The 487,587-nt window shown below is 50.9% G+C and overlaps 168 protein-coding genes, 1 non-coding gene and 1 pseudogene across 169 annotated transcripts, besides 140 other annotated features; 85 read left to right on the top strand and 85 right to left on the bottom strand.

Moving 5' to 3' along the window:
* Nucleotides 1-310: 310 nt before the first annotated feature.
* Nucleotides 311-2,863, top strand: ACLA_074700 (putative gamma-tubulin complex component GCP4; the record flags this gene model as incomplete). Its single annotated transcript, XM_001275858.1, has 2 exons — nt 311-393; nt 466-2,863. The coding sequence occupies 2 exons, from the start codon at nt 311-313 to the stop codon at nt 2,861-2,863; spliced, it is 2,481 nt and encodes an 826-aa protein (XP_001275859.1).
* A 1,788-nt stretch (nt 2,864-4,651) lies between these two features.
* Nucleotides 4,652-4,686: a microsatellite.
* Nucleotides 4,687-4,915: 229 nt separating this feature from the next.
* ACLA_074690 (putative short chain dehydrogenase/oxidoreductase) lies at nt 4,916-5,922 on the top strand (the record flags this gene model as incomplete). The annotated part of the gene is made up of 2 exons (XM_001275857.1): nt 4,916-5,168; nt 5,243-5,922. The coding sequence occupies 2 exons, from the start codon at nt 4,916-4,918 to the stop codon at nt 5,920-5,922; spliced, it is 933 nt and encodes a 310-aa protein (XP_001275858.1).
* A 275-nt stretch (nt 5,923-6,197) lies between these two features.
* ACLA_074680 (putative MFS transporter) lies at nt 6,198-8,084 on the bottom strand (the record flags this gene model as incomplete). Its single annotated transcript, XM_001275856.1, has 4 exons — nt 6,198-6,816; nt 6,880-6,947; nt 7,003-7,658; nt 7,712-8,084. 4 exons carry the CDS (start codon nt 8,082-8,084, stop codon nt 6,198-6,200), a joined length of 1,716 nt encoding a protein of 571 aa, XP_001275857.1.
* A 506-nt stretch (nt 8,085-8,590) lies between these two features.
* Nucleotides 8,591-9,743, bottom strand: ACLA_074670 (uncharacterized protein; the record flags this gene model as incomplete). The annotated part of the gene is made up of 2 exons (XM_001275855.1): nt 8,591-9,261; nt 9,332-9,743. 2 exons carry the CDS (start codon nt 9,741-9,743, stop codon nt 8,591-8,593), a joined length of 1,083 nt encoding a protein of 360 aa, XP_001275856.1.
* A 669-nt stretch (nt 9,744-10,412) lies between these two features.
* ACLA_074660 (GILT family protein) lies at nt 10,413-11,454 on the bottom strand (the record flags this gene model as incomplete). Its single annotated transcript, XM_001275854.1, has 2 exons — nt 10,413-10,917; nt 10,997-11,454. The coding sequence occupies 2 exons, from the start codon at nt 11,452-11,454 to the stop codon at nt 10,413-10,415; spliced, it is 963 nt and encodes a 320-aa protein (XP_001275855.1).
* Nucleotides 11,455-15,770: 4,316 nt separating this feature from the next.
* Nucleotides 15,771-15,818: a microsatellite.
* Nucleotides 15,772-15,818: a microsatellite.
* Nucleotides 15,819-16,312: 494 nt separating this feature from the next.
* Nucleotides 16,313-16,347: a microsatellite.
* Nucleotides 16,348-17,074: 727 nt separating this feature from the next.
* On the top strand, nt 17,075-19,046 carry ACLA_074650 (hexokinase family protein; the record flags this gene model as incomplete). The annotated part of the gene is made up of 2 exons (XM_001275853.1): nt 17,075-17,712; nt 17,804-19,046. 2 exons carry the CDS (start codon nt 17,075-17,077, stop codon nt 19,044-19,046), a joined length of 1,881 nt encoding a protein of 626 aa, XP_001275854.1.
* Nucleotides 19,047-19,823: 777 nt separating this feature from the next.
* Nucleotides 19,824-20,193, bottom strand: ACLA_074640 (uncharacterized protein; the record flags this gene model as incomplete). The annotated part of the gene is made up of 2 exons (XM_001275852.1): nt 19,824-20,047; nt 20,094-20,193. 2 exons carry the CDS (start codon nt 20,191-20,193, stop codon nt 19,824-19,826), a joined length of 324 nt encoding a protein of 107 aa, XP_001275853.1.
* A 283-nt stretch (nt 20,194-20,476) lies between these two features.
* On the top strand, nt 20,477-20,983 carry ACLA_074630 (transcription initiation factor IIA subunit gamma; the record flags this gene model as incomplete). Its single annotated transcript, XM_001275851.1, has 3 exons — nt 20,477-20,517; nt 20,577-20,724; nt 20,837-20,983. 3 exons carry the CDS (start codon nt 20,477-20,479, stop codon nt 20,981-20,983), a joined length of 336 nt encoding a protein of 111 aa, XP_001275852.1.
* Nucleotides 20,984-21,463: 480 nt separating this feature from the next.
* Nucleotides 21,464-22,706, top strand: ACLA_074620 (uncharacterized protein; the record flags this gene model as incomplete). Its single annotated transcript, XM_001275850.1, has 2 exons — nt 21,464-21,626; nt 21,787-22,706. 2 exons carry the CDS (start codon nt 21,464-21,466, stop codon nt 22,704-22,706), a joined length of 1,083 nt encoding a protein of 360 aa, XP_001275851.1.
* Nucleotides 22,707-22,840: 134 nt separating this feature from the next.
* ACLA_074610 (uncharacterized protein) lies at nt 22,841-23,230 on the bottom strand (the record flags this gene model as incomplete). Its single annotated transcript, XM_001275849.1, has 3 exons — nt 22,841-22,973; nt 23,049-23,101; nt 23,156-23,230. 3 exons carry the CDS (start codon nt 23,228-23,230, stop codon nt 22,841-22,843), a joined length of 261 nt encoding a protein of 86 aa, XP_001275850.1.
* A 2,122-nt stretch (nt 23,231-25,352) lies between these two features.
* Nucleotides 25,353-26,919, bottom strand: ACLA_074600 (aldehyde dehydrogenase family protein; the record flags this gene model as incomplete). The annotated part of the gene is made up of 3 exons (XM_001275848.1): nt 25,353-25,466; nt 25,531-26,415; nt 26,503-26,919. The coding sequence occupies 3 exons, from the start codon at nt 26,917-26,919 to the stop codon at nt 25,353-25,355; spliced, it is 1,416 nt and encodes a 471-aa protein (XP_001275849.1).
* A 350-nt stretch (nt 26,920-27,269) lies between these two features.
* ACLA_074590 (DUF92 domain-containing protein) lies at nt 27,270-28,664 on the bottom strand (the record flags this gene model as incomplete). The annotated part of the gene is made up of 4 exons (XM_001275847.1): nt 27,270-27,614; nt 27,670-28,048; nt 28,135-28,364; nt 28,479-28,664. The coding sequence occupies 4 exons, from the start codon at nt 28,662-28,664 to the stop codon at nt 27,270-27,272; spliced, it is 1,140 nt and encodes a 379-aa protein (XP_001275848.1).
* A 699-nt stretch (nt 28,665-29,363) lies between these two features.
* On the bottom strand, nt 29,364-30,547 carry ACLA_074580 (putative pyruvate formate lyase activating enzyme; the record flags this gene model as incomplete). Its single annotated transcript, XM_001275846.1, has 2 exons — nt 29,364-30,083; nt 30,152-30,547. The coding sequence occupies 2 exons, from the start codon at nt 30,545-30,547 to the stop codon at nt 29,364-29,366; spliced, it is 1,116 nt and encodes a 371-aa protein (XP_001275847.1).
* Nucleotides 30,548-31,418: 871 nt separating this feature from the next.
* On the bottom strand, nt 31,419-34,399 carry xlnR (putative C6 transcription factor; the record flags this gene model as incomplete). Its single annotated transcript, XM_001275845.1, has 3 exons — nt 31,419-31,562; nt 31,628-33,939; nt 33,991-34,399. 3 exons carry the CDS (start codon nt 34,397-34,399, stop codon nt 31,419-31,421), a joined length of 2,865 nt encoding a protein of 954 aa, XP_001275846.1.
* Nucleotides 34,186-34,233: a microsatellite.
* Nucleotides 34,200-34,224: a microsatellite.
* Nucleotides 34,400-34,534: 135 nt separating the features above from the next.
* Nucleotides 34,535-34,573: a microsatellite.
* A 416-nt stretch (nt 34,574-34,989) lies between these two features.
* Nucleotides 34,990-35,039: a microsatellite.
* Nucleotides 34,993-35,039: a microsatellite.
* Nucleotides 34,994-35,039: a microsatellite.
* A 373-nt stretch (nt 35,040-35,412) lies between these two features.
* Nucleotides 35,413-35,434: a microsatellite.
* An 880-nt stretch (nt 35,435-36,314) lies between these two features.
* Nucleotides 36,315-36,341: a microsatellite.
* Nucleotides 36,342-36,579: 238 nt separating this feature from the next.
* Nucleotides 36,580-36,603: a microsatellite.
* A 1,337-nt stretch (nt 36,604-37,940) lies between these two features.
* Nucleotides 37,941-37,973: a microsatellite.
* Nucleotides 37,942-37,973: a microsatellite.
* A 163-nt stretch (nt 37,974-38,136) lies between these two features.
* ACLA_074560 (DNA-directed RNA polymerase) lies at nt 38,137-42,331 on the bottom strand (the record flags this gene model as incomplete). The annotated part of the gene is made up of 2 exons (XM_001275844.1): nt 38,137-41,436; nt 41,504-42,331. 2 exons carry the CDS (start codon nt 42,329-42,331, stop codon nt 38,137-38,139), a joined length of 4,128 nt encoding a protein of 1,375 aa, XP_001275845.1.
* A 789-nt stretch (nt 42,332-43,120) lies between these two features.
* ACLA_074550 (uncharacterized protein) lies at nt 43,121-44,231 on the bottom strand (the record flags this gene model as incomplete). Its single annotated transcript, XM_001275843.1, has 3 exons — nt 43,121-43,342; nt 43,410-43,675; nt 43,763-44,231. The coding sequence occupies 3 exons, from the start codon at nt 44,229-44,231 to the stop codon at nt 43,121-43,123; spliced, it is 957 nt and encodes a 318-aa protein (XP_001275844.1).
* Nucleotides 44,232-45,325: 1,094 nt separating this feature from the next.
* Nucleotides 45,326-45,363: a microsatellite.
* Nucleotides 45,364-45,378: 15 nt separating this feature from the next.
* Nucleotides 45,379-45,402: a microsatellite.
* Nucleotides 45,403-45,600: 198 nt separating this feature from the next.
* Nucleotides 45,601-45,666: a microsatellite.
* Nucleotides 45,607-45,666: a microsatellite.
* A 515-nt stretch (nt 45,667-46,181) lies between these two features.
* Nucleotides 46,182-46,207: a microsatellite.
* A 224-nt stretch (nt 46,208-46,431) lies between these two features.
* Nucleotides 46,432-46,480: a repeat region.
* Nucleotides 46,481-46,720: 240 nt separating this feature from the next.
* Nucleotides 46,721-49,650, top strand: ACLA_074540 (DUF323 domain protein; the record flags this gene model as incomplete). Its single annotated transcript, XM_001275842.1, has 7 exons — nt 46,721-47,016; nt 47,094-47,773; nt 47,851-48,066; nt 48,131-49,019; nt 49,075-49,376; nt 49,438-49,519; nt 49,575-49,650. 7 exons carry the CDS (start codon nt 46,721-46,723, stop codon nt 49,648-49,650), a joined length of 2,541 nt encoding a protein of 846 aa, XP_001275843.1.
* Nucleotides 49,651-50,449: 799 nt separating this feature from the next.
* Nucleotides 50,450-50,473: a microsatellite.
* Nucleotides 50,474-50,589: 116 nt separating this feature from the next.
* ACLA_074530 (sulfite reductase (NADPH) subunit beta) lies at nt 50,590-55,316 on the bottom strand (the record flags this gene model as incomplete). The annotated part of the gene is made up of 3 exons (XM_001275841.1): nt 50,590-54,987; nt 55,058-55,197; nt 55,286-55,316. The coding sequence occupies 3 exons, from the start codon at nt 55,314-55,316 to the stop codon at nt 50,590-50,592; spliced, it is 4,569 nt and encodes a 1,522-aa protein (XP_001275842.1).
* Nucleotides 55,317-56,666: 1,350 nt separating this feature from the next.
* Nucleotides 56,667-57,764, bottom strand: ACLA_074520 (inositol phosphorylceramide synthase regulatory subunit KEI1; the record flags this gene model as incomplete). Its single annotated transcript, XM_001275840.1, has 2 exons — nt 56,667-57,620; nt 57,723-57,764. 2 exons carry the CDS (start codon nt 57,762-57,764, stop codon nt 56,667-56,669), a joined length of 996 nt encoding a protein of 331 aa, XP_001275841.1.
* A 1,150-nt stretch (nt 57,765-58,914) lies between these two features.
* On the bottom strand, nt 58,915-59,670 carry ACLA_074510 (Rab family GTPase YPT6; the record flags this gene model as incomplete). Its single annotated transcript, XM_001275839.1, has 2 exons — nt 58,915-58,973; nt 59,040-59,670. 2 exons carry the CDS (start codon nt 59,668-59,670, stop codon nt 58,915-58,917), a joined length of 690 nt encoding a protein of 229 aa, XP_001275840.1.
* Nucleotides 59,671-60,388: 718 nt separating this feature from the next.
* Nucleotides 60,389-61,246, top strand: ACLA_074500 (H(+)-transporting V0 sector ATPase subunit c''; the record flags this gene model as incomplete). Its single annotated transcript, XM_001275838.1, has 5 exons — nt 60,389-60,446; nt 60,510-60,544; nt 60,607-60,698; nt 60,769-61,077; nt 61,141-61,246. The coding sequence occupies 5 exons, from the start codon at nt 60,389-60,391 to the stop codon at nt 61,244-61,246; spliced, it is 600 nt and encodes a 199-aa protein (XP_001275839.1).
* A 515-nt stretch (nt 61,247-61,761) lies between these two features.
* On the top strand, nt 61,762-64,062 carry ACLA_074490 (bifunctional molybdopterin adenylyltransferase MobB/molybdopterin molybdotransferase MoeA family protein; the record flags this gene model as incomplete). Its single annotated transcript, XM_001275837.1, has 4 exons — nt 61,762-62,031; nt 62,084-62,124; nt 62,182-62,219; nt 62,273-64,062. 4 exons carry the CDS (start codon nt 61,762-61,764, stop codon nt 64,060-64,062), a joined length of 2,139 nt encoding a protein of 712 aa, XP_001275838.1.
* Nucleotides 62,516-62,540: a microsatellite.
* Nucleotides 64,063-64,273: 211 nt separating the features above from the next.
* ACLA_074480 (DDHD family phospholipase) lies at nt 64,274-67,287 on the bottom strand (the record flags this gene model as incomplete). Its single annotated transcript, XM_001275836.1, has 4 exons — nt 64,274-64,731; nt 64,788-64,925; nt 64,985-66,284; nt 66,337-67,287. The coding sequence occupies 4 exons, from the start codon at nt 67,285-67,287 to the stop codon at nt 64,274-64,276; spliced, it is 2,847 nt and encodes a 948-aa protein (XP_001275837.1).
* A 770-nt stretch (nt 67,288-68,057) lies between these two features.
* Nucleotides 68,058-69,424, bottom strand: ACLA_074470 (uncharacterized protein; the record flags this gene model as incomplete). Its single annotated transcript, XM_001275835.1, has 3 exons — nt 68,058-68,693; nt 68,746-69,328; nt 69,381-69,424. 3 exons carry the CDS (start codon nt 69,422-69,424, stop codon nt 68,058-68,060), a joined length of 1,263 nt encoding a protein of 420 aa, XP_001275836.1.
* A 2,409-nt stretch (nt 69,425-71,833) lies between these two features.
* ACLA_074460 (putative FAD monooxygenase) lies at nt 71,834-73,801 on the top strand (the record flags this gene model as incomplete). The annotated part of the gene is made up of 2 exons (XM_001275834.1): nt 71,834-72,484; nt 72,554-73,801. The coding sequence occupies 2 exons, from the start codon at nt 71,834-71,836 to the stop codon at nt 73,799-73,801; spliced, it is 1,899 nt and encodes a 632-aa protein (XP_001275835.1).
* A 411-nt stretch (nt 73,802-74,212) lies between these two features.
* ACLA_074450 (CXXC motif containing zinc binding protein) lies at nt 74,213-75,169 on the top strand (the record flags this gene model as incomplete). Its single annotated transcript, XM_001275833.1, has 5 exons — nt 74,213-74,247; nt 74,399-74,513; nt 74,622-74,687; nt 74,841-74,963; nt 75,026-75,169. The coding sequence occupies 5 exons, from the start codon at nt 74,213-74,215 to the stop codon at nt 75,167-75,169; spliced, it is 483 nt and encodes a 160-aa protein (XP_001275834.1).
* A 574-nt stretch (nt 75,170-75,743) lies between these two features.
* Nucleotides 75,744-76,296, top strand: ACLA_074440 (small nuclear ribonucleoprotein F; the record flags this gene model as incomplete). The annotated part of the gene is made up of 4 exons (XM_001275832.1): nt 75,744-75,749; nt 75,851-75,888; nt 75,972-76,127; nt 76,230-76,296. The coding sequence occupies 4 exons, from the start codon at nt 75,744-75,746 to the stop codon at nt 76,294-76,296; spliced, it is 267 nt and encodes an 88-aa protein (XP_001275833.1).
* Nucleotides 76,297-77,480: 1,184 nt separating this feature from the next.
* On the top strand, nt 77,481-79,127 carry ACLA_074430 (TPR domain protein; the record flags this gene model as incomplete). The annotated part of the gene is made up of 1 exon (XM_001275831.1): nt 77,481-79,127. The coding sequence occupies one exon, from the start codon at nt 77,481-77,483 to the stop codon at nt 79,125-79,127; it is 1,647 nt and encodes a 548-aa protein (XP_001275832.1).
* Nucleotides 79,128-79,956: 829 nt separating this feature from the next.
* Nucleotides 79,957-79,976: a microsatellite.
* A 94-nt stretch (nt 79,977-80,070) lies between these two features.
* On the top strand, nt 80,071-81,498 carry ACLA_074420 (uncharacterized protein; the record flags this gene model as incomplete). Its single annotated transcript, XM_001275830.1, has 1 exon — nt 80,071-81,498. The coding sequence occupies one exon, from the start codon at nt 80,071-80,073 to the stop codon at nt 81,496-81,498; it is 1,428 nt and encodes a 475-aa protein (XP_001275831.1).
* A 45-nt stretch (nt 81,499-81,543) lies between these two features.
* Nucleotides 81,544-81,571: a microsatellite.
* Nucleotides 81,545-81,571: a microsatellite.
* Nucleotides 81,572-82,008: 437 nt separating this feature from the next.
* Nucleotides 82,009-82,033: a microsatellite.
* Nucleotides 82,010-82,033: a microsatellite.
* Nucleotides 82,034-82,572: 539 nt separating this feature from the next.
* Nucleotides 82,573-82,595: a microsatellite.
* A 1,202-nt stretch (nt 82,596-83,797) lies between these two features.
* Nucleotides 83,798-83,824: a microsatellite.
* A 130-nt stretch (nt 83,825-83,954) lies between these two features.
* On the top strand, nt 83,955-84,780 carry ACLA_074410 (uncharacterized protein; the record flags this gene model as incomplete). Its single annotated transcript, XM_001275829.1, has 3 exons — nt 83,955-84,101; nt 84,209-84,319; nt 84,379-84,780. The coding sequence occupies 3 exons, from the start codon at nt 83,955-83,957 to the stop codon at nt 84,778-84,780; spliced, it is 660 nt and encodes a 219-aa protein (XP_001275830.1).
* Nucleotides 84,122-84,153: a microsatellite.
* Nucleotides 84,123-84,153: a microsatellite.
* A 36-nt stretch (nt 84,781-84,816) lies between the features above and the next one.
* On the top strand, nt 84,817-85,327 carry ACLA_074400 (uncharacterized protein; the record flags this gene model as incomplete). Its single annotated transcript, XM_001275828.1, has 2 exons — nt 84,817-84,828; nt 85,010-85,327. The coding sequence occupies 2 exons, from the start codon at nt 84,817-84,819 to the stop codon at nt 85,325-85,327; spliced, it is 330 nt and encodes a 109-aa protein (XP_001275829.1).
* Nucleotides 84,912-84,959: a microsatellite.
* Nucleotides 84,913-84,959: a microsatellite.
* Nucleotides 85,328-85,415: 88 nt separating the features above from the next.
* Nucleotides 85,416-85,445: a microsatellite.
* A 621-nt stretch (nt 85,446-86,066) lies between these two features.
* ACLA_074390 (SDR family oxidoreductase) lies at nt 86,067-86,867 on the top strand (the record flags this gene model as incomplete). Its single annotated transcript, XM_001275827.1, has 1 exon — nt 86,067-86,867. One exon carries the CDS (start codon nt 86,067-86,069, stop codon nt 86,865-86,867), a length of 801 nt encoding a protein of 266 aa, XP_001275828.1.
* A 91-nt stretch (nt 86,868-86,958) lies between these two features.
* Nucleotides 86,959-86,994: a microsatellite.
* Nucleotides 86,960-86,994: a microsatellite.
* Nucleotides 86,964-86,994: a microsatellite.
* Nucleotides 86,995-87,009: 15 nt separating this feature from the next.
* ACLA_074380 (glycoside hydrolase family 131 protein) lies at nt 87,010-88,150 on the bottom strand (the record flags this gene model as incomplete). Its single annotated transcript, XM_001275826.1, has 4 exons — nt 87,010-87,378; nt 87,527-87,691; nt 87,850-87,986; nt 88,045-88,150. 4 exons carry the CDS (start codon nt 88,148-88,150, stop codon nt 87,010-87,012), a joined length of 777 nt encoding a protein of 258 aa, XP_001275827.1.
* Nucleotides 87,426-87,452: a microsatellite.
* Nucleotides 87,427-87,452: a microsatellite.
* Nucleotides 87,782-87,836: a microsatellite.
* A 457-nt stretch (nt 88,151-88,607) lies between the features above and the next one.
* ACLA_074370 (putative MFS sugar transporter) lies at nt 88,608-90,232 on the bottom strand (the record flags this gene model as incomplete). Its single annotated transcript, XM_001275825.1, has 2 exons — nt 88,608-89,941; nt 90,028-90,232. 2 exons carry the CDS (start codon nt 90,230-90,232, stop codon nt 88,608-88,610), a joined length of 1,539 nt encoding a protein of 512 aa, XP_001275826.1.
* Nucleotides 90,233-91,417: 1,185 nt separating this feature from the next.
* Nucleotides 91,418-91,453: a microsatellite.
* Nucleotides 91,427-91,453: a microsatellite.
* Nucleotides 91,454-92,461: 1,008 nt separating this feature from the next.
* Nucleotides 92,462-94,555, bottom strand: ACLA_074360 (uncharacterized protein; the record flags this gene model as incomplete). The annotated part of the gene is made up of 5 exons (XM_001275824.1): nt 92,462-92,791; nt 92,869-93,328; nt 93,387-93,537; nt 93,595-94,334; nt 94,392-94,555. The coding sequence occupies 5 exons, from the start codon at nt 94,553-94,555 to the stop codon at nt 92,462-92,464; spliced, it is 1,845 nt and encodes a 614-aa protein (XP_001275825.1).
* Nucleotides 94,556-95,113: 558 nt separating this feature from the next.
* On the bottom strand, nt 95,114-96,460 carry ACLA_074350 (FluG family protein; the record flags this gene model as incomplete). Its single annotated transcript, XM_001275823.1, has 1 exon — nt 95,114-96,460. The coding sequence occupies one exon, from the start codon at nt 96,458-96,460 to the stop codon at nt 95,114-95,116; it is 1,347 nt and encodes a 448-aa protein (XP_001275824.1).
* Nucleotides 96,461-97,670: 1,210 nt separating this feature from the next.
* ACLA_074340 (flavin-containing monooxygenase) lies at nt 97,671-99,785 on the bottom strand (the record flags this gene model as incomplete). The annotated part of the gene is made up of 9 exons (XM_001275822.1): nt 97,671-97,826; nt 97,882-98,029; nt 98,087-98,289; nt 98,343-98,480; nt 98,543-98,589; nt 98,647-98,863; nt 98,916-98,980; nt 99,030-99,437; nt 99,491-99,785. 9 exons carry the CDS (start codon nt 99,783-99,785, stop codon nt 97,671-97,673), a joined length of 1,677 nt encoding a protein of 558 aa, XP_001275823.1.
* Nucleotides 99,786-103,596: 3,811 nt separating this feature from the next.
* Nucleotides 103,597-103,623: a microsatellite.
* Nucleotides 103,624-104,154: 531 nt separating this feature from the next.
* On the top strand, nt 104,155-105,581 carry ACLA_074330 (uncharacterized protein; the record flags this gene model as incomplete). Its single annotated transcript, XM_001275821.1, has 5 exons — nt 104,155-104,328; nt 104,389-104,517; nt 104,586-104,977; nt 105,059-105,123; nt 105,178-105,581. The coding sequence occupies 5 exons, from the start codon at nt 104,155-104,157 to the stop codon at nt 105,579-105,581; spliced, it is 1,164 nt and encodes a 387-aa protein (XP_001275822.1).
* Nucleotides 105,582-105,739: 158 nt separating this feature from the next.
* Nucleotides 105,740-106,485, bottom strand: ACLA_074320 (uncharacterized protein; the record flags this gene model as incomplete). The annotated part of the gene is made up of 2 exons (XM_001275820.1): nt 105,740-106,150; nt 106,207-106,485. The coding sequence occupies 2 exons, from the start codon at nt 106,483-106,485 to the stop codon at nt 105,740-105,742; spliced, it is 690 nt and encodes a 229-aa protein (XP_001275821.1).
* Nucleotides 106,486-107,100: 615 nt separating this feature from the next.
* On the bottom strand, nt 107,101-109,075 carry ACLA_074310 (MFS transporter; the record flags this gene model as incomplete). The annotated part of the gene is made up of 3 exons (XM_001275819.1): nt 107,101-108,494; nt 108,569-108,847; nt 108,916-109,075. 3 exons carry the CDS (start codon nt 109,073-109,075, stop codon nt 107,101-107,103), a joined length of 1,833 nt encoding a protein of 610 aa, XP_001275820.1.
* A 707-nt stretch (nt 109,076-109,782) lies between these two features.
* Nucleotides 109,783-109,816: a microsatellite.
* Nucleotides 109,787-109,816: a microsatellite.
* A 170-nt stretch (nt 109,817-109,986) lies between these two features.
* Nucleotides 109,987-110,619, top strand: ACLA_074300 (YbhB/YbcL family Raf kinase inhibitor-like protein; the record flags this gene model as incomplete). The annotated part of the gene is made up of 1 exon (XM_001275818.1): nt 109,987-110,619. The coding sequence occupies one exon, from the start codon at nt 109,987-109,989 to the stop codon at nt 110,617-110,619; it is 633 nt and encodes a 210-aa protein (XP_001275819.1).
* Nucleotides 110,620-112,303: 1,684 nt separating this feature from the next.
* On the bottom strand, nt 112,304-113,971 carry ACLA_074290 (Zn(II)2Cys6 transcription factor domain-containing protein; the record flags this gene model as incomplete). The annotated part of the gene is made up of 2 exons (XM_001275817.1): nt 112,304-113,439; nt 113,497-113,971. 2 exons carry the CDS (start codon nt 113,969-113,971, stop codon nt 112,304-112,306), a joined length of 1,611 nt encoding a protein of 536 aa, XP_001275818.1.
* A 535-nt stretch (nt 113,972-114,506) lies between these two features.
* Nucleotides 114,507-115,305, bottom strand: ACLA_074280 (YbhB/YbcL family Raf kinase inhibitor-like protein; the record flags this gene model as incomplete). Its single annotated transcript, XM_001275816.1, has 2 exons — nt 114,507-115,087; nt 115,161-115,305. 2 exons carry the CDS (start codon nt 115,303-115,305, stop codon nt 114,507-114,509), a joined length of 726 nt encoding a protein of 241 aa, XP_001275817.1.
* Nucleotides 115,306-115,351: 46 nt separating this feature from the next.
* Nucleotides 115,352-115,377: a microsatellite.
* Nucleotides 115,353-115,377: a microsatellite.
* A 121-nt stretch (nt 115,378-115,498) lies between these two features.
* Nucleotides 115,499-117,185, bottom strand: ACLA_074270 (putative MFS efflux transporter; the record flags this gene model as incomplete). Its single annotated transcript, XM_001275815.1, has 3 exons — nt 115,499-115,870; nt 115,963-116,877; nt 116,946-117,185. The coding sequence occupies 3 exons, from the start codon at nt 117,183-117,185 to the stop codon at nt 115,499-115,501; spliced, it is 1,527 nt and encodes a 508-aa protein (XP_001275816.1).
* Nucleotides 117,186-117,614: 429 nt separating this feature from the next.
* Nucleotides 117,615-119,166, bottom strand: ACLA_074260 (putative citrate synthase; the record flags this gene model as incomplete). The annotated part of the gene is made up of 4 exons (XM_001275814.1): nt 117,615-117,687; nt 117,761-118,510; nt 118,572-118,769; nt 118,823-119,166. 4 exons carry the CDS (start codon nt 119,164-119,166, stop codon nt 117,615-117,617), a joined length of 1,365 nt encoding a protein of 454 aa, XP_001275815.1.
* A 152-nt stretch (nt 119,167-119,318) lies between these two features.
* Nucleotides 119,319-119,351: a microsatellite.
* Nucleotides 119,352-119,532: 181 nt separating this feature from the next.
* ACLA_074250 (GFA family protein) lies at nt 119,533-120,127 on the bottom strand (the record flags this gene model as incomplete). The annotated part of the gene is made up of 3 exons (XM_001275813.1): nt 119,533-119,613; nt 119,673-119,881; nt 120,007-120,127. The coding sequence occupies 3 exons, from the start codon at nt 120,125-120,127 to the stop codon at nt 119,533-119,535; spliced, it is 411 nt and encodes a 136-aa protein (XP_001275814.1).
* A 613-nt stretch (nt 120,128-120,740) lies between these two features.
* Nucleotides 120,741-120,773: a microsatellite.
* Nucleotides 120,742-120,773: a microsatellite.
* A 1,886-nt stretch (nt 120,774-122,659) lies between these two features.
* Nucleotides 122,660-123,343, bottom strand: ACLA_074240 (uncharacterized protein; the record flags this gene model as incomplete). The annotated part of the gene is given in 3 exon segments (XM_001275812.1): nt 122,660-122,944; nt 123,030-123,187; nt 123,202-123,343. 3 exon segments carry the CDS (start codon nt 123,341-123,343, stop codon nt 122,660-122,662), a joined length of 585 nt encoding a protein of 194 aa, XP_001275813.1.
* Nucleotides 123,344-125,417: 2,074 nt separating this feature from the next.
* Nucleotides 125,418-128,068, top strand: ACLA_074230 (Zn(II)2Cys6 transcription factor; the record flags this gene model as incomplete). The annotated part of the gene is made up of 7 exons (XM_001275811.1): nt 125,418-125,597; nt 125,692-125,721; nt 125,817-125,923; nt 126,016-126,354; nt 126,434-126,871; nt 126,923-127,182; nt 127,239-128,068. 7 exons carry the CDS (start codon nt 125,418-125,420, stop codon nt 128,066-128,068), a joined length of 2,184 nt encoding a protein of 727 aa, XP_001275812.1.
* Nucleotides 128,069-128,545: 477 nt separating this feature from the next.
* Nucleotides 128,546-128,574: a microsatellite.
* A 2,617-nt stretch (nt 128,575-131,191) lies between these two features.
* optB (small oligopeptide transporter, OPT family) lies at nt 131,192-133,641 on the top strand (the record flags this gene model as incomplete). The annotated part of the gene is made up of 2 exons (XM_001275810.1): nt 131,192-132,905; nt 132,974-133,641. The coding sequence occupies 2 exons, from the start codon at nt 131,192-131,194 to the stop codon at nt 133,639-133,641; spliced, it is 2,382 nt and encodes a 793-aa protein (XP_001275811.1).
* Nucleotides 133,642-134,253: 612 nt separating this feature from the next.
* Nucleotides 134,254-135,933, bottom strand: ACLA_074210 (cytochrome P450; the record flags this gene model as incomplete). Its single annotated transcript, XM_001275809.1, has 3 exons — nt 134,254-134,704; nt 134,765-135,571; nt 135,632-135,933. 3 exons carry the CDS (start codon nt 135,931-135,933, stop codon nt 134,254-134,256), a joined length of 1,560 nt encoding a protein of 519 aa, XP_001275810.1.
* A 1,015-nt stretch (nt 135,934-136,948) lies between these two features.
* Nucleotides 136,949-139,553, bottom strand: ACLA_074200 (DNA cross-link repair protein PSO2; the record flags this gene model as incomplete). Its single annotated transcript, XM_001275808.1, has 2 exons — nt 136,949-138,535; nt 138,597-139,553. 2 exons carry the CDS (start codon nt 139,551-139,553, stop codon nt 136,949-136,951), a joined length of 2,544 nt encoding a protein of 847 aa, XP_001275809.1.
* A 737-nt stretch (nt 139,554-140,290) lies between these two features.
* On the bottom strand, nt 140,291-140,792 carry ACLA_074190 (Sm-like protein LSM2; the record flags this gene model as incomplete). The annotated part of the gene is made up of 3 exons (XM_001275807.1): nt 140,291-140,322; nt 140,456-140,706; nt 140,779-140,792. 3 exons carry the CDS (start codon nt 140,790-140,792, stop codon nt 140,291-140,293), a joined length of 297 nt encoding a protein of 98 aa, XP_001275808.1.
* A 790-nt stretch (nt 140,793-141,582) lies between these two features.
* On the bottom strand, nt 141,583-144,513 carry ACLA_074180 (uncharacterized protein; the record flags this gene model as incomplete). Its single annotated transcript, XM_001275806.1, has 1 exon — nt 141,583-144,513. One exon carries the CDS (start codon nt 144,511-144,513, stop codon nt 141,583-141,585), a length of 2,931 nt encoding a protein of 976 aa, XP_001275807.1.
* A 1,430-nt stretch (nt 144,514-145,943) lies between these two features.
* On the top strand, nt 145,944-146,860 carry ACLA_074170 (ribulose-phosphate 3-epimerase RPE1; the record flags this gene model as incomplete). Its single annotated transcript, XM_001275805.1, has 3 exons — nt 145,944-146,186; nt 146,282-146,533; nt 146,603-146,860. The coding sequence occupies 3 exons, from the start codon at nt 145,944-145,946 to the stop codon at nt 146,858-146,860; spliced, it is 753 nt and encodes a 250-aa protein (XP_001275806.1).
* Nucleotides 146,861-147,193: 333 nt separating this feature from the next.
* Nucleotides 147,194-148,247, bottom strand: ACLA_074160 (uncharacterized protein; the record flags this gene model as incomplete). The annotated part of the gene is made up of 2 exons (XM_001275804.1): nt 147,194-147,958; nt 148,032-148,247. The coding sequence occupies 2 exons, from the start codon at nt 148,245-148,247 to the stop codon at nt 147,194-147,196; spliced, it is 981 nt and encodes a 326-aa protein (XP_001275805.1).
* Nucleotides 148,248-149,496: 1,249 nt separating this feature from the next.
* Nucleotides 149,497-149,524: a microsatellite.
* A 701-nt stretch (nt 149,525-150,225) lies between these two features.
* Nucleotides 150,226-150,258: a microsatellite.
* Nucleotides 150,259-154,395: 4,137 nt separating this feature from the next.
* Nucleotides 154,396-154,429: a microsatellite.
* Nucleotides 154,397-154,429: a microsatellite.
* Nucleotides 154,430-154,544: 115 nt separating this feature from the next.
* Nucleotides 154,545-156,675, top strand: ACLA_074150 (uncharacterized protein; the record flags this gene model as incomplete). The annotated part of the gene is made up of 3 exons (XM_001275803.1): nt 154,545-154,880; nt 155,023-155,548; nt 155,810-156,675. The coding sequence occupies 3 exons, from the start codon at nt 154,545-154,547 to the stop codon at nt 156,673-156,675; spliced, it is 1,728 nt and encodes a 575-aa protein (XP_001275804.1).
* Nucleotides 156,676-157,561: 886 nt separating this feature from the next.
* ACLA_074140 (uncharacterized protein) lies at nt 157,562-158,099 on the bottom strand (the record flags this gene model as incomplete). Its single annotated transcript, XM_001275802.1, has 2 exons — nt 157,562-157,850; nt 158,038-158,099. The coding sequence occupies 2 exons, from the start codon at nt 158,097-158,099 to the stop codon at nt 157,562-157,564; spliced, it is 351 nt and encodes a 116-aa protein (XP_001275803.1).
* A 392-nt stretch (nt 158,100-158,491) lies between these two features.
* ACLA_074130 (uncharacterized protein) lies at nt 158,492-161,105 on the top strand (the record flags this gene model as incomplete). Its single annotated transcript, XM_001275801.1, has 5 exons — nt 158,492-158,609; nt 158,668-158,818; nt 158,879-160,191; nt 160,259-160,477; nt 160,516-161,105. 5 exons carry the CDS (start codon nt 158,492-158,494, stop codon nt 161,103-161,105), a joined length of 2,391 nt encoding a protein of 796 aa, XP_001275802.1.
* A 3,839-nt stretch (nt 161,106-164,944) lies between these two features.
* Nucleotides 164,945-167,218, top strand: ACLA_074120 (alpha-L-arabinofuranosidase A; the record flags this gene model as incomplete). Its single annotated transcript, XM_001275800.1, has 8 exons — nt 164,945-165,067; nt 165,125-165,198; nt 165,265-165,580; nt 165,633-165,990; nt 166,036-166,455; nt 166,502-166,656; nt 166,711-166,818; nt 166,871-167,218. 8 exons carry the CDS (start codon nt 164,945-164,947, stop codon nt 167,216-167,218), a joined length of 1,902 nt encoding a protein of 633 aa, XP_001275801.1.
* Nucleotides 167,219-167,310: 92 nt separating this feature from the next.
* Nucleotides 167,311-169,097, bottom strand: ACLA_074110 (putative choline transport protein; the record flags this gene model as incomplete). The annotated part of the gene is made up of 5 exons (XM_001275799.1): nt 167,311-167,411; nt 167,478-167,711; nt 167,776-168,050; nt 168,112-168,451; nt 168,509-169,097. 5 exons carry the CDS (start codon nt 169,095-169,097, stop codon nt 167,311-167,313), a joined length of 1,539 nt encoding a protein of 512 aa, XP_001275800.1.
* A 939-nt stretch (nt 169,098-170,036) lies between these two features.
* Nucleotides 170,037-170,062: a microsatellite.
* A 69-nt stretch (nt 170,063-170,131) lies between these two features.
* On the bottom strand, nt 170,132-171,129 carry ACLA_074100 (urea carboxylase-associated family protein; the record flags this gene model as incomplete). The annotated part of the gene is made up of 2 exons (XM_001275798.1): nt 170,132-170,331; nt 170,391-171,129. 2 exons carry the CDS (start codon nt 171,127-171,129, stop codon nt 170,132-170,134), a joined length of 939 nt encoding a protein of 312 aa, XP_001275799.1.
* A 597-nt stretch (nt 171,130-171,726) lies between these two features.
* ACLA_074090 (GTPase BMS1) lies at nt 171,727-175,511 on the top strand (the record flags this gene model as incomplete). The annotated part of the gene is made up of 4 exons (XM_001275797.1): nt 171,727-171,784; nt 171,888-171,958; nt 172,019-172,108; nt 172,185-175,511. The coding sequence occupies 4 exons, from the start codon at nt 171,727-171,729 to the stop codon at nt 175,509-175,511; spliced, it is 3,546 nt and encodes a 1,181-aa protein (XP_001275798.1).
* Nucleotides 173,891-173,992: a microsatellite.
* A 1,048-nt stretch (nt 175,512-176,559) lies between the features above and the next one.
* ACLA_074080 (uncharacterized protein) lies at nt 176,560-177,153 on the top strand (the record flags this gene model as incomplete). The annotated part of the gene is made up of 1 exon (XM_001275796.1): nt 176,560-177,153. One exon carries the CDS (start codon nt 176,560-176,562, stop codon nt 177,151-177,153), a length of 594 nt encoding a protein of 197 aa, XP_001275797.1.
* Nucleotides 177,154-177,839: 686 nt separating this feature from the next.
* Nucleotides 177,840-178,160, top strand: ACLA_074070 (uncharacterized protein; the record flags this gene model as incomplete). The annotated part of the gene is made up of 1 exon (XM_001275795.1): nt 177,840-178,160. One exon carries the CDS (start codon nt 177,840-177,842, stop codon nt 178,158-178,160), a length of 321 nt encoding a protein of 106 aa, XP_001275796.1.
* Nucleotides 178,161-178,976: 816 nt separating this feature from the next.
* Nucleotides 178,977-179,787, top strand: ACLA_074060 (putative lactoylglutathione lyase (Glo1); the record flags this gene model as incomplete). Its single annotated transcript, XM_001275794.1, has 2 exons — nt 178,977-179,612; nt 179,746-179,787. The coding sequence occupies 2 exons, from the start codon at nt 178,977-178,979 to the stop codon at nt 179,785-179,787; spliced, it is 678 nt and encodes a 225-aa protein (XP_001275795.1).
* Nucleotides 179,788-180,069: 282 nt separating this feature from the next.
* Nucleotides 180,070-182,594, bottom strand: ACLA_074050 (CCCH zinc finger and RRM domain protein; the record flags this gene model as incomplete). The annotated part of the gene is made up of 5 exons (XM_001275793.1): nt 180,070-180,396; nt 180,481-181,484; nt 181,552-182,232; nt 182,301-182,419; nt 182,530-182,594. The coding sequence occupies 5 exons, from the start codon at nt 182,592-182,594 to the stop codon at nt 180,070-180,072; spliced, it is 2,196 nt and encodes a 731-aa protein (XP_001275794.1).
* Nucleotides 182,595-183,398: 804 nt separating this feature from the next.
* ACLA_074040 (elongation factor 2) lies at nt 183,399-186,134 on the bottom strand (the record flags this gene model as incomplete). Its single annotated transcript, XM_001275792.1, has 4 exons — nt 183,399-183,416; nt 183,484-185,247; nt 185,319-185,974; nt 186,089-186,134. 4 exons carry the CDS (start codon nt 186,132-186,134, stop codon nt 183,399-183,401), a joined length of 2,484 nt encoding a protein of 827 aa, XP_001275793.1.
* Nucleotides 186,135-187,919: 1,785 nt separating this feature from the next.
* On the bottom strand, nt 187,920-197,653 carry ACLA_074030 (putative fermentation associated protein (Csf1); the record flags this gene model as incomplete). Its single annotated transcript, XM_001275791.1, has 3 exons — nt 187,920-197,451; nt 197,506-197,541; nt 197,592-197,653. 3 exons carry the CDS (start codon nt 197,651-197,653, stop codon nt 187,920-187,922), a joined length of 9,630 nt encoding a protein of 3,209 aa, XP_001275792.1.
* Nucleotides 197,654-198,358: 705 nt separating this feature from the next.
* ACLA_074020 (OSTA/TMEM184 family protein) lies at nt 198,359-200,342 on the top strand (the record flags this gene model as incomplete). The annotated part of the gene is made up of 5 exons (XM_001275790.1): nt 198,359-198,370; nt 198,522-198,614; nt 198,670-199,683; nt 199,737-200,092; nt 200,159-200,342. The coding sequence occupies 5 exons, from the start codon at nt 198,359-198,361 to the stop codon at nt 200,340-200,342; spliced, it is 1,659 nt and encodes a 552-aa protein (XP_001275791.1).
* A 1,068-nt stretch (nt 200,343-201,410) lies between these two features.
* ACLA_074010 (uncharacterized protein) lies at nt 201,411-202,811 on the top strand (the record flags this gene model as incomplete). The annotated part of the gene is made up of 2 exons (XM_001275789.1): nt 201,411-201,534; nt 201,592-202,811. 2 exons carry the CDS (start codon nt 201,411-201,413, stop codon nt 202,809-202,811), a joined length of 1,344 nt encoding a protein of 447 aa, XP_001275790.1.
* Nucleotides 202,812-202,879: 68 nt separating this feature from the next.
* Nucleotides 202,880-202,914: a microsatellite.
* A 606-nt stretch (nt 202,915-203,520) lies between these two features.
* Nucleotides 203,521-203,555: a microsatellite.
* Nucleotides 203,525-203,555: a microsatellite.
* Nucleotides 203,556-204,028: 473 nt separating this feature from the next.
* On the bottom strand, nt 204,029-207,434 carry ACLA_074000 (KH domain protein; the record flags this gene model as incomplete). Its single annotated transcript, XM_001275788.1, has 7 exons — nt 204,029-204,892; nt 204,960-205,157; nt 205,223-205,587; nt 205,645-205,969; nt 206,027-206,488; nt 206,544-206,825; nt 206,907-207,434. The coding sequence occupies 7 exons, from the start codon at nt 207,432-207,434 to the stop codon at nt 204,029-204,031; spliced, it is 3,024 nt and encodes a 1,007-aa protein (XP_001275789.1).
* A 579-nt stretch (nt 207,435-208,013) lies between these two features.
* Nucleotides 208,014-208,035: a microsatellite.
* Nucleotides 208,036-210,894: 2,859 nt separating this feature from the next.
* Nucleotides 210,895-213,021, top strand: ACLA_073990 (annotated as a pseudogene).
* Nucleotides 213,022-213,882: 861 nt separating this feature from the next.
* ACLA_073980 (aminotransferase-like domain-containing protein) lies at nt 213,883-215,892 on the top strand (the record flags this gene model as incomplete). The annotated part of the gene is made up of 8 exons (XM_001275787.1): nt 213,883-214,020; nt 214,101-214,137; nt 214,197-214,228; nt 214,292-214,334; nt 214,406-214,573; nt 214,637-214,713; nt 214,761-215,585; nt 215,638-215,892. 8 exons carry the CDS (start codon nt 213,883-213,885, stop codon nt 215,890-215,892), a joined length of 1,575 nt encoding a protein of 524 aa, XP_001275788.1.
* Nucleotides 215,893-216,675: 783 nt separating this feature from the next.
* ACLA_073970 (putative serine/threonine protein kinase) lies at nt 216,676-219,520 on the top strand (the record flags this gene model as incomplete). Its single annotated transcript, XM_001275786.1, has 4 exons — nt 216,676-217,125; nt 217,199-217,313; nt 217,375-217,544; nt 217,592-219,520. 4 exons carry the CDS (start codon nt 216,676-216,678, stop codon nt 219,518-219,520), a joined length of 2,664 nt encoding a protein of 887 aa, XP_001275787.1.
* Nucleotides 219,010-219,031: a microsatellite.
* Nucleotides 219,521-220,109: 589 nt separating the features above from the next.
* ACLA_073960 (uncharacterized protein) lies at nt 220,110-221,378 on the top strand (the record flags this gene model as incomplete). Its single annotated transcript, XM_001275785.1, has 1 exon — nt 220,110-221,378. The coding sequence occupies one exon, from the start codon at nt 220,110-220,112 to the stop codon at nt 221,376-221,378; it is 1,269 nt and encodes a 422-aa protein (XP_001275786.1).
* Nucleotides 220,912-220,943: a microsatellite.
* Nucleotides 221,379-222,162: 784 nt separating the features above from the next.
* Nucleotides 222,163-222,207: a microsatellite.
* A 537-nt stretch (nt 222,208-222,744) lies between these two features.
* Nucleotides 222,745-222,775: a microsatellite.
* Nucleotides 222,746-222,775: a microsatellite.
* A 326-nt stretch (nt 222,776-223,101) lies between these two features.
* Nucleotides 223,102-224,616, top strand: ACLA_073950 (serine/threonine-protein kinase; the record flags this gene model as incomplete). The annotated part of the gene is made up of 4 exons (XM_001275784.1): nt 223,102-223,211; nt 223,280-223,487; nt 223,554-223,710; nt 223,778-224,616. The coding sequence occupies 4 exons, from the start codon at nt 223,102-223,104 to the stop codon at nt 224,614-224,616; spliced, it is 1,314 nt and encodes a 437-aa protein (XP_001275785.1).
* An 837-nt stretch (nt 224,617-225,453) lies between these two features.
* ACLA_073940 (ubiquitin-conjugating enzyme E2) lies at nt 225,454-226,172 on the top strand (the record flags this gene model as incomplete). Its single annotated transcript, XM_001275783.1, has 3 exons — nt 225,454-225,480; nt 225,673-225,823; nt 225,889-226,172. 3 exons carry the CDS (start codon nt 225,454-225,456, stop codon nt 226,170-226,172), a joined length of 462 nt encoding a protein of 153 aa, XP_001275784.1.
* Nucleotides 226,173-226,933: 761 nt separating this feature from the next.
* Nucleotides 226,934-228,496, bottom strand: ACLA_073930 (NADH-quinone oxidoreductase subunit D; the record flags this gene model as incomplete). Its single annotated transcript, XM_001275782.1, has 3 exons — nt 226,934-226,971; nt 227,029-227,749; nt 227,831-228,496. 3 exons carry the CDS (start codon nt 228,494-228,496, stop codon nt 226,934-226,936), a joined length of 1,425 nt encoding a protein of 474 aa, XP_001275783.1.
* Nucleotides 228,497-228,906: 410 nt separating this feature from the next.
* Nucleotides 228,907-230,164, top strand: ACLA_073920 (DNA-directed RNA polymerase core subunit RPC40; the record flags this gene model as incomplete). Its single annotated transcript, XM_001275781.1, has 3 exons — nt 228,907-228,951; nt 229,012-229,116; nt 229,190-230,164. 3 exons carry the CDS (start codon nt 228,907-228,909, stop codon nt 230,162-230,164), a joined length of 1,125 nt encoding a protein of 374 aa, XP_001275782.1.
* Nucleotides 230,165-230,468: 304 nt separating this feature from the next.
* On the bottom strand, nt 230,469-232,007 carry ACLA_073910 (NEDD8-activating protein UBA3; the record flags this gene model as incomplete). Its single annotated transcript, XM_001275780.1, has 5 exons — nt 230,469-231,220; nt 231,279-231,575; nt 231,631-231,710; nt 231,825-231,926; nt 231,979-232,007. 5 exons carry the CDS (start codon nt 232,005-232,007, stop codon nt 230,469-230,471), a joined length of 1,260 nt encoding a protein of 419 aa, XP_001275781.1.
* Nucleotides 232,008-232,391: 384 nt separating this feature from the next.
* Nucleotides 232,392-235,669, top strand: ACLA_073900 (telomere length regulation TEL2 family protein; the record flags this gene model as incomplete). Its single annotated transcript, XM_001275779.1, has 6 exons — nt 232,392-233,226; nt 233,283-233,630; nt 233,678-233,764; nt 233,826-234,366; nt 234,424-235,140; nt 235,207-235,669. The coding sequence occupies 6 exons, from the start codon at nt 232,392-232,394 to the stop codon at nt 235,667-235,669; spliced, it is 2,991 nt and encodes a 996-aa protein (XP_001275780.1).
* A 420-nt stretch (nt 235,670-236,089) lies between these two features.
* On the bottom strand, nt 236,090-238,462 carry ACLA_073890 (Sec1 family protein; the record flags this gene model as incomplete). Its single annotated transcript, XM_001275778.1, has 4 exons — nt 236,090-237,583; nt 237,639-237,850; nt 238,127-238,322; nt 238,385-238,462. 4 exons carry the CDS (start codon nt 238,460-238,462, stop codon nt 236,090-236,092), a joined length of 1,980 nt encoding a protein of 659 aa, XP_001275779.1.
* Nucleotides 238,463-238,930: 468 nt separating this feature from the next.
* On the top strand, nt 238,931-240,260 carry ACLA_073880 (putative plasma membrane SNARE protein (Sec9); the record flags this gene model as incomplete). The annotated part of the gene is made up of 2 exons (XM_001275777.1): nt 238,931-240,145; nt 240,201-240,260. The coding sequence occupies 2 exons, from the start codon at nt 238,931-238,933 to the stop codon at nt 240,258-240,260; spliced, it is 1,275 nt and encodes a 424-aa protein (XP_001275778.1).
* Nucleotides 240,261-241,448: 1,188 nt separating this feature from the next.
* Nucleotides 241,449-241,475: a microsatellite.
* Nucleotides 241,450-241,475: a microsatellite.
* Nucleotides 241,476-242,643: 1,168 nt separating this feature from the next.
* Nucleotides 242,644-242,680: a microsatellite.
* Nucleotides 242,645-242,672: a microsatellite.
* Nucleotides 242,681-249,216: 6,536 nt separating the features above from the next.
* Nucleotides 249,217-249,236: a microsatellite.
* A 3,014-nt stretch (nt 249,237-252,250) lies between these two features.
* Nucleotides 252,251-252,276: a microsatellite.
* Nucleotides 252,252-252,276: a microsatellite.
* Nucleotides 252,277-252,484: 208 nt separating this feature from the next.
* Nucleotides 252,485-252,524: a microsatellite.
* Nucleotides 252,493-252,521: a microsatellite.
* Nucleotides 252,525-253,277: 753 nt separating the features above from the next.
* ACLA_073870 (C2H2-type zinc finger protein) lies at nt 253,278-254,487 on the top strand (the record flags this gene model as incomplete). Its single annotated transcript, XM_001275776.1, has 3 exons — nt 253,278-253,741; nt 253,822-254,309; nt 254,369-254,487. 3 exons carry the CDS (start codon nt 253,278-253,280, stop codon nt 254,485-254,487), a joined length of 1,071 nt encoding a protein of 356 aa, XP_001275777.1.
* A 579-nt stretch (nt 254,488-255,066) lies between these two features.
* Nucleotides 255,067-255,106: a microsatellite.
* Nucleotides 255,107-255,697: 591 nt separating this feature from the next.
* Nucleotides 255,698-255,730: a microsatellite.
* Nucleotides 255,731-255,927: 197 nt separating this feature from the next.
* Nucleotides 255,928-255,970: a microsatellite.
* A 979-nt stretch (nt 255,971-256,949) lies between these two features.
* On the bottom strand, nt 256,950-260,690 carry ACLA_073860 (U2 snRNP complex subunit HSH155; the record flags this gene model as incomplete). The annotated part of the gene is made up of 1 exon (XM_001275775.1): nt 256,950-260,690. The coding sequence occupies one exon, from the start codon at nt 260,688-260,690 to the stop codon at nt 256,950-256,952; it is 3,741 nt and encodes a 1,246-aa protein (XP_001275776.1).
* A 1,383-nt stretch (nt 260,691-262,073) lies between these two features.
* ACLA_073850 (uncharacterized protein) lies at nt 262,074-262,826 on the top strand (the record flags this gene model as incomplete). Its single annotated transcript, XM_001275774.1, is given in 3 exon segments — nt 262,074-262,485; nt 262,494-262,623; nt 262,751-262,826. Coding segments are annotated over 3 exon segments (618 nt in total).
* Nucleotides 262,827-263,088: 262 nt separating this feature from the next.
* ACLA_073840 (gamma-glutamylcyclotransferase family protein) lies at nt 263,089-263,666 on the top strand (the record flags this gene model as incomplete). Its single annotated transcript, XM_001275773.1, has 2 exons — nt 263,089-263,209; nt 263,266-263,666. 2 exons carry the CDS (start codon nt 263,089-263,091, stop codon nt 263,664-263,666), a joined length of 522 nt encoding a protein of 173 aa, XP_001275774.1.
* Nucleotides 263,117-263,141: a microsatellite.
* Nucleotides 263,119-263,144: a microsatellite.
* A 1,085-nt stretch (nt 263,667-264,751) lies between the features above and the next one.
* ACLA_073830 (Ldh family oxidoreductase) lies at nt 264,752-265,816 on the top strand (the record flags this gene model as incomplete). The annotated part of the gene is made up of 1 exon (XM_001275772.1): nt 264,752-265,816. The coding sequence occupies one exon, from the start codon at nt 264,752-264,754 to the stop codon at nt 265,814-265,816; it is 1,065 nt and encodes a 354-aa protein (XP_001275773.1).
* A 911-nt stretch (nt 265,817-266,727) lies between these two features.
* Nucleotides 266,728-267,630, top strand: ACLA_073820 (SAP domain-containing protein; the record flags this gene model as incomplete). Its single annotated transcript, XM_001275771.1, has 1 exon — nt 266,728-267,630. The coding sequence occupies one exon, from the start codon at nt 266,728-266,730 to the stop codon at nt 267,628-267,630; it is 903 nt and encodes a 300-aa protein (XP_001275772.1).
* Nucleotides 267,631-270,921: 3,291 nt separating this feature from the next.
* ACLA_073810 (uncharacterized protein) lies at nt 270,922-275,577 on the top strand (the record flags this gene model as incomplete). The annotated part of the gene is made up of 1 exon (XM_001275770.1): nt 270,922-275,577. One exon carries the CDS (start codon nt 270,922-270,924, stop codon nt 275,575-275,577), a length of 4,656 nt encoding a protein of 1,551 aa, XP_001275771.1.
* Nucleotides 271,554-271,591: a microsatellite.
* An 851-nt stretch (nt 275,578-276,428) lies between the features above and the next one.
* Nucleotides 276,429-276,457: a microsatellite.
* Nucleotides 276,458-276,617: 160 nt separating this feature from the next.
* Nucleotides 276,618-276,644: a microsatellite.
* A 376-nt stretch (nt 276,645-277,020) lies between these two features.
* Nucleotides 277,021-277,056: a microsatellite.
* A 270-nt stretch (nt 277,057-277,326) lies between these two features.
* Nucleotides 277,327-277,352: a microsatellite.
* Nucleotides 277,353-277,426: 74 nt separating this feature from the next.
* Nucleotides 277,427-277,449: a microsatellite.
* Nucleotides 277,450-277,792: 343 nt separating this feature from the next.
* Nucleotides 277,793-277,817: a microsatellite.
* Nucleotides 277,818-278,586: 769 nt separating this feature from the next.
* Nucleotides 278,587-278,617: a microsatellite.
* Nucleotides 278,591-278,617: a microsatellite.
* Nucleotides 278,618-283,983: 5,366 nt separating this feature from the next.
* Nucleotides 283,984-284,011: a microsatellite.
* A 1,680-nt stretch (nt 284,012-285,691) lies between these two features.
* Nucleotides 285,692-285,734: a microsatellite.
* Nucleotides 285,735-286,971: 1,237 nt separating this feature from the next.
* ACLA_073800 (protein phosphatase regulator GAC1) lies at nt 286,972-288,813 on the top strand (the record flags this gene model as incomplete). The annotated part of the gene is made up of 1 exon (XM_001275769.1): nt 286,972-288,813. One exon carries the CDS (start codon nt 286,972-286,974, stop codon nt 288,811-288,813), a length of 1,842 nt encoding a protein of 613 aa, XP_001275770.1.
* A 1,428-nt stretch (nt 288,814-290,241) lies between these two features.
* Nucleotides 290,242-290,805, top strand: ACLA_073790 (histone H4; the record flags this gene model as incomplete). The annotated part of the gene is made up of 2 exons (XM_001275768.1): nt 290,242-290,251; nt 290,504-290,805. The coding sequence occupies 2 exons, from the start codon at nt 290,242-290,244 to the stop codon at nt 290,803-290,805; spliced, it is 312 nt and encodes a 103-aa protein (XP_001275769.1).
* Nucleotides 290,806-291,697: 892 nt separating this feature from the next.
* ACLA_073780 (putative mitochondrial carrier protein) lies at nt 291,698-293,253 on the top strand (the record flags this gene model as incomplete). The annotated part of the gene is made up of 2 exons (XM_001275767.1): nt 291,698-291,733; nt 291,826-293,253. 2 exons carry the CDS (start codon nt 291,698-291,700, stop codon nt 293,251-293,253), a joined length of 1,464 nt encoding a protein of 487 aa, XP_001275768.1.
* Nucleotides 293,254-293,320: 67 nt separating this feature from the next.
* Nucleotides 293,321-293,364: a microsatellite.
* A 374-nt stretch (nt 293,365-293,738) lies between these two features.
* Nucleotides 293,739-296,846, top strand: ACLA_073770 (SH3 domain protein; the record flags this gene model as incomplete). The annotated part of the gene is made up of 2 exons (XM_001275766.1): nt 293,739-293,801; nt 294,036-296,846. 2 exons carry the CDS (start codon nt 293,739-293,741, stop codon nt 296,844-296,846), a joined length of 2,874 nt encoding a protein of 957 aa, XP_001275767.1.
* Nucleotides 296,566-296,589: a microsatellite.
* Nucleotides 296,847-297,224: 378 nt separating the features above from the next.
* ACLA_073760 (annexin) lies at nt 297,225-298,624 on the bottom strand (the record flags this gene model as incomplete). The annotated part of the gene is made up of 2 exons (XM_001275765.1): nt 297,225-298,525; nt 298,594-298,624. 2 exons carry the CDS (start codon nt 298,622-298,624, stop codon nt 297,225-297,227), a joined length of 1,332 nt encoding a protein of 443 aa, XP_001275766.1.
* Nucleotides 298,444-298,467: a microsatellite.
* A 655-nt stretch (nt 298,625-299,279) lies between the features above and the next one.
* ACLA_073750 (EXPERA domain-containing protein) lies at nt 299,280-300,017 on the bottom strand (the record flags this gene model as incomplete). The annotated part of the gene is made up of 1 exon (XM_001275764.1): nt 299,280-300,017. The coding sequence occupies one exon, from the start codon at nt 300,015-300,017 to the stop codon at nt 299,280-299,282; it is 738 nt and encodes a 245-aa protein (XP_001275765.1).
* Nucleotides 300,018-302,201: 2,184 nt separating this feature from the next.
* ACLA_073740 (uncharacterized protein) lies at nt 302,202-304,472 on the top strand (the record flags this gene model as incomplete). Its single annotated transcript, XM_001275763.1, has 5 exons — nt 302,202-302,240; nt 302,306-302,521; nt 302,578-302,938; nt 302,996-304,360; nt 304,420-304,472. The coding sequence occupies 5 exons, from the start codon at nt 302,202-302,204 to the stop codon at nt 304,470-304,472; spliced, it is 2,034 nt and encodes a 677-aa protein (XP_001275764.1).
* A 264-nt stretch (nt 304,473-304,736) lies between these two features.
* On the bottom strand, nt 304,737-304,824 carry ACLA_073730. The gene has a single exon. It is a non-coding gene; the product is annotated as a tRNA-Val (tRNA).
* A 704-nt stretch (nt 304,825-305,528) lies between these two features.
* On the top strand, nt 305,529-306,363 carry ACLA_073720 (uncharacterized protein; the record flags this gene model as incomplete). Its single annotated transcript, XM_001275762.1, has 2 exons — nt 305,529-305,546; nt 305,713-306,363. The coding sequence occupies 2 exons, from the start codon at nt 305,529-305,531 to the stop codon at nt 306,361-306,363; spliced, it is 669 nt and encodes a 222-aa protein (XP_001275763.1).
* Nucleotides 305,681-305,700: a microsatellite.
* Nucleotides 306,053-306,088: a microsatellite.
* Nucleotides 306,364-306,517: 154 nt separating the features above from the next.
* Nucleotides 306,518-306,541: a microsatellite.
* Nucleotides 306,542-307,492: 951 nt separating this feature from the next.
* Nucleotides 307,493-307,517: a microsatellite.
* A 760-nt stretch (nt 307,518-308,277) lies between these two features.
* On the top strand, nt 308,278-308,832 carry ACLA_073710 (uncharacterized protein; the record flags this gene model as incomplete). Its single annotated transcript, XM_001275761.1, has 1 exon — nt 308,278-308,832. One exon carries the CDS (start codon nt 308,278-308,280, stop codon nt 308,830-308,832), a length of 555 nt encoding a protein of 184 aa, XP_001275762.1.
* Nucleotides 308,833-310,795: 1,963 nt separating this feature from the next.
* ACLA_073700 (uncharacterized protein) lies at nt 310,796-311,285 on the bottom strand (the record flags this gene model as incomplete). Its single annotated transcript, XM_001275760.1, is given in 2 exon segments — nt 310,796-310,833; nt 310,850-311,285. 2 exon segments carry the CDS (start codon nt 311,283-311,285, stop codon nt 310,796-310,798), a joined length of 474 nt encoding a protein of 157 aa, XP_001275761.1.
* Nucleotides 311,286-314,398: 3,113 nt separating this feature from the next.
* On the bottom strand, nt 314,399-314,740 carry ACLA_073690 (uncharacterized protein; the record flags this gene model as incomplete). Its single annotated transcript, XM_001275759.1, has 3 exons — nt 314,399-314,425; nt 314,495-314,545; nt 314,648-314,740. The coding sequence occupies 3 exons, from the start codon at nt 314,738-314,740 to the stop codon at nt 314,399-314,401; spliced, it is 171 nt and encodes a 56-aa protein (XP_001275760.1).
* Nucleotides 314,741-315,258: 518 nt separating this feature from the next.
* Nucleotides 315,259-316,945, bottom strand: ACLA_073680 (cytochrome P450; the record flags this gene model as incomplete). Its single annotated transcript, XM_001275758.1, has 4 exons — nt 315,259-315,415; nt 315,485-315,657; nt 315,713-316,826; nt 316,857-316,945. 4 exons carry the CDS (start codon nt 316,943-316,945, stop codon nt 315,259-315,261), a joined length of 1,533 nt encoding a protein of 510 aa, XP_001275759.1.
* A 1,436-nt stretch (nt 316,946-318,381) lies between these two features.
* ACLA_073670 (uncharacterized protein) lies at nt 318,382-320,562 on the top strand (the record flags this gene model as incomplete). The annotated part of the gene is made up of 1 exon (XM_001275757.1): nt 318,382-320,562. The coding sequence occupies one exon, from the start codon at nt 318,382-318,384 to the stop codon at nt 320,560-320,562; it is 2,181 nt and encodes a 726-aa protein (XP_001275758.1).
* Nucleotides 320,563-321,102: 540 nt separating this feature from the next.
* ACLA_073660 (mitochondrial 54S ribosomal protein mL60) lies at nt 321,103-321,685 on the bottom strand (the record flags this gene model as incomplete). Its single annotated transcript, XM_001275756.1, has 3 exons — nt 321,103-321,155; nt 321,294-321,523; nt 321,642-321,685. The coding sequence occupies 3 exons, from the start codon at nt 321,683-321,685 to the stop codon at nt 321,103-321,105; spliced, it is 327 nt and encodes a 108-aa protein (XP_001275757.1).
* A 342-nt stretch (nt 321,686-322,027) lies between these two features.
* Nucleotides 322,028-323,439, top strand: ACLA_073650 (tafazzin; the record flags this gene model as incomplete). The annotated part of the gene is made up of 3 exons (XM_001275755.1): nt 322,028-322,238; nt 322,453-322,563; nt 322,658-323,439. The coding sequence occupies 3 exons, from the start codon at nt 322,028-322,030 to the stop codon at nt 323,437-323,439; spliced, it is 1,104 nt and encodes a 367-aa protein (XP_001275756.1).
* A 292-nt stretch (nt 323,440-323,731) lies between these two features.
* On the top strand, nt 323,732-325,474 carry ACLA_073640 (uncharacterized protein; the record flags this gene model as incomplete). Its single annotated transcript, XM_001275754.1, has 1 exon — nt 323,732-325,474. One exon carries the CDS (start codon nt 323,732-323,734, stop codon nt 325,472-325,474), a length of 1,743 nt encoding a protein of 580 aa, XP_001275755.1.
* Nucleotides 325,475-325,718: 244 nt separating this feature from the next.
* Nucleotides 325,719-327,768, bottom strand: dbp9 (ATP-dependent DNA/RNA helicase; the record flags this gene model as incomplete). The annotated part of the gene is made up of 4 exons (XM_001275753.1): nt 325,719-326,823; nt 326,882-327,360; nt 327,432-327,508; nt 327,564-327,768. 4 exons carry the CDS (start codon nt 327,766-327,768, stop codon nt 325,719-325,721), a joined length of 1,866 nt encoding a protein of 621 aa, XP_001275754.1.
* Nucleotides 327,769-328,519: 751 nt separating this feature from the next.
* On the bottom strand, nt 328,520-329,585 carry ACLA_073620 (uncharacterized protein; the record flags this gene model as incomplete). The annotated part of the gene is made up of 5 exons (XM_001275752.1): nt 328,520-328,823; nt 328,883-329,043; nt 329,125-329,165; nt 329,223-329,283; nt 329,334-329,585. 5 exons carry the CDS (start codon nt 329,583-329,585, stop codon nt 328,520-328,522), a joined length of 819 nt encoding a protein of 272 aa, XP_001275753.1.
* A 1,700-nt stretch (nt 329,586-331,285) lies between these two features.
* On the top strand, nt 331,286-333,034 carry ACLA_073610 (uncharacterized protein; the record flags this gene model as incomplete). The annotated part of the gene is made up of 2 exons (XM_001275751.1): nt 331,286-331,336; nt 331,433-333,034. The coding sequence occupies 2 exons, from the start codon at nt 331,286-331,288 to the stop codon at nt 333,032-333,034; spliced, it is 1,653 nt and encodes a 550-aa protein (XP_001275752.1).
* Nucleotides 333,035-334,263: 1,229 nt separating this feature from the next.
* On the bottom strand, nt 334,264-335,388 carry ACLA_073600 (uncharacterized protein; the record flags this gene model as incomplete). Its single annotated transcript, XM_001275750.1, has 1 exon — nt 334,264-335,388. The coding sequence occupies one exon, from the start codon at nt 335,386-335,388 to the stop codon at nt 334,264-334,266; it is 1,125 nt and encodes a 374-aa protein (XP_001275751.1).
* Nucleotides 335,389-337,404: 2,016 nt separating this feature from the next.
* Nucleotides 337,405-337,426: a microsatellite.
* Nucleotides 337,427-338,259: 833 nt separating this feature from the next.
* Nucleotides 338,260-338,288: a microsatellite.
* Nucleotides 338,261-338,288: a microsatellite.
* A 1,195-nt stretch (nt 338,289-339,483) lies between these two features.
* Nucleotides 339,484-339,507: a microsatellite.
* A 304-nt stretch (nt 339,508-339,811) lies between these two features.
* Nucleotides 339,812-339,839: a microsatellite.
* Nucleotides 339,813-339,839: a microsatellite.
* Nucleotides 339,840-340,067: 228 nt separating this feature from the next.
* Nucleotides 340,068-342,098, top strand: ACLA_073590 (uncharacterized protein; the record flags this gene model as incomplete). The annotated part of the gene is made up of 1 exon (XM_001275749.1): nt 340,068-342,098. The coding sequence occupies one exon, from the start codon at nt 340,068-340,070 to the stop codon at nt 342,096-342,098; it is 2,031 nt and encodes a 676-aa protein (XP_001275750.1).
* Nucleotides 340,613-340,678: a microsatellite.
* Nucleotides 341,096-341,183: a microsatellite.
* Nucleotides 342,099-342,760: 662 nt separating the features above from the next.
* Nucleotides 342,761-342,790: a microsatellite.
* A 543-nt stretch (nt 342,791-343,333) lies between these two features.
* Nucleotides 343,334-343,357: a microsatellite.
* A 220-nt stretch (nt 343,358-343,577) lies between these two features.
* ACLA_073580 (putative ABC transporter) lies at nt 343,578-345,786 on the bottom strand (the record flags this gene model as incomplete). The annotated part of the gene is made up of 7 exons (XM_001275748.1): nt 343,578-344,098; nt 344,157-344,310; nt 344,361-344,440; nt 344,493-344,940; nt 344,992-345,250; nt 345,316-345,556; nt 345,618-345,786. 7 exons carry the CDS (start codon nt 345,784-345,786, stop codon nt 343,578-343,580), a joined length of 1,872 nt encoding a protein of 623 aa, XP_001275749.1.
* A 3,406-nt stretch (nt 345,787-349,192) lies between these two features.
* On the bottom strand, nt 349,193-351,853 carry ACLA_073570 (arginine--tRNA ligase; the record flags this gene model as incomplete). The annotated part of the gene is made up of 4 exons (XM_001275747.1): nt 349,193-349,460; nt 349,753-350,166; nt 350,254-351,548; nt 351,629-351,853. 4 exons carry the CDS (start codon nt 351,851-351,853, stop codon nt 349,193-349,195), a joined length of 2,202 nt encoding a protein of 733 aa, XP_001275748.1.
* A 551-nt stretch (nt 351,854-352,404) lies between these two features.
* Nucleotides 352,405-353,521, top strand: ACLA_073560 (phosphatidylinositol phosphate kinase family protein; the record flags this gene model as incomplete). Its single annotated transcript, XM_001275746.1, has 2 exons — nt 352,405-352,681; nt 352,746-353,521. The coding sequence occupies 2 exons, from the start codon at nt 352,405-352,407 to the stop codon at nt 353,519-353,521; spliced, it is 1,053 nt and encodes a 350-aa protein (XP_001275747.1).
* Nucleotides 353,522-353,891: 370 nt separating this feature from the next.
* ACLA_073550 (cytochrome b5 reductase family protein) lies at nt 353,892-355,068 on the bottom strand (the record flags this gene model as incomplete). The annotated part of the gene is made up of 4 exons (XM_001275745.1): nt 353,892-354,041; nt 354,107-354,732; nt 354,818-354,966; nt 355,064-355,068. 4 exons carry the CDS (start codon nt 355,066-355,068, stop codon nt 353,892-353,894), a joined length of 930 nt encoding a protein of 309 aa, XP_001275746.1.
* A 585-nt stretch (nt 355,069-355,653) lies between these two features.
* Nucleotides 355,654-356,484, top strand: ACLA_073540 (GIG1 family protein; the record flags this gene model as incomplete). Its single annotated transcript, XM_001275744.1, has 2 exons — nt 355,654-355,803; nt 355,870-356,484. 2 exons carry the CDS (start codon nt 355,654-355,656, stop codon nt 356,482-356,484), a joined length of 765 nt encoding a protein of 254 aa, XP_001275745.1.
* A 383-nt stretch (nt 356,485-356,867) lies between these two features.
* ACLA_073530 (chromosome segregation protein SMC) lies at nt 356,868-360,705 on the bottom strand (the record flags this gene model as incomplete). Its single annotated transcript, XM_001275743.1, has 5 exons — nt 356,868-357,160; nt 357,221-359,118; nt 359,175-360,385; nt 360,438-360,597; nt 360,668-360,705. 5 exons carry the CDS (start codon nt 360,703-360,705, stop codon nt 356,868-356,870), a joined length of 3,600 nt encoding a protein of 1,199 aa, XP_001275744.1.
* Nucleotides 360,706-361,073: 368 nt separating this feature from the next.
* Nucleotides 361,074-362,774, top strand: ACLA_073520 (serine/threonine-protein kinase RIO1; the record flags this gene model as incomplete). Its single annotated transcript, XM_001275742.1, has 1 exon — nt 361,074-362,774. One exon carries the CDS (start codon nt 361,074-361,076, stop codon nt 362,772-362,774), a length of 1,701 nt encoding a protein of 566 aa, XP_001275743.1.
* Nucleotides 362,775-363,390: 616 nt separating this feature from the next.
* On the bottom strand, nt 363,391-365,064 carry ACLA_073510 (autophagy-related protein 17; the record flags this gene model as incomplete). The annotated part of the gene is made up of 1 exon (XM_001275741.1): nt 363,391-365,064. The coding sequence occupies one exon, from the start codon at nt 365,062-365,064 to the stop codon at nt 363,391-363,393; it is 1,674 nt and encodes a 557-aa protein (XP_001275742.1).
* A 2,469-nt stretch (nt 365,065-367,533) lies between these two features.
* On the top strand, nt 367,534-369,698 carry ACLA_073500 (F-box/WD repeat-containing protein; the record flags this gene model as incomplete). Its single annotated transcript, XM_001275740.1, has 2 exons — nt 367,534-367,938; nt 368,001-369,698. 2 exons carry the CDS (start codon nt 367,534-367,536, stop codon nt 369,696-369,698), a joined length of 2,103 nt encoding a protein of 700 aa, XP_001275741.1.
* Nucleotides 369,699-371,112: 1,414 nt separating this feature from the next.
* Nucleotides 371,113-371,143: a microsatellite.
* A 1,221-nt stretch (nt 371,144-372,364) lies between these two features.
* Nucleotides 372,365-373,690, top strand: ACLA_073490 (putative C6 finger domain protein; the record flags this gene model as incomplete). The annotated part of the gene is made up of 1 exon (XM_001275739.1): nt 372,365-373,690. The coding sequence occupies one exon, from the start codon at nt 372,365-372,367 to the stop codon at nt 373,688-373,690; it is 1,326 nt and encodes a 441-aa protein (XP_001275740.1).
* Nucleotides 373,691-374,977: 1,287 nt separating this feature from the next.
* On the top strand, nt 374,978-379,554 carry ACLA_073480 (putative ubiquitin-specific protease UBP12; the record flags this gene model as incomplete). The annotated part of the gene is made up of 3 exons (XM_001275738.1): nt 374,978-376,463; nt 376,537-378,696; nt 378,758-379,554. The coding sequence occupies 3 exons, from the start codon at nt 374,978-374,980 to the stop codon at nt 379,552-379,554; spliced, it is 4,443 nt and encodes a 1,480-aa protein (XP_001275739.1).
* Nucleotides 379,555-380,494: 940 nt separating this feature from the next.
* Nucleotides 380,495-380,527: a microsatellite.
* Nucleotides 380,496-380,527: a microsatellite.
* Nucleotides 380,528-380,606: 79 nt separating this feature from the next.
* ACLA_073470 (uncharacterized protein) lies at nt 380,607-380,879 on the top strand (the record flags this gene model as incomplete). The annotated part of the gene is made up of 1 exon (XM_001275737.1): nt 380,607-380,879. The coding sequence occupies one exon, from the start codon at nt 380,607-380,609 to the stop codon at nt 380,877-380,879; it is 273 nt and encodes a 90-aa protein (XP_001275738.1).
* Nucleotides 380,838-380,864: a microsatellite.
* Nucleotides 380,880-381,247: 368 nt separating the features above from the next.
* On the bottom strand, nt 381,248-382,719 carry ACLA_073460 (arabinan endo-1,5-alpha-L-arabinosidase; the record flags this gene model as incomplete). The annotated part of the gene is made up of 4 exons (XM_001275736.1): nt 381,248-381,307; nt 381,363-381,391; nt 381,439-381,617; nt 381,680-382,719. 4 exons carry the CDS (start codon nt 382,717-382,719, stop codon nt 381,248-381,250), a joined length of 1,308 nt encoding a protein of 435 aa, XP_001275737.1.
* A 930-nt stretch (nt 382,720-383,649) lies between these two features.
* On the bottom strand, nt 383,650-385,862 carry ACLA_073450 (PX and BAR domain-containing protein; the record flags this gene model as incomplete). Its single annotated transcript, XM_001275735.1, has 6 exons — nt 383,650-383,745; nt 383,812-383,925; nt 383,990-385,048; nt 385,110-385,376; nt 385,430-385,710; nt 385,772-385,862. 6 exons carry the CDS (start codon nt 385,860-385,862, stop codon nt 383,650-383,652), a joined length of 1,908 nt encoding a protein of 635 aa, XP_001275736.1.
* Nucleotides 385,863-386,712: 850 nt separating this feature from the next.
* Nucleotides 386,713-386,925, bottom strand: ACLA_073440 (uncharacterized protein; the record flags this gene model as incomplete). Its single annotated transcript, XM_001275734.1, has 1 exon — nt 386,713-386,925. One exon carries the CDS (start codon nt 386,923-386,925, stop codon nt 386,713-386,715), a length of 213 nt encoding a protein of 70 aa, XP_001275735.1.
* Nucleotides 386,926-387,444: 519 nt separating this feature from the next.
* On the bottom strand, nt 387,445-392,827 carry ACLA_073430 (THADA/TRM732 family protein; the record flags this gene model as incomplete). The annotated part of the gene is made up of 10 exons (XM_001275733.1): nt 387,445-388,269; nt 388,323-388,939; nt 388,990-389,130; nt 389,182-389,708; nt 389,760-390,070; nt 390,123-390,357; nt 390,397-390,636; nt 390,686-391,664; nt 391,725-392,650; nt 392,700-392,827. The coding sequence occupies 10 exons, from the start codon at nt 392,825-392,827 to the stop codon at nt 387,445-387,447; spliced, it is 4,929 nt and encodes a 1,642-aa protein (XP_001275734.1).
* Nucleotides 392,828-393,235: 408 nt separating this feature from the next.
* Nucleotides 393,236-393,919, top strand: ACLA_073420 (protein transporter TIM23; the record flags this gene model as incomplete). The annotated part of the gene is made up of 2 exons (XM_001275732.1): nt 393,236-393,829; nt 393,896-393,919. 2 exons carry the CDS (start codon nt 393,236-393,238, stop codon nt 393,917-393,919), a joined length of 618 nt encoding a protein of 205 aa, XP_001275733.1.
* A 1,528-nt stretch (nt 393,920-395,447) lies between these two features.
* ACLA_073410 (uncharacterized protein) lies at nt 395,448-395,809 on the bottom strand (the record flags this gene model as incomplete). Its single annotated transcript, XM_001275731.1, has 3 exons — nt 395,448-395,488; nt 395,542-395,624; nt 395,781-395,809. The coding sequence occupies 3 exons, from the start codon at nt 395,807-395,809 to the stop codon at nt 395,448-395,450; spliced, it is 153 nt and encodes a 50-aa protein (XP_001275732.1).
* Nucleotides 395,792-395,821: a microsatellite.
* A 497-nt stretch (nt 395,822-396,318) lies between these two features.
* Nucleotides 396,319-398,322, top strand: ACLA_073400 (putative protein kinase; the record flags this gene model as incomplete). The annotated part of the gene is made up of 2 exons (XM_001275730.1): nt 396,319-397,699; nt 397,775-398,322. The coding sequence occupies 2 exons, from the start codon at nt 396,319-396,321 to the stop codon at nt 398,320-398,322; spliced, it is 1,929 nt and encodes a 642-aa protein (XP_001275731.1).
* Nucleotides 398,323-399,044: 722 nt separating this feature from the next.
* Nucleotides 399,045-399,068: a microsatellite.
* Nucleotides 399,069-399,108: 40 nt separating this feature from the next.
* Nucleotides 399,109-401,188, top strand: ilv3 (dihydroxy-acid dehydratase ILV3; the record flags this gene model as incomplete). The annotated part of the gene is made up of 4 exons (XM_001275729.1): nt 399,109-399,164; nt 399,233-400,632; nt 400,718-401,036; nt 401,140-401,188. 4 exons carry the CDS (start codon nt 399,109-399,111, stop codon nt 401,186-401,188), a joined length of 1,824 nt encoding a protein of 607 aa, XP_001275730.1.
* A 348-nt stretch (nt 401,189-401,536) lies between these two features.
* On the bottom strand, nt 401,537-402,675 carry ACLA_073380 (lysophosphatidic acid acyltransferase LOA1; the record flags this gene model as incomplete). The annotated part of the gene is made up of 3 exons (XM_001275728.1): nt 401,537-402,281; nt 402,345-402,582; nt 402,645-402,675. 3 exons carry the CDS (start codon nt 402,673-402,675, stop codon nt 401,537-401,539), a joined length of 1,014 nt encoding a protein of 337 aa, XP_001275729.1.
* Nucleotides 402,676-403,792: 1,117 nt separating this feature from the next.
* Nucleotides 403,793-405,665, bottom strand: ACLA_073370 (putative MFS transporter; the record flags this gene model as incomplete). Its single annotated transcript, XM_001275727.1, has 3 exons — nt 403,793-404,834; nt 404,908-405,154; nt 405,227-405,665. 3 exons carry the CDS (start codon nt 405,663-405,665, stop codon nt 403,793-403,795), a joined length of 1,728 nt encoding a protein of 575 aa, XP_001275728.1.
* Nucleotides 405,563-405,596: a microsatellite.
* Nucleotides 405,564-405,596: a microsatellite.
* A 433-nt stretch (nt 405,666-406,098) lies between the features above and the next one.
* Nucleotides 406,099-406,130: a microsatellite.
* Nucleotides 406,131-406,445: 315 nt separating this feature from the next.
* Nucleotides 406,446-406,476: a microsatellite.
* A 410-nt stretch (nt 406,477-406,886) lies between these two features.
* ACLA_073360 (uncharacterized protein) lies at nt 406,887-409,378 on the bottom strand (the record flags this gene model as incomplete). Its single annotated transcript, XM_001275726.1, has 3 exons — nt 406,887-408,402; nt 408,455-408,676; nt 408,735-409,378. The coding sequence occupies 3 exons, from the start codon at nt 409,376-409,378 to the stop codon at nt 406,887-406,889; spliced, it is 2,382 nt and encodes a 793-aa protein (XP_001275727.1).
* A 953-nt stretch (nt 409,379-410,331) lies between these two features.
* Nucleotides 410,332-410,359: a microsatellite.
* Nucleotides 410,360-410,397: 38 nt separating this feature from the next.
* Nucleotides 410,398-411,238, bottom strand: nctA (negative cofactor 2 transcription regulator complex subunit BUR6; the record flags this gene model as incomplete). Its single annotated transcript, XM_001275725.1, has 2 exons — nt 410,398-410,660; nt 410,761-411,238. 2 exons carry the CDS (start codon nt 411,236-411,238, stop codon nt 410,398-410,400), a joined length of 741 nt encoding a protein of 246 aa, XP_001275726.1.
* A 338-nt stretch (nt 411,239-411,576) lies between these two features.
* Nucleotides 411,577-411,602: a microsatellite.
* Nucleotides 411,603-411,610: 8 nt separating this feature from the next.
* Nucleotides 411,611-411,647: a microsatellite.
* A 1,052-nt stretch (nt 411,648-412,699) lies between these two features.
* On the top strand, nt 412,700-416,050 carry ACLA_073340 (uncharacterized protein; the record flags this gene model as incomplete). Its single annotated transcript, XM_001275724.1, has 6 exons — nt 412,700-412,743; nt 412,816-412,925; nt 412,991-413,382; nt 413,441-413,729; nt 413,796-414,861; nt 414,925-416,050. The coding sequence occupies 6 exons, from the start codon at nt 412,700-412,702 to the stop codon at nt 416,048-416,050; spliced, it is 3,027 nt and encodes a 1,008-aa protein (XP_001275725.1).
* Nucleotides 415,298-415,354: a microsatellite.
* Nucleotides 415,529-415,579: a microsatellite.
* Nucleotides 415,530-415,579: a microsatellite.
* Nucleotides 415,536-415,581: a microsatellite.
* Nucleotides 416,051-417,131: 1,081 nt separating the features above from the next.
* ACLA_073330 (uncharacterized protein) lies at nt 417,132-417,607 on the bottom strand (the record flags this gene model as incomplete). The annotated part of the gene is made up of 2 exons (XM_001275723.1): nt 417,132-417,177; nt 417,288-417,607. 2 exons carry the CDS (start codon nt 417,605-417,607, stop codon nt 417,132-417,134), a joined length of 366 nt encoding a protein of 121 aa, XP_001275724.1.
* Nucleotides 417,442-417,465: a microsatellite.
* Nucleotides 417,595-417,646: a microsatellite.
* A 1,746-nt stretch (nt 417,647-419,392) lies between these two features.
* On the bottom strand, nt 419,393-421,718 carry ACLA_073320 (coronin; the record flags this gene model as incomplete). Its single annotated transcript, XM_001275722.1, has 9 exons — nt 419,393-419,641; nt 419,698-420,394; nt 420,454-420,915; nt 420,986-421,089; nt 421,159-421,207; nt 421,264-421,406; nt 421,478-421,537; nt 421,595-421,623; nt 421,685-421,718. The coding sequence occupies 9 exons, from the start codon at nt 421,716-421,718 to the stop codon at nt 419,393-419,395; spliced, it is 1,827 nt and encodes a 608-aa protein (XP_001275723.1).
* Nucleotides 421,719-422,973: 1,255 nt separating this feature from the next.
* ACLA_073310 (putative kinesin family protein (KlpA)) lies at nt 422,974-425,480 on the top strand (the record flags this gene model as incomplete). Its single annotated transcript, XM_001275721.1, has 3 exons — nt 422,974-423,628; nt 423,683-425,244; nt 425,304-425,480. 3 exons carry the CDS (start codon nt 422,974-422,976, stop codon nt 425,478-425,480), a joined length of 2,394 nt encoding a protein of 797 aa, XP_001275722.1.
* Nucleotides 425,481-425,821: 341 nt separating this feature from the next.
* Nucleotides 425,822-427,627, bottom strand: ACLA_073300 (translation initiation factor eIF-2B subunit family protein; the record flags this gene model as incomplete). Its single annotated transcript, XM_001275720.1, has 2 exons — nt 425,822-427,355; nt 427,437-427,627. The coding sequence occupies 2 exons, from the start codon at nt 427,625-427,627 to the stop codon at nt 425,822-425,824; spliced, it is 1,725 nt and encodes a 574-aa protein (XP_001275721.1).
* Nucleotides 426,556-426,582: a microsatellite.
* Nucleotides 426,557-426,582: a microsatellite.
* A 721-nt stretch (nt 427,628-428,348) lies between the features above and the next one.
* Nucleotides 428,349-428,966, top strand: ACLA_073290 (GFA family protein; the record flags this gene model as incomplete). Its single annotated transcript, XM_001275719.1, has 4 exons — nt 428,349-428,456; nt 428,533-428,694; nt 428,748-428,868; nt 428,935-428,966. 4 exons carry the CDS (start codon nt 428,349-428,351, stop codon nt 428,964-428,966), a joined length of 423 nt encoding a protein of 140 aa, XP_001275720.1.
* A 611-nt stretch (nt 428,967-429,577) lies between these two features.
* Nucleotides 429,578-430,175, bottom strand: ACLA_073280 (C6 zinc finger domain protein; the record flags this gene model as incomplete). The annotated part of the gene is made up of 2 exons (XM_001275718.1): nt 429,578-430,085; nt 430,156-430,175. The coding sequence occupies 2 exons, from the start codon at nt 430,173-430,175 to the stop codon at nt 429,578-429,580; spliced, it is 528 nt and encodes a 175-aa protein (XP_001275719.1).
* Nucleotides 430,176-431,524: 1,349 nt separating this feature from the next.
* ACLA_073270 (HHE domain protein) lies at nt 431,525-432,163 on the top strand (the record flags this gene model as incomplete). Its single annotated transcript, XM_001275717.1, has 2 exons — nt 431,525-431,758; nt 431,822-432,163. 2 exons carry the CDS (start codon nt 431,525-431,527, stop codon nt 432,161-432,163), a joined length of 576 nt encoding a protein of 191 aa, XP_001275718.1.
* A 127-nt stretch (nt 432,164-432,290) lies between these two features.
* ACLA_073260 (Con-6 family protein) lies at nt 432,291-432,755 on the bottom strand (the record flags this gene model as incomplete). Its single annotated transcript, XM_001275716.1, has 3 exons — nt 432,291-432,390; nt 432,463-432,615; nt 432,679-432,755. 3 exons carry the CDS (start codon nt 432,753-432,755, stop codon nt 432,291-432,293), a joined length of 330 nt encoding a protein of 109 aa, XP_001275717.1.
* An 842-nt stretch (nt 432,756-433,597) lies between these two features.
* On the top strand, nt 433,598-434,047 carry ACLA_073250 (uncharacterized protein; the record flags this gene model as incomplete). Its single annotated transcript, XM_001275715.1, has 2 exons — nt 433,598-433,799; nt 433,875-434,047. 2 exons carry the CDS (start codon nt 433,598-433,600, stop codon nt 434,045-434,047), a joined length of 375 nt encoding a protein of 124 aa, XP_001275716.1.
* Nucleotides 434,048-434,180: 133 nt separating this feature from the next.
* Nucleotides 434,181-435,350, bottom strand: ACLA_073240 (uncharacterized protein; the record flags this gene model as incomplete). The annotated part of the gene is made up of 4 exons (XM_001275714.1): nt 434,181-434,428; nt 434,498-434,844; nt 434,966-435,198; nt 435,246-435,350. 4 exons carry the CDS (start codon nt 435,348-435,350, stop codon nt 434,181-434,183), a joined length of 933 nt encoding a protein of 310 aa, XP_001275715.1.
* Nucleotides 434,894-434,921: a microsatellite.
* An 841-nt stretch (nt 435,351-436,191) lies between the features above and the next one.
* Nucleotides 436,192-437,609, top strand: ACLA_073230 (bZIP transcription factor; the record flags this gene model as incomplete). The annotated part of the gene is made up of 2 exons (XM_001275713.1): nt 436,192-436,596; nt 436,659-437,609. 2 exons carry the CDS (start codon nt 436,192-436,194, stop codon nt 437,607-437,609), a joined length of 1,356 nt encoding a protein of 451 aa, XP_001275714.1.
* A 391-nt stretch (nt 437,610-438,000) lies between these two features.
* On the bottom strand, nt 438,001-438,162 carry ACLA_073220 (uncharacterized protein; the record flags this gene model as incomplete). Its single annotated transcript, XM_001275712.1, has 1 exon — nt 438,001-438,162. One exon carries the CDS (start codon nt 438,160-438,162, stop codon nt 438,001-438,003), a length of 162 nt encoding a protein of 53 aa, XP_001275713.1.
* Nucleotides 438,163-440,924: 2,762 nt separating this feature from the next.
* On the top strand, nt 440,925-442,844 carry eng2 (putative GPI anchored endo-1,3(4)-beta-glucanase; the record flags this gene model as incomplete). The annotated part of the gene is made up of 1 exon (XM_001275711.1): nt 440,925-442,844. The coding sequence occupies one exon, from the start codon at nt 440,925-440,927 to the stop codon at nt 442,842-442,844; it is 1,920 nt and encodes a 639-aa protein (XP_001275712.1).
* Nucleotides 442,845-443,836: 992 nt separating this feature from the next.
* Nucleotides 443,837-445,612, bottom strand: ACLA_073200 (putative MFS peptide transporter; the record flags this gene model as incomplete). The annotated part of the gene is made up of 6 exons (XM_001275710.1): nt 443,837-444,494; nt 444,547-444,733; nt 444,788-444,927; nt 444,980-445,088; nt 445,142-445,290; nt 445,350-445,612. 6 exons carry the CDS (start codon nt 445,610-445,612, stop codon nt 443,837-443,839), a joined length of 1,506 nt encoding a protein of 501 aa, XP_001275711.1.
* A 489-nt stretch (nt 445,613-446,101) lies between these two features.
* Nucleotides 446,102-447,999, top strand: ACLA_073190 (uncharacterized protein; the record flags this gene model as incomplete). Its single annotated transcript, XM_001275709.1, has 2 exons — nt 446,102-446,141; nt 446,198-447,999. The coding sequence occupies 2 exons, from the start codon at nt 446,102-446,104 to the stop codon at nt 447,997-447,999; spliced, it is 1,842 nt and encodes a 613-aa protein (XP_001275710.1).
* Nucleotides 447,447-447,470: a microsatellite.
* A 764-nt stretch (nt 448,000-448,763) lies between the features above and the next one.
* ACLA_073180 (phosphatidylserine decarboxylase family protein) lies at nt 448,764-450,083 on the bottom strand (the record flags this gene model as incomplete). Its single annotated transcript, XM_001275708.1, has 1 exon — nt 448,764-450,083. One exon carries the CDS (start codon nt 450,081-450,083, stop codon nt 448,764-448,766), a length of 1,320 nt encoding a protein of 439 aa, XP_001275709.1.
* A 390-nt stretch (nt 450,084-450,473) lies between these two features.
* ACLA_073170 (tyrosyl-tRNA synthetase) lies at nt 450,474-451,864 on the top strand (the record flags this gene model as incomplete). Its single annotated transcript, XM_001275707.1, has 5 exons — nt 450,474-450,597; nt 450,656-450,676; nt 450,731-450,796; nt 450,936-451,267; nt 451,346-451,864. The coding sequence occupies 5 exons, from the start codon at nt 450,474-450,476 to the stop codon at nt 451,862-451,864; spliced, it is 1,062 nt and encodes a 353-aa protein (XP_001275708.1).
* Nucleotides 451,865-452,182: 318 nt separating this feature from the next.
* On the bottom strand, nt 452,183-453,060 carry ACLA_073160 (putative oxidoreductase, 2OG-Fe(II) oxygenase family; the record flags this gene model as incomplete). The annotated part of the gene is made up of 2 exons (XM_001275706.1): nt 452,183-452,726; nt 452,780-453,060. 2 exons carry the CDS (start codon nt 453,058-453,060, stop codon nt 452,183-452,185), a joined length of 825 nt encoding a protein of 274 aa, XP_001275707.1.
* A 528-nt stretch (nt 453,061-453,588) lies between these two features.
* ACLA_073150 (iron-containing redox enzyme family protein) lies at nt 453,589-455,736 on the top strand (the record flags this gene model as incomplete). The annotated part of the gene is made up of 1 exon (XM_001275705.1): nt 453,589-455,736. One exon carries the CDS (start codon nt 453,589-453,591, stop codon nt 455,734-455,736), a length of 2,148 nt encoding a protein of 715 aa, XP_001275706.1.
* A 353-nt stretch (nt 455,737-456,089) lies between these two features.
* ACLA_073140 (uncharacterized protein) lies at nt 456,090-456,927 on the top strand (the record flags this gene model as incomplete). Its single annotated transcript, XM_001275704.1, has 2 exons — nt 456,090-456,323; nt 456,391-456,927. 2 exons carry the CDS (start codon nt 456,090-456,092, stop codon nt 456,925-456,927), a joined length of 771 nt encoding a protein of 256 aa, XP_001275705.1.
* A 2,260-nt stretch (nt 456,928-459,187) lies between these two features.
* ACLA_073130 (putative O-methyltransferase) lies at nt 459,188-460,643 on the top strand (the record flags this gene model as incomplete). Its single annotated transcript, XM_001275703.1, has 5 exons — nt 459,188-459,391; nt 459,449-459,578; nt 459,640-459,763; nt 459,826-460,259; nt 460,309-460,643. 5 exons carry the CDS (start codon nt 459,188-459,190, stop codon nt 460,641-460,643), a joined length of 1,227 nt encoding a protein of 408 aa, XP_001275704.1.
* Nucleotides 460,644-460,806: 163 nt separating this feature from the next.
* ACLA_073120 (uncharacterized protein) lies at nt 460,807-461,545 on the bottom strand (the record flags this gene model as incomplete). Its single annotated transcript, XM_001275702.1, has 2 exons — nt 460,807-461,201; nt 461,266-461,545. 2 exons carry the CDS (start codon nt 461,543-461,545, stop codon nt 460,807-460,809), a joined length of 675 nt encoding a protein of 224 aa, XP_001275703.1.
* Nucleotides 461,546-461,911: 366 nt separating this feature from the next.
* On the bottom strand, nt 461,912-462,622 carry ACLA_073110 (methyltransferase family protein; the record flags this gene model as incomplete). Its single annotated transcript, XM_001275701.1, has 1 exon — nt 461,912-462,622. The coding sequence occupies one exon, from the start codon at nt 462,620-462,622 to the stop codon at nt 461,912-461,914; it is 711 nt and encodes a 236-aa protein (XP_001275702.1).
* Nucleotides 462,623-463,181: 559 nt separating this feature from the next.
* ACLA_073100 (class I SAM-dependent methyltransferase) lies at nt 463,182-463,913 on the top strand (the record flags this gene model as incomplete). Its single annotated transcript, XM_001275700.1, has 1 exon — nt 463,182-463,913. The coding sequence occupies one exon, from the start codon at nt 463,182-463,184 to the stop codon at nt 463,911-463,913; it is 732 nt and encodes a 243-aa protein (XP_001275701.1).
* Nucleotides 463,914-463,915: 2 nt separating this feature from the next.
* Nucleotides 463,916-463,951: a microsatellite.
* Nucleotides 463,952-463,963: 12 nt separating this feature from the next.
* Nucleotides 463,964-463,993: a microsatellite.
* Nucleotides 463,965-463,993: a microsatellite.
* A 792-nt stretch (nt 463,994-464,785) lies between these two features.
* On the top strand, nt 464,786-466,263 carry ACLA_073090 (T6SS phospholipase effector Tle1-like catalytic domain-containing protein; the record flags this gene model as incomplete). Its single annotated transcript, XM_001275699.1, has 2 exons — nt 464,786-464,933; nt 465,050-466,263. 2 exons carry the CDS (start codon nt 464,786-464,788, stop codon nt 466,261-466,263), a joined length of 1,362 nt encoding a protein of 453 aa, XP_001275700.1.
* Nucleotides 466,264-466,367: 104 nt separating this feature from the next.
* On the bottom strand, nt 466,368-467,035 carry ACLA_073080 (C2H2 type zinc finger domain protein; the record flags this gene model as incomplete). Its single annotated transcript, XM_001275698.1, has 3 exons — nt 466,368-466,731; nt 466,793-466,847; nt 466,897-467,035. 3 exons carry the CDS (start codon nt 467,033-467,035, stop codon nt 466,368-466,370), a joined length of 558 nt encoding a protein of 185 aa, XP_001275699.1.
* A 219-nt stretch (nt 467,036-467,254) lies between these two features.
* Nucleotides 467,255-467,277: a microsatellite.
* A 582-nt stretch (nt 467,278-467,859) lies between these two features.
* Nucleotides 467,860-469,552, top strand: ACLA_073070 (carotenoid oxygenase family protein; the record flags this gene model as incomplete). Its single annotated transcript, XM_001275697.1, has 2 exons — nt 467,860-467,907; nt 467,960-469,552. 2 exons carry the CDS (start codon nt 467,860-467,862, stop codon nt 469,550-469,552), a joined length of 1,641 nt encoding a protein of 546 aa, XP_001275698.1.
* A 584-nt stretch (nt 469,553-470,136) lies between these two features.
* Nucleotides 470,137-471,073, top strand: ACLA_073060 (SDR family oxidoreductase; the record flags this gene model as incomplete). Its single annotated transcript, XM_001275696.1, has 2 exons — nt 470,137-470,617; nt 470,688-471,073. 2 exons carry the CDS (start codon nt 470,137-470,139, stop codon nt 471,071-471,073), a joined length of 867 nt encoding a protein of 288 aa, XP_001275697.1.
* Nucleotides 471,074-471,463: 390 nt separating this feature from the next.
* On the top strand, nt 471,464-473,177 carry ACLA_073050 (FAD-binding oxidoreductase; the record flags this gene model as incomplete). The annotated part of the gene is made up of 5 exons (XM_001275695.1): nt 471,464-471,757; nt 471,821-471,924; nt 471,973-472,318; nt 472,369-472,604; nt 472,676-473,177. 5 exons carry the CDS (start codon nt 471,464-471,466, stop codon nt 473,175-473,177), a joined length of 1,482 nt encoding a protein of 493 aa, XP_001275696.1.
* A 1,539-nt stretch (nt 473,178-474,716) lies between these two features.
* Nucleotides 474,717-476,292, bottom strand: ACLA_073040 (FAD-binding oxidoreductase; the record flags this gene model as incomplete). Its single annotated transcript, XM_001275694.1, has 3 exons — nt 474,717-475,194; nt 475,242-476,185; nt 476,242-476,292. 3 exons carry the CDS (start codon nt 476,290-476,292, stop codon nt 474,717-474,719), a joined length of 1,473 nt encoding a protein of 490 aa, XP_001275695.1.
* A 1,507-nt stretch (nt 476,293-477,799) lies between these two features.
* On the top strand, nt 477,800-479,166 carry ACLA_073030 (putative endoglucanase; the record flags this gene model as incomplete). The annotated part of the gene is made up of 3 exons (XM_001275693.1): nt 477,800-477,989; nt 478,042-478,868; nt 478,918-479,166. The coding sequence occupies 3 exons, from the start codon at nt 477,800-477,802 to the stop codon at nt 479,164-479,166; spliced, it is 1,266 nt and encodes a 421-aa protein (XP_001275694.1).
* Nucleotides 478,618-478,714: a microsatellite.
* Nucleotides 478,618-478,717: a microsatellite.
* A 1,290-nt stretch (nt 479,167-480,456) lies between the features above and the next one.
* Nucleotides 480,457-480,827, bottom strand: ACLA_073020 (uncharacterized protein; the record flags this gene model as incomplete). The annotated part of the gene is made up of 2 exons (XM_001275692.1): nt 480,457-480,635; nt 480,713-480,827. The coding sequence occupies 2 exons, from the start codon at nt 480,825-480,827 to the stop codon at nt 480,457-480,459; spliced, it is 294 nt and encodes a 97-aa protein (XP_001275693.1).
* Nucleotides 480,664-480,686: a microsatellite.
* A 1,656-nt stretch (nt 480,828-482,483) lies between the features above and the next one.
* On the bottom strand, nt 482,484-486,287 carry ACLA_073010 (DUF3433 domain-containing protein; the record flags this gene model as incomplete). The annotated part of the gene is made up of 2 exons (XM_001275691.1): nt 482,484-486,145; nt 486,236-486,287. 2 exons carry the CDS (start codon nt 486,285-486,287, stop codon nt 482,484-482,486), a joined length of 3,714 nt encoding a protein of 1,237 aa, XP_001275692.1.
* A 685-nt stretch (nt 486,288-486,972) lies between these two features.
* Nucleotides 486,973-487,014: a microsatellite.
* Between the last annotated feature and the right edge of the window lie 573 nt (nt 487,015-487,587).

Raw genomic sequence — 487,587 nt, 5'->3', positions numbered from 1 at the left:
ATATGGTTGGCTGCTGCCCCGCGAGGAGGTGGATGGGATGAAGCATTGCCAATGGAACCTCCGGCGGAACGAGGACGATGAAGGCGTGATGGTGATGACAGCCAGGTGGGTGGGATAAGGTGTCTGCGAGCTCGTCATACCAGGAGGCCAGCAGAAGCGTAATTGAGTGAAGCTGATGATTTTCGGACTGACTAGCTAGCCTTCTTCTGCGTGGAAATCCACTGTCGCAGCTATCTCCGACGCGTCGTCAAGACCCGCGCGATATTGAGGCAGCTTTCGTGACAGACAACCGCACTGTGTCCCCTCTTACATGTGTCGCTACGAGCTCCTTGGACGAGGACTACTGTATTGGCAGCGTCAAAAGTCCAAAGCAAACAGGGATTCACTGTCCAGGTTGGTATCTTGCGGATACAATGCTTCTAGTGATCTTCTTTCTAATTCCCTTGAATAGTGAGTTTCAGACAGAATGCTTCACGAGATCCTACTCTCACTCTCAGGTCAACCGTCCCCGCTCTTCAATGTTCATTCAGAGGAAGATATCATCTCTGAAAATGCTTTTCCTCTGGCCCCTCCGGAAAAAGCCCTCCTCGCATCACTCTCCCGCTTGAGCAAACTCCATGCTGGGTTACGAAAGCACACAGCGTTGATATCGTCGTCACATCCATCCGTCATCTGCCGTGCTGTCGCTACGAATATAAGCGCACAACACCTCGGCAATTTTCAGAAGAAGATACTAGACGTCGAGAAAGCGGTGTTGGCAGAGGATAGTGCGTACGTTGGTGGCTATGGCATTGTCCCATTATCGACAATTGTTGGAGAGTTTTCGCCCTGGACACGACGACTCGAGTGGTTGTGGGAAGTTGTTCACTTCATCATTCCAGAACAAGGAACCGGGAGCGCACAAGGCTGTACAGGCGCCGCCTTGATCAACTACCTACGGACAGAATCCCAGACAGGCTATGTTGATCTTGAAGAAATGGCGCTGCACATGATTGCAACAGCCGAGACTGCTTGGATGAGGCAGTTATCAACATGGCTCTTGTACGGGACTCTCCCGGTCTTTGGGAAGGAAGACTTCTTCATCCAGGAAGATAAGTCGAGCGATCCTGATAGCTCCTCGGCAGTTACACAGTTTGTAATGCAGACGAATTTGCTTCCTCAGTTTGTCTCATTACAAACAGCGTCTTCAATCTTGTTCATCGGGAAGACTTTAAATCACATCAAAGCTAAACGCACAAGCTCCATAGCCGAATTGTCTAATGGTTTTTCGACATCGCCAGTCACTCTCCAGGGAGAGCATATCAAGCATCTTGCTTCTTTGGAATCGCCAATATCCGCTTCTAGGTTGTCAAATGCTATAGACTCCATTCGTTTGTCCTTATCACAGAGCACATTATCGAAATTATTACCTCTGCCTAAGATTCTTGAGATCCTTGCCGTTCTACATGATTTCCTGCTATTGAGACGTGGAGAATTTGCTACTGCTCTTGTCAAGAACGCTGATTCCCGACTACTCGAAAGACACCGGAGGCCAGAATTATTCTCTGCAAGGGCAAATACACACACCGGGCTAGAAGGGCTTGTCGTGAAAGAGGGGGATGTACTGAGTACTTTGACACAATCCTGGACCGAGCTTTACTCTTTACAGAACGAAGAGGATCCCGCGGATGAAGCCCTCGATCTTGCTAAGGACCTTATTCGCCTTTCAATCTCTGGCAAAGACAATGGTCAAGTAGCTTCATCGTTCTCAGAACTAAGCGGGGCTGACTTGACAGCGGAACTCTCGGACGTTTTGTTTGATGACCTTCTTTTTCCGACGCCCACATCCCTCTCAGTGGAAGTCCGCGCGCCGCTTGATTTATTCCTCTCTACCTCCGACATCTCCGTATATTCAAAAATCCATTCTTATCTCTTGGGCATCCGGCGTGCGCAGATACGGATTGGCGATCTCTGGAAGCATTCGTTCCTCCGAAAAAGCCATCCATCTCCTTGGGGCCCACCAAGGAGCAACTCTGCCTTTGGTCAGAGTAAGCTTGCATTGGGAAGACAAAGGGACAATATCCGAATCCGACAAATGAGGCCTATCTGGGCTACGGGCAGTGCCTCCCTATTTGTCCTATCAGAAATAGGCAGTTTCTTTCAGGGTGAGATCGTCAATGGCTGCTGGCAACACTTTCGTGAGTGGATCGATGGTGGTATATCCATCGCATCTGCGACGAACTCGCGACCTGGAACATCGTCATCGTTCAAAAACAAGCACAACGAGGACTTCTTAGATGAAGCCTCGGCTGTTGATCACCCTAGCTATCCCACTCAACGACACGATCCTGAAACTCTTACCGTTGCGCATCGTCGCTATCTCTCCTCACTCGTTCAGTCATTGTTCCTCACCGATGAATCCTTCCCGTCGGCCCTTCGGTCGCTGCTTGCTGTTATTGACCGTTTCATCGCACTGATCATTCGTCTAGAGAATGTCCAGCGCAACATGGACTTGGAAACGGATGAAGGTGTAGTGGACGCCTTGGCAGATTATCCAAGAGAGGAGCGTGAGTTATGGGAAGCTTTGAACGACACGAGAAATGAAGTTGAGGAAGGCATTCAAAATGTTGTTGCACGATTACGAGATATCGACGATAGTCGCTCTGGTGAGGGACGAAAGATGTTTGGCCTGGCAAAGTATCCTGGTGGTAATTCAGCCATCGATCGGCTGAACGATGCCTCTGCCGGGCCTCACTTTTGCCAATATATACCGCGAAAGGCCGCTGGAGTGGATTGGCTCCTGATGAAGCTGGACTTTGGACATGCCAACGGAAGCATGGGGCCTATAGCTCCTGCGGTAAGCGAATTTGTTGTGATGGACTAGCAAGCTTTCGCAGTAATTTCGCATTTGTGCTATGAAATGTTCAAAGAGCAGCTTGGGATGATTCATGAACAATTGTCGTATTCTTATGCGGTGGTGCTCTTTGCCCTTGAGCCAACAGCCAGCCAATGGGTCGAATGTACGATGGAGACGATGAATTGTGTACTACGTTTTATCTTGCTAAAAGAAGCTGCATGACCATATATACCTTTTAAAAATCCAGAATAATTGCTTGATAACTGGACCCCTGCCTGTTTCCGGGGTTGACTGTCAAGTACCCTTGAACAAGGGCAACTTGCCTGTCCTCTACCTGTAGGACTTTCGAATAGTCAGGGAATAGCACTTTCTGCTTCGACCGAAATAGAAGTCGAAGGCGGACTTATGACAGACGACATGGAGGACTACTTCCATAGAACTTGAATATCGAAACCATAGTAGTATTGCAGCAGCCCATTCGAAGCGTCAATGCTGGGAAATCCTCATCTCTTATCGAATCTATTAACGCCTTTTCTATTCTTCGCTTTCGCTGGGTTTTATTTCTTCAGACAACACGAATTATAGACAATACGCATTGAAGGCAGTCAACACATCATTGAGAGCGTCCCAAGGTATCATCCCTGAGTGGTCCTGAGTCAGAGGGAGCTCATCTTTACCATAGTACCAAGGGTCTCCAATGCACAAGGTCTTTCCTTGATGTTATCTGGAATGCTCGGGTTTCCGGGAGGCCCGCGCGGCATGACATCTCGCACAGTATGGATTGGAATACCAACATGCTCTCCAAAGACTAGACACCAATATCCATCGTGGAAGTGGAAAAGAAGAAATATCAACTTCGACGAATGGGGCCAGGGCACAGGTCGATCTGTTGATCTTGAGTTGAAGCTTCCAGAAAGCTATGTTATTTGCTTCCTACGTTCTATTTACAACATCTCACGAAGCTGAGAATGACATTGGAGGAACCGCGTTCCGCTAAATGCTGGGAGACATCGTGAAAGAGACTCCATCTACATTGCCCCAGTAGAACTGGGATTCTGGGAGTAAGGCTTTATGCTACTAGTTCTCCTCCCTGTATCTGGGTACGACCCCGGAGAAACTCCGCTATCATGAATTCTGGGGCAAAAAAAAGTCTGGAGACTTCCATTCGCAGTGTTATACGTCACCAACAAACGCTCGAATGACTCGCTATCACTGATGAACGGGCATTAACACAGATTGAGAAAAAAGGGGAGAAAAAAAAAAGGAAAAAAAGAAAAACAAGGTGTATGCTCTTGTGCCATTGGAATACCATCGATGAGTTCAGATCCTACTACTTGATCAAGCCAATTTTTCGCAGCTGTCATGCTACCGATGTCGTCGGGACAGATCCTGGGGTGGGATACCAGATGAGAGTCCATGGATACTCCTGATAGTGAGTTTCCACTGCATGGTATGGAACAAAGCAGATATGATAATGGGCCGTCAACTCGGTCTCTCCATACTCGGATATCCCGTCGCGAGAAGTGAGCCAATCCAGGAAATGTATGATCGCCATTCCTTGATCAAAGAATCACATCTCACACCGTCTCCGGCAAGAAATCAACTCCAAGGACAAAAGTCACGATGCTTGGCAGAGTCTTCATTACCTTGTATGCTTCCATTCTCCCTGTGGCAAGCATTATCTCTTGGCGTCTCTTGTTCATTGACTGGTCATTGTACCGTGGATGTTCGCAGGCGATGGTGTGTCTGGGTCATATTGGATCATCGTGAAAGCAACTCAAGGATTTCACGACTCCATCAGGGCAGTCACACGGCCTTTTCATTTTTTTTTTCTTTCTTTTCTTTTCATTCTTCCGTCCTTGATTTACCAATCTCACGATGTTTTGCTCTTAGTCTGCTGAGCCGTGATATCATTGCTTATGTCCTAGAGTATAAACCTCGAAATCCTCCCAGCGTAGACCTAGAGAGCAATGTAGAACACAGTCCGTATTTTCCATAGGGCATTTGGGTTGCTTCGATCCAGTGGCCCTTTGCCGTGCTTTCGATCCTCCTAAGCTCTACCGATAGCTCCTAGAAATCATGTCTCTCGCACTGCCTCGTTCGCTGACTGTAGCGCGCTCATGGCGCCCATGCGCCTCGCTTTATCCGTTCCAACGGCAGTCAAAGTTCTCAACCGAAACCAATCCCCAACATATCCAGAGAAAACTCCCATCAATCCGACCGCATCGGTTCAAGGAGTTTGATATTGCGGACCGCGTGTATGCCATTACCGGAGGCGGGAGAGGACTGGGACTGGCCATGGCTGAAGCCCTCATGGAAGCCGGCGCCAAAGGTATCCTCACTCTCCAGTCAGTCAGATCACATAGCACCTTGTGCTGACACTTTTTCTCTTCGGACCACCGGTAGTATACTGCCTGGATCGCCTAGAGAGCCCGCATCCCGAATTCGAAATAGCCCGCAGCAAAGCCGAAAAGGATTACGGCGGAAGCCTGGATTACCGACGCATCGATGTACGCGACGAGCCGCAGGTTGAGGACGTCTTTGCGCAGATCGCCTCGCAAAACCAGCGGCTGGACGGCCTCATCGCCGCCGCGGGGATCAACCACCTGCAAAGCGCGCTCGAGCACTCCCAGTCCGCGCTGAATGAGGTCATGCAGATCAACTACAACGGGGTGTTCAACTCGGCGACCGCCGCGGCGCGCCAGATGTTCAATTACCAGCAAAAGGGGTCGATTCTGCTTGTCGCGAGCATGAGCGGGCTCATCGCCAACAAGGGCATGACCTCCCCCGTGTACAACTCGTCCAAGGCCGCTGTGATCCAGCTCGCGCGGTCGCTGGCGATGGAGTGGGGCCGTCGTGGGATTCGTGTCAATAGCCTGTGCCCTGGGCATATCGTCACGCCGATGGTTGAGCAGGTCTTCCAGCAGAATCCGTCGGCGAAGGCTATCTGGGAAGCGGAGAATATGCTCGGTCGGCTCGCTACCCCGGAGGAGTTTCGGGGTGCTGCGCTGTTTGCGCTTAGCGATGCGAGCAGCTTCATGACTGGGAGCACGATGCTCATTGATGGTGGCCATACTGCATGGTGAGGCGTGATGGCAGAAATGACTGGTAGGTAGCTGCCTATGACCTTTTGAGGTTGCGGGTGCAGCAAGGATGGAGATGGGTATACATGGCTCAAAGCGCAGCGTGTTTATGTCTTGTCTGACAGCGCTGGTTATATTGCATTGGCGAGGAACTGGTTGCTTTGGGGGCAAAAGTACACGACAGCTTGTCCTTTCCTGTACAATAAGCGTTTAGAAAGGAAGTTCTAATCACGACACTTACTCATATCAAATCATAGCCTTACATTCAAGCTTCCAACTCAGATAATATATACAAATTTCTCTTCAACGTGATGACCTCCACCTCCACCCATAAGCACCTCCCTTTCCCCTCTCTCAAGCTGCATCTCCATCTCAATATCTGCACCCGACCCCGGCGCGGCCCGATTCGCTCTCTGCAGGATAACCCTCAACACAACCGCCAGAGCAGCCACTACGACCATGAAGAATGCACACGTCGCCATCCCACGCACATACCACGGCCCATCCGCGCGCGGGTATAGCCTCGTTCCCAGCAACGGCCCACACTGCCCGATGAGATTCAGAATCGCTATGCTGGCGCCCTTGCCCTCCTTCGCGGCGCGGTTGTCCATCGTCCAGGTGATTATCAGAGTGATGGCGGAGAAGAAGCCGGAGGTGGCGGGGTAGACGCACGCGTACCGGATGAAGGTGTTGAGGCCGGGGGCCATGTGGGTGTGGTAGTAGCCTGTGAGTGCGATAGCGAGGTAAGCGGCTGAGGAGAGGAGCGCGTGGGCGATGAGGTAGGGGCTTCGGGAGCGGCTGCGGTCTGATGCGTATGCGGTGGCCAGCACCACGATGAAGGCGACGAGGTAAGGGGGTGCAGAGAGGGCTTGGGCGGAGAGTGCGGAGTAACCCATGCTGTGTGGTTGTGAGTATGAAATGAACTTTTTTCCCCCCGTTTTTGGGGGACTGGCAACTTACTCTTCTATGATCGTGGGTAGAAAAACGGGCATCGAGCTAAATGCGACGTTGCAGCTGAAGAACATAACCTGAGAAATACGTATCAGTATATGGTCTGAAGCAAAAGGATGAGATATTGCTAACAGCTGTGACATAGGACTTGGGATCCGCCAACGCCTGCCAAACTTCGCTCCAATTGAATTTCCCGGGCGTCGACTCCTGATAACTGGCTTTGTTCTCTCCCAGCCGTAGCTGAGCTACCATCCTCTCCCTGGGCTTTAGAAAACGGGCAGTCCCTGGCGAATCGGGGATCAGAATCCACGCAAAGACAGCGACAAGTACGCTGGGGAACCCCTCGACCAGGAACAGGGTGCGCCAGGGCGCAATTGGCCCGTTGCTGCTGAGCTTAACAATCAGCCAAGCCAGACTACTCGCGAACGAAGTCGCCAGCGGCGCCGCAGAGATGAACAACCCGTTTCGAAAAGCGAGTTCTTCCCGCTTATAGAAGAGCGACAGGTAGAAGGGCACTCCGGGGCCGAAGGCCGCCTCCGTGATGCCGAGCAGCGCTCGCAGGACCACGAGGGCGCCAAATGAAGTCGCTAGTGCCTGAAGCGATGCGACGAGACCCCAGCCGCAGACGCAGAGGGAGATGTAGATATGCGGTGGAACGACACGGTACATCAGCGTCATCCACTCGAAGAGAATGTACGTGATGTAGAAGGATGTCAAGACCCATTCATACTGTGGGGATGAAAGACGCAGGTCGTCCATGAGCCCGGCGATCTTTGCATTTCCAATATCTGCTTGGGAGTCAGCCGTCAATGCAAGGTTTCTGGGCTGTTGACGGACTCACTGGATCGATCTAGAAACGAGAGCAGGTAAAGGAGAGCCAAGAAGGGCACCAGCTTGCGGTCGAATTTCTTCACGACTTCTTGCTCCTCCGCAGACGTGTACTTTGGAGATGCATTTGCCCGCTTGGGTTTTGCTCCTTGTTCGTCATAAGAGTCGTAACCTTCATCTTGGCCCTCATCGCCGGAGACATTGTCGCTGTCGGCTCGAAAATCGGTTTGCAATCTTAAAGCCCCAGCTGGTGACCGGTTTGAGCTGGACGAGCCATGCTCGTCGTCGGCTTCTTCAGAAACCGGCGTATATTGAGAGCTGGAAGGCGTCCCTGTGCTGGAGCTATAGGATGCAGCCTCATTCGGCCGCAGCAGAAAGGAGACCATCTACGTAGTAGATCACGTTAGGAATTTGAGTATTTTTGATGAGAGAGCATCTCTTCCAAGATATTCTCAGAACCGAAGCAGAGACGCCCAAGTTGATTACAGTCTTTGCAATGTTTCTCGGTTCATTTTAATCAATTCATTTTGAAGACCTGAGGACATTAAGTACAACCTCCACTTAGACTCTGACAGCTTGCTTGGACAGTGCACGTGGCACACAATAAGGAAGATGATTTGCGCCAAGGTGAGACACTCAGACAAGGCAAGACTCCCCGCGTGGAGATCCACCAGTATCTCCTGTGAGTGGAGCTTCAATGCTACCGAAACATCACCTCATAGATTTGAAGGTGAATTGGTCAAGTGTTGATTAAAATCATGTGCCTGTCCGATTTTTGACAATACGGATAGTGAACTATGGCTGTCAGCTTCCAAACGCAATCAAAGGACCATGGAATTGACAAACCCAATTCTACCTGCAAACAACGCCCACAGGCCTTATACCTCCATTGCTAAGGTCGATAAGAATCGACAGTCCGTCGCATACGCTTCTTCGCGTGCGGGCGTTTGCGAGGCAAAGGGGTTTTCTTATCGAAATGGCGCTCTCGACCACCGAACAGAGCAGTGGCCTTGTTCCTCGTGAGCGTGAACCATTCTTCAAGGATTGGGATAAACTTATGACTACCCATATTGTTCGCCTGGAGGTATGTGAGAGCATTCTCTGCAGAGTCTCGTAGAAATCGGACCATGTTGTGATTGTGTACCCCTTCCTTGTGCGTTTGATTGATGTACTCCTCCTTGGCTTGGAAGAATACTTCGAGGAGCCGTTCAGCTCGATTTTCGACGGCTTCATCATCCCTCTTCCTCTTCAAGTTAGAGGTAGAATCGGCTTTGGGGGAATGATGCGTCTTTCTCTGGGTTCGCTCTCTCTGGCAGCGATTCTCAGATACAGATCTGGTGTCAATCTTGAGTGTGCCAGATTCGCTTCCATGATACTCAGCGAGGGCTGGATTCCGTTCCACCGTCTTCCTGAAAGCGTGTGGTTCTGAATAAGACTTCATACCGATGTCTTTCATGGAGGGATCGTGATGCGTTGTAGGTGCCATCGAGGTCTGTTTGTCCGGCTTCTGGTGATGCTTCTCAGAAGCACTGAGGTTTCGAGACACGTTCTGAGATGCACCAGCTAAGACAAAGGAACAACAAATCAGCACAAATTAGCGATCAAGCGAGGACAAACAAAAGTGTGTACAAACCTCCCAGCAAAACGGAATGCAACACCAGGTGTTTGGCCGCAATATCCTTACTGTGGACAGCACTAACAATTGGGACAATCCCAAGAAATTCCGTCAGGTACAATTCCAGAGCGCACAGCTCAGCCGGGTCTTCTCCACTCCTTGAAAGGGTTAACAAAGCTTTATCGTAAATGGTGACTTGGTTGTCTTCGAGATCCTGGGAGCGGCATCTGACGAGGGAGCACTGGCGTCGGACGGCGCTTACGAGCAGATCAGACTTATGGGGGGATTTGAGAATATCTCTAAGGGTGGGACTGGGGAATCTAATTCTGTGGTATTTGTGTACGAGCTCGTCGACCTTCTTTTGCTGGTTGGCCGTTTTGGAGTGGGTGCCGCTCGGAAAGGACTCTTCTGAGACCCAGGAGGAGGCCATTTCGTCCGATGTTAGGTATTTGTCCGAGGGAAAGTGACAATGTAGATAGAAAGCAGAGGGCAAAGGGATGATGGGGAAATCAAGAGAGTGAGGATGGGGATGGAGCAAAGATCGACCTCATGAAGAGAGAGTGTATGGACAGATGTTGTGTGGAATTGAAGTCAATAGAAGAAGATTAGATGGACCTGAAGATTCAAATAAAACACAGATGTACTGTTTACCGATGAATAAGTGAGTAAACAAGAAAGATCGGATCCGCTGCGTAGAGAAGAACAGCCCGATACAATCAAATCAGTTTGGGTCGAACAATCAATCAGAGAGCTGGCACATCGGTACATATGCATTAAAATAGCAAAGAATCCTCTCTGAATGATAGTAACACCACTGAGAAGAGCACATCACTCTTCCGTATTGTCCACTGATATATCAACTGCGCTGACTGGGGCTAAGTAGTATCAGATAACCGAAAGCCATAGATTATTATTCTCGAGGGGAGATCCAATATACTTGCACTGCAAACATGGTAACCAAGTGAAAACCTCAAAAGAAATGTCATACAATCTTGATATGCAAAAATTATAGCCCAAAACCAACAAGAAAGCTGCCTGTTTCAGAACCGCGGGAAATTAGCCCATTAACCAAGCTCATCAGCCCAGATGCCTGATTACATCAGTTCTGCTGCTTCCAAAGCTTCTTGATCTCCTCCACGAAGACAGAGACCTGGCTGCCTTCTCCTCCCTTCGCACAGTCTTTCCATACCCCGTCATCACGAACACACCACACCTGCTCATCCAGTCGAACAGTGCAGCTTGTCTTGATACCGAGAGATTCGCTGTAAAGTGCACTCTTGCGCAGCAGCGCAATGCCACTCAGAGGGTCTTTATCAAACCCATCATGACCAGGATCATCATCCTGTTGGCTGGCGCACTCGTTCAAAGCATCAAAGTCGATGCCATGCTCCAAAGCGCACTGCTCAACAAAGGAACGCTCAGGGATTCGTTCGTAGGAGCTGACCAGGCAGTTGGCAAATCCCAGGGAGCGGATAGTAGGGGTCCGGCTCATGCTATGTCCCCTAGATGGGAAGGGGAGGTTCGCGGCACAGAGGACGAGCATGTTACCGATGCATTCGGTGGGGCCATGCTTGCAAATCACCTCTGTAGACTTGTTGGACACACTATATCCTCTTTAGCCCAGGCCCTGGCTCTGTCTCTATGAGATAGAGGCATAGACGACGAAGTAGTCCTTGGGCTTACCTTGCAATGAATGACAGTTCGAAATCCACTTTATCACTGATTTGTTCCATGGCGGGCACTACCAGTTGCCGGAGGCAGTCTCGCGCATCTGGACACCTGCTCATGATATGAGCTTCCAGAGGAATTCTTTTGCTGCCTGCTGGTGCCTTGAACGTGCGTAGGGGCACCGCATCATCCCCCATGAACGATGGGAACCTAAGACCATCATCTACGCTCTCCTTTGAGATTCGATGACATGGCAGACGAAAATTCGGTATAGAGAGAGGTAACCAGCTTAAAGCGGTAAAACAGATGAAGCCGACGGTGATGGCGATGATGAAACGATGTAAGACCCTTACTGCAAGTCGGTCGCGGCGGAAAGGGCTGGGGTTCAGCTCAGCTGATTCCAAGGCATCAACATCATGGCGATGCTCATCATCGTAGAACTCATTCTGATGATAAAAGGCTTTCTTCTCCATAGTTGTCACTGATCTACCAGCTAGGTAGCCTATACACTACTGAAAGGTGCTGGGGAGGTGTTACAACGATACCTTTTACTTTTGTATAGTGACACCACCCTCTTCCTGCCAGCAACACCCGCTAAACCTATTCAGGTAGAATATTTTCACATGACCATCATAGAACATAACCCTGGAGGTGTGCGATCTATGCTTATGATTTAGTATTTCAGCATAAACCATGTGAGGAGAGGATTGTGAAGATGAAAAATGGTGCTTGTGATGCCTATCTGGATTGGGGAAACCATAAAAGGGACCCAAAGAAATATAAAGGAAAGACCCTTTGCCCACATGAGCTTTATCTGTTTATGTTGCTACATTATGGTAGAGTTGAGCAGAAGGAAGAGCATGGCGAAACAAAACAAAAATCATGAGTTAATCATGAGCTAAGTACTATAGTCGCATAGCACAATTAAATCAAGCCACTTTTACCATTGATATCACCTTCATCACCTCCATCACTCCATCGCCAGCAGCTGTCTGATCACCAAGCCATATGTCCCATTGACGTCCGAAATCCCCGAAGATGAGTAGTGACCCATCCTGCCCTCTTCCTTTCCATCTCTTCATTGCCCATACAGCTCAGGCTCGCAAAGCCATCTAATTCCAACGCATTCACCGTCTCCGGCGCCTACGGCCACACTGGGAGTTCCATGGGCGTATCCCTTTTGTGTCGAGGAAGCGCAAATCATCATACCAATCAACCACCCGACACTTGAGCCCCTCTCCCCGACACAGAGCACAGTAGTTACCGCGAGGACCGCGTAGAATACTCATGCTAAACCCGAGATTGCTGAAAGAAAGGGGAGGGAGGCTGATGCGGAGTATCGATAAGAGACACTTGCAGATGAGACTCTGCGGTTGAGGGAGACAAATATGTATGTCTCCAGCACAGCCTACCCTGCCCACCGTGTTACCCCTCCATGCATGGCGAAAGGCAATGCCATGAAAGACACTTATACTTGTCGACGCAATTGCAGGTCAGTAGGTCTGAGCTGGTTGGTGACCGCGAAGTGAGAATCGATGCGCGACGTGACTACGCGTCTTCTGCCTTCTACCACGAATCGCGTTGTCACGGGACAGGTTAGCCTCAAAGGTAGTAATACCAAGCCTGCCGGACACCTCTCCATGACAACGGCTAGAAACCGGAATATTGGCTGTGATTACCAAGCCGTTGACATAATTTCTGGTCTTTTGTTGTCAACTTGTCACTTCTTCGGACTTCGACTTCTATATGCCTGACGTGATGTGGGGAGAGTTGAGATCCAAAGGCTGTGGCCTGTGGGGTTGTACAAGATTGATGGACGGAGTACTCCGTACTCCGTAAGCAATCGATCCACCGCCCCGAAAGAAGACCAGCACATTAGCAACGTTACACAGTCAGCCGTCCATCCTTCTTTCTTGATTCTTCAGATGTCGCAATAGTTACTTATCTCCAATCTCTTCATCCTAGGTCAATATTGTCTTCATCTGATGGATATATCCGACCTCTAATGTACAAGGATGGACAGCCTCAAGTTGGAATGAAGGACCGCGATGGCCTGGGTGCCGCTGAGGCTCATACTAGCTCAAAATAAACATTGGATAGGGCCAGCCCGTGGATGGTTTTTCTGCATACCCCTGTTCCCGTGCTCATTTCTCGAGGTTGCATCGTCGTATCTGGCCTGATAGGAGCAATGGCGGACTTTGATTGCCAGATCCAGGCCAAGTGTTACATTTGCCCACTTTTGCACATACAGAAGCTCACAAGTTCACAATAGCCATCATTATTTACGGTATGTTTGTGCACAACTCGGCTGAATTAGTTCCAGGAATGGGAACCATGATGGATTGGCTCACCGAGCAGTCGCTTTGCTTGGATCGTCAGAGGAGGGATACTCTCATCGCCGGGTTAACAACAGAGACTTGAACACCTTCGCATCGTATTTCTGGCATACTGGTTCTATACTGATAGAACCACTGCCGTCAAGTGCTGTATGCATGGCATTCCGTGAGCTTTCAAGTACTCACTACTAATAGTAGCCAACTAAACCAGGCACAGTAGTTACAATCTATGCTGTGAGGTGCGCTGCAACAGACAGCGCTCGGGCCATATATGCAACATGAAAATCGGGGTGCCTTAGTCTACTCCGTATAAGGACAGGAAGTTATCCCGGGGATGAAAGCTTTGACGCCTTCCAAATTCCAGCGCTCAAAGACAAAATGGCTCTTGGCTTGGAGCCTCGTAGGAAACCTGAGAGTGCTCGGGGCAGTTGGATGAATAATAGGTAGTGCCTGACAGTCTGACTGCCTGGAAGGCATTTATCCCTTTTCCCTAGTCCCTTCCTGGGCCAATCATTCGAGTACCAAGCCTCTTAGCCGTAGATACCGGTAGTAGTTTGCATTCTTACCCCAGTCATGAATCAACGACCTGGGGTTAACAACCAAAGGAAGATAAATGTCCTCTCAGCCCAACCGCATCAATTACAGGAAAATGTCGGAAGGCGTCAAGCTAATGAGCGTTCCGTTAGGCTAGATACCCACCTTAGGACATACCAGGATGACCGAAAATCAAATTCCCATCCTTGCACTAGTTAGCAGTCGCGGTGTACGATCCCTATTAGACTGCATCCGTAGTTCAATACATGCATGGGAAACGCATGCTAGCTAGTCAGATGGGGAGACCATGAAAGAATCGGAAGCCTGCGATAGATTACCATCTCGCCAACATCCGAAGCAATGCCGACTGGTTCTTTGCTTTCCAGGGCTCCATGAGCCTGTGCGCTCTGGGCTTTAGTGTTGTGTGGTCCATCAGATACTGTTGGCTAGCCCAGAGTAGTTGTTACTCCGGAGTACCATATCCGAAAAGATACTTCGTAAGTAGAAATTGCTCAAGGGGAAGGTATTAGCGATCAATATCATTGAAGGTGATGCCTGTGAGAAGCTCGGCATGGGAAACAAGTCCTGAATTGAATAGCCCTGACTGCAAATATATTGAATAATGGCTATCCCGAATGACTCATTGTTCGATATCAGACCTTAGTGAGCAGGCTGGGGTTGACAGATTTAAGAATGCAAGGAAACGATAGACGTATGTACTGCATTTGCTGATCTCACCGGACCATTGACCCAACTCCGCAAGCTTGGTTGACTCTTATGTCACTCCGATCTCGGAGTCTGAACTAGGGTCTAGCCATCACAGGGCATGATACGTAGCCCAAGCCAGTGTGATAAATTTGGTACTGTACGGAGTACTGGTACCTGAATACCCATTCGATCATTATGACAGTGCTAGTTACCGTGAACAGCATGGAGTGAGTGAACCCTCCTTCGACGCCATGCCTGGTGGCATAGATGGTAGGGAAGGTGTTTGACAAGTTCCAGGCTGTCAGATATGGATAGTCGACAATCCAGGTACCTGCTTCAGCCCCTACTCATAGTAGGACAAAAAAGCCGGTCGGAGGTTGTCATCATAAAAATAGCATCTTAACGGGGGCGTAGGTGAATGATAGGTGCCGAATTGGATCCATGCGTGGGTAGGTCTCGGGCGTACCAGCAATTCGAATTGTTGGCCGATGATTCATGCACCCCCCAGCGTCGGTCTATTAGACGAAGCTGCACCACCTACCACAGTAAGCCTCTAGTCTTCTGGTGGATCGAACAAGGCTTAGAAAATGGAGACTGGATTGACCATCAACAACACGACGGTTTCTAACCACACCTAGGCAAGCCCGGCTTGAAGCGATGGGGATGGGATCATGGCCCATGAAGCTTCTGGCTTCTGAGGGATGAAGTCGGCCCCACCATCTAGATAGATAGACTACCACATGGTTTTTTGGTTTTGACACTTCCTGAAAGGTGCAAGACTGAAGAACAGTCACTCCGAGTCTGGCTCGAGTCGCGCAGTGATAGTCTTTCCGCCATCCTTTTTAGCTTTGATAGTTGCTTTTTCTCGCTTTCTTTGCTTTCTCATTTCCAATCTCCTTATGAACGGTTGAGAATCCGAGTGGGAAAACAGGATATTTGTGTTGTTGAGTTGATCAAAGTTGTCACTGCTCCGATCCCACCAGGAAGACCACAAGGGGGTTTATTTGACGGTATTTAAGTTTTCTGTGAAAGTCTGGATAATCATCACCGTCATAGTGAAGAGTAACCCAACCTGTAGAGAATGTACTGTAGTATGTTATTTTGCAATATCATGGGTAGAGAGGCGCAATAAGATCACAAGTGCACAAGAGGAAGAAGCCCGGAGGGATTTCGGAGAAAAGAATAAAAAAAAAAAATTCCAAGCATCAACAAATAATAATAATAATAATAATAATAATAATAATAATAATAATAATAATGAACATCAACAAACAAATCGAGAAGAGCTATGAGCGGAAGATGGATATATCTAGCCCACTTGGTGGTATCGCTGGTGAAATCCTGTCAAGACTCTACTAGAAGGATCACCGAGTCATCATCCATGGTTGTGTCTAATGCATACAACGTCTCGTAGTGTTTTGCGCCGATGGATACAGACAAGGTCACATCGTCTGGTGCCGATGGTCGCATCCTGCTGCTGCCCCCCCCAGCAGTTCTGAAGCAATTCATATTAAATGAAGCTACTCTATCTACAAGATATACAAGATACTGCTAGCTACCGCTACAACTATGTACTTAACATTAATTAATTTAAGTATTATTATTGACTGACTACCTAACTAATCAACTACTACTCCGTCGTCAATACTACTATCTAGTATCTACTACAAGTAGATCTTCCTGCTTTCCCTCTCTAAATACTCGCTCTTGTCCCCCCCATCTTTGTTCAACAGCTCCGAGATATTCGTTAATATTTTCTTTTGCTTTTCTTTTTCTTTTCTTTTCCTTCTCTCGTACTGTGGAGAATGACTTCGTGTTCGCTGGCTGGTCCTATTTAACCCTTTTCCCTGTACGATCGTCATTCTGCCCTGCTTTCCTCTTATACAGATACTCTTCCACCACCCACCTGTCAGTGTCACCAGCTGCTTTCTACCTACCCACTATATACACTTCTTCAATTTAAGTCTTATGGCAGGTAAACTATCTCCACATTGATTTTCGCTTCTACTTTATTCGATGCTATGAGTCATGACTATATGATTGTCAATGTTTGCACTCTTGTTCTTGTTGTCCCCACCAAACATCCCGTTGTTGACACTCTTTGCTTGTCTTCACACCCTGATAATTACTGCGGGAACTCATGGGCTAACAGTCGCCTTGCCTGTTAGGAAATTCTGCGAGCTAGATTACGTTCTTGATTCTTCATTCCTGGACGAAACGCGTTTAGACTGTTGTTCCCCCTTCCCCACCACATCACCAGATACCAAGGATCCGCTCAGACTCATGCGCCTCGACGATCAAACGTCCACCCGTTGTTACATCCCAAATATTCCAAGCAATCGATCTGTGGGAGCTCGAAATCGTTGTTTTCAGCCGGAAATCCCCTAGCCATCCGTCCTTTAACCCAGTACATCGTCCACAGTACGAGGTCGAACAGCGTGGTGTTTTCTCGCTGAGTGCTTTCCGCGTCGTTTCAGTGGATCATTTGCTATTTTACACGTCTACAAGATCCAAGATGGCCCCGATGGACGCGGTGAAAGCGGAAAACAGCAAGGATGAAGAGCACGATATACATGAAGACCCAATTGATGTTGAGGAGGACGAGGAGGAGAATGACCCAGAAGTCGATCCAGCCAGAAAGGAATACTTGGAACGGCAACACAGACTGAATGGGTTTCTGGCGCCATTGGTGCTCGACGAAGCGGTTCTCTACAGACTTGCCCGTCGGTTTTCCAGCACCTACCGCCATCTGGCTTTGAATTCGGACCAGCAGTTTTTGCCCACTCCAGTCACCAAACTGCCCACAGGTCTTGAGACAGGCCGCTATTTGGCTATTGATGTTGGAGGGAGTAATCTACGAGTCGCATTCATCGAATTGCTGGGAGAGGCGGCCGACTCTGATATCCGTTCCACAGACGCCTCAGCAAGAACACGGGATACCCTTCGAAAGGCCCAAAGACAGCGCGTGCAACGAACACTAGAGAGAGCATGGCCCATCCAGGAGCATTTGAAAATGGATAATGCGGAGGATCTCTTCGCGTGGATCGGCGACTGTATAGCGGAGGTGGTTGCGGAGAGTCTAACATGCGACGCCACAAAAGGTAAAGTCCCGGAGGAGTTGGACATGGGCATCACGTTCAGTTTTCCTATCATGTGAGCCTCTCCATCGGATCTATTTGGGATATTCTGGCATCACTGTCCGATTGTTCTCGCATGCGTAATGTTCTCCGGCTGACCAAATCAGGCAAGAGTCACTCGCGGAAGCCACACTGATGCCCATGGGCAAAGGCTTTGCAATCACTTCGGATCTCAACCTCCGAAAGATCCTGCTTCATGGCTATGAAAAACATACAAGACGTCCCGATGACGAGGATGAGCCTTCCAGCAAGCGCCGGAAATTATTCGCATTGCCTAAACTTAAGATCGCAGCCATTACCAACGACGCCGTTGCCACACTCGCGTCCCTTGCTTACTCCGTGAAGTCCTTGCCTAACAGTCGTGTTGCGATGGGTATCATTGTGGGCACGGGCTGCAATGCTACCATCCCGATGAAATTGAGCTCACTCCACGAATCCAAGGCGAAACATGTGAAGTCGAAGAACCCCGACGCCGAAGAAACTATTGTGAACACAGAGTGGACCATCTCGGGCGCTGCTCCCCCTTTGAAAGAGCTCAACATTATCACAAAATGGGACGAAGAACTGGATAGAGACTGCGCACGCCCTGGGTTTCAACCTTTTGAATATATGACTGGTGGTCGTTATATTGGTGAATTGATTCGGCTCATACTCCTCGACTACCTTGTGAATGTGGTCGGGTTGAATAAAAAACAATTACCCACGACACTATTGCAGCAATATGCCCTGACCACATCATACGTTTCAGATAAAGTGGCTCGTCCTCGATCAGATGAGAGACTCGCTGCCGAATTGAACCAATCGTTACCTCCTCCTGATGATGGCGAGTGGCGCTGGGATTCGCTCACTGCATGCGCTTTCTGGAAGATTGCTCGTGTCGTACAGAGCCGATCTGCTGGGCTAATTGCTGCAGCGGTTGTTGGATTGCTCGCCAGCGCTCAAGAAATCGAACTGAAGGTGGATAGCAACGAAAACTCGCCTCAAAACTCAGCTGCCGCATCGCCTGAGCGGAATGGTAGCGCAAAGCTACAAAACATCCTGAACGAACCAGAGCTGTCAGTTTCGGAGACTAGCACTTCCAGAAACGGACACAGACCGATCGTCCCCGTTCTCCTGCCCACGACAACACCTGCAGACTGGCAATCTGGTCCTGAAGAGCTCGTCGTAGCTTACACGGGCGGTATCATCCAGCATTACCCCAATTTCAAGGAGATGTGCCAGCAATATATTGATCGGCTTATTATGAGGACAGGCCCCCAAAAGAGCGGGAAATCGGTGTTTCTTCGAGAAGCTTCAGATGGTGGAGTTATCGGTGCGGGCGTGCTAGCGGGCATGGTGGTGAACACCTAAAAAGGGGAGGAAAAAAAACACCCCAAAATGCTCTAGCCAATCTCATATGAACGAGACATTTACGATTACCATGTTGTCTGGTTATCTTCGAATTAGCGCTATGTTTTCAAGAACTTTCAAGATGTATTGTCCTTTTTCATATGGATAGAGATGGGTCCTAGGTTGTTCGATGCGCTCATCTTTTTGGTCTGGAATGAGCTATGTGCTTCGTTCCTATTTTCTATATGTGCTTGTTGGTCGTCATTTCTCATATTTGATCGAAGATGTGGACATCGAGCATGCTATTCCGTACATCATCCGCCGACTGTCACTATATTATGGCCAAGGTGGAATTGGTAGTCGGTATCTAGCGCTATTTCACCTTGATGGCCTTACCATCCCACTGAGATGCCCTAAATTCGATGGAACCTTCTTGTCGTTCCCAAATTCACCCTCTAGACACAATTCCGTATGATAGGATATGATGGCTCTTGATAAAAGGACCTCAGTGCTGATCTCAATAATTAGATTTCATGGTCAATTGGGCGTCATCGGATGTGGCTGATATACTCCCACAGCAGACAAACTGATCCAGACGGGTCCCATCCGCAAGATCTATGCTGGTCCATGGTGTACTTTCATCTGAATCCGAGACAGCTATTAAGCTGGCTGAGCAGCCCGAATGAATGATGTTCACAGGTTAAAGACCATGCTGCCCTTCTTTCTTTGATCTCGCCGTCTCAGCGTGTATCGTGGAGTTAGGCCGTTTAAATCGTATAAACGTGAATGGGCCACTCCTCAGATATATCGGAACATGTTGTTTCGCACACTGCGCTTCATGGCACTTGGCTTGCCATCTTCGTATTCGATCCCAGCAGCTCCACCTTCACCAGACATTTGCTCAAGGCGCTCACGAAGCTCTGCATCAGCCTGGGCGACGCTCTGGGTCATTTTCGACTTTGATTGTTGTTTGTTATTTTCGGCTTTTGAGGAATTGGACGACGGATGTTCACCTTCCTGATCTATTAGTCACGCGCAGTTCTACAAGCCCTTATGGGCTTGACCAACCTCTCTTGGTGTCTGATGCTGAAAGCTTTTGCGCAGTATAGGTATAGAGCCGGTTGCCGTTGCCGGTGCCGATGCGAAGGTATGATGTGCGCACATGCATGATGCTTTTTGTGGCCTGTAAACTTCGTGGTAAAACCTTCATCCTTGGTGCTTGAAGTAGGATTGAATTAATATTCAGCTTCATCTTTATAGCAGATATCCAAGTTTGTAGAGCTTGTCGACAACTGATGTAATTAACACTGACTGTCACGTGATTACGATGATATAAGAGCACGTGACGCGGTCCCCGCGATCGGCATCAACCAGCCGACCTGACTCTAACAGCCTCATCCATCTGGACAACATCCCGGTTTGGCTTTGATCGCTCACCTCTCACCGTCAACATGAGCGCTCAGGCATACTACGAGTTGTATCGCGGGAGCAGGTACTACGACCTCAGAAAAACATATGTAAGATCTGTTACTAAAAATGTCCTGTTTCTAGTCTCGGTCTCTCCCTTACCGATACCCTCGATGACCTGATCAATGAGGGCCGAATCGAGCCCCAGCTCGCTATGAAAATACTCTCCACATTCGACCGTATCATCACGGAAGTTCTCGCGGACAAAGTGCGCGCAAGGCTCACTTTCAAGGTAGCTTCTTCCTCATATATCTCTGGTTTGATGGAACGGATGCTGTTGCGGACAGTATCCGATGGTTTTGGATAGGGATCGTACCAGAGCTGACATCTTTCGCTCGCATCAGGGTCACTTGGATACTTACAGATTCTGCGACGACGTATGGACCTTCCTCATCAAAGACGTCACCTTCAAGTTGGACAATCAGACCACCATTACGGCCGACAAGGTGAAGATTGTCAGCTGCAACAGCAAGCGGCCCGGAGAGGCGTGATCGGTGATCGGCGATCGGCGATTCCACGCTGCTTATCTGCGTTTAGGGAGTTTTGACTGGCCGTTTTGGCTCGCGGGCGTTTTCTGTACACGAGATCGTTTGGTCTGGCTGGAGATGCATGGTTCATTTTGTAATCAGGGGGGATTCCATCGGCGTTTGGGAGATATCCAAGTTTCCATGTTCTACAAATACCTGAAATTGTCAGATTGAAATAAGATACCCAAGATTGTCTGTGGTGACTCAAGTCCTTGGTGAAGAAAGGGATAGGCACTAGGCAGTGTCATGCTGAATATTGCCTACTGCGGAGAGCGGGGCGGAAACGACCCGCGTCCCGCCATGTCGCATCATCCATCAATTGCGGAGTCCAGATCGTAGTCCATTTACTAGACTCAAACCTTCATACAGTTCTAGCCTGCACGACTTCAGCATAGTGATGTCCGGCATCACTGCTCCTGAAGTCTCAGAAATCCCATCATCATCATGCCTCGAACATTACCATGGCTTACAGGCGGCGCTAGCAAAGCCCAAGACGCGAAAGATTCGCCGCGTCGACGTGAAGTGAAGCAGAATGCGGCTTCAGACGAAACCCCAAAGGCAACCAAGGCGCCATCGCGCTCTGAAAAGCGCGATTTTTTTCGGTCGTGTAAGTTAACGGCAAATGTGCTCAGGCTCCAAAGTCCTCTGCTAATGGTTTTGCTTTTGCACACACAGCCCCGAGCCCCCCAACTTCTCCGATTCAACGTTGTCCGTCCGAAGAGTGCGTAGCATTTATCACAGCGAACATAAATGCCTAGAAGGCGCAGCTAACGTTCAGACTACTGTTAGATACCTGGTTGAAGGATTCAACAACGATGATATCTACATGATGGTCGAAGACGAATTCTACGCGATGGCGCAAACCTTCACGCAGCATCTCCACTACGCCGAATACGTGAAACGGAAAAAGGAGGCTAAGCTGCAGAACGCAGCCGCGATCAAGGACCTCGCTCGACCCACCGATGGAGTCACCCCCATAAGCGAAGAGACTAAACGGAGGGAAGCGGCTGCGGCGCTCTCTGCGCGACAAAAGGCGGGCTTGGAGAAAGCCGAGGCAGATCGTCCTCTCAACGGTTCTGAGGAGGGAGAGGAGGATACAGAGGATGATGACGGGCTTGCTGGGACGTCGCTGGGATACCTTATGACGAGCCCGAGGAAGATTCGATCGCTGGTTGGGATGCAGGGGATCCAGTCGTCGACTAGAGCGGCTGCTGGGTATGGTCGCGCATCTGGCGAACAGAAGCAGAGTGCAGCTGGTGGCAACAATGTGCGCACTTCGCCGTCAAAAGCCGCCGAAAAAGACGAACATGCAGCAGACGAGACCGCTACGGAGGATGACGACTTGGATGGACAGACTAACGGAACTCCTACGCGGCCGAGGATGCCTTCTACTGCATCAAGTTCGAAACAATCAGTCTCACGGACTCCGACGCCACAGTCTACCTACGTTGATGTCAAAGAAGAACGACAGCCCGTGGACGTCAGCTACAGAACCCAACCAATACCGAGAACCAAAAAAAGAGTGTTTTTCGACGACTTTGACGAGCTGCCGGAGCTGTCAGAAATTACTCCGACGGGTGGTCGGTTCTCATCGCCTAGCAGTAATAATACACCGAAGAATCAGAAGGAGAAAGTTTCGAACTTGAAAAAATCGCGCCTCAATGAAGTCCCAACATTCCTGCTTTGAGTATGCCATGATGGTCTATTGAGTTTTCATTCTATCGATCAACCGGTCAAGTATCGGCGTCCGAGAAAAATGGAGAACCTTTGAATGGCGGTGCTTCAGCGTCAGACAACGGTTGGGCGTTCAACGAAGTGATCCTAGTCGTGAATGGGAAGCGGCCCCCCGACCTTGGTGCTCAATCTCCGAACATGCTGCTTGATCTTATCACGTGCGGATGGCTGGCGCTCAACTGCGTCAACCTTGCTATCCTTCTCTGGCGTCGAGCCATAGCTATGCAATGTCAGCGCGCTGCGAGAGTCGTTGTTAGAACCAGTCCCAATGATACGTTGCGGGGGCTGTACTCACTCGTCATCGGAGAAGAATGGCTGCTTCTCCTTGCGGAAGTTTGTTGGAGGGCCCTATGAAGCAGGTTAGACCTCTTCTTGAGGAATCCTGAGCCATGCTCAACTTACAATTTCCAACGCTTGGTGTTTTTTGCTTCTGAAGGGTGTTTTGACCAGTAGGACGATCTGTCGGAAACACTCCATATTGGAAAAAAGAATGGTGATGCTGTTGATTAGGTGATTATTGGATATATCGTTTGGACAGTTAGTCGGGAACACAAGAGATGACGCAAAGAGATTATGCTTTGAGAATCACCACTTGATGATGAAAGAAAAAAAAATGAGTGACAAAGATCGCTTCTGGAAAATGCTCTGAATGAGTGACGGTATACCAAACGAGGGACTTGACGCTGAAACAAAGACGAAAACTCAAGATAAACGAATGACTGGCCGATGCTCTATGACATCAAGGCGTTTTTGTTTGACAGACGGGAGACTTTCCTCGGATTTGGGAACGATACAATCCTATATATGGGGGCGTCTGTCAAGGAGCTGCAGCCTACAGTGCCTGATAGAACGGATTCCGCCCGCTGCAATGTTGGCCAAGCTGATCGGTTATCTCTGTGGCACGCAGAAACAATTCAATAGCCTCGAGTCCAAGACTCCAGCATACGTGTTGTGACACATTCCGTTCACAGCTGTCCCTCGCAGCAATTGCTGTGTTTTTTTCCTGGGTGACTTGTCCCAATAGGATGGCCCGAAGAATCCTGTGGGATTTTCCTCGGCGCGTTCTGAACCTCTCCTTTCCACAAGCAGTTCCACTCTCGGGTCTCGTCAATTTGTGATGGGCATGCAGGGCACAGGAGCTGCCTAGCCTTACATACTACCGCCGTGATAATTGGCTCCTTGAAACTGGAGCGATAATGCAGTGACAGCCACGGTGTGCCGCGTTTGGTCAACGGGCTCGACACCTGCAGCAAGCCTCGTGCCTAGATTCTTGGGCAGACCGCGCTGTTGGGAATTTTTATTGATTTGCTGGGGCCATTGGGTTCCTGGTAAGCTTCAAATCGACTCGTTCCAAACCAGGGCCCTGCATGTCTCGGAAAGCGACAGAGGCAGATGTGTCCCTTGATGGGGGCATAACCCGTCCAGTATTCCAGAATTACCCAACCGCTTGAGATCAGTTGTTCTATGCTTCGCTCGTTAAGCTCTAGGACAGCAAACTCCCAATTATCCAGCAGTCATTCAGTCTTGTCTTGCAGATACTCCATGAATGCATCTCCATGCCAGGATGTCTGTCTGTCAATCAGCTATCTGGCTTGCTGATGCCGCCATCACGACCAACATTCCTTTGTCAATTTCTCCTCCGCCTCCACATGCACCACGCTTAAGGATTGGCCGAGTTTAAAATCTAGCCAACGACTGGAGCAACCTCACTAATTCTCCTTTCCCCTACTGAACGTGCTGAAAATGGCGTATGCGCGATACGATTAAAAAAAGGGAGAACGAGGAACGAGTCGCGCCCACGAATGTACCTATCTCCCCTTGCGTCGAAATCCACCACATCGCGCCCCCCATCAGCATTCCTGCCCCCATCTAATCGACCAATTCTGATGTTCGATTAGCTATGAGTCGGATTATCTGCCCTTCGATGGGATGAAGTCTGAAGAAGGCAAGTGTCGGCATTCAGCAATCGATCCAGAACGGCGGGCTGGGATAACTCTTGCTTGAAAGAGACTATCGAGCCTAGTTGGGACCCCCCTTCCCTTTGGGTGCCATTCTTGGAAGATTCGGGAGATTGCACCAGGCGTTTATGGTGGAGATGATCCGGGTCTAGAATGGCTACTACGATGACACTATCCATACAGATACTACTCCATACAGCTGCCCTGAATGCCGTGGCTGCCTGGTAGCTGTTGCACCTGTCCAGACTCCTTTGCTCCCATTCTGCCAGAACTCTGAAGTTATATTTGTCAGTGGCCTCTAAACTGAAATGACTGGCATGCTATGAGCAGAAATTGCGGAAGGTGTTTAGGCTCGTGTGACGTTTCTCGTCCGGCATGCTCCCTCTCTCCCTCCCCTTGGGCGCTGATAGACCGGTGTCCTTGCTTGCCTCTGGAAAGGAGATAAAGAGGCGGACATGCCTTGCGAAATTTGGATTTGCACCGATCAGGAATTCTTCATCCCTCATGGATTGGAAGGACGTCCACCGATGTCATTATTACCTGCCTCTATCTCGATACTTTCGCCAATAGGCTACACAGAATCAATCAATCAAGGATGAAACGGTTGAGAATCAAGGTATCTATGAAGTCATCTAAGTCATCTATTTGGGGTAATCCTTGACGTGGTAGCTCTTGAGCTTCACAAACTGCTCGAATCCGAACTTGCTCAGGGTGACGCCGCGTCCTGAATTCTTCCAACCAGTCCAGGCGAGATCCTACCAAGCTGTTAGCCTTATCTTGAAGAATAGATCGACTCGCGCAAACCAGGGGAGTACTTACCGGGCTCGGGAAATCGGATCTGTTAATGAAGACGGTGCCAGCCTCTACTTGTTCGATGAGATCCTCCGCCTTGGCAACGTCTTTGGTCCAGATACTTGCGGTGAGGCCGAACTCGCTGTCGTTCATGAGCTTGATAGCTTCCTCGTCACTCTCCACCTTCATCACGGGAATCACGGGGCCAAAGGTTTCTTCTGTCATCACACGCATGTTGTGGTTGGCGCCTATCAACAGGGTGGGCTTGACGTAATTGCCATTCTCGGGGAGATTGTCGAACGTCTCATTGGCGGGGTTTTCATCCTTCGCGCCCTTCTCGACCGCATCCGCGATGTGTGCCAGGATCATCTCTTTCGCGCGCGTCGAAATGACCGGCCCGATCTGCGTGTTCTTATCGGTCGGGTTGCCGACGCGGTACTTGCTCAAGACCTTCTTGACCTCGTCCACGAAGCTGTCGTAGATGTTTTTGTGCACGTAGACCCGCTCGATCGCGCAGCAGCTCTGGCCGCTGTTGAAGATAGCGCCGTCGACGATCTCCTCTGCCGCCCATGCGACATCGACATCGTCCCGAACATAGGCCGGGTCCTTGCCACCAAGCTCCAGCCCGACGTTGACGATCCGATCCGAAGCGGCTTTCTGGACCGCCAATCCTCCGGCCACCGAGCCCGTGAAACAGATATGATTGACATCAGGTGAGCGGATGATGGTCTCGAGGATCTCGGGTGATCCGCAGTGGACATACTGGAGCACGTTCTCGGGAAGCCCCGCCTCCGCGAACGCACCGGCGACCTGCTCCGCGACCGTGGGGGTCTGAGGCGAGGGTTTCAAAATCACGGCGTTGCCGGCCAGAATGGCTGGGATCAGGCTGTTGACGAGAACGAGGTAGGGATACTAAAGTTTTCCCAGATAATCAGTCCATCCAGCCCTCTCAAATCTTCACCTGGACAGGGGGGTATATTCAAAAGAAGAGCAACATACATTCCACGCAAAGATTATCAACACCACACCCACAGGCTTCCGCTTGATAAACCGCTTGAACCCCTTCTCCTCCTCTCCAGGGACAACGCCCTCATCGCCCAGGATCCCCGAACTAATCTTGGTCAAGTAATGGCTGCGCTTCACGGCCGTCGCGATCTCCACCCCGGTGTAGGCGATGGGCCGGCCCATCTGCTCCGTCAGCTCGCGCGCGAGCGCATCCTTCTTCTTCTCGAGGATGTCGAGCGCGCGGGCCACGATCTCCTGGCGCTGCTTGAGGGTCGTGGACTGCGAGAAGGACCGGTACGCGTCCTGGGCGAGAGCGGGGATGTGCTTGATTTCGTCGGTGGAGACGCCGGTCCGGGTGATGATCGGGCGGTTGGTGGAGGGGGAGATGGTGGTGATCGTTTCGGCGGACATTTTGAGTAGTTTTTTCAGCGATAGCGAGAGAGATGGAAGGAGTGTGGAGGAGGGAAGAAGGGAAGAGGAACTGGCTTTGTGAGATGAGTGTTTCTTTTCTCGTAGATGAGGCGAGATATCTATGGAGGGGGGAGTGCTGTCAGTGTCACGTTATCGCCATCGGATGGAGCTTCCCCGCCGAGGTTGGTGGTGGCGGGATCCACTTTGCTTATCAAGAGGGAGACTATGTAGATTGTAGATATCCGCGCTGTGAATGCTGCTTGTTGTGCCCAGAGCCCAAGACTGTCTGGCGCTTGATCACTGTATATATCATGGCAAACAACTTGATAATAAATGTACTGGCGAACCGTCTAGAACGGCCACAACAAACGCCCAACCTCACAGGCCGAAACCTCCCAAGCCCAGCACGCAACACCCATCCCGCCCACGCTCATTAGCGCTGCCATCAGCAGATTCACAGCATTGTTATCCAGTATATCCCACCCGCTCTCAACACGGCGGCTCTCATGATGACCCTCGGTCGTGCGGCCCGGCGACGCTCCCCCCGAAGTCCCCGTAGCCCGGGTGCCCTTCAGCGCCGCCGCGTTCGCTGCCTCCTCGGTATTCCGAAGATGCACACTCCCAGCGTCCCGATGGGCGAAGCCCGAGACGTCCGCGGTGCCGCCAGGCGCAGTGGCCGAGGGATGAACGAGAACCTACAATGGACTCCATCAGCATCCTCCAAACCTCAAATAGGGAAAAGATACATACCTTCTTCCCGCCCGTCCCTTCCACAATCTTCCCCGTACGCTTGTCAACCACACTCGCCTGCAGCAACCCGCCGAGGATACTATCCAGCACACTCCCCAGGGACCCCCAGACGGTCACAAGCAGGACCCAGCCCGCCCGCACCGACAGCGCATACGCATTGCCCCCCGCGGCGGAGAAGCAGAACGGCAGCGCCAGCGCAGACGCCACGGCGACGGTGAACGCGCCCAGCACGCCGGCGGCGAGCCCCGCGGCGGTGACGCCGCCGTTCGTGCCGGGCGGGACGACGCGTAGTGTCGGCGAGGTGATGAGGCGGGGTTTCGAGCGTGAGAGGATGCCCAGTTCCGAGGAGAAGGTGTCGGCGGCGACGGCGGCGTAGTTGCTAACCCCCCCATCGCATGCGCTTGTCAGTTACTGTCGGGAGTCAAGAAATGTTAGGGAACCCGGGGGGCAGGGTGGGACACATACGCTACGATCCCCACGACCAAGACGTCGGCCGCACGGCCCGGGATCGAAAAACAGGGTTCGCTGGTGGTGGTGGAGGCCGGGTCCGAGACGACGAGGGCGCGTGCGTGTGCGAGGATCAGCACGGTCGCGACGAGCGAGTTCGCCAGGACCTGGATGTGGGTTCGTTGGCCCTCGCCGCCTTCGGCGCCGGTGGCGGAGAGGGTGAGGTGGGCTTTGATGTTGTGTTTAACCTGTTTTTTTTTTGTGGAGAGAAGTATTAGCAAGGGGAAAGATAGCAAGCAGTACGAGGCTCGTGGAAAGTAGAAAAAAGCGGTAGATTCTGGCTCTGGGGAAGGACGACCGACCTTGGTAACCTTTGTCCCGCCCAGGTAGAAGACGACGAGCAAGAGAAACGGCGCAGACCAGGGGTGGACTGCGTGTGCAATGGCCGTCAAGGCTGCGACGATGATGCCGAGGGGGGTGAGGGACTTGCGGGACCAGGCGCGGTGGACGAGCGCCAGGATGGCGGGGACGGCGATGATGGGTTTCATGGTTGAGATGAAGAAGACGGAGGAGGAGGAGGAGGTAATGCTAGATTCTGGTCATGGGTGGTAGGGTCATAAGCATCTTTGTGGAGTGTGAGAAGGGAGAAAGACCAAAAAAATAAGGTCTTGATTGAGCTGTCAGATTATATACAGTCAGCTGGCGTCGTCATGCAAACAACTACTGCCAGTCGCCAGTTGGCGGTGACTTCGTATTCACCACTACATGATTAGTGAACCAAGTCATGCAATTCTGTACGGACTACGGACGACGGAGTATATAAGCTAATTTGAATTATATTTATGTATGGACACAATAAGTAATCCCAGCGTTGACTTCATACTAGATGAACCCCAGATAATGTCGGAGTCGAAGCACCATCTCCAAGTGTCCCACGGATAAACAGTAAACACCTGGCGATCGCAAGGCTAATAACCATCCACTAGATATGTACCTTCCAAAATGCCTCGCATGAAATAGTCAGTCTACTCCTGAAACTAGTCCATTTCATCCATGATCTGTTCGCGGGATCTCCATCCAAGCCTTAGGATGGCGCAACTGATTAGCCGGAATGACTGACTCGGGCAGTCTCGCTGTCCCAGCCTGGTTAAACCCGGCTAAATAGTGCCTAACGACCACAATGGAGCCAGACGGTTGACATCTTGACGTCCACTGTGGAAGCACACTGACAAAAAGGCCAAGTTGCCTCAAAGATGGAAGCCCCCCTGTTCATTGACCTCACAGAACCGCCAGAGACCAGCCGCGACTGCGGCATCCTTGACCGAGCTCAGCTCCTCATCTCGCACCGCCCGGTTGATCTCCGCATAGCGGACCTCTGGCTCTCCGCCCTCCTCTCCCTCTGCATGCCGCGTAGCGCGCTTCCTCTTCGTCTTCCCGACATGCGCATCGGGATGATACTGCTCCATGATGTGCACGTAGAGGTCCTGCGAGACATTCTCCGCAAGCCAGCGCATGATCTCACGGCCCTCGTCCTCCTTTCCCGGCATGACCAGATGCCGCAGGAGGACTCCCTTCTTCGCAATCCCATCAGACGTAAAAGACAAGTCTCCGACCTGCCGGTGCATCTCCTTGATGCTCTCCCTGGCGGTTTCCGCGTAGTCGTCCGCCTTGAGCAGCCGTCGCGACGTGCTGCTCTTCCACACCTTGAAGTCGGGTAGGTAGATATCCACCAAACCATCCATGAGCGCCAGCGACTCGAGCGAGTCAAATGACGAGGTATTGTAGATGATCGGGATCTTCAACCCCATGTCCCTAGCCGTTAAGATCGAAAGAGCCACCTGGGGCACCACATGTTCCGGCGTGACGAGGTTGATGTTATGCACGTTCCCCACCTGCTGGAGCTTGATATACCATTCTGCCAGCTCCTCGGGTGTCAAGTCGAAGCCATTCCTCTGATGAGCGATATCCTAGACAGGAAAATGAGGTCAGCGACGCTTAAAACGCACGCACACACTATCAAGATAGTACAACATACATGGTTCTGACAAAACACACACCGCAGATTACACCCGGAGAAAAACACCGAGCCGCTCCCGTGGTATCCCTGTATACACGGCTCCTCCCCGCGGTGCGGCGCAATCACATTGACTTTGACGGTTTCGGCGCCAATCAGGCATACCCCCGTCTCTCTGTACCGGTCGACACCACACCGGCGCGGGCAGAGATTGCAATTCCGGAGATGGTAGTAGGCGAGGGAGCGTTTCTTCGCTGCGTCGACAGACGAAAGAAGTTGGCATCGCGGGATGTAGTCGTCTAGAAGGAACTGCGGGGGGATGCCCAGAAACCGCTTCAGGATGACAGGGGACAGGGGTCGGTGGTGGCGGCAGTGATGGGTGATCAAGGGTCGAATTGATCTGCTGAAGCTACTCATCGTGTAAGCCACTCTTATATTGGATCGTCCATTTCGTCGGGGAGCGTAAGCCTGAAAGACTCAGGATCAAGAAAGAGCCTTTTGGATCTATCTAGTCCGAGAGATAGATGAAGGGAAGATGGAGATTACGATCGTACCTCGGCGGAAGGATAGAAGGCTTATCGATAAGCCGCTTATCTCATCACAGAAGACTGGTTTGTGGGAGGCTTCAGGAGTTTGTTAACATCCTGGAATAGAGCGATCTATCATGGTTCTTATAACCAGATATCTGAGTGTAATGATTCATGAATATGTACTATGGCCGACTGCAGATGATCAATAACCTGGCAATGGCTGCAGGCATTCGTATGTTCAGGGTATGGGGGTCTGCAACAACTCAACTGAGCATGGTAGTGTACAGGAAGATATGAACAACCATCGACAGAAAGCAAAATGAAAGAGAATATACTCATCAGAGCAAAGCCCTCTGATTTCATCAACAGCCCCTTTGAAGCCAGCCGCTTCTTCCACCGGGAGCCGGGAGAGAAAAAAAAAAAAGCCAACAGCTCAACGCTGATCATGACGGATCAAATCCAAACTAACGAGAAAAGAAAAAGCGAAGAAAAAGGGCAAATAAAAGAACTAAGAGAGTCAAAAGCATATAGAAAACGAGGTATAAAATGATATGAAGAAACCCTTAATCCGGTTCTTGTCGCTTCCCTTGAACTCCCAAATCTTCTGGCCACTTGGGCCATGTCCCAATGATAAATAATTTCATGGTATCGCATCACTTCGTCACTGTTGACTACTGTACGCATGGATATCAAAACAAATTTCGAAACAAAAAAAATAGAGCCGAAGCACCGGAACCATATGTACGAATGGTTCATGGTCAAAGCGCGAGACCACTGCCGTCCCCGGTCCAGCGGTAGAGAGCGAGTACTTCCCGTCTGCGTTGCTGCTGTTCGCCAAAGTCCTCGGGAAGGCGCCCACGAACCTGCGCGAGAGCCGAACGCATGACTTTGCGGAACGTTCTCTGTGGGGAGCATTAGCAATGGGTGAGATTCAGCAAAGGTCCGAGACGAAGGAAAGATAACCTACCTGATATTCCGTGTTGAGTGTTACGACGCAAGCTTCATGGGCGCGGACAATGGTCTCGCATGCCCGCACCACACTGGGACTGGCGTCGCCCTGCAGCTTGTCGGCCGTCAAGAGAAGCAGGAAACTACCCTGCAGGAGGTAGATCCCAAAGAAGAATGGCATAAAGCTGAGATCTGGATCGTATTCCAGAATATCCGCAGCGGCCTCGGCAGCGCCAACCGCGTGTCCCATGGCCGCGATGAAGGATTCGGAAGAGATCCAAAGGTCATTGTCGTCTAGTAGGTTGATGGGATCCCATTTACCCGCTAGGAGAATGTGGAGCACGTGCATGATATGGGTTCCGTAGGCCACCACCATCTTGGTGTGCACAATCGACTCGTTCACGCGCGAATCAACAGTGCTGCTGGATCGACCAGAGGGGCTGACGTGGTTGAGATGGGATCCTTCCATGGCGGTATCATTGTCGGCTGCACCGAGCGCCAGACCGCTCGTATACCGCGTCTCAAATTCCTTTAACGTCTGTGCGTAGAGATCAAGCTGGCGCGCAATCTCTAGGACCTGAGCATCGCATTCGGGACTACCCCTGAAGGCAAGGCCGAAGCGAGGATGATTCCGCGCCTGCTGCAGGTCGATAATCTCGCCGAGAATTGTCATCAATGGCAGGAAGTATCCGAACATGCTGTGGCCCGAACACTCCAACGGAGGGCCCGCCTGGCGGTAGCTAGCGCTCGCAAAATCACTGGCCTGCCACAGATCGTCATTCATCGGTTGCAGAAGCCCGTTGCATTCCTTATCCAGCAGTGTTAGGGGCCGATTATAGCAGAGCGCCAAATGGCGGTCCGTCGCATAAAGTAACCACCAGAGGCGTCGACGCTCCTCCCGCTCATCTTCGGTAACGTTGATCACAGTGTTGCCAGGCCCGTGCCCCATCGCCGTGATAAGCGATGGGGAATGGCGGTTGGATGGATCAGCATCCGGATCGTTCTCTCGCTCCCCATCCTGCCGGGTCTGAGAAGTATTCGGCGGCAGTTCGCGGCCGAGTTTTAATTCTCGTGCTAGCGACCATGCCGCAGTCCACCAGCGCATGCTGGCTGCTTTGTATTCGCTGGCCGAGATCACCGTTGCCAGGTGAACATATGTGGCGACATCGTCGACGGCTCCCGTTGCGCTGCTCTGTGCTCCCAATTGGTCCATTGAGACACCAAAGCCACCGAGCGCGATACCGTTAATGACCATATTTGCGGCATAGTTGGGGGAGGTTTCCCCGGGCGCTGGGCCGTGGATGAGCGGCCGCAGCAAACCTACGGTCAGCTCCAGCAGCTTCTGGCAGACCCGGCCGCGTGCCGAGGGGGGAGATGTGAGGAAGGGCGCGTCGCTGGTCTGCGCGGCGACCCAGAGCATACTGGCCAGCAAGCCGGGGCTACACGCTCTGGGTTTCGTCGGATGAAGGAAGGACTGTTTGCGGAAGATGTAGCCGACCACATACGGCGATTGTGGGGAGAGGTGAGACGATGAGGAGCTGGTGAAGTAGACGTCCAGAAGATCGCAGGCGAGAGACTGGGGAATGATGGACGCGATGTGAGGCAAAACGGGATGCAGGACGGGGTATCTCAACGTTGTCGAAAACGAAGCCATGCTGAAAGAAGGAAAGTTTGCAGGAGATGGAGAAGGGAGGGGCAACCAGCCAGGTGACTGTGCTGGCGGGGAAAGCCCGAGGAACGTATTCGGCGGATTCTCTGTCGAGTTGCCGAGTCGAAATTGATTCATTGGGGTGGGGTTGTGCTCCTGTGGGTTCATCAGAGAGTACGCATTTTCATTGTAGCCACCGTTGTATCGCTGGGAAGGGAGAATCGATGGTGGAGATCGAGGATGCGGGTTCGAGGAATGCAGCATGTGCAGGGACTGGAGCTCCGAGACAGGTATTGGGGGCCGATTCGAATCATTCAGACCATTATAGCCGTTCATCGGCAACCCCTCAAGACCACCGCCCATGGGCGGTTGAGAAGGAGATGGCAGATGTTGAGTGTTCGGCATCCCGACCATGCCTGGGCCCTCCGCGTGGGGAAGCTGGGGTTGCGCCGACCCCGACAAATTGCGAGCAGCGTCGAAAGCCGGGTCGTATCGCCCGTTGAGCTCCTGTCGCCGATCCGGAGGCGAGTGTCCTCCGACCATTGTACCGCTGTCCTTGCCCGGGTTCTCGTTCGGCTGGCCTGGGGTCGCGGTGGCGGCAGCAGCAGCAGCAGCGAGGTCCTTCTTGGAAGCCTTTCCCCGCTTTTTACGTTCTCGAGCGTATTCGCACGTCAATCCGAATTCTGTGTTCAAGGTCAGTACGACTGAGGAGGAAAAGTGTGTTTGGGAAATACCGATGCAATGAGCGCACGGGTTCTGGCCGTCGCATCGAGTGCGCAGCTGATTGCACTGATCGCAGGCGCGACTGATCCTTCGTCGGACGGGAGCCGAGGAGGAGTTTTTACGGATGGCGGAACGAGCCTCGGCGAGAGGATCGCGTTGCGCTGGATTCTTGAAGCCGGGGAGGGAGTTGTTGCTATTGCTGTTGGGGTGGTGGTTATTATTATGATGATTATGATGATTATGATTATGATGATCGAAATCATATGGATCCTTGGATTTGCTCATGGGGTCGCTTGGGCCACTCGCTGCAGTAGCTGTTGTATCACCGGCTGCAGCTTCTCGCGACAGCTGCAGCTGCTCAAGCGCATACTGTGAGCCCTCGGCCAGGGTATCAAGCCCGGGGGTCTGAGACTGTGCCATTCGATTCGAAGATAATCCGGAAGAGAAAGGAGGATAGGAAGGGGCGAAATGTTGGACTGAGGTAGTTGACATCCTCACGAGAAGGGGAGGGGAGAAGCGAGAAAGCGACAAACCTACCCAGACATGAAGCAAGCCGAGACCGAGACCGAGACTGAGACTGAGATAGAGACAGAGGGAGGGAGAAAGTGAGAGAGTGGAAGTGAGAGGGCGCAGCCAACCGGGGGAGATGTGGAGAAATTTAAGGGCCCCAAAGGCCCCAAACGTCGTGGACGGGGAACGGAAAATAGCGTGATGGCTGTTAAAGAACTGGGGAGATCTTTTTTTTTTTTGAAAGGTCGATCGGCAAGATCACCTCTATATTTGATAACTTGAACTAGAGCAGGCAGACTGGCCTCGAATAAGCCGACAGGATAGATGATGTGTCGGGTAGTTAGTTGGTGAAGATGAAGAAAGTCGCGCGGGGAAAGGAAGGAGGTAGATGGAGAAAATGGAGTAAGAGTAGTAGTCGAGATAATCAAGGGCTCAGGATGATTACTGTGTATGATCCAATCAATGCCGAAAGACCAGCGAGCAAAAGAGGTTGGCCTAGGAGTAGAGAGAGAGAAGAGAGAGAGTAGAGAGAAAGAAAGAGAGAGAGAGAAGTCTGGGATGGAAAACTGGGGATAGCGACGAATCGAGTATGGACTATGAGTAACCAAGTTTGGTGGTCTCTGTTTTCCTGTTTCTCTGTCTCTCTCTCTCTTCTTTCGGACTGTCTATCTACTACAGTACTAACTTCTAGTTACTCAATCAAAAGAATTGAAAGAAAAAGAAAAAAGAAAAAAAGAAAAAAAGAGGACTTGGAGTGTTCGGCAGTGGGGGAAAAGGAACGTGGAGTTCGGGCCTATCACTATGATTCCGTATCCATATGAGGCGTTAGTAGTGCTAGGATGATAGTCATGAAACGAGAATTAGAGAGTACAGAGAGACACTTGAAAGAGGAGGGAAAGCTGAAGATCCGGAGACAGCTAGTCTAGTAGTAGTAGTAGTAGTAGTCTCTTATAGTAAGTAGTAAAGTACCTAGAGAATCTCAAGGCTTCACTACTCGTTATACTGATACTAGTGAACTAACCACACCGGCCAGAAGGAAAAACTTTCCAACTAAACTAAAAGGCGGGGAAGCCAGAGACAGTAGTGACTAGTGAGTAGTCAGTAGATACAAAAAAAAAAAAAAATTTCATCTAGTCTACCAGAGATAGTATTTTATGGTCCTGTGGTCAATGGGACCGGACGGTCATCCGGATCGTCACATTGAGATTCTAATTTTCCTCTCAGATCATCACAGAGGAAATATTGATTTACTTCGTATATTATTCCACGCAAACTCGGAGGAGATGATTACACTACTTCAACAGCCAAAAGCTCAAAAGCCTAAAGGTCCAAGACCTAGCCCCTCTGAGCCCAGGACTCCGTAACCCGGATTCTTCCCCAAGCGTTCCCGGTCAACGAACTTTTGTATCGGGCGATCAGAGCGCAGAAAGAGAGAGATGGGGGCTGGCCCGAAGGATGAGGAGGAAATGAGCCAGGACTCCCGATTCCAAGTCTATCAACTCGGTAGGAATCAGTCAGCATTTTGAGTCCTTCAGGTTCCCCCGGGTCAGTCCAAACGTCCCAAGCACCACAGTCCCCTTCCGTAGAGCTAACCCCAATCCAGCAGCTGAGTGTTCAAAAGGGCGTCCATCCAGACCGCCTGTGTATTCTCCAGACTTTCGCTTACGAGGCCGAGGCACCTACTCTGTAATTGGAATGTCCCCTGTCAATCGCTCGAGCAGATCAGAACAGAAGACCCTGCTGTCCGGAGAACCCTGCCAGAAACTTACTACGGTAGGGCCCTGGGGTCTTAATCAATAATCGTCGAGACAGTCGGCCTCGACAGAAAAGAAAAAAAAAAAAAAAAGAAAAAGTCCCCTGCAAGCCCGTTTCACCATTCTGGCCAGTGGCCACCAAGTACCACTACCAACCCCCAAGAAATCTTGCCCTTTACCAACTACGTACAACCGATAGGGCACTAGTCAGTTAAGCGAACGGGGTCTTCCGTGCATAACAAGACCGCGGGTAACTCATTATCCAGACGGAGGAGAACATCCATCATCCATCAGTCCATCATTACGCCATAGCTTTAGTATACGCCATCAAACAGATTTTTTTTTTTTTTTTTTTTTTTTCCCCTCGAAAGCCAACTTGCCAACTAGGCTTGTCTTTTCATCGCCGAGGCAGAGTGAAGTCAGTGAACCATGAAGTACCATGGATTTGGTGGTGACTGGGCTACTTACTATGTACTCAATCTATACAGAGCATCGAGGTCTGCGCAGTTCCTTTACCCTTCCTGGGTCCTAAATACCAGGGATGGAGTAGGTAGATACTTCGTCGTCTCCTCGAGAAGCCACGACCAGCGCCTCCTCCAAGTCAAAGAATTCTAATAATTAATCTCTTCGCGACTCGCTCGAGCCATAGGCTTGCCCCTCCATTTTGTCATTCATCTTACTTTCCCCCCCCAAAATCGAATTATGCTTTCCACATTCCAATCCTCAACAGCTAACCCATCAGGCACATGCATGATGCAAAAAGTGCCGTACCGCCAGGAAACCCACAGGTGAGGTGGCGGTTGTATTTTGCCTAAATAACCCCAGTTCTGCCAAGACGAAGGAGTCAAGGAGTCAAGGACACGACAGTCGACACCCTCGACCTACATAAATCAAACCACCGTCCTCACCATCCCCAGATCAGACGCCCTTGGTCTACGTCTACAGAGTAGAAGAAGACAGACTATATTGCCTGATGCGATTTCCGATCTGGCGCATGGTTTCCCCCCTTGTCCCGTAAACTCAATCGGGGAGCGAGCGAGCGCCCCTCCACTATACCCCGTACAGATCGACGTTGGACGCGGGTCAACGGCTTCTTTCGACTCATTCTGTGTGTGCAACGGGGTTCTCTGTCGATAGTGTGTGTTTGTGTATGTAGACCCGCTTGGTCGGCTTGAGGAGAGTATCCGGATCATACTATCGAAAGGACTGCCTCTACACAGCCTCGCGAATAAGGCTCATGATCCCACCAGATGATCTGGACGCTCTCGTTTGTTCCGGATCCCAGTCCACGGAGATGAGCTCGGACTAGCCAACATATAAAGGAGACATCACCACTCCAATCAAACCCAGGCCGGACTCAGAGAGATGGTGGCGGTTGCATTCTGCCTAAATAGCCCCGGCCCTGCCAAGGCTGGACGCACAGCAGCATCCCCAGAGTATGACCTCGATGGCAAGTCATTGAATGGATAAGAGGCAAAAAAAAGGAGGGGAAAAAAAATATTTATATGTATATACATGGCTTTTTATATCATACTGTACATGATGCCGTCATAATGCCGCCTCGTAGAGAAAGAAGTGCAAAACATCCCAAAAAGAAAAATGATACACGAAGAGGAGAACTGGAAGCCAACACATTAATATACATCGGGATATCACAACCGAACAAGGCCAAATTTCAAGATATGCAGGGGCAAATCAGAAACAGAAAAAAAAGAAAAGAAAAGAAAAGAGCACCGCCAAAGAAGCGATGGAGAGATTAACCTTCTCGAATCCCGCGCTGGGGCGATTGTTGTGCCACCCATCCCAAAAGAATACAGTAAATAAACACCGCGACCGAGTTACTCCGTAATGCGGGAATCAATCCTGGCAGCCCTTCGAGCTCAATCCGATGGCTTACGAGAAGAAGTACTTGCTGTCCCGAATGCGAGTCAGATCCCAGGCGCCCTTGGTAGGAACCTCACGGAACCGCAGGGGAAGCCAGAGCCACACGTAGTTTCGCGCCGGCTTCTTCTTCGCAGCGCCATCCTGGGCATCCATGGCCTCGTCGTCGAGCTCGGCGGCAGGGGCCTTGTCCGTCTCGCCGGTCTTCGGCTCCAGGTCCTGGAAATCCGAAAACAGTGACTCGATCGCTGGGTCCGATGTGTCGATGCCCAGACCCGGCATCTTCCGCTCCGCCGCAGCCAGATCCTCCGGGATATGTCCGACGGCGGCCTCACCGAGGGTGCTCGCAATTGCCAGATCTTCGTCGGTACCACCAAGCTTCTCGAATACACTGCACGCAGTGACCATGGCGCGTCCTTGCGCTTGCAGCTCTGGATCATCCGATCTCAAAAGCTGTTGCCGTTTGTACTCCTCCAGGAGCTCCTGCAGCTTGCCGGCTCTCTTCTTCTCGGTTCTCCGCAGGGACCGGATTGCTCGCCCGATCTTCGTGCCGACATCGACCTTCGCAAGGAACAGGTTCTGGCCGTAACGGACTTGGAATTCGGAGGCAAGTCGCTTGATAATGTCGTCCGAGTGCATCCGAACGAATGCCTCCCGGAGAATGTCATTCATCAAATCGACATCACAAGCATGCGTCCAGAACGAATCGTGAACCGCCGAGAAAGTCAAACCAGCCCGGCTGCAAGCATTGGCAGACAGAATCATGTGCGTTGCGTCGAGGGAATGGATGAAATTGGGTGGGAAAGCCTGCAGCTGCTTGCGCTTGGAGACGACGTCCTCGGAGTTGGTGTCGACGATACTGAGATCTTGGAGGGTGGTCTGAATGCGCCGAGCCTTCCGGACACGATAAGGCTGCACGACAGGCAACCCAAGAGGGGTGGTCCAGATAACGGTGGATCTGAACTTCTCGGAAGGATCCTTGACCTTGGTAGTTGTGGTTTCCTTGGAAGGTGTAAGGGCATCCTTCGCGATTTGTTCAATCTGCTCCGGCGCCAGGGATGTGGTAATACGACTTGCGCAGTCTCCGAGCCAATGCTGGATCTCGTGTGCACCATTAAACATCGAGCCCAGCGCCTCGAAAATCTTGCGAGCAATGTACAGAGCACCTTGCTTCTTATCTTCGTAAGACAGCTCCGGATAGTGGTCGATCAGCTGCTTACGAACTTGTCTCATAGCGCCCATAAAGGTGACACCGTAGACGTTAGTCATGACCGTCTGCTTGACGATCTTTCTCGTGATTTTTCCCTCAAGGATCTTGGCGGTGGAATTGCCTTGAGCAGCATCGCGTGCAACCGCCTTCTTGACGAATTCGGCAACACCAGTGTAGACATCGGATGGGCGGTCAGAGGGTTCGAGGTTGACCTGCTGAGCACCAATGCTATCTCCTCCAAGCGCTGCATAATGCTGCAATCCGTTACAAGAACCGTCCTGATGAATGGGAAGGCGGGAAGGATACTGAGTGGGGTCGGGGTGACGAAGAGCGTTTCTCAGTTCACAGCAAGCAGCCAGACACTGCCAGGGATCTTCTGCCTTGAGCCACCAGCGTTTTCCATGAAGACCCTTGTCGGCCGAGTCGAGCACATCGTCCAGATGATCCATAGCGAACTGCTCGCGCTCAGAAAGGCTGGCCTTGTCAAAACCAGACAGGTTGGCAATCTGGATCTTCAGCCATTTGAGACCGCTGGCACCCAGCGGCTTGGCCTCACTGAAGAGGAGAAGGCCTCTAGAGTTGTCCGCACCCATCTGGTTGAGGTACGGTGGAAGGGGATAAGCACGGCCACGGAAGTCCATGTTGTGAGGGAGGTAGAAGGTTGAATTCCTGTAAGCACGAGCGAGTTCCATTTGGAAGTTTTGGAAACAACGCATCGAGTGCAACCCGGATCTCCTGTTTTCAATATCACGAACCAGCACATCCCACTCCTTCTCCGCCTCATATCCCGCTTCCGGAGCCGGCTTGGGCGGAAGGGGCAGATCGGGTTCCAAAGGCGCAATATTCGCAGTTGCCTCTCCAGAATTCCAGGCCTCAAGCATGACATTCAGGACGTCGCGATTGACAACCCACCCAGTGCTACCAAGGTTGTCCAGACCACGACGGATCTCCTCGAGACCGTTGTTTTCCAAAGCGGTCTTGATATATGTAGGCTGGAGACTCTCACCAGGTGTCGTACGCACAAGATCGGATTGGTACAGCAGAAAGCCTCCGTCCTTTGAGCCCTTCCATGGCCGGGGCTTGCAGACCATGGGGAGATGCCGACCCAATAGATCAGCAGTGGGCTCCTTGGCGATAATCTTGACAATGGCTGGGTGCAGGTGAAGGTAGCCTGTGCGTCTTCCCCATGTGATCTGGTACGCATGCTGGAATGCAGGCTGCATTGTAACCATCTTCTTCTTGTTTTCGGGATCCTCCATGGTGACCGGTGCCTTGCCAACTTCGAACAACAAGCTCATCAGCACAGCTCCAACCTTTGCAATCACTCGCGGTGGCCACACAATGGTGGAATCCTCTTGCTGCATCTTGTAGACCATGGCTTGCCACCGTGTCCGGCCATCCTTTTGCCTGCGCTGAGCAAGCATTTCTTTCAGTGCTTTGGCTCGTCGAGCATCGGCACCAGCCTGTTTCTTCAAGGCAGCCTCGGCGATCAACTCATCCTGAAGATCTTTCCCAATTGTTGAAACAACCGCGGACACCTTCAGTCCCTTCTCCATACCACCCCTGCTGAAAGTAGACATGACAGCGAGAATGGTGAGTGCAGCCAAGGTGTCCGTATCAAGGCTTCGTAGATATACACCATATTCGCAGCGCCCTTTCTGGTCACGGGTTCGAATAGGGTTGGCCTCGGCTTCAGCCACGAGATCAAGCTCCTCCTTAATCCTAGCAACGAGGCTAGAGTGCCACTGATTCATGACTGAGCCCAGTTTCTTCCCACCAGCCGTAACATCAAGTCCCATTTTCTGTCTATCATCGAATTCTTGCCTCCATCGGTCCATCGCCGAGCGAATCGAGTCGGATTCCAGTTGTCGCTGTCTGAGCTCATCGTATACCGCTTTCTGCTCCGGATCTGTCGGTATTGCAGAACTGGATTCGTTCAGAAACAGAGAAAGGGACTGCTTCAACGATGAAAGTCCGAGACCCTTCTGCTCAACAGGTCTAACATCAGCCATGACATCAGCTTGCGGGCTCACAGTGGAATCGAGTGCGGTTTCAGATCCCATGCTGCCAATGGCAACGCGCTGGAGATCCGACGAGCAAATCTAGTAAAACGACAACTTTAGCAACGGACACTTTGAAAAGCAAGGGTAAGAAGAGCAAAAGACAAACCTCTGAGAGCTCTCCAAGTTCTAACTCTGAGAGAACAGGAACTGCCAGAACCTCCTCTTCGACATTATCCTTCTTGGCAAACTGCCAGTAGCGCCGTACTGCTCTGTCCCGCTTTGAGCCATGAAGCATACGCAGCGCCATACGGATCATAATTGCGTATGTCGTCGCGTCAGGTTTTACACCTCCATTCGGCATGTCGAGCTCAAACCACCTTTGCATGGGCAGCACCATACTTTGCTGCCTTGTCACAATCATATGCGATACCATTTTCTCAAGGTAGCGATTGTGAAGTGCCAGATATTCAGGCGAACCGATGGGGTAATGTTGTCCCAGCCGGTTAACGAGCGTCGCTGCTCGATCGAACCTCCCGACCTTCAACGAGATGTCCAGGTTGGCCAGCATCTCATCCTCATCACCGCCGATTCCTCTAACTTTGCGAAGTACTTTAGGCTTTGTTTGGAGGGAGTCGCCCATGATGATCAGCGACGACGGGTCGAGCTCTTGCGAAGGAAGCGTGGGGAATAAATGAGACCATTGCTGTGACGGGTCGTAGTAATGTTCGGGTGCGTAGGAGGTGTCGTCGAAGGATACATATGACCCTTGCTCGATTGCGGATTGATCAGCGGCAGTGGCGAGAGTTCGGTTGGCTTGAAAAGAGGGTCGACGGAATCTTTCCTGTGAAGAATTGGCGGACGAGTTTGCTAGTGATACCGATCTGCTGGAATGAGCATGGAATCTCAACGCTGTCAAAGAGGGCAAGACGCGATGCCCATGCGACTGCCGCAGCAGGAGAATGGCATTCTTCTGACGAGCGACTCGAGACAACATGATGCACAACACCGCTAACAAACAGACAATGCAACGGAATTAAAATGAGATAGGATGAAATGAAGAAAAGATTAGTGGCAAGTTTATCGCTTCGAAATCATTAGATGCGGAAAAAGGATCGAAACGAAAAACGAGGGATATCAGTAGAAGGCGAGTCTATCAGACGGAAGGAGCAATCCAGACTGATAAGCCGTCCTGCAGCCCTCCACAAATTATTAGGAAGAATGACAGAAAGGAGGATCTAAGAGAGAGAGAGAGAAAACAGGAGGATGGAAAAATTGCAATGCAGCAGAATTGAACTGATCTCGGCGTCCAGGAACGCGGATCCCGGAGAAAAGAAAATACTACTATTCCCTCTTTGGTTGGTCAACGGTCTGATAAGGCACGTGAGATCACGCGACTCCATCTTCTAGCGGTTTTCTACGGTTATCGGATTGGTCAGATCACCCTTCTGGTGGCAAATACTAGTTGGATGAATGCTCAATTCGATGTATTTCTTTGAAGACACTATGGATAGGTAGGCAAGTTACTACTAGGCACCCTGTATAGAGAGAACTTACGTCGAACTCAGAGAAGAGAGTGGTGGACACTGTTCAGTTACTGAAGGCATGGTTCCTAAGGTTTCGATAATACTCAACGGATTGCATGATATATACACTGGTCCTCCACGGTTCAGAAGAACATGGTCAAAGTACAATTGGCATGTCTATGTTCTACAAAGTGATATTGACATCATGACAATTCGTCGTTGATTCAGGGATCTCTGTCTAAAAAGGGAAAGAAAAAAAATTACCCTTGTGTGTCATTCTCGACGGCACCAGACTGCTCCTTCTGCCTCTTCCGATTCTGCTTCATCGCCCAACCAGTCATCTCGGGTCGAGCTGGATCAATACGTGGTGCGCTCATTTTGTCAAGATAATCTTCGCTGTCGATGGCAGCCTCGAGCTGCGGGACATTCTCCATATCCTGCTGAATCATATAGCCCTCGTATGTTTCCCAAGCTTCTTCGGTCTGGTGTAAAAGAGGACATGTCAGTAAGGCAACCCTGAATAACAGACAGAGCAAAGAGAGAACCGACCTCTGCATCCACCCATTCATATGAAGTCCACTTCTCATCTTGCATTTTCTTGAGAAGTTCCAGGTTGCCCGCAACCATGGCAGCCTCTGCATCTTCGGCGGCCTTGACCTTCACATCGATCGCACGAGCTTCGGTCTGCTGCTCTTCCTCACCTTCCTTCCGGGCCTTCCCCCTCCCCTTGGTAGGTATCTCATCCAACGCGTCAACATGGTGGAGCTGCGGATGCATCTGAACAACTGCAGAAACCGGCGAAAGATGTAAATTTTCTGTAAACCACAACCCCAGGTCAGCAAACCTTCCCAATTGTCATTGCATATCACCTCCGGAAAGGAGAAAAGCGGGAGACCACTCACGTCCACGGAAGGCAGCAAGCATGTATACCGGATCCCCATCCTCAGGACCCTTAATCCGACCTCCCAGCGTCTGCACCCGCAAGATATCCGACCCGTCCTTACCCTCCATCCCGCCCATTTCGACATCCCCAGCGCCCTCCATCTTCACCTTGCCACCGCTCGAGGTGCCCGAGCTGAACCCCCCAGCCAGCCCATATGCGCCCCCTTCCCGCGCGCTGCGGCTTCTCTTGACGGCATCCCCATACCGCAAGCCTTTACTGACATCGTAGTTCACGCGCGTTTGGATGGGCACGTCGACCTCGACGAGCCCGGTCTTCGGTTTTAAGCGGAACGATGTGGGTTTTTGGTCGTGGCCCTCGTCGTAGGGGAGTTCAGCTGATCGGTCGAGATATTGAAGAACGAACCGAGAGATTTCGGAATCGGTGAGGTATACATCGTAGGATGCGATGACGGGATCCGAATCGTCCATGAGGGGTGGAACTTGCAGTGATCTGCAATTTAAGGGTGTGTCTGAGGGTGCGGATGGCCGAAAACCCGACAATTGCGGACAGAAGGGCTAGGAGCAAAAGATACGAGGAAACCCAACTCCTCAGAGTCCTTTACTTTTTCGTAGCCTGAGGCTTTCTCGCCTGCTCAACAAGCTGGCAGAGTAATTACGGCGATATGCGGCAGAAATTAATTTTTGATGGCCCACCGCCTACTATCCCAGTCTACTCCGTACAGAAGAAGATCGGCCGGATTGATAAGGGCGGGCGGGAAAGATATGGGACTGGTCACTGGACTAATGTACTCTTTTTGAGCTGAGATCCTGAAGACGCTTCCAGATCGAACATCAGCATAACAGCTTGACAGATTCCTGAAGGGGTGAAAGGACCATCAAGCATAGACGAGGGCTCGAGATACGGGTCCTTGCAAATTGCAATTCAGGTGGAGAGCCCAACACAAGAATCATACCACTAGACCATATTATTCGGCGCTGACTCGGTGTGGGTGGCACATTCCTTAGAGACAAGAACTTATATAAGCTTTGCAGAGCTCAACACTTTATAGAAGGAAGGCTATGGCAAGGATGAACAGCCAGTCATCCATGAAGTTCTACACATCGGATGCAATTGACATTGACCACATTGATTGAGCAACAAGCATAGACAAATTCTGTAATAGTGGGATGAAACCTATCTAACCTACAAACCTGAGAGTTGAGATCATATCATCCCATAGATAGAGCACAACAGGATGAGGCTGATTGCAGCCACTGTAGTCTTCAATCCTGCATGTTATTATCTGGCCAGATGGAAATGGCTGTTTGAGTAAGAACTTTCTCGAATGCTGACATCGCGATTGTTTCTATATGTGGACTCGAACATGAATACGACGACTAGAAGCATTATTAGTGCGGTAACGACTACATAGTGCTCCGTGCAGGGTAGCTGATAGGTACTACTACTAGTGCACTAAGTAAGGAGATAACACGCTGATATCTGAGAATTGGGAAATTAGTACTCTGTACTCCGTAATCATTTCGAGAGAATCGAACCACATCTTGACTTCTTTCCAAACAGTTAGTAGTAGTACCTATTAGTAGTTAGTACCTTTAGTAGATCTTAGGTAGATTGTGACTCGTGACTCGTGACTCGTGAGGGATATACACAGTACAGATATGCAAAGTACGCAAACCAGACAAACCAGCAAAACAAGAAAGTCAGACCGACAAACACCACAAACAGATGCAAACTCGGACGTTCAGACATGCATTATTAATAGTATTGTTATTATCATTATTACCATTTTTGTCCGCCAAATCCCGGTCCGAGGAGCTTCCAGTCCGTGCTCGGATCATAGCAATAATAATAATAATAATAATAATAATAATAATAATAATAATAATAATAATAGTAATAATACGGAGTATGGTTCCGTAGCAGCATGATACTACTAGGTAATCAATCACTAATCACTTTCTCAAGAACCAATCCTGACCATATGCACATGCGGTGTTGTAACTTGTGTGAGACTTGAGGAAGTAGGATTCCACTTACGGATCGGACAGAACTCAGCTATGGAGTATGGAGCATCCGATCCGTGCTCCATATACATAGCAAGAAACAACCTAACACACTCTAACTTCTGACTTGCATCAAATCCAGTCTGTAGTAATCCTGCAGAGTGGGATATCATACAGTAAGGGTAGCAAATTAGCAATATTGGCGTCGACGTCACACCCAGTCATCGTGTACGGCTTCATTGATCCACATCCCACATCCAATCTGATATTATCATATTCCACCTCACAATCTTCGCCTCTGGCGGCTGTCTTGGTATTATCCATGTTCTTACTGCTTAGTCGTCCGCTCCGTACTAGGGACACTATGCCAGGGATAGTGTGGGGTGTTTGCATTCATCCAGCTCTTCTCCTCGTCTCTCTGGCTTCTCTCTGGCTTCTCTTCTCTCATGCTTCCTCTGGACTAGCCTGAAGTGTATTAAACCAGGAACAGCCTATCGTATTCTCAATTACCAGCATGATCAGGATATGATGATGGATCTCCGAGATGCTTACACTCCTCTCAAAGCAACTCGAAGGACGGAAATGGAGCTTGACAGCCTGGCCCAGGAAGCTGCTCTCTTTCCCTCACAGATCACCGTATTTTAGGGATCAGGAGATTCCACATTCCTCTTTTCTCTTCTTTTCTCCCCCCCCCCCTTCTGCTCTTCTCCCCTGTTCCAGTGACTCTCGATTTCAGGTTTTGTTCGAGTTGTGTATTGAGTCTATTCATGCATTCCCCTCCATTACCCCTCACTGCAATTGTCCCTTGAACCCATACCGTGGCCTGTCTATATCATATAGGCACTATTCTACACCTGATATATCCCGAATAGACCATTTCTTCCTGACTTCTTTCTCTTTCTTCTTGTTGTCCTCCTATCGAGCCCCCGATTTAGCCCATCTACACCAAGACCATGTCTCCCTTGGCATTCCCTACGAAAGAGGTCGACATTGTCGATATACATGAGAATGACGTGGAATACTCCCTCGTAAACGAAATCCGCAAGGGTCTGAACCCCGCGGAGGGGCAGAGGCGATCCCTGCCAACCATGTTGCTCTATGATGCACAGGGACTCAAGCTCTTCGAGGAGATCACCTACGTGGATGAGTACTACCTGACAAATGCCGAGATCGAGGTTTTGAAGGATAACTCGAAGAGAATCGTGGAGCAGATTCCAGATAATGCACAATTGCTGGAATTGGGCAGTGGGTATGTCTGACTCGAAGGAGTCCCCAGAAGCATCCCTCACCCGTGATTGCCGCGGATTACCAACTAAACTCATATAGAAATCTCCGGAAGATTGAGATTCTTCTCAAAGAGTTCGAACGCACAGGAAAGCATGTCGATTATTACGCGCTAGATCTGTCCCTATCTGAATTGCAGCGAACCTTCGCGGAAGTATCGCTTGACGATTACACCCATGTCGATTTCCACGGTCTCCACGGAACCTATGATGATGCTCTTGGTTGGCTGAGCAACCCAGACAACCGACAGCGCCCAACAGTGGTCATGTCCATGGGGTCATCCATTGGAAACTTTAGCCGTCCAGGTGCGGCAGAGTTCCTCTCTGGCTTTGCTAAGCTGCTCGGACCATCCGATCTGATGATCATCGGGCTGGATGCATGCACGGACCCGGACAAAGTGTACAGAGCGTATAATGATTCGAAAGGCATCACCCAGAGGTTCTATGAGAATGGACTCGTCCATGCAAATGCTGTCTTAGGGTATGAAGCCTTCAAGGCTTCTGAATGGGAAGTGGTGACTGATTACGATGTTATCGGAGGGCAACATCGGGCCTTCTACTCACCCAAGCAGGATGTGACGATAGAGGGGGTATCTCTTCGGAAAGGTGAACAGCTCGTGTTTGAAGAGGCAACTAAGTATGGCCCCGAAGAGCGAGAGCAATTGTGGCGGGATGCAAACTTGTTCCACTGCGCGGAGCTTGGCAACGCTTCGGGAGACTATCGTAAGTCGATCACCTCGCTTGTCATTCATCATCATTACCCGGAATTGTAAGCTGACCGAAGTCTTATCTGTGACCAGACATCCATCTTTTATCATCGACTTACCTCAACCTTCCCACTCGACCGTCCGAATATGCTGCCAGCCCAGTTCCGAGTCTGAAAGAGTTCCGCTCATTATGGACTGCGTGGGATGCTGTCACAAAGGCCATGGTGCCGCGGGAAGAACTTCTTGCCAAGCCTATCAAGCTTCGGAACGCTTTGGTCTTCTACCTTGGACATATCCCCAATTTCATGGGTCAGTAGTACCTTCTAATACCGGCGTGCCGTGGGGTGTGGTTCGATACTAATACCGTGGACAGATATTCATCTCACCCGAGCATTTGGTGGTTGTCCGACTGAGCCAAAGGAGTATCGCTTAATCTTCGAACGTGGAATTGATCCAGACGTAGACAACCCCGAACAGTGCCACTCTCACAGTGAAATTCCTGACGAGTGGCCTCGGCTGAGTGAGATTCTGGAATATCAGGATAAGGTCAGAATTAGAGTCGAATCCGTCTTGCAGAGAGACGATATCGCACACAACCGATGCCTGGGTGAGGCACTTTGGATTGCTTTCGAGCACGAAGCAATGCATCTTGAGACCTTCCTCTACATGCTTCTTCAAAGCGAGAAGACTCTTCCTCCACCGACTGTTCCCAGACCGGACTTTGAGGAGTTATCACAAAAGGCTAAAGCGAACGCGAAGCCGAACGAATGGTTCACCATCCCTGCACAGACAGTGACCCTTGGACTCGATGATGCAGACGAAAATTCCCTCCCTACTGCGTCCTTTGGATGGGACAATGAGAAACCTCAGCGTAGTGTCAGTGTCCCGGCCTTTGAAGCGCAAGCTCGTCCGATAACAAATGGCGAGTATGCCAAGTACTTGCAAGCGACTCGTCAGCGACTCAGACCTGCGTCCTGGGCCCTGGCCCATTCCGACGAGGATTATCCGATTAGCAAGGGGGTAACTCAAGAAAGCGCTAACGCCACGGCAGACTTCCTGGCAAACTTTGCTGTCCGAACAGTCTTTGGTTCGATACCACTTCAATTTGCGGAGGATTGGCCAGTCATGGCTTCCTACGACGAACTATCTCAATATGCCGAGTGGATGGGTTGCAGGATACCCACATATGAGGAAGTGAAGAGTATCTATAGCTACTCTGCACGGTTGAGAAAGTTGAGCCAAGATGAGGCACATCGTACTGGGTGGGTATTTCCCAGTTTACTCAATTGCTGGGCATTTAATCTAATTCTGATGCAGAAATGGAGTCAATGGTACCACCAACGGTTCGTCAAGCAATGGACACTCAAAATCCATTTCCAGCAAGCCTCGTACACCGGGCCATCAGCCAGTGCAGCCGCCTTCCCGGGACAGCATGCCGGTCTTTGTTGACCTCGACGGTTGCAACGTCGGCTTCAAGTCCTGGCACCCTACCCCAGTTACGCCAAACGGTGATCGACTCGCTGGTCAAGGCGAAATGGGAGGCGTTTGGGAATGGACTAGCACCCCATTAGCCCCGCATGAGGGTTTCCAAGCCATGGACATCTATCCAGGCTATACTGGTACGTCACTGATACTTTCAAAGCCAACCTATGCCCCTGCTGATTGGCAAAAAAAAAACAGCGGATTTCTTTGACGGAAAACACAACATCGTCCTCGGCGGCTCCTGGGCAACGCATCCTAGAATCGCCGGCCGTACGACACTGTAAGTGGCCCATATCGATGTGTTGATTAATTGATTATGGAGTATGTGCTGATAGTCTTGGAAGTGTCAACTGGTACCAGCACAACTACCTTTACACCTGGGCAGGCGCACGCCTAGCTCGCAATCTTTAAACGGGGGCCTCCCACCGACGTGAGATAATAGATGATTGAACCTTGGGGACGCCACGAAACAGGGTGAACAGGTCATGGCCTGAGCCAACTGTACTAGCACAGCATTGTGATAACGAAAATCCAAATCATTTGCTGGAGGACGCTCGCGCAGCGCGAACCTGGCCACTCCTACGCTGGACAAATCTATTCATACGTTCCTGTACTCGTAGACTCATCCTTCCTCATCTGGCTTCTCGAAAAAAGGGTGTACTACACCTGTCCATATCATGGGGATATCCGGGTATCCATATCTATATCGACGAATCAAAGTTGCAACCTGCATCGCCCTCGTTGTATTGCTAGAACAAGCCATGAAAGCCATAAGTCTTTCGCTTTGAGCTCCCAGCCTAAATCGTCCGAGGCCCTGTGTTCCCCTATTTTTTCTGTTGTATTGTTCTTGCACGAGTACGCGCCAGCCATAGTACTTATGTATACCTAGAGGGTGAAACTGAGCTATGAATGTTGAAATTCTTTGTTATTTTTCTCTGGAAAAGGATGGCAAGTACTCCCGTAGGAACTATGCAATTGGTTCATTCGCTCATATACAATAACCCTGCAATCTTGTGGCTATCAAGTAGGTAAGTGGCCACTGTATCATCATCTAGTACTAAATAATGCAAATGACAGGGAAGACGTGTGACTGTGATCGTATCTCGGAATAGGGCATTTATTCGTCATCAGAAAAAGGGGGGGGGAAAAAAAGAAAAAGGCGACAAAAAGCTTGGTATCCAAGTCGTTCTAAGCAAGAAGGAAAGAAAGAAAAAATAAAAATAAAAATAAAAATTACTGGCTTTTTATTCTGCAGGAGCGTCGTTTACTCTTCTTCCTCGTCTTCCTCGGCGACCTGTGAAGTAGCGGGTTAGTTTTCATGGTTCAGGAAGCGACGCTATGGTAGGCAAACTATGGGGAGGAACTTACACCCTCGTGGAAGTTGGTGCCGTCGGTGGTCTTGTTGATGACACCGGCGCGGATACACCAGTCGCCGAAGCGCTCCGGGGTCTCGCCGTCGGTGTTGCGCTCGAGGGCGTACCGCTTCAGCAGACCCTTCATGATGTCGAGGATCTCGTCCTCCATGATGGACTGGCGGTACAGCTTGTTCAGCCGCTGGCCATGGTAGCCGCCGCCGAGGTACATGTTGTACGCGCCGTAGGCCTTGCCGACGAAGGCGACTTCGGCGAGCCAGGGTCTGGCGCAGCCGTTCGGGCAACCGGTCATACGCATGACGATGCTGTCGCGGGCCAGGCCTACCTCTTCGAGGGTGGACTCGAGCTTGGAGATCAGGACGGGGAGGTAGCGCTCGGACTCGGCCATGGCGAGACCGCAGGTGGGGAAGGCCACGCAAGCGGATGAGGAGAGGCGCAGGCCGCTGAAGGCGGTGTTGTCCAGCTTGTGCTTGGCCATCACTTCCTTCACGACCGGCAGGTCCTCATCTTTGATGTTGGAGAGGATCAGGTGCTGGTTACCCGTGAGGCGGAACTCACCCTTGTCTAGCGCGGCCAGCTCGCGCAAGCCCGAGCGCATGGTGAACTCGGCGGTGTTCTCAATACGTCCGTTCTCGATGAAGAAGGTGAAGTGGTTCAGGCCGGTCTCGTCCTTCTGCCAGCCAAAGGTGTCGACGTTCGACGTGAATTCGAACGGGCGAGGCTCGGCGAAGCGCAGTCCCTCAGGCAGCAGAGCTTCCACCTTGCCCTTGTAGACCTCAACACCCATGTCGTCAATGGTGTACTTGAGACGAGCGTGCTTGCGGTTCTTGCGGTCACCGAAGTCGCGCTGGACCAACATGATCTTCTCACAGACAATGTGAGCCTGGTCAGCAGGCACGTATCCGAACATGCGACCGGTCTGAGGGTAGGTCTTCTTGTTGTTGTGTGTCGCACCCATACCACCACCGGCAAGGACATTGAAGCCTTCCAGATGTCCATCGGCACCCTTGATAGCGATCAAGCCAATATCGTGGGCGTACACATCGGTATCGTTGTGGGGAGGGATGGCGATGGTGATCTTGAACTTGCGGGGAAGATAGGTGGGACCGTACAGGGGTTCGTGGTCCTGCACAGCGTCTCCTGCAACCTGGACCTTCTTGTCGTCGTCGTCCTTCAGCCAGATCTCATGATAGGCAGTGGTAGACGGCAGTAGGTGGTCGCTGACCTTTTGGGCAACGGCATGGGTTTCGCGATGGAAGTACGAAAGTTCAGGAAGGGAGCTGCACATGACATTACGGTTGACATCACCGCACGCTGCGATGGTGGTCATGAGGGACTTGTTGATGGCGCGCATGGCGGAGCGGAGGTTGCGCTTGATCACACCGTGGAACTGGAAGGTTTGTCTGGTCGTGAGCTTCATGGTCTCATTGCCGTATGCGCTGCTGATGTCGTCCATTTGGATCCACTGCGAGGGAGTGGCAACACCACCAGGAAGACGGCAACGGATCATGAAACTGTAGGCTGGCTCCAGACCCTGGGCCTTGCGCTCATCACGAATGTCACGGTCGTCTTGCATGTATGTTCCGTGGAACTTGGTCAATTGCCCGTCGCTGGCAGAAAGAGCACCAGTGCTCTCATCCAGCAGACCCTCGGCAATGGTACCGCGAAGGTAGTTGGACTGGATCTTGATATCCTCATTGGTCAAGGGAGCAGGCTCCTCAGGCAGACCTTCGACCTTGTCCACACCAAGTGCTTGCCAGAGACGAGGCTCCCACTCAGAGTAGCCAGTCTGATAGGCATCGGGATCCTGATCATTACCAAGGCCGATATCTGTGAGCTTGCGACCACCGAGGAAGGTAATGCGAGCATCGAGGTCCTTGGCTGGCTTGTTGTAGTAGATCTTATCCTCCTTGCGGGGCCAGTAGTGGCTATCACCAAGACCGAAGATGGAGTAGTTGATGGTAGAAAGGTCCAAGTCACCCGAGTTCTTGATGACCTCCCAGAGGTTGCGACCGTTCATGGGGAACTCACCCTGACCAGCAGTACTGGTGATGAAAACCACATTCTCCTCGGATGCGAGATCCTCGGCCGGGTAATCGTCCATCGCCATAACCATGGTCTTCAAGCCTCTGGCGCGGCCGCGGTTGCCGAGACGTTTGGCAATGTTCTCAGCGTTGCCGCCGTCGGAGGCGAAGAGAACGGTCAAAGGCGCACCGAAAAGACCGTCGAGAAGCTTCTCGTAGGAATCCTTGGCCTTGCGCTTCTGCAAGGCGCGGACTTCAGTGCCATAGGACTCAGAGAGGACAGGAGCATACTGAGGCTTGCGGTTCATGAGCTGCGTCAGTTGGTTGTCACGACGGAGGAACTCCTCGAGCTCGCGCTTGATACGATCCGAGTCAAGAGAGAACCTGGGCTCGCCATTCTCCTCGTTGTCGGGGTTCCAGCGGTACAGAGGCCAGTAGCCGAGGTCAACGGCCTTCTTGGTCTCCTGCAGCACGGTGAGAGCAGAGTCATTCTCCTGGTTGTAAGGCAGATAAGCAACGACGACGGAAGGACCCTTGAACTGTTCGGCCTCGGCCATTGCTTGCAGCACCTGGGTGTAAGAGCCATAGACCGCAACCGAGGCGACGTAGGCATTGCCGAAGTTCATGGCATAAAGGCCAATGTCCTTCTTTCTGCGAGTGGGATCGGCAGCAGTGCGCTCGGAATAAGGCTGAGAGTCAATGATGAGCATGTTGACATTTTCGCCCGAAGCGAGGACGTGATGAACACCAGAGTTGCCGAGATCGTAAGCCCAGGCGTCGGAACCAATGAGCCACTGAGACTCCTCGAAGAAGAGCTTTCTCGACTCGAGGAGCTTCTTGGCGACCTCGGAGCCATCAGTGGAAAGATTGTCAATGACATCAGATGCCAGCTTGTTCGCCTTGGAGGCATCCTTGACATTCAGGGCCCAGTTCGACAAAGAAGACTTAGGCGCATCGGTCGAGAAGCCGGTAGACTTGGAAGCCTCCTCGACTTCACGAATGAAGCGCTGGCGGTGCTCCTTTCTGGCAATCAGCGAGCCGAATCCGTATTCAGGGCTGGCAGCAATGGTGGTGGAGACGCCAGCGTCCTTTGAATCCAGTTGGTTGGCGATGTACAAACGCTCGCCGAAGAGCTGGTTCAGAATCTTCAGGTAGGCATTCTCAAGGTTGGGCTGTTCCAGGGTAGGCTGGGTGGCAGGCACCTTGGAGCTTCCAATCTCGAGGTTCTGAATCGGGGAAGCAGAGTTCAAGTTCTGAACTATGCCCCGAAGTGCCTGAACGGCGGTGGAAGGCTCAACATAACCCAGTCTGTAACCGACAATCTGAGGAGTGGGTCTGCCAGCAGACGGGGTCAAGCTGGACAACAGGTCCATTAATGAAGGACCCCACTTGGTGGTCTTGCGGACCTGCTCGAGAACGGCAATCTTCTCGACAGAGCTGGGGAGCGTGTTCACAATCTGGCCCCCGATCCAGGGACGGTACAGGCGAGCTGTGACGAGGCCGATGTTCTCGAGCTCGCTGTTGGCGTCGGCCTTGGCCAGGACATCCACGAAAACTCCGGTTGAGCCGAACACGAAGATGGCAGACTTGGCATCTGCGGGGCCAGTGTATTCAATCGCCCGGTAAGTGCGTCCAACAGTCTGCGACAGTACGCTCCAGATCTGAGCAGTCCACTCGAAGATGTCGGCAGCGGTGACTGGGCGCACAGAAGCGGCCGCATCGACGGTTGTGGCGGCGGAGCTGGGAGCATGGCTGTCTGTGCTACTGTCTCTCCGCGATGAGCCAACGGAGGAGTTATCGACACTGATGTTGGAAGGAGTTGGAGCAGGTTGGGCCAGGGTAGATGCAAGGTCGCCCTGAGCTCTGCTAGATCCCTCCGTAGCCTCTTCTGAGACTGTAGCCACACGGCCGGAGTCCGCATATAGAGTCTGTGCAGTGTCTGGGCTAGTGTTTCCGCCTAGGTTGAGGAGGGATCTGACCACGTCCACATCTTCCGCCGCAATGGTCTCATCGTTGGCGGAATTGGCAGGATCGAAGAAGTGAATGACACCCTTCCCGGACCGGTGCGCCAGGGCGTGGGCGGTGATAGCGATATCCTGAGCCTCCTGGATGGTCTCGGAGTGCAAGAAGGTGAAACCGCATTGGCGTATCGAGCTGATAACGGAGTAATCTGGGAATGGGAGGGGCTCCAAGGCGACGTGAATGACGATGGGGGAGTTCGCTAAGCGGTAGAGATGAGGAACGGAGGAGAGGAGGATGGAGGAGCTGGTGACAACCGAGACCAAGTTGCCGGACTGTAGGGGATGGAAGGCGGAGAGCAGGGGATCCTCATTGTATCGTACAGGGACGACCTGTCGATAGTGTCAGTTTTGGTCCCGCAATATGCCTCGAAATGGAGGGCATATTGGATGCATGACCCACCTCGGGGACTGCTCTAGGGAGAACGCTAGGAGCGTTGCTCGCCTTCAAAGCCTTGAGAGACTTCGAGAAGAGAGAATCTGTCTGCAGCGATGGCTGGACGGAGAGAACGACATCGCTGACGAGGTAGGCAACGCGAGCGGCTGATCAATATAGTTAGCATGCGATGTCGCAGATAGAGCATTTTAGATCTCTTTAAACAAACAAGAACAGAAAAAGGGGGGGACTAACCTGCTTCCGCAGCAGTCGAAACGGACGCCATATCTGACAATTATGAGGTGCGCTCTTGACGGCGCAGAGGGTGGGATGAACTATAAAGTGTTTTTACAACGATATCACCGCATACGGCGACTCCCACTTGTTAGTAACACTGCAACCTTGACACGGGGGAATAATAATGAAACAACAGAGAGAGGGAAGAAGAGAAACGACCACACTGAGGATTTAAAGAGAAAAAGTCTCCCCGACTTTCTTTTCAACAGCTGTCTAGTACTCTACCAAAAATGAGTCCCTCCATACTCTCCGCCATCGGGGGGGTTTGGATCACCAAAGCTCTGATTGGACTTCGATCACGACATCGATGCAAACACACCTGACCGCCGAGAGCAAACCTGCCCAATCAGGGCAAGTGCGGGGGTCCCGTGACTGGCTTCTCGAGCACGTCAGTTTTCCCACGTCACGTGCCGGTGCCTGGGCACGGGCTTGGCGTCGGTGTTTGCCTCAGGACTCCAGTCTCTTCACCGAGGCTAATAATATTTGAAGATACCCCATCAGTAATCAAGATCTGCTCATGGGCCAAGTTGCACTACACAGTAGGTTACTAATTATTCACTGACAATGGGCTGTTCCCCTCGATCACTCAACTTGTCTGACGATTATTCACTTGTCTCGGCACTTTCCGCAGCCCATCGTCCCATAACTACAAACTGCAGAACTCAGGTGTCCGCAGCCTAAGGCAGCTAGCACTCTCGGGCGAGAAATTAGTACTCCTATGCTGGATTGCGTGCGTGAGAATAGGCCGAAGCCATGGAATAGATGGATATTGATGATATCTCAGAACGCCATATTAAATGCCAACCCATATTGGTAACAAAAAATAAATAAATGTACAGGGTCTGAACGCCCCAAGCCATATCTGATGAATACAAATGTGTCTCCCCCCCAATACCAGATTGATCTCCAGTAACTTGTCTTCCTCCAAGTGATCCCCCTTCAATCTCAATCACACCCACAAATCCCTAAATTCCCGAGCGAGTTTGAACCGAACGCCTCTCCCTTGGAAGTAAGACACCCAATAAAAGCAAATGGGATAAGACATGAGTCGTTACCTTGTCACCCAGAAGCCCAAGTCCCATCCCAACCATATTATGTAATCATTTCGGCATGTAGAATAAATGACAAGGAACAAAAAAAAAAAGAAAAAAGACATATGACTATGGACAATAGAGCGTCTTGCTGGCCTAGATTCTGTACAGCAAACAGGTGATGTGAGCATGTCGGCCTTTTCAACGGGGCCCAGTAGGGGTGGATATCTGCCGTAGGACCACGGTCACTTCAATTCAAGAGTCACACCATAGTCTCAGATGAAAGAGATGCTCGCGCAAATCGCAGATCAACGAGGCTCATTCCAGTCGTGCATCTTCAGATTCATGCCTTCGGGAAGCGGCTGTTGCAGTGCAGCGGCCTGGACTGCGGCCTGAGAAGGCTGCGGAGGCCCAGTGCCGGAACGGCGCCTTCTTTCACGCTCCAAGGGACCAGGAAGCTCCATGTTATCGCCGCGTGACCGGAACTTGCGGCCCATGGTGTCAACCCAATTGCCGTCCTCGTCGTCGCCCAGCCAGTAACCGCGACCGACGCTGATCATGGCGCGGCCAAGCTTTCCTTGCCAGCCCTGACCATCAGGGCTATATGACGAAAATGGCTCCCGATCGATGTCGGCGATGCTGGCGACGCTGGCGATAGAGGTATTGCGGCTATGAGTGGGAAGTTGAGTGTGACGGGGGATGGCGACGTAGAGACGGAGAGCCTGGCGGGCAAAGGCGAACATGATGAAGATGAAGTAGAAGCGTACAATCCAAAGCGAGCACACCAAGACAATGCTCTGGAAACTCTCCGGTTGCGTGACAGCGTTACTGAGGCCATCCGATCGTCGAGTAGGTCTTTCTTGGGTTGAGGAGCCATACTGGGGGCTAGTGAAGCCCGCAGTCTGAGCGATAGTCTCGCTGCCCGGACCCTTCACTTTTCCGCCCTCATAGTTCTGTGAGATGACGAGAAACCACGTCACACCGAAAGCCGCAGTGTACGCAGCGTTGATAATCGTGTCGAAGAGGTAGAGCCATGCAAGGCCAAGGCATTGTAGAGGAGATTGTTTCCGGATGTGTGGGAAGAGATAGGCTGTGAGTCCGAGGGCGACAAGCGAGTACAGGTACATCGATAGTTGAACTGGCGACAGGTCGTAGCCGGTCAATAAAGCGAGCAGGCCATAGAGACCACTGATTTTGTTAAGTAGCAGGGACAGTGTGATCAACGAAGCGCCCGTCTCCAGGCTCATCACGTAGAGGAAGGTCTGCAGGAAACCATCATTAGCTATCAGAGATAAGCGACAGACGAAAACAGGCCAGAACCAATCCCTCTTCATTTTTAAATAATACCATCCAAGTTGACGTACCTCTGGCCGCGGGACGCGGAGAAAACGGGCTGAGAAACCCATCTTGAATGCCGCCGATGGGATCGGGGGGGGAGGGGGGGGGGGTGAGACCGTTTGTGGCTCAAAGACGGCAAAAGAGGCAAAAGAATGGAATGATGATGAAAGTGAGGGTGAGAGTCAGCTGGAAAGATGGGGAAAAAAAAAGAGGCTGGTGGACAGCAGCAGTCAAATGTCAATATTATTAGTTAGTCTAGATAGTTGTTGTTAAGGTCGTAGTGCAAAATGCCTTACATAGGGGCGCTTGATTTTCCGAACGATCCGCCTGCCGATCGCTGCCTTTTCATTTGTGCTGAGGCTGAGAAAGTCTAAAGGCAGAGGAAATCGGAATGCCAAGACCAGCGGGCGAGGCGGATGACGCTGTTGGTCTTTGTGTAGTGTGCACAACATAACAGCATAATGGGGCCATGCATTATCGCCCCTTGTTCATGACGTTCTCCTGGAATGTATAATACAGTCTCTCTCCATTATTGATTTTTAGAATGATGTACAGCGGAATGAGCACAGGCGGTCTTTGATTACTTGCTGTTAGAGACCTTGACTGATAGAATGCGGAGTGATTAGTCTGGTCAGGCAACCGCCTTGGTTGATCTTTGAGCTTCAGATATTTACCGGATTACTATTGAGGAGCCTATTGATCGGTATAGGGGCTGAGTATCCACCAGATGTCATTATTACCATGTCTGCCTGCTCTTCTTCTACCGAATTCTTTTGGATAGCAATATGAAGCCTTCATTTCGACCACCGTAGGCTAGATTCCATTGTACGCCAGAGCATCCAAGCTATGCTGTAACAGAATAGATCGATACCTCGCGCAATTCGAAATCTATCATTTCTGTTGAAACAAGGAAAGATGGACTCAAGGATGGGGGAATAAACCAGAAGAATAGACGCTGGCAGAATGCGAGAAGCAGAACGCCAGATTCTGTTCCATGCCACACTGTAACACATATACATGAAAAAGGACAAGTTCGAGAGGATTGGAATCTAGAGACGCTATTTACCTTGAGAAAACAAAGGACAGGAGAAAGACAATATACATGTCAAGAATGGGGGGGAAAACATTATAGACAATCTCAATGCTCGTTATTGAGATTACAATCATCAGAAGCTTGAGTGGCAATTATAAACGGGTAGTAGAATGTTGATATAGCTATCAGCAAGCGCATCCATCGTTGCTTGTCGTTTCTTTGGGGCTGATGTTGACATCGATCACTGGAAAAAAAGTAAGAAGTCAGTATTCAGCAACGCAAAGCCACCGGTTCTCCAGGATTGACCAACTTTGAGACTCTCTGTTTGCTTCACCTTCCATTCCAGGAAGGGCCTGCGCTATCCTCCTGAACAGCTGCTTCACGTTATGGCCGACCTTGGCACTGGTCTCGATGAACATCAATCCGTTCTTCTTCGCTTCCTCCTCGCCTTGCGCCGTGGTAACTTCCCGCTTATCGTTCAAATCCGTCTTGTTGCCTACTAGGACAATGATCACGTCATTACCGCGCTCTCCTCGAACATCGTCGATCCATTTCCGAGTATTCTGGAATGATTTGGCATTTGAGATGTCGTATACAACCACCGCCACGCTAGAGTCTCGAATGTATGAAGGAATCAGAGATCGGAATCGCTCCTGGCCGGCTGTGTCCCAAAGCTGAAGTCGGACAGTTCGATCCTCCAAGTACATGGTCTGATGCGCAAAACCGAATATTAGCTCAATATGAACAGGTTGCAAATGGAGGGCGACACAAAAGCAAGCGGGGGTGCTGCCAGATAGCGTCATGGGTATCGGTGCGAGTATAGAGTATACCTTGGACAAAAAGTCGATTCCGATAGTTGCTTGGTAAGTATTATCGAACGAGTCGTACATGAATCGCGTGATCAAAGATGTTTTGCCGACTATAGTATCAAGGTCAGACATCATGTCTCTGAAAGGGGATCATGGCGACCTCTCGACGCGAAGGCATGCGTACCACTCTGTTCTCCCAAAAACACCAGTCTAGAATTTTTCATTAACAATGCCCAGCCATACATACGACGTGCGCCCCGAAGTCACGTACTTGAATTTCTTCAAAGGGTTCGAATACGACCCAGCCCCGGAAGAAGCCATAGCGAAGGTGTTCTGGATAGCGGTGACAAGAGAATAAGGGGCAGTAGAGATAGCCGCGGTTGCAGTCTCTATACTTCGGCGGAGGGAGAAAAAGTGGAAAAGAGAAGTTGATAAGAGGAGGAGTCTAGAGAACAAACAAATCGTTTGATGACTCCGATGAGATAGCAATCAGTGCCCGCGGTGAGGTGTTCAGATGGTCGAATGGACAAGAGCTCGATCCATGGGCCCGTCTGGGGTACTTTGAAAAGCATCTAGTGTCTAGCCTCGTGTATGCCTTAACGATCTGGCGGCATTATTCATTATCTAATAACCATTGGAACTCCGCCGCGGCGCCGACGGATTAATCCGGGCCGAACTAGCATCACCGCCGACCGAGTTGGAGTTGTCTCAGTGCACGTTGAGAGGCTCCAACCAGAGCTTCAAAGTCCATTGTTTACCCGGGCGTTTAACACCCACTCAATCTACTGAAAAGCATCCTGTATCTTTCCTTTATTCTTCTTGCAAGCGCACGAAAGGGTTGGAAGTCACCATGGTTCTCTACTATGGAGGTGGTGCTACTACCGTGGCCCTCCTGGTGATAGGAGGATGTGAGTGGGCATCATCGGAGCTTCCATATGGACCGTAACGAGAACTGACATGCTTTCTCTTAGATATGCTTTTCCATGGCGACGGTGAACAATTCAATGTATGAACGGATATCTCGGGGATACCGAATTGTATGGGGTGCATCGTGTTGACATCTCCCAGGTTGGCCATTTCCTCGAGGCTGTTTCGCCATATGCTTGGGCGAACCTTGGTATCGCAATGTGCATTGGTCTATCTGTTGTCGGAGCAGGCTGGTATGTATTTCGATACCCTTGGTGTACCCATGACCTTTCGACCCCTCAGCCACTGATATACAACCACTAGGGGTATCTTCCTCACAGGCTCGTCGATCGTTGGTGGAGGTGTTAGGGCACCACGGATTCGGACAAAGAACCTGATCTCTATCATCTTCTGTGAAGTCGTAGCTATCTACGGAGTCATCATGGCCATCGTCTTCTCGTCCAAACTCAACCTGGTCGAAGGCGACGAGCTCTTTTCCGGCAGCAATTACTACACCGGATATGCGCTTTTCTGGGGAGGTATCACAGTGGGAGCATGCAACTTGATTTGCGGTATCTCTGTTGGTATCAACGGTAGTGGTGCGGCTCTGGCTGATGCAGCTGACCCCAGCTTGTTCGTCTCCTGTACCCCGTGCTATCCTTAACTGGGATCCTCGCCGCTAACATTCAGGTATAGGTTCGTCAAGATCCTCGTCATTGAGATTTTCAGCTCTGTTCTCGGTCTTTTCGGCCTCATCATTGGACTCCTGGTTGGACAAAAAGCGACCGACTTTGGAGCATGATGTTGCAATTTCCCTTCCCCAATAGTCTTCTTCGATAGAAGATGCCGTGAGCCGGACCGGGCTTTTAAACCCCTTCGACCTTTTCTTCTTGTTCGAAGTTTTTTTCTCTTTCATTTTTCTTTATCTGTTCCTATATAAAGCATTGAGGCGTCTGGAATTTGGTTTAAACTGTAGAGCTTCTCTGGTCCGTTGAGCACTGCATTGATGATTTCGCTGGTTCGCTATGGTGATGATGATGTCGGCTATGTTGTACAGTAGCAGTTGTCGGGGGCTCAATCCAGCTAATCCAGGACAGCCTTGTACTTCTACTCCTCGCTATGTAAATAAGGCTATTTGGATCATGAATAGCTACTTTTTCTGCCTTGAAGCTTTGGAGCTCCAATGACGATCCGCCAGTTGTCTTGGCATCCCCGATTCCCGCTTATCTCCAACTAAATACAACCAACCTCGAATACACTCTCCCCCACATCCAACCAGCAACCCGTTCACTGTCTCCCACAACGTTGACGGACAAGATGGCTGACGGCAAACTGAGAGCTGCGATCCTGGTTGTATCGGATACTGCTTCCAAGGACCCATCATCTGACAGAGTGGCTGATACTCTGACGGCGACTTTTGCAGCTGAGGGGTCAAGCAGCTGGGAGGCTCCCACTATCAAGATTGTCCCTGATAATGTGCTGGACATTCAACGAACAATCTGCAGCTGGACAGATGGCCCGGAATGGGCCAATCTAGTCCTGATTAGCGGTGGCACAGGTTTTGCCGTCAAAGATAATACCCCCGAGGTATGTTCCGCTCTAGCTTGCTGATGGACAGATACGCTGATAGCCTGACCAGGCAGTATCCCCTCTCATCCATCGCCATGCACCTGGTTTAGTGTGAGTTGTGCTCATTGCTTATATGTTATAGAGCTGTATACTGATCCACTAACCAAGACACGGCATGCTTGCCGCTTCTCTCAAAGTGACACCATGTATGACTCAAAATTGCCCTTGAATCCAGAGCCATGACTGACATCTACTGTAGTTGCAATGATGTCTCGCCCCGTGGCGGGTGTCAGAGATAAGTCACTCCTGATTACACTACCAGGCTCGCCAAAGGGAGCCAAGGAAAATCTTGAGGCAATCATCAAGCTTCTACCGCACGCTTGTACTCAGGCGGCTGGAGCAGACTCGCGAGCTCTTCATGCTGGCGGTGTCAAGAAGCTGGAAGCCGAAGCTGGTGTAGCCCCCAATGATCCGCGCTCGGAAAGTCAAGGACAGCAGCATGATCACCATCATCACCACCATCACCACGGGCATTCCCATGCTCACGGTCATGTCGTTCCAAGAGCGCACACATCGCCTTCTGAACGACCGCAGTCCAATGATCCCAATGCCGGTCCGAATCGCCGGTATCGCTCATCGCCTTATCCCATGTTATCGGTTGACGAAGCCCTCAAGCTGGTCAGCCAGCACACTCCAGACCCAGTAGTCGTTGAGGTCCCTGTGACCACCGCTCTGGTCGGCTCCGTCATTGCGGAAGATGTCTACGCCGGAGAGGCTGTACCAGCTTACCGCGCAAGCATCGTCGACGGATACGCTGTCATTGCACCGGATTCCGCCCCAGCCGGACCGAGCACAAAGGGCATTTTTCCGGTGGCTTCAATCACCCATGCGAACCCGGGGGGAGCGCTATCACCTCTCGAGCCAGGTACTGTTGCCCGGATCACGACCGGAGCGCCACTCCCTCCGAATTCAAATGCGGTTGTGATGGTCGAGGACACCGTTTTGGTCTCCTCGACCCCCGACGGCCAGGAGGAAGCAACAATCGAGATCCTCACCGGTGACATCAAGCCCTTGGAGAACGTCCGCGAGCCAGGCAGCGACATCCCACTCGGATCCAAAATCCTCCGCAAAGGCGACCTCATTACCTCCGTCGGTGGCGAAATCGGCCTCCTAGCCGCAACAGGAACCAGGACTGTGAAGGTCTACAAGAAACCCTGCGTGGGTGTCCTTAGCACCGGCGATGAGCTAGTCGAGCACAACGACCCAAGCAAGCTCTACGGAGGTCAGATCCGAGACTCCAACCGCCCATCGCTCCTCTCCTGCCTGGCCTCCTGGGGCTTTCCCACAGTTGATCTCGGCATCGCGCGCGACACCCCACCAGGCGAACTCGAGAACGCCCTCCGCGACGCCCTCCGCGGCGTCGGCCGGGCACACAACCCTGTCGATGTGATCGTGACCACAGGTGGCGTCTCCATGGGCGAACTGGACCTGCTCAAGCCGACGATCGAGCGCTCGCTCGGCGGGACAATCCACTTCGGCCGCGTGGCGATGAAACCAGGCAAACCGACCACCTTCGCGACCGTGCCGTTCAAGCCATCCGCATCCGCATCCGCGGCGACAGCCACGCAGCAGGAGCGCGAGGCAAAACTCATTTTCTCTCTCCCCGGGAACCCCGCCTCGGCGCTCGTCACGCTCAACCTCTTCGTGCTTCCCTCCCTGCACAAGCTGATGGGCCTGGGCCAAAGACAGACCGCGCCGGGCGTCGCACCCGCCCTGGGTCTGCCGCTGGTATCCGTGGTGCTGGCGCATGCCTTCCCGCTTGACCCGAAGCGCACGGAGTACCACCGTGGCATTGTCAGTGCGTCGCAGTCGGATGGGCGGCTGTATGCGACGAGTACCGGGCTGGAGGGGGTTGGCCAGCGGAGCTCGCGAGTGGGAAGCTTGGCGAGTGCGAATGCGCTCTTAGTGCTACAGCCGGGCAGCGGGACAGTTGAAAAGGGTACTCTTGTCGAGGCTTTGTTGTTGGGAAACATTGTGTCTGAGGTGTAGTGCGGCAGCACAGGTCTACCATCGATGGAATCCTGAATTTGTTATCTCAGAAGAAGATATAACTCTCAATCGTGAAGATGCCATTATCATCGGCCTTAGGGGAACAGTAGCCCGTAAGCCGTTATCTTGGAGGTATATTTCCTAAAAACAAAAACTCGAAATAATAAAGAAGAAAAAACGCCCAGTCCAGAATAAGGATATCTAATCTATCTCAGCCCTTGTGTATCTTCCAGCCCTTCTTCTTCTCGGCCCGGAGAGCAGGCAAGGTCGCCTCCCGGCCTTGCTCACGGGCGACCTCTATAACGATGAAGCGCACAAAGTCTGTCAGGATCCAGTAGCTGCTGTGCGCACTCAGCATATTGAGGTACTGGATATTCAGGGGGCCCCCTCCACCGGAAATGAAGTAGTCTATTTGGCCGTTGTCATTGAGCAGTAGCATTCGTTTTTCTGCTATCTCCTCGCGTGTGAAGTCATGCGTCTCCATTTCTACATTAGATGGGAGCTTGGCAATCGCGGCAGGGCGAGTTGGTGTAGAATGAGATGGCGAGCTCCAGCGAAAGACGCTGCCGAACGATGACCAGAAGGATGCGTTGGAGCCTGGGATTGATGCGATCTTGAGCGAGTTGGCCAAGTCAGCATCGACTGCGGCATTGACACGATATGCGATTGCTGGAAGATAAGGGTCAGTAAGTTGATTCGAATAAGGTCCATGTAGAAGTTCTTACGGTCCGTGGTATGCATTATATTATAGAGGTTGTCAACGGCTAGGCATCCATATGTGTCTGCTTCACCAGCGACACCACGCAGCCGGTCTTCCCCTTCGTATCCGGGTTTGTCTCTGCCCCGGCGCGGCAAGAGGTTCGCTGTGAAGCTGGTTAGCACGAACATCTCAAGAAGACTAAATCCCACTGTATTGCTATACCTTTGTTCAGGAGTAAGAAAAACCCAACAGGGCTTCCACAAAGAAACAGATTCTTTGTGTCAAACTCAAAGATATCGCTATGGATCCCCGTAGTCGAGAAGTCAAAATCCGAGACCTTCGTTGGCTGATGACTGAGAATATCTATAGCCATTGCACTTCCTAGAGAATGTGCGAGTAGGTGGACACGACCGTCCTGCTGGAACCCAGGGTTGTTCTGGCACCAGAGTCGATAGATTCGATTCGCTTCTTTGACCACCGCTTGTATCATCTTAGGTTTATGATGAGACAAGTAGTAAGGAATGTCAAGCATAACATCGCTGATCAACGACCTGACGGCTGGTATAGTCTCCGGCGTAATGTCCTTTAGAGAGTAGTGATTGGAAGCTGGATCATTGGAAGTCTGAGATTCAAGAGCTGCATCGTCAAGAGACAGTGTCGATCGCCAATTCACGGGAAGAACCATGATTCCACCATGACCCTCTCGGACATGGGGCCACACTGGCTCGCTATTCAGCTCCATGTTGACGCTTCTGCGAAAAGCATTGATTGCATGTGTAAAATGAAAGCTTTCCATACGCTCGGACAGCTTTTGACCTATGCCATGAATGACCAGTACGAGATCAGTAGGGGTAGGGCGTGATTCCTCCATGACACAAGCATAACAGACTTGTCTACCATCGGTCCTGGACATCGCCCGTGTCTGAGTACGGAGATAGTTCCTTACATCTACGGAGCTGGGCTTAGACGGATATAGCCGCTCCCACAAGCGACGGCTGAAGCCACGGACGACGGGTATTCCAATCTGTCGACCCTTGCGGATTGCACTGAGGGGTCTCCTTCCTCTTGAGACAGATGGAAGCAGGCTAGGCCTGAGGATTTGAGCATTCCTACCATCGACATAAATGACACTGGAGTTCAAGAATGGCTTGACGGCTTCGACGTGTGCAGTGACCCCGCCAGCAGCGCGATTCTCGTCAAAAGTTAAGGGATCGGATTCTCGCCCTTCAATGCCCTCGACAAGACTAGAGGCAGGCCGAGAGGTAGTAGGTGTAGCGGAGGATTTCGGTTCGTCCTTAGGCCACAGTCTATGTACGATTTTCATTTCTGCATCGGCTCCATTATCGACGCAACTGTTGAGTTCGTCCTGCCAGGTATCCGTCCAGGGTTTGAGATAAAGGTATCCATCCTCGAGCCTGTTAGCAAGTTCTGTTTCTACCGGTAGCATTGTATTTTTGTAGAACCACGTAGCGCGCAGAACATTTGATGCGTCATGAAGAGGACTCCAATATAGCGGTTTCATCTATTTACAGTCAGCGCGCTAATTCTCTAGTGAGTGCGAGGGAAACACAGACCTTGAGGTTTGGTAGTTCCACCAGATGAAGTCGGGAAACACCGACCGGAATCCTCGTTTGAGAAGGATCATCCTCGATGACTGCACCAGCTTCGCTCATAGGTTCATTAGACGGACTCTCTTCCTGAACACTGCTTCGGAGACCTGATGATTTCAAGGCTGTATGGTGTGGTGCAGTATGGGAAGATTCACCCTGCACCTCTGGACTTCCAGCCTTCGAAGATATAGACTCGATTGAGCGACCCAGCGGGGTCTGTGATTGAGCCGGAGGAGCTCTGGCAAACGGAGATCCACTGATACTTGCATCGCGCGATGACCTCGCACGTAGACTTTCGGCTTCGAGCCCCCCAATAGCTGTGTCCTCGCTCACTGATGACTTCCCAGCGACACGTTTGACAGCTGTGAATTGGTCGCTCAGAGACAACTCCCTTTTGCGACGAATCGGAAGACTAGACTCGCTGTGATCTCCAGACCCACCGCCAAGTGACGATCGAAGCTGTGTTCCACCCCAAGAAGCAATATTACTTGATGAGCTCTCATCCTTTCCTATCAGGTTCATGCCTTCACGGCTGCCAGCTTGCCTACCCTGTTCCTTTTCTTCAACTGATTCTCTCCCAGGTACAGATATCGAGGTGACCCGTGCAATGCCCGAATCCTTCTTTGACTCGGCATCTTTGCGCTCCTTCGCGAGTCGTAAATCTTTCCAAGCTTCCTCGAGGTTTATGTTGTCCTTGATCGAGAATGGCTGGGGCGGGGTGCGTTCATTCCCAGCAGTTTGCCCGCCGGACGGAGGAGGCAGCGCACTTAGAGGATCATCGATCGGAAGAGACGAGGTATAGAAGAACTGTATACGAACTTTCGGTGGCTCGGATTGGGAATGCCACGAGGAGAGATCAGGGTCATCGTCGGTCAATAGACAACTCGGCCCGTAGGTATGAAGCGGACCAGCCATCGTGTATGCTATAATAGTTCACCGCAAGTTGCAGAAGGAATATTGCTGTGTACGGTCCAGCGCTGAGGGAAGACCTAGACTTAATCACTGACAACGGAGCTTGTCATTATTGTCAGTTGGAAATAGCTACTTGTGTCATTGCCATAGCAAATTATTGTGTCGCTTTCACATGGGCTGAGCGTTGTGCCAACAAACAAGGGGAATCAGCATCGAGAAAGGCTTCGACAGTGCTTATCATAGATTGACAGTCGATATATCGTCATCATCGAGGTCAAGTCAAGTCAAAGAACATATTCCACGAGTTTAAAAGCATTGAATCAGACTATTGCGAGAGATGACAAGCTGTCTTCGTTTCTGTGAGACGGTCATTTTCTTTAATGTGACGCGTGAGCCTATGACGTCGGCCCACGTGCTTTTGGCAGGTGGTTGCTGGGCATCGAACAAGTGACAACACAAAAGAAGAAAACTGCATCCTCTGTCTACGCCAATGTCACAATAATAACTGGCAAGGGGAAAAGTCTCATACTGAAGACATATGGATGGAGAATGTTAGTGAGTCTGTAAGTTTGAAGAAAGCTCGATTGCTAAACTGCTATAGGAGGGGTATCATAGAAGACAAAGACCATGCTACAGAACAAAAGGACAGGAGAACGTGAAGCTGAAGCTAAAGAAAGATAAGAAGAAGGAGAGAGAGATATTGCAAAGGATGACCAAATCAGACATAATGATGATCAAAACCAACCCACCAGCTCCACTTCATCGGTGTCATTTTAGTGCACTATCCAGCTGTTTTCTGTGGGTCTGCCGCTCGACCTTGAAAAGGTGCTGTTGCTTCGCTCGAGCTGGTAGCTAGTCTGCCTACGCTCGCTCATTAGAGCCAATACCTGCATCTGAAGCCTTTCGAAAGATATGAATGTGGAGTCTTGAGCATTCAGCATATCAAGGAGCTTATGAATATCGTGCATATGCTTGCGAATGGCACTATCAGGGGCACAGAAGGTGCGAATACTCATTTCCTTGACCACTGCTTTCCAGTTGTGAAGATTGGAATGTAGAAGGATAGGGTTAGTCGAGCATTCTCCATTGAATTGCAGGGCTCGAACGTTTGACAAAATCAGACGACGCTGAGTTGCCTGATCGAATTGAAACTCGACGACTTGGGGTCTGTTCTTGGAGCCCCAGAAGCTGGTGACTTTCCTAATGGATTCCCCCGAGACACGTCCCTCGGCATACTGTTGGATGAGGAATCTGTTGGCGGTCTGGCAGATCATAACTTCCATCTCGGAATACAATCTGGCTTGGGCTGGAGGATCCAAGGAGATGGGGATTGTGGGCTCAGGCACGATTCTTGACCGGCGTGATCCGACAGCGAATGGCTTCGGATATGCCTTTGCCATATCTTCAGCCTAATGACGGTTAGCTAAGACCAGTGGCACTGGACAACAGGCAAGCACTTACAATCTCTCCCACATGGTGCTTGATTTTCTTCCCCAGATCTCTGAAAATGCCAGATTTCTGTCTTCTAAGAGGGACATCTCGCAATTCGGAAGTATTCCCCAGCCAGCCATTCGTCCCAAAAAGTTTCTTGTGCGAAGACCTCACACGCTGGAGGGGTGCACCGATCCGATGGACATCCATGGAGTCATAGTCACTCATTTCCGTTGCTTCATTGATAGATTGCAAGGTGTGAACAAGACCGTCAGGTACAAAACTGGCGTGCTGGCTCGCAGCGAGATCCTCGTCATAGATCCGGACAGATGGTCGATGCTGCTTTCCTTCATACAGAGGGACATCGAGCTTCCTGGGGAAGTTGAGTCCGGTGTAAGGTTCGGGATAGTGCAGCGAAGGAGACGACGATACATCAACCGGAGACGAAAGTGTGTCAATTTCGGCACGCACTGAGTGCTGAGAAGAGGATCTCGACGAAGCATCCATGGAGGAGAGGGTGGTTGCTGTCGTGTCCGAAGAGGCATTCCAGAAAGCTCTGTATTCCTCGTAAAAGGGATTGAGCTTGGCGATATCCTCGTATGTGAGATGGATGCTCCAAACAGTCAGTATATCTGGCAACTTCAAGCAGATCGGAAAGGGCATACTCCGGGCTCAACATGATAGGGACCTCGTAGGTTTCGTCATTCATCTTTCCTGTAGTGGAATGGATGGTGAGATCAAAACTACGATGGAGTAGACCTTGGTAGCTTGAGAAGCAAGATACTGTTGTAGAAGATGTGACGACAATAGCAGGTAGTCGGAAAGACCGAATATGACTGACTTCAAGGATGATGCTCCGAGGACGAAGAAGATGTTGAGAACTGGTATATCCCCATGTGTAGGTGATAACTACATTGTTTAGTGACAGAGCTATTGATCTATTGAGTTTAATACAGTGCTATTATCTCTGCATTGACAATTATTCAAATGACTTTACTCAAGCTATACTGTTGCCTTCAGCAGGTGGATTATGTCCCTTCCTCAGCAAACCCAGAGGTGAATTAGGGACAATAGCATTCTTCCCATTGCCTCAATAGCCCCATTGAGTGTCAAGTAGTCATCAATTGACAATGTATGAGAATTTGTATTATTATTACTTTGATCATTCTGCAATAGAATATGGTAATCTATTGTTCTAATTCAATATTGACCTACAGCAACCCTGGCAATGTGCTGGGGAAATAGTCCTACAAGACAATGGGGGAGTCCTCTTCTCTTGTAGTTGACATGAGACTCTATACTACTTAGTGTTTGATTGAGCAGGTCTCCTGTAGTAAGAAGGTAACAGGTGGTTTGTTTGTTCATCTCCTAGTCAGGAAATCTATGATTAACTTCTCTTAGGGGATAAAGAGAAGGGATAAGATAACCTGGTAATGATCATCTCAGTATATATATACAAGAATGAATGTCACACCATACTGTGTATCTTCCTGTAGTTATAGCAGTAACATCATACAGAGTCTGAGATGATAAAGCTAGCTGTTTTACTGCCTAGCATTAATGCTTATGACCCTGAAAGAGGAATGAAGATAGTATTGAATACGTTTATACTGAGCTCAATTCACTTTCACAATGCTTAGTCCAGTAAGAGATCCAGCGCGGCAAATTCAATGATGTAATTCACTAGCTTGAGATAGAGTGTAGGTAGCAATCCCTGACTAGCCAGATCTACCATTGCCATGCCCATAGAGCTATGATGTGAATAAGTAAACTCCGTAAGCTGAGAAGTATCCGTCTCGTAGGGACGAGAGACACAGGGCAGGAGGACGCAAGGTAGATCCAGGCAACTGCCATTGGGACTAGCCGCATCCTATGAGCAAACTGCACTGGATCAGGGAGAGAATCCAGAGAAATGAACCAGATACTCCGGGAAGCCGAGTCTCAATGCCTGGCTGGGGAAGTGACATTATCAGAAACGACCGGGGATCGCCAATGGGCCATCCCTCGTCTTCTTCCCCACACATGAGGGAACCAATGGGGTTATGAGGATCGATTGCAGTGGGCATTCTGCGCTTGGGTGATAAGAATCATGGTAAAGAAGACGGTAGATGGTCATTGATGAAAAATTAAGTCAAGATGGTTGAAGCCTTGAGAGAATGCAGGGGAAGATCTGGGGATGCCTCGTGGCCTCAGGCATATACGGATAAATACTACGGCTCTACTATGATCCCAAGCCAGAAACACCCTACCTTAGTATCTAGCATTTCTGTTACCAAATTGAAGACGACAGAAGCGTTGAAATTCTCCGCAGATTATTATTAGGAATGATATAATCCTTCTGCTAAAACACGGGAACCAGCAAGGCAACTGGTACTGAGGGGGCCTGAATCTGTCTCCGTTTGCCGAGAATACTCCAGACCCGAGCACTAGACTCAATAATCGAGATTCAACATGAAAGAAAACAAGGTGAAGGTATTCCCAGGAATCGGGATTGCTGCCGAGCGACAATGGTCACGTGGCTCTCTCCACTTGCCGAGTCATTAGCCGCCCTGGGCTGCTTACTCCGCTGCCTGTAGTTGTAGTGCTCCAGCGTTTAGTGACTCTAGTCAGTTGAGGCACTCGGAATGCGCGACGGCAACTCTGCTTGTTCTTCCCCCGCAAGACCCTCTCATAGACAGTCCTTCCAATGACAAAGCAGTCAGCGATGCTGATGAACCAAACCTATCTACCAGTGCGTTCGCCCTTTAGGGTTGCTTACAAGCCAGTTCGTAGCCACACCGTCTGGCTTCTCTCCACCATCCAGCCGAATCTGAATGCCGTTGTGGTCCTCCGTTACACACCCGGAGTGACTACTGCTGACCAAATTGAAACCCCCCCCCCCCCAACAATCATCCAGTATATATGAGCGCATACAGCCTCCTGTTCGACATGGATGATTTCTCATTGTTGTCTATTTTCTCTCTCATCCCCATAGATCCTGGTTGATTTTTATACGGGTGATGCGGTGATATTGTTCATCTTTCTTCCTATACTCCATTGCTTGATTCCGGCTTCCGCGGTCTCTGCCTATCTGTTATCCCCCGCAAATCAACAGTCAGTTCTTGTTACCTTTCACACAATGGCACACAACCAAGAGAAGTATGACATTGTCATCGTGGGCGCCGGCCCTGTCGGTATCCTGCTGTCTCTGTGCATGTCCCGGTGGGGCTACAAGGTCAAGCACATTGACAACCGCCCGGTGCCTACCGCAACCGGTCGCGCCGATGGTATCCAGCCCCGTTCGACGGAGATTCTCTGCAATCTGGGCCTGAAGCGCCAGATCATGGCCTACAAGCCCGCCAAGGTGTACGATGTTGCTTTCTGGGATCCCCTCCCCGAGGGTCAGGGTATCCACCGCACCGGCAGCTGGCCCAGCTGCCCTCGCTTCATTGATACCAGATATCCCTTCACCACCCTGGTCCACCAGGGTAAGATTGAGAGAGTCTTCATCGAGGAGATCGAGAAGGCGGGCACCAGAATTGAGAGACCTTGGACCATCGTCGGGTTCAAGAACGATGGCCTGGACAAGACCTACCCTGTTGAAGTGTCGCTGAAGAGCATTGACACCAATGTCATCGAGACTGTCCGCACCAAGTACCTCTTCAGTGGTGAGGGTGCTCGCAGTTTCGTCAGAGAGCAGCTTGGTATTCAGATCCGCCACAAGGATCCCATCTCCTACGTGTGGGGTGTCATGGACGGTGTCGTGAGAACCAACTTCCCTGATATCGAGGTAAGAACTGAGCCATTTATTCAGAGCCTTAAAAAAATGGAAGAATCGTTAATTTGAGCGCCCTTATAGACCAAGTGCACTATCCACTCTGATGCTGGTTCTATCATGGTGATTCCCCGCGAGGACAACATGGTCCGTCTCTACGTCCAGATCGCCTCCTCCACCGATCCCGATTTCAATCCCAGAAAGACTGCCACCGCCGAGCAGGTCCAGGAGACTGCCAAGAAGATCCTCAAGCCCTACACCTTGGAGTGGGATCGCGTCGAATGGTACTCGGTGTACCCGATCGGCCAGGGTATCTCGGAGAAATATACTCTGGATGAGCGTGTCTTCATGGGTGGTGACGCCTGCCACACCCACAGCCCTAAAGCCGGTCAGGGCATGAATACTGCTTTCCACGACGCCCTCAACATGGCTTGGAAGCTGCACGCCGTCGAGTCCGGGTTGGCTGATCGGTCCATCCTGAGCACCTACGAGAGCGAGCGCAAGGATATTGCCGAGACCCTGCTTGACTTCGACAACAGATATGCTGCTCTGTTCTCCAAGCGCCGCCCCACCGCCGGTGAGGTCGGAACTGCCAGCCACACCCAGGTTGTCGCCGGTCGCGAGGAGGATGAGTTCGTCAAGACCTTCAAGTCGTCTTGCGAATTCACCTCGGGATACGGCGTTGCTTACAAGCCCAACATCTTCAACTGGGATCCCAGCCACGCTGCCCAGTCGTCTCTGTTCAACATCCCCGGCGTGAAGCTGACTCCCGGCCGTGCTTTCACTCCTACCACCGTCACTCGTCTTGTGGATGCCAACATCGTTCACCTTGAGCAGGAGATCCCTGCCAACGGAGCCTTCCGTATCTTCATCTTCGCCGGCAAGCAGGCCAACACCAAGAAGGCCATCACCGACTTTGGTGCCAACCTGGAGAAGGAGCGCTCCTTCCTGTCCGCCTACCGCCGCATCGATGAGGTCTCCTTCTTCGAGCGCCACCTTCCCCACTCCAAGCTGTTCTCCATCTGCCTGATCTATGCTGCGCAGAAGAACGAGGTTGACGTCGAGGCCATTCCTCAGATCCTTCGCGACTACCACCACCACATCTACTCCGATGATTATCCCGACGTCCGGGTGCCTCTGGCCAAGTTCGCTGCTCATGAGAAGCTCGGCTTCAACCCCGAGCAGGGTGGTGTCGTTGTCACCCGCCCTGACAGCCACGTTGCTTGTACTGTTCAGCTTGTGGAGGGCAGCGGCACTATTGATGCTCTCAACGCATACTTCAATGCTTTCACCACGAAGCCTCTGGGCCAGGACCAGCAGAGCCGTCTGTAAAAGATGGAAATCATCATCGAGAATGATTCTGTATCTTAGAATTTTGTGATGTGTCGATTCCTTTGTTTTTCCCTTTTCTTGGTCTTCGGATTCATTCTGGACGAGCGATTATGACCTAGCATTACTGGCGTTGATACCATGCAATATATTTTCTTCCCCTTTTTTTTTTCATCGAGAATCCGTACCGAGTAACTTATTGTTGGAAGTAGACGAGCGCAAAAATTGTAATACACAAATAAAAAGCACGTCCACGCGATGAGGGGCTGGTGATCATATCCGTGCAGTGGCCGAAGAAGATGGAATGAATTCCAAAAGAAAAAAAAAAACACCCCGCACAACTCCGCCAGTAACTTCCTCAACCCGTCTGTTCATCTTGATCCCAGACGAATCTCACAAAATACCATCACGAAAATGCTCTCTCTTCTCGTTTCCGCTGAGCTCACAGGGTAAGACCGTACAAGATATTCACTGTCTCTCCCTCCGTTGCCTTGGATTTCCTTCCATCTCTGTCCGCACCGGCTTCCCCGCACCTCCCTTCACATATTCATTACATCTGTAACAACAAGTAGGCTAATGACCTCCTTTGTTCTCTGACAGCGTCACCGACCTCCGTCCCCAAGATACCGAGGAGGAACCGTACTTCTATACCTTCAAGGTACAATGCACATCGTGCCGCGAGGTGCACCCAAACTGGGTCAGCTTCAATCGCTTTGTGAGTCTGAACTTCCCCTGACATCTGCTTTACGCCTTTTTTTTTTTTTTTACTTTTGACAAACGAAAAAAGACGACCATGTGAATCCATGCTGACATGATGATCCAGGAACAACACGAGATCCCCGGAAGCCGGGGCGAGGCCAACTTTGTGTGGAAGTGCAAGCTGTGCCAGGTTAGTTGTGGACGTGCGCGAGGCCTGCGTCTTTTGCTCTGAGTGCGGCTCGCTATTGTAGAAGTAGAGAGGATGGCTGTGATAGCGACGGCACTCTGGCGTTGAGTTCGTAGCAGAGAAACCGCATAGCTAACCCTACCATCGACAAAACAGAAGACACACTCCGCCTCGATCGTGAGCGGACCCAATACGTACGAGGCCGACGAGAAACGCAAGAAGCAAAAGGTGATCGAGCTTGACTGCCGGGGCCTCGAGTTCACGGAGTTCAAGCCTGATGTATGTTCCCTTCATCCGCCTAACCAAGGCTGAGGCGTATAGATTTAACCCCGAGTCTACAGGGAGAATGGGAGGCAAAGGGAGCTGAATCCTCGACGGCCTTCAAGGGCATTGATCTGTCCGAGGACGAATGGTATGACTACGACGAGAAGGCGGGGGATGAGGTCTCCATCAAGGAGATCAGCTGGGAGGTCGGACGGTCCTGAGGGAATCGGTATTGGCCCTGTGTGGATCAGGGATCCTTCTCTTGTAGTATTTGTGTTTGTCAAATCGTATGGAATTACTATGTAACCGTTGCTGTTATACGCAGAAACCTCGTAGTGACGTGTGAGGAAGCATAAGCGATACAGTAGTAGATGACTATCAGGCTTACATGCTCATATAGCTGAATTGAAACCCCATCAATTTCTCGTCCTTTGTAGTAAAACCATCTTTCTTCTATTTTCCCATCCTCATTTTCTTCCTTTTCACTGCTCCTTCTGAAGCTGCACTCAAGGCGGTGATGCATACATCTCCCTGATTGGCTGAAACCCGCGTCCAGCAGCATCACATTTTCGCGGTCTGCGAACCTGCAGCCCAGCTGGGAATTGCGATAATTAGCTCCGACGCTGCAATCCTCCAACGCGACCAGTCCAGCACCTCAAGCCAAACAATCTCTGAAAAGCTGGCAGGTCTTCTTTCGTCCTGTGTCTAGTCATCTCAAATCCTCAACGCCCCTTCCCTTACACTCTCGGATTCCTGGTGAATCGACCGGAAATCCACCTCACATAACAAAAAACGATGAGTGTCCGTCTTCCTCGTCCTTTGCGACGGGCTTGTCGCCATGACTGCCCTTGCCAATTAAACACTCTTCAAAGTTCAAACTGACAATTCTTCTACTCCTACAGTTCCAACCAGTCAACCCCCGGCCGTTCCTGCAAGCTCGGTAACGCTCTCCCACCCGAACCTCCTGACTGCTCTCCCCCTCCCCAGATTGACGAACTGGGCTAACAAAAAAAAACTCTCTAGTGTCGGCACCGAGCTCGTCATCCGCCTCAAATGGGGCCAGACAGAGTACAAGGGCAAGCTGGAGAGCATTGATTCGTACATGAACGTGCTCCTGCGGGATACGGAGGAGTTCATCGACGGGAAGAACACGGGGACACTTGGTCTGGTGCTGATTCGGTGCGTCCTTTTTTATTCCCCCCCCTCTCTTTCTTTCCTCGTTTAACGTCTAATCGCCGGTATGTCTGGGCGTTACATGCTAATATGCCACGCGTGTTCCAGGTGTAACAACATCCTCTGGATGGGTTCTGCGGACAGCGTCGAGATGACGGATCTGGGATTGCGATAGAGACGGGGTTGTTGATTCACGTACGCTAAGCATCCGGGTCGATTTTGCTCAATACCGAGATTCGGGCTCCGAAACCCAACCCGCCCCAAGACAAGACATCCTTTTTTTTTTGTGGGGAGGTGGGAAAATGGAGAGAGAGGGTGGGAATGGGTCGTTGGGACCTGGACGCCCTGACTTTTGATGTGATGGGGCCTGTGAGAAGCCTCGGCCCCCTTGTTTGTTCTCTTATATCTATGGTACAAGGCGTTTTTTTTTTCTTCTCTTCAATGACGGCTATTGAATATAATCTGCGGTTTTTGAACTGTCCGGGTTGAAAAGTATGGATTGAGGATAGAAAGCTGGTGGGGGAATTGTATGAAATGAGTCTGAATGAAAGGTCTAATGGACTTTCATTGACGCTTTTCTCTTGTCTGTTTATGGGCATAAGGGCAAAGATCATAGACTCTCTCTACAATGGGTTCTTCATGGCCACAGATCGAGTTTGTCTGTTCTCCAGGAGTAAACCAAAAGGCTTGACAGGATAGATTACCAGAAGGATACGCTCTGTGCTTCTTGCTCCAGCATTCTCCCCATCTTCTAGTATCGATATCTTTTATGTCCTCATACTGAAAGCCTTCTGACCATGCATAAACGACGGGTTCCTGTCAGACTGGTGAGTCTTACTGTTGCTCGCACCTGGATCGCGAGGGCAGTCTTGGGAGGCCAGGTTGAGTACAGCCATAATCTGGGTATCGTACTAATTTTGTTTCGCCAAGAATATAAGCAGGAAGCAGTTTGAGCAGGCAAACGATTAGTATGCCATTGGGATCTCGATGTTGCGAATGGCCTCATTCATCCTGGTATCTTTCTCAACACACCACTTATCAGAGACGGACGCACACCATTCTCGCACAGATCCGATATTAGCGGACTTCTCTATCGTCTGCCAAGATCTTGCGATAATTGCGCGATAACCTCACTGGAAAAAAAAGGTTATTCTTGTCTCGACCAACTTCTCGGGTCATGCAATGACATATCCGCAACTACCCCACCTCCGCCGACATTGACCAGGTCCCTTTATCTTGGGTTCATCAACCCGACAGCACAGGGCTGAGTGTAGATACAGCTGACCTGACATCCAATCGAGTCCATGAAGATAGGAAAAGACATCACGCATCACGTCAACTAAGACCGGCGACTCAGCCATGGAAACCTACTACGACCTCGGCTCTTATCATCGGCCTGTGAGCACCGCAGACCCCCAGGCTCAGCTCTGGTTCAACCGCGGCCTGGTCTGGACCTATGCCTTCAACCATGAAGAGGCAGCCAAGTGCTTCGAGAAGGCCATCGCGCTAGACTCCAAGTGTGCCATGGCCTACTGGGGCCTCGCCTACACCTCGGGTCCCAACTACAACAAGCCGTGGGAGTTCTTCGACCAGCACGAGCTCGAAGCGACGGTGCAGCGCACCCACGAAGCCGTAGAGAGCGCCCAGGCAAACACAGCCGCGGCCACGCCCGTTGAGGCCGCACTCGTCGACGCGCTGCTGTACCGGTACCCGCAGGACCGGCCGGCGGGGGACTGTTCGTCTTGGAACCAGGGCTACGCAGATGCCATGGAGAGGGTCTACGAGCGGTTTCCGGATGACCTGGATGTCGCGACGCTGTATGCGGATGCACTGATGAATCTGACGCCGTGGGCGCTGTGGGATCTCAAGACCGGGCAGCCGGCGCCTGGTGCGCGCACTTGGGATGTCAAAACTGTGCTGGATCGTGCGTTGGCGCAGCCGGGTGGACTGGCTCACCCGGGGCTGCTGCATCTGTATATACACCTAATGGAGATGTCTGGGTCTCCCGAGAGCGCGCTGAGAGCGGCGGACCATCTGCGTGGGCTCGTGCCGGATGCTGGACACTTGAACCACATGCCTACGCACCTGGACATTCTATGCGGCGACTATCGCCGTGCAATCGCGTCTAACTCGGAAGCCATCCGGGCAGACGAAAAGTTTCTTGCGCGGGCGGGCCCGGTCAACTTCTACACGCTGTATCGATCGCATGACTATCACTTCCGCATCTACGCTGCCATGTTCGCTGGACAATCTCGAGTAGCGCTGGAGACCGCGGCGGAGCTCGAGGCCTCGATACCCGATGAGCTGTTGCGGGTTGAGTCACCACCGATGGCGGACTGGCTGGAGGGATTTCTCGCCATGAAGGTACATGTGCTGATCAGGTTCGGGCGCTGGGAGGATATCCTTGCGCTGGAACTGCCCGAAGATCAGACCCTATATTGCGTGACAACAGCGATGGTACACTACGCCAAGGGGGTAGCGTCCGCTGCTCTCGGAAAACTGGAAGAAGCGGACAAAGCGCGGGCGCTGTTCCACGACGCTCTGAGTCGAGTCGCGCCGACTCGGATGCTCTTCAACAATAAATGTGTCGATATTCTGGCGATTGCGAACGCCATGCTGGATGGAGAAATTGAATACCGGCGTGGAAACTATGATGCGGCGTTTGACCACCTTCAACGATCGATCGCGTTAGATGACGGATTGCCCTATGACGAGCCCTGGGGCTGGATGCAGCCGACTCGTCATGCATATGGTGCTCTCTTACTGGAGCAGGGCCATGTCGAGCAAGCCGCGGCGGTGTACAGTGCAGACCTTGGGATGGACGATACACTACCGCGCGCACTGCAGCATCCAAATAATGTGTGGTCGCTACATGGGTACCACGAGTGTTTGATGAAGCTTGGACGGACGGCCGAAGCAAGGATCATTCAGCAGCAACTAAAGCTCGTTGTCGCAACAGCCGATGTGCCGATCCGATCATCCTGCTATTGTCGTCGAGGGAGATAGACTAGATGACGAGGTTGGGGACTTGGGGGTGCCTGACGGATACATAGTTCGTCATTAGATCTGCCCCGTCATAATCATCACGGATATCGATTTCCAGAAAACACTTTTGCCAGTCATGATTGGCTACATTGGGCTCTTAGTTGCTTCTTCCCAGGACAATGATCATCAGGTTAGCGCAGCAGTAGGCTGGTAGGACAATGCGTTGTACAATCCACATCCCAAAGCAGCAGGCCTGCCGATATGCATATACTCCATAGACCACGGAGTGCCTCCATTGATGTCTCTTTCAGGGAAATTCCGATTAGCATATGACGAGCAAAGATCGAATGAGGACCGACTCTTCGTAGTAGAGTGTGAATGAAGTTGCTTCTGGGATCTGGGATCTCGCAGCAGAGAGTTGATGAGGTGGCAATTGACAGGAGACAACTGATCCACTTCAATCCACTCTTACACTGTGGTCTGTGGAGATGCGTATAGGGCTATGATGGCATTGACAGTTGTGTTTATGACTCCATACAGAGGTGCTGCTGCGATATCGCTGTCCCCCCAGGATGAGGTAAGCCAAGGCATCTGCATAAGTGTGTCAGCAATGCTTGTGCATTAAGCATATGACTAATGAGTGCTGACTGCTGCCAACTGGTGAAGTTTTTTTCGGAGTGGAGAAAGAATCCGCCGAAGGGTGCGCCACATACGCAGTGCTCAGCCCCTATTGGCTGGACAGATGCAAGGGATCTCCTCGCTCCCGTGGTTACTGCAGAACATTATTTCCTGATCGGGACATTCGGTCGGCTAACTAAATTTTTCCTGTATGGGATGGAATCATGGAATTCTGCTGCTGCTGCTGCTGCTCCAGCCCCGGCTCCAGCTCATATATCAGGAGTCTATACTCCATACTCCATACTCCATAGACTCCACGCTCCTGGAGAAGGGTCAAGCAGGCAGCATGTCTTGTTCTCTCCCTAACGATATCCTGCTGCTGGTCGGCGAGTTCCTGGAGGACCATCAAGACCGCTACAACCTTCTTTTCGTTTGCAACCGGTTCTGTGGTTTATTTCGCAGGCTGGTATACCGGCACGCGGCCTTGAAGAACTGTGATCAGATCCGCGCTTTTTTGACGGCAATCCTGCCACACCCCGAGCTGGCTCGGGCGGTCCGCTCTCTGGACTTTGATCAATGGCAGTTGAAACCTGCTACGAGCGTGCCCCAGGCGGGTGGTAGCAGGTGCAAAGACGACATGGTTCTATTCCGTGACTGGGCGCGCGAAATCAGCCAGTCGGAAGAGGAATATGTTCGGTGGGAGCAGGATCTCCTGCACGATGTAGAAGAGGCCTGGATCGCCCTTCTCCTGCCGCTGGTGCGCAATGTGAAGCGGTTGCGTCTCGTCTACCCGAAGCAGAATGTATACTTGGACCGCACGATGCAGCGAGCTGTGCGCGGCGAAAAGCCCTTCCATTTGCAACCTGCCTTGCGGTCTCTCCAGGAAGTATCCCTGGGCCACCTCGAGCGCGAGGACGACGATGCCCAGGGGACCTTCGTCCCGTCCCAGATAGCTCCGTTCTTCCAATTTCCATCCCTGCGCGTTATCACTGCCGAATCGGTCATCGAATCGGCCTCCACGCAAGAGGACGAGGATCAGTCCCCGATGGACGCTGGCCCGCTCTCGGGGATCTCGGAAATCGTGCTCAACTCCAGCAGCGGTGCCAACGGCATGAACGGCTTGCTTGCTGCCTGCGCCTCCCTCACAACCTTCAAGTACCAGCACTCAGACGCTCAGCTTCTCTCCGAGGGCTACCGGCCCTCTGCGTTTTGCCGCTCTCTGGCCCGCAGCAGACACAGACACACCCTGCGCACCCTCTGGCTCGACACCTGCGGCCACCATCTCCCATTCACCATCGCCGGCGCCAACATGACCCATGACGAGTGGTTCGGCTCGCTGGCCGATTTCCCCGCGCTGCAGAATCTTCGCATCCGCCTGCCCAACCTCGTCGATATCCGCTACCAGGCCGAGCCGTCCGTTCCGCTGACGGAGATCCTGCCTGCGGGGTTGGAGTCGCTGTATGTTGAGGGCTGCAAGGAGACTGCGCTGGGGATGCTGGTCGCGCAGCTGAAACTGGTGCTGGGAAAACGCGGCTCGCGGTTCCGCGGTCTGAAGCGGCTCGAGATCGAAGGGCTGTTCCATGACGAGGAGGACTCTGAGGATTCTTCCGGGTCGGGGGGGTCGGCGCCGGCGGGGAACGAGACACTGACACTGACAGACTCGGTCATCCGGCCGCGGGTCTATGGGATGGTGGAACCGTTGCGCACGGCCTGTGCAGAGGCCGGGGTGGAGCTGTTTGTACGGGACCGTGCTTGCTTGCAGACCATGACGTGAATGATATTTTTGCGGAAATACCCAGATGATACGATTCGAGTAGAGGATAGATAGATAGATAGATAGATAGATATGGGATAGGGGTTCGAGGGGGATTCGCGATTACCACTCGGGAGGCATCGATATAGATATAGATGATAGCTGAATGGTTGAAGATGTATCTGCTCTGCTCAGCTCAGGTATCGCACATACATGCGCATGCAATGTGGGCAGTGGGACGTTCCTCCTGAGCTGCTGGGATGTATCAAAGATGAGTGTTTATGCAGCGTCGTCGCGTCATCCAGGAGCGCGGCCCGTTTCTCCATCCTCCTCCATGGTTTGATCACAATTGAGCATGTCCGTCCGGACTACGTCGACCTGCCTGTCCAGCTGACAAAAGACACGAGGTGCTCCTTATCACAAGAGGTCCATACTGGTGAAGCGTGAGGAACAAGTGTTCCTACCCAACTGCCTTTACTTCAGCCCTGTCCCACGGAGCAGAGCTGGAGAGATTGGGGTTTCAGGCTGGTGGATAGATAGATAGATAGATAGATAGTTAACTAGGCTAGAACTTTAGAAGAAGACGATAGATTAAGATAGCGAGCTGAATGAATATTAATTAGCATCTATCTTATCTATCATTTGCTGGAATTGTCTCCACGCCAACGGGGAAAAAAAAGGCTTCCTTTCGAACTCGTCTGCCAAGTTAGTTAGTTTACAATCAGCTTCTATAGATGGCTTCTGGGCGATTCTATTCGAAAATCCGGGCTCACAGGGACCCAAAGAGAGATTGAAATCGTTCAACTTCCGGAGGGAGATCAAATCATGCCCAACGAGGCGTCTGGGGGGACGTAGTAAGAAACAAAGCCCTAAAGCCTAAAAGAGAGCCACCCCCGAGACACTAGTCATTAGAGTGACCAGACATTAAATTATTATGAATTTATGATTATGAAAAAGAGATTAAATAGACTTGGACCAAGATAACAAAGTCCGAATCTTATCGAACAGACCATTGGGAGTGGTTCTGTCGTCTTTCATCTGGGAATCATCATCATACATGCAATACTGAATACACACTCATGCTTTGGAACACAGTCTCTCTCTCTCTCTCTCTCTCTTGATTGCAGTCAACTCCGGTAGTACGGAGTAGTTTCAGAGGTGCCCAAGTAGTATCAAAGTCGAAGTAGGAGTACTCCGTATGGTTACCTACTCCATAGGAACTACCGTGGTTGGTGGTAGCCAAGTACAAAAGGTCTCAGTGTCCTCCTCCACGGCTCCAACTGGTGATGATGATGATTATTATTATTAGCCAATAATCAACACTGATGGATAATGGATGAAGATCCAATAATACTCTGAGTAGTTAATCAATACCACCAGACGGAATTAACTTTGTTAGACTCGGCCCTTTTGCTCCTTGAAGAAATCATCTCCTGCGGCTCTCATCCGCACTGTCTTCAACTATCATCATTCACCACCACCAAAATCACCCACGGTCAGACTAATTGAGATCCTCGACCTGAACTTGGAGTCATCGAGTCTCGGAAGGTCATAGTTGATGGTCCAGTTCCAGTAGTAGCCCACTACTACTACCAACTACCAAGTACCAAGTCCTCCAGTTCCTAAGACTGTCTACTGTCTAGTCACTGACCAACAGTGGATCTTCGAGTCAAACAGCTTGCTCGCCTACACCGTCGTCAAATCCACCCGATGCACGATGCTTTGCAGAGCATGCGATCCACATGGTATGTACTATCTACTTACAGAGGAGGCAATGAAATGAACAACCTAACGCCTAAACCCAACACCCTGAATCCTGATCCATACGAGCTGAGAATCCCACATGGCTTATGGACCACTGGGATCACACTGAGACAGAAGACAATCAACCACTTAGGAGCCCTCATTCGGATCTAGTTTCTTTAAGGTAACTCACATCGCATCAATGGCTGCATAGTCCATGACTCCATAGTCCATCAGACTATCGTGAATGCGTGATCGAAGCCCCCGCCCTCAATTTCCCATGGAAATCCAACGACCAGACCCGGAAGTCAAGACCGGTCCATAGCAGGATATCTAGACTACTACCTTAGTTCGCTCCAGATGGGAAAACTGTGGACAGACTCAAATTGACTCTCCCTAATCAAGAAGGAGAGGGTTTTTACCACCGTGATACCGAAGCTATTCATCTCCACCCATCGGACAGTCGTCGGTCATGATCATCGTCATTGTGTCCAACGATTTCCATCACTGAAGAATAACAACAGTAATAATAATAAAAGAATAATTAGTATTATTCTAATAAATGGATTGATCGCCCTTTTTTTTTTTTTTTTTTTTTTCTCTTCCCCGTTGCGCCTGGGGTTTGCTTTCTCTTTCGCTTTTTTTCGCTTCCCCCCCCCCGTCGTGCATTTTGTATGGTCTCGATATCGGAATACCTCTCACCACGGGTCGACGCTCATGCCTCGGCGGGCATCATGCTGAACGGTCGCAGTGAGGCGATTGTCATCGTCACCGCGATCTTTCTGGCGCTGTCACTAGTCACCGTCGGACTGCGATGTTTTGTGCGAGCGCGTGTCGTGCGCGCCTTTGGGCTGGATGACTGGACCATGGTGGCGGCGATGGTATGTACTATGCGCGCGCGCTCTCTCTCTCTCTCTCTCTCTCTCTCTCTCTTCCCTGCGGTCAATATTGCTTGGTGGTTGTGCACGCTGGCTGACCGGGTCCCCAGATTCTCAACATATTCTTCGCCAGCTTTGGGATTGCCGGTGCATGCTACGGCATGGGCCAGAAGACGGAGTATTTTAGGGCTCGGCCAGATCACTTTCGCCTTGCCGCACTGGTAATTCATCCAACTCTCTTGAAATGGGCCAATGGGACACGGATGGCTAACCAGAGCAGTACTGGTGGCTCGGTCAAATCTTCTACGTGATCACTTGCGTCGTCGCCAAAGTATCCATCATCATCTCGCTGCTGCGCATCACCATCAACCGGATCCATATCGCCATCCTCTACACCGTCATGGCGCTCACCATCGCGATCGGACTTCTCTTCTTCTTCTTCGCCATCTTCGAGTGCAACCCCACGGACTATTTCTGGAACCGTCTGACCAAGACGGGAAAATGCCTGGACACCGATATTCTGATCACCATCGCGTACGTCTATAGTGCGGTTGCGGCCGTGACCGATTTTACCATTGGCTTCTTGCCCGTGTTTATCATCTGGTCGCTGCGCATGAATGCCCAGACCAAGATCGCCATCGCGGGATTCTGGGCCTGGGATGTATTGCAAGCGCCGCGGTGATTGTTCGCATGCCGTTTGTTCACCTGTACAAGCATCATGATTTTTTCTGTAAGTGACCCTTCGGTCCGGCATGCATCAATCCCTCACTAACATGCGCTGTCAGATGCCACATATCAAGTGAGATCGCTCAATTTCTTTTCTTTTCTTTTCTTTTCTTTTCTTTTCTTTTCTTTTTTTTTTGGTTTTCCGCGTGTGTAGGGACGAACAATTGACTGAACTGACCTGCTAGATCTCCATCTGGAGCAATGTCGAAGCTGGACTCGGCATCACGGCCGGCTCGCTCACCACGCTGCGACCACTGGTCCGGTTCCTGCGAGATGCTTCATCCGGCTCGCGGGGCCACCACCGAACGCCGGGTTCGTATCCACTGTCCTCCAACATTCCCAAGGGGATGATTTCGCGACGGTCCAAACCCGACGGGGAGCGGGAAGATGCACGACGGTTATGGACTGGGCTGGCGGACGAGGAGTATCGAGGCATCACGACCACCATCATCACCGGGAGCCATCCGACCAAACGGGCGAGCGACGGGAGTCTGATCAGTTGATTTTGCATATATACCCTGTTCACGAGGATGATAGAATCAAATTCCATCAATTGCACACGAGTTATGATGCTTCCATTCGACCCGGGGTTATGTATGTATGCATGTACGTATGCATGTAGGCAGGTCCCCGCTGAGTTGGCCTACCCGAGTGGGCTGACTGGGGGTGCGTGAGGGGAAAGTGGGATCACCATTCAGCAATAAATCATCTCGACGCTAACCAACTAAGCATCAGAACGAGCCTATTGAGCCTTTGGAGCCTTTGGAGCTGCCGTTGGCCGGGGAAAAGAGGGGGAAACTGTGATGAGTGATGACTGATGGCTTATGGACAGACAAGATAATCGCTTAGCCTGGCGTGACTAAGGACTAAGGCCTCAGCGTCCTGCAACCGACCACATCGGTCTCAGAACGATTCAGCAACTCTCTTTCTCTTCATTCATCCATGGTCTGATGGGCAAATAATAATAGAATGATAATAATGATCAGGATCATGATAATGCTTAGGCGTGATCCCCAAGGTCCTTAGTCATCATCATGCTTTGGCCCATGACATCACCAACACCATATTCCCCCTCACTTTCTCAACGTCACTGAATGGACAATGGCTCCGCTCATGCCGTCTATATAAAGCCCTGCTTGCTTCAGTCTCGGATCGAAAACACTTCCTCATCCTCCATTCCATCCATTATCCTTTCTCCATTATCCATTACCCTTTATTATCCACATACCCCATCTTGCAAAAATGCCTATCCCCATCCCCGCCGCCAACTCCCTCCATGACCTCTTCAGCCTGAAGGGCCGCACCGTTGTGGTGACCGGCGCCTCCGGTCCCCGCGGCATGGGCATCGAGGCCGCCCGCGGCTGTGCTGAGATGGGCGCCAACATCGCGCTGACCTACGCGTCGCGCCCAGAAGGCGGCGAGAAGAACGCGGCGGAGCTGGCCAAGACCTACGGCATCAAGGCCAAGGCATACAAGTGCGACGTTGGCAACTGGGACAGCGTGCAGAAGCTGGTGCAGGACGTGCTGGCCGAGTTCGGGCAGATCGACGCGTTCATCGCCAACGCCGGCCGTACCGCCTCCAGCGGCATCCTCGACGGCTCCGTCCAGGACTGGACGGAGGTCATCCAGACCGATCTGACGGGGACCTTCCACTGCGCCAAGGCCGTCGGCCCGCACTTCAAGGAGCGCGGCAAGGGCAGCTTCGTCATCACCTCGAGTATGTCCGGCCACATTGCGAACTTCCCCCAGGAGCAGACCAGCTACAACGTCGCCAAGGCCGGGTGCATTCACTTCGCCAAGTCGTTGGCCAACGAGTGGCGCGACTTTGCCCGCGTCAACAGCATCTCGCCCGGTTACATCGACACCGGCTTGTCGGATTTCGTGGACAGAAAGGTCCAGGATCTCTGGCTGTCCATGATCCCCATGGGCCGCAATGGCGACGCCAAGGAGCTCAAGGGCGCCTATGTCTATCTGTGCAGCGACGCCAGCTCCTACATGACCGGCAACGATCTCCTGATCGACGGTGGTTACTGCGTCCGGTGATCGTCTCGTCTCGGTCTCATCTTCTTCCATCCATTTCCTCATGACCACGACTATGACATTGATGTTACCTAGACCCAATTCAAGAAAAAAAAATCAATCAATCAATCAATCAATCAATTAATCAATCCACACCACCCACCCCCTAAACAGGCCCAGCCACACCCGTAGTCACCTCCCCACTTTCCACATACACCCCGGACCAGAACCAGTCCTCAGCCGGCCCGCTCGCACCCCCATTATCCAACCTCAGCTCACCCACATGCCAGTCCTGCGAGTTCGTCGACGTCGCCGCCGGCACGTTCTCCACGGCGCGCGCCAGCGGCGCCGCCCCCTCCGACACCCACAGGCCCACCGTCCCCGCGTCAAAGTCGATGTCGTACGCGAAGTTGTACCACGTGCCCGCCGCCAGCGGCGTAGACCAGTGCGTCTGCCCGCCCACCATCCAGCGCAGCGTGTTGTCGTCCTCCGTGGCGCCGCTGAGACGCCCGTATTTGAGTTCGGTGAAGTGGCTCTGCAAATCCTCACGGTATAAACCCGTTGATTAACCATCATGCCGGTAAAAAAAAAAAAAAAAAAAAAAAAAAACATCCATATCCATGTCTCCTAGGAAGTAAAGGTTGGGGAATGGAGTTGGGGTTAGCCGCAGAGAATCGACGAACCTCAAAAAACGCAATCTGGTGCTCGAAACCGGGGCTCGGCGCGTTCGTCTCCCGCGTCGACAGCGAGAAGTGGTAGAAGAGATGGCCCTTGCCGAGGTTTGCGGTCGTCTGTGGGATGATCTCGCTGCGCATCATGGTCTGGCCGTTCCAAGAGGAGGTGTCGTCCTGGGTTGTAGGTTAGCCACGGTGGTCATTATCTAGGGGCCTTAACCTTTCGAGTCTTTGCTCTTCAGGCAAGTGTGGTGTTTGGGGAAAGAGAAGAGGAGAGAGAGAGAGAGAGAGAAAGAAAGAGAGAGAAAGAAAGAGAGAGGAGGGAGTGGTACAATGGTGATGCGGATGCCCTGGGCGTCACTTGTGGCAGCCGGGTTCTTGAAGTCCGCGGACAGGCCCAGGTAGTGCGAGGTGGGCTGCGAGCCGTGGATGTACCATTGGTACGGGGGGATTTGGTTGGACCAGGACCCTATGCAGGGGCGTTAGCATGATGCTCTTGCTTCAAGGCTGGGGGGAGAGAAGGGTACATTTGTCAAAGTGGGCGACGGTAAAGTTCTCATCGAAGAAGCCGTTCCAGAGCACCTCGCAGCGGACGAGGGGGAGGAAGAACAGAAGGGATTTCATCTTGTCCATGGTGAACTTGACTTGACTTTTGTGGAAGTTGGAAGTTGATCTTGGAGGAAGGATTGTCATAGACGCTTATATACCCAAGAGTGTTTCATATTGAAACGGCTAAAATGGGGCGCGCGGATGTGCAATTGACGGCCGGTGCTTGTTTCATCCATAGCAACCTCAAACCTCCCCATAAAACGTGAATAAGATCATTGCAAAAGTAGAACAAATAGACGATCAGCGTCTCAAATACCGCATCAGATACGGGGGGGCTAAAATATCCGATGATCCAGCTCATCTCAGCTCGTGAATTTTATCCAGCGGGCCGCTGGCCCGATCCTTCAGTAGAAAGAAACAAGCACATTCATCACAAGGTGCGAATAAATTCGTTAATCAATTCGAGGCTATCTAGTAGCCTGAAGGCCCCACAAGAGGGGGCTAAAATAATAGGACAGGAAATAAAAAAGAACAACAAAAATCACGCTTTGGTCATCTTCTCCTCTCCAGAATCAGTCGGCACATCAACCGCCTCTGCAAAGTGCATCCGGGGAAGAGAGCGTGCCACCTTGGGTGGGTCCCAGATGCTCTTGGAGCGCATGAAGATCTCGTCAATCTCCTCCAGCGTGCGGCCGTTGGTCTCTGGGAAGAAGAAGAAGACTATCGGCACGATGGCCGCGTTCAGCACCGCGAAGATGATGTAGTAGCGGTACCCGATCGTGTTGAAGCCCACGGGCGTCACCTCGGCCAGGAGGAAGTTGAACGTCCACACCGCGGCGGTGGAAACGGCGCTGATGGCGGCGCGCAGCTGCAGCGGCGCCACCTCGGTCGCGTACAGGAAGGTCAGGCCTGAGTAGCCGAACGTGAAGATGAACTGGAAGACGAACAGGAAGACGACGGCGACGACCAGCGCGCCCGTGTTGTCCGTCACCGACGTCGTGCCCGCCAGGATCGCCATGGCCATGGACATGCCCGCCGCGCTCCACAGCATCAGCACGCGCCGGCCCAGCCGGTCGATGGTGTAGAAGGCCAGGAACCCGCCCAGCGGCTGCGTCATGCACATGGCGGCGGCCAGGATGCGCGACTTGATCGGTGACATCCCCAGGTACTGCTCGAAGATGGTCGTCGCGTACATGCTGATGAGGTTGATTCCGCACATCTGCTGGAACATCTGGCCCGTGGCCGCCAGAACCGTGCGGTGGAAGAGCCGCTGCTCGCCCATCTTCAGCATGTCACTCCACGAGCCGCTGCCGGACAGCGACAGCGACAGCTCGATGTCCCGGATGTCCGAGCTGACCGACTCCGACTCCGGCTCCAAGTCCGCCAGCGCGGCCAGGATCTCCCGCGCCTCGGCCTGCCGGCCCTTCTTCACCAGCCACCGAGGGGACTCGGGAAGTGCGGTGATGAACCCCATGACACACAGCAGCAGCACGATCTGGAAGGCCAGCGGGAACCGCCACGACACCGAGTTGCCGGTGATAAAGTAGAAGCCAAAGTCAATCCAAAGCGAAATGGCCACACCGGCTCCGATGAAGATGCCGTCCGTCACCACATGCGCGCCACGCTTGCTGGCCTTGGAGATCTCTGCTTGCCACACGGGGACCGTGGCCAGATACCCGCCCGTTCCCAATCCCAGCACCACTCGGGCCACGACCAACTGAGCGAAATCAAAGGCGGTCGCCATGAGGATGGCACCGACAATCGTGATGCCGGACGCAAGGAAGATGACGCGTCGGCGTCCCAACTTGTCACCGAAATAGACGCATGATAGAGAGCCAAAGATACCTCCGACGGTGAATAGAGCGACGACAGTACCTTTTTTTTTTTTTGCAACAATGGTCAGTATGACTCCTGGCCAAACGGTCCCATCACGGGCGAGGGACAGAAGAACAAAAACATACCCTGAATGGTCGAATTGGTATGCTGCTGGGCCCCCGTGGTATTGATGGTGTCTAACTGGGGGAACGTTCTGACAAACGACTCGAGCGTCAACAGGCCACCGGCCACACTGAGGTTGTAACCATATGTGACGAAAGCCGGACAGACGACCAGCCAGATGATGGCGTTGCTCAGGGCAGAGCCGCGCAGGCCGAAATATGGTGCCATCTCAACGGTTCACAGACTGAACTAAACAACAGGGGGGGGGGGGTGCGAGGGATTCGGGCGAGATCATGCAACTATCGCGCGATATGTCCCCAGGGCTGGTTCTGTCGATATTTCTGAAACGCCGACAGCGATGATGACGGCAATAAGGAAACCACGGTGAGTCAGAAGATGTATAAAGGCCCTTCGATGCCCCCGCTTGCAATGGATCTCCATATTTTCCAGAAATGACAATTGCATATATATAGCAGATAACGATTTTATACGGTCATCGGCGGGCGCCGGTTGTGCTCACCAGCTTGTTCACAACATCACGCCTGCACCAAGTGGACCAAGATTCCCCAGAATAAACAGCAGCAGGGAGTTGGAAGGGCTACTGTGAGTGTGTGGCTGGCCGATCATCGGGGAGAAGGGGGGGGTCCTGGTCTCGTAAGCAGGCGACTGACGACTCACTCACTCCACCGTCTCCAGAGAGGCGAATAGGCCCTTGGTTGTTCAGCGCGCCCCAGAAACGATCGTAGTTTCGTCGAGATGCGCCCTCCGACCCCAGATTCGAGCGGCGGGATGGATTCGCGCTGCAGCATCATTGAGGCATTGAGCAAGCGGCGCAACTACCATTCTGACTTCACGAATCAACAGCACCCATAGAGTAAGAGAAACTGCGTCCTGATGATGCCCAGGAACGGAAAGCTTCCAGCAAAACCATTCTTGGGATTCGTGATCCAATAGGGAGGAGTGTCCCCGCTTGCTAGTTCATGGTAGACGGTAGTTGATGCTCCACCGTGCTGGGGTTGGTCTGGCTCTGGCTCTTCCATCATCCATGATTCCATCGGACCCGGCCGATGTGGGAGTCTGACCTCGGTCATTATTGACTGGGGGTGGATGAGATTTTCTCGAGTCAGGAAGCTCAACGATCACACAAGGGAAAGTGTGGTTGATGGATGATTGCTAAATTGCGATGCGATGGCAGAAACAGGGATGACGGACGAGTAGAGATGGAGTTCTGCGATCAGTCTGTCTCTGTCTCTCCCCAAACTGCTGGACTGGAATGCCACAGAGGAACCCCTTCTTCTTGGAGAGAGAGAGGGAGAGAAGCGTCAGATAATGAATACGGGCAAGTCCGCGCCAGGATCGTCGCAGTCCATGATGAGTAGATAGAAGTATATAGATAACTAAATAGCTATATGCTATGCTATGCTATCTATCTATCTATCTATCTATCTACAGGTGCATCAGCGGAAGAAACGGAAAGACTTGAGCTAAAAATATGCAAAAAGTCGGAAAAGGGGTGTGGATCAGAGAAGAGTTTTATCAAATTCTATCACATTATAAGAAGATCTAATCGATATTACCTCTAGTACTCCGTAGTACCTATCGGAATGATAAGCGAACACCAGCAAACTAAGCGATTTTATATCTGTATTAGGCCATCTTATTACCATCAATATTGTCTGGTAGAATACCATCGATATATATCCTCAAGATCCTCAATATCCTCAGTATCTGAATATATTGCTCATATAAGGTCAATCAACAGTAAACTCCAAGAGTAGTCAATACCATTTCAAGGAGAAAAAGAGAAAAAGTACTGCCGGTCATTCATTCCCTTGGTACAAAGCTATACAATCCAACAGGAATCTCTCTCTACAAACCACCCATCTCCCATCCTCCCAACTCCCTCGTGCACAGTCACCACACCTCCATCCACACCAGCCAAGAACATATCATTTCAGTTATGCTGTAGGCCACATCCAATCCCTGATCATGATCGAATCGCGAAAGACAAAAGGCCTCAAGCTATAGGCTTCGCCCGAGGTTACATCGGCGAAGACCGTATTGATAATAGATCCTTCGACCGCCGGATCAAAGGATTGTCCTTGTGCACAGAGGATCAAATCGCTGTCCCAAGCCTAGAAACTCATATGGACGGTCGATAACGATTCAACTGCGAAGTCACGCGAAGAGAGGAAATCGCCTCCGCAAGGACCTTGGAGAGGCCTCCAAGCCAAGTGAGATAGACCAGTGTGAGTGATATGGCGAGGAGGTGAGCGATAGCATTGGCGAGAAAGGTTGGTGTACTGAAGGTGGATTGCATCTGTCGGGCAGGACTCTCCTGGTTCACCGAAACTTCACTCGTGCACCAGAGTATTCACTTCTCTGGCAACAGAGGGCCGCTGGAATTGATACAGCTGAAACAAAATATCATGAGGGGTATTATTGATCCTGTGAACGCTATCCTGTTGTTGGCCAGTTCCCCATCCATTTCACCTCGTCCTCGTCATCGTCCACCACAATCACCATCCAGACGCCGACCTCCCCATTGCTGGCCAGTAAGGGCGTGCAATGGACCCATCGATGCCGACCTTCCGTGTTGTACCGCGTCACCCACTTGATCCGCGCTGTCACGCTGCGGCCAGCCTTCATCGCCTCCAGCAGCTGGTCTTTGATAACCGAGGAGCTGCCGATACGCGAGAAGAACGAAGTCTGCAGGATCCCCGGGATCTGAAGCGAAGGCGATGTGAACAGGATAGCGAGGGATGGATATGGGCGGACGAGCAGATACTGGATTAGTTCCGATGTCAGTGTGCGTGAAAACATGATATCCATCAGGGACAAGAGGACAGGACGACCACACATACGTTTCCATACGCCCCTATCAACGACCCTCTCAGTAAGGACGATTTCGCTGCCGACTCCCGAATCACTGCTTCAATATCGCTCTCCGATGAAGAATCTGGGACCGGCCAAGGTCGGGAGCTGCGAGTACTGTATCGTGCGTTGGCAGTGGGGTTGAACAGGTTACCCCCGTTTTCTTGCACGTTAATCAGTTCTCGCGGGCTGAACAGCTCGCACATCTCTTGGAATTCACTTTTAGGCAGCATCGAGTATTCGGACGCAGAGGATATCGTTCGCTGGCCATCGTCGCCTTCGACTTTCCGCTGTTGTTCCTGCAGCTTCTGGAGGGACTCCATCTGGGCACCATCCATCGCCAGTCCGGACACATCGATCTGGGCCCCAATGAAGTACCGGATCTTGCCGCTGCTGTCACAAAGCGGAGCGCATTGCAGGAGATTCATGAAAGGGGATCCGTCGCGTCGACTATATATCTCCCGCGTCAGCTGTCGATCTATCTGCACGCCTCGGCATCACAACTCACTAGTTCAGAAACAACTCGGAATGATGCCGTCCGGCTTCGATGGCTTCCCGTATCCGACGAACACTGTTGGGGTTTGTTTTGGGCCCTTGCAAGAAGCGACAGTTCCTTCCGAGAACATAGTCCATACCATACTGTGTGGTACGGTGGAACTCTATGAGCCATATCCATTAGCACAACCCTCGTCTTGACCCCGACAGCGGTAACTTACCCTCTGACGCAAAGATAATCGGATTGTCCGGACGCGATGGATCCGTCAAACAGAAAACCTCTGCCAGAGCATCCGACGTTCCTCGAAACCGTTTTGGCAGCGTCCCACGCACCCGCTCCTCGACCACTTTACTGGTGATCCGGATGCAATTAGATGTGATGAACGCGGGGAGCTCCTCGGCGGTCAGCGCCAGAAGCGCTTCCTCAACGCGCCGTTCCAGCGCAGCGTTTGTGGTGGGCCCAATGGGCGAGTCAGTTGTGTTGATCTTGGCCGTGGGGACGTCAATCGATAAGCGGACAAGGGAGTTGGCATATTTGATTGCCTGGAGGGCTTTGCGCGCGTTCAGGTAGTATGTCAAGGAGGGAAGCGACTGCGGACGTTCATCGAGCAGGAAGTCACGGAACTGCGATAGATAGCGTGGACTGTTCAGAATCGCAAGCATATGCTCGGAAGAGAACATGAGGTCACCAAGCTTCTCCAGGCTATGCAGCGGTGCTTCCTCTCCGTCATACGGGGCGATCAGGTCGTAGGAGACGCCGTCGGCATTGACTGGGTTGAACTGGTTGGACCCGTCGTACGGGTTCAGTTCCTGTAACAGCGGCAGCTCGTGGACTATGTAGTTCCGTCGCAGGGTCTTGATGGAGGGCTTGGAGGTGAGTTGGTTGCCGTCCTTTACGGTGGTGTCGACGGCGTGCGAACTCTTTGGTGGATGGGGAAAGTCGGAGAGGAGGTCGTCGGCTCTGCTATGATTAGGACCTTTGCCAGAAGTTCATGCGCTCAAAAAAAATTGATCTCACCGTGAATGACCGTCAGACCATTGATCGGGGCGATTCGACAGTCGCGACTCATTTCGAAGCGGGCCGCCGTCATCCAGCGCCACGGTTGACGCGAACGAGCGCAAGGACTCTGCTACGGGGAAGCTCGTATATCCTCCGGAAGGGAATTGATCAAGGATATCCATCTTGCTCTTCACAATCACAGATTCTCAGAGGTACAAACTCCTGACAAGGGAGAAAAGAGAAAGGAAAAACAGCTCGCGACGAGGGGAAAGGCCATGGGAGGCCCGGAACTCCTGGTCTTTTAAGGCCATGGCAGGAATGATGCATCGAACGATCGCCTGTCAGGCACAAAAGCAATGCATCACCAAGATACCAGACACAATCTATCTATCGAGGAGGCTACTTTGTTGGGGATGGTGGGCGAACAAGAAGGAGAAGATTGGGAGCCATCCAAGCCAGCCGCTGCGCTCGATGAAGTTCGATCTGCAGCATCAAAGTCGCGAAAACCCCGATCGATCGATGACGGCAACCTATACCCCACGAGATCGAGATCCGTGAGAATTGATGATGCAATTGGCGCCGAGGAGGCGGACGCTTGCTGGGCTCATCGATGTGACATGTCTTACGGGCAGGGGCATCAATTTCTGGAGCGGTCTATATTTGGGTGGCTGACTGGCTCATCTGGCATGCCATGAGCTGACATTTGTTCTAGAATGCATGATCGGGGCCCATGTGATATGTCAGTATCTTGCGATCAGCCAATTCTTTCGATCCTCCTCGTTCATTTGTCGCAACAGTCCTGTCTCCGTCCGCTTGACGGAGAGATATGCATCGATGAGCTCTGCACCGCACAGCTTACGCAGATCTAGATCCTGTGTGAGTGCTGAGAGGCTCTCGTCCAAGGACTTTGGTAGCACAGTGTCTATTCCCAGAGTCCGGCGTTCATTTGCGGACAGTTTCGATGCACTCTTGGTACAGTCCCCCCCTCGCAGAGGCGCACGATTGCGCATCCCTTCGATGCCAGCCGCAAACATGGCTGATAGAACCAGATAGGGGTTCGCAAACCCATCACTGAGCTTGAATTCGAAACGGTTGCCCTCAATGCGACGAAGCGGCACCTCTTTGTTTTCCCATCCCCAGCACGCGTACTCGCCGCCGCTCCAGAGGCCTGCGGCGACACGACTGTAGCTGATGTCCATGGGGAGAGAAAAAGCCAGAACGGCGGGCATGTGGGTCATGATACCTGCGAAAAAGGATTCGGCTCTCTTCAGCCCCTCCCGCGCTTCCTGTTGTATCGGGTTTATTGACACATGGACATGAGCCCCGCTACCCGCATGCGCGGGAGACGGACGCGAATAGAGCGTGGCATGGTACCCAAATGATCCTGCAACTCGTTTGATGACATCGCGCGCCTTGATCAGCGTGTCCACGGCCCGTGCCGGCCGCGCAGGAGGCAGGACAAACTCCCACTGGCCCGGTGCTGCTTCGGCATGGAACTGCTCCAGGGGCACATCTACCGTTGCTAGCGTACGTGAGATGGCCTCTAACATTCCCACCAATGATTCGTCTTCGGTCGTCATGCTGGACCAGGAGTGCTCGTAGTTGGTCATTGCGTACTGCGTTCCTCCATTCTCCTTCTTGGCTCGCATAAACACCACCTCAACCTCGAACCCGACCAATGCTGAGAAGCCCAACTCCGCCATCAAGATCTTCTCCAGCTCCTGCAACCGCGACCGCGCACAATCGCCGATTGGGACGCCTTCGTCATTTACGCAGTCGCACATGATGACCGCCCGGGACCCCTTGGAACCAGGCTGACAATAGACCGTCTCGAAATCTGGCTGCAGCCAGAATTTCCCCGATGGCGGAACCCCTTCCGCAATCACATCGCCTGGTCCCACGTGGAACGCAACTTTAGGGATGGCAATGAATCGCCCATTCCCGACCATGGACTTGAATTTGGCTATAGGGAAAATCCGAGTATAGACTAGGCTTCTGTAGGACATGAATTGCAGCCAAACGAACTCCAAATCCCCGTTTTTGGCCGCGAAATCGTTCCAGAGAGAGATGGACTGTGCGACGGTCATCGTGTTAAATCGATGTTTGCAATTTGCAAGTAGAGTATGCGATGGGAGATAAAAAGGATCGGATCGCATTGGTGTCTGCAATCTATTTATTAAAGTAAGTGAAATAGCGGTGTTCTCCTAAACCGACAATCTCGTCAGCGCCAGCCAATCTGTGTTTCACACGCTGCGGCTGGGATGCGCAGTTGCATACAGAGTACTATGTACGCCAATCAGGCGGGATGAGCGGCTGTGATCGGAGGATCATGATGATCACCCATTCCCTTCGGGTAGATTTGAGATGAAGATGGGACTGGAGAACGAAGGAGTCTCAGACTCAGAGTGTTTGGCAGGGAGGGTCTCTCCTACTACCGATCTTCGCGTGGTAGTTGTTGTGATCGATCTTTCTGCTTCCTATACTCCTCTGGATTCTCATACTGTGTAGATTCAGTTGCCTCCTCCCCCTTAAGTGGGACTCGATCGGGCTCATATGAGTTGGGCTGGTAAAATATCCCCCGTAAGCGACTTTCACGTCGACAGGTTGACTCTATTGGGAGAGGAAGTCTGAGGGGAGGTAGTAGCTATCTAGCTAGCGAGTTACTCCGGACTTCGTAGAGAAATTGAGACTCGGACAATAGTTTTGTGTTAATGAAAATGTTGAGGTGGCTTTGTTCAGTGTATGTAGAGACAAAAGTACTACTCTGTATGTACATCTCATTCATCTTTTGACCATCTTCCATCCTACCTCTAATCTCTCTCTCTCTCTATATATATATATCCTAAACTTTCTCTTCTCTGAATTTTAATCAAATAACTAGGCATGATTACCTAATCATAGTTATATTACTAGACCCCTTCTAGCGGACTAGACCTTATTTTAAATATAGAATATAATAATTCCATGAGTTAGATTCATAAATCAGTTTCAACCATTTAATGATTCTGGGGGGGATGGGCTGGACTAATGTTAGGTTCTGCTGTGGTCCCAATCCCATGATTCCCCCCTATAGAGGGCACACTCTATCATATTCAGCTCATTTGCATTATGGCCGCTAGAGACACCTATATGCAACTCTAGGTTTGTCTAAAAAGACTAAAATCCTTGGGTATGTGTGGGAGCAAATTCTAGAAGAATATAGCCACACCCCATGTGCAGGAGATTAGAAAAATAGAGACCATTAAAAGGGTGATCCAGAGTTTACTTGGCGCATAATAACAGTTGTCGTTCCACTGATCAGTTAGCGGAGATGCATCTGGATAATTCAGATACAGCCAAACTCACCTTGTATATCCAATCATTCATCCCTTCTATGTGGGTAGAGAACCACATTTCAAATGAGCTCCAAGGATAACTGAACCAATTTAACCCACTTTTCTGATCAATAAACCACTAGAATATGTCATGAGCTATCTCAATGCATGGTAATGGTCATATTTCAGCTTACACTCCCACAATTATTCTGAAAGACTGTTTGATCAAGTGCCGTCATTGTGCGTTCATAAAACACCCTTTCACTGTGGGAGTTAATTTCAACTAACTGTGCATGGCCATTGATCACTGGCTTCATGGCGCGTATGATGAGTCCAACAAAGCTGGTCCGATGAATGAGTAAGCGTCAAAGTCTTGAGCTGGAACTAATTTCTCCATACCTCTCAACGGCAAAAAGGGTAGATGTATGTCCTCTGCCAGAATGGGGCCCAAGTACATAGAAGAAATTGGGGAACCCAGCCATCGCAACTGTTTTAAACGCTGACTTACTTCCCAATTGTTTCCAATGGTCCTCTCTGCTCAGGCCATCGCGGCCGTAGAGCTGGATATCGAATTGCCGCAATGCAAATCCAGTGGCTAGGATCTAATACGAGATTAGAAGAACTTTCCCCAGTGCTGTTGAATCAGATCACCTACAATAATCTGAGCAGGATAGACTGCTCCAGACTTGGTCAGGACTGAATCAGGTTGAAGAGCCGCAATTTTCTCGTCCGTTAAATAGATATTCTGTTTGCGGAGGCATGCAATGTACTCATCGTTATCAAAGACCCTTCGCTGGATGGAGGCTTGAATTAGTACATATATCTTCATTTGCTATACAATGCCACGTGATCTACCTTGCAACCCAACTCAAATTTAGGAAGCAGAAGAGACCAATAACTCTCTGGAATGCATGTTAGGCCGAGGTTCAATTGTCAGAAAGAGTATGACTTAAGCTGACCTGGAGAGTTTGCCTGGATATACCGCTGACTTTTTTCCACTGCCACTTTTCGCAGAGCAGAGCCAGCCTCTGTGAGGCCAAAGTATGGACCAGTGGTCTCTAGATAGAGAAAGACTGCCGTACGTATAAGCCAGAGCAAAATTGGAATAAATCTAAACGCGGTACGGAGTAGGGGATGAATCGTATTATTTTGACTCGGCATATAATGTTGAGGTGTCTTGCCTGGTTAGTATACTGCGCTTGTAGGCTGCGTATTAAGTTTAACCTACTCGTATAAATTGAGTGACCGATTTGCATTGCTTCAAAATGGCTGGAATCAGTTGAGCTGCTGAGGCTATCTTGTATGTTAGCTAAATGTTTTCACCATGGACTAGGCATAATACCTCCGTTCCCAATGACCACAACATCCTTTCCATCAAGGACCACGTCATGTTTCCATTCAGCCGTGTGCATTATTTCCCCTTTGAAGGTTTCCATACCCCTCATGCTAAAGGGCTTGGGCACAGATAGCCCTCCCACTGCTGAAATAAGGACTTTACATTCCTGCTCAAAGCACTGATTTGTGGCGAGATTGCGGAGTTGAACTCGCCAACTGCTCGTATCCTCCTTCCACTCAGCTCCTTCCCACTGTGTGTGGAAGACCATATGGGGAGGTATACCGTGGTCAGTAGCCACTTTATTGAAATACTGCAGAATTTCAGACTGTTTGGGGAAGACCTTTGAAAATCCAGGGTTTGGGGCGAATGACAGACTGTAGAAAACGGCCGGAATGTCAACACCGCATCCAGGATCTGTAGATCTATGTAAGTAGGAATTCATGCAGTAAAGGCGATAGGAACAATACACTGATTAGCCCACCACGTCCCTCCTGATGCGCTTGCGCGGTCATATATCACAAAGTCCTTGCACTTGAGCTTGAGCTTCATTTGACAAGCCATGGCCAAGCCAGAAAAGCCAGCCCCGATTATCATGACCTGAACAAATGGGGATGGGGTACTCGCAGAAGCCGACATACTGGCTGAAGGCGTCTTTTTCTTTGGCAATATCTGTTGACTGGTGGATGAGATGCAAAGAAAACCCCATCCTCCCCTCCCCATACCCTGACTTCTTATACCCATCTGACCAGACTCCTCGCACATGAATAATAAAGGTTCTGAAAATCATTACAACTTAATGCTGACACCATGCTGAAGTGTGTGTAATGATCATTTCCCTCTTATCACACAATCCTTGCTGCTTTTGTGTTCTGTGCAAATAGAAGCTGATCCATGAGATGGAGGCTTATCAACAGAAGTTCTTATTTTCTTACGCTAATTGGAGAGAGATAGACAATGTATACGTTTGAGAGCTATAGGAATTCCATGCAGGTTTCCAAAACAGGAACCCATGTCGTGAATTATGAGCTGTACCATATCATGTTATTCATCATACAGCACTGAGGGTGCTCCTGATTAATAGTTATTAGACTCATGATGATGTGAATAAAATTCTAATGTAAGTCTTTAACTAATCTCCAGCTTTGCTGTAGATATAAAGGCAATGAGAATTTACAGACTCATCTTGCATAGAAGCCTTTCACAAAAACAAATAGACCATTATTTTATTACTCATCATGATCACTAGCATCTCTTTACTACCAAACACCGCTGGAATTACCAGTCTTTGTGGATTATGGGCCTGTCTCTTTCTGCCCAGTGCAGAGAAGACTTCCTTCATACAATTTAATACTCAACTCCTGGCAGCAACTTTGCTTTATCAGTCCCCTCAAATCCATTGGAATATAGTTTTGATTACAACCATTATTATCAACCTCATTGCTACTAGTTTTACCATTCTCTTGTGGCTTCTCATGACGGCATATTTCCGAAGGCAGTTAATCCTGACCAGCACTCAACCGGGACTGCAAGGTGAAGACTTACTGGGTCAGCCGTTACTGTTCGGCACTAAGTTGTCTCATACACGCATGATACCAGAGAGATACAACTACACATACAGCTACTTTGTTGTGGGAGTACCAGTTGGTCTACGTGGCCGGGTTGGATCACTCCTCTCCATTGACACTGCCCGCGCGGGTTCAGCCCAACGGTCTGTCAAATGCTGGTTTGAGATCAATCAGCGGTATTATCTGGAGCCTGGTGATCATCCACTAGGATTAAAAGGCAAGTTACAGAGTTATCTTGAATCAAAGGTAGGTGTTATTCAATAACCCATATTTTCATCCCATCACTATCAAAGGGAGGCTAATAGAGGCCAGGGTGAGGATCCAGCTGAATGGCCATATGCATACATGATCAGCATCCCCAGATTCCTTTGGTTTACACGCAATGCTGTGTCCTGGTGGTTACTATACTCAGCCGACAAAGAAGTAACAGCCATGGTGATGGAGGTCAACAATTCATTTGGTGAACGCAAAGTAGCCTTCTTTTTGCCTAGGCCATCTCAATGCTGAGAGTAGCCAACATGAGCATATTGAAAGAATGGCCACTGTCCTTGCCAAGAACACAGAGGGTGCTCAACAAATTATCCATTTTGGATCATCACATTCTCGACATAAGATGTACAAAGGAACGTGGGATAAAGATTTTTTTCTATCCCCATTTGAGAAGGTTGAGGGTTCCATTAGCACAACGTGCAGTGACCCTTGCAATCCAAACTCAGGGAATAAGGGCCCATTGCATACCATCACCACTTTGTACGCACCTGATGGAAGGCCAAAGATAATAAGCCGTCTCTATTCATGCGGCAGTGCCTTGGACCCACTGTCAGCATCACCGATGCAGTTGATCCGCTTCATAAGTACATGGGGCCATATAGGAGCGCTATCTAAACCGCGAATTATCTACGAAGCGCTGCGTGTTCGCTTTCGAGGAAACCTTACATACCTACGCAAGCCAGAGGTTCGTCCAGGAAACATCCCTCGGGAAGAGACAGACATTGAACGGTAAGAGGTTTGATTTGACCTATCTATTGGTGCTCTTGATACTGATCAAAATTAGAAAGTTAGAACCGATCTTTCGACAATACTTGGCGTGGTTGGTCGCCGAATACCCTCACCCTCTAACATTGCACTACATACCATCCAAGTCACATTATTATCAACCACAGACATGGAGTTCACCTGCAGCCAAGGTGGGAACAAAATCAGTGACTGTAGAGTTAACTCTACAAGTGCTCAGCCCAGAGTTCTACACCAGTATCCAGAGATATACCGAAGCTCAAACCGGTATTGAAACTGAATTAGCCATAACTCCTCTCCCTGCTGATGGCATATCGCAGCGTCTTTGGGCCTCTGATAAGCAATCCTTACTCGATATTTTACAATCAGTAGGATCAACTGCTGGGGTTTCTTCTACGCCTGCAAGTTATACTCAGCAGATCAGGAGGGTATTGATTATTTGGCTCCGTCAATCTGCTGCGCTATCATTTATAGACAGATTTGTTTACTCATGTCTGTCATCTACACAGCAGACAGAGTATCACGATACGCTCACAAAATATCTACTAGCTGAGAGATTTGCGTTTGGCTTGCACACGCTGGTCCCCTACTACCTTGATTCGGCCAAAACTGTCACTGCATATTTGGCTCTCATGATGGCTGGATGTCTCTGGAATCTACCAATCGAAATGTGGCAAATTACAGCAGGCTCTCTGATGATCTTTTATACTGCATGGGTCAAGGTACAGAATTTTCGGTAAAGGTGGATTTGGGACTGTACTTTGGCAGCAACTGTGCTAAAAACCTGGAGACACTAGATATGACTATTATACCACCAAACTGATGGATCTGCCTTTTTGAAGATATCATGTGGCAAAGGGCGTGGTGTATAAACAAAGATTCAATAACTTATAGAGGAGGGGCATATCAGTAAACATTACTATTACCTTTTTAAGAAGTATGTATCCCTTTTGGGTTCGTAGCAGCCACCTTGCCAGAGTGGTGATGATGTATGTCAAATTCCATCTCTCGACATCTACCTAGCTACCAATTTACCAACGATCTTTCACTTGTTCATCTAATATCAAATCACATTTTCACACATGACTCTGATCAGATCGGCTGGGTGAATTAAGCTTTTCGTATCAAAGGATGAGTACTCTATCCTTCATCGTGCAGCGTTCTCATCCTCCAGGCTCCCAGGGGTAATCATCTACGGAGGAAGACCCGGGTCCTGCAAACAGCTAGATGCGTCCAGGCAGTTTCAAGTGAGAACGGCTGCTTTCTTTTTTTTTTTACCACCCGAACGTCATGCTTTTCTTTCATGTGCCGCTAACATAACACTCGCGACGCAGATGGCTTGTATCAGACGCCCAGTATTATTCCCGAACTCCATACATCCATGATTCTGCACCTCGCTTCGCTTTTGATCTGCTTACCCCCATCATTGAGTCTCGCTCGGTCAATTTAAAGGGGCCCAATTTTCAGGGATTAAGGTACTCATTTCCGACAGTTCAGGACCGCAGTGGGGCTGCCTTGGTCAAAAGAGGCCAGTCAAGCCATCGTCTATTTTCGAATCCTCCATCGAACTCTCTTCATGGTGATGTGGTAAGATTGTCGGAGCTGTCAGGAGTCAGGACTCAGGAGAAGAACAGTGAACTACGGACTCCGTAGTTGACACTGATTCAAAAGTCAATCACTCTTCAATCTCCGATGAACGAACCATTGACACTACTCCGTAGGCGTTGGCTACCAGGACAAGCCTATACCCAGGCTCCTACGGAGTAGTCTATTTATCGGCCTTTCCTCTTTCAACAAACAGGATTCCATCAGGATTCACACTTTTCAGATTATGCTTTCCGCCAACTTCGAGCCACAACGACCAGGTTGGTTATTTATGGAGTGCGTGCCTGACAAATCCCCCATATTCCGGCACTTTTGTCCTCCACCCAAGGATGCAAATGGGAACCCGGGGTGGTCCGGCTGTTTTCTAGGCCGTCTTGATCCCCCGGTTGTTTTTTTTTTTTTTTTTTTTTTTGTTTCGAATCTCCAAGTATTCTTCAGCCTACATGCCACACAATGGGTAAGTGGATAACTTGGCAGACGGATTTTATGCCTTGGACAGTTGGTTTTGAAGCCCTTTGATCGGAAGGTTAAGATCGGGTAAGTTGAGCACGGCCTACGACTTGTATGGGGACATCACCTGTGCTCTCCGAGGACTAGAGCAGAATGGGTCTCGGCTGATGAAGATCATATCCATCTTCTGTCATTTCTTGTCCTAGTGGCTACGTTCTCGTATTCCTCCAATCGAACAGCTGGGTTGACAGTTAGCGGCTTCGCTGTCTAGCTGCCAATCATACATCAAGTAGTTCTTCTCCCCTTCACAGTTTCCGCAGACTTTCTCCATGTGCTATCACCGCGACTCGCGGCGGCCCGACTCCTGATCCTAGTACTATGGCCGTGTCTGAATCCTTGGGTAGCTCTGGTCTGGATTGAATGCAAATTTCCCTTGATCGAGGTCACTGCAGCATCAAGGCACAAAGACACACGAAATTGCTGTGCATTTCTGGGCCATGGCAACGGTCGCAAAGGATTCGCTCCCCCTCGAGGGGCAAAGTCTCGGCCAGTTTGTCGTGTGTGCTGTGATGATGAGTATCTCGGTTCTCGCAGTTCTCCTACGAAGTTTCGTTCGTCTATTCCTGGTGCGAGCTTTTGGATGGGATGACGCGCTTATGGTCATCGCCTTGGTATTACTAACATCCCCTACCGTTGGCATTGGATAAGGGCATCCTCTGACTTGCAACCAGTTAATATTTATAGCCTTGAACATCTCATGTATGATTGGGGCACAGACCGGAATTGGCCATAGGATGATCGACTTCGCGAGCAAAGTAGACCCGATGACGGGGTTGGATTTGCTGGAAAGATCCCTGCTGGTACGCAAAAAAAAAAAAAAAAACCCCCGCCCCTGCGAGCAGAAGAGCTGCGCTGATCATCTTAACAGCTGTGGTGGCTGAATCAAATGCTTTATATCTGGTCGTCGGCGGTTGCTAAAGTCTCCATCGCTGTGGCACTCCTTCGTTTGGCCGTGCGCAGATTCCATCGCGTCACTCTGTGGACCGTCCTCGGTCTCTCTATCGGCATTGCAATCATGTTCTGGCTCGTCCTTCTTTTCGCCTGCAAACCGATCTCGTATTTCTGGCAGCGCGTACGACCAGGTCATGCAGGAACATGCCTGTCCACCGACACGCTTGTCGATATTTCCTATCTTTACAGCTCGCTTACTATCTTCTGTGACTTGACGCTGGGCATTATGCCAGCGCTTCTCGTATGGAACCTGCAGATGAATCGTAAGACGAAGATCGCGCTCGGTGCGATTCTCAGCCTCGGAGCCGTGTATGTACCACCTAGAGCTCAAGGAGGGCGATGGAAGATCCTGAGATAAAAGAAACTGACTGACCACCCGTGTGATTCCAGTGCGAGTGTTGCAGTGATTATCCGAATTCCATTCCTCCAAACCTACAAAGACGCCGACTTTCTCTGTGAGTGCCGTTAGTGACTGTCCTGACCACCCCCCCGTCCTAACAATACCCCAGACTCTACCTTCCAAATCGCCATCTGGTCCGTGATCGAGACTGGTCTCGGCATCACGGCAGGAAGCCTCGTCACCCTCCGTCCCTTGTTCCGCTGGTTTCTGGACGGCAGCACTACTTACGGTCGCGCCGGACGCAGCGGCAAACGCAGCGACCGGCAGTATCCTCTATCCAACATGAGCGGAGACGTGTCGAAGAAGGGCCCTCGCGATCCAGGATACTGGCGGCCGGACATCACGAGCGAGGTCTCCAATGTCGTGGTGACGGCCGTCTCCTCCCCGCAGGGGAGAAGCTACCTAGATGACGCGCATAGCAGCCAGGAGGATCTGAATCCGAGGCCGGAGGCATGGCATCCACGATATGAGGTCAATATCGAAAAGACATTCAAAGTCTCGGAGGAACTGTAGTGTTTCATATGTTGACTGATAGAATATACTCAAATCAAGACTCCCAACTTCATCAAAGTAATCAAAAGCCAACGAACATTTAACAAACAACATACCCCCTTCAATTCACTCAAACATCATTCTCCAAATCCCTCTCCCCCCACCCCCCGAAGACCTCCTCAACTCCCATAAATCCGAATAAACGTCGTCGACTCCCCCTGCTTCAACGCCTCCCCAGTCGCCCGATCCTCACTCCCAGGCCCCAACAACCTCAGCATCCAATACGGCCACCCCCAACTCCCCGCCGACGTCTCATAATACTTCACCCCCCACCGGGTGACATTGCCCGCACCCAGGAAAACCCCGTCCTGGCGCACGCCGTTGACGTAGTGGTGGTACGGCTCCACCGCGCGGCTAAACGCCGCGTCCAGCCCCCACATCAGGGGCGCAGACCACGCCATGTCGCTGACATTAACGGTCTTCCAAGCCACGCCGCTGACGCCCCAGGGCACGCGGCCTTCGATGGAGGAGGTGGCGTCGTTGCAGCGGAGGGGGGTCTTGGCGAGGTCGTTGCGGGGGACGATTGTGACCTTGGGAAGGGGGTTAGTTTTGGCTTGTGGTTTTGGGAAGAGGGAGGGGAATATACATAGCCCTGGTAGATGCCGGACACGCCGGACTGATAGCGCATGACGACGCTGTCGCCGTAGCCTTCGATCGTGCAGGGTTGCCCCGGCGCGGTGGTGTTGGTGCATTGGTTTGTTTGGATTACCCATGGGCCGGCGATGCCGGTCGAGGCGTCGTAGAGGGGCAGGCCCGAGCAGCCGCCTGGGACAGGGACTGCGATGGGCTCTGGGGTTGCTTGGCCCTCTGCCAGGGCCCTCGGGGCTAGCAGCGAGAGGGCAGCGAGGAGGGTAGAGCGAGGCATGATGCGGTCGAGGGTGGTGAGGAGGTGGTTTGGTGGATGGGATGGGTGTTGCTTCTGGAGGGCTTCTTGTCTGGTCGCTTAGAGGTATTTATATCGTTGTGTTCGCTGTGCGTGCTGCTCGTCTTGGAGAGCTGAGGTTGCATTGAGTGTTGATGCTGGCTAGGCAGGTGTCTCGCGGAGTCGTTGGTGGTTAGGCTGCACCGCGGCAGGAATGGTTGATTGCTTGGGTTTATTCATCTTGGAGGAAGCGAAAATAGATTGAACTTGCATGTAAGGAAGTTGTCCTCGTTGATTCTTTTGGATAAAATGGAGGGTGAGGCCTCACTAACCCAGGCAGCACCGAGTTAGCGCGGGCTGCAGCCTGTCTTTGGTGAGACACTCGCAGGCTGCCTTCACGACTTCATATAAATCGCCATGGGATTCCGTTCGACGTTAATTGCTGACAGGTTTCAGGGTTGTTGACCCTACGCTAACGGTCTCGGCGAATGCATTCAGGATCCTACAAGCCATCATCTGTTGATATCATTATCGTTAATGGTCTTCTATTGAGGGAATCGTAAGACATTATCTATTGATGTGCTGCCTCATCATCGTCATATCAGCATCCATGGTCCTCTACGGATTTCGAGCTAACAAGCCTTCAGCCTCTTCTGAGGGATGGCCAAACTCAGACGAGTTTTCACCATGGGACTTCTCGAGCATTTCTGCCATCGCTAGTCCCTCCTGCCGTCCCTTCTCGGCATTGACCATCCAAATCAGCGGAATAGGAAGCACGATCAGGACCGCAATGAAGAAAAAGCCGGACCGCACTTGGCCAGTAGCGTCGATAAGCACGCCCACCACCGCAGGGCCAATGAATGAGCTTCCCTTGTCTGTAGCCGCATACAGTGCGTAGAATGCGGCCTCGCTACCAGGGGGTATCAACACGCCGAAGAAAGAGCGGCAGTAGGAAGATAATCCGCCGGACACGAGACCGTGGACGATACCCAGGGGAAAAATTTCCCAGGGCTGCTGGAGCCCAATCACGCCCCACTTCTTGACCAAGGGAATATAGGCGAGCATTCCATACAGGGGAATGATCTCGAACAACGCGATGCAGAGCATGATAGTGTGGTTGGACTTGAGTTTCAAGCGCCGAGATACTACTGGCCACAGAAAGGCCCCAGTCATACCAGACAGGGTCGCAGTGATGGACAAGAGTCCAACAGCGGTTGTGCTCATCTTCAGTTCCGTGCGAGCAAATAGGATAGCCGTTCCAGACACTGTAGCCATTGCATCCGAGAGAAGAAACCACGCGATGAGGAAAATAACGACCTCCCGCAGCTTGGCAGCCACTTTGACCGTCTTCCACAAGGACTTCCATGCAAAACCGACCAGCCGTAACCAGATGCGCCATCGCGCACCACCCTTGGAAGTGTCCAAAGGGGGACCGGGGCGGTTCCGCAGCCAGCGTCGAGTAACCACAGTGAAAGAGAACCACCAGATGCCCACCAGGAGCAGCACAAATCGAAGGGGCAGAGTGCCGGAAATCTTCGGTAGGGATGTCTTTGACAGTGTAAAGAGCAATAAGATGCTCAGTACCTGTACCAGCACGGCCGCGCAGTAACCAAGGCCCACACCTTTCGAGGAAATTTTGGTGGACAGCTGCATTTCAGGTGAAGTGGAATCGGTAGTTTTAGGCTTTAACCCATGCTCAGGCGCCACATAATCGTCGAATCCCCTGTTATCGCCTCTGTTGAAGCTTCCCGACCGTGTATATTCTCCGCTAGAGTCTAGGTGTGGCAATTCCTCGCCTTCCGTTTTGCGCGCGGTCTGAATAGATGGATCATTGGCAACGAGAACGGGAAGAAACGAGTTGAGGACGACAAATGATGACCCGAGGCAGGTGACACCGATGACAACCAGAATCGCGCCCAAAATGTATAGTCGCGGAGAGATGAAAACGAACAGCATGCTCGATACGGAACCAATGAGTCCGAAGGTGAGGAGGAGGGTCTTGCGGTTCTTCTCTGTATCGAAGAGTTATAATCAGCAGTGCGTTCTTCATGGCGTAATTAACCTGATCCGCCAAAATACAACATACCATAGTCCGCGAGTGCACTGAACGAGATGAGGGTCAAAGCTTGAACAAGCACCGCAAGAGAGAATGTATACATGGCGAAACTAGCGGTGTTGATCTGTAACCCGAACAAACCCACGACACACTGATCACTCCCTAACCCATCCCGTCTGAGCATCGCCGGCGTCGTTCCATTTCCAGGAGCGGCCGAAGGTGAGCCAGGTCCTACGCATGGTAGATGGCTTGACAGCAAGGTCCCGCGCTCGCGAGCCAACTGCTCGAGTGTGAGCGGTAGGAATGAACCTATTGTTTTGGGAAATTTATTAGCGATCGGGATACATCTTCGATAGGAGCTCAGTGAGTGAACATACCCACGCCACAAACAGCAAAGACCTCTGCTGCGATGCCGTACGTATACCAGCCCCAGATTTCCCTCCGGCTGGTTGGGGTAGTGTCTTCGCCTGGATACCGAGGCTGGCGTTGCTGGGCGTCCGCGGGAGGAGGCGCGGGTGGGGTGGAGGTGAAGATCATGAAGATAGTTGGTATTTAGCGAGACTATCAATTGAGAGATCGAGATATCTTCACCACGGCCACCATGACACCAAGCAGACGGGAAAGAAATAATAATGAAAGGAACATTGATTCCTGCTTTGAATGGTGACGAAAGCTGTACTTTGGGTCCATTGCTGATTCATCGCGGATGTCAGCGGAAAGCAGAGACCACGGTGATTGGCCCGCCCGATCTATACAGATGGGACTTTTGTTTATGCCTGAACAACCTGGTACCTAGAGAGTAGACTATATAATAGACGATATAATAGTAGATAGAGAGATATCTACCTAGATCCCTAGTCGAGTACTAGATACTATTCCTGTCAATCTCAATCCTCGACCTCAACAGAGATATACGCCTCATTTTTCCAGCAGTGGAAACCCTTTCGGGATCTCAGATCAGCCTGTCACTAGGCATACAAAACTCGACCTCACACTAATTCACAGTCAAGTCATCTTATGGCAGAAGACCCTCCCAACGGGATTACCCTCGTCCGTCAAGCCTCTCAACTATGGCATCTTAGAAGTTACCCGAGCAGTAGACAGACAGAGGACATGACGCCGCCCCAATCGAGCGGCTGGTGAAGCAATCCAAGTGAAGAAGCAGCACCCGGTACCGGACCGGTTCAGGCTCACCTTCCTCCGTTGGCACAGTATGCAGCACGGCACCCATGACCTCGCTCAGCTTCCCTTCTTCTTCTTCTTCCTCTTCTTCCTCTTTTCTCCCCCATTCCCTTTCTATACTCTCTCCCTCTTCTTCTCCCTCCTTCAGCTGCTCCCAATTATCTCAAATCAAATAGTTCATCGCGGCGTCCCTTATCCACTGTGACCACTGAAGTTTGTTTTCTGTCAGTGCTCCCTTTCTAGGGTAGCGCAATCTACCCAGCAAAATGGCTGGAATTCTAGACTATCTTCAGTATGCTCTGGGAAAGCTCTTCTACCGCGTCCGTGGCCACGATGCAAAGCAATTCATCAAGAGCGCTGCGTTCAAAGACCTGCCCGATCCCAACATGACTCTCGAAGCTCCCGAATGCGGTCCGACTGGTTCAACCATGCTCGATTTCCATACCTGTTTGGCTGAGGACAGCAAGGGAAGATTCCCCGAGCTCCACTGGAATGCTCCTCCTCACGGTGATGTGAGGGAGTACGTCCTCGTCTGCGAAGATATTGACCCGCCGATTCCCTTCCTGGTGATCAATCATGGCTTGTTTTACGGCATACCCCCTACAACCACAGCCGCAACACATGCCGATATCAAACAAAACAGAGATCTGAAAGATCAATCCACTCATGCCGGTTGGAAATACGTTCCTAATCTGACTGGAAACGCCTACATCGGTCCTGCTCCACCACTGGGCCACGGCGCTCACCGGTACATCTTCACCATCATCGCCCTCAATGAGCCGCTCCCCTTTGGCCAAGAGGACCAGGTCACCAAGCAGAAGATTAAAGAGGCTATGACTGATAAAGTCATTGGCTGGGGCCAGTGGGTTGGGCTCTGGGAGCGGCCGTGGCCTAAATGATCCTCGACCACTACTTGCTGCAACAGACTGGTGCTGGTATAATACGGAATGGGGCAAAGAATAGTACAGTGGCAAAGAGGAGCTTGAATGAATTAATGGGGAAGAAGCACTGAAGCACTGAAGCATCATAATCAATTCGAAATCCAATGGTTGTCCTTTTTCCTAGTTCCCTCTATCCCTATCTCCTCCCATTGTTGAAACGAGTGCATTAGGGAGCAGAAACAGGCCAAAAAAAAAAAAAGAAAGAAAAAATTATATCCAGAAAAAGCCACCCATTCCCCTCTAATCTCAAATATAGGATGCAATTGCCTTTTTATTCGTCGTCGATGGTTGCCATTTGTTCATTTCACTACTATCGTTAGGCTCCGCTGCCCGGCATTGCACAAGATCAACAACTCACTTGGCTCAATTTGAAACTGTTCCGTAAATACCACCAGACGATGGATTGTGCTTTCAAGTGAGGCTTCATACGAACGAATGGCAAGAGTACCCAGACGATGCAAGTGCATGTTATCATTCGATCGAGAACGTGCGATATCCCGGAAAGCTTCCAAGAGCCCGAGAAGTGTGACGAGGTAGCGACTCAAGAGCATCCTTACAAGAAAAATTGACTCCTCTTCGTCTAGCTCCATTTGTCCAAGCTGCATCGCACTTCGGATGCAGATAAAGGAAGGTAGAGGTTGATCGAAGCTGAGAGCGGCCGAGTCGAACAAGGTTTCAGGCCGATTGATGCTGTATGTCGAACAAACGGCTTCAAATAGTGAAAGGCATTGCTCTGCCAGTGCAGGAAATGTGACAATGGATGACGGAAAGTTCTTCTTACAATCCTTGCATCTGACCACAGTTTGACCTTGACTGCAGACGCGGTGAACCAATTCGAAGACCTTCCCAAGCTCCACAACAGCATGAACGTCACGGATCTCGGTCATCAGATGCAGAATCGCCGTAGAGCACTGGCAACTATTTTCTAACTCCATCGTCGGAATGATAACGCGGTGAATATCACAATGGTAAAACGCTTGACCTGGAGATGAAGGACGAGGCCTGTTTCGAGATCTTATCTGTGTCCATGCTGATCATGATTACTTCAGTGATATTAAGCTCCAGCCCTCACATCAGAGGGACCATCTGCTCTATCGTCCCATAGCAATCCTGAGCCTAAGGAGAGGTTGCAATAAGACGCGGAGCTTCACATGCTTGTTATCATTTGGGGATGCAAGCCAATGGGAGTGGATATTTGAATCCCGTCTACCATGAAACATACTTCATGGCAGCCTCGTGTCCATCTTCGAGCATTCAAGGCACATATCCCATTGGCTTGCCCCTTAATGGGGCCCAGATTACTGTGGGACACGCACGTTTCTCAAGTCAACTGCAAGGTCACACCAAGTTTGATAGCGAGATTGCTTGTATACAATTATGGGAAATCTAGGGAACGGCCTCCTGCGGGCTTCGACTGCCATCAGGCGGCTCGACGTGCCACCATCTGAAAGAGGTTTGGGCTGTTGTCTATAAGGGATGTCACTGGGTCGAGGAAATCAAGTGAGAGAATCCGAAGATGAGCATGAGTTCGGCTAATATAACCTTCAGCACAGACTGTCCTTATTGGAACAGGAGGTGGTCTCCAGTTTAAGAGAAATATCAATTGGATGCTGATTGAAAGATTCTACGTGATCATGAACTGCTATGAACTGGCGAACATTCTCATCCTCATAATGAAGATCTGCAGGCGCCGATCAGTTTCCATCATCATGCTCAGTCTTCCGCGCGATGCAGATACTGTCAGAATTTGCTGCGTACAGTGTCTTATTCGGCGGATGACAGCGAGTAACCCGGTGAGTCTTGCGTACAGAACCTGGTGTACGAACAAGAATTTCTCCTCCACCGGAACAGAGAAACCGCCCACCATCAACGGACGACCTTCCACCTCGGCCCTGAACTGGAAGACACCACTTTTGTACCTTCGATGGCTACCGTCTATTGAAAAGTCCTGACCATAGTCCCGACGCAGAAATCGGTGGTTCTGAAACTCCGGCAAGACGCGTTGGATCATCCCTCCGTCACCAGAGGTGATGACTTCGAGTGTTGTGATCAAGCTGTCAATCCCAACAACGACGACCATAAGAAGGTTAACCCGAGTTTTGGAACAGACAGCGCATTGCAGAATAGTCTCCGCTAATTGTTGCAAGATGCGCTGGCAGTTCAAGATAGAATCAATGGTAGCTGAAGGTCCTGTTCGAGAAGCACAAATATTCACACGAATGAGCTCTCTGATAATCTGCTCATGGCACTGACATTGACACTGACGTGTCATCGCCGCGTCCAGCGCTCCGAGGTTCGAGGAAGTATTGTCAGATGAAAATTCATAGTCGTTCACCCGCTTTGAGACCTTCTGGTGGGAGAGCAGAACCAATGGCTCCGTTGCAGTCATCAGCCTGTCCGCGAATGACTCGGTGGCTGAGATATGCTGAGCGAAGGCTGGAATGCTTTTCTTCAGGCACTCTGGATAGAAGGACTGACCAGCCGGAAGGCTTTGACTACTGGCCGTCAGTGTCTCTGCGGTGACAGAAAAGTCGTCTGTAGAGTAAACGGCCACCGAAGACTGTTGATTGTGTGCCTTCGGCGAGGGTATCGGTAAATGGTTCGGCGAAGCAGCCAGTTCTTGCAGTCCTGTTGCCACACTAGAGAATTCCTCGTCGGCCTTGGAGGTCTCGAATGCTAGCGTATCCAGAAGACCCCTTTCTTGTGCAAGATCAGGCGCCTGTTGGGAGAGGAATTCTTGCAGCCAACTGTCAGAGGCGAAATCGATGGAATCGGGAACTACATATTCTCATCAACTATGCGGTCTGCACTCTGTGGAAGGCGAGCATGGAATACCTGCAAATGATGGCAGTTGATCACTATCGCCAAAGGTGGGTGTGCGTAGACTGCTGCCTTCGAGGGAGATATCATCAGGTGCAGTTTCATTGACGGTGATACTGTCAAAAACAACTGTTTCTTCTAATGATTGCAGAAAGTCGTCCTCATTTGCTCGATTCTGTGTCTGACCCTGCTTCAACTTCGCAGCCTTGGGAACCGAAGCTTTCTTGTCCCGCTGCTGACGGGGATGGTCACTCTGGCGCGGGTCTACAGGAAGAGCGGCGTATTGAGATTCCCTCCTTTTCGCCGGTCGCCCCAGTCGTCGAGACATGCTATAGATGCATTCGATATTATGTTTCTGACATCGTCGGCATGATGGCTTCTCGTGGCTACAGCGAATCTTGGCCTGCTGGCAGGCATTGCATGTCGAACGCACCTTGACGCTCTTGGGCAGTCGATCCGCCGATGCTTTGGAAACTTTGTCTCTATTCATGGCGAGCGGAAAGGGTGAGGAAGAAATGGCTGGCTATGCTCCTGAGGCTGTTTCTGAATGGGAGTCTCTATCGCGATTGACATACGCACATGGTTTGTATATACTTGAGGGCAGGTTGGCGCCGATACTATCCCGTGTATCTCATCTGTCACAGTTCTCAAATCATGCTTCTGGCCTTGGATACCAATATGCGAACGGGCCATGAGGTAGCATTGGCACTGCAGGCATCTACTGGGTCTTTCACGTTGCACACAATATGTTTCACACATGGAAAGAGATGACGCCGGACCACAAAGGTGAGTTACTCAGCACTGCAGTCCTTGCTCAAACTTAATGTGTGCTCTGCAATAGCGATTCTGAAATAAGTGCTATTGCCAGCGTGTCCATGTTGGTTACGCGAAGCAACGTCTTTACAGGTTAATCAGCATCAAGAAGTGATATGACTTGGTTTTCAAATGACTGTTTTCCTGCTCCTATAGGCCAGAATAGCGTTCCAACCACATTGCTTGTACACCACATCTGTCCTACATGAATGTTATATCACAATCTGCTGGTTCTCGACCCCGTCATACTGTTCGGTGTAGGCTGACGGAGTGGGTTCCACATCGTCCGTCCTGCACGGGGCAGACGTGAGCCATGTTGTCGTGGACATCTCACGCCCTGGCGGAGTAGTTGTCATCGTCCTCGTCGTCGACTCATCGTTATCAACAAAGAAGAAGTTGCCAGCGACTGGTGGCCTTAATCCCGCGGCGTGAACAAACTGCCGGATATCAAACCCGGCCCTCGCCTCCATCGTCTGAGGGAATATATGTCCGAAGCACTCGGGGAATACATATTCCGGGTCTTGCTCGTAGAGCAGGTAGACGTAGCGGTGACGGGTCAACGGCGGCGGCTGGGGAGCGATATACTCTGCCCCGGGGGACGTCGCGTTGACCAACCAGTCGATACCATCGTCTGTGCACGCACAGACCCGGGACACTGTCATGTCCGGCTGGTACCAGTGCAAGACGGTGGTTGAGCGCGTGCCCCAGATCACATCGAGGTCGATGAAGAGGAGGAGGTGGGTACGGGTGATGTCGAGGTTTTCTGTGCCGATGCATGGAAGCTGGAGGGTTTCTGGTTCATTCTTTGCGTTAGTCTTAGAGACTCCCTACTGCCCCGTAATGGGGGCTGGAACGGATTCTCTCACTTGGTCTCTTGAGCGTATCGCCAGGTGAGATCCACGGGGTGGAAGGATATCGCAGTTCGAGCGTTGGAAGGGCAGGAGGTAGCGGCCAACGAGTCGCCGCGACGATGGTCGTTACGAGGAGAAATAGAAACAGAGACATGGACATGTTTGATACGGAATACTTAGTTGGCGCTGTCGTTCATAGCGAGAGTAAAAAAAAAAAAAAAAAAAAAAAAAACTATCACTTGTATAAGGGAGATGTATAACCGAATGAATCGCCCGAAACAACCATGTGTGTGACGCACATCCATCTCGGGGACTTTTTTTTTTAAAAAAAAAAAAGAAGAAGAGTTTGTCCTCTATGAATCCGCTACCTCCGGGCCACGACGATTCCTCCACTCCAGCCCCTTCCAGTATACCACCACCAGCAACGGAGTAACACCCAGCATCGCCCCCGCGACGACCCAGTACGTGGCCTGGTTCCCGCAACGCACGATCATCGGATGGATGGCAGCCGTGGCGGCCGCGCCCAGGAAGCATCGCACGAGATTGTTGGCCGCCATGGCCGTGGCCGGGGTGGTGTAGTACAAGTCGACGACGAGGACGTTCATGACGTTGTAAGCGGCGGTGATGCAGAAAGCAATCACGAACACGAGCGCCAGGGCGACGGCCAGGGCGGGCTCGCGGGCGATGACTGTGCCGTAGGCGGCGACTGCGAGTGCTGCTGCGACCTGCGGGATTTTAATTGCCATAGCCTGATCAGCTCGTGTCTTTTTTGCAATAGAAGGGGGGGGGGGAAGAGGAGGATGATGAAAAGACCGACCGTCATGGGGATTCCGATCTGCAACCGGGCCCGCTCGATGGGAAACTCGCCGTGATCCTGCTTCTGGGTCTTGGAGATGGGATGGCCGGCTTTTGTGCGCAGCCGGATGTAGTTCCAGTCGACGAGGAGGCCGTTGAAGGTTGCGCTGACGAGCGAGCCGAGGCCGGCGGGGATGAAGCTCAGGCCGATGCCTAGGTCGGTTAGTCCGTAGATCTTCTTGAATTGGGAGGGGATCCCCGCGATGACGGAGTAGTAGCTCGCGAAGACGATGCCGTTGGCGAGGATGAGGAGGCCCGTGGGGAGCTGGAAGAGGAGTCGGAGGGTGGACACGGGGTTCGGACAGGCGATCGTCCGCTTCTGCGCGTGGTTGTGGTCGAGGTCGTGGCGGCAGGGGGTGGCCGGGTTCGAAGGACGCTCGCAATCCCTCTGCTGCTTGTGTTGGCTGCTCCACCGGTTCAGGAGGGATTGATTCCACCCGTGGGCGGGGATGGAGCCGTTGCCGACGATTGCACGGCACGTCTCAGGGAAGAACGCCACCAACGGCACGAAGAAGGTGATTGCGGCCAGCGCCAGGAACCAGAACACGGCCTGCCAGCCGAGATACTGGCTCAGAAAGCCCCCCAGAATCGGCCCCAGGGACGGAGCGAGGATGTTGCCCAGCGATGTGATGCCCATATACATGCCTCGCTCGGCGGACGTGATGACGTCCGCGGCAACTGCGGAAGCGAGCGCCACGGTACCGCTGCTTCCGCAGCTTTGCACGGCGCGAAGGATGAGGAGGGCTGGATAGCTGTGTCGCAGCGCGAGGGCGATGTTGCCGATGATATAGATGAGGAAGCAGAGGATGTAGGCTGGGCGGCGGCCGGCTTGGTCTGCGAAGGAGCCCATGAATGAGGGGGCGAGACCTTGACAGATCTGAAGAGGTGGGATCTTGGTAAGTGTCTGCTTGTGCAGTGGAAGTGCGGATTTGAATGGTACTGTACCATATATGTAGTGATCGTCAGGTTGATCTGAGAGCTGCTGACATGGAGATCAGCTGCGATGGAGTTCAGCGAGGGATAGTAGATGTTCGCTGAAAACGGCGAGAAGCTTGATGCCAGTGCTGCTGTAAGGATGATCAGTCGCTTTTGTCCATTGGTAAAGACAGAATATTGCTGGTGGGAAGAGAGCAGCGGCGTGGCCTCGGTGGCTGGGGGATGAGGTGGAAAAGAACTGTCTGCCATGTTGTAGGATAAGACGATTTCGGTTTGAAAAGATATGTCCTTCTTTAGATCTGAAGAATCATCCTACAGATGGCCTTTTTACTTGCGACGATGAAGCGACCCTCCGGTATATTTCCCATATACATGAATATACATGATACCCTATGCCTGCATGGAGGGAATCGATATCTCGCGATTCTTAACCCTTCAGGTATTTCATAACGACTCCAATCTTCTTCCGAATAACCCAGCATTGACCCATCACTACGCCCCGATCATCATTCAGCAACCTGATCACTTGTGACTCTCCATACCAGTCATATCTTTGGCAAAGGTTTATTCTCCCTGACATCCCCAGTGTAGATATGAGATGGTCGAAACAGCTTGCCGCGTTTCACTAAACACCCTAAGTTAGAAAATCGCCGGTATGTTGCCGTCCGTTGCAATGACTTACACATATACTCCCTCCAATGTGCCATGACCCCGATAATCCGCTGCGCCATCATCGCGGCGGGAATCATCTCTGGCTCGAAACCCCTGCAGGTTGCCTTGGTTAATGCATGATCGGGTGGAACGGTGACGGTGGGAGCCCTTACATCGCCGTGAAGACAAAGTTCCCGTAAAAGTCAGCATTGGGGTGTAGACCCCTCTTTGAGAAGAAATCATCGGCCGAGGCCACTCGCTCAATCTGCTCGGCGATTTTTAGGAAAGGATTGTCAGACGTGTCCAAGTCCTTGAGAATGGATTTGATAGGCGCAACCCGGGGATCAGTCCCCTTGTACGAGCGATGACCGTAGCCGAAGAGTCTTCGTTGCCCCCTCTTCACTTCTTCGATGAATTCGGGAACCTTGTCTGGGGTTCCAATCTCCCGTAGCGCAAGCTGTGCTGACTCGGTAGCAGCGAAATGAAGGGGCCCAAAAGCTGCCCCTATTGAGGTGATCAAGCATGATATCGGGTCTGGAAGGGAGGACGCGGTGACCAGTGCCGAGAACACAGATAGCGCCATGCCATGGTCTGCGTTGAGCATGGCAAACCGCCTGAAGCACGAGAGTTTCGTGGCATCTGCGCTGTTGGTCGCCGGATCCACCAGACCTGCCATACTGAACAGGTTTTCAAAATATAATTGCTCGTGAGACGGTGGCGTGAATGGGATCCCCTTGCGGTGACAGTTCACCAAGCCGAATACAACGGCATAGGCTGCAACAGTTCGGACTATTGCACGATCGACCTCCTCCATATTGCCTTGATATAGGTCTGGATTAGTCGATGCAGGAATGGTTCCTGGGATGCAGGCAAGATATGCAGAGAGTCCGGCCATAATGAGTGGTAGTGGTGAGGTAGTGCTCCTGCATGTTGCGTTGCGGCCATCAGTCCCAAATCCCAAGTATTGCAGAGATTGAAACTTACGGCAGTGTACGAATAACCTCGTGCACCGTCTTAGGGACGGCAAGCATGCAATCGACTAGCTTTCGGCTCAGCTCTTTCCTTTGCCGTAACGTCGGATATGTTCCCCAAACCAGAAGATGTAGCATATCCTCAAACTCGCTGTCCCAGAGCTGCTGCAAGGTATATCCACGAAAGAGAAGCAGTCCCCTTTCATGGTCACTGTAGGATGTCAATTCGATTCGTCAAGGTATAGAAGTGCTCGGCGTCTATACGAGAAACTTATCTCTGTTTCCACCACCGTAGTGTTGAGCAAACCGGGATCATGCACGCGCAGCCCACTGGCAACTTGGTCGGCCCTGTCTGTACCAGCAGATGGAGCTTTGATTCTTTTGAAGTCGACCGCCGCGATTGCATTTCGTCGGATGGGAATCTCGTACTGGATATTGGTACGCGAATCTTTGATGAACAGCACTCCCGAAGACATAGTGCATGATTTGACTGCAAAGCCGGGACAAATTTGATACAGGAGATTGCAGAGCCATTCTGCTCGGTTTATATCCATCGGTAACTGAGGTACTCCGAAGATAGCATAACACAAGAGGATCATAGCATACATCGATCAGAGTGAGAATGATCCGCAACTGAACTCAACGGCAATTTCAATGCATTAACCTGTTTCACGGAGCAAACTGTCAGCGAATCTTTGCATCTGTCATTCCTCATGTTCCTGTCAGTCAATGGCAACATATGGTCTGTAGATACCTCCCCTTTCTTTCTTTCTTTTTTTTTTTTTTCTTTTTTCCCCCAAGTCTACGCGTATTCTTTCGGGTATGTTTAAGGCTCGATCATAATCATCAAGGACTATAAGGAAGTGAATCCAAATTCAAGTCATTTGCGTATTATTGATCATTAGATACGTAAGATAATCATTCCACACGCTACGCGAACTATCCCATACAGATTATCGGAGAAGTTGTTGCAATTATTGGGGCATGTGCTCAAAAGGCTTGGCCAGGTGCTCCTGGCAGAAAGGAAGCTTGCCGACAGTCCAGATTTCCGTATCCTATAGAACCTCAGGATTAGTATCTGAGAAGACGGAGCACTCAATCCGTGGTATCATACCGGCTTCAGGTTCTTCTTGATCTCGGTATCCAATGTCCCAGCCTTGATGGCGATGATCTCGGGAGCAGCATCTGGGTCGTGTGCGATGGGGGAACCGCATTCCGAGCAGAAAATGCGGTGGACAGCCTTGCCAGAAGAGCCATTCTTGGCGAAGCTCTTGACAGGACCGTTGATCTTCAGCTTATCTTTGGGAACGACGGCAACAAGGGCTATATAAAGAGAGAGAGAGAGAGAGGATAGGCATTAGCAACGATCTAATGTACCTAGCGCGAGATTCGCCTGACGTATAGTAGACGACTCGAATTGTAGGGGATTTATTCCATAGAAGACGTACAGTAAGTGGAACCACTCTGGCGCTGGCAGTCATCGCAATGGTCATATCCCGTCAGAAGAGGCTCGTCCACATCAATGGTGTAGGTAACCGCGTTGCAGAGACAGTGACCGGAGAGAGGCATTGTGGATAGAAGCCGATTGGATAGGAAAAGAAGGTATTGAAGACGACAACAACAACAAGGTGCTCACAGTTGAGTACCTTTGAAGAAAGATGGCGATGGAGGGGCCATATTTATAGGTACCCAGTTCCTCGCCCCTCCTTCAGGCTTTTCCAGCTTCAACATGACATTACTCCTCTATTTTGAGTTCGAACCACTGGTGGGATCCTCCATGGAACACATAATCAGAAACACTGAAGCTTGTACCGCTATCCAGTTAGACGATCGACCGTTCTGGCTCTGGATAATTGGGGAGGGAGAGAGAGATGAATGAAGGGAGGCATTGGAGGGGCAAAAATCACAACAGTTGCGTCACTCTTTACCGGTAGTTGAACAGCATCATGGATAGAGATCGAGAACACTGGATTTCAGCTCTGGTCGCGCTTCCGATTCGACGAGACTTGGCTTGAAATCAGTATTTGTCATTGAGCTGCTCACTAGTCTCTAGGACCAAGTTACCAACGTACCCGTTGAGTTGAATGAACTCAGTTATCTACGGAGTACGAAGTAGATCTCAACTACAGCAACAACAAACAACCAGATCTCCTGGGGCTGAATGAGGGGCAGAGAGGGGCTCATTATTATTATTGTTATTATTATTATTATTATTGCTTGTCAACCAGGAAAGCATGTCCTTACTCATTAATATTCCACTGGGATAACAAAGACAACAAAGACTCCCGGGCAGCTTGCTTCACTCTAACTGGAAGAGTGATGAAGAGACGACGGTCGGGGATCTTAGCCTGCGCCAAAAAGATTTGTCACGTCCGCATAACTAGTCCATCCCATTAACGAGACCACGTCGATGGATTTGAACTTTGAAGGCTGACCGAAGAGTCACTAATACCTTATTCAGTCGGAGACCTCTCTGACTAACTGGATACGTCGCCGAACCAGCTTCATTTTCCTAACTAGGCCATTCGCATCCCATCCGCATTGCACATTGGTCGGCGGGCTAAATAATGGGGAAGATTCCAAAGAGCTACTACTCCGGAATACTACCACTAAACTATGATTTACACTTCGCATCTGTGAATCAAGAGTTCTTTGATGGCTCGAGTTGGTCTTCCAAAAAGTTCCCAACTTCCAAGGCCCAAGTTCTCAGCGGCAACCACACGAACTATATCCCTGATATGTGGGTTTTGGGGGTCAGTCAAACCATGGACGCCGATCACTAATCATCACAAGCTGCTTCGATCGGGCCATCAGCACTCAACAGCTTCGGGAAACTACTGTGAAAGTGTGCTCTCAAGATTGAGATATGTTCATCTGCGATACCATGCCTTGGAACCGGATACATGGTGGTTTTATGCCCGGTGGTTGCACCAGGTCGGGGCTCGGTCTGTTGATTCGGCGGCCGCTCAGACCGTCACGGTTCAGGGACTTGTTTGGCTGACGAGGTAGAGCGTGTTGGCTAAATGCTCCCACGATTCAGTTTCTCGTCTTGTCTTATGTGGTGAGTATCTCTGGCCGCGTCCGATCTCGGCAGATATCAAGTGTCGAAGTTATGGAGCAAGTATTGTGATGGACGATGCGTACGAAGTTTTGAGTGTCTCTGCACGTTGCTTGAAGATCTTCGCTTGCCTAACAATGCAGTCCACGGACGATGCCTCTTCTCTGAAGTGCGTTCTCCCAAACCTAGTGGCTCGTAGAAGACAACACTCACTCTGGTCCTCGCGCAGATCAGATCTCTCCCACAGCACCTGGTAACTCTAACTCGACAGTGTTGTTCTTCGTTCGGTATATTGCCGCAGAAAAGCCATCTGTCTCGAAGAGCTCTGCACCCAACAGTGGCCATGAATGGACTTCATTATCTTTTGATGATCTGAAAGAGCGTCGACAAATAGATCACCTTCAGTCTGGTAGTGCAGATGGCCATTCGAGTAAGCAAGGCTTGTCTGCACATCATCCTGGGATCTCTACCTAGTTTCATCGGAATTCAGTCAGTCGTGTCAAGTTCGTGTAGTCATGGAGTCTGGATCATAGTTCCAATACTTCAATAAAATGACAATTTAACAGCTGTTGCACCTTATCATGCACTATGGGTTATTGTTCAGCCTGAGCGTGTGGTGATGTCGAGGAAGTTTTCTAGGAGAGACAGGTTAGGGTTCCATGTTCCCCTCTAGCCCCTGCTTTATAAGTCAACCACTGATATAAGATCAAAATTCTGCGTAAGACGTGAGTTTTATCAATCAAAAACAATGTTTAAAGGTCCAGCCAGAGGAAGTGGCTGAACTGTATGGAGTAGATGAGGCATACTATCGCCCGAGATGTTTTACGTTCTCTTCTTCCCAACAGTCTCGGCTCCGGCTCAATAATAATAGTTATAATGGAAATTGAAGCAGCTCTCTAGGTTGTTGATGCCTTGTAGTCTAAATGCAGCATGATCGAGTGGAAGCCCAAGGCAGCGAGGTGACTGCCACGCCCTGTATGGACACAATCGAGCTCTAATCCCCTCCACCTCATCATTGACTGGCCCGTCTAACATGTTCTATCTTATCGGCTGCACTCTGGGACCAGGGTTATTTCTGAGGCCAGATGCGTTGCTAACGCCTCATCGTAGTTACATACCTGCATCTGGGCCGCCATTCCGCCCGCCGGGTTCTGTCCTCCATACACAGACGCCTCGGCGCTCTGAGCCTCCCGTGCATCGTCCTTGGTCACATAGACAGAAACATCCACATTGACCGGCGGTAGCCCCAGGGCCTCATTCCGATTCGCTATGGAGCGGACCTGAGCAGCGACGGAGCCTGCACCGGGCGGTTTATTGAATGCGCGGCCCTGAACGACCAAATACATCAGATGGAATCCAAAACCCATCCCAATCTACTCGTCCATGGGGAGGGAAAGTATGAAAAATCCTTACCTCCGTCGCCTGAATCTCTCGCGCATCTTCCTGGGTAATGTGACTCTGCGGCTTCCTTGAGATTTCATCTAGTTTCGTGTCGAAGTTCATCTGCCTCATCGCCAGACTTTGTGCAGTTGCTGGCTTCGTTAGAACCGCAGAGTCTGGATTCTTCATGGCTATTGGAACTCACCGGCAGGACCGCCCCGTATTGGCCCTTTCCCGGTCAACTCGCTCTCCGCTTGTGCTATCACTGAGACATCTTCGGGGGTGATGCGCTGACCGACCTCGGCGGAGCGTTTGATCTCGTCAACGGAGGGTAGATCAAAACTCATCTTCGGGGTCGTTTTTTGATTCGGAATGTCTGTAGAACTGTGTTCGCGATATGGAGAGTAGGAATCATAGCCTAGTGGTTTGAACCTATCTCTTGCCTCGGGTCGAGTTGAAGTGATAGTGATGTCACTGTGAGTGCGTGCCGCCTCCTTTATCATATCAGAAACCGTGAGGCAAGTCACCATTGATTTGGCTACTTCTTGCCACTATGCGAGTCACATCTTCCTCTCCTGTTGAGGGATGTATCGTTGAGGGATTGTCTTCCCTTCCCTCGCGTCTCTCCGGAAGTTCCATATACACAGACAGCTCCGATTTTAATATACATATCTACACATATCTTTGGTATTGGTAAGAGATTGCTTTGTGAACGACATGAATCAATGATTTACTGCTGATGAAAGGCCAGGTGTGGCCGAAGAAGCAAGCGCATGTCAGAGAGGCCCAGGACACACCTCCTCATACATCCCGATATAGTTGTATGTCACTCTGGGGGAAGACACAGCATCTTAGGGTCATCAACCAAGCTCTATAATTGAGTATTACAATTTATCAATCAATCACATCTGTACGACGAATTTTCCACTGCACGAGAGTCGTATATTCGACTCAATCGTTTTCTTTCTATACTCGCAATGGAGGAAGGCTTTTTGCAACCGTCTCGTTTCCAACCATACATTTCTTGATTCAACCATACTTTGCTGTCAAATCTCGGCCCCGAGAAAGGGTGCTATCGTAGTCAATTGATGACAGCATCCAAGGTGAGGTGTCAGCTGCTACACAGCATGGTTGTGTCCAAAGTCGACGCGGAAGTGAGACAAGAAAATCCTCTCTGACGTTGTGGATGGCTCCCTAACTCCATGAGCCCCGAGTTCCACCGTCACACTGCAAAATTGACTATCAGGAAGGCCACTTCAAGCTCCTGCAACTGTGATACCAGGCGTTTATTTCCGAGACATCTTCGACGGAGACATGCAGTGAGAATCACACGGTCGCATTGGAGCATCATATTGGCGTTGCAAAGTGAGGCAGCGACGCGCTGAATGTGTGTCAATCAGGGCATCCACACTGAGCAACCCGAACCTAGCTGCGTTGAGTCAAATACACCCCCAATGCTCCTTCTGTCAGACCTTTGGACAATCATCAAGGTAGGGTTCGTGTCACTGTAGACGTTTTGTAGTGATGCATGTGATTTGTCCCCAGCAAAGCAAAGACTTGGAAGACAGTCTCGACTCATTCTCTCAGTGTTTCTGCCCTTTTCCAAGGTTCTCAAGGCTCAAGGTGAGAGGCAGATTGCTCGAGGGTCTTTACATCCCTAGTGCTGGCATTAGTATGACAATGTGCAAAGATAACGACTGGGCTTTGCTCAATTCTGCTCTGTAGACTCCTTCGTCATAGAAAGTCGATGCCGTCTCTTACGTCTTGATGTGTTTGAAGCTTTGCGCATGAAATTTTGCGTATGGGCGCGAAGTATCAAGGCTGAAAGGTGCATGGGATGGCAGCTAAGAGGAGGACTAATCGTTCTAGTATCCATTTTGTATTCAATAACTCTACACTCGCGTCAACACCTGATGCAGGGCAAATCCAGTATCTCAACTTTAGAGACTGATCAATCTTCCGGTTTATATTCCGATCTGTTTGAGTATGTAGCCGGGACCGGGGACGTTCAGGCCAATCAGGCAGAACTCTTAGGGAAAGTGCCCATTCTTGAGCCGGTTCCGGGTTATCATGAGAAGCTCTGTTTTGTTTATGTCCCGGCATAGGAACTGGACAGGACTGAGAGAGTGAGAGATGCATAAGTTTATGAGTAAACTATAAGACTTGTAGGTCTCAGTTCTAGCTCGTATATACCAGAAGGTCATCAAATTTAAATACTGTGTCCACGTCTCGCGATCAGACTTCAAATATATCATTGCCATCGCCATCCGTCAGTCGTCGAGAAAACAGTGACCGCTCCCTTTGTACCTAACTTGTAGCGCGAAACTCCCCTCATCGCGTAACTCGCCGAAGGAAATATACCTCGAATGAATGGCAACCTCCTCGGTTTTTATCAGGGCCTCATATACAGCTACGGAGATTATGACGCTATCTCCGAGCTTAGAAAGACCACCAGACTCTCCCTCTGCTCGTCAACTTCATCATCGCTGTCTGAGCTCGAGGCTGACAAGGTTCTCAGCGCATCGGCAGAATGCAGCATCTCTGTATCCTTGCCAGCAGAATCTGAGGCTGAAGATCGCAAAAATGACACAACAAACTGAAGTGTAAGCTCTGTCAGCTCTACTGCAACTCCTGTATCATCCTTGAGCTATGCTGATGCGGAGCTACTCGTAGTTCTGTCTTGAAACGGGGCAAGAAAGCATGCACGGAGTGTAGACAGCAGAAGGTCAGCTCAAAGCATATCATTCTCAGTTGATTCTAAAGACCGGATCGTATAGACATATCTCGCGATCATCTGTGTTGCTAACTATGAACAACCAGGCCAGATGCGATGCCCATTTGAATCCGAATCAACCATGTTCCAGATGTGTGAAAGTAAAGGCAGAATGTATCATTTCTGAGCCTTTTAGGAGAGAGCACAAGCGCCAGTACGTCACGTGGCATAACATCAATGACCCCATTCACACTTGCAATTCACGTCCTTCAGATAACCCACTAACAGGTGGCAAAATTGATTTAGACGTCGAACTGAACTAGAACGCGAGGCAGAGGAGCTGCGACGCAAGCTGACATCCCATGCACTTGACCCTCAGCCTTCCCCCATAGACATGTTGACCGCTGCAGCAGAGATGGGAGGCCTCTCGACAAGCAATGAGAGCGACTTGCGTCTACCTCCGCCAGTCACACTCCATCCTCCTGTGTCTTCATACCCCCAGCAGCTGTTGACCCCGGCATTTCTCGAGCCGTCCTTACCCAGGATGGAGATGAGGCGCGAAGATCGTCTTCCTGATCCGACTGTCCCTCGCAGCATGGATAATATCGCACTGACTGCAGATGAGATTGATGATCTGTTTTCGATGTATGTGAGATGGAATCCAAAGGCCCCCCTTCCTTTTTCATGAAAGTTACATCGGCATTCTCTGACAGTAACGGCATAGCTTCTTCCACCACTATGCACGATTCCTTCCTATCCTTGATACCAGCACATCTCCTAACGCGTACTGCATGCAATCCCCTTTTCTCTTTTGGGCCGTCATAGGGGTCGCATGCAGGGCATATCCGAGAAACCCCACCTTGCTCTCTGCTCTCTCGCGAAGCATCCTAGAGATGGCATTGCTTTCTGCTACCTCCACATCCCCGTGGCACACAATTCAGGGATTGCTGTTGCTTTTGACATGGCCTTTTGCGAAGGACAGAAACCGACCCGACGTGACTTTCTCGTTGTGTGGTATGATGGTACACATTGCCATGCAGAACGGACTGCATATCCCAATGTCGAGCCACGAATTCTCGAAGGTGAAGATTCCTGCTCCCTCTGAGGCTGACATGATTCGGCGATCTGAGTTATGGGCACATTGCGTGATTGTCTATCAGAAGTAAGTTCGTTCTCTAGACTCGTGTTTATACCGTTTCTGAAAGAGGGACAGCTCCTGCATTATCAAAGGACAGCTAGCTCGGACACTCGTGGACATGCAGCAAGAGTTTGGACAGAGCCAAGTCCTGTTTCAGCGAATCGCGCCGGCAATCGTGTTGAAGGTAAAATGCCTAGATCTAATAACACGATGCAGCGCGGCAGTAGTCGAAAACGGGGTACGCGCCATGACCCTGGATCAGGAGCGGTCTTTGGATATTATTATTCGTACATACGAGAGTCAGATTGCAGACTTGGAATCGCAATTCACTTCCGGTAAGACCAGGCTTACGCTGACCGGCAGATCCGTCTCAGCACTGACAGATCCGTAGCGGATGACAAGCTTTCCACAGCTCTCGGTCGCTTAAGCATTCAAGTCTTCCATTTCTTCAAAACACAGACCATCTCGTCCACAGGCTGTCTCGCACGCGTCCTGACCACAGCATGCCGCGTAATCGACTGCATTGAGGCGCTAGGCCAGAAGATGAACTGCCTCACCGCCACGCCGATCCAGATCAACTTCGGCCTGCTGCTAGCCTCGGTCTCGCTGCTGCGCATCCTCAAAGGGCCGGCATCGTACAACCTGGATCTCGACCGCGCCCGGCTGTCGTTCTTCGCGGGAATCGGTCTCGCCAAGGAGATGTCCGTCGAGCCGAATGACACCGCAGCGAAGACGGTGCTCATCCTCAACCAGCTCTGGAACAGCACCAAGGCGTTCCGCAAGTCCGATGGCAGCGAGTACACAGCTCTGCGAATTCGCAGCCGTCTCGTCTTGAGCCCCGTCCTCGATGCGGTCTGGTGGTGGCGCGATGAGTTCGACAATCAGTACCGCGCCCTCTTTCTATCGCCCGGAGAGACCACAGAAGGTACGGAGTTGATTGATAATCTTTTCTTTGCTCCCCCCCACTCCCACCCACCCACGTTCCCCACCCATCCATTAGTCTTGAGCTTACCATTTCAACTCTCGCTAGGAGTCGAAATCCATCGGGACAACCCCGGCGCCATCATCAACACCGTGGCTGGTGCCCTTGAGCGCCAGGAACCCGTTTGCTTCGATGACCAGTTTCTCGCAGATTTCGAATGGGCTTTGGGTGAAGATGCTCTCTTCCCCCCTACCGAATCCTACAACTCCACTTGGCCATCGAGCGGGGCTATAGTGTGATCATCCAGGGCGCTATCTAAGGGGGGGGAGAACAAGTGAATGAAAAATATTGGGGTAGCCTCTCGGAGGAAAAGCATTTTTCGCCGAATTATCTGGGCTAGAGCATGTACGACTAACTAACGCTAGATATTGGAGTTTGTTGCTTCTTTCATATTTGGTTGTTGTCTCAGGTAGACGGGTTGGGATCTTGATATTATTGGATCCAACCAAGAATTGATGTCCACCGAAGATGGTTGCCAACCTGTGTGAGTTCCGGTAGAGAGACCGAGACATTCCGCTGAGATGCATGAACAAAGATAACAGAGATACTTTCCCCCGCAAAGCGATGAGATAATCTAGCAGACCGCATAGCAATGACCAACTCCTTCGTTCTTGCCCAGCGTGTCTCCCCCCCGGAGTGCTAAAAGAAGAATGCGTGATCCCACATTCGACACCGTTTCTTTTTCACGAGTCAGAAATCAGAAATGCCCTGAGACTCTGTACTCTGTAGTCTGTAGTCTGTAGTCCAGTCCGTACAGTCAGAAACGTCCACTTCCGCCGTTGGACCACGCTGTTCCCGAGTCCGAGCGAAGCTTTGTGAATTGTGATACTGCTGGCTGATCAATTCCAACCCCGCTTCGGTCAAGATTCCGGATAGGCCCCGGGGGCTAGTATCGAAGAAGCAGGAGATTAACTGTTAGGCTCTGGCTAATAATGTGCAGGATAAACAACAATACTGAGGTGGTCACCTGTCCTATCACCGTAGCGTTGAGTGATGCGCGCGTGCACTGATTCAGCGGCCCTAGCGCGCTGCTCAACAGGTCGTTTGGCCTTTTTCGAAGACGAGATCCAGGGTATAACCGTCGAGCATCAAGCCTGGGCGCCCTTATGAGAAGCAGCGCCAATGATAGACCCCGATGTCAAGTCGTAAGCGAGGTAGTCCGGTAATATTGCTGTTATCTCAGCGTCGCGGCCCTCATTGCTGGTTGGTCATTGTGGTCTGGGATTATGATACTAACAGTATCACTGCGATATTACTACCTTGCCAGTGGAAAGACAAATCCACCCAAGCATTGCCCTTTGATTGTGTCTGCCCGAGTGGCAAGGAGGGATACGATATCCTCCTCAAACCAGATCTGTTACCATGACTTTGGTAGTTGGTAGGGGCTTAAAAGCTCACTAAGACACCAACTGGCATTAGATTGCCCATATATGGTCTGCTAATGGCTATAATCTAGGCCGATAAGGCGTGTTCCAGTGGTGAAATGATATCAGTATCACGTAGTTATCTAGCTGTTACTCATAAACTCACAAATCCAAATCTAAAGATATAGAGAATGCCCAACCCCAAACAGAAGTTGTTGTAACTTGTAACCCAGTAGGTTTTACCCACTGTGGGTTTGATTCTAGCCCTTCCGAAGCCAAGTTCCTCGGCTCTTTCCACTCCCCCAACACTATTGGCAGTGAGTGGTTGTTACTGTTACTGGCTTATCATCGACAAGCCTTATGGATGCTTTCTGGGCAGTCTTCGCAGCACGCTTATCCTTCGTATTCTTCTTCAATCTGCTTTCCCAGTCACTTTTGACTTTCAGGAACAAAATCTTCGCCCCAATCCTCTTTCACCGTTGCTGTTGACATACAGTATACTCCGTATGGGGCTTTCAGCCAGAAACTTTTGCCACCCGTGGTCGGAGATTCTGCCCCCTTGCTTATCTTCTAGTTCTCTGTGCAAAAGCACCTCAAGTGGGTACAGATATGTTCGGGGCAAGCCACTGTCTGAGAGTCTCAGGCTACCCCGGATATGGCAGAGAATGCCGATTTCAATCCCCTAGCGTCAGACGACCCAGACAATTTGGTTGCCCACATACTCCGGAGTAGTCTAATTCTCCGTCGCATGAGCTTTGAAGTCTTGCTTCATCTGGAGTCTGATCAATGGCAGATGAGTCGGGAATACCTCAGCCTTATCTCCTCCCACCTGTGTAGATCGAGGCATGAGCGGGATGTTTTGTGCAAGATAAGCCTAGTGAACGGACGCTCCGACTCCCGTTTCTCTCTTTGGTTCTTTCCAAGGTCGACTATACAGCCAGTCGTAGGAACAGTCGAATCAGCTGCAGGATGGGGTAGATTAGGAACAGATGAACGGTTCGGGTTGGCTGATCAGTGATGGCGTTTTTGGCACTCTTCGAGAAGCTGTGCGACTTGGTACAGGGATTCGGACGTCCGGCGGAGCAATCCTGGGTCTTTCAACCTACCGGAGTAGATGCTTGCTGATGGGAGGTCCGCCATCCACTCAGTGTCTAGTACCCGACATTAGACCGTTTCTAAATTGCGTTCAGCTCTCGCTAGGACACTTAACCGTTCTGACCCAAAATTTGGTGAGACAAGGTTTACCGGAGAAGCAGACAAGAAATAATCCAAGCTCTGATTGCAGCGATTGCGGACCATGCCAGCTAGGTCATTCCTTTGTGATTGTCTGGCTGATAGTAGTCCGACTCCAGTCCTTCCTCGATGAAACCTAAGGATCACAAAGGATTAATTCCTTCCAATGGGATAATGTCGTTCGTCAAGCCCTCTATTCAAACCCGTGTTGAATTGCTGGAATCAAGGATAACTAATGGGACCATGTGGTGCTTGACTATCTTCGACCTGAGTCGGTATCAGGGTTACATTTGACAGGCGCAAATGACTTTCTCTTAGGAGCTCAGTGAGGATAGTGGCGGGAAACAACAAGTGACCGTCCATAATAGAGACCTATGACTGGCTCACAGATTAGTTGAATCGAGTATCTCGAGATAAAGTGGCGGGTTACCGTCGGCCGTGTAGGGGTTCGATAGAGAGATAGAGAGGGTGTGGAGGGAAGTGAGGGTCAATTGCTCTCGGCCTTCCTTATATAACACGAATCACCTGCAGCTGCCTCAACCTCCCGTCTGATCTTCTTCCCTTCTCCCTCTTTCATCCATCCTTTTCATCCTTTCACTTTCACCCTTCCAATCCCCCTCCCCCACTGTCGATCGTGGAGGTAAGCTTGCTCAGGTGGGGATTACCACGGCACGTACACTTTTGTTGTTTCATTCCTTCAACACCTTCAATCATCCTGCATTGAAGAAACATTCACACCGTGTTAAACCCCCCCCGTCTGCCAGGATGAAGGAGGACAAGAGCCTCGAGCCGACGGTTGCCGTCAGCGATAATTCGCTGGTGGACGAGACGGCACCAGATGAGGCAGCAAAACATCTCAAGAACCTCAAAGCACAGCATCAGTGGGATCCCAACCTCGACGATGATGTGGCTGAGGAGATCGATGAAGCCTTGCACACCGCTGACAAGGGTGCTCGTGTGGAAATCACACAGGAACTTCTGGATAATTCTCCATATCCCGAGGTTCGCGCAGCTGTCGCAAACTACGACGAGGGTGGACACACCAACACGATTCGCGCGTGGACTATTGGACTTATTTTCGCGACAATCGGATCAGCTCTCAACATGCTTTTCTCCATGCGTCAACCATACATTGTTATTCCCTCATATGTGGTGCAAGTCGTCGCCTATCCGGTTGGTATTGCATGGTATAAGGTTATGCCCGACAAGCAATTCAAATTCTTTGGGATTGATTGCAACCTCAACCCTGGACCCTTCAGCAAGAAGGAGCATACGCTAATCGTCATCATGGCCAATGCCACCTTTGCTGGTGGCGCGGCCTATGCAACGGATGTGCTGCTCGCTCAGCGGGCCTTCTATAAGCAGCATTTCGGTTGGGCTTTCGAGATCCTGATGTGCATTTCGACCCAGACATTAGGGTTTGGCTTAGCCGGTTTCTTCCATAAGTTCTTGGTAACACCTGCTGCCATGATCTGGCCTTCCACCCTTATCAATTCTGCCCTCTTCACAGCCCTGCACGATCGCTCCGCGCCCGATCCTCGAAGGGTCTCAGGCTGGACCATCGGGAAGTACCGCTTCTTCCTGTACTGCATGATTGGTTCCTTCGTGTGGTACTGGTTCCCAGGATACATTGCTCCTTTCCTGAGTACCTTTGCTTTTGTCACCTGGATAAAGCCCCAAAATGCAGTCATCAATCAGCTTTTTGGTGGCCTCACGGGTCTGTCACTCATTCCCATCACATTCGACTGGACTCAAGTCTCCGGCTTCAACTTCAGTCCTTTAATCTCGCCGTGGCATGCCCATGTCAACACCCTAATCGGTATGGTGATATTCTTCTGGATCACTACAATGGGTCTGCACTACAGTGGCGTGTGGTTCGCCGAATATCTCCCCATTAGCGACTCGAGCAGCTACGACAATACCGCAAATGTGTACAACGTATCCAAGATCCTGACTCCGAACATGGAGTTTGATCCGGTCAAATACAAGGAGTATTCGCCTCTTTTCCTATCCACAACTTTTGCGCTGAACTACGGTCTGAGTTTCGCGACCATCATTGCTGTCTTGCTTCACACTGGACTTTTCCACGGCAAGGAAATCTGGGCCCGTTTCCGCAGCTTCGGGCGTGAGGAAGAGGACGTCCATGCACGTCTCATGTCTCGCTTCCAGACCGTACCACTGTGGTGGTATGCTGTGCTTACCCTGATCATGATCGGTATCGGTCTGGGTGTTACCCTGGGATATCCCACCCATCTCAGCTGGTGGGCTTTTTTTATATCTCTCATAATCGCCGCTGTGTGGTTTGTGCCAGTTGGTTTGGTTCAGGCGACAACCAACGTCCAGATCGGCCTCAATGTCATAACGGAATTCATCGTCGGTTATATGCAGCCCGGACGTCCCATGGCCATGATGCTGTTCAAGACCTATGGCTACATTACCATGTCCCAGGGGTTGTACTTCTGTCAGGATATGAAATTAGGTACGTATATAACGAGCCAGCCCATTTTCTGACCATGCAGACCATGCGGCTAACTGGCGAGTCATTAGGCCACTATATGAAGCTTCCGCCTCGTGTCACCTTTTCCGCCCAAATGGTTGCCTGTCTGTGGTCTTCCGTGGTTCAAATTGGTGTCATGAATTGGGCGCTTGGAGCCATCAAACAGGTCTGCGAAAAGGACCAACCAAGCCACTACAGCTGCCCCAACGGCCGTGTGTTCTTCAATGCATCCGTCATCTGGGGTGTCATTGGTCCCTCCCGCATGTTTTCCGCCGGACAGATCTACTCTTCTCTGATGTGGTTCTGGCTCGCCGGAGCCATTTTGCCCGTCATGATCTACGTCGGTGCCCGGGTCTGGCCTAAGAGTCGTATCCGCTACCTTAGTGCCCCCCTGATCTTCGGCGGTGCTGGGTTGATTCCCCCCGCGACCCCATTGAACTATCTGAGCTGGGGCATTGTGGGTCTCTTGTTCAACAGATATATTCGCAACCGTTGGCGTGGGTGGTGGATGCATTACAACTATGTTCTCTCGGCGGGTCTCGATGTCGGCCTAGCGCTTTCTACTATATTGATCTTCCTCGCTCTTCAGTTGACGAACACAAGCTTCCCTTCGTGGTGGGGCACTAAGATTGCCGGCAATACCATGGATGCCGCCGGAACAGCTATTCAGGTAGCTGTGCCCGACGGCAGCATATTCGGACCCGCGACGTGGTCCTAAATATGGGTTGGAGTGACGATGCTACTGTCCTGTTTGATACAGGATGGGTTTGACTGAAGTGGAAGGAAATCTATCTTCATTTTCTTGTGCTATCGTTCCGACCTTCATTGTCTATATGTCCTGCCTGGCTGGCTGTATGACCCAGGCATTTGATAATAATTTGACAACTTATGATAATGCTTAGAAGAGCCTACTCAAGGTCCTAATAATATCCATCCATTTTCAAACGGAAATACTTGTGAGTTGTAAGCTAGTTAGTTCTCGAGTAACACCAAGGGCTTCCTGAGAAGCAAAATTTATGAATCTGCGCAGCAGTAATTCAAGAGTCAACCCTGAAACAGACAAGATGAAAGCAAGACTGAAACGGATAGCTTCGTAACCCGCCGAATTGTGTCGGGGATACAGCGTAGATGCATGATCATACCGAACTTGAGATGCGAAATAGGGAGATACAAAAAGAGAAAGGAAACAGCTTTTCTATAGAATTAGTTCATTGCGTCATAAACCGTTCCCTCCCAAAGGGCTCAGCTCAGCTTCCTTTTCCAAGAAATTTGCTTGATTGATGAAAAAAATGAGAGAGCATGCTGTACCAGCGCCGCTGCCGAGAGTCGCTTATACAGACGCATGGGCGGCACGTCTCTTCATACCGACGATCAAGCCAAGAGGTTTGCGCAGGAAACCTTCGCGGGTCTCCATGGGGCCGTCCTGCTGCATCTCGAACTCGAAGAGGCGGAAGACGGTAGCTGTCATGACGAGGAGTTCCATCTCGGCGACGTTGCGGCCGACGCAGGCGCGGGGACCGGTGCTGAAGGGGATGAAGGCGGCCTTCTGGCGGGGGGTAAGGCGGGCTGGATCCCAGCGCTCGGGGACAAATTGCTCGGCGTCGGGGCCCCAGATCTCACGGGAGCGGTGGATGGTGTAGCTAGGGACAGAGACGACGTCGCCGGGGTAGAAGACGTGGCCGGAGATGGTGACGGGGGGGTTACCGGGGGGGATTTCGCGGGGAAGACCCATGGAGGAGGTGCTATGGATACGCATGGTTTCCCAGATGACCCATTGAAGACTAAAAAAGTATTTGTTAGTTTGATGGTGTGGAAAGAAGAGATGGGTAAAAGGCACATACTAAGGAATCTCCTTGACCATGGAATGAGTGGGGACATCGACGTCGGCGGGGATAGCCTCATCCAGGACCTTCTGCAACTTGGTGATGACACCGGGGGTTTGCATGCACCAGTACAGGATCGCGCAGGCAGTGTTGGAGGTGGTGTCAGAGCCGGCGATGAGCTGAGTGAGAGCCTCGGCGGTGAGCTCCTCGCGACCGAGCTTGTTGCCGTTGCTGTCCTTGCCTTCCATCAGACGGGACAGGAGATCGACACGGGTGTTGTTGGCCATGACTTCGGGCTTGAGGCGCTCATTGACACGGGCGACAGCAATACCAGCCAGGTTCTCGACGGCTTGGAGACCATCCTTGAAGAAGCGATCGGGGATCCACTTGGCATAGGGAATGAGACGGGGGAAGCAGCCGAGAGCAGCGGAAACCTCCCCACGGCGGTTGAGAACCTCGATAGCCTCAACATAGGTGGGAGGGGAGTCAGGAGTCTTGCGCATCTCAGCGAAATCCTTGCCCTTCTCAAGCATGCCGAAGGGAGCACCGAAGGCGAGATCGCCAATGATGTCGAAAGCCAGAAAGTTGAACCAGTTGAGCGCGTCGATGGTGGCATAGCCGCTCCGGGGGTTGCCGTTGAGCTTGGAGAGCTTGGTCCATTGCTTAACGAATAGTTCGATGTTGTGGTGGATGTACTGCTCGAACTGGCCGATCGACTTCGTGCTAAAAGTGTGGGAGACGGTCTTACGCTTGCGGGTGTGTTCAGCACGATCGCGAGTGTTGAAGAGACCGCGGCGGATAGAGACAAAAGCATCGTAGAAATCGCTGGCGGAAGGATGATTAGTGCTAGAACACATTGGCTATCTCTCGCAAGTGAGGACCTACGCCTTGAGGAAACCGTTTCCGTGCCCATAGACGGCCTGGATGGCACCATCGTCGGCAATAGAGATGTGTCCGGGAGCAATGCGAACTAGCTTGCCATGCTTCTTGTGGGCCTCGTCGACCTTGAGGAAGCGATGACCCTGACGGGCCTGCAGAAGAAGCCACAGGTTGCTGAAGGCCGCGAAGCCGGGAGATGGGATATCATGCAGATGCCATGTTTGCAGATAGGGGATGATATAGTAGGCGGTAAGCAGACCCAGCAGGACATAGCCTGTGTTTTGTGGGGTGAGGATCTCGGTGATCATAATGCCAGTGGGTCGATCTTATGCCAGATCTATAGTCAAATCCTCTACTATCTTAGCAAACGGTCAAACTAGAAAACTCAATAAGGTGGCACAGGTCACAGCAGTACAACCCTATCACAGCCCGTTAAGGCTGGCAGGGCCACACAAACACCGTTGTGGTCTGGGGTAGATGTAGGCTAAGACGAACCTTGTTGGTTACTGGTAACTGATTAGGTGGTCGGCGGATAAAGACTTTGGCGCACGAAAAAGAATCGTAAGATTCCCAAGTCGAGATGGGAGAATATGGGTAATAGAAAGGGTCCAGCAGTGGAAAGAAAACCAACCCCCTCGATAGATAATACTCAGAAAGACGTCGAAGTGATCGAACGATGACAATGTTCCAACTATTTAGTCCATAGTCTTGTCTATGGGAGCTCACACAAACAAAGCGTGCTTATAGGCCTGCAGCCATCCGGTCTCTTTATGAACTGGAGCACCAGCTGCGGTCCCCGAGGCTATCGCGCTGACGGAACTGGGGATCGGGAGTCTGGGGTTGGAAATTAGCCAGCTGCCAGCCGATTTGCGAGCCCGACATTCCTTATTACCCTCGCTCTCCACGGCTCGGTTATCGCGGAGTATTGTGCGCCACCATCTCGTACCAGGGTTGGCTTTTTGAGAAGTCAATCATCAGCAAATCATTAATCAGTCAATCATGACTCAAGGTTCCCAAATCCATACCTGGAGATTGTATTATTGTGCCCTATTTCTTGTAGTTAAATTGTAATGCCGGCTGTGCGATAGAGTTGTTGTGGGGAGTGCAAGAAGTTCCAGAGGCGATGTCTCGTGATGGATGCCTGAGTGCCTGAGTTGATGCCTGGATGCCTCACACACCGGAAGGGAGACTTACGATGGTTGGGGATAAATATATAGGCTTCACTTATAATCCAAGGCCATAATAACGTGTATCTACATCTTTCTATATCTAGGTTCAAAGAATAGTATGTGCAATCCTCTGGCATCTCGACAATGTACACTGTTACCATCGGTCGCCTTCGACACGATACAAACCACTCTTCCTCTTTTCTGCGTCCCACCGGTCGATCCATGCCTTCATACGCTCCCGACTCTTCCGGCTACCCACGTTCACGGTCGGGATTACCCGTCCTATCCGTAGAGCACAGCAAAACATCGTCAGCTCTCGAAATGAGCTGTGTTCGCTGTACGGCACCCCATAACACGCGCTTTCCCGGGTACTGCCTCGTTGAGGGACCAAGTCGCGTGACGAAAATGGCGTCTTCCAATGCGGCGAGTGTAACACTGTAGAGACAGGCGGATTGTCCAGCATTCGACCTGCCGGCGGGCGATAAGTCCACCCAGTCGGGCGGAACCCCACGACGCGTGAGAAATGTGGTTTCATCGAATCCAAGTAGTCGGCCAGCGTTTCGGCTCGGATTTCAAACAGCGTCTGCATATGCACCTGCGCCTCAGTTGGGTCGTCGGTGAGCAGCGCTGACAAGTCCGCATCCTCCAGGCAAGCACACACCCGTTTCTTTGCCGGCGTAGCGTAAATTTTGCTTTTCAGAGCACGCGCAATCCCCAAGCAGATCCGCTCTTTGCCGATGCTATAGGTGCCGATAACTACAAGCAAACGCCCCTGTGGCCGGGAAGACGGATTTTGGGCGGGGCGGGATCCGCTCACTGCCGAGAAGAACTTGTTCATCACATTTCCTGCACCGGTGCTCCCTTTTTGCCAGAGACTTTGGCCTACGCCTTCCTCAGGATTCTGATCAAGACTGACACAGAGACTTGCGCATGCCTCGATCACGTCCTCTTGGCTAGGAAAGGCATACTTGGGGCTCATGTATGTTGTGTCGAGGTAACAGACATCGATCTTCTGTTGACGACGCTCGCCCGTAATAGGATCATCTATATCAGGTCGCAGCAGGGAATGTTGCACGTGAGTGGGCGACGCTCGAAAGTCACCACAATGCAATATTCGTTGCACTCTGGCGGAAGATCCGGATCCAATTGACTTTTCAAAGAGGAAGATAGCGCTTCCAGGGCAGTGATTGGCCTCAATCATGGTTACCTGAACATCATTGGTTCCGGGAACCTCTGTCTTCTTCTCGAATTCCAGATCCACAAGCCATCTTCCGTTTACCTTAAGTTGCTGACGCACTAGATTGGCCGTCGCTCGGCTGCAGTAGATAGGACCATGGCGCCAAGATGCTGTTAGACCAATATAATGGTCACTGTGATAGTGGCTGAGGAAGTAGGCATTGCAGCCTTCGACTGCACCGTAACGGAAGGCATCCACACAAATAGAAAATCCAGGGATAATTTTATAAAAAGGGCAGGTCCGCTGGTAAGCTTGTTTCCCCCGAGATGCGACCTCGCCTGCTGCAGCTGTCGCCCATGCAGCATCCTCAGCATTACCGGCCATTATTTTTGAAAAGGCCGATTTGGATTTGGAGGGACCGGATGAATATGGATCACGTTGTGCAGGTCGTGGTATGGCAGCACGATCGATCCGCGTCAGGGGTGGTGTCGTGGCGTCCAACTGATTCTCTGGCACGGTAGTAGGCTTCCCATCTAGACAGTCGTTGACATGGACCATGATATCCTGTGGCTATTGTTGGTCTATGATCTCCTCTCGAAAGCATGGTCAGATTAGGATGGCTTACGGCTTCATTCAAGCCCAAGAGACTCTTTTCGCAAATCGGACATGTCGGACCTTCGCCGTTGGGAGGTTCCTCACATGCATCAAGGGCAGGATAGTCGCTTATCAGACCTGGGCCCAAGCCCGGCTCCTCGTAGTTATCTTCGCCTCCGCCAAACGGATCCAGGGTATCTGCTTCGTCTAGAAAGTTGTCGTTTTCTATATCGTCAAAATCCGGAAACTCATCGACTTCTGCGTGGCTCGTGGCTTCTCTTACCAATGAGGGTGCGGTGATAGCGGTGGGTGGCTCTCTGAAGGCCGGCGCAGCGTCAACACTGGTCGGACTATCTCCTTTGCTTGTTTCGAACGCCTTGCGCTCGAGACCCGAAATTTCTTCATCCACCTCCTTAAAGGCACTCAGGTCATCTTCAGTATCCGACTCGTCGATAAAAGGACCGCTGATTTGTCGAGTCTTGGTAGATTTGGGCGAACGGGAACCGCTGGAAGCATTCAATTCTGTGTAACCCGTGTCGGCCGCTGGGGGCGAGTCTCTTCTCCGTCGTTTGACCGAATCTCCATTCTCATTATATCTTTCGACATCCGTTGGCAAGGATGCTCCCTCACCGTCGTCTTCCCAAATATCATCGGGTGTCCGGGATCTTGTCTCACGAGCTTCGGAAGTAAATGTATGATCTTTCGAAAGCTTGGAGCCATTTTTGTCTTCTAGAAATAGACTGCCAGCACCATTGCTCGCTTGGGAGCTATTTTGCCTGCTTAGGGAAAGAGGGCTATTACCGCTCCCGTTCGTTCGCTCAATTTTGGTGACAAACTGTGTGATTCGAGGTTGCCGAGAGGTGGCTTGCGGGGGACCGTCGGCCTTCTGAAAGAAGCTCAATAGGCTAGCATTGCGTTTGACCGGTGGCTTCTGTTTAGGCACTGGCGTCTTCGACGGTGTTCCCTTCCTCGTCTGGAAGCCTGCCATGGCTGAGGGGAGGGTATATTAAAAAAGAATCCGCGGAGACGGAGGGCTTGTAGGCCGCGGTCGTAGGATCTAGGAGTCGTGATTTGCTCGCACCCAATGCAAAGGCATGCCTTTGTGTTCACATGAGTTTCTAAAGAAGAAGCTGCATCGTTATCGTCGAAAGACAACGCAAAATTGCTTCGTCATGGGCAATTGGAATTGAGCTGGTGGTTGAAGCAACCGAAGTGAACGGCACACGCGGCGAATCCTGATTTTTGTGACGCGCGGTCACGTGCAGATACTACGTTTAATGACAGTTTGGAGACAATCCACGAAGAGCAAAAAGGGTCCAAGGACCACTCGCGAAATTGAAGTACGATGTGCGGTCATATTTGTCCTTCCATGTCCAGACAAGAATTTTGAAACATCAGACATGATATTCTCGACGCCCATAATGCCTAGGAACAAAAGGAGATCCGACTGTCGAATCGTGGATGAGGATACAAATCAGATGTATCCTTGCTAACGCTCGATAGGTAAGAATTTCCTAGGTGTTCTCGATGGATCTCTGAAAGATCCCCCCAAGGCGCCAAACTATTCGCTCCTAGGCGGCTCCATACCAACTTCATCATGGCTGGTATTGTACAATTCGTTTATGATACGCACATCGGCATCGCATCGTAAGGATCCTCATGCAAGAGCAATCGAGTATTATGTATCGTCATAGATGAGAAATGAAAATGAAGACAGTAAGGGTATCACCGGGCTTTTCCAGCTTGGTTCGCAGCCTCTGTTGAACAAGCACTTGTTAGCAATTGTAGGGTCAATCGCAGGTACAAGATGACAAGAGCGCCGAGAGAAATGTATGCCCGTTTCAAGCAGTCGATGAGCCCGTGCGACTGATGCATAGCCCAAAAACGTACCTCTCCTTGTAGCATCCTCCAAAAGACCAACATCAACCTCTGATCGGGGAAGCATGACATATCGCACAACGCTACCACGGATGAACATGTTCTTCACAGACGACAGATGGGGGTATTTATCCAGATCAAGGACATCGACATCATCGAGTTTGATGTTGAGATATTGATCGACGGATTTCAACGTTCCGCGAATGCGAATGTCATTCTTGAGCTCGATCGTCACAGTTTGGTTCGTAAGGGTCTTAAAGAAGCTAGAACAGAGACAGGTCAATCATCGTTGCCGCAGGTATGGTATCTAGTAGCACCGGTTTCAAGTGACGCACCTGAAGAAAAGCATCGTTGCGAAGAAGTTATGTCGGAGGGGTTGTTAAGAAATGGTGTCGAGGCGCCCTCGCGTGGTCGTTCGATTTTTTTCTCAATAATTGACAAATCGCCTGCCTTCCTTGTTTATCACAACGGATATTCCTTCAATTAAGAGACAGGTTGGAGACGAAGTTTGGTCGCCGAAGTTAATACAAAGCGATCTTCGAGTCGCATATTGCGTTGGAGACTTGGAGCAAACAGCACAAAGTCACGTGCTTGCACATCGAGTGGTCTCTCGTCCTTCATTTGAGGAACTTCTCCCAGTCATTTCATAATATGGTATTGTATGTTAGTAGATTGACGGTTTCACATTTACGAATTTTGATAGCTCAGTTTAATCAAGGTATAAGCCTTGTACAGCGTCGAAGTTGACGTTCAGTTCTATCTCGGAGCTATCTATCTACGTAAGTACAACTACCGCATCAGATATCGATCCTCAAGTCCCACTTTCTGGCAGACATCAATTCGAAATTGAAGTTTATATATGAAGGATAGAGACTTCCAGACCCTTTGTATCTCATAATGTAAATATAACTACTACTACTACTAGAATCAATGGGCAGGATTTTTATGTGTATATCGAGGACAAGTCCGCTCCAGTAATTATTATTTCTCCCCAACGGGATATGCTCATCGATCATTAGTACATTAAGGGTCGCCACCAGGGCGATACAGGGTATCAACGAGAACCAAAAGGTTCCAACAGCAGTGAAACAATATTAAAATGAGTGTATGCCCGAGAAACCAGCTCCCGAAGCCAAAGATCAAGCGAAAGTATTGTTGCGTTCCACAGCCTTGGGCAATCTTTTGCCTCTCGGCTTCATTGCCCACCCAGACAAGCAGGTCCAGCCTGCGCCATTTTTGCGTCCTTCATCGAAAACACTGCCGATGCCCTCAAGCAAGCGGTATTGTTCCCGTCCCATTTCAACCTGCAACTTAAGAAGCCATTGTTCCCACATCCAGCCTCCCAGAAGCCCAGTCACACTGGCGATATCAGCTGTGCTACCCACGGGACCATGGACTGCCTCGCAGTCTTCGATCAGGCTCTTAACCCGAGGATCCGGGGTTTCCCTGAGCATCTCGGCCTTCACAGGCTCCACGCCCATCGGGAGAAACATCCATGCTCTTTTAACGCCCACGAAGCCTCCTTTGAGCAAGCGCGGCATGAAGCTCTTCGTTGGCAGCGGATCGTATCCTCTTGTCTTGAGATTGAAGGCGAATTCGATGGAGGCAGCAGAGGCGTAGGGTCCTGCGCGCGAGATCTCGGCATCCATCACGAAGAATTCAAGATAGCCTCCGGGCTTAAGACAACGGCGGCACTCTTGCAAGCATAGATCGTACTCATCCTGATTTTCACCAACAGGCCGCTCGTTTTTCAACAGGGCAGGAAGGGAGCGGGCTGAGATCAAGTCGAACTTGTTGTCAGCGAATGGCAATTTCCATAGCTGTGAGACAGGAACCTGTCGATGATTCGAAGGACCCTTGATGCCTTGATTCACTGCTTGATGTTCAGTGAAGACTGTGTAGACTGTGGCATTTGGGTAGTCATGTGCCAGCTGCCATGCCCACTCGCATGAAGCATGTCCTCCCAAGTCCAAGATCCTCACGCGGCGTCCTTTCGCTTTTGGCGAGTTAGTTGGCGCAGCTGCCATGGAAAGACGCTTTCTCGCGGGGCTAGTAACCAGACAGCCGCCATTAAGGTATCGAAGAGCGTCCATGGCCCACATAGGTGCCCGGATCTGAGAGAGAACCAATTGCTCCTTCTCAAGAATAGAGAACTGAGCCTTCTCTGCCAAGACCGAAGTGAGCACAGAGTTGCGCGGAGCTTGTGAGAATGGACCTTTGTAAGGTGGCCGCTCTGGGCGAACAAGCTCGTAATTGCCCGACAGACAATTAGCGTGCATGCCGGCCAAGCCCAGCCGGATTGACTGCACAGCGTCAAAGCGCGTGTTGCGATGAATGAAACTGTCTCGACTATCGGAACGTCCGCGCACTGATTGGAAGCCTCGCCAGTAGATTGAATCCCGACTCGCCAGTGCAGAGGGTGGTCTGGGGGCACCGGGAACTGTTTCAGCAAAACGGACGTTTTTCCTAGGACCCATTTCTGGTGAACCCTGCTCAGTGTCATCAAGCACAGCTTCGACGTCACTGTCTGCTTCATCCTCCATGTTCACAGGATTGGTCTCACGGAGAGCGGCAAGATATGATTCTTGCGCTGCTAACCAGACACTTGTCCGGTCCAGGCTCGCCACTGCCTTCTTCTTCAGCTCTTCTTCGTAATTTTCGTCGTGATCCTGATTCTCACACCAAGTCGCAGGCCTCGAGATCTCGTACACTCCTTCAGGGCCAGGACTCACGGGGCTGCCCCGGTACTCAAAAGGTACAGATGACTCCTCGGGCGGAATTTTGATGGCAGTGAGTGGCCCTTCAGGGGCATAGACTGCCGTCAGCTGCTCCTCTGTAAGCGGCTCAGGGCATTCAATTATTTGCTCGACGATTTCTCTATTATCTCGACTGAACGGTAGGTTATAAAACCCCTCAGCAATGGCAGACGAAGGTGGCTTAGCTGTGCGGGGGAAAGACCAGGTATGGCGAGCCCGAGGACCAAGCGAAGCGAAGAATCCGCCAGGGGATGGTATGCTGAGGCCACTGAAACTGTACCCAGAGAGGGCCGATGCTGGAGTCGCGTCATCAGCACTGCGAGGACGCTGAACCGGCACCTCAAGCTGCCACATCTCGTCATTCTGGTCGGTTGTTTCCGACCATGGCTCGGGCGTCGAATTCAAGGGGATATGCCTCAAGATTGCAAGAGCATCTTCAGGCAGGAAAACCCCGTCATCCGACGGCAATGAAGGTTGACCCGGAATAGAGGGGAAGTTGCCAAGGACGTGTCGCCAATCCTCGTCCGTTGTTTCAAAGGCAATCTCAATGCTTTGCATGTCGGTTTCGCCAATCTCCACAGCTGGAAGATCCGCAGGTTGACTGCCCACCTCATCTGGCCGCACATGGAAGTCTTGCGCGTCCCAATCAATGTCGGGAAGGGACTGCATATCAGGAGTTGCTGGTTCACTACTCGAGGAAATTTGATCCGATGAGACGCTTCCATCTAGAGAGGGAGGAGCGTTGAGGGCTGGCACGCAGCGTGCAAGTTTTGACAAAGCAGCTGGGGAGACAGGTATCTTCGGTGGCGGAGTGGGAGGGATGGGAGAGCTCTTAGGGGCATTGTGGAGAGATGGCCATGTGTTTGAAGAGGGTATCGTCAGGCTGGGGTAGCGATTGCGACTGGCAGGCGACATCAGCGAGTTCCTCGTCATAGGAGTCGTCAGGCTCGTTGGTCGAGAACTGGAGAATGACGTGCACTCGTCACTGAAGTCAGAGTCGTCGTCCGTGACATCATACAGATCATCCAAGTTTTGCATCTGTCGCTGCCATTCTGTATCCGAGCAAGACGAGACTGTCCCTGCAGATATGGGCGATCGAAGACGATTTAACCTTGAGGCAAACGACTCAGAAAGGCCGCTGGTCTGGAGCTTAAGCCGCGGAGTTGGAGTAGTTGGCTCAACCCTCCCGGTATGATGGTCGAGCTTTTCCGAATATTGGCCCTCGCGTACGTCTTCGACTATAGTGTCAAGTGGTGTTCCTCTGCCTTGCCGTGGGGGTGGACATCTTGTCGAAGCTCGAATGGAATCGGCCATGTCGTACAGTTTGATGTTCCAACAATCTTTCCGGTGATCCGTCTATTAATTCGTTCTTTCAAAGATCCTGGTTCAAAAATTCACGGGGCCCTGTAAGAATAGACAAAATAAACAATTTCTCAAGAGTATCTCAATGTGACCGACACCGATCAACGGGTCAGCCAGTATCAGCAACTCAGAGGAGGATAATAACGAATGAAAGGCTAGCTTCCAGAGCTTAGAAATGAAATGACTAAACAAAAAAGCAGATGAAGATTAGGTGTAGAACATCTCTCGGTGCGTAGCGAGCGATCCTGATAAATAGGAACCGTGAACCGACAAGTAGGTGGGGAGATCGGAGGGAGGATCTCATCGTCACCCGCACCAGCAGTCATCCGTGCAGAAACTAATGCAGCATTGCGCACGATGCGTCAGGGGACCCCTGAAAATGGCTTGTTGAATGTGTGCCCATTGGAGATGAGGTGTCAGGCGCGTCGCCGACGATGACTGCCTCGAACTGGTCTAGCGAACCACAAACGACCTCAGACTGAGTCGACATAGAAGAAACCAATCAGAAGATGTGTGACAGCCTAAACCTGCAATCAAGCGCCCACAATGAACATGTAGCTTGTTCAATGTGATAAAGACCCCTGATTGGAAGGCTGCAAGCGCTCAGTGGCTATGTTTAGAAAGCTTCGGATAGACAACGGGCCTGGAGATGGCAGGTCTCAGTGACTGATAAAAATCTCTGATCACTTGTCCATCTCTGGTTTCCCTCAGCAGAAGTATTTCATCCATATTAATTCCGTACCCTCAGCCATAATTAGCCACTGAACGGCGCCAAAGTATGCAATCTCTTCAGTGGACGGAAAGGGAGAAGATCCGCGACACCTGGCATTCGGCCATGGCACCAAAGAAAAGTCGACCACGGATGTTATCAAGCGGATGAACTAAGCATCGATGTTGCAACACTGCATTTGAGATGTACCAAACACAGATGAGAGCGTGGCATGGTGGATCGATGGCGGGGAGGTTGGTGTTCTGCGACTCCCTTTTGCAAGCATATGGAGTTGCCATGATTCAGGCTCCCAGGCTCTAAGGCATCAAAGTATCAAGGCATTAAGGCTCAAGAGTCAAGAGTCAAGACCCCCACGCTCTACCCCACCATTTCACGTGGAAGCTCCGACCCTAGCCCTTATCACCTGTAATCATCGGACTGACGTCGACCGGCGGTGATATCAAAGGCTTGCTGGCCCAAGTTATTTTTATCCTTGTTTATGAACTGCATCTAGCAGGAAGCTTCTTGATCGTGTATTCGGAAGAGCCTGTCATTTTTACGATTAAAGTCTTACTGCCTTCCTTTTAATTGGATCCTGACCATTCTTGCTCTCAATTCTCCTCCTGTATAGATCCCTCCATCCCCTTCACTTACTCTGAATCAATCATCCAACATGGCCCCTCCCGCTATCATAGCCCCCTCAATCTTGAGCGCAGACTTCGCTGTGCTAGGCAATGAATGCTCGACGAAGATCGCCCAGGGCGCCGACTGGCTGCACGTCGATATCATGGATGGCCATTTCGTCCCCAACATCACCTTCGGAGCTCCCGTCGTCACCAAAATCCGCTCCCACGTGGAACGGCCGACCCAACCACACGGAAAGGGCACCTTTGACTGCCACATGATGATCATGGAGGTAAGCTCCCCCTCTCCTACATCCCTGTCTCCTTGCACGAGCCGGACTTTCCGGCCTTGAAAGAGCCATTCAATGCTAACTCAGCTCAATGACAGCCTCATAAATGGGTCAAGGAGTTCAAATCCGCCGGTTGCGATCTGTACTGTTTCCACTACGAGGCCGCCGTGTCGTCGGTCGCTGCCACGACGCCCGAAGACAAGGAGACGACCCGCCGTACGAGCCCCAAGGAGCTCATCCGCTATATCCACGAGGAGGGAATGCAGGCGGGTATCGCCATCAAGCCGGATACCCCCGTCGATGTGCTCTGGGACATTTTGGAGAACAAGGATGAGAAGGAGCGGCCTGATGTGGGGATTACCCATTCTCTGAACTCATTAGAAATCAAGGGTTTCTTGTAAGCTGACATTTGGTTGCAGATGGTGCTCGTCATGACGGTACACCCTGGCTTCGGCGGCCAGAAGTTCATGGCCTCCGAGCTTCCCAAAGTGAAGGCTCTGCGGGAACGATACCCAGATCTGAACATCGAGGTGGATGGCGGTTTGGGATTGGGAACTATTGACCAGGCTGCTGATGCAGGTGCCAATGTCATCGTCGCTGGTTCGGCGGTGTTTGGCGCGCAAGACCCTGCTGATGTTATCGCGAAGCTCCGGGAGGCTGTAGAGAAACGCCGCTAAATATAGATAGACGTATGAGAGTTAATATATACCACCCGTAGCCTACGCTCTTCGTTCAATGGCTTCCGTGTTCTTTGCCGTTGAATATTCGCCTCATATATTGGAAGAATTTACATTAGTAGACAAGCACGATAGATTGGTTAATGACAATGACAGCCCACTAAATTAATGCTACGATAACAGCATAGAACGACTGAGAGTAAAGCATGGGGAATGCGAGGCATAGACAGCGAAAAAGAAATGCAACTTGGTATCATACACGAAGGAAATCCGTCACAGGAGAGAATCCCGAGTAACGCTGAGTCCTGCTCTTCATCGATGGCAACGAGCCGCTCAATGCTCTGTTCCTTTTGCAGCATCTTCGGCATCCCGTTTCTGCGTGCTCTGTGGTTGAGTATTCTGGCCTGGCTGGTCCTCATCCGAGCTGTCAGACTCCTCCACAATCGTCTCTTCTTGTCCTGGATCCTTCGCCTGTTCGCTCTTCAAGGATGCTAAGATATCTTCGTGGCCACCGGAGATGGATTTGCGCAAATCCTGGGCCACTTTCTCCATTTCCTCCGGCGACGTGGCGGAAATGATAGAGCCGCGGTGGTGTTCAACCAATCCTAGAGCTGCGACATTATCAGCACGAAAATTGGCAGACGATTCTGCAGCCCACTCGGGCACCACCAAAGGGGGACGCCCTCCAGCACCCCGCACAAATTCCGGAACCACCGATCGCCGACGTACAGGTTCTTCCTCTTGCTTCTCCTCGCTGCTCGAAGGTTGCTGTTTCTGCTGCTCAGCAGCAACGGAAGTAGTGTTCTTCGTAGCTTCTGCGCCTGTATTCTCCTTCGCCTTCGCGGCAGCCTCTTCACCCGCCTGCCGAAGCGCGAGTGTTATCGAACCATCCTTTTTGGCTTCCTTCGCCGGAGGACTCTGAATCTTAATAGTGCTCGGTTTGGGGGTGGCAGTTCCCGACGCCGGCTGTGGGATGGTATTTGTTTGAGGAATTGGAATTGGGTTGCTGGTGGCAGGGATGCTGTCGAAATCTTCCACACTGTCAATCTGCATCCGTAGCTCACCATATTCATTCCATTCTTCGATCTCCTCTAGATCCTATACAACATCAACTGTTTAGCAACGAAACTCTGCCGCAATCAAACGATATTACTGAAGGGAAGTAACCTACACCCACGACCGTCCCATATTTCACCAATCCTGGCAGCTTTTTGCCCTTAGAACGACGGCCCCAGAGCTTGCGAGCAACTTCATCGGTGGCTACGTCGATTGCGCGAAATGGGATCTTGTTGGCCTTAAGAATCGTCTCCAGACGTGCAGTAGCGGTGACGATGTGGGATGACCCCGCAGTGAGAGAAGTGTAGAGATAGAGCGTGTTATCGGACATTGCTGATGATTTTCGCGGGGTTATGTGAGACAGCTGTGGAATGCTGGATGATAAGATGGAAAATGTACCACCGAAATAATGAGGGTATAATTGGTGGTTAATGCAAGTCTCCCCTTTTCCGTTTCTCCAAGAATCTGATATCCCCTTTTTTGGGCGGATGGCCTATGACGTGGCTGCTGTCTGGTGAAAGGTAATGTCACGTGTTGCTGGCGTTGATGGTTTACACAAATTCTGCGATCAATTTTGTAGTAGTAGTGAGTGTGTGTTTACCATGATAGATGAAAAGAGTTAAAGAGGCAGAAACAGGAAGATGAGAGTTTTATACTACTATCCCTCTAATGCTGCTTGTGTTTCCAGAACATCATCTTCAATGGAAGCTGCGACTGCGGACAAGACCCATATACATACCCAAAGCGTGGCAACCTGACGTCAGGCGGACATTTCCACTCTTTTCGAGCATGATGGACATCGCATCGATCCCTGGATTGATCTTTGTGGTACTTCTGATAGGTGTTTCTTGAAAGGAGACTGGGGACGGTATTCTCTCCATTCTCATAGGGCTGAGATGAGGTCTCAATACTCAACACAATTGCTATGTATTCACGGCTTTCATCTCCATATTCATCTAGACGCTGATTCAATGTCAATTCTCCCGTGGTCTCTCTGGTAAGACGAAACTGATTCAGTTTTCGACGACTTGATGGACTGAGCTGGCCCACTGGAGACTGGTCCAGCACTCGGGGGTGTACAATATGATGCAATTTGGTGGGCTTTGCTTAGGAACCTTTCTTTCACGAAGATGAATCGACAACAAGGGCGATGAAACCAGCCATACAACCCATTGAAAGTTATCAGGCACTGAGTTGTTATTGACTAATACCCATGTCTTTCAAATCCAATGTGTAGAATAGATATCCACGCTTCGACTGGGCCTTCTGTTCTCTATCGCCGCATCTGCTTGATATATCTCAGCAAACTGCAGAAGGACCATAGACCTCGGCAACTTCGCACTCCAGGCAAGCTTTTTAACAGCGATCAAACAAGTAGACACTACCAGTCGTTCAGGGTTCAAGCCTTTGAAGCTAGAAGGATATCGGGTGGGAGTGCGACAGTAAATGTCATTCTGTAGAACTCCGTCACAACAAGAATTTACACGTCTGGCTGATGGATGATGGAGAATGTACATCTGCAGGTGCCGATAGAGCCATAGTCTCCTCTCTTTGAAAAATTCCATGATCCCTATCTAATGAGTCAGCGCAGTCCGAGTCAGCGCAGTCAAGGCCAGAAGGGCAAACTGTGGCAGAGCAAACTTGTCTTAGATCATTTTGCCCATATCAAACAATCATAGCAAATCTGAGCCTCACAGTCATGGTCCATCTGATAGCACATTCTTTAAACACAGGGTTGGGAAGTCAGCGAGACAGCCTTGTCACCAGGCCCGAGCGCAAGAAACCCCAGGATTCCGTCACCAGCCGCCACAGGATGCCAGTCGAGCATCCTCAAAAGGCATTTGCTCCTCCAGCAACCTGCAAGGGTTCTGGGAGTCTCAACTCCCAACGCTCGGATCTTCGCCAGGTCTTGTTCAGCAGCTAGCTAAACGCGTCATCAGAGAGCAGGAATCTCCAGAACCAGGCTGGAGCCGGTGTCGTTTGACCCTGTCGATACCAATCGGGCAAGCATCGCTCTGCCGTCCCTTGCTATAGAGAACTTGAACTTTGGGGAGAAAGACTTAGAGATGAGCCATAGTCCAGCCCGACCAGGTTTCCAAATCCGTCGGTCGACATGGATGCCTGAGTGAGGGTAAAAGCAAACGTAGTCATCTAGCTGTCTAGCCTCGGACACAAATTTGGATAAGCCAGGCTGGCTATCGTAGGATCCTCGTACTTTATGTACTTGACCACGGGGCGATTGATGGTGGTCAGACTGGGGTATGGGCGCGGCCCATCTTAGCGAGGCGAGATCTTTACCCAGAAAACTTCCTCCCCCTTCCTCCTCCCCCTTCCTCCTCCCCTACGCGGTTGATACCAGGCCAACGCTATCTGAGGCAAGCCGATGACTCTCTCGTACTTTGGCATAGGGAAGATGAATTTCAGGCATAAATGGTTGTCGTTGGGCATTTGACTGAGGCTCAGGCCTCAAGGGATTTACGTCCAAACTCAACTGGTGATGTGGAAGAATTCAAGTGCCAAGATCATCCTGATACTGGTTTCCATGCTTTTGCGATGATGCTAGGCTCATGCTATTCATAGCCATGGGTAGGTAAGTTCAATGACGCCATGTCTTGAATCATGAGGAGGGTGGCTCGTGATGATGAATCACCCAGTTGAGCACGATATTCGGGTTCCAGCACAGTAGACTATACTATTTTATCGCAAGGTACCTTCGCGTGTTGAACATTTGATGATGATAGTGTCAATAGAATAATGAATGCCCCTCGTCTTCTGTCGGTGACCTCAATTCTTGGCGCCGGGGAAATCCGCCGAAGGTTCTCCCTACGGACCACAATGGCGCTTGCAGCAGATATGAAACGACGGCCTTCAGAGAGGGGAGATCGATAGCCTATCATCTCAAGGATTTCGACAAACTGGTGATACACATCAGTCAGCTCGAGTGGTCCCACTTAGTGACTCAGGAATCAGATCACAATATTCATTCGGCCCAATGGAAGCAGTATTTGTGAAGCCACTTTCACAAGTGCGGAATAGTGTGATTACTTGGTGGGTCTATCTTTGGCATTGGGAATTGGGATGAGGAGATCAGGCATCTGGAGTTTTCGGTTTGATAGTTGCTCTTTTGACTACTCGACCAGCATGTTCAGGCACTCAGCCGAGGAGTATTATTCATTGTTAATTTGTGATGACTATCTAGCTCACTGCCCGGCTCTAGCGATCTAGTGGCATATGCCTCCAACATGTCATTCAAAAAGTTGAGGATGGTGAAACTATGTAGGCGAGATTTCGGAGACCGTACTGGAGAGACTATTCTCTGTATTCTCTGTCAACAAAGGCAGAGGGTGGTTTCATGTAGCACAGCTGACACATAGCCATTTTGCGTCTATGATTCTGGATACTGAGCATGGCAACCAAGCTTTGAAAGGTGACCTCCAGTCCGTGATCTGGTCCAATGGCCTTGAATTTGGGACGGTGGAATGACCTGATGGAATCCAAACAGTACCTTCATGGTAGGAAAAGATCCTGTTTGGAGCGAAGGTCAAATCTGTCTATCTAGACAGCGGTGAGCGAATTGGAAAAGAACTGCATATGAGAACCCTCTTTTTTCCATCAGAGCAATGTAGCAGACAGTTGGTGATGCTCAATGGAGCAACTTCGTAGGTTGGCACTATCCGTCTGATCCACCCCTGGAATGATACCGTCACGTGATACAGCCCCACCAACTCGGGAAGTCGGTCTATTGATAGTGTCAAGATCGTCCTTGTGGAAGGGGGTCAAAGGAGATCATGAAGTCCCCTCACCTCAGAAGACGCTCATCAATCGGGCGAGAGATTTGTCGCAAGGCCGTGGGTATTCCTACCAGGCTACTGCTTACTACGAGTCTACGACAGATGCCTACGCACTATTGCATTTATGGATTGACAATAGCCACGCGCGGCCAGAATGCCGGGCACCTGATTGATCCCTGGGTCTCTTCCGCGTGGTGCCACGGAAACTTTCCGTGGTTTGAATAGGTTTACTTTCACGTCATGGCTCCTCCTGAAGTTGCGTAGATGTCAATTCGATACTGGAAACAACACGGCAGATTGACTGCTTAGGGGCCGAGGAGTATGGAGGGGATAGGAGTCAGCAAATTGAGCACATGGACAATCTTGGGCAGCCAAATGATTGATGCCTCAGGAATCGAATTTCGGTGGAGCACTCAGGTGCCATCTTCCGTCCGTCAATCACAACGAATTGCTGTACAGCACCCAGTTTGGAAGCAAGCGCTAGAAAATATGGAAATCTGCTGCTTTCTTGAAGCGAAGAGCGGCTGGCTACTGGCTATCGTCAGTTTGAAGTGTCATCTGAGCTTCAGAGTGGGAGAACCCAGCGGCTGGCGATGCAGCAGCCCGGATACGGTGTAGTCCCAAGCAACGTGGCCGACCTCGAGTCGAAGGGGACATTTTTGGTCAGTTCCGCTTGGCTTGTTGGATGTGGCAGTATCCAAGGTGGCCCGGTGTGATGTTGCCCATTAGATACTGAGCCACCCAATCTTCCCATGTCGTTGATTAGAAGTTACGGACGAGAGCGACTAAGCGGACTCATCACTACTCTGCCAGCCCATCCTCGTCCCGCTGTAGGCGCCCACGGAGAGAGTCAAAGAAACCCAGCTCATCGACGAGCCCAACCAAAACAACCAAATCAATTGGATATCAGGCACCTTACTAATTATTACTATGAAATAGGTATTGATCTTACTCCGTACAGCAAACGTGTCGAGACAAGAAAGATCTCTCATAATTCAGAATGAAGTATCGTAAATAACACTTACTACTAGACGTAATTATGAATACCAGCACCATCAGCAATTCACTTGTGGATGATTGATAGGATCTGATATTAAAGTCAAGTGTTGGAAATCATACAGATACGGACTGGATACTGCAGGTAGACCTACCTAGGTAATTGTTGGACGTAGGTTTCCTGACTGGTCCTCGACCAACAACACAACACATGCTATTATTCCATTGGACTTGTTTGTTCTCCAGATGGTCCGGGTGTAGGTTTGCCTCTTCCGTTTCGCTGCCTCACTTTAGAACCATCCCGTGTTCCTCCTGTAAGGTTGGACTTACAATGACCAACCTTTCGAGGATAGCAGCAGGTAATATTATTAACGATAGTACGGAGTACTGTAAATGATACGGAGTAATCAAGTCATTACCTATTACTCCATAATGATTCCCAGTCCTTCGTCACCGCCGACGTTAGGATCAGTCAGGACTTTGGTGTCCTGACTTCTAGTACTACAATACTTGACTACTCTAGTAGGAGTAGGAGTAGGGAGTAGGCCCTAAGCCTAAAAGAGGGCTGAGTTGGCCAGTTGAGACCTTCTGCATGTCACCCTCCATTCTCTCCCCCTTTTCTAGGTAGCTGGGAGACTTAAGAAACTCAGAGTAGGCACCGTAACAGCCTAGTGCTCAGTAGCTTAGGAGTCGTCCAAGTGCCTAGCAGTCCCCCCCCCCCTTTAGCAAGGCCACTACTTGGTCTGCATCCCAAACTTACTACCTTTCTGGAGATGGTGTTGTGATCATCCAAGGGCAACAGGACAACAAGACAAATAATCATACCTAATAATAATGCTCCAACAGAAAAATTAGAATCGAATTTCTCTGTTGTCCTTCTAACCCCAATTGTCCAGTTTTGTCCTGGCCAGAAGTGTTCCAGACCTTCGATTTCTTCCAAGAGTTCGTTCATCATTAACGATGGCTGATGATCCGATCCACCCACAGCCATCGATCCCCATATCTCTCAGACTCTCACTAGACTACAATCTAGTGATTCTAGTCAGTAGTTGGCTATCCAAGTATGTACTACGTAGTGAATCTATTCATTATTAAATGGATTTTATTTTATTGCATTGTTCAAGCACTACTGTAGGTACTTCGTCCTCCTCCTATCAGTCTATCTGAATCTTCCCCATCCAAAGATTCATCTCACAAGTCACAATTCACAAACCCCCAGTTCACCTTCAGAGATGATCCAGTATCACTCTGACTGGCATTTTCCCCCATCATTATTGTTCTCCACCCCTGGTCGCTGCTCAGGTTTCAACTTCCGGATTTAGTCCTGCTTCTTGACAGATCTCTCCGATCCTCTTGTTCCTTTCTGACTTTATCCTCTGTCTATCTATCTACCCCGTACACTTCGCTGAAATCGTTCGCTATTATTATTAAACTGATCTTCTTCACCCACCTCTCTCTCTCTGATTTAATCCTTCTCAATCCTCTTCCACTCTCTCTCTTCATCAAACATCATCCTCATCGTTCTTCTTCCACTTATTATCTTCTTTGCTACTGTCCCTGAATATACAACAACGGACTTCTTCTCACCACCTATTCTCTCAGGTCATTCTCTCAGCTTATACAGTCAGTTTCCCTTCTGACCCCCATCTCTTCCTTGTCTACATCTATATTTATTTATATGTACATCTATCATCTCTCTCTCTCTCTCTCTCTCCCTCTCTCTCTCATCAGCGATCTCTGTTGTTCTCACGCTTTTTCTTCATACTAATCTGTTGGCGTTCTATGTAGAACCTCCCCACACTCCTAAGAACCGTTTGATACTGATAGCAGCTGTCTCCCCCATGAATACTATTGGAGAGGCGCTTGGAAAGGATCACCCCCTCGCGATGGCTACCACCATGGCCGACGACGAACTCTTCACAAGGGCTATTTCTGGTTATCGGGATGCTTTTTTGGTCCGACTTTCTCATCTTCCGGAATCAGAGCGCAATCGACTTTGGTCTCAGCAATTAAGTCGATTCTTGCCCACCACAACCTCCCCCAGCTACCGTCCAGTTCCCGGCTCTGGAATTTCGGAAACTGGCTCATCTCTCGAGAAATCTGGGAAAAGGACTCGACAGGATACTCCTCGGACACTCCCTGGTTCTGGTCTTCCTCCTTCGAAACGACGAGTCACCGTATGTGATCTATCTTGGTCTCCTGCTCCCGCCTCTTCACCACCTTTCCGTCCTTTACCCACCCTGCATGTCTGATGCTCTTGCAACCCTCTCTATCACTTTTGACTCTCCCGGCAATAATCCCTGGATTGACAATTGACAGACTCCGGAGCCCCCGGTGATCGTTGACTTGACTCGGGAACTCTCTCACTCGCGCTCCTCGCCAGCACCCACCACCACTGTGAGAGCTACGGGAACGACTTCTCGGACGGACAACATCCCTCTTCCGGGCCCTCGTGGAGTTGCTCGACACACGGCTATGGCTCGATCGCAGAGCCAGCAGACTCCAGTCGCCCATCGAAAGCCCCTGGCTTCTGGAGTGCCGAGAAATCGACAATCTGGACTACACTGCTCAGAACTCCGACTTGATCACGTTAACGACTACTCTCCGTCTGAGTACGCCCGTCAGCACTTGGAGGACTTCCAGGACCGAGCAAACGTGTCTGCGCTTTCTCTGGCTCTTGCTGCGGACCCTGCCCCGAGTGGATTCCAACATAACCTGCCGGTCTCGAAACCGGGGATATCGACAGACTCTGCTGGCTTGTCGGATTCTACTTTGGTTGGTCAGCCGGTTCCATCAACTGCCGTCGAGATGAGCAGGAGTACAACCACTGACTCCATATGTGGTGGTATGGATATGATCAGATTTAACTCTTCGGGACCAAGTCTGGATCCTAGTTACCCCTTTTCCATGCCTTCCAATGAGTTCTTGTCATCTGTATCGCCTGTTAATGTTCCCTTCCAAAGCATTTCTCACCACCAAGCCCTAAGTCATGTTCACCAATTTTCCTTTCCCGACCCTACTTCTTTTCCCTTCTCCTGTTCTGCTCCCTCCACAACTTCTTTCTATCACCCCCTATCCAATATTGTACCTGAATCCCCTGCCACAGAGATGAAGCCTACATTGTCTGCTGAGAGCAACAGTTCGGCTGCCTCCCAGCAGTCAAGAGCGGCGCGGCGGACCCAAGAACAGATTGTGCAAGGCACGCGACCAATTGCGCCCAAGCTCGAGTCGCGCCATAGCTCCCCACCCAAGCTGGTGGAGCAGCATAAGATGATTCGCATCTCATCCTCCGATGGGACTTCGAAAGAGGTCGCAGCCATTCCCAAGGCTTCGATTCAGCGGCCTCCGCGCCCAAAAACGTATTGCACCATGTGCAACGATCAACCTGAGGGGTTCCACGGAGAGCATGAGCTGCGGCGACACATCGAACGAGTACATGCTGTGGTCCGTAAGGTTTGGGTCTGTGTGGACATCTCACCAGGCAAAACCTTCTTGGCCAACTGCAAGGCGTGCCGCAATGGCAAGCGGTATGGTGCTAACTACAATGCTGCTGCCCATCTCCGCCGAACCCATTTCAACCCGTGCCAGCGCGGCCGGGGAGGACGTGGCAAGGACAGCGAGAAGCGTGGCGGCAAAGGCGGCGGCAACCACCCGCCAATGGAAGTGCTCAAGCATTGGATGGTGCAGAAGGAGGAGGTTGTTCTTGAGAATGCTCAGAGTTTTATTGACCAGGACATGCTAGGGGATGATTTGACCACTGTACCGTCATCGGTACCTATGGAAGAGCCGGTCTTTAACGGGCTGCCATCGGCACCTGCTCCAAATTTCTCTTCCCTAGGTCTTGAGACAACGCTGGCACATAGCTATGACGGGTTTTCGAACCTTCAGGCAATGTCCATTGGTCCAGCCCTTGACACAGCAAGCTACCTCGATGCTCAGACTTTACCCCTCGAGATCGATTCGTATGTGTGACGCATTGTAATGACTGCTCCGCTTATTTACTTTCTTCTTCATTCATCCTTTTTTCCACCCCTTCTTATTGGTTATGACCCCTTTCTTCTTCGTCATCTTTTCTTCATCTTATTCCATGTGGATACAACTTCTCTTCACGACTATCGTACAATATCTCCTCTTTCATCTTGATTTTGATCATTTCTGGGTCTACTTGCATTGGTCTTAACCATGTTTGCTTCACGAAAAGGACTAATCCTCTTCAGTGCTCCAGCTTCCTGGGCAGGCAGCTTTGGGAAAGCTTATCAGCTGGCGCAAGAGCTATATTAATAAAGTAAACCTCACAGCTCAAGCTGGAGCGTGGCAAGCAGCTCTCTATCTAATATCATGCTGATAATCTTCAATCAGTTGGGAAGTTCGTCTGCGCGCACAATCAGACTTCACTAATGAGAATCAAAGACTACACTTCCTACCATGAGCAAATAAAGATGTTTTGCTCTTTGCTTCAGTTTCTTACATTAGCACTTGGCTTACTCTTCATGGATGGAGCGTGGCTTGGAGTTGACTGTTATTTGTACTATATTTCCTAGAATATAACATGATTATTGGAAAGAGCATTTCTCCAAATATAAGATAAATCTAAAGAAGAAGTATATGCGGCTATGGATTAAATTAAAATCTTATAGAATAGTAGATGAACTCACCTAGAAGGTGCAAGCACAGGCACTACTTGTGATTTAGAGTCTACGAGCCTGCCATCTACAAATTTCCTAGCTGCCAGATCCCTCAGGCACGAACACGAACAAACTTGTATTTGCTTCCAACTCTTCACGGGGTGGGGATAGTAACACCAACCTCAGTATCAAAACCTCAACACCACTCTATCGTCTATATCCTCCTATGCATCTTATCGGCTCGCCCCAAAGGTGATCCCACTGATCGCACCATTGCTAACCGCAATCTGCAAGCCAGAGTTGTTCGTTCCAAACGTTACGTGCACGAATTCGTTCTTGTCCTTCGCTGCTACATTCACCACAGCATCCTCCTGCGCCTTGAGCAACAATGCACCGAGAATCTCCCGGGACGTGTGCAGTGCTTTGTTCTCCTCCTCAATTTGCCCTCGCGTGACTGCCGTGCTCTCGACCATCCAGGGACCTTCCTGAATCCTGTCGACAGCATCGAGCTCTTGAAGTCGCCTTCTTACATCAGCTATTTGCAGATCTGTTGTTTGGAGTGCATTTTGGATGTCTTTTTCTTTTTGGGATATCGTCTTCTTCGTTTCCTCGGTGATGTGTGTGTGTGACGAATGGAGCTATATCTATGAGGGAAGGTTAGCTATCAGCGTGTCCTTTTGGCCTCTAATGTGTGGCAGTTCGAACATACAGCGTTGCGATAGTGACCACCGCGGTGATAGTGGTCTTGCAACTCTGAACCTGCTCTGACATGGACTTGACCTGGCCTTGCTTGAAAAAGCTTACTTTGGCCTAATCGAGTCGAGATAGCTTCCCCTCGGAGGAATAGCGAGTCCAGCGTTGCAGGTTGGTTCTGAACAGGTTGCATGCTCTGTTACAGGTCGAAATAGCGGCCTTTGCCTGCTCCGTCACCGGGTTGCCCAATGCTTCCCAGTCTTTGTCGGAGATATTCCGCAGGCAAGTTAGGGCTAATTCAACCGATTGTATGCTGTCTCTCAGGTCCTCTATAGTCCTTGGTGCTTCTCTAATCTTGCCTAAATCATCTAGCAGAAGCCGAAGACCTTGTAAGGCAGGCACCACGATACCAACGATACCTGATGCGATGCTCTATTTACAAAATATTTAGGTAGGGTACTTTCCCAAACATGGGTGGTCTAGCGATCACTGTCATGGCATCAGAAATATCTTTCGGCAATTGCAATTCTGGGTTGCAGGTAGGATCAAGCAATGCTCTTATAACTGCACACTTCCATGTTCAGAATGGTAAGTTGCCTGGAGTAGGGTTTAGCTTCACTGATAATGACGCCTCATCACGACTAAGAACAGCCCGAAACTCCACCAAGCCCCTTGTCAACTGTTCCCTTTCGCCGGGACAAGGAATTTGTTGAATGCGGAACAATATTCGATGAAATAAACGAGAAGAATCCCGCGCCGTCTCCACGAATTGCACTGGTTGGCCTCGGCGGCGTTGGGTAATTAGAGAAACGTCTCCATCCTCTCTTACATAATTCTGGCCTGCTGACATGTTTAAGAAAATCAAAGCTGGCCATCGAATACTCCTACCGCATCCGTGAGCGGTCACCAGAGACATGGGTCTTCTGGGTTCATGCTAGCAACGCCGCTCGTTTTGAGCAAAGTTTCCGGGAGATTGCAGACCGAGTGAAAATCTCTGGTCGAGAGAATCCCACCTCTAATATATTCCAGCTTGTCCATGACTGGCTTCAGGATGAAAGAAAAGGGAAATGGGCCCTGATCCTTGATAATGTTGATGATGACCGGTTCCTTCAGCAGGCACCATTGATCAAGAAAGATGATGTCGGCCAGGATAGCGATCAGAAGCTATGGCGGCCGTTGCAGGCATATCTTCCACAGAGCCCGCATGGTCTCATCCTCATGACAACCCGAAACAAAGGCGTTGCCCTGAGAATGGTTGAGGAAAGAGAGATTATCATTGTACAACCCATGGATCAAGCCCATGCGAAAAGGCTTTTTGAGGCGAAGCTTGGAATACAGGAGAACCCCGAGGAATTTTGCAGCTCGCAGCAGCCTTGGATCATATGCCGCTTGCAATCAGCAGCCTATATCAAACAACGGGCTCCCCGGTCATCGGTGAAGCAGTACTTGCAACAGTTCCAAAGTAGCGACAATAGCAAGTTGACCCTTCTTGAGTATGAAAAGGGTCAGCTTCGTCGCGATCGAGAAGCAAGAAATTCTGTTATTCGCACATGGCAGATCTCTTTCGACTATCTACGGCAAGAGCGACCTTCCGCTGCAAATCTTCTTTCCTTAATGAGCTTCTTCAACAGACAAGCGATTCATGAGTCTCTACTCCCAATACACAACCAGGGAGCAAACGATGGCACAATACAGAAAGTGAACGTCAAGGACGAGGACAGTTGTTTGGCTGACGTGGAAGATCCACGTGAAGAAGACTTCTGTACTTTGAGAGACTATTCTTTTATCACCGTCAACACGGACGCTGTAAGCTTTGCGATGCACAGATTAGTTCAGCTCGCTACGCAAAAATGGCTTGAGGAACATGGCGAGCTCGAAAAGTGGAGGGGACAATGTATTGCCAATCTCCTCCAGGAGTTTCCCTTCACAGCGTATCAGGACTGGAGAAAGCGGGATATGATACTACAACATTTTGTAACAGCAACAGCGCACCAGAGAGATCCGGAGGCCTCGTCGACTATGGAGGTTGTGTTGCTCTGTAAGGCGGCAATGTATACCTGGCAAAAGGGGAATTTCGTGGAGGCGGAGGAAATGCATGAGAAGGCCAAGAAGGTGATAGAGGCCCGAAGGTTGCTATCTGAAGACCCCCGCGGAGAGATTTATGAGCTTAGTATGTTGGGTCCGATGCTCATGGCACAGGGAAAGTATAAGGAAGGTGAAAAAACTATATCGAGAAGTCAAAGCTGGCTACGAGGAGCTACTAGGTGACGATCATCCCGATACTCTGGCAGCTTTAGGCAATGTTGCTACCGCATTGGGAGGCCAACGGAAATATGCAGAGGCCGAGCCATTGCTTCGGAAGGCAGTAGCAGGGCACGAGAAAAAGCTTGGGGTTGAAGATCCTACCACACTGGGGATGTACCTTCATTTAGGCATAATTCTGGAAATCGACGAAAGTATGCGGAAGCTCAAGGCATCCATGAAAGATCTCTAGCTATCTGCGAAAGGATCTTTGAACCTGAGCATCCATTGGTGTTGAGGACTATGGAGGCCTTGGGCATGGCACTCTCTGGTCAGGGAAGGTACCAAGAGGTAGTGGAAATGCATCGTTGGATACTTGCGGTACAAATGGAGGAAGCAGGACCCCACAGTCCAAGCACACTGCTAGGTCTTGAAATGCTAGGCAAACTGCTCACGTGGCAAAAAGAATTCACAAAAGCAGAGGCAATCCTCAGAGAAACACTGGAATCACGTCGAAAGGTGCTGGGACCAGACCATCTCGACACGCTCACAACCACTCACAGTCTCGTGATAGCGCTTAATAACCAGGGGAAGCACGAAGAGGCCGAGCTGGTAGAGCGAGAAGTACTCGCAAAGATAATCAAGATATTTGGATCGAACCATGTCGAAACGGCAACTGCTATGTCGATACTCTCGGCTGTTGTTAGGATGCAAGGCCAGCATTCGGAAGCAGTGGGGCTCTTGAAGACTTCTGTTCGGATCCTATGCGAGCAAATCGGGCCCGATGAACCATGGACAGTCGATGTCATGTCCCAGCTAATGGATACTTTGGTATGCTGCTAAATCCCCAAGATCTCACAGGCAACTTGCTCAAGTGTTATGTTGGTGGAACGACCGCTATCAGTACAAGAAGAGGCCAAGGTCGAAGTTTGCGTGTAATGTGATGTGAAGAGGCTGGTTGGAAGATTGTTGTGAAATGTCTTTGGGCCCAGTGTGCTTTATTCGCATACGTCCATGTCGTGGTCTGGTATATAGGCAGATAATGGGGGGCTTTGTACTTCATTATTATGTTATTTTACTTTCCTCAAGGAAGCATGTAGCCTTTGAATATGAGATTGAATGAAAAGGGAAGCTGGAAGGATGACTAGAAGCGTACGAATGAAGCTTTTCAGCTCTTTACACGGTTGATGGTTCGGACAGCATCGGGAAGCAATATATATTAGGTGCTTAATTGATAGGTGGCTGATGAGTTTACATATATCGTCTGCCAATCGTCCAGATACACAAAGGATTAGGATGCTGAGGATAGAGACGTAGAAGCCCATCTCCTTGAAATTTGGAATCTATCCAAGACCACACCTATCTTTCGCAGCTTCGATAGCCACTGATGTTAAGCATTGTTGGTGCATAGGAGTACAAAGGTGAGGCGGTGCCAGACGGAGTGCATAGTAGATAAAGATGACGATAAATTAGTCATTGGGTATTTGAAACACTCAATGACCATTAGCCTTGGTTGACTGGTCTGCTATCTTCTCCGGGTCTCACCCAGTATCTCATTCAGCCACTGATTCAATGAGATGTTATTTGCCTATCATAACATCTAAATCATAATATCAGCGACTGGGTGGTCAGGGAGTACCGTACAAAGTGAGTGAGACTATGAGTAAGTAGCTAAGCATTGTGGCTTAGGTAAGGCTATGTTGTCACCGTATTATTCAATGTGGCTGTGCACTTGTATCTACACAGTACACCCTTTTTGATGTAATCATGAGTCTACTCCGTACGGTAGTTCTCCTCTCTGTAAACAGTACTCTGTAGCTTGGGAGTTTCAAGATGAATCTCTAATCTCTAACTTTCTAATTTCACTGCCGCAAGGATGACCACGTTTCAGGTTTCTGGCTGATAAAAATCATGCAGTGGATGAAGTGGGAGGCAACTGTCCCTCTTGCCCATGCAAACAGTAACAGTAGTATCTAGTGGCTTGTGGGAGCCATGCAATCTCGCAGTTTGGGATGGGAATCGGCTGAGCCTTGGATGAACAACCCATTAGTTTGAAATTTGATCGAATTATGGATTACTGGAGCCTTTCACTAACTAAGAATAGATAACAAAGACTCAGCTGTTCTGGTTCTGGATCCTCTCATAAGGCTTAAGGAGCCATTTTTCTGCTAGTCGGAATCTTACCTCCTTTAGCCTCCTTGTGATCGTCTCACTTCCATTCTTCGCTTTCTTCTTCATTTCTTTTCACTTTTCTCTTCCTCATCCTCCATCCACTTGGTCGTATCATTTCCCTCCTTCTTCGACCCCCTTTTCATCTCCTTATTGCTTCCCAGTGAGCCGTTGTAACTTGGCATTTTTGCTTAGGTATTGTCCGCTCCCTTTTATTGGCCCCTTCCCCAAGCACTTTCCTTTGCTCGAACACTCGCCGCTCTCGACGCTTTGAAGTCCATCCAACCAAACCATTTCGTGTTTTCTCCGTCTCTGCAAACCTTTCTGACTCGAAATACTAACTAGCCTTTCACTCTCAGTCTTGCGACAGATCCTTCATCATCATGAGCAACCAACAGTACTACGCCCAGGGTCCCCCCCAACCTCCGTAAGTTCCTTTGAGCCTTCGCATCTGTCATCGGCATTACTCCCTCCTCTTCCTGAGCGATTCTGCCAGACCTGGTGGCTTAGCATTCCTTGCGCCATATCGACAATCAATGATTTGATTGGATGTTATCGAAGCAGCGAATGCGACAGCTACACTTGTCTTCATGGCTATCTTTACATTGAGAATTTACGTCAAGGGGGAAGTCTCAAGAGCCAGGCGCCAGAACGAATCGCAGAGAGTGGCCCGCGCCATGCTTTGGCCCTATCGCTCTCCTTAAACTCACACTTGACGGGTGATTCTGATGTGTTCTGGATACAGATATCCTCCTCAACCTCAACCGGGTTATCCGCCGCCGCAGCAATATGGCGCCCCCCCTGGTCAATATCAGCAGCCGCAGCAATATCCTCCTGTACGTTAAAATTTCTAGTGCATGGGTTTTTACACCGAGAACTGATGTCGCTCGCAGCAACCGATGCAATACCAGCAACAGCCTCCTCCTCAGAAGAAGGATCGTGGATGTCTAGGTGCTTGGTAAGTTCCCTCCACGCGGCCATCTACTTGATCGCAAAGAGCGGATAGCTGATACTCTTCTTGTCTCGCCAGTCTCGCCACCCTTTGCTGTTGTTTCCTGTGCGAAGAGACCTGCGAGTGCTGTTTCGATTGCATCGAATGCTGCGAAATGTGCTAAGTCCCACGATCCACGACGTCGACGATACTCCAATACTATTGCGTGCCGCAGGTTTCTGGGGAAACGAGGAAGCACTAGGTTCTCCATCTGATCTTCTGCTTTTCATATGGAACCATCTGCGTAAAATGTCTTCCTGCCGGTTTTATGCCCTTATATTTGTTGTCTTGCATATTGCCTTTTTTTTTTCTCTTGATGGAAAACGACTCTGGGGATAGGTGGTAGGAGACCACGGAGTGGTAGCTTTCATTTCGAGCCGCTTATAATTACGATTTATTTTCCTTTTCAATTAACATACGCAGGTGAACTCGAGATTGAGATTGAATCGCTGTCATTCACGCTCATGCCGGCATTTGAGATGCCTTTCGGCTGTATCGATTGACTGTATGCTCATCTTTAGACTCCCTCGCTTGATTGTAACAATATGGACACTGTCTTCAAAACCAGACAACACCAGTAGCTTTTCTCGACTCGATCTCTGGGAGAATGCAACGATGACTGTATATGCCGGCCAGAGATTATATCCCCAAGCAGGAAGGATGAATTATAATCGACTGGAGATGTGGAGAGAAAGGGAGAGATTAATGACGAACGCTCAGACGGAGAAATGGAGCCCGTCTGCTCCACATAGAGAAACGCCATCGTTCTCTTCTCCATCCCATCACCTCGAAGCATCAATAGTCCGACCTTCAACAATGACAAGTGGACACAGATACTCCGATGATTTTCCATTACCCGGTCTTCTTTAATTTGGCAAAGCAAGACCGATAACATGGAGCTGGAAGAGGATACGTCGGGGTGTCCCGTTCTCACCCGTCCTAGACTCTCCCTGATCAGTCACTTCGAAATAGACTACTGGGGGAGAATGTGTCTATTTTGATGCCAATATCAGCCACAGACGATGGCTTCAGCACCCTCAATCATGAGTTCTAGGACATTATAGCTGTCCAGTCGAAATAAACTGGATCTCTCTCCTTCATCACCGCCCTTCATACGGACTCTGGGTGTATCGTCGTTGTTCAACTCTCCAGCTATCCTGCTCCCCATGCATTGGCATCATGCAACCCGGCTAAATACCGGTTTCTGTTAGGAAAGGCCCCGAAGATCACCCCGGTCCACCCCTCATAGAGTTTTTCCAGAACCGGAAGCTTAAAGGCATTCGCTTGCAAAGCACTCTTATTTTCCCTCGGATTCAAGGCTTCATGCTTCTCTCAGTTGACCCACAACCGTACGCTCTGATGAGGGGTACAGCGACAATACTCATGCACAATGAGGAGGTATCCTCGCAGATGCTCGGATGGGAACTGTATATAATGCCCTTGAGATATGCTGCATATTGCACAATACGCTGCCAATCGACCAGATCTGCAGACTGTGATCGGCTCTCGTGCAGACATAACCATGGTGCTGCCTAAGCTCCTGCTTCTCCCGCTTCTCGCGGCGTGCTCCGCTGCCGTGAAGATCTCTGTCGCGTCGTTTGGAGGCAATGTGACGACTGGCCTGCAGTATGGTATCATGGAGGAGGTAAGCTCACCTATCCATTGTTAGTGGGAACGGCGGAAGTACTAAAAACGTATATAGGATATCAATCATTGCGGCGAAGGAGGTCTCTATGCAGAGTTGATCCGCAATCGCGCGTTCCAGGGAGGATCTAAGTAGCCTTCCAACTTGGACGCATGGACCACCGTCAACGGAGCAACGCTTTCTCTCAAGAATCTTAGCGATCCTCTGTCCTCTACGCTACCTACTTCGGTGAACGTCAAAGGCAGCAAGGGTGAAGTTGGTCTCGCTAATTCGGGCTGGTGGGGCATCGATGTCAGACCGCAGAAGTATACCGGGCCTTTCTACGTGAAGGGTGCCTACATGGGAAGCTTCACGGCGTCCCTTCAGTCATCGACGAATGGAAAGGTCTTTGCCCGTACGAAGGTGACCTCGCACAGTGTTGGAGATGAATGGACGCAGCACAGCTTTACCCTTGTCCCGCATTCACCTCCTCCGAATACAAACAATACTTTCTCCATCACTTTTGATGCTTCGGTAAGTTCCTCAAGAGTGTGTCAAGAGCCATGCTAATCTTGTCTGTTTGTAGAAAGCTGAGGGTGGCGCTCTGGATTTCAATCTCATCAGTTTGTTCCCGCCTACCTGGAACGACCGCCCGAATGGTCTTCGCAAAGATCTGATGCAAGCCATGAAAGACTTTGCACCCGTGAGTATACTGGCCGCGGGCTTACGTCTCAGCATTTTTAACGACAAGTCTAGAAATTCCTCCGTTTCCCTGGTGGAAATAACCTCGAGGGCGAGACTATCGAAACCCGGTGGAAGTGGAACGAAACGATTGGTCCCCTCAAGGACCGACCTGGTCGTCCCACGACCTGGGGATACCAAGAGACCCGGCTTGGGTCTGATCGAGTACATGGAATGGTGTGATAATCTGGAAATCGAACCTAGTAAGTTACTCATGTTGCCAAGCGGCTATCACTGACCATGAGCAGTCCTCGCGGTCTGGGCTGGTCTTGCTCTGAACGGCGACGTAATCCCCGAGTCAGAGCTCGGTATGTTCATAAAAGATGCTCTGGACGAGATTGAGTTCCTCACTGGCTCCGTCGACACCAAGTACGGTGCACTTCGCGCGTCCCTCGGCTATCCGAAACCATGGAACATCAGGTACGTTGAGGTCGGCAACGAGGACAACCTGAGCAACGGATTGGCCACGTACAAGTCCTACCGCTTCCAGGCCTTCTATGATGGAATCAAAGCCAAATACCCCGATATCACTGTCATTGCCTCGACTATCGATATGACTTTGCCTGATGAGGCTGGTGGCGACTACCATTTGTATGATGTCCCGGACAACTTTGTCTCTCGCTTCAACTTTTTCGATAACTTCTCCGAGGATCATCCGATTCTGCTTGGTGAGTAACGTCGATGTCTATGTTAGTGATGTCTAATGTTGTCAAGGTGAAGTTGCCGCCACGGTGCAGAATAACGGCCACGGAATCGACTGGGGCATCACGAAGTTCTCACTGTATCCTTGGTGGATTGGAACTGTTGCCGAGGCCGTGCTCCTTATTGGTACGGAGAGAAACGCCAACAAGATCATCGGCACAACATACGTAAGTTGTTCTCTACAGGCGTGAATTTGATCAAGGCCTGATGAACACGAAAAGGCACCCTTGCTCATGAACCTAGACAACTACCATTGGTCACCAACACTCATTGCCTTCAATTCAAACCCGGACCAGACAGCCAGGTCCACCAGCTGGCATCTCTACGATGTACGCCTACGCCTACTTTTCACCCAACTCGTCCCCATGCTAACTCCTACAGGTCTTCTCCCACAACCACATAACCAACACCCTCCCCACCAAGGCCTCCGACGACTTCGGACCCCTGTACTACGTCGCCGGCCTGGACAACAGCACCAACACGCACATCTTCAAGGCGGCCGTGTACAACAGCACCGCCGACGTGCCTATCTCGCTCACCTTCGACGGCGTCCGCCCCGGTACCACGGCGCAGCTGACCGTGCTCACGGCCCCGGACGCCGTCTCGATGAACGAGGTTGGCGGCGCCGATCTAGTCCACCGCAAGGTATCGACCCTGCGGGCCGGCAAACGCGGCGTCTTCGACTTCAAGCTGCCGAATCTGAGCGTGGCTGTTCTGAAGACTCTGTAGATGTTTACATATATGTATGTGTATATATTTGCGACAACGCCGCTACAAGTATATACATAATCAACAATTCCTTCCTTGAACCAAACAAGAGTTTACAAATCCAACCGTGGCCCATGATAATGCTTCCGCGCATAAACGAACCAATTCGCCACCCCCAGAACCAGCATCGCGACGAGCACCACAGCCGCATAATCTGTCACTCATTAGCACCCGCAGCCCACCCATCCAAAACCACACAAGAGATAAGGATGTAACTTACTCATATTGCCCCCGGTCACGGGAAACTTCGTCGGAAACGTAAAAAACACCGTTATCACGACCGCCCACAGCACACAGACGACGTTGCACACGTAGCCCACAAACGTCGGAACACGGAACGCGCGGGTGGCGGGCAGATATGCCGCACTGCGGCGGCGGCAGAGGAGCAAGGCCGCGGGGACGGCGAAGGAGATCTGGGCGACGATGACGGTTGTGCTGATGAAGGCGTTGAAGGCTGCGTATTACTGGGGTGTCAGCTTGCTGGATGCCCGCGGTGGGAGCTTGGGGGAAGGGAGTACCTGTTGTAGAGCAGACGTATACGATGCCGACGAGGAGGACGAGGGATCCGTTAAGGAGGAGGGCGGCGACGGGGATGCCGAGGGTGGGATGGACGGCGGCGAGGCGGTGGGAGAGGAAGAGGGCGTCGTCGCGGGCGAAGGACCAGGTGAGGCGGGAGGCGGTTTGGTGGACTGCCGTGAGGGCGACGCAGGAGATGAGGACGAGGGCAGCCATGAAGGCGGATGCGGCGGTGGGGGAGCGGGTGGCTTTTTCCCAGATGAAGTAGATGGGGAAGCTGCTGATGTTTAGTTGCTTCTGCTTTCTTACTGGATGCGGGAGAGGGAGGGGAGAGGTACCCCGTGGGAGTAGTCAGGGATAACCCGACGTCTCGGTAGCTGTAGATCACAGCGATGGAGAAGGGGAATGCGGTAAGAAAGCCCACGACGACGGTCGTGAGGACGGCCTTTGGGACGATGCGTTCGGGCTCGAGACACTCCTCGGCGAGGTGGAGGGTTGCGTCGAGGCCGGAGAGCATGAATTGGGGTGTGGAGAGGCCTGTGAGGAAGGAGATGCCGTCGGGCCAGCCGCCAGAGCCATTGACGAACTTTGTCCAGATATGCCAGGAGTCGACGGGGGTGGAGGAGCGAGCGGGACAGGTGATCGTGATGGCGAGAAAGGTGCTGAGTGATAGGAGGACTGTAGAGAGTCAATGTGAGGACGAGAAGAGCACAGATACGATAAGGGAGGACGTACAGCCAACGTTGTATATCCAGAGCGTCTTGTTGGTCAGGAAAATATTGTAGACAACCATGGCGATGTTGAACAGTTGATAGACCAGGAAGAAATGCCATGCCTGGGGCTGGTATGTTGGCTGCCATCGAATGACAACCGCCATAAGAGCCTGGGTCGCCGCCAGCGCAATCGACGCCCCCAGTGTGATCCATGAGAAGACAGCTGCAAGCCCACTGAAGTACGAGAGACTCCGACTCCAGCGCTCTGGAGCCAGGATGGAGGTGAAGTGGTACTGTCCGCCGGCCGTGGGATACACACTGGCCAGCTCGGCGAGCGTGATTCCCGTGCACAACATGGCAACGGTGACGGCCACGATCCCATAGAGCAGCGATACGGCACCACCAGACTGGATAGCAATGGCGAAGCTCGCGGCAATAGCAACCCAACTGTTAGAGATGTTGTAGCCTACGGCGATGATGCTGAGGATACTGAACTTGCGCTTCATGGGCATGTCGGGGAGGCCCACGATGAGCTGGCCATTGGCCAGCTCAATCTCGGGAGACGCATCTGCGGCTGCCTTGGAGTAGGAGTCTTTGGTGTCTGTTGCCATTGTCATAGAAGATGGTCGAATACTAGTCGAGGATATGAGATGGGTAGGATGTGCTCTGTCGAGATATGCATTTTTCTACCAGCGTCCTTCTCCCCCCATAACCCAACCCCCTCATTCTGTGGCAACCAGATCCTGATACGCATCGCCTAAACAGGGACGATTCGACTCAACGGCTTGAGTTAGATTGATGGCCATGACCTACAACGTACGGAGACTAACACCTTCGCGCAACGAGATAGGCAGCACGACGGGCTCGGAATCGCCTTATCATTCCGAGCCTGCTATCAACATCCCAGCGATCTCTCCCAATCCATATCATTCGGCACTATCAATTCAAACGGAATCACGGAACCAGCCGTATCAACCCTGAAAGGATCATCGACAGGACTGCGGGGAAGACGGAGTCAAGACTTTGGCGTGAAGGCTTCACGACTCGTTAGACCCAGGAAGCCAGTTTCCCCGCAAAATTGGACAGAGCCGACGGGACTGGTGGCGAATGAAAGCTTGATGAGGCCTTCGTCTTCAGATTAGCTCCATGACTACAGTTTGGTCTAGTTCCGAGGTTGCAGCGATGGTTGGTAGTGGAGGAGGTCATCAGAGCGGCCTTCATTACAGCGCAATCTTCATTATCAAGCTATTCAAGACCACTAATGAATGATATTTGTGCGGTTGGTTCTACCACGGGGTTGATCCGCAGGGCGGAAAGTTGCGTGTCGTGTGCAAGACACCGGTACTGGCGATAAACACCAACAGGCAGCTGCCAAGTTGTTTGAGGTTTTATATCAAGTCGAGAAACCAGGTGCGATAGAATAGTAGAGATGAAGCAGCTTCAGTCGCGGTTGGACTTTAGATAGCGCGGTTCTTGCGTTTGGACGTCAAACGTTATACTAATAACTATGCAGAAACGCCCGTTTCGCACTACATCCGATCCGAGATAGAAGAGAGAGAGAGGGAGAGAGAGAGAGCATGGAGTATGGCGTCAGATATGTTGATATGGTCAACTCAGATCCAGCAAGTGGCCTGCAACATCACAACTACAAACCAACAAAGCCGGATCCATCATTCTCCCGGGGAGGCATCTGTAGGCCATGCATTCCGGCATACTTGGGACTCTCAGGCTGTTTCCAGCCCTCGAGCTTCTTTGAATCGGTCAGCTTATACACCTCTACACCCAGAGGACGGGTTGTAGACCCCATTTCGCCCTTCTCTTCCCAGCCCCATTGAGACAAGTCACCTACATCATCCATTAGCAGTTGCACTTTTGACGCGAGAGTGATTGGTGAGAGATGATACCTCCAGGACAAGCCGAAAGTGCGCAGAGAACATCCACTTCGGCAAAGAACTCGAAATATTCCCCAGGCTTGGCCGGCGAGGTTTCCATGAAGTACTTCCCCTCCTCATCTAGACCTGTCACCTGGAAGACATTGAGCACATCATGCACGTCCAGCTCCGTCAATCCATAAGGCAACACTGCGCGCGTCAAGTTCGAATGGCAGTGGAAGTCAAAAGGCTCCCCACCCATTAGCAGGTTGACGTAAGGATCACACCTGGTTCCCAGCAGGTCGTGAACCCGTCCACCCCATCGTGACGTCCCGAAGCCGACACCCTCCTTCCTCCGGCCATTAACATCCAACACTTCGTGTAGCTGTCCGCCGTTGAGCGAATCTCCCGTGATGGTGACTAGCGGCCGTAGATATGGGAGGTTGGACCAGAGGCGGTCGCCTACAGAGACATGGGAAGCGTGAATCTGACGCGTGCGCGCGGCCCAGAGTCGTTCCCGGGGGTTGTTCGCATTCCAGATGTTGAGGTCGCCCACTTGAGGCCCGTTGGGTGTAATTAAACGACAGATGTGGCCCGCGGGCACCACCCACGCTTGTCCGGAGCAGGGGCGAATGGTAAATGATGACTCGAGAATCCGCTCAGTTTCTCCAGAGGCAGTCTCCGACACGGTCCGGTAGAACTGGGACGTGCCATAGACTGCCGAATCCTTGGCGGCAGTGTATGCGGGGGGAGGCCGACGTGGAGTAGACATCTTGATTTCGAAACACAGAGAGCTGTCCTAGGTTGACTGTTGATCTCAAACAGGTCTGCTTGAAATGCCCGTTCACCTGGCTAACCTCAGGCTTTAATAGAAAGCCGGCGCGGCCATGGTCCGACAACGGCCGCATATCGTAACATCGTATCATTCGTATGCTATCTCGAGCCCCGCTCGGCGCTTCTACCCCAAGTTTAATCTGCCTCTCGATTTATGGTTAGTAACTTAGTTGGTTTACGAGATGGATACTGGGGACTCCATCCACCTCCAGTCTCCAGACATGGCCGGCCCGGTGTCTTAGGGCACGGCCCTTATCAATTGATGGCCGGCCCGAAGCGGGTCCGATACAGCGATAAGGATTCCAGATGAGTAATCATGTTCTTTCCGCCTCAGGCATCCAGCAGAAACTTTTTTTTAATGGATATCGGCGGGGAGAAATTCCGCCCCGGCGAAAAAGGAAATAATAATTTTGGCCGAAAGCTTGATAGCAAATCGTTCAAGAACAGCTCGTTGGTTTCGCTTTGTTTTGTGGTGAAATTTTCTCTGTGCACAGGAAACTCTTTCCTGAGAGGTCATAGACCTCAAATATCCAGCATGGACGACCAATCGAACAGGGCGCATCGGCCCGCGAAGGAGAAGAAGAAATATGAGGGTATGCTCAAGCTCCGTTTTCTTGATTTACAAACTTCGAGAGCCTCAACATGACATCTACTCTCTTAGGAGCGGCATGCTAACATGATATGGGGTGTATTTAGGTAAAAACCCCAAGGCATTCGCTTTTTCGAATCCCGGAAAAGGTGGCAGACAAGCCGCGCGCTCGCATGATGTATGCTTCCTGCCATTCACCTACGCAGAATCTAGTCGCTGACCATCATGACCTATCCAGATAAACGAGAAAAGGCTTCATGTGCCTTTGGTGGATCGGTTGCCTGAGGAGGCGCCGCCGCTTGTGGTTGCAGTGGTTGGACCTCCAGGTGTAAGTTCTTTCAACTGCTGTTTATCAATAATGCTTAAAACACAAGAAAGTCGTCTGACAGATTACTATCGTACAGGTTGGAAAAACCACTCTCGTGAAGTCTTTGATTCGCCGGTATACGAAACAGACCCTCAGCACACCCAAGGGACCCTTAACTGTGGTGACGGCGAAACGGCGACGTCTTACTATCTTCGAATGCCCCTCCGACTCTCTAGCCAGCATGATCGATGTTTCCAAGATCGCAGACATTGTACTCTTGATGATTGACGGCAATTATGGTTTTGAGATGGAGACTATGGAGTTCCTCAACGTCTTGGCCTCCAGTGGTATGCCAGGAAACGTGTTCGGCATTCTGACACATCTAGATTTGTTCAAGAAACCGAGCACTCTTCGCGCGGCGAAAAAGCGATTGAAGCAGCGCTTCTGGAGCGAGCTCTACAATGGTGCCAAGCTGTTCTATTTGTCCGGCGTGGTGAACGGCCGCTATCCTGACCGCGAAATCCACAATCTCTCCCGCTTCCTTTCCGTCATGAAGAATCCTCGTCCTTTGATCTGGCGTAACTCTCACCCGTACGCTCTTGCGGATCGTTTCCTGGATATTACACCGCCTACGCAAATCGAAGAAAATCCCAAATGTGACCGTACCATCGCTCTCTACGGATATCTGAGAGGAACAAACTTCCCCGCTCAAGGTGCCCGAGTCCACGTTCCTGGTGTGGGTGACTTAACGGTTGCTGGCATTGAGTCTCTTCCCGACCCGTGCCCCACTCCCTACATGGACCAGCAAATTGCCAAATCATCTGGCAAAGGCAGCAAGCGCAGGCTAGGCGAGAAGCAAAAGCTCTTGTTTGCTCCCATGTCAGACGTTGGTGGTGTTTTGGTCGATAAGGATGCCGTCTATATCGATGTGAAAACCTCAAATTTCGAAAGAGGTGACAGCGACGATGACGAAGACCGCGGTCTGGGAGAACAACTTGTGGTCGGCTTACAGGGTGAGCGCAAACTGCTGGGTGAGGCCGATGGCGGTGTCCGCCTCTTCAGCGGTGGTGAGGCCATCGCCAAGGCAGAGGACGAAGATGAGAACGTTGGCAGAAAGGAGAGGAGAAGAGTGAGAATCATGGAAGGGGAGCGTGATCAGCAGGATTTGGCTGAGGATGATGATGATGAAGGGTTCGAGAGTGGAGAAGATGAAGAACTTGATGAGGACGAAGAGGGAGACCTCAGCGATGACGAGGAAGGCGATCTGGATGTATCTGCTCCAGCAGACTTTGCAGCGAACTTCAGGGAGAGACAGAACGGCAGCGCAAAGCGTGATGAGAATGATCTTGAGTTTGCCGATAGCGATTCTGATCTTGGCTCAATTTCGTCTGTGGAGGACCAAGAGTTGGAAAGCGATGTCGATGAGGATGATGTGGACGAGGATGAGGATGGTGCTTTTCGCTGGAAGGAGAACATGATCGCCAATGCAAAGGCTCTTCATGGCAAGCGACCAAAGTTCCGTACTGCTGACCTCTCACGGATGATGTACGACGAATCCATTGCCCCAGCAGATGTGGTGAAGAGATGGCGTGGTGACTACGACGACGACGCGGAAGAAGATATCGAAGATGAGGAACCGGAAGAAGAGGACGATTTCTTCAAGAAGACCAACACTGAGAAGGAGGAGCGATCGGATTATCGCGCCGTTCCGGAATTCGATTACGAGAAGCTAGAACAGAAATGGCAAGACAGTGAGATGATCGAGGCTCTGCGGAGCCGGTTCGCCACAGCCAAGTTATCCCGCGGCGACGATGAAGATGAGGACGACGATGAGGACCTTGATGATGCTTTCGACGAAGACGACGAGGGAGACGGCGAGTTCGAAGATCTCGAGGCCGATGATGAGTTCAACGGACTCTCAGACAACGAAAACGACGAAGGTGCTGAGAACAAGGAGGAGCCCGCTGATCTTGAAGCCGAGCGTGAGCGTAACGCGAAGAGGAAAGAAGAGTTGAGGTTGCGATTCGAAGAGGAAGATCGCGAAGGCTTTGCCAACTCGAAAGATAATGCGCGACAGGGAGGAGCGGCCGAAGAAGAGTTCGGTGAGGATCAATGGTACGAGCTGCAGAAGGCGAAGATGCAAAAGCAGCAAGATATCAACCGTGCGGAGTTCGATACTCTTGATCCGGCTTCAAGAGCTAGAGCTGAGGGATTCAAGGCTGGAACATATGCACGCGTTGTGCTTGAGAATGTGCCTTGCGAATTCGCGACCAAGTTCAACCCTCGATTCCCCGTGATTGTCGGTGGCCTGGCCCCGACAGAGGATCGGTTTGGCTACGTGCAGGTCCGGATCAAGAGACACCGCTGGCACAAGAAGATCCTGAAGAGCAACGATCCTCTGATCTTCTCGCTTGGCTGGCGTCGCTTCCAAGCCCTCCCCATCTACAGCACATCCGACAGTCGAACACGAAACCGCATGCTCAAATACACTCCCGAGCATATGCATTGTTTCGGCACTTTTTACGGACCCCTTGTGGCGCCAAACACAGGTTTCAGCTGTGTCCAGTCACTCTCGAACAAGACCCCCGGTTTCCGGATTGCGGCTACCGGTGTGGTGTTGAATGTGGACGAACACACGGAGATCGTCAAGAAGTTGAAGCTTACCGGTGTGCCTTACAAGATCTTCAAGAACACCGCCTTCATTCGGGACATGTTCAACACGTCGCTTGAAATTGCCAAATTCGAGGGTGCTTCGATCCGAACCGTCTCCGGTATCCGCGGTCAGATCAAGCGCGCTTTGAGCAAGCCCGAGGGGTGCTTCCGTGCCACGTTCGAAGATAAGATCCTGATGAGCGATATCATCTTCCTGCGCGCATGGTATCCGATCAAACCCCATCGCTTCTACAATCCTGTGACCAATCTACTTGATCTGGAGGAAGACGGGACTGGCGATAACGGATGGCAGGGAATGCGTCTGACCGGTGAGGTGCGCCGTGAGAAGGGAATCCCCACTCCTCAGAACAAGGACTCCGCCTACCACGCGATTGAGCGACCTACCCGTAACTTCAACCCGCTCCGAGTGCCTCGACAGCTGGCTGCGGATCTTCCCTTTAAGTCCCAGATCACCAAGATGAAGGGACACAAGGACAAGACCTACATGCAGAAGCGTGCCGTGGTGCTTGGCGGCGAAGAGAAGAAGGCGCGGGATCTCATGCAGAAGCTCACGACCATGCGGAACGAGAAGCAGGCCAAACGTGCCGCGAAGCAAGAGGAGAGACGCAAGGTGTACCGTGCCAAGGTTGCGGAAAGCCTGGAGAAGAAGGCGGAACGAGAGAAGAGGGAGCGTGATGAGTACTGGCGGCGCGAGGGTAGGAAGCGGAAGGCTCAAGACTCAGAAGGCGGAGGTGGGAAGAAGCGCAGGTGATGATCAGCGCTTCTTTGGGTTTTCTGTTGCCTCTTTGTCTTGTTCAATATCCCATGGGTTTGTCTGGTTGTCAAAAAGTTCTCCTGCAATGGGTATGATTCAAGTACCTACGTACATATATCATGTATCGCATGGTGGGTGGCGTTTGTTTGACTCTATCTGCTGGTAAATACTATTTTCTACTGCTCAAAGACTCCTGTTATATAGCAGCATATCTCCCCATCGATCCGTTTATACCAGTGGTCCACCATCTGATGATAGACTCTGAATCTCATCTTTGGGAACATCATAATCACGTGATCCTTCCAGCTTCGGCCTCAGGTATCAGGATTAGCTAATCAAGCACCAACGCATCGACGGACACGTGACCGTGGCGCGCACGCGTCTCCGGCCATCCAGCAGTGATTCCTGGCTGTACAGACTACTCCGTACAGAGGACTGGAAAGCCTGGCCGGTGAGCTCTGGATCGTGGTATCTTGGAGAATGATATCTATATAATCCTCGAAGCGAGGTGTCTCCTAACTCCGCCTTTCCATAGTCCATACCCATGGCAACCGACTGCTGTTGACAGGCTCCGATCTAACGGGACGTGACGCTGTGTGGAGATCAGAGTTGTTGACAGTTGAATGGTCAATTCAGTTGCCGCTCGAACTGTCGCAAATCGCAATTACACGCCTTGCGCGTGCAAGTCGGAGCTACAAGTTACAACACTAAGACAGAACCCCTCCTTGCAGCAACCTGAAGAATCTTTCGGGCCAAATGCGCCTCTTGGAGCCAATCGCGACTTGTTCTGTCTGCTTCTCGCTGCGTCTTCTGAGTGCGGGCCGGAATACGCTCACTCGTGCCACTTGAGATCGGTGGCCCCCTCCCCCTCCCTGGCTGGTTCAGGGAAGTAAACGCTACCTGGAGGGAGCATTACCATCGAAGCCGTTGAAGCTATTCTCTTTCGACTGCTGTTGAGGACGGAAAGTAGTTGTTTCTGTCTTCGGAACCAGTGGAAGGTTGCCAGCCTGGATAGGCGTTTGGGTGCGCGAGCGGCTCGATCGCAATGGGCGGATCGTCGCGGCTTGATATGCATCTCTCAGAGCCAGGTTCGCTGCTTGTGGCTCGTCCGATTGACGGCACAGTTGCTGGTCTAAACACTCAGAAGGCCCCGGCGACAGGCACGGAATCCGATCGTCCAAAGCACACTATGAACTATCCACCGCCTCCAGTGTCGCAACCCGCGATGTCTTCCACAGAGTACGTGTCATCAAAGAATGGTTCCAGAAGTGATCTGCCGGATATTGCGATACATCCTGGAAGCTTTGCTTCACGCCCGCAACCGATATGTACCTCGCCAAAGCATGATTCCGCTCATGATCGTTCGTCGCAAGCTCCGTCTGAATACTCTATACCCGACGGACAATCGCGAACACCCAGTCTGTCTCTCCACGCAGGGCAAGAGAGGGGTGGTTCCTCTTCAGGGTTTGACAATTTACCTCGATTTGTTGCCGGTCGCAAAAGGACTGCAACAGGCGACATTAAGCTGTCAAAAACTTCAATAGCACCTGCTCGCGCAGGTGTCGATGGCTCGGAAACCTACCATGCTGGAAATGCTCAGTCTTCCTCCCATGGAAGTAGGATTGCCGCGGTAAATTGACTTTGTAATGATATGTTTGTTGTAATCTGATATCGCTGATCTCAATTCTATAGTTGTCTGTTCATCTTCGTACGCGACTATCCTATGCCGCTGCCCAGATAGAAAAAAACCGGCAGTCGCTCGATGCCCAAACCAGACTGCCGCTGGATTTACTGCAGGATATTTCAGATACCTCCTCAAACATTCTGAATCCACCCACCCATGCCGACAGGATACAGAGTCCGCGCCTTTTGAAAGAAGATTCCCCCGATGGTTCTACGGTTTCCGCGCCAGATCTGCTAACCAAGTCCCATTTGCACCCTTTAGATAGCACTGCTCGACTTTCCCCTGCTGCCCGTTCTGAAGATCTCTCATCCACTTCGCATCCAATACAAGCGCCGATATCTCAAATATCGCCCAAGAAGCCATCGGCGACCCCGAAATTGGCGCCTCCGGCAGATATCATTCCAAGTAGCAGCAGTCGCCGGCGACGATCAAACCCAAATCAAATGCTTGCCCCTTCGCCACATCATTCTTCTTTCGGTCAGAGGCGATACTCTCAACATCGAACAGAGACCTTCGATCCGAGTGACAGCTCACAGAAAGTGCTCATTCCTGGAACCCCTCCCCTCCAGCCATTATCGCAGGTCACTTCTACCCCATACTACGGTCTTTCCAGGCAGTCTACTCATTCTCGGAATGCGTCAATGGAGCAGGACGCAATTGAGACGTTACTTTTCATGTCCAGTCCCGGTAATTCAGCGTATCATCCCCATTCGCAGCGGCAACAAAGTGCCTCTCACCTCAGCAATACTTCAATAACCGCTGGATCAAGCACTACCCATAGTCGGTCTCAGGATTCTCAGGCGGAGGGAGAAGTTAGTCGACTTGCAACGGGGCCTTTGGAACGAGCTCGGTGCCTAGAGGCGCAAGCTGGTGACGAGATCGATCGTATGCTGGACCAGATGGAAGATACCGACAGCGAAGAGGACAACAAGCCTGCACGTCGTCGCTTTCAAGCGACATGAGCCTCCCAAATTGTCCACCAGCAGCCTTCATTGAACAAACTCGCTAGATCATTATATAGACCTTGCCTTGGTTTTTGGTCTTCTTGGCGATGGCTCTCCCCATATTCTTCTCACCGGCCTTCTTTTCGACCATATAATGGCATCTTTGGAGCATTTTCCTTGCGAAAGTGATGATATATCTTCCACCTACCGCATCTCGCAAGTCTCATCTTCTATAAGCCTCCCTCATTATCATGGCGCTGTGACGGGCATCTTTACTACAAAATTCGCATATAGCTCAAGTTTGTCTCTTTAAGTTAGAGAAATACCTATTGGGACTTCCAGCTTCCAATCACGGACGGTGAAGCGAATTCGCTGTTGGCCAGCGCCGTACGATATCTTCACCCTTCGTTGGTGTTTTGGAGAATACCTGGTTCATTAAGGTCGTCTCACAGTGGCATGGGATATCATTGATCGTTCTCTCTAGCATTGATCGCCATCATGGCGGGGTTATGGGTCAAATTGGCGTCTTGTATGGGGCATTACCGGCAGTGATGCATCTCCCCGAGGGGGACAGTTACAAGGGACTCAACTGCTTCTATACACCTGCAACTACCTGGGGTATCTTGCTATTTATATTGTGACAGTTTCAAACCCCTGCAAGAATTGATCTTTCGTTTGATGCACAACCCCCCCCCGGACCCCCTTGACACTTTATCCATCACCAAAACCATTGGGATTTTTTATTGCCCCGCATTGTGAGATAGTCGAGTTCATCAAACAGATCTCTCCTCAAGGGCCAAACATCGCAAGGCCCCATACCAAACAGTCACCACAATGAGCGCACAGCACACTCCCACCTCACCTTCCTCATCTCCCTTCGAACCAGGCGTCTTCCTGCCCGGCGGGCACAACAATGACCCCGCGCTCCCCGAACACAGCCCCACGGCCGGCTTCAAACTGAACCACTTCATGCTCCGCATCCGCGACCCGCAGCGCTCGCTCCACTTCTACATTGACCTCATGGGCATGCGCACCGTCTTCACCATGAACGCCGGGCCCTTCACCCTCTACTATCTCGGCTACCCGTCCACCGCGGAAGACCGCGCCAACCTGCCCGCCTGGGCCGCCCGAGTCGCCAACCCGCACGTCCTGGCGCAGACGCCCGGCCTGCTGGAGATGTACCACGTGCACGGGACGGAGAAGGCGGCCGCGGACGGCGGCCTCGAGATGTCCACGGGCAACACGCCGCCGCACCTCGGCTTCGGACACCTGGGCTTCACGGTCCCGGATGTCCCCGCCGCCGTGGAGCGCTTGCGGCGTGAGGGTGTGCCTATCGTGAAGGAGCTCGGGGACAGCTCGCGGGAGAGCGTCCCGCTAAGCGACTGGGAGGCGGAGAGGGGAGTGGGGGTCGGCGACATCCATCCGGAATATAAACGGCTTTTTGACCAGATTGCTTATGTGGCTGATCCGGTACGTTCTTTTTTTCCCCCTCTTTTTTTGCTTTCTTTCTTCCTCTTTTGGCGCCCTTTCCTCCCCTTGCGTTGTAGTGGTTGGGTTTCTTTGCTGCAGGTACCCGCTGGATCGTGCTGATGTCTGATTACAGGATGGATATCTTGTTGAGTTGATCCCGCAGAACATGCAGTGAATTTTAGTTTCGCCTGCGGCCGCACTTACATGACTTGGTATTTTGTTGAAGCTGTATATGGACCTGATATTACCAGGTCTTGACTGCACTGTATTGAAACCGTCCTAGTTCCACAGGACAGCACAAAGTGTAGAACCAATGCGCACAAGAAATCTAGCATCCGCATTTTTTTTGAGGTGGAAAAAAGAGGAATTCAAACATAGAACGCCCAACCATGATATCGCATTCATACATGACAACCTCATCCTTTTTGCATCCCCCTCTGCGCATCGAGAATAATATCTACTCGCCCCAGTTGTCGTCCATTTCCGCAACGTCGTAGTCAACATCATGATTTCCATCCTTGCGCTGCTCCACGGCCAGTCCCGAGCCAGCTGCAGACTCCATGACCGTATCTTCGTCCGATGCCGTCTTGGCGTCGGATGCCGCAGTGGGCATGCTGACGCTGATCGGTGGGTTAGGGACCCAGGTGAGCTGGACCTCGCCGACGGAGGGGATGTTCCATGGCCCGAACATGAACTTCTCCGCCTGGTAGCGTTCCTTGAAGGCCACAACGACCGAGTTGGGCTGGTCCGGGTGGGGTTCGATGGATTCGTATTCGCCGGCGCCCTGTAGGTTTCGTTAGTTTGATCTGCTCTGCTACAGGGGAAAGGATATTATGGTGGAGGAAAGGGAAGGGATGTTGTTGCTTACGATGAGGAACTGTCTTAGCGCTTCGTCCTTCTCGGAGTTCAGTTCTACGCCAGCGACGGCGACTCTCTTGGGCCGGTTGTCGAGACGCAGGACACCGCCTCGCCCGCGCGCAGCACCCCGACCACGATAGCCTCCGCGGAATGGCGGCGCTTGCCCGCGACCGCGCGGTACGTAGCCTCCTCGGTAGCCCGCATATCCCCGTCCGCGACCGCGGTAGCCGCCTGCTTCCTGACTAGGGTCAATCCCCAGAGTTTTGGCTTCCGCCTCGAGAGCGGCCAGCTGCGCGCGGAGCTGCTTCGTCTGCTCGCTTGCGTTCTCGTCGACGGGGGATGGGGCGGTTTCATCAGCGGAGTCGGCACCATTGCTGCCGGCGCTTGCGCCAAGCCGTTCCAGGAGTCGTTGCTTCTCCTCGTGCTGCTTCTTCAGTAGCTCTTCGCGCTGTTTCTCCAATTTCTGCTTGGCCTCTTCGGTCTCCTTGCGCTTTTTCATCTTTTCCTCGTAGGCCTTTTGCGCCTCCTCCTGCTGCCTCTGGAATCCCTCCGGATCGAAGGCTGGACTCTCGTCCATTGCATCACCAGAAGGACGCTGGTCGCCGTTTCTCTCCGCTCTGGGCTTATGCCAGTAGACCTTGACGAACCGGTTATCAAAAATGACCTTGGGACTGGACCAGGCACGCTTGGCTTCCGCGTGGTTATCAAACGTGATCAGGGCCAGTTTGCGCTGTGGTTGTAATGAGATATCGGCAATCTCGCCGTATTGGGAGAAGAATTCCCGCACACTCGCCTCATCGAGCTTGTCGTCGGGGATCTGCTCCACAACAATGGTCTTGATGGATGGATCATCACTGGGACCAGCTGCAGAGAACTCAGATCGACGGCCACGACCTCCAAACCCGCCCCGGTCCCCGCCGCGACCACGACCGCGACCCCGGTCACTGCCACGCATCGGACCTGGTTCTCGTCTCTGGAAGTCCATCATGATATTGGCTGATTTGGGATCATATTCTGTAGAGGTTCGTTATCAGTAAGAGGTCCTATAGCGTGTTCATTGAATTCTCTTGAAGGAACCCACCATCTGCATTTGAAGCGCCAGGACCGGCATCATGCTGGTACGGACAGGCCGCACCCAGATAGCAGATGCCTTGCGTCTCATAGAACGGACACCGTTCCGAGCTCTTGGGCCCCATCTGCTCCTGGGGCTGACCGGGCCCGCCCGGCGCCATGGGCATGGGAGGCATCCCTGGCATTTGCGGAAAACCCATGCTTTGTAAAGCCATCATCGCCGCCATTGGATCGTTCTGATCGAACCCTGGGAAAGAGGGAGGCATCACCGGGAAGCCAGCACCAGGAGGGGGGAATTGACCTGGCGCACCATGAGCGGCACGGCTATCCCGTCCCATCCAGTCGCCTCGACCACCCCCACGCCCGCGACGGGGGGTCTTGAAGTTCCGGTTCTGAGGCACATCTTCGCGGTCCTGATCCATCTGGAAGCCTTCTTGGAATGTGCGTTTCCGGTTGAAATTCGAGCTGTCGGGCCCCGGATGTGATTGGGGCACGCCCCCCATTTGCGCACCATAACCATCTGCAGCAGGGCCGGAGGTTGCAGGGTAGGAGAATGCTTGTTGGGGACCCGATACGGATTGCGGAAGGTCGTTAGGGTGCTGAGGTTGGGGTTGGGGTTGCGACACGGGCGGAGGAGCCTTTGGCTGCGTCGCAAATGTAGCGAAGAGCTCCTCGACAAACTGCGTAGTATCTGTATGCGGGGCCAATTTGGTTAGAGAAGATGATTCAATAAAATGCGCCGAAAGAGCCAACACTCACGCTCTCTCAAAAAATCCTCCAGGTTCTCCACTGATGCCTTCCGGATCTCATCATCCGGAGCGTCGGAGCGGATCAAAGCAAGGACATAATCGGCAAGGACATCGGAGTCGGCATCGGAGCTGTATTTCCAAGAAAAGGGGTGTCAGCTTCTCCCAACACCAGGAAAAAGATACCGCATGCTATATAGGTGTGCAACTGGATGGGCGCAAGGATAGAGAAATCCACCTACATGTCTTCCAGCTTCTTCACAACCCACGTCTTCACCTCGGTCGCCTCGTCCTCCGTGAGCTGCATGTTCGCGGGCGGAGGCTGAATCAAGCTTCAGAGGCAGGATGCGAGCAGTTGTTGAACGAGCACGTCGGCAATTTTCGAGCACCAATGGAAGCGGAGCTTGCAGCTGTTTCCAGTTTTCGCCACGTCGGTCTTCTAGACGTGGTAAGAATCGAATCGGAAGATAAAGAGGGAATGTTATCTATACAAATAGTCGAAAGATCGAATGAAGCCACCGTGGAGGCTCAGGGACGAGGGGGGAGTGAACAGAGCTTTGCGCATTGGAAGCTGGGGAAACGCGAGCAACGCGGATGACGGCAAAGTCACATGACCCCGTCGGTCTCACAGACAGCGCAACAACAAAAACTACACAGAAATAGTCTTGTCAACCAGGCTATCTAGTTTTTTCAATTTTTTCATCTTGGGTTTTGCAGCAGCAGTTCCTGGCAATGCTTACAGGTGGAAAAGTCTACATGGGAAGGGCAAAGTTTTTGAACTACCAAATGAACTTTTTTTCATGTCCAACCAAAAAAAGAACAGCAAGTAAACTATGTAAAGAGCCCTCGCAGTCGTTAAAACGTAACAAATAAGATTAGAAAAAGCCAATAGCAATCGAATGCTGTGGCACACCTGGATTCTACTTCTCTCTAGGTAATCGAAAATCCACATACGACATGAACCAAGCCCGGGTTGTGTCTTGTCTTGAAATTTTTCTCATTCGTGTTGCCTTTGCCTTAACATAGACAGTGCGGTGTATTCGTCAATCTCATAAACATAGATTTCCAACCATGACTGGTTGAAGACCTATCAGGCGGGTATGGAACATTTTTACAGCTTGTCGTAGTACTGTGAAGGGTGAGGAGTTAGTACCAATTGCCTTGGCAGAGATGTAGGGGGAGACAAAAAAACTTACGTTTTCATAGCCAGGGACCTGCTCCTTGAGACCCTTGCGCTTACGCATCTCCATAACGACCTGACCAGGCTTGGTGGTGGGGTCAAGAGGAGAGCCGCCGGGAAGGACAGCCCAGTGGTCGAAGACGGACTGGGGGAAGGCCTGACCACCGGTGGCCTGGCGGAGCTCACTGGGGAAGCCGAAGGACTCGTTGACGGGCAGATAGGCCTTGACGGTGAAGAGAGGAGTACCGGGGCGCTGCTCCTCGGTGTAGACGTGACCACGACGGCGGGTGAGGACACCGTAGATACCACCCATAGCCTGCTCGGGAACCTGGATCTCGACGTTGAAGATGGGCTCGAGGAGACCGGGGTCGGCCAGCATGGTAGCGGCGTACAGGACACGACGAGCAGTGGGGATGATCTGACCACCACCACGATGGATGGCATCAGCGTGCAGGGTGACATCAAGGATGTTGAAGCGGATAGCACGCAGGGGCTCCTCAGCAATGGGACCCTCACGGGTGGCCCACTGGAAACCAGAGACGAAGGAATCCTTGATTTCGTTGAGGTACTGGACGGCCTTGGTCTGGTCAACCAGCAAGTTGGCACCGGTGGTGTCGGGGCCGAAACACCAAATCTTACGGGCATCGGTGACATCCCATCCGAAGTCGTCAGCAAGGACACGGGCACGGGCCTTGAAATCGTCACGGGGGGTGATCTTGCCAGCCTCGATGGCCAGGGAGACGTCCTCACCCAGGGGCTGAGCAGTGACGTAGAGACGGTTGTGCTTGTTGGGGGACTTGGACAGAGCAGTCATGCTGGACTCGCCGCTGACGGTCTCACGGTAGGAGACGACAGGGTCGGAGATACGGAGAGGAACACCGGCGTGGTCCTCCTCGAGATCCTTCAAGCAAATCTCGAGATGCAGCTCACCGGCACCGGCAACGACGTGCTCACCGGACTCGGAGATGAAGGTCAGGACGCAAGGATCGGACTTGGACAGACGCTTGAGACCTTCGACCAGCTTGGGCAGATCCTGGGCGTTCTTGACCTCGACGGAACGCTGGACGACGGGGGAGACGGAGAACTTCATGACCTTGAGGTTGTGGGCAGTCTCGGAGGTGGTGAGGGTACCGGACTTGAGCAGGAACTGATCGACACCGACGAGACCGACGATGTTACCAGCGGGAACATCATCGATGGGCTCGACGAAACGGCCCATCATGAGAATGGTACGCTGAATGTTCTTGACGAACAGATCCTCCTTCTTGCCAGGGGTGTAGTTGGGACCCTGGATACGGACCTTCAGGCCGGACTTGACAATACCGGAGTAGACACGACCGAAAGCGTAGAAACGACCCTTATCGGAGGTGGGAACCATCTTGGAGACGTACAGCATGAGAGGAGCCTTGGGGTCACAGTCACGGATACCGATGGCACACTCGTCATCGAGAGGACCCTCGTACAGAGTCTCGGCACGGTACTTCTGGGCAGTGACGGGAGAGGGCAGGTGGATACAGATCATCTCCAACATGGCATCAGCGGCAGGCAGGAACTTGCGCATGACAACCTTGAGCATAGCCTTGCCAGTGAGGTCCTTCTCGTCGCTGGCGAGCTTGATGTCGAGCTTCTCAACAAGGCTCATGATCTCGTCACGCTTGTCGTTGTTGACAGCAGCGAAGATCTTGAAGATGGGGTCCAGGATGAACATGTTGAAAGCACGGTTCTCGGGCTCACCGGTCTTGGTCCACTTCTTGGTCTTGGGGTTGAAGTAGTTGTCACCCTGTGGAGAGTGGTTAGTCGACTATGCTCAAAAACTATCCAGTCCAGTGGCTTTTTTGCTTTGGAACTCACCCAGAGACGCTCAAGCATCTTCTTGCGGTCAACGCCGAACTTCTTGGCGTACTTGACGGCGAACTGGCGGACAGTGAAGGCCCAGCCGTGGAGACCGGAACCGAAAGCAACGGTACCGCGGTCGGGGTAGATCTGAACATCACCGAGAGCCTTGTCGAAGTAGGTGGCGATGATGACGTTGACGGACTCAACGGTACGGGCGAAGGACTGGTACAGATCCTCCTTGGAGACCTGAAGCTCGAGCAGAGCACGATCGACCTTGTTGATGATCAGGACGGGCTTGATACGCTCGGTCAGGGCCTGACGCAGGACGGTCTCGGTCTGGACACAGACACCGGAGACACAGTCGACGACGACCAGGGCACCGTCAGTGACACGGAGAGCAGCAGTGACTTCGGACGAGAAATCAACGTGACCGGGGGAATCGATCAAGTTGATCAGGAACTCGGCACCATCGACCTTCTGAGGGATCTCCTTGAGATCCTCTTCATCGGGGAACTTGGCATACAGGGAGATGGCAGTGGACTTGATGGTGATACCACGGTCCTGCTCATCAGGACGGGTGTCCATGTAACGTCCCTCACCGGCCTTAGCGGCGGAAATGATACCGGCACGCTGGACCAGAGAGTCGGAGAGAGTGGACTTTCCGTGATCGACTACAACCCGCAGTCCGTTAGTATTTGTAATCAAGATTTTACCAGTTCATCGCCGAAAAACCGGCCATCGAGGGGAAAAAAAAAATTCCCCTATCTGGTGTTGATTGTACATACCGTGAGCAATGACGGACATGTTCCGGATGTTGGCCGGACGGTCCATGAGGGACCGGATCTATTCTCATTGTCAGTTAAAAATCGTCCTTTCATCCTTTGTTCTTCTTCTCGTGATGGCTTCGCTCGACGGTCGGCTCAAGACGACGGAGACGGTGGGGGACGCAACGAACCTCGTCGATAGTGAAGCTATAGCACTCATGTTAGCAACTTTTCATGAATTACTATCCTCAAGGACATGTACAACATTCCAATGGAACATTCTTGCAACACAGGGTTATACATACTTAACCATCTTGACGGTTTTTTTTTTCTTTTCAAAGCCTTAGAGGCGGGGTTGTGTGATAAGGTAGAAAGGTAAAGAGGGAGAAAAGAAAATCAAAAGCAAGAACAGAAACGACACACAGATGATCAGGACCGAGGACTAGCTCGACCTGAATAACTTGAATAGGACAAAGGACCTATGTGCGCTGCTCTAGGGAAGAGGGCTGAGGTGGAAGGGAGAGAAAAGAGAGAAGAGAGAGGGAGAGAGGAAGAGGAAAGGTTGGTGGTGGTGGGAAGAGGGGGAAAAAAAAGAGGGAGGGAAAGCGAGGTGGGGACGCTTCAATATTATTTGTGCAGCCAAAAAAAATTCATTCAGAGTACTCCGTACAGTCGTCGGGAATTTTGCAAGGTGGGATGTGCGTTTTACCGTTTTGGTTGTCCGCTTGCCCTGCTGTCTGGTACTGGCCGTCGAACCGGCTTACGGTACACCAACGGATGCCTAAGGTACCTACCTCATTAACTATCTATCTATTTGCCCCCCCCATCACGACTCTAGACTCTGGAGGTCATGATAGCTATCTACGGAATAGTAGCTTAGATACCACGGGGGCAAATGATTCCTTGCTGTATGACAGAGCTACCTAGCTACCTAGGGAGTCCGACTCGGATACGTTTGCCAGTTGACTCAACTGATACTAGAAGGTACCCTATGAGAGAACCAAGCTGCCTGAGCTCCGACCTCTCTGTCCGTGGTTCTTCTTACCTGTTGACTCAACCTGTGACTCGTTGTTCAAGCAATCTACCAGAGCTGTAGAACCAGAAGCTACCAGTCACAGCTACATGTTTTTTCGCAAAAACTCTCTCTTTTGGTTCTGTGCTGCTGCTGCCGCTGCTCATCAAGCAGGGTGGCGTTGTTTGCGGCACTGATATCATGATGTGCTGCACGTTGTAACCCATCTGTATCAGTAGTACCCAGATTACCCCCACCTGTCCTGCCGACGACACACTTATTCGTTACAAGAAGTGTACTAGACGTCCCCGCGCTAGACCGGGAACCGTTAGCCTCTGCACGAGAAACGGACAACGAGGAAATTTTTGAGAGTCGAGTGGTCAGCCAGCCAATGGCAGTGCTGATGTCGACTTTTGTTCCACCTCACCGCCCAAGAGCGGAGTTAGAAATCAACGAGATGAAGCTTAATAATAGGTATTGTTCGGGTGGCATGTTACGATACCAGTACAGATCTCCCCTCCAAGCTCCAAGCATAGAAAGTCTATCTACAGTACAGTACACAGCAGCATTTATGTAAAGATGTATGTAGGTAGGTAGATAGGTTGATGCATGCATGCAGGTCTATGTATGTCGGTTGGGATGATTAAAGTATGTACATCAATGGATATATGTTCTATGCAGGTTATCAGAGATAACCGTAGAAGAAGAAGAAAAAAAAAAAAAAAGAGTCTCTGACTCTCTACAGTCCGTACCCCACCATGAAACGCCGGCTCCATGCCCAGATAACAGTGGTCGGTAGAGTGTATATTAGAACAACAGCCCAATACGACAACCGAAAGATCATGATGATCCCAAGATCTTGCCATATGCATCCTCGACCTCCTTGGCAATCTCCAGCAATGTCACAATAATGATCTGGTGTGTGATGTTGGGCAGCTTATCCCGCTGAAGTCCGATCCATTCTAGTGGTGGAGTGGCCTCACCCATGTCCCGTAGCTGCGGCGTTTCGATCACCGGTGGTTCCAGTGCCGTATAGGTGTACTTGGATTGGGGCACATTGACCACTGCCGTGATCTTCTCGTCGTGTTTGTCACCATCCCCTTCTGTGCCCGGCGCTCGAGTAATACGAACCGCCGAGGGCTGCAGTGGTTTGCCGAGTCGAGACGTCAATGCATTGGAATGCCGCTCCCACATGTCCCGGATGAAACTAATGCGCGAGTAGTTCCAGCCTACATCCACTTTCCCCTCGAACGTGCTGCGGAAGACGTACTCGATCCGTGGGATACCCGGGGTCTGCCAGGTTTCCATACTGGCCACTAACCGGGGCACCTTGAGGATCGTGCCCCCGCGCGACCCAATGGCACGATTGGCGATCTCGCTGACCAGGAGTTCCTCAATGTCCGCAGACGAGGGTCGGCTGATTCCCGACAACGCGACACGTAACTGTCCCAGAGTGAGGCCCAGCGCACTGTGTATTTTGCCGTCCTCGGGGGATACGTTGAACCGTGCCTGCGCATCATGCGCTTCCAGTTTGAAGATCTGGTTATCAAAGAAGGAACTGGGGAAGACCCCAAGATTGACCATGTTGATGCTGACAACGACCCCGGTGTGCAAGGATATTGGCGCCTTCTCGGATTTAATGTCCTCCGCCTTCTTGGCCAGCTCTTTGGCTTGAAGCTCCATTTTCTCAGTGAACACCGATGTCCTCCTGCGCAAATACCGCTCAACTTCTCGCAAAGACGCCTCGTACGCTGTCTGTTTGTCTTGGGCCAGTCGCTGCCAGGCTTGAATCAAAGCCAAACATTGCGATGCAGTCAAACTGGTACAGAAGACCTGAACTTTATCCCCTTCCAGGATGCTGAAGAGCCGTTCTTTGGGAACGCCATTGGTACCTCGAACGTTATACATCAAGAAGTCGAATTTGGAAATGTTGGCAACCAGGAAAGGCTGCCATTCGAAAGAGACCTTGGCCTGTAGCTCCTGAAACGCGATAGAGGCTTGGATAAGCGGCACGGAATGGACATCAGGCGTGTTGTCTGGCCACTGGATCGAGGTACTGATCTTCAATGCCTCGAGTTCGACCAAGCCACTCATTCTGCCTTTACTTTCGATCACCGTAGATTTGAAGCCAATGGAAAGCGTTTGTTCCCGATCGGAGTTCTTCTTCGAAGATACCCACAGATCGTTGACAGCCAGCTGTGCCTTCCCCAGCGAGGAGCCCAGATCAAGCTGAATCTCCAACTTTTCGATTGCCACCGCGCTGTTCCAAGGAAATGCTGGCGCCGCGGCTACTTGTTGGTACCGCTGGACAATGTAAGCTTGAGGCTCTGTCGATTGCGGTTGGAAGGCCGGGCCAGCATCGCTGTCCTCGGTTGAAGGGACCCAGATTTCCTGGAAAAGCAAAAGGTCTTGCACCTGCTTTGCATTAAGCATCATCTGCATCGGGCTAATTCGTAGCACAGCAGAAATGCCATTCGAGCTGCTCAGGTGCTTGCTGTTCATCAGAGACACGACGATAGACTTCACATCGAAGCTTGCAGTAGACTCATTTGAATATACGTGCTTCACTGATGCCTGCAGAGAGTTGAAAGCAATCAAAACTGCCAGAAACCTGCCTTGTTCATGGGACTGGACTGTGTTGATCGTTATGTAGACATTATCAAACCCCGCTGTAGCCGCCACCCTCGCGATAGGCTGGCAGCTCAAGCTGAACTCTTGTTTCCGAATTAAAACACCGACGTTGACCTTGCACCGCCCGAAGATTGAGGCCGGATCTTTGGTGTCAAACGACGTGTCCGGCATCAACTTTTGTGGTTGCAACATGGCAGCAGTTGATGGCTTTCTCAGCTTGTCCTTGCCTTCCATAACCTCTTTGATAGTGGACGTCATCTGTTTGATCAATGGGACAAGGGTCGGGTACAAGACGTTGGACGATGCGTCGATCTTCAACTCCGCATTCAACGCCGACGCATCTACGCCATTGTCCTCAAACTGGACTTTCAACGCCACCCCGGGAGCTCTAAGGGTAGCAGTGGTCGCCGCATCACCGTGAACGTATTGACCGTATTTCGCTTCGGATAAACGACTCCCAGTCAGCGATGCGGTCAACAGGGTCTGTTGGTCATTTGTATGTCTGCTTTGAAGAGAGAGAATAGCACCTGCAAAGTCAACATCAACTAGTACAGAGCGGATGCGCTTATTCCCAAACAAGGAGCGCTGTTTGTCACTTTCAACAGATGGCCTTGCTACCAGCACAGAATCCGCTTCACGTATGGTTTGGCTAGCTGAAGCAATAGAGTCCCGTATCATACTGGCGGGGAGAATGAAATCGGATGTTGCTCGTATGTCTAGCGACTTTCCCGCTGCCTGGAAGGCAAGTAGAACATCGTTTCCTGTCGACGAATATGCCACGTTGAAGACCAGCTCTGGCATGAGGGCTGAATTGAGGGAGCGCTTCCGCCGATTCTCGGAAGATGGGACCATTTGAAGCTGCATGTCTTCGATTCGCAATTTAGCAGCGGTGCTTCTACTATTTGACAGGTCCACGCGTTTGATGGAAAACACAAGATCATCCGGCTCCCGCCCCGATCTATGTACAGGTGCTGTGGACATATTCCAGCCAACCTGTATGTTGTGTAGATCCAACGAATATCTGTCTTTCAAGAAGTCCTGGGGACTTGATTCGCCGGGCACTTCAATCTTTGGAACCTCTGGAGCATGAGCGGTTGCATCTGCGTGCCCACGATGGCGCAATCGCCTGAGACGCTTGACCTCCTGGCTCAGATCAAGAGTCTTGATGCGGTCCTGAAGATGCGCGGCAATATCAACAACAAGGGCAGCCGTTTCCGAAAAGAGCTCAAGCTCGAACTTCTTGCTGCTGAGATGATATGCTCGCCTTGACTCTCCATTTTCACTGGTCTCCGACAACCCCTGGAAATTTGCCTCCATGGCAATGCTGCAATACGAGTGTGTTCCAGATGAGTCATTTTTTCTTAAATCGAAGCTGATATTTGAGGCATCGAAATCGATTTCTGGAAATTCCATCGGTCGACCGTTATCCAATCCATTGTCAAGTCGTATGCGCATCATTCCAAGGTTAAAGTCCATATCGGCAGAGTACCCTTTACTGTTGAGCGCCGGCGCAGTTGCGTGAATTTTGGTGCCTGCCATGTTAAGACGAGCCTTGTAGAGGAGGCCATGACCGCTTTGGGTCGCTTCTTGTTCCCGGGGATTTTTGTTGAGAGCGAGGGTTTCACCAAGATGCAGTTGCAAGACTTTGCCGTTCTGTTTAAGGTCTGACACTAAATGAGAGACCTCGGGCTTCGTTAAGGCACCCAGAAGACTTCTTACAGCATTGGCCTCTAACCGAATGAGCTCAATAGTTGCATCAACCTCCACCTGTGTACCGCTGGATGGCCTGCTAACCAGAACGCGCCCATTGATGGGCGGTATCTCTAATTGTGACAAATAATGGCGTCTATCCCCTTCGATGGAGAAAAATGTATGTGAGTTGCTCTTGAGGTCGAAATCAACCTCGATCTTCGATCCCATCCGTGGCATGACTGACATCCGGGCAACCTCACCAGATATGACATATGTGAGGGACGGTAGAACGGAGAAACTCAACCGGTAATCATCTAAGAACATCGCGATGTGGAAATTGTTGAGAGCTGGCTTCGTCGCTATCGGGGTTTCTTGCGGCTGGGGTTCCGGTAGCTTGATGTTCTTGATGAGCTGGTGGAGGTAGCGAATCTCATCTGCTATCACTCGATCTGCTGTATGAGCCAGACTGGCCGGATCTTCTTCCATGTCATATCGAAGCTTCCTGCATGATCCAGCTACTTTCCATTCATGTATCAAGGTCGACTGTCGCTCCTCGGAGACACGTGAGCAGTAGGCATACGGGTCACTGATTCTCCAGGTCATGAGAAGCTCAGAGAGGCTAGAGAGTTCCGAGGAACAGGTCTGAGCACTGAGTAGCACACTGAGATTCTTGGTCTTCCCTGTTTCGCTCGATTGGTGAACCAGCGAGCTCCTGAATCCCCTGCTGGCCAAAGCCAATTTGACATTGATGCCGTCCAATGTGATAAAACCCGTGTCAACTCCGAAAATGAATTGAAGCTCATTGTCTTCCAGAATCTTGTCTTTGGTTACTTGAGTAGAAGCTGCAGATTCCAATTTGATCGGAGATATTGCCTTCAACACACCTTCAACAAGATCGAGAATCTCCCATCTCAGACGGAGCCCGGCAGATGAACAATAAGACTGCGAAATAGTCACGTTCTTCTCGCTTTCACCGACCTCCGGCTGAGTGCCCTTTCGTGTGCTGACTGTCAATCTAGATGACAGGTTCTCAACGACGAAATCACTCTCCTTTGGTCCCGGATCGATGGAGAAGCGAAACCCTTTAACTGTGAGCGACAACGCTATCGCTGTAATATCGTCTGAACGTTTTTGCTCGAAATCGTTCCAGATCCTCCGCATCACATAACTCTTCTGGACATGCGCCAGATCCCAAGCGCGCCACTGATCGAAAGCTGACAGCACAGTATCTTTTGCATTCTCCGGCACTGAGAGACGGGTGTCTAGACAATCATAGGCCAAGTCGAGCTGTTGCTCAGGTTTCAGGTGATTGTAGACATTCCGGACACGAGAGATGATCTTCCATGAATCATGCTGCCGTAGATGAGTAGGAGCGACTCTGAGGACAGGAGAAATGCGCGTAAGAAAAGCAGGGTCAGGAACCTTTCCTGCACGCTGTGCAAGGGAATGTATAATGAATTGGAGTCTTCTGCTGCTTATTGAAGAGCTATTTTGGAACGATGAGGCAACAGAGTCAAATATGGTCGTTGCTCGACGGACGAGGAAAGCAAGGTGCTCCACTGACTTCGTGGAGGTGACGGTGTCGAAGGCTCGGATCTGAAGGCTCGACCGAATGGTAGGTGCTGTCACCAGCCAGAAGTTTGAGTCTCCAAGCAGACATCTGAATTCAGCTTTTTCTTGGAATACATCTGCTCGACCACCAGTGACGAGAACTGCAAGATTCTGAGCTGCTGCATGAATGGTAGAGTTCTTGCTGACTCCAGTCAGTAGATCGCCCTTCTGTCGTGCAACCCTTGTTCGCAACTCGGTTTTCAAGTCAGAAACTTCGATGCGATACTCGTCTCGATACCCAACCTCGTATGTCGCGGAAGATGCGGACGAATTGGTCATCTTCACGACAATGGAAGGGGTCCGGATTGCGAAGCTCGTCGACTTCTTTGGGTGCTTCATTGACTTTTCATACCCAATAATGTCGGAAGCAACGTCCTTCTGCAGAGAATCGATTATTTCGATTGGATGACTCGGCTGCAGTTGCTCTATCAATGTAGATAGCATGAACAGAAATTCAGGAGAGCAGAGACCTCTTACTCCCGAAGGTAGCTCGCAGAAGAAGTTTGTGTATGTCTCCCCATCTTCCTCGAAAGGCGAAACGAGCGGATCAAACCTCGTTACCGGCATACTTTCTCGGGTAGCATATTCATTAAAGATTTGGGGCAAAGGGAGCTGAGAGGTATCCAATAAGATCTTGCAAAGAGAAAAATTGGGCATCATCCAAGCATTGGGAATTGCCGGTCCAGTTGTTGAGCGTAATTCTTTCCGGTATTGTCTGTGCTTCTTGGAGATGAAAGTCTGACCACCACTTTTCCAATTTGCCTGACTATATTCTTGGTCATCCTCAGCCCCTAACTCAGAATTTGGTGCAGGATTAAGATTGTCGTTTGTCCTATGCCGGTGAGCCATGATGCTCGAAACATTCGAAGAAAGGATGAAGCTTCTTGAGCTTCGTTGGCTCGTGTTATCCAAAAGACTTCTCGCAGATAGAGAGAAAGAATTAAAGCGCCTCATTAGAGGGTCCGGCATCAGCGGCATTGGGATTGTTGGTGGAGCAAGATGATCACTGAATACGTGGGAAGACTCGGGGTCAACGTCCTCCCAATCAAAGATAAGCCATGGTGTTCTCTGCGTCCTCTGATCGTGCACCCTGATGTGTTCTTGCTGCAATTTTCTGCCTTCAATGATATCACATCTCCGCTGTGCCATTCGCAAGTTCACTGTGGTCTGAAACAACGCGAGAGGAGGCACATCTAGTGGGGGCTCTCTGCCTTTCGGTTCGGCAGCACCGTTGTCAATGGCGGCGATAGAAAGATCTGGTATGAGAAGACTCATCCGTTTCGAGAACGAAGCATTGGCCCAGTCATTGAATTTTGTAGTAATGGGGCCTGAACTGAACATTATCGCACCCTGGTCCAAAAGCACTGATATATGAATCAAGTGTATCTTGGCGCGGAGAAAGGTGACATCGTGAAGAGCGATGGGTACTAATGGTTGAAGTGCATTCTCTTCATTGTCAAAGGACATATCAAAACTTTGGAGAGCTGCAGTTAAACAGCCCAGAAACTCCGGGTGGCATTCGCCGAGGATGCGTCCTACTTCGAAATCCCAATTGCAGACATAGGTTGGCTCCGCTGGAGGCAAGCCAAACAACCTGTGACCATGAACAGTGGCCCCATCAATGAACAACTGGGTGTCAGATATGACTGGTGGCCCATGGTTTTGATTCCATTCTAGGGCTACCTTCAGAGGTGAGAGTGAGAATTGCATATCCATGTAGTAGTTAGTAAAGCGTAGATCAACCTCCAAGGAAGGTGCCGTGAGCCTGAGACACTTCAGCTGATCGTATAGATTCTCTGGAAGTAGGGCGCAAGGATTATCAACAGCAACGTGGACTACCACATCGAGGTCGTTCGACTTCCGATTCGGATTGATCTCTGCGTGGGAATCCACTCGTTCCTCGGAATGTGCTAATTCCTGGAACTCTTCAAGCGTTCTGAAATGCATCTCTTCTCCGAAATAATTGTCCTTGATCGTCATGAAACTCCTGATAAGAAAGCCAAAAAGATAGAGTCTTGGTGATGATCCGCCAATGTCAAGCAACAATGTGTCTGTGAGATCCGATGAAGTTGAGAGATAATAATCATATGTCCCTTCAATAGACAGATTCTCAAGGGTAGCAGTGGATCGGCTCTTTAGAAATGTGTGTAAGGTATCCCACAGTGGCGATAGGAAGTCAATACCACCATCGTTGAGAATAATATTGAACTTCACGGCATTCTGCTCAGGTTTATAGGTGGTCAAAGGGATCAAGACGTCAGAAGTCAGGGTTTTACCGTTGATCACCAACATTCGATTGTCATCAAGGTCAGACGGATTGCTTATAATGTTAAGATCATTGACGTTTATGTAAAGCTTGATATTGTCAAAGGACAGGCTGAGGGTATAGGTGAAAGGAACGAATGTAAAGTAGTCCTGAGGAGGGCCAGAGGCCCAGTCACTCACGAGGTCAGTCAGGAGAAATATGTGATCACGTAAAAGAAATAACTTCATATCGTGACTCTTGACATCGAACTTCCAGGCCCGAAGACTGTTCCAGCAAAGAGGATTCGAAAGATCGCAGGTGAGGAACTGCCTGGAGCATTCCCACAGTAATGCATGGTTGACACTCGATGACAACTTCGATTCCCGAAGGTCGAGATCAAGTGAATTGCTGAATCCACTAGGACTCGAGGCTACCATGTCCATGGTATAGCTAACAGTAGAATCGGCCGCTACACGAAGCGATAGCCAACCAAACGGGCGAATGTCAGGGCCCAGGTTACTTTTGTCACCTTCGGCAGCACGCGATTGTCCCCTCTTCTGCTGCTTCTTCAGCTTAGATGCACCCCTGATTGCATCAGCTCGGCCTTTCCATTGCCAGTCTTTCGACGGTTCTTTGGTTGGAATACGCAAGGTTGTCTCCTCGCTAATTTCAACGCGTATCTTGAATAGTGTGTTTATTCTCAGATCACCAGGTGCTAGTGGTTTGGAATATTGAGAGCTCCTATATGCGTTTGGGAAAAACACATTCTGCAAGCCAACACGCTCCCTGTCAGCCCAGGGCCCATAGTTTATGGACCCCCCCTCAAGCTTGATGTCAATTCCCCATTCTGGGGGTGGAGCTCCATTGATGGCAGTGGAAGCTGTAGAAGTAGATTCTTCCCGGGGAAGCTGCTGAGAAACGACACAGCCAGGAATATCCCAGTAATAGGTGATATCCATGCTGGGACTGTCAAGAATTGTGGAGAACCTTGCATACTCGACAGAATGCCACTCTTCGTGGTCATCCTGGCTACTTTCATCCAGGTACCGAGACAAACCGGCCCAGCGAATATCGTTTCGACCATCTGCCGGGTTCCTTGCTGTGTCTGTATGCTTGTCGTGGATATGGAAAGACTCCACTGAGGTTTGAAAATAAGGAATTAGATCCCGGATAGTGTGCCAGACTCTTCGTTTCTGAAACTGATAACTGAATATCGTGTCCCTCCTGCGCTTCGGCTCGGACTGATCCTCCCGTTTTGAGCTCAATCCGTTGGCGGCGCCAAGCTGATTTTGTTTGTAGTCGGGGTTCGGCCGCATCTGTATAACAGGATGTTGGATTTGAAAGGAAAATATTTGCCTGTAGAGGTCGAAAGGGCCAGCGTTGCACGCTTCTATAAGGCCAGTTCCACTATCAAATGTGGTCGTCAAAACAGACCTTGTATTCTCATTTCCAACAACAATGGCACCCTTGTCGCATGAAACTCTCAGTGGCAGGAGTCGAAGCAGTCTCGATAGGCTCTCTCCGATTTCTTGCGCGCGGTCTGCCGCATTTTCGGACATCGCGCAATCCCCTTCTGTCTCATTTCGGTCAGGAATCCGGCCTGGGCCCGTCGTAACGTCAGGCTTGTGACTTGCCTGACCGGTTTCCTTTGGACCATGATGCAATGAGTCTTTTTCTTGACCTTCGGATCTGCCAGGAACAGATTGGTCAAACGAGTCACCCCCCTCTGCTGCGTGTCCGAAACCAGCAAGAATACTGTCGTACGCTGGGGTTCGATTGTATATGAACCATTCGAGACCGTATAACTGAATCGCAATGCGACATGGAAGGTCATCCGTCCGCTTCAGTCCTCCATTTTCCCCTCCCGAGTCGCTGTTCTTGCTGCTTCGGTCTGCCCCGTCGGCTTGATCGCCAGTCCGCGTAGCTCCATTACTTGAGTTGAGCGCCGATATATCGGTCTGCCTGACGGTGCGCTTCCAATAATGCCATGTTATAAACCCTCCATGTACGAAGATCGTTTCGTTCACTCCGTGGTATCGGATGCCCTTGAAGAATATCCTTCCCCCTATTAGCGATATTTGGAGCGCATGGATGTCGACATATGCGCGATAGTAGTGCCAGGTATACGCGCGGATTCCGTATGACAGGAGGGTTGCGAAAAGACGGTTGAAGTAGAGCAGGAAGAACAGTACGCTAGTTTCTCATTAGTTGGTCATTCGTTATTGCGCGGAGATCCCTTGGACGTACAGAATACAGGACACGATCAGTTCGAGGAGAAAGAACCTGGACCCTTTTTAGCAATGTCAATGCTCACCGTCAATCGCGCTACTCACCAGTTGAAGCTGGGATCGGGGGTCAAAGATAAGGTTGTCAAGCTCGTGCTTGCGCTCGCCATCTCTTCAATAGTCTACGACCGCTAATGGCCGTCAACATGGCGACTCAGCAAGACGAGGGATGTCCCCTAGAATGAATAAATTGTGCTAATATACACAGACTCGAACGAGTCTTCATCTTATCGGAATGAAATTCAAGTAGAACGTATTTGGAGGAGAGATCAAAACATATGTTGTTGGAAAGATCCCCCCCCTCGGTCTTGCGATAAATGAGGCTAGGCGGTGTCGTGCCTACGCAATGCCGATTGCTGGGCACGGGACACCCATCTCCATCTCCTTGGTTTATCTCTCCAGGCAGAGAGCTTCGTCTGTATTGTCTTTCGATTTTCGCAGGAAGATTTTCCGAGGGTGGATAACTGAAGGTTCTTTGCCCACTGATTCGACAGTTATCTACGTCCGATCGCGTATGATCATGCTCTGAGCTTCTTTGTTATCGCACGTCAGATCGCAGCATGCTTTGCGGGTCGACCAAGGAATAAACGCACGCGGTCAGGAACCGTGAGACCTCCTTGACAATGACTTCAGGTTCTTCGTCGGGTGGTACAGGCTCTAGCCTGGCACGAGCAGTGGTGATAGTTGCTGGTGTTTCGTCATTAGTGGCTTCAATGCTGTCGATTCTGTGAGTGTCGCATTCCAATCTCCGTACTACATGACCACTTTCTGAGAAATCTATGCTAACGTGTACCTGTTCGCCCGTCTAGTTCTATATGGCTTCAAACGTACGATGGATCTTGATACTGACACCTCCGACAATACGCTAACTTGATTGCAGCAAAAATTACCGGAAACCGTTGCTCCAACGATATGTCGTTCGGATATTGCTGATGTTGGTATTCGGTTCTGGAAAACATGAGCTCATAAGCTGATTAGGCCAGGGTCCCAATCTATGCAGTTTCCTCTTGGGTGAGCATAGTTTCGCTCCGAGCATCCATGTTCCTAAGCCCGATTCGTGATATCTATGAGGTATGTCCATCCAGTTCTTCCAGTTTGTGCGTCGATGCTGACATCTGCTTCTCAGGCGTTTACGATCTATACATTCTTCCAGTTACTGATCAACTTCCTCGGTGGTGAAAGAGCTCTGATCATCATGACGCATGGACGTCCTCCAGTTTCGCATGCGTGGCCCCTGAACCATTTCCTTCCGAAAGTTGATATCTCCGATCCGCACACATTCTTGGCAGTCAAGCGTGGGATTCTCCAGTATACATGGCTGAAACCTATTCTTGCACTTGTCTCTATCATTATGAAGGCGACTGATACCTATCAAGAGGGCTATCTCGGGTTGACCTCCGGGTATCTCTGGACTGGCATCGTTTACAACGTCAGCGTCACGATGAGTCTTTATTCGCTTGCGATGTTCTGGGTCTGCCTGCATGATGACTTGCAACCATTTCGACCAGTTCCTAAGTTCCTGTGTGTTAAGTTGATCATTTTCGCCTCTTATTGGCAAGGCTTTTTTCTGTCAATCCTGCAGTGGCTGGGAGCTCTCTCAAATGGTGTGGCAGGATACACGCCGGACAACCTCGCCGCAGCAATCCAGGATAGCTTAATATGCTTTGAGATGCCATTCTTTGCCTTGACTCACTGGTATGCCTTCTCCTGGCATGACTATGCCGATCCTACCATTTCCGCCGCTCGGTTACCTGTTGCGTACGCGCTCCGAGATGCCTTCGGAATCAAAGATCTGATAGAAGACACGAAGATGACTCTTCGGGGGGAGAATTACCAGTACAGATTGTTTGACTCTGGAGACCACATCATCCCACATGCCGAGTCCAATTCTCGCGTGAAGCGTGTGATGGACGGCATGCGGTACGAGCGGGGTGGGAAAGCAAAGTATTGGATCCCCAAGCCGGGTGATATCAACAGTCGAACTCCGTTGCTGGCCGAGGCGGAGTCGAGCAACCAGAGCAGAAGGGGTAGCACGCTGGAACGCTTCCGCTCAAATAGTAATCTCGAGGAGACCACTCTGGACGCGGGTGACGAAGCGTTATTCACTCAGGCTCGCGCACTAGAATTTGGAGACTGGAATGTGAGTTTCTTCGCAGCGGATGGTGAATGTTTTCGTGGGTTAACTGCTTTTAGTATCCTGTGATCACTGCCAATGTAGTCCCAGGAGACCAACGGCTAGGGTCTACCGCAGCGTATCAGCAAGTTGAGCACCGAACCGAGCCAGTTAAGAGAGCTCGGAAGCACCGAAAATCTCGTCCGTCAAGCGATAAGAACCAGCGACAAGAGACCCCAAGCCAATCTCGAAGTAACAGCTCCAGAGGAGCGCCTTCTCTTCGCCGTGGCCCAAGCTCCTCTGCATCCCATCATTCCCATCGTAGTCAATTGGTCGATCTTGTGGTCGAGAATCAAGAGGCTGAGGAGGAGGAACGAGCTCAGGTCCAAAGAGCCTTTGGTTCCACGTGGGTCGAACCAGAACATAAGCATTTCCAGTGAGTTCTCCGCTCGCGACGCACCTCACATCATATAATCGACAGCACTGACTACTGGGCCTGCAGAAGACCTTCTGGTCAACCAGTCGGCGAGGAAACCGATGCAGAACAGCCCGCACAGGGCGACAGCACCTTTGTTGAGAACACAGAAATCGCCCATCAGAAGAAAGAGGATGACGATGATGAAGATCCAAAAACCCGCATCTGGACTTATGGAGGGATGGAAGAAGAAAATGTCTGGGGTCGGTAGATAGATGAGGCTGGCTGCATCTATCACAATAAGACAAAACAGCTGCTCATGACGAAACGGCCCATGATTGTGTTGATTTCATAGCAAAGTTTGAGATGACTCTTCAAAGAGACTCTAGTATATTATTGATATTGTTATGATTTGAATAGTAGGCGAATGAATATACAAAACATGAACTGGACGATAATCAAAGCCAACAAGATCATCCAGAACGGAGCATCCGCCATTGGATAACGAATGACGATCAGGAAGATGGTGTTCATCAACAAAGAAAGACCCTCCAATCTATTCGTGTCACTTATCAATTTATGCAGTTGTACTGCTTGCTCCTCAGTCCTTCTAGTTAGCTGCTACTATCCACATTCGACTGCACTTGCATTCGCCATGGCTACGTGGTGCTAGTGATGGGAAGTCTTTAGCTCGTGTTGCTGAGCAATGACGGCGCCTTTTTACGCGCCCTCCACCTCCCATCTTCCAGTCAGGCACCATTTCTCCCAGACAGTCGCGGGATGCGTTGTCGAGCATCCCTGTTGGTCAATGTGATTGCTCGAGCACTGCCAGCAAATTAGATGCAGATCATACTCCAGGGATGTCCGAGATGGAGGCCTGCGAACCGGTGTGACTGGCCTCTTTGCAGCCTCGTGGGAAATTATTAGTAGATAACAGTTTCCCTGGCTCATCAGACGATACTGGAATGGGGATCGGTGGTGCACCGTTATGCAGGAGAGCCATCTGTTTCCTCCTGAGCTGCCTGCATGCGGCCCTGCAGGTCGTGCACTTTGCGTGTGTACTCCGTATATGACCTGGTGGGATTTCCCCTCAAGCAAGAAAGAGGTTGGCTTTGTTTTTTGTTGGTTGAAAGGACTTGGGAGCATCCAGCCTCTCGCGGGTTTGGAGTTGGTGAAGGATATCAAATCAGCTGGTCTGTCTATTGGGCATCTCGTTGGATTCATTCACTCTTTCACTATTGCTTTGCTTTCTTCTGCTCCATTCCTCTTATTCCTTCTCTAGTATTCTCGCGCTCTTTTCCAGAGGTGATGGAGAAACAGCTTTGAAGCTCTGGCAGTAATGAAGCTGGTTATTGAACAGGCAGGATCCTTATTCACCGGTTGGATTGCCTCCTGCCTGTCCTGCTTGCGCTCTGAAGACAATGAGCAGAGCTTGTCTCGTCGACAGGCGATGAAGTCGCAGGGTATGTAAGCATTTCTGCAAGGTGCTTTCTACTGGCGCTGACATTCCTCTGCCTCAGGTGTCGAACGGGAGATGAGGGTTTCTCATACCCAACCTCATCTCATAACCCCAATGAAGCTGGTGGTTTACGATGACCTTCCAAGTCCAGGTCCGCCACCGCGGACATCATCCCTGCCATCCTGGATCGCGGAAGGACGAGACATCGCATCGCGGGCCTCGAACCGGGCCAGCATGTCGCTGAAGCGGCAGTCAACCACCCCGTTGAGAATCAGTGCGCCAACAGACTTCCGACGGGTCGATACCTCCCAGTCCTTCGCTTCCAGTCCAACGGAGTTCCAGCCGCTGGTGCTGAAGATCCATACTCCCGGTCATCGTCTATCGACTCTACCTACCTTTGACGATTTCTCTCCTGTTGGCCAGCAACCTCTGGCACGACCCAGCAGAGCTCTGTTCTCTCCCACGGACAACCCCCGTCTCTCTCGCACTCGCTCGCACCACCCTACCTCATCCGTCCAGTTGACACGAAAACCCGTAGGCTCTGGATCGCGTCGATCCTCGCTAGCCACCCTGGAGCAGCTACTGGACAAGCAATCTCCATCAGTGGCAAGCCCCCTGCTCCCCCATTTCTCAACTCGCTCCTCAACCGGCACCGGCATCAACATCAGCGTCAGCGTCAGCGACACTTTCACTCCCCCTCAACACAAAAGGCACGCCTCAATTCCGAGCTACAGCAGACCCCCGCCGCCACCACCAGTCGCAGAAGACGAAAGGCAACAAAGCGTCCCCAAAACCCCACCCAAGACTCCCCTGCAGGACAGGCCTCTCCCCTCCCTCCCAATCCCCAGCAGCCCATCCACAGACTCATCCTCTTCCTCCTCCCACCAACACTCTCATTCCTCCCCCGCAACAACCCCAGAAACGACCCCCTCCCGCACCGGCCGCGTTACCCAATGGCTCTTCCAAATAACCCCCTCCTCCCCTCCTCCCAAACACCCCAAAAGAAGCGACAAGACCACCTTTCGCACACGCACCCGCGCCCGCGAAAGCTCAAACACAACCAGAACCAGCCTCAGCGGCTCCACCGCCGTCTCCTCACCACCCACCCCTTTCTCCTTCGAGAAACACCCCGAGCACCTCCCCCCAAGCACAGCCCGCGACGCACCGTCCCACCCAACCATCCACGAGAACGCGCCGCAGTTCCGCTTCGACGAGCTGTCCTACCAACACCAGCACCAGCATCAGCATCACCGCCGGTCAGCCATCGGCGTTGCATTCTGATGCCAGGAGCTGCAGGCCATCTCGTGATTCAGTCTATCCAACCCTAATCATCCATGTTTCTCACCATATTCTGTTTTTATTTTTTATTTTTATTTTTTTTTTTGCCCCCGCCCTTGGCTGTGCGTCGGAGAAGCGGACGCGTTTAGGCTTACATGGGTATGTGTGCTTTGTGGTTTTGTGCTGTTCATGCATTGCGACGGGGTCACCCACCCAACGACCCCCGTGATGCAGCCTGTCTGCATGTTGATGGATTATGATATACCGGATACCCCCTCCCCCAGTTCTGACCCGCTTCTCCACTTGCGACGTGCATAATGCGTTTGTCAGATGAAATTTAGGTTGCAGGATTAGAAAGAAGATGCATTGACATGGCATGACATGACATAAGTACGAGGTCGAGAGTAGGGAAAAGACTATGTAAACTTGGACCGGAAGCGTAGGAAGGACTTAGTGCTGATCTATCAATATAACTCTGCTAAGCTCGACCAATGTCAGTTACGAGGAAGAACTTCATGCCAAAGAAACCAGTCACTCTTATTCTCTCTACACTTCAAGGTCTTGGGATATCCGTGTGCGTCAAGTCAAGGTATATAGAACGATCCAAAAAGGGAAGGGGAAAAAAAAAATCAAAGCAAGCAGTCAAAAAGGGAATGAAAAACCGATCTCAAAACTCCGCAGTGGAGAGAAAGAAGCCAGATAGAAACCAGGGAAGAAAAAAAAAAAAAAAAAAAAAAAAAAAAAAAAGGACATGCAAACACCACCATACACCATCATTCCACTTGGTATCATATATTGAATGTTTGAACGAAGATTCGACCCTCCAATGTTGTTTCCCATGTAAAAAGATTTCGACATTCCCACATCTCTCCCCGTACACTCCCCTGGAACGGTATGAAGACAAAAAGAAAAAGAAAAACATCGAGAAACAGTGGCGTGGAGACAATTCACTAGAAACAAGAAAACTGATCTTTGGAAATGAATACATCCAGAGTGAGATGCGTCTCATTTATTCTCCTGGGTTTCCCCTTTTCATATACTCCTGATATCCCTCTTGCATGCAGTCTGTGGTATCAAAGGACAAAATGGAATCAAACCGAAAAGAAAAACAGAAAAACCGCTGGAAGCAAAAAAAAAAAAACAAAAAACAAACAAACAAACTTTCTTGAAACAGCTGATCAAGTGCCTTGGGGTATAGTGCTGCAAACTGGTATCTCGATTTAACGCGGTGGCCCAATAGGAGCCGGGTATCCAGAAGTAGAATTGGAAGTGCTAGGACGACCACTGTCAAAAGATGCGCGGACGTCATGCTTGGGCGTCATGTCGCCCGGCGCGGTACCGAATGGAAATTTCGTATCAAAACGGGCTGGCCACCCATTGCTACCACTGTGGCTGTGGCTGTGGGAGCCTCCCAGAACGGGTAAATCGTCCTCGGGAAGATTCACGCCCGAATCATTCCAGGGATTGCGATAACCACTATCCCGAGACTCCATGGAGACAAGAGACGCCTTCGAGGCGTTGCTGGACGCATGTTTGAAAAATGAGGCCGGTGAGGCAGAATGATTCTTGCGGCCGATGAATGAGGAGAAAGATGAAATGCTGCCGGGCTTCCGGAGCCTCTCGAAGATCGATCCACGCTCGCTCGTTTCATCGGAAAAGTTGGGCCGTGTCGGAGAGTCGGTGACAATTGGAGCCGGAGCATGCTGCAGAAGCTTCGAATCGAAGAAGGGAAGAGACTCTTCAAATGAGTCGGACTTTGGGCGTGGAATGGCGCCCTTGACCGTGGTCGCGTCGAGACCATGCGCAACAAGTCGAGAGATCAAGAAGTCAATCGCATCCTTGAGCCCTCCGGCATTGTTCCGCGTGTATCCGAGCACAACCCGGTCCTCGGGAGCAAATGTCGGCGATGCAGACCCACCCTCCGAGGAGACTGGGGTTTCGGGATTGCTATCTACCGAAGTATCGACTTCATATTGCTCTTTGAGTTTACAGCAAACATCGTCGCGGAACTCGACGGACTTGAAGAAGTCGCGCAGCTCGTGAGAGCTGTGGAAAAGAAGTTCGTGACTCTCAGGAACCATTCCCTAGGGAGATCAGTCAGTTTCATGGTAAAAAAACAATCAAAGATCGGTGGGAATTTGGAGCACTCACCAGCAAGGCATCGACAGCCTGAGGAACCTGGTACTCCGGCCCAGAGATAGTCACAACATCGCTCGCGAGCTCGGTGCTTGGGAACTCAATCTTGCAATTCCACTTCTTCTCCAGCTCGTCAATCTCCGTAATGCGAGCGAGCAGCTCACGGTGATACAAGCGATTGATAACGACACGCTCGGAAACATACTCGGCATCCTGTGAAGTGCAAATGAGGATTGGTCCCGTAAAGTGTGATCTGATAGTGAACCTGTGAAACTTACAACTTTCTCAACCATGTCCATGATCTCCTGCTTCACTAGGTCGAGGCTCTGAGCATTGCGAGCTGGAGTCCGACAGATGACATTGTCGACCTTGATGTCATCATCTTCCTTGCCCATGCCGCCGCGATCCATCGCATTGGAGAACTTGACGAAGACGGAATATTTCTTCATGATGCGCTGGATGTGCTGACCCCCAATTCCAATGATCCGTTTGTGGTATTGATCGGGAACATGGAAGGAGATAGAGGCGGGCATCTCCTGCTCCACAAGATCAAGGCCGTTCTTCGTAGACTCGTACTGATTGCCGCAGACATCAATGTAGAAGTTGTATTCGTTGAAGCCGTCGAAGATGATTTGGACGTTGCCTGACGAGAAGTCAATGAAAACAGTTCCCCCAAGAGAAGAGTGGAGATAGAACTAACTTTGTCCCATGATCTTGTTGATCTTGCCATTCTTTTTGCCACTAACAAACTCCTTGTGCTCATTTGCAAGCTCAATCTTTACACGCATCTGATATTGGCTTCGTTTCACGAATGGAATTTGGTTGACGACCATCATAGCGGATTTCACGGCGTCATCCGACCCGTTGATGGTGAACGTGAGATTGTCGAAGCTCACCTCGGCACCCGAGTTGGTACAAATGTCGGACAGCATGGTGCGGATGTCGGCGGCAGAAGGGGCGCGGAAGCCGCCTTGAGAGGGATCGGGCATGATGATCCACCAGGATGCACTGTAAAACTGGCCAGCCTAAAGAAAGTAGTCAGTACATAGCGACCGGGTACTGGATTTCCGTCTCAAACACACCAAAGCCATGATTTCCCGCACGGTGCGCTCGACGTGAAGAACCTCCGTGCCTTGAATCCGAACAAGACCCCGTTGGCTGCCGAGTTGCGGGAACAGAACGTAGGAACCGTTCATTTCCATCACCTTGCGGACCTTGTCCAGTCGATCGAGCAGGATATTGTCAATCTTGTTCGAATTGACAACGACATCCTTGACGTAGATCTTAACGCCCATCACCAACTCCCGCAGCTTCTGCTTGGCTCTGGCTATTTGTTCCTGGGTATCACCTGTGATATACACCTCATCCTCGCTACGGCGGCGGGCACCTGGAGGGGTGTAGCCGAAGATCCGGGGGAAGGGCGGAGGGAAATAGATCGCAGTGCCAGTGGCCGCTTCGATGAGCTTGATATTTTTCCGCGTCCGACCACAGACCAAGGTGTGCATGGTCAACTCCAGTCTCATGGCATCCACATGACGTTTAAGCTAGCATTGTTTAGTAAAGAATTGTGTAGCGGGACCGGAAGAAAAGGAAACATACGATCTGGTCAATCATGATCAAGACTCTAGTCTTAGCATGTTCCGCACTCTCCATGTCGCCGTAGATGGACACCCGGAAACGATGATCCAACCCATTGTCCGAAGCGTAACCATAGGACGACGCGACAGTACTATCCGTGTCGCGGAATTTCGGGCTCAACAAGAAGATATCGGTACCCGTGTAGGCGGCCAGGGTATCAAGGTGCTCCAGTACACTCGCTCGGATGCCTTTGGTCGATCCATCCATCATCAGATGCATATCCACGTCAACGGTCGCACATCGCTAAAAAAGACAGAACCGCAAAGATTTAGCCAGAGAACTATATGAGTCAAGAATAACGTCTGCCATGAGTGTCCTACTGACCAGTAAAATGGGTGTCTCATTAAGGACCCGTGCGCGCATCTTGCGCACCGTTTCTCCGTCACCCGTGATGCAGACATTGGTCACCAAACCTTGGGGCCGTCGCTGTAACGACGGCACCGCCTTGGGCTCTGAAGACGTGACGGCCGCCTCAACCCTACCGTTACTGGACTCTGTAATCTGACGACATAGTCGGCGCAGGGATTCGACGTTGCTGGCGTGAACAGGCAGGTTGTGGACCGGAGTACCTTCGGGGGTTCCTTCGGGAAAGAACCAGCGCTGCAGAGCGCCTGGACTCGCATGAAGCACGTCGTCAATGTCGGGACCGGCGAGGGTGGAGGAGAAAGGAACATTGAAAGACAGGTTCACGGTAGGATCGATTCCAGTCGGGGGAGTCATAGGAGGAGCGCCGTGGGGTCGCCGAAGAGAGTGGGAAGCCATGTCGGTGTGAGGTCTGGACATGCCAAAGGTCGGGGTCATTCGCTCCCAACCATGACGGGCCTGGCCCGTAAAGTTGGAGATCTTGTGCATGACCAGGGAGGATCGAATCTCTGACCCCTTGAACAAGTCGAGGGGAAAGAGAGAGGAAAGATCAGAAGGGAGGAAATGGCGGAAGTTCCTTTTTTTTCCCTCTATTTTCCCTTTTTTTTAGATTTTTTGTGTCGGGAATGAGAAAAGGGACAGGGAGGAAGAAGACGGAAGAAGATGAGAATCACAAGAGGACTGAAGTCGCCGTTCCCGACAGGGATGATGACTACTCTTTTTGGGGGGTGGGAGGAAGAGAAGAAGTGGAATGGGATGTGTGGGCAGACAGGGTGTGATGGAACCGGAATGGTGGGAAAAGAACAGAGCCAAGTAATCCAAGTGGGGAGAAGGAGAGGAAAAGACGAAAAAGAAGAAGAAAAGAAAAGGAAGGGAAGAGAAAGGAAGGGAAACTGGATTGAAGATGAAAATGGAGGATGAAGATGAAGAAGAAGTAGAAGAAGAAGTGGTCAATGGGGGGATGATGAGAAAGAAGGAAGAAGAATAAGAATAAGAAGAAGAAGAAAAGAGGAATAGTGTTGTTGAGGACTGAGAAGAGCTGTCTTGACTTTCTCTCTGTCTTGGTGAAGTCCAGTCCAGTCCAGTCCAGGTATTTCCTCGAACGGGGTTTTGGCTGAATTCAGGTGTGCTGAACTCTTGGTTCCCTTTCGCGAGTTCTAACTTCTGTGTCTACTTCTTTTTGCTCAGAATACAACTGCGAAGTGTGAACAGTAGACAGTCTACGGCTCAACCATGAATTGCTCTTATTCATCCATCGAGCTGTATCTAATGATCATTCAGCCCGAAGGTCCAGTTCTCTCGTCCAGGCGGGCAATGCGGGTCAGAGTTCTGCGAAAGTGTCTAGACTATTTTATGAGTGGCTCAGGACAAAGTACGATGGTTGTGTATACAGAAGAGACAAAGCAATTATGACTATCTTTATTATTATCACTATCATTGATTTGTGGGAGATGTTCAAAACTCCTTTCGTTTGAAGTTCAGTTCCTGTTACCTCGATATCTGATGGATATATATAAGTAGAGTGCCTGCCTCGAGGGAGCTACCTACGTAGGATAGAATACCTACTGTACCTGTCTAGGTTGCAGTCTATGGTGTACCTACCTACAGAGGTACAGCCCAGGTTCTGGAGGATCTCACGGGCTTTGCTAGTCTGACCGTTTGATAGTATTTTCGTGTTGCCTGTTCCCACACTGCGCAATGGCTCATTCCCTCGGGATTCTCTTCCAGCTTTCCCAGCTCCAGCAGGAATCGACCACGAATGAATAAATGATCTTCCAACCTCCACCAGCATCTATTCATTATCTCAGTACCAAATGCCTGTATGGCTGTATGTAATCTATTACCGCAGTTGCGTTCGTCCGGGTCTGCACGGTCCATGCGCTATACCCTTTCCAGAGCACCAAGCGAGGATTCCTGTCACGTGCATTCATCGATATTGGGTGAATTCCGCCTTCAGCTTGCCTGGACTGTGGATGGCTCTTCCAGCTCATGTACTAATATAATCGGTATTCTAATCCGCACACTGCTCCGTATCTATCTATCCAACTGAACGGATAGGATATCCAGCTGCCGAGGATAGCGAGAATTCCTGCCTTGCCCGGTTGTTCCGGCACGCAGGGCTGATCCAGATTGACCACTCCGTACAATATACAACAATTCGGGAGTGGGAGTGGGAAGGGCGAAGGAATGGGAGCCCCCATTTCGGTCATCATGATCTGTTTACTTGCGTACTTTGGACGTGGCTTTAATCTGGCCGGGAGGAAACGCTCCCCGGCTGACTCTGGGGATTCTGTATCTACTCTGTAGGGAAAACCGTGTCCTCTAAGCGATAGATAGATGGTGCTGCATGATTTGCCACTCAAACATGCCACAACGGAGCCTGATCATCCCAGGGACGTCCGACCTTCTTATTCCCTTCCCTCATAGGTAGACTCAAAAGGATTTTGAAGGTATTTTCCATACTGGTTTACAGGAAATGCCGTTTATAATTGTTTGTTGAAAAAGAGCTAGATACATCTCCATCTACTGGGGACATTTTCAAAGCCCGCATGCCCACAGTCTTGCGTCACGAGAGGGGTTGCTATCTCATCATGATTAACCCCCCATACAAGTAATACACAATATCTTGACTCCGCTCGGAAAGTCAAGGAAAAGAGGCCCAAACCAGGACGTTGCTGCATCAGATACCTCATGTTCTGGGAGTTGGAACTTGTAACCGGAAATACAGTAGGTATCTCATCTTGCGGAGGCATCTAATACAGTACCTAGTACCTAAAATACTGAGACTTATGGTTGTTTTCAATGTTATTCATTCCTGTCAGCAATATGCCATAACCATGGTGTCCTCCTCAAGGAATGCCAATCGCATCAACCGGAACTTGACTATCCAACTCAAATCGAGCCAAGGAAGTTTGTCTGGAAAACTGTATCAGTGTGGAAATAATTGCACTGCCTGATTACTGTTGGATGATTCCGTTTCCCACTCCATACGACAAACTCCTCCTCAAAAATGTTAAGGTATACAACTACAGAACATCAATCGAAAGAGGATATACATAGGATATGCATCAGGATACTCTCTCTAATAATAACCGGCTGCATCAGCAGAACAGCGCAGTTTACTGCAGTGTGCACGCCTCCAAATTTCCTCAAAAATCAACCATCCACAGTCCACACGAGAATCAACGACGTCATCGTTGTCATCATCTCTATCAGTGGGTCAAATATCCGGAGCAGAGTGCAACTGTCAACGCAGTCACTGTTGGCCTGGATTAGAGGGAGCAAAACAGAGCTACATCCATTCAGACTGGAAGCGATGCCCGGGAGATAACCCCGGTTTGTTTGTTGGTTCAAGCGGAGAGTGCTAAATTGCCGAATCGGCAGACTCACCGCGCCGACATTATATATCTCGAGGACTTGGTTAGAGAACATTGATTAAAAACTCCAACTACAAGAAGCAGCCATATATAGCCCCAGCATACAATTGTAGTGTTTTTTTACTCGCCAGGATATATCTTGATGACATTCTCAGAAATCCTAACTGGGAGTTTCTTTAGTCTTGTATCAATCAAGCTATCTCTTCTCTTGTAATAGACCAAGTAGACATACTTGCATCGAGACTTCATGCTTGGATACTCGATGAAGAGATAGATATTCATGCAGAGTCACCACAGTATACAGGAGGCACAGCAAAGAGCAGCAATTAATATTTGCAGATTCGAGCTTGTCATCGTCGCTCGCAAATTCAGAAGTCATTCTATGCATGGCTGAGGGTTCTTATATGCGAAGCTTGTTGTTGCATGATTAGCATCGTGGAGCATCGTCGGGGACATATTCCAGCGTTCTATTAGTCGTCGAGCTTTTCAACATATACGTTCAAAGCTTGAACCTTTGAAGGTCCCAGTGATGGAATACGGAGCCCTGATTAATACTTCTGTCTTGAAGCAACATGCTCAAAGCCATACTCGGGCTTTACCCCGCAGCGGAAATACCGCGATGGCTTCATGATTGTCCTCGGTCGTCCACTCTGTACTCCACACTGACATTCAATTCCAGATACTCAACGTCTCCTTTCAATCAGAGTGTGCCTATCATGTATGTTCTCACTTTCGAGAAACTGGTAATTCAAGCTTGCCCTAACACACGGTGTCTAGGGTGTATACTGCCTCCTTTGCCTTTTTTGAGGCGCTATGGGAGGTATGAAGTGCCTTCGCTCTGGGAAAACTCATGGCTGACTTGCTTAAGGCTGGAGTGTCTCATGTCTTTGTGAATCTGGGCTCCGACCATCCCTCCATCTTGGAGGCTATGGTCAAAGGCCAGAAAGAGAAACCGGATCAATTCCCCAAGATTATCACCTGTCCGAATGAAGTAAGTCATGTCTGGATGTCCATATGCCAGTGTTGGTTGCAATTATACCTGGTGAACCGCATAACTAATCCCAACTAGATGGTCGCCCTCTCTATGGCAGATGGCTACGCTCGTCTTACTGGAAAACCTCAATGCGTGATCGTTCATGTTGATGTGGGGACACAGGGCCTAGCTGCCGCTGTACACAATGCTTCCTGCGGACGAGCTCCAGTGCTCATCTTCGCCGGCCTTTCTCCCTTCACGATCGAAGGTGAGATGAGCGGTTCTCGCACAGAGTACATTCACTGGATCCAAGACGTCCCGGACCAGAAGCAGATCGTATCCCAATATTGCCGATATTCGGCTGAAATTAAATCTGGCAAAAACATCAAGCAGCTGGTCAACCGGGCACTGCAATTTGCAACCAGCGATCCAAAGGGGCCGGTGTACCTGGCTGGTGCGCGGGAGGTGATGGAAGAGGAAATTGAACCCTACACGGTCAACCAGGGCGTTTGGGGCCCTGTGGCTCCTTCAGCCCTCACACCGGAAGGTGTTAAACTCATTGCCTCGCATCTCGCTGCTGCCAAAGAACCGTTGGCGATCGTGGGCTACTCCGGTCGATCCGCTAGAGGTGTAGAGGAGCTGGTCACATTGGCTGATACATTCAAGGGTCCCCGGGTTCTCGACACAGGCGGATGCGACATGTGCTTCCCAGGTAATCACCCTGCGTCGCTGGGACTTCGGTATGGTCTTCATGACGCTATTAAGACAGCCGACTTCATTCTGGTCGCCGATTGTGATGTGCCGTGGATTCCAACTCAGTGCAAACCTTCCGATTAGGCTAAGATCATACACGTTGATGTCGATCCACTCAAGCAGCAGATCCCTGTGTTCTACATCCCGTCTCTCGCAACATTTCGAGTAGAGTCTGCCACAGCCTTCAAGCAGAGTAACGACTATGTCGCGTCGAACGAGTCAATCAAGCAGGCTGTGAACTCCGAAGAACAGATCGCAATGGGCAAACGTCGAGAAGAAGAATACAAGAAGACTCGCCAGGGAATCACGGAGCTAGCGGCTGTGCCTTCTGGGGGGGGACAACGCGTCTTTGAATGCATCCTACCTCCTAGCGCAGATCCGAAATAACTGCCCGATAGACACTATCTGGGCCATCGAAGCGGTGACACTGTCCACGGTCGCCGCGGACCAGATCAATGCCACACTGCCCAAGTCATGGATCAACTGTGGAGGTGGGGGCCTGGGATGGTCCGGCGGAGGTGCACTAGGAATCAAGCTCGCCACCGACGACCAGCACGGCGGCAAGAACAAGGGAAAATTCGTCTGTCAGATCGTGGGCGACGGGACATTCCTATTCTCCGTGCCCGGTTCCGTGTACTGGATTGCTCGTCGGTACAACATCCCCATTCTCACCATTGTCCTGAACAACAAGGGTTGGAACGCTCCCCGCAGAAGCATGCTCCTGGTTCATCCCAACGGAGACGGGTCGCGTGTGACCAACGAAGACCTCAACATTTCCTTTGCGCCTACCCCAGATTATGCGGGAGTTGCAAAAGCTGCTGCTGGCGGTGAGCTTTGGGCTGGCCGTGCCGCTACCGTGTCTGAGCTGTCTGAGCTCCTGCCAGAGGCCATCCAAAGCGTACTCAATGGAACGGGAGCTGTCCTGGAAGCGCAGCTGGATGAGACGGCGGGAAAGTACAGTGAGAAGCAATAGAAATCGAGAATAGGGCAGATAGAGAAAAAAACTAACGTATCTCGTCGGCCATGTGTGATGCCATACGAGTCAGGTATGGCGGTTGCTCTGCGCTTATCAATCATGTTCCCTCCGATCCCGGCGATAGCCTTATCTATGCGCGCGGGGAATATTGCTTCACAAGTCACACTGAAGTTCAGCATTGCAATAGATATACCCATGATCTGCAAGGGTGTTTACTATCTAGACTTCTAAGTAGTATCTGAATAGAGCAATAAAAGGTTGGAGGCTCAAATGTCCTCAATTGCATCAGAAAAGTGACCCAAGTATACTTCGGGAATCCGGCGATAATCGTTCAGCATCCAGGAATCGAACAAGATTACCATACCATATCATACCGTATTATTCCCCGCGCCCTGCCGATGATCAGGGATCAATCCTCGCATGAACAACGCCAAACCACTAACCACATCCTCGGAAAACAACTGGACAATTAGATAAGAGAAACATCGAGCGTAACCATTGAGAGTCGAGAATCTTCACAAAAGAGTTCGAACAAAGCTGCTTCCGTGTGACCTCCGATCGCAACGCGGTGGCTTAGGTAGTTATGGGGATTCGTCAGTACAGCCGGCGGAACGGGCCCGCCTTTCTCGGAGCTGCTGTCGGCGGATGCGAGAAAAATGGCGTTGGAGTCATATCTAGTCTTCTGTCAGGTCTGCCCTCTTTTAACTGAACTCAAATTGTCCCAGCTTCCTGGTCTTTTGCCCCTGTCTTGGTCTTGATCACTTCGGAGGACTTGTTGGAGACTACTTTGGTTTCTTCGCATATCAACCCAGCCAACCGATCATTTATACGCAATCCCCGTGCACCAGAATCAACAGAATGAGCCCCTCCGCCATCGCCGCCGCTCAGGATGTCGGCCCGTTGACGGTTGATGGAATCGCTGGTCTGCGTGCAAAGAGCGCGCCAATCCCCACGGGTATTGCGCCTGCGACGAACAGTGATATGTTCAAGAGCCCCGTGAGTGCATCCTTATCGTTCTTGGTTGGAACCGGGAGCATAGAATCAACGTGCTAAATGGAATGATATGTTTTCTCTAGGCCTGCTATACCAAGCCGAAAGCCAAGCGGTGGGATCGTATGTCCCTATCTGCCCTACAAGCTGTAGTTGGACGGCATTACTGATTGGCTATAAAGACTACATCTCCGAAGAATCCAAGTCGCGAAAGGTTTGTTTGGCCAGGAAATACCTTGGTTTAGATAAACAAGGCAGAAGCTGAACCCCAATCCAGACGTCCACGTTGAAGGGTGCTGCACAATATTTGAAGACTCCAGGTAGTTTCTCCTCATTTTTGGAAAGGAGCTGTCAGCGGTGAAGAAACATGCTAATGAGTGGTTTTGTTTAGGTCTCATTTCCTTGGGTGGTGGTCTGCCCTCGCCGGAATACTTCCCATTCGAAGAGATCAGCTTCAAGGTCCCTACACCACCAGGGTTCTCTCCTCAGGCGACCCGGGAATTCGGCGCCGTTTTGACCGCCAAGAAGGGGGATGTTCGAGAGGGAAAGAGTCTGTACGGTATGGGTACCGGGCGAGCGAAAGAGAATACAGAGGGGAAAGGCAATGGCTGACCGAACTCAGATCTTGAGGTTGCTCTCAACTATGGCCAGTCAACCGGCTCTCCTCAGCTGCTGAGATTTGTAACAGAGCACACTGAGGTACGTTTTCGTATGATTCAACCATCACGCGCGGCTAACGCAACCAGCTCATTCACAACCCCCCATATTCCGATTGGCAATGTTGCTTGAACGCCGGTAGCACCTTCGGGTGGGATGCTACCCTCCGAATGCTCTGCAACCGAGGCGATTATATTTTGATGGAGGAATACACCTTCTCCAGCGCAAAGGAGACTGTGCTTCCACAAGGCGTCAAAGTCGCGTCGGTCAAGATGGACCAGGAGGGTCTTCTGCCTGAATCTCTTGACGAGATTCTGAGTAACTGGGATGAAGCTGCTCGTGGTGGCTGCAAGCCCTTTGTGCTGTACACTATTCCTACTGGACAGAACCCTACAGGTGCCACTCAGCAGCTCGAGAGACGCAAGGCTATTTACAAGGTCGCACAGAAGCACGACCTGTTGATCGTGGAAGACGAGCCGTACTACTTCCTGCAGATGCAGCCTTACACCGGGCCCGACCACGAACCCGTCCCTCCTCCCGCCACCCACGAGGAGTTTCTCAAGTCTCTAATCCCCTCTTATTTGAGTCTGGACGTCGATGGACGTGTTGTGCGTCTTGAGTCCTTCTCCAAGGTCCTGTCTCCTGGTTCGCGAACCGGTTGGATTGTCGGCCCTGCACAGCTTGTCGAGCGCTTCATGCGGAATTGCGAAACATCCGCGCAGCACCCCAGCGGTATCTCACAGATTGTTCTTTTCAAGCTTCTCGACGAGCACTGGGGCCACGGTGGCTATCTGGACTGGTTGATCGATCTGCGCATGCAGTACACCAGTCGCAGAGACTCTATCGTCAATGCCTGCGCGAAATATCTCCCCAAGGAGATTGCCAAGTGGAATCCTCCCGCCGCAGGAATGTTTGTACGTATCTCTGCACCTCCCATTTGGCTGAAATACCACTGACTTTTCCTAGCACTGGATCGAGATCGACTGGCAGAAGCACCCCAGCGTCGCCTCTGGCAAGACTCGCGAGGAGATCGAGGAAGCTGTCTTCCATGCCGCTATCAGTAATGGCGTTCTGGTCTCGCGTGGTAGCTGGTTCACGGCGGCTGGCCGCAATGAGGGCAACATGTTCTTCCGCGCCACATTTGCAGCCGCCAGCTCTGAGAACATTGCAGAGGCCATTTCTCGATTTGCCTCTGCTCTGAAGACCGAGTTCTCCCTGTAGTCAAAGGATAGTTATGATGTTGAATGATTTATGTTGGATAGAAGCGAACATTGCGATGGTATTTCCATCGCGATCAAGTACATGGTTTATGCCCGTTAGTCTAGACATGCGACTACCTCATTTGTTTTAGAATGAAGATACCTGCCCATTCCAAAATCCGAATATTCAACAAGATGTCGCAGAGTAGAAAGAGCGCACTCCAACCTGGAGACATGTTCCAGCTTGTAAGTCTCTGGGGTTGAAGCTCCGTTTGTCATTTGGCGCTAAATTAGCGGCCGCCCATTAGCGTGATCTGGAATGTTTCCGCTTGAAGTTCAGAAAGATCAACATTCAACAGTCACACTACTCAACATCTACTCTGATATATCCACAATCCTATTTTCTTATAACCCTTGTTCTTTCACTTATTTTTGAGATTGATTTAAACTTATTTTTTTTTCCTCCCCAGAGACTTGGCCTGTGGAATTTAGACCCGACATTCTATAAAATCAAACGCAAGCTCGCCCTCGGGGCTGGACTTGATGGCTCTACACCGTCTGGCGAGGTGAACAGTAACACTTCACCCTCACACGCAACCGCAGACCCAATTGTCTATTGCGGAGCGCATGTCGATGCCTGAGATAAGTAGGCGAGTACTCTTAGTATAAGGCCTGTCTTTGGAATCTCGTGCGTTTGGAAAAGCCAACGCCCAAACTGAGGGGCACCCAACAGCAACTACTCAAGAGCATTAATTACCCTAGCAAGGCCACGTTTTGGTCTTCGTGGTTCACTCTGGAGCTCGCCATGGACAACCCTCGCGCTTCGGGTCTTCTAGACCCAACATCTGCTCTGGCAGCTGCCATCGGCAAGCACAAAGCCGAAGCCATCAAGCTGGCCCGGGAACAAGGCGCCGCGGTCCGCGAGATGTGCCGCAGAGCCAAGACGGAGTCACCACCTTATGAGTTCGAAGAGCTGATCGGAAAGGGCTCTTACGGTCGCGTCTACAAGGGCCATCAGCTCCCTTCTGGTCGAGTTGTTGCCATTAAGGTGATGGATATCGACTCGATGGACTACAGGTCTGTTAGAGACTTTAAGGATGAGTCGATCAAGGATTTCATACATGAGACGAAAGTCATGAAGCAGGTCAAGGACGCTGGGGCGAAGAATATAAACGAGTTGATCGAGGCGATCTCAATCCATAGCCAGTTGTGGCTGGTCTGCGAGTACTGTCCTGGTGGCAGTGTACGCACACTGGTACGCCTGCATCCTACCGTCTCATCTAAATGTCATACTTTTTCGCTTTTTTGCTGATAATGAGATTGCTTAGATGCGAGCCACTGGAGATAAGCTCGATGAGAGGTTCATCATACCCATCGCGCGCGAGCTTGCCGCTGGCTTGCGTGCCATTCACGATGCAGGTATTATCCATCGGGATATCAAAGGTATGAAGGAATCTCTAGCAGCCCGGTTGATAAGGACAGTCGCTAACAACTCGAATGATAGCTGCCAATATCCTGATTCACGAAGAAGGCCGTCTTCAGATTTGTGATTTTGGGGTGGCAGGGGTGCTTCAGTCGCATATGGACAAGCGATCAACCTGGATTGGGACGCCGCACTGGATGCCGCCAGAAATGTTTATGGCCCGTGGCGAGGCCCACCAGTATGGTAGTGAGGTGAGAACATCATTTCTCGGGCCTGGTCGGGTGCTGATGTGTTCAAGATCGATGTATGGGCTTACGGATGTACCCTCTTCGAATTTGCAACAGGGAACCCGCCAAATTCCAATCTGCGGGAGCGGATGCAGATTGGAAGACAGTTGAATCGCACAACACCGCGACTTGCAAATGAAGAATACAGCGAGGATTTGAAAGACCTAGTGTCGTTCGCGCTCGAATCTGAACCCATTTCCCGTCCAACGATGACAGATATTTTGTCTCACCCCTACATCGCTGGAACAGAAGAGGAATATCCCATCTCATCGTTGAGTGAGCTGGTGCGTATTTACTATCAATGGTCTCAGCGGGGAGGACAGCGAATCTCGTTATTCCACCCCGGAGGTGCTGCGGCCGCGGAATTCCCAGAGCACGAGCAAGACTTCGAAGAAGATTGGAATTTTAGCACTACCGATGGGTTCGAACGAAGATTCTCCGTCATCGATCTGGATCAGATCGCGGCTTCACTAGCCCAATTAGAGGAGCAGATGAGTCCTACCACAGTAGATCATTCAGACCGTGATCCTTTTGAGGACCCAACCGATCCCGAAATGACAGTGGAAGATAAAGCAAACTTTGATGAGCGCGTACGTCGCGGTGCTGCCGCCATGGAAGGGCTATTCAACGAAGACATGCCGAGTTACAAGTACGAAACGAAAAATGATTTCGTTCCCATTGAGCCCAAGCCACCTGTCTCCGATCTACCACTGCGCACGGAAACAGACCGGTCCTCCGTGACATCGACGTTCATAGACATTGATATCGGCTCGTTCGACTCATCACATTATGCGGCAGGGGCTGTATCAGCCCAGCCATTTCAACTTGCAGACGCAGACACCATTAAAGCTAACAGATCAAGCGGCCGACAGGGCCGCAGCTCCATCGGAAGCCGCTCACGATCATCAAGCAGCGATGTAGGCACTAACCAAGAGTCACAGCAACTAACATATCAGCCCCAAAGTGGCCCCCGGCCTCCAACGATGGACTGGAAGTTCCCCGTGTTCATGCAAGCGCCCGAAGAGGAATCTGAGATAGTCGAGAGTATCGAGACTACTGTCACCGAGACTCACCAGGCCATCGAAAGTACGGAGACGGTTGAAACGACCCCAACAGCGACGTCCTCTGCTCCCAAAGATAAGCGGGCTACAATGGACTGGACTTTCCCCGATATGAGTGCAGCTATGGATGAACAGGGGGGTCCTTCTGATAGCGAAGAGCCGAGCCGCCATGACACTCTCCGTGCGCCGCTTGTTGGTCTTCAGCCATCGGCCACCATCCGACCGTTGAGCATTGGAGAGCCAGGGGATTCACGGCCATCCACTTCAGCATCCGCTCATTCCATTCTCTCGAATCACTCAGACACAGACTACGATCCTTTCCGCTTTGACCGCCCTCCTACACCACCCGGTAAGCTTGCCGCAGCCGCTTTTTTTTTTTTTTTTTTTTTTACAATACTGACCTTTCTCCGACTGCTAGAATCGGCCGGGTACGGGGACTTTGAGCGTCCGTCGCCGCTGGACGGGCCGGGGCCCGACGAGGAGGATACGAGATCGACCGTCTGGGATCACAATACAGAGATCATCACGCCCTCACATTCTGAACCGTTCCCGACCGCGATCCCGACCAGAGAAATGGAACACAGCCAACCGTTTCCGACGTTGAACGATTATCCAATTATCGAACCCCTACCCACCGCCCGACGGGACCCGCGCCCAGCTGTTAGGGACGACCTGGAGCCCATTAATTTTCCAGATCTCGTGCCGCCGCGGCTGGAGGCCTTGACGGCCGGGGCGGACGATAGCGCCGTGACGGCCGAGTTGGATAGGCTTTTGGGAGACTTTCTGGATGCATTGACGGCTACGGGGGATGCGCTCTCTCGAGCTTCGGTGGATCCAGAAACAACCAGGAGACCATCTGTTCCTGACCAGGCCGAGTGATATTTGATTGGTTGTCTCCTTCGAGTTGGAGGTAATGCTTGGGATAGGAGCGAGTGGTGGAGTAAATGATTCGACGCTGGTAGTCATATCTGCATCCGATACCCTATGTAGATGATATGCTCTACTGTTATGATGGACGACATACCAACTCAAAAGACTTCTCTAATTAGTGCAACATGATGAGCACAATCCAGATACTGTAGCCCCTTTAGAAGGGTGTTTATCTTCAGATCGAAAGATCACAACAGCAGGTCTCTGCTCAACAAAGCCTACCTTTCAGTCTGGGTGCTACCATCACCAGACAATCGATCAAATGTATGAACCGGCCACCGGCTCGGTTAATACATTCTCATGACTGCACATCCAAGCAGCGCATCTGGTCACTGTGTACACGGTGCCCTTGACGCGTCTGGACTCGAGGCTATACACGTCCACCTGTCTTTCCATCTCTCTTCCACCAGATCACTTATTATCACTCCCTTGGCTTGACCAAGCTTGATTTCCTGTTGAAGAACGGTGGCGATGCAGCTTCTTCGTCCGAACCTACCCACTTTCCTTCTACTTCTATAAACTCATTCCATACTGGAAGATGGCTCGCCACACCACGAAAAGCTCCTCTCCTTTCAAACCCGCTCCGTCTCTTGAGTCCCTACAGCAGTGGAAAGATGTTCTCAAAGGCGTCAAGCTGCTGTATCTCCAACGTCAGTACAAACAATGCGCCGCCCGCTCGTGTGAGATTCTCGACACAGTCAAAGAGCCAGTAAGTCGTATCGATGACCGCGTGCGTTCGTGCAGGCGTGGATTGACCCCACGGACGGGCAAGCAGATCCATCCCGTCTACAAGACATACCTGTACTTCTACAGCGCCATCTCCTACGAGGAGATGGGCCGAGTCGCGCACCACTACTCCAGGAAGAAAATCCCAATGCTGAATTCCGCGCTGGACGGCTTCGTCGCGTGCAGCGCTATCCTGCCGTCGGTGATTCTGGGTGATAAGGGTGCGGCAAGCTCGAGTGCAAGTCCCGTCTCGCTGGTGGATGTGTCCACGGCGTCGGATTTCTCGGACAGTCCGTCGCCAGAGAGCAGCCTGCTGAGCAGTATCACGGACATCATTGAAAAGTCCATCCAGTGTCCGGAGGATGATCCCTTCATCTCGGACAGCGAGGGCTGGGTCGACCTGGCCCTCGACATTCCGCAGAAACACCCACCCCGCATTCCAGACGACCGTCGCGGACTCATGCCCTCGCCTCTGCAGATCCGCAAGTCGGCCGCTAGGGAGGTCCAGATAGGGCAGCGCTTGCAGCCAACTCGATCGCGTCGACCTCTTTCTCTTCCTATCAAGATCGTTCCTGCTGGCGCTATGAATACCCGCAATCCTGTTCAACGAGAACACAGCAACAGCAATACCAACAACAACAACAACCAAAACCACCACCACAAACACAGTCAGGAGGACTACACCCCCATGACCCCCTCGCACGCCGACTCCATCAACCGCCACAACAGTAGCGTCCGCGCCCTCCGCGCCCAAATCCACACCAGCATCGCAGACATCCACGCCCTCATCGACGAAATTGCAGAGCTGCAGTCCGCGCGCCGTGCCTCGAAGAGTATCCGCCGATCAGGCTCGTTCTGGAGCTTCAGTCCCGTCAAGGCCGGGCCCGGCAGCGGCGACAAGAAGCTGGGTGGCTCGGGACGGGTGATGGTCATGGAGAGCAAGGAGGAACGCATTGCGCGACTGCGGGCGGAGGGATGGGCGACGGTGGGGTTGCGGTCGCCGGTGAGGGGGTGGAAGGGAACAGCGTATTACCAGGCATATTGCAATTCTGTGCTGGAGGAGTTGTATCTTGATGTTTGATGGGAATGGTGCTGTCGGCGGATTGGGGGGGGGAGACAGTTTGAGAGTGGGGGGGGGGGGCTTGTTTCTTTCCGTTTGTTGGGGATGACCTAGATTTCTTGAGTGATTAGTTTTGCGGAGATGATGCTGAAGGCTCAGGTCTATGCAAGGCAGTAAATAGATACTGTGTCAATTGTACGAGAGTGACAGTAAAGCTTCTCCAGTCCTCAACCTCTCACGACTTGATAGTCTATGCCACTTTCCCACTAGCCGTTCCCTTTGGATGCTGCCTTGAAAGTGGATTCCAGCCCACTCCACGAAGGGCTGGAATTCTGGCACCAAAATGGACATGGCGTGTTTCACGATGCGAGAAGCTGAATCTTGGATGGGGACTATTAATATTTATCCGCACAGTTGTAGGAGAGTTAGTACTGTGTAGTTAAGGTAGAATTATTCTCAAGAAGTCGAGTTGCGAGTTTCCTGGGATATCTTGCAGTTGCATGATCGTTTACAGGGGTACGTTGTAACTCATCCTCTCCTAAGTCCTAATAAGGCTCGAATCAGCCCAGTCCGAGTGTCAAGAATCAAGATACGATTACGAGAAGTCCAGAACCTCGTCTGGGGGATTCTGAGACTACAGAGTACTATCATACTATGGTCTATGAGACTATGATACTATCCCCTAAAGAGTAGATAGAGTACTAGTACCTGGCTTCGTGGACTGCTGGATCCGCCCCGCCGCTGTCCAAGGCTCGACTGAACGACCCCGTGGCTGTGCAGCCTGTGCTGGTGATAGTCGCGATGGTAATAATAATAATAATAATCATCATCATCATAAGAATAAAAATAAAAAGAAAGTCGATCCAGGAAGATTCTCCTTGTGATGATTGTGACTGGATAATAATAAAATGATCCCTCTTCTCGTTCTCAAGAGCTGAACATCTTGAAGCGGTTATAAAATCCAATTCTCTCCCTCGTCGTGGTTTCACATCCAATTCGACTAATTCCTCTACTGTTTATTATTCTCTCTCGTCTCTCCCCCCTCCCCTAAATCAAACGATCCATTGCAATCCGGACAACCTGCGAGGCTCTTCCCACAATCCCCTGTCTGTGCTGGCAGATCTCCTGAGCCCTGAGCCCTGAAACTATCTATCTAGAATTCTAGATAGTAGATACAGATCAATCATATTCCAGAGAATCATTATTATTCTTCTATTATTCTCCTGGAATTTTCCTTCCATCTCCTTTCCTTTATTTTCCTCATTAATTGCCCCGCCCTCCGTCCCCCTCACGTGCGGGGTCTCTTTTCCCATCAGCTTCGTTGCGTCTGTTGGCCTTAGCCCTCCCCTCTACCGCACGCTGCAATTTGTGAGCTCGGGTCCTGCTCACAACAACAACAACAACAACAACAACAACAAAAAAAAAAGATTATCCGTCACGATGAGTTGTGAGTTATACCCTGTCGCTCTCCTCACTCTCCTTTCTCTCTTCCAGCCAATGCTCGGTCGAATGTGGTTGTGAGTCGTGTGCTTGGCCATTGATGCCTCTCACACGTGTATCGATATGCTGGAGCCTGCTGGCCTGCACCCATTCCGTGCTGTCATGTCCCTATCAGAGTTGCCCGTAGCGCTCTCGAGTCAGAGTGCAAGCGCCTGGGGGCTGATCGTTCTTCTCGTGTTATTTGGTTCGAGCATACCCGTGTGCTTCTTTTCGTTTCCCGTCCACCCTTCTTCGGCTCTTCTTTATGCCTATCGAGATCGCGCCATTCCAGGAGATGCTAACACGATTCTATGATGCTTTAGTCTCTACCATGTTCAATAAGCTGTCGGGACAGCCAGAGAGTTATGAGAAGAAGTACGACGGCCACCCCATCTCTCCGCCGGGTCACAGACATACACGAAATGTGCGCTCACATCTTCTAGAGCACTCTACAAATTTGGAAGGACACTGGGTGCTGGCACATATGGTATCGTCCGGGAAGCCGAGTGCGGCTCGGGAAAGGTCGCCATCAAGATCATCTTGAAGAAGAATGTTCGCGGGAACGAACGCATGGTGTACGACGAGCTGGAAATGCTGCAGGCCCTGGATCACCCCCACATCGTCCACTTCGTGGACTGGTTCGAGTCGAAGGTGAGTGCCGCTACAGGCTTATCCGACTTGGCCTACCCGCGTGCCACCGTCTGACGTCGAAATCAGGACAAATTCTACATTGTCACCCAGTTAGCCACCGGTGGTGAGCTGTTCGATCGGATCTGCGAGTACGGCAAATTCACCGAGAAAGATGCCTCCCAGACCATCCGCCAGGTGCTGGATGCCGTCAACTATCTCCACGAACGGAATATTGTCCATCGAGGTCAGTCTTTTCATAAATTTCCTGATAATTGCTCCCGGGGTGCAGGCTAAATCTGGTTGGGTTCTAGACTTGAAACCCGAGAATCTCCTCTATCTCACCCGTGATCCTCAATCCCCCTTGGTGTTGGCCGATTTTGGCATTGCGAAGATGCTGGAGAACCCCGGCGAAGTCCTCACCACGGTGGCTGGGTCGTTCGGTTACGCGGCGCCCGAGGTTATGCTCAAGCAAGGTCACGGCAAGGCCGTCGACATGTGGTCGCTCGGTGTCATCACCTACACCCTCCTCTGTGGCTACTCGCCATTCCGATCGGAGACTCTGTCCGATCTGATCGAAGAATGCCGTTCAGGACGCATCGTCTTCCACGAGCGCTACTGGCGCGACGTCTCCAAGGACGCTAAGGACTTCATCCTCAGCCTGCTCCAACCCGATCCCGCCAAACGCGTCACGTCAGAGGAGGCCCTCAAGCACCCCTGGCTGACCGGTGAGTCCGCCAGCGACCGTGACTTGCTGCCTGAGATCCGCGCCTATATTGCCCGGTCCCGCCTCCGCCGAGGAATCGAGATCATCAAGCTGGCGAACCGCATCGAAGCACTCAAGATGCAGGAGGAGGATGAGGACGATATTCCCAGCCCCGCTGATATGGCCGCGTCTGCCGAAGCATCGAGCAAGACCTCCGAGACATCTGCTTTCCCTCCTCTGGAGGGTACCGAGGCAAATGGCACCACTTCTCCTGCGTCAGCTGCCGATGGTGCAGCTGGTGGGACCAAGAAGCGGAGTCTGAGCAAGATCGCGCGCGGTGCCATCTTCCGGGAAGTCGTTCTGGCCAAGGTCCGAGAAGCCAAGGAGACCGAAGAGCGGGAGCGAGTTGAACGGGAAGCCCGAGAACGCACTACCCATGCTTCATGATATCCCTCGTTGATTGTCGGCTGTTTCCTTATTCTGTTTATCTCCCTAGACCCCCCCTCCCTTTCTGGTATTTAATCTCGTATCAAGACGTATTCAAGTCTTTCTATGGATATAATTTCGTTGATTCCCTGTGCAAAATCCCATGTTGATATGAATTTGCAGTTCTGGATTGCTCGCATTGCATCATGTGCTTTTTACATCATACTTTCCCGCTTCCTCTGCTCATGTCTCACACTCCTACTGTGCAATGTCTTATTCTAGGGTGGGCTATACTCAGATGATTATCAGATTGCCAGTCATCTGCGCTCGTGGCGCTCTTTGAGCACAATCGATCAAGTGTACTCCATAAGGCAGACAGAGCTGGCTGAACATGTAGTTGATGCCCACGTCACGTGCATATGTGTCAGATGCGCCCACAGGCCAATCAGATGACCGACAGCAGGTGATCGGCTGCTGCTTGATCCGCATTGAAGTATTTCATTATTCCACCTTTATATACCCCCAGTGCCATCTAGCTACTTTCACTCTCTCTGCGTCTGTCCAGTCCCTTTTACTTTACGGCGGCTTTCAAATATCACTCATCACTGGATCTGCGTCCTTCCAGCACCCGCTCGCTTCCAGCACCCGCCATATCTATCTACCGTACTATTCCTCAGCAACCCCGCGGCGTTAGACGTCATACATATCTTCCCCCCGCCCACCAACAACCAACACTCTGATAGCCGGTACTTACACATGTAACGGGACCAGTACCTGGCGCTACGATTGTAAATTGCATCCGCGGGCTGTGTAACTCGACGAGGCTCTACCCGTCTTCCAGGTGCCCCATCTCCGAAGATGTTCGCTGGCAAGCGCTTGAGCAAAGTATGTCGTTCTTTTCCCCTCCCAAAACTCCGAGAAAAACGTGCAAGCTGACGCCGGGATGTCCATTTATAGGAGCTCCTCAAGGTACTGCCTATTCTTACCCCTCACCGGGCCCATTGTCCCTTTCCAATTCTCCCAACCAGAAATGAAGAGAGATTCCAAACTCAGGACTCTGACCTCGGCTGCATCTAGATGAAAGAACATCTCCCACCAGGCATCTCGATAGCCAAATCTGACACCCTGGAAGAATGGCAGATGGACATCAAAGTGCTCGACGACAACCCGCTCTACAAAGACCAGACCTACCGTCTCAAATTCACCTTCGGATCCAAGTACCCGATCGGTCAGCACGTCCTCCTCCATGCCTTCTGTTTAATACCCCTATTACTGACACAAAATCCACTCCAGAACCGCCAGAAGTCCAATTCATTGAATCCCCCTCCACCTCCGATACCCCCCGCCCCATCCCCATCCACCCGCACATCTACAGCAACGGCATCATCTGCCTCGACCTCCTCAGCTCCGCCGGCTGGTCGCCCGTCCAAACAGTTGAAAGCGTCTGCATGAGTATCCAGAGTATGCTGACGGCGAACTCGCGCAATGAGCGCCCGCCCGGCGACAGCGACTTCGTCTCATACAACAAGCGCCGGCCGCGCGATATCAATTTCCTCTACGATGACGATAATGTGTGATCGGGCTCCGCAATTCCTCCTTGACGCGATGCGCGTTCTTTTTGCGGTAAACGCTCTCGGACGCGAGTGGGATTGCATGGTGGCCATGGGCAGTGCATACTTGGATAGTCATGTCTTTTTCTTTGGGGTTTCTGTTGGCGCGGGCGCTGGCATTGGCGTTGAGGTTCCTTTGCGGATAGGGGATTGCATGGGGCTGCTTGGGATATTTCCTTCTGCGTACCCTTGGTATACATCGTTAATACGTAGTCATGGCACGGCCGCACGATAACCTACGCAAGGAGCATTGGTTGAGGCCTAATCGAATGGAAACTAGTATCACCGCTCCCTCGCTCTTGAAACAAATAACTAGCCCCTAGTCCTCTTCTTCTTATGGTCTACAGAGTTTCATCGACACCATCGGATCTAGAATTCTACTCGCACATGATATTGCAATCGAGGAAAATCACGTGTCACTATACACAGAGGTTATGATAAGCAGAAAACAAACTGAAGAAAAAAGAGATAGATCGAGACACGAAACGACGAAAGAGAAGGGGAAAAAAAGAAAAACGCCATTTGGGGGGGAAGGAATTGATACAACTCGGCAGGGAGATCGAGATCGCCACTCTTCCGTTTTACACTGATCTCGTAGAACTCCAGTAGATGAGGAAGGAAAAGGCGCCAAGAAGAAGTATTTCGGTCTGTTTTCTGTTTTTTTTTCTTTTGGTTTGTTTATTCCTCTGCCTTACATGTTTGTTGAACCTGTATGCTCTGGACTGCCTCTACCGATCGACTTCGCCGAACACGAGATCCATTGTTCCTGAGGATATTGTATCAGTCTTATGATTTACAAGTATAGCAAGAGGGAGGGACTTACCGATGATAGCGACAGCATCTGCCAAAAGATGACCACGAGAGATCTGGTCGAATCCACCCAAGTGAGCGAAACCGGGGGCACGGATCTTGCACCGGTAGGGTCTCTCGCTGCCATCGCTGACAAGGAAGACACCCATTTCACCCTTGGGAGCCTCAATGGCGGAGTAGGTCTCACCAGGGGGCACAGAGTAACCCTTGGTGAACAGAAGGAAGTGGTGGATCAGAGCCTCCATGTTCTCCTTCATGGCGACACGGGGAGGAGGAGAGATCTTGTAGTCCTCAACGCGGACGGGACCAGCAGGGATCTTATTCAAGCACTGGTGGATGATGCGGAGCGACTGGCGGAACTCCTCCATACGGCAGAGGTAACGATCGTAGCAGTCACCGTTCACGCCAACGGGAACATCGAACTCAACCTGATCGTAGGCATCATAAGGCTGAGACTTACGGATATCCCAAGGAACACCGGAACCACGGAGCATGACACCAGTGAAACTCATGTTCAAGGCGTCGGCGGCGCTGACAACACCAACACCCTGGGTTCTGGCCTTCCAGATACGGTTGTCTGTCAAAAGCTCCTCAGTCTCGTCAATGCGGTCACCGAACTGAGTGGCCCATTGGTAGATATCGTCGAGAAGGCCAAGAGGAAGATCCTGCGACACACCACCGGGGCGGACATAGGCAGCGTGGAGACGGGCACCGGAAACTCGCTCATAGAATTCCTGTTACATCATTAATCACCGGCCAATGCATCCCTTGGTGCCATAGTGCCCTGAGGGTGGGAAGAGACAGATTGCGCCTACCATGAGCTTCTCACGCTCCTCGAAACCCCACAGGAAAGGTGTCAGAGCACCAACGTCCATGGCGTGGGAAAGGACGGACATGAGATGGTTCAAAATACGGGTGATTTCTCCGAACAGCGTCCGGATCCACTTGGCTCTCTCCGGAATGTCAATGTTAAGCAGCTTCTCGACAGCCAGCGAAAAGCACTGCTCGTTCGTCATCATGGAGACATAATCCAGTCGGTCGAAGTAGGGCAGAGCCTGCATATATGTCTTGTACTCGATCAACTTCTCGGTACCACGGTGAAGCAGACCGACGTGAGGATCCGAGCGAACGATCTCCTCACCATTGAGCTCCAGAATCAACCGAAGCACACCGTGAGCTGCAGGATGCTGAGGTCCGAAGTTGACCGTGTAGTGGCGGATTTTGCGGTCCGTCCCTTCGGCCTGCGACTCCAGGTTCGAGGCAATTGCGGACTCCTGAATACCCTTGTTGGCCAGGTGTGTGAAGGTCGGATCCGTCGGAATCAATCTGGTAGCCTGGTAGCTAGTAGGCTCCGCTAGCCGACGAAGGGTTGTCGATATCGAACGGCATCTGGGGATCGCAGTGTTTCTGGTCAAGGTGGAGGGGCGAAGACCGAGCTTCTTGGGCGCACCGCCCGCCAGGCGAGCAAAGGAGGCAGCCATTCGGGATGTTGGGAGGGAGGATTAGGGGGGGATAAAAGGGCCGACTGTCCTCAGTCCGGACGCAATTGAAGGAGGGACTCTGCGGAACGGTCAACACTGACGTTTGGAGGTTGCGGCTCGCCAGACAAATTGGGCAGTCACGTGATCGGAGCTCCTGGTCATCACGCCGCCTCTGGTTGGTTTTTGCACTTGCACTATTCTGCACCCACGCTAGCCCTCCTACAGTGCGGACAGTTGCTGGGCCTACGGCAAAAACGATTTCTAGTGAGTGCAGTATAGATGGGTAGAGTGTCCGCCTTGGACCTGCAGAAAATACTGCCGTCTTGTCTCAAAGAAATTATCGCCCGCCAATTTCTTGGTTTCACTTCCTAGATCTCATCACCCCATCTAACTCTACCTCTCTGGCAAGCATGGCGCCTTTGATCCCGTCGCAGGAGGAGCTTGAGCGCAGAAGGGTAATTTTCATCTCTACTTGAATCACCATCAGCGTGATCGGTCGCTAATCATGCTTCTAGATTGTTGGTATCAATGCGGAGACCGTCACCAACATCCCCTCCACCGATTTCCCGGGTCATTGGCCTGGAGAATCGCATGAGTGGAACTTGGAGAAGTTCAAAGATGTACGTGCAAGCGGATTTCTAGTCTATCTTGCCCAACACAAGTCTCCCGTCAGCTCACACTTATGATCTGTAGGGCTTCCGAGTTGAGTTCCATCGCAACGACCCATTCGAATCCTCCTTCTCGCTGATCGGAGTCGATCCTTCTATCGCAAACGCTTTCCGCCGAATCCTGATGGCCGAGGTACCGACCCTTGCCATCGAGTACGTTTTCGTTCATAACAACACCTCCGTCATTCAAGACGAGGTCCTCGCATCGCGACTGGGTCTCATTCCTCTGAAAGGCTCTGTGGAAGGCCTCAACTGGATGCGCTGGTTCAAGAAGCCTACCGAGGAAGACCCCGATTCCGGCAGCAACCCCGCAGACTACAATACCATTGTGTTGCGTCTAGACGTTGAATGCGCCGAGAACCCGAACGCCGCTCCAGGCGAGGACGACCCGCGCAAACTTTACAAGAACGCACACGTCTATGCTAAGGATATCACCTACCACCCCGTCGGACGTCAAGAGCAATTCTTCACCGGCGATGGCGCCATTCAACCCGTGAACCCCGATATTTTGGTCGCGAAGCTACGCCCCGGACAGAAGATCGATATGGAGTTGCACTGCATCAAAGGAATTGGTGCCGATCATGCCAAATTTTCTCCAGTGGCCACGGCGTCCTATCGCCTCATGCCAGACATCAAGATTCTCCGTCCCATTATCGGCGATGATGCCAAGAAGTTCGCCAAGTGCTTCCCCAAGGGAGTCATTGAGCTTGAGCCCGTCACCTCCACGGAGGCCGCCCAGAAGGGAAGCGAGTATGAAGGCCACGCCGGTGAGCTGAAGGCTGTCGTCCGCGATCCCTTCAACGACACCGTCAGCAGGGAGTGTCTGCGACATGAGGAGTTCCAAGGCAAGGTCAAGCTTGGCCGTATCCGGGATCACTTCATCTTCAACGTTGAGAGCACTGGCCAATTTGAAAGCGACTATCTCTTCCTTGAGAGCGTCAAGGTGCTGAAATTGAAGTGTGCGAGATGGAAGCGAGGCTTGACCGATCTCATGCGGTAATAAATGGGAGCTTCACTCTCATATGGTCTTTCAGAACGATTCTTGAAGTATATAATGCATTAGCCGGCGTTCGATTCTGCTGTCCTTGTGCTTCTCGTGCATCTACGAAAAAGTTGGTCAAATCCTCCTTTACAATGTTAGGAGTCTGGGTAGGGATCTTCTTCAGATATGGAAAATGCAGCTTTGGTTTTCTCAAATAATGCTGGGTCTCTCTAAACAAAGTGATCAATCGCTTACTTGTCGTAACGCTATCATGTCTCATGACGCCGAGGGCTCAAACCCAGTGATTTCGGTCGATACGGCATCATTTGAAAATCAATCGGTAGCGGAAGTCAATCGTATAGGCAGGGTCGCTGACAGCGATTTCCTGACCGTTTTCCACCAAGTCCTTCAGCTTGAGCTTCAAATTGCTTCTAGTCTGCTCTTCCAGCTGCGGAGGGAAGCGCTGGTACAGCGTCTTCTCTTCCGTTCTCATACTGGGCTTCTTAACCTGAGCCTCGGCTCGCTCTCCGAGACTCTCGATGAATTCTTCGAGTGTCATATTCGGATCCACGGTTAATTTCCGCGCCAGACTGCCACAGACAGGACAGTCCGGTTTCTGCTCTGCCTCGAAGGTATATGTGTAGACACCCTCTTCACCAGCGTACATCATGTAGTTCTCCAGATACGGGTTGCAGGAGGTAGCGATCTTCAGCGCCTCGGAAGTAGTAGAGGCTGCGATGACGGCGTTCGTGGAGGCAATGGCGGGAATAATGTTCTTGACAACGCCTTGGGTCATCTGGAACGTGACACCGTGGATGTGGAATTGTTGCGCTCTTTTGAGGGCAGCGTTGTATACCCAGGATATATGCTCCATGTCGTCGCTGTCGAAGGCATCGTCCTTACGTTTTTCTTGCCAGGCTATCTGGTGAGCCCATTCAATGCAGTGTTGGGGCTGCCTGGGAATAGTTGCAATTGTGCACAGCGGAACGGCCGGTCGAGGGGCATGCATATCTAGTTGGCACTCGATGCAAGAAGAGATTGTAGGAAGAATCACTCGGGCCTGGCCCTTGAATCCTGCTCATTATTAGAACGATGAATTTATGATATGGCATTAAGACCGAAGTCGCCTTACCTTCTGTCCCGCCATCAATCAGAGGTTTGAGGCTTTCCGGGTTCTCAGGGTCGACCATCCCGATAAGAGTGGCATTGATCCATCGTCGAGCTTCGATACTGTCAAGACCACAGACAATGATTTTGAATTGCATGTAGTAGTCTTCATCTTTGTCCTGGATCTTCCCTACATAGGGCGTAATCTTAACTCCCTTGACTCGCTTTTCTACGAATGCTGCAGCGACCTCGGCTTTGGGTTTGCCAATGTCTGACTGGCGGAACAGAAACTGTCGGTTAAGATTGGAGATGTCAATGGTATCTGCTTCAGTCAGACCAACATCTAGGGTGATATTAAGAGACAGTGTGAGACTTACCCATGTCTATGACATGGATGTCCTTGAAGCCTGACAGGGCGAGATTCTTAAGAATCTCGCATCCTAATCCACCAGCGCCTCTGTAAGGAACATGTCAGCAATCCGATTCCATGTTGGTGCCAACCCACGTCACTGACATAACCCTGGACTCAAATTAGCAATTTGATCGTAGATTCATCTGAATAATCACAAACAAGATCTTGGATGATTCCAAAGCACTTATTGTCTCCGGACCGGGAACCCAATCTCCATCGGTGAATGGACCATCCTTGGTCAGGACTTTGTAAAGATACCTCCTACTCCAGTGTCAGCAATGGTTGTCATCATTCATGAACCAAGAAAATCTACCATCGAGCAGTGGGGTCAAGAGATGCCATGATCTAGAGAATGTTGTCTGAGACTTCCTACTCCAGAAAAGCGGTTGCGAAGCAAGTGTCAGTCTATGGATTAGGTAGCCCACACTGTGTGTCAACAGCTTCACCCTCTTGTGTCGCTGGCCTCAAGCGGCTGGCCAATGTTGGAGCGCAATAAAAAGAACCTATCTCTGTTCTATGATGCAATAAGTAAATGAACCCGTTTGTTGCAAAATGTTGATAGGAGATGCCAACTGCATTCGCTGTCGACTGCATCATAACTGGTCCCACGACTGGCCGCCTGCACGTGACCTGGCCACTTCATACAAACTCCAGTTTCCTCTCACTGCCACTCATATTCATCAGACAATATTCTTAGTTTCTCTGAAGCAGAGTTTAGTATCGACGATGGAGGGGCTTCTGACGGCTGTCAAGACCACCACTGGTGATTCGAATTCTTTTCTGTCGCCTGCTACGGAAGACTCTGCCCATAGCAGTTCCTCGGAACCTGAGCTACAAATCGATGCAACATCGTTGGATCATATACTGGCGGTGCTGAAGTCAAAGCCCGACGACATACATCTGTCTTATGTGCTTGCTGCTCTTGACCCTGCAAAGAAGAAAAGTGCACCTAAAACTTTCGACATCAGGGTCCCAAGCCCAAATACAGCTCAGGTCCTCAATGTCCTGGTCAGTATTACAATCCCTGACCATTGGGAATCCATTCAGGGACCACGAAATGGAAATAGTAAGCTACGGGGGATGCTTTTGAGATGCTTCAGCAGTGTTCCTGGCCTGAGTTGCTTGGTCACTCAGCTTCGATCTCTGATCATGGGCAGTCGTTCAGGATCTCAGAAGGCGAAGGGATCAAGCGATTCTATTCGCTTCCGAGAAATACTGTCGATCATCTCTGCCTTATTGGAACCAAAAGATTTTATCCTGCGTCTTTATGCAGATATTAATGTCCTCTACTCTAATGAAACCCAAAAGCAGCTTGCTTGGAGGGAAGTCATTACTCTTCTTGCGGCCAGTAAAGTTCTTCTTACTGCTGCAGAGGCACTTATGTTGATCAAAGATGTGGATGACATTAATAAATCCTCCTGGCTTGGTGAAGGAACGCATTATGCTTCCTGGCTAGGGGCAAATATATGCCATATGGTAATGAAACCTGATCTCAATAATCAGGCTTGGTCGAAAGCAGTTGCCTCTTTGACCGGACGGGCATTGAGCATTGGCTATACAGGTTAATACCTTTAATCTTTTGCCTATTTCAGCACATGACGGCTAACTTGGTAGTAGATCAGTTGGTGAGGGAAATCTACGCAGGTCTTCTCGTAGATCAATCCATGCCAAACAATTTTGGCTCTCTTTTTGACCACCTTCGACCGACAGAGCAGCTATCATTTCTGGACTCTATCTTACGCGATGTGCAGAAGAAGTATTTTGCGGACGAAGTGTCTCACATGGATTTTGCCGATGCTTCTGATAAGATTATTCAGGGAGTCGCGGCCTTGTGCTCAATTGTCATTTCCGAGCGGCCACAGATTCAACATCAGCTGATAGACTGGCTTTCGAAAGGTCGCGGGGGCTCTATTCAGACGTCTGGCTTGCGCCGTGCGCTGTTGGCGACTTTTGCCGATCAAAAAGGTAAATTACGCGCTGTGTCTCTGAGGATCAACTGACATCATTTCTAGATATTCTGGAAGTATTACTCTCGAAAAGCCTTGAAGAGAGTGGCGATAAATTCTATATTAAACATGCCGCAATGAAAAGTCAAGAAGGTACTGCTTAGGCGCCGTTCACCCGGTATACAAAATAGTCAATTGTGCTAATATTTGTCAGCCAATACGCAGGTCGTTCTATTGACTGCCGGGTCCCTTGCACGGCTTGATGTCATGATTGTAAAACGGATCGGACGCTCAAGTGTCTTTCTGAATACCGTTTCCAATCATTTGGCAGCTGCTTCACCCAGAGCACGCTTTCTTGGGATGGTGATCGGTACTGCGATCTCACAGCTCATTGAAGAGCCAGGAAAGGCCATGAAATTTGATCTTGAAGAAATGGAAAGTGACGAAGCATCATGGTATCTTGGACTTACTAAGAAGGCAGACCGAATTGGATGTCTTGAAGATATCAAGTCACCGAAAGAACGGTCTTCAACCTCACGGTCGTCTACTAGGGAAACCTCTTCACAGACTTCAGGTGTAAAAACATTTCATCCGCAACCTGTCAAGGTTATGTCAATAGAAGAGATAGAGGACTCTGAGAATGGCGAAGACGAGGAGGATGAGGATCTGATACCCTACGAGAAACCGGATGCTGATCCGTCAGACTCCGACGAAGACCCGACTTTGATACAGCGCAAAAAACCGACACCGCCAGTGTAAGTTGACAAGACAGCGTTGCGCTACATGCATCAAAACATACTTACTGCAGTTAGGTACATCCGTGATTTGATTGCCGGGTTACGCGATACGGAGGAGAATCCTGAGAAATTTCAGCTAGCCGTTAGTACCGCACCGGCATTGATTCGACGTAAGACCGGCTTCGGTACCGAGCTGGCTGAGAATAGTGAGGAGTTAGCCCTTATTCTAGTGGGATTGCAGGAGCAAATCAAGCTCCCAAAATTCCAGGAATATCGGTTGCAAAGTATGATTGCTCTGATTGTGTCACAACCTATGAAGATGGGACGCTGGTTTGCGGCGATATTCTTCGATGGAGATTTGTCACAGACCCAGAGATCTGCGGTTCTCACAGCCTTAGGTCTTAGTGCTCGCCAATTGGCAGGAAACGGCGACGAAGATGCACGCATGCTTGGGCTCCCGACAATGCCTGATACTTCCTTCCCATCCAATAGACTACCGGGCAATGTGGAATCCTTATATCTCACCGATGAGTCTCCTGTCGCCAGTCTCACGAAGAGAATTGCTCAAACGTCCCTCGAACCACTCGCAGCCCAGGCAGCAGATACGGCTGCTGGTCCAAACGCACTCAAGGTGCGAACCTTTTCTTCTCGAATGGAAGTTGAAAAGAAACGCCAGCAACGAGATGCGCAGCGGCAAAACGCGACAGTCAAGGACCTCCACAAAATCCTGTCTGAGGGCTTTTTCTATCCACTCACAGGCCGTTTCGGCATGATGATGATGCAGTTCTCTTCGTAAGTACCAAACTCCTGTTATATAGATTTAACGAAAAAGGCCTGACGCAGCTTTCACACCATCAGTTCAACCGCACCCTCCTATAATCCTTTCCTCATACCCCATATTCTCTGCCTCTTCATTCAAACACTCACACTCATCCTGTCTGCCATGGGTCCTCACAACACATACCTTCCGAACCTCACCCAGGAAACATTGAGTTTTCTTCTTTCACTCTACACCCGACCATTCTCAGACGAACCTACCATTATCTCCGCACTCCTTTCTCTCTTTCTCGCATTAGTGGATTTGAATGTTGCTTCCGGCTCCTCTGGCGAACAACGACTAGTCACTGAGTTTGCGACTCAGGTCATCGAGCTGCGCGAGTGGGCTGGCTCTATTTTTGATCGAACTCCCGCAGCACAGGGACCCAATGACCCCCGGGAACAGGTAAGAACCTTGGCTGCTGGAGTCATGGTTAAACTCGGTGAAGTGATAGAGCGATACCAAGGACGGTTGATGGGTGTTAATTCCGGATTCGCATATTAGTGTCAGTACATTTTCTAGAACTTCAACACTCTCATAGTCGTTCACAGTACTCTTCTTCTCATGAGAACATAACATGTAATTGTGCGATGTGTTGAGGAATCTCTGGTGTTCCTTATATATCTCGCATTAGCAAGTTTCGACTGACAAACAAACGGATTCATTTTCGTGACACAGCATCGGTCAAACCACTTGATCAATCTAATCCAAAGTCCATGTATAGTTTCTGCTTTAGCTGAAGTATTCCAGTATACGCGATAGAATAGAGTGCAGTAATTTAGTGTGCAATTCACACACTCTAATAGGTTGAGCTCTTGATTATTTACGATCATAATATATCATGGTCACGTTGACAGGGTTACTAAAAGGTTGAGAAAGACGCCTGAGGGAGATGCAAGAGCCTGGGCTACCACAGTACCAAAATCACTCCGTCTTTGCAAAACTCCCCTTCTCAATTGCAGCCTCCATCATCCGATCGCCATTGATTATGCTCGTCGTGCAGATGACAATCTTCCGCCGTGGAGCTTCCTGCGCTGCAATGAATCGCAGCGCCGCAATCTCCGTAAAGGTCGCTCCACCCAGAAGGAAAACATACACGGTCTTGGTGGTGTTGTTGCCGCTGAGTGTCTGCCGTGCACGAACTGCTTTATCGTCGCCCTTCTGGACGATGCTGAAAGTCGCGCCGCGGGCGCTCTTGACTACTTCCTCGAAACCAAGCCATCCGGGGGAGGCGGCACTGGCGGGGCTGGCGGTGGCAGGGGCAGAACCACCCTTGATGAGGGAAAAGACGTAAGGTTTCTGTAACACGCACTGGACCAAGCGGATGCTGAGAGGTGCGAAGCCACTGTACACATAAGCGATGTCGTTGGGATCCTTTTCGCTGACCTCCTCCACTACAAGGCGTAGATTCTTTCGCAAGTAGTTGTAGTTTGTTTTAGAACCTGCCTGTGCGCCATTCGTGGGAATCAGCATAGTGGTGGCCGATGACCGTGGCTGTAGAAGCTCCATTTTCTCCAATGCACAGAAAGTCAGCAGATGTTGATGTCCATATGCGTGGACAATCTGCCTCTTGAAGTTCTCCAAGTCGCGGGGACGGAGGCCACCCAGCATGCATGATTCCAGGCACAATAAGCGAAGGACAGTCTTCAGGGGCACATCCCGAGCAATCAGCTCTTCTATGGCTGCGTGCTGGTACGTTGGGTCTGTGCCCGCAGCATTGTTCTGTTGTACTTCGAGAATTTTGCGGAAGATATCAGAGCGCGTATTTCTCATAATTTCTTCAGCGAGATTGGTGTGGACCCGAAGACTTTGATGTTCTAATTGATAAGTTGGTAGTTTACTCACAAACTCACGAAGCTCTGAAGTTGTCTTTGCTGTGTGGCGGCTCTCATAGTCGTTTTCAAGGCGCCGTGCCACCTTGTTCAGAAGATCGCCGACTATGGCGAAGTTGACATCACGCAGTTGACTGAATAACTGATCAGAGGAGTCTAACTGGATCTTGCGCTTCTGACCATGTTTCAAAGTCTGCTGAGGTGCCTTGGAAGATTCCTGGGCTTGTGGGGCAGGGTTGGCTCCGACGATGGCCGTGTCCACGTCTGCTTGATTATTTTTGATGCCAACAAACTCATCTATTAATCCCTCATAGGTAAGTTGTGTGAGAAGAGGGGTGCCGAAGTCCACCTCTCGATCGATAATGATCAGACTCTCAGTGCTTGCGCTGGGGAGGAGTCCTCTGGACGAGTGATCAGCCAAGCCGGAGCTTTCTTCGGCATCAAGCTCCTTTCTCATCCGTAATATAAGATCTGCAAGTCGACGTGCATGATCACCCTTGCCGATGATCCGTGGGAAATAACCCTGTCTCTGTTGGATATCCATCAGAGCCTTGGCGGCGAGGAATATGCAGCCTGGATCTTTATGCTAAAGGATGATAAGCTGAATGCTCCATGAAAATGATTCCTTACTGGAAACATACCAAGTAAAGGTCGCTGAAGGAATCTTCCAGCTCGAGAGACAGGATGTCTTGCTCCAAGGGGATGAAGTATAAGGGAAGCTCAGCGATATTGACATCGCCAATGATTCCCGCTTCTTCCAGAATCTTATTGCTTACGAAGGTCCGCCTGGGCACCCAGAATATGGAGAATTCATGCTCAACATTGCCGTTCTGTTGTAAACGCTTGATTTGTTCTAAAGAGAAATGTCAGCTCACACTGATGGCATTCAATCGAGCAAATGAAGAGAAAGAAAGCCTTAGAGATGAGCTTCATAGGCTGTCTTCATGAAGAAGACTTGAAGTTCTGATGTAGGGAACTCGACTGGTTACGTAGAGTGATAAAATAATTCTGCGTAATATACTGATGTCCCATATGGCTCGAGCCCACAGAAGAATCAAGCCAAATTGCATGCAGGCAAAGGTTTACAGGTGACAAATATCCATATTAGACGGCACGAGAGATGACGTACCTGCTGCTGTACGCACCTGGCGTATCTTCTCGGCATGAACTAGGAATACAATATTGCGCTGGGACGAATCGACATTGGCATTTTCGAGCAGGAAGACTCGATCTACGCCGTACTCTTGAAGTTGAGAGAATTTGACGAACAATCCAACTGGACCTGCCAGGTCCTGGCCGATGACAAGGTTTTTCTTACCACGCACCTGCACGAGGTTATGATTTAGCTCATGTCCAGCGTTTGGAGAAGACCAGGAGCCTTACTCACGCCTTCGAGAAGGGTCAACAACTCCCTGCGCGCCTTATCCTTAAGATAGTCAGCATCAGACCCTGGATACGGCGCCATGGTTTCTGCGAAGCGCTCCCAGGTGTGATGGACTTGGCGGCAATTGGAAGAAGGTGAAGTACAGGAGCTGGGAGGATGTTCCCAGCGCGCTGGAGGAGATGTCAAAGGTGCTCAGCCATCTAAACTAACCGCCTTTGTATTAGAGCGCTACACAGCCATTCCTTCAGCCACAATACCTTTTCATACAAACATACGCTCCATATCGGCAGGAGAATTCTCAGCCTCTCCACGTATTATCGTAATGCTGTTACCTCCGCCTCCGAGTCTCGAACCTCCCCCTCAATCTATTTCGATGAAACTCCCCTGAACGTGTCAGGTTCACAACTTTCTGTCCTTATTCCCACTACTTTTCACCCATATTTTCTATTGTCCTGTTCCCCTGTCCATTTCCTTTAGGTGCTCTTGTTGCCTTTTTCTGTCTTTGCATTTGATACCCCTTCAATCCATACCCACCCTTGACTAGACATAATGGGCTTATTCAAGAAGTCTGGCGACGGTGACGATGACTCGTCCAACCGCCGTGCACTTTTTGGATCTCGATCCAAGAGCAAGAGTCCCGCTCCGCCCACGAATCCCTATGCAAAGCCGATTCCGGTGGATCCATATACTAGAGCCAAGATGAACGCTGGAGTAGCGCCTCTTCCACCTTCCGAACAGTCTACTGGATCAGGCTCGATGAAGGGACCTTCCGGACGTGCTCCCTCTGGACCTCCTGCAGGTGGTATTCCCGGTGATCATAAGGTCCAGGGCTACGCACCCAATCAATACGGCAACCAAGGCGGATACGGCAATGATCGTTTCGGTAGCGGTGGCGGCGCTTCGACCTCGCGATACGGCCCTGGTGGCTATGGAGGATTAGGCAGCACCGATCCAAATGATCCCGCGGCGGAAGACAGGGACGCACTTTTCGGAGGCGCGAGGGACCGTATGCAACAGCAGCAGCAGAACGGACCTCCCCCCCCGTATTCGGAACCCAACAATGTTTACGGAGGTGGAAGCAATGAGTACAACACATCCACCTATCAAGAAAGGAACCTCACCGCAGAGGAAGAGGAGGAGGAGGAGATCCAAGGTATTAAGCAAGAAATGCGATTCATCAAGCAGGGTGACGTTGCGTCCACCCGCAATGCTCTCCGAGTCGCCGCGCAAGCTGAGGAAACCGGTCGCGAAACTCTCGCTCGTCTAGGAGCCCAGGGCGAGCGAATCCATGATACGGAAAAGGCTCTTGATGTTGCGACTATCGAAGGTCGACTAGCGGAGGAAAAGGCCAAGGAACTGAAGACGCTTAACAAGAGCATGTTCGCAGTCCACGTTTCAAACCCCTTCACCAGCTCCAGACGACGACGGGAGCGGGACGAGAAGATTATCGAAACGCACCGCGCCGAGCGAGCGACTCGGGAGGGCACGCGCAAAGAAGCATTTCAGACCAACCAACGAATGGAGCGCACGTTCCGGGAGATCGATAGAGAAGCCGGAAAATCGCACACCAAACACAGAGCGAATGTTACCGAACGTGCCAAGTACCAGTTTGAGGCGGATAGCGAGGATGAGGCTATGGAGGACGAGATTGAGCAGAATCTGGACCTCTTATCTGGTGCCGCAGGCCGTTTGAATGGACTTGCTCGTGCTACCGGCCGCGAACTCGACGAGCAAAACAAGCATCTGGAACGGATCATGGGCAAGGTGAGTTTGCTTTTTGTCCTTGATCATCATCCGATCTGCTGCTAACTTTACTTAGAGCGATTTCGTCGACGATCAGATCGCCATGAACCGGGCCAAGTTGGATCGTATCAACTGAGTCAACCGTCAACTTGGTTGTCGACCTTCGAATCAGGCGAATGGAATGTGTAGGCTGCCTGGTGCTGTCGACCTTCCGACTTGGTCATTTTCTGTGCATACCTTTATATTCCATCCTCGGCGTTGTCGGCTCAATCTCTGTGGTGACTTCCGTTCGACCCCTGTCAGTCCAGCATCGATATCGGCATTTTGAATCGAACTTGTATATCTGAATAATATCTGATCAAGAATTGATCAATAGAGTGAACAAATGTGATTTCTACCTTGAGTAAAGGGCATGGTGCAGTCTGACAATTGCGGCCGCGACCCATGATAGTATCTACTACCATCCGCATACATCAGCAGAGATTATCTTCAAGCCCGGCTGATATTTCGAATCCATGGATGTGCCTTTGTCTTGTCCTCAATCATTGAATGATGTTACACTCGATAACCCTTAGCAGGGACCGGTCATCATAGCTCTTTCCTGATGTTCCATTCCTTGCAACGGGAGGATTAGTCTCCATGATAGCAGGGAAAACGCTTGAGTTTCGAGAGACGATGTCGACCGTCTGGTACTGAGCTCTTTCTTTGAATACTCGTACTGTTTGCCTAGTCAATGACTTACTCTTCTTGACCAGCAGGCAACAGGCAGGGAGATATGTCCGAACCTAGCATCATATCGGTTTTGTGGACTTTGAGGTCTCTAGGGCTATCTGCTCATCAATTACAGAGTACCTTTCCATAACCTCCAGGACATGACGACCTTTCAACAGCAGTTGCTTCGCCTTCTCCAACATAGATACACCGTCATGTATAGTTGTACACCCCAACAATGACATGCCTTCACAAACCAGGACCCATTACTTGCCAAGATCCAACCCCCTGCCAACACCGTCATGGCTTTTTTTCTTGTTCAACCTATCAACTGGTCAACACCATTTTGCCACTGGCCCCGGTGCCAAGCAATCATAACACAGGCCGCTGAGTATGTGCCGCGTAAGCCTTTCCCCACCGCTTTTGTCATGTGCGGGCCTGAAGCCTTGGCGGCCTCTCTGTTTCGGGGTCCATTGCCATCATCGGGGGTTCTCATTTGAAGGTGCACTCATTGGGCATCCCGTCACAGAACCCTTGGCCCAATCGAACAGGTGGACAGCCCATTCCGGAACGAGGTGATGAGGCTCGAGCGTCTGGCTTGATGGAGAAACTCAAAAAAAAAAAAAAAAAAAAAAAAAAAGGGGGGGTGGAGGGTTCACAGCTTCAAAGTTGAACATAACTTTGGAACATGAAAAGCCCTCTTTAACGCCTTACCGCGTGCGAGACAATTAGCGGGTGAGGACCCTTGGGCTTGCGGAGTACAGCTTGCAGAGTACGGCTTATGCATACTCCGTCAAATCCGTTCTCCATATTGCAGCGCACGCTGTTGGATACTCCGTACGTGATCAGGATCCTGAATGGTTCGAAATCGTCATGATTGGGAGAGAGAGAGGATCCATCACCCCCTGTCGCTCACTACTCAGATATGGCTCTGAACCGCCCATGGTCTGAAGGGAAGAGGAGTCAAGCTAAGCAGGGGCCAGGGAGGCAGGGACTAACTAGTCAACTCATTACCAGTTTCCTACGATGACGGACGGGAGAAGGGTCATCTGTACCTGTGGGTTCGTGATGCGACTTCGGCAGAGAAAGAGTATACGTATTCATTCTCTCAAGCGGACTTGAGTGGTCAAGTCTCATTCCCGTTGTATGTCCGGAGTACTACTCCCCAAAGCAGCAATGCGCGACCACTTCAATGCAATTTGGGAGATTTGAGTCTTGTTATTGGCATAAGACATACACAGTACACGCATGCCTTGACCTTGCATGATCCTGCCCTGAAACTCGTCCGTAGTTTCTCCTGTATTTCTCCTTTGGCAGCCAGTGGTTGGACGAGGCCCTTGGAATTTATTTCCGTCGTCCGTTCCTAGATGTTTTCTGTGCTACCAGTTGAAGCTGTTTGGACTTCAAACCGCCGTCTTCGTGTCGAGTAGGAAGATCAGGTTACTGTCTCGTAATGCTTCTGGTGCCAATTCGGTAGGTTATGCGGTATCGTTGCTCCCCAGAAACTGTGCTCATGCTTCGGTGTGCCGAGCTAACTACTAACTAGAGCAGTATTATCCCGGAAACCTCCAAACAAGCATACTAAAACGACGAGCACATGCCCAACGTCGGAGCATCAAAATGTCAATGAGGCCATCCAACCAATGACATAGGCCAAGAAACCCCCCTGTCCCACTATCTTGCCTCAATTTGCTGCCGAGGACTGTTTTGAGAAGCTTGTTCTTGACCGAGGGTTTGTCTCTGATATAGTAATTAGTAAACCTCTACCTCGAGGCTCGATATGATTAGATGGAGGCTGAGTAGTCTACAAAAAAAAAAAAAAAAAAAAAAAAAAAAATTAAAAAAGGGGATACTCATCCTCTACACCTGAATGGTCGTTGAGACATGAATACCGCGGTCGGAGTCTGTACGCTACCAGGATCAGAGTGTAAATGCAGCGAAGTGCTTACAGAATCTGTAGGCTATACGTTATACTCGGGAACTGCTAGTAACTCACAAGTCTCTTATGGTCTTATCCCATGTGAACCGTTCTGTTTTAGTTGTTATTAACATGGCTGACTTCAAACTTGGATACCCATTTGGCCACCCAAGGATTCAGGGAAGCCCGGTCTACCGGTTTTAGACAGATAGATAACCGATAAGCTTGTGGTGCAAACCTCGCAATGGTAACTAGAACGGTAAACCCCCATCGCGGAACAAGCCCAACTCTAAAACTCAAAATCGCCCAAAGTCACTGAACAAGTGGATGCTAGAAAGTTCAACTTTCTAAAGGGCTGAGAGGCCAGTCGGCGCGTTTCAAAATGCTGCTAACTTCTCCTAGCCGCGACACCCTAAATATGGCAGTATTGGTGGGGATCAGACAGCAATCAGCATCGCACGCAGTTGGTCAAGGCAAATGGGCTCTGCGGGGTTCATGTCACAAATGATGGGCCAGCTTTGAGTATTTCTGCAGCAATCTCATCTCTGAAAAGTGAGAACCCTTGTTGTATGCACTGGGTCTCAGGTTGAACGCTCATCACTCGATATTGCTCCATGTTCCTGTAAATCCTTGCATTCAGATGTTTGTTTACATTTTATATGTAGATGAGGCTGAGACAAATGAATGATCGATATCTCGTTCTTGACTCAGAAACTCATGAAACTGGGCGCTTCCATGATTTCATCAGTCATACCCATGGCACACCTCTCGAGTCCCTCATACCTAAACAGAGACTGACATGCCAAAAGCAGGAAAGCTTCAGGATGTGCACGCGTCAGCTCATGTGGCACCATTGATCTTATTGGTTGATGCTTTGAATGCCAAGCTCGGCTATCGACTATCTGCCGTCTCTGGGGGAGCTTGGCTGCAGTGGCTGCATGCCACCCCTGTTTTTTTGGGAGTTAATTATTCAGATTGGAAAACAAAAATGAAAATGACAAAATGAAAAAAAGAAAAAGTCGAACCCAAAAATGATAATGCAGTGTGATTAGTTGGAGTGGGTCCCTTTGGCTAGTAAGTACGGGCTTTATCTAAGACCATGAATGTTAAACCATGTGTGTGGATCTGCAAGCTTCAGCCGTTGATTGGTTCTCAGCCTATTGATTTAGAATAATCAAGAAATAGCTGTTTTTTTTTTTTCCCTTCCAATAATCATTATTCTACTTACAGTGTACAACATAATCAATCTATTTCTTAAATGCTAGCAAGCCAAAGGATTCTAATTCGTATCCTGTTTTCCTTTCTTTCAAATTTCTTTTACGACCGAGGTCGCTGGCAATTAGATATTGAACTTGTGGAATCAAGTATCTGGATGGATCATTGTTTGACAGTACCTTGGAACAGATAACACGCGGGAAGAACCACATCAATGGTTTGTACCTGGGACGGAGCTATGGATATAGTACTGTAGTACATACTCCATTATTTTGCGGGTAAGTAGTTCCCAGTTTCCAGTTCCTCTGCACTTTTCGGCACACTACGCCCAATATCGCAAAAGAACACTTTCATTGGAAAATCTAGTCAACGTTCTTCAAGTCCATGAATCTTGGCGTTGGCACCATCTGGATGTCTTCGCCTCCTCGGGGACCATTCCAAATTCCTCGAGAAGTGTTTTCCGCTCTCGGCATCCATTTCTCTTTAAAGGGTAGACATTTGGTGAGTGGACAATGGTCGATGAAAAGGAGGCTTCTTCGGCAAGATTCAGGAGTCAGGACTGGCTAGACCTGTCAACCAAAACAAAGGAAGGTACTCCGTGTCCTGCAGTGCTCTGTAGTTATACCCTTTTTGGATTGAATCTCGATGTAGATACTCCGTACTAGGCAGTCTCCTATTCTATGAGGTACTCGACACTGAAGAATCGCCAATCCTTGACGATCTGCCGTGTGGAACACATGGATTTACACTCGTGCAGCTGCCAGATGGACGTTCGATGAAGTTGAAGCATAAAGCATTATGCTCCGTGGATGCCACTGGTAGTCTGGGAGACATGAGTTTGTTGGAGTTGATTGCTTAATCTGGAGATGATTATCAGATGTGCCTGGCGATGAGGACCCAAAGGGCTCCAGTCGCCACTAGTGAATGCCGATGTCAAACTGTTTCAGAATGTCGATCCCCGAACGCCTCTATCGGTTGATCACTATCGTCGATGTACTTATTCATCATTCTATCTCCTTTATCTGCTAATCTAATAGATAGTGATTACCTACAGAACTCGCAGGCTTCAGAATTGCTATAATAGAAGACCTGTGTCCAACGAAAATGCAAGTCCTCTGGTATGCTTTACGCTACGGAGGACTTGGATGAGCCTTACCTCGATGTCACTTGCACTCAGTTTTTCCGCGGACTTGCGACCTTCCTGACTGTGTATAGCAGAAAGTCTCTGAACAAGCTCTCAGACACCAGGAATTGACTAGTCTCATGGACAAGGCAACACCAACAGGAAGTTTCAAAAATTCCAATATGGGTGGATCAAGAACCCATTTTTTCCCAAATGCTCTTTTCTTTAAACCTTGACGCTTGGAGTTCTCACAGTCCCCAGGGATCTGTGTGTGTGACCATGTATGTAAGCATTAAAAATGGATAACTTCACGGAATATGAAGCCCGGTAGGGTAGTATCCCAGCAGTTGGGATTTCACGGCAATGACTTATGGTTACATGCAACTGCACAGTCAGTAGTCAATCACACTGCGTCTGCAGCAAAGTGGCTTGACTCCTAGCCTCCAAACTCCAAGCCTCGAGGGGCGCGAGGAGTCACAGACTCACAGAGTCACAGTCCCTCATTCGACATATTCCTATTGGGCCGCCCCCCAACAGTCCTCCCCTTTTGAATGGCAGGCTTTGTCCCCCGGAGATTCACCGTGGGCTCAGCGGTTGACCTGGCTTGCTTTAGCAGCAAGCCACAAAGTTGGGGTTCAAAAGTCTGAACTTTTTTTTTCCCCCCTCGCCTTTGCGAAATTTTTCTGCGATCTGTGAGGGATGAGAGGAGCGAAACCCCTCCCCCCTAAGCAAAATTAGGAAAGTAGCGGACTTAGTCAGCCTGGGGAAACGGCCAGTTCGATCAGTAGTAGTTACTCCATCCAAGTTCACTTGGTGTTTTGTTCCTTTAGTGGATGGATCAATTTCCTCCCGGGTTACCTGATTGGGAGATCCTCAATCAATTTCGGGATTAGACGCGGTCGTGGGGGAGCATAAGCAATAATGATTGGATAGATATCCTTGCAAGTATTACGCGTTTGGGGGCATGATTTGCTGTGTCAGATCCACACTCCTGCCTGAGAGGGCAGCCTACGAGCTACTGTGATGGGCTTAGGTTAATCTCTGCTGGTGGGGCGGGTGCGGCAGAGGGTCCCCGCCCTAAGCTCCCCGGCCAAGGATGCCGTCCGCGAGAAGCGGTGAGGATCGCGGATGGCTGATTTTCAATCCATTATCCAAGACTCCAGGATTGGCCTTGGGCTCGGGGGAGCGGATCCTTTGGTGGTGATGGAGAACTACCTACATACCATACACAGTAGTCCTTGGAAGTTCAGTTGGTCTGTACTCTGTAGTCCTGTAGTCCTATGTACCAACATGTGAATACCGATTAGATTCAATATCCTGAGAGACTTTGATATTTATATTGTCACCATTATTTCCGTGGAGATAGAGTTGGAGTACTTCTCAAATTTGAGTAAGCCCTACAGATCAGAATGTGTGACAAGATTAAAAACGAAAGTCATGGTCAGACCAGCACTTGCCATTTGTCTAAACCCCAAGCACATAACCATGAACTAGTAGTTCATGTGTATGAACTGTAGACTTTGAACGCCAAGTCGCCAACTATGTAGATGTATATCCCATTATTGTATCTGCCGCTGTCCGATAAGACGCCATTGGTACTCCGTAGTATCATCTGCAATGTCCAAGACAGGGACAACGAGCTCGAGACTCTACAAGACTCGACTACTTGCTTACATAGGAATATGGAAGGTAGCGTCTTCGGAGTTCAATATGTGATCTCTGCACTTAAAAAGATAGCCATGCTCCATAGTTAAGCCACAAGATCTACGAAATGTGACACGTCCATGACCGAAAATAATGTGCTTTCCGCGAACAAGACTACATAGTACATACAAGGAAGATAATACTTACTTACAGTAGTCTAGAAATCAGCGACAGCCTTGCTGAGAAGGAAAAAACAAAAAAGCAAAGGAAGAAGCGCAGCCAAGCTACTACCACTTCCGGAATAGCCCGTGTATCTTGGGATTTGGGAGTCGGAGACCTACTAGTCTGCTTCACTATTGTAAATCTTCCGCTTTGGCTTTCTATCAAAGCTGAGTCTGTTTAGGTCAAGTGCATATTGCATTATCTATTTGGAAGCTATCGAATTCAAGTGGACCGTGAGGGCGGGTGAAGGCGACTTGGGCGATTTGTAAAACAGCACAAAGTGCCTAGAGTCGCATCGATCCGAAAGTAGTTGCCTGGTGGCTTGGCTGGGTTCTGTTAGTTCGATACTAAGTCCAGCAGAGCCCTGATTGAACGGCGAAGTAAATAGTCTCTCTTGTAAGAAACTAGATAGAAAGACTTCTATGCCTCGTATCTTGGACCTTGGTTCTGGGACATTAGTTCTTCGACCTGTCAATGGCTTTGATTTCCTAAAACGGCTGAAGAATCAAACACGAAGAACTAAGAGTAAGAAGGTCCCTAGATTCGACTCCACTATCGTCCAGACCAGGTCAATGTACATAGGGGACCTAATTACCGTGCTGACCGCTGAGAACTTAGAGCACAATTTTCTAGCCGCATAGCTCGTGAACCAGTCGCTTTGCGTCCAACAGTGAACAGCAGCAGTCAGCTCTTAGCGGGAGTCACATAGGTTTTTAGCCATCGTCCAATGTTTGACGTCTCCGCAAGTACTCCGTATTTCCGTGCTTTGGTCGATATTGGAATTTGGAAATGGAAGACTCGAATGTTTCCAATGAGTCATGCGGCGGTATTCCATGGATTAGAAGGAGGTTCCTCCTTCTCACATGGCCAGGCTCGTGGAGTTCTACCAGCCGTATGACCCACGTTCAATTCCATAGTCCGAAGACATACGGAGTAGTGGAATAATAGAGGATGGAAATATAGTTTCGCCATAAGCTCAAAAAAAAAATTGGTTGGATGCCTCCAAAGAAGAAGAACCGCAAGGTTATCTGATGTAAGTTCTAACCACTGAGGCACTGACTCAACCAAGAGGATCCGTGAACTGAGCGACAGGGGCAAGATGCCCCCACCTGCAATCAAATGGCGCCTTTTCCTGACATTCTTCTTGTTTTGAGGACCACATTATTCGAGTGTTCTGCGAGTTGAAGCTTCGTCTACCAGTAGATAGATTTTAAAGTTAGGCTAGGACTTCCCCTCCCCAATCTGCACTGATGACTTGTACCTATCACATTGTCCGCAACGCCCATCAGGCGGTCCAAGGGCTCTCTTAGCTCGTGGATTGGAGATCAATCCGATCAATCATACTTCTCGAAATGATGGAAGCAGAACTCCCAGAAGTTAGGACTCCTCTCTGAAACTGTAAACAACGCCTCTTCTTGTCTTTCTTGTCTGGAAGCAGCATGGCTGCAGCAAGTGCACATTTGGGTGGTGTGTCAGTGCCGCAGGATGTCAATCCTCCTCCCCGAGAACCCACTTTGACATAGCTTGTGTGTGCTGCTGATGGTGATCCGGAGACCGCCTTCCGCGGGCATTTTGATCGTCGATAACGGGCGAGAAGTAGAACAAGAATTTTTGGGTTATTATTATTACTATTATGTATCTATTGATTATGTGTCTGGGATTGTCTTGCGATCTTGAACTTGATCTACAGGGTACCTGTAGATGAAAGGTTGGCTGGTCCGGATTTTCGGATTTTCGCCTTCCAGTGACCCCTCTCCTCTGCTCTGCTCTCCTACGTAGTGTCTACAGTCCACGGAGCCGCGCACAAATGAATCTCAAGGAATAAATTTCATCTTGCGTGGTCAACTACTCCATATAGTTAGCAGTCCAACTACAACATCAGCGAACCCGAGCCAATGACCAATTTCCCTCATTACTCCGTAGTGGTAGTCCGTACACACACCCACAGACGGAAACTCGGGCACGAGACAGGCTCTCTGACGTATTTTGTCGGCGATGTTGAGAGTTGACTGGTTAGCAGTTGACTGTTCAGTTGTTCCCAAGCCGTCCAGCTGGTGGGGGGGAAACACTAAACGCAGTAAGGGCGGTGGCAGGTGCCAATCAAGTAGTGGCATTTCTCTGCCGCGCTCTGACGTCGCTCTGGAGGCAGCAAAGGCTGTCTCCCCTGTTCGAACAAGGGGGAAATGGGAACGTGAAAATTGGATTTCGGTCTCTGAGGGACTCCCATTTCTCACCTAAGCTTCTGATAACTACAGAGTGGATAGATAGATAGATAGATAATAGCAAGGTGTTCACTGAGCTGAGCAAATGGGATTTGAATACATACGGAGTAGGAAGACGGCTCGGTCGGTGGCTTGGTGGCTGTTCCATATCACCATCCCAACAGCCAAACAGAACCAAGAACCGACACGGCACACCGTGGGATCCTTCCAAGATGGCTGCGATCTCAGTCGATGCGGGTTCGGCATCACTGGCGCCCGCGGCGCAGAAATCATGATACAAACTAAAAGTTCAAACACATGAGGAGACAGTCGGGAAAGATGCCATCTTGGTTATTTACCCCGTAGCTGTTGTAGAAAATTTGCCTCTATGGTGCCGTACTGATCGAGCCGCTCTATGAAACTCAACCCCAGCATATTGTATGATTCAGGCTTGATGACTGAACACCAAGGCGTCGGAAGTTAAGATGGGAGCCCTTGCAAGGCGTTTGGTGTGTCGACTATCTATGTAGTTATCTAGATTCTAGAGTCTCTTACGCATGTAGCGCATTTTAGCACAACTTGTCTACTTCGGAACATCTCCGACATGAAAGAATGAGGAGTCACCATTGCTGCCTCTTCTGAATAATTTTGCATCACTAGTAAGGTGAGGGAAAGCGGATGCGGTCACAGTCCCTAGTTCCTTGTGTCTCAGAGATGCTGACCACAGGAAAGTTGACGCAGTTCAGCAGATTGCAGGTCGTTTCTACTGGCCACGGGATGATGCTGTTCGATGATGACATATGGGGTCTTGGAGGTCGACGAGGTTATTGATGACGACTGCGATGTGACTCCTTTTGCCAGAATGATGTCTAAGGAATCAACAATGGGCTTAAGTGTTTATGGTCGGCGATGATGCTGATGATGCTGCCTGCTATTGCAGATTTCCAATATCCAATATCATGAATCCTATGGCGTCATCCTGCATTTATCGATCCTTCAATGCTCCCAAATTCAGTTCCTTTGATTGACTGATAATCATCTTGGGGCTAGTGCCTGATAGACACATCCGACTGTTCATCATTCAATTGCTTCAGCCGCCCCGCTTGCAACGAACTACGTACTTCTTCGACTTCGAGTCCATGACTTGGCAAGCCCAAAGGCAGAGTGGCTGTTGTTCACCATTCGCATTTGACACAGGGTAATGATGAGAGCATGAGGAATCGTCAAAAAACATATAGAATGACCATAATACTCACGTGCTATACTACATAATAATATTCCAAAGGCAAGAGTATCAACATGCAAAGCATAAATTGAGGCCGGAGTTATTGCATATGGTAGATATATATTTCCCGTCAGCGCATGCTTGAAGGAGCACTCTGTATTACGTTAGTATTCCTACTATGGACTGAAACCATGCAGCCACCATGCTGAAAGTAAGCCAGCTTGGTTATTTGGCAGTCGGACTCGGATCAGCTCTCTACTCTGGAGTGCCAGATCATCAAAGATTATCATCTGCTGTCCCTCACGACCAAATAAACTTCCTTTGAATGCTTCACCCTGGGGTTTACTTGATTAGTATTGAATATCTAAATCAAGAATCGCAATCTTATCATGGTCCAACCATTCTCCTGATTTAGTATATCGACTGTCCAACGGTCCAGACAATAGAGGATCAGCTGGCAGTGATTTTATACCTCCTCCCCAGTTTGTTTGGTGATGGTTACTTTTGCCGGCTAAATAAGAAGCCATAGTAAGCGGAGTGGTTGGACCCGCCATTATTCCTCTGGATGCTTGTTTCTCCGAGCCATACACGAAGTAAGTATGTACACACGGAATTCTCTTCCATCCCATATTGTACCGAGTACTCCGTAGTTGCATAGTTCTTACTATTCTCATTCTCCGGTAATTGCTGATGGGACAAACTTGAAGTCTGGATATTGATGACTGCCCCCCCCCACGGAACGGATATACCCTTTGACGTATCTCTGTGATCTGCCATTTCCCCGCTAACAACCTTGAAACAACCCTTAAAAAGGGCTCAAGGCGAACCTTGGTTGCTGCATCTAAGCTTAAGTCTTGGCGTTGGTCGCCATCATGTAATTTCTTTTTTTCGCCTTTTTTCTTTTTCTATTTTTTTCTTTTCTTTTTTTTTTTTTTTCTCTCAAATTCCTTTCCCTGCACCACACTTTCCTTTTTCTGCTATGGAGCCTTTCCTTCCTCCCGACACGGCACAGGGTCCCCCCCTTTACGCTACTAGCCACCACCAGTTAGGTTTAGTGTGCCCTACTTACCTTCCTCAGTAGGCCTGAAGCCCACCGGCCCCCCTTTGAGGATGATTATTCCCGCGCTACGTATCGACGTATGGACTGGAGAAGCCAGTAGCCTGTAATCAGGTCGTTGGTGGTTCAGCACCATGTACCTTTTTTGGAGTATGCACCATTTAGGTAGTCAACTGGCCAGTGGCCACTGAGAAATGAGGGTCCCTTGAACTGTGTCGTCAACTGACAGAAGTTGCTCCAGAATTGCTCTGCCGTAACTGTAAGTAGATAGTAGATATCTGTAGTAGACTCGTAAGTGTTGTTACTCGTTTGCCGCTCTATCACTTTTTCTTGCTGCAAACCCACATTCGTAGATAGCTGGCAACTTCTGTCGGTCCTTTTTTTTTTTTGTTCTTCTTCTTTTTTTAATGCTCATTCTGATTGAGCGCCGTAGAGGTTTACGTATTGGCATTGGCTGCAAGCCGTTGGTGGTTGGTAGGAATTTTGCCTATGTAGGTCTCATCCATAGTACATACTTTGTTCCGATCACGGAGTTTCAGATGTCCCCTTTTCCCCTATCCCTGCGTAGCGTTTCCCTACGAAGCCGATAAAAGCTGGATCACTTGCCTATTCTGAATGTTGATGTCTGCTGTCGAGTCTAAAATTCTACATTATATGAAAGAAGGCAAAGAAGGGATCTCTTCAGAGAAGTTAATATAAACTAAACGCGATATAAATAAGTGGTTTAATTTAAATGGTTCAGAGGAATTGAATGTTTGCCATCAGCTCCAGTGGGAACAAAAAGTAAAACAGTATGAAATAAAAAATCAAAAAAACAAAAACAAAAACAAAAACAATAGAATAAAAAAAGCCAAAAAAAATAGAGAAAATAAAACAAAAGAACATAGGAAACTAAAAAGAAAGGGGAAAGAGGGCAGAAAAGACCCATCGAAACCTTGAGAGTCACCCGAGGAACTGGTTCCCATTTGGAGATTCAGAAAGTCATTAAGCAACGCCTTTCCATTTCCACTATTTTTCGACTGATTTTATCGATTTAAATTCTGGTACTATTTTATTATATTATTATATTATTATTATTATTGTTCCATTATTTTGATTTTTTGTTTTTGACAATTAACACTGGCGCCGTTTCAAAAGCCTAAGCAGCCCAAAGTAACGATCTGCAACCGTCTCCGACGGGACGTCGTCAGTGGCACTAACCCATCACCAACACAGCAACGCCAGGGCCTTTGTCCCTGCGGTCCATCCTCATGCTGAGATTCTGTGTTTGTTCATAAGCTTCGCCGATCCCCTTCGGGTCCTTCCCCAGACTGTCTTTCCTTCTACCTATCTCTGCTGGGTTTCAAAGAGCTCTCACCCTCTTCTTATTCTCTATCAACATCCTCCTCCCCTGCGCTGTTGCACACAAAGTACCAGGACGCAGATTATCACCCTTCTGGTCATTATCTTCCTTTCCATCCGAAGGGCTCGAGAGAAATTAAAAAAAAAAACCTCCGGGTGCCTGCGCATCTTGACCCAATTGACCAACCTACCTTGCGCCAGATCGAATTTCAAAGCTCACAGTTTATCACTCTGTGTCCTCATTCTTCTCATTGTTCCTACTTCTCCACCGGATACCACTCTCCCACATATTTCCACACAGGTATCCCTGGTGGACAATCAATCGCTCGTCTCCCACCCAGCGACTAAACCTACCTCGTGTCGTCTGTTGTCCCCCTCTGCCCTGTCCTCTCACCACGTTTTCCTAGAGGGCTGTGCAAGAGCTGCTGTCTTCCGCAGACACCATCGATATCACGTTTGAGAAAATTTAGAACAATCATCAGAAATTCTACCCTCCATGACGATGGTCATTGAGAACCAGAACCGCCAGTATGGCGGGATGGGGTTTGACAGCGTCTATTCACACAATGTACCCCATCACACTCCTCACTTTACCGATCCTTGGACTGCCGCGCATACCTCCTCCCATTCCACTCCACCGGTGTATGCAACTTCCTTGGGGATCAACCACACGAAGCCAGAGGAAGTGAGCAGACCTGCACTGTCTCTACCATACTCGAGCATCCCCGTTTCTGCGCCTTCGCTGGTCGCCAGCAGCAGCTACTCGACTGCACCCACCAGCTATCCCGGACCTGAGGTGATGAGCTTGCAACATGAGATGCCCCGCACCACCTTCGAACAGACCCCTACCTATACCACAGCTTCGTCGATGAGCACCTTCACGCCTGCGACATATGCTCCTATCAGCTATGCTCCCTCTCTCGCCCACCAGCACCCAGACGCTCGTCGGATATCACATGTGTAAGTTTGCGACTTCCCAGTTCTCAGCTCAAGAACAAGCAACAAAAACAGTGTGGCTGACAAAAGGGTCTTGATCTCAGCGATCCTCGTGCCAATCATTCGCAAGCCCCATCGGGTCCAACATTCGGTGACGCTCTCGATGCCAGCCGTGGTATGGTAGCGCTCAGCCAGGATCTGACCCCGCGTAACATCTATGGCCCTCGCGGCTCAAGAGGCTCAGGAGACTCCTATGGTTTCCCGTCCACCCACTCTTCCGGATCGTCGATTTCCTCTGGCGGAAACTACCCATACTACAGCGCTTCTGTTGGGTCAGTCGATTCGTCTGTTACAGACTACAGTTCTACAACATCAGAATCGTATGACAATGGGCACCTGTCGCGAACACTACCCCGTCCTTCGACTCTCTTGTCTGGGAGTGCACCTCCGGGACCTCAGTCGATGATGAGCCAGTTCAGCTCGAAAATGCCATCCAACACACAGAAGAAGCACAAGTGCAAAGTGTGCGACAAGCGGTTTACCCGCCCATCCTCGTTGCAAACACACATGTACAGCCACACTGGCGAAAAACGTAAGTCCTGGAGTGAAACGAGCATGCATCAAGCCTGTTGTACTAACGGTTGCATCCAGCATTTGCATGTGACGTTGAAGGTTGCGGCCGACACTTTTCCGTTGTCTCGAACCTGCGTCGGCATAAAAAGGTCCACAAGGGCGAAAAGGAGAATGTGTCGGGCGGCGAGGACGACTGAAATCAGTGCACCATCGCCCATTTTCTGATATGATCCTTTTCGTCGACTTTTTTTTTTCCTCTTTCCGGTATCCCCTCCACTGGATGCAAGTGGATGGGGATATGCACACATTGCATTGTATGACGTTCGACCGTTTTATCCCTTGTACAACCATCCCTCGCTGCTTCTCTTTCTTCATTTCTGATCTCTGCTGAGTTTTCGGAGAATTGATACCCATTTTCCCTTGTTTACTTTTCGCGTTGATACATGGATGGACAGGACACGGTACAAGGATTCGAGGGATTTTCACATTGATGTCTACCATATTCCCCGTCATGACCATAGAGGTATCGGTTGTTCGTCTTCGGTTTTTTTTTTTTTCTCCTTTCTCTTTTTCTCTACATTCGATTCCCTCGCTAGACTACCCTTTTTTTTTTGATACTCATGATCGAAGCTTCTCTCATACGGCCCACTTGACATCAAGTGGTGTCTCAATCGTTTTCTGCATTTCCGAGGTACAGGGCTGTGCCCGGAGAATTATCGCAGCAGGCCATCATTTTCGCTTTCCCCCCCCTCATTTACTCTTCTACCCTCGGCTGCTTTCTTCTTTTTTTTTTTTTATTATTATTTTTTTTCTTTTCTGGTTTTGTCTACGGCGTACCACCCTGGCGAATATGACGGGATTCGCCCACTGTGCCCTGATCAGGGGAGGTACCATTGATTATTATGGAGGAAAGATTGGACCTGATACCCAACGCAACTGGGCCGGAGCATCAAAATGAAATGCTTCCTTTTCAGTGCTGCAATGTCTGGAGTCATGTTTTTTGTTGATTTTTTGCACTCACGGTCGCTACCTACGTAATATACCATATCTTATTATTGTCTAATACACACTGTTGGAGATACACGCGTCCTCGGGGTGTCGCAGAGATCTGATACCCGCCTGGGGTATGTTTGGTGTTTGATGTAGATAGCTTGTCTCAGTGGTACAGACTACAGTCAACAACAACAATAATAATGATAATGAGATCAACAACCTCCTCTATACCTATAGGTATAATGCATATAACTCTATATATTATGTGCTAGTTGGCTATGGATGTCAGGTCTGGACTACGGCGTATCCATTTAGGCTGGTGGCTTGACGGAGTGGAGAATCGCCCTTCGAGACAAAGACTCATGTGCCAGCCAATGGAGGGGCGCCGACACATGATCTTCTGAAGCCATTGTTGAATCTGAAGTCTGAATCTGAATCTGAATCTGACACCGAGAAGCCCAAGCCCTCCCCTCCCCTTCCTCCCTTCCAATGAGTAATGGCCATTGACTGTGGTTTGATTACACAGCTATCTCTCCAGATGTTAGCCAGGGGAGCGGATGTAACCCATCAATGTACGATGCGCAAGTAATAGATACTCATTATGTAACTCCGTAGTCCGTACGACTACATACATACATCCAGCAGTTGATAAGGTAGCTGATAAGGTAGCTGATAAGGTAGTTGATACAGTAGTCCCGGCCTGATGATGTAATGTAATAATGTGAATGGGGATACATTTCATACAGAAAATAGACCAACACGCGTCCAGGAATCCGGACCCGCTTCCAGACATGTGCGTCCCTGCTTCCATGCGAATACTACTTCTAACTACTAACTACTAACTACTACTGTTGGGGCTCAAATTAACATTGCGTCGTGCACACACTGCGCTGCCTCATTGCTTCGGACTTTGGAGGACGCTGTACCGCTGGGTGGGGGAAAGCCAGGAATGATAGTACTCCGGAAGTTGTAGTCGAAGTAGGTGGATTTGCATCCTGCGCCGGTGAGTATGTTGTTGTTAGCAAGGTTAGCAGGCTAGAAGCAGCAGAGAATGTACGTCACTGTTCTTCATCCCTTGAGCCATAGAGATAATAGATAGACAGATAATGGGAGGTATTTGGGCTTACTGCTTGTCTGCAGGTGTTTGTTTTGGGTGCAGGTGCAGGTGCAGGTACTCGCTATTCAGTGGCAGTATAGCATCGTTGTATACAAGCTGTGGTGGGTGGCACAAGAGGATCTGTGGCACTGACACAAACATGGGGATTCCGCTGATGATGTCACTCCGGGATCAGACGTTTTTGGGGACTGATTGTTTACATCAGAAAGGACGGTGAGTAGAGATGTGGACTGCTGCTCTGCTACAACTGAACATCAGGAGACGATGTTCTGTGAAACTGCTTGATGTCGGTGGTTTCTGGGGGGAAAATCAAGCTAGGTGACTCAGGATTTACGAACATCTACACCAGCGTAGCAAGTATAAACCGCGTACAAAATCATTGATTGCTCGCTATATCTCCAGGATAGATTGAATTCAATCCACGCCAATTCCGCCATCAACACCGTTCGTGATAAGACAGGCCCAGAAACTATCAGGGAATGAGAAATGTGAAAACGTCGACGACACGGATCAAAGTACATCAAAGAAGCTAAACTCGCTTTTTGTTTCTTAAATTACAATCGATAGCTCTGGCCGCGCCAGGCCGTCATCCTCCAGATCCGGATAGTAAGGGACCATGGAATCGGCGCTCTGGACATACGCATCATTGTAGATTCTCCAGTACGGAACGCGCACCTTGCGGGCCGGGTGGAAAAGACCCGCCCACACGTAGTTCATGACCGTGCCCGTGCCAACCGCCATGCGGATCGCATCAATGGCCTCAATGACACGGTCAATCACGTGAGGACTGGTCTCGAAGATGTTGGGGAAGACCAGATTGAGCAGATGAACCATGGCATCTTCGCATCCCAAGCCCACCACACCGAGTGCAATGTGCTTGACCACGCTAGCAGCCGTCTGCCGATGCACTTGGTCTCGGTCAATGAGAGCATCCTCGAGCAGAGGCGTAACCGCATACACGTAGTCTTTGGCCATCTCGCCAATATACTCGAACAGGAAAGACATGGCCTTCAACACACCATTCTGCACATTAAGTTCAGGAACACGATACTCGTTCATCAGAGCCGGAAGAACGGTGAAGGGAGCACACGTTTCGGCTACAATACCGATCGCCACAGCCGTACAGACACGGGACTGACGTTCCTGGACCCGCAGATTGTTGAGCAGCGTCGCCAGAACATCTTGAGGACCAATCGCCTTGGCGATGAAACCAAAGGTGTTGTTGGCAGCACGACGGATACCTTTCTTGTGCGCCTTCAACATATCAAGCAGCTCGAAGCAGATACGCATCCACTCACGAGCATTGACGGACTCGGGCCCACGATCGGCAATACGACCAACCAGATCAATTGTGTTCTCCTGGACTTTTTCGTGTCGATTACGCAAAATAGGGGTCAGTCGAGGGAGGAGATCCCGAATGGGTGGCTGCATCTGGTTGATACCGACGACTGTGACAATTGATCGAAGAGCGCCGAGGATGGAACCAAGAACTTCGGGGTATTCTTCACCCAGATATTCGTACAAAACAATACCGAGCTTACCCATAAGAGCATCTTCTCCGCATTGCTTCATAACCATTGCGATGCGAGAGATGAGATCTGCAGCCTGTTGACGGACAGTGGCAGACTTGTTGTTCAACCGCCAAAGGATTGTACTGACGATTTGCGGGAGATATGGCTTGCAGCGGGTGCCGAGGGCGTTGACGACGGTTCCGAAGCCATTAAGAATCACAATATCCTCAATACTCTGTTCTTGGAATGCGTAGAGAACGCCATCGATGAGCCGCTCTTCCAGTCTCTCTGAAACGTCTGCTGCACCAAGAGATGCGATCAGTTTCTCGACGGTTTCCACCGTCATCTTCCGATAAGGTTCGCTCTCGTCCTTCAAATTGTTCACTACACGTTCGAGGATCTCCCCGACGCCGACCTTCTGTCCAAGATCGACTGTGGTATCAACCACCTGGCGGTAGTTTCTCCTGTCCAAAGCCATCCGTCTGACCCAGAAACTCTTGAAGAAATCAGTCAACACGTGCTCCTTGAGGTAGCTGGCTGTCACACCATCTGTGCTCGCGCACTGCGACACCACCTTAAGAACGACTTTCTTCATTTCCTCATCGGGAGAGGAAAACTCGCGAAGAAGAATTTCCATAATTTGACTCGTATAGTAGTTTGCGTACTCTTCATCCATGAGAGGAATAATGTAGCCGACAGCTTTCAGGAATGCAGCCAGACCTTTACCGCGCTGCTTTCTGGCTCCGGTCCATAGAGGGTTCAGAATCTCATCGAAGCTCTCGATACCGTAGGGATTAGCAGCCTCCGCCAAAGCGGCCACAGCCAGCGCAGTGACGGTTCTGACCTTAGCTTGTTCATCGCTCAAGTTGTCTGCAATACAATCAACAAGACCCTTGAGATGAGGCAAGATAGCGCAGCCCATCAGAATAGGAATCTGCTGGACAATCTTGACACCGGTATGCCGGGCTTGCCAGGACTTCTTGCTGCGACACACCGCGCGTAGGAATGGAAGAAGAGCCGGGATACCAAGGGCGGAAGCAACGACGGCGAATGCTCGAGCGGTTGTGTTTCGAACATACTCATCGACATGGTCGATATCAGGACGCATGGTGCTGATCATCGTAGCAAGACCGGCAGCCTTGGCCAAATTAGAGATAATTTCTCTACCCTCAACACGGGCATAGTAGTCCTGGTCGATGAGCAACGGTTCAATGACGACGAGGATCTTGTGGACATAGGGGCGGACGAGATCATCCAACTTGTATAGCACACGATCGATGACCTTGACTAACAGATGTCGTTCTTGATCCTCAAGAGACTTTTCCATGAGCAAGGGAAGGATCTGGTTGAATAAAGCACCGGCGCCAAATTGCCGTGCGTTGTCCGTGAGTTGACGCAAGGCTGTCTTTCTCATGGGCGGCGTGCCGTTCTTGACCTTAAGCAGCAACCTCATGATTTTCCTCTCTTTCAACTCCTCCACTGACATTGTGCTCTCATCACCTCCTTCCATCAATTTGCCGAAGTACGCCATATCCTCAGGCTTGAAAAATTGCAGGTCACCGACACCCGGAATCTCAGTTGGCAGTTGCTTGCCCATTGCGCGAGCACTCTCGGGCTCTTGCATCATAAATCCTCCTACGCCAGTAGCAGCGATAGGAGCGGGTGTGGCCATGAGCTTTCTCGCAGGAGTCCGGATGGGAGCATATCCCGGAGGCGGCTCAAGGATTTTATAGCCCTCTGATGGAAGCATCAGATCAAGCTCCTCGTCCGAGAGAGGCGCGTTTCGACCAGAGATATCAGTTCCGAAACTGGTTGGCATCAAAGGCACACCTACTTGAGATGGATGCATGGGGGTCACAAGCCCTTGGTTGCCAACTGGTGTTGCGGCTCCCAGTGCTGGAGCCTGATCCCATCGCGATCGTCGTTTGGGAGCCTCCTCGGCAGCGCCTGGGACAGCGGGAGCGGGTGTTTGATCCCAACGCGACTTTTTTGCCTTTGCTTCGGCAGCCTGAGCTTCCTCGGAGACGGCTTCAGCGGACTCGCCGGCTACATCCCATCGCTGCTTGCGCTTGCGTCCCGTCGCCACGGCGACCGTTGAGCCGGCTTCGACGTTTTCCTTATCCTCTAATTTCAGTGTGGCCTCATGATCTGTGACACCGTTCTCACCCTGAGCCTGCTGTTCCGAAATCAGCTTCTGAACACGCTCTTCTTCTTTCTCGAGCTCACGCAGAGCCATGATTTCACGGTAAGTCTGGCCCTCCTTCTCCACACTCGCGTGGGTGTTCGCGGCAAAGGGATCGGCCCTCGTAGGCGTTAAGGCCCCTCGATTGAACCGACGTTTCTGATAATCTGTCTCTCGGTCTGTAATCCTGGCTGCCTTTTCGCGTCCAAGCAGGATATCTTCCTCTTCGACCCCATTGCCCTGAGCAAACTCATCAATTTGATCTTTTGTGGCGGTGTACTGGCCAACCAAACGGTGGCCAGCGTCCGCATCTTCCATGTCCTCATCAACGCCATCCACGGCAATCGACGTGTTGTAACCTGAATATTTATTGGGGCCGTCGCGGTCGTACAAAGTGGTATCAAAAGATTCGGTCAGGGAGGCCTTGGTTGAGTTGTCAGTGCGCTGGCTAGACGGATCAAAGGTCCTGGAACCTTTCTTCCCAGCTGCAGCGGCATTCCGCTCGGCCTGGAGCCTTCGAACAGCTTCAAAATCAGCTGATAGAGTGATCAGTAAAGGGTTCGGAGATAGGGGTGTAGGAAACCTACCGTCAGACATGTTGGCAGCTAGGTGACTCTCGCAGGTGAGATAGAGAGCAAAATATCCCAGATAGGGGTGACCACAGCTACATCCGGATCAAACACCGCGGGAAACGGCCAATTTGGGATGACTTGGGGAGCAATTAGCGATGTACTGCGATGAAGAGAACGTGAGCGCAAAAAGGAAGTTGTCCAGGCGCCACTAGAGAAGCTTGGTGACTAAGCTAAATCAAGGAGCCACGTGATAAGCTTGGGTGGCGTGGGCTTACTCATTGAAGCTTGGCATTTATTATCGAGTGATGTGATCCTCAAGCTAACTTTCGATCAGAAGGCAATAATCCATCTCTTATTGAAAATTGTGCGTTGTTTTTCCGCTATTGGTACTATGAGAGGATATGTGAATTGAGTACGTGTCTGTAGATGACTGTGGCCTCTACGTTTACCGATGGATGCTGCTAATGACAATTGTAAGCGATATCATGGCCTTTTGATACTGGCTCATATGGGATGTTGTTCGCCCTCAAGATGCGGCAATCAGCTCCAGCTGAAAGTGTTTACCCTACGCCGACATGCAAAATGTGGGCGTGTTCTGAGATCCTTAGCAAGCAACCAGAATAGGACAAGATCAAAGGACATTCGAGCTCCATCGAGCCGGCGCTTAACGTTCAGACCTTGTTGGTTTTATGTGTCTCAACATAGCAGTTCTTCTGAAATGCATACGATCGATTCGTCTATCCGATAGAGGCTCGTACTTAGCTATGCTATGGAACATCTCGAAAGTTTTGCATGGCCTCCACAGCGTCATGTGTTCTTTCCTGGTCAGGCTTCACATCTTCGAAACAACTCATGCGATGGCTATGGCATTGACAGGAATCCTCCGCGGCTAACATGCTATCTCTCGATTCCACTACGTATCGATGTGATGCTGGAGCCTGAGCCTGTTTTTGAATCACAATAAAGGCCTAGACTTGTGTCACGGCAGTATCCTTTCCTGCCCAAAGAGAGCATTGTGGCATATCAACTTTGTTCAGACGGTAACGCACTGACTTTTGACCGCCTGTGAGGCTCAGTCTTGTCTGTGTCTCTGCGCTAAAATATATTCACTGCCATCTGATTCTCTTTGGGAACCTGGAGATGGCCCTCATTTACTTCCTGCTGCGGCTAGTTGGCAATGTTGTACACGACATTGTTGTTTTGTTGGATGGTGATGCTGGATTATGGTATTTACTTTGCTTTACTTTGCATTGGATATGAAACTGAGTAATGCCTTAATTCTTTAAAGATATCTATTTTCTATTTATTGTGTTGTGTCCGAGGGTATGTGCACTCTCCGAGTTATATATTGGATTCACCCACCTGGGCAGATTTCGAGATTCAGCTGCAGTTGCTATTCTATCTCATCATGCATTTCTTGACGATTATCTGCTTCCTATTTGCAGTCATCACTGTCGGGGCCTCTCCACCTCTCCCTATGAATGGGGCATTAACTATACTCCGTGTTAAGGCCGCCCAAGCACGCGGCGAAATACAGCTTGGAAACTGCATCGGGGCCAATACCATGCTGCCATTGTGCGATACGAACTCAATCCTTCCTATGCTTTCTCGCGGATTGACGTTGAAGTATTTGGCGATCGGCCGAGGAACTCAGAACTACACCTGCGCGCCGGGTCACGAATCTGCCTTGCCAACAGCAAAGGGTGCGGTTGCTACGCTATTTGACGCATCTTGCATCGCCTCGCGCAGTCCAACAATACTCCATGAACTTCCATTAGTCTTGAGTGGGGTGTCCTCCAACACTTCGGTGTCTTTGCCTGGTTCCTAGACCAATTGACTGCACGAAAAAGCAATGCGCTGGTTCTGGGAGAGCACCACTTCACAGGACGGGCGCCCCCATGTTTGATCTATGGATTGGAGGGCATAAACATCGGATCCAGTACAAGAAAGATGCGAGCGTTCCTGCCCCCCTAAGCTTAAGACTAAAGGTCAAGACATTCCCTGGTTAAAGCTTGGCTTCGCCGATGGATCAGGTATTCCGATAGTAGTAATCATTTTTGCATCATGTACTAACAAATCTGTTAGGAAGTATATCGTGCTCATACTTCTGGTGGCCAGTCACCGTCTATCTGCAAAGGTCAGAAAGAGAGCTTTGGGGTAGAGTATGCTGCGGAATAATACTGGTTCTATGGTTAGTTTCTTCGTTGTTAGGCTGCAAGTGTCTCCATAATGCCTGCGAGACCACCAATGGGCCTTTCATCCATTGTAGCTTGGAAGCCTGGACCATGGTGGGGAATAATAGACCTGCTTGTTATAGAAAAACATCATTACATCCTCAAGAAGGATAATGGAATAAATTTCAACTCTTCGGCTGTTTTGCTCTATACCAATCTCTGAATAACTCTTGATCTCAACTTGCTACAATGTCCGTCTCTTCATCGTCATTATCGCCGCCTCCCCCTCCGCCTCCCCCTCCTCCCGAGGATCTTCAGTCGAAGATCTCGCCGTTTGTGTTGAAGATGAGAAGCGCCCCCCCCCAGACTGGTACTATCAGTCATCGAATCCGCCTCCTCTGCGTGATCTTTTTGATCCACCCACAGGGCTCTACTTCTTTTATGGAACACTGATGGACCCGAAGATACTGGCCGACATTCTCGATCTCGACCACGAGCCAAAACTCCGGCCTGCGAAAGTGGTAGGGTATGCCTGCAAGCTCTGGGGTCAATACCCGGCTATGGTGGATGGTCCACAGGATGCGACTGTCGAGGGTGCTGTGTATAATGTGCAAACAGTGAAAGATGGAGAGAAATTGGCAGCATACGAGACGAACCATTACCAAACCAAAGCCTGCCTGATCGAGTACATGGATAGCCAAGAGCCAGTCGATGATCTGGGACACACGTTCATGTTCGTTGGCGATTCTCGCGACCTCACCGAGGGCACTTTTAATCTCCAGACTTGGCTCGAGAGAATGGGAAGGCAGAAGAATACTAAGCATTAGGCCGTTATGTGCAATGATAGCATCCCAAAATCGACCAACTTAGGAGAAATATGAGCAGATACATATTTTGTGATAATTAATGAGGCCAGAAAAAAAAGGAAGATGGTTTGTCTTTTAGGAAGACAAAGCATCATTTAGAGGAGCGTATATTACCTGATTTCCCACGCTTTGATATACCTCCAAGCACATGATCGCTCTAACTTTCAGTCTCAGGTGAATAGTAAGCCATGTTGCAAGAGACCATCAGCTGATGATAGAAACTGTAGGAATGTCGCAGTCATCTAGCGATCCGATTTACCCTGACGGGGGCCGCAGTACTCATTCTAACCAATAACTAATTTATACGCACAGAGAATTCTCATTATAGGTAAATATCACCTGGAGCCTTACGGCCTAACTTGGAGGCTGCTCTCTGGCAAGAGAATGACCAATTACCTGGATGTCTGATGGGTTACTTCCCATGTGGTGACTTTGATATAAGGGTCCCCATCGAAGAGACAACACACCTGAAGGAAGGTACACATTCCTTGCTTAGTGCGTAGATTTCCCCGTGCCATTTCATCCTCGTCCTACCTATAATAATTCCAACTAAGCTATTCATGCAACGACTAATGCAGCCTTTAGTGGGAGAGGATAGAGGGAATGTGAGTTGTACCGCAACTGTGTGCACAGCGTCTCTTTTCATTAGCCATATGCACTAATCAAACTACTTATTTGGTTGGAGCCCACAACGATGTATGGAGCACATCTATTTCAGACATCTTCTCCTAAAATGCGATTTCTGATTCATCCAACATACTTAAATGACTCATCTGGGTGTGTAGCCGTATAGTATATAAAATGCGGGGAATGTCCGAGATTGTGGTGGAGAAGATGACTGTCTGGCGGGGATAAGCATTGAGCTTGATGGGAACAAAATCCTGTCCTTGAACTATCCAGAATTTGAATTCGTCTGTATTGTTCAAACTCAGACTATAGTCTCGGACTATTTCTTCTACTGCTGTTGAGAGAGGGCTGTTAAGTAGTGGAGTCAGCACCGTGAACTCCACTTTGATACTCAACTTCTACAGAAGACTACTTTACCAATGGAAACGACAACAAAGAAGCATTTCGTCTCAGCAGACAATGCTCGAGCTTTTGTCCAGTCTGTTCTAACAGCCAACGGTGTCTCTCCGGAAAACGCCAACATCATCGCGGAATGCCTAGTCCTTGCAGATTTGCGTGGAGTCGATACTCATGGCATTAACCGCATCCCATCTTACATGGAGCGGGTCCGGCAGGGGGTACTGGACGCCAAGGCCATTCCCGTCCTTAACCAGATCACCCCCGTAGTGGCGCAGGTAGATGGACAGAACGGATTCGGGTTCCTTGCCGCCCATATGGGGATGAAGCGGGCGATCGAGATGGCCCGCGAGTTCGGGATTGGATTCGTCTCGGTGAAGCATTCAAATCACTTCGGGATGTCTGCGTGGGTTGTGCAGCAGGCCATCGAGGCGGGGATGATGAGTTTGGTTTTCACAAATTCATCGCCAGCGCTGCCTGTTTGGGGTGGCAGGGAGAAACTGATGGGGGTATCCCCGTTGGCGTGTGGTGCACCGGGGGGCAAGGAGAAACCGTTTATACTGGATATGGCGCCCTCGGTTGCGGCGAGGGGCAAGATCTACAAGGCTGCGAGGCGCGGCGAGAAAATTCCGGGTGATTGGGCTTTGGATGGCGAGGGACGGCCGACGGATGATCCAAACAAGGCGCTTGAGGGAGTGATGTTGCCGATGGGAGGGCCCAAGGGGTCTGCATTGGCGGTCATGATGGACGTGTTCTCGGGGGTGCTGTCTGGGTCTGCTTTTGCAGGACATGTCACCAACCCGTATGACCCTTCCAAGCTGGCTGATGTAGGACATTTCCTTGTCGCTATCAAGCCAGACCTTTTCATGGGGCTGGAGGAGTTCAAGGAACGCATGGATTATCTATACCAACGAGTGGTGGGCTCCGAGACGATGGCAGGAGTAGATCGAATTTATTTCCCTGGGGAGATTGAGCAGCTCACTCATGAAGAGAGGCTGGAGACTGGTATCCCGTATGTCCAAGCCGAGATTGATGGGTTAAACCGGGAGGCTGAGAAGGTCGGTGCCACCGAGATTGTTGTGAATTAGACTTAGGTTTGTGATTCCGTCTATGGATGTCACCACGAAGGCCTGAGAACATTGTCCACTATGAGTTGGCATCATCAAGCCATACGTTCTACAAAACAAATTTACTCCTTGATATTCGAAAGACATCCCAATCAACTAGGACGTCAGCTATCAGTATGGATGATGAAGCCACATTGTTGACAACAATGGCAATAACCTGATATGGTGTAGATCACATGATTGTTGTGGCGCAGTGGCATTGCCTTGGATTTGCCACAACTGCTTGTATGGTGCCATGTCAGAAGCTCTAAGCCTACCAGGATCAGAGAGCTCCCTTGAATTTTCAGCTGTCAAGTTTTCGGAAGCTCCGATTAAACTTGCAGCGTAGGTAGTTTTCGTGCAACCGGAAGCATGGCATATTGGCTGGAAGACCACTGGACTGGGATTGGACCCCACGCCCATCCATCAATAAGGACAGTGCTGCAAATAACTGTGTACTGATGGGGTACAGGCTGGTGTGCATACAGCACATAGGTTACAATGGTGGCTTTCTCTTAAGGCTAGCCCATGACAGAGTAGAAAAATGAAAAGAGAGAGGTAGGAGAGGAAAGCTGAGCCAGGAACTAGGCAGATGTCATATCACGTGATACTTCCCGAGAGGAAACAAACCACAGCTTAATCGCACTGCGCGATTGTTTCGCGCGTTGATTCATCTGCTTGCTACTGTCAATTGTCGCAAAGTTTCATCAATTTTATCCCAATTATCACATATACGCTATTGGCTTTGGTGTTTATTGCGCGAATCATTCCAACTACACCCCTCCGGATTCCGAAGCGCAAAGAAATCATTTCGCGCGAACCTGTCCTTTGACGTCCGATTCCTAAGCAAAAACAACAACACTCCCTACCATAACCGTACATCACCCATCACAATGGCCACCGACTACAGCAAGAAGACGAACGCGGAGCTTGTGGAGATATTAAAATCTCGCTCGCTCCCTCACACCGGCAAGAAGGCGGAGATGGTCGCTCGTCTCCAGGAGGATGATAACAAAGCCCAGGCTGCGCCAGCCCCTGCCTCTGCTCCCAAGACCGACACTGCAGATGATGTTATTGATTGGGAGGATGATGACGTCGCTGCTGCCGAACCAGCGAAGCCTTCTACTGAAGCTGGCGCCGCTGCGATTGCTGCTGGCGGCCAGGGTGCGGTGGCTAACCCGGTCGCTGTTACGAACCAGAAACTCGATACCAACCCTGCTACTACGGATGATCTTAAGGTTGAGTCGAAGGGAGCTGCGCCATCAGCTGAGAGTGGAGCACAAGGGCATGAGGGAACGGAGGCAGCACCCGCCGAGCCAGCTACTACCACAGAGGCGGAAGCGAAACCGGCACCTGACTACTCAATGGGTCTTCCCGTGACTGAGTTGGAGGAGGAATTGAGGAAACGCAAGGCCAGAGCGGAGAAGTTCGGTATCACAGAGGATTCCAAGGCTGCTATTGCGGACGCAGAGAAGCAGCTGGAGAGAGCGAAGCGCTTCGGCACGGGCGTTCAGGAAACTACCGGCAGTGGTGTGAAGGGCTTGGACGAGGCTCTTCCGACAGAGAAGCCCCGCAAGAGAGGTCGTACTGACAATGAGCAAGCAACACGGGGAGGCAAGAGACGTGACGTTGGAGGCAGAAACAGATTCCGGGGCAGAGATCGTGGAAACCGCAACCAAAACCAAAACCAACGCGGCGAAGGGAATGGCCCCAAGAATAATCAGCAGAGTGGGTTGAGCGAGAAGGATCGTCTCGCTATGGAAGCCCGGAAGAAGAGATTCGCGACTGCTGCGTAAACTTGTCGAATGAGGTCACTGATGTTTCTTTCCTCACTTGTATTTCACCATCTGTAACTCGCTCTTTTCCTCATTTCCTTGAGTTTTGATGTGCTGGCGTTAGGGGATTTGCGTATGGAATATTATTACAAACATGATTAAAGACTTGTGAGATTTGTTTTCTACCTAGGTCAATTCTCCTGATTGTGCCTGAAAAATAGGCTATGCGGACGCGACTCGGTCAGGCTCTTGCACTGAGTACACAAATGTCGGTGATATCACTGGCAATATAATCTGGGACAACTAAGCCATAAATGAGATACTAGTCCCAACAATCCTAAATTTTGAATGTTCGTGCTGCTAAGGGAAAGAGGGCAGACAGAGTACGGAGTACAGACCGCTCTCTATCTCTTGTATTCAACCATCCTCGTGTCAGGTCGATCAAGTCAGCTGAAAAGTGCATTAGGCTTTTCCCTTAGCCCTCCAGGAGCGGTTCCTGCAGCGAACCAGCGCCTTCATTCTTAACTCATGCGAAGGGCCTCGATTGCTACCGACTATCGGCAATTAATTCTGCCGTAGTGCTGCACAACATGCTTGGATGCGAGTCTCTCCATGGGCTTCCCACAACTCGTATCATCCATGCTCTGACTCTCCTACCATCCTTCTCCAGGCTCAACTTTCTCCAGACGTGACTACCTAACAATTTGACTGTGTCAAGCACCGCATGATTGGTATCTATCAATAGCCTTCGGTCTTTGTCTAGACTTCCCGCTTCAACATCTGAGCTCTGGCCCCCTGTGAGCACTCTCGAATTACCGCCGTCCCCGCTAAGGATCTCCAACATTACAAGGGTCATTGCTTTTTGCTCTGACGAATGCGATTGTCGAAAGGTCCTTTGTGCTTGATATGGTCTTTAACCGGGCGGGTAGAATTCGTCCTGCCCCGCGTCTCGTTTGTTGAGTCGTCGCTAGATAGATGCCATTCTGGACCAAGGTTCCAGTCAATCACAATCAACCATCGCTCGTTGCCCGTTTAGCGGCGGATCGGAAAGACCCACGGCTCAGCAACTCCACAAATTTTCACTGTTTGGATTCGAGATTCCAATCCACTGGCGTAGATTGCATGAGTCCAATCAGGGTTCTTATCCGCAGGGTTGCCGATTTGGCTCAAAGCCCCAACTCACCTCGCGAGGCGTTGAACCAAAGTCACTGGCTGGCTTCAGAATCGAACAATCGCTATCTCTATCATTGTCTGTACAACAGTGGATCGCTCTCGCAAGTCGCAGACACTTATCGCTGTTCTCCTTCCGCATTTATCGCTCATCCATGGTTATGGTGGAGGGCCGGGGCGAACCTTCCAGTACCAAACGCAACGAACATCACATACTGGCCGACCTAAACGGTGATGAGGACTCTCGTAAGAAGTACGCAGGAATAGAGGCACTCTCAATGAAAATGGAACACAGTAAACCAGAATCATACTACTGGATACCCCGTATAGTTACCTTAAAAGCTGTCTACTGCCTATTACTGACTGTTTCTTTCGTGGTAAAGTATATCTTTGTCTTGTAATGCCGCGTCTTCCAAAAACCCAAAGCGTCAGTTAACTAGTGCCAATGATCGACAAGTCTTGCCTATCGGTCTCGCCGGGGGTTTGACTCAAGAGTCAAGAGTCAAGACAGTGAGACTGTGAGGCACAGTAACTAGCTGCAGAGTGCAGACTGGTCAGTGACCACCACCTGACTTGCTCACTAAGCCGACGCCTGACTGTGTTCCACCTGACTGGCTAAGAAAAGAACAACCCAAAGCCACCAAAAAATTGTCCGATGCTAATTCGATCTATATTGCACGTCAGCCCAGGTTTAACATCCATGCGCCTTGATCAGGACCAAGCAGATTCCAGTAGGAAATGGATCAGCTTGATATGTGCTACTAATAATTGATCACTACGAGCAGATTCTGGTCAATGAATGCACTGACTGATGGATGACTTTCTCATCAGGATCACTGTGCTACAGTATGGACCTTTCCGCTATCTCACGCCACTCGACTGCAGTCCAACCTGTCATTTTCTCCCATTCTATCTGATGTCGCAACTCGCAAACCATCAAGCCCAACGGGCTGGGCCCAGATGTGGGCCATTTTTGCATGTCTCCATCCAAAGAGGCCTCCCAGTCCTACTGTGCACGATCCCGTTACCATCAATCCATCAGGGCCGTGGATGCTCAAACGACACTAATCCCACTTGCTCTAGCTCACTATAGCTGAGTGTGTCTTTGACAGGTTCAAAAAGCGCGCGACTTTGACTTTCTTGATAGCAGAAATTTGCGGCACATTCGCCAATGATCATGTCGGTCACATCCAGATCTCGACAACAGAGCCGATGTCGATCGCACAATCTGCACTGCAAATGCTCGCTACGACCTATTATATGGACCGCATACATGCAGGTGAATTTCTTCTCCTTCCCCCGCTACTCTGTACCATGCGAATGGTTTTCTAATTGGTCTGTAAATTTCCCCTTTCCTCGAGGCAAAGCCTTGCGAAATGCACATTCATCCCATGAGTAAGTAACACTGTTCCTGAGTCAAAATCTTTCCTTCCCCCTCCTCCTCTTACACTCTTCGCTTCATTTTTCCCTCGTCTTATTTTCTGCCTCTTCCAATTCTTTTCTCCTGTACAGCTGGTCTCTTATCCTCTTGCCATTTCATTTCCTGCGTTTTTCCTGCTTTCTGTGACGTGGTCGTGCAGACTCAGCCTGACAAGTTTGACAGTTTAGCCACGAGTGACTCGGTACTGTGGCGGAGCAGCTGCATGTCCTGATCGGCTGCAGTGCAAAGTATAACTCGACCTTTTTTTTATATAATACTTTTTTTTTGGCCCTACAGGATATTGTATATCTTCAGGTCACTCCACAACTGACCCTTCATCACGTTATCTATTCTTTCTGCCTGAGTTGCTAGTACCTGATCGCCAGGCCGTTTTTCGCACCTTTACTCAAGCGTTTGCTATTGTTTTCTATATGTTCTAGATACCCTTGCTCTCGCCGGTCGTTTGCAATTATTTTACCTATCAACTAAGGACCGCCACATTGCTTCTCCTTTCCAGGTTCAAATACGATGCAATGAAAGAGGTTTGTGAAATATACTTTCAATTAATTGCGACGTCTGACCGTGGTGTTGATCACACAGCGTTATAATCTGCTAGGAGTTACGATCTCTCGACGGCATGATTCCATATTCGCAATATCCTCCGCTCATCACTGAAACATTGGTCCTCGGGCTGAAACTGGGTATCAGAGCCAAGTTGCACCATGTCGTACAAGTCCGATGGTGGCCGTATACCCAAGCTGAGGGATCCTGCTTCCCAAAGTCGGACCATGACATCTTCGGTGATGCAGCCTTCTTCTAGAACCCCCGGTCACCCTGGTGCGGTAGCCTCGAGGCTACCTTTTCCGAAATCCATGGGCTCGGCAACTAGAAGTATTAGATCATCTTCCTTTTCAGACGCAGAGCGTAGTAGCTCGCTCATAGCGTCTTCAGTTCTTTTACGATCTATAGCTAGCAACAACGTCTCTGCCTCGTCACTGCCTAGAGCAAGTACTCATCCGCCGCCCTCTGCATCGGATTTCCCGTCCACCACAATATCCCCAGCTCGACCCATACTACAACCCACCATTGCAGCAACTGCAAATAAACCACCGGGGTCTACACGTGAAAGACCTCGCAACGTTTTGCGTCGGAGGGCGCCGACAATAGGACAGAGTACTGACCAAAACAACCCCAAACCGGTAACTGCAAAGCCGGGGAAGTTGAGTGTGATCATCCCCAGCGATATTGGTCCTGCTTACATTGCGGACGGGCCTTCGCAATCTGCAGAGAAGCAGACGGCCATACCCAAACCGAAGCCGTCACCAATTACTTCGAACTTCAGGGTTGCAAGCAAAGTGACAGATCAAGTGACAGATCAAGTGACAGATCAAGGGCCTCGTGAACTCGCTAGTCTAAGGGCCACGTCTGCGACGCAGAACCTGCCTCCTCCGACTCCCGTTTTTGCATCCGCCAGCAGTCCTTCAACAAGGTATTCTGGATCCCCAGGAATATGGAGTAGAACTTCTACTCCCACCTCGTTGTCTTCCTATTCACCAGGAATTGTTCATTCTGCGAAGGTTGGTCCTCGCTTCAGGCATCCAAGCCCTTCTCAATCTAGGCTCCCCGTCTTCTCACAGTCAGTGCAGCACTCTACCTCGGAGGATGATTGGATGGATCCGACGGCCAGTGGTTTTCCTGGCATGATCCCTGGCGCAGAGCCGAGTGTACTGTTGCTCAGGGATAAGCACGATGGTCCCCTGCGAACGAATGGTTCTCCGAAAGCGCCAACACTTTCTGCCGCCCAAGTAACTCAAAAGATGCCAATACGATCAAATCTACCAAGGATGACCAAGACGACTGCGGCAGAGTCTTCAGCAACAGACCAGGAGCGCAAAAGTCGTATTGTCGAGGATCGTGGATCCCGGAGAGCAACAAGAGGGCCGGCTCGTGATTCCGGACTTATCCCCTCAAGGCCCAGCAGAGAAGGAACCCATCGGTTGGTGCTTGAGCCTTCTCCTGTGATCCGAAGCAATCTAGCACCTATCACTTTGAGCCGCAACCGACGCGGATCAGGGGCTAGCTCAGTTACTATGGGCGGTAATCAACTGATCACCAATCCCTCAGCAGCGACGTCAGTGGATTCGTTGCAGTCAAGAAGCTCTTCTCGATTACCGGCGCCCATTTATAATTCTCCCGAGATATTACGGAAATCGCCCCATATCCCGACCAAAGACCCCAAAGCTAAACAGGATGCTACAAACTCTGCAAAGTCCAGACGATTCGGTCTCTTCCCTAAAAAGTCTAAGCCCGACATGAATGGACAAAGCCTCGGAGAGAACCGATCCATACGCAAAGGCCCAGCAGCTGGGACAGGCCATGAAGCCTATGGTAGGTACGCACAACGCGGTCGAAAGTCAAGTGTCGGTAGCAGTGATAGCAGAGCAAGATCGACTAGCACTAATGGTACTACATCGAGGTCTGTGTCTAGCAGCAAGGGAAGTAACAGGAGTCGGCCAGATTTGGATCTTGATGATTTCTTGCTTGATCGCCTGGAGCCTGTGATTATCACTGGTGGAGGAGGGGTGAATGGTGCCACATTGGCGAAGACCCAAAGTGCACAGAGTATGAGTGGTCTCAGCACGGCGTCTGCCCTAGACCAGGTCCAACTGCATGGAAGAGACCTTGCCGTATATTCAAGCGAGTCGCTCGCTACATCCGTGGCCGGACGTGAACGTAACAACCCTTACCCAGTTGGTTCCACTCTGGCCACAGCTCGTGCTAAAGTGGATGTTCCTGATCCAACAACGAAAGCTGCAGTCGGTCCCGCCAAAGACACCTCTGCGACGCAAAGTATCCTGCATGCGGATATATCCTGTCAGCCCGGCACAAAGAATAATGGCAGTCTGCTCCCACTGAGCAGCGGCGTCTCACAAAGTAGCGTCATGGCAAGCGAGCCGTCGAGTCAGCCAGATCAGCGACCGAAAAAAACCAAGGGACTGAAATGGAGCTTCTTCCACAGAAATGGGAGTGTGCAGAAAGAGAAAAAGTCGATATCAAGGGCCATCGAAACGCCCTTAACTCCTAAGTTGCATGCCACCATATCCCCGGCCTCAGTATCCCGTCCTGTGGCGCACTATGCTTTGGTGGACACTGATTCGGACCCCTTGGAAGAAATCTTTCACCATCTCGAAGAATCACCACCGACTGAGATCGAGGACTCAGACTCACGAGTGGAGATTCCAGCAGCTTTGAATATTAGAAAACCAAGCCTGTCCATTCTGCTTCCATCTCCTCCGAAGCTACAAGGCGAATTCTGCCGAGATCGTCCTGTCTCACCAAAGGTCTACTTCAATAAGGACCCTTTGCTTACCGACAATAGCCCAGACGCGTATGAAAAGCGTCCGCGGCGATTGGCATCGGTCGGTCGCATTCCTGAGGTAGTGTCGAGGAGGGATAGGCAACACAAACCGGCAATGCAGTCCTTTTCTAGGCCCTTTAGCCCGGCTGATTCTCCGTCTCTTGCTGCACCTGTGACGAACAGCCTATTCGAGCTGCAGATGTCGAGTCAGTCTGCATTCACTCCACGGGCAGAAAGTTCTGCCAGTCGTCCGGCAGGCCTTGGATTCAACCTCATGCAGCCGTTTGGCGACCCAATCCTGACGAGTGCTCTTGATTTTATTGCCGGTCCTTATCCTCGAGACGAATTTCTGGCGTTCTCCCCTAGGCAGGACTCAATGGTTTCCACTTCAAGTGGATCTGAGACCTTGGCTGCTGTCACTGCTGTTCTTCCAAAGCCCGGTTCAGAACCCACAGAAGACGAGGTGTGGGGAGAATATGACGACCTGATTGATCACGTCCTCTCCCCGAAGATAGCAAAGCCGAATCCCTTGGAGGAATTCATGGAGGACGAGAAGTTGGGTTTGGCCACGAGGGCAAGCAAGGCACTCCAAGCCGAACTCAATGCGAATTTTGACAGACGTTCACCTGTTTCTCTCGCCGAGAATCCAACCGTGGCTCTCACGCCATCATCACCTCAGCCAAGTGAGAGCTCGTTTCACCTACGGCGTTCCACTATTGTGTCAGCGCTGCATTCCTCCATAGCTCCGTCTTCACAGCCTTCATTTAGCGACATTATTGCCAGCTACTGCTATGATCGGGACGAGAATCAGACCGAGGCTGTTGGTGTTGAAGATCCTTCAACCTCGCTTGCGCCTGTTGAGCGGCAAGCTGCGTTCCTCAGCTCGTCCTCCTTGAACCTCTCTGAGACTTTTGAGACCTGCCGGCAACGTAACACCGTCTTATTTGACATTGCCGAGCGTGACAGAGATGGCCCAACTGCTCAAACAAATATTCGATCAGGATCCCTTATGACGAGCCGCTGGCTGTCATTTGGACGGGTGCTGTTTAGCCCGGCGCACAACCATGTCCGAAGCGGAGAGCAAGAGCGAATACTTGTCATTGATGGTCTAGGGAACCACGATTGGTCATTTTACTGTGCCCTAACCTATCCCAACGCTGACGTGTATTGCCTGACGGACGGGCCGGCGACAACTGCGTCAAAACACCCAGCTGCCTGGCAACCTCCAGCGAACCACCACACCGTTTATCAGGCCAGCCTGGAGCAACAATTCCCTTTCAGCAAGGGGTATTTTACAGTGACCGTGCTCCGCTTTCTACCAGTATGCCCCGACAGCGTCCAGAACAACCTTGTGTCTGAATGCAAGCGTGTACTCCGCCCTGGGGGTTACATGGAAATGAGTCTGCTTGACCTGGACATGGTCAACATGGGCATCCAGACTCGCAAAGCTGTTAGGAACCTTAAAGAGAGAACTTATTTGTTCGACTCTAGCATCAGCCTGAAGCCCGCAAGTGACAGCATTCAGAAACTGCTGGGACGACATGGGTTTGACAATCTCAGGCGTTGCATGGTGCGGATTCCGGTGACGGGGGTGATTTTCAGATCCTCTGGCTCTTCAACCTCGACTTCGTCTTCGAATCCTTCCACGTTGGCGGCCACGAGCACGCCTTCAACTGCATTTTCAGCTCTGACGAGCTCCTCCATGAGCACGCGGCAACCTAAGTGGCATGGCAAATCGCCGTCCAACGATACTGATCTGTCTCTTGGGGATCTTCTTTCCGATCCGTCCCCGTCTCCTTCGAACGACGAGTCTATACGAAAGATAGTCGCCAAAGTGGGACGTTGGTGGTACACAAGATGCTATGAGATCCCAGTTCCTCCGAACGGGGACGCCAGTCTCAGCATCTGGGCCGACAAGCGCGTCCTCCGCGAATGTCAGAAACGAGGCACTGGATTCCGATTGTTGATCGCGTACGCGCAGAAACCCAGCGAGGTGAAACGAAGAACTGCCAGTGTTTGAGAGGTGGGACCCTCCGGTACCCCAATCTTATGAGCCGATGATAACGACTTCGATGATGAATGGACATGTTTTCATGAACAATTTGATTTGATTGCTACTGTATCTGTTTAATATACGGGGAAGACAAAACCAGACTGTCTTGTTACACTTGATGAGGGCGACCTTATTGCATTGCATTGCACATATATACCGGCGGCTGTATGAACCTTTGGGCTTGCTTTGTATATTTTCACTTCTTTTCTATCGTCATGAGCAGGTCTCTGACGGATGGAACTCTTCTTTTTTTTTGCTTTCTTTTTTTCTTTTTCCATTCAAGTTCTTTTCTTTTCCTGACATACACAGAGGTTATGATTATAATAGTGAAGGGCTTAATGTGACCTTGAAATCCTACTTCTTTCATCTTCGAGTATCAACCGATTCGGAATGCTTGCAGTATGGGAATCAACCCCCAAGCAAAGTGGTAGGTAGCATGGGGTCATACAATGTACGACATAAGTACTAGACTCATAGACAGTCCGATACGACTCTTCATCCCCCTCGTCCTCCACGCAGCTTCATCAGCACGATTACCACAAGCCCAAAGAATCATCCAGAATGAACGAGAACAGAGACCCCATTCTCTGCCACAAACACCCACCAACTACAACACCTTGATCCCTTTCATCATCGAGCAGAAATTCCAGAATGCAAATCCCATCCTCGCCACTATACAACACGCCACCCCCCCCCCCCCCCCTCCAATCAGAACCCCACGATAGCAATAATACATCTGTCCATATAGCATCGAATCCACATCTGCCTGTGCGAGAGTAACATTCCCAACCGAACCGCAGGAGGAACGTCAAAGTCGCACCAGCACCAACACCAACACCAACACCAGGAGACGGCTTTGCCTCGCATCGTAACTATCCACTCCCCTCTTCCACCCTCCACACCTCCATCCTACTTTTGCTATCTGCCCTTCACTTTGCCACCGATTATGCGCGTACGGTGGCGCCGACAGATACATAGAATACGTAGGTACATGCATCAATGGACTAATAGATAGGTAGGTAGATAGATAGATACCTAGCTAGACCACCATCCATCCTCGAGCTTTGGTCGTTGTGGCGAGGGTACATACCACGCTGTAGGAGGATAGGGGGAGCCATTAGAGAAGGACGTGGAGTCAGCCACCATCCACCGCGGGGGGACGCTCGAATCGACGGACGGTGTGGAATGTTTAGTTCTATGTTAAGTTAATTAATGTTGATGTTCGTGCATTTTTAGGTCTTTTGTTCCCGCTTTGTAAGGCGTCTGGGTTTTGGTTATAGATTATTCGTTGCAGAAGTGATATGGGAGATGGGAGATAGGCGAGATGAGACGAGCCGAGACCGCGATGGCGGCGGCTTGCGGGGCGTGGTGGGACATTGGATTTTGGGTATGGGACTTTTGAGTTTCTCAGATTGAGATTGAGATTGAGATTGAGATTGAGATTGAAAGGGAGAGAGTGAGAAGTCAAAAAGGTGAAACTCGAAACTCCCCCATCTTCAATCTACCGTCAAGCTGCAGGGGATGCTGGAATGATTGAGCGGCGTCTCGCAGTGTCAGAAACACGGCCGTGCGCTTGGGGAAACTCACTTACCCATGCCTTGGGCCCTGGCCCCCATTGAGGGCGATGAGTTGGCAGGAGGACAGTGTGTGCACGTTACAACACTGTTCTGCGCTTCTGCGCCCCGCACTGGGGGCTCTGGGTATGGGCTTTGTGTGTGAGAGTGAGAGTGAGAGTGAGAGTGTGTGATATGGATGATTGCAGGCGTTTTTCTATGCGTGTCATTCGTCATTTTTTCCCTCTATCTCTCTCTCTCTCTTTTTTTTTTTTTTTTTTTTTTTCCGATTCCAGTGTTCGTAATCAGATGTTTTGGTATCAACTGTCCACCTAGTTCCCGAGGCAGGGAAGTAAGTATACCACGATACCACCCCCCCCCCCCAGAAATCCGACAAGAACCAGCTGATCGAGATGCTTACGCGCCCCTTCCGTGATATCCGGGCTAGGTGCGGAAGGTAGATTGAAGAGTAAAGCGGATCTAGATCTGGATCTTCCCGTCCGTTTCGCCTTTTCTCCAGGGGAGCAAAAGAAAGAAAGATGGTGCCTTGGGTCATTGGCTTTTGAGGCGAGTCATACCCTACTCGCCCACTGGTAGTGGTCAGTGGTATGGGAGTGCTGCGCAGCAGAGAGGAGGAGGAGGAGGAGGGGGGGGGGTTGAGTCGAAGGGCAAGTCTTTGCTTCGCTTCCCCTCCTGCCCTTTCGCTTTCCCCTTCCCGAGGCTGACGCGCGCTCGGATCTGTGCCCCCGTCCCAGGGGGGCAACAATAAATAGCCCGCTTGGCTGTGGAGGTATAGGTACACTGCATGAGGATCGTGGACCTCATCGATATAGATATACTTTGTGCCAGGCAGACCCGGTCCAGTTGGACAGGGTGCCATGGCCCGTCATATCGGACCGTTGGCGATCCGGGCTAATGGGAGGGCGATGGCGTTCGTGTCAAGGATAGCTTGGGGGAGAGTAGCGGGGGAGGAGGATGGGAGGATGGGAGGAGGAGAGAGGGGGGAGAGGGGGGAGAGGTTCGAGAGCGACATGGGAGGAGCAGAAGAGTGAAGACGTAGAAGACAAGTCGGCTATAGATAGACTGTAGAGAACAATGTGGGTGGTAAGATGCATGTCTGATGTTTGCTAGGTGTCATGTGTTGCTGTAGAATAGAGCTAGCTTAGCTATCTTGATGCTGCATGGATCAGGATGGATGAGAGCTGCCACCGCCAGAGCAGCGATATGATATGAACGAGGCGGGTTTATTGGCTGTAGATATTATACTCTCTGTATGTATATCCGAATCCCTGCGACGTTATTGTATGGTAATCCGATTGATCCGCAGAAGTATGCATATCATAAGATAGACAGACACCTCGTAGCGGTATGGCCATCAGAACCAGGATGATATCGGGCAGTCTGTGCACCTTTCGTCCCAAGGATGATAATAATAATAATAATAATAATAATAACCCCAAACAGCACAACTACTGGTACATACAGTGATCTGGCCACAATTATAGAATAATTAGTTTCAACAACCAAGTAAGCCGATCAACTTAATCCGAAATCTCGACTCACCTGCCTGGAATGCTCATGCACACTACAGAGCTAGACTATCAACCTCAGCAGTCTTCTGTGCTTTGGCCTCAGTCTACTGCAAACTAAAGCAGCATGTAAACCCCCTAGACGCTCCACTATCACAGTCTGTGTGCCTCACCCGCAGCACAGTCTGTTCTGGCCGTCTGTCGAGTGTCGACTTGTGACGAGTGGGGCTTTGCTTCGTTTTTGAAATTTGCAAAAAGAGTAATAATAATGATGGAATCTATGGATTGAATTGCCTGTATGCAGCTATGGTTTAATGGTCTGAAGTTGTGGTGGCTTATAGGCAGCTCCTCTCCAGGTACACCAACATCCATGCGACAGCTTGGTCTACATCCAGCATGTCGCTCGTGTCGGCTCCCTGCTCGTCTCAAAAGTCAGATGGTCCGATATAGGACAAGCATGGGCTTTCGCCCGGGTATGTTCGCTCCCGTCAATGCACAGATGCACAGATTAATGCATGCTTTTACTCTAAACACATAGAGCAGCTCTTCTTCAAAGATCATGCTCGGACACGCAGCAAAAGCAGGAAGAGGAGGGGAAGAGGCAGGATTGGCTGCCACAATTCTCACCATGGCTGGTGTATGTTAGGGCTACTTTTGTTGCTGCTCACCACAGATGTCAAAGCTCCCAACACACCACTGATTCGACCCAATTTCTCCTCGGGAGACACGGCGTAGCCGTGTCTTGCAACTTCACTTCAATATACTTCGGAGACTGCAGGCATATTGACAGATCGCGAGTATCCTGGACGATATCGTCTCGTCTCGCGCACTATGTGCACTCAATCTGTAATGATACGCGAGCGATTCATCCCCCAATGGTAGATCCTCCCCCATGGGGACCTGCAATGTGTCTGTTCTCCGGAGTCTGGAGTCTGGAGTATGGACACTGGAGTACACGTGTTTTTGACGTTGGGATTCGCTACGGGGTAGTCTGTGGGACTGGCGATGATAAAGCCCCTCCACTCCACTAGGTTTCCTGTGTTATCAGGTATTAAGGTCTGCTTTGTGGAGCGGTTTTCTCTTCTGGGCCTATGGTAGAACAGCACAATCTTTGGAGTTTGGAAAGCTTCACATCAAGCCATCGCCCATCTTACCATCGAGGCCCACTGATATTGACCGGCGACAGGATCGGGCTAAATCGCGGTGTAAAGATAAAAAAGTATATCTCCAGATGTCCATCGCAAGCGAGGAGTTGTTGAGAATCCAAGCACGAGCGATGGCTTTTGAGGCGGCGCGCGAACACTCGCTTCGGCGCACTGAAAGCGACATGCCGAAGATAAGGTCGACAGACAGACTTTGACCGGTCGCTGAATCAAGCCCTTGCGCACCGCGAAACGAACCGTGTAGACACCACTCAAGGGGAGCAGACCAAGAGTTGCACTGACTGTCGATGAACCTAGACATGCAGCGCAAGAGCAGACCGCCTCCAGGCAGAGACTTCTCACCGGCGAATAGTGTTCAAAGTCTAATCCATCGTAACGAAAAATCCGGGAGATGTGAGCTTTGGCGCGGCGTCCGTGCAGCGAGAAAACTGAGAATCTCCTGAGCGCGGAAAGGAGAGTGTCCGGCGATCGGTCAGCACTGAGCAGGTAGAGTCGACGAAACTATCCGAGGGCCGGGCCAGTCGTTACAGATGGGATGGCCCGAACGTCAGTGTAGAGCTCGAACCCCGTAACAAGTGTGCACCGGTAAACTCAGTCCGTACTACTGTCGATCAGGAAGGAGGGAGGACTCTCCAGGGTCCAGAAGGGAGGAGTTGGAGGCTTGGAGCACAGGGTTCCAACTACTCCCCCCTTCGCCCCCCCTCTCCATCGGACGGCGTCACGCCGAGTACCCGCTCGGGCGTCCAACAGATAACCTCCTGTACGTATCAGAAACTCCAGAAGAGGACAGGAGGGAGCACTTAGTTGACAGTCGTTAGTTGCTACTTTTTAGTAGGCAGTAGTAGCATGCTATGGCCGATGGCGTGCAGAAGAAGGGAGGGGGAGGGGGTGAAAGTCAGTGCTTCAACATGGCTGAGCCTGAGACAAGTCTGTTTCCACCATCCGAGTTACTATCAAGGTACCTTCCATGGTCCGACAGGGATCTCTATCAAAAAGAATCCAGTCCGGGTCGGCGTTAGACGGTGTCCGTGGTCGCTAGGAGAGAGGGCCGGCCTGGAAATCCCACCATCGAGTTCTCTAAATTCATGTCAAATTGCTATCCCCCATAACGATGACAGGTCCCCACTACACCCGGGGCCTGGAGTTTGCACCGGGAACTCCAGACTTGTAGTCATAGACCGTGTCCGTAAAAAAAAAAAAAAAAAAACTCTTGTGATTGAGCTTCAGAAAGTGAGAACGTGTGGTTCGGATTTCCCCTTGCGTATCAGAATTTTCTTTTTCTATTTCTTTTTTTTTATGTTTTAAGTTGCTCTGTGGGAATCATGAAATGCTCTGATTGATAGCACGACGCCTATCAGTACTCAGTATCTGGATAGTATGCAAAGAGTTTCACGCGAGGGAGGGCAGGAATTTTCTGGCTGCAGCAGTAGGGAGGAGGTCCTTACGGAGTCAACTTGGACTGGGCCGATCGCGGAAACGCCAAGACCACACTGAGCTCAACATTTTCTGTCATCGGTACTCTGTACGGAGTATAGATCTCACGACTCAAGCTCCTGAGCTGAAAAGGGGAGGGGAAAAAAAAAGCTCCTTTCAATGGATAATAAGTAGCATTTCAGAAACCTTGACTAAGAGCTTTGGATGTCAATACATGAACCGCGATGTTACCAGCAACGTGGTCGATTAATTGGCCTCTTCGACGGGAGGACCACTGTGGCAAATAAAACTCTGCTCCGCTAAGCATGCAAGCGAAGACCGTTGCTGGTGATTGGAAGAGGAACTGATAAGGAAGTAAATGAGACAAGCGCCTCAGCCATCCATATTATGTAGATGGATACCTAGAATAACTGACTCTTCAGTGATACTTCCTGATAGAGTATTAATTATAGACTACTTAGATATAGACCCGGGTATCCGTCCTCCGTAGATTAAAATCCAATATACTAGTGGTGGCTGGCCATCGGAGGCGCAGACTAGAGACGGCGAAGGCTTCAAGGAGCTCTTAACCTCAATGGCAATCTATCTATCTATCATTCTTTCCATCTGTCTGGTTGGCGCAATGGTGGGTTACACAATCACAACAAAGATTCCAACAGCGTCTTTCCAGATTAATCGTATTACCAAGACAACGGTGATATTGCACCATCTATCTAGGTTCTAACCACTATGGCGGCATGAAATGGAACAGCTTTCACAGTTCACACCCATCTGCAATACCCTCAGATGTTGTACAGATGGATGTACTCCGTAGTACCTTGGATGATTGGATCCTGTCTGCGGAATAAATACCCTCAATCAGCATCCACAGGACCAGAGTTACGGACGGGCACCCAATGACCGTATACCTATAGCCTCTATTGAGTCTAAAGGCCTGAATAAGAGTATACTAGTTATAAGGTGCTACGGAGTAGCAGAGCTATCATGAAACTTAGTGAGTCTGATCCCGTCAACCAGAACCACCTAAAAAAAGGGCGGCTATAGCCTATATCCCACTGTCAATTGCCCATGGTCGAATACTGGATGAGGTGGTGATACTTCCAAGCTTCGAAGCGAAGATAGCGACAAACCCTGTCCATGGCCTGGCCCAGTGAGCCAAGGACGCAAACTGCAGCCACAAATGTCCGTGCAGAACATGGGAAAGACTACTAGAAGACTAGAGTAGCATCCAATGATGCCACATGCCGAGCCATCAGAACTCAGAAGGAGAAAAAGATCAAAACACGAAACCAGGGAAGTTTGCGCAGTCGTCGAGTGTCACTGGGTGGAAGGGATATGCTTGACGTCACAAGTAGGGGAATTTCCAAGGAAATTGAGTTGGAAGAATTAACGCTAGTCAGTAGCTTCTTCTGGGCTGGGTACATCCTTGTTGGTGGGGGTTTGCAATATTTATCGAGGTACCTACTATGTAGAGTCCTAGACTAGTCTAGTATGCGCATTGTACTCCAGTCTCTAAGTAGCCGCCAATCTGCTAGTATATCGATACTATTCTTGAGGTTCTGATTTATCGTCATTGTCAATCACACCATCCTCCACGTTGTCGTGATTTACTGTCCTTTTTTTGCCATCAGAAGACAGCTGGAAGTTTATATAAGAAGAGTAAATACCTGAAGGGGATGCTATAATATGTATCCATGTTACCCAATGCTACCTTTGTCTTAATTGACATTCTTACCGACTTCCCGAGTCAGCGCTCAGCTATCACACGGACTCCGGAGAACGGAGGAGAGACCTGACATTATCATCCCGTGAAGCCAAGACCCCCACAGTCCGGGCATCTCGGGTACGTAGTTAGACAGATAGGTAGCTGCTATGATGCAGTATTGTATGAACGATCCAGACAAAAAAAAAAAAAACAGGATTTTTTTTTTCTCAATGATCATCGGTCCATCGAAAATTCCTCCCAAGCAGGATCGATCTGGAATATGAACAACATCTACTACTGAAGTGATGAAAAAAAATAGCCCCCACATAAAATTGTATCCCCTTGTGAAATTACTGCAGTGGGGTGCGATGGAAATTATTTCCTAGTGACAGTCGATACAATGCTTCTGTATGAGGGTCTCTTAGTGATACAGATTACTGATATAGGTTGCAAATCGAGTAAGCCCACCAGACATGTCAGAAGTGAGAGGAGTCGTCGGGGAAGTCCCAGGGTGAACGTGCACCCCCGCTAGAAAACGCCATTCAAGCCATCACAAGCCCATTCCAGGGGGCCCATCAACCTTGAGCAACCAGGATCTCTGGGACAGAGACATCAAAAACCAGGCCCAAGGCAATTATATTCAGGTTCTAGTTGTATAGCATAAACTATAACTTCCTTAGAAGTCCTTACTAGTATCCTGAAGCCAAAAGTTTCACATCCAAAGTCTCAACAGTCTCAAGATTCATTTTCTTATGTCGGAAGTATCTAGACCTGGCGAGACCACTTGACAGAGACAGCTTTGGGTGTTTCCGGCGTTCTGGTTGGTGGTGGCAACGGGGAGGCTGGCGCTAAGTGAAGGCCGGCTGTCTAGGATTCTACTAGGCCTTTTTATTCTCCCCCCCAATTCCCTCTGCTTTGGCGAGTGGGTGGGGACGTCAGCTCCTATCAAATCAAGTATCCATTTTATCTAGTAGAATCTACTATCAAACAGGTAGGTAGGTAGGCAGTTAGGTAGGTTGAATGGTTCAATGGTTGATAGTGCCTAGTAAGGTACGACGGGGACTAAGGAGATAAAGGTACATCATAGAACGTAGATATTCAATGGCTCTCAACTCCCAACCATTGACCTTCCAAGTATATACTCCGGACTCCGGAGAAGTATCTCCAGAGTTGGAGTTTCGTGAACGTGGAGTTCCAGTCTTCAATCAGTCGCCGATTGTTCGGTTCAGTACGGATACGGGAAGGTATTGACTTTCTATCATACCTACTTATCTACTCCGGAGTATTGTCCTCATCTGATACCAAGCGCCTGCTGCAGAAGAAGATGAAGAAGATCCCCCTCAGGGGGTTTTTTTTATCATTTTTTTTTAATAATATATCAAAAGAGCAGATCAAGGAGGCTCCGAGGATAAACCCTCCCAACAATCGATCTGTGGTGATGGTGTCGTCTGAGACAATCTCAAGCAAGATAGAAGCTCATTCCTTGATTTTGTGACATTCCTGATTCTTCTTGCTCAAGTAGTGTAGACATGCAGCGATACCTACGTATGTATGCAGTAGGTCGTACATGTACAAAGTGGACCACATTACTCCGGACATGCAGCCTTGAAGATCACCTGTCCTCCACTAAGCCGCATGTACTCCCGTCTTTTCCATACGTCTCCGACCTAGGGAGGTACGTGATAGAGAAGTGTACATATTACATACAGCTGTAGTTAGTCGGCTGCCAAGGTTGTTCACTACTGGCGGGACCAGAGGTTCGTTTTTGGTTTAAACATTATGTACACAATACTGCTCACTCGAATTCGATCAAGCCACTAAAAGAAGTTCTGGAGTCTTGACCTAGTAACTACTTATGGTATGTTCCTGACTCAGAAGGTTTTCCTTGTGGTCTGAGTACGATTGTCAAAACGGCCGGGCGTTCAAGCGACCGCGGAGGCGAAAAGCACGATAAAAAATTGGAAGCAACCCAGACTTTGCTCTTCCGTACGGCGTACGCTTGTACACTGCGCCCGTATGTGACCTAGAGTCAAACAGTCATACAATGCCCGTCCCAGTCAGAACCCAGACCCACTCCAACGGAACGCATTGACTGGTCTACTGGGGATCGTCCCACTGTCCCAGACCGTTCGATCGCTTTTAAAGTTCGCCTGTATTTACCAATAATACACCATCTTTCCATCATCACCTCATCTGTCGTTGTTTTCCGGCCCCCAGCGGCACCGACTGAGATATACGGAAGATGCTTGGCCGACTTATCGCCCTTCCCAACGGCCATAGTAAGCGGTAGGATTTTTTTTTTCTTTTTTTGTTTTTTGTTTCGTTTCCCTCTCCAAGCTCTGAAAAAGGAAAAAAAATAAGAAAAAGAGCAACATGAAAATTCTATTTTATCTTCGTTCGTCAAATAAATAGAAAAATTCGATCAAAAAGCAACTAGAAATGCAATACTACTGATACTTCCTCCCCTTAATCAATTTGCCTCCACTCTCCCATCTTTTTTTTTTTTTTTACCTCTGCCTAGTGCCAGCTCCAAAGAGGTCCAGTTCAAATTTTACCGGATTTCCCTGGGATCTTTCAGTACCAGAATCCATTGATCTGCTTCCTTATCAACTGATATCATTCCTGTTTACTTACTCTATCACAATTAACTACTGCGGCTCCCTCGCTCTGCTGCTTCTTCTCCATCATCATCAGCATTTATAATTATTTGATTATTATTATTATCATTATTTTTTATTATCTTCTTTCTCATCAGCGTCTCTCTCATATACTTCCTCCTCCCCCCCCCTTCGTCTTCCACTAGTTCTTTTTGCTTTCCTATTTTCTTCTCTTCTTAGTTCCAATCAGCATCTGGGGGATTTTTCGGTTCTTGTTCTGTGCTTTATTTTTGTTTCTTGGCTCTGTAAAACTTAAAGTGCTTGTGTCCCTTCATCCTCTATCTACTTCGACTCTCGACCTTTTTCCATCTTCCGGCCGACCCAATTCCGATCTCCCTCTCTCGCCGCTCTTTCCACTAGATGTCGAGTCCACAAGGTATGTACATGCAGCTTTCGACCTCCCTCCAAAGCGATGACCATGCCACACATACTCACTCAACCTTTTCAACCTATTTCGCCATCTCTTGATAATTCAATCAGAATGGCGGTGATGCCTTCCTCGAATCCTATTTCATCCTGATTTCCACTTGTGTTACTTTTAGAGGGCCTTGTGTAGTGATACATGGCTCTCATTGCCTCCATCTCCCGGATACAGACATTGCTTATGCTCCAACGCTCCTTCTGTCCTGATAATTCGGATTGTGCTTTCACTTCCGACCCTCCCACCTGTCTAACTTCCTTTATCTCCTTTTCCACCTCACTGTCTATCTATCTATCCAGCTCATCATCACTTATTTACCTCCCACCGGATCTTCCCTGCATGTGTGAGGTTGCACATCCTCCCAATAGTCGTTGCCACCTCTCCTCCTGTCGTACACACTTCGCCAGCAATCTCTCGTCTTCCACTAACTCTGGCTCAGATCATATTTACAGGAGCCGTTTCTTTGAACGACTCAATCTTTGATTTCCTCATCTTGGATTAAAGCTGCTTTCTTCTAGCTAGCTGTCCTAGTACCTTGATTCAACTACCAACCCTTTCTCATTTATCATCCTGCTTCTTGTGTTTGATCACACAAGTCCGGCCGGATGCCATACACTGCGCCATTGAAGTCGTCGCCTTCCGCGCAGCACATTGAACACTCCCAACATATCTCTCACTCCTGTCCCAGTTCTCCCCTCTCAGTGACCTCCAAAGCTGAACGTCCACATTTGCCACGTTCTTATTCATCCACTGCGTATGTTCGCAGGCATCGGAGGAGCCCGTCGAACAGCAAATCCTTCGTCTTTCCAGCTGTGGACACCCGATCTCCCAAGCCCCATCATGTCGTCGACACTCTGGCTAGTGTCAGACAATCGCCGCCTCCGATAAGCGATGCGGTCATGCCTCCCGGAGCGGTGATTTCCCCACCAGAGTCCGCTCCCAATTCAAGTGACGAGGAGTCGACGCACCAGCAACGGGATATCCTACAGTTGGAGGAGCTCGAGGCCGCAGTGAGGTCGATTGAACAGCGACGGGCTCTCTCTCCGGAACGGTCATCGCCAGCCGAGAGACCCTCGTCGAGTACCATCTCCGCCACCCGTATGGAACAGCCCTCTCGCCCACCCCTGACCAAGGAGGCGCGCAAAATCTCGCACTCTCGGTCGGCCACTGAGAGCTGCATTCCTCAGAAGCATGAAGAAGCCGTGACAAGCTCGCCCGAGGAGAGTGAGAGAGATGACGAGCCTTACAGGAAACAGCCCATGGTACGGAAGAAGTCGGGTGAACTTGTCAGACCAGCTTTACGCCCCCCCTCGTCCCGGCGGCGGCCCTCTAGCATGCCAGGCACCCCGACATACGCCAAAGTGGTTCACTTCGACTCTCAGCTCGAGCATATTCGCCACTTCCTCCAGTTGGATAAACCACAGGCCGTTAGTGCCAACACATCTCCTGTGGAGGAGTATAACCATGAAAGCGAATTCCCTTTCGAGGCCCCGTCCTTCGAGTGGGATATTCGTCTGTCGAACTTTCCCAAGGATTCGCCTGCCCGGGCTCTTCAGAAGGTTCGACTCGAACGGTTGCACCTGTCATCTGACAAGAACACATTGGTTGGTGTTGTAGCAGTGGCCAATCTAGCTTTCCACAAGCAAGTTGCCGCTCGCTTCACCTTCGATTATTGGAGGACAGTTTCCGAGGTCGCTGCTCAGTACAATGACGATGTCCGCCGGAAGCAAATCAACGATGGCTACGATCGATTCTCTTTCAGCATTAAATTGACTGATCAGGCAAATCTCGAGCACAAGACCATGTTTGTTTGCATTCGCTACAGCGTGGCTGGGCAGGAATTTTGGGACAACAACAACTTCATGAACTACCAAGTGAATTTTGTTAAGACGCCTAAGCCCCGTCCGGAATCTCGATGCCCGTCCACCTCAAGCTCCCGCCCGGCCCTTCCGCGCAGCAAGAGCTTCGCTGGTTCGCACAGCCGTCCTCATACCATGGCATCATCGTTCGACACCCTCGACAACTTCGAGGATATGAACGACTACCTTTCTTTTGGTCGTCCTAAGAAGACAAAGGAGGAACCCTCACCCGAAAATCTGTTGAAGGAGGTCCACAGCATGAATTCCGCCCGCCGTGAAAAGCAGAACCGTCAAGTATTTGGTAACCGGTATGATTTTGGGGCTTCGCTGTCCGCAGTCATGCGAACAAAACCCTCCCATGATCGCACAACTTTAACTGCCCAAGCCAAGTCCGGAAATGGCCAGTCCAATTCCATAAGCCCGGCTCCTGCGAAAAAGGCGGAAGGTCTGCCCATTAACAAGGCAACGGTAGTCCCCCAAGTTAGCCCTCAACATGTGCAACCCTCTTCTTTGTTGTCCAGCAAGCCACATCATGATTCGTCCGTGTACAAGGAGCTAGTCGACAAGTTTTGCTTCTATGGGTCGCCCAAGGGCCCCAACGGCATCAATCGACCTGTGAACAAGGAGACGACTGATCTACAGCAAGAGTCTTCCAGCACTTCCAGCTCACCTTCACCTCCGCTGTCGCCCCCCTTGTCACCGCGCGCGATCGAACCCCTCGGCATCGGACTTGGGGACAGCTGCTCCTCGTCTGCGAGCCCTATCAGCTCGAGCCCTCGTAATGCTTCACCATCACCAACTCGCTTTGATTATTCCCATCATCCTCATATCCAACCCAATTTCTTTAAAGAGTCTCACACCCCTGCCGCTATTCGGGGATGAGTTGTGATGTTTCAAATGACTCTTCCACAAATCTATTCAAGAGACACAACCCTAATATATCCTCATTCTGCTCAGGTCAAATGGCCTACGGCATTCTCCTATGGCATTCTACCATCCATCTGCGGCGCAGTCCACAGATCGAATACAATCATCAATCATCTCTCATCACACTAATTTTCTACCCAATCCATTATCTGTTGGGGTAGTTTGAGATCTGTCTTCATCGTTGCACTTGTCCAGCTATGATTATCGGGCTTGATTTTGTCTGTTTTTCCTCTGCTCTCACGTTGCTACCCATCTCAAGTATTGAGGTGTACTCCTTTGCGATGTATCATAAACCGCAGGGAAACACTCTTTACTTGGCCGTGGTGCTTGTTTCTCTCTCTCTGAAGCAATGATTTATGGTGGAAGACAAGTTATGTTTCTTCATTAATTGCGATATCACTCTTGAGTTTTCTCATGGGCACGATGATACGAATTTTTTTTCAATGGTTTTTTCTTCCTGCATACTAGTCTAGTAGTTTGCTCGCAGCATTCTATGAGATGGACCATTGCAATCAGGAAAAGTTTTTTTTTTTTTCTTCTTTCATACCTTGGGTCTCGATTATCGGTCTTCTGAGATACGCTCAACTTCAGTTGAGTTTCTGCATGGCGTTAAAGGGTTCTGTATTGCTTCTACTCGTCCTAGTTCAAATTTCAGGGCCGATGGGGATGCAAATTTTTCTATATTGTTTAACACTTGTGGACAAGTTCTGATATGATATGTAGAGGCAAGGAATGCTAAACTGATTCAACACGCATGACGTCGTGATTTCTTCAAGGATGATGTGCAGATGTACTCTCGTAAGCAATCCAGTAAGGTCTGAGGAGCTGTCGCCTAGGGTGATTAGATGCATCTGGGTGCATGAGTACTGAGATTACTTTACTTCCGATGACATCCAGACCATCTGGTGATGATGTGAGGTTGACGGTAAGCCGCCAAGCACTCACGTGACCGTACCCGTCCGATACACCCGTGTCTTTTGTTTCACGGCGGGAAAAATGCGCCAGACTGGCGGGCAGAAACACGGGCTCGAAAGCAGCTGTTCATAACGCCCATTTTCGCAGCCGCCACCCGCCAATTAACTCGTCTCATTGCTTTTGACCCTTCCAGACCTACCCCTGGGCTTAGTCATTCGCTGGAAAACCGCAGACAGCGCAAGAAATCGCCCTGTCGCTTGCTGACCGCCCGGGCAGACCTATATAAGCGTACGGCTCCTTCGCCCCTGCCAGCTGCTTCTGATCCTTTTTTTCTCCTTTCCTTTTTTTCTGCTATCCATCCCGGCTTCCGACGCGTTACGCCTATCGGTTTCATCCACGCCACCAGACTTTTCCATCGCCTTTCCATCTATTTTCTTATCGTCTTATCATTCTTTCATATCATACAATATGACTGGACGTAAGTATTCTGTTTTATCTTCTTATCTGGGACTGGGGAGGTTGATTCATCGTCGTCGATGAGACCTGGGGTTGAGATGAAGGTGATGACGCATATGGCTCTTGGCACGTGACGTGACGTCGCTGCCTGAGGCACTCGAATCCCCCCCCATTCCACGTTCATCTCGACTTGTGTCTACACCCATGTCATCTGTTCTGAATCTCTTGTTCAGGTCTATTGAGTATTGCAACAGCTAACAGTCCTTTCTTCCAGGCGGCAAAGGAGGCAAGGGTCTCGGCAAGGGTGGCGCCAAGCGCCACCGCAAGATCTTGCGCGACAACATCCAGGGTATCACCAAGCCCGCCATCCGCCGTCTCGCCCGCCGTGGCGGTGTCAAGCGTATCTCCGCCATGATCTACGAAGAGACCCGTGGTGTCCTCAAGTCCTTCCTCGAGTCGGTCATCCGTGACGCCGTCACCTACACTGAGCACGCCAAGCGCAAGACCGTCACCTCGCTGGATGTCGTCTATGCTCTCAAGCGCCAGGGCCGTACCCTCTATGGTTTCGGTGGCTAAGCGATGTGTCATCGTCTTTTTTTTTTTGATCTCTTGGTGTTGGTTGCTCCGCGTGTGGCCGGATTCTGCGATTTGAATGTGGTCCGGCTGTGCGGGAAGTTCGGGATACCGTGATCTGCCTACCTTTCCATTCTAATGCGTCTACGGTGTGATGTTTCTTTTTTTCCTCCTTATGATCTCAAATTGTTGAGTCGTCTTGTCTATCGGGTGTTTCACAACTCTTATCGCGGTACGGGGTTAGGAATGGGGTTTTCTTTTTTTTATCTTACGTTTTGTTTTTTCAATGGGCTTGGAGGAATCGACTGGCTTGGTTTCTTTTTTTAGCTGAATAGTTGTGGTCTGGTTCTAGCCATTAGCCGCAATCTACGGATTACTCAAGAAACGTGTTCTATTTTCGTAGATCGTATGGAGCAACAGAGCAGTTGTCGGGACCCCGCGATGGTCTGATAGTGAGTACTCCGTAATGACAAAGAATGGAGGATCACGTGTCACGATATGCGGGATCCCCATTCGTGCACGGACCAAGTCCTGCATGACGTTATCCACCCTGCATTCTCGCTGGCGGATGAACTTGGACCTCGGCCATCGCGCGAAAAGAATCAGGAAATGACGGCGTCGGCGTCGGTTGGCTTGTCGAAAAGTTTTCGGCTTTCTTTTCAAACTAGCTATTCTCTTGTTGTCTGATGTGTGACTGACGTTTTTTTAGTATTGAGAAATTACCTGGCAGTGAACATCGTCAGTTGCTATGGTTGAGTAGCTTCCAGTGTGGCGCATGTGGTTCTGCTCGTTGTGATTATTTGTTGACGGTATCTGGACTTGGCTGGGCTGGATTGTATCAACTCATCTACTTGATTGCTTTGCTATATTCCAATTGTGATAGTGATAAGGGGAGATGTCGGAGTACAAGCTCGCCTACGAGTCTGAGTTGGTATGTTGTCTCGTGCTGTTATGGGCCTCAACTATAGCTTCTGGGTGTCAACCGGTGGAAGTGCTGACAAGAGGACTTGAAACTCAAAATAGGACTCATACCAATTATACCATCGATATGAAGACCCTGCGCCGGAGAAGGACTGGAAGACAGCTGCCCTGCGCGGCCCGGCGCTGCCAGCCGTGGGCAATGCCGTCGCGGGAGCTGTAGGCGCAGCGATATCCAACATCGTTACCTACCCGCTCAGTTTGATCGTCACTAGACTACAGACCCAGGCGCAGAGACGGTCAGGAAGGAAGAAGGAGAAGAAGAGCGATGGAGACGGGGACGAGGATGAAGAAGACGAAGAAGAGTATACCGATGTGCTGGACGCCGCACGCAAGATCTACGCTAAAGAGGGCCTGGGGAGCTTATATACGGGTCTGGCGCAGGATACGGCCAAGACGGTGGCTGATTCGTTCCTGTTCTTCCTTGCATATGGGTTCTTCCGACAGCGCCGGATCAAGGCCCGTTTTGGCGAGCGCGGAGGGTCGAAGCATGTCGTTCTTCCGATTCTGGATGAGTTGGCTGTGGGCGTACTCGCGGGCGCGTTCACAAAGCTCTTCACCACGCCGTTGGCGAATATCGTGGCGAGGAAGCAGGCGTCCTCGGGCAGGAAAGCAGTATCGACGAAGGAGATCGCGGCACGGATCCAGGCTGAGAAGGGTTTCCGGGGGTTCTGGTCTGGATACTCGGCCTCGCTCATACTCACCCTGAACCCGTCCATCACGTTCTTCCTGAACGAGTTCCTGAAATATGCGCTCTCGTCGCGGAGTAAGCGCGGGAGACCGTCGGCGGCGACGACGTTCCTGATCGCGGCGATCAGCAAGTCCGCCGCGTCGTCGATCACGTACCCCTTCTCCATGGCCAAGACACGAGCTCAAGTCGACAGCTCGGGGAAACAAAACACGGGCGGGAGCGAGAATGCGGCATCCGACCGCGCGATCCCGTTCATGCCCCGTATCATCTCGAATGTGCTCGCCATCGCTCGCAACGAGGGCGTCTCTGCTCTGTATGCGGGTCTACCTGGGGAGGTCCTCAAGGGCTTCTTCTCGCACGGCTTCACCATGCTCGCCAAGGACGCAGTCTACTCTCTGATCGTGCAGAGCTACTATCTTCTCCTCATCATTCTGAGACGGTATCCCACGCCCGAGGAATTGGTCCAACGGGCCCGTGAACAGGCAGAGGAGTTCGCCCAGGCCGCCCGCGAAGGAGCCCGCGATCTGGCGGAGAAGGCGAAGGAGGACGCCGAGGAGATCCTTGACCACCATTCGGGTAATATCGCTGTAGACATGACCTCGAATGCTGGCCCTGCGGCGGGTGTGGATGCCTCAACCGGATACCACATTGGACCCGATGGTCCATGGTCGGATTCCAATGAGACGGCCGAATTGGTGGGAGACTATGTCGAAGATGAGGCGGCGGAGTGGAAGAGTCTGTACCACTGGTTCTGGGAGAAGGGAACGCATGGACATGATTGAGCAATGCAGTTTCTTGATCAGTCTTGTTCAGACAGTGGCATGACATGTTACAGCGAGCTTTGATGCCTTTTTTGCTTTTTTTCTTTTTTTTTCTTTTTTTTTTTTTCCTTTGTCTCATAGTAAAGCGTAACATCCGAGTTGTGGAGTATGCAGCATCAATATTCCAAATCCATACTTTGTGATAGAACCGATTGTACTCTCAGCTGTACGCACTATGCATCATGCTGCTCTGCTCTTCACGAGTTTTCCCACCTCTTTTACAGGTCTAAGAATAGCGTGCCAAATCCACCCGCTTAGCCAGTGGGGCTTTTGCAGCCTTTCAGCCCTTCACGCCCCAAGATCCCTCGCTGATCGATCCGTGGGACAGTCAGGACCTTGACTGTAGAAACACACACCGAGTGTTGTTTACCTCGTCTATCTACTGCTCCGTCTACCATCTACAGTCTCCCCTCCGACTGTGGATTCTTTTTTTTTCCCTTCTCTCCATGTCAACGGTACCTCCTGGTGGTCCTGGCTTGCTGGACCTTGAGAAAGAACTGACCTGTTCGGTATGTACTCTCTGCAGTCTGCACGCATCTTCCTGCTTCTGCGTCATTCAATATGAGATCTACTATCTCTACAAAACGTCCTCTGTCATATTACCTCCTTGCATCGCGGAAAGTCGTTTATCTTTCTTCAATTTTCAATACCGTTTGCGCAGATTTTCTCGATTGTTTTTCGATGATCACCTCTGCTCGTGGCGTTTGTGACAGCTCACCGACTGACTCCGCTGTGCATCCCAGATCTGCACAGAACTGCTTTACCAACCTCTCACCCTGCTCGATTGCCTACATACGTTCTGCGGCTCTTGTTTGAAAGAATGGTTTGCGACTCAAGCGTCTCGGCGACGATCCTCATCTACCCCGCGGTTCACCTGCCCATCATGTCGAGCCGTGGTTCGCGAAACACGGCCCAATGCCACCGTCACTACATTGCTGGACATGGTTCTTTCGGCCAACCCTGATCGCGAAAAACCTGCCGACGAGAAGGAGGAGATCGCGCAGAAGTACAAGCATGGGGAGTCTATATTTCCTGTGGCTTCGTCTCCAGAACAGAGCGGTGCAGGGTCGGACGAGGATGACCGGAGACTGCTGGAGGAGGTGCGTGAACTGAGTTTGCAAGAGAGCAGAGCCCAGACAAGAGAGTCTAGCCGTCGGACTGCGCAGTCCTCAAGGACCAGGAGAGCCGAAAGCGTCGATGCCGATGGACGGAGGTCGGATGGCCGGTCAAGAAGGCGGCGGGAAGAGGAGCGTGTAAGCCGCCGACATCCTAATACTTCAGAAGACAGCGCAGAGCGTACGAGGCGGATCGAGCATCAATCCAGTCTACGATCACTCCTCAGCTTATCCGATACGGAAACGATGCAAGAAGAAATTCTGCGACAGATCCTTGAAGATGGGTTGCTCAATGACATCGATCTGGACAATCTTGGGCCTGCACAGGAGGAAGAGCTGACCGAGCGCATCGCTGATGCTTACCGTCGAAGGCATATGCGTGGTCCGTCTTCGCGACAAAGGCAAGAAGCCGAGGAAGCCTCACGTACATCAGATCGCCCGCGCGCAAGGTCACAATCCGTGCAAAGACCTCCAACTACCTCTGCTCCACAAGCATCCTCGAGAAGTCCACCCGTGTCGCGACCGTATCTGCTCGAACCGCTTGTGTCACGCTCAGGTGCCTCTGGCCATCAGAGGCGTCTGTCTGATCAAGGTAGCCGCCGTAGGAGGACTTCGCCGGTATTGACTAATGCAGCTTCCTCATCTGAGGTCACATTGCGACCCGCTGCAAGGTCATCTAGTGATATGATTTCAGATAGGCCCCGTCCTTCCCAGTCCTCACGAACCCGCGTTGCAGAGGCCTTGTCTGCTCCGAGACCTCGGCGAGCAACAGCGTCGGAGCAGAATGTCCCCAACATATTTACAGCCGAATCTAGAAGTCGAGATCCTCGACATGCCATCTCAGGTCGGCCACAGAATAGCTTTCCGACGTCCGTGGCTTCACCCGCCACTCCTGGAAGTTCCTTCTCTGCTCGCTTAGAACAAAGCTCGCTGATTTCGTCCGCTTGTAGCTCTTTGGCTCCCGCAGTCAATGGCTCAGTTAATCAGCGCTCTCGGCCGTCGTCGTCGCGTTCCAACGCCTCCCAGCTTCCTCCCGCTACTTTTGTCGAGCCCTCTATTGCTTGCGACCGATGTGGCAAGCAAAACATTCAGTATGATTTACACAAGAACTGTATCAAATGCAAAGATGGAGCGTTCAACCTGTGCCTGCGATGTTATCGCCTGGGGCGAGGCTGTTTACAGTGGGCCGGATTCGGTCCATCTGCAGAGGCAAATTTCCAGCGCATGATTGCCTCTTCGACAGGCCACACGCCACCGTCGCGCGAGACAAGGCATATTTTGCAGTCTTCTAAATATTTACGGCCCTCCAGCAACGCTCGCCAGGTATCAAGTGAGGGTCGAGAAATGACGAGTGACGATCCATCCCAGAGATTGCAAAACGGGCTCTTTTGTGACATCTGCCGCTCGTCGGCTGACCAATGCTATTGGAAATGCAACAAATGCAATGAGGGCGACTGGGGCTTTTGCAACAGGTGTGTGAACCAAGGCCGATGCTGCACGCATCCACTGTTACCGATCTGTCGTCTTGCGCCGAACAACCGCTCGAACGTGCCAACATCGGCTGGTATTACTGAATCTGATGGACCAGACCATTCATCAACTCCTCCAGGCTCCGCTGACCGGGCCAACGAAACATTCAAAATCCTTTCCTTCTCGACGAACTGCGACATCTGTACGTCCACCATCCCAGCATCGGCCACAAGGCTCCATTGTCTCGAATGTCACGAAGGTGACTATGACGTCTGCGCCAATTGCTACCTGAGGCTCGTTGCCACGGGAAAAATCAGTAAGGAGGACGGACTCAATGGCTGGCGTCGCTGCCCAAAAGGTCACCGTATGGTTGTGGTCGGTTTCGATAACCACAACGAGGGCTTGAGGAGAGTGGTCGTGCGCGATCTCGTCGGCGGCCGCGCCTTGAAAGACGAACATCTCCCTCATCATCCTGCTTCACCTCCCCCGTCTACAACACAATTCGCCCAATCACCCGCAGCGAACGGCTCAGCTGCTGTTCCTTCCCCCGAACTCGGATCCGGCGACTGGAGCTGGAAGGAAGGCGGGGAGCGAAGAAAGAAGGCTTCTCGTACGCGAGCGCCCTGGTCTGCCACAGATAGCCGCAGCACTGCCCATCCTTCTACTACCACGCATCATCCAAACACGGGCTCCGGCTCCGGCTCCGGCTCCGAAACAGCTACCCCGACCAGCCCCGTTTCACCAACCGTCCTGCGCCGCTTCCCTCCCGATGGCGGAGTCGGTCTTATCGTGCATGCGCTCTGGTCCTGGTATCCCGAAGACCAGGTGCAGGATGAACTGATGTTCCCGCGCGGGGCGGAGATCACAGAAGCCGAGAATATCAACGACGATTGGTTCTGGGGCTGTTATGCTGGTTCTACGGGTCTGTTTCCGGGGTCCCATGTTGCTGTTGTTGGGGAGATTGTCTAGCTCATGTACCCTTTTGTTGAAGGTGGTTTTTTTTTTTTTTTACTTTTGATTTATTATCCATTCGCGCCTGTACTTGCATGTGCAAATGACCGTTATGACTGATATGAGGTAATGGAATGTATGGCATGGCACGTTTTCAGCATTGTTTGTTTTTGGGGAGTTGGTGCGATTTTCCTTTTCTTACTGGGACATATTGAGGGTAATTAAGCAGCTATCATCATTTGCTATACATACTCATACATCACAGCCATGAGACATTTCGTCGTGGTATCAAACAGAAGCGCAAAAGAAGAAGAAAAAAGCAGAGATCCACCCAGGCCAGCCATACCTGATCTATCGCAAAAGACAAACAAACATTGAGCAAGCAAAATAAATATCTTACTCCAGCAAGGCTACCATCAGTCGCTGGTAGTCCCCGCTCGTCTCCCCGCGAACGCGGGCAATGAGATCCTTGTTGAAGCGGTGTTGGTACGCGCGCTTGACCTGGTTCAGATGCGGCCTGTTCCAGTGCAAGCGCACCACGCGCACGACCAGCTTCTCGTCCTTGGTGCCCATGCCCTTCATGCATTCCTCGAGCAGCTCTGCGTCGCGCATCGCCGGGTCCAGCGCCGTGTGCAGCATATGCAGCAGTGCATCCTTCATGTGGCCCGAGAATTCCTTTTCGATGTGTTTCTCCAGCGAGGTGGTGTACCGGTGGCCGAACGCCTGGTTGATGGCGCGGAGCTCGTTGTCCGACGAACGGGCGAAGATGCCGCAGACCTCATCGACGTTGTTGACCATGCGGCCGCTTGTCGCGCCGTGGATGGCGCGCGCTTCTTCCTCGATGACCTGCGGGTTGATTGGGTGGGACTCCTCGTGGCGGGTGGCGCGCAGAATGGCGGTGAAGAGATTCAGCGTCTTGAAGGACAAGTCGCCCTCGACGTCCTTTTGGAGGGAACGGTGGAAGGTGTGCTCGTAGGCGGCCTTGATGGCGTTGAGATCGGCGTTTGACCGGCCCAGGAGAACGTCGTTGAGGAGCCATTCCTTCGTGCCGAGGCCCTGGACTGCTTCGCGCGCGGAATTGACGTCGTGCATGAGGGGTCCGTCGATGACGGCGAGCAGGCCTTGGCGGAAGTAGCTGCTTGTTTCCGACTTGACGTCCCGGTAGAGGTCGCGGCGTATGTGATTGCTGTATGTGGACCGGACGGCGGCCATTTGCAGAGGATCGAGTTTGGCGAGAACTTGGATGAGCGCCTTCTCGTCCGTCCCGAATCCTTTCATTGCCTTACGGAGGAGGTCTGCTTCGCGCCGGAAATCGCCCGGTGCCATCTGACCCGGAACGTAGCCCATGGAGGGCATAGCAGGAGGTCCCTGGAATTGTTGCGGGGGAGGTTGGGGGGCGCCATACGGTCCCGGAGGTGGATATCCTCCTGCGGATGGAGGGTAGCCTGGACCGCCATGTTGAGGTGGATATGGAGAATGCGGAGGAGCACCGTATGGAGGTTGTGGAGGCGGAGCGTGTTGAAACCCTGAGCCCGATGCTGGAGGATACCCGCCTTGTCCCGGAGGGGGCAGAGGAGGTCGATTGTAGTGACCCGGAGGGGGAGGGGGACTGCCGAAGCCCTGCTGGAAGCCCTGCTGGGGCGGATATGGCGGTTGTGAATAGCCCTGAGGTGCCCCGTGAGGAGGGTATGGGGGTTCTATCATAGAAGAGGGTCAGCCAATGTCTTGCAGGCAGCAGGATATATAACAGATGCGGGGGCCATACGATTAGGTGGGGGATACTGATTGTAAGACATAGTCGGATGTTCAGAAGGATTGATATGTTCGGTGAAAACAACAGCACAACGACAGATCTAGTTGTAAGGAGGGAGATTCGAAGTAAGACAGAAGAGCGAAGATGACCAGTTTATAGTGATGAAATGAGTTCTCGGCAATACGAGTAATCCGTCGTCATGAGAGAAGATCCAGAAAGTTTGCCTGGAAACCATGGCACCAAGGCAAAAAACCTGTGGCGGTGTTTATGGGGCTGTGTTGTTAGTCATGACTCATGTGGGACAAGCCCCACTCTTAAGACAGCCGCAAGTCAGAAACGTGACTTAGATCAAGTAGGGCTGAATCGGAGAATAATAATACGAGCAATGAATGAAGAATGAAGCAATAAAAGATATAGGCAGGTGACATACACAACCACCACAGTTCTGGTCAAATACCCTGTTGATAGTTTCTTCAATAAATTATGGCACTGTGGCGAATCCAAGTGCAAATATATGCTAAGACTCACAGTCTACAAGACTACAAGGCACCAGCCCTGCTCGATGACCCATCCTAAAAAAGAGGAACGCTGTCTATTTTATGTTGTCAATATTCAAGTCATATGTACTCTTTTTTTTCTTTTTTTTTCCCCACCAATATCGTCCCCAGTTACGGCAAATTTCCGCCTTCTTTTGCATCTCACTTGGTCTTCTCTATCTCACCAGCACTCTCTGCCTTTACAAACGCTGCACGAAGTTCCTTGGCCGCCTCCCACAGAATCCAAAGGGGGATCCACACCCATAACGTGTTGAAAAAGAACAGATAGAACCAGAGGTACACCGCGTTGCTTGTGTCCAGCTGCGAACTAGCCGTAAGCCATTCCGGCGCAAAAGTCATGAACCCGCCGTACAGCTCAGCGGTAGCAAGCGCGGGAGCGACCAACCAGAGCTTAGCTTTAGCTGTACCCCTTGCCGATGCACTGGACCGGCTGCTCGATGCCTTCCACAGCAAGTAGCAAACATACACAGCAGCGGGGCCTCCGAGCAACACAGTCAGCAGCTCCAGAGAGATGACAGTGACATCTGCGCCAGCCCAGCGATGATCGGCTTTGGCATATTCCTGCCACAAGCGAGCGCTGGGTCCCTCGCCGTACGCGGCTCCATATACACGATCCTTATAACCCAGGAAGTACGGCTCTTTGGCAAATCCAGTGGGGAGTGTAGTGTAACTATTGAAGCATTCGTAGAGAAATGACCCTTCAATGAAGATATGGGTCAACGCGTCGTAGGCGTGCCAGTAGAACAGGATTCGGTTTCGCGTATGAGTAGATGGTATCAGCGACGTGCCAAGCACATAGGCTATGGGCATAAACGACAGAGCAAAGGCGATACAAAGGGACGTCGGGACGTCGAGAGTGAAGGGCGTTGTTGCAGACATGGTTATAGATTTGCAGACAGGTAAACACCAAGATTGGCAGCGCGAGAGAACGCAAGGAAGATGCAGGTAATGGAATAACAGATGCGAAAACCAGACTAATTGAGTATTTAATCAATAGTCATTTCGAAAGTCAGGTCCTTTCTGCCTCGTGCAGTGTGCTCTGTGAATGAGAGGTTGGAAGAATTGAGTGAGCCCCTGAGTGGTGAAACGCGACACGAGGTCGTGGACACTGCTGCCTCAGGCATCAAAAAGAGTGTCAGTAACTGCTAACTACTAATCCAACTGTTGGCTTTATTCCTCATCATCATTCCCTCCCTTGGGATAATCCAGAAAACTTCTCCCATATACTAATTAATATTAATAGCATCATTCACAGCATCTCCTTGATCTCACTACTCTATTTTTGCTTAGTTCCCCATTCCTTCCAACTGTCTTCAAGATGGGCTCCACCCCCAGATGATAATCAAAGAATCCCCGCACAGTCCTCACTAGAGCCTAGACATCAGCCATCGGCCCTCCACTGACTACACCCTACACAGTTAGTCCAGTTCAGCCTCGTGTAGAAGACTGGGCCTGTGGGAGCATTCATCTCGCAAGGACCAGCTACTGGAGGTGCAAAGACTGTCCGTCTTTATGCTCCTGGCTTCGAAGCGTTCTGTAACCAATGATGCAGGTCTCGTTTGAAATGCGATGCTGGGAGCTTTGGAATGCTTCGAGGGCCTTTTAAACTCCCGGTCACTTATAAGCTCCTGCAAAATGGCGAAATCCGAAAAGCATATGTGGGCTTTGTTTGATTCAAGCTCGCTTTCCATGCGGTTCGATTTTCCAAGAAAAAGAAACCATTGCGCTGGGTCCGTCAGCTCATCTACACTGGTTATTGCTGCGGGGATTGAAGGGCAAACACCCTCTTATGTCTCTTCCGCCTATGCAATGACTCGTTGATTGAGCCATGGCAAGCTGGCGCATACAGGATTCCTGTGCTTTCCTCATCATGATTTGCCTGTCGCGCTTAAGCGACCCGGGTGCGAGACGGCACCAACTAGTGTGTCAGGCTTCCTTTCTTTGTATCAACACGTTGTGCTGCGCCTCTCAGGTGAATCATTTACTTTTTATGATCTCTCCCTGCAGTATTCTCACTCAATTTCCCGGTGATATATATGCATACTTCACCAGCCTGACTTTTCTGGGTACCTCGGGTGCCTTCTGGCCCTGCCACCCTCTATGTCATCGTTCAGCTCTTGGAGCCATGGTTACCACTTAACTGCTGAAGACTCCCTAAGTCTCTATTTCTCAAGTACATGCTTTTGATATCAAATTGTCGCCTTGCTCCTCGATCTTGTCCCATCCTTCAAGTAATTACCTCATCCACCCTTGCCTTGCAGTATCTATCCTTGATGCACCCCATCTACAGATATCTACCTTCTGATCTTGATATTATTCATTAGCAGCTCCATCTGCAAACTTCTTGTTCTCCTCGCATTGTCTCATGCGGCCTGCGTTTATTGAGATCAGAAGCAAGGTTGTTTATGTATAAGACTGTGTATCAAGCGCAGATTCAGCTCTTCTAGGCCTGATATGTTACAGCTCTTTGGACCAGGACGCCGAACACAAGCAGAAGACAATCCTCTAAATTTCGGGCCAAAGATGGCGGATAATGAGCCCATATCACCGGCAACGAAAGCGCAGCCTTCTCACTATGAACTCGAAGAAATGCCCAGCACGGATACCTATAAAGAGATCCAGTCATTGGATCCTAGCCAGCTACAACAAGGCTCAGAATATCGAACTCGCTGTTCATCCGGCCCGACTCCTTTCTCGCAGACCGAATGGCGTGCTCATATCAACAATATTGACCGTCAACATAGGGACAAAATGGCCAGGAACTTCGTCCCTCAAAGAATGCATTATAGCAGACTGTCAAATGAGTCCCAGCAGATCCACTTTGGTGCAAATCTGCCTGAAGTCAGGCAGAGAAAACGGCCCGATCAAAATCAGGAGCACTTCGCAAAGGCAATAGAAAATACACCCACAGTAGATCCATCGCCGCAGCCCTACCCAACTCAAATTCAGGAGATACTGCGTCGGCTGGGAGGATTCGTGCCGCGAAGTCCCCATTGTCAGCCCGACGCCGAGCTAATTGACAGGTTTCAATCGTCGATTCGCGACAGCGATGACATCGGGCCAATGGCTTGGCTACTCATCGCGGTCTGGTGGCTGCTCAAGGTAGCTTCTACGTTCCTTTGTGCTATGCTATGAACTCTCGCGGCAGCGATTGACATGACTATTAGGCCAGAAAAACACTTGAGCACTATGGACGGCGAGATTCCGTGAGATCCGGGGCCAGTATAGGCTCATCCATGGCGTCGTCCTTAACTTCAAGTAATCAAGCGTACGTTGACCTCCTGAAGGCGTCCTTTATACTGTACGATATTGTTCTGTACGACAAGAGACTACCTGATTTCCTAAGTCGCGAATGCCAGAAGGTGCTCGTCGAATTATCGGAAGTAAGCTTGGGATCTCTCGCGGCATTGAAGATGTGCCGATCTAATACAATAAATAGGGGATCGGTGAAACCGCGACTCGGGTCATTGCCTTGGGTATACCGGAATATCCAGCGGGTCAGCCTCAAAACACCAATCTGCAAGAACAGGATCTGCTCGAGGAATTTCCTAGCAATAATGGAACACCCTTCTCTAGTCTGGAAAGAACCCACTGGGTCACTGTGAAGCTTGAAGATGTTGGAGAAGAGGGCGAGAAGGCTCTTTTCAGAACATTCATTAACGCTACCAGTACTTGCAAGACAACTCGTAGGTGGACGAAAGATGCTCCATACATGCTTCTCTTGTCTGTCAAGGATGGTGAAACTGAGCCAAGAATCACTATATGTAATCAAAGCGGCACTCTGTGTCTACAGCGCAACTGTGAGCTCCATCTACCTCATCAAGCCGGTTTCCTGGTTCTGACATAAAACTTTACAGTCGAGCAAACAGACTTAAAGGATTTGACACTGGCGGATGGTTCTCTCAATGGCATAGCTGAAGCCAGGATAACAGAGCCATTGAGCTTTGATTTTGATAATAGAAGGATTGAGGTATCTTTCCAGTTCTATGGTGACTATATGGCATTCATCAGAATTCCCAAGGAATATTTTGAGGCTGTGTCGCTTCGGGAGCCAATTGATCGAGGGCAGTCCTCGGAAACTGTCCTGTTCAAGAGTCCAGTGGAGGAGTACGAAAGGCTCAAGGCACCCGAAATGAAATCGATGCATCCCCCAAATATTCACAAATCGTGTGAGGTGCGGATATTGGAGAGGTCTTCCAGCCAAGCTTGGAGTACCACCCGGCGATTGGTCATTAGCATGTCCATCGCTAAGAAAAACCCAGGTTGCATGGGATTCTTCATGCCCCTGAGTCGAGTAGACGTCAATCGCGATGAAAATTCCTGCGAAGTGCAGGTCAAATGGTCGGATACTCTTCAGCCAGAATCCACACAAACAGATGGCAACTATCATCCTCTGTACTCCTATGTCTATAACGCCAACAAGCCCAACATTGGAATCAAACTTCGGTTCCGGACGCCACGTCTGGCCGAGAAGTTTGAGAAAGAGATTTTCGGCATTGGCTATCGATCAATTTTCTCCTGGGATCAATGTGGCAGCCGTGGTATTGTTTATGACGTCGAGGGTGCCGATCAGAAGCCATACAAGGCCATTGCGCTGTATCGAGGAACAACACCTTGGAGAGGAACGGACCTGTTTTACCTTTATCGTGATAGCGATTATATCTATGAGCACGCCCATCTCCGAGTTCGTTTCCCAGGTCTCACTTACACCAACTATTTATCTACTTGTGTCGGTCAAATCAGCGCTCCTCAGCGACCTGTGGAATTCTCCGGCTGTGAGAAGAGGGTGCAAAAGAATGTGACTGTGGAGTTCGACGATGAGCAAACCATGCGCACTTTCATGAGCTCGCTTGCTTCATCATACGAGCTGGTGTACTCCCGAAGCGCCATGTCGCTGAAAACCAAGAGCCGGGGCATATTTGGGGTCACCAGAGCGTTATCAAGTAAAGGAGCTACTGAGGTACAGCTATGGAGAAGAGGGAATCATTTCCAGCTTGCCTCACGATGGGCCGACCACATTCAGAACAGATGGCTTACGATGTCAGTGCCTCTGCCGGAGTTGAGGACAAGCGGGCACAGCAACCGGGTTGAGTTTCCGCCGATGCCATATTTCCGTGGGCCTGTACTCGATTTTGCGAATATCTTGGCTCGTGGACCAGCAAAGAGTCCAAGTTTGAGTGAGCGAAAGGGTCCTATCACCATCACGTTTGCAACGTCCAGAGGTTCGTAGAATTGATGACTTTGTCCATTTGGGGACGCTGATATACTGACACACGATCAGATCAGGAAGAGTTTGTCGACATACTTCGTTCCTCCGCGACAAGACCAGTGTGATAGATACCCCGGTAGCGATAAATCATAGATGTTAATTTATATATTTCTTCACGGCCACCGACAGTGCGAGCCATTCCCATCTAATTAATGACAATGACTGAGATCTATGTATCATTCATGGAACATATACCCTTAGTGTCTATACCAAGATTTGGCGGCAAAAAGTAAAAGCGAGAAGTGAAATGGAATCGATTCATTCCTTCTTCTTCTTCTTCCAGATGCGTATAATTTTGGGATAACAAAAAATTGAAGATGCAAAAAAAGTAGTCACGCCCGGGATCGAACCGGGAACCTTCTCGGAACTAGTTCAACTGATGTGAACGAGAAATCATAACCATTAGACCACGTGACTGTTTCTTGTTGAAGGGCAGGGTTTCAATTGAATTATGACAAGCAAGAATATTAACAGCTTTCAATTCATCATCGAGTTGACGAGCTAGAAATTGTGGAAAGCAACTTTTTTTTCTTTTCCATCTCTGAGTATAGTGGAATCATATCTCGAGATAAAACGACCCAGGACTTGTGATACGGCCGAACGATCCTTTCCCCTGACCTGACCCCGACTTGAAGAAATGGATCTGAACCATCCAACTCGCAACCATGGGTGCGGCCAAAGGTTGCCCCCGTACTTACCTGGTAAACCTTCCAGTTCCCAGATCGCTGCAACCACCCATGATGTCACTGTTGATATAAAACCTGTCCCATCACCTACACCTGATCGAACTAATGGTCTTTCGCGAGAGCTACCAAGTCTAGCGCCCGCTCTGCGGAGTACCATGCGCCCGTTCCCCAGCCATTAAACACCCCGGGCCCTTGCTGCCTTTCCCGCTCCGTGACTCAATTCCAATGCCCTCCCGGCCTCCCCTTGCGCCCTGTGATCATGGGTAATACCTCGTTGTGACTAGGTGGTGTAGAGATTCGCCCCTGGATGGAAGTATCTCGCGTCTACTCTGAGTCAGTCAGCCGGGCGGCCCGTCTGCTTGCGTATATTTCACGCGTGCGCCCTGCACGTGCGGGTCTCGTCGAATACTATCGGCGGAGCTCTTTAAATCGGCCATGAGTGCTGGGTGCTGGGTATCGGCATAGGGAGGAATAATAAGTCCAAGTAGACGGCTTGTTCTGATACAAAAGAAGGGTCACTGCAAGGTGGTCTTTGGGTCTCTCGTTGAGGAGGAAAGCTGGGAAATTCGGAGTTCCCCCCCCCCCCCCTCTCTCTCTCTCTCTCTCTATATTCTCTTAGGGCTGGGTAGATTCCCGCACCTATCGTTCGAAGGGTCTCAATTCATTCTTTCACCTCTCTTTGAAAAGCCGCGACTGTTTAAACCGTCTACGATGCCACACTCCCATCACCACCGACGACGCCACTCCTGGCCCTTCGGCAGCCCTGGTGCCCAGCTCCGCGAGAAACGGATTGCCCGATACTCGCGGGTCCCGGATCCCGCCGTGTTTGAAGAGCAGTACCTCGCCCCCCGTCTCCACAGACCTGCTCGAGGATGACGCCGCGTCCGCTGGGATTGTGCGCTCCCGGACGACGCGGTCCCACCGGTGGTTTCTGCCAAAACAGGCGGTTAGAGGTGAGCCTGCGGCCGATGCTGCTGCCGCTGCTGCTGTTGGTGGCTCGCTGCGGAGGATTATCCGCCCGCCGTTGGAGAAGGCTCGGTCGCTGTTTGTGATGCCTATGACTACGATGGCTGGGGAGCAGGTGGTGGTTTCATGCTGGCTGCCTCTGGCCCAGGAGGTGGGGGCAGTGATCGCTGCAAAGGGTGAAGATGGAGTCGGCGATAGGGTTGGCTATTTGACGGTGGAGAAGAACCATCGGAGATGTCATTCGGAGCAGCCGCGGTCGTGGAGAGCACCGAGTGCGAGTTTGTGGACGCTGTTGGAGGAGTAGTAAGTCCCGATGTCTAAATTGCTGTCAAACGCTTTTCTCCTGCTAGAGGGTCTGAGATTGTGTTTTTTTGATTTGCACTAGGCGATTTGGTGTTCATTTCTGCATGTCGTTTTTCGAGGAAAGCATGGAGTTTGGTTATGGTAGGGTTAGATCATAGCATATAGCATATAGCATATAGGGCGTCGGGAGGTATATTTTATGCAAAAGACATTGAAAGAATTAACGAATAGTATGAGGGGAGACAGCATATCCTACCTAGTACCTAGTATCTGAGCTCCATCACAAGCACTGTCCATATGACCACCCTATATATTAGTGCATCCGAAGAAGTTCAAACGGAACGAGTGTGCCGAGGAGAAACACGCCCAAGTGACTCTTGTAGAGTTGTAGTCTTGTATGCCGGCCCTTGGCAGCGATCAGATGATGTCATATGAGGGGGAACTTTGGCCTTTTACTCACTTTACTCCGTAGAGCCTCAAGTCCCTCAACATGTGGAGAATGGAGAATGGAGATTAGTTCTGGGGGGAGTTTGGCGCGTCAACACTTGGCATTCGGAGACTGGGCAGTGGGCACTCGGACAACAGTAAATTATGTCCGACGTTCCGAATAGAATAGCCTCAAAAATTAAATCAAAAAAGTCTTTGTTGTTGTTCTCGATAAAGTTATTCTTCGCGATAGGCTCATTTCTGAGTCTTCTGGCTTGGTCAGATGCCTCTGGTCTGCACTTACGTGTCAACTATCGAGGAGAGATGAATGATAAGATCCCGAGAGCTGAGACTGAACGGGCAGGCGAAATGTTTCTACCTAGAGTGGACTGGACAAGAGCACAGTTGAGTTGACTCACTCTCCTCCACCCCCCTCGGACTACTCCGGTGACGACTAAAATGTCACTAACCCGGCAAATTTGCACCTGTCGTAACTCATAAAACCCTCATCATTCTTGACCGGAGGTAGAACCAGTCAGCTTTCGCGATTGGTGTCTGCTTGGGGGCCAGAACGATGTGATTGGACTCCTGGAGGGGAGAGATTTCCTTCTCGAAGTCCGCTAGAACTGATTACGCCCTTCATGTGGGCTCGATCAGCCTCAGTGGGTCTTATAATTGTCCCGTCTCCGAACTTGGATACTAACTAATGATAATGATAATAATAATAATGGAATGATGATGTGGGAGGTGGATTTTGGACTGATGACGATTATCGGTGTGGGAGTCTGAGGAAGAGAACGTAGTTTGGCAACATGAGCCAACAGTATCCGTACTACTAGAGAGGCTCTAACTTGTGATGATGACAGTCGATTCTTGACGGCTTCACATTTATACTCCGTAAGAAGTACGGAGTACAGAGTTTCCTTATCATCCAGGCCATCAGGCAGAAGCGGTGTGTTTGGCCCGCATCTTGGGTCATGCTTGAACCCCAAGCTCCATGATTGGCTGTTCCCCGGCCTCGTAGGGCAGAGGATGTGGGACCAGCCGCAAATCTCACCGACTCAGGCCCACATTAACCAAACTTCTAGTCCCGAAGCGGGAATTAACAGGTTTGGAACGTGCATTAGTCCATTCCTCGTTCCTCGCTGGATCGTTGGCAGCGTTTGATTCGTTTACTCGAACAGGGGCTCGTTTACTGAAAGATGTCAATTGGCTGCAGCCCTGCGGGGGAGGGGAAAAGGTCCATTGAGTTGAGATGGAGGATTTACCATAGTAGGACTTGGAAAGAGTACTCCGTATCGAGACAGTAAGCAGCATAAATATCACCCAGATCCTGCTCCCTGTGCTTAGACTTGACTCTCTCTCTTCTTCAGCCTGCTTCATCGCACTACACATTTTGAAGTCAACCTCCCAGAATCTACAATCAACTTCGAGTATCAGCATCGGACTTTCCAGGATCCTACGACTAATCTCCCATACCTTCCCTGCCATGAAAACTCAGCGCACTGCTGGCCCCATCGAACTCAACCAGAACAATATCATCCGCCCACTCTCCCATACAACCACCTCCTCCTCATCCAACTCCTCCCAGAGCGACAGCACATTCGAGGCTCCATCCAAGTCCTCTCACAGACTGTCCTTGAACGCCAGTAAAAGAGTGTTCCGCCCTCGCTCCAAGTCCCCCTCGCCAATCAGCACCGAGCTGCCAGTCAACCGTACCCGTCGCTCCACATCCGACGGCTATAACAAGAGCAGCCCAAGAACGGTGCCTGCAAGAACCCACAACCCATTCCCCCAGCACTCCACAAGCCCTACCGCAATGTCGCCCACCGAAACAATCAGTCAGCCCTCTGCTGGCCACCACAAGCGCGACAACTCCTACAGCTCGCAGAACAGAAGGAGCAGTGACGATTTCCGCCGCTACAATGGAACAGTGAACCACTATGGCCGCCACTCGAACGACTGGCTGTTTGGTGGGTTCAGTCTCCGCGACACTGTCCGCGACAGCGTTGATCGTCTGCGCCACCACGGCAAGGAGAGCTGAATTCACTTTGCTTCGTTCAAAATTCATGCTTAAGCTCTTCAATCCGGATTGAATCTCCTACTCAATCTTCATCCCGTCCCCTCAATGATGGTGTTCACACACGGTGGCAGTTTGTCATTCACACCCTGGTCGAAACCGAGGCCAGGGAATCAGCCTGACCCGTCGACAGGCTGCTCAACATGCATGTATTCGTCCTCGACGACTCATGTTGCTATTCCCAGCTGTTTGGGTATGCAACGTGCACCATCGGGCCGATAGACGGCCCAAGGACATGCATATGCGTCTATCGGCCTACCAGGATCGGACAAAGGGTCATGTCACATGGTGTCATGTATATCCCCGGGTGTCAGGTTTTCCCAAGAGCTTGTTCCATTGAGCCCAAGATGCCTGTGTCTTTTCAACTCTATCATACTCTTAGTCCTATAGGATTAGAAACCACTTGTTGGTCTGCAATACCTAATGATTAATCACCACCAAAATCAGTTCCATTATTCGTAATCACACTGGCCAACTTTACCCGGAGATTATTCCTCTGGAGCAATGAATGACAGGGAGACCATTCCCAGCCATTCATATTGCTCCTTTTATACCCCGAGATTTGACTACCTCACCAATCAAGACGCAGTCCCATGAACCGACACCACCACCGATCAGGGCGGAAAAAGACGGCAACCCTTCCCTAGCATCCGAATGTCCGCAATACCAACAGACAGATATTATCTAGCGTCGGACGCAATCCCCCCGCTTGAATCATCAGACAAGCTATAGATTCATGCTGGGATTGGGGTTGCTTCTATAGGAGCGAATCCCATGCTTCGACGAAATTGCCTAAAATACCCCGTTCCGTCGGCCGTTTCACCAACAACACCACGGAACTCCTTTCCGAAATTCACCCTGGAAATCCCGATCAACCCCACCGAGCAATTGAAAGATGAAATGCTCCGATCATTTTTCCCATTATCGACAGTCGGCACAACACAACACAGAATACAGATCCCCGCCAATGGGAAGGGAGGGGAGGGGAGGCACCGCGTTTCTTTGCTTTGCCATCCATGGGACTAGATATTTTGGCATAAATGGCATGCAGTGGAGATCGTCCCGAAGTCTTAGAGTCTCTTTCTCGCGCGGGATCTTCATTGCTATTGACTGGATCCTTATTCCTGGGACGATAGGTGGGAAGACTGGGTTCAGCATAATGCTATACACAGTAGTCTAACCGTGCTCTGGCCTCTGGATGGCGTGCTGGAAGTCTGGAACTTTGGCGGGTCTTGGAAGTCTTGTGTGTTTGAACTCTGCACTCTGAAAGGTTGAACCGGTTGAGGAGGGGCGGCGTGCCACGTGCTTTTAGGTATCATTATGAAGGTAGGTAGGTGGTACGTTACTAACTTACTGGTCCTCCAAGACTAAGTTCGAAGTACAGGACCACAAATCTCTAGATTAGTCGTCAGATATTGACCGTGCGCGTGTGTGACAGTAGCCGAAAGAGAAGATTAGATCATAAAAAAGAGGTTGTTCTAGAGAGGAATATCACTATGGCTATACTTCGTGGAAGAAACCCTGCCAACTTGCCCTTACCATCCCGAACATGGTGTCTTGGCCAGAGCTGTTTAAACCCAGTCTTCATGATCATGTATTCATCAACGTCGTCCTTTGAAGCAGAAAAAAAATAAGAATAAATAAAAATAAATAAAAAATAAAAAAAAATAAGATGAAAAAGAATTGACCAAAAATTGAATCTTCCTTGCAGAAAACCATGTGGAAACCAGCACCCCCACCATGGACCCCGTCCGGTGTATGGATGAAACATGGAAAAAGGAATGTTCACCCGAATTCGGCAAGGGAATGCTCTATGTCGCTCTCTGCCATGCTGCAATGTCGGCAGCCGATATATCGATATTCTCCCCGACCAAAGATTGAAGTTTGGATACATGTGATGGGGCTAGGATGGATCAGTTTTTTTGGCTCACGGTCTGTCGTCCCCGCGGTATATGCGATATGGTCCTAGGGTGATACTTACTTGGACACTGAACAGCTTCTGCTCCTTCATGTACATGAATGACGGCAGAGTCCACATACTCTTTCGTAGTGACCCCGCTATGGGAGGCGGCCCCCAGCATCACCCGAATCCGATACCGCCCCGGCTGCCCAATGCTGAGAGGTCTGAAATGGGCATATCCACTCGTCGCGTTCCCACGTCGACTGCGCACACTGGAGGTCAGAGTCCCCGCTAGCCCCGAAGCCACGCTGGTTCCGGCCTCGGTCCTGAGTGAGACATGCGCAACTAGATGCTGAACTGAGCGGTCACTCGGGCTGCCCACAGGCCTAACTGCAACAACCACAGGCAGCGTAAAGGGAGTTCCGGGCCGGACAGCAGCTGGTGGTTCAATCTCGAAGGTGATCCCGTACTCGCGACTAGCACTTCCAGGGGAACTTCCCGCACTGTGTGAGACCATTGTGATAAGAAGTCCACGTCTTTTGACCGGCTGTTCCTCTGATTCGATGATATTGGGCCCAACAACGAGACAAATTGTGCGATTATTGTCGTATAAGTGAGTCTCGGGGAGGGTTATATATCCTCACCGCAAAGGCAAGAGAACACGAAAGGGATACAATAAAGCACGAATACAAAGAGATATTGAGATGGAATTGTAGATGAAACAAAAGACAATCAGCTTCGACACTGCTTCATATATCCATTCCAGACAGCCCCCCATAATTCGAAATCCATCGTCAAAAAAGCAACACAAAAGAAAAAAAATAAAAGATCAAAATAGAAAATGATAACATGTTCCCAGATTAGATCACTGTGCTGAAAGTTAGTCTCGTGTGGGTTTGCCACCAAAGTGGGAGCATAGAGTTTATCTCGATAGATCCCTTGAAATGCCAGATTAGCGAGAACCTTGATCTGCAGGGATCTACGAGGATGCATCTTCTCTCACTCCCCATTAGATCGGCCTGCACATGAATAGAGATACTCCAGGGTGGTTCCTTTCAGGTCTAGAGACGCGTGCATACAAGGAGAAACGACACAATCTATCCACCCCTGCTTCTCCTTTTCAAGACATGAATAGAGGGTGACACTCGAGAAGATCGTTCTCCCTATTGCTCATGCCTTGGAACAATATTACCTCGCTCCGTTGATCTTTGTCATGGAACGGGTCGTCCTTGACTGGTGGATTTGCACCTTGGGCGCTAAAAGCACAGTGGATTCCAGGAATTTAATAAGAGAGAGGCAATGTAGATCCATAAGGATGTCAGATCGCCCCCGGGGAACTCTGCATGGCTGCATGCGCGATTGGCATGCAAAGCTTGGCCAATCCCCCCTGATCCCTGCACAACATGCAAGATCTATGAACTGTTCCGAACTCGGATAAACGGCAGCCGTTAAGAGCTAATGCGACCACAAGTTGAGACTCGGTGACTGGGGCTGCAGATGGTCACGCAATTGTCCAAGAATTCTTGGAACCCCAGGCAATAGTGCATGTAAAAAGCTCCCTTGCTTCCAAATCTTGCCTTGAAAGGTACGGGGAATCAGGAATTCAAGGGCCGATACAGGCCTTAGATCTTTGACCCTGAAGGAGAAAAGTTGTCGAACTGTCCGAGCTATTGACCTACCATGGTAGGTCACAAAAAAGACAAGCAGGAGATACATCGCAGTCCTAATGCATTGGAACACTGATAGTCATCTTACTGCAGTGAATCTCACCGATCCAGTTTGAGTTCTCTCTCAGTGGTGCGCAAAGAAGTACTTTACCAACTCCAATGCCACTAGAGGCACGAAAGGGACAAGGATCAGCCCCATGGCGATAAGATCAAGCCCTTCAGACGCATGGAATAGCATTTGAGGCGTCCAAGATTGGAGGGAGGGGCAATAATTGAGGAAACTTTCATGGTGTCCCGCCGTTCTTGTGGTAGTGAGGTGGGGACAGGATGGAGGAGAGCAACAATGCAGTGGAGAGAGAACTTCGCCACACCCCCTATCGAGAAGGGTTTAGTCGCAGTGACAAGCCACAGTTCACGCTGGACACACCTCCACCTCAGCCTCACCCGGACTTTCCCATCCTCTCCCAGTCCTAGTCTTCATTATTCTGAAAGGCTCCCCCGACTGTTGGCGACTATTGTCTTGGTGGTCCGAGCTATTGGATGCGACAGTGTCACAGTACCTTTCAAGTAATCTCCTTTGCGAGTTTTTGCCTTGAGCATGCCGATCAAGCCTTGACTAGGCGAATCTCGACAATCGTTAGGAACTGAGAAAGACGCATCACTCGCCATTATCCACCAACTATCTACATACTCTATCAGTCTCCCGGTATCCCCTGACTTTCCCACGAGGCCTTCAATCCTTCAGTCGTATTCCAACCGATCATTGATAGATGATCGTCCAATGAACATGGCCTAGAATCCCTTAGGCACCATTAATGGGGGTTTAGTACGGAGTATGTGTACTGACTACCTTATTGCTGGGCACATCCCTTCAACCACTGTATTGACACACAACCCATTCGAGACCGAGCAGTCGAAACTCGAATAGACTGGTGGAGTAAATTTTGCCTTTTCTATCATTCTTTCTCTGCTTAACCTTGGTTTACGGCATATTATTTGGAGTACCGTGCCGTATGAAAGGGAGCTGACAGGCGTTTTGACCAGCTTGTACAACGCAATCCACAACAAGATAAGAATCTGGAGCGAGGTGCGCATTGTGCCACTGACAAAATCTTCCCCAGTTTGAGGTATTTGCCTTTGCTTTCGCGGAGGCAAGGACTGAACCCTGTCCTTGCGCACCCATACCCTGGGTAACAAAGGAGTCTTGCAGGATTGACAGGAGTCACAGGACAACTCACAAGCCACCTGTGGCTCAGGCAGATCACTGTTGTCTAGACTGTGGCGGTGAAGTATTGCCCAGAAAGCTAGGATGAAACCGGAGTTGAGGGACATTACTGGGCGTCTCCCAGCAGCAGTCCTCGATTCAGTATCACCTATCCCGTCTCGTTCAGGGTTATGTGCACATTGGTGTGGACGCAGGTTAGCAGGATCATTCAATTTCCTGGTTGCGCTTTGACGTTCGTTTGATTGGGCATCACCCACTGTCTACCAAGTACCTAGAGTCTTGCTCACCAAGAATGGAACGTCATCGGTCTCAGAGCCATCAGGATACTTGCTTTTTCTTGGCGCCTCCTCCCTCGATGGCCAACCCGCGAAGCATGCCAGATTGGGATGATCCGTGCTTGATATCTTGGAAATCGGAATTGTGTTCAAGAGGCTTGACCACTCGAAAAACCATGATCGCTACTTTGAAGATCTTTTCCCGGAGCCACTCGATAAAGTGCCTCATTTAGGTAACCATGATTTCGAGACGCTTTACTGGATGATCGGTCAAAAAGCGAGATGACGCCCCAAGTTTCGGTATGCATTAGCTTTCTTGGCTTCATGCTAGAGATATCCTGAGAAAGGGCCCCTTTCTCTAAACAGAGACCGAGCCCTCATAGTTAGGACGCGTGGATCTGGATGGAAGAAGTAAATATGCACCGGCTTTTCCCATTTCTTTCGGCCGAAGCTCGGGTGTCGATCACATAGCCGATTTCTCCTCGGTACCCTAGTATCATGGTATGCCACCAAGTACATAAGTTTGGGATCCGATAAGGATGCCTAATTCACAACGTACTTTGGTCAAGTACGTAATGAAGATGGGAGGTACTCGCGATGAACGAAATTCCTACCAAGTAAAGAAATGAGTATCAGATAAAAGTAAGCCAAAATCAATAGCCGTCATGCTCCTCGATTTGAGAATAAGGGATAAAGCCACAGATGCACGTACCGGTGCTTTGTGATACAGTGGTGCTACTTGGCTCCGATCCGTCCCACTTTTGCGGCCATGAGCAGCTTTGAAGTGTACTTCATCACAAGTCATTATAGGTTGCGGAATCCAATGGGACTGTCTCAATTATGTTTACAAAAAATTTATAGGGAAGGAAATTTGCCTAATAATCCAAACTGGCGATGGCCATCGATTTGGTCCAGCTGAGGTACGAGACTGAGGCGGCAAACTAGGGCGAACGATCGATGGGGAGCACCCCTGTGTTGTAGGTGGACATTTGACGAACTGCAATCAACTTGTATGCTTCTCCTCCTAGTGAGGAACGATTAAATTCATTATTCATGCTTCAGGCACTGCTGATCTTGCAATCTGTCGATGGCGGGAACTTCAATAGCCCGAACCTTGAGACTGTGACTCGATTTATTGCTTTCTGAATCTCAAGATAGAGCCATATGTGGATGACAACAAGGGATTTTGACAAAATTGCAAGTGTTCGTATATTTTCAAGGGTTTGGAGTCAGATTGTATGTCGCTGACCATGCCCAGACAGTACTCATATTCAAGCCCCACAGGGGGGTAAGTTCCTCATTTGTGATTCCATCCAGACGACATTATCCACGGATTGGTTTCAAATCAACCATCAGGGCAGGTTTCTGCCAGATAATAAACGACGCCTGGTTATCCCAGTCGTAGCAGTCGCTATGAAGACTTAGATCGAAGTTCCAAAGAAGCTTCGCGATGATCACGCGCATTTCAGCATATGCAAGACTGTTTTGAGAGAGGGCGGGTCAGTTAGGACACAAAGTCAAGATCCAGCAGGGGGATATTGCAACATACTTCTTGCCCAGACAATTTCGTGGGCCCAATGAGAACGCTTGCGAAGCTTCCCGATTATCAGACTCGAACTTCGGATCTCTGTTCTTCAGCCATCGTTCAGGAATGAAAGAGTCCGGATCTGCGAAGTTGGATTTGGCCCGGGCCGCCGAGAAAGACGCGGTAGACACAGTGACCTATGGATAGCTGTCAGCATACTGATTTGCCAGGATGAGATCTGTAGTCGCATACTCCTCCAGGCACATATTGCCCATCAACGGAAGCACCGCCTGCTGGAACCTTCCTCGGAAGTATTCCTGGTACAGGAGGATATAGTCGGAGGCTTTCCTCGAGAGCGGCATGCAGGTAGGGCAGTCTTGCCACCGAGAGGAATGTGATATCCTCTTGTCGTTGGAAAGATGTCCTGATCTCTCTGACAAGTCTGTTGTATACTTCAGGATTCTTCAATACATAGAATGTGCATCCAGATAGCGCTGTAGCAGTCGTCTCACTACCCGCAAGGATCAGAACACCTGCATTCGCTTCTATCTCCTGCCGACTCATGCCCCGCTCATCGTAGTATTTGAGAATGTATGACATGAAGTCCGGTCTGTTTGCCTGCAAGCTCAGCCGACGACCAACCTTCTCCTTGCTCATCTGCCAGTGTTCGTTTCTCATCCGCACGAATTTCTTCGGTAGCATCTTCTTGACCAGCGACTCAAGGCGCGGATACAGATGAAGAAGTCTCATGAAAACGCTCGCTTTTGCACTTTGAAAAATCATCCAGACCCATGGATGATAGCGGTTGTCTCGAAGACAATCAAATGGCTCTCCGAAGGCTAGGTCCCCGATAATATCGAAGGTGGTGAAATTATACCACTTTGCCATGTCGACTGCACTCCCAGAAGCCGCGTATTCTTGAAGCTTCAAAATAAGCGAATTTACGTATTGTTGTACAATCGACTCTTGTTCCCTCAGGGCTCTCTCAGAGAAAGCATGAGACAAGAGGCGTCGTTCTCGCGCGTGGTCGGCATCATTCGCTGTGAGTATATGTTCACCGTTCGGGCTTGGGATATAGTAGTCAGGGTCTTTGACAAACGAAGTAGTATCATGCTTGCGATGGCCATAGATGTCTCTCCATGCGTTCGGGCTCCTGTACACCAGGATACTTGGAGAGATGCGTACAACCTCGCCGTATTGGTCATGAAGTTCTTTGAGTTTCCAATGTATGGTCCCAGAGACAGTCCACCAAAGGTAACAGACATTTGAACAAGAAGCCCGTTTGGGGCCTGGGAATCTCCGAAGCGGATGAAAATAAATATTATACAGGGACTGTGCCACCGGAACTGCTAGAGTCTTTACCGCACTTCAAGTCAACTTCGGATGGCGATTCAACAATGCTAGCGATAAAGGACTCACCAAAAGGATTATACCACAGACCATGGATAGAGGCTCTAATAGATGCGACATAGACATTGATGTCATTTTGAATCTTTATGTTCTGGTTATTCAGACATCAAACAAACAGAAAAATTGATATCGATCGGAAGCGCCTTCCAGCGTCCGCACAGGGGATTTTAAATGGACGGTGTCAGGGAGCGCAGAACAGGGAACCAAGCAGAATCTACAAAAGCATGATCCTTGAGTATCCTTAGCGCATACTATCTCATTTCACTCTCTGGACGTTGAACCCAGGACGTGGCGCGCAATGCATGGCTAGATCTACCATGATATGCTGAAGTGGGGTGGCATAACAGTCAGAAATGACAGAAATGATAATATGCTCTCCATTTGTGAATTCACATGTGTGGATTGATTCCTGGCCCACAGGGGTATCAGAGTCTATTAAGTAGTGTCATCAGCCAGTCAGGATAGCGCTTGGCTTGAGTGACCACTTCACTGGCTTCACCAGGCCATTGTTTTAGATTGCGGATACCACTCCCTGCTCATCAAGACTAGAGCCAAATATGTCTGTTGAGAGCTGCCGAGTCAATATTCGTACTGATCAACCTTTTCATGTGCGGGTTAAAACCCTGAAAGTCGATAGCCAGCGAGACTCCAAAGAAAATAGCTTGAATGAAGTAGGATGCCCAAGAAACCAGGTGGAGTGTCCGTTCACAATATCTCTCCTCACAGCCTTCTATGCTAGTACGGCCGAGCCGGGAGCCTGAGCCCTGAGACGGGCAGACGGCACAGTAGCTTTATCCTTATGTCCACTAAGTGGACTTATCACCGGATAATCCCGAGGAATAGTGAGAGATTCTCCTGGAGTGGAGCAGATGTCAGATCAACGACTCTGTGATACGGTATACAGTATTTTCAGTTTCTCACTAAGCAGACTTCAGCAATTTTTATACGGTGAATTAACTGATTCGTCAGCCAAGTTGGAAAGGTTTTACATACCTTCGAGCTATTATTATTGATCGAAGGTATTCCGTAAATAAAGGCGATATCCTGACGCACCAAGCCATGTTGATGAAACTTTAGCCGTAGTCTCTGTCGTCTTTCATCCGACAAGAGACAAGATGAAGCTTCTCCCCCAGGATGAAGATTGATCGACATAGAGACGATGAAGGCAAGTGTTTATCGAAAGAAGACGAGAAGCGTTGATGCATCTCTATTTGACAGCCCTGGATGAATTCCGATGACTGGCTCGTGGAAGAACCAGAGGGAGCAAAGGAGTCAAAGAAGAAGACAAAAATATGTGGTTGTTTATACCTGGGGATAGAACGACTGACTCAGCTTGAAACCAGAGCAGCAATGGCCTCCTTCCCATTTGGGCGTCCACGATCATCTGCTCTCACATGCTCATAACGAGAGCTTCAGCCTCGAGCTCTCATGCGCACGCAGGACAATCTTAAATCCAAGAACAGTATTGTTATCACGATGACCATTCGACCGAGGTCTGGCAGGATTCTCAAATGGCGCCGCTCCCTCGCAGACAACTCCACCATTCCTTCTCCGTGTCTTGTCTTTCCGCGAACCCACACGCAGGACCTATAAACGTCACTCGATACATCAGTTTCAGAGTCCTTATACAGTTATTTGCGGGAACAATCTGCATATTCGTGTTGGGCGTTTTGTTCTGGAAAATCGGGAAATTCTTGCGATACCTCACTCGACACCGAGTGGTGAGGGGAGGGAAGACCATGCATACTCGTTATGCGAGAACTTGGTATGGCTGGGTATCATTCCATCGGTACGAATCGAAGAAACGATTCTTCCAGAAGTGCTTTCAGAAGGTCCATGAGTGGACAGCTTGGAAATCATCGAGTGCTGACTATCGCTGGATCTGGTGGGATCCTGGTCAGAAGGAGATGGAAAGATACAAGCAGAGACGGCTATTTTCATGGTTGCCGAAATGTCTGAGAAGCTACGAGCCCACACCAGCAGATCCATTGTGGAACCCTGGCCCCCCTGTTGGACGTAATATGGCACCAGGTGGAACTACAACAGGGATTTCCTGCAGACCGAACGGGGATAGAAGGTTGTTCAGGTTATCGGAAAGCTTGAATTCTCATTATTTATCAAATGAAGAGTCAATATCGGGTCTTTCTCAGCGACCAGAGGTGACATCAATCCACTTCGAAACGAGTTTAAGGAGAAACTATTTGACAGAGACAGCTCGAGTTGACGGCCGCCCAATACTCGGTGACTATGGTAGTGTATCAACAACAGTGCACCACTCAATCTGTTTGCGCAGAGATAGCTGTTTAGTGTTGTTCTTTCCCAATCGTGATCAACTTTTGCGAAACAATTTCTCAATGCCATGTTTGTTGAGTACCGAGCCCGTTTTTCCAAGGTTGGACAAGCGTCTGGGTGGTTCCCGTATCACACAGACCATCGAGCATGAAGAAAACAAGCGATTTTCGAATTGGGTGAGCCCCCGTGCTCGCGTCTACCAAAAGTGGTCCGCGCGAATGGAATCCCAGGCACCCCATTGTATGCGTTACAACCAGGGTCCGCTTTTCGGCCCCCCTGGAAGTCCTAACTCCGAACTACTAGCCAGCTTTACCTCCGAACGTACTGCTCTTCTTGGGGGGGTTCCGAAAACGAATCGGGCATCAATTACACACAGTTCCTCAGACTCCACTACCCACGCGATATCAATGGGAGAACACTTGGATGGGACACGGAGTGAGCCAAAAAAACCATGTTCCCACGATGTTGCAGTTAGGCAATTGCATATCCGGGAGACTCACCGTTCTGAAGATGACTTGCGCCAAATTATAGGAACTAAAAGTCCAATAGCCGGACGTCTGTCTTCGGTTCTCAGAGATCCTTGTCGCTCAGCCTGTATCGGAAGTCTGCAGAGGCTGCAAGAAGCTAACAGAGAGTTAAAGCTTCATGATGGGGTTCGATCGAAGGTCAAGTATCTGACACATAAAGAAGTAACTGCCCCAAGCCTGAGCAACTGGGAATTGAGGCTGATGACCGACTTGGATCGAAAATTGATGTGGCTGGCCAATCAACTTAGCCCTGGTCGAAGGCCCTTCCATTTTGCCTTGCTGGCTAATCACTGGTTGAACAGAGAGACTTGGGTTGTACTTGACCCTATCTCACGGGTTCCCAGTGACGCCAAACGTCAATGTGGGGACCCGCGCTTCAATTCCCCATATCCAGCGCCTAGTTGGAAACCCATGGTGAAGCATGCCGATGGTCCTCTCACAAAGAGACACAAGCCTCACCTCAATTCATGGAGGGTAGCTGTCAATCGTAACAGGCGGATGACAGGGCTCCAAAGTGTCATCAAAAGTGTCGCGCTGTGGGATGGTTCAGCAGATGAGCCTCCAGACGGAAAAGTTGACCCAGCCAGCTGGATTCTTCGAAGGCCTCCGCAAGGCTTCGCAATATCGACTAGGCAGAAGAACGTGTACTATGAAGGTGGAGCTGGATGGCAAGAGACACTCAGTGACTGGCAAAAGGTACGCCGTGGATACCGCATCCGCAAAGTGATCTACGAAGGCAGGGCAAATCGGACAAGAATGAAGGAAGTGGCGGTTGGGATAGTCCGTTACTGCCGAAGTATATCTTCTGAAATCCGCAATGATGCTCATCGAAAAGCCACAGCAGCGCTTCCTGGCAATAGCAATAACTCTTAAGGGACCTCCCTGTTCGATCATCTCGCCTCGAGCGGTTGTGAACAGGGTATTACTACAGATAATCCCCTCAGATCAAAGTCTGCTTTTGATTGAGCGCATCATGCCGTGACTGGGAAAAGGACAGACACAGAGGGACTGAGGAGGGATTTGCCTTTCATTTGCAATACCACTTTGAGCTAACCTGTACCGAGTGATTTGGCTCCTTTGAAGAGTCTTATCGCTGTAAACAGTATATCCTTACAGTTCCATAATCATTAACAATATCAAGGCAAGGAGTTTCAGATGTGTGCAATGTGCTTTGAAGGCCGTATATTTGGCACTGTAAAATGACACGAAAATCCAACGCAGTCAGTGCATTCCCTTATAGCCGAAAACTCCGGTTTGCATCTCTGTATCCTTTCTAGCCCAGTTCCAAAATATCATCGAGCGAGATAGGCGCGAGAGCAGTGGTGTATAGTACAATAATATCCCCGAGGATCGCATCAACAGTATCGAAGAGGCGCAAATAAGTGTAGTGTCAATATTTGGCGAGCGAAAGACTTAGAAACCAGGAGGGTTAAGGCGCTGGCTAACTCTTGTCCACTTAGGGAGCTCTGAAGAAAAAAAAAAGTACGATTAGCTTCATGTAGCACTTCGCAAACCTGAACAGCGTGGGGGAGGGAGCTGTAGCAAAACGAGGTGCACTCGTGTGGCAACAGTGCTGGGACGAGAAAAAAAGGGACGAAACGTACTGTGAATGCCCTTCCGGTAGGTCTTTTCCTTCTTATCAAAAAGAGTGTACTTGTCTTTGGGCAACATTTCTTCCTCCCGGGGCATTTCCGCATACCACCGGTCGACGGCTTTCGTGCTCTGACCATTTCGTCGCAAGGCGGCGCTGAGGGTATCGACAACGCGGTCAACGGCGCGAAGACGCTTTCTTTGCCGTGCCTTCTGAGGCTGTGAGATACGCCACGGGATCTTCCTGTTCGGTCAAGCCAAAAGGCCAATGATCAGCCGTGTCTTGTGATTGGAAATGGGTAGATAGATGAGGTTATTCGGCTGCTGCGAAGTTGATCAACCACGAGGGGGTAGAAGCATACCATAGAAGACCCGAGAGGAGAGGCGATGATGGCTTGAACATCATTGTGGCAGCCTGGCAAGTGATCGACTGCTGGTGTTGGAGCAACGATGTCCGTGAGGTTGATGGGGAGTCTCGGCGACGAAAATGCTTTGAGGCAGAAGTGTCCGGTGGTCCGTGCTCGCTCCGACTTCCGCGGCCTCAAAGCCAATGAAGGCATTTCTTGCTCTCACGCCCGTTCAATCTGGGGAAATTCTTTCTTTCCTCCCTCGTCGCTTTTGAATCATCGCTTGCCCCTTGGGGTTGCTTGTTTTTCTTTATTTTCCAATTTTCTTTCTGCATTCAGCGCTCATTCTTTGGTTCACTTCTCTTGTCCATGGACTTTTACTAGTCAAGCTAGACAGTGCAATGTCCCGTTCTAAGGATCCCAGCGCAACGGGCGACTGCCCGTCGCTGCCTTGGAGAGCGCTTTCTGCTACGACGATACTTGGTGTTGCTGCATTGTGTCGCTCATTTCTATTCATGTGCAACAATACAGAAATAAATGGCTTGGGGCCGTTTCTGGAATTGCTCGAGGCTCGAAAGGACCCGTCGCAACGGACAAAGGGCCTATTAACAGGTACAAATCTTTCTTTTAACTTTCTGCGCGTCTTCTAGGAGAAGAAGCATGGGGGAGGGGGGGCTGATTGCTAATAAATATCTGTTCTTGACAGTCTCAAATCATATAAGTGTGTACGTACGTACGATGCGTCTTGAAACCCGAGACGACACAACCGCACCGACAACCACTTGCGACTTCTACCAAGGCTGACCGTCGTCGCTGACTCGAATAGTATGGATGATCCTATTATGTGGGGTGCACTTCCTCTGCGATGGCACTTCGGGCTCGCCTCATATAACAAGCGATGGGGTTTCGGTAGCCACGATATCTGTTATCAGGGCCGGTTCGGCACACCTATCCACGATTGAACCATGGACTTGCGGCTAATTATTTCGGATCGAGCAGACCCTTGTCTTTATTCTTCACAATGGGCCAAGTGCTACCGACACATCGACTAGCCCACTCAAAGTACGGCGGTCTGGCGCAACCGGCTGTCACGCAGGCTATCCGTTTACTGTCGAAGGGACCGTTTCTCCCTGATCCTCACCTTCCTCCACCCGAAAGACAGCACTGGAGCTTGGAAAATGTCTGCGTCGATCCATTTTCAGATCTCCCGACAGCGTACACAACCAATGGAACGGACTCGCATCTAGCCCCATCCGCTTATGCGTGCAATTCGTACTCCTGGGTCCATATCTTCCCTGAGGGAATGATACACCAGGCTCCAAACAAGACGATGCGTTATTTCAAGTGGGGTGTTGCTCGATTGATCCTGGAAGCCAGTGAGTGTCCTGATGTGGTGCCCATTTGGTTAGAAGGATTCGACCAGGTCATGCACGAGAGTCGCGAGTTCCCTCGATTCCTTCCCCGGGTCGGAAAGGATATCAGCATCACATTCGGGAAAAAGGTAGACAGCGAGGCAGTCTTTGGGGACATGAGGAGACGCTGGCGCGACATTAAGGCCAAGGCCGAAATGGATTCACCCGAAACTCGCGACCTACCACTAGGCGTGCTTAGTGAGGAGCTCTTGCATGGCGAAGAGGCAGTTGAGTTGCGGAAGGAGGTGACGAAGAAAGTGCGGGATCTTGTTCTAGAAGTGAGACGAACAAGAGGCCTCTCTGACGAAGATCCTAAACAAGGACTCGTGGAAACATGGATTCAGGAAGGTCCACAGAGGGAAGGCAAAATGGAAGATGAATCATGGGTCAGGGACATATGAAGCTAGCCATACCCATGAAGTCATCTCCTTAACGTATATAGATGTAAGATTAGGCGAATGCCTGGGGACAATAAGCTCTAAATGATATAACAATCTGACTATGCTTCCAAAAAAATCAGATGGAGTATCTCGTTCTTCTCTTTCTTTCACGTTGCGCCTTGTGCTTACAAATGGAAACTCCAGTTATAAGGCTGAGTTGTGTGGGGGCGAATGTTTCCACTGATAAGATCTCACTCCAATCTCCATTACTATCCCTCTCCCTTTTTCATCTCTCCTTGCAGCTCCATTCTCTATGCCGAAAAAGCATCGCAAACATACCTTTGCAAAGCCAGTCAGCCCTGCTCATCATACATTAGTATCCTCAGGCCGTAGCCATCAAAATGATCCGTTTCGAACATCGCAGGCTTCGTCCTCTTCCTCGTCAGCACCATCGGTGAACGACCTGCTCAACCATCTTCGTCGCACACAGGTATCTCGGTCGCCTGAAGATGGCGCAGGAAGCCCTTCCAGATTCCTTGCTCCTCGAACCGTGCATCCTTCGCTGCGAAACTTGCTCGAGCTCCCGGAGACCCCGCCACCCCGCCCCCGCCCGGAAGCACGGCGCGCGGGAGTCACCGGACGAAGACTGAGGAGGACGCCTGGACCACCGCCGCCCGAGAGCTGGCTTTTGGGCAGTCAAGATGCAAATACGGCCGACGGGGATGAGGCGAGTGTCGCCGAGGCGGCGCACATGGAACGAGTCATCTATCGGCTAGATCGACTTCCGGGGACGACGTTCCCACGCAAGTCGGACTTGCTGCATATGGTTCTCAAATCCATGGCCTCGCATTGGGCGTGGCATATTGAGTACGATGGGGATTTCTTGGCTGTGCTCCCCAGTCATATCAAGGTCTTGCTGCTGAGCTACATCGCTATTTACGCGAGGGATCAACCTTTGGCAGGCATGATGCACGGACTAAGGCCGTTGATCGAGAAGTCTGGTGCTGAGCACGCGGAATCTGGAACTGGAAATGATTTACTCCCCGATAGTGACCTGGAGATCACGCGATTGGATCTTAGCAGTGCGCTGGGACGGTGGATGACCATGAAACAGGTTTCTCACGAGCTCTCCATCTCGAAGAAGGCGGAACGGGATCTTCCGCAACACAAGGCTAAAGGGGTTATTCCTCAGTCGTGGGAAGATTTAGATGGCGGAGACGAGATTCTCACCCCCATACCCAAAGCGCCAACTCACGGTCTTCGCTTCGAAAACCTGCGCTTCCTCTCCTTGGCGCATCCAAAACCCGCCACCGTCAACTGGAATTCTCTCATCGACCTCCTCTCCCGTCTATCAACACTCACTCATCTTTCTCTGGCACACTGGCCTAGCCCCACCATAATCCCTAACGCTATCAACGCGCGAGTCAGACACCCAACCCAACGATCCCTCACATTCGCCTACGGCGGCACAGATTCCTATTCCGGGATCGAAAACAACTGGGCCGAAGCAGCAGGTATCCTCCGCAGACTCTCGCGCGTCACATACTGCCTCAAATGGCTGGATCTCGAGGGTTGTGGTGACTGGATCCCAGCGCTGAATTGGGAAGGCATGGGCCCGGACGGCGAGGCGCTCCTGACTGGCCCTGAATGGAATAGATCCTGGAGGGATATTGAATTCGTCCGCCTGGGCCCCGGATGGCTTCCTCATATCGACGACAGTGAACTGGATGTATTGGCTGGTCGCCCGGGCGGGCGACCTCCTGTGTCCCTGTCTCGATCGCTGACGTCATCCATGCATGCGCCAGCACAAGCGGTGTCCGACTCTTCGGATCTCCCATGGGATGTAGAGTTTGAGCGAATCAAGTATAGACGGGCCAAGGAGTTGGAACACTATCGGGAGACGCAGCGTGCTGCGAAAGCGGTCCAGAGACAGGTCCTTCAAATCAGGCAGGCCGGTCGAGGCAAGTGGGTGCATTTTTCCTTTGGATTGGAGGGGATGGATGAGGATACGCTCAAGGGTTTACTTGGGCCCGATTATCTGAGCTTTGTCCATTGATGCGCTCGGAGGCAAATACTTATATAGAAATAGGTATATTTGCGCAGCATCTATTACTCCATATAGATTCTAGACTATATAAGATGGTACTCACGAGAAAGCTGAGACGAAGCATACATGCTTGGTATCTATAAAATTATGATTTTTTGAACTCCTTGATAGAATAATGCGTATGTACATGACTGTGCAGACATCCCAGGACTTTTCATCTGACTTAACTATATCGTCAAAAGATACACAAAGCTCACTTGCGTCCCCGATTGAACGTCTTGAGAGGATCCACCTTCCTCACACCAGACGGTTTCCGTCCCTTGCCCTTACCGCGATTCTTCTCTCTTGCTTTCCGAATCCGATTATCGCTCTGTTTTGTGAACCCTACATATCCGACATTCTCGCTGGAGATGCCTTTTCTGCCTTTGGAGGGCATCAGGTAATCGGGGATGTGTTTGAGATGAGGCTGGATGCGCGCTGCGCGGAGCTCGCCGTCGTGGCGCAGTTGCTTGAGTTCCTCGGGGTTCTCTTCGAAGTGGCGCTTGAGCTTCTCGCTCTTGACCAGTTCCTGGCGAATCTCACGCGCACGAGCTTCCTGGATCGCCAACCGGGTCACTGAGCGGAGCGCGTCCGTCATACGGTATCGGAATGCATCGACCTGTTTCATCTCGAAGTGGTATGGTTTGACCTCGTGGTCGAGTTTCGCTTGGCGCTTCACGATCTTGGCCAATACTGACTCGTCGTACTTGGCGGTGGGGAAGCTGGTAGGTTTGTGTTTTCCAAACTCGTCGGCGGGAACAACAAATGACAGCGCCATGCCGGCTTTGCCAGCTCTTCCGGTACGGCCAATGCGATGTGTGTAGGACTTGGAGGTGGTGGGAAGGTCGAAATTGAGGACACACGCAACGTTCTGGAAGTCGATACCACGGGAAATTCCATAGTCTTTGCCTTTTCCTGACGTCTTGCGACGCTTCTCTGGGTGAGCAGATTTCTTGTCATTGTCTTCCGGCTCGTTGTCCTCGTCTTCACTGGAACCCATCTTGTCCCTCGTCTCCTCCTCATCCCCGTCTGTGATTTCCTTCGACTTCTTGAATGTTGTGCGGGCCCCCATCACCTCTTGTTCATCTGCGGCAATGATGATGTCGTAGACACCCTTGTTGAACTCCTGCACGACGTGTATCCGCGAATTGATAGGCAACTCGGAGTTGAGCACACAGCTCTTGATGCCGAATTGCTCAAGGAATAGCTTGACACGGTAGCAGCGATCGATATCCCCAACGAATATAATGACTTTGCCTTTGATCAGCTGCAATTTGAAGATGACGTAGGTCAGGAGAAATTTCTCATCCTCGGCACATCTGCAATAAAAGGTCAGCCGTTATCCCCTGCATGACTGGGGTAAAAGAAAGTTCTTACCTGACAACGAACTGGCTGATACCAGCGCCCTCATCCTCCTTATCTTCCAGTTTCAAAACAACAGGGTTCCGACAAAACAAACCCTTCAAAGTATCGACTTCGGAGGTGAGAGTTGCACTCATTAGGAACGTCTGCACACCACGAGGGATCGCCTTCGCCAACGCATTGATATCTTCGTCGTATCCGTACGATAGAACCAGATCCGCTTCGTCGATCACAAGGTGTGTCAGGTTGTCCAATGCCAAGGCAGAGCTACCCAGATTGGCGATGACACGGGCCGGTGTCGAGACAATCAGGTCAGGATAATCGGCGAGCATGGTCCGCTGAACGGCATCGGAAACCTTCTGTGTCAGGTTCACTGAGCGTACATCCTTGCCACAGAATGCCGTGAATTTAGTGATGACACTCTGGACTTGTTCTGCGAGCTCTCGAGTGGGGACGAGGATGAGGCCGGTAGTAGCTTTTAATGAAGGGTCGGCCTAAACAAGGGTATGTCAGCAATTACAAACCAACTTTAAGATAACATGGTGAGAAGTTAAGATTCACTTACAGCTTTCTTCTGCAGAATCGTCTGAAGAATTGGGAGAACATAGGCCGCAGTCTTTCCAGAGCCAGTTTTAGCACGGGCTGATTTCGTTAGCTATCTCGCCCATTCTCAGGAAGTCAAAGACTATATACTCACCGAGGATATCTTTCCCCTCAAGAGCAAGGGGAATAGCCTTCGACTGAACAGGTGTAGGCTTCGTAAATTGCTCTTTGATCAGAGCTTGGCGCAGCCGCGGATCAAGATTGAGGTTTTCGAAATCGGTATTGTCTGCGTCCTTTGCTTCCTTTCCCTCTGCGACTTCTGCAGAGGGAACATCATTGGCATCCAGCTTGCGCTTCATTTTATGGGCAGATATTTCCCGACGATCGTGAATGGGAAATTGCGAGATATCGTTGTTTCTAGCTGGTAATTGTAAATTGCCTGGAAAGTTTTCCTCGTCCAGGCGGTTTCAGAAATTCTGACGGGCGGTGAGATTTTCTCTGGCAGTAACATTTTTGTCCCCACTCACTATCTTGATAGTCACTACAGAGTACGCAGTACCCAAAGACACGGGAGGATGACATGTTAGATCTTCCTCATGAGCTGGAATATTTCTGCAGAAAATATGAAAGAAATTGCATTCGAGCACGTCATGTTGATTATGTCATATGGTCATTACTACAATCAATCCAAAACATTTGCAAAACACACATAGGATGACCCAAAAAAGCACACAAAGAACGAGTCCAAGAAAAATCCAATGGAGAGTGATGCTTTCATACTTGAATTCCAAGATTGACTGTCACTCAGCTGTGAAGATCCGCTTTGTCGTGTCAAGATTGTCACTTCTGACTACATCTTCGCCGAGACGATTCGTTTTCTTTGACTAGGGTATGCCACAGGCATAGAAGAGCAAATCGTAAACAATTGTTGTAAAAGAGGCGGTTCAAGTCCTCAATAGCGAGGGTAAAAACAAAAATGTCAACAGTACTTGGCGTATAGTTGTCTTAAGACGCAATAGGTCAAGGCTCGTAAATTGTTATCAGACCAGACAAGGCATAAACCTCGCCAGACGTATTGATTTGATAATTCAACCCTTTGGACAGGTTCAATCAATTCGTAGATATCTCTGTTCTTGCATAGCCCCTGAAATCGTTCATGGATCTTGGAGAAATTATCCCAACAGGAAGCACTTTGACGTTATGCTCGACGGTGTAAACCTTGCCGAAATTCAACCGGGACATAGGATCCAATTTCTGGTCAGGTGTTGCTGGCTCAATCTCCAAGGGGTCCTTAGTCATTCGTGGCTCGTGGGATCCATATCTTGGCCGTGTTCCACGCATGTAGACAACGGCATGTTGTTCGGGAATGACACCAAGCTTGGCCACTCCTTGGCCCCCATAGGTGGTTATTGGCCTAAACAGCGAGTGTCAGCGACACCGGTAGGGGCTCCTTGTCCCCGAAGTTTCACTCACAAGCACCATGCCCATTTGCTTTGCGGCTTCACGACAACCATGCGCCGGATGCCACCGAAGATCTGTTGCCCGAACCTGCCTTCAAGGAATCCTTCTTGAGGTCGGGCAGAAATGACTGTCCCATTGTAGCCTGCAGCTTCATGCCAAAGGATTGAGAATACCTATGGTGATTGTCAGGACACGTGCAACCACATTAAGACGTGAAATGGAAGACGGTTTAAATCTTCCTTTAGACACCTTACTCTTCCAGTTGTGAAGAAGCTGCTCCTCTGCAGCTGGTATCCTAGGTATGTTCAGACCAAGCTCCAGTACAGCGTTTCGTGACGAGCCTAGAACTTACTCGGGTCGAGTGTTTCCCTGTCATTGGGACTTTCTTGGATGAGGTAACCGTGGTGCTGCAACTACATTACATCAAACATGAATTATGGCTCAGCAGGGAATCCCAACTTACACTAAGTTGAGTAGGGTTGCTTCCAAAAGTAGACTGAAACCCTCTATTAGTTGATGCTGATGTATCGCGCGGAGACCGAATATTGACGCTGGGCGGTCCGTCTTGATTGGGCGCATCCTCGAGCTCTTGTCTGCCAAACGCAGGAGCTTGGGAACGGTTGTCGCGTTGATGTCTAAAGCCTCGAGCTTGTGACATGGAATGATCGTTATCTCCCGAATCCAGTTGAATGGAGGAGGTAGAGCTTAGTCCCATGTGTCCCAATTGTGCCGCAAGGACATCCGACTGGGTCCCATAAGATGACGGTTGTCCCAGCGCTGCTGCTTGATGGTATCCTTCTTGTCGGTAGACTGACCTGGCATATGCCCCTCCTGCGTAGTTCCTAGGAAGGGAACCAGAATCATGACCTGTCTCTAGGATATAATGGTTCGAATCCTCTCCTGATTCATGTGCCCCGCGCCTTTTGTTCATCAGTCTTATAGCGAGACTACTGTCAAGGCCATGCTGCTTTCTTCACTTACATGGAAATGATGTTCCTATGCAGCATAACATCGTGAATGTTTCCACTCCGAGGACGCGAGGGGGACCCAAGTGGATGGGGAGGTGCACGGCCAGTGCACTCGTATTCTTCTGCATGTAAATATTCGTTTCTATCCCGTGAGCTTTCTTCGCTATAATGGGTTCCTGGAGACATGTCAATTTTATGCGGTGGAAACGGCGGGTTTCCGTTCATTGTACCTCTACGGTTTGAGTCTCGGCGATGACGGCCCTGGGGCCTTTGAAACTCTTCATTTCCATGATTGTCCATACTTTTCCACAACAGAGAAGCAGCGGACAAGTCACATAAAGAAAGTCAAAGGACAAGCTTGGATTCAATCAATTGACCTGGTGCAAGAAACCTGGTTTGTTGGAAGGTCTGTATCTCACAATATCGTGGATCCCCTAGACTGAATGGCTGCTTTAAAGCCATGTTACTGGTAGTGGCAGACCATATCGGCATCCTCAGAGCTGTTAGCAGCAAACTTGAGGCTCTTCTGCTGCTACATCCATCCATAATGTAGATGGTGGACTTGATAGAACCGTTTCGACGTAGCATCAGCAGCAGGCGCGTGTGGCTACTTTGTTGGCCGAATCCTACTCGTAGATGGGATGATGCACATGACAATCGGTCCAGGAAGATGCATTGCGTTTTACGAGATTCGGGATAAGTAGCCTGTTTTTCTTGATTGGCGTCCATAGAAGTGAGCGTATGAGCGGTCAGCTTTCTATCGATATTAATTAGCTTTGCACTTGGCTGTCTCCCGGAAAGGAGACTAACCCTGCATCTTGAGCGGAGTCAACGAACGCTACGCGGATCAGTCCGGTCTGACCAGTGGCAGTCAATAGCAAAGCGTCATCTTGATGTTGAATGAGCTCACAGCGCCAATCAAACGGGAACGGCAAAGCCGAGTGCTCCCGTATGAACTCAAGCCACGACTCATGAAACACTCTCGCAAGGCTGTCGTCAAGAGTTGATCGATTTAAGCAGACCACCCCAAAGTATGTTGATTGCCGGATGATCCCTGGCAGGGAACGCAAGTTGCATAGACAACCCAAGATGGTTATTGGGTCACACAGAGCGATGTTGGCAACCGCCCATGGGACTCGTCAACCTGATGCGTCCCAGGCAGTCATTTAGCCTTGTGATTGGGAATCGGCCCAGAGGACAATGAAGAGGGAGAGGGACAAATGAAGTTGGAAGAACATAGCAAAAGAAATTAAAAAAGAATTATGTACGTTGTGTTTGTTAGGCCTAAAAGTTGGGAGAAAGATGTGGGCTGCTCCATGTGCGGCTCTTTCGCCTTCAACGGCTTGAAACACCGAGTATTCTCTGTTCCCTCTAGATATCCCTTTTCTTCTGGACCTGATCTCGAAAAAACGTATGAAGGCTGACAGTGATCCGAGAGTCGTGAAGAATGGGGTCTAAGCAAAGTCGGACAAAGGATTCAAATCCAAGCCCCACAGGGGTAAGTCACATTTTTTGAGTTCTTCTCTCTATTTCTTCTCATCGCGCCTCTCCAAACATTCATTCTCATATGACTGACCTTTACTGCTCCCAGCAGGGAACATATGGGGATATTCGATCCCCTGGCGCAGTGGAGCCGGAACTTCACAGCGCTGCGAGATCAAGCTTTGCCTCCCGATCTCCAATAGAACCCCCAGTCATCGCGGGTCCACTGGGTCCAGCCTCAACAACCAAGGCTGGGGCGCCGTTAGAACATCTCCACAGGAGTTTATCTCAACCTGATGTGTTGGAGGCCGAGCATCAAGAGACTCTTTCGCAGCGCGAAGAGATCTCGGCAACTTTTTCGCACAATCCACGCGCCTCCCATGGCAGTTCCAACAAGGACACAGATGTTGACATCTTGCCATCTCTAACAAATCCCACGGAGCATTCTGAAGATTTACAATATCTCGATGAATGCTTATCCGTCAACCAAATCGAGGAACATCATCGTCTAAGAGGCCAAAGTGACGCCAGATTCACGAGCGACGAACTGGTTGAGCAGTTGGAGGATGTGTCCGCCAAACGACTACAAGTTCGAGAAATGCGAGTCGCACTACGGTACAAGAGAGAGGAGGAGACGAACTATAGACTGGCACTGATGAAGAGGCTGAACTCGCTTATCGCACAGGATCCACCGCTCAATATTGGGTCTATCACCAATGACGTTGAACGACTTCAATCGGCTACGGAGGCATACTTGGGACTAGAGCGGAGATATCATGAAAAGGAAAGTGAGTTGGGGCAGGATGAGTATCTGCTCATCCAATCGATTGAGCGATTCTCTAAGCGATTGCGACACCCTTCATCAAGTATGCAGGGAGAGAGCGAGGGTGCTCAACATTCCACCCCAGGAGACGACAATCACTCCATTCAAAGTGTGCCTTCGAGATTCCCTCCCGCTGTAGCGGATTACCTGTCGCGAGTTGGAGACGCGCGAATACTTCAGGAGCGCCTGTTAGACCTCGACTCGCAATGGTATGATATAGTTGACAAGCAGAAGATCCGACTCTCGCTCGACATTCCCATGGACGATGAGTCTTTGGCATTTTTGCGATCATATGACGCATCAAAGCTGGAGATCCAGAAGGAATTCAACGAGACAATGCTGGACATTGTCCACCTTCGTGCTATTTGCGAGGAGCAAGGTCTTCTGACAGAAGAATACATTGGTCGCCTGGACTATTTACATGAAAATGGGCTTGAAGAAATTAGTGTTCAATTCGAGGATCCCCTCAAGACATCAGAGGTCGACGACTCCTCGCCATTCTACGAACCCGGCTCCGCGAAACTCAGTAGTGCCATGTTCATCAACAAATGGATCCTGCACAAGCTGCGGCATTCGTCCGTGGAGATTTCGCGTTTGAAATCCGCCCCAGAAATCCGGAGGCTATCACAACAAGGCTGGAATGAAGCGAATATCAGTCGACTGGCGCTGACGGTATGGTTCTCTGACGACACAGTCAGATCGCCGCCGCAGGCGCCCTCGGAGGACGATTACAACTACACGCGGATCCCCGACAACAGCAGGACCGTCGATCACAGCCATGATAGTCAAAAGATGACCGGACTTCCCCTTCCAGACATCCGCTCAGAGCCTGACATGACCCCGAAGAAAGAAGATCCTATGACTGCACATCTCCGTGCGTTATCACTGTGATACTTCTCTCTATGCATTCTCCTCCCAATCTCTTTACTCCTATTTCGGACACGGTTGATTGTGTCTCCTTTGTCTCCTTAGCGTACAGCATCCATAGACGGCGGCGCATGTGGCAGCATCAGGGCATATCTGCATTTTCGTTTTTCTTTTCTTTTTCTCACTTGTCCTTTTCTTCCTTTTTTTGTTTATTTGCTTTTTTTTCGGTCTCTTCGCCATCTTGTTGGTCCAGATTTTATGTATCTTTCCATCCATAATCTCCGTTCTCATCTCAGCAAGCCATTGGCTACCTACACCCAGCTCTTCAGCACAAGTCAGAGCAACTGTGGCCATCACATCTCGCCCCCGTCCACCTGGTTGGCTACCACTTCAGCCATGCCCTGATCACACGATCAGCGCCCCCTAGGTAACTACCCACACAAGGAAATATCCATAGTTCAATCTAGGCGTCCAAGCCAAGATCATATTACGGAGTACAACGATTGTCCTTTCTTGCCGGACGGCTTTTGGCTCCCCTTCTCCTCTCTTTCGGGGCCAGACTAGATTCTTGTTGTTATTTGTCCGCAGCCTGGAAATGATCAGAATCGTGTGATGCACGGATATCCCTGCCGCAGGGCGACGGGGTCCATGGGCTTCTGCCGCTTTCGTATGATCGTGTTCGGTTTGGACAGCCTCTGGATGAACAATGGGACGCATGGTTCCCGGCGAGTCTTGTTATTGTTGCACATGGATAGACTCATCTAGGCCCTTGTACGGATGGTTGTAGTGTGAATGACTTGCCTACCCAAGTGCTAAGCATGCCATGTCGTGAGCTGGTGTATCAAATCACTAGTACTCCTAGTATGATAATCGCTTTGTATTGCTTAGAGATCACAGCTTCCTAGATAGATAGCTTATGCTACCTAGGTAGTGAATTAATCGCAGGACAGAAAAACATGTCGCCGGAAATTTGTAAAACAGCTCATGAAACACAATCTGACTCCTGGCCCCTTGTTCATATCCCTGCTCGTGGTGGAAAAACTTCCATAATGTGTCATTACCCATCCCATCCAATCCAATCCGTCATATTTCCATTCCGATCATCGTGGCGTACCATAGAGAAAAGTAACTGTCGTATCAAGGTCGTATTATTTACATTCTGCAGCCGCAAAAAAAGCCATAAAATCAAACACAAATGGGGGCCAGGGGGGGGGGGTGGCCCCCAATGGAAAGGTCGAGAACTGGGGCCAGAACTACGAGTACCGCGTTTCGTCGCCGTCGCTGTCACTCAAACTGTCTCGTCGTCTGCCGTGGCCGCCTTCGCGACGGTAGCCCTTGCTGAGTCCCGGGATGGGGTGGTAATGGCTTTTGGTTCCTGACCCGTCCTCCGTTTCCACGTTGGAGTAATGGTATTCGGAGCGGGAACCGGCGGACGAGAAGTCCAAGGGCTCGGTGTAGTGGCCTGGTATGGAGCGCGAGTCGCGTTTGCGCGGGCTGCTCTGGCGCGAAGAGGAGGTTGGGGGGTTGCGCCGTCGCTCGCGGCGACGGTTGTGGCGGCGGGTGGAGGGTTCGCGGAGCTGCTGGCGCTCGTCGGTGGTCTGGCTGAGGACTTCCTCGGTGCCGGGCGTAAAGGAGAAATTGCGGGTCTGCCGGGCCGGCTCGTAGGCGTAGTCGCGTGTCTCGGTCATCTCGCTCGCGTTGTAGTGGCTGGGTGGGTTGGAGGTGTCGTAGTCGCTGCCGTGGTATGTCCCGTCTGCTTCGCGGTTGATGCCGCCGATCCGAGCGGGCTTCTCCTTTCGGTAGGCGACCACGTCCTCGTCGGCTTCGCCCTCCCAGTTCTCGTTACGGTGTTTGCGGCGGAATTTGTCTCGGAAGTTGCGCTTGCGCTTGTGGTCCCCTTCCTTTTCGGTAATCGTCGTTGCGGTTTCCGTATAGCCGCTGTCCGTGACCGTGTATCCATCGTCGCTGTAGCCTTTGCCGACAATGCTCCCACCGCCGAGCTTTGTGCTCCTCGTGGCGTTACTGAGGGTTCGGCCATCGGGGCCTTTACGTCGCAGCACGGTCGATTTGTATTCTTCCCAGTCGCCTTCTCTCCAGACACAGCCCCCGTTCTTGGCCCAGAAGAAGAACCAGATGGCTGCGAGAACAATTGCAGCCCCGATAATTGCAAACAAGGCTAGTAAGCCCCCCATATTGATGCTCTTAGGGTCGACGGTCCCATGGCCAGGAATGTAATTGGCCGTGTCGTCTGCTCGGCGGACGAGGGTATTCGCTACTTCTGGGGGTGGCGAGCGTGTTGAGTGTGTAGTCAAATCGCGTCCAACGATATTACCTAGAGAAATGCCGGGGAAATCCCCCACTAGCTGAACAGGCGGCATGGTGGGCAACGGGTAGAGTTGTCAAGAGCACGTAGCTCTAGACGGGACTTTAGAACATGTCAGTATACTCGTCCCACATGGTCATACAGCCCAGGAATGAGGAAGGCGGACCTTACCAAAAGACTTGAGTCCCCGAATTCTGTCTCTAGGAATGTTGCGCTCTCAGCTCCACTTAGTATGGCTCGGTTGATGAGAAATGGATACTGTTCAGATAGGACTTAGTCGGTAGGTGTCTTCTCGCAATGCTCTGTTGAACTCTGTAGATGGGGGGAAACATTCAAGGAGGCTTAAAGAAGTGTCACCGGGCTGAGGACTGTGCAGATAGCCTGTGTAGCCCTCGAAATTGCGGTGGTTGGAGTAAATGGGGAGGCTGGGATGACGCTTTGTTTGGGCTCCCGGCGTTGTCAGAGGCAACTTGCTGAGTCATCAGTTTCGAGGCACTGATAAGACACGATAAGGCGTTCATACCTCGAGATGGGAAGACCACGACAACTAAACTATCTAATCCAGTTACAAAAGGATTTCGTCGTCTGAAAGATTCTTCTACGAAGTGGATACAGGCTCCAGTGAGGTTTGCAAGAGTTCTGGGTGTTGAATTGGCCCGACAGTCAATTGGCGACTGTCACCCACATCCTGTCCATGTAGACAGCAGAATTCAGAATTAGTGTTACACCCAATTTTCCAAGACAGAGCCGCAAATCAATCGTAGGCCACGCTGAATATGGGAAGTAGCTTGATTCTGGGCACGCGACCAGCGCATTACTCTATAAAGAGCTCCATAGGCTTCAATGTTGCCGGCGGCCGCCAGTACCCTACGACCTGATGAGAGGAAGGAGTCAGTACTCGGCTAATGAGCTTGCTATCCAATGGACTGTGACAATCGATTGTCTCCGATCAACCTGGCTCCAGCATGCTGCATACTGTGCAGTCTGCATCCAAGCCTACGTCGCTGGGAGCTGGATCTAGAAGCAGTTCTCATCAGGAGGAGCTGGAAGTCGCCCAGCCCCCACGGGTCATTCTAGAGTCTTGAGCAGCCGCTTGGAACAGACTGTGGTTGACTGTTGCCTCCATGCAGGCGATGGGCTGACGAGCCACTACTGAGTAGACTTGGGCGTTGGTACCTGATGGGTGGATCTGACAAGAGTCATCGCACTCATCGCAAGATCCAACCAGGTTGAAAGGGCAAATATCCTCTATAGCATAGATAGCCTTGATGAAGAGAAAATAACTCACCGGAATGGAGTAACTAGACATCGTGAAGTGAGTTTTGCGCCCAAGATGTAGTCTATCATTGTTATCCATGAACCAAGTATGATGGTGCCAGAGGTCCATCGTCCTCAAGGTCAGCGTCGTCAGCACAACCATGGATTTTTGGGTGAAGACCCTGCCAGTTGAGGGCAAACAAGCCAGGAATCCCGGATCTAAAGATGATTTGACTGTTCTAGACGGCATGTTTTCTAGCGTGCTTCTAAAGGGGATTCGATGGGAGAGACAGGCTGGTTTGCTCCACTGACGACTTAGGATGGAAATTCTCAATACTATCATCAGACGAAGAGGGTAAGTGGGGTAATCCGTTCGTTATCAAGAATTTCTATGGTTTGATCTTTTGTGAATTGACATGTGCCCAGTAAGAAATGTTACAGAAATGAAGCATTCAATGCACTAGATACCTAGTTATTGAGTGGGTGATTAAGCCCATTACCAGAATTATACTGTTTGTATCTCATAGATCTACCCACCTTCATGACAATAATAAAACCATCACAACAAGATGTTCACAACCCTGACTAACACAGAATCTGCCCCTCCATGAGATATAATTTTTCATTTTTCAATTATCCGACAAGAACAGGGAAGACGCCGTACTCGTAGTGGGAGGTTTCTTGGTCAGAGTGGAATGTGGATTCGACGAATGTTCTCACTTCTCCGTAATAATAGATCGATGGTTAGTAGTATTGGGCCGCAACTGTAAGGGATTTGGGCAGCGATTGGGGCAGGAGAAATCCGGAGCAGAGCAGAGAGAGAGAGAGAGAGAGAGTTGAGAAATAATAACTAATAATGATGCATCCTCCGTAGTCCGTAGTCCGTACTCCGTGGGATTGATCATTTATAATATACTGAATCACCTAATAATGTTAATGAAAAGAAGAAGATGGATATCAGCCTGAACCCTAACTATGACAGTATTAATGCTGAAGTGAAACAGAATCAATCTCTTTTTTTTAAGGTCAAGATTAAGACCAGAGAGTGGATGGAGTTTGATCGGTTGTTCCCATGGTTGGTTCCGGTCTGACCCAAGGAATGCTGGACTGGTATACTTACTCCATATTTCATCCATGGATAGACTAGGTACTTGTCAACTCCGTAGTCCCGTACAGATGGAGAAATATCAATATGATTATATGGCAGAAGAGAAAATCCACAGAAAGAAAAACAAAACAGAGACTTATTACTATACCGAACCTACCATGATAATGGCCTGTACAATGACCATCACAATACTAATAAGAAAGGGAAAAAAAATCAATCCTTCTGTGATCCACCTTATCATCCTTGGATATCCCATGTTCATTCTGTGCCGCATCGGAATCTCGTTGACATCAGCCAATGAAGTAATCTCCTGGAATCTTCTGACTCAGAGATAACTTCGTTCTGTCCGTTCCTCGAGGGCAAAAGAAGGGATCACGATGCAAGGAGGTAATTGTACTGTGACGTTGTTTGGAAAGTTAGTAGTATTGTATGGAGTAGTAGTATATCAGATTTTGGGGAGTCAGGGAGAGGGGAATTAGAAGGCTTTTTAACACCGAGTCCGAGTCGCATTACTGCCCTATCTACGGTAAGTAGATAGGTACTCTTCCTCTTCTTCAGCATTTATTATTATTATTATTATTATTATTATTTTCTTGAAAATTACTTCTCTGACTCTCTAGGTAAGACGCAAGTACTACAAGTCTACACAGTACAAGTCTACAACTATTTACTAGTGGCAGATCAGGCATCGTTCGGCCGCCATGGTCCAACGCCTCCCCACTGACTACGAGACTTGCACAGTTGCGAGATTATTTCGTTTTGATGGGACTTTCCCACTCGCAATCATCACTGGTCAACTCTCCAGCGACAAGAAACAGAAATTGTCTCGTTCTTTTCTTTTGTTGCCTTGGGATTCTTGAGTTCCCCGAAGGATACGGAGGATCATTCGTCCTCAGAGAGGTCTTGCCTCCGTTTCCTCACGATCGAGAGATATATTTCCCTTCTGGATTATTTGTAGAGTAGTTTAGTTTGATTATCTACCTCTAGCAGTAGTAGTAGTATCATAGTTATTATTGTTGATTGCTCTGGGTTGACTTCTGTTGGGTAACGACAACTTAAAAAGAACTTTACGTCCATCTGCGCGTATCTTTGTCCTTGCAGCCTCTCTTCTTCTTATTATTCTCCTTCATCCTTTTTGTCCACTACTCTCTGTGTGTCTTCCCCTCTCCTAGATCTATCTCCCAGCCTATGGTGATTCGGATTTGATCTATCTTCAGCCTGACTGGATCTGTCTGATCGCGTTGTCAATCTCTTGTCCTTTCAATCTGTTATTTCCAAACTCCACAGTGGCTAGAGAGTTAGTCCACCTTTTTTTTTTATTCTTTCTTTTCCCCTTCTGGGTGCTTCCAAACCCCACCAGGATCGTTGAATCTGCTGGACCAACTCGTCTCGAAGAGTCAACCATCCAACCCGTCGGTGGTGACACGCTTCTATCTGCATATTCATTATTATTATTAATGCTCTGCAGCTGGACCACTTAACAAGAACTACCTACTATCTCCTCTGTAGTAGTCTGCACGCATTACAGTGGATTTGCATTGTCTATTTTTCTTATCCCCCATTCGAATTCTCCGTTTGTGTCCATCTTTTCTTGTCTGCTTTGGTCTGTCTGCCTACCGACCCACCGCTCTTCCGTCCACTACGGCTGGTCAGTTGGAACCGCCCGCATAGACCCGTCTTTCGTGCATCGCACCAACCAGCACTGGCGTCTTCTGCTATCCAGCCTTTGCTTCGCAGCCTTCTCTTCGTGGATTAATTCCCTTGCAAAGAAAGCAAAACAAACCGAAACAAAAAAAAAAAAAAAAAAAATCTATTTTCGATGGAGACACTGCGGGCTCAGAAGGACGACTGCCACTCTGCATCCACTGCTCGCCGCTGACAACCCTGCGATCTAGACGCGCGCCGTCATCTCCCACTTTGACATTATCGGACCATTGCAGCAGAAGTGGATTGAAAGGAGTATACTCCCACGACAAGCGGAAAATTTACCAAATCACCCATACTGGGTAAAGGCAAACCAGAAGGAAAAAGTCGAAAGCAACAAGAAAAGAAAAAGAAGAAGAAAAAAAAATAGACAGAAGAAAAGGAAGATTTTTCTGAGTCACCCCGAATGAGCAGCAGCAGCAGCAGCAGCAGCAGCAACTACAAGTGGTGGCTGTCGTTAGTCGACTAAGCAATCCGAAGCCTGTTGGAGCACCAAGTTTCACGTCATCCACACTGTACTGCGACTAACTAGTTCAATACTGCGACTTACTGTGATTTACTACTGCCTGTTCCCAACCACCCCCTCTCTCTCGCTCCCCTTTTTAGTTAGGGACCCAATTTGGGCCTTGGCCGCTGCCCCCTCCCACCTCCCCCCAGAAGAAGTCATGACTGGCAAGAAGCCTCATGCCGCCTTCTGTGAGGAGTACGATGAAGACAAACACGTTATTCGTCCCGAAACTCGTCAAGTTGCTCATATCGCTACAAAACGCTCCAAGGCTGATCTGAGACCTTCTCCAGTCCCCGTGGTGGATGGTGCCAGTGATTCAGGGTACTCTAGTCGCACTGCCGCCACCGTCAACAGCGCCCAATCTGGCCCGTCGGGCCGGAAAAGTCCTGTCCCTCTTAAACCAGACTCCACGCCCAAGCGAGCCGACCTCGAAAAAATTGGCTCTTCTCGCAACGATCGTGCAAAGGAAAAACCTGCGACTACTCGCCCTGTGCGTGACGACAAGATGCAGGTCGGAGCCTATCCCAGTTCCGGCCACTACGCTGCTCCCGTCCAGCGCTCTCAGTCGAGACCCCGACGCCGAGACAGTGTTCAAGTGCGTCACGTCCCTGGAACTTGTTGGGAATGCGATCACGGCCTCTACCATCCACCGGCTCCGGTCGAACCACCACGACGGATGGAACAACATCCTTACTATGCCACACAACCACCGCCCGGCCATGACTATCCACACCCACCACCCGGCCACGACTATCCACACCCCCCGCCGTCACCGCAGACACGATATCCTCCATCCGTCATCCAGGATGTTCACATCTCTCGTCCGTCGGCCCGATCGACTCGCTCCAACTCATACCATTCGAACGCCCGTCCGTCGAGTTTCCATGGGCTAGTCACGAACATGGGTGCCATGGGATATCCGCCCCCGCCCATGGGTCGCTACGACCACGGCCCGCCGCTTTCCTCATCCGCGTATGCCAATAGTCCCGCGTACGCTGCCCCGCATTATCCTCAAGCTGTGCCGTACTATGGGGCCCCGGAGTACGCCGCCCTCCACCCAGCTGAACATCACCAGGAACGGGCAGTTGTGAAGACAGCGGAAAAGCCAGCTCGCCCAAGACGCCCTTCGATGTATGGTCCACCTGTGGTTGACCATGTACCGCCCACTCCACCTTATGATCAGAGCGACGAAGATGAAGATGACGACGACGACGACGATGATGATGATGATGACGAGGAGGACGAAGAGGAGGAAGAAGACTCCGACGATGATATTCTACTCCCACCACCACCACCTCCTAACGTCCGTCAAGCGCGACCACGGCCCTCTGCTCGCGATGAAGATTGGAACCGCATGCCGCCTCCACCAACCAAGCGCAATGCTGCGATACCGCCGCCTCCAATGAAACAGACTGCCAAACCGCAAATTATTCAGAAACGCCCCGATCCACCTCGCAAGTCGGCAACGACCAATTCGGTCACCTCGGAGCGCCGTTCATCCCGAACCTTTGACTTGTCGGAGATGGACGTTGCCCTGAGCGACGGTTATCGACGTTCATCGCGTGAGACCATCATTCCCGAGCGAAGCCAGAGCCTCCGAGGTAGCAGACGCTCCACAACCTACCATGAGTCCGCTCGTCCTTCGCGGATGGCTATCGAAGGGGCGCGTCGCCAACGGACGTCGGTCTATGACTTTGATGGTGGCAATATCGAGACCAAGCAACGGGAGGCGGAAGAGTATCAAGAATCGAGAACAAGCAAAGCAGTGGCGCCCGTGCCACTGACCGCGGACGCCTTGCGCAAAGCCAAGTCCTCGCGTGCGGAAAGTGATAGCGGCAGTCAGAAGAGTCGCAGCAGCCGCGGCAGTGATGCTCGCACTCAAACCGGGAGTGGTGGCGGCGATTCGAAGCCGGAGGAAGACGACAATATCGTCATGACCATGAACGGAATTACGATGAGCTTCCCGCAGAAGTCCATGGGAGGCAAGCGGATCAGCCTTCGGACCGGCGACACGGGAGAGGTCGAACTCAACATCGAGGGAAAGCGACCGAAGAAATATCTAACGAGCGGCTCCGATTATATGGGCAGTGTCTCGCGACGAGAACTAGAAGAACCACGACGTCCCCGAAGCGATCGACGGTCCGAGAAGGGCAGTCGTGCTAGCCAGTCGACGTACGGACGATATTAGTTCATTGCTTCGCACTCTGATGCTGCTGCTGTTGCCGCTTGTCACGATATTCTTCCATGTCTTGCTTTCCTTCTTGGTTTAAGTTCATTCCCTCTCATACGTTTCTCGTACTACGTCTGATGCTTTCCCCCCCCCTTTCGGTTCCTCGAAGTTCGTTCCTTGGCAGCAAAACCAAGGATCCGGTCCAGGTCTTCAAAAAAGTTTCTCTTCATTTTTCTCAGGTCGGGCTTTGTTTTTTTTTTTTTTTTTTCTTGGAAGAAAAAAAATGGGTCACCGGGGAACACCAAGATCGCCGAAGCCGTCCAAGATCCATCCACGTTCCATGGTTCCTATGGAACAGTGGAAAGCGTCGCGGACACAACAGCATCTTTGCGTATCTTCAGCGTTTTTTGTCTTTTTCTTCATGGATAAAAGGGAGGTTTTCTGTTTGTCTGTTGTTGTTTTTTGTGCTTTTTTTTCTTGGGACCACGCGAAAGAGAAGAGGGAAGGGATGTCAAATGAGACTCCGACCAATCAAACGCCCTTTCAGGGCGACATGATTGTACGATTCTGATGACCTGCAATGATATCTCATGTTGATGTTGATGTTGATGCTTTCAAATGTTTCATGCTTATCATGTCCATGCTTATTCTATTCCCCTCAGCCAGTGCATTTGATCTTGTTTCTTTCTTTTTTTTTTTTTTTTTTTTTTCATTCTGTATAACCTGTCTTTCTGATTTCTGGATAACCCCGAATCATGTTTTCGTCTTCTTGCGCATCCCATTTCCAAGCATTTATATCCGCCCCGAGTAGAATTGAATTGATGGAGAAAGGTATACCCCCCCTCGCAGTTCTGTTGTTCATGTCCTATTATCGATGATTATCATTAGCGATCTCTGTACTCCCTCTTATCTATTCTATTTCGCTCATCTATTCCTATTTATCCTTTTTTTCTTTTTTTTTATACATTTTCTTCTTTCAGATCCTCGTCTTCTGGACAGTGAGTGCGTGGCTTGGATTTTCCTGCCGTAGTCAGGGCGTGGTTTGCTGCGCGTTGATTGATATATGGCACGTGGACGATACCGCAATGTATTCTTTTCCCTTCTGCTGTGCATCTTGCGTTTTGGTTTTGAAAATCGGAATGAATGTCCCTTTTTCTTCTGAACAATACGATTTCCCCGGAGAACTGACCGAGTTGGCGAGTCTGTGTTTGGTTTATTAAAGTACTTACTTACTTTCAATACGCATGGAATGATCCATATCCATATCCATATCCATACCCGTACCAAGCAAGATTGATAATGTGTCCAAGCAGGTATGTATGCAAGTGTGAATTCCTCTAGATATATGTCGCCTTGCAGTAGTCTATTACAAAACATGGCATGGTATATATATTCACCCAAAGTCCTTAAACCGAAAAGGATCCACCACCCAAATCAGCCAGCAGTAAGCAGGGAAAATCGCTAGAGTCTCATTCGCAGTTCCCTCCGCCACCTTAATTAACTCCGCCGAAGAGCCAACGCAATCCACCCGAAAAGCCGATACACGGCGATAATGCCCACGAGAATGCCCACCCACTTGCCCGTGCGCCCCGTCGTATACCCATACGCCTCGAGCACGCCCGTGCCACGGATGCGGCACTGGTCCGCCAGATCGGTCTGGTACATGCAGTTGCAGCCGTCGCCGCAGGCGTAGGTGCGGTGCGCGAGCTCGTTGACCATCATGCCCTGGAAGACGTAGGCCTGGTAGTCGATGTAGTGGAAGACGTATTTCCAGAAGGGGTTGAGGATGGTGGGGGAGACGAGGAAGCCGCCGACGCTCATCCAGAGGCCGTTGGCGAAGGCGACGAGTGCGAGCGCGATGACGAAGTTGGGGAAGATGGCCGTGACGAAGACAACGAGGGATTCCGCCGCGACGAGGTCGAGGAAGAGCCACATGACCAAGCGGAAGAAGGCGACGGCGTCCGGGCGGAAGTTGGAGAGCCAGTAGGCGACGACGGAGAAGAGCATGGAGATGAGGACTAAGGGATTAGTTAGTTGGAGGGCAAATTTAGTATGTAGAGTGTGGGAAGCACGTACAGAGGAAGGGGAGACCGATGATGAAATTGGAGATAACGAAGGGGAGGGCGCTGTAGAGCCCGTTGGCGCGCTCTTTGATGAAGGTGGCGCGGTCTTCGAGGAAGGCAGGGACGTAGGCGACGGCCATGAAGCTCATGAAGGCCGAGCCGAAGAACTATCCCCATGTTAGTGGACTCCGGGACAATTTCTCAGGGTGCTTCTTACAATGGCGTTGATGAACGGCTGGATGTACTCCTGCGACTCATGTAAACGCAGCCACACTGTGCCCATCATGATTGCGAGTCCTTTTTTCCGTTAGTAATACTGCAGTGAGAGTAAGACTTGTTGCTCACGAACCCAGATACATGACAATTCGGATCCCATACGCCACAACATCGCGATAGCTTTTGATGAACGAGCGGTGGAGAAGAGAAAATGTGATGCTCGCGACGTTGGGTCGAGAGAGCTCCTCTATCGGGATATCCTTCCTATCCTTTTCAGAGGGCTCGATCGTTTGCGACGAGGCCTGACTGCCCGTGGCAGTTGCCCAGGATGCCTGAATCTGCTGCACACGTTCCACAGCATCTCCCCCCTTGCTATCAGCAAAATCGGAACTGACGATGTCGAGAAGAAATTCGGCGGGATTCGTGTTGGAAGGGATCGGATGGCCGATGCTGGCGAAGTGAGTCGATACATCGGAAACCGGACCGAAATAGCACGTTTTCCCCTTGGACAAAAGAAGCAACTTGTCGAAGAGCTGGAATGTTGTTGTTGACGGTTGATGAATACTCGCGATGATGATGAGCTACATGAAGGTCAGTTCTGTTCGTTCTCTCTTGGAAAATAGATAACTCACGTTATTGGCGATAGCCAACTCCTTAACATATGAGATCACCTCGTAACTCGCCGTCGAGTCGAGACCACTGGTGGGCTCATCCAGGAACAGAATCTTAGGGCAGGTGATAAGCTGACTGGCCACACTGACTCGGCGTTTCTGGCCTCCACTGATGCCCTTTCGGATTGGAGTTCCAACCAGGGTGGCCGCCTGGTTTTGAATACCAAAGGACTCCAAGAGGGTCTGGATCCGGTCACGTCGCTGGGCTTTGGAAACAGAGCTGCCTTACGTGTCAGCTGGTTCTTGTGTAGCAATCAGAGCAGAAAGGTAACACGGGGAACTAACCTCGGCAGGGAGAGATCCGCAGCGAACTTGAGCGTCTCCTGAACGGTCAATGAGCCGATGAGAGCGTCCTCCTGCTCGACATAGGAAGTGATCCGTCCAAAGGTGGCTTTGTCGAGCTTTCCACCGTTGACGTAGCATTCTCCGGAGGTCTTTGCACCGGATGTGGGAGATCGGCGAGCAAGGACATTGAGCAAAGTCGTTTTACCGCAGCCTGAGGGGCCCATCAAAGCGACCAACTCCCCTATTCACTGTCAGTATTATTGCAAACCACCACATTGATATGAACAATCAAGTCGACGTACCCCTTTGGATATTCCCACAGATACCATCGATCAGATTGAGAGGCTTCTTGGTGCGACGGTCCTTGACCGTGACCGTCAAGTCATTCCAGGCAAAGTTGTGCACCGTCTGATTAGACAGGAACTGGTTTCCCCCATTTCTCTCCAGATCGAGCGTAATCTCTCCCGACATGCTTGGATCCGGGTCTATGGGCGATTAAGTCGTCAAGTTAGGTGACTGGACGAGAGAAGTATGAACTATGAAGCGGGAGCGCAGGAAAGAGGAGAGCAACTCGTGAAGCAGAACGAGACGACATCCTGATTTTAAATAGAATAACGGTTTCCGACAGACGAATGGTAGTCCCCGTGTGATGAAAATCCTAGTTCTCAGCCACGAATCGGGCAGATCTTCCTCAGTTGTTGGATAACTGCTGTTGTTGTTGCAGCAGCAGCTGGAATAATAACCCCCGAAGACCCCGGTCCCCGAGAGGCCGACAAGCCTCAGGCATTCTGACGGTAGGTAGAGCCATTACCCAATAGCCACTAGTCTCCTCAGGTAAGCAGCCCGATCCATGAGTGGACCAATCATATTTATTGATGGTTTTACAATGCACGGGCCAAGTATTTCAGCTGGAACCGCGTGACAAATCATCTTCCAGTTACCTAAGCTTTGTCGCCGTCTTCATTCCCCCCAAATCCTATCTCGGTCTCTAATTTGGTCTCTAATTTATCGTGCGGTATCCATCCCGCCGGGCTTCACTCTGAGCCTCTCGGGCTGAAAATCTACTCAGGATTTAACTCTACAGTACGGACTACGGAGTAACTACCTCCACAATAATGAAGGTCCCCGATGAGATTGAGAAAAATTAAAGAGTCCTAAGTGGTTGGAGACTAACACTATTGGCAACTAGAGGATACAAGCGTCCTTCAGCTGAGATCTAGTCCCTGCACTGTGCAGATTATTGGGTATGAAATATTATTCATGAAATCTGAACTATCAACTATGAAGTTATGGGTCATCTTTAATACGAGAAAAGTCTTGTGCTGTTTGGTAGGTTCACCCCAGAGCGCCACGCCCTACGGAGTATATTCAGAGCGTAAGGCGGCTGTACCAGTCTACCAGACTACCACTAGCTTCATGAGGCTTGTGTTTAAATGTGCTGGAAACTGTGCCATATGGTATGATCTTGGGTGCTTAGAAGCTTTCCTACTTGCTGGAGATAACCTATGTGACCCTTCGGCTAGCCCTCCCTTGTTCAACTCAGAATGGCTCTCCTGTTGGGCATTATATATACGAGATCAAAAGGAGCACACGCTATCCCCAGTGAATTTCAGATCGACCTAAATCCACCCATAGAGTATCTCTATAATGTGATATTTGCGACGCATTGAATACTAGTTTTAACCCTCTTGGGTTTGTGATTCCAAAACATTAAACCAGATGAGTTCTAGATTGACCGAGGTAATATAATATTGAGTCGATGATAAGAACATAGGATCAATTGCTTATCGAGAAACAAGACATGGGAATGTGAAGTGACACTATATCACTGCCCATGAATCATTCATTCAAGAATAATCACGATGCCCTGGACGTCCGCTACCAGAACGAATCGGGATATCAAGTGACCCTCTAGCGTCGAAAAACGCATTGATCGATTTGACACTCTGCTGACTCGTCGTGTCCACCCCACCGATATCTGCGTTACAACTTGAAGGAGAGCTGACGCGATCCTCTGGTGGTGAAGTAGAAGGCGGCGGGGGAGCTTGTCTTTGTGGATGATCTGGTCTTGATGGTTTATGCCACGGTTTGGTAGCTGGCAATTGGAGAGCAAGATAATTTGGTATCATGCCAGATAGACCTCTTGACTGAGAAGGCAGCCTGGAAGAATCGCCCTCTGGTGAGGAAGGCAATATTGATGGGGACAATGACCCACTTGAATCATTGAATGTACTGACCCGATCCGAAGGCGAGGATGATGAGAATAATGAATCACCGGAACGAGAGAATGAAAAATTCCGAGTGAAACTGGGACGAGAAGGCAATGAGAACCGTGAACGGCCTCGGCCACTAATATTGTCTGAGCTTGGGGCATTTTGGACAGGTTGGCGCTCTGATCTTCTGCCGTTGGAGAGACTCTGATTCTGCATTGTTGCTCTTGGATGATCAACTGCATCGCTATCAGAAGTCGTAGTCCCATTGCCTTGCTCTTCCCTAGTGGTAGGTGCACTGGTGTGGCTCAGACTCAGTAGAGTAGCAAGTATTCCAGAAGACAGTGTGAAAAACATTAACGTTGAATTCTCACTAGATTACTATGATAGATTTTATCTGTACTCGCCTCAGCCCTGAATAGGCCTTAGAACATATGTTCAAGATTCTCTTCCACATAGAAGAGCATTCATTATATCAGCATCAATAAATCTCCACTTCATATCCACAGTAGTCCTAAGAATGTGGTATCTGTCCCCAACCTCATAAGTCACGGATCAACTGTGTTCAACATCTAATAGATCACAAACTCCCCACCAATAGCATATGACAAGACTCCAAATTGGCACAGTCGGCTGTATGGCCTGGTGCCTCCTGTAGCCCCCGCGCATATATCGTACCTGTGATCTAGGACCCATGGCTAGCCTGCTCATTAAAGGCTGCATCATCTGCCCCATAGTCCCGCTTAACCCCCCCCACATTTTAAGTGCACATGGGAGACAGCCATAGCTGCATGCTGGTAGGAGAGGACATTCATCTTAGTCTGCAGGTGGGTCTGTGCCTCACGCTGGAGGACCTTGCGCAGCTGGCTACTATCCCAGCTCCCATCCCCCGCGGGTCACAGGAAGGCGGATGCTGGGCCCTCCCGCCCATGGACTAACTTCTGTAGGGCCTGGTAGAAGGGCAGGATTAGCCAGAGGTAGTATACCACCAGCTCACTAACTGCCTTCAGTGGATACCAGTGGATAATCTTGGCGGTATTAACCATTGAGATACCCCTTATGATAGTCATGACTGTGCTCATGAGCCCGTGCTTAATGAAAATATTGCAGCGGTGGCCATGTGGGGTATTACTATGGCGCAGGCTGAGTAGCTTAGTGGCCTGGGCTGGCTGCCCCCTATTGAAATGGACTAGCAGGAGCAGGCACTCCAGGAACTCTTTTACCTGCCACAGGTAGTGAGTGGTTCACTGCCTCTTCCTACCAGAGACCTGGTCCTGCTGGCTAATCCGGCATAGCTGTAAGAGTTACTATATCCGCTACATATGTACATTCTTGATTACTTTCATTTTTTAATATGACCATGGCTCTATCGCCGAGCATGGAAATTCAAGATATTATAACAAATCTCATGAGGACGCTCATATAATCTTTCCCACTCGCCATCCTCGCCCATCTTTTGAAAACCTTCCAGCACCGCGTCACATAAAGCAACCTTCATCCACCCAACATCCTTCAAAGTACACCCTTCGACAGGACCATAACTATCATCAAGTAGGTCCTCTGGCTTATCTACGTCTTCAAGATCTTCCTGGTTGAAATCTTCAACAGACTCAGGTTTCTACTACTTATACAGCATATTCACGACTGCATCTTTATTGATTCAGTCGTCAATAAGGTGCCTGAAGAACACTCTGCAAGGACTGTTCAACAAAAAGACAGAACCGATAGCGCGCTGCTTCAACGTTAGAGTACCGAATCATATCAGGCGAGCCGCCTGACTCTTCCTGAATAGCAGTCGTGGCCCATTTCTGGAAATGCTCACGGATTGTCGCCGTGCTCGCACTTTCAAAAAGGGGCTCGGATGTTGTCTCAAAATAATCCTCCTTTATCTGGATTCTGGGGTATACTCGCCAAGCTGCGGAAACTAGCAGAGGCCTATCTCTGATAAGCTTTTTAGCGAAGGGCTAGGATAGACTTGTTTTAACTGTCAACCTTTTTTAAGTGTTCTGATACCGAGTCACCTAGATTACATACAGCACCATGAAAAATAGAAAGTACCGAATCTACGTGGTATTGAGAGAAATAATGAAAACAGAAATTTTGGTTTGGTATTCAACGGTAAAGGAAGCCATCGTTTTTGTATCTATATCCCCTCGATCCATTTACATGCTGCAGAGAAAACGTCCTATGTTAGTAGACACTTCACAAAATCCAAGGGATGACGTACCGTTCAACAGGGCTGAGACCCAGAACCCTCATGCCGTTGTGCAATACTTGTCTGGCGGCCGCGTACAGAGCCATACGGGCCTTCTTGACCTCGGGCTCGCTGCCGACGACCTTGAGCGAGTCGTAGCCGGAGCTGAGGATGTGTGTCATGCGGAACAGGTAGTTGATGATAGTCGTGGGCTCCAGGGTCTTGGTGGTGTTCAGCAGGACATCGGGCCAGGTGGCCAGCAGGCGGATGAGATCGGTGGCGTGGGTCTCGGTCAGGAGGTCGAGGTTGGCGGAGTCGAGCTCCTCAACGCTCAGGCCGGACTTGCGGCCCATGGAGCAGAGACGGGCGTGGGCGTATTGCAGGTAGGGACCGGTGTCACCCTCGAACGAGGTCATCGCTTCAAGGTTGAAGTCGTAACCGTTGATACTGCCAGGAATTAGTTTCTCAAATCATGTAATAGGTGCCATAGGAGGTGGGGGAGCAGAGGGGAGGGGAGGAGGAAGATAGACGTACCGCTTGCCGGTCATGTCCTGTACCATGACCGAAGTGAGACCCAGGATATCGGCCACCGCCTCGGGGTTCTCGACCTGGTCGTACTTCTCCTGGTTCTTCTTCATGACTTCGTGCATCTTGTCGGCGACATCCCGCAGAATGTCATCCAGGAACTTGACGGTACCCTTGCGGGTGCTCATGCCCCGGACCATGCCGAAGTTGATGTGCTGGCAGCGGCTGGCCAGATCCTTGTGACCCATCAGCTCGGTGATCTTGAACAGCTGAGCCAAGTGGAGATCCTGCTGAGCGGCAACAACATAGATCATCTTGTCGAAGTGGTAGGCCTCGTCACGCTCCATGATGGCACCGATATCACGGGTCAGGTACAGAGGAGTGCCATCCTTGCGGACAATGATGGCCTTGCCGAGCTTCTTGGCACCATGCTTGGTGAAGTCGACGATGACGGCACCCTCGGACTTCTCCGAAACGCCAGCCTTCTCCATGGACTGGTAGGCTGCGGTCATGCTCTCGTTCTTAATCTGGGACTCGCCAGAGTACACATCGAAGTCAATGTTGAGACGAGCATAGGTCTGTTTGTACTTCTCGATACTGAGATCACGGAATCGGCGCCACAGCGCCAGAGCATCCTGGTCACCGTCCTCCATGCTCTTGAAGTAACGACGGGCCTTCTCATCCTCGCTAACATCGACGAGCTTCGCGAGCTCAGCCTCAAGCTCAGACACATCCTCGCTCTTCTCCTTCTTGGCCTTGATCTGCTCCTTCAGCTCCTTGATGGGGCCCTCCTGCTGTCCGACAATCTGGTTGATCTTCACATAAACGTCGAACAGATGGTTGATGGGGTTCTTGAGCAGCTCCTCCTCGTTACCGAAAAGCTTGAATCCGTTGGCGAGAAGACCGTACTGCTTGCCCCAGTCACCAAGGTAGTTCATCTTGATGACATCCCAACCCATGACGGTGTACAGGTTGGCCAGGAAACCTCCAATGATGGTACTCCGGAGGTGACCGGCGTGGAAGGGCTTGGCGATGTTCGGCGACGAGAACTCAACAATGATTCTCTTCTTGCCCTTGGAAGGGTCCGAGGGATCCTGCAGGCCCATGTTGCCATTGGTACCGAAGGTGGCCTTCTCCTTCAGGATGCGGGGGACGACGGTCTGGGTGAGAGGGCCAGGCTTGAAGAAGAACTGCAGATGCACGCCGAAGGCAACAGGAGGTGAGACCAGATCGGACTCGGGGAACTTCTCCGCAAGTTCCTTGCACAGCTCCTGAGGGTTCTTCTTGATTTGCAAGGAGGGAACCTAAAACCACGACCTCTTGTGTTAAAAAAAAATCTCCTTGTCCGCTTGCTCTAGCTGAATAGACCCGAGATCGTTCGTACCGGCAGAAGCAAATCACCCTTGTCCAATGTATTTGTCCATTGCAGCTTGGTGTAGATCTTCTCGGGCTCAATGCCCGTAGCGGCACCCAGCTTCTCCGCAATGTGCTCTCGGTAGATATCCACGGGGTTTAACGAGGGATAGCAGTTGGGGAACTTGGAGGTCTCGGACGTCGAATGGATGGTGAGGCCCTCAACGGCGACGGGCAGGTCTGCAGCAGATGCCATGGCTGCGACTAATTTCGGTTGGGTCCCGGGGTACGTGTAGAAGGAAGCGGTGGTACCAAACGCTCGAGAGCTGCGAAGGGAACGCGGGTAGATTGAGGGGAAGGGGAGAGGAGGACGAGGATATAGCAAAGAACCACTGTACTGGGAACTGCAAGAGGAAAGCGACTGAAAAATGGCGCTGGAAAATCGCCGAGCCCCGCTAATCAGACAATGACCCATAGAAGGAGGGGATTCTCAAGCCATGAGAGGGGAACCTTTTTTTTTTTTTTCCTTCCCTTTTTTTTCTGCGTCTGACTCAAAACGCGGCAGTTCAATTACTCTCCAGGGCGGTGAGATGATGAGTCACGTGGAACCGTCCAGCCCTATTTAGAGATCAAAAATGGCACGTGCAACGGTTTCTACTGACGTCACCCAGCCGCAACCACTGCAGGAAGCGTCCAAACCGGTGGGCTGTCGTGTGTGCGAAAGTAACCAGCGCAATGCGTCCAGTATACGATTCAGGATGCACTGCTGGATAATCAGTAAACGGCTGTAATAACTCATTTGCAATCATGGGTGGACGGCGACGTCAATCGGCTCTCGCCAAATCGATCCAACTCGCGGTATTTCGCGAACCACGAACATTTCGGAAGACACTGCTGGGATGGATCCTGGCATTTTTCAGTATATTCTATATCCGGCTGATTCGCTACTGTGCAGAGCTCTTTGAGGAGCTGCGCAAGGATGTCTGGGACATCCACGAGGAAGAATACAAAGCCTGCTTCCGCAGCGAGAACAAGACCTTACCTTTGAAGCCGATGGGTGATCTGGGATTGTCTGGATCGGTGCGTGTGTTTTCGCTCCCCTTCTTCACCTGCCAGAATCCTACCAGGTACATGTTGACCTAACCAAGTCATGATCATCCGCCAGACATTCTTCAGCACATCCAACAATAAGTTTCTCGTGAAGAGCCTCCCCCGCCATTTCGAACATTCCTTCTTCCGCAAAGACCTCTTCCAGCCGTACTATGAGTACATGAGCTCCCACCCAGACTCGATCCTCGTCTGGATCACGGATTACGTGTACGCTCCGTACCGAACCCTCGGCAGCATCTTGAAGACCGCGCCTGCGCACCACATCATCATGGAGAACATGCTCTGCGGCAAGGACGGAGACCCAGCCGAGGAGAAGTGGGAGACGTACGATCTGAAACCCATCGATTACTTCTATCCGGAGCGGGATCTGGTGCCGGACGCGCTGGTCAGCGAGGAGACTCTGAATAGGCTGGCGGATAAGTTTGAGGATAAGATACAGATGTCGCAGGCGGATTATAGGAGATTCAAGAACATCCTGGAGGCTGACACGCACTTCCTGGAGTCATCGAATGCAGTTGATTACTCGCTCTTCTTGATCAGGTTCCCTGCTTCGTCCAACCCCGATGTGGTCGGAAAGAGAAACCCATGGCGGGTGGGATTCCAATCTCTCGACGGGAAATGGAAGTACCGGGCAGTGATTCTGGATTTCTTCTGGGCCAAGCACAAGCTGCATGCGCAAGCCATGACGGGGATGGTGCAGACCTTCAATGTCATTGGGCGCCAAGGGCCCATGACCATCACAACAACAGCCGACGAATACCGAAAGAAATTCTTGAACATGGTGGATGAGATCTTGGAAGTGCGCCAGTCTTGAATGGACAGGAACGATGTCGCGAATGCAGTTAATGACGATATGAACAAATATTGGTATCTAAATACACATCGTAATCGTGACCAATGCTAATTGAATGATCCTGTACAGCTGGGCGTGAGCCACTCAATACTTTCTGATTTATTTGCTGACTTGTGGATTGGCTCACTCATACAACAGTTCTGACCTGCATCGGAAATCGGTCAAGAACATGGCTTTATGCCATCTGAACTGTTCTATGACAGAGCCCACCAACATGTAATGGAGAAAATTCAGATCCTTTAATGGTCTATCCATGTGCTTGAGAAAGGCAGGGCAAAGCAAAATTCTCAAACGTCGACAAGAGAAACCGGAATATGCGTTTATTCGTAACTTAGAAGCAGAAGACCTGGTCCTCGAGCTTGCTGACCGGGCGGGCCTTGGTGAATCCGAGAGACTCGGTGGCCTTCTTCATGGCGCTGATCATGGGGGGAGGACCGCAGAGCAGAACCTTGACGTCGCTAGCGGGAGCAGGGAGGCGTTCCTACAGCACAATCAACCATCAGCAACAGGGCCAAGAGAAGACGATTGTAAACAAGAAGGACGAACCTTGATCATTTCAGGGGTAACGAAACCAACACCGCCAGTCCAGCCCTGGGGAGGGTTGTTCAGAACGTAGTAGATGTTGAAGTCCTCATCCTCTGCAGCCAGCTTGTCCAGTTCCTCCTTGAGCAGAATGTCCTCGGGGTTGACGTTGGCGAAGATCAGGTCGACCTTGGTGATATCGGTGCCGCCGTTGCGGGGACGGTTACGAATGATAGCCTTGATAACCTGCAGCATGGGGGTGATACCGGTACCGCCAGCAATCATACCGATGTGCCGGCACATGTTGGGAGTGTAAACCATGGCACCCTTGGGACCGCGCACCTTCATCACGTCGCCGACCTTCAGGGTGGTCAAGTGCTTGGAGATGTTACCCTGGGGATAGGCCTTGACCAGCAGATCGAAGTAACCGGCCTCATTGTCCGAGGAGATAGGGGTGTAGGAGCGCACAACCTCCTTGGGCTGGCCCTCAATGGTGGCGGCGAGAGAAATGTGCTGGCCGATCGGCAGACCCAAGATATCGGTGGGACGGGGAAGAGCAAAGCGGTAGATGGAGACATTGTGCGAGATATCGGTCTTCTCCTTGAGGACAAATTCCTGAAATTCGGTGGGATTAAGGACCTTTCTGGCTTCTGTTGAGAGCAAATTATTGTTTTGGTCAGTATATTCACTCAAGCCTTGGGGAAGTTACATGCGATGAGAGAAGGGTTCACGCACTGCTGTCGCCAGTAAACAGCTTGAAACCTGCCAGAACAGCAGTCAGGGCCACTGCGTAGGGAACAAATTCCTTCTTCACGAGAAAGGTGCCGAAGACGAGCAAGGCCGAGGGAATGTAGACCCCATTAACATTTTCAGACGACAATGCACTGCGACATGTGAAGACAAATAAATATTAGCCAAAAAAACAGACCCTAAGAGAAAGGAAGGAATTGGATATTGAATGAGAGACAATGGAAGACATACCTCATCTTGAATGATCCTCTGATTAAAAGAAACTGAAACAGAACCGAACGCGAGACAAGAGAATATAAAGAGGAGGAGGAGGAGTGTCGGGGAGGATGGAAGAACTAAGGTTGGGGATGAGTCAAATCGAGTTGAGGCAAAGGAAAAGAAAGAGGTCCCCAGCGGAAATGGCTTGGCAGAGTTGGAAATGTTTGTAATTTCAATGTATTGGACGATGTTCGGCGCTGTCCTGTGGTAGTTGCGAGCCACTCTATTTATCTATCTATGTATCTACAATGGAGATAGATATGATGAGCTTATATTATTTGGAATAGTGTACGAAGATCTCATAAATATCTAATCTAGAGCCTATCCAGGCAATTAATTACCCATATCTACACCTCATATCCTCATGCAGTTCCGCTGTTGAACCCTGCGCGGAATCCGACACCAGTTGGGGTGTTGATTTCCCTTCTTTGGGGTAAGCCGTCGGAGTCCTCGAGATTCCGCCCTGATCTCATCAAAAAAGACATCGATATCAGAACCCAGATTCTATCCATCCTTTTTTTTTATATAAAAAAAAAATCAAAATATCTATTTTGAATATCAAGATGGCCTCAACTCCCGAGCCCCCCGCCTTCAACCTCACAGAGACCGATCTCGAGATCTTAGCCATGACTGACGATCAATTCATCCTCCATGACTGGGAGAATCTGAAAGACATCATCGGTATGGAGGTCCAGAAACCAAAGAACCGCATCGTAACCCCTTCTCCCTTCCCCCCTCCATCTCTCTATATAGCATCTCCAATCACCACGATTCCATAGATTGATGGCCATCCCTCCGCACAAACAGCACGAAATGATCTCGGCGCTCTGAAGCGGAAACCCTCCGATCTAGCCCGATACCTCTCCTGGTCCCGCGACACCAAAGCCCAATACGGCTCCATCACAAACTTCATCTGCAAACGTCGTCTGGGCTGGCATCTGCCGGAACCCACTGGTACCAGTGCCAGTGCCAGTACGGGCGCTGGGGTCGCAGACAGCGAGCCGGTCTTCCCCTTCAACAACCCGATCCCCTTTGCCGATCCCTCGGACTACAAGATCCTCCGCAACGACTGGCCCTACGGTGTGGCGCCGGGTATTGCGCACCTCTGTGTGTGGCTACGCACTCCTGTGCCCGTCCAGGAACACGGTGGCGATCTCACTGATGAATCTCGCGCGCTGATCGAGGGGTTTGTGCGGGAGACGTTTGTGGAGCGTCTGGCGAAGGAGGAGGGCAGGTATTCGAGGCCGGAGGACCATGTTCTGTGGTTTAAGAATTGGACGGCTTTGCAGAGTGTCCGCAGTCTCGAGCATATCCATGTCCTTATCAGGGATGTGCCAGAGAGCATCCTGTACGAGTGGACACAGGAGTGGCCTGCCGATGGGGTCCCCAACTAGGCTGTGTGCCTGGACCCTGCAGTCACTCATAAAGACGGGTATTCCCCCCGCTTAGGTCTGCAGATCAGAGTGGATAGATTTCGCTTTCCGGTCCGTACCCTGCATGTCTGGGTGCTGGCGGACTCGAAAAGTCTTCGCATTCGAAGATTTGCCTCCAAAGCCCTACGCAAATCATCCTTAGAGTACATGTAGAAGAAAAAAGAAAAAGAGAATATGAGACAGTAGAAGAAAGCACCCGACACCGCGAAACGAAGCAAGGGATATAATCTCAGTAGCAGAAATGGTCCATCAACAAATACGCCTGCTCTCCCGTCCATCCCAGCAAGTGAGTACTAGAAACTTGATCATTTCACCCATCAATCCATCTCCATAATGCCAGCTCATTACGTCTTCTGCTCCTCAACGAATTTGAGCGCCTCCTCGCGAGATACAACGTCGATCGTGCTAGCCTTCTGCCGGAAGCTAACTCCATAGCATTTCTCGGCGACGTGCAACATCTCGGGGCGGAAAGTGGTGCAGATGAACTGTCCATTGGTCGATTCGGAGATGGACTGCAGCATTTGAGCGACAGCGGTTCGGTACTGGGCGTCCAGATTGGCATCGATCTCGTCGAACAGGTAAAAAGGTGCCGGATCACAGGCCTGGATAGCAAAGACCAACGCAAGGGCGCAAAGACCTAGACCAATATCAGTAAAATGAAGCAGGAATCCCCGGGCAAAATGAGAAGCTATCTTACTTTTTTGGCCACCACTGAGTTGCTGGATGCGCTGCTGTTCATCATGCTTACTGTTGAAGCTCACGCTAATGCCTACACCGACGTAGTTTTCAACGCTTTGTTGCGCCCGCTCATCATCAGAATCCATGTCCTCATCCCGTCGGAGAGGGCGATCGGTCTTGCGCTGGATGATCAAGCGCCCACGGCCAGCGGGGACGAGCTTTTCGAAGATGTTTGCAAATTCGCGCGAGACTTGCTTGAAGGTACGTTCAATGGCCTCGTCCTTGCGCTGGTCAAGCACCGAGATAAGATCCTCAATCGATTTCTGAGACGCCTCGAGCTCCTCTCTGCGAGAGGTAAGAGTTTCACGCTGTCTGGTGAAGCTGTTATATTGCTCAAACGCTTTCTTGTTGACATGCGAGTATTTCTTGAGCGCCTCATTGGCCTTGTGTAACTTTTTCACAACTGTGTTCGAGTCGGTGTGCTTATACTTCGTAAACGCCTCGTCGGGGAGCACTCCCAGGTCACGAATATTGGCCGCGCATTCAGCTGCCCGCTTGGTCAACGCAGCTTTCTTCTGCATGTTCTTCTCCATGCGGCGTTGATGCTTCTCAATGGATCGCGCCAGCTCTTCCAGTTCGCGGCGAATTTCCGCTTTCTGCTGCTCGAGTTCGGTGACCTGAGAGTTCGCTTTCTCGATGGACTCGTCCACCTGTTGAAGCCTCTGGCTCAGATTCTCGAGCGTCTTACGCAGTCGCTTCATTTCCCGCTCAGTCTCCTTGAGATTGCCCTGGCCGTCATCATCCACCATATCAACATCTCGGCTGAACAGTTGGTCAAGATGCGGGTTTAGGTTCTCCCGAAGCTCAACTTCGAGAATAGACTTGCGAGCTTCCAACTCGCTTCGCTGAGCAGACAGTTCGTGATATTGCTGTCGAAGATCTTGGGCAACAGCGCTAAGAGACTCCAACTGTGCCTCCTCTTCATTCGTGAGCGCCTTCTGGAATGGCGATTTCAATTCCGCCTCAAAGGCATTCACTTGATCGTTCAATGCGGCCAAGTTAGTCTCGATATTACGAAGAGCCTTCCGCTTAGCATCAAGATTGTCGTTCTTCTTTTGAAGCAGATCACGCTTGCTCCTCAACTCTTGCCGAAGCGGCCCACTGCTGTTCTGCACCTGGTGTCGTTGTTGCTCTAGCTTCTGGAGTTCGCCCACAGCCTTTGTAATAATTTGATCCAACTTCTCAAGCTCTCTGCGAATTTCTGTTCCCCGGTTCTTCTTGCTTTCGTATTCATCTCTCCATTTTGTCAAGTTCCTCACCCCATCAAGTCGTGATTGCCGGGAATCATGGAAACCACCGGTGAGCGCACCTCTCTTGTCGGACCGGTCTCCCTCGGGTGTGATTGCATTCACACCATGGCTTCGGGCGTATTGCGATGCCACTTGCAGATTGGGGCAAATGATGGTCTTGCCAAACACATGTTGGAATGCCTTTTCATAAGCAGGATCATATTGAAGCTTGTCGATCATGGGGATTGTATCACTGGCACGGGGGAGGTTGGCTGCTCTGGACCTCAGTCTGTTCAAAGGCATGAATGTCACTCTCCCAGCCTTGTCTTGTTGAAGAATTTCCAAAACCTTGGTGGCGGTTTCGTCAGTGTCCACGACATAGTGAAACAAGCTTTGACCTGCTGTGACCTCAACAGCAGTCCGGTACCGATCGTTTACCTCGAACAGCTCGGCGAGCGTGCCATACACTCCTTCAAGATTGTGCTGACGCTTGATTCTTCGGACGGCTGCGATTCCGCGACTCGTGTTGTGATCCATCATTTGAGAAAGAGTGCGTTCCGCCCGGTCCACTTCGTTTGATGCGTTCGATAGAATTGAATCAAGCTTCGCTTCCTCACGCCAGAGTTCCCTTGCAAAATGTTAGTGAACAGGCTCGCATTGTAAAGACGGGGGGAGGAAACCTACTTTCTTTGGTCCATTAAGCGGTCCCTTTCATCCTTTGCAGCCTGGACTTGCTGCTCAACTGAATGAACAGTGTCTCCCCTACCATCGATTTGCTGGCGCAAGCGTTCTGTTTCAGGTTCCAAGAGCGCAATGTCATTTTCAAGCTCCTTGATATCCTCCTGCGTCTGCGCCATCACCGCCTGTACTGTAGAGATAGAAGTGTAATTCTCCTTGATCTCCGTCTGCAACCACTTGTCACGCTCCGACTTATTTCTGAAGCGTGAGTTGCGGCCCTGCTTGGCATATAGACGCTGACGCGTTGTCTCTGCTTCGCTGAGCTGAGATTTGATGTCGTCCTCACGTTCTTTGGCTGCATTGAAGCGAGGAATTAGATCTTGCAGTTCAGTCTCGCGCTCTTTAATCGCGGACTGGACAGCCTCGAGCTCTTGATCGTGGCGTGCTTTGAGTGCTTGAGTGGCGACCTGGTTATCGGAGAGAGATTTGGCGCGCAATTCCACCTGTGCAAGAGTCTTCGAAGTCTCCCGCCGCTCGTCTTCGAGCTGTGACTTGTCGACCTTTAGGAATTCAATTTGCTGCTTGCATTCTGCAATCTCTGCGTCAATTTGAGCCATCTCCTTCTCTCCCTCGATGAAGCGGTCTCGATTGAGATCTGTATCTTCGACGCCCGTTTGTCTTTGCTCTTCCAAATTGTCAAGGATGCTGGAAATCTCTTGTTGTTCGCGCGAGTGAATCGTATATTCCAAACAACGGCGTTCTTTGTCCTTCTCCTGGAAATTGCGTAGTTCATCCTTTTCCTCCTCGAGTTCGGCGAGTCGCTCATTAATAAAATCCAATAGTTCATCGATTTTCGCCTTCTTGTTGTTGGTTTCGTGCATAATCTTCAGCGATTCAGCACGGCGCGCTTCGTAAACCTGAGTACCAGCAACTTCTTTCAAGAGCGTCAAGCGCTCGGTATCCTTCATGTTGGTCAATGCGGTGACTCGACCTTGAGGCACAATGTAGTAGGGATTCGATCGAGAGAAGCCGGCTGACTCGAGCAGGTTCATGACGTCGGACTTGGTTGCATTTTTGCGGTCTAGAGTATATTCGTCTTTCTTGAGTCCGATCGTTCGACGAAGGACTACTTCTGGCTTGCCGGTTGGGAATCTGTCGTCGGAGTTGTCGAAGATGATCTCCACGTAGGCGGACATTACCGCGGAACCTGAACCTTCCTAGTTGATGTAAGCCAAAGAACCGAGCTCAATATATCCGTTCGCTACGTACATGAAGCAGCGCTTGCCGCTCCTCTCGGCCCAGGTGAGTATATGCATCACTGAGGACGAAACGGATCGCCGCGAAGAAGTTACTCTTGCCGGAGCCATTGCGACCAACGATGACGTTGTGTTTCGGAGAGAAGGGCTCAATGACCGTCTGATCCTTGTAGCTGGAGGTACAAAGCAATTAGTTACAGCGCTTTTGCCCCTTTCGCACTCTGTAGCTCTGATGCGACATACCTTTTGAAGCCCTGAATGATAATCTGTTTGACATACATCTTGAGGCGCGCTTTGCGGGTTGCAGGGCAATCTAATGCCACGAGAACATCACGCAATTAGCAGATAAAAGCCGAGCGCCTAGCCTTTGGCAATAGCCGTTAGATGATACTGATGATGGAGGACAGGGAATGACCTGTTAATCTATGCCTCCAACTTGCGACGGTGAGGGAGACCACTGAAACACGCGTGGCCCAAAGTACTGCCGGACCGACGCGTTTATGCCCGCGGGGTTTCTGCCAGGCGGTGAACCCAACACATGGTCCACAACTCAATTTATTTCCACCAAAAAAAAGTATCACCGCCGGAGTCTATTTGTACACACGCCCGAACATCTCTCTGCCTTGATACTTGAAGAAGTCAAGCAGATATGGCTTCCCAAGACCTGAATGCACAAGCGACTGGCCTTGCAGATGGTCTATTGCCAACCCATACATATGTGCCTAACAGAGGATATGCGAACGCTGAAGGCACAGTCCCCGCTATGGCGGGGCAAGACCCCGAATCGCCTGAATTGCAGGACGACCAGGAGGATGAGTATTACGATGATATCTTTGAGGAGGAATTAGATGAAGAAGACTTCACGTCGTCGAACACTGCGGATCTCACCAAGGCCTACAATCGTCAGCGGAAAGTGAACGAGTTGGCCGCCGACCCGAATGTGCCCAAGTGGACATACCCAAAGACGAACACACAGAAGCCTACCGTCAACACCTACGCCTCCGTCGACGACCAGGTCAAGTCTCTCACTCGGCATGCCACCAAAATCAAACTCGATAATATGCAGTCTGGATTAGCTGTTCGCGGAGAGCGTGGCGGTGACAGGGCTGACAGAGCAACATCCGAGCAAGTGCTTGATCCCCGTACACGAATGATCCTTTTGCAGATGATCAACCGCAACATCGTATCAGAGATCCACGGTTGCTTGTCAACAGGTAAAGAGGCCAATGTTTACCACGCCATTTGGTATCCCGACGGAGAGGAGGAGACTCAACAACACCGAGCGATCAAAGTTTACAAGACCAGCATTCTCGTGTTCAAAGACAGAGACAAGTACGTTACTGGAGAGTTCAGATTCAGACAGGGGTACAACAAGAGCAACAACAGGGCAATGGTGAAGTTGTGGGCCGAGAAGGAAATGCGGAATCTGCGGAGAATCTACGCGGCTGGCATCCCTTGCCCGGAGCCTATTAATCTTCGCTTGCACGTCCTCGTAATGGGCTTTGTCGGTAACTCTAAGGGTCTCCCGGCTCCTCGTCTCAAGGATGTCGAATTCGACATCCCAGAGCCCGAGACCAGGTGGCGTGAGCTGTATATCGAGCTTCTGGCATACATGCGTGTGATGTACCAAACATGCCACTTGGTGCACGCCGATCTGAGCGAGTACAACATCCTCTACCACAAGAAGAAGCTCTACATTATCGATGTCAGTCAGAGTGTGGAGCACGACCATCCACGCAGTTTGGAATTCCTGCGCATGGATATCAAGAACGTGAGCGACTTCTTCCGCCGCCAGGGCGTGGAGTTGCTTTCCGAACGGGTTGTGTTTGAGTTCATCATCTCTGCTGGCGGCCCTGCCACCGTCGAAGCAAGCGAAGAGATTCACAACGTGATCGAAGCACTCTATACCCAGAAGTCCGATGAGGCCGATACAGAGCAAGATACCGCCGTTTTCCGTCAACAGTTTATCCCCCAGACGCTAGAGCAAGTTTACGATTTTGAGCGCGACGCGGAGAAAGTTCGCGCTGGAGAAGGGTCAGACCTTGTTTACCGTGACCTCCTTGCCGGTGGAAAGTCAGAAGCGGGAACTCGCGTCGACGAAAACGATGACCAAGAATCTGATGCCAGCGGCGGTGTCTCAGTCGCAGACTCTGCGTCTGAGTCGGGGGAGGGCGACGATGATGATCCGTTTGCGAAGAAGCAACCTCGTGGCAAACGCTTCGAGGATAAGGACTCAAAGCGCGATCACAAGCTGAAGGTGAAGGAGGAAAAGCGCCAGCAACGTGCAAACAAGATGCCAAAGCACCTTAAGAAACGCCTCGTTTCCTCCTCTTCAAGAAAGAAGAAATGAGCTAAGCTCTAGGCCCCTTCATCCTGCATTTGGAGGACAGTTTATCGCGATTCTCATGGTTTCTCGGAAAAGTTATTGTTTATGGGATCTATGACGGGCTACTCTCATGAAGTAACGGTTGGATGCATGCATATATACGGAATTTATGGAATATATAAGTCAACATAGAAAGGAGTGGAAGGCGAATACCGGTTTTAGTCAATACAATTCATTTTTCTCTGCGCATGTGTGAATCTGTCATACAGGAACGTGGATAAAAGAAGTGTTCGGTTGACCCATCAGAGCTCTCTTTGATCCTCATTTAAGCCCATTGCCGATACTAGATGCCCATACCGCGCCTACATCCACTGTTCAGATAGACAGGGAGTATGCGTCTTGAATGGGCTATCGAAACTAGCAAGGGCATATGAGCCTCATCGGTCGAGGAAAACCTCTTCTTGAGTTCATCATATAGGTCACTTCTTACTCAGCGATAAGACCCATAACTAAATCAGTCCTCGCCAGACATTCAGAATTGATAGACAGACTCGCATGGTAGTCAAAGGAAGGCCTGATGAAGATCCCGAAAGACGAAGGCAGCATGTGGCCCATATAAAAATGAAAAAAAGAGGGCTTATCAGGTTGTGCTTTTAACCCTAGTCTGAATTCGCGCAAATACTTGTTCAACAAGATCTCTGGGCAACTCAGGGATAACCTCGTCGACTTCGGTGTTGTCCCCCACTGCTGAAAGGTGATTTTCTTGACCTCCTCCTCGCTGCTCCCTTTCACCTGCTGTAGGCTCTTCGTCATTGGCTTGCTCAGAAACGGCACCCTTGACTTTACCGCCCAAAATACGGCGGAATTCAATTCGCATCGGCTCTCGGCCAACTTCAGGCCATATGTCAGATGGGAGATAGTCGCCTTTCTCAACCCGAAACGCTTCACGGGCGTTGACGTCTTCTTCATATAGCTGATCCAGCTTATGCTTCGCATCACGAAGCACCTTCTCGACTCGTTGTCGCACATGCCTGCGCCGGGCAACCTCAATGATCAAACCGTCGTAGGCGTCAAGGAAGCCATCATAAAATGAGTTAAGATGCGCGAGATCATCTAAGCCGCCAGCAATACGGTCATTTTCCTCGTGCCATACCCGCGTGAAGTCATGCGCCTGGGCGATATAACCTGGCAAGCGTGTTGATGCGAGAGATGATAAATGCTGGAAAACGTCGATCGTAGCATTGTATATGGACCGAAGAGCGTCCCGTTGGGCCAGCACGTTCTCCAAACTCGATTCCATCTCACCGATTCGATCATGAATCTCCATGACAACATCTTCCGCTTCAGTCGCATCCTTGATTAGGACATGAACCATCTCTCGATACTCAGAGTCACTTAGTGGATCCAACGGGGCATTTAGATTGGCGTTAATGCCCTCCTCAATGTTTGGTCCTATGCGGCCGCTAGCATTCACTCCGACATGCATATCACCTGTGATCGATTTCGCTGCAGCACCTCCACCTTCAGTATGTTTAACGGCAGTTACGCAGAGATCAAAATGTCGCACAAGAGACTCCAGGAGATTAGCCATCTCCTGTGCATGCATTTCTAAGGAATGCAGCATGGATGGCATGGAGGACATCGAAGGCAGGCTAGAGTTGGACGCAGATGATGACGATGGAGACGATGAGGAACGGGAGGAGGCCAATTTCGCGACAGCTCTATAGTTGCCTAAAGCCTCCTTGATCGACAAAAGCTCATCGTCAAAGGCATGGTTGGACGAGTCTAATTGAGCCTGTGCTCCGTTTGTTCGGTCTATCGAGTTCTTCAAAGCTGCATGAAGCTCTTCTACGCCGCGCTCATCAACAAAATCATGAAGACTTCTCGGCTGTTCGCCTTCGGGCCGGAATCCGCCGTGAACAATGGTCTCACGAAGAAGTTCGAGTGTTCGTCTCAATCGCGCATCAGCAGCATCAAGATCCTTCAAGACGGCCGCAAATTCTGAGCGGCCACGAAGGGAGATCTCTTCCACCTCGGTACGGACACTGTAAAGAAGTCGCAATTGATTGTTGAGCCCGCGGCGAAGGAAGCCTGTCCTCGCAGACACAACAACACTCTCTTCCAACGCAGCGCGAGCTGTTGTGACGATTTCATTGGCCCGCCACACATGGTTGATGGATGATAAAGATCGCTTGGCCGCAACGAGATGCGAGATAAGAGTATCCAACTGAGGCATCGTCTGTTGCTCAGTCTGAGACGGCTCTGCATCAGGCGGTCCCCCACCGGATGCTGACGAAGACTCCGAGGATGACATGATGTGAGACTGTGGGAAGAGCAAATCTCCTCCGGCGCAAGTCCGTATTGCGGCTTGAACGATGTCTGACAGTCACACGGAAGAGTCCCCTGCGAATGTGTGATTTTAGTTCAAGATCACCTCATATGAGGATTCCAGAGATAACGCTATGAATCTTTCGTCCCGTGTCCAATGGTTTCCAATAGACCGAAGTGATTCTCGATCAACGTGGGCTACTCGTTGAATGAGACTTGGTTCGAATCATACAGATGACCTCGGTAGGCTGTCAGTAACGAGAGTGAAGCTGCACCTCTCGTGGATAAACGAATCTTACAGATTCGGAACAAGGATATGGGATGCTGGTCCTCTCAAAGGATGGTCACCTACTCCGTCCAGGGATCGATCACATAGAAAGTATGTGCGCTCACCACATACATATCATACTCGGAAATAATATCGACGGAAAGACCAGGATAACGAAAGGTGCTGCCAACCTCTCGCGGCTCTGCGAGGCAGGGAAAAAAGCGGTGTGAGCAGGAACCCCTTTCCTTCGAATCTGACATAGGATGTATCAAGTTAGTGAGCCATAGTGGACGATGAATCCAACCCTGTGCCTAAAAATAAGGGATTGGCAATAGTACCGGATAGATCTGCTCATCATGTTTATTGGTGAACTCGATAGATGAGAGGTTCCGAAGTGGGCATCATGTGACGTCAGTCACATGTCCGCTAAACCTGACTAATCCCCTTGTTTGCGGAGTGTAGCGTATCTACAAAGTACAATCTACAACTACAAGGGCCTCAAAAAATGCTTCATGGTCAGTATTCCTTCCTTAAAAACAAAAGTACACGGTGTCATTCATGCTGGTATCAATAATGCCAACTTTCAATGTAGCCGCGAATGTTTGTAATTTTGTGGACTGAGCAAAACAAGTAGCAATCTTACTCTACTACCTACACGGCAATAATGGCTCTTGCAATATATTTTGTAATTGGCCTTCCACCAAAATGTTGAAATCAACCACAGCGAAGGGATAACAACAGAGGTGAAAAGAAGCTCTTGCGCAACAAACTTAAGAGTACTCCGTAGGCACATTCTCAATTGAAGTGGGGGCTTGAGAATGTGGCTCTATGCAGTTCAATAGAACTTACAGAGAGTTGGTCAGACTCTAGTGACGAGTGAAAATCATGGTGTTTCAGTATCAGTCTTCTTCCAGCTACAAGACGGCTCGGAAGAGGCATGCATGCTGTTCATAGAGGATTACAAGCCAATAGATGTCTTTTCAGGCTATTAGAGTAGTCTAGATTCTTACACGTTTTATCCAAATCCTCTAGTGTTTACTCTTGATCTGTGCTTGACTGCCAGACATATCCGACTATTGAGTGCACATCAATAGGAATCCCGATGTTGGCCAGACGGAGACAGCAGGATTGGAAACCTAACCCAGAACTACCTTTCTTATCTAAAAGTATATAGACCAACAGATGGCGTTGATTGTTCATATCAATGAACGGCTGAGGATAGGACGAAGCGGCATCAATGGAAATGGGCCGCCACCATAAATGTCTCATCACCGAGATTTCATACCTAGGGGCAGTCGAAGAAGCAAATTGATTTGCGCGAATGGACGTGTCGCTACCAACGTGGCCTTGCGTATGTAGCCAAAACTGCAGGCAGATTTCTGAGCTCATTACACTCGCAAGAGGACCACTCAAAGTCTGACGATAACATCTATCTCATCGGTCCTTGAGATAGCACAGCGCACTTCAGACTCTCCATAGCAGTTGATTTTGTTCTGGATGACGGATGGTTCGGAGTACTCCATACTCCATAGTCCCTAACTGATACCCCAGACGGCCAGACCGCCTCGAAGCAAATTATGGCGAAATCCACAGTTCGAACTAATTCGTAGATCCGCAATCGGTCTGAGAAATGGCGAGCAATGATACCACATGATTCGCTGATTCCCTGGACGATGGTTGAGGTTGCTGCAATGGCCCGGCAAATTCGCGCCATCTGAGGGAATCTGATGCGAGTAGAGTATGCAATGGCGCCATCGGGTCACGTGGCGCCGACCCGCAACATGGGATGCCGCAACAGAAGAGTCAATCTATTCTTGCGTGATTCACACCTGTCACTAAGATCCCTTTTTCCAGCAGAAGAAAAAAAGGGAGAAACCTTTAGCGTCTTTACAGGTGCAATATTTCGCCATCGTGCAGAGTTATAAAGCTTGCAGCCCGTCAGTGTTGCTTGGTGTTTTTCTCAATCGCAATCGCAATCCCATCCTCTCTTATCTGCCTCTTCCGTACCCAAAGGTCCCCAAAACTAATCGCCACCACCGCCTTACCTACTACTCCCCGGCGACGGTGATCCCAATCTTCGACATTCGCCGAGATACCTATTGTTGACGCCTTGAAACTCTATCGATATTGTCTGCAGTACCTCGCAGTTGACTTGGCTCGAATTCGATGAAAAGCTGAGTGTCCGCGATGGATACCCAGCGTCTGTCTTTGCGAAAAGAGAACGGCTCTGCACATTCGCTCTTGCAGGATCAGACTGGTCTGAAGGAAAATACGATGAACATTCCGCGAGATTCGTCTTTTAATTCGATCTTTGGTCCTTCCGAGGTCGTCGACGACGCTGGAACAGATCGCGATTTTAAGCACGAGTCCCACAAGTTCAGCATCACGAGAGCAATGCCTGAGAAGTTGGCGGGAAAGAACATTGCCCCCTTCCTCGCCAAACATATTCCGGAACAATACGCCCCTCTTGGCTCGCATGCAGGGGAGCCAGTAGAATCGAGTGGTGCCAACTCCAGATACTGTTATCGACACCGACCGGATCTCAAGTGCAGGCGACAAGCAGACGAGCCAACGATGGATAAACTCCAGCGGGTATGATTTTTCTTAATTTTCTTCTATCTTGTGTATACACATGCCAAATGCCATGCTAACAGATTGCAAAGGAACTTGAGACGCTTCCTCAGAGGGATCAACAAGGCATCGCTCATGCGTGGTCGATTTTTTCTGCTGCTCCAGCAAAGCACCGGAAACTTCTACTCCAGGGAATCATGGCGCAGTGTTGTTTTCCACAGTTGTCCTTCATCTCCGCCTCGGTTCGCGATTTGATTCGTATCGACTTTCTGACGGCTCTTCCACCGGAAATCTCGTTCAAAATTCTGTGTTATCTGGATACAACCTCGCTCTGCAAAGCCGCCCAGGTTTCCAGGCGTTGGAGGGCTTTGGCTGATGATGATGTCGTTTGGCACCGGATGTGTGAACAACACATCCATCGCAAGTGCAAAAAGTGCGGCTGGGGTTTACCTCTCCTGGATCGCAAACGGTTGCGAGAGTCCAAACGCCAAATTGAACTTCGTGCTGCCACATGGGATATAAGCGAACAGTCCACAGAAGACGAAACGGGTTCTCCTGCGCCTGAGAGCGCAAGCTCGAATGCCAAAAGAAAACCGGAATCAGACGATGAAGACACGGCACTGGTCAAACGCCATTGCACTTCAATTGTTCCCAGGCTGGAGAAGGAGAAGGATGGTGATTATTTTATCACCCGCTACCGACCGTGGAAGGAGGTGTACAAGGATCGATTCAAGGTAGGCACAAACTGGAAGTATGGACGATGCTCTGTCAAAGTTTTCAAAGGCCATACCAATGGCATCATGTGTCTGCAATTTGAGGACAATATCCTGGCTACCGGATCTTATGATGCGACCATCAAGATCTGGGACACGGAAACTGGCGAGGAGCTCCGCACACTCAGAGGGCATGAATCCGGCATTCGCTGTCTTCAATTTGATGACACCAAGTTGATCAGCGGCAGTATGGACCGCAGTCTCAAGGTGTGGAACTGGCGCACGGGCGAATGTATCTCGACTTATACCGGCCATCGTGGAGGCGTGATTGGATTACATTTTGATGCGACCATTTTGGCGTCTGCATCAGTGGATAAGACTGTGAAGATCTGGAATTTTGAGGATAAGTCGACGTGTCTTCTGCGCGGACATACCGATTGGGTCAATGCGGTTCGAGTAGACACAAATTCGCGCACCGTATTTTCGGCATCTGATGACTGCACGATTCGTCTTTGGGACCTGGATACCAAGACCTGCATCAGAACATTCCACGGACATGTTGGTCAAGTCCAGCAGGTCATTCCATTACCTCGGGAATTCGAGTTCGAGGACCATGATGCTGAATGTGAGAACGATAATGTCAGCGTCACTTCCGGCGACAGCCCGGCTGCTTCGCCAAGAGGCATTCCAGGTCTCGATGCAGGTACCTCGGAAACACAATCTTCTCCATTTGGCCCTGCCTTCGACAACGGGCGGCCAGCACCGCCACGATACATCGTCACGTCGGCTTTGGACTCGACCATCCGGCTGTGGGAGACCTCGACGGGACGGTGTCTACGTACATTCTTTGGTCATCTGGAAGGCGTATGGGCTTTAGCGGCGGACACACTCCGTATCGTATCAGGAGCCGAGGACCGTATGGTCAAGATCTGGGACCCCAGGACCGGGAAATGTGAGCGCACTTTCACTGGACATTCAGGACCAGTTACTTGCATTGGTCTCGGAGACAGTCGTTTTGCAACTGGCAGCGAGGATTGTGAGGTGCGCATGTATGGTTTCCAGAGCTAGATTGCTCTTTCGTTGGATTTTTGGATTGATTATGTGTTTGCGTCTTGTTTTATGGTGAATACCCATGGTTTGGCGTCTTTTCCTTTTTCCTTTCCCTCTTTTCTAACCTGTTTTAACGCCTGTTGTCGAAAATTTCGGCTTCGGTCTTTTGTGGTCACGGGCATATCAATGGTGTTTGGTGTCAACAAAAGGGATAAATATATACCAACCTTATGATTAGGTAGTGTTAGTACAAATCTCACAAGGCAGGAAAGCCGATTGTCTATAACCTTCTCTGTCGTCAGTCGTGGTTTCCATACAAAACCCTCTCCTTAGGCTGCTTGTCTCTCATCAAACACAGAATATGCTTCTCAAGTATCCTCATTCTGTTCCTCCAGATCAGTTTGTCCAACTCATCAGTATCAACCTTCTTTCCTCGAAGGAATACTTATCACATTATCATCTCTCATCCTTTCCACAACAAAAGCCAAGTGCGTCACTCTCTCCAATCTGAGACCATTCTAGCAATCTCCGGCCAGCATGCGAAGAGAGCCCCCAGGAAACGTATGACGTTGAAGCCAGCAGCCAAACTCCAAGTCGATCCTTTCTTCATGCCATGGCCTTCTTGCACCTCTGAAAGAATATGATCCTATCGCTGAATCGGCCGAAACGTTGTCTTGGAACGTTGTCTGCAGGGATCTCATCCTCAGCAAATCCAGATAGACGTGGATGCAAACGTTCTCGTTGCATGCATATATGCAGGAATGCTATGATTGGCACGTTTGCCTTGGCGATGCTTTCAGGGTCAGGGTTCTGTTTACCGACGGGGCTGGCTGGTTTGGTATATTAATGGGCGTCTTTGGTTTTTGGAGGTTGGTTCATAGGTATTACTTCGTTCATCGCCTCCTTCTTGGGGATCTGGTGGACAGGTTTAGTTATTTCTTGCTCACCAGTATCTCAGATGGCTCACTGTGGATTATTTACGTGATCGAATTTAAATGATCTTGATTACATAGGTGGATTTCTATTCGAAGATCTCCAGGTCCATAAGACAACTACACCTGGTGCAGATGGTCGCCCTTCTGCCGCAACCAAGTTCTGCCATATTACTGTTTCTCTTCCACTCGCCATCATCCATCCTCCTATATAACGCCTAGGTCATTACTGTCTTGCGTCAGGTGAAAAAAGCCATCCTAGACCAAGCAGGATGTCATCGGATCAAGATATTGGCAAAGAAATATCACCCCGATACGTGCGCCCTGAGCCGGACCGACACCCTGAATACACACACTCCGGGAGTGACAGTCACAGAATTACTGACACGGACACTGAATCAGACGCATAGCCAGACGAGCAGAAACAGCATCTGCAGCGTCTGGAGTAAGTGAGTGATTATTATATGGAACGGTATATGCAATGGCATCAGAAAACGCGGCAGCAACAGCAACAGCAACAAAAACAACAACGTCAATGCTCATCAAGGCAGAATCTGGAGAGAATGTTTAGACGATGTTGGCTCTTGACTTCGATGAGTAGTATTATGCCGGCCTGAAGCTTGTGGTTCGTATGTATGTTGTGTCGTCGCTTCTCTGGTTTGTTTTTTTTTTTTGTCCTAGTGATTTGATATGTGGTGGAAGAATACAGTCAGTTGCTTTGCTGGTGGGATGGTGTGAATTGATTACCTGCATTGGCATGTGTTTCTATGCCAAACCGTTAATTCCGTGGATTGTGAAGGATTGGAGACTATCAAAACTTCTCAGTGGTAGCATGGTATGTTTCCACAGTGTGCCTGGGAGCTTAGTAGTCTTCCTGTCCAGTTGCAGTTCATAGCAAGTTTCCTTGAACATAGATCTTAAGGAGACTCTGACACCTTACTACTTCATGATGGACGCCATCATCGCTTGCGAGAACTGAGTATTTAATGGAACTACTCATGATATGTGCTAGATTTGTACACTGGACGCTGGTATATTCACTTGTCTGATGGTTACGGCCGTACCACCTAACCTACCTATCTCTCTCAAAGCTTTGAGTATAGCCTCGCAACTGACAGGCACTCTACCCTCACATAGTCCTGTTGTCTCAGTGGTAACAACTTCTCTTACAAGACTCTGAAGCCACGCTCACTACCGAAGTTCTCTAACCTTCAGTGAGGGTAGTGTACATGACGAGCGGCATTGCTTCCCTGAATTAGTTTGACAACCGAGACCTCTGGTACGTTATTCAATCCTCACACTCGATACTACAGTATCCACTCTTAGCACTCAGTTCTTGACCCTTAATGGCCATCGATTGAACCTCTGAGGCTTCTGTCAAGCACAGTCTTCCCTTACTGAACATACCCCGTGCGCATCCCAGGAGCCTTCTTTGGTTCTCCCAAAAGCCCCCTTCCTTCCATGGCACATACTCTTCGAAGACTCGGGCAAGCCATCAGGCTATTTCGCAGTCCGACTGTCAAGCTAATCAAGTCTTTAACAAAGGGAAATGATAGGGGCAGATACTCCCTGCGAAAGCGGCATTTGAGCAATCTTCATACATTACCACCGAGCTGGTTTGACGACGAAGCCGACGACGACTATAGCCCAGAGCAAGAAAGAGCAAGGTTGAAGAGGAAGCGTCCTGTCAGAGCAGAGACAACTCATCGGCCTGCAAAACGAGCGCGAAGTCCAGCAAGGCTCATTGTCATCATGAATTTCACATCTGATGCTGGAAAGGCCTTTCTCGCTTCTCTACCCATATCCGAGGAGGAAACACGTCCCCAGGACAATGACCAATGGACCAAATACTGGGATATCCCAGATTCTGTAGCAGATTCAGGAGAGGCTTCGGGATACTTGCTTCGGAAGCGCGAAGCTCCGCAAGTGGACAAAGGCTGTTGCGTGGATCTGGAGGAACCGGTAGCTCGAGGTTGCTGGTCTTGTCGCAACCTTCAACAAGATTGTTCGCTTGTCGACAAGTCGCTTGTATACCCGTGCCAGACTTGCAAAGAGGATGAGATTGAATGTGAGCTGATTATTCCACCTGAATGGAAAAGAGCTTGCGAGAGATGCAGGCGCTCCAAGAAGAGTTGCTCTTACAACCATGGGGAGACGGACCATTCTTTACCTTGTGAGCAGTGCCGGGCAATGGGAATGAAATGCATTGCTGGCCCTGCAAAGGATAAACCGCCACAGAAAGCGAAAATCACAACCGAGGAAGCGGAGTTAGAGACACATGTGCCAACTGCGACTACTCCAGGGACTATCTGGGACACAATTCCTCCTCTGCCTTCCAATGGCGAGTTACTCGATCCTCTATTCGTTCCGCTGGGCTCAGAGATTGACCTGGGATCATTGAGCAACAATTTGGGCCAACCAAGTACTAGCAGCATTCATACCATTCAGACCTCCTTGGCCCATCCAGTGAACTTCACGTATGAACCTCCTTCAGATGGCTCCAGCCCATGCCACTGGTGCAGCAATTTCGCGTATGGTATCATGGGGCTCGGAAAAAGGACCGTGGAAGTGATCGACTTTGGGGATGGAAGATATGTGGAAGTCGGTGGTGGTCATGTCAGCGAAGGCCATGAGCCTAGTCGGATGTGCGTCATCTGTGCACTGGAGAGAATCCACGTTGTGAATTGTCCAGGACACCGCATTGTTCCTCTGAGAGGATACAAGGTCGAAACATTTGATTTCAAAGCTGCGTATAACAGCATGGTTCCAGTGCCAGGCCAGACGCCAAAGAGAACGAACCCTTGGTGCTCCCTGTGTCCCAACCCGGCATTCTTTGGTTGTGGAACTCTTCAAACCGTCAATAAGTACCAGGAACCCGTTGCCCCTTCGTCTCCTGATGTGAAAGGCTGCGGTTTGCTGCTCTGCGATCGGTGTGAGCTGCTAATGCGTGCCTTTCGTGGAGATCTGACCAAGGTGGTTGCGAAGAATGAGCAGGGGAATGCGGAATTTGGAAGTCGCGCCGATGTTAATTACATCCTGCCAGGGAATGATCTGTATCGTTGTTATACCGGCACTTGATGCTAATTTTGAGCCAGAAGAGAGAGGGTGAAGAAGATGGGATAGGAGGAGAGGAGATTGGGATTGGAAAAGGGACCTTGGCGACTGCTTGTCAATAGCTTCCAAGAAGACTACTAGTATCGATCTATCTTCTTCCATCTCGCAGGTGTTTTACGAAAGACAGAATTCTCACTTTTTGTTCTCCAGCTGGTTCTTCAGTTTTTCTCCAACAGTAGTAACAATAATATGGCGCTCTCAAAAGACAGTCGCCGCAGCTCAAATCCATATATACATCTGCCAGTAATGGAGGAGGAATCACCGACATCACAAGGCTCAATCATAGGTGATTCTATTTCCTGACCGCATCGTTATCTGGATAACACAATGTCAAAGGCGATGATGGATGCCATTCCCTCGCAGCGATGGTGATGAGAATCTCTCTCTCTCTTCTCTTCTCCCTGCCACTTTCTTTCTTCCTTCCCTTTCATCCTCTTTTCATCCAAGCCAACGGCAGAACATTTTCATCCTCAAGATCAATCATCTCCATCACAAACTAAGGAAAGCATTCGAGACATTCCATCCGATTTGTTGCATTAGATTATTGTATCCCTCATCGACTCGACGCTAGACATCCCCAGACTTTGGCTGGACTCGATCAACCCTATCCGGTCCCCACTGGAACCACAGCGATCGACTACATTTTTTTCTGCGCCCGGGACGGACTGACTAAACGAGATTTCCGCCTGGACGGACATCGGATTTTCCTTTCGATTCAATTCTTTTTCTCCCCTCACTTGGCGCTGTTCCTTTTCTTGTTTTTTTTTGTTCTTTTTATTTTTTTGTGCTGGTTTATTTTTATAACCAGGTTCTCCATCATCCATCCCATCATCGACTGGCTCGCGTTCTTCTCGACCATCCATCGTGTTACCTAGAGCTGCCACGAGACGTGCGCAGCTCACTGTCACGACGTCTTCCACAAAGCGCCGTAAAGTTGCAGAGCCTCGCAGACCAGGAGGAGCCCTTCAGGGTTTGTCGTTTGCCTCGCAGGCTGGAAGACGTCACAGTCAACCCCGTCCCGACTCGTCCTCCGTGCCACCAAACCCTCGTCCTCCATCCGCTTCCGGATCAAATCGAAGTCAAAGCCCTTCTGTATCCCCGTCGTCTCGCTATATTCCCGCCCATCTCCAAGAAGAAGCTCTTGGCACCGGATCTCCGGCCACCGCCCGCTCCCCTTCCCCGGACTCTGCTAGCAGTGTCGCCGACTACCCTTCGATCGCCTGCGCAGGTCTCACCTTGGCCAGTGACCCTATGACTGATATGTCTGGTTCTGACAAGGGAGATGGTAGCGTCCCGCCGGTAGGAGATGACGTGCGGTCATCCTCCCCCGGCGTCAAACGGACCGCCCCCGATGTCGACCATGATGTGGAGATGGATCTAGACACTACAGAGAAGCGCTCTGCCTCCCGCCCCCAACCTTCGACGGTCATGGATACGACTGGGGCGGAGGACAACGGAAAAAATGGCAATGCTAGCTCGGACAGCGTCTATCCAACCCTTTCCAGCATGTCGACCTATACCGCCCCCACCGCGACTCGAAACGATTCCCAGTCTCAGGCCGCTCGCGCGCCCCATGATCTTCCTCCCATCGACGACCAGGTCGCTCAAGTCACCTGCACCATGGCACAACCGCTGAAGGAGAAACAAAAGGGATATCTACTGTCCATGTCTTGGCTGAGCCGGGTGCTCGCTCGGAGCTCGACTCATGCGGACAAGGTGGACAAGTCAGCAGCTGAAGGAGAGATTGGTCCTGTCGATAACACCGATCTGGTTCTGGTGACCGATCCCGCGAGTACCGGCTTCAAGGACGAGGCAGGGGAGCCCTTTGTTCCCTTGCGTCCCGGGTTGCAGATTGGGGAGGACTTCGAGATCGTGCCCCAGGAAGGTTGGGACCTGATCATGCAGTGGTACGGCTTGGCGGCCCAGTCACCCGCCATCGTCCGCTACGCTCATAATACCGTCGATGAGGGCGATGCACAAAATATCCAATATGAGCTCAACCCCCCAATTTTCACCATCCTGAAGCTGCCAAGCCCATCTGCGGGAACCACACCGCAGACACTGAGGGAGAAGAACATGCCCCCGGCAAAAGTGCTGTCCAGCAGACACACCAATTTCCAGAAATGGCTGAAGCAAGTGAAAGGGCTGGCCAATATCGATATGTCGACAAAGGTCCGTGTCTGGAGAATTCTCGGTGGCCTGGGAAGCGCCACTGCATCGGCTGCCATTACCCCCGCTGCGTCACGAAGTGCCTCCCCAGCTCCGACAGTGTCCCTAGTCGCCAATGCTGGAAACAACCTTGTCCTCGATCTCAACACATTCCTCTCTTTGTCGGACGGTGCCCAACGGGAATTGCTCGAGATCGCCAAGGATCAGACGAACAATCCCAACTTCAATGGCCGATCCACCTTGGATCGAGTGGGTCTGTCCAGCAGCGATGTTGTCGTCCTTGAGGAGCGCGTTGGCTCGGAGTGGGCGTCAGAGCTGTCCAAGCAAACTCTCAACCGCTTGGGTGTCCCGGCTGGCAACATCAAAACTGCCGTTCCAGCAAAGCTTAAGAATAAGAGCCCTCCCACTAGTGGTCGATCGTCCCCAATTCCAGAGCCTGCCCGAGGCCGGCGAAAGGACGGGAAGCCTAGAGGGTGCACTGGATTGAGCAACCTCGGAAACACCTGCTACATGAACTCCGCTTTGCAATGTGTGCGTAGCGTAGAAGAACTAACCTACTACTTCTTGAGTGCGTACTTTCCCTCCCCTCTCCCGTGCGCTTCAGGCCGGTTTCCCCCCCGCTGACCATCTCCACCTTGCAGATGATGTGTACAAGAAAGATCTCAATCCTAGCAATCCTCTCGCCCATAATGGGGATGTAGCTAAGGCGTATGCAAACCTTCTTCGGATGATCTACGACGAAGCAGGTCAATCGTCATTTGCTCCCCGTCAGCTGAAACACACTATTGGCCGTTATGGTCCCGCGTTCTCGGGCTACGGGCAACAAGATTCTCAGGAATTTTTGCTCTTCCTTCTGGACGGTTTGCAAGAAGATCTGAACAGAATTCAGAAGAAGCCGTATATCGAGAAACCCGATTCTACTGACGAGATGGTACATAACAAGGACGCTCTTCGGGACTTTGCAACCAAGTGCTGGGAAATCTACAAGGCCCGCAATGACTCGGTCATTACTGATCTCTTTGCTGGCATGTACAAGTCAACCCTTATCTGCCCTACCTGTGAAAAAGTCAGCATAATCTTCGATCCGTTTAACAACCTCACACTCCAGCTTCCGATCGAGAATCTATGGAGCAAAGAGATCTTCTATTTCCCCCGCCATCGCAAACCGGTCATTATAGATGTGGAGATCGACAAGAACTCCAGCATCAAAGCTCTCAAAGAGCTAGTAGCTAAGAAGATGGGCTCCGACCCTCAGCGTCTAGTTATGGCCGAGATCTACAAGTTCAAATTCTACAAAATGTTCGACAACAACACGTCGATTGCCGAGTATTCGATTGGCGAAGGCGATGATATTGCCATTTTTGAGCTCGAGTCGGTTCCCACAAATTACAACCCCGATAAGACCCAGAAGAGCTTCTACAGCTATGGTCGCTCAGATTATGAGCAGATTCCGAGCTTTGACTCCCCGAAGGCTGATCGGATGCTTGTGCCAGTCTTCAACCGGGTGTGCCGGCCAAAGTCCAACAACAGCCGAAATATGCAGCGTTCACTCTTTGGGGCGCCATCCTATGTAGTCATCAACCGGGAAGATGCCCAAGACTACGACGCCATTTTGCGCAAAATCCTTGAAGAAGTCGCTACGATGACCACTCGAGATATCCTCCATGAGCAAACGATACTTGGGGTGGATGAGCAAGAGGCAAGTCAGGAGGATTCGGATACTGTAATCATGAATGATGAGGACGCGGAGTCTGCAGACTCGAAAATCAAGACATCGTCTGTTGATGGGGAGGATGGCATGGTGGATGTTTCTATGCGTGACGCTTCGGATGAGATGGACACAACTTCATCCCAGGATACGAAACGTGACGGGAATTCCATTAATCCCGATCTCCGGAGCCTTTTCGATGTGAAGATTATGAAATCAAGCACGGAGGTTGTTCCTCTCGGATGGTCTTCTGTCGATGAGGTCAAAGACTTTCCGTTGATGTCGTCCAGGATCAAGGCGCGACCTGCTGCTAAGCAGAAAAAGGTAAATACAGTCGATGATACGGGTGGAATGAAGCTAATGCAAGTACAGAAATCGCGACCGACATCTGTCATCAGCGATGTGGTCGAGCGCAAGACCAGTGACGACTCGGATCAGGAGGGAAGCGCCGGTAGTGCTTCCGACAGCGGTTCTGACATTTTTGCCAATATCAATCGCCCGAAGACACCTAAGCCTCAGTCCAATGAGCGCCCGCTCATCCGCCCTGGCGAAGGTATTGTGTTGGACTGGAATGAGCGAGCACATGATGCTCTGTTTGGTTGGGACAAGAAGAAACCTGACTCGGGTCTTGGACGTCCCACATGGACTGACATCGAACGTATCCCTGATCCGGAACTCGCTGAACGGCGTAAACTTCGCCAGACTCGGAAGAAGAGAGGTGTGACTTTGTACGAATGTCTGGATGAGTTTAACAAGGAGGAGATTTTGTCTGAGAACGATGCCTGGTATTGCCCACGTTGTAAGGAGCATCGCCGGGCAAGCAAGAAGTTCGAACTGTGGAAGACTCCTGACATCCTTGTCATGCATCTTAAACGCTTTAGCGCTAGCCGTGGGTTCCGGGACAAGCTGGACGTTCTGGTCGATTTCCCCGTGGAAGGCCTGGATATGAGCGGCCGAGTTGAAGCACCCGAAGAAGGAAAGAGTTTGATCTATGATCTCTTTGCGGTTGACAACCACTACGGTGGGCTAGGGGGCGGTCATTATACGGCCTATGCGAAGAACTTCATGAGTGGCGAGTGGAACGAGTATAATGGTAAGAAACTGGGAAGACGCTTGCTATTGACCAGACATCGTTTGCTAACGATGTGTAATAGATTCGTCCGTCTCGAGACCGATTGATCCGCAGAGCGTTGTGACCCCTGCGGCCTACCTCCTATTCTACCGTCGTCGTTCTGACCGCCCGCTGGGCGGCAAGGTCTTGGAGGAAATCACCGAGTCATCGACTCGGCCAGCTAGCGAAAACAACTCACCCGCTGGATCCCGTGGACAGTCGCCGTCGGGGGACGGGCGGCGTCTCGGCGGCTCCTCCCGCAATGGGTCGTCGAGCGCCTTAGCCGGAGTCGGAGCAGCTCACCAAGCGGGAGATGGTGGTTTGCGAACTGGAGTGCGGGCGAGGGTCAATGATGAGGACGACGAAGACGATGCGCCCCCGGACTATTCCAACAGCCCGGCCTCGGGCGAGAAGAGCCTCGGAAAATCAAACCGACTGGAAGGTATGAGCTTTGATGAAGACGAGTTCGGTGATGGAGCATTTGCCAACCCGCTCCCCTACTCGAGCCAGCCCACGTGGTCCTTCGACCGAGTCACGAATGCTCATGGCCTTTCACAGATGACCACAGTACCTCCGGGATCCATCTCTGACGATGAAGAGGATTTATTCGACGACGATGCCAGCAATAAGGCGGTTGGCGGAGGAGACCTCAGCGATTCCGACCTACGTCTAGGTGCATTGACCGGCAGCCCAATCAGCCGGGGAGTCTTTCCGAGCACGCCCATGGATGAGGAACCTCCTTTCCAGGACATCCCTCCGCCGCTAGACGGCGATGACGATGAAGAGTTGCCCGTAGTGGAGTTACGAGTAAACGACGAGGACCGAATTGTCTCGGACTAAGGTTGATGCCTTATTATGGAGGTTTATCAAGGCGCGCGATGAAGTGGACGATTAATAAATATCCTTTGTGTTCTTCTTTTCCTTCTCTTTTCATTTTTGTATCTCATATCCGGTGGGGATCGTTTTCCACCACTCATTCATCCCCCAACGAGGATGATGTTCATACTTAATGGCCTTGGATGTAGGTGTTGAGGGACCTGTGTCTGTCTGTTTCTGCTACGTGGATCAGGACGGCTGATGCATGCCGTCTATGCATTTACAGTGTGTCTATGAAGAGTCATGAAGGTGCATCTGGTGAGCACCATGTTCCAAAAGCATTGATATTATTGTGTGGGACGGTAGAGGACTTTAGACGACTCCTCCCGAGTTTCTTGCATCATACAGACGTTTCTCTTTTGTTTTTTTTTTTTTTTCGTTCCATGATTTTTCTGGTCAGAGCAGAACATGTCTACTTAATCATAAGAACATTTCTGTTTCTATTTCCATGTCCACCAGAGCAGAGCAGATAGCCGCACAGATGACCGATGAGCCCGTCACCTGCTCATCAGCCTCACAACTTGTCTCCTGAATAATATGAGAAGTTTGTCACGATCAGACATCGTTTCCTGAAATCTCATCGATTATGTTCAAGTACACATGACTCTGTAGATGATTGACCGATATCATCTGATGCTCTAGCCAGCATATCCATCTCTTCTATATAACCCCAGCATACCGCGCCTTCCCTCCCTCCAGCAACAAATCCACCATGTCCTTCCTCGCTTCCTTAAAACACAAAGCTTTCACCGCATGGACAATCCAGAATCCCTCATAGCCAGCAGCATCCTGCTCCTCATCTGCGCCCTCTTCGTCATCGTCTTACACCTCGCGAAAGACTCCCAAGTGCATCCGTGTCTCACATATCCTCCCCCTCTCATCCTATAGTCCAGTCAGTCCCCACAAAACAAAAAAAAAAAAAAAAAAAAAAAAAAAACCCCCCTCAGACCCGAAAACATCCAACCTGCAAACTACAAGAACCACCTTGCCTTGCTTTCATCTTCTGCTCCTTCACCATGTCCAACGAATCCACCCCGCATCCAACCTACCACCCCCAAACCACGGCGACGGCCGTGAACAGCGCCAACCACGGCGAGAACAAGTCCTGCGCTGCCGAGGAACGGCCCCCGCGCAGCCGGGCCCTGCTGCTGAGTGACAGCGAGATCAGCGTGCTGGATCTGGGGCCGAGTCTGGAGTTTGAGGTTGAGTGTGAACTTGAGGGTGTGGAGGCTCGGGTCGTGGGGATAGAGATGGAGAGGGAGAGGAAGAGGGAGGAATTTAGGAGATGAGGAGTGTAGGGTCTTGCCGACGCCCCTGTTGTCGCCGTTGAGGACTACGGGGAGGAATTCGAGGAAGGGGGGAGATGGGGTGGGGTGGAGGGGTAGGGGATGTGAAGGGAGTTTCTTTCTGCGTATGGTGTGTGTTGTGTTGGCTGTTTTCTAGACTTAGAGGGATTGGCTGGGCGACCAGGACCAGATGGAGGGTATGATCATGGGTTATGGAATGGGGAAGATGCAGTAGAGGATTGACGTCTGCGTGTATACAGGTTGCGCGGCTATAGAGATGTATTAATCATTAATGAACCCTGGTTGAACGGGCATGTCTATTCTGAATATGAAATCTAGTCTTTGGAATCCAGGTTATTTCGTGAAGATGTTCACTGAGGAACGGGCCAGCCGTCGACATATTCCAACGGATTGTACCCCAGTCGAGCCTCCTAAAGATGGTCAGCAAACTGGCTCTCGACATCGTCACGTCAGATGAAGTCTTACCCCAAACTCGTAGCTCATCGATTTGTTCACTGCAGTGGTCAGCATCGCGTCGTTGGACTCCGAAGTGGAAGCTTACAGTAGTGATAATATAGGATATCGCCGCTCTCCTCCGTCAATACCCCCTGTCCTCCTGGCGCATAGACGTCGCGATTGGAGGCATATACAATTTCGCCGCCGCCTTTTGCAAGGTCCCTGCCTTGCTTGTCGACGAACGGTCCCCGAGGGTTCTTTGACCGGCCAACTCGGATGCTGTACCTATTTTTGTGTTTACAGGTCAATGGACCAGATCCAACATACAGGCCATACCCTGGACTTACTCTCTTCCTGGCGGAGGTAGATTCTGCACATCAAACTTGCAGCACTTCCCATAGCTGAACCACAGATAATACCAAGGCTCATGGTAGGAGATGAAGCTCCCCTCAATGGGCCGGGCACCACCTGACGGCTCCCGGCAGAGCGGGTTGGGATTGTTGCTTGCCGGCAGCGGTGCTTTCTCCATATAAACGAGCTGCTGCGCCTCGATGTGCGTGTCGCCGCCCACGGAGATCAAATTCTTGCCTAGCGGGACCTGCCAGATGCCGGACCAGAAGCTGCCGAACATTAGATAACCCTGGCCATCCTGGGTCACAATGACACTGGGATCGATCGTATTGGAACCAGCAAACGGGTGCTTTTCCGACCCTTGACCCGTCCCGGACTGGACGAGGAGCCCATGATCCGTCCATGCGCCGGGGCCCGGCGACTTGGACGTGGCGACGCCGATGGCGCTGTCGCGGCACCCGGAGTTGCTGACGGCGTAGAAGCAGTAGTACGTATCTCCGTGATGAATCGTCTGCGGCGCCCACGGCGCTTTCCGGTCGCCCTTGGGGATGATGCTGTCAGCCGTGAGGACCGTCCCGGCGCGTTTCCAGGGCCCGTCTAGACTGGGAGCTTGGTGGATGAGGATGTGCTTTCCCACGCTGTAGGAATAGTATGTGCCGCCCACGCGGATAATGCTAGGATCATGGATTCTGAAGTCGGTGGCGTGCGCAGGAGGAAACCGCTCCTGAGGCTTTGGTGGAGGTTTAGGGTGCGGTTGCGGTTGCGGGGGTGGTTGCGGCTGAGGCTCCGGTGGAGACTTCAATGGAGGCTCCGGCTGAGGTTGAGGTTGAGGTTTGGGCTGAGCTTGTGGCTTTGGATGCCCCGGGATGTATATATACAAACCCAACCCGACGAGGATGAACAACGCCAACCCCAGAATTAACCTGAGGGCGCGACGGCGTGCCAGCGATGCTGGCCGCGACGGGGCGTGGCCTCCGAGCGGCGGCGCATACGAAGGGAGGGACCCCGGTAATGCATCGGTTCTGCTGGAACTCATACTGAAGGATTCTCTGTCCCTCTGAAGCTCAACATCTCGGCGCATTTGATGGATATGCCCTTTTAGAGGGAGATCTGGCGCATTACACGCGGGATCTGCGGCTGAAGAATGGGTAGATCTTGTCTTTATTGGCGACTGTGTCTCTAATGCTTTCGACTTGACGAAATACTCCGGATCGATTGTGCGGTTCTCAAAAGTAAGTCGACAGAGACAGATAGATAGATCGTGGCTGTGATAACGGAGAGAAGAGCAGTTCCGAAGTAATCCTAATCATGATTCATGTACATGCGGAATGTGTCTCGGAAAGTCAACCACCGAAGCATCCAAATTCCCCGTCTGAAGGTCAATCAATCAGTCGTAGTCTTTGTTCTGAGTCCTGGCTCCTTTCAAATCACTGTTTCCCTTTGTCAAGTAGAGAGATAGTGGCCATGATGGCTGAGACACGTTTAGGAAGCCAAAGTGCCGCCATCGTGATTTGTCTCCACCAAAACTAAATTAAGGGTGAGGACACGAAGATAGTAGACTATCAAGACAACGAGGAAGCGTCTTAGGATTCAAGAGGTCCCAGCTTTCTATATTCATTCCTTTCCAACATATCGTCGCAATTGATGCTTAAAGACCGGGTCATGAGATGATCCAGCGAAGACCTCGCAGCAACGGGAGTATATATATCTACAACGTCCGTGTGACACTACACGTCCTGGAACTACGAAGGAGCAAGCTATACAGAACCTGGTCAGCAAGTATTGTGCCTAAAACCTGGTGATTACAATGAACCATGCCAGTTCCAGTACTTCAATGTCTACTGTAATGCAAAGTGTACATCGAAAATCAAATAAGAGTGTGCGCAACCACCAACGCCCAACTCACCCTCTTGGAACTTCTTCAAATGGGAAGACAGTAACGGAATACAGTGTGTGCTTGGCAAGACTATCGAGCGACAATCTTGTCCACTTCATCCTTGGCCTCGGTCCATGTTTCCATGTTCTTTCGCGCCCAGTCCAAATGGCAGCGAGCGTATGCGACCTATGAAGCAACAATTAGCGGCTGTGATGGGCAAATCCAACGGATGCTCGACTAGAATGTTCTTACCATGTACCGCCGTAGATCAGCCTCCTTGTCCTTTTGGAACCGCTTGAGATCCTGGAGAACTCCAGCACTTGCGTCCTTGACATCTTTCTCAGACACCTCGAGTGCTTGCTCCAACTACACGGGAGACATTGTCAGCATGAGCTTTACTTCGATCCAATGATTCCTTAGACTAATGTACCTGTAGTAGACTCTCTTTGGTCTTCCCGATCTGATCCCGTCGCGTTCGTTCCGGATCGACGTCGACAAAGCCGTGCACCGCATGGCTGATGCGACCAAAAATTTTGTTCGCTACAAAGGTACCGCTTGATGACTTGCGGTGGGCTGGGGGAGACGATGGCCCCAGATCAGGCCGCCGGGGTGGCAAAGTGTGAGACGCCTGCGACGGTGATGCGATCGGCTCTCCATGGGTCGGCGGAAAATCAGAGTCAGCTGACGCCGCATCTTCGTGCCCATCACGATTGCTGGGAGCACTGGTAGCCGATGAGGCAGACAAGGAGCGTTGCGGTCTTGTGGCGGCCGAGCCAGGTGATGTCCGGTTGAGGTACTGCTCAATACGCTTGGCTTCGAGCTCGCTTCTTTCCAAGGAATCCAGCAGTGTCTTTTTCTTAGCCAACTCATCGCGCGTCATCTCTTCCTGTACGCGCTTGAGAACCCGGTAGCGCAACACACTGCGAACGATGCTGGCAAATTGTGCGCTCTCTCTCATGGGTTCCGCGAAGCTGGCGCTGAGAGATGACGATAACTCCTCGGTTGCAATGTACGAGGTATCTGCAGCTTGGCCCACTCTCTCAATAGCGGTAGCAACAGTCGGCGATTGTTCAGACAAGGAAAACCCGTTGTAACGAGCCCCCAGTTCCATCAGATCCGCGGAGAGCGTCGACAGATGCGACAGCGTACGACGATTCACCTTTTCAATATTCCCTTGCAAAAGCAACTCAAGTTCTCGAGTGGAAGCTTCGAAGTTGATGAAGTAGGGATCGAGGTCCTGTTCACTCAGTTTCTTTGTTTCTGGGGGGAAACGACCCAACACATCAGGACCAGGTATGGCGGCCGGCACATCCCCTCGGTCCATAGATGTGCCCGCATTCGCAGCTCCAGGTGAGGGTTTGAGCTTCGCAGAGGTAGACGGTACTGGTAGCCAGGCATGAGCAGCTGTGGGGTTCGCCGGATTGAGGGGAGGGGCCTTGAGGTTGTTTTTCGGCACAGATGATGCAGGGTGTGAATGGAGAACCTCACTCTATGGCAAAGTTCAAGTTAGCATATTGTCGCACTTAAAAGATCTAGTAGATTAAGCATACCCAGCTGACGTTTGGATCGAGGAATCTCCACCAGACTCCATCTTCTCGAACTTCCTTCATTCGACGACACCGGTTTAGAAATACCGCCAACATGCGCTTGCGCAGATCAATAATCGCCGTGTCTTCCTTAGCTTTGGTGGGTTTGGCAGCATAGTCGGCCATTGTGTGTTTCTCTGGAATTGGAGGGATGACAAGCGTGGGATGTAGGTTTACCAATGTCTGTCGCAGGGAAGCAAATTCTGAGTAGCGTCGACGGACCTCCAGATCCTGAAAACCATTAGATTCCGCCTGCAAATGGATTCCGAGCACTTGCAACATACTCCAGTCCGTATTGTGTATACTATGAAGCTTCCGCCGCCCTCATGGTTCTTTCCTGCATCTGTAATGAGGATCGGCATCTCCGGATTCTCGTAAAGTAGCTGTTCAATGCGACTGTCGTAGACGGTTTTCCGGGGGTAGCCTTGCCCGGTCTGCTGATCACTGTAGTCTTCATGATCGTCCTCATCACTCAGATCCTGTGGTCGGGATATGTAGTCGGGCGGGCCCTGGCTGGATGATCGGCTGGAGGGTGAGGGAGGGGTGTGTTCGTGATCGAAGAGAGCTTGGGATGAAGTATTAGTTGAGACCGGCTGTTTAAACGTTGGCTCATGAAAAATGCTTACGAGGGGAAATGGCTGCTGACTGCAATGATTCCGAGAGACGAGCCTCGTTATCAAATGCGCCGTATGGATTATTATCCTCGTCGTTCCACATGTTGGAGGCTGGGGAACCGGCAGGAACAACCAGATCAGGATACCACAACGAATGTACAGATCATGCAAGAGTACAATTAATCTTCAAAGGAGAAACAAGACCCGCAAACTACTTCCTCAGCAGTTTAGATGAAGCTGATGAATTGAACACCGACTTAGGAGATGCAGACAGCGTGTGGATAAGGTGAGATGAGATGCATCACCGCCTGGAGATCCGCGGGGGAAATTCCACCAACGTCACCGCCTCGGGAACGCTAGAACCACCATCCACGTCATCTGCCCCTGGCAATAGATCTGCTCAAAGAAAATCATAAATTGAAGTCGCTGTCCGTAGATAATATCTAATGAACTACCATACAGTTTCACCTTGACTTGGCTTTTCGGGTTCATTGGTATTGGTCGTTCCATTGCCAGTGTTCCATTCGTCTGATGATTGTCCCTGAGCCATACCATCAGTAGCTGTCCAACCACATTGAGCTTGTCCCTGTGCGCCATGAGTCTGTTCCTGGGTGTTTTGTGTCTGTGCCATGCCATCGCTGGTAGTCCATCCTTCTTGGGGCTGTGTCCATTCGTCTTGAGCTTGTCCCTGAGCTGTCGCCTGGGTTGTTGCTTGCACTTGTGCATCACTTCTTTCCCACTCTTCCAAGGCTACTTCTGCCGCTGGAGTCGATGGTCGAGGAGGAGAAGGCGGCGGCGCTGCTAATTGAGCACAAGGAGAGGGAAGGGGCGATGGAGGAGCAGCAGCAGGTGCCGGCGGCGGGGACGGCAGCTTGCGCTGCTGCTGCTGTCGCATCGCAGTGCTATCTAAGTCCCCCGTAGTACTCCTCGCAGCCTGAATCTTCCTTATCTGTTCACGAAAGGGCGAAGCTCGTCGGGAGCTCCTTCTCGTCCGATTCTGCACAGATGGCCTGGGAGCCGCGGATCGCGACCTTCCCCTTGCCCTGGCCGATTTTCTCTCTGATTCCTGCATTGCCGATAACATCTGTGATGCGATTGTCTGTGCCTGCATCCGTCGTGTTTCTTCCTGCCTCAAGCGTAGATTTCGCCGGACTTCTGTTCGCCATCGAAAGGTGAGGGCCACGCCGATGGCGGTCAACCCTAATGCCACAAGCAGGACGATAGCAATGGAGAGACCGCTCTTCATTCTTGCCTCTATGCTGGCTCGAAAATGTGATGAATGTCGTCTAGATGACTGGACTGTAGAAGAGACGACTCACTTCGTGTTCTTCCTGATCAGTATGACTGCAACTGACTGGAGAGAATGGTGACCTGTTAGTCAATGTAGATTAAAGCTTTGAGGTAGGGTAAACATGGCTATGTTTGCGAATGAAGAATGCAATGCGATATAGTTGTATTGTAACTCAGAAGTGAGGTTGGCATAATGTGGTTGAATCGAAGGTAAGCAAAGAGGGCGGATGACTTCTTGACGTTTTTTTTTTCATTACTGATTGACAGATGAGACATGATAGTAGTGGCTGCTACTTTGAATAAATTTCATATCGCAGGGATGATGAGCCTGATAAACACATTCATCATAAATATCATTTCTATCCTGACTTTTATCTAGACCGAAGAAACCCATTTCAAGAAGATTGCAATGCCTGCTGGATCCGCCGGCACCAGTCACTGTGAAGCAATCCAACTTGGCCTTGATCGAGGAAAGCTTCCAATTGCGTCTTGATACTGGCTCGTGTCTCGCCTAGATACTCAGCAGCGGCGAAGTTTTGTGACACCAACACACCAGCAAGACTGATAACGCGCACTCCAAGAGTGAACGTTTCAGGCTTCGAGGCCCAGCCCAGAAGACCATCTTTGCCTCTTTCTTCTGTAATAAACGCAGACATGTATGCTAACCCGGCATGCACCCATGTAGCGACGCCTTGAACGTTGACCGTATTGAACGAAGATCCTGTCATCTGCAGTAGCCTTGCAGACCAATCATCAATCTCGCGCACGTCATCGATGAAGAGATTCTGCTTTTCTTCCTCGAACAGGATTGTGCTTTCTTTCATCTGCTCCTGGAGCTGGTCTGCCACCACTCTAAATTCAGGCGTGTCGACTGAACCGCTAATCCTTGGTGCCTCTCCAGTCATATACCGCATAATCGTGGTGCAGAGGACTGAAGACTGGGGATAGTTCTCAACAAGGAATCGTGAGAACAACTCACTAGCATACAGAGGAGCCAGCGTGACGGACTTCGAAGGCGATACGGATGAGTAGGAGATTACCCAGGATGCGGTTGCGGCAGCAATTTCACGCAGCTCCTCGTCGTCGTCATTCAACATGTCGTACAATATCAAATAGATTTCGAGGAAGACCGGGTCTACCTGAGGTGGGCTGCCTACGGGACGCAGAATACGTCCAAAGGTCGCCACAGATGTCACGGCTGAATATCGTGTTGTATATTCCTGTCATCTAATTAGCATGGGACTTCTGAGAAAGATGACGACTACGGCCTTACCGTCTCCTCTTGCATTGCAAACCGCAGCCGCGTTGCCCATCTCTGGAGATCTCTCTCCAGTGGTTTCCAGTGGTTCAGGGAAGCCCTGACGGTCAGGAGACATCCCTGAAGACGGAGCTCCGCATCCGCCATATCCCGATTCCATGTTTCGCTCGTGTCGATTTGCGCGTGTAGGGCATCCCATGGAAGATTAATATCTTTGACATCACTGGAACGAGAATCGAGGACGACCCGCAAAATAGCCTCGAGAGAGGATATCGCGACGGATTTAACCTCCGCTGCATATTCCCCAAGAATCACCGAGGAATAGAAAGCGAGAAGACTATTTCTATAGCGTTCTTTGTCTCCCAAAACATTCTGCAACTGCTCGATCACCCAGCGACCGGCATTGGAATCAAGAGTGGAAACGGTCAGGAAGAAAGCCGCCGAATTTTCCAGTTGGCCGGAAACAAACATCCGAAGTATCGCAGTCCATGAAAGCACTCTTCGGAGAAGAGAAGTAGCACGAGTAGTGCTCAATGTTTTCCACGATGGATTGGACGAGTCGAATACGAAAGCAAGGATATCATGGAAGCCGAATGTATCGAATGCATTAGCAAGAAGTTGAACTGCGCTATCTAGGCTAATGTCAGTCATTTCTCCAAGTCCAGAAAGTTGGTTTCCTTACTTTCTGCACCTGACTCAATGCACTTCTCAACAGCATCATCGAGAATTTCTACCAAAGTGGTTGCGACAAACGGGGAGTGCGCAGAGGGAAACAAAGCTGCGAAGATGTCGTGAAGAGTGGAAGACACTTCGACGAGATGATCTGGAACCTTTTAGCACGGAAACCACATATTCGAGATGGTAAAGAACTTACTGTTCCAGAATGAAAGCGAAATGGAAGCGAATCTACGCAGTGCATACTTGGCACAGAGTGCCTTGCCGTGGAGAAAGTCCTGAGATGTGGACTCACGGTCGACATCTAGCAAAGTCCGAATCTCCTGAAGGATATCGGAGCGCTTGAGTAGAGATGCATATACTCGAGCTGCGTGTTCCCGAATACCCCAGACGGGGCTCTTGAATTGTTCTCGAACAAGAGTCTGGAGTAGGACATCGTCCTCATCGGATACCGACGGCACCTTTTCGGCAATCAGCTCAAGCGCCGGGAAGACCCGCTCGGTGACAATGTCGTTCTCGATAAGTTCGCTGTTCTGCTTCTTGCCCGCTGGGGCAAGAAGATTCGATAGTAACTGCAGGAGCCCTGGATACTTGTGGAACGAGATTCTGGCGCCTGGCTCCGATCCAGAGCTGCCGCCGAAACCAAAGCCAGTTCCGGTGAGCAAGCGACAGATGCGCGTCAAAAGCGCACGGAAAAGCATCAAACCCGAGTTACGGAGGGCCCAACTGTTTACATTAGCTCCTTCAATGCATAGTGTAATGATGGCGGGGTCTTACATGGGCGATCCAAGCCGCTCTGCTGACAGAGTAAGAGCTGGCATGATATACGGTTCGGTATAGGGTCCAAGCTTGGTGTTGGTAAAAATGTCTTTCAGGCAGTTCATGGCATGCACCTGGGGCAATTCGAACTTCTGCTTGCTAAGGTTCTGCTCTGCTGGAAGGTGGGAGACTTCATGGAGCTCGTCCATGACTTGTTGAAACAGTGGCCCTCCTGGCTTCGAGAGGAGGATACCTGTGGCCAACGCTGGAAGACCAGCCGAGCGCCTCGTGAGCTGGGATGCCGCCTCGAATATAATCTTCTTGGCTTCCTAAGTAGGTTTCGTTAGCTCCTGTAACATCTCAATGAGTCTGTATCCTTACCTGATACCAGCGATAAGGCAGAGAAGATATGGCAGGATCACTTGACTGGCCGCACCGTTGGCAGCAAGTGGCAAATGTTTGAGATACGGTCGAAAATGCTCCTCTATGGCGAAGCTCCGCAAGTTGAGTAAAGCTGGACATCCCGATTTTCTCGTAATCGGCAGCATTGAACCCAAGCTCACCCTTGGGGGCATATGTTGGATTGGCGAGGGTCGCATGTAACAGAAGGCTGACCCTGTCAGCGCAGAATAAGCCTATCATTCTGAAGACTTACCTTGATTCTCGAAGAGCGCGCCAAGAATAGGACAAGATATCCTTCGGCCCGATATTGAATTCCTCGGTCGGCTCATCGCTGTGGCCCTCGGGGGAGTCGATGCAAAGCACGGGCTTAACTCCTTCCCAGATCCTGTCACACACACATACCAATCTTGTGTGAAACTCCCTCCAGTGATCCTGGCTCGAAATCTGTTCATCAGCAATCAACTGATAGAAGTTCGGTGTGGACACGATATATCTGGGATCTATCAGCACTCATCCACAAGGCCATGTCCGAGATGAAATACCTCAGGGCAGATACATATCCGTGTAAAGGGGCGTCGCGCATAGATGGTGTGAATAAACCTTCAGAAATAGAGAGTTTTCCTTCGAGCTTCTTCAAGACCAGATCGACTACTCCCTTCTTAGTCCCCCACCATTGCGTGAATCCAACCTGGTTTGTCTGAGCTGCAGCGCAGAAAATGATGTGGTACAAGCGAGCAACCGTGTCTGCATGGTCGGCTCTGCTGGTATTGCTAGCCAATTGCTCAGCTCGTATCAATGCCTCGGTCAAGCGCAATGGCATTCCCGAAGATTCGTTTGTGGATTGCACAAGGCCACTTAGTAGAAAATCCCGTGGGAAGAAGTTCAAGATGGTGAGAGAAGTAGCTCGAACCTCCTCGAAAGGATCCAGAAGAAGGTCCACGAGCAGTCGGAGGAGACCTGGCTCAAAAATGTCCAAGTTGAACTTCCAACGAACCTTATCCCCTTCCATTTTAGCAGCTTTGTTGAAATTGATACGAGAATCAAGACCAGATTCTAAGAACAGAATCATCGTCTTGAGAGCCATGATATGGCGAGGATAAGAGGCGTTTGGGCGCATGTCCGCTTTGAGGAAGTCTACGTAAGCCTTCAGGCATGCTCGAGTCTCTGAATCGTTTCGGTCAGACTTTGCTTGTTGGTTAGTGGTCGAAGAGCTTTCATGATCTAGTCCTGCCTGATTGCTCATGATGCCACCCTTCAAACGAACAATCAGCTTACGGATCAAGCTCAGGGTCTCCCCTCTGGAATAAGAATCAGACTCGGCATGCATGGAGGGCAAGCCGCAGAGAATCGCCCTGATAGTAGCAGAGGAAAGTGGTCTCGTAGTAGCCGGTGCCGAGATTAATAACGAGAGTGCAGCGATTCTGATATTGAATTCTTTATGGAACAGGAACTGGCCGATAATGTCACTTGGTAGAGGTGGAATTTTAGACGAGGATTGTTGATTCGATTTTGAGTCAATATCTGCAACGAGTCAGTCAGGTTTCTTGATCCCCAAATCATATAAGGATGGCAGACACCTACAGTCTTCATGAACCCGGCCAATCTTCTTCCCCACCTGCAAAGAGGCAAAAAGAACTGTGAGCTCCTCCAAAGGAGCATTGGCCATATCACCAGCATAGACGCTCGGTAGTGGCAGTCTCTCCAGAAAAGCACTGAAGCCGCTGGGGTCGAGAGTGAAGAGAGGCTGGAGAATATAGTTTGACATGGGTTCTAGGATGTCTATATTTTGAAGTACCGTGTGGCGAACAGGTTCAACCCAGACGGAAAGCAAAGGATCGGTCTTGAGTTTCTGAAAAAAGGCTGCCATAGTGTCACCAGCACCAGAAGCTAGTTCGGGATTTTTAGCTTGGTTTAATAGTCCTAGAAGAAGGATTTGAACGGCTGTTCCTTTTGAATCATCACTCCGAGTACCATCGAGTGTCTCCCCCAAAAATGAGGTGATATCCATAGATAGAGCTCTGCAGGAGTCCTGTAAAAGAGGGGTCCATCTCTCTCCATTCTTTGCCAACCAGCTCTCAAGCATGGATATCAAGTCGTGAGGCAAGATGGCGCTCTTGCGCATGATAATCTCCAGCGAGACGAGGGAAGCTTTGAGCCGCGCACGCGGTTCACCCAAGATGATACTGGGAAGGATGGCATCGACCACGCTGGACTGGATCGATTTTCCGTTAGGATCTTGTTGAATCTTTGCCAGTATTTTCACCAAGGAGTTCAGAACTTGCTTCATCGGCTTGGGTTTGGCATCCTCAAACCGACTCATATAGACTTCAAAAGCGGAGAGCCACGTCTCTGGTGACTGAGCAAGCTGTCTTGTACCCTCGCATTTTGATACTGAAGCGGCATCGAGAAATGCACTCAGCGCATTGCATGAAGCCGTTGTATGAGCACTAGTAGTAGAGGCAGTCGAAAATGTTTTCAGTAAACTCTGCCACAATCGGCTCAAGTTCCTGCGCCACTGTCAGTATATGGAATTGCAGTACAATAGTAGATTCTTACTCAACGTCATTATATTCACGGATGAACTTGACCAATGGTCCTTTCGAGATTTTGCTCAGAGTTTCTTCCGATAGCAGTTGTATAGTCTGCGATATCTCCTCCATATCGATGGATTTTTGGTCACCCATGACGCCTGAGACTGCTGCAACCTGCATGTAACCTACAGATGCTGCATTCCGGTCATAGATATCTCCTGATAATAGTCAACTCAATCACCCAGACCCATGGAGCGCCCGTCCCCCGCGTTCGCCATTTCTTTTGCTTCTTGGTGGATTTTCGAGGCGGATCACCCAATCAGGCCTAGTGTCGGCCTGGGATTTTTCCCGATGCCGGCCCGGCGGAAACGAATGTGAGCAACGGACATCAGCAGCTTTGCTGAAGTTTTTGTTCTCCGGTCTTCCATATCCTCAACCAATCTATCAACGCTGCGACAAAGACCAGCTGTGCTGTCGGAAGTAGTAGTCCGCGCCTCCCTTCTTCCATTTTCCATTTTTCTTCATATCACTGTTTTAATTTAATCATTTCCCGACTCTAAAATGGCGATCTGGGACTCATTCAGTGGCCGCAAGCAGGCCCAAGGATCCGAGGTTTTCGACCCTTCGACTGCGCCGGATGCCACCTCCTTTCTCACCGAATCCCTCATCCCTGATCCTACTCAGCTTCACCCTCTGGCCGGCTTGAACCAAGAAACCCTCGACTATCTTACTCTCGAAGATACCTCTCTGGACGAACTACCAGGCTCGCGATCAGTATTGCCATCTCGTGGGTGGTCGGACGATTTGTGTTACGGAGCTGGAACTACCTACCTTGCTGGTTTGACGGTTGGAGGAGCATGGGGTCTCGTTGAAGGACTGCGACGCACACCCGCCACAGCGCCTCCGAAGATCCGGTTGAACACTGTTCTGAACTCGATCACCAGACGAGGACCCTTCCTCGGCAACTCGGCAGGTGTCGTGGCTATGGTATACAACGGCTTCAACTCCGGACTTGGATATGTACGGGGTAAGCATGATGCTACCAACAGCATCGTGGCCGGCGCTTTGAGTGGAATGCTCTTCAAGAGCACCCGAGGAATCAAACCCATGATGATCTCCGGCGGTATCGTGGCTGGTATCGCAGGAACCTGGACCGTAAGTGCAGACCTCATTTTTGCCTTGGGGTTTCAATATCGTGCCAACTGCTAACGACTCAAATAGGTCGTCCGACGCGCTGTCCTGTAGACGCGATCTATCTGTTGTTTGATTGTAATTTAGGCGCTTGAGCCGTTTCGACTTGAACACGAATCATCGCAAAACCGCGAAACCCATACACTCCATGCTTTATTTCAGCGAAACAGGCGGGTGCTGTTCCACGTTTTACTTCCTCCTCGTCTTTATCTTCGCAACTGTATTAGAACGGCTTTCTCGTTATCCCTTACAGAACTCTTCACTCCGGCGCTCAGAGTATCATCTTTTCGCATTATCCGTGGGTTGGGACCGGCATGATAATGGGTTTTCTTTTTTTACGGTTTTTATTTTGTACATATACTCGCCTCATACCTCTGCACAGGACTCCCCTAGAGTGCTGACCTGCTTGTTGGATGATATTGGAGCTCAAATGAAAGACTTAAAAAATGCATGCATGTGTTGAGCGCAGTGTTGATGCTGGCAAACTGTTGTCTTGTATGTTCTTTCGATTCCGAATTCACTCCGAATTCCCTAGCATCTAGTCCATTAACATATGCAAGGACCGGAGATTGAGACCAACAGGCTGCTAGAATACGCGAACAAGGCAGTAAGGCATCTTCAAGTCGAGGCTTGGATCGCAAAGAAATGAGGCGAACGCCCTGCAACTCTTTAGATTCGGGCGCTGAGATCATGCAGCTCTGATAAACTCTGGGCGGAGAATTCCTCAGATGCCTACGAGTTTCTTTTTTCCTTTTTTGAACGAGTCCAGATCATAGTTCCAGGGTGTTTCTTGAGCCTGGCAGCTGGCTGAATAAGTACCTTGGAATATGCATACTAGGTAGTAAGTAGATGGTATGCGCATGAATCCAATGAACTTGAAACCTAGTGCCGGAAAGCAGGCAGGAGAGATATCTGCACGGTATAGTTATAGCATGATGTAGTCTTTGATAGGACCATGGAGGTCTGTGCTCTGAGGTATCCATTGTACACAGTACGGTAAATATCGTCGGAGGCCTGCGTCGTTACTCGTTGGTGGGAAAAGCACCTCGCATCTAAGCAACAGGCAATCCTGGGGTGTCTACTAGGTATCTATTGTTTCCGTAATAATACCACATCTGTAGGTTTTATTCTGATTACATAGCGGGGATCCGGGTGACTTTCCTTCTTTGAAAACGTGCAGTCGGAATAGCCTCAGAATTACCGGTTTTGGAAGGATACCGGCGACCCTTTGTTGCAAGGACGTTGAGACTTGAGAGGCAAGGACAGGGTTCTAAGGGCTCGACTCTGCTCATTCTTTCACGTATATTGAAAATGATGTAAGGCGCGGGCCTCCGGTAGATTTCGGCTTCTAAGACTCGGCCCTGCGCCGTTCTCTACCTATCTACTATACTATTCTTAGAACATCCATGATGACTACTGCAAGACTACAGTCTTGGTCAAGTTGGTTGTTTGTTCCTCTTAACTGCCGGTTCTCTCCCGTCAGTACTAGGACTAAGTAAATAATGAGGATTAATTTAGCTCGTTTCTATTATTGATTTTGAAAGTTGAAGCATCTTGTTTTTAAACTTTAGCCTCAGGTTTTCTATTCCTTCCTTTTCTGGTGGTGTTTGGGCCCTTCGGGGCCTGCGTGACAGACTAATTTAGTCAATTTAGTCAGAAAGGGCAATTAGCCTTACCGAATGTGGGGTAGTTGCCCTTAATGAAGCCCACGCTAGTCTCGATCCAGAAGGGCCCATCAGCTGACCCCGCGTGGATTTTTCTGCGGCGTCATTTTTGAGGGAAGCAGACTTCGGAGTAGTCAGCGGTTTCTCTAGCACCTGCAGCTGCAGTTCTCTGTGACTTAAATGATAACTACTGGGACTGGGAGAGAGGTGCATGATTTCGTATTCCCCGTTTTTTAACCCTTTTATCTTACGCTCTGCAGTCCATCATCGTCATCGTCATTATCATCATCATAGGTCTTTTCCCAGCTATATGAACCCTGCATGTCGGGATTCAGGCTCAAAGGTTTCTTTGGATTCCTTATCTGCACTTGAAACTCCCCGTGGGCCTTAGACGCCCTTAGGGTCCTCTTTATCTGCTTCCGCCAAGTGCAACTTGGTCTGCTTAAAGCTTGATCCGAGGGGTCTTTCCGGGGTTATTTTCTCTTTGCGCTGCGCCCGATCTCATCCGCAGTTTGCCTTGTTGTTTGCTATCCCAAAATCATCCCGGTTCAACAACCTCGAACTACACAACAAAGAGAAAAAGCATACAAAGAGTAATCAGAGCAATCAAAGGAACTTTTGAAACCCCAAAACAAAGAAGTGAAAAGGAGCTTTTTTTTCATCTCGACTCGTTCGATGAGTGATTCGGATTCCAGCCAACTGACCGGCAGGTCACAATCTTTGACTCGACAGCCCCCGTTACACGAAGCCGATGCGATAACGGTTTCGATTGACAATGCGACGAGCGCAATGCCTTCAGTGACCCATGCCGATGGAAACCTCTACTCTCCGCCGGTATTTAAGGGCCACCATTCAGAAAATGCGACGTCCGATGCACCAGAATCACACCACCCTTTCTACGCGCCTAACCAACACTATTCAACTCTTCCGTCGCTTCATATCCGCACAGATATTGCAGTCACAGCTCCGATGGATGCGTCCAAGGATAACGATGTTTTCCTAAACCAGAACCTTTCTCCGGGCAGTATTCCGCAACGGACGCCGAGCTTGCGCGCGGTACTCGCCAATTTAACCCCAAAGGAAGGACTCTCTCCGGCATCTATATCCTCTCCTCAACTGGTGGCCATGGGCGATATCACTCCTCTGCCGTCGCCTATTGGAGGCATGAGCTGGAGATATCCCCGACGTGGCTCCCAGTCTCTATCTCGAACACCCTCCACAATGTCGAGGAACGGATCAAGCCTCAGCTTGCGACTTAGTGACTCTTCACAGATGCTGGGCCCGTTTGAGTCTCGTTCGCGCAACAAGCCATACCCGGGATTAGGACGGACCGATGAGAATCCCTCAGATACACCGAGTACAGGTCGGACTGAGACAGCACCTAGGCATACCCGCAATCGCAGTCTCAGCGAATATGTGCCTCCCGTTCGAGGAATACCCGTTCAGCCACGTCCAATTGTGGTATCAGGAGCGGGCGGACCGCAGCGAATTACAGCATCGCTGAGTACCGATTCCAAATCAAACAATCTGCACCGCGAGGAATACTTGGGCATTCAGAGAGGCATCGCGCTGCCAACCACCCGTCCTCCCACTCCGCCACGGAGCAGAGGCTCTGAAAGCGCCCAAGACGAGCCCGTAATTATCCACGCGCCGTCGGCTGATGCCTCGGATGAGATCTATGCCGTGCGCTCGATTCGGACCAACCAGTCGCGGAAGTATCGCAAGCTGCGTGACTTGGGTCAGGGCACCTTTAGTCAGGTTGCCCTAGCGGTGCGCGTGGAAAATTTCGAAAACAGTGAAGCTTACAACGGGTCTGTCATAGACGGCCCCGCACACACAACCCAGAAGTTGGTTGCCGTCAAGATCATCGAATACGGCCCAGCCGGCGGGGCTGATGAAGAGCGGCTGGAGGTCTCGCTCAAGCGAGAAGTAGAAATCCTCAAATCCGTCAACCATCCTTCTCTCGTGCAACTCAAAGCGTTTGGAAGCGACGAGAAGCGTGCGCTTCTGGTCCTGGATTACTGTCCTGGAGGGGACCTTTTCGACGTTGCTTCGTCTGCGGTGAAGCCTATGACCCCTCAACTTATTCGACGGATATTTGCAGAGCTTGTGGATGCTGTGCGTTATTTGCATGGAATGTACATCGTGCATCGGGACATTAAGCTGGAGAGTAAGTATTCTTTTTATTTCTCCTCTCTACGTTACTGTGCCTCAGGGACAAGCTAATTACTTTCATCCTTTCTAGACGTCCTTGTTACGCTGCCCATTGATGCTCTGCAGAAAGTCGGCGATTGGCGCACCTACGACCGAGCCATTGTCACATTGAGCGACCTCGGTCTCTCGAGGCGCATCCCCGAACCCCCCGAAAGCCCTATGCTTCAGACGCGCTGCGGAAGCGAAGACTACGCGGCACCGGAGATATTGATGGGACAGCCCTATGACGGACGATCAACCGATGCATGGGCGCTCGGAGTGCTTCTCTACGCTATGATGGAGAATCGGTTGCCCTTTGATGCTTTGCCTGGCGCTCGGGGCGATCCCGCGAAGCTCCGAGCCCGCACTCCTCATCGTATCGCGCGGTGCGAGTGGTCCTGGTACCGATATGCCGACAAGGATGGCGAATGGGATCCCGTGAAAGGCCAGGATCTGGAAGGGGCGCGCGAATGTGTTGAGGGTCTACTCAAGCGCCACACGAGACGGATGGGTCTGGACGAGATCGCATCTAGGGAGTGGGTCAAGGATGCGATCGACGTCCCCGGTGGACTGAAGCGCGGTGACAAGGAAGTCCCATAGAGCCGGTCTCTTTGTGGCATTGTATTTTCTGACTTCACTGGTTCTTTTGCTTTTTATATCCGCTTCTTCTCTCTTTTTCTTTTTCTTTTTTTTTTCTAGCGGTTCATACATGGCCATAGGGTGATGGGTTTGGAGGGACGAGGGGTCTGTATGTTTATGAGTATTCCTCTTTTCTTCCCTTTTTTTTCCGTTTTTTTTTTGTGTGTGTGTGTGTGGTCTCTATATTCTTGGATCAGTTCGCTCAGACCAGACTTGTTATACCCTGAAGACCCGCGGACTGATGGCTTAGATTTATCTCATGTCTCAACTTCTTTTGCATGCATTATGGGCTCATATCACGAAAGGATTACTCCAGTCATGGATCAATGATTACAGCTGGGTGATTGTGTGCCACTGTTCAAAAACCACTCAGCTATTCCTATGTAGTACGCCGTATTACTCCGTACTATGTGAAGCTATCCCCAAAGATCGATGATGACAATGCTCGACTGTGGATTGGCTGGGGCCCGGCATCGGGGTCGCACAGTCACACTCCCCCGGTTTCGCTGGTCGGGGAGAAGTGGCGGGACTCCGACTAACCCAGCAGCTCGCAGCTAGTGAACTACTACTACATACTTTTCTCCAGCTATCCCGCACTCTCTGAATTTCATCTTCTCTGAAACCTTTACAGCTAGCTGCCAGGAGGATCCAGGGACTTTTGAAAATCCCGTATGTAGCTTCGTTGCTCCTTTGCTCCTTTGCTCCTTCGCATTTCCCACTGACTGTGCTTTCTCCCCCAGATCTGCCATGCTTCTCTCTCAGACCCGGGGCCGTGTGCCCTCTGTTCTCCGGAGCTTCTCCCGGTGCGTGAAACATGCAATTGGTTCTTTCTGACTGAGATCTGTTTATGCTGATGGAATCATCTTTCCAGCCGCTCCCTCTCTACCACCATCCCCAGATACACCGCCGATAAGGATGACTCTGCTCTCAACAAGGTGTCCCGCAATGTCACACAGCCCATCTCGCAGGGTGCCTCCCAGGCCATGCTGTACGCCACGGGTCTTACCGAGGCGGACATGAACAAGGCTCAGGTCGGTATCTCGTCGGTCTGGTACAATGGCAACCCCTGCAACATGCATCTGCTCGATCTCAGCAACCGCGTTCGCGAAGGAGTCCAGAAGGCTGGTCTGGTTGGCTTCCAGTTCAACACGGTCGGTGTCAGTGATGCCATCAGCATGGGCACCAAGGGCATGCGCTTCTCCCTGCAGAGCCGTGACCTGATTGCCGACTCCATCGAGACCGTCATGGGTGGTCAGTGGTACGACGCCAACATCAGTATCCCCGGTTGCGACAAGAACATGCCCGGTGTGCTCATGGCCATGGGCCGTGTCAACCGCCCCAGTTTGATGGTGTATGGTGGTACCATCAAGCCCGGCTGCGCCAAAACCCAGAACAACGCCGACATCGACATTGTCTCGGCCTTCCAGGCGTACGGACAGTTCCTGACTGGCGAGATCACCGAGCCCCAGCGCTTCGACATCATCCGTAACGCCTGCCCCGGCGGTGGTGCTTGCGGTGGTATGTACACTGCCAACACCATGGCCACCGCCATCGAGGTCATGGGTATGACCCTGCCTGGCTCGTCGTCCAACCCCGCTGAGTCTAAGGCCAAGGACCTTGAGTGCTTGGCTGCTGGTGAGGCCATCAAGCGCCTGCTGAAGGAGGATATCCGTCCCTCAGACATCCTGACCCGCCAGGCCTTCGAGAACGCCATGATTGTGGTCAACATCACCGGTGGCTCCACCAACGCCGTACTTCACTTGATCGCCATTGCCGACTCCGTCGGCATCAAGCTGGACATCGAGGAGTTCCAGAAGGTCTCGGACCGCACCCCCTTCCTGGCGGACCTCAAGCCCTCCGGCAAGTACGTCATGGCCGATCTGTACGACATCGGCGGAACTCCTGCTCTGCTCAAGTTCCTGCTCAAGGAGGGCGTCATCGACGGCTCCGGCATGACCGTCACCGGTGAGACCCTGGCCAAGAACTTGGAGAAGGTGCCCGGCTTCCCCGAGGACCAGAAGATCATCCGTCCTTTTTCGAACCCCATCAAGAAGACTGGCCACATTCAGATCCTGCGCGGCTCCCTGGCCCCCGGCGGCAGTGTTGGCAAGATCACCGGTAAGGAGGGTACCCGCTTCGTTGGCAAGGCCCGCGTCTTCGACCACGAGGACGACTTCATTGCCGCTCTCGAGCGCAACGAAATCAAGAAGGAGGACAAGACCGTTGTCGTCATCCGCTACACCGGCCCTAAGGGTGGGCCCGGCATGCCTGGTACGTTCCTCTCGTCCCGTCTCCTCTCCTCTCTTATCCCATTCCATCTCTCATATACCCGCGACTAACCCACCAACCCCATTAGAAATGCTCAAGCCCTCCTCCGCCCTGATGGGCGCCGGCCTCGGCTCCTCCTGCGCACTCATCACCGACGGTCGTTTCTCCGGCGGCTCCCACGGCTTCCTGATTGGCCACATCGTCCCCGAGGCCGCCGTCGGCGGCCCCATCGGCCTCGTCCAGGACGGCGACATCATCACCATCGACGCCGAGAAGCGCATCCTCGACCTCGACGTCCCCGAGCCCGAGCTCGCCCAGCGCAGAAAGGATTGGGAGGCCGCCAAGGCCGCCGGCAAGTTGCCCCAGACCGGTCTCACCATGAGAGGTACCCTGGGCAAATATGCCAGGTGTGTATTTCCCTTCACCCCCTTGCCCCCTTTTCCCCGGTTCTTCTTCTTCTTCTTTTTTTTTTTTTTTTTATGCAAAATGGATTCTAATCTGCCACTGTAGAACCGTCAAGGATGCCAGCCACGGCTGCATTACTGATTATATAGAATAAGCTCCCAGCCCTGTGGGCTGTGGGGTTTGAGCTTTTTTTTTTTTTTCTTTCCCTTTCTATTTTCTGTTTGTTTTGGATACATGACCCGCATTGGAGCGGGCATGAGTGGAAAAAAGTGGATTGTTTCCCCTGTGTAACTAGGCGTTTGAATTCAGATACCTTTTTCTTTCTTTACAGCTTTTGCGATGACTTTTGGTGGTAATATATACGGATTGCCGGAGTGTCTTGACTCGGAGCTGCGCTAACTAACTACCAATGGTCAAGCCCTGGTGGACCTATAGTCTCACCGAAGGCATATGTATACATCATCTACAGATATGGAAACAGTAAGAGCCAACGCCGAAATAATCACCACGTCCGCCGCGTCTTCGTCCATGACTGCAGGAAAGCCTGCTTGTCCTTCACCCCCAACCCCACACGCTTCACCCTGCCCAGCCGCGCAAGCGCATCCGCAACATTGTCCAATAGCGCTCGTTCCGCGGGCCGCAGCTCCACATCCTCGTCCTGCGCCAACGTGTCGAAGTAATTGGTATCGTAGCCCGCGCCTCGGGATGCCCCCGATGCGGCGCCACTTTCAGACGCGGCACCGGCACCGGCCTCGTTGACGACACATTCGGCGATGCGCACGCGCATGCAATGCGTTGGCCTGCTCAGCAGCTTCCACAGGAAACTCACGTAGCTCCCGGGTAGTGGCGTCACGACGTCGGCGGGGGTGTACCGTAGGCTGATTGGGAAGACCTTGGTGCGGGGCGGGACGGCGGCGAGTGCGTGGCTGAGCGGGAGGATGCCGCGCGCGTTGGTCGTGGTGCACTCCGGAAAGGTCACGATGGGGCGGCCGGGGTACTTCTTGATGAGAGTGGCGAGGTCGACCAGCCGTGTTTTGGGCGCTGGGCGGACTTGTGGGGAGGCGAAGGCACGGAGGATGGCCTGGAAGAGCGAGATGTGCTCGACCTTACGTGAATGCGGGTATGAGGCTGTGAAGACGGGGTTGAAGATTGCAGCGAGGTACACTGCGTCGATAGGGGAGGTGAAGGAGGAGGCGATTACGGATCCAGGACCGGGGAGGCGGGACTGGTGCTGTTTGGAGAGCGATCTATATCGAGTGTGATTGTCAGTATTGGAATCTCCGTCTGGAGGGTGGGACAATGCAGCGTACCCTTTTCTCACACCGTCCACCTGAAGATCAATCCACCAGATACTCGGCACGCCCAGTATACACCACAACGAGGCTTTCTTGCCCAATGAGCCTATCGGAAGCCATTGTAGCACGAGGAAGTAACTCAGGCACACAAAGATGAGGATTGGCAGGCGGACGCAGAAAAGGAAGATGCCGATGGGCAGCTTGAAGCCGAGTGCTTGCGAGGGAATAGGAAGGAATGGCGCGATGCCCGAGCCTGCAATGGATAGACTATTAGCATACTGGGATTCGTCGTTATAGACAGCTGGAGTTGCAAACCTCGGTCTCGGAACTGTGAGAACTTCTCCATTGCGGATTAAAATACGGTATCAAGGTAGTCTGGTGCTCGGGTGAGGAAGACTAAGAAGTCGTGACAGAAGTTAGGTTATGGGTGCCAATGGGCCATTTCTCAGAGGGGTCTAGATGGGAGGATAATCTAATCACACCACTCTCGAGCGAGTATCGAGTAGGACCTGCGCATTGTTGAATGTTGCAGATCTCAAGCACTGAGAAAGTGGAAGGTGACGCTTGACACATGTGACTGTGGCTGCCGGAAAGGGAAAGTGCCATGTGGCACTATAGTGGATGCCTCAGGTTACTCATATGATGAACAGTCTTGCATTGAAGGGCTAGAGATATACTGAGTATAGATTCCAGTCTACAGGATCCCATGGGATGAATCAATCCAGGACGAGAACAGATGATCTCCTAGCACACGATCCTAATCCTAAACTAAACGCTGTCAAGACACCGCTTGCCGAGTTCTAAACGAAGTCACTATCTATCTCTCTCGTCTGTCAAATGGTCAGCACTGATTCAAGCTCAATTGCTTTAAAACATTCAACTGTGATGGGATTCCTTCAGAATGAGGTAAAAACAAGTCACCAGATTTTACAATATGTATGCAAGGTAAGAAGTGTAAGAGGTTGTTCATCTCGAGGGTGGGAGTAGAAAAAAACAAAGGGAAAGCTGTGGTTCTTACCTGTTGCTGCTAATATGTTGGATTCGTCTTGCGTGATTGTAGATCATCCCACATCATTCCGAGTAGTATACTTGAGATAAAAGCATGGCTAAACAGCCGTCAATATGGTGCTGGAGTAGGTTGTTGAAAAGAGAGGAAGAGAATCTGATTTGTCGTGGGGCAGAAAGCTTTAGCGAAGTCACATGATCTGAGGCTACTGGCCTTAGGCCCGTATGGTCTTTAACGGTGTTTGCTTTGGACTTGGATGTCTGCCACCTTTACAGTAGTCTACACCACTAATAATAATGAGGAACTCATGAGAATGCCAGCCAAAATTTTCTAGAGTTGTGGAGGAGATCTATGATACAATAGTGATTAAACCAAATGCAAAACAATGCTACGGTCTATATACAAAACGCCCTGCTATGAATATGTCCATCAAAACCAATCAGGAACAATGCATATATCACACTTCATCGTCGCCCTCAGCTTTATCCTCGGCGATGGATGATAATTTGAAGCACCAGACTGCGGCTCCAACCAGCGCAAACGCCATGCTGGTCATCATCCAAGCAAGGCCGATCCAGGGACCACCCAGCTCCAGGCCTAGCTGAAAGACGGTGGTGATCGATAGACTAGCAATGACATTACCCACCGCTTGCAGCACCTCGATGATAGTGAACAGCCGCGCGGTCTCTTCTTGCTTCACGAGTGTCGTGATCAACGACCGGATCAAGTAAAGGAAACCGGACCCCGCAGTCTGCAGGATCAGACTAGGGACCAACGTGGCGATGGATGGAGACAGCCCGATCCCGAGCGTCCCCAGGGACAGGCAGACGATGCTAACACGGGCCAACTGGAGATCTTTCTTGTTCGTGTGCATGGAGCGAAGAAGGTATCGGGACAGAACGGGAAGAACTAACAAGAATAGCGGAATAGTAAGAGCCGGCTTGAAGGATATGAGGAGGTTGGAATTGGCCAGGGTCCATTGATAGCGCGTCGAGATGTACTGGACGAGAAACCATGATGAGCCGCGACTGAGCCGGTAGACGAGAAACGCCGTGAGGAGAAGCAGAACCTGCTTGTTGCGGAAGAGGAAAGAGTACGGGGTGAAGTATTGTCGACTGCGCAAGACCATCTTGGCCAAGAAGGGCCGTTTGCTGCCTGACCGGAGGGTGAAGGGCACCTGTTCGCCGTGGATGCTGTCCGCATCGCTGTCATCGGGGTCGATTTGCCGCTCGTTCTTCTGCGCGCCGCCTTTCGGTTCACCATTCGTGGGAGCCAGCCGGGCGAGTTCGACGCTTGACGAACGCTCCTCCGCACGCTGGACTGTCGAAAGATGCATTGTCTCCGGGAGGGATACGGCGCAGAGAACCCCAGCAATAACAATCCCCCACCCGATCAGCATAGGCAGCCACGGATCCCACGTCATCATCCATGAACTGACAGCGCTGGAAGCGAAGTCAGCGCCCATACTGACGACACCGAACCGGAAGAACATCGATGCCCTGTAGATTCGTCAGCCATGTTCACCCTTGACCTTCAAGATAGAGTAGAGGAAGGCTCGTTCCCCGAACATACCGCTCATCCTCCGCCGTTACATCCGACATCATCGTCCAGATGAGTGCAGACGCCACGACAGGACCCCCGCCCAACAACCACGCGAGACATGACGCCCAGACCGCGCGTAGCGGGAAGATCTCCGAATACCACATCACGGCGAACATGATCAGCGAGTTGAGCGCGAACGCGGGGATGCTGAGGCAGAGGATGGGCTTCCGCCCGATCCGATCCGCCAGCAGGCCGTAGGGGATAGCCAGGAGAGCACCTGAAGCAAAGTAAGAAAACCAACCGATCTAACAGTCGCCCCCTTTCACCGTTTCGCGGTGAGTTTACATACTCAAAATCCCATCAAAGAACTCCATATACCCCTTCACCGCCGCCAACTCCGTCTGCACCTCCGTGATCTTGCACAGCGATTCGGGCACCTGCCCATCCGCCGCGATCTGCCGCGGGTCATACTCGGCGTAGTGCTGCCGACAGGCAATGGACTCATAGATCCTCGTCATCGGCCCATTCGACATCACAATCCCGATCTCAAACGCCAGGATCATGACGAAGAGCGTCGCCATGAACCGGAAGCGGATCTTGCTGATGGCGGCGGCGTGGGTCGTCTCGGGGTCTCCCCTGTCGCCGTCCCGGTCGTGCTTCAGATCATCATGACTCTCCTCGTCTTTGCTGCTGCTGCTGCTGCTGCTGCTGCTGCTGCTTGCGGCAGCGGGGAGGAACGGGGCGTCCTCGCGGTCAAGAGGGTCGTGGGCATCGGCATCAGGGGGCATGGTTCGGTTTCGGGTCGGCCCATCTCCCGGGGCGGTGGAATGTGAGAGCGTCGAGCTTGGTGTAAGGTCTGAGGGGGGAAAGGGAGGCTGCGTATAGATAGAAATGGGAGGGTCTTTTACAAAAGGGACGAGGTCTAGACGGACATCATATTTCACCGGAATGGACTCCGAAGATTGTAGCCTAGCTAGAATCGCATGTGGGGGGGTAAGGAATTTGGATACACAGTAGCCTATAGAGAGCGCCAGGTAGACCAGTTGCAAGTAAAGTAGTAAGGTGCTCCGTCGACTGGAACTTCTTCCTGTACGTCCGGATTTAGGAGTTACCTAGAAGGGGGGAAGTGGGTAGGGGAGGAGTTGGGGGAGCAAGAAGGAAAGCAGAACAAGATGTCAATACTCAAGAGGGTATCGATTTGAAATTGAACTAAATAGCAGCAATCATAATAACAATAATAATAATAATAATAACTCTTAACTAGTACTCAAGCCACGGGTCATGAATTCTGATTCGGATCTGATCCAGACAACTCCACTGCATGGTGTGGATCTGATGCATACTGTACTGTGTAGTAGAAATGAACGATCCGCCCCCTTTTGGCCAGCAGATTGTGAGATGTTGGTAAGACTGTAAGACGGTATACCACCTTATGTAAAGACTGTCCTTTCCCCGAGGTTGATATCAATGGATCATCCATCACAATGATCTTCAATTCAAAGTATTCTTCCATTTTCTTTGACAACAAGTCCATTATGACTGACTCCGTATTACTGCAGAATGCCGGCTCATCATCATCATCATCATTATTATTATTATTGACAAATCGAATGAAAGAAAAGAAAAAGTTTCCAAGCCCCTGGCACGTGTTACAAGCCAATCAGCGGCAAGTATTTGGCCACTGGGCGTTCAGGGGGCTGGGGGCCTGGATTCCTCAGGCAACAGCCAATGGGATGAGCTGGAGATGGAGGAACTGCAGAGGGGCCAGATCACCAACTAAGAGTAAGGAGTGATTGTGGATGGTTTGGACTCGAGGAGAATGATACTGGAAGAGGGAATATGCTCAATGGCATTCATTGTGTTAAGCAGAGAATTCACACAGTGCTTTGTATACAGATCTCTAGAATACGGAACAACCCCCCTTTAACCTAACCTGCGGGTGCCTGCCCACGATGACTATAGATAATACATGCAAATTTAGCTTTCCTGCTCTGCACCGCCAAGTCAGCTCAGCTGGAATCAGCCTGCTGCACCGCCTCGACGCCTGGGTAGCCTGCCTCTTCGTATAGGGTCCCTCGTGCTTGTGCGATCGCAGATAGTTCCAGCAGAAACTCGTACAAGATGACCACGTTGGTCAGGACGTGTCCCAGCGTTGCGGACTCGGATGGTCCCGCCAATACATCGCCTGGGCTCTTGACTTGAATGTCCTCGGCCGGATTCTGCGCCTTCTTGGGCGCAGCCCCCTCGCCGCAGGGGTTCCCGGGGAACGGTTCGGCGAGTCGCTTGCGCAACGCGTCTGCGGCCGACGCCCGTGCCACGGAGGATTCGCGACTCTTGGTCGAAAAGACGGAGGGATCGCGCATGGACAATCCAACTGCGTTGCGCTGAAGCGTTGATGTGGCGCTTTGCACGTCGAACGGCCGCGTCGATCGTCCTCGAGGAGACCCATATTCCGAGTCCAGCGGCCCCTTGCGTGCAGGGGGCTTTGCAGAAGGTGAGCGGGTCGGGGGCCGTGAGGCGTGTCGCGAGCGGATTGACGGCCGTCTAGGGTCCTCTTCTTGGTGAAGTAAGTCGCGTCGGGCCGCGATCAAGATGTCAAAATCGGATACGTCCTCACGCCACTGCCGGACCTGTTCCACCAGACTCTGTAGGACTCGTGTAAGCGATGGGGTGTCTGTACTCGACCAAGTCGGCGCACGATAGGCTAGTTGGATCTGCTCAAAGAGATCAAGTGCCGCAGTGTGCTGATCACTAGTGGCGGGATTTGCGGCACTGTATTCATACTTGGACGGATCAACCAGAATCCAGCCGTCAAGGGAAATAAGGTGCGACGTTGCGATGCTGGTGAAGACCTCCGTCAACGCCAAGTTCACAATGACACTATTGGTAAAAAATGTTCCGAGGAGGTGAAGTAGCCCCCGCACGATAGCATCGTCTTCCCGAAGCTGCAGAGGATACTGTTCGGACAGATGTTCCTCGGCGGGTAGAAGACCAAGACGCGCCTCCAGAACCCACGAGGCGTCCTTGAGGTAGTTCTCGAAAGATTCATTTAGCGTAGGGTCGTCAACGATAGTTGTCGCCAGTCCGAGAAGCTGTTCGAGCTCAGCATTGAGTGCGCCAACAGTCCGCGGCTGACCTGGTTGGCCGGGAACGGTCTGGACCAATGAGCGAGCAAAGGAGTGATGGCGCTGCAAGACGACGGTCAACAATCGGAGCGTGGCCAACACAGTCTGGCGATTGGTCGATTGAAGGCCAAGGAGAGCCAGATCCTTCAAATTGAAAAGCGAAGGCGAGGGCCGAGCGGCCTCCTCCGAGAACGCAGCTAAAACATCGAGGGACTTCCGTCGGCTGTTTGACATATTCGGCGATCTGGGCGGCGTATCGGAGGGAGAGGCGAGCAGAAAATGAAGGATGCGATGGACCAGATCATGCTGGTCTATTGATTCTAAGATGCGATAGAGGTAGGTGAGCACCGCCGCGGTCGAGCCGCCTTCCACATCAGACGATTCCAGCAACGAGGGGTACCTAGGCCAGTCAGTCCGGTGGTTGAGGTATATTCAGCAATGGATGGCCATACAGAAGTTGCTCCAGAAACAAAATCTGGAAATGATCTAGCAATGTAGCATTTACTTCGGCAGATTTGCAATGGTCGACGGTATCCTGCCAGAACAAGAGGTACGACATAAACGAATCCATGCTCACACCCAAGCGAGGAGGAAGAGCGGTTTCGTACTTCGCATGATCTGATAACGCCACAATATGTGGGAGAGCCTCCTCTGCAATGGGATCGAAGGACAAGCTGTGATGACCAAATCAGCCGTGATGTGAGACGCCAGTGACCGCAATCGAAAACCAACCTTCCCAACTGACTGTACAACGCGCCCAGCCCTGTCGCCATCAGCGTCGCCAGATCACTTTCAATCAGCCATCTCTCCAGAATCTTAGATCTGGAGGCCGTTTCAATCAGGTAGAGAAGCCCCGTGCGAGCAAAGTCGCCCGCACGCCCCCCATGATGTACATATTCCACCAGCAGGTAGAACAGAGGAAAATCATTCATCCTGGTCGCGCCGGCAAACTCCATCCCCGTAATAGTCTGTCTGTCCTTATCTTGATCGTCGGAACGCGGTGCAAACCAGGCCGGAAGAATAGCAGGCTGTAGACGGATGTTGTTGGCCACGCCGAACAAGAGCTCCACCAACCTGCCTTCCACCTCTTCAGTATGCTTATCAGCCCGCCGGACCAGGTCCACGAGAGCCCGTGCGAAGAGCCGGTTGTCGACGACCCCATCCACTTCGGAATCGATCAGGGTGTTGAAGAAGATCGCCGAGCAACGCACCATGCCGTCATCATGGGACGACAATGCCAGTTTAGTGACTGTGACGAAGATCTGCGAAGACGCAGCATACGCTAAGCAAGGGTGAGGAGCCGGGCCCCGAGACTCATCGCTGAGGACGGAATTGAGCTGTTCGACGCAGGTGCGTGCGTACGTCGTGGCGGACATGTTCCCTGAGGGGGTGGTCGTGGAACGCCATATTTGCTATTGGGTTGATGGAGACTTAGCTTCGAATAGTCGAATGCGCATACGCAGGAAGAAGCACTTACCTGCAATGTATTACACGTCCGTTTGAATGCCGTTAATCTTTCGGTGGGCGAGGTAGCACGAATGCTCTTGGTGGATAGCGACCGGGAGCCCCCAATAAGACGAGACCACTACCTTTTGTTAGTCGCAGCGAAAGGTTACGTCCGGTATGGGGAAGATGAGATGGATGGCAAGGATAAGGAGATAGGGAACATACAAAGTCCATCTTGCTGTGACAACAGCATAGTATGTCGCCCCTGCGTCGCCCACGGCCATCCTATCAAGAGGGGACCGAGGACGATGGAGGAGCATTTGATTCGGATCAACAAGTACGCACCAAACGGGAATAGCGCAGTCACGTCTCAGGACGCATCATGCAGGTAATCGCACTAGCCTGTATCAGGAATGGCGTCTTTCCTTGCTACTCCAAGTTGCAACTATATCCTGTGGTCACGTCACCTCCACTGACTCCAACTCGACCAAAACACTGCTCAACACATGAACTAGTTATAGATACAACACATCTAGATCTTTAACAAAGCATACATACCAGTGCTGGTCTTGCTTATGATCCTGGGTCGCCTTACTCCGGGATCACGAAAAAAGCAGGGTGTCATCCCACGATAGGAAATTAGAAGCAGCCTCGATGAGACGAAACGAAACTAATCAGGAAGATCTAGAAACCAGATGGGCCCAGAACCGGAGACCGAAGACGATGAACCAAACCAAACCTAACGGAAGACCTATTCACATCGACAAAGAAAAGATGCAAGCCCGACCATGCCCACCATCATAACGCCAAGAGTGTGTGTGTGTGTGTACGCCCGCTCTCCAATCCCGTCTAAGATATCAATCACCCGATCAAACCGTGCGCAAAAGAAAGAAAGAAAGAAAGCAAAGAAAACAAAGAGGATGAATGCCTGGCTAGCATACAACAGGCCCTAATCACTATCGTCCTTGGGTCGACGTCCGCCGCGCTTTCGTTTCGGTTGTTCATTCTGGTCACTGCCATCGTCTTCATGCTTCCTCCCGCCGGCAGGCTGATCGGGCACCTTGGCGATGATGTCGGCCAGGAAATCCAGAACCTCGTCCTTGACGACAGCTTGTTTCAGATGCGAGGCAGTGACGCGTTTCGAGTTGCGATCTCGAGCTTCTTTGGCTGCTTTAGTGACCAGCGAGATCATGAAAAGTTCTAGTGCTTTGGCTATGCGAGGCATGACACGTCAGTATTGATCTTGAAAAAAATGAAGAAGAAAAACAAAATAAAAGAATAATAAGACCAGCGGGAGAAAAGCAATACGTACAGACAGCAATGGGAGTGACCTGCGCGACCTTGCCGACATCTTCATCCGCTTGCATAATGCGCTTGATACGCGCGACCGGAAATTTCGTTTTCACTTCAATGCCAGCGGCTGGAGTAGGCTGTGGAGGTTCCTCTGGGACGACGGGTTCGATGTATTTTGTCTCTGGCACTGGTACGGGCATTGCCATTGGCATTTGCAAGGGCGCGACTTCGGCAGCACGCGCCAGACGAGAAGATCGACGCGCCATATCAAACGATTGGGGATAGTGAGGATCTGCGAAGGGGGGGATGTATTGTTGATGCGGAATCGCGGGTTGCTGATATTGCGGGGTGAAGAAGGGGGAGGCGTCGTAGGAAGCGCGATGTCCCAGAGGACTAGCAAGAGGATAGACGGGGGAGGTGACGGCAGGAGGGATGGGGGACTGTAAGGTGGAAAGATCGGGAGAACGGGGTCTGTAAGTGTTGTCCTGATCTGTCATTGCTAGGATGATGCTTTAGCGACGGGGATGTGTCTTTTTAAAAGCAGCACGCGTGCCACGGATGGCCCGAGCTTTCTAGGTTCTTTTCTTTCTGCAAAAGAAAGGTAAAAGTGCGTGGTCACAAGAGAGGAAAAGGCCGTGGCCATAGACGCCCAGAGGAAGAACAGTCCGGGTTTCGTTCTTCCGGGGCAGCAGCGGCCCTTTTTAACCCTGCGGGCGGTTGCTCTGGGCGCGCTAAAAAGCAGAAAATCAATCAATTCAATCAAATTCAAATTTCCAGTCAGATGTAGTTAAATCACCCGCTGCCCAAAAAGCCTTGAAGAATGCTGTGAGCCTGTGATGACTGATGACTGATGACTGATGATGGGGTCTCCTTAAGTCCTTAGTCCTTAGTCCTTAGTCCTTAGTCTCTTGCGGTGAATGATTCTCGAACACTTCCTTTCTCTTCTTCTTTCCAACATCCTAATATAATCATCATCCTCGGGTTTCGAAATCCTTTTTTTTTTCACTACTTCTTTATTTATTCATTCTGATCTTCGTTCGAGTCTACCAAGTAACTCATAGGCTAAGGTACCAGCTTCTCTCCCATCGCCACTTCACCCATAAAGACCTCTTGGACGGACAGCGCCTTGATTGGGCCTTTGATGCTGGCTGCGCCCTCAGCGCGTGATCTTGTCCTTTGAATCACTTATCAATGATGCAAACAACTAATGTAGCAGTCATATTCGGCAGCCTTTGTCTATCTATCTAGGTAGTCTACCGCTGGGATCATTTGATGTAATGGTTTTGCTTTTTGTCTAGTATGGAGAGAAACGGTACCAAGAGGGAAAAGGACCATTCAATCTATGTGTGTAATTAAGGCTGTACCACGACGCCTGATGATGATAACCGAGCTCCTAAGACTCAAGAACGGAGAAGCTCCCAGCGAGCAGAAACCTCACGGTATCGCCGCTGGTCTTGTCTGTCACTGTCAGTGAAGGTGAAAAATTACTTGATCTAATCTGAGGGCGCGTCGTTGGTGTCTTGGTGGATTTGACATGGTTTGCTGGAGTATGGCTAGCATCCACGGTGGTAATTGCCGTCATTTCATCTATTATTATTTATTATTGACATGATGCAAATCGAAAGAAGATAGTAATAATAATGCCATCAGATGGAAAAAAAATGAAATTTTAGGAAGAAAAGGAAAAAAAGGCCGCTCGGGTCCGTAGTTTCCCCGCCCCGACCACCTCTGCTCTCCAAAAGTCCAAATTTGGTCAACAATCAAGCTTGCGACACACCTTGCGGCGTCCATCGTTAACTCTGAGAGTCGTGACTATGGATACCCTCACCCATTAATGGTGCAATAAGATATGCTTCTAGTTCCTGCCATTTTGGCCTTCATCTGCCATTCCTGAGCGCCCCCTCCTGCGCAATCCTCGTACCTTCAATCGCATTCTCGATTGCCCATTAAACGTCTCCATGGCTGTGGCAGACCAGCCTTCGGGCTTGATGGATATTGCAAGGTAAGCGCATTGAGTTACATTTACTCTTATGTGACTATCTCAGGGTAGCTAATTGTTACGCCTCGTGATTAGCTCTCTCACGCAGGATGAGATCCCATTCAAACTCCGATGCGCCATCTGCAACAAACTCGCCATAAACGCCTTTCGCTTGCCATGCTGTGATCAGGCTATCTGCGAGAATTGTATGCAATTCCCTCCGACTATCTTAATTCCTGTTTATCCGGCGCACTGACCATGATATTTCCAGGCCAGGCGTCACTCCCCGAGACCTGTCCCGTTTGTGCACATACCCCCATCTCGCCGGACTTATGCAAACCGAATAAAGCGCTTCGGACCACCCTCAAGGCTTTCCTCCGAACGGAGGAGAAGAAGCGCGAAAAGGAGCGACAGTCCGCGACCCCCGCAATCTCGGCTAGTGTGGCTACGGATGCGACCCCCGCACCACCACAAGAGACATCTGCCGCTCCCGATACCGCTGCTGGTGAACCAGTCGAAGAGACGCTAGAGAACAAACCCCTCGCTACCGATGCTCTACATGAGGAACCTGCGACTGCAGTTACCGGCGACGAACCCTCAGGAACTGTGGTTGAGGATGTGGTGGAAAAGCCACAGGAATCATTAGCTGAGATTCGTGTTGAAGTATGTTGCTTGCTGTCTAAATATCAATGCAACAATACCTGACATTTGCCTACAGCAGACCGAACAAGCTGAAGACGGTCCGGGCGAAACGGTCGAGAATGCCGTGATGGCGGAGGGAGACGGCCCCGTCGACGGGAATACGACCCAGGACTCCCAGTCAGCCCAAGTGACAGAACAACAGGAAATGGAAGAAGGCCAAGGACCGGCTCAGATGCTCCCCAACTCGATGGGGCTGAACATGGGCCCGGGCGCGTTCCCCAACATGGCATGGAATAACGGCAGCGGCGATTTCAACCCGATGGCTCAATTCATGGCTAATGGGATGTTCAACTTCCAGAACCAGATGGGTAAGACCACCCTTGATCCTGTATCCATTGGTGACGTCTTGACAAGCGACTAATCCTTTCTGACAGGCATGCCTGGTATGGCGATGGACCCAATGGCCGTGAATCAGGGTATGTTTGGAGGCTATGGAATGAATATGAATGGCATGAACAGTGGCATGAATATGGGAATGAATTTCGACGCTAGTCAAGGGATGTACGGGGGATGGGACGGCTCTCAGAACAATATGTGGAATGGAGGCCAAGATAAATTCAATCCAAATGCTTTCGCAAATGGTATGGGCCCGCAGTATGGGGGCCCTTCTGGATTTGGCGGATATAATATGTCTCAACCCAACGGAATCCATGCTCAAATGCAGCAACAACAGTTCCCTAGCCAAGACTTTCAGAACGGGTACTATGGCGCCGGTTATGGCAGAGGCAATTTCCGGGGCCGCGGCCGTGGGTTTGTTCCTGGTGGCCGAGGCCGTGGCGGTTTCGCCGGGCATATGCAAGCTAATTACCTTCCTAATGCTAACTATACAGCGTTCAACGCTTCTAATCCCTCCGAGTTTAACGGAGACATACCGATCCAGTCACAGGAAGTCCCGCCTGACGCACCATCGCAGAATGACCCCAATGCCCCACAGAACCGGGACGGCGATGGGGACGATGTCCCCGGTGATGACCAAGTGAACTTGACTCAGGACGCATCGACAGAAGTGGCGGCTCAAGGGGGAGGAGGTGACAAAGCCACTGAAGTCACGCCTGCAGAGGGGGCCTCCGCCGAAGAACAGCCCGGCGACGAAGAGCCCCAGTTGCGCGGAATCCCTACGATCGATAGTCTCGAGCAGCACAACGCCTATCCCATGATGCCGAACGGTCCTATGGGTATGCCGGGCCACATGAGCATGGGGTTTGGCAGAGGGTACATGCGGGGGCCCTATCCTGGAGGTCGGGGAGGTGGCTTTGGCGGCTCACCGTTCATGGCAGGAAACATGCAGCAGGAACCGCGTGGTCAAGGTGTTGAAGGTGCCCCGGCCGCGCCCAGGGCTATGAGGGAGGGTCTTCCCAATACCAGTGTGCTTCGACAGCGCAATTTCTACGGGCAAGGACGGCCTTCCGCTACATCCTTGAGACCGGACCAGTCCCAGAGGTAAGTTCAGACATGGCTACTTCTACTGTAGTACGCAGGCGTAATCTAATGTTTCGCAAACAGTGCAACACCGGCACCACCGCAGGAAGATGCACAGGCACGGTCCAGATCGAAATCGAGGTCGAGGTCCGCTTCGAGAGCTGGTTCTACATCGAGACCTCGGAGCCGAGCTCCATCCGCTGCCCGCTCCGATGCCGACGGCCGTCGTGCCGCACGTCAGCGTTCACCCATCGCCGATGATGCAAATGGTGATTCGGAGCGCAGACGCGACAGACCCAGACGACCCCGCCGGGACGACAAATATGATGAGCGACCTGCCGAAGATGAGCGTCGGTCTCGCTCCCCGTCCCGTGATTCCAAAAGATCATCTCACCGACGGGACAAGGATCGGGACAGGCGAGACGCACGGCGATCGCATCGCTCGCGTCGTCTACGAAGCCGCAGCCGCAGTCGCAGTCGCAGTCGCAGCCCCAACCAGAGCCCCAGCCGCAACGGCGACTCGCACGATGTCGATCGTCTCCCCCGAATCCCCGAGGAACCCGCCTCCCGGTCAGAGAGTCGAGCATCCGCATCGAGGAAAGAACGCTCCAGTCGACGCGAAGAAGACCGCGAGCGAGACAGAGACTCCAGACGTCGTGATCGCGATCGTGACCGTGCCCGTGATCGCGACAGAGACAGGGACCGAGACAGGGACCGGGACAGGGACAGGGACAGGGACCGCGCACGCGACCGTGACCGATACCGCGAGCGCGAGCGCGAGAAAGACCGAGACCGTCGGGACCGGGATCGCGACCGAAAACGATCCCGGCGCGAGCGAACCGACTCCCCCGCCGACAGCGAGTATTCCTCGCAGCACCACTCACGCCGCCTCAAGCGCGACCGTGACGACGACGTCCGCAATGGCGGCGACCGGGACCGTCCGCGCGACAAGCCGCCCAAGCTCTCCGAGCCGGAGAAGGACCCACACACTCTGGAGCGGGAGGCGCGCAACCGTGAACGCATGCTCAAGGAGCAGCAGCGCCGCGAGGCGATGAACGCCGACTCCAAGTCCAGTCGACGGCGCGAAAGCCGTCAGGAGCGGACGCTGGCTGGCGGCCGACGGCTCAGCTACAAGTACGAAGACGATGAGACGGATTCGGCGCGTGCGGCGCGGGTGGAGAAAGAACGGGAGGCGAGCCGGTGGGCTTAATTCTGGTCTTTCTTTTACTTTTACTTCCTTTCTTTTTAAGGAAGATTAGCAAGCGGACGATATTTTTTATCCCAGCTTCGCTCGGCCACGCATTCTATTCACATGTACATATACAAAGTAGATAACCCGAATGACCGCAGCAAGAATGCTCTCTTATCTTTTTCATGTCTAGCCACCTTCAATCCTGCTTGGGGGTTGAGGTTCGGCAATGCACCATAGCATAAAAACAAGCTGAGCTGACAACAGTGAGGTAGGTAGCTAATCAGTCCGTTCGGAGGGCGGATGAGGTACCATGCCTCAAGGTTGATGAGAAGTTGCCTGACCCGCTGGGTAACGAAAGATTCAACTGTAAAGCCTGGCATTGTTGCAAGGTAGGCGTACAAACGCCATCGCAGGCCTTCCCCAATGGGTACTCGTCAAGGTCTTCTTCTGGGGCCTTTCGTAAATTCAGCACCGTAGTTAAACGGGGTCATACGATCCCACTGGCCATCGGTAGCAGAGTCAATATTCTATCTTCATCCCATCTGGGGATTTCGTCCAACCTGGTCAATGCCACTCATTGAAGTTGCTTTCGAATTCCACCTGGAGTTCTGTCACTGTTGGGTCCTGGCCAAAGGTAGCACGGGCAATGCGCATGATCTGGGCAATAACGCATTGGTTGGTAATTCATCCCTGGGTGGTATATGACTTCTACCCAGTATGGATCACGGTCGAGACTTGGATCAGAGGTCATAGCAGGGGATCTCCAATGGCAGTCCAGACGATGATCACAAACCAATGTCAGAAGTATATGAAGGTTCTGGGCAAAGATGAAATCACACAGGATCAGTTGCTAATTTCTCATTGCAAATATATTCCCCTGTCACCATGTTTCACCATATCAACAAGCCATTTCATGGTGTGCTCAAGGCACTTGTCCTCCCCTGATACGGAGGTATTGGTGTTGTAAAATAGGTTCTGAATCTGGGCTCTTGGCCTTCTCCCATTGACTCTGTCCCGGAGGAACTTGATGAGTTTATCCTGAATGGGAAGAAGGAATTCATGGGGGCGTTTAGTTGGATGTGTTGCGCCAGGTTTGGTATTAAACAGGAATCGCGGATCGCAATCCCAGATATCCAGGGTTTTGCCTGCCCAGTCAACAAACCACATAGCAGAGGTACAATCATGGTAAAACAAAAGGCAGAAGAAAAGGAAAGACTGCGGTTACAAAGCCAAGGCCAGGAAGCACCAAACTCACAGTCGGGCGCGCTTGCGCTGCCTCCCGCCACGACCCCGACCCCGTCCTCGCCGCTTCGTTCCTCGGGTGGGCGTTGCCGTCGTGCTGGCGCTGTCCTCGGCCGCGGAAGGGGTCGCAGGCCCGGGAGTTCCCACGGCGGACGACCGGTCGGTTGGCTCCGTGGTCGGCTCCGTGGTCGTGATGGTATCTAGCGGGTCGTCACTGTCAGCACCGGTGGTGTGTTCGAGGGTGTCGACCGTGGTCGAGCCGGCCGGCTCCGTCTCGACCTCCGTCGCGGGCTGTGTTTCGACTGGGGTCAAAACCACGGGCTCCGTCTCCATCTCGGTCGCTGGCTGCGTCTCCCTCTCTGCCGCTGGCTGTGTTTCGACCGGGGTCGAAACCACGGGCTTCCCTGTTGCGGTTGGAGTACCGCAACGCCCCAGACATGCCAGGGCCGCTCATCCCATTATGGGTCGCCCACATGGCTACTGGTCCATGTGCTAAATAATGCCAGCCAAGTCTTTTTCTTATCCTTGGGGCACACCACCAGAAGGTTAAAGGCTCCATGTATTGTCTGCGCCTGGTCAGCAGCTTCCCAGGCTTTTACCAGCCTAGTTGAGCAAGCTAAAGATCCAGACAGCTTCCTATGGACATGCCCTGTGGAAGCTTGACTCGATAGACGCATGTCTTTTGGGGTGGATGATTCCAAGACAAACTCTTTGTGCCATCCACATCTCTGCTCTTTTCCACGACCTTGATAATGAACCCGATTTGGTCTTGGTGGGATGAACTTCCCTCGGTCGTCAGGCACGTCTGACGCGCCAGTGAAACCTCCTCCAGATTGCAGCGTACGCCGCGAAAGGTTCAAGCTCGATTTGATGACACACAAAGCAGAGCAAGGCGTTGCTGTTCAAGCTGCTCGTTTGTGTTTGTCAGCTACTTGAAGACTTGCAACCCAGGCACAGCCGCTTCAGGTTCTGCTCCGAGGTCTTCAGAGTCCAGACTGCCATTGCAATCAATGAGCTTGTGTTACTCTGTTTCGTCCTGTAGCTTTTTCGATGCATACCAGGCGGTAACAGAGGCTATTGCATATATCGACATGGCCATAGCATGCATATCACTGGCTGACGGAACGATGTTCTAGACCCCTTCGTGTCAGACATCAGCGTTTGAGAACATTGTATTTTCACAAGCGCAAGGGGGCATTCTTACTTGAGAAGGGGTAATGATGGGAAACAGGCGGAGGCCGTATTGACGCTGGTCTGTGCTGGTAGGACTCAGATCGTCAGACGCAGCAAGGGCTTGAACAGCATGCTTCTCCGTATAAACCCGTGGGTTGCCAGGTGGCTATAGCAGGAGTCGAACATGAACGCAACATCCACTGTGAGGATAAACAAGCGGGCAATATTGAGACTCTTGCCGTGGATAGTATAAATCACGGAGTATAGTCAGCGTTAGACAGTCTCCGCTGGATATATACTGCTGATATGATGTGGAGGGGGTTAGAAATCTGAAATGTTGAAGAGGTACTCAGCATTATAAGTGTAGTAGTGGTAGAATAATGTACCCAGTAAGGAATGTAAAGAAGGAGATTCAGGTTGGGTTTGGTAGAAAGAGACACATATATATACTTCAAGATATCCAGGTGACTGTATGGGTCTGGTGAATTGAATTGTATAAAGCATCAGTCAGGGAACAAAGAAAGAATGTGAATTACAATAGCACATTCACCTGATTGAATCCATGTCACCAAGTGAATAATATATTCAAGTCAATGAATGGACTATTGCTGCATCAGCAGTGGCTTGTTTGTAGCAAATACCGCATGTCGCCCTTGATAACCAACACAAAGGCATCTCACCATCTACCGCGATGATCACTACTTTCGTGTAGTGGGAGAATCAAGTTTAAGCCAGATGTTTGTAGGGGATCCGGATCAGTTTAGGAAATCAAGTGTATTGACATGGCGACATGTTTGTTATAAGCCCTAAAACATTAAACACCAACGATGGCTATGGACAAAATGACAGACAGGCCCTTTTCAGAGCGCGGAACGTCAATGAATCAATGCGAGGAAAGAGAGGTTAGAGTACACTACATGGCAGACTATCGACAGGAGATTTCGGCTAGCCCAGCTTGGCCTTGAGAGATTCAATCTCCGCAGTCAGGTTCTGCATCTGTTCTGCCTGCGAGGCGATCGTCTTGGTCTGCTCTGCGAGCAGGTCCTTGATCGTGGAGATCTCCCGCTGGACAGCGTCAGCGGGCACAGAGGCGGACGAAAGAGGAGTGGATTCTGCAGGTGCAGAAACAGTGGGAGTGGAGATGGCGGGAGTAGAAACAGTCGAGGTAGCCCGTTCGGCGACCACGGGAGAAGCCTGTTGCCCGTATTAGTGATGATATTAGCACTGGTTAGATTGAATGGGATTCTTACCGGGGCAGGGCTCTGCGATTGAGGCTCGTGCCACGGGCTCGTCTTGACCGAGGGAGAGGCATTTTCCGTAGAGCGAGTGGTGCGCTCCGCGGGTTTCGGGATCTCCTCAAAGCCCGAGTCATCATCAGCAGCTTCGACTTCATCCTCTTCCTTGTCTGCAAACTTGTTCACCATAGCCGCCATGGAAGCTCCCTGCTCCTTCATGGACACCTCCGGCTTAACGACAGGTGTAGGTTCTGGAACAGGCTCGGAAGCCTTCTTGACAGGGACGGGTTCGGAGGGCTTGGGTTCGGCCTCAGCCTTGGGCTCAGGAGCGCCCATTGCGGCAGTCGGCTTCTCTTGTACGCCGGTCACCTCCTGCAGCCCTTCGCCTTCGTAGAGACTGGCCATAGAGATCTTGGGCGGGATGGCTTCCTTCCCAGCGAACCACTCCGACGGACCCATGGCGGGCTTCAGACCGAAGGTAGGAGGATAGATGTCGTCTTGGAAGTTCTCTGAACGGCGCGGGACGATAAAGGAAATTGGCTCGATATAGCTGTCGTTGACGGTCTTGAACGCGCGGGTGACCTCGTTCTCGTGCATGTTCACACCCCGCTTGGGCATGAAAGCAATACCTCGCTGAGGATCGGCGGACTTGTACTCCGCAAGGAACTCAAACTTGTCGTTCTCCAGCTCGAAGTAGCGGATGTTACCATCACTACAGACCAATCGATTAGTGACACGATTATGCACAGAATTGTGAGATTCGTGACTTACCCTCTGCCGGCCAGATACAGACACTGAGTGCCATCATCCCAGAAGGGCATGCACACACCAGAGATGGAATCGAGGGTCTTGAAGCCGCTAATGGGTTCACGCGGGGCACGGATATCCCACAGCGCCAACTGACGGTCGCTCATCCGGGAGAAACCGGTGGTGGCAATGCGATCGTGCTCTCCAAGCCATACCACACGGCTGTTCTTCGCGCCCGAATGGCCTTGAGTCTCGTGTGCAGGCCGCTCCTGACGCACATCCCACAGCCGCAGTTTCTTGTCGCGAGAGGTAGTGACCAAGAGGGAGCCATTGGCGCTCCAGGCCTGAGACTGCACAATGTCTCCCAGGTTCAGTGTCAATTTAGCGGCTCCGGCTTCGATATCCCAGATCTTGACAGTGTAGTCACCTGAAGCGGTTGCCAAAATGTTTTCTGCAGAGGGGTTGAAGAGCACGTGCCCGATTTTCCTGCGATCGAGTTAGTACGGATTTCCTTATGGCGATAACACATTCTGCGAAGGGGCGCGGACGGACGTACTTCGGGTGGCCGCTCAACTTTCCAATAGGCGCAATGTCTTGGATCTCTTCAGGGTCGACATCCGGTCGCAGCGTGAATCCTTCAGGAACCCGCCAGAGAAGGACCTAGAATAGGGGCAGACAGTCCGTTAGCGTATCATCACAACGTCGCATAGGTGGGTGATCGGTCCTTACCTTGCCGTCGTCCGAGCCGGAAGCAATCAAATCATCGTTGAAAGGGTTCCTGATCACGTTAGACCTCCTATCCCTATCTCCCAAGGGTAGTTGATGTCCACTCACCAGTCAGTGTCCAGAACAACAGCAGTGTGGCCCCGAAACAGAGGTATTCTCTCAGGCAATTTGCCTCGCTCCTCAAGAGGAATAACAGCAAAAGCACCACCACCACCGGCCTCCCAATTCACCGAAAGATACCGAGGGTTGACCTGGCTCGAAGATCAGACTGTATTCAGGGGGGGTAGAGGTATACATCTGCGGGCGGGCGGAGGAGGCGGACCTTGACGAGGTTGGTATCCCAAGCATTTCTCGAAACCCGAAGATTATCATAGCATTGGTCCTGCGCAATTCATCAGTGTGTCAGAGCGTGTGATTGATCACCAAAGCCGTTGTATACCTTTCTCGTTGGTCGACCGAAGACGTGTCCTGATTGATACCTGTCAGATTGCGGGCAGCCGTTGAGGGGAAGGGATCAGTCAATGCTCACGGTATTTGGAAGAACGGACGAAACGACCAGACATAACGCTCGTATTGCAGAAAACAATATAGCAAGAGGGGAATCTAATGCAATCGAATAGATATAGGAGAAGGACCAAGAGGGAGAGGCAGTAGATACAATTCGAGGGGGAGGGAGCAGCGACGGGGTGTGGCTGTCGGTCAGTCTGCGAACAAGAGTTCCAGCCGCCGTTAGTCAGGGAGGGAAGTGGAAACGCCCGCGCAGTCAGTGGGGAATCAAGGAGCTACAGCCCAGGGGAATTTGGAGGGAGAGAGATGCGCAATGGCTGTGTCTCTTGTATCTGAGGCTCTTCCTCCAAGACTACAATTCTACAGAGGATCAATCGTCAAGGATTGACACAAACCACTGCTTCAATGGCTTTCAAGAGAACAAACAGCGATCTACTGTGGCCGAAATAGGAATAGCGCCTCCCCGCCGGCCAATTGCTGAGTCAGCGCCGTTTATTTACCGCCTTTCCCGTCACTGCAGAAACCAAACAAACAGTCCGTGATTATTATGATTGTCCAAAGTATCATCATCGCAGACCTGCTCGGCTCATCATTAGACGCTAAGGTCTTTCCAGCCTGAGTCCCCCTCTTCCTCTGCAGGTTGCCTCCTGGCATGTTGCTGTCCTGCTTTGTTTCCCTTTGATTGTCGTGTGGAATCTTTGCAGTTCTGAGACATCCTCAGTCCCTCTGCATTACGAACAACCCCCCCCCTTGGCCGGATGTCATTGAGCAGGAAGCCTCAGTCAGCATTCGAAGCAGCGCAGTGAAGAACAAAACACGCAGTTGACCATCATGGAAAACGAGCATATGGTAAATTCGTCGGTCGTCTTCTTGCAAACGAAATATCTAATTGGAATCAGCAAGCGCAGCCAAAGGGGACCATTCGGTCTCGCATTCCTATGGCTGGGTTGACATCAGGTGCGACCAATTCGCGCTCTGGTCTACTACCACCCGGCACGATTGCGAAGACATCCACTTCATCGCGTATGTAGTCCATGATAGTGGTCAGTGAAGAGAGTGTGTGTCCTGACAGTAGCAGACGCAACTCGGTCACGCAGCACAACGCAACCCCCCGAGCCCAGTAGAACTGGAGCGGGATCATCCACGCTCTCGCGCTCGGCCAGCACGGCACGAACTCACACCAGGGCCAACTCCTACGCAACCTCATCCCTCACCCGATCGGCAACTACGAGCTCGCGGACCAGCCGGTCCAATTTCTCATCCACCGTTGGTTCAGGAACACGGGCCCCTCCCCCACGACCGCACACCTCGATGGCTGGTTCCCGCAAGCCCAATGGACACTCGATCAGCCGCCCCGCAACGTCGCTGGATACCCACGAAGAAGAAGATCTGGCGGCAAGCATCTTGGGAAAGAGAAAGGGTAGGCGCCAATCCCTCTTCTCATTATATGATTTATACCCCCTCTCTGCATCTATCACCTCGTGGAGCGACCAGGATGCCTCGCGTGCGTGGTCTAGCTCATGTACGATGCTTCCTGGTGTGCAAGAAGCGTCTGTACGGACTGACCAAGGCGAGGTGTCCCCAAGCGCTGCGAAGGAGGAGTTAAAAGCAAACCCCGTTTCCCATGATATATTGGACCCCAGATTACTGCGCCCCCGGCAGGATGGACCCAATAAACCCCTCGTCTCCAGAATCCCCAAATCCACCACTCCCGTGAAACCAGGCTCCGAGAGAGCTATATGTCCCTCCAAATCACCCCCCAAGAAAAAACAAACCCCCATGATACCCTTTCTACACAAGGATTCCTCGATCAAGACCTTTAACTATTCTACAGGCGCCGAATGGGATCAAGATACCCGTGAAAAAACGATGGAAGAATTCTTCAACGCCTTTGTATCCCGCGTGAGCCAAGCCGGACAAGAAAGTTTTGGATTGAAAGAGACAGTCGAACTATACAAGAGCAGAGGTGAGTGGGCTTGTTTCATTCTTTTCTCGTGAATGGGCTGACGACCTTCTCCAGTGAGCGAGCTTGAGACCTGTCGAAAGGAGCTAACCGACGCCAACCTCTCGTTGCGCGTGGAAATCGAGACCACGAAGAGCCGACTTGAAGCCACAACGAACGCTTTGAAAGATGCGAGACGAGACCACGAAATTGCTCTGGATGATTCGGAACGACAGCAGCGTGCGGAGGTCGAGACGATCCGACAGGAAAGCCGGAGGGAATTGGAGGCAATGAATCGCCAGCACCAGGACGCCATGCGAGAGCTACAACGCCGCTTCGAGCAGGAACTCGATGACGAAAAAGCGGTGCGACAACAGGAGATGAACCAACTCAATTCTCAGACAGCACTTGACATGCAACGATCCCTTCTCGAAACCGAACGCAAAGACCGGGAGATTTTGACGCTTCAAAATCAGTTACAAGCGATTCGGGAAGACCTGGAGCGCGAGCGAAAGACCAACCACAACCTCCGCCAGAATCTGGACACGGCAAGCACCAACGGTGTTACACTGGAGTCATCGGTTCGTGCATTGAAGGCCAGAATTGAGTTCTTGGAGTCTGGACGTGAAGAGCAATCCCAGGCATTCGAGCGCCTGAACCAGCAGATGATGGATGCGCTGACTGAGACCGAAGCAACCAAGGAGAAACTGAGAAAGGAGGAGACCATGAGAAGGAAGCTGCATAATCAAGTGCAGGAGCTTAAAGGCAACATTCGGGTGTTCTGCCGTGTGCGCCCTTCCTTGCAGTCGGAGAGAGTGGAAGCGGCCCAGATTCAATTCCCGGACCAAGCAGAAGAGTGCAAGGAAATTGCTCTGCTAGGACCCGAAGAGAAGAGTAGTCTGGGTACCATCACTCGCAAGGCGAATAACTTCGCCTTTGATCGTGTTTTTGGACCTTCCACCCAGAACGCAGAGGTGTTTGACGAGATCAGCCAACTGGTGCAAAGTGCCCTTGATGGGTACAATGTCTGCATCTTCTGTTACGGCCAGACGGGTAGTGGCAAGACTTACACCATGTCTTCGCTGGACGGCATGATCCCTAGGGCAGTGCACCAGATCTACGAAACCGCGCAGAACCTGGAAGAAAAGGGCTGGAGATACACGATGGAAGGTAACTTCGTGGAAGTCTACAATGAGAATCTGAACGATCTGTTGGGCAAGGCGGAAGAGTTGGACAAGAAGAAGCACGAGATCCGTCATGACATGCAGCGATGTAAGACGATGATCACCGACATCACCACCGTTCGTTTGGACTCGCCCGAGATGGTCGAGTCGATCTTGAAACGGGCTGCGGCCAACCGGTCCGTCGCAGCCACCAAAGCCAACGAGAGATCTTCTCGATCGCACTCGGTCTTCATCCTGAAACTGCTTGGAGAGAACAGCATCACCGGTGAACGCAGCGAGGGAACCCTGAACCTTGTGGATCTGGCTGGTAGCGAACGGCTAAGTCACAGCGGGGCAACTGGAGAGAGACTGAAGGAAACGCAGAGCATCAACCGCAGCTTGAGCTGTCTGGGCGATGTCATTGCAGCCCTTGGGCAAGGGAAGGAAGGCGGCCATATTCCCTATCGGAACAGCAAGGTTTGTTATACTCCTGATCGCCACGCACTTCTCTGGCCATACTGACTCGTCCCAATTAGCTTACCTACTTGCTCCAATTTTCGCTGGGCGGAAACTCCAAGACTCTCATGTTTGTGATGGTTAGTCCATTGCAGGCGCACCTTTCGGAGACGTTGACCAGTCTCAAGTTCGCGACCAAGGTGCACAATACACATTTTGGCACAGCCAAGCGCCAGACCCGTGTTCGCGATGTTTAATGATACCTATTTCCTTTTGGTCTTTGACTTTCTGCGGGCAGCCTTTATGATCCAGGTGGGCCCTCGATCAGCCGGTGTTTGGAGTTGCTTTTTTTTTCTTTTGGTTCTTTGCACCACGAGCTGTTCGAAGATAATAGGGTTTTGCTGCACTCTTCCCTGTGGTCATACCTGGATTTACTTGTACATAGGTGATGAATCTATTGGATTGCTGAACAAACGAGTCGCCGATTCGGCATGCATTATACATTATGGAGGTCTTCCTGTACTGTCATTGAACTACAAGAGTGGAGAAGTAGGTATCATCCTTCGAGGTCCAAGCACAAGAAGAACAGGAACACGAGTCACAGGTCCCCGAAATACTTTTCTGCCAGCTGCGCAAGCTGCTCTGACTTCCTCTCAATGCTCCCTTCATCGAGCACCCCCTCGTCACTCACAAACGCATCCACCAGCGCCAGCGGTACCCACTCGAAATACACATTTCTGACCCGAATGCTCGATCCACCACCCGCATCCCCCGGGCCACCGGCCATCCCATCCTCCAGCACCTTGACGGCCTTGACCCCCTCACTCCGCCACGCACTCACCACCTCCCGCGGGTCATTCTCCTCGACCGTATCCTCGAGCACGCCGTCCCCACCCACCACCTTCTCCAGCTCGCTGAGCACAACCACCTTGATTCCCGGCGCGGCGTGGCGCGCGCTCAGCACCGCAGGCAGCGAGCCGGTCTTGTTGCTCACGCCGCGCGACGAGCTGATGCGGTCCGCGCCGAAGAGGAGGATGTCTGCGTCTTTGGCGGCGAGGGCCGCGGAGGCGTCGGTGTAGAGCTCCACGAGGAGGGACTTGTGTGGGGTTGCGGCGTCCTGGACCTCGGCCTCGACCTCGGACTTGAAGCGCGAGTAGATGGAGGAGGCGAGGCTGGCGCCTTCGAAGAGCGGGCGGGATTCGAGGATGCGCAGCTCGAGGGTGGGGATGGGGAGGGCGGCGAGGGAGGTGAGGATGCTGTCGCGGATGGTGGAGCTGGCGGAGAGGGTGAGGATGGTGAGTTTGGGGCGCTGGGTTTGGGCTTGGTTGTCGTTGGTGGTGGTGGTGGTGGTGGTGGTGGGAGAGAGGAAGGTGGAGGTGAGGTATGCGGTGAAGGCGTCCGTGACGCGCGCGGTGCTGGATTTCCGCCTGGACAGATGGAAGTCGATGGTGGAGAGGACGCGGTCCCAGGTGCGCTCGCTGGCCGCTTCCGTGGCCGGGGTCTGGGGCGCGCGGATCTCGTCGATGTCCGCCAGCACGGCGAGGAGCGCATTCAGCGTCGCGGCGCCCATGCTCTCGCGCCCGTTCTTGACGAGATGCCACGCCGCCATGCACAGCAGTCCCCACCAGTGCGCGTCCAGGCCGTCGCGCATCTGCACCACGCACTCCCGGAACGCCGTCAGCGCGAGCACGGTCAGCTCATGCGCGCCGCTCTCGTGGTCCTCGCGCAGCCGCTTCAAGCCGGCCTCCAGCGCGCGCGCCGCGGGCTCGTTCATCTCGCATTTGAACCAGACGCGGCGCAGCGTCTCGTGCAGGCGCGGCACGCCGCCGAAGGCCGGGTCGTCGACAACGGTCCTCGGGTCGTGCCATTCCCAGCTTTCGTGTTCCCAGTCGATGGTGATGGCTTCCTCACCGCGGCCGCCTTCGCTGGCGGGCTTGAGCTTGAAGGCGAATGAGCTCACGGTCCACTCGCGGCCAACGGATGCGTCGCTAAAGGTGAAGGGCTTGCCGACGCGCCAGAGAGTGAGGTCTCTCGGGGTAAGAGTGGTTTCCTCGTAGATCTCACGCCAGGCTGCACAGAGCGGATCTTTATCGGTGGACTCGATGCTGCCGGAAATGGGGGCGAGGTGATGTCTGTGGTTTCAATGTGTTAATGAATACAGCGCGCGGTCGGGGTAGAGCATGTACCACTGGTGAAAGGGAAGAAAAACATACTTGTATGTCCTCACCTTCTCGCTGCGCCGGAAGAGCGCTACCTGCGGCTTTCCAGACTCGCCGTCGGGAAATTTGAAGATCAGCGAGGAGACAACTGCCCTTTTCTCGAGGCCCTGCGATGGGGGGGGATTGCTCCCATCGTGGTGGCGATTGCGCTGATCACCAGTCGAAGCTTGAGATGCCATTGACATTCTGATACTACGCGGGCGTCTCCACAGTATTCCCACAAGCCGCTGTCTGAGTCTAACATGCGTTGAAGGCTTGATATATAATATGCCGAAGCTGGTCATGGGCACGGCTAGTACGGAGCACCGCATGTGTTTCCCGAAAGTCATAGGTAGTTAAGAGAGACGTGTGTGGTCTGTACCAGATTTCCCTTTCTTGGTCTGTGTCATCCTAGCATCACCCATTGCTGGGAATGTTCGCTTTATGTGGATTACGCGAACCCGGTTCATAGCTTCTCCTGCAATCGAACAAAGAGAGCTATATTGAGCTAGCATATAGGGTAACCCATAGTTCCGTCCCATCATTCCCTGAAAGGGAATAGGGGTAGGTAGCTTGGAGGAAAGAGAACCAGCCATGCTTGGACGGAAACAACTCCCACTCTCCACTGAAGAGGCCATTTGTGATGACAAGGCTAGGATAGGCAGATTCAATGATGGTTATAACCATGGTCTTGCACAGAGTATCTGGACTACAAGCGTAGCATTACTTCGATCGAGCAAGACGAGGTGGAAATTCCACGTACACGCCATGACGTCAGCACCAACGATTCGATATACGAAACAAGCTGCACTCGAGGAGAGAGCAGTGCACTTTTCCACACGCAAATGAATCGTCTCTCCCTCACCACTCGCCATCCTAACCTCCTCGCAGCCTGTCACCCCATCTCCACCATCGTCCGACTCGCCCATGCCGACATACACTGGATCCTGCTACTGCCGCAACATCAAGTATGAGCTCGAGCTCTCCTCGCCGGACGAGGCGCGGACTTCTCTGTGCCACTGCTCGAACTGTAAAGTGGGTTTCCCCGGGCTTCCGCCAAAAAAACCAAAGAAAACGGAGACTGTAAAAAGCTAACAAGAAGCCTGCGCAGAAAGCATTCGGAACCAACTACGGTCTGACGGCCAAAGTCCCCAAGGACGCGTTCCGGGTTACGGCTGGGAAGCCCAAGGAGCATGTTGCAGATAACGGGTCCGGGGCGCTGCTGCATCGGGAGTTTTGCGACAACTGCGGGAGTTTTCTATTGGAGTATGGGGTGAGTTGTTGGCACTTGATTGCCCCTGGTTGGGTGCGCTGACGGGGTTGCAGGATGCGGTGAAGAATGAATTTCGGTATATTTGTGTGGGATCGCTGGATGATCCGGAGGTGTTGTCGCCCAAGGGGGAGTTTTTTTGTAGCTCGCGGGCGAGCTGGATGCCGGAGATTCCAAGTAAGTGGTTTTTTTTTTTTTTGTTTCTCATTCCGTGGTGTGAATGATCTAACTAACCTGGAATAGATGTGTTTCATAAACAGAAGATTAAGGAGTAGAGGAGAGGTCCTTGTTAAGATATGGTGTTTGTATAGTATCATACATGTGAATAGCAGATATTCGACAAATCAATCCCAGAAACGTTGCTATCGCCTCTGCTTATGATATCCGTTCTCAGGTGGAGTCGAACCATCTTTTCTTTTGGGTGGGCGGAAACGTCGTGCGTCTATCCTGGAAGATTCGTCAAACACACGATGGTCACGTCACCGTGCCTCGAATCGGTTTGGCTTTCCAGCACCAAGTCGTCCTCTCGGAAGAGGGACACTGCCGGTAGCATCGGTCATGGTAATGCTGATTCCCGGCTTCAGTGGTTGTCTCGTATCTCGCGCGAGAGCTCATCTGATCCCAAAAAGGTATCTGTGGAGCCCTGCTGGCAAGCGCTGGAATATCGCCATGGGGATGCAAAAACTCCTGGAGATGACTGCACTCGGAAATAGAACACTCAGCTGTAGAGCGTGTAGAGGTTCAATCATCGCTTGGGGAGGACATACACCCAGACTCGATACTCTGTTCGATCCTGGCGATTCCATCTCAGCGCCAGTTTTGAAGAGCTGCTACTACCGCAGCGATCAAAAGAGATATAACTCTTCATCGAGTCTGGACAGCCCATTCAGCAGCACCTCTCCTGCAGACGCAACGGCGCCTCTGTTTGAGTTCGCGAGGATCGCGACTTGCTCGATTTCTTCATCGTCTTCCGTAACGGTGCTACATAGAAGCATAGGATCTGCTGGTCGAGACAGTGCGAGCAGCGCGGGCGCTGGCGGTCACACGAAACGCCCCACGTCCGACACGCCTTGCATGCGGGGTTTTCCTCATCCGTGTCGGCCAGGGACTGTTCCTGCGTCTGTGTTCCGGGTCGCTGCGAAGATGCAGATTCGCGGCTGGTCTTTCGAGAGCAAGAGCTAGTCTGTGGGTAGTTGTGCTGAGTCCTTGATGGATCGGTGGTGTCGTGTGGTTTCGCGCCGTCGATCATCCATGCTGGCCAGAACCATTGCAAAAAGCATTTCCCCATGCTGGGCCGCCGCAGGCCGTCGTGTGAGAGGGAGTCGTAAGCTGGTGGGTTCTCTGACGCTGTTGTCATGGACTCTGGTCCTGTACCGGGTTCATGGAATGGGAATCTGCACGACCGGAAGAGTGACGCTTAGTTGGAAGGTGTTGCTGAAGAACACGAGCGGCTCGAGAACTCACCTTTCATATGTAGTGGCCATGGTGTATGCTGACTAGATCACGAGTCTGCACAAAGGGTTGATTAAGGTTTCTGATGTATCCAGCAGACAGGATCTGCGAGTGCAGGCAACAGTTGAAGCGATTATAAGGATCAACCTCTTTCAGGAAGGAGATCACTTGGGCTTTTTTAGAACGTGATTCAAAAACATATGGATAAGCGTAGTTAGATAGAGGATGGACTGGATATAAGTTCCAGCCTCGGGTTCAAGTGGGAAAATATAGTCCCTTTGTAGTATATTAGTTGGAGCTGTCACTTGTCAAAGCGACGGCCCAAGGGTACCCGCCCAGTTCGGAATGCCAACGCACCAACAGGCAGGAAATAAAATAGCAGGTAGCCTGACTCTGCGGGAGAAGCCACCGTGTAAGGCACACACCGAACCGGGTTTTGGCATTTTCGTGTTTCATCCACCAGCAGGATTCCATTATTGCGATACACTAGCACAGGCAGCACAGCACTGCTGGATGTAACAGGCTGGACCACACTTCCGGGATTACGTCAAGCATATTCGCTCCCTCCCACTCCATGACTTTTTGACAGTCGAGAAGAGTGTCGAGATGGTGTTGAGATAATTGTCTAGACTCTTGTTTCTTCTCGCCTCGGTGGGAGTCCCGGTTGGTTGTTGCGGTTTATCCTGAGACCTCGAACAGTTATGAATGATGGTCAGGCTATCATTGTCCGCTTCTGGAATCTGGCATGCGACGATCATCAGTCAGACTCACTCCTTCGGAAGCCAGACATTCCTGTGTGACTGTGTCAGCGTGAGTGTCGCGTCGCGTTGAGACTAATCGGGTGCGGAAAACCCCACTCATCCCGTCGATCGGGAAGATATTTCCATTTCCCTTGCGGCAGTGAACTGTAAAGTGTACTGTTAAAGTGTGCTTACTGCGTAGTGGATAGGTGTAGCTGTCCTGTCACAGACCGTCTTTGAGGACCGTGATCGATTGACAAGTCGAAGAGGAATGACACTCCCCACGCCAAGCATTGCTAGGGCTTAATGCCTGACTGCCTGACTGCCTGACCTGCTGCTTTGAAGAATTCCGACATTCCCATGCATTGGGATTGGCCAGGAACAGGCAGACACTCAGATGAGTTTCATCACAACTTTTTTTTATTGACAGGAGCTTTGGTTTGAGCTACACGCATCTTCAAGTGTGTCGTACTGTTTACATGACTTGTGTTATCCCATGGTTGCACCGCTCGCCAATAATGACGCAGAACAGCTTCACTCTGTTCTTAAATTCTCGAGTGTGGTGATGCTGGGGTTTTCAGAGACTCACTTCAGAGAATCACTACGAATCTTGGGGAACTGAAAAGCATCAAACCAGCAGTATGAGCACTCGCATCTCCGATGTTATCAAACGGGATCACCGTGAACTCGAAGCATACTACAACACCATCACCAGCTCCAACGACCCCGACGAGCAGACGCGGTTCCAGAACAAATTCAGCTGGGAACTCGCGCGCCATGCTGTAGGTGAGGAGCTGGTCGTCTACCCAGCCATGGAGAAGTACCTCCGCGACGGCAAGGAAACCGCCGACAAGGACCGTCGTGAACACCAAGTGGTGCGAACACCGCTTTTCTCCATCATCTTCTTTCATCGGGTCTAGTATTAAATCGTGGTACAGGTCAAAGACAAGCTGGAAAAGTTCCAGAACATGCATGCTACTGAGCCCGCGTTCCTCCCCACCATCAAGTCCCTGATGACGGACCTGTTCCAGCACATCGATGAAGAAGAGACCATTGACTTTGTCAAGCTGGAGAGCGCAATCACCCCCAAGGAGAGCGATCGTCTAGCGAGATCGTTTGGCCGCACGAAGATGTTTGTTCCCACCCGGTCTCATCCCAGCGCGCCCAACAAGCCTCCTTTTGAGACGGTGGTGGGATTGTTGACGGCGCCTATGGACCATCTGGCGGATCTCTTTCGTAAGTGGCCGGAGGAGATTACTCCGAACCCGTCTACTGGGTAGATAGAGAGATGTAGCCGTCGGGACAAAGAATACCTGAAGAATTTAGATTGAACTGCAGACATACGTCTCAATACCTCCTCAAATTCTATCCCAAAGTCTATGACATAGCAACACAGCAAAGCAGGTTCTACTCCTCCGGCTGCTCCTGCTGCGTCTTTCCCAACTGATCCAACTTCTCCCCAGCGCTCTGTTTGCCGCTCCGTGTCACACGCGGGTTTCTCTGAGCCCTAAAACACGCCCGTCAGCAACCACCATCCGCCTCTCCCAAGGATTCAGTTATTAGCAGGAAGGATACTCACGCCTTCAACCCCCCAGCCACCCGATTCGGCTCCTTATTCTGCTGCCGCACCGCATACAGATCTTGCCGCGGCTGGTTCCAATGCAGTTCATTGTCCAGCACATCCTGCGCGTGCTGTTTGGCTTCGTTCGAGACGCGGGGGTTGCTGATTGTACTGACCCAAAACCAACTTCTTAAGACAATGCGCAACCAATGAAATAGTAAGTTAGTCACTTACGCCTTGTAACCGCGCATGGCGTTTACTCTATCCTCCCCGGACGCGGAGACTTCGTTGTTTTCCCTGGAGTATGACATCGTCCTTGGTGGGTTGGGTTGGGGGAATCGGGGCGATTTACTGCGAGGTGGAGTTGGATGAGGTTTGGAATGTAACCAGATGCGGCATCGATGAAACAGGCTTGCTGAGGTGGGATTGTTGATTTCTTACTCGGTCTTTTTTTTTGTTTATTTAGTGATGGAAGGGGGCATTGTGATATGCTGCTGCGCGGCTCATCGGTCCGGGTTGATGTGGGAGATGCGTCATGCCCGCCACTGGATGGGGGAGGAATTGGGTGGTTGTATCCATTATCTCTATTATATGAAGGCAAGATGGAGGGGGAAAGGGATGATTTCACAGATTTTTTTTTTTTTTGAGACACTTGCCTAGCTCGATTTAATCGGTTGCTCTAAGGACAAGGACGACGAACCCGAACTATGATCGCCGAGTGATCGAGATACGCGCAAGTATAGGCGCTTGATCGCCAACTCTATCTATCGACTTATCGAGCCTCTGCATCGGCATCAACCATGAATTCTGGGCCGATCAACCTTGATTTAAGCGAATCCAGATGACGTTCCAGCCAAACCCAAAATGGCGAACTCAAAACCCTTGCCCATGACAACACCCTGACACCAGCTTGATGTCAGGGTTATTCTGATGCTAGGACTGCGCGGAATTCTGGAGAGAAAAAAAAAAAAGGACATATATATCCACGGTATCCCGGGCTCTTGTCATGGGTGCATCATTCTATCAATACCGTGCCACTGTCTGAACAAACACACTTGCTCTCCTGAACATATCTCCTACAATCACCTGTTATCCAAACCAAGTTGTCCACCCCCAGACCCCCAAAATTTCAACGAGAGAAACCGTCATCAACATGTCTAACCGCGTCGAACGAGCCGCCGAAGACAACTACGAGGCCGAGAACGACGCCTCGCCCGTCCCCGCCGACGTGATCGATAACTCATACGTTGGCGAGACTCGCTCCGAGCTCCTCAACCAGGTCCCCGTGCAGCGCGACGAGGCCTCCTACGATGACCCCATGCAGCCTCCGTACTCGAACTCGGACCAGCAGCTTGGTACGTACTCTACATCAGATACCCTGTTGGTTCTGAGCGACTGATCTGACCCGCTTTCCTCTTCTGGGCGATCAGCCGATGATGAAAGGGAGGCTATTGACAGGAGCAACATCCTGTCTGGCGATCGGCTGCGCCATGCCAAGCCCATGACCCAGAATAAGTATAACGAGGGGCCGGGTGAGGATGATCTGCCTGATGTTGTGAGATATGGGGACTCTGGAGTCTCGGGAACCAAACGCTTGTCGTAATGTTGTGGATAGCATTTCTTGTCTTCTGTCATGGCCTCAATTGCCGTAAAGCGGGATGGAGCGTGAGAGAAGTATTGTACACTAATATAATGTTATTTAATGCGAATGGTATTTTCCATCCTTGGTGCAGCAATCACTTGTAGTCCGCCCATGCAGCCTGCAGGAATTGTCTCATTTTGACGGGCCGAATGTCAGGAAACTTATCGTTGAGCCGGCCTTCAGCAGGCAGTTGAAACACCCCGGCAATCGTAAGCCGGCTCACCAACGCAGTCAGCTCCTGTGCATCCTGCGAGGAAAAAGTATTCCCAGGCATGGGAGGCACGGTCACCCTCCCCTCCCTAATCCTCTCCTTACTATCATAGACCACCTGGAACTTCCGACCTGCACTTTTTCCTCAGCACCAAACATTGCCAAAAAAATCACCACTCGACTTAAAAAAAGCAAACATACCTCGTATCTCCTCCGCCATCCGCAGCATCTCGTTATACGTCACCTCATCCCCCACAACCACACTGAACTCCGGCCATTCGTCCGCCTCCAGCATGCGGACCAGAAACGCCGCCATGTCGTACGTGTAGGTCATCCCGATGACATCTTCCCCGTCCCCGGGGATCGCGGCCTGGCACTCCTGGACGTTGATGCCGAAGGTGCACGGCGCGAGATGGGTGCGCGCGACGGGCATCCCCCAGTAATCCATGAAGAAGCCCGGGATGACGCGCGTGTACTGTAGATGGCTTCTCTGGAGGAGTGTGGCGGCGTCCAGCCAGTGTTGGATGCTGGGATCGATGGGGAGGAGGCTGTGGTTTTTTTTGCCTTTGTTAGCGGGGTTCGCTTTGCTTTGCTGTGTGTAATGTAATGTGATGTGATGTGATGTTGTTGCGGGGGCAAGTAAATTGGGGGGGATGGGAGGTTGTCTACTCTTTGGTTTGGATGAAGGAGTACTCGCTGGGGATGAAGCGCTTGGTGGTGGTCGATTTCTCCGCGGCATGAATGAGGTTCAGTTGGGACTGGCTGGTGGAATCATCGAAGATACCGATGGCGGATATGATGGTGTGGATGGCATGTTGCTCGAGGGTCTGGATGAGAGAGGTGATATCATTGTAGTCCACCTTTACGTGTTGGGACTTGTCTGCTGGATCGATTCTTGAGTCCTGGAGGTTTTGTTAGCAAGGTTCCTGTGGACTTGGAGGAGACATACGCTGCGCGTCAACACGATGACTTGGTGATGTGGTTCTTGCACCAGGGTCTCAACGATTGTCTTCCCTACCCCTCCAGTTCCTCCAGCCACAGCTACAACTACCATATTGATGGATGCGTTGACTTGAGACTGCGACGGGCTTTGTGTGATGGTGTGCAGCCGCTTCCAGTTTATTCTAGCCTCTTGTAATGTGAAGGAATGGTATCAAGCATACTTCAGATCACAGCGCCTGGTCTATCTCCAAGAGAGACGCAGATGATGTTGTTGAACAATGCTTATCATTGGCTGCTAATTTTATCCTTGAACTGGTGCGGAGCGGCTGTATTTAGCGTGTGTTTAGTCTTGATGTCTGATTATCCTTCATTATTTCAATTCAGTTGATCTTCTTCATACAAATTGCCGAAGAACCGCCTGATACATTCACTGGCTGTGACTCCATGCCTCTGCCGTGGGTCGGCTAGAAAGAATTACACTATCTACAGTGAGACCATGCCAGCTAGCCCAGCAATGTATGAGCCTAGAGATCCATGCATTGGAAAGAGTATTGTTTCCCGCAAGTATTTGACTAAAACAAGACAGAGCTTATAGTCGTTTATGCAATGCCTCCTCTGGAGAATCGCACAGGCAGTCGGCTCGAGGTTCTAATAGAGAACGTGGGAAAAATTCCGTTGACTGTGATATGGTCAAACAGAGCTGGGAGAATAATAATAGAGAGCCTCTATCAAGCATTTGGAGATCCTTGGTGAAAGAAATGTGAAGTGGAGCGCATCTCTGATGGAATAATTAGAAAGATTAGTGATCATACCGAGGCTGAACGACTCCAAATTCTTGACACTCCCAAGTTTGACAACAGGATAGTCGGTCGACGGTCCATCGTATCACGATAAACGACGGCCATTATCCATCTACATTCTCTGTGATACCCAAACTGACGGAGTTTTGGTGAATGATGCCTATCCAAGACGATTCCGATAGTTCCAAGGTGCCTGGTCGGAATCTCCCCTTATTGTCCTGGGAAGAGGTCCATCAGAACCTACTACTATCCACTCGTAGAAACGTGTCAGATCCATTGTCCGTCCAGAGTATCAATTCAATTTTGTCTGCTACGTCCTACCCATTTCTAACCCCAGAGGAATCTGGTATTCCACCATCATCATCACTACAAGGAACGCAACCAGTATGGGGATATACAAGCATCAATGAGCATTCTAGCACAGGTCAGCAGGCCAAAGATCAAAACCAAAATGCATCAAAACGCCCTCGAAGTCGTGCTGCTAATGCCGATGGCTCGTTTCCGAGAAAAAGGGGTCGACCTCGCAAACAAGTCGACGAAGGGGAGGATCCTAATGAGGTATGCTGGTGTTGACTGCACCTTAACTCACCTCCCGTCCTTTCCTCGAGCTGACAATTCAGCGACGTCGGATGCAAATTCGACTGGCTCAAAGGGCCTATCGATTACGCAAGGATGCGAATACGTCTTCAATTCAGAGCCGAGTTCTCCAGCTTGAGGCAACATTAGAGCAAATTGGTACAGCCCTGCAGTCTATTAGTAACGCAATGAACCAGCCTGATAGCCTTGAATACAATGCCCATTTGATTGGTGGTTGGGGGGACACGGTGCGGATGTGTCTTTCCCTAGTCAACGAGGCGGCCAGTGTCGAATCTCAAGATCTTGTTGAAGGCACTTCGCCTCTTAGCGAAAAAAGCCACTCATCTGCAGAAAAGAACGAGCCTCAGCTTCAAACTGCCACGTCTATGGGCTCACCCCCCTCCCGGATAAAATCCAGTGCGAGCGCAGGCCCGGAGAGTCTATACGCTGCTGGATTCAAACCAACTCGTGATGGGCACGACTCATCCAAGGTAGCTGCTCTGGAGATGTCTGCCTTCATAGAACGACTCCATTTTGCATGCCTTCATGAAGGCTACTCTGTCTTACGTGATGCTTCTGTCGAGCTGGACCGTCTGCAAAAGCCGTTTCGATTCCTCTTCCGCACAATGGACAGAGAGCGCATAACCTCATACTTTGAGGCTTGCTTACATGCAAAGGCCAGTCAGAAACGCCTGGACGAATGGGAAGATGTGCCATACTTCAGGATCGGCGGCGCTGGGACTCACTACCCAGGAAAGACCCCCAGAAGCTCAACGGAGGTGCTCTCGCGCTGCAAAAATATCCAGGATCCCGTACTACAGTCACCACAAGAGATTGGACAGAAGCTTGATGGGGAATGGTTTGATCTGCATGATTTGGAGGGCTTTCTCCATGAACAAGGGGTGGTGTTTGTTGTCGGTCATGCCAAGGACTCTCTCGCTGGGGAAAAGTCAGTCAATGCGGCGTATTTGATTCAAGGTTGGTCAATCCTTTAGGTTCTAAGGTCCAGAATCTCTGACAGCAGGTAGAATTGTTGAAGGTTGGTGTCTGTCTTGGTCGAACGCCAGGATTTCGACGCAAAGATGTGGAAGCCGCGCTCCGAACAGCATTGTGTACATGACGACAATGCCATTGTTTCTCGTCTATGATTTGATGGCATGGCTGCGCACGATCCTGAGATTATACTCGTCAAGTCTGACTTTCCAGTGCCAGCCTACACAAGATCGGCTTACCCAACGACCGATGTGGCTAGAAGTACATTCCTAAAGGGGAAATTATCATGTTACACTTGTTACAACCTAGGGTCCTTTCAGCAAGATCTAGAACGAAAATTTCGTCAACTGAAAGACTCTTTGAAGATCTGAAACTAGATACGAGCATCCTTTACTACCTGAAATGCTCCATTGCGCCCATGACGACTGCTCCGGTATTGAATCGATCGGGATATATCTTGGTCATGGCCGCAACAATATCTCTCGGCGATTTCAGTTTCCCATCCACGACTTTCACGAAATCTTCGAAATACTTCTGGTATTCGCCAGATGCCATGTACCAAACACCTCTCCTTCCTGACAATGGCCAGGAATGACATGCGAAGGATTCAACGCCTCAACCTTCTCAATCGCTCGAATCCACTCCGCTCGCTTTGCCGCTGTATTGGCCTCGAAAAGCATCTGGTGTATATGCGCGACTGTGCCTGGCGTTGCCAGCACCCGGGCTTCGGAGAACCGCTGCGCGAATAACGGTAGACCGAAGAAAGGATCACCATGGCCGTGTGTGATGTAGATATAGGAAAGCTTCCGGGCGGGCGCGATACGCTCGATCCATTTGGTCAATTCTTGGGTTTGCTTGATGGTGACGGGGTGTCGAGGAGGACGGCCTCGGTGGGGGAGTAGATGAGGGTGCAGGAGATGGGGGACTAGAAGCCTTGGTTGCCGTTGGGGGTTTGGAAGGGGGTAGGAGGGGCGATGTAGACAGCTGAGCGGAGAGACATTTTGATTCTTGATAAGGAAATGTGTTTCTTGAAAGGATGTGGAGGGTGAATTTATGTTCTCCTGTCCAAGTTTGGCTCTGGATTCAATACAATCTCAGTGGTCACCAAAATTCATATATCCTAACCAGGTTTCTGAGAGACGAGGGGATACATCCAACGCAGGTACACTACTGAATCATGGCTTCATCTTGTGTGCTTTAGTGATTATGGCCGTATAGCCTCGGTTGAGTTCGCATCAGCATCTTTAATCTCCTTCCTGTTTCTGCAATCGTATCTCAGCAAGAATGAGATGCCTATGAATATGGTACAGTAACTCACTGCCAATAGTGGTGATTGGTATCACACTGCTGGACTTTGCCACATCAGCCGCTCGACTAGATATATATCAAAAGCTGCGAAGACTTATTCCAACCTGAAAATTGGTAGGCACATGGATGATGCCGGTCAGGCGCTATTATATACTCCGGTTACACATGGATAAACTATGAAGCAGTCATTGCTGTCAACAGATGAAAGTAGAGGGATTAAGCCTCGCTTGAGTGTTGATGTCACTGTTGCTGATGAGTCTGTATACAGTCACGTGGCAGCATATGGTCCTTTGATCCCCCTCTGGCGTCTCTCTCCCGTCTACCAGTGCTGGTTCATTGGACAGGTTCTTTCTAATCATCAAGCGGGAATTCTAGAATCAAGAACCCGTCTCGTCTTTTTCATCTTGATCAAGCTATACAGAACTCACAACTTCACAAGACCGGCTCGATTGCCCCCCCATTTCACATGGGCTGTCGACTTAGAATGGCCGTGTCCCAACTCCCAAGACAGACGGCGTCACGGTCGGTTGCTCCACCAAATATCTAGACTCGAGTCTCGACTCTCGACAGAAAACGGACGGACTACGGTGTCAGCTAAGCACCCGACTACTAGCTACTAAGGAGACTACTGACGATACTCGACCACTCAGATCGCTGTCCCCTGAGCCGGGCCTTGATCGATCTTGAATGCTGACTCCGACCGCAAGTTCACAAGTCACACACTCACACCAATTGCATAAGTCGTGGTGTTCCAACTTCCAACTTCCAGCCCATTATTGTCAGCATTCTGCAGAGAATGAATATGAGCTGGGATGATCAGCGTCTTATCTGCCGACAGCCCCCACAGCAGTTGCTGCGGTGGCCAGAATGTGGATCAGAGTATGTGTGGCTCTCATGGCAACATGAATGGGAATCAAACTCAAAGGCAACACACACTTACGGAGTATGGATTCCTCAATAATAATGCTTATTATGAGGCACAAAAATGTAGATGAACTGGTGGAAACTGGACAGCAAGCCACCATTTTGCTATGTTTCATCCACCACAAAGCGAAACAGACCGTCTCTCTGTGCAGGCTAAAAGGCGCTTCCCCTGTTTCATACGCCTTTATCTGCATGCCTATTGGAGGCGGCACTTGTTTCAGATTTGTTACCTGCATATCCACTCAACACCAGTGTGAGTTGTTTGACAAGCCGACGACTTGCCAACGTCCCGCTCTGCTTTGCTTTAGTCTGATAAAGGGAAAAAATCGAGGATCGGGGAGTCGATTTCGGAGGAACCACCATTCAGAAACCAGGAAGCATCGCTTCGATTTTAATGGGTTACGGTGTCGCTGGCCTGTTCAGTTTTTAGCGATGATTTTCATGCCGATTAGTCGGGGCCATTCTGGGCCTGATTCAGACGTCGCATCCCACCCTCCAATCCTAGGCCTGGGTTGATACTTGATATGTGCCTGGCGGCTTCATGAATGAAACTATGCCAATAATAGGTTTTTTACCTGATTGAGCACAAAGACAACAATGATATGGTCCAATCGCTATTATCATGGCTTTCTTCTACTGACAGCACAGACCAAACGCGGCTAACGGGGGGTCGAGCATTCTTGGTCTGCCCATTCTTATATTATCGGCATCGCCGCCATCTTTGTTGTCATGGTCTCACATACCTGACTTTCTCTTTGCTTTCTTTTCCTATTTTCTCTCCTTTCTACTTCGTCAATCTTTGGCGTTTTACATTCTCTCGTTCCAAAACTCGTCGTCGCAGATTGACTCTGCTTTTACCACTTTGCACTTTCCTTTCTGAGCGCGCCCATCACCACACCCTGGACGGTTGTGTTTTCATTCCTTACTATCTATCAACTGCATCGAGTTCGCCGAAGCAGCGACCGCTTTGGTGATAAATCCTCTTGGACTACATTCTCTTCACTACTGTTGAGCCCAAAAAGCTTAATCCCAGGAGGAATATCGTTCTTTTACTAAACTTCGTGCGCGACCATCAAGACTATAACATGGCGCCTTCATCCCTCCTGCTGAGCGTGGGATCGCTCATTGCCTCATCACTGGCCTCTGCGACATCTTTGCAGATTCGGGAACAATCCCAGTCATACCAATTGACCGAGTCCTGGCAGGGCGAAAGCTTCATCAACGATTGGAACTTCTTCGACCGGGGCGATCCTACCAATGGCTATGTCACGTACGTCAACCAGAGTGTCGCTGAGAGCTCGGGCCTGGTGAAAGTCACCCAGAGCGGCAGTTTCTACATGGGTGTGGACTACGAGAGCAAATTGAACCCTGACGGCCCCGGCCGTGAGTCTGTGCGTATAGAGTCCAAGAAGTATTATACGCAGGGCTTATATGTTGTCGACATCGCGCACATGCCTGGTAGCATCTGCGGTACATGGCCTGCCTTCTGGTCTGTCGGCGCCAACTGGCCCCACGACGGTGAGATCGATATCATCGAGGGTGTCAACAAACACGATGCCAATGAGATCGTCCTCCACACTAGTGGTAGCTGCGACGTTGCGGGAAGCCATGACATGACTGGTAGCCTCACATCTGGCGAGTGCGGCGATGCTTCGGGCACGATCGGTTGCGTGGTCAAGGGTACCCAGGGCTCCGCCGGTGACCCTTTCAACGCGCAAGGTGGTGGTGTTTATGCTATCGAGTGGACTGACAGCTTTCTCAAGATCTGGTTCTTCCCTCGCAACTCCATCCCGGCTTCCATCACTGCCGGCAAGCCCGACTCTTCCGCCTTTGGAACCCCCATGGCTCATCTGCAGGGAACATGCGACTTCGCCGAGCGCTTCAAAGAGCAGAAGTTCATCTTGGATACTACTTTCTGCGGAGACTGGGCTGGAAATGTCTTCGGCGAATCCGGCTGCCCTCTAAGTGATGCTAGCAGCCCCATGCGCAGCTGTGTTGACTACGTCGCGCAAAACCCGGCTGCCTTCAAGGAGGCGTACTGGGAGATCAACTCTATTAAGATCTATCAACTTGGCGCTGCTCCTGCCCCGGCCACCGTCGCTTCTCCAAACACCGCCTCCGAAGTCCACAGTGCTAGTGAACTCGCCCCAGCCACTCAAACCGAGAAACCCACTGTCCCAACGGCGGCAGAAACGACCGTGGTCCCCCCTGCGTCGCAGACCAGCACGGTCGCAGAGGAAACGCCAATTGCTCCTCTAGCCACTGCCGCAACGGTTACCGCTGTCAACCCTGCTCCTCCAGCCACACAGCCGACCGCCGAGCCTGCCACTGCAGTGACTGTGACAGACGGTGGCGACTCATTCAGGACCATTTTCCTCACCTCGACAACCACGATCTGCCCTGAGGCACAGAGTTCATCGTCTGCGGCGGCACACGGTGGTAATAAGAATGCCCCAGTAGGGGCTGTGCCAGGTCAGCCCTCCGGCGCCGATGCCGTGGGAAATCCCAATCCCTCCACGACTACTGAAGCGGTTGCCGAAACCGAGACCAGCCAGCCTGAACTGACCGCCGGTGGAATTTCTGAACTACCTAAGTCGGCCCCAGCTCCAACTGCCTCTCAGCCTACCAGCGAGTTCAAACCCTCAGACGTGCCGGATGTTCCTAAACCATCACCTGAGGCTGAGCATCCTGCCCCTCCTGCAGCTGCTGGATCTTCTATCATCAACACGCCCTCTAGCTCCGCTATCTTCGGTAGCTCCACGGCTGTCGGCACATTCACATCCTTGGCACGCGTTTCTCGACCCACTGGAGGCGCTACATTCGTCCCAACCATTGCCACCGCAACAGGATCGCCCACCGTTGGTGAAGACGGCTCTTCGGGCTCTGCAACTGCATCGGCCACACTGACTGCACCTACCGGAATTCTGTTTACTGCCGGCGCTCGCAAACTCTCTGTCGGCCTCTCCGGCCTTGTTGGCGCCCTCGCCGTTGCGGCACTGGCATAATCTGGTTTAAGTTCTGGATGTTGCTGTTCTACTCTTTCTGAATATACATTTTACTTAGGAGCTTCGCAAACTCCTACAATACCCTTGTTGTACATTAGATCCCTGGGATTCTGCTCTCCCCAGCGCCTTTCTTTTTTGGCCACCATCTCCCTCTTCGGTGTGCTAGGCCTCAATTGGCTTTTTTTTTTTCCTCCTTGATATCCTTCCTGTCCATAGCGTAAATTCATAATAGACAACAGTTGAAGTTGCTTGAATTTATAGTTTAAATAGATATGGTTTAGTATTGGGATATCGCGTTTTGCAGATTTTCTGAGGAGACAACTAGATTGGTGAAGGGTTGATTGTAGGTTATGTCTACTACAGACTGACTGGCATAGCATGCGTCCGTAAGTGAGCAGTGAGAACATTCATGAAGTCTAATTCCACCTCTTGACTCTTAAAACCATTGATCCTAGCTAATGAGCTCGTCCCGAATTGCAACATGCATCCTCCAGACTAATTCTACAGTCTCTGCAAACAATCATATCTGAAAGGGACTAACTAACTACCTAAAAAAGAGTTGAACATGTTGATCTTCTTGAATTGCCTTTCCAACCAGAAAATTCCAGACACCCCAACGCTGTCTCATGCATAGCATTTCTTAACACAGACAGCATAGCTACTGCATGGACCAAGTTTTACTTCCCACTGGAAATTGGAATATGGGTTGATCGTAGACTGCAGACTTACTGCCGGTAAACCAAGCCAGTAACTGTCCTTAGCTAGTAGGGTATTGGATATCCCATCCCACAGGGAGGCGTCAAACTTGGTCAGGGCAGGCAGTCTAGCCCCGGATGAGAAGTACTGAGATCAGATAAGATGAATACTTTTGAACATAGACAGGTCACACTTGGGATGAGATTATAACACAAGTGATTTTGCCTTGATATGTAGAGGACTATGGTTCTTGTAGGGCAGTGTTCATTTCCGTGTATCGCTGAGAGGCTTCTTGGTCAGGACGAATCCGTATCCTCGAGAGTCCTCCCCTCATGCTTGTAAGAAACCACCATGACAATCAGCGCGGCCACAAACATGGCCCCGGCAATCCCGGCATACATGCCTAGTAAATCAGGATCTTTATTCGTCGGGGTCAGCGCCAGCGCAATAATAGACCCCCCAGCCGCAGTCAAGCCATAAAGAGCCTGGATGATGGACTTCATGCTCTTCGGTGCCTTGGTGAATGTGTACTCGTACCCGGCGGGGCTGGCAAATACCTCGCTGAGACCTTCGAGAAAATACACGGGCGACTGGTACCCGATGTTGACGTGGTTCGGGAGAGATCCATTCATCGACGCCGCACATGCGCGTGGATGCTTGTAGCACGGCCCGGAGCTGTAAATCCAGCCCTGGATCCCAGCGGCATATCCCATGGCCAGTGCCTCGAGGAAGAAGCCCAGGGCGACGCGCCGGAGGGGAGGCGTCGGGATGCCCCGACGGTGGAGGAAGGGGTAGACGAATTTGGTGACGAGCGGGAGTGCAATGATCACGGTGATGGAGTTCAGATTGGGGAGCATGTCGTTGGGCACTCCGTGAGTCTCCATCTCAGCGGCTTGCGACACGGTATTCGTCGTCATCTGCGCCTGGCAGAGCCAGAAGATCACGAATGGGGTGCTTCGCACTCGGTTAGTAAGGGTCGTTCGAAACGCGAACCGCCCGGACCTACAATGCACGGCAGGCAAACAAGGCGCTCTTCAGCTCGTCGATGAGCCCATCGGACCAAGTCACCGTTATGCCGTCTCTCGCTAGGACGGCCTCTGGCCTCGCCGCGTCCATGCGAAAGCCGTGCCGAATCGCGATCCAGAGAGCTTGCATAGCGGGCAGGAGTACACTTCCCTGGGGCTCGGAAGCCACTTCTTGCGATTAGCATCCGCTGTCGCACACCTCTGGTGTCCCCGTATACTCACTAAGGATCCGGCGCCCGACGTGCAGTAATAGTACGCCAGTCACGATCGAACAGAGAGACAGGAGGTACGCGGCCCAGAAGCCAACGTCCTTTTCGATGAACGTAGCTGCGATCCGAGACTGTGCTCCGATGTTCATGCACCTCGATTCAGTGAGTGATTGACCCAGTCTTGCTTCTACATAGCATAGCTTACCAGTAATAGACATCAAACGCATACTGCAGCGTGACGTCGGGGTCAACGATAACGCGTTCCCCCTTCTTGGTAATCTGGATCCGCTGCTTAATCTTACTACATTGCTCCGCTATATGTGGATGTCAGTCTAGGATTTCTAGCACGTCGGGGGCGGGGGCGTACCAAGCATGGGGGGAAGCGAAGCTTTAACTCCACCGAGGGACAGGCTGACGAGGATCATCGCGACAATAAGGCCAGGAAGTCCAGCTCCCCTGTGGAGCAAGGATGGAATGGAGGTGATAAAGAGCACGGCTACTCCCAATACGTACAGACTGAAACATGTGAGCACCCACACCGTGTGATACTTTACTGGAGGGGGATGAGTTAGTACATCATGGACAATAGCACTGTACGATACCGGCCCAGATACCCGTCCGCCACTATCCCGGCTGCCATGGGGGTCACATAGCTGATGATCAAGAAGACATTGACCAAGAGCGATGCTTTGGATTGTCCGAGGCCTAAAGCACCGGGGCGCAGTGGATCCGAGGCCGAGTTCTGGACATAGTTTTCTAAGGATTTGTGAGTTCCTGCGGTCTGTGTGGAATCTGGTCGCAGTCCATACGGAACGGTCCAACAAAAGAGTAATAGCATGAACGCTCACAAATGGCCACCAAAGCAACTAGCCATGCAGTGGGTGGGAGGGAGTCCGCGATGCGACGACACTGCAGATCTACTGGGCTGGGGGCCTCGCCCTCAGCTGCTGGCAAAGTGGGCGGCTCAGCGAGCGGGATAGGGATAGGGCTAGGTTGGTAAGCCTTTGCTGTGTACGGTAACAGGATCAGTACATAAGTACGGACTTACTCTTGTTTTTCTTCCATCTGCATGGCAATAGCAGTGGATAACGGATGAATGAATGGATAGATTCAGAGCCCGCTTAGTAGGTTGTGTGGGTTGTAGAGGCAATATATATACACGCGTTGGTACCAGACTCAGGGGACAAAGACTCTATGTCTGAATCCCTGCTAGCATGCTTTTCCCTTTGTAGACCCCGCGATAGCCTGGAACATAAATAGGACCCGGTAGCACCCTCCATCAGCATAATTCTATCATACAGACTAGACTGTCCGCAAGAATACTACTATGACTTCAAAGCAGTCCTTCATCTGGCAGGACAATGGAGGTAAGATCTGGAGACGCTTTGGACACAGAACTCCCATTAACCATCATGGATTACAGAGACATTCTCCTGCCACTGGGAAAGGGCCAAGCCCGTTTCAAATGCATTCGCAACGCTCAACTTAGTATTGCGACTGACAGACCCCGGACAAGGACAGAGCCAGGCCACCGAAGATAATGTCGTGCTCGCCTTTCTTGCGGATACGGCTCGTCGTTCGCCTCATCCACCGGAGTCGCTGGTCAAACTGCTCATCCCACTGCACCGCGGCTTTATAGTCCGATCCGACTTCCTCACCGTGAGAATGATACGTTGCCCGATTGTGCAGTGCGTCCAGGAGCTCTGTTTTCCGAACCAGTATCTGGAGGTACCCGGGCCTCACGTCTCTGAATTCGACGAGCTCAGCCGCTATGCGGTTGGCGCGGTGGTACTGCGTTCCGACAAGGATTGCTCTTCAGCTATGCAGCAACTTGACGAAGAACTCCAGAACCGCATTCCACGGTCATATGTGCTGTCTACGCCGTTGGAAAACGATCACCTGGTGATTGCAGGTCATCGGCATCCAGCGGTAATGGCAGGCTACCTTGCCTCTGCCGCCGCTCTGGGCATCCGTGTTACACTCGTTGACGGCGAAGGAGAATTTCTCCCCGTGGAGAGACGGTCGGGTGCGGTTGCGAAATGCATCCCGATTGACATGACAGCGGACGACGGGCTTGCAAGTCGTATCGTCGACGCCCTGGCTGCGACGGGGGAGAAATACCACGGAATCACCACGTTCACAGATACCTGGCTGATCCCTGTGGCCAAGGCAGCGCAGGCTCTGGGACTACCTACTACGTCTCTGGACACGGTAGAGCTCTGCCTGGACAAGCACGCCACGCGCCAGCTCTGCCCCGATGGATTCCAGCCCCTGCGAATCAAGACCGTGGCCGACCTACAGAGCCACCTGTCCAGCTCCCAGCTTGACTATCCTCTGATAGTGAAGCCCTGCACCGCATGGGGCTCACAGGGCGTCCACAAAGCGTCCACCGAAGAGGAGCTACTCGCGGCCGTTGCGCAGGCGCAGGCTTCAGCAAAAGGCTCGGACCTCCTCATCGATCGGTACGTCGATGGGCCCGAGGTGGACGCGAATTTCGTCCTGCAGGATGGCGAGATCCTGTTCTTCGAGCTAGTCGATGGCCTCCCCTGCACCGCCGAGGTGGACAGCCCGGGCCACCCGGGCGACTTCCTGGAGACAGACGAGATTTGGCCGACAAACCATCCGCAGCGGGAAAGCGACATGATCCGGTCCCGTCTCCACAGCATCCTCCTCCGCACCGGCGTCCGCACCGGCGTGTTCCATCTCGAAGCGCGGATTGAAAACTCCGCCATGCACTATACCCTGCAGGACGGAGTCCTTGACTTGCGTCCCCGCGCGGCAGAGCCCGCCGGTGACCCATCCGCCTTCTTACTCGAGATCAATCAGAGGGTACCGGGGCACGGCGGAAGTTGGGGCACCGCATTAGCGTACGGGATCGACTATCCAGCCATCTACATGCTCGGGGCTCTGAATGAGAAGCAACGGTTTCGGTCGCTTTCCGTTCCGTTTGCGAACGGAGCTCCGCAATGGGTTGATAGCGTTTTCATCAACTCGGACCAGGCGGGTGTTTATGATGGAGACGATGTCTGCCAGGACCTGCGGAAGCGCAGGCCAGACCTCATGACGCACGTGCAGTACAGCAATTGCTATTACGGCAATGGGGAGACCATCACGGATTCGCCAGCGCGGATTGCGCTCTTCGTTGTGGCTTCCCATGAAAGTCGGCAGAAGGTCTTGGAGATTTCAAAGGAAATCCGCCAGTGGGTTGAAGTGAAGGTGCGGTAATTCGCCCATCCAAAGTACCATGCATGGGAATAGACAGTCTAGACTTGGTTTATTTTTGATCGCATTAAAATCGGTCTGAATTACTACTTGCAACATAGTCCTGGGTACCTCCCTAGAGCATCCGCCGGACTCTGACTGGTGGGCTGTATATAATTTTTCTAGACTCGATCATCACGGAGTCGAACAATGCTCGAATAATACCCCCACTATATGCAATCGGCTCGTAGCAACGCTCGAAAGCCTAAGCGAGGGCCGCAATATGATATGTAGATAAGACGAGAGGCGACTCCGTAGGGGACGGATATCGCCGGTTGTAACTGTCCATATGCCCTAAAATCTTATGTCATGCCTAAAATCTTACGGATCGTGTTGATCAATGCTTGAATGCTCCTGTGGTACTTTTGATACGTCCCTGAGGTGCCCTTTACGATAAGAGTCGAACTGTCGAACTACTCCGTAGGCTTATGTACAAGCCTAGCCAATTGCAGCCAGCTAAAACCTGCCGAACCGAGCAGTACGGAGTATGCTAAGCAGCCGAGCCTTTCGGAGGCCCCAAGCTTCATTATGCTATTACTGGTGGATGGTGCATCTGGTGACGGGGAGGAGGTGCTAATTAAAGAACACCCGTACATGACCGCAATAGACATGATAAGATTCGCTCTGCAGCGAGGAACACTCAGTATGGTCTGCCTAATGTGGGGGGCTACCGCATCAGACTGCTATCTTTCACCTACGGAGTACTTAGCTAGTCTCAGCTCTGCCCATCAAGCAATCCGCAGTCGTGCAATCTCCGTGTTGACAGGGATATTGAAACCTGAGCCATCCACCATGGACGCCTGTGCTGTCCACTGCATTACTGTCTCAGGTCCGAACAGCAGGCACGTAGTCGATCCTCCGAAATGGAACATCCCCAACTCCTGGCCTTTGCGTACCCGTTGCCCGGGGATCACGGTAATCTCGCATGTCGAAACCTCGGCCATTCCAACGGGCATGACGCAAACTAGCCCCAGGGCGGGATTGTCCGCTTTGATGAAGATCAAAGCCCGAGTGGCGACTGCGGTCAGATAGCCTTGAGATTGGCTGAGGGACTTGTGGCGGGAGCCGAAGCCCTGAGAGTCCGCTTTGGAGTAGTAGGTTCCCGGCACGAGGCGCGTCTTCGCTACCGTGCCGCTAACCGGGCTGTGCCAGCGATGGTAGCTGAGGCTGCTGAGGAAAGCCTGGTACACGGTGCCTCCGATGAAGTACCGCGCTAGCTCATCCTGCGCCAACATGTCCAGCACCGAGTACGGCTGGCCCTTGACCCAGAATGTGTCGCGGCTGGCTACGTTGGTGGCGAGGCGGTACGGCTTGGATTCACAGGGGTTGGCGATGATATTGTCGTCGTCGGGACCGGCAACGGGGCGTACGCCTGGGCGGAAACGACGAATGAAGAAGTCATCCCATGACGTGAATCCCCAATGCGGTACCAAGGGATTGCATTCGAACAGCTGCTCAAAGGGGAGATTGGTTGTGCCGACATTGGCTACATGCTCCATGGCAGCCAGTGCATCCGGCCCTAGCCAACCGTGTGCATCCGCAGTCAGGACGTTGGCAGACGCCTCTGAGCCTAGATGCGCGGCCCATGTGTTGAGAACCTTCCTCAGTTGCGCATTGACCCGGTCATGCAGGAAGAATGCCTTGCCGCTGGGCGTGGACATGGGCCAATTGAGTACCACGTTGATGGGGAAGCCCGTCCAACCGATCTGGAAGACCTGGTTGTCCCATTTCGGCGCTGCTGTCAGCAGGGCATTCATGAGCTGCAGCATTTGCTTGTAGTCCCGAATCTGAGGCCGTCCCAGTGGGTCATTGTTGTAAGGTGACTCGGATGGCACTTGTTGGAACATCGCACATGCATGCATGAAGACGATTGCGTCAGACTCGATGACGGTCTGAAATTCCCGTATGACTGCATGTACTGGAGGCTGTTCATGGCTAGGCTGGGTGGCCTGAAGCACCATGGAGCCGAGCCATTGCTCTAGGTCCTTGTTGCCATGGGGTGGCAGGGCTTCTGTTGGCTGGCTGGTGATTCCGTTGTAATTGGTCATTATCGCGTGATATCAAGTCAATCTATGTGATATCGTAGAAGTGTCTTGCTCAAAGTTGGGGGCATGATGAATCCCAAATATATCTCTTGCTCCTACACCTAGGCACTCTAGTGTATGCATCCAAGCCCCTAACGTAGATGAACATGGGTTGTTGTTCTTTCATGTCGGCTGATGACGGATCATCTCGTCGAGACGGCATAGTCCAGGCAGCCGACTATGCCACTGAAGGTACTCACCGACGATTCCAAGACAAATCCCCTCAAAGGAAGCACTTGCCTGTTCAGGCTAGAAGCCTGTTGTATCGCGAGTTCATCATGCAGTCATTAATGTCCAACTTCCCCGGTGACTGTAATCAACTATCGACACCAAATCACAAGTTACTAGCGCAAAATGGAAAACCAGGCATCTGTTGAGCAGCGGCTCGAGTTGATCACAAAAGGGCTGACCGAGGTCCATGGAGAAGATTCTATCCGTCAGCTTCTAGAGGAGGGTAGAAATCCCAAAGGCTTCTGGGGTATATAGTACACCACCCTTGATAGACGTGAGGGTTGATTGCTAACTGAGCAACGAAGCAACCGCTCCGACGGGCAAGCGTATGCTTTATCCAATTGCAATTCAGGACTTCATTATACTTATATTCTTTCTAGCCCATCTAGCATACTTCGTGCCCTTACTCAAACTGGCAGATTTTGTCAAAGCCGGAGCGGATGTGAGTTTTGGATTATCCATCCTACCGAAGAATTCGGAATATTATGGCTAAGTCGGACTCTTCAGGTGACCGTGTTATTTTGCGGTATATACAACAATTTCCAGCCGTTGTAGAGAATAGAGTCAGCTCACCCTCTTCACCAGATCTCTACGCATTCCTAGTGAACTACAAGCACTCCTGGGAAACAGTCGGCCATCGGACAGCCTACTATAAGCATATCGTGGGGGCAGTCCTCCGAACGATAGGAGTCCCCGAGAACACAGTGCACTTTGTCGAAGGTTCATCGTACGAACTGAGCAAAGAGTTTTCTCTTGCCAACTACAAGCTGTCCGTTCTCACCGATGTCACCGACGTGAAAGCAACAGGAGACGAGTACCGCAACCCCGGCAAATTGAGCGTTCTCTTCTGCCCTGGCCTTCCCGCCTTGGCTGAAGAATACCTCGATTGCGATTTCCAGTTTGGAGGCGAAGATCAGGTATGCTTCCCCCCTTTCTAATCACTGGCACGTCCTCACACTCCGATACGCGAGCAAGAACTGATATACTGTCCGCAGCGTGGTCTCTTTGCATTCAATGAGCGCTTTCTCCCTGAGTTGGGATATCGAAAGCGTGCACATCTGATGAATCCCATGGTGCCGGGGCTACAGGGCACGAAAATGTCCTCTTCGGTGCCGGACTCGAAGATCGAGTTTCTTGAGGACCCGGAATCTGTGCGTCGCAAGATCTTCAATGCTCGCTGCGAGGATGGAAAGATCGCCGAAAATGGGCTACTGAGTCTGCTCAGATTAGTGGTTATTCCTTTTAACCAGAACCGAATGGAGAATGCAGGCACGACCGATGGTGATCAAGGCGTGTTTGATGTCCAACAGGGGAATGGTGAGGTCAAGAGCTTCGCATCGTACGAGGAGCTTGAGACAGCTTTTGCTGCTGGCAAAATATCGCCTGGAGATTTAAAAGAGGCGACGACGCAAGCTGTCAATGCGATGTTGGATCCCCTGCGTAAGCAGTATGAGACGAGCAAGGAGTGGCAGGCGGTTGATCAGTTGGCGTACCCTGAGGACCAGATCTTATAGACAGGTGTTTCATATGAAGTATTGTGTTTTTGATTGTGATTTAAGATGGTAGAGAAGCAGTACTACAGAATAAAAGTGGTGTCGAACGTGTAGCAATCGGGATTAGAAACCTGGGAGCTTGGAATACAGAAATAGGCACACACGCAAAAGAGGGTCAAAAAAAAAAAAAAAGAAGAGGGACGGGAAGAGAAGAGCAGAGGTGGAAAGAGAGGGAGACAGGAAAAGCAAGCATGCTTTGTTCAATAACACCTCTGGGATCTGGTTGGCTATGGAAAAACATGAAATGCGATGTACGCTGCCATAAAATCCAACTCCAACTCAACTGAACAGGTTGAGGGCCGACTCAGGCCGCAAGTAATACAACAGACAAAACCGCTTCCCAGCCCCAGGAACCGGCTGACCAACACGGTGCACACGCGAGTGCAACTCTCCCTTGGATAACCGCTGCAGGGAGTTGGCTACGTTCACAATGGCATGGCCCGTCTTCGGTTCGATAAACCCCCACTCCGTCGACCCGGGCATTTGTATTTCGGTCGTGTAGTGCGGGCAGAAAAGTAGAGTCAGAGTGCCGCCATCAGTGTGCTCGGATGGAGGGACGTCTTCGAGCTTCTCCTCGAAGGGGACAGACTCTAGCTTGAGCCCGGAGTCGCTCGGCTGGCCCTCACGGTGGCTATCCTCCAATCGGTCCGAGTCAAGGGCACGAGACAGCGCGGACAAAACCGTGAAGACTGTTTCATGGGAGGACGCCAGAAAATCTTCGACGAGGGGCCACTGTTTGCTCATGCATTGTGGCGCGATTTGCGTCCCCTGGAGAATTTCATCCCGGGCAATTTCGAACGTCTCGGCCTCGCCTGGCTTATACCTTGCAGCTTGTTAATGATCTTCTGCAAATAGCAGCGACGAAGTTTGTCTTACCCCCGCTCTTGATCTCCTCGGAAATCTATCATTTTGACTTCCTCCGGTTGCGCAAAATACTCCTCTGCCAGCTGGTAGAGAACGGGGAGGGTGTCGAGATACCTTTGGTCGGCTCGCAGGTCAAGATAGAAGAAGCCTGGGGACTTGCTGTTACGGACAAGCTTCTCAATCTCACGGGGATCCCCTCTTGCTAAGAGGCTGTAAGAAATGGTTTGCAGAGGGGCATGTAGAACACGGTGACCATCTATGACGGTCTGTTGGAGGTTCGCAGAGAACGCCATTGTTGGGAGATGGAGTAACAATAGAGGACGAACAGTAGTTGAGTGGTCGTGAGAAGAGAGAAGATGTTGTAAGAATGAGGAGCTCTATATAATGCTGTAGGACAATCCGAGAAACCAAAGTCCCACTCTGCCACCAGCATACTCTGTATAACGGCTTCGGAGCAGATGAGACAACTGATAGATAATGCGGCATTTTCGGGAACTACAATCACCCTTGCTCTCCAAATGTCACTTACCAGTCAGACCCCTCTCGTGGGGAGAGACATTCTAGCTGAGCTGACCCGATGTGATACCTCCATGTACAGGGAACAAAAGTACAATCAACGCAGACCACCCCCCGAGACTGGTAGTGTCATGGTCCGCAATCGCTGGTGCTGATCGAACAGTAGTAAGCAAGGTGAGTAGCATCTCCTATATTGCCCCCTGCTTGAGCCCCATGGCTCCAGAAAAAGAACTGATCAAATACACCCCTTGTCTTCCTGTAAAGCTGCCATTGATATCTGCATGATCGTCGTGGAATTTGACACAATGATAGCTTGTACAGATTTCCTCTCTCTGTTCACTCTTTCTTGTTTGATCCTCTATTGGGTCTGGACCAAGTACGGACACGGACATGCCCTACTTCGCCTTGAAGCCTGCACGCCCCGGAAGGCCGAAAAAAGCTTGTTTGCTGGGCACGGAAAGGCCGGCATCGATCGTGGCAGTGGAGCCGAGGAGTTACAGATGCTGAAAGAAACGTACTTCAAGCTCCAGAACCTTGAAGCCTTTCCTACTATTCTCCCAGCCGCCCGACAACTGCTGTGCCAAATGCTTTCCGGGGCCCTTCTGGATGCGACCAAAAGAGCCCAGTCCGATATCCTCGGTCTAGGAGAGTTTACCCCAGGCAAACTGGGGGAATTCGTCCGGACCGCCGAAGCCGAAACAAAGACGCAATGGGAGAATTATCTGGCAAGAAGAACATCGGGATCCCGGAGGGAGCTCTTCCCCGACGCAGAACGCGCCAGAGAGTGGCTTACGCAGAAGGCTCCTCTCAAGTACGTGGACGGTGCATGGCTGGGCCATATTCACAAAGTCACCACTCCTTTTGCCCTTCGTCGCGTCACCAAGGACGCGTGGCAAGTGTTGTCGGAAGAGCTCGGAGATGGTGACTTGCGCAAGAATCATGTTTTTCTCTACCAACAGCTGCTTGGGCAGGTCTCCTCTCACTTACCAGCCGGGGACTCGGAGGATTTTATTCACCCCCGTCATGGACTGGACGACATCGGGGTTTGGAGAGCGGCGGTCGCCCAATTGCTCATCTCGCTCTTCCCGCATGAATTCCTCCCGGAGATTTTAGGGTTCAACCTGCATTTTGAAGGCTTGACCTTGACCACGATCCAGGTGGCCCATGAATTGAAAGAGCTAGGGATAGACCCTTACTACTTCCTTATCCACATTACAATCGACAATTCCGACTCGGGACATACCGCAATGGCATTGGAGACCGTTGTCAAATACCTCGACACCGTCCGAATCCGAGAGGGCAACACCGGGGCTCAAAAAGCCTGGAAGCGCATCCAGGCGGGATATGTCCTGTCGGAGCGATCTGCCACCGTCTCCGTACGAAGATCGAAGGATCAAAAGGCAGTGCCAGTAACCGAGGATCTTGCTGAGGCCGTCACCAACATATTCCAAGCAAAAGCTGCTGCCGCAGACAAGATCCATTGCGCTAGTCGTATGACAATCGGCGGTCGCTCTTTGGTCGAATGGCTCGATCCAATCCACATCGGCGACAGCAAATGGCAGCTGGATTTTCTCTGCGCCCTGGCGAACTGCACCCCCTGGGTGAAGAGGGGCGACAGTGAGGGCAGCAGGCTCATTCATGAACTCTGCTGGGGCGGCCGGATGTTCGGGTCGTTCACGCACCACGAAGTTGAAACTGTGAAGAACTGGATCGACTCGTTGGACAACTTCTACATGTTCTTCGTCGGGAACCGAGACGACCTACGGGCCGCTTCACCGGACGGGGATATTCGTTACGAATATCCCGTCTTTTCCTCCCTGAGCGGGCTGGGTCTCCTAGGACAACCCGCCCCGATTGTGCCCAGTGAGGAGCCGTTCGTCCTTCCCCGTGCGAATCGCGCTACCATGACGAGAATCCTGCCGTTGTGGCTCACCCATCCCTGCCTCCTGGAGGGCTTTGTGACCGTCCCCTTCAAAACAACCAATGCCCTCCACTGTACAGTGATCCGTCTTCTCCGAAGTCAATATGGGTTCGGAATCGAACGACACGGCGTCGAAGGCATTGACGAGGTTCATCGAGATGCGGTTGGCCTCGTCGAGCTCGGACTCGAGTTGGCCAGGACGTCTGGTGCAGAAGGAGTGGGCTCCCTTCGAGATGCTCTAGAGCGGTGGCCGTCTGATTTCGCCACGACAATGCTACACCTGTCTATGCAGCCTACGCGACACCGAGGCTTGTTGCTCGGGATGACTAGCGCTTTTGTCAGTCTCCATGAGTCTGTTGCGTCTTCCGACCTGCTCTCCCCCAAACTGAGACGGGTTCTGCGGGACATTGTTGCTCGAGAGCAAGAGAGCTTACAGATTTGTAGAGATGAACTCCGTGGAAATGGACGGGAATATGGTGATTTTTTTCGGGGGGTTGCGCTAGCGAAAAGGGAGATTCTTGCAGTGCTTTGAATAGACAATAGATTCACTCTAAGTGTTTATAGTGATTTACCTGTCACCAGAGAGGTCCCACTCTGGCGCCAGAAACGCGTTGATACTACTCTCTAAGGATTAATTTCTCCAGAAAGCTTTCCAGATGCGATCATGTTTACTGTTCCAAGGTTCTGTCTGCTCTGGACTATTTGAGGGGCTTGGCAAATAATGGCTAAACTGGAGGATCTACCAAGGGCTGCTGTCAGGTCTGTACTTAAGCCCAGTATAGAATGTGGTCAACCACCAGAAAGCCCTTTTACCTCTAAAGCAGCGGCATATTCCGAGCATTGCCCGTATCCACTCACCTCACCCACCTCACCCACCGGTCACCCATGCTGTCTCAAGCCAGGATCATCTTCCGCAAGCTCCGTGGTAGTAGCAGCCGTGGCAGCGAGCCCCCGACAGCAGAGAGCGGAATTGTTGACCCATCCCCTCGCGCCATCCATGTCAGCGACGTGAGGCGGTCACCCACCAAGCCACCCCGCAAGCCCGGTTCCGATGCACAGTCCATATCCATTATCATCATGAATGCCAAAGGCGCCGCCGACTACTTGAAGCTGTACAGGGTACGTACCCAGCGCAACATGCTCCGAGTAACCCCCCGGCCGAGCTCACCCCCGCGCGGTTCATTAGCTACTCCAGAGAGAGAAGGGATACGGCGAGTTCGACCCTACAGGCGACTTCGAGACAGATTACCTTTGTGACGGTTACGTCTACAATGTCCGCTTTATCCCGCCCAGCGCCCCGGTGTCTAGCGTAGCGTACTCCTGCCTCATGCAGCATGTCTGCCTCGTCTTCACGTACAGCGCTTCATCGCGGGAATCGTGGGACGAAGTAGTCGCCGCCTGCGAGAGGATGCGCAACCGCTGCGAAGATGGGGTCCTCCCCTTTCTTGCGACAATGATTGCTGCCATGGGTGAAGGTGAAGGTGAAGCCTCCGTGTCGCATGCGGAAGCCGAGGCGTTTGCAACCCAGCGGGACTATCTCTTTGTCAAGTTCTCGCCTGCAACTGGGCGCGGCATGTGCGATGCGGTTGGCTCGCTAGTTGAGCTGGCGCACGGCGCTCGTGATCAATATACTATGGATAAGGAGGGTTATACCCAGAGGTACAAGAGGGCGGAAACATTTCAGGCAATATTTCCCAGCTCGGGATGCCCAGCTCAAGACTGACATCATCATGGATGGATGTGATACCGCCGCCAAGACGGCCAGCAAATACAGCAAATATATTCAGTGGGACGCTGCTTCACTACACTTGGTTTGCCTCCGTAGTCCAGTCACCAGTCTTGCATCTCGACTCAAGATAAGCCCTTGTCTGCCCACTAGCTATTCTGCTATCTCCACCCACTCTTGTTCCAAGAACCCATTACCGAGGGGTTGTAGATATCAAGCTCATATCTGATAGGTATAACAGGAAGTTCGTGAAACAAATGGACAGCGGTCGGCACCTGACAGGGAACTTGGGGGGCCATAGGAGAAGTGGCCACATCAAACAGCAACGTCAAGTGCAGTGTGGAGGGCAAGTATATGCTTCGTTTTCTGGATAGACTGGGATAACAGTATGTATATCCAAGGCGACAGGGCCGCGCAGAGACGAGATTGCGCCGCGGTGCATGGGTTCCAGTGTCCGCCGGCTGGAGACTTCTACGTGCCTCCTGATGAAATACAATCCGCTGGATCAGGAATCATGGGGAAAACCCGTACGGAGAGAGGGTTGACATTTGTTTGAGGTCAAGCTTTGCGGGCATATAGGTGACTATCCTATGGCTTCTACTAGGGCATTCCATAAATTCTGCTCTCTATATTCCAGTTACTCCTGACATCAAGTACATACGACCACAGGGTGTGGAGAACAGGGCTTCCCGTCCGCTCAGCTGTACTTAAGCCACACGCCGGCCGGTTAGTAGTTGGGTGGGTGACCACCAGCGAATCCCGGCTGTTGTATGTTTTTGATGTCTTTTTATGTTATGTCTTCTCTCTTTTTGAATGTTGGGTTTAGCACCCTCCACTGCCTTATCTTCTTCACCTTCTTCACACTTCACAGTTTATTCAAAATCTCAGGAATAAGCTCCGAGGTCCCGAATTTAGATGCTCCTGGAGAGGCTCCCCTCGCTTAAGCTCAGTGCTTCAACCCCCTGGTCTGCAAAGGCAGCTACTGAGCTTGTTGGGGTGTCTCCAAGACTTTCCTCTCATATAGACCCTGATCTATGGATTTTTACACAGTGAGCCTATTACTTTGTCACATGGTCCAAGGTCATTCTAGGTAGTCCATCTGTATGAATGCCTGCAAGGATAGTAGTGCCTTGTACTCCGTATCAGAGAGCCAATCAACGGAATCACTACATGTTCCAAGTGATAAGGGAGGGCTCTAGAGGGTCTTCAGGATGTCGCAACAGTGGTGATCAGTACTAACTAGTGAGTTGTCTTAGCTGGGATGGATCGCGGTACAGCAGACTATAGCTATAAAGCTGCTACAAGCCTACAACAGGTTATTTACTGTCACTCTCCACAGAGTAGATATCATTAGCATATCAGGAAATTTACACACACTATTAAACTAGTACTACGTAAATAGTTGAATAGCAGGTATATTAAACATTAATAATATTAGATACTAAGGATGTCTAATAGTGAGGATATTGAATACTAAGCTATTCCACATGCCTACTGTTCGATATGCCTCCTATTCAATATCTTGATATCCTTACTTAAGCTAGCTAGCCCTTGTAGCTATAGTCCGCCGTACGCGGACTCGGATGGCCTAATCATCAGCAAATGCAAAGTCATCCCTGCCGAATCCACAAAGGCGCATTTGGTCAGCTGAGACTGGGTACTCATTACTCAAAGATCTTGGTCCGGATCTCAATCATCATAATAATAACCAGATGGACTGGCTACAGAGTACTGACGCAGATGCGCGCCACAGACCCGATCTGAGTTGGCTGATCGAACGAGTCTGAAGAAGTGTACTACGTAGAGTTCAGTTGTGCTGGTGCTACAGCTACATGTCACAATGGAGCGATGGATCAGGATCATAGACTCGGAATCCGTGTAAAACTGTAAGAATGAACGCAGAGAAAGAGAGTGATGATGATGGCCGCGGCATAGTTGGCTTCTGCTAGTTTGATTTCTCTCAAGTCTCAATTGATGATCTGGAACAGGAATGGGAGCTAGTTGCGCTGCTAGTTGATGCACCCCCCGTGTGCTGTGCGACCATGATGAAGTGTTAGTATTATCAATAGTTAGTCAATGGTACTTGGGATTCCATAATCGATCCTGACGAATATATCTGCAATTCTAGTGCTGATAATGGATCGTATAAGATTCTGGAGAATGTCCATCACGCCTCTCTCTGCCCAGCCCAGCATACCGATCGTTTCAACTACCCCCATATACCTACTTACCTATTCGGGTCGACGCAGATGAAACAATGGATACCAGCGCGCACAATAATTCCTCTCCTATGGCGGCATCTTCGGAAAAACTGCTCTCGCTCGTCGAACAGATCAAACAATCCATCCTCTGCGAGAATGGCCCCTCGCCGCAAACCCACTCCCACCTCCTAGGGCTGATCGACCAGCTGCGAGGCGCCGTCGAGACGCCCACAGAGACAATACTGAGGCTGATATACCAGGTCTGGCCCCTCTTCCTCTAGGGAAAGATCTTGCGTGCGCTAAGGGTCAAGCTACAGCCGCCGCAGAATGCAGCTCTGCGAACTGTGGTGGACATGGGAATCTTCCCCCTCTTGGTTGATAGTGGTGAGACAGGGGTCTCGGCTGGGGAGTTGGCGAAGCGTATCGGTGCCGAAAAGGAATTGATTGGTAAGTGCCGTTGGTGTGAAAGGCACGAGGAGTACACTTGACGCTGATAACCGGTGTACAGTCCGGTTGATGCGAATTGTCTCTGCGCTGGGCCTCTGTTCAAATCCAGAGCTGGAGGTATACCGCCCAACTGATAAGACGGCTATCATGACTGGCGCCACAGGGCGAGATGGTGTTTCCTGCCTGTAGGTCAGATCCATAGTGGGGGTTCATCGCAGAGAGCAATGCCTGATCGACGAGTGCATAGATACGATTTAACCCTCCCCACGCTAGCCAAGCTGCCCGACTATTTCCGGGAGCATGGATATGCCTGTCCGCAAGATTATGACCGCTCTCCTATGCAGTGGGCTGTCGGACAGAGTCAGTTCGAGTGGCTGGCAGACCGACCGCAGCATCAGAGCCTTTTCAACTCGTATATGGCCAGTCGGCGGCATGGAAAGCCGAGCTGGTTTGACGTGTACCCCGTGCAGCGATTGATGGAGGACGCACGCTCAGACGAAGGGAGTGTGTTGCTGGTGGATATTGGCGGGAATCAGGGGCATGATCTGATCAAATTCCAGAAGCGATTCGGCTCGAAGGCTGGGCGGTTGGTATTGCAGGATCTACCGGGCATAGCTGTCTGCTCGCATCCGGGAATCGAGGTGATGGAATATAGCTTCTTTGATCCGCAGCCTATCTACGGTAAGTGGGCAAGACAGAAGTTGAGACTGACTAGACACTGACGTCCCAGATGCCCGCATATACTATTTCCGCGCCATCTTCCATGACTGGCCCGATCATATCTGCCGTGCCATACTCCGCAACACGGTCTCTGCCATGGATGCAGAGTACTCACGGATCATCATCGCTGATTTCGTGCTGCCGGATACGAACGCCTCCCTACTGCAAGCTTCAATGGATATCCAGATGATGAGCATTGGAGCTGGTGTCGAGAGATCTGAAAGGCAGTGGAGGGAGTTGTTGCACAGTGTGGGACTGGAGATCAGGGAGATTAGGGGAGGTAGTCCCGGCATGGAGTCAGTCATTGAAGCTGCTGTGGTAAATCCAAAATTGGAAAAGCTATGACCCTATGAAACGAAGAATAGCTTTTCTTGCCTGTTTATACAATTAGAAAATGGCCTTAAGGGAAGCCTGGAAAGCCAAAGTCTCTCTTGATCAAAATGGTATCGATTCAGATAGTCCGCGATAGCCCAATATATACATCCAAGATTAAGATTAACTGGCGAGATCACCGCATGACATTTCGGATAGCCGTCTCCATCAACAGCTTGGTATACTGCTGATGCAGCCAAACAATATACGATGGCATGGGTTGCGCCTCAGCCTTGCCCGCACCCTGAAAGAAACAGGACTTGAGTCCAAACTCTGCTACACCCTCATCTGGCTTCACGGCCACAGACATCTCAAATAGACCGTCGGAGGGGCGTACGTCCCGGATACGCGGAGAGTCACCGCAGCGGACAACAATGCGATCGGGGAACTTCTCGATAACTTCAAAGTGGTCGGTGATCAGGGTGCCGGGTTCGTAATTCGAGGAGCGCAGTTCGGAGCGGGACCAGAGATGATTGGCGGTTTCAGGACCTTGGTATTTACGAGCGAGATAGGCGCGTTGGAAAGCGTATCCTGTGTGTTGTTGTTAATCTTCTTCTGATGCGATTTATATATCAGTAGTCACAAATGAGCATACCCCAGCCACTCCAGACACCAGCGCAGAGGGCCTCAACCAGCCTGCCCTTCTTTTCCAGGAGAGTAGGATCGATTTCCGACAAAGGGACTTTGCGGATACAGAGATCGTGCGTTGTCGGGTTTCGAAGAGGGTTAAGGACGTTAAACCGGGCGGAATGGAAGATGCGATCAGATAGAGGTAGTGGGACGAAGACATCGTTGCGTGTGTACCAGAAGAAACCGCCAACCGAAGCAGCACCTCCAACGGTGGTCAGCTTGAGGAAGCGACTGAAGACACCCATTTTATGCTCTATGGTGAGGATTGAACAATTGAAAGGTGGAAGGAGGAAGATGATGGAAGGTGACAAAACTCCCGCGGAATGAATGACACGCGATGGAGACAGCTTCAACTGCTGAGATCATCATCACGGGACTCCACCGGACCAACTCCGACCACGCCAACGCGGATTCTCGAGTGAGGGTGTCAGGCAACTGGGTGATCAGCATCTGTTAAATAGAGTCTGGTGGAATCAAAAGTTGCAATTGCTCGTCCTCTTAGCCCGCCCTTTTTTTGCTCCAGCCCTCGGTGGTTAGGATTGTATAGATAGTTTTTCGCATGTTGCTTTGGCAGATGGACTGGATGATGTCATTGCGGTTCCCATCCAGCATCACCATATTCCAGGGACAAATCTCGCAGTTCGAGTATGCCACCGCTCCCACACCCTGCCGAACTTCTCCTTCAGCATTCTTTCTTCATCCCTAACTCGGACCCCGATCATCATCATCCCCACACTTCCTGATATCACGACCAGCGGCATACCCGATCCAGCTACTCTCTCCAGCATCCACGACTCCATCCAACATGCCCCCGCTGCCCCGTCCCATCGACAAAACAGGCCAACACTTCCCAAGATAAGCAATACCAAACCCGTGTAGCTCGGATGCTGCACATATCGATACACCCCGTCCGTCACCAGTCGGTCCGGCGAAGACAAATAGAAGGTAAAGTTTCGGCCCAAGCCGCCATAGGCCGACAGGCGGACGAATGCACCGACTGCAATGGCCACAATGGAGATAGTCACGACAGGAGCCCAGGAGAAGAGGCTCTCGGAAAGGTTTTCGGGGTGAGGGCAGATCATGCGGAGGTGCGAGTCATCTGGTTGCCAGTAGAGGAGGGTCACGCATGCGTGGTAAATACTGAGGAAGAGCAGGGTCCAGCTGCATATCCTTGCCACCGTGCCGGTGATGAAACGGATGCGATCCGTCTTGTAATGCTGTTGGCTGGCAGATGGGCGATGAGGCGGGGCAGTGCATTTCGCGCTGAGATGGCCACAGAGAAGGATAGAGGAGGAGAGACTAATTGAGGAGAGTGACGGCATCTTGTTACTATCTTTAATCATGTTCCTGCAATAATCGATACCTCATATCAAGAGATGTAAGAGCGAACAAGGACTGACCGATGGTGAGATGAATGAACAAGCATGAAATGGACGATCTTTGCATGACTACCCAAAGAGGAAGGAAGTAAGCATGCCACGCTAGTCTTATATAGGGAATCCACCTGCTCTGTATTTGCTGCTATACCCTAATTGCCAAACAGGGAACCGTCAAAGAGTACAGACAGGATAGCCAGCATAGCCCTTATTGTTTGCTGCGATTCCCATGGGCGATATCACCCGTCGCACTAAGACTATAGCAAGATTGAAGACAACTACTGTAGAACAGAATGATCCTCATACCGGGATATCCAACAAGGAATGGGAAGTAACTAGGTACTCCGTAGTAGCAGAACTGGAGATCCACTGGACCCCGCATTATTGGGGTAACCGAAAGCCGAAGATCGCAACATCCAGTACGACATGCTCATGCTCATGCCACGCCCCAGAGAATTATTCATCACGATAACGCATCGACTTCCTTTCTTCCACAGCTACGAAAATGATCACCCCCTTATCCGGTAACGACCGCTTCAACGCCGAAGCCGCCAACTGGGACTCCAACCCCTCCGTCCAAGAGGCCACACGCCAGGCCTTCGAGACAACGCTCCAACCTCTCATCACCACCCTCTCCAACAAGGCAAGCAATGGGCTTGATGTGCTGGAAGTCGGATGCGGCACGGGTCTTCTGACCCTGCGCGTCGCCCCTCTTGTCAAGGAGATCGTAGCTATTGACACCGCAGACGGGATGATCGAGATGCTCAAAGCCAAACTCACCACGCCAGACGCACCGAAGAACGTCGTCCCAATCTGCCACTTGCTCGAGGACCCGGAGGATGCTGTTCTCCCTACATCAGCCGAGCCAACCGGTTCCAGCGGCCGTCGGAAATTCGATCTCATCGTCTCGCATCTCGTCATGCATCATGTGCCGGATCTGAAGGCCTTCCTCGCCACACTGCGCGGCTGCCTCAAATCCGGGGGCCGGGTGGCGTTGACGGACTTCGAGGACTTTGGACCCGAGGCGAGGAAGTTCCATCCAAAGGACAAGCTGAAGGGCGTTGAGAGACATGGGATTCCGCGGGAATGGATGGAGGAGCTCATGCGGGAAGTCGGCTTCGAGGAGGTCAAGGTGTGGGTGGGGTGGACGTTGGACAAGGAGGTCGAGGATTGGGAGGACGGGAAGAAGGAAACGATGCAGTTTCCATTCCTGGTGTGCGAAGGCGTTTGCCCTTGAGCTTTTTTTTTTTTTTTTTTTTTCTTCCTTTGTTTCTTCTGGGTGAATCCTCCCATCCCACCTCATCCCATCCCATCTCAAAGCTCACCGAATTTTTCGTAAGTCATGCAGATAGTCGTGGTACAAGGCTGCAAGGCTGAAGGCCTGAGGCAGGACACCGTACATATGATGGATCTACAGCTAAGCACTAAAGTATCGATCCTCGTTGACTTTGACCATTCGCAACCAAAATGGCTCTGTGTCTGACTCTGACTCCAGCTGTATCCGATTCCAACCTTCACCCCTTCTTCGTGAGGAAAACGATCATCCTCCACCTGGCGGTGTGATTCGTCACCGGTCAATGCCGAGAAGACAAGGTACAGTTCGCATAAGCCGTGCCTGACGTGGCGCAGCGATGCGGCCTATTACGGTAGTGACTCAGTTTGGAGGCTATTCGGAACTCGAATAACCCGTTGCCCAGAAGAAAAAAAACGTGCTTTTCCACCATGACTCCTCTGCTATCGGTTGCCTCCCTGCTGCAACAGGCTGCAGGTTGCAGAGTGCAGACACTAAACACCCACTGCACGCTTGCAGGGATCAACACGGTGATCGACGTCCGCGGAGTCTCCATCTATGGAAGCCGACATGCCGCTAGAAACCACTATCGCGTCTGACGTACGCCAAATCTGGCAATGAATGCCTGAAAGGCGATGCAGGTAACCTCAGGGCTGAGCTGGGCAAGGCTGATCGGCACGCGAACGAACCATCCGTTTTGAAACTTGGTCCTTATATAGACCACATCTCCGTCGTCTGAGAAACTTGGTCTCTAGAACTGGCACAGCATAATTATCTAAGTCTAATTATACCGAGCAATTGAACAGAACCTGACAACTATGTACGAGGATTCGTTCTCCGACAGCGACCCTCCCAGGGAGCTTGTCCTGTGTTTCGACGGCACGGGCAACACCTTCCGCGCAGATGGCGGCGAGAGTAACATTCTCAAGATCTTCCGAATGCTCGACAGAACGAAACAGAATCGATGTATGTCTTCTTCTCAAGCCCCATTGACTACACAAGCTGACAAGTCCACAGATTGCTATTACCAGCGTACGTCCTGTGGTGAACAAATCTATGAGCGCAACTAACTTTTATTCCAGCTGGCATTGGAACAGACATCACGCCTGGTACGGTCGCCAACCTCGCCATCCGCCCCAGCAACAGCATGTGGACACAAAAGGCCTTTGACCTGGCGCTGGCCACCTCCTTCGACCAACACGTCATCCGAGGCTACCGCTTTCTCGCTCGGCGCTGGGTGCCCGGCGCGAAAATCTACCTTTTCGGCTTTTCTCGAGGTGCCTACACCGCTCGTTTCCTGAATGAGATGCTCGACTATGTCGGACTCATCTCCGCCGACAATGAAGAGATCATCCCCTTTGTGTGGGAAGCTTTCACGCGGTGGAAATTCTCGGAACGCAAGGATCATGCGGAACGCGCGAATGCAATGCGGTTTCTGAGTATCAGTCGCGAGACCATGTGTCGGCCGGTTGGACAGGTGCATTTCCTGGGATTATTCGATACCGTCAACAGCGTGGCAGAATTCAACAAGGAAAGCTGCACACATCCAAGCCCGCGCACCATGCGGCACGCAGTCAGCATTGATGAGCGGAGAATCAAGTTCCAACCCGTCCTGTTCGAGAGCCAGCTGGGCACCGGATCTCTCAAGAGGAAAATGAGCGTGAGCGCGTGGAGAAAGGAGGTTGGCGACGAAGGCGATGTCGATAGTGATCAGACCGACTTCGAAGCGGATTTCGAGGAGGTGTACTTCGCAGGAAACCACGGAGACGTTGGCGGAGGATGGGTGGGCGAGTCATGGCCTGCCAGCCATATTCCGCTCATGTGGATGGTGCAGGAAGCCATCCAGGCTGGGCTCACATTTGAAGAACTCAAGATCGACAAGTTGGGCTGCCACGACCCAATGGAGAGTGAGAGCGCAAAGAACTGCCGGATCGTCCAGGAAGCAGAGAGAGCCATGCTGCACGACTCGTTGGATTATGACTCCGGGAGAGGACTTGAAACCCTTTTTTGGCGGGTGCTGGAATGGTTCCCATTCAAACGACCCAAGGTCGCGCCGGACGGTTCAGTTCACATGACTCGATGGCACACAAGAGGCATGAGACGGCCGCTTCCTAAGGAAGCCAAAATCCATGGCAGTGTCATTCGAAGGTTACGGGCCGACCCGGAATACAGACCTTTCAACTTAGGGCTGGGAAACAAGCCGAACGACATGCAGAAAGCGGAAGAGGATCGGGACATCGGACAATGGAGGCAAATCGAGGGCAATGGGTTGCGCGATTATTGGGTCAAAGTATAGAGGTTTCTGATCAGCTGTTTTGTTTTGTCTTTTGTTTGCGTCGATCAGCGTGATTCGAACACTGTAATTATATGACTGGCGCATCGGAATGCTTCAGTGTGAATTTAGCAACCAATACCCGGCAATATCTTGCCAATGCGTGCGCGATAATCCTCATAAGTCAGCTTCGGTGGAAGTAGCGTTTGATACCCAAAGCCCTGCGTCCCCCAGTCCTGGCGATCATCCAAACCGACAGTCGTCCTTCTGCGTTTGCTTGAAGGCTGCTCATCCCCCTGCAAACGTTGGTACGAGCACGGTTTGCCACGAGACTCACACTCGCCGCACGGCCGCTGCCCATTACAAGCCTTCTTCAATCGGGCACACGCGTCGCAAGCATGTTTCTGCTTCCCACCAGCCTCTGCTTGGGGAACTGCCTGTCCGGATTCTCGGCGTTTGGCACATGTGGTCCAGTGTCGCCGAAGGACATCCCTGGCCAGTTGTCAGTTACACAGCATATACATGCAGCCGGCAGAACGTAGTCTCTGCCTACCCTCGGGTATAGGTGGAACCACAGAACTGGCACTTATGTGGCCTGGGAGGGTTGTCTAACAGAGTCAGTTAGTTTGATCCACGACAGGTTGTTTGGTGACTTACGGATGCGTGAATGGCGTTTGAGATGGTCGCTGCGGCGAAACGTGCAGGAACAGACGTCGCACCTCAAGCGACCCCCATCCATAGTATTTGAGTTAGATTTGTGGTCCATCACTGTGTATTGGAAGAAGCGAGTGTTCATTGCTCATTTTTGTGATGGTTTCGAGATGAGTAGAAAAGTCGTGACGCTGCTCTTAACTCCGAGGCTGCACTAAACCCGAGATTGATCCATTGCCGACGGGATTCCCCCGCAGCATCATTCTACACAGTAGTGTCGCGTTCGGGCGATTTTCTGAGAGTCGATCTTTGCGGGCAATTTTGGCCTGACGATGTCCATTGAAGGTGAGATGTCTTGTCTCTGTCCTCCTCCTCCTCCTCCTCCTCTTTGGTAACGATCATGTGTCAGTCCAGCGACGAATACCGTGGGGAAAGGGGGAGCAGGCGGTTCTGGCATCGAGACGACCCAACATCAACCAAAGAGAGTTATCCAACAGCAACCACTCCAACAACTCGTCGAAATTGCTCTTCAAACTGCAAACAAAGACAAGACCGCGGCTTCTTTCTTAGCGTTAGCAGCGATGACTTACGGAGTACAGCTTCAAGATTGACAGCCCACTTGTGGCTGACCCCGAAAGAGATGCAGGTCGCCTCACGCTAGGACGCTGCAGGACTCAGCTCGCTTATTCCAAGAGTCGACCTATCTCACGGAAATGCTCATGATTAGATATAGCAACCTACGTGATTCCTCCGCATATGGATGGCTTCGTATCCGACGGGAACCCCCCGCAGCGGCGGACAACTCCTAAATCGTCAAGGGGTGCAAAGACTGGAGGCGTAACTGGCCTGGCTGATCCGTTTCCTGGGTATATAAAGCTTCTCTGTTCTTCCTCTCGAATTGTGCTGGCTCCCATCATGCACTCAATCTAACAACATATCAAACATAATACCATATCTCATCATCATACAATGGGTAGCGTTCAGGAATACTTCAATGACTGGCCAAACGATATCGGTGTGAGTAGACACCGCCTTCCTCAATATAGACAACATTTCTAACACATTGTAGTTTGATGCCAACTATGAGGAAAGACAGCCCGTTGAAGTCTCTGTGACCGGCGAGATACCCTCTTACGCAGCGGGAGTTCTCTACCGCACCGGCCTCGGTAAATCCACCGTCAAAACCGACGTTGGAGAGACTTTCGAAGTCTCCCACTGGTTTGATGGATTCAGCCAAACCCATCGGTTCCAGATCTTGGCCCCAGATGAATCCCATCCATCCACGCGGGTTTTGTACAACTCCCGCTTTTCGACAGATGAATTAATCGAACACATTCGAAAGACGGGCTCAATGGACAAACTCAGCTTTGCACAAAAGCGCGATCCCTGCAAGACCGTATTTCAGAAAGTGCAAAGCACTTATATCCCAGAAAATGAGCCATCCTACCACAATATCGGAGTGACGTTGTCTGTCAATATGCCAGGTTTGGGCGACAAGACAGATGTTCGCTGGACAGGTGCGTCTGGAATCAAGACTTTGTACGCAAAGACCGATTCCAGCAACTACAAGCGGATTGACCCCGAGACCCTTGAACCTATCGGACTCGCTGTCCAGAGTAATCTGCACCCTGACCTCACCGGTCCCCTCTCTGCCTCACATGCACGGTCTGATCCGGTGACCGGAGATGTGTACAACTTCAATCTGGGGTTTGGCCCTGAGGGGTCAACCTACCGGGTCTTCCGCGTATCTGCATCAACGGGCGCTACTTCGATTCTGGCGACTTTTGCTGGCACTCCAGCGTATCTCCATTCGCTATTTATCACCGAAGATTATGTCCTGCTCTGCGTATGGAACTCGCATGTCAACCCTGCCAACTTCAAGGCTTCCTTCCTTGAAGCTATCCAACCCTTCGACGCATCCAAGCCCGCAACATGGTACGTGGTCGACCGTAAGGGCAGCCAGGGGCTTATTGCGACATACGAAAGCCGCCCCTTTTTCAGCTTCCACACCATCAACGCCTGGCAGGAGCCCTGCGCCCAGGATCCCACCAAGTCTGACATTGTGGCTGAACTAATCATATTTGATGATTTGAGCATTCTCGACAAATTGTACTTTAAGAATATGATCTCCTCGTCCGCCAGTGCCAAAGCTTGCGTCCAAGGCAAACGCGATGGATGTCGCTCGATGTTAGCCAGTTTCCGACTTCCAGATGTCCCTGCAGCACCAGCCTCTGAAGTGAAAAAGGCTACTGTGGATTGGACGGCCTGCAATTCGCTGGCTCCAGAGCTGCCCACGATCAATCCCAACTATACCACACAGAAACATCGCTACACCTACAGTGTGACAGACCGGGACGAATCGACCTTCTTCGACGGCATCATGAAGTTCGACAGCGTGGCCAAGGAGACCCTCCTTTGGAAGGAACACGGCCACTCCCCGGGAGAAGCGATCTTTGTTGCTGATCCCGCAGGCCTCAACGAGGACGATGGTGTCCTCCTCAGTGTGGTATTGGATGGAAGGGAAGGCAAGAGCTATCTGCTCTGTCTGGATGCCCGCAGTATGACTGAACTCGGTAGAGCGCAATTGAACGGGCCAGTGGGATTTGGCTTCCATGGTCAGCATATTCCGGCCAGTGGAGGACTGCCTACTGGGGATTACTAGCATGATGGTTTGTGCTGCCTCAGTCTGCCATCGATTCTGTGGACTTTTTTGAGTTACTTGTGGGATGTTACTCTCTCAGTTTTGAGGTTATCCAACCGCAGGTGAAATATGTATCGTATCCCAAATTGATTTCGTTGAACATTTGTGAAACTACAACCCGGTCTTCCTAGTACGACGAACGATTACTTGCGCTCAGACTGAACAGCAGGGCCCAAGCCAAGCCTGTGGAGGATAGATCTCATTCCAATCACGGCTCCTTTGCGGTGGTTTGCGAGAAGGAAGTTTATATACACCTATGAGGCTAACCTTGATATGTAAGGACCTTGACACGACTTGGATATATTGACACATTCTCTAACAACAGCTTCCCAGACGATACCACTTCTGGTTAGATACTCCTCACCCAAACCAGAATAGAAAGAAGGAACGGCTTGATGGCATCTCTACCGACATCTGGAGTTACCAGGCTGACCCGGTTAAGTCCGCGCTATCCCCGCCAGGATTCTGAGCTGTCCGACATATAAATTCGACATCTTCCTTGTCTCCCATTAGCTCTTCATCGGCTCAAATAGAGATCATCAATCATGGGTCCCAAGAAGCTCACCTGGCTCATCACTGGTTGCTCCTCAGGCTTCGGCCTCTCCCTGACACGCGCCGCACTCGCTGGGGGGCACAAGGTCATTGCAACTTCCCGCAACCCTTCTCGCACCCCGGAACTGGTCGCCGAGGTTGAGAGTAAAGGGGGTAAATGGGTCAAGCTGGATCTGGACGACCCGCAGAATGGTGATGTGATTACTGAGCTTGAGAAGGGTGGGGATGATCATATTGACGTGCTTGTCAACAACGCAGGCTGGTCCGTCCACGCACCTGTTGAGACCTTCACCGAAGAGGAAGTGCGAGCGCAAATGGAAACAATCTATTTTGGCCCGCTCCGTCTGATCCGCGCGGTTCTGCCCCATATGCGTCAGCGCCGGTTTGGTGTGATTGTCAACATGAGTAGCGGTGCCTCGCTCGACGGCATGCCCTCGATGGGTGTCTATGCGGGTGCGAAGGCCGGTTTGGATGGTATGTGAAGTGTGCCCCTTGTCCGCTATCATGAAATAAAACATCAGCCAATAGTGCTGGACTCTACCAGGTCTCACCAAGGTCCTTGCCAAGGAGGTTGCTCCATTCAACATCCGCACCCTGACCGTTGTACTCGGCACCTTTAACACCAATATGCCCGGTACTGTGGGTCTGGGCAAGACGCCTCTCCCAGAGGATTACAAGGGAACCGTCACCGAGCAGGTGCAGGATCTTCTGATGACCGGGAAGCTCAAGTTGAATGGGGATAAAGATAAAGCCATGAACGCCTTATACCAGATAATCATAGGGGAGGGAGTAGGCGAAGGACTTGAAGCAGAGAGACTACTGCCTCTGGGTAGCGATATGACTCCTCGCCTTCAGGGAGTGCGGGACTTTCTCGGCCATGCTCTGGAGGTATTTGGCTCGGTGACTAATAATGTGAATATCGACGAGTAGATTTCATGTATCTAGCCCTGATTATGACCACCTGCCTTTATACATGGTCCAATCCAGCTTTATTCAACGACCCCATCGTCCAATTAGCATCTGGAATCGCTAAATCGTAGCTAAAAGTCGACTAGATCACTAGCAGCCTGCAGAACTCCACATGTGGACTGCCAGAACAACAGTTGGGGTCATTTTGTCTGTCGATCAGCGCAAGTACCATTCACGCAGAAAGGAGCCGTCACTGCTCACTAGTTCGAGATGCTTAACTCGTGTAAAATCCATTCGAGTATGTTGAATTTTTTTGCATCGATAAGAGAGAATTGCCTTTTCCTCCCTTTTACCTCCATCGCCAAACCCAACTCCTCATATTTTCATTACTCCAATCTCTTTGCAGACACCATGCGCAGTTTATCCCTTCTCTCATTGACGGTGCTCGCAGCCACCTCAGCTCTGGCCCACCAGGCATCAAATGGCTGCAGAGCTTTAATTGGCAGTCTGGCTGATGCGACCTTCCATACCAGCGATGTAGTCTATGCCTACGAGACACAAAATTTCTGGTCCAGCACCGAGATCATGTCTCCTGGCTGCGTGTTTCGCCCGCAATCAACCTCCCAGCTGGCTGACGGCCTGCAGAAACTCGTTCAGGCCAATGCGCAGTTTGCTGTGCGCGGTGGTGGTCATATGGGTATCCGGGTATGATTATGGAGAGAGAAAAAAACAAACAAACAAAGTCGTGATAGTTGCTAACTCCCAAAGGGATCGAATAATATCGACGACGGTGTTCTGATCGTCTTGTCCAATCTGACTACGATGGCGTTGTCGCAGGACCACTCCGTCCTCTCGCTGGGTCCTTCGTACTGGTGAGTTGAGCTGCGTCTCATGCAATGGAGTCTCGCTAATCTGCGAAGCTGGATCGATGTTTACGAGTATCTCGAGCTGTACGGTCTGGCGGTAGCTGGAGGCCGTCTGGGTCCCGTCGGCGTACCTGGTCTGCTTCTCGCCGGTGGGATCAGCTTCTACGGCAACCAGGTTGGCTGGGCTTGCGACAATGTCATCAACTATGAAGTCGTCCTAGCCGATGGGTCGGTGGCCAATGCCAACAAGACCAGCCACCCGGATCTGTTCTGGGCCTTGAAAGGAGGTAGCAGCAACTTCGGGATCGTGACTCGCTTCGATCTCCAGACGATCCAGTCACCCAAGATCTGGGCTGGTACGCACACCGTGGCTGCGGAACACGTGGACCGTTTTCTTCAGGTATGTTTGAGGACTTTTACTATCGATTGCATGCATAACTGACAGCGGAGGCTGTGGCGACCTACGCGGCCAACATCTCCGACCCCAAGTCCCATATCGTCCCCGCGTTGGTCCCCGGCGACTCTTTACTCGCATCAGTGATCCTCTTCTACGACAGCGAAGGCGTTGCCTACCCGAACATCTTCAACCCATTCACCGACATCCCCGCCGTCAGCAGCACGCTTGCCTTCAAGACCCTGGCCGAGTTCGCAACCGAACTAGGCGCCATGGTCGTCCCGGGCATCAAGTGCGTTCCCGCCCCCTCCCTTTTCCCTTTCCCTTCCGTCCATGCCAAACCCACTGACTAGACTTGTCCAGCGACGTCTTCGCCGGCACCGTCGTCGGAACAACCTACGCCGACCTCCTCCGCGGCATTACAATCATCAACCAGACCTTCTTCGCCGGGCTCCCCAAGCTCTACGCCCAGATCCCCGCCGCCAACATCTCCACTATCCAGCTGGACTGGCAGCCGATCGGCGCATCGTGGATGGCCGCTACAGCCGCGCGCGGTGGCAACGCGCTCGGCCTCGATGCGTCCAAGGTGTATCTGTGCTATGCGGAGGTGGTGGAGTGGATCGGCTCTGCGTATGATGAGATCGTTGCTGCGTGGATCGAGGAGACGACATATAGGATCAACAATGCCACGCGGGCGGCGGGTTTGTATGACCCGTTCAACTACATGGGTGACGCGGCGGGTTTCCAGTCCGTCTTCCCTGGATATGGAGCGGAGAACTTGGAGAAGTTGCGAGTAGTTGCGCAGAGGTATGATCCGCATTCGGTGTTTCAGACTCTCATGCCAGGAGGGTTTAAGGCGTTCTAGGCGGTTGGTACTTGTTGGATAAGATAGAAGCTTCAAAGTGAGAACCTCATAGCTAGATAGAATGTGTCGTTCTGCCACAGACTTGACGGCCGTGCAGATGTCGCTTGCCCTTCCCCGGTCAGGCATAAATCAGTTAAAATGCAACATGGCCCCAGCTCTAGTCCATCAGGCTTCATGTGGAGAGGAAGCTTGGTTTGAATGGGCTTCTCCGTGTTTGGTTGTGTCCACTCAGACGTCTCAGAGTGAATCACATCCCGCGATCCACCCCCAAACGGTGATCTGCCGAACACCGGGTCTTGGGGGGAAGACCGGGTTGTTTTATGTTTTGAGATTCAGCGCAGATCACTTGATGATCTGAATAATCAATCAGTGGCTGTTCTCCCGAGGCTCTCGTCCCACAAGAGCGGATAGGCCCAGAATATTTTCACCCAATAGATCTTGTCATGACCTCTGACCGGCCATCTCCTCTCCGACATGTCGATATCATTCTGACCTTCAACCTTAGTACAGTGTGACTCTGTTTGAGCCCATGAGCATTCCTGATAACTTTACCTTGCTAGTCATTACCGGTCCATCTATCATCTTTGACCCCTCTGAACTGTCCCCTCCCCCGGTCTATGGCTGCAGTACTCTGAAACCATAGTTACTCCTCATCGTGGAACTCTCCCGACATGGTATTGATCTCAATAGTTCCTCCATTATTGCACAGACAGTCAAGTTCAAGGGGGATGCCAAAGAGCCTTGCCTAAGCCTTAATTAAATTGCCTTCATGAGAATCGAGTCGAGCCAAAGTATAGGAAAGCAAGTTTGATTCTGATCAAGTGCCAAAGGAGGGGCTGTGTTAGCATTTCCAAAGATATAGCAAAGTGCTGTTCACTAACCTGTAGACTGATAATCAATTAAAATATTATGGTAGAAATGCATCCTCCTAAGATCTAGGATTTATATTGCTAGAAAGTGGTCATGCAATGAATAATTTGTGAAATAAGAAAGCGATGACGCATTGGAAAGGGTAGTTGTTCAGGTTGAAAGAAATATATATAAGCGAAGCAGCTGATCTGGTTCTTCTTCCGCAGTCTCACAGGATGTATGCAAGAGAGTAGATGATGATAATAACAGGATACTAGTTGGGTGGGGAGTAGTAGACGATAGAATTCATACTCGACATTGTATATCCATCACCAGTTCATACACATGAACGATCCTGTTTTATATTTAACACCAACACCAACATCATGAACGTGTCATAATCCTCATCTTCCTGAACTTCCAGTCTCATCTATCTCGATCTTATTAGCCCTCCTTCTCTACCAACATGCCTCAAGGAACATCCTCAGTCACAGGCTGCTCCACCAACAACATTTCGACGTGGTGTCCAACTTGGTTGCTGGTGAGTTGTTCGCTGCTTGATTATTATGTGCTGGACTGACTAGGCTAGGATCAAGTCATCAGTAACGGACAGGACTTAGATGAACTCGAAAAGAGTCTCCGCAATTGATCCGACTAAGAAAACTCTAGCTGCTTCCGTGTTCTATATGCTCAACCTGGAATCTTGAAGCCCCCAGGCATATTGTATTGAAAGACACCCCGACGATCAACTTCCCACCGCACTCGCTTCAGCTTGTGAACACTGTCCTTTCCATAACTAGCGATAGGGTCCTGCCACTCGGCCGCATAGTTCAAGTATAAGAACGGATCGTAGTCGCCCAGTCTGCGCGCATCATCTTCAATTCCATCAAACAACGCACGCGCAGTTTCCTCAACTCTGGCATCGTCCGCCGCGTTGTCCCAAGAAGCACTAAGCAGCGTAACAACCAGTGCGTCAGTCCTTCCTGTCAATCCCATCGCATTCTTTGAGGCAGCACGAGCGTAAATAGCTGGTGGCAGAGGCTCCAGCGATACCGACCACACAATGCCAGGAACGTCTCGAATTGGGGCCAGGCTCTCATTCCACCGCATATAAGTCGCATTCAACGCGGCAATACTCGAGACAAGCGTCGTCACCACACTTAGTTGCCTGTCGCAAATCAGCTCTGCATGCATGACCAGCCGCGCTGCACATACCGCTTCCCGTCTGGCGAGAACGATCCCTGCTCCATGGAGATCTCATGCATCTCCGCAATCCTCATCGTGCTGGCCAGCGACGGCATCTTGAAGAACGGCTCATAGACAGCCGGACGCTCCTCTTCCTTGGTATACACAATACTATTGACCACTGCGGAACCCTGGCCCCCTGAATACCCAAAGCTCGTAATCAGGGACGCATACTCATCATACTCCTCCGCGGAATTCAACTGCGCAAAAGCCCTAATCTGCTCCTCCGCTGTGTCCAGCGCGTAGTAGACGCTTCCACCCCAGATACGACCTTGTTTGAATGCGCCTAAGTCAACTCTCGTCACAATGCCGAAATTACTGCTTCCGCCTCGCAGCGCCTGCAAGAGATTGGAATTAGTCTTCTCGTTGACTTCCACCACCGATCCGTTCGCTAGGACGACTTCGAACTGCGAGACCGTGTCGCAAGTCCATCCGTACCGCGGCGAGAGGTATGATATCCCACCTCCTGTTGTGAGCCCTCCTACCCCGACTTGTGCGGCTCGTCCGCCGGCCGCAGATAGACCTAATGGGTCGAGGTAAGCGTATACTTCTCCCCAGGTAGCACCGACACCAACCGAGACTGCGGTATGGTCACTGTTGATGTTAATGCTATTAAGACCGCGCAGGTCGATTGTGATCCCATCAGCGATGTTTGATACGCCGCCGATGCTGGCGTGGCCGCCGGAGCGGACAGCAAAGTGGCAGTGGGGTCCGCCATAGTTGTCAAGAACATCCGGAGTCGAAGTTAGAGTTCTGATAGCGATGGAGACATCTTCTGCACTTGTTGGGGAGACGATGCATTTGGGATGAAGATCGGAATTTTGCTGCGAGAAGTACGAGCTGAGAGAGGAATTGTAAGTGGTGGTGCCGGGGAAGGACACTTTGTTGCCCAACACGGATGATAAAGCGAGACACTGGAATCGATCAGATCGATGTCGATGAAAGATCTGGAGCACTAGGATTTACTCACACATGCCCCAAGCTTCTCGAGTACAGTGGAACTGGTGCTAATGGCGTTCATGGTTCATTCTAATCTGAAACAGCACGATGGATGACAGGAGGAGACGTTGTCAACACCCGCTGATCTCCCCCTCTCAGAACTTCTGTCCTCTCCTCTTCTCTGCTCACCGCTGCTCGAACTTCATCCCACTCAATCATCGAATCATCGCACAGGAGGCATAGGACGCCTCACAATACGCTATTAATAATGATAGGTTACATGATGGAGCTCCCCATAGGCAGTCACGTTGTCCGGCTCGTAAGTCAAGCAAGTCCATCCCTCGCCGTTGTCGGATTTACTAACCAGTGACTCGATCGCAGTACGATTTCGGTCATATTAACGGCCTTAATAGGAAATTAGATACCGTCTATTTTATCCATCGTGTTGACTTCGCCTCATCAAGCTCAGCTCCGAGCTCACACATCTACAGGTAGTGAGATCTGCCAAGCTATCGCACAGCTGTCAGTCCTGGCTTCCCGTCTTCAGGACCTGCCGGTCATCCCACAGCGAGGACGCAAAGTCCCAACTTCGGAAACAGAGCCAATAATGAACGTGTGGATCTCAAGGCTAGGGTTGTTTCCTACTGGGTGAAAACGGAGGAGAGGCCCGTCTGTTGTACGACGGTAGTACACTTGAACAACAATTGGGCGTTTTCATCGCTCCACGTCTTAGTGTCAGGTACCATGTTCTTGGCCTTCAGCCTTCGCTTGGTGAATAGCTGCCATTGGGACGATTTACGAGTCGACGGCAATGCTATCTGATCCGATAGCAAATTGGAACTGACCGGAAGGCGGAAGGAGTATCAGAGAAGGATTATGTTGGTGTCCCTGAAAAACACTCAGGAAAATGCAGGTCCCTTGAGAATCCCTGTCTCGGCAAGACGGCAACACATCACAAGGCGCTTAAGCATACACCGAGATGGACAATGAGTCAAGATATCCAACATTCTTAACGAGAGACACACATCACACGAAGTACCAAGGAATCGAAAAACCAGTGGCCCTTCGACTGGATCTATCAACAATTCGCGCTCGTCTGTATCATTACCAATACGAGAAGGAAGAAAGGATCCTTCTCCTAACCCCTGAGATTCTGTGAGCTAGCTGTCGTCTATCGCCATTCGCCACATTTAGGCCCGCCAAGCAGGGGCTAAATGGGGATCGTGTTTGAGAATATCTCCACACGCAAGTCTGAAACACGGTCCGTCGAATGTCAGCTGTTGTTGGACTTGGAACCAATTTTCTCCAAAGTGGATCGCGGACCCTTGCGGTGCTGTTCGTCCTTGTTTATTTCACCAGCCATTCATTGTCGGCGCTTAGCGTTGGGCGCAATGATAAGCGCCTTTCATGGCTTTCGGGCTGTGGTCCTGGCTCTCGGGCCACTCATTTCATATACGAGGCCGGTTAATATTTAAAGAGGCATACGAGGTCCATGATCTCGTGTCTTCAGTTTTTCCCTCACATTCCTTTACCCTGCTAGACGCAGTTTTGTTGTTTTCACCCACTCATTCATTCCTTGAATTGCAACAATGTTCAGACTCAATACAATTCTCGCAGTGCTGGCACTGCTTACCACCTTTGTTCAGGCCCATACCGTCTTCACGACCCTCTACGTGGATGGAACCACCGAAGGTGATGGGACCTGTATCCGAATGAACCGCAACGCGGACAAAGTCAGCTTTCCCATTGAGCCTTTGTCGAGCAAGGATATCGCCTGTGGTACGTGTCCAATTCTCCCCGAGAAATATTGTTCTTGGCTAACAGATAACAGGCTACGATGGAGAAAAAGCCGTTGCACGCGTCTGCCCCGCCAAGGCTTCATCGACCCTTACCTTCCAGTTCAAGCAGTATGCGGATGGTTCTAAGCCCAGCCCCCTGGACCGCAGCCACAAGGGTCCATGCGCCGTTTACATGAAGAAAGTTGCCGATGCCACTGCCGACAACAATGCGGCCGGTGACGGTTGGTTCAAGATCTGGCAAGCGGATTATGACGCCGCGGCTGGCAAGTGGTGCACCGAACAGATGATCGACAACAAAGGCTTCCTGTCTGCACAGATCCCATCCGATATCGAGGGCGGCTACTACCTGGTCCGACCTGAGCTGCTGGCTCTGCACGCTGCGCAGGATAACCCCCGCGACCCTCAATTCTACGTTGGCTGTGCCCAGGTCTTTGTCGAATCCGCCGGAACCGCGAAGCCCGCGACCACGACCATTGGCGAGGGAACATACGACCTGAGCATCCCGGGAATGACCTTCAATATCTACCAGAAGCCAATGGCACTGCCATATCCCATGTTTGGACCACCAGTCTACAAGGCTGGAACACCCCAGCCGGCCCCGACGAACCAGAAGACACCGACCGAGCAGAAGGCGCCCACCGAGCAGAAGACACCCACCGAGCAGCAGGCGCCTACCGAGCAGAAGGCACCCACCGAGCAGAAGGCACCAGTACAGCAGAAGCCAGTCAATGCCTGCCTTGCCCCACGATCGATGTTAATTCAGGATAAGGGTCTGAAGCCTAAGGGCTGCATCCTGGTTCGCGACAACTGGTGCGGATTCGAGGTGCCCGCGTATACGACTCAAGACGGCTGCTGGGCTGTAAGTACCACTCATGTCCTTCACTAGGGTTACGCTAACTGTACGGTAGTCCCAGAAGAATTGCTGGGATCAGGCCGATGTCTGCTGGGGTACCGCTCTCCCAACGGGTTCCAGCCACTGCCAGATCTGGAGCGACAAGTGCACTGCTCTTAACAACTCGTGCAAGAGCGGACAGTGGGTTGGTCCTCCTGATGCGGGCAAGGATCTCACTCCCGTCCCAGCGACCCTGGCCTCGCTGAAGGTGTCTAGACGGGCCATTGGGATGCGTAGACGGGGACGGAGACACACTCACGCATAGATTTCTTAGCCCGTTAGTCGGGGTCTGGTGTTTAGAAGAACAAATACCATGATACTCAAAGAGTTCATATTGCATATTATAGACGGAATGACTTATGAATGACCCTATACAAGATATTTTCTTCCTGTCGCCGTGCCGGAGAGTTCAACCTTGTCGTGACATGATCGAACCCTGACCGTCGGCACAGCAAGTCTGTTAAAGTACACTCCAACTGTCACTCATGCAGTGCTGTATGTTGCCATCCACTTCATACGTCCAGCTTGAAGAGACTATTCAGTGGGTAGTTATATTACGCCTGACAACGACATTCTTCTTCTAAACTTTACCTCCTCCCCAGCATGAACCATAGAGATGGTGAATGGAACGCCCTAAGACATGACTATATCTACAGTCTTCTTCCACCTCCCATCAACTCAACCTTTCCAACATCTCTTTTCCCTCTTCATTACACCTCTAGCTGCCCCCTCCTCCTCCCCTAGGATGAGTGTCTGAGCAAACGCCAAAGAGGACCAAAGGAGGGAAGGGTGAAGGGAGTCAGCAACCCCCAACAGCAAGCTGTACAATTACTCCTGTACATGTTGCATTTCCCCAAGAAGCCACCATCTACCTTCCATCTCCTCCATAGAGTGACCAGAGAAATTGCAGCTATCAAGAGGACTGGCGAGCCGGCAGACGGGAAAGTGTTGAGATCAATCCCCCTTTTAAGGGGAAAAACGTTGGTACCGGCCTAGAGCAGGATCATCATGGGGGGATTAGCTCTCGCTGAGATCCGCCATATATGGGATATTCCGCAGACAATTTGCCGATATGTGGATGTTTTCCTGCTTCTTATGGAGAAAACCATCAGTATGGATGGGTGACCTCGGTCAACTGTCTTTGTTTTGCTTCTCTTTCTTCTCTTTTTCATTCTTTACTATTATAATGATTATTGTTATTATGAAGAGAGGTGTTCTGGTCACTCTTCACTACAATAGCTGCCACCTGATTGATTAGGGAGTAGTATTTGGTTACTACTGGTAAGGCCTTACCCTTATCACATGACTAGCATCTATATCTCAAAAATGAAGAGGAACCAAGCCAGACTGAATAGTTGTGAGGGAGGCTGTACGAGGGACAAAATGACAAATGCACAAAGGATCTAGAGTAAACGGCTTCATATTCGAGATCCTATCACTAACAGGCAGCATACACAAATGTATGAACTCCCCACAGTCGATAAGAAACCACCCCTTGCAGACGAACAACCATCAACCACCAGCCTCCTAGGCATCTTCACTCCCAAGTCAAAGCTTAACAGCTATCACTATGTCCCTTTCCGGCATCCTGGCATCCTCCGGAGCAGAATCTCAGGAACTCAATCTCGCCGTTGGAGCCGCCAGTGCAGTGGAACAGCGACTGCTGGATGTGGCTGGGATCAGTAGACTGACCCTTGGCCTTGAGCTCGTTGGCAATTTGGGCGTAGTAGTTGCCTGCGTATTATTCGTTAGTCACCTAAAAAGAGAGAGAGAGAGAGAGAGAGAAGAAAAAAAAAAAAAGGCTATCTCACCCTTTTTAAGGAGGGAGCTACCGCAGTAGTCCAGGTTGGCCTTGCAGTTACTGGCAGCTGCGAAGGAGGAGAGGAAGGCCGTGAGGCCGATAGCAACAGTGGTGAACTTGACCATTTTGAAGGCTGTTTGCTTTGAGAGGCTTTTGTGTTGGATCTCGATGGGTTTGTTGTTGTTGATGATGATGATGATGAGTCTGCAATACCCGGGGACATGACGGGCCTTATATAGCTTTCTCCATCTTGGGTTTGAGGGTCCAATTGAGGATGTAGAGGATTGCCAACCGCTGCGGCTGAGTGTTTCTTGATGCTCCAATACGTGCTGGTACCGGATGACACCGACTTGTCTGTCAGATGCGCCTTCTGTAGACATCGATGTGGAATGCCTCAATGGCGGCGAATTCCTAGTTGAGACAAACGCTCCCCTATCGTCAGTACCCCGCTGCAACTATCTGATCCTTCCGATCGTCGCGGGAAGGGCGATCCTACAGTTTCAGCCGCATCTCAGCTATCCGTAGACATCATCTATCGAGTATCGACTCTGCGTACAGACGGCGGTCTACCATGGACTCCTGATAGGTCTCAACCTGTGTTCCGTCTAGAATCCTTCTGAAACTCAACGCTCAGGCAATGGTGAGATATCAGCTCCGGACTCACAAGGACTGGGAACCTTCAGCAGCAAGACGCTGAGGATCCCCAAACAAACAGTCAGCTGGATCACTTCAACTACCAAACCGCATTGCTGATCTCATCCTTTCTGGCCAATGTCTGCTTGCCGCCAAGCAACCACACCAGGCCATGAAACGCACACCGTCGATAGCTCCATAGTTCGGCCACGGAAAAGATACGCTGTGTGACACAGCTGAGCGGAGGGTGGCCTGATCTGCGCTATCCCTGTAGAGTCCTCTCATCTCAGCCTCATCCTTTGACTTTTGTTACAGTAAGCTGGAAAGGTACCGCTACCAGCCCCAGGGTGATCTACGAAGGTCCTCTCTACAGGTGCATCACACTCGAGTGCTACACAGAGAGGCAGATTGTTGTGAAAGTACTCTGTACTCACTCTCACATCGTCTCGTTGGTTTGTTCTGATCGACAGGCCATAGACGGGGGCCGGGCGCGAACGTCAAAAGATCAGCACCCAGCCTTGCCTGGTTTCCTTCCATGAAATAGGTCAACAAGCAAACCCCGCAGCGTAGAAGCAGCTGTATATTCCTGCAGGGAGACTTCATACAGATTTCTCCGCCAACTAGTACTGCAGTATGTAGCAAGTACAGTATGTACGGCCATGCCGAGACTCGTACGGACATGATTGACGACAGCGTCGTGGTTCGATCGAGCAACAACTGTGGACACGATGACTGCGGTGCAGAATGAACGCGTAAAAGAAGCCAATCCTGGAGAATGAGTCATGTATACGGTACAGCTGCGAGGATGCACTTACGCTCCGAGCTCATACAGCGGAACCTCAACCTTGTCGGACTGCATGCTGTGCGAGATTCCCTGCAGATAAAGTTGAAATCTCTCTCTCTCCCTCCTCTCCCTCTTTGGTGGTGGTGTGGAATGTGGGGGTGTTCGGAAACATCACCAACGGATGATCAAACTGGGCGATCTGCCGCTAATGAAGAAGTTGTTGATTTGGTTTATTTAATCTTGAACTCCAATGTCCATCCGTAACCAATGCTAGCTATATTACAATACAAGCAATTAATTCGTGACCATAAATCGTTATGCCAGCCGATCAAACTCCCGGGTCGTCGGACTTGTTGGCTCGGGGCTATCCACTGTTCTCTAATACTCGAAGCTGGATGGCGCCAGACATCTTCGGGCCATCGTCAATCTCCTCTCCTGTTGCAGACTTGTTATCTGTCGCTTCCTCCTCGACCGCGTATCGCCATCGTCCGTCCACGCCGAGAAACATTCGGAACCCATAGCGTTTGTCCAACCGGTCGAGGTGTATTCGCCTCTGTATGCTTGTCCAAAAGTAGGTGCCTCGGAAATCGTTGAGAAATCGCGAATGAGCTACCCATGGCATGACAGACCCGATAGACCGGGGAACGCGAGGCCCCTTGAATCGTCCACGACGCGTGCTAAAGACGATCAGCACAACCAGGGTGTTAAGCGCGATAATCATCAAAGCGATGGCCAGCGAGGGGACGGAGGGCTCCATGGTCCACGTGTTGTAGATGATCGTGGAGTTGGGCGCGCTGTATGGGTCCTGCAGCGGCTGGAGATAGATCTCCCTCCACAGGGTAAAGTAGGTGCTATACACCCATTGGTAAACAATTTGTGACATCCTCATCAAGTCATGCGGATTCAGCGTGGTGAACTCGGGCCGTCGACGCTTGTACAGACGTGCGACTAGGAAACCAGCCCAGTCATACGACGTGACGTACGATTCGCGATTATAAGTGGAATTGCTAATATAGCTCTGCGGAATTGCGGCGAAAACTTTGTTGAATTGGCCCAAACTGACTGTGGCATTGTCATACATGGGGCCTGATGTGATGGACGTATTCGCCAGCGGATGCAGTTTCTGGATCTGGCCCTTTTGGTCGAACACAACCGAATAGGTTTCCAGACTTATTCGCGGCTCACAATGGAGTGCGATGGTGTTCCTCTCAGTGACCGGTGAACCAGCTGTGTAATTCCACCGACCTAGCACGACCACCGTTGTTGTTTGGCAATCGCCAGAATCCTCGTCGGTGGCGACGGGCGATAAGAAGTGGATTGACAGTTTGATATCCTCATGCGGATGCTGCAGCGACGTCATATCAACTTTGCACTTTTTCTCGGGGTCATCAAAAGTACGGTATTTCCAGTACGCAGTTCCATTGTGTGGGTCCTCAACGAGACTGTCCGCGATTAACAACGGCTCGCAAACCAGATTTGCTCCGATACCGAGAGTGTTGGCTCCGTACAGAGCATCAGGATCCGTGTCCTTGATCCAAACAGGCACAAAAGAATGATTGGCACTAGTCCATGGGAGCATTGAGACTCCTGTGGTGATGCTAGTCTGAATGATATCATATTCGGTGAAGTCAGCGGCAAAGTCATTTCGTTGAAAGATGGAATTGCTATAATTTGTGTATAACGCATGTGGAGCCGGGAGAGAGGAGCTGGTCATTTGCTGTGTGAACAAACCACCAGCAACCACGGTGAGAACTGTATTTGCAATGCATGCCACAGATACGATCCCTAACAGGAGATGCCGGTCTCGAACTGCCTTCACCAAAACTGCCCATGGGGTCTGGGAGGAATAGTTCATCGACAATGACCCTTGGGCAGTAGCTTTACCCCTTTGAAGATGTACCCAGGGTTCGAGAATACTGAGATTGCGGTGAATAGAAGCACATAGTGAGCCAACCGCTGAGGCAACCACTAACGGCAAGATCGAAAGAACCACTTGAAAGAAGCTCGAGTCGGACTGATCGAGATGTCGAAACTTGCCATCCTTGGCGAGGGAGGCAACTACCAAGCTCATGCTGGTAATGGCTGCAGCCAGCAATAGGAATTCAATGATGAAGAATGGGATGACGAGAAAGTGTGGCATTGGGTCGGCCTGCGAGCGTATTTGCTCATCCAGGTGGATTGGAGAACCATCCGTCGTGTATATGCCCAGTTGCTTCCCATTAGGGCCGGAGCCCGGTTCCCATCGCAGTCGGCAGTTGCGCAGGAGTCGTCGCAGTTGTCGGGTGGAATATTGATGAAAGTCGAATCGAGGATCCGCAAGAATATTGGAAGGGCCAAAAAGATCCGCCACAATGCTACACATGGCTCCGATCGAACATGGGTCACTTTGGAGCACATTTTCACGGTTCTTGTAGACGTAGAGAAGCCAGAAAGTGATAGCGGCGCCCAAACCAAGGATGGCTTCTGACAACAACGCTGCAAAGTCAACCACGGCAATCGTGACTTGCCGAGTCAAACGTATCGCAGGGACCATGGCTGGCGTTTCATCGAGATTGAAGAGTCGACCCATAGTGAGCACAAATGTCTGCTTGACTCCTCGCGTGACCTTAGTTTCGAATTCCTCCTGTGTCATAACTTTCGATGAATCCAAAACAACGACTGGCTCATAGTCACCCATCTCCTGGCTGATGACCGGCAATTCCGTTATTGTGCGATCACCTGATGTTTCGTTGATCCGGAAGAAGAGCATGTCACTTGTATATGGGGCTCTATGGGACAAAAACCCCTGGAATTCATTGATGTTGAATTGATCGTTGCTAAATGCGGTAGTAGTGTTCGGGTGGATGGCCACAGAGGTTATTGAACTATTAGCATGCAATTTGATTTCAGCCTCAGCCTTCCGGTAATCAATTCTGCAGGCAAAAAGGGTTGCGGAGGAAGTGAACTGGACATTGGCAAGTGACATGTCACTGCTATCATTGCTGGAGGTATGTCCTGTTGCGTTGACAGCGATCAGAATCCCATAGATATCATAAGGATCACAACCGTTGGCAGTGAATGATTGAAAGGAATTGTTCAACCACACTGGCTCCCAGTAACGAATCTGGAGGAAATCGGTAGATGGGAAGAAGATATTGCTATATTGGAAATCCAAGGTACACTGCTGATCTGGACCAGAGTGCTGAAGCTGGACCCCGGTTACATCCCAGGAAATGGTCGGAAGACCACCAGTGGTGTCATTGACAACAAGAGAGATAGTATCATCCACCATAACATCTTCGCAAGACAGCTCCGACCAGTAGATGGTCTGATTTAACGTCCACACAGTGCTTTCTCGATAATCGTCACTGGGAATCTCCACAGGCGCGAGGGCGTACTTCGACGAGCGAGTCCTTTGAAGAGAATTGGAGTCCGACGTAAGAAACGGCTCCCAGTTGTTCTTCTCCTGGGCTGAGATCCACCGAGCTTGGCTATGTAGGTCCAGCAGGTGTGGCCAGCTGCGCATCGTCTCATCACTCTGGACGCTTATTTCCCGGAGTTCTAACACGGCGCTCTGCAAGGCAGGTAGGAATATGCGCATCAGGACTGTCAGAAGACACACCAGGAGGACAATCCAGTGGCCCCTCTTGGCGGAAGTCAGCGGAGTCAAGAACGATTGGCCGAAGTTATAATTGATAAACAGCGTGGAAGCCGGGGTCCCATCCGGTCGGGAAAGTTGAAAATAGGGCTCCAGGCGCAAGACATCGAAATCGATGAACGACCACAACGTGACAAGAATCAAAGACACAATGATGGGTATGTAATTGTAGGCAAAGGACGCAGCGGCGGACAGATTGGTGGTATCCTGGTAGAATACAAGTCCTCCGTAGCGATCGGTGCATCGACGAAGCGCCTCAAGAACCAACAGCATCAGGAACATGAGAATACCGAGGAGTGAAAGATACGGCGGACGCAAGGCAAAGGGGCGCCAGCCCGGCGCTGGACGAGGGGAGGCATGGCGGCGAGAGCGGGACTGTTCGAATGTGCCTAGACAACGAGCTGAGAGAAGACAGAAAGTGTCAACCACGACTGTTCGAAAAGAAACCCCCTCTATACTCAACAACCTAGATGGCTTACTGGTGAGCTGAAGCCTAACTTCGGACAGCTTCTTCCCCAAACCCTGGGACATGCTTGTCCGAGACAACGGCGGTGTCGTAATGAAGCCAGAACGAGGACATGGCAGAAGCGCTTGGCTAGCAAAGGAGACGTAACGATAACAAGGTCATCTCCCACGATGATTGATGGGCCAAAGGAACGATTTCAGCATGATGGGATGCTGACGGGGTGTGGAATTCGGAACAAAAGATAAGAGTGAAGAGGAAATCGACCTGGGGATCACCGTTTCTCCCGTGCGGATGACGACTCAAGTGAGGATCAACGTCGAATGTTCTCTCCTCTGTGCCAAGTACTACTATTGGGAAAGTCGCACTCATGCCAAGACGCTTTGACTTTTCCCCTAATTGAGCCCGGTCGATACACAACAGCGACCATTGGGGGCGTCTGATTGGGTTTATCGGGACTGGACCCGGAGAAAAGCCAATAACCAGATCCAAAGACTGAGGCGGAGCAACCCAGAGGTCAATAAAAATTAGACCCTGAGGCTTTGCCCAAGTGATCCAGTTTTCAGAGTCCTTGTCCTCCTGACTAGTCGTCTCTGTCAAGCCACAGCCCACACATACTACAGAATGTAGTTAGTTAGATACGAAGACGTCGGCGGCTGACTCTTCGGTCCAGTGTTTCTCCGTCGTCTTGTCACGTGGAGGTCAGCTGATCTGTCCACACACCACATACAAGTTTGCTTCTCTTAATGCTGCATTATTATTATTAACTGTTGTTGTTGTTATTATGATTATTGTACACAGTATATCAAACAATCCAGACTTGCCTCTCCTACTAAGAGTTTGATGTCATTGGATATTGATCAAATGGTTGTGATAGATAAACATGGAGCAGATCGGAGAGCACCGAGAATGATTATGAAATTCTTTCTCAGCTTAGATGTAAGCATACGTACGGAGTAGTACCTTAGAGATGTTTGACACCATATCCTATGCAAGTGGTATACTCCCAGCCAAGAGTTGCGCATAATAAACTGCCTGGGAATGATCCTTGAACTTGATACCAACAGAGTGGAAATGGAAGAAATTAAAAAGCAAGTCGTGATGGAAGAATGTCTATCATTCATATTGCCTTCATACTATGTCGATATTTATTGATTTTCGACCACTTAGTTCTGGATCATCCAGACACGATTGAGCCTGTAGTTCATCTATGCTTGTTGTAAAGCCATCATTGCCAAACGGCACTATCAGATCCACTCTCATATTTCTACTGCTTTACATATCTGCCTCTGGAGCTCATCCACCCTTCTCAGCTTAGATTTACGGATAGTGAACGCAAAAGACTTTGGCACCGTAATGCGGGGATTT

The sequence above is a fragment of the Aspergillus clavatus genome, genomic scaffold (genome assembly GCF_000002715.2).
Source record: "Aspergillus clavatus NRRL 1 1099423829791 genomic scaffold, whole genome shotgun sequence".
Taxonomy (NCBI): domain Eukaryota; kingdom Fungi; phylum Ascomycota; class Eurotiomycetes; order Eurotiales; family Aspergillaceae; genus Aspergillus; species Aspergillus clavatus.
The sequence above is the reverse complement of the archived record's forward strand: the minus strand, read 5'-3'. Positions and strand labels throughout refer to the sequence as shown.